This window comes from Bemisia tabaci, chromosome 4, assembly GCF_918797505.1.
Source record: "Bemisia tabaci chromosome 4, PGI_BMITA_v3".
NCBI classification, from domain to species: Eukaryota; Metazoa; Arthropoda; class Insecta; order Hemiptera; family Aleyrodidae; genus Bemisia; species Bemisia tabaci.
In genome coordinates, this window is record NC_092796.1 from 39,049,761 (window position 1) to 39,494,250 (window position 444,490).

Below are 444,490 nucleotides of genomic sequence, written 5' to 3' on the forward strand. Positions count from 1 at the left end.
TTCCCTTATTACAAAATGCAGTCCAAGTCTGAGTAAATCTTTAAATCAGTCTTACATCGAAACAAATTGGTGTACACTTTGTAAAATAGGGGGAAAATCTGTTTGCTATTTAAATTTTTCACTATCTGTTTTTTAAGTAATCCCTGTGACTGTAGTAAAATGAGAAAGGACATTAGGAATGAAAAATATCTGGTACAATAAAAAAAATAAGTCGTTTCCAATAAGTGCAAGTCAGAGCAAGCTCAAAATAAATAATTTTATACAATCAAGTGAGGATTATATGGCAACTTTTAACATTTTTTACCTACATATCACAGAACAGTTAGAGATAAAAACTCATGTAAGTACTTTTAAGTTTATAACTCATTTAAGTTCGACTCTGCTTGCGCTAAAGTCATTAAGAGTTGGTCAAGCTACATCATTGCCAGAGATACTTTTTTTAACATCAGGTATCATTGGTTTTGGGGAAACTACTACAACGAATTTAAAACATGTTAAGAGGTTTTCCCAGAAAAGACTCGGTCGAAAAAACATTTTTATGAAGCAGTTCGTAGAGAATCAATTGGAGTTGTGCATTAACTGACATTTGCTTACATATGCATGCATCTGCATCTAGCAGGTGCATCTGCGTGTACACACAAGTTTTGGAATAGAAAACGCACTTAAAATGTCACATATTATGAACTCTGCCTAAGTGGTCTCATTCGGATGCACGAATGTAAATAATTAATGTGAAATTGGTTCGCAATACAATTGTAGCTTTTACGTTTCATTCAATGAAACATGTTATTCGAAAAGTTTAACTGTACACATAGACCTTCAAAACGAGCTGAGCTCGGTCAAAACTGATAATTAGCTGGTAGGTCATGAAGCATGTCCATCCTATCATTAGTAAAAAAGATCATACAAAAATAGGGGTATTCTTTCTTCCTTCCTTTCGGAAACTAGAATAAATTCATTAACAAAGGCTCTTTACCGTAAAAAATACCAAAAAATATCGTGGATTGAAACTCAACAGAAAAATATATTTTATCCGGAATTCATTTGCAAAAATAATTTCCAAACCTTAATAAAGAGTCGAGAAAAATAATCACCCTCAGAAGAAAAGGCATCTGTCGCAAGATCGATCATGACGAAAGGAGGGATTTCACTTTAACAACTTAAAGACTTACGAATAGTAATTGGAACTCATCAAAAGAGCATTTCAAACTTAACAAATACACTGGTAAAAGGTAACTTTTATTTTTGGAATCAATTATCGTGCGGATTTGATATTTAGACAGGTTGATTCTAAATGTAAGTCAAATATTGTCATATTAAACTCTGCATATCAGATTTTTCTCGACTGAGGATTAACCATAACAAGATCTAGGATCTGCATAGTGTTAGCTCTAACATTATTACAAAAAATTTCGTTCGTTCATCATTTTCTCCCTCAGTGTATAGGAACCACCCATTTTAACCGGTAGGATCGCTCCATACTCCCTGTGTCTTCTTTGTCTATAGCTATCAAATCAATAATCAACCCGCAGAGCTCATAATGAAGTTCGTCATTTCCCGGATGAAGGAACGTAACTCCACTCCAGATTTGCGAAATTAACCCCAAAAATTAATTTATTTTACAAATATGTCTCTGTACAATTTTTATCCAAAATTTCCTGATTTTTACATGAAATTGAAGGAAAAATCACTGAAATAGTCATTCAGAAATGCTTAAAATGTTCCTCGTCAATATGCAATATACAAGGGAAAATTTGGCAACATTGACATGAAGTTACGCTCTTTCGTAAGGAAAGCGACGAATAGAGTTAGGCCCCTTACGTCATAGGAAAGACGATCTGACCTCTCTAGAGAACGTCAGTAAATTCTGCATCTATGGGTTGCACATGATCCCTGATTCTGTTCAGGGCAAGATCTTGCCTTTCTGGGGCTTGAGGATGGTAGGTCGATTGTTATTGTTGTTGACGATGCGGCGTTTGGCATCAGGGGCGAGGGACTCCCTGCGCCCGGAGAAAAAGTCTTCAATCTCCTGGAGGGAGCGACCCTTGGTCTCCGGGAGGCAGGCGTAGAAGTAGACGGTGCCCAGTAAGGAGATGACACCGTAGAAGACGTAAGAGCCAGCCTCAGTGAGCATCTTCTGCATCAGCGGGTAGGACTTGACCGCCACGAACACCATGAAGTGGGAACCGCACGTAGTTAGACCACCGATGATTCCTCGAACCTGCGTAGAAAAATTCGAGGTTATTCATTTACAGACGTGAAAATATTTTTAGATGCTTAATATAAACAAGCATTATACTTGTAGTAATAGGAATTCCTTTCAATTAATAACTAGGAGACCGGATAAAATGTGAAAACACGAAATGTTGTGTAGGCTGATGATAGCCGAATGGCTGAAGAGCTTCCCTACAAATGAAATCTATAATATGTAAGTAGCCAGATTCTTATAAATTCCTCGGTCAGCACAGGTATATGAACCCGGTCTCCTAGTTATTAATTTTTAAATTGTCAAGAGTGTGCGCAAATGGTATTTGCGAGAATCGTGAGCAAATTACCGCATCAGCCTACTGAATCACAAATCAAAACCCCTCTGTGCGATTGTAAAAGTTCTACGGTTAAACAGAGAAAACGCTGACCACATATTGAATCACAAGTTGCATTAAGGAACCAATATTTCTGGCTCATTTTAGAAACAACATAAATGCCATTGGTTTCAGTATGTAGGAAGGTGCTTTTACAGAAGAGCCAGAGATGTTCCTTCTTGCAAAATGTACCTAATCTTATTATCCTGTCTACAAGGCGGAATGGAAAGTATCAATCTGTTAAGGAACTTCATACAGACTAATTCACAGCTGGTGGAGTAAGGTACAAGTTTTTGCCTATCCTCCTATTTGAAGGGACTCCTTTAGCTCATACGCTGTAGTTGACATTTAAATTGGCAGCTTAAACGGTAGGTTAATTGGATTGCATTTTGCAAAAAGCAGGACATCACGAGCATTCAAATGTCGCTAAGATTGCGCAACTTTGTTCACCTTGCAAATATAAACTGACCACCGAAATAAGTTTTATCTTTACTTCCGATAAACTATAAATTCAAGCCAAAAATTACCTTTGTAAGTGTAATTTTTTGCATGATTTCAGTGATTTTATGGCAAAAAATGTAACTTGCACACTCCTAGCGACATTGGAATGCTCTTTGTTCCTTCTTGCGAAATGCAATCCAATTAATTTCACTAAAAAGTGATTTACACATCTGAGGATGAATCCAAAATGGCCTTTGTGTGATCAGAATTTGACGAAAATCCACCGATGAATGGAGAGAAGGAGTGATCGAGGGCAAGTAGCTATTATACTATTTTTCTTATAAACTCACCTTTGCCGGGAAAACTTCTCCAATCATGACCCACGGAACGACGAGGTACCCAATACTGGAGAAAGCCATGAAGGCGAATATGTTGAGCACCGGGAACCACTGGTATTTCGGGGTGACACCGTTACTTATCCAGTCATCTTTGAGCCACATGTAGTAGCCAAGCCCTAACATAGGCACTCCGCACCCAATACCTGGAAAAAATCAAGTAGAAATTGAAAAAAAGGGAGACAAATACAGAACGATCACAGTAATTATGAACGTTCTTGATGCCATAAAAATCTCTAACGAAATAGTCATTCGTGACCAAGATTATGGTACAAAAACTGTTTTCAAAAACATTTAATTCAATTCTAATAATTACTACTAAGTGTTTCAACATGGGAATGTGCAACACGTAGCACTTAGCCTAGGATAAAAAGTCAAAAACTGTTATTTGTGGCATTCAGAGACAACAGTCAAGTTCACAACTGTTAGGCACATGATCACCTCCAACCATACAGCCCCCCCCCCCCCTGCCTAAGGATTTGGCTGAAATAATATCCCTGGAAGACGGTCACAACTGAAAAGAGGGAATCCAAAACCTGTTAAACGCCACCATATTTTGCTAAGATCGTGCAGTTATGTCTCTCAATTAACGGGAATGCAAAGGCCTCAGAATAACAATTGTTTACTGAAAATAAGGTAAAAAATTTAGAAAAATTGTCCAATAAAAAGTCTTAAGAGTGGGAGCGTTTATGTCTCTTAACAGTGGAAAAGACCATCCACGCTCTCAGCGATAACTAGTGGCGCTTACCGGGGCTTGGATTATTTCAACTCCTCAACTGGTCTACATTTTGCAATAAGGAATTGCAATTTCTGGCTCATACACGGCGGATTGCATTTTGCAAAAAGGGACGAAGAGCACTTCAATGTCGCTAAATTTTTACTTTCCAAATATAAACTGATCATCTAGATAAGTTTTTGATTTAATAACATAAACTATAAATCAAAGAAGAAAATTACCTCTGTAAATTCAATTTTTTGCAGGATTTCAGTATATTTATTGCAAAGAATGTAATCTGCAAAATCCTATAGCAGCGTTTTAATGCGATTGGTTCCCTTTTACAAAATGCAATCTGCATAAAAACACTTATTTGCTGAGGGGAACTAATGGTTCATAAGTCGTTTCTATAATGAGCTAGAGATAGTAGTTCCCAACTGCAGAATGTAGTTCAACTGATCAGAGCGGTGTGAACCAGATTTAATTACTTTTTGACAGTGGGATCCAAAAGTGGAGCGAACCCTGGGCGCGTCGGAACAGAAAAGGCGCTTTTGCATCGACCTCGTGCGTTTTCCGGGGCCCGCTGATCAATTAACACCAATTAACACCGCCAGCGGTTTAACACCAATTAAACGATTCGACGCACTCAATTTACGAACTGCATCATGCGGTCATGCCGCTGATGACATGGACACGTTTTACGAAACTCGTGTGACTCATGTCGCACGGTGGATCGAGTCGATAAGAGAGGTCGGACAAAATTTGGAAACTTTAAGAGCTCATAACTCCGTTCATAGAAAATTTTGAAGTTTTGAAAGTGATTATATTGGTTTCGTCGTGAAATTTCCCTTAAGCAGCACCCCTTAACCTTTAAAATCTGGCGGATTAAACATCAAAATTTGCAGTTTAAGTCAAAACTTTCATGTCCGACCTTTCTAATGGAGAATTTGCACACAAAAATAATATCGCCTCATCTGAGAGTGCTTAATGAGCTGAGTTCGCAGTATTTTTCATAATTTTTTTTCTGAAATGGGAAATTGGAGAAAGGTAGACTTGAAAGTGAGAAAATCTGCCGCCTAATGACGTCATTTGGCGGCATTTTCCATTTGAACACATGTATTTCAGCAGATTAGGTTATTTTGTCATACTTCCTCCAATAATTGTCCAATTTAGAAACCAAGGATATCCTCGTGCTCAGTTTTCCTAGCAGTAGCATTTTAAAAATGAAATTTACAAAATTTCAGACACCTGCAAATTCTGTACAGACTCAATCCACTGTGCGGCGTATACCTCCACATGCTCAGCATGCTCTGTAATTATTGATCCCTCCGGCCAAGTGTAATCGCTGAGCGTCGCCCTTGAGTCGTGTTTTCGCCAACATTTAGATCAATGAATACTTATCTCCGTAAATGATGACCGGGAACAGTAGTGAGTGGGAAAAAATTCTCGGACATTTTGTATGGTTAGACCTCGTGATATTAGAGCACCTATATAGGAGGAATTTTTCTGTGTCTGGGCTACTCTCGTATTGGCTTGGAACTCGATGGTCAATGTTAGTGTCCCTTTATACTGAGAGTCAAGACAACCCCCTTCATGCAGTCACAAACGGGAATAAAGATTACATAAAATTGGCAGTTTTTCGTAATCTTTGATCGGCCCATTCTCAAAGTCCTTTCTCCGTTCCTTCTCTCATTTCGTTTGTTCCTTGTCGAACCCGTTATTCCCCGGTCCATTCTTCATTATAATCTTTGCAATCGGTGAAAATGCAATCTTTATTCCAGTTTGTGACATACTGTAAAGGCTAAAATTCGGGAACCAATCAGAAATGGATTTACATTGTCTTGACATAAAGGGACTCTAGCCAATGTAAGTTCTTGAATATTTCCGTGATTTTTCCTCTCTGATGAAGGAAATTCTATGAAAATTTGATGCTGTAAAGTTGGCTCGTGTCTCCTCGAAAAAATAAAGTAGGCGCGGGAAATTTTGAAAAATTGCCATGGAGATACTCGGTCTCGAAATTTGGCCAGCGAAATATCAACCATATCAATTTGAATAGAGCTAGCTACAAAATCACTAAATAAAGTTGCACATGGTCGTGCTTATACTAAAATGAACCATATGGACATGAATTGAATAAAAAAGAACTACGAATGAAATAAATTAAATAAAAAAAAGAACTATGCTTATACATAGGCTTTACGTGCTCATTTGCAGCTAATCCTTTCCAGCTGTTTAAATGCATTACTGCGAAGCAAAATTTTCAGACGACGAAAAATGTTTGATTTGTTCACTATTTTCGCACGGAGTATGTCTTCTGGCCTATCTCCAAATTGAAGGGGGAATAAAAATATGCGGAACCTCTAAACTCCATTCGTGTCAATTCTGCCTTTTTGCTTTAAATCAGAAAATACCACTGTACAAGAAGTTTGAAAAGCAAAGGGGATTGTCTTCTTCTTTTTATTTAGAGGCGCTCGATGCTTTGGAATTATTTAACACAAGAAACATGTATACATTTGAAAATATTGATCGTACGTTTGGTGATGACAATGATGCTGTAAAGTGGGATGGAAGTCTAACTTACTCGAAAGGAATGTAAGCGGCCGTCGTCCAACTCGCCTCATCAGGAGGCATCCAACGATTGTAAATACTAATCGAACTACGCCTAGAATTATGGTTGCAACGTTCTTGTCCCAATCACTGCCGGAATGCTGAAATTATACAAGACAGTGATTAATTGGAGGGATAAGAGGAAAAGATCTTGTGAATACTTTTCTAAGTAGAGCTCAGGTGCATGGTCTAGGAGCCAAGTGTTCGGTAAAGGAAATGCAACATTTTTAGAGCTACCACTATTACTAACTACCGCGACTAACATGTCGCTCTTAGAGAGCTTCCGTGCGCTCTGCGACACCCAACCGCCACCGATAGCAATGCTGCCAGAGCTCCTCTGGCAAATCGCATCTCCTCATTTCCTGCCATTTTTCCTCAATCCACGATTTGGCAGAGCGTCCTCTACATTTTCTGCCAGGGTGGACCCAACCCAGAACCTTCTTAGGCAACCTATCATCATACATCCTTTGCACATGCCTATACCAGACAGGTGAAAATGTCTTACACTATATGCTGTTTTCGACGCTCATGTTTTCACGTGTCCTTTCATTCCGAACTAGACCCTTCCTTGCGACTTTTTTACCTTGAATTTTCCCTTAAAGAGATACGCTGTTTAGTGCAACACTAGTAACCATCGCTGCACTGAGGATTGGCCCGATAAGGCCGAAACGCGTCTGCAGTTGCCTTCCTGAATGGTCGTTACTAGTGTTGCACCAAACAGCGTATCTCTTCGAGGGAAAATTGTGCTCGTGTGTGAGTTTTTTCCCTCTGTATGGAGATTTTCAGCTTTATGCTGATTTTTAACGCATGCTGTAGGCCGATTATTGAAACTGATAGACAAAGACGACAAAAGGGATTTGGAGAAATCCTATTGCTGGAAGCGGGTGGTGGCAATGGACATAGCGACGGTGAAAGTCGGCAATCACATAACTCGTTTGCGGTGTCTGAAAATCTCCGCCTCTACGTCATTTTTTTAAAAGGAGAACAAATTGATATTATTTCTTGAAGTTTTTGCAGAATTTTCTTCGCATTGAGAAGAAAAATCATGACAGTTTTAAAGAATTGCCGTTGAGTAGTTTTCCATTTAAAAAATAAAGTATGACAGGAAGTCTGCGACGTCGCAAACCAAGTTATGCGATTGCCGACTTTCACCGTCGACAGGAAGTAGGTAATGGACTGACTAACGGCAACCCACCAAAGACCCGACAGTTAGTCCATCATTTTCTTCCTTAGTCTATGAGACTCAACCATGCCAACCAATAGGGTCATTCTATACTCCCTATGTCTTCTTTGTCTATCGCTTTGTCTATCAGTTTCAATAATCGGCCCGCAGGCTAAAAAAAAAAAAAAATCCAACTTACAGAAATACATGCATTTGTACCTCGTCAACTGACCCGTTGGCGTTGGGCTTACCTGGAAAACTTCAACGGCGTAGAAGGTGAGGGGGTTGATGCCGCAGAACTGGTAGATGGCGAAGTAGACCATGAGGATGAGGAAGGGCTTGCGGGCGGAGGGGTGGAGGATGGCGCGGAGGGTCTGCTTGGCGGAGCCGGGGGAGCCGGTGGCGTTGGTCTGGGCGAAGGCGACGAGCATGCCCATCTCGTGCTCGACGTCGCAGGTGGCGCCCCGGAGCCGCTGGAGGGAGCGCTTGCTGTCCTCGAAGCGGCCCCGCGACAGGAGCCACGCCGGCGAGTCCGGCAGCAGCAGGCACGCGCCCAGGCTCCCGATCGGCACCAGCGTGTTCAGGAACGCCATCGACGACCACGAGAAGTAGTAGCCCAGGATGTACTCGATCATCACCCCTGAAAACAGTCAATCGGCATTCAGAATAACGTCTTCGTCGATAGAGGTCTATGTTGTTGCCATTATAAGATAGAAAGAACCCTTGGTAAGCAACCCTGGTAAAAATTGGCAGTAGAATCTGTGTTCCAAAATACAATAAACCTACAGCCGACTGTAAGATTTCCAATAGCTTCTATAGCCGGCAACACAATTTCTTATAGCCTTTCATAGCCGATGGCGATTAAGCAACAGCCTGGCGATAAAGTGTATGCTATCCGTTACTAATTACGGATACTAGGACTTAGCGAGTTTTTGGACTACCGCTCTCTTTTTGGGCCATAGTAACTTGATTTATTTTGCGAGGAAAGCTCCGTATTTTTGAAGGATGCCTGCCATTCCTAATATTTTGGAGCGCCTTCAATTTCGTACGATACTGTGCAATACCTCTGGTGTGAAATAGTTGCTTCAAGCGCCGTGGTACGCTGCGGCGCGGCGCGGCGGGCGGGCAGCCAGCGCGAAACGCGCATTGGCGCCTACAAACCTAACAGGGATACTTCACGCATTGCGCAATGCGTGAGGTATCCCTGTTAGGTTTGTGGGCGCCAGTGCGCCGCGCCGCCGCTCCGCTTTGTGTTAGGCTCTAATATTTAATCTCGTGGAGTCAGCGTTGTTCAACTCATGACTTTGAAACGTTTGCACACTCTGTATGGATTATTCTCATTTTAATTGATGAAAACAAATATGTAGTAAAGGAAAATATAATGTGCGTTTTGTAAATATTATGGTGATTCCGTACAAACTTGCGGATTTACAAAGCACACAAATTTCTACACAATTTCAGCAAAGGGGGGGGGGGGGGTTCTAAGGGCCTCCTCCAGAATTTTTTGCATTTTTGAAGCTTCTAATATCGCCACCTTTCGGCCAACGTATCACAAGCGCTATGCTACGTTCAAAAATTTCCGCTGCCATTTTATTTATTTACAGAGAAATTGTTCAACGAAGCTGTCCGAAGATTTCACTAAATTGTCTCTGTGCTGCCGATAAAATTCTGTAAAATTTTCAAACAGATTCAACCAACAGTTTCTCTGTAAAAAAATAAAATGGCGGCGGGAATTTTTAAACGTTGCATGACACTTGTGATACTTTGACGGGGACGTGGGTGACGACATGCTGTTTGTTCGTTTTTTGTGTGTTGCATATATTGTGTGTGTTGTGTGTGTTGTGCGTGTTGTGCGTGATGTGCGTGTTGTGCGTGTTGTGCGTGATGTGCGTGTTGTGCGTGTTGTGCGTGATGTGCGTGGTGTGCGTGTTGTGCGTGTTGTGCGTGTTGTGCGTGTTGTGCGTGTTGTGCGTGTTGTGCGTGTTGTGCGTGTTGTGCGTGCTGTGCGTGTTGTGCGTGTTGTGCAAGTTGTGCGTGTTGTGCGTGTTGTGCGTATTGTGCGTGTTGTGCGTGTTGTGCGTGTTGTGCGTGTTGTGCGTGTTGTGCGTGTTGAGCGTGTTGAGCGTGTTGTGCGTGTTGTGCGTGTTGTGCGTGTTGTGCGTGTTGTGTACTGTAGTTCCGTATTGGAGAATGAAGTGCAACCATCACTCACCTAAGGACACATGGACGGAGGCGAGGGCAGCGAGGATGCCCCTGAGGTGGGGTTGGGTGGCTTCGGCTGTGTAGACCCTAGAGGGGGCTCCGACCATGCCGACCCCGAGGCCGACCAGGAGTCGTCCGACGTACATCCACCAGATATTGGGCGCCATTCCGATGAGGATCCAGCCGATGATCAGGGGAATCTCGGTTACGATCAGCGTCCGCCGACGCCCGATCAGGTCCATCAGGTAACCGCTTAGGATGCACCCGCACGGCGTGCTCACCGAGGACATACTCGCTGTAACACAGATCAACGCCTAAGTCAAATTTGAGCCAAGGGGAAAGGTTAATCGTATCACGGAGAAAAAAACTTCGTGCATGGGACCCGAAGTTGAGGTCATATGGATCTCTGAAGTTTTTTGATCTCACATCCGAAAACTTGAGGTCGAGCTGCCGAAGTTCGGGTCAGACATCGGGGCACTTCGGTATGTACCGCAGTACTTCAGATGTGTGACCCGAACCCTTCGATTTATATCGAAGTACTTCAGATGTCTGACCCAAACTTCGGCAGCTAGACCTCAAGTTTTTAGATACGTGATCCGAAAACTTCAGAGATCCATATGACCTCAACTTTGGGTCCCAATGTTACTCAACCTGAGAAACACAAACCTACGGGATGTCAGAAAGAAAGGAACGACAGAAAGCCGCAAAAATCGCCACACTGAAAGTCTATAATTTGCGTGAAGCTTTATTGTCCCTTTCTATCCATGATAGAGCCCAGGCTATACAGGGTGTACCAAAAGTCCGTCCCACCCCTGCTAACTTTTGAACGAATTGAGCTAGGGTAATGAAATTTTGGGAATGTTCCTATCTCAAAGGGGACCATCTTTTGGGGGGGGGTCAAAATTTTGGTCCCCCCTCAGGGGGGGGGCATGGGGGGCCCCGACTTTTTTTTTCAAATAGCAACCCCTATCTTGTGATACATCATTCAAAAGAACATAAAAAACTAAGAATTTTGGCGCAAACCGCAGATCAATATCTTAATTTTTGACCGAGTTATGATAGGTCAAAGGTCAAATTTGACCTATTTTCAAAAAATCATAACTCCGGTTCAAATTATCGTAAAGAAAAAAATAAAACGGGAAAATCTACCAAATTGTGTCCGCTTTTAAGTAAAAATTGCAGAAATCACATCGCTGTAATTTTAAGGGGGGGGCTCGGACCCCCAAATACGTCAAATCAAAGGTCATTCAATTTTCCCGCGAAAAAAGGCAATTTCCCCTAGATTTGCCTCCACATTATCTCAATAAGGTCAAAATTAGTTTAACATTACGTTGGCAAGTCCCCAAATTTCGGGAAAAGTTAAAAAAAAACGAAATTTAAGGTGATTAAATTTGACCGTTTAAATTTTGTTTTTTTTTAACTTTTCCCGAAATTTGGGGACCTGCCGGCGTAATGTTGAACTAATTTTGACCTTACTGAGATAATGTGGAGGCAAATCTAGGGGAAATTGCCTTTTTCCGCGGGAAAATTGAATGACCTTAAAAGTTAAAAAAAACGAAATTTAATGTGATTAAATTTGACCGTTTAAATTTTGTTTTTTTTTAAACTTTTCCCGAAATTTGGGGACCTGCCAACGTAATGTTGAACTAATTTTGACCTTACTGAGATAATGTGGAGGCAAATCTAGGGGAAATTGCCTTTTTTCGCGGGAAAATTGAATGACCTTTGATTTGACGTATTTGGGGGTCCGAGCCCCCCCTTAAAATTACAGCGATGTGATTTCTGCAATTTTTACTTAAAAGCGGACACAATTTGGTAGATTTTCCCGTTTTATTTTTTTCTTTACGATAATTTGAACCGGAGTTATGATTTTTTGAAAATAGGTCAAATTTGACCTTTGACCTATCATAACTCGGTCAAAAATTAAGATATTGATCTGCGGTTTGCGCCAAAATTCTTAGTTTTTTATGTTCTTTTGAATGATGTATCACAAGATAGGGGTTGCTATTTGAAAAAAAAAGTCGGGGGCCCCCGTGCCCCCCCCCTGAGGGGGGACCAAAATTTTGACCCCCCCCCCCAAAAGATGGTCCCCTTTGAGATAGGAACATTCCCAAAATTTCATTACCCTAGCTCAATTCGTTCAAAAGTTAGCAGGGGTGGGACGGACTTTTGGTACACCCTGTAAACAAAGAGATATATGAATATCCGACGTTTCAACGCCACACAGTGGATCGAGTCAGTAAGAGAGGTCGCGGACATGATTTTTTCGACTAAAACTGCAAATTTTGATGTTTATTTCGTTAACTTTAAAACTATTAGGGGTGCTCCCATAAAGGAAATTTCACAAGAAAACCAGTGGAACTACTTTTAAAACCTCTAAGTTTTGTATACACGGAGGTATGCGTTTTTAAAGTTTCCATGTATTGTCCGATCGCCCCCATCGACTCGACCCACTGTGCGACGTTTCAGCGCCACCGCGTATAAACACACCCATGAGACGGGACGAGGGCATGACGTCACGTGGGCTTCGGTTAATCCTGGTCCGCGAAATGGGTCGTTTACCTGATTTATCAGCCAAGATGAAAATAGGAAGTGCTCCGAAGCAGATGCTCTCAAGGACTGATAAGCGCCAGCACAATAAAAACGCACTCGGCGCGTGGCTGCCAAGCTGATGCCATGATATTGTCGCAGCGTGACATCTGCTAATGCATGACGACAATAAAATTGAATCCGCTCGCGCAAAAACCATCAAACGAACATAGTGTTTAAGAACGATTTGTTGCAATTCTTTGCAGGAGCAACATGAGGCATTTTCTCCACGGAATTTTTTATGGGATTTGTCCTAGGAAAATGTTTCCTTTGGGATTTCGGATTCGTCATTACTGGAATCTCACTTGCGAAAGTTGAGAAGAATATTGAGTTAGTCAATACTAATCACAGTACCAACTGAGAGTCCTTGTGGAGTCCCAGAAACGACTTCAAAAGAAAAAGAAATTTTGTTGTTTTTTTTTTAATGGGAAAAAAGCCCAGAAGTTTCATTTCTGCGATTCGAATTTGGGAGAAATCCCGTGAAACGTCCCGTGGAGACAGGGCGTTAAAAAACAAAAAGTTGTTAATTTTGCGAATGTGCGTTAGAGATCAGACTGAAAATCTCAATAAAGACGGAAAAAGCTCGTTTTGATCCTCTTTGAGAGAAATTTGTGCTCAAATGAGCTTTCTCTCTTTATATTGAGAGTTTCAATTTAATACTGAACTTTAATGCACATTGGCTAAATTGCCAACTTCCTGTCTTAACGACTCGTGCGTCAAACCGTAATCAGTTTAGATTGTAAAAAAAAATACGAGTTGCTCCAGGTGAAAAATGTCTAAAAAATAAAAAAATTGTATGAATCAAAGCACAGCTTTTGCGAATAGAGCACGTCAAAAAAGTCTTGAATTCACTCCTGATGTTATAATCTGAATATAAATCGGTGCATAATGCAATTGAAGTATTTCGGGCTTTTTTTTTCTTTTTTTTTATAAAGAAAAAAATTAAGACAGTTATATCCATTGAAATTTGACGCACTGTGCTGAGGTTGTGAATAAAAATAAACTACGGCTGAGTCTCATGTACGGATAAAGAGGGGACCATCGAGACGTCTGCAAATACTGCCGCATCGAATAAAAACGACGTATGTGTATTAATATGTTTCTTTTCTTCTAATCAAGTATTAATTTTCCCGGAAAATGTGGATATTTTTTCATTAAAGTTTTAAACACTCCAGAAATAGTTGCAAATGAAATTCTTCAGAAACTTTGAAATATGTGAATCCACAAATTTGCCGGATAAAACGTTTTGCATTGTTACAAATTTGGCAACATTTGCACATGCGACGTTCTCTTTTAGTACGGGAGTTCAGTAACTTTTATGGATAAACGCGTATTGCTAATGTCATGACGCCTTGATGCAACTATTCGTGTCCTGAAGCTGTCCGTGTTGCATACGCTTTTAACTGAAGGCGTTTTGACTGCGCAGGCCCTGGGTGTAATATGCACGACATTTTCATTCGCGAACGGACCAATCGATCTGCGATAAGCGAATGATATCTGATGAAGCGAGTGCCTTCATCACTCTCTTTTCGTTTTGTCCACTTAAACTACTACCCCTATCCCACTCTAATCTGCAGTAAAGCTCTGGTTGTATTTCTTCACACACAGTTTTTATCTTTTCTGTGTAAAATCCTGTTGCATGAGAGAGAGGATCATACGTAACTGGACTGTGTTAGGGTAAAACAATTTCACAGGTAAGAAATCTGGGTCAATAATCAGCCCATTTACCTATATTTTCATCTTTTTGATCGACAAGATGCGTAATTCAAAGAAGAGACTAAAGAATTTGATTTTTTCATGTACTTAAGGAATGCACTTTGCAACGAAGATACTCCCAAGGGCTCTTCAAAAGGTACTCAATAAGTTTTTTATCTGTAGTGTTCCCATTTATCGACGCACTCACGTGCTACAGAATCAATTTATTTTTCAAAGAATGTAATAATAATATTCCAAATAATTGATTTGAAGTTGCAAACAATCTTCTTGCTTAGATTGTTTTATGACTGGCACTGCCTGCCACGGTGTCGTTATATCTGAGGCGTATTTTTTAACTGTGTTGCTAAATTTCGTCAACGAATGTCAATTAATGGATTGCATCATGGGGATGGGTATTCAATGAATTTGAGGCACCATTTTACCTTATATAATAAAACTTTTGTTACTCACCTAGCCATGAAGCTTGATTTTCGTCGATGGGGATTTCGCTGTCAGGCCTCGTTAGCTGGGGCAGTGCTACAGCTGAGAATCCAAAAACCAAGCCCGTATTTATTGTTCCTAGGTTAGCGAAGACAGCTGCGCCTATCTGCAAGAGAAAATTTGTCTGTCAGTACGATTATTTTCCTTTCTCATGTGAGATAGGTATAAGTTTTAATAACTAAAACTTGGGAAGGACATTATATCTATTCTAGGTACTATAAGTTATGTGACTGTCCATGAGAGAAGAGACTTTAAACCACAAAGATTTAAAAAAATACTTGAAAATTGAGGATTTCTTCCGCAAAATTGTAAAGAGAAAGAAGACCTTAGCTATGAAAATCAAACTGGAACTATGGCGGTTTTGAGTTCAAAGTTCGAAATATGTTCTTTTCAGAAAACGTATTAAAAATTGTTATCCGACTACACTTTACGAAAATGCAAAATTACAACGCACCGTTTCTTTCTCCGTCGAGCAATATCCATTTTCTTTACAAACAGACACATAAATAGATAAACTTGCTAAAAATTATAATAAAATAAAAAGCCGAGGGAAGCAATTTTGCCCGTATACGTTGTTTTATCAGCCATCCAAATATTTCGAATTTTGTGAATATGATGATCGGATAACAATTTTGGAAATTTTGCATCTTCGTAATTTAAAGGCGTAGACATATGAGTACTCTCTTATGAACTATGTGCCACTCTCTCTCTCTTCGTGTACCTTACCCACCTTTTAAACTTGGATACAGGGCCGGATTAAGGGGGTGGCCACAAGTGCCACGGCCCATGGCGGCAAGTTTTGCAATCTTCTTGAATGTAGGTATCAAAAAAAGAGAGAGAAAAATCGGATTCAGAAAATAAATTACAAACGAGAAAAGGTGACAAAATCTCTCATTTCTTTAGAGTGAAAGTATAGTAATTTCTAATTTTGTCGTCTTTCGGTGATACAAGAGACAACACCTTTAATTAGTCGAGTTAAGAGAAACACCAAACACGCAATTCGACCTGGAACGGAGCGGTGTGGCGGTCGGCATGAAACGCATAGCGCCTACAAGACTGCACGAATACTTTACGCATTGCGCCAAACAGTGTGGTCAGGAGCGGTCGGCGTGAAAAGCATAGCGCCTGCAAGACCGCATGAATACTTCACGCATTGCGCCAACACAATGCGGAACGCAGCGGCGGAAGTTAAAATTATTGACCACGTTTATGTTTGTTCTTTCATTATTTTTTCGTTCGTTTTTTTATAAATGGGAGGCCTTTTATAATCGAGTACCAAATGGCAATGAAAAGTGAAATTATCCCGGAATTTTCTCATTCTCAGTTGTTCTAAATTAAATCTTAAAATTTTTGTTTCAGGTTATGTTCTATTCTTTGGAACCAAACGATACATCGAACCACTGTCGAATACGATCTATTGATGTTTCAAAACGAATGAGAAGGGGGGCGGAAAAGTACAGGCGGCCCATGGGCGGCAAGTAGGTAAATCCGGCCCTGCTTGGATACAGAAATATACTCATGGTCAGTGAACTTCCAGAGCACTCACAGTTGGATTTTAATTTTCATCTTGTTATCGCACACCGGTCAGGCACTGTATTTCTAATCGAAGAACTCACACCATATTGTTCGAATTCTGGTGGAGAATTAAAGTAGATATGCTAGATGCTCCATTATTTCTTTGCATTTCATTTCCGTATGAAGTAAATCAGCCGATGTGCCGTATATTTTAATTTAATAATGAATAATCGACGCTGAGAGGAGTTGGCAGATAGCAACTGCACGGAATTATCATTAGAAACACACTATTAAGTCCGAGCAGAAAAATAAAAAATCGACGCAAGATTAACTACAGCGAACTCAGCAGAATGCTCAATATGATCCATCTAGTGAACTGCGTTGAAAGCAATCCTACATCAAATGTCTATGAAGTAAAGCATTATTCATTGTTCTACGCTTAAGTACCTATCTACGAATGATAAGGCTTGCTCCAGTTAATAGAGTTAGTCTGACGTCAAATTAACGAAACTTATTTTTCTTTTCTTTTACAGTCTAAATCAGTGTAATGGCCACCGACCACTTGGATTTTACGTCGCATAGTGGAAAGAGGTATTGGAAGAGTTTGGACTTGGAATTGTTGACTAAAATCGTAAATTTTGATGTTTATTTCGTCACAATTCCAATCTTGAGGAATGTTTCTGAGAGAAAATCTTGTAAGTAAAGTAGTGAAACCACTTTTAAACTTCTTCGTATCATATTTACGACGATATAAGCTTACATGGTTTCCAAGTTTTGCCCGACTTCTCTCATTTACTCGTTACACTGTGCACCGGCCGGTATCAGTATAAGTCTGCTATCAAAAAATCGGCGCAGACTGACATCAAGTCTCCTTCAGATTGATTTGTTTCGAGACAGTCTGATTAATTTTGCATGGGTCGGATGAGGGGACACTACTGCATTTTTACAGTAGATTCTTAGTTATATCCTGCCGATGACTGCATAGTTTGTGCAGGTCTGCCACGTAAAATTTTAAAACAAATCATACAAAAAGTGAAAAATTACCTTAATTTAATGGGAGAATTTGGAATTTTATCACGGATGATATAAAAAAAACTAGGGTCCTATTTCAAAAATTACAAGGGGACAGTTAGAGATTATTAACAACGATAACAATCATGAAATTTTGCCAGGTATTTTTTACAACAAATAATGAAAATTTGGAAAGTCAGAGCAGAGAGGTTGTAAGCATGATAGGATACCTACAATACTTTTGACTAAGCTAAACCCTGCGGTTTCGGTCTCCAGCTATATGTTAAGAGCAATTCATGACGGAGCAGAACTTTACAGAAGTTCCATTGATGGGAAGTGCGAGCTCTTCAAGGCTTGTAAACTTGACAGTCAAAGCTCACTAATTCACCTACTGACCTGGAACGGCGCCTTGGCAAAACACGCCCGACGCCAATGGGGCGGTAAAAACGTCGGAAAAGTCGCCGCGCTGTCTGCGACATGTTACGCCGAGATAGCGAGCGAGACACTTCACCAGAGCCAAGTTACAGCACGAATGGGTCTGTTGCAACCTTTTGCGCGAATTTCTTACGCATATTGTGAAGTTAGGGGTGAAATTTAGACTTTACGGACTCATGGTGATTCTAAAGCCTTAAGATGTTACCTACTCGTGGCGGTTAGAAATCGTTAGTGAACATTGGAGCAAAACATATTGGACGAATGTTCATAAGACATCGAATAAGATAGAAAATCGATATTCTGGCAAACATGTTAGAAGGATGCTGACTTGATTTTTTAAAAATACAATCGAACGCTCAAAAAAATTTGTAAAATACCATCATTATAGAGATTTTTTTTTTTTTTTTTTTTTTTTTTTTTTTTTTTTTTTTTTAGGACTGGCTTCCTTATTGGCACAATTTTGACGGAATATTGCCAGAATAAATGAAAGGATATTGCGCTGTAGTTGATCTAATATTGCGGCATTATTTTTATCTGAACGGGGACTGCCCTCTCCGGTGACACGGCACACAATGGAACTAGTCAATAGAAGAAGTTAGACAATATTTGAAAACTTTAAAAGATCATAATTTCATTATTACAAAACGTGGAGGACTTAAAAGGAGTCCCATTGGTTTTCTCGTAAAATTTACTTCAGAAAGTACCCTTCAACTTTAAAAGTTCACGAAATAAACATCTGAATTCGTATTTTTAGCCAAAAAAATCATGTCCAACCTCTCTCATTGACTTGATAGAAACATTTTTCTAGCACTGGCTCCATTATTGGGGAAATTTTGACAAAATACTGCCAGAATAAATTAGAGAATTTTGAGCTGTATTTGATCTAATATTGCGACATGAAATTCATGCGGGAGTTAAGGACGGAGAAAGTATGCTTTAATGAGTAATCAGAGTGAGACTGACCTGCCTTAGGGAGCTGCCTTTCTTACGTCGAATCTCCGGGGTGGATTTTGTGAGTTCGGCTACCTTGATCTGGGCGTGGGGCGGCCCGACGACGAGCTTCTCTTTCGTGTCGTCCATGAGACACGCGAGTGGAGCGTCCACTCCCGCCACCCTCCCATTGCTCGAGCTGCAAACACACCACAAAGTTGCATCAGCCCAAATTCACCGCCATATTTTCATCCCTTCCACTCAAAAACCCAGAGGTGTGAACGATCGATTATCGATATTTCCCCATTTAAACCTACGGGAAAGGATCGATTAACAGGGTGTTCGTTGCGAGCACCCTGTTTATCGATCCTCTTCTATAGGTTTAAATGGCAGATAAATCGATTTATCTCAAAGCACGCCACTGGCCATCGCATCCCCTCAGCAACCATTCAAATTGAGTTGATGAGGGCAACAGCAAGACATGGAAAATTTCTTTAATATTAAACACATTTCTTTAAAAAAAATCAGAAAATAAAAATTCATGAATTTTTTTAAAATTGCTACAGTAGAAACAGTAAAATCTCAATTTTAGGAGAAAAATCAAATGTTGGAGCTTCTTAACAAATTTTCTGGTAATTGCTGCGAGTTGCGTGCGCAGCCTCTAAAAAATCGTTGAAATCATGTTTCCGTAAAATTTCACCTTCTAGCAAACTGCATCTATATTATACAGCTACAAGCAAAATCTTGGAAGCACTATTTCTGACGAACTGCCGGACCGATAAGGATGATCTTTACATGTATGTCATCTGTAGTTGATGTAGATGTGCAAAAAATTATGAAACCCCGAACTTTTAATGTTGTAGAGCTTTTAAAGCTCATGTCACTTAAGTCCAATGTTAATAGCGTGAGAGATATGTCGTTTCCGCTAGAAACGTCAAGGTGTAGGATTCTACCTGAGTGACTCGAATAAACAATAAAACAATGGAAAAGCTCGTGAAGGGCTCCTCATTCGAAGAGTTGAGGAAAGGTGCATCGCTCAGGGTTCAAGGTTCAAAATCCAAGGTATAAGGTTTTTACTCAATTTTTCCTCATTCTTCCGGCTTCGATTTGTGGCATTGGTCAATTTACTTGATTGCTGAATTTCTATTAATATTTACAGCAGATAAACAGCTGATACAAAGTGAGAAGGCAGGCGCAGCGTCGCGTCGGGACGGACCAAATATTATTAACTCTTAACGGTCGAAATCCGATTTTTTATTTTTTAAATTAAGTATTTAAAAATAACATAATAAATGGAAATTTCTCCAGTAAGTGGACTGTGAAATTATGTACATCCAGCTATTCCTCATCATTTACAAATCTGAGTGTTACGTCAAAAATTTTGAAATCGATGCAGCTCGAACACAAAATGGTGTATTAAAATGGAAGAACATTTTTGCCTATACACATGCGTATAGGGCCCGCGAAGCGCCCTCCCGGGGTTAGACCGCGTAGCGGTCAGGGGGCAAGGCCCCCTAGTATCTCACTACAGCCCATAAACGCGAATTTTGGGATCGATGGCACCAAATCGCGGATAAATCACTGTGAATAGGAAAAAATGCACAAGAGTTGGTCTGCTGCACATTGTGCTAAAGCCAAAAGAAGGATAATTTGATATTGAAAATGGCTAAAAAATTAAGATGAGAGCTTAAGGGAATGTCTGAATTTCACCCCTATCCTCACAATCTGTGCATTTATTGCCGCCCTGCTGCAAAAAATAATTGCAAATTGCATTACAACCAATTTCCATGAGGCAAAACTGCTGAAAGTATTGCTTTGCGGCTTGATGATTTTGGTGCAATAAAATTGTAATATGCTGCAACATTCCACTGTACTCCCACTTGTTTGTTCCCTGTTTTACGCAGCCGACAGTTCTTAAGATAAAATCGTTTATAAGTGATTGACCATATATTAAACTTTTTGTAAAATTTCGCAAATAGATTGAAATATGTTGAAACTTTTCTCTAATAATGCGTTTATTATAAACCCATCATAGTACGGAAAAGTAAAAGTAGACTCGTTAAATACAAGATTGCGCAATTAGGTAGGTAAGCATATCGATTAATCCATTTTTATGTGATTCCTCTTCAATGACAAGAGATGTTTCTTGTAGGTGTCGCACGAGAGGGTATTAACACTTTTACGGAGACACTTAAATGCATACGTAACTCACGCTTTGCTCATAGACAGTAAGAGAAAAAAAATTGGAATAGGTTTTGGACTAGATTTCATGAAACTGGAAAAAAGTAGTGGATGACACATCCATATGAGTCGTCTTATCATGAATAATGGATACTCATAAAAGAATCCGGAAATTTCTTCGATTATGTGAGTTGTTTAGAAAAAAATGGAATTTTTCGAAGCTACTCATTGTCAGTCATAAATGTAGTTATGCAATTAACTGCAATCATATTGTGTAACCGCACTCGGGGTTAAGGACAAGAAATCGGGCATACAATCTTTCTACTAGCTTGGATCGCTGAAGCTTGCCAACTAAGAATTTTCTTGCATTTTCACAAACATGTCTGTCATAATAATGACGAACAATTCGGAAAAATTAATTTATACCTACACTCTCTCATCATGCCAAATAGTATTTCCATAAGTGTAAAATATTAACTGTTCAGGTTCTAGGATAGTTTATTGCGCAAGAGCTGCACCACTAACATGCACTAATAGAAATGCATAATCAATCTTTCATCGAATGAATATGAAATCATCATAATTTCCTCGCTGTGTAGGCGAAACTTCATCATTTGCCAATGTCATTAACAACCTATCCTTTCTTGGCCTTTGAAATACGCACAAAAGAAAATACACGACCGCAATGATCGATGGATCATGCGATTACTTAAAAGGCAGATGTAATTTATTTACCTTGAGAGCTTTAAAGAACGATAAGTTCATACGGTACTACCACGGACGCCCGAAGTGATCGAAATCCATGAATTTCGATTGATCAAGGCTGATTAGTTCGGTCAACGGTACCTACCATATTTTCAAGCACAAGTTACCGAAGTATCCACAGTAAAAAAAATAAATATATAAATAAAAAAAGAGGGAAAAAGAAAATAAAAAATTTTATTGCCGATGCTGCAAGGGACCATATCGACGATGAAATTCTCTAACTACGTATCTCGGTTTGCGACGTTGCAGACTTTCTGTTATATACTTTATTTTTTACATGGAAAACATCTCAACGTCAATTTTTCAATACCTCCACGATTCCTTTTCTATTTGCGAAGGGATTCTGTGAAAACTTCAAGGAATGATGTCGCTTTGTTCTCATTTACAAAAATAATAGGAGCGGAGATTTGCAAACACTGCAAACGAGATACGTGCGGTTTGGGAGTTTAGCAGTCTATATACTTCTTCTCAGCATAAATACGTCGGTTCCTAGCCACGTTTTTAGTTTGTTGTACGCTTGAGACGTTATACACGTTCGTAAGAAAGCGCGACATTTGTAGTTAGGTCTCCCTTGCCTAAAGACTCTTTTTCACACTCGAGTTCGGTCTAAACTGTTTGACTCATTGGAACTTCATTGTTTTGCTATTGTCCTCATGATAGGAATTATCCGACTTAAGAATCGGCGTCTTTGAATAATTAAAAAGAAATGAGCCGCCAGCTTTGCACTTCCTTTTGTGTGTCAGCACACAGACCGCCGCGCCGTGCAATTTTTGAAACAAACATCACGTGTAGGTCATCTAGAAATTTATGATTTGTGCGATCATTTATCCATTGATCCTTTCACACGTGTCGCCTCTTTAAATCTCGCACCAATTACATTTCTCATACTTCATTCAATGCATATTAGTCTCACCATGAGGGATACATTTTAGAACAGCTGAAACTCCAGCATCAAATGTGTGTCTGTGCAACATATTAACACTACATTCAATTATGTTGATAATAACGGCTTGATACAACTATTCGTACTTTATGGATGCGCGTGTTGCATGTCAAAAAATGGAAGGCGCTCTGGTTACTCTAGGCAGTGAAGTAGTGCACGCAGAAGTGTGTTACGCGCCGTCACGAATACATGGCAAGATGAAATTCCTCGGATGAAAACTGAAAGAAAAGGACGAAAAATGACATTTTTGCTCCATCTTGATATCATGATATCTCACCAGCACACCAAGACGTGAAAACGTGTCGTTGCGACCGCTGCTTCATAGGCTTTAATGACCGAAGCGCCTTCAATTTTTAGTATGCAATACGGATGTCCTTAGAGCACGGAATAGTTGCATCAAGGTGCTATTACCTATATCATTGACTTCTGCTATGCTCACGCTCAGACATCAATACTGAAGCGTTTAGTAAAAACGTCGTATGAACAATCCAGTGTTACCAAATTTCCTCCAAAATTTACAAAGTTTCCGAAAAAACTGGTGAACTCTTAGTTTTAAAGTGTTGAAGAATTTTCTGCACAATCTAATTTAACGATATCGATGTCCCAAGGTGGATTTGGAAAGGTAGAGAGGTGATCGCTATTTCAATAGAAAGAATCATGGCTGGCCACGGAAAGTGATTATCTTTATAATGCGATATTAATTTGGAAGGTGCTATTTTTTTTTTTTTTTTTTTTTTTTTTTGAAAATTGTATTTTCAGGTGTTCTTGGGTTACAAAATGGATTCCACACTGCATTTCCATAATTATTTAAGCTGTAAAGATAGAAGAACATGTGGTTTGCAGATCTCTAAAATACACTGAAAACAAATCGACATTTTAAACCAGTTTTATTCTAGAGATTCTTTTAGAAGCGTCACCTCTCCAGGTTCTATGCGAAGAGCTTTAAACTTTTGCCCTATACGCGTTTGAATTCTTCAAAAACAACCCGATTATGCCTCCTTTGGGAAATATCACTCGATTTCACATTAAAGTGAATGGGGGCTATTTTTATGCCTCACATACATGACATATTATATTCTCACGCTGAAATACTCGGCCAGTGCGTGATGTTATGCCACCACAAGTGCACAGTTAAAAATGAAAATGATGATGCCAACAGGATATAGAATGTGTAACGTGGTTACAGATTGTACAGCAGAGCTTGGAACACATTTCCCCAGAGGAGAGTTATAATTTTCAGGTCAAAATCACGTAATTAACGTCATCTCCCTCGGAGAAATTGCGGAGAGCTTGCGAAAAAATGGCAACGCTGCCCAGAATCTCGGAACGTTATCAGCCACGGACGAAGCACTTACGCAAGGCGCTGCAAGTAGAGGCCAATAATCCGTGCTTCCGTGCTAAAAAAGAACACCGTATGCACATTTCAATCTTGCCAAATTACTCCCGATAAACATTTAATTCGTGAGAAAAATCATGAGTAATTATTCGAGAAATTATTAGAGATAGAAGCGTTAAAGTGTGAATTGAATTTCACAAAAAATTTAAATTAAAGGTTTTTCAAAAAATCAATAATTTATATGAAGATATATGCCAACGTCTGAATGTTCATAAGTCGTTTCATTGTGGCCAGATTGTGGTGGAAATTTAGCACATTTCCTCATTTAACTCGATGGAAGTATCGCGCGCTTTTTCACACAATCTGGCAACCTTGCGGCGCTTTTACTTAACACAGTGGCGCAGCGTAGCTTATTATGGTGTGATAGGAGACTATTTGACGACCGATTTAAAAAAATTTGACCTCAAGATGAAAATCGGTGAAAAGTCAAAGTTGATGTGAGAAGCCTATCTTATCAAAAAAGTATTTTCTAATTTGGTCATTCCTCTTTAGCGTTTCTTGCACGCGCAATTACGATGCGAAATGAATTTCGCGAATGTTAATCGGGTATCTAGAGATGAAAAGCGGAAAACACTTCTACGGGTCACTTGCACAGGTTGCGGTATCATTTCTTTACTGATTGAGGGCTCTGAAAAACTCCGTTTCCGTTTATAATTTTCCTTGCAAAGACTTTAGAAAGAGATTTAATTGTAAATAAATGAAGAAAAAATTACGAAATCAGAATGGTCGATTGACGAGCGACTTTTCAAACGGCGAAGAACACGGTTTTATCAAAGAATGAAATGACATTTTCGCCTATCAACCCGGAGCTTTTCATCAATTTTTTCATTTGTACTGAGAAAATTTGCAAGAAAATGTTCTTAGACATTTGCAATGTCTTCAATGAAGCTAAATTTTTATGGACCTTTTCGTCGCTTTGCCAGTCTCTCCGAAAAATATACCGTATTTCTAGAGGGAAATTACGCATGTAATTCAGTCCCTTATTACCCTTACAGTAGGCTTACCTACCTCAGTTCTTCCTCTCCCCCCCCCCCCCGCTCAAAAAAAATTCGCCACTACATAACTTCAATGAGAGCTATCAAATGGAGAGTCTCCTAAGTATATTTACTGAATTAAGAAGCTTTCGAAACTGATTGAGCAGTTCTCCACTCATGATTTATTCACTGTTAAAAGCGCATATCTACATGACGCAACTAATGATGAGAATGCTGTTTCTGAAATCAGAGCCTTGATTTGGCCCTTACTGCAAAATGCCGTCCAATTGTAACAGACAGCGAATGTGCATTAAAAATGTTGTGGCACTAATATTCAAATATTTTTTTACCCTGGTAAAAATTGGCGATAAGAGCTGCGTTTCAAAATACCATAGGAATTCTTATAGCCGGCTAAAGAAGGCTACAGAAAAGCAAATAGCTGACTGCAGAATGCGGAGAAAATCATACGGCGGGCTATACGAAGCGATAAAAAATTATGCAGCCGGGCTATAGTTCCTATCGCCGGGCTTTACATTTTATCGCCTGGCTGTTGCTTTTTCGCCATCGATTATAAAAGACTATAAGAAATTGTGTAGAAATTCGTGTGCTTTGGAAATCATTAAGTTTGATACGGAACCACCTTAATATTTACAAAACACACGTTATATTTTCCTTTAATACATATTTTTTTCATCAATTAAAACGAGAATAATCCATACAGGATGTGCAAACATTTCAAAATCATGAGTTGAATAACGCTGACTCCGCCAGATTAAATATTAGAACCTAACACAAAGCGGAGCGGCGACGCACTGGCGCCTACAAACCTAACAGGGATACTTCACGCATTGCGCAACGCGTGAAGTATCCCTGTTAGGTTTGTAGGCGCCAATGCGCGCTTCGCGCTGGCTGTCCGCCTGCCGCACCGCAGCGTGCCACAGCGCGCGCAACTATTTCACACCAGAGGTATTGCACAGTATCATACGAAACTGAAGGCGCTCTAATATATTAGGAATGGCAGCATCCGTCAAAAGTACGGAGCTTTCCTCGCAAAATAAATCAAGATACTACGGCCCAAAAAGAGAGCAGTGGTCCAAAAACTCACTAAGTCCTAGCATCTGTAATTAGTGACGTTCAGCATACACTTTATCGCCTGGCTGTGAGTTGCTTAATCGCCATCGGCTATAAAAGGCTATCAGAAATTGTGTAGCCGGCTATAGAAGCTATTGGAAATCTTACAGCCGGCCGTAGGTCTATGGTATTTTGGAACACAGATTCTACTGCAAATTTTTACCGGGGTAAAATGGATTTATTCTTTAGAGTTTTGTTCATGTCTATCAAAATCACCGAGTGAAATTCGGAGTGTACTTCACTTCGGAGTGCAGAACGTCTCCCACGCAATATGAAGGTAAGGCTATTTGGTCGTATTTATGCTGAAAGGAACTAAGTGCATAGGGAATGCTTGGGACATGGTTCCTTTTAGCATAAATACGTCCATTTAATTGTAAGTTTAGGTATTTTCTTTATAGCCTCATCACGGTTCTGTCCGATAAATCGAATAGTTGCCGTGATATGAAACACCAAAAGTTCCGTTGATAGGACCGGACTTTTTCAGTGATGGAGCGCCTGAACTACATTAAATATCAGCAAAAAAACCCATTCTTATGTAGGACATGGAACTAGGTTTGCGCATTTTAGGTTTGCGTTTGAAAACTAATCTTTTAATGGTCTAACTAGGTCCCGTCATTTACTTTCAAGTCTCGTACTGACATGACTGACAAGTAGTTGACAATGCTTATCAGAATGTACTTGTTGAGGACTCTAAGCATTATCTAAAATATCCACTTATTTGAGGTTATTGAGACGGATAGATCAATAGGGATTGATGCACTAGTTTAAACTAGTCGGGTGGTCTTTGATCGGAAAAAGTTTCGGAAAAGATCGATTATTGAGGCGTTCGATGCGAACACTCTGTTTATCGATCCTTTTCCATAGGTTTAAATGCCAGATCGATCCACATATAGCAAAGCACGCCACGCAACTGAAGGGCGTATCTCAATTTCCATGTAAGCACTGTTTCACGTATAAATGCACGCTCTCTAGGGCTCATGTGGAGCTCGAGATACCCCCTGACGTCAAAGGAGCGACGTTTTTTCTCGTGGTGGGAGGAGAGAGGAGGCCCACGCTCAGATACTCGAAAAACAAAGCCCACGACAGTTTTCAAAGACCGTTTAATCATATTGCTGAGAGGCTAAAGGGATTCCATATGTGCCCAACTCAGTTTTGACCATACAAAAATAAATTTTGAAGTTTTTAGTTGGCTTCTTTGTCAATCAAAAGTATGGGCGTTTCCCTTACTTTGGAAAAGAAATAAATAAAACAAAGCGAGGGGCAGGAATGGGAACTCGGCTCTGGAGAAGTATTTTAAGACTGCGTCACTGAGATGATGATTAACAATTCGTCCGCGGAAATAAACGAGCTGAACTCGGACCCTCGCAATTAAGTTAGCCGAGATCGCGCGACATGATTCGATGCAAAACGAAGTCCTCCAAGTCCCGCACTTGACATGATTCGGTCTCGGCACGTGGGCACGCATCGACGCATCGATCATTGACTGCAATCATTATTTGGACGTATTTTCATCACACGGAACTATGTGCATTATGACGTGAGCCCTGTTATGCATAATTCTTATGGATCTCAGGGCTCATGTCTTAATGCACATAGTTCCGTTTGGCAGAAATGCGTCAATTTGGACCGCCTATTTTCATCTTTAAACTTTACGCATAGAGTTTTTCCTAATGGAATGTTAATTTCTACCCCGTCAGTCATTTTTGTCTCCTCTTTTCACCCTCTCTTACCCCATCCCTTGATGGTTACGCTAACCACTTGTTGCTTCCGAAATTCAGTCGGTTATTTTTGGATATTCTCGCGCCTATCTCTGTCACAGGGGGTCTCTTTCTTTCAGAGCGTCACATCTCTTGCTGAGATAGAGTGCTTGATTCTATGAACATAATGATTCTTTTGTCCAATTATTCATGGTAAAAAAATGAAAGAAAAAAGGAAGGATTGATACATTTAATGATATAGACAATTCTATCTAATAAAGGATACCAAATCATCATAATTAATGGGTAATTTTTATGCACGCGAAAAGAACATGATCGTACCTCCAACACAGACAGGATTGTCCGATATCTGTAAAAACTCACGATTTTCGCAAATTTTCATTAGTGATATTGCCTCCTTGAAATGTGACAACGTTGTTCCTTCGTTGCGCAAGTGAGGCACATTGATTATTTTCAACGAACAATAATATCTGAGTGAGGTGTAATAAGGGTTGCCATTCTAGTTCTTAATTAAACGAAACTTTACAGCTGTCGTTGTGATGTGCATTGGTGTTGCAAATTTTGTGACTAGGCAGTGAAATTTGGTGGAACAGAATAAACGAGGAATATCGGCATATTTTTGAGCCTTTTTGTAGCTATTTTTTGGCGTACTGGAAAAAAAAACACATTGGATATAGAGTCCAGACTCTTAAAAACATCGACAAGAAAACATACTCTTGATTCAATCAGATTTAAGCTTAAATCAAGGACCAAGCCTCTTCATTTGAGCGAATTTCCTTTTGATTTAATCTTAAATCTGATTGAACCAAGAGTCCTTTTTCTTGCCAATGTTTTCAAGAGTCTGGACTCTAGATCCAATGTGTTTTTTTTTTCAGTGCGGATGGACTTCTTTTAAATTAAATTTGACCTTAAATTAATTCATGCCCTAATGAGTTTTAACACGTAGACTTTACATACAGGTAAGATGGAACCTGGAAGTGATACAAATGATGTATTTTGCATTTTTCAGGAGAAATTGCGTGGTCTTGCAACTTCGATTGACGGACAGAGCTGCGATTTTTCAGGTAACATGAGCGCTGTTTACATTACATCTTACAGCGAAACTCGGAGATTTCCCCGGAAAAGCGGCAGCGCTGCCCGCGGAGGCGCAAATGCAGTTTCTTATTTCGCACATCAAGCCGTGACATAATAGCGCGCCCGGAAGAATGGAGAATCGAGATGAGAAAACGCAATCCAGATGCCGGCCGTGCCTCCTGTTTGCCTCTCGTTGCTCCACGGAAAGTCTAATTGTTAGATGCAGTGGCGTGGCGTGTTTCGCGACATATCGATTGATCTGCTATTCTGCCGTGCTAAGGAAGAACACCGTATGAACCTTCAGGCGTTGCCAAATTTCCTTTGGTAAATCACAAATTCTCTGGAAAATTTGTCGATATTTTCCATCCAATTTTTCACTTAATTTTGTTCACAATATCACCCGAAGCTCCTAAAAATTTCTCGGAAAAACATTCTTAACTTTTCTTAAAAATAAACATTTTATCGAAGGAAATTTGACAACTCTCGAATGTTCATACGGCGTTTTCCCGTAGCACGGCAGTATTTAATCCTTGGCCAAAGGATCGATAAGCAGGGTGTTCGTAATGAACACCTTTATGATCGATTCTTTATCACAGCTTCAAATTGGGGAAATATCGATAATCGATCAATCACACCTCGCCACTGGTAATATGGAAAGGTGAGCTGTGAGCAGTGCGGTATTCGCGACGTCTGATTATGATAATGGTGGATGTCCTGCGCACGGAATATTCTACAGGTTCTGTTTAGAGAGGCCTCATTTTTAAACAGAGAAAATGGGATGTCTGGCTTCGGAGGACCAGAGACAAGTCTATAGTGTCAACGAATAGATTGTTAAAAAACCGCAAATTTTCAAAAGACTCCTAAAACTTTATAGGACACGATTTTCCGAGGTGGGGGGGGGGGGGGGGGTTTGTAAAAGGAGACGCGTCGATATGAACTGTTTTTGGCCTATCGTTGCTCGATTTCCTCTACTCCATGATTGTTTGTTCAACGATGGTCTATATTTTATGGGATGCATCATGATTTGGTCAGTTTGGTCTCTTTTCAGATCTAACATTGGCCAAAATATAGGTCTGCGGTCCGATTTCGGCGAAAAATGTGGATTTTTCAGCATCTGCTCTCATACCCTTAAAACCCTCGGAAACAGCTCTTATCAATACTCTCCTTTAAGAAAAAATAGGTTTAAAATGCATAAGTGATCTACTCTAGTTTTTTAACTTTGTAATTGTTTGAAAAATAGTACAAAAATTCGCGAAAATAGTAATCTAAAAAATATTTTTTACGCACATTTTACTTTACAAAAAATATCCGGAAAGGGTTCCATTTTATAATCTTTGCTGACTCTTGCGAAGAATATAAAATTTCCGGCGTTGTCAATTTTTTTCAAAGGCGTTCATTGAAGAGGACACACGCCCCAGCGCCACACACAGCATATGAGGACTTATATGTAACAATGGCGGATGTGAAAAATTACCTTTTCGAAACACTTTCAAAAAACTGTTTTGGCATCGAGAAAATTTTGAGAAAATACGTAAGATGTGATCTTCGAGATCTGTACATTATGCCAGAGCCGAACATATTAAATTTTTGTGTGAACAAAACAGTTTTTTTCAGCGTGTTTCGAAAATGTAATTTTTCACATCCGCCATTTTTACATATAAGACCTCATATATTGCTCTATAATACACATAATAAAAACATGGGAGGAACGCAAAACGCATGAGGCGCGAAGCCTTTGGGGTGGTTGGACTGCGAAGCGTCCAGGAGGCGCAGCCCTCCTGTGTATATAGTATGAACTATTTGATCGTTGTCTTTGAGTCATATTCTCTTGATCATAATGAAAAAGAAGAGGAAAATGAAAAAATTATTATGTTCTTGATTTGATCAACAGTTTAAGTAAATCACCAATGTAGGCTCGCGTCGTTTGTTTCCGAGGGCGGAATAATTTCAAAACAATTTGACGCGTTCTATCTATCCATCAATACATGGACACCAAGGTTAACACTCAGGCCTTAGGCATTATATTTGTCCCATCCCACCTCCTCTTTTCATACGCCACTCATACTCATATGCAATTTCTTCCCACATCACTGGTAATGATAACTATGAGAGCAAGATTGTCTGAACTTGTTGCGTCTCTTGGCAAGTAGGCACTGCAATTTATAGAAGATTTCGCCTTAAATATCACTTCCTCGCCTTGAAAAGCTGGCTGGAAAATTTTAAGTTTCGTGATCCTCATAAGTCATAATTGGCCAAAATCGATCAGGATTTCTGGAAAAAGCAAGGTCTGTTTACCAACTATTATGGGTCGGCAAAACTCCAGAAGAACCAATACAAAGTACTTCCATTGCTTTTTGACGAGCCTATGACCCCCGTTTCCCAAAATTGCCTGGCTATGCTGCCATTATGCTGAATATTTTCTCATTTTAATGTAATAGGTCGAAATCCTGCTTGCACGTATCGATGTTGAAACTACGTGCAGGAACGCGTATATCCTTCAAAGTGTCTCAAAATCTCCGCTCTTAATTTACTTTAAAAAGAGAATAATAAACCAACGCCAACGCTTGACATTTTTACAGAATTTTCTTCGTACGGAGCAGAAAAATCAGGGAAATTTTCAAAGAATGACGCAGAGGATTTTTTATCTAAAAAATAAATGATTATAGGAAGTTTGCAACGTCGCAAACCGAGATATGCGCTCTTGCAGCCGCCTTACCGTCGATATGTACAAACATGCATTTAAGTACCCAGTCACCAAAAAATTTCAAGTCACTCGTGAGTACTTGTACTATGACAGGAAAAAAATCCTTGTGGTTACCAGATTTCTTGCTGCCTGTAACCCATAAGAAATTCAGCAGCTACTACAAATGTCGGAGTGTGTTATTAGTTGCGCACCCCGTCCAATCAAAGGTTTTCATTCCAAAAATTTGCACGATTTAAGGAAAGAAGGATTCCAATTATTGTTGTTAAAAATGTTGGGTTGACAGTAAAGAAAGGCACTTTGGCGAGTCTCACAATTTTGAGAGCTTTAATTTTCACCTGCTTTGAATGAAATCTAATTTTTTTTTTAATTGAATGATATCAATTTTTTTACGGATCCTGAGGGTGGTCAATGCTCCCACTAACCTGCTAATCGAAACTGAAAGAAATCGGAAAAAATGGAGATGACATTATCTCAATTAGAATAACTTGAAATTCCAGTCATCACTCGTAACTCATTACTTTTCTTATTGTATTTGCTAATTTACATACGAGGCTTTATTATTGCGGTTCCTTTCTATTTTAAATCTGTTTGACAATGAAGGAGTCATGAACAAGTACAATGAACTGGTATACGTTGTTTGAGAGATGCCAAATTTTCGAGGTCGCAGCTGCGAATACCAATTCAACGGCGAAACTGCAAAAATGCGCATCTCGGTTGCGATCTTTCGAAAGCTCCGCTCCGATTTCAAATTTTAAAAGGAGACCAAACTAACATCATAGCTTGAAGTTTTTACAGAATATTTTATGTGGAAAGAAGTATAATCGCTGAAATTTTCACCATATGACGTTCCGTAATTTTCCATAAAGAAAATAAAGTATGACAGAAAGTATGCAATACCGAGATACGCATTTTTGCAGTTTCACTATTGAATTGTTCCATAGCTTTAAAATTGCTAAAGATGATAGGATAAGCCAGATTTCAGTAAGAAAAAGGTTTTCGGTATTAAATCACGAAAATTTCCCTGATTATTGGCAATTTATTTGAGGAGCAAACAAGTTGTAATAACAAAATTCCTCGATAATTGCGCCAGGGTGAGTAAGGTCATACATCGCCTGATTCCGACGCGATGGTCACTATCAGTGTCGGTTGTCGGACTATAACCAATAAATTCAATTTTAGTAATCTGAGAAATAAAATGTGTTACTTTCAATCCCGTATTATGGCCGGTGACTCTTTGATGATCGTGTAGATAAAATAAGAACCGAGCTCATTTTCAATTGCATTACATTTTGCAATGAGGAACCACTATCTCTGGCTCTCCCACAAAAGCACCTTTCAGCATAAGGAAACCAATGGCACTTATGCTTTTTTCTAAAATAAGCCAAAAATTAGTGGCTCCTTGTCGCAAAATGTGGACCAATTGGTTGACATAATATGAATTGTGCGAGGGTAGTTTCGAAAATTTCAATTTGGTGGAGTCGATTTTTTTTTTTTTTTTTTTTTTGAAACCTATCGAGGCTGGAAAAAGCCTGAGTACATCTGAATATATTGAAGAACTTTTTATTTAATAAGGGTATATTAGTTTTTGAAAAAATGGGCCTGTTGCACCAATTTTTTTTATTGCTTTAATCGAAAGACCTAAGGCTCCTGATGTCACAGGAATTTTCCCGGAGTTTTTTGATCACCGGAAACCCCCAAAAAATCAACTTAAAAACGCCTCAGAATTTGGATTTTCAAAACGGTCGTTTCGGGTCCGCCATACTTGTGACGTGAAATGATATGACAGACCTGGTTTCTTCATCACTTACAATGTATTTTCCCGTAAGGAAATGGCAGCCGCTTTTCAAATGCAAATATCGAGTCAATCGCTAATTTTTTGATCAAAATTGAAAGCAGAAATGGATTCCTCGTACGTTTAAATGGTTAAAACCTTCATTAGATAAATAAGAACCGACGGGATAAACCCTATTTTTAAGGAAGACTGTAGTCAATGGGCGATTGTTTACATCTGCTTAGTGATAACAGACATGGACATTAGCTCAATATTTGGTCATTTTCATGAGTTTTTACTTGTTTGTCACTATTTGAAGGTAAGTTTATTTTGTAAATCAATTGTCTAGTGTCTTAGGATCATGTTAAAAGCTGTAAAGGTATACTTTGTTACTTATTAATTCAGAACACACTCCGGCAGTCCAACGCTCAAACCTGGATGTAGCGAGTCAGTTGTTATATCTTACTATTTCACCCTTTAATGCTTCACTGAAGACACCAAAATGATAGTATCAATCATTGATGATAAAAAAAACTTACCTTTGACAATACTGATGAGATGAGGAGACCGGTATGTTTTAGCTGGAGGCAAGGAAAGTAGACGTAGGATCCTTCTTCGATTACCAGACTTTATCGATAAATTTTTCTGTATAGTGTTACATTTAAAACACACAGGATTTTAAAATAACATAAGCTTATAAAACGTGGGAACGTTCTGAATGATATTGAGATGTTTGTTGAAGAGTTAAGAATGATTTACACGCATTGAGAGAACATCTAGGGTTTGAGCGTTGGACTGCCGGAGTGTGTTCTGAATAAATAAGTAACAAAGTATACCTTTACAGCTTTTAACATGATCCTAAGACACTAGACAATTGATTTACAAAATAAACTTACCTTCAAATAGTGACAAACAAGTAAAAACTCATGAAAATGACCAAATATTGAGCTAATGTCCATGTCTGTTATCACTAAGCAGATGTAAACAATCGCCCATTGACTACAGTCTTCCTTAAAAATAGGGTTTATCCCGTCGGTTCTTATTTATCTAATGAAGGTTTTAACCATTTAAACGTACGAGGAATCCATTTCTGCTTTCAATTTTGATCAAAAAATTAGCGATTGACTCGATATTTGCATTTGAAAAGCGGCTGCCATTTCCTTACGGGAAAATACATTGTAAGTGATGAAGAAACCAGGTCTGTCATATCATTTCACGTCACAAGTAGTCACAAGCATAGAATCCACCAATCACAAGTATGGCGGTTGAAAAGCGACCGTTTTGAATGGGTCGGTTCCAAAAACAGCTTTCTTTTGAGTTTGAGAGGTCATTTCAAGGTTTTTTAATAGCGCCATCGTTCTTTTCGTGAAATTTGCCATAAGAATCAGGCATCAATTTGCAAATCCCCGCACCTTGCAACAGGCCCATTGAAGTATTAATGATTTCAAGTAAAACTAGTCCTGCTGCATATTCTGTGCGTCTAAATATTCGCTCCCCAAACTATTACTAAGCATCAAAAAGTCAGTATGAACTTTCTTTCGGCCATAAAAGGATCCATGCTTTTTTTCAAAACTTCAAACACGCGCGTATTTCTCGAAATATCAAAAACTACACTTAGGTGCCTTATCGTCCAAGAAGTTTTTCATTGACTCCTTCTCTTCTTCTTGTTCCTGTTCCTCTTGTTTTTCATCTTTCCTCCTTTTCTCTTTTTCTCATTATTTTTAATATTTTCTTCATTCGTCTGCTCTTCTTCCATTCGATTTCTAATGCGTCTTCGTGTGACACTCGCTAGAAGTCTTAAGAACCAAGTTTGCTAGATTGGGGTTGAACTAAAATTAATTTACTGAACATGAGGGCTCGTGCCACACCATAAAGACTGCTATAAACGAGATACACTTAAAAGAGAGCTCCAGCTGTGAATTCCGTACTTACAGGCTGTACAGACATACCGTCCGTTCCGGGCTCAGACGCCGAAAGTTCCGGGTGCTGGACAGCTTCGGCTGCTCCGGGCACAGTGCCGGAGTAACGGCTGTTACGCCTGGCACTTTCGGCCTCTGTGCCCAGAACGGACGATATGTCAGCATGTATAACCCGAACATACTTTTGGTGCTTTTTTCAGAGCATTAGCACACGAAGTCTTCATTCGTGTGACGGATATAGATTTTTTTTTCTTACATTGAAAAAAAAAAAAAAAAGACAGCACTACGAAGGAAGATAAATCAATACCCGTCAAACAATCAATATACTTTCTGTGGCGTAGGCAAGAGGGATGGAACATCTCCGATCGTTACTTCTCTAGTTATCATCGGTCATCACCGGACGTAGTACGTGCAAACCAAAATAAACATGTCAAAATACATACAGCCTACGTTTCCAAATGTGGAGTGCTTTACCCGACACGTTACGGAAAATTAGCTTTTTTCTCGCCAGATCGCGCGGCAAGGGCGATACGCCCGCGAAACGTCGAGAGTTCAACTACATTCGCGACGACGGACGGTGGGAAATGGAGCATCCGAATTCTCGGGCTAATTGCAAACCCGCCTCTGCACATCTCTGTTGTTTATGTCCGTTTATGGCATATTTTAGTATTCTTGCAAGGACATTTCCGTGGATCAAATGGACCGAAGTCAACGGAGAAGGACCGAGTCACATTAAAATCGAACTGAAAAAAAGCATGAAGTTGTAATCCTCCAAAAGTCATTATTACACTGAAAAAAAAGTTACGTGATATATTAATTGACATACCGTCCGTTCTGGGGTCAGAGGCCGAGAGTTACGGGTGCTGGAGCCGTAGCTTCGATTGCTCTGGTAGTGGGGCCGATAAGCATAACAATCGTGCACTTCTGGAAGAAAGCATGAAAATTTCAGGGATTCATCTCTACCCTATAGACATTCGATTCAGACATAGACCCCAAAAATCTGAGCCCCCTGGGGGGGCAGGGGGGCCCCCAAATTTTGAATTTTGAATAACTACTGAACGGCTAATGTTAGCGTAATTTTTTTTAAGCAGGACGATAGGAAATTTTATCAGGAACAAAAATGATTCTTATAAATTTTTTTGTGGGATCGATATTTAAGGCGTGAAACGGGAAAAACCATCGGGGGACGGGGAGCCGGCCGTTCTGAGGCAGATCCGCGCGCTGCGCTGTTTGCCCGGGACGCGCGCGGCGGCGCAGTACGGTGTTACCGACGAAACAGCCGCTTGTCTTGGTTTAATCTCAACGATGCGCAGTTTTAAAAGTATTGTGAATATATCGTACTACCTATAAAGCCTTAAAATAGGGCTTAACTTATGCAGGTAATATATGTATACAAGCGAGCGCACGGCAACAGAAAGAGAAGGGGTTAAGTGCTGGAGTTCCGAATTGTTTTGTTGTATGGGTTTGTCAAGTTTTATTACAGCATCCGAGATAACTGCATCAGACATCAGTTGAACGGAACAAAATCTGAGGCACAGTTGTCTCGGGAAAGGGGGGGGGGGGCTAAAAGTCACAAATCTTATTTGTGTACCACGATGACCTGAAAAATGATTTTAAAGTGTTTATCTTTCTCTTTCTCTCGGTGCTGCGACATCAGGATGGTATCTAAATATGCTTACTTAAGACAGGGAGCCTAATTTTGTAAACAATAAGCATACATAAAAACATGCTTGCTTATTCTCCTCTCTTTCAGGAACATTTTGGTACATCATTGCTACGTATAGGCATTTTTTTAAGAGGACCAAAACCACCTTCAAAACTTGCTCCAAAAAAAACGGCAAAAGAATCTTGAGAAAGCTTGATAGGGATAAATGACCCCCAAAAAACCTTTGTTGGACTGCTTCTTTGTACAGTACAAAGAATATTATTAAGTAATAACTAGTCGCCGTATCCGCTAATCTGTCAAAACGGTCCATTTGAGTGATAGGAAGTCGCGCCTAAGTACTGGGAACCTATCCTGCTCTTATGTCAGCGCATCATAGGTACGATATTCCGCAATCTCGGTAATTTTGCAACTGATTACTGATTGCTAATTTTGACTGATTTTTTGATATTTTGACGATAAATTAACCTTTTGATAATCTCTAAAGCTAATTCGATCAGTGTTATAATGTACGATAAAGTTTAAGGTGTACGTTTTGTGCATTGCATATTTTGCAAGTCCCGTTTCTTGAAAATTGTCTCCGACATACTTACCTAGAACTCTTCCATGAGCTCCATACAAATCAAAAATCGGTACGAGATTTGCGGATTGAAAAAGAAGAAATGCAATGAATTTCTTCCTGAGGCCTGGTCCTTCTCAAAGGTTCTTTAAAGAATCAGAACCTGCATGATAAATAAATTTCCTCCTATATTAATATTTTTTTCAAAACAAATGTTACCAACTCCACTCTAAATTCCATACAACAAAATGTAAGATAATATACATGGATTTTTTTTACTGCTCATTCCATTTTCTATGTGTCGTGGTAAGTACCAATAATATCTTCAAGGATGACTCGATAAAAAGAGGCGATAGTATTCAGATATCTTCTTTTTTATCATTTATTTAATGTATTGTTCTATTTTTTTTTTAAATATGCATATTTGTTGAATAACTGAAAAAATAGGGAGTTCATGAAAATGAAAACTTCTATTGACTGGCTGGAGGGAAAAAGAGGAGAAAAGAACATTGTCGGAATGTTCCGTATGAATCAGTACCTATGCAATTGCGAGAAACCAATGAACATGAACGAAAAACGATATTTCCTTCATTTTGAAGGAAATCTGGTAACCTTATAGTGGCGAAGGGACTGTGGAGCCCCCCTCCCCTCCCTCCACACTCCTCAATTAATATCTCTACCAAGTTTTGCAAAATTCATGGTTATGTAAGCAGCTCATTGTCTCATTCGCGGAAAGTAACATGAAAAATAAGCTAAAAATAAGTTACGAAGGATCCGCCATTTCCAATAGTCATGAAAAAGTGGGTCAAAATCGTATTAAAACTTGTTATTTCGCTCTAATATCTTAAAAAAATGTAATCCTGTACAAAACTTACGCGAGGAAAGGGTAATTTACTCTGTATTGAGGTCGGAGAAGCTCTGCATTCAGAGAAAACAAGACGCGTGATGCGCGATGACCGATCCCTCCTATTGACTCGGCGCTCTCACATTGGAGTATTTCGCTTTTGCTTGTTTTTATGTATTACTAGTAAAAAGTATAGCTTATATAACTGAGGAAAAGTATTTAGGCAGTACGGTAAATTCATTATTATTTTTAAAACTGCGCATCGTTCAGATTAAACCAAGACAAGCGGCTGTTTCGTCGGTAACACCGTACTGCGCCGCCGCGCGCGTCCCGGGCAAACAGCGCAGCGCGCGGATCTGCCTCAGAACGGCCGGCTCCCCGTCCCCCGATGGTTTTTCCCGTTTCACGCCTTAAATATCGATCCCACAAAAAAATTTATAAGAATCATTTTTGTTCCTGATAAAATTTCCTATCGTCCTGCTTAAAAAAATTACGCTAACATTAGCCGTTCAGTAGTTATTCAAAATTCAAAATTTGGGGGCCCCCCTGCCCCCCCAGGGGGCTCAGATTTTTGGGGTCTATGTCTGAATCGAATGTCTATAGGGTAGAGATGAATCCCTGAAATTTTCATGCTTTCTTCCAGAAGTGCACGATTCTTATGATATTTTCCACTTATCGGCCCCACTATGGGTGCTACGCCCGGAACTTCCGGCCTCTGAGCCCGGAACGCGGTCGGTCTGTAGCCAGTAAGTACGGCTTCTACTGCCGGAGTTTTTTTTTAAGTGTAGAATTGAAGTTAGTACCCGTTTTCACATAAAAAATATGTTCTTTTCGATTGAATCTGAGAAGAGGGAATGTAAATTTAATTAAGTTAAAAATACTTTTAACTAATTTTTCATCAAAATTTTACTTGGCTCATTTTCGTTTAATCCTGCTCAAATCATTCTGTTAGAAAACGGCAATGTGTCGAGAAAAAAATGACTGGCATTTAAAAAGCTCGGTGGAAAGTGAACCGAAGACAAGGTTTGCAGTTTAATTATTGTTCCACTATGTAAAGTAAGAAAAGAAAATCGACAACATTTTTTAATAATTTCGCCAAAAAGAGAACCTTTTTGTGCATATTCATGCGGGAACTTCGGGATTTTGTTCAAATGTGGCCTAAACGATACCTTATGACGAGGCAATTCTCCAGTGAAAAATTTAGCTCGAGTCCAAAGCTCGTTTTTTCTATGATATTTTTTAATTTTTAATTTGATTTTCGACCTAAAATGACGCAGTTTTGAGTCGAAACGTCTCAGGTTTTTAGTGTTGTATTTTAGCCTTGTTTCCTGTTTTCCCTTGTCTTTCTCCTATTACAAAATTCTCAGGTCAATTCCTCACCTCTAAGTTTAAAAAGGCACAGTGCTACCTTCCCCTGCGCGGAATTCTCTTGCGTAATTCATTAGCGACCCCCAGTTCAATATTTACAATGATAACATGCGCCTTGGAGGAGGGCGTTGAACTCTGGGATGGATCCTTCAACTCATTGAAAGTCACGTCTGATCCAAACGAAACCTTTTGAAAGGTCGGAGATCGGGTGGGTTTTTGTATTTTTAGCACAGGGAAAAATATTTTCCTAGGATCTGTCAGATGTACACTCATTGACATATATTTATTTATATTTATTCATTTATTTTTTGTTGGTTTTTCTTTACCTCGAGTTAGGTTGACCAAATGTGACCAAAAATTTTTTGCTAAATTTTGCAAGTAAAATTTTTGGAATTTATTCGTGGAACTTTTTCAAAATTTAGGAATATTTTATGACAAGCATGAAGAAAAGTACGTGAAAATTTAATTATCAAAATTTAGTGAAAGGAAACAGTTTGTGCGCAGGAGTAAGTGTTCACCTAGGCTAAGTTAAGGGCAAAGTTTCAGTCATAAAACCTACACAAAAACTCGCAAAAATGTTCGATAAAAGCGGGAAAAAGCGATCCTGTTGGTGGTAGCGACTGGTTGCGATGACAAAGGAGGTAAGTGATAGACTAACTAACGGCAACCCACGAGATATCCTATAGTTAGTTCATCATATTCCCCCTTAGTCTATAGGAACCATCCGTTTCAACCAAAAGGATCACTCCATTATCCCTTGTGTTCTATGTCTACTGCTTTGTCTATCAATTTCAATAATAAGTCCTCAGGGGCAGTAACACCAAGGCAGGTTTGGGGCAGAGATCTTTCAGCAGAAAAAGTAATTTGACCTGATAATTAGATCTCGAAAACTCCATTCTCTAGTTCCGAGACCGAGACAACAGTTCATGAGTGGAAATTCAAAATATCCGAAAACAAGCCGCACCAAGTGTCGCTAAGATTGTGCAATTGTCTCTTTCATTTAACGGCAATATTGTAGTCTTTGAATGTCAATTGCCCTGACCATTTCAAGAAAAGAATTTGGAAGAATTTTTTCGATGACAGGCTAGTGAGAAAAAAGCACTAGAATCGGTCTATGTCCAAAAATAATCGGAAAATCGGTTTTTTTACGAGACATTTCCCCTGGGAGGCTTTCAATCTACTTTGTGAAAATTGCGCGAAAGCTTTGTAAATTAGTTGCTCCGTTAGAACCAATCTTCACTGATCTACGTCTTTCATGCGTACAAAAACGCAACATATCCAAAATGAAGCCAAGTTTGTGTTATGAATTCCTGCAAGATCCAAGACCTCTTGAAATCCTCTTCAGCTTCTACTTTCGACATATTGTAGGAAATGAATGAAATTTAACGCCTAGAATCACGCGAGGGTACCATTTACATGAGTTTTAATCTATAATCGTCACTTAAAGTAAAAAAAAAGCGATTTCCCCAATAATTTCGAGAGGAACCGGAAGAGCTTTTGAAAAAGAGTCCTCAAATGAAAAAAGTCTTATATCAATCCAAAGAAAACATTCCTGTAGTCACTTGGCATTTTAACCCTGAGACACCTAGCAGCAGTGGTGATTCCAGCAAGTTGGCAACAATGTTTTTTCTCCATTTGGACGTATGTTAAACAATCGATTTCATGTGAAACAGCCTGCCTCACCCAGAATCGATACATTTAATGGATTTAGATGGAGGATATGAACATTGCTGTCAACTTACTATAATCGCAACTACCATATAAATTACTTTAATATTAAGCCTTAAAATTAGAGAAAATCACTGGATGACAATACGTCGAGACGAAGTGAATTACATTTTGCAATAAGGAACCATTAGCTCTGGCTCTCCCATAAAAGCACATATCTGCGCAGGGAAACCAATGGCATGTATGCTGTTTCTTAAATGGGCCAGAAATAGTGGTTCCTTATTGCAAAAAAATGTGATCCAGGTCATTTACCCTCGGTAAGGCAAGGAGCAGCAAACATAATTGGACTACATTTTCCAATAAGGAACCACTATTTCTGTTTCATTTTAGAAACAATATAAATGTCATTGTATTCCCTATGCAGAAAGGTGCTTTCATGGAGCAGCCAGAGATAATGGTTCCTTATTGCAAAATGCAAACCAATTCAACAACACCTGACGGCGCCTGGGATGTTCCAAATCAAGTCGATTGTTTACACCGACTCACCTCATTTTCGTAAACTCCTCTCGGGCGAAAATCCAAAACAAGGCTCGCCGCTCAGCATTCCATCAGCGGAAACTCAAAACTGAAAACTCGTCGCCGGTCTCTCGTGACACTTAAAACTGCGCACAGAACTCATTTCCGGTCCGTATCGTATTCCTCGCACTCAACTCCGTTGAAACCGTCGAAGAACTACACCTCTCGATCAGCCAGACGGTCGTTTGATTTTTTTCTTGAACTTCGCGAGGATTTTCATCGACGCCGAGGACTAATTACGAAATTTTCGATAGAATTTTCAAACGATCACTCGATAAAAAAAAACCACAGTACAAAAATAGGGTGCTCGTGAATCGGTAATCTTTTATCGTAAACAAAACATGAGAATTATTTGTTAGAAAAAAACTAGGGGGTTTTTGGGGTGCTTAAAAGTGTTAGGGGTCTTTTGGGGTGCTCGGAGGTGTTCGGGGGTTGGTTTCCGCGCGTGGGGAAGGGTGCGGGTACAAGCTCCGAGATTCGAATTGGGACTGATGCCGTTCGGCGTATGCTCTGGAGACCCGGTCGGAAAAAAGGGGGCGGGAGAGAGGGCACGGGATGGAGGGGAGAGGGTACGAGATAGGGAGAGAGCAGGGGGGATCGGGAGATGAAACGCGTGCGATCAGCTAAACTCGGGCGGCCATTTGGCGCGGATCCTTCCTGCCTCGCGGGTCGCGAAATCGGACGTCGCGTCGCGACGTCGCGATGACGGTGACGTCGCGTCGCGTCCCGGGAGGAGCGTCGCGACGCCGGACGGAGGGCGACGCTGGTCACGGGCATCGGCCGAGCCGTTTTGTAACGCTGCCCTTGCGAGTAAAAACCGCGTAACTGCGATTGGAAGACCGTGCGGATCCGCGGTTTTTGCGAGGCGATGCGCGATGCTAGTTGGCTCTGCTCTAGCGAAGTGTGCACTGGAAAAAAACACACATTGATCTAGAGTCCAGACTCTTGAAAACATTGACAAGAAAAAATACTCTTGATTCAATCGGATTTTTGCTTGAATCAAAACGAAATCCGCTAAAATTAAGAGGCTTGGTTCTTGATTTAAGCTAGATTTTGATTGAATCAAGAGTACTTTTCCTTGTCGATGTTTTTAAGAGTGTGGACTCTAGATCCAATGTGTTTTTTTTCCAGTGTAATTGGACTGCATTTTGCGATCAGGAACTACAATCTCTGGCTCAGTTTAGAAACAACGTATGTACCATTTGTTCCCCTGTGTGCATGAGTGTTTTTATACAAGAGTCAGAAATTGTAGTTCCTGATTCAAAATATAGACCGATGAAGAATTTGCAGGTGTCTGACATTTTGGAAATTTTATGTCTGTAATGAAACTACTAAGAGAACTGAGCTCGAGGATATGCTTTGTTTCAAAATTGAAAAATTAATGGAGGATAAAAGACAAAATAACCCATCTATTGAAACATATGTGTGTTTAAACGGGAAATGCCGCCAGATAACATCACAAGGTGGCACACTCTCCAACTTTTAAATCTATTTTTCTGCAATATGCAATTTCCCATTTCAGAAAAAAAGTATGGAAAATACTGCGAACTCATCTCATTAAGCACTCTCAAGTGAAGCAATAAAACTCCGTGTGCAAATTCTCCATTATATTAGTGTTGCCTCTATATATCCGCAGCTCCGGCAATGTCAAAAGGGATGCTCCTTTGATACTGAGACAACATTACTTCAGAGCTAGATTGGTGCGAAACGTTAGTTGCGTGCTCGTTACACTATTGCTCTGATGTTGCACCAAATATTTCTCTATCAAAGCTGGAACTTTATGAGAGCAAGACTGGTGCAATGCTGCAATTGTCTACAATGTTACAATTTGCAAAAATCATGATAGTGCTTTTTTCAGCAGGGTTGTTTATTTTTGCTGCGTTACGATCTATACTAGACATAGGGTTTCTCCAGTCAAGTTTGTACAGCAATATTCATGCCGATGATTGTGGCAATACAGTAATATTAAATTCAACATCATTTAGTAAAAATAGTGTTGGAAAATATGTTTAAGCAACAGCATAGTAATTTTTTTTTTTCTTTTTCAAAAATATCCTTTCCAAGCTCAGAATAATATCGTGGAAAAATGATGACCCCACTACTGCCTTGCCGATTTCCACATCAATATCCCCCCGATCTATCCCATTATAAAGGGGGGGGGATAGCGCTGACCTCATAAAAAATTCGTATGAAAGTCCACGATTAGATTCTTTGGGTGAAGAGATTGGAAGCAATTCATTTAAAAGTAAATTAAAAATTTACTGCTACAGACGTGTCATTTGACGTAAAAAAGTTTCTGTTTGTGTTCCTTCGAGAATAATTATCGAAATTATCCTCATCAAATGAGACTTGCAGGGCGGAAAATAGTATTTGAAAGCAACCGAGGGATGCAAGCACCCACGCTGCCATTCTAAGGAAAAACACCGCATCAACATTTATGTCCCAGTTTTCACGATAAGAATTTATTTTTGAGGCAAAATAATGACAATTTTCTCTTAAGATTTCCCAAGGATGTGTATTAAATTACAAAGGAAATTATCTATAAAGACTGGGGGAAAAAACATTCACAAGGCCTCTGAAAAATATGTGTTTAATTCGGCAGAAATTTGATAATGTCCAAAGGCACATACGGCGGTTTCTCTGGGCATAACAGCGTAACCGTTCATTTCATCCCCTCCGTTCACTTTTTAAACCCGATAGTTTACTCGGGTCGATATCGCAGCCCGCACACTTGACCTTACGGTAATGTTTCAGAGAATTTTCAGCACACCCTTTTGGTAAATATTTGATAGCTTTATATTGATCTGACATTTACTGGGTCATCCACTACGGCGACACTAGCACGCCTCGCCTTGCAGTAATTGACATAATAGCTGTGCCGGCCTACCGGTACTCCAGTTCCGTTGAAAAATTAATTTCTAACCAGCTAAAAGGAAAAATCGATAAAATCAGGTTGCAAAGTTGGTAGTTAATTTTGTGGCACGAAAAAGTGTAGGTGTGTATTTGCAGTAAAAAGTATATTGAACTCACAAAAAAATTTGTTCATTTTACCGGTCATTTTTTCTCCTTTAACAGTGACTATTCAAGAAAAACATAAATTATCGAGTCTTCCCTCTTCTTGTAAGTAATACTTCTCCTTAAAAACATAATTTCATCAAAAATTTTCCCAAAGTAAAAATATGAGCAAAAATAAAGATACTTGCGCATTATTTTTTCAACCGGAAATAACGCAAAAGGCCTAATGGAGGTGTGGTGCAATAAATTTCACTTGGATGCAACTATTGAAGCTCAACGGACGCTGATATTGCATATTCGGAAAACTGAAGGCGTTCGCGCTTTTTCCACTCTAAACTCTGCCTCGCGCAGTGAAAGAGTGATGCTCTTGGCGCAACATGGTGTTGATACTCGGCGGCGAGATGTAGCTATTATAAAAAAGAGACATGCAAAAATGAAAAAGGAGTGGCAAGGAACAGAATTCTCAATAAGTAATTGCAGAAATTAAATTTTTAATGCTTGATGGGGATGCCCATTCTCTTCGATTTTGCTTTGTTAATTTTCTTTTCATTTCTTCCTAATAGTATCATGTGATACGTCTAACATTTTATTCATTTTTTCTTCCTCCCTTTTCATCGAGTTTAAATTTCAACTCGACGATAAAACTCCCGAACCAAGTATCTCGGTTTGCGACGTTGCAGACTTCTTGTCATACTTAACTTTTTAAATGGAGCACTATACTCAATGTCAGTTTCTATTGATTTTTTGCTTTCAATTTTTTGAAGCAGCCCTCACATTGCTGTCCATATTCGACTTCCTCCCCTTTAAATTTTTTGAGTCAGCTTTCACATTGCTGTTCACATGAGACTGCGCTCTTCGTTAATTCCTTTACAAAAGGCACAGGGCCGGATTCACCTACCTGCCGCCCATGGGCCGCCTATATTTTGCCACCCCCTTCTCATTCGTTTTGAAACTCGACAAAAACCATCAAATGAACGTGCCAGCGGGGGAGGGGTGCATACAACGCATTTACTAGTGTTGAACACATTTTTTGGGAAAGCCCTGTCAACACTACTAACAAAAGTTCACGAAATTTTGCACGAAAGTTAAGTTCCATAAACCTATCTCTGTGTGGAGTGTGGACAAGGCCTTCCATTCATAAGAAATGAACGAAAAAATTATGAAAGGACAAACATAAATGTGGTTCAATGATTTTAACTTCTGCCGCCGCGCCGCGCAGACCGCACCTTGTTGGACGCAATGCGTGAAGTATTCACGCAGTCTTGTAGACGCTATCCGTTTCACGCTGACCGCAATGACCGCACTGTGTTTGATGCAATGCGTGAAGTATTCGTGCAGTCTTGTAGGCGCTAATATGTGTTACATGCCGATCGCCGCGCCGAGGGCTTCTCCTTTACATCTCAAGTCCTCGTTATCATTTCTCTCTAAGTCGCGCCTTTCTAGGCCAAATTGCGTGTTTGGTTTCTCTCGTAACTCGACTTATTGAGGGTGCTGTCTCTTGTATCACTAAAAGACGACAAAATTAGAAATTACTATATTCTCAGGAAATGAGAGATTTTGTCGCCTTTTCTCGTTTGTAAATTTGTTTTTATGAATTCGATTTTTTTTATACCTACACTTTAAAAAATTGCAAATTTTTGCCGCCCCTTAGATTTGCCGCCATGGACCGGTGCCCATGTGGGTACCCCCTTAATCCGGCCCTGAAAAGGCACACAGTTCATAGTTTCCTTTTCTGGAATTAATACGCTTGGCGGTTTCCCTCTGGAAGAATAATGTGTTCAGTAGTTTCATTTACAACACGTAGCGCTGCTTTCACATATCTCTCACTTTTTAAGTGCCTTCGCGTTCCAAAACCCCTTTTTCAACTGCCTCCACATTTCTTTGTCAGACTGATCGTGACTGATCGCGGTTGTTCGGTTGCGGAAGTTTTACATCCCTGAAACATACATTTTCCTTAGTAAAGTGGTTTAAGTTAATGATGGTGGTAATAATGGTGGCAAAAATGGTGGTTTTAAGTATTATTGGTGGCCATTCTCGAGTCTCGCATACGCATAGTCAATGAGAACATAATACATTCGTGGTAGTCCCAGATTACGGAGCTGTGCTTCTTTATTATTATTAATTTAGTACTCAACCGATTCATGAGCATATCCGTCAGTTTGACCAAATTTTGGATTCGATGAAAAATCAGGTTGAGGCGCGTGACTTAATCTGCAATGGCGACAAGTGGTAAGGCACGTGAGACAACGTTCCGGTTCGACCCCTTTGACCACGTGCTAGTTCGTAGCCACGCGCGCGTACAGCTTATCCGCAACCCTTTACAGACTTCACCGTATCGTATGGTCGGCTCATTCAAGGCACCAGCATCTAATTTTACGCCTCTTCCTGGGTTCCCCTCGCCCTCCACGCTCGCAATTAATCCCATTTCCGCGACACCTCAGTCGCAGATCACATGTGCCTTGTCGAGCATAGCTGCCGGATAATTTTTCGAATCGAGCATGTAGGAAGAGGGTAGATAATCCCATCCTGAGCAGTGCATTACGTTACTTTTACATAGCTGCGACTTTTGCCGATTTCCAATACTATTTAAGGGGTTTGGAGGACAAGGCGCATAAGTGCGGTTTTTGAAAAAATTAAGATATCAATGATTTCAGGTAAATCTAGTCTTGATGCATATTCTATGAAAAATTCGCTTACGAATTCCAATTTTTAAGCATCAAAAAGTCAGTTTGAACTTTCTTTTCGCCTTAAGAATCCATGTAATTTCGAAGCCTCGAACATGTACTTCTCGAAATAGCAAAAGCTGCACTTATGCGCCTTTTTCTCCAAGCCTCTCATTTCTCCTACCTATATTTAAATGCAAATGAACCAGGGAACCAGAAACTAGAGATACTTAATCCTGGAAAGGAGGCTAATAACTATCATTAAAAACAAAGTGCAAGACGTTTCGACGCCTTCTTACGATGTAATTTTCAACTACTGAAAGAATAGAAAGGAAATGAAAACTATAATCGAAATTTTTTTTTTTTTTTAATGATTTTACCTTGTTCTTGATCTGTTATATGTATCGGGCTGCTTTATTGCTGTCTAATTAAATACATTGTAACAAATCGATTTTAAGTAAGGTAGCCTGCCTCCGTGAATATCAATAGTAATATCAAAAGTAACGAGATTGGAAGTTATACCCTTTGAAATTTTCCAGGGCTTTGAGTTACTGGTCTTCCTGTTTACGCACATCTCCTGTTTTGACCTTCCTGTTTATGTGCGTGATTGATTTTTGGCGTTAATCCTTCGTGAGCAGGAAAGTATCTAATCGGAACGTCATGCCATTGAATAACAAATAAATCTCATTCCAAGCTAAAAAGAAACGTATTATCTTCTTTCACCTAAGGAATGCTTGCGGAACTTGATGTTTCCACCAGAAAGTTACTGACTGAAAGTGTCCTTGTGGTTATATTGGCATAATTTTATTTCTTCGGATGCTTTAACGTCTATTGATATTTACAACGCAAGAAGGGAAAAAAATCATTTAAGGAAAGATAAACCCCAACTGAACTTAGAGAGTAAATCCACGAGGAAAGTACAGAAAATCAATCAAGATAAAATAGCTTGCGTCTTTCATTAAAAAAAAAAAAAAAAAAAAAAAAAAACTACTGGTATGTCAATGTTGCTGAAGTTGTGAAAATTTCGAATATTGCAAGTATATAAGCCTGAGTGTTCGAACGGTGTTTCTGTTTACAGTGCAGAAAAAAATGTGCCTCAAGTGCGAATTAAAATTACCCTCTGACTTTTAACTATGATCTGTGTGATATGTTGCCAGTAATCTATTGCGAAAATGAAATTTGTAAATTGTTCGCTGAGAACATTTTAGTGAGTTTTTTTTTTTTTTTTTTTTGAATTCAAAAGAATGTTATGAAATCATAAAAAGAGAACGATTATTAAATTAGTCTAATCTAGATAAATTTTACAAACACTTGGAAAAGTCTCCGTGATAATGTGCGCGATTTAAATTTTCATGAGAGGGGTAAACATTATATGCATGCAATAATAAACACTTTAAAAAGAATCTATTCGATGGAATTAATTTTCAGGGAAGGCTCAGTATGAATTAAAGTTGAACTGATACGCTCAATCTAAACACGGCATTATTTTCCTCCTCCTCCTCTTCTTCTTCTCCTTCTTCTTCTTTTGTGTAAATCAAATGAACTACTTTGCTTTCTGGCTAAAACTGGATTAAAGCTTATTATTTCAGCATTTCAACCGCGGAGCGGCTACATTCATTTCACATCACGATTTCCTTAAACGGCGTCAACAATCACTTCCTATTGTTTAGCATCATTTTGAAACTTGAAGAAATCAGCAAAAAATAAAATTATCTCGAAAAAATCAATTCTTTTGTTTTTTCTAGAGATAACGCTTAAGTTTTCATACCTAGATGAGTGTAAGTTGTGCATTGTTTGAACCTTGACATACTTAGCAGGGAGACGCAAACGCTTTGAAAATAGACTCTTGAGAACCTTCTAGCCGTTAGATAAATAGAATTCCGACAATGCATTCGCTGAATGAAACTTGACTAAGCTTAGGTCAAAGGCACTATCTGTCTCAACTCAATGACAGATCTACTCGCACTTCCCTTTGACGGCTCCGGGACTTCCGTTAACTTTTGAGAGCGATGAGACCGTTAATGATTGCACGCAAAATGGACCTATCTACACGCGATGCTCTTTTTAAAAAAAAGCACACGCAGCTCTCGAAGATAAGCGTTTTTCAAAAGCTAGATCTCTTTTGCCAAATGACGCTCAAATTATAAACTGATTATTAATGCGGGGACCTTGGGTTGATATCATTGTAGTGGCAAAAGTTGCAAAATACTCGTTGCAATTTGCGCGGTCGCAGAGTTTTGTTCAATTCCTTTATTTTTTATTTTTTATTTTTTTTTATTTTTTATTTTTTTATTTTTTTTGGAGGGAGAGAGAAAACTATGCACAATGTGAATACATTTTGCAAAACAGAGCTATATTATCCCTAACTCGTCTATTAAAGGACCTACCTGGCTGAGGATACGTACGTTATTTCTAAATAATGAACCCGATATAATTGTCACTTTCTTTCTTAGAAGTCCGAAAGTGACCTTGGTTTCTTTTCTATCAGTCAATTTTTCATAAAATAAATTTTGGAAAAAAAAATTCACATGGAAAAGGAAAATGGATTGCCGTGAGAAATAAAAATCATTGCAAGATTTGATGAGATTTGGTCTCTCGCTTTGAGTTCTGTTTTACATATTCGTCTAGACTACACCTCCGACCCCCCTCCCCCCTCCCGAAGCTATTGTTCGGGATTGCAACTGTTGTTATAGACTCCGCGACGGCTCATTAGACATTCGCGAGAACGGTTCGCGAATTGGTCGCTGTGGAGTGCATGGTCGACGCCTGGGTAGGTGCCAAAGTTCTGAGGTCAGCCCGATCATCTTGGTGCCGTATCAACAGCGGAAGCTCCATTCTGGAATTTTTGTCGTAGGTCAACGCGATCCACTGTTTTTCTGTTTCCTTCTCTTCAATTGCTCCTGTAAAAAATGAGTAAGAAGAATGATTTCTAATTGCAAGAGCTTCTAAGAGAGAGAGGCCGCGTTTCCGCTCCGGGCTCTCGTTTCCTGTCAACATTTTAATTTCAAATTCTTCTCCTTGGTTTTTTCATCCTATCATGTGCGTGGGTGAACATTCAATCGCTTGAAAAGACCAGCTGGAATTGAACTCTTTCCAAAGAGCGCACTAGGAAGAAAAAGAAGACGACGACGAAGAGGAAGAAGAAGCAGAAGAAAATATCAACAAATGAACTAACGATCGAATGAAAAAAAGCCTCTGCCGTAACTCGTCGTGATCTAGACTGAGCAGAGGCGGATCCAGCAATTTGGCAACACTGGATTTCCTCCATTTAAACCTATGTTGAATAATCGATTCTTGTCGGAGCACCTGGCACCTCCTTAATCGATACATTCCCATAGGTTTAAATGGGGAAAAACAATGTTGCCAATTTTCTGGATTCGCAAATGGGACTAAGGGACGTAAATTCATTCCGAGGTTGCAAAATTTACTAAAATAATTCAAGTTTTTACAAGAGTGTACCTGTGCGATCTTTTCCTAAATTTTCTTTATTTTTTCTTGAGATCAGAAGAAAAATCGGTGAAATTTTCAGTTAGAAATGCCCAAGATTCAGTCGGTAAAAATGCAATTCGTGAGGGGAAATTTGGAAACATTGAAATGTGGTTACGTTCTTCAGTGAGGAAGACGACGAATTGCGGTGTTCTAATGACCTAATATTTCTTATTGGGGTGTTTCATTATTGGGCCATGCATTAGAATGAATGAGAATGCCAACGTCTTTAAACAAAAAGAATAATAAATAAAAAAAAAAAAAAACTTCGAAAAAAGAGTCATGATTAAGTATTAAAGATTAATGATTAAGGTCGAGCACCAGCAAAATTTAGTGCTGAATGAAAGTTCGATGGTATGAGCCGAAGTTCAGCATTTCATATGGATCAGACTATACATTTGGTTTGTCAAATCGAACTTTCAATTCGTCAAATCAAACGTTCGGCTCGTGTGGTTGAACTTTGGGATTGACCCAAACAGAACCGATACTGAACCGAAGGAGGAAGTTCGATTACAGAAATCGAAATTTCAGCTTGACGAAGTGGAAAGTTCCATCAATGTGGAACACTGCACTTCAGCTCATATGATCGAACTTTTTTTCAGCGTGCGTAACATTCTAATTCACTTGTGGTAATAAAAACTGTTATGCTTTGTTCAGTAATTTGAGACACACCGAGCTTAGTTTTTCCTGAGGATTTCAATTGTTTCATACTTTGGCTGATTTTCCTCCAGGTGATACAATGTCGCTTTGTCAACACTTTCACGACAATCGCTGAGGATGTTGCAAAATTATCACGAAAGTGAATCCGATATTTTCCGGATGAATACATACTTGCACTCTGATCATCAGTAGAAGTGCAGAACTTCAGTAAAAAGTGTGAAAGATTTCCAAAACATTTTCACTAATCTTTTGTGAATTCCATACAACAGCAGTCTGAATCATACGTTATTTAGTAGATAGGACCTACCGATGAGGGGGAATTTGAAATACCACGCATCGATTAAAGTTCTTTTACGGACCGTATTTATGGTCTGATAATGAAAAATTGTAGTTGGATTGCGATTTTTAAGAATTACCGTTCTTTTTTTTTCCTTTAGAGTATTTTGGGACATTTTCTTATGAAAATAACAACAAAAATCTTGTAAGAAGATCGAAAAAAAACTCTTCAAAATTCAAAGTTCAATGAGAGCTTTGATTCCGAATGCGCATTTTCTACAAATTTGATCCGGTGACGAGGCGTGAATGATCGATTATAGATATTCCCGCACTTGAAGCTAAGGCAAAGAATCGATTACTAAGGTGCTCGTTGCGAATACCCTGTTATCCGATCTTTTTCCATGGGTTTAAATGGCAGATCAATAATCGATGTATCGCAAAGCGCGCCACGCCACTGGTTTGATCTCCCGATGCCATTGACTTATCTTCGAACGACCATCGGCAACCACGCAAAATCCACCGTGCAGCAGAATGCCGATTCGAATTGCTGACACGCGGAAAGTCGCGATTTCAAAACCGCGGGCCCAGAAAAGAAAACATTTTCCCGGCAGCGAGCGAAAGAACCCAATCAACAAAATCATTGCTCGTGGATCGGGTGGCTTCAGGTGAGCGACTGCCCATCAGTCAACCCACAGTTTCCTCAAGCACCGGAACATGTTCGCGTGTGCTATCCTCGTGCAAGTCCTCGCGTTGGGTGTTGCGTCGCCGCTGAATGCAGGCGCGCCGAGCCTCGTTCGCGATGCCCTGCCAAGACGAGTCCTGTGCTACGACGTTTTCAACCCGGACACGCGGGTATTCTCCCAAGAGTGCCGACCCTACGATGAACTCGCCGCCCGGCGATTGCTCGGAAGAAGCGAGGGGGCACCTGTCATGAGCGAGAGGATGATCGTCGAGCAACCCTCAAAAACCGACACCGAACAACCCCCGATGAACCTCTTAAACTCCCTCGCGTCACGCCTTACAAAAGTCACCGTGAACAACTCACCGTATAAGGAGTTCGATCCGTACGCCAACATCCCAGACCCGTACCCATACCGCGGCGAGATCACCCCCAATTCCCAAGCCAGAGCCGCCCCCAAACATCTCGACGTGGGTGAGCTAGTCGGCGGCATACTAGGCGGCCACCACGGCGGTTATCATCACGGCGGATACGATCATCACGACCATCACGGTGGGTACCATGAGCATCACGGTGGGTTCCACAATGGCTACCAGAACGGGTACCATGACGGTTTTCATCAAGGCGGGTACCACGGTGGGTTCCACGGTGGGAACCACGGTTACGGGCATCACGGCGGATATTACTCAGGTGGCTACTACAGGGCAGCTGAGCCTATGCCTGAGGAAAATCGAAACCTTCAGCCTGCGGTGCAACCCTTCATCCAACCCGGACGTGTCCCATACCCCACCGCAAGACTTATCGTGCGACCCTACGGCGGACAGGTCCCGGTCAACTCTTTGAACGCCCAACCCGTCTACATCAAAGCCACTGACCTACACGAAGGACCAATCATCGTTCCAGAAGCCGTGAGAACCATCCCTGGTTACCCAGTAGAGTTCGGAGCCCAGAATACCCTCGCCCAAAGCGAACCCTTGGAAGTGCTGTCAAGATCTTCCGAGGACCTGCAACCTGCACGAGAAGAAAAAGAACCATCCAAAGAAGTTTCTGAGCCTTTGGCCGCGCGCAAAATGCCTGGAGGCGAGGAGTTAGGTGACAATATCCTGGAAGAAAATCCGCGATTGGCCACGTATCACGTGAAGCTGCCTGTGGAAGATGACGTTCTGGACCCGAAGACGAAGCTGTTCCCGATCTACAACATCCGGTGCCGACTGGAGCCAGCGAAAGAGGATCCCGCAAAGGACTCTACCGGGGACATCCGGTCTGAAGGAGATTTCCGATCCGCCGCACCGCAAGATCACACCTACTACAAACGAAGCTCGGACGGAAGGAGGAAGGTGTCCGCGGACGAATTCTTGGAGAGATTAAGCGCGATTAACGCTAAACTTAAGCAGCTTAAGGACTGACTAACCGGCGCGCTCAAAATAGTGTCGGACTGGTGACATTTGCGTCGCGGCATTTTTTGTAAACTTTTTTTTGGTCGGAACATTCGCGTGGTGGATTATCTCGGAGAAATGATGCGCTCTTGTTTGGTTGTGCGAAGTGATTGTGAGTAGTGCCGATCGATTTTGTAAAAATAAATTTTATTGTTATTTGTTTTAAAATCCTGTCGTGTTGATTTACTTTTGAAGTTCAAAGAGGCGGGCACTGGAAAAAAAAACACATTGGATCTAGAGTCCAGACTCTAAAAAACATCGACAAGAAAAAGTACTCTTGATTCAATCAGAATCTAGCTTAAAACAAGAACCAAGCCTCTTAATTTAAGAGGATTTCGTTTTGATTCAAGCAAAAATCCGATTTAATCAAGAGCTCTTTTTCTTGTCAATGTTTTCAAGAGTCTGGACTCTAGATCCAATGTGTTTTTTCCCAGTGGGGTCATTCCTAAATTAAAGAGACACTTATTGAGAAGGATCTGTTCCAGTTTCAACGTTCAAAATGTTGCGATTCGTAAGAGCGTTGAAAAAAGGGCCTTGTGTAATAATTACACGCTTTAATTTTTAAGTTTTTCCATTAGATGCATATTATTAAATCTATAATGGCATAGATATGAAAGGCGATTTTATTTCTTTATTTTTTGAAGAGATGGGAGTATTCAAATAGGACTGGCTCCTCTTTTTAGTTTTCCTTTAAAAAGAAAAAAAAGGGAAAAGAAAAAATTATTTGTAAAAAATCCATTTATGTAACAAATTTCAATCAAATCCACGAAAGAATATCAACATTTTGGAATGCTAGAAATGATGCTAGGTATTGCTGCGTTAAAAAAAAAGAAAAACAAATTTCAAATCTCTATCAAAAGTTCAGGATTGTGAATCGATTTTGATGAAAATCAACCCCTCATTAGTGGACTTATAAAGATAATAACACATTAAGCAAATCAAAATCAAACTGGGTTTCAGTCTCCTTTGATTTTTCATGTTACTTTTCAAAAACTATCCGAAATATTAAACTACTCTTTGAACAAACTACCAAAATATTTATGTAATCAAGGACATTAACAGTAGTGATAAAAAAAAAATTCGATCGTTTAATCAATTCATTGGCGTTTTCAACATTTCACTGGAAAAAAAAACTCATTGGATCTAGAGTACAGACTCTTAAAAACATTGACAAGAAAAAGGACATCTTGATTCAACCAGATTTAAGCTTAAATCAAAAGGAAATCCACTCAAATTAAGAGGCTTGGTTCTTGATTTAAGCTGAAATCTGATTGAATCAAGAGTATTTTTTCTTGTCAATGTTTTTAAGAGTCTGGACTCTCGATCCAATGTGTTTTTTTCCAGTGTTTAAGACGAATTCTCGAAAACTCTCCGATCTCTAAATTGCAGTTTGTCAGCTTTTAATATAAAAATCTGGTCATAAGATGATTAGAATTAATTCTATAAGTGTACTTATCAATCCAACAGATCTTGATCTAAAACTAAACTGAGAAAAATATTGGTGTCCTTGTGTTACTTTTGGTTCATGTTGTTAGCGAAAAACAAACTAACCAAAATTTAATGTTGACTTTTTCATATTTTGCGTTGAATTTTGCACATAAAACCATTAAAAACCGCGAGACTCAAAATTAACTGAGGGTTTGAGTCTCTTAATATTGCGCACTTCCAATATCAGCTGAACTCTTTTGTTATTTTTTCTCTCAGTGTGCTATAGCTGCACATATGGATTGCATTTTGCAAAAAGGAACCAGAAGAAGTGCGATGATGCTAAGATTGTGCATTTTCATCCTTTGCAATACAATTACTGAAACCATGAAAAAATGTGAAATTGACAATGTAATTTTTTCTTAAATTTACAGTTTTTAGCGAGTAAAATAGAAACTGTAATGGATAAGCAGGTTTTTCTTCCAAGACAAAAGGAGTTGCACAATCTTAGCAACATCGCAATGCTCCTGGTACCTTTTTGCAAAATGCAATCCGTATACCTATAAGAGCTGAACTAGTCGACGGTGAAACTGCAAAAATGCGTTTCTAGGTTGCGGTGTTTCCAAATCTTCGCTCCTATGTTATTAATAAAATTCAAATAGGACCAAACCAACCACATAACTTGCAATTTGCACAGAGAGAAAGGTCACCGAAGTTTTCAAAACATGACGTTCAGTAATTGTGTATGTAAAAAATAAAATTAGACAGGAAGTTAGCAACGCCGCATATCGAGATACACATTTCTGCATCGTCGTAGTGAAGCACAAAAGTATAAATTTCCATCGAAGCGACGCGCCGTCGTGACAAGGGAGTCTCCTAATTTATCGCCACATGCAAAGCTGTTCCCTTGTGCCTGCAAATTGCAGATACGAAGATTTGAAGGCGCATCGAAGAGTGTGAGGCACCCAGAGTATTTGGCGCGGATTAGCTAGATTCCCGACCCTCGGCTCGGCTCGGCTCAAGACCTTGCCGTAGCCGCACTCAAGTAACTTTAAAGTTCAGTGTCAACTTTCTACGAAGAAGCCGTAATTCAAGTTCATAGCGCAAGGACAGTAAACGCCGTGCTCAGCTCCGCGGCCCAGGTCAATCTCGCGCGTTGTGGGGGCGGCGAATTATTACCATTACGTAACGCTTTCACTTGGACCTAGTTTAGCGGAAAGCGTTAAAATTATTCGAACTGCACTTTTCATCTGTCAACTTCACTTTATAGATAGGCAAGTTTAAAGAAGGAATGACTGATAAGATTAAACCTTAATCCACCCCCATAGGATCAATCTAGTGTAAAAAGCTCCTTGTGTCTATATTACTTCGATAAATAAGTAATACATTATACGGATCGTTTTCAGCTAAAGGGACAAAGTTTTTGTTGCCTTTTTTCAGTTTTATCATATTTTCTTATTTTTTTTCTTCCGAGGGTGCACTAACAAGATTGGCTCCGGCGTTTTCTGAGTGGAAAAATCTCGTAGAACTCAATACTAATACGTGCAGCAAGCTATTCTCAAAATTTACATCGGTTTCGGGTGGATTTTGGTGCGAAAATGTGGGTTTTTAGTTATTTCGGCGACAAAGTTTACTTCCTACCTCACCACTCTCTACTTGATTTCATGTATAAAACTATTTTTCCTTAAATGCACTTCTCAAAGCTCAGTCATGAATTATGATCATTTCAGAACCATCCGACGTTTGAGATCGGGAGTTAGACAATAAGGTGCGTTGCGGTACGTCGCCGAAATGATGGACAATCTTGTTAGTGGATCTGCGGAAGAGAAAAATGAAAAAATATGATACAAAATTAAAAAAGCGACAAAACTTTTGTTTCTTCGACTAAAAACGACCCATGAGTTCCATCAGATCAACAGAAATTAGATCCATGCTTCAAGAGTTTATATGATTTTTCAAAGTAAATAATTAATATAAAACAAGTCAAAAGCACGGCCGATAAACGTTTTATTGATCAATAACAATGGATTGATGAAATTTTTCAACTGATTTTTTTTTTTTTTTTTTCGGGCTGAATTTTACCTTCAGAAACCAAATCCAGGAACCTCCTCCAGGAACCGTATGCGAGAGCTTCATTCCGTCCGCAGTTAAATTACCTCGGTTGCTTGGGAGCAATACAGGCTCCGAGATGGAGTTCACTCCAGATTTCATTACGATTAGAGTACCTTTATCAGGGGAAAATACGGACTTGTTGAAATATAGAGCTCTAGACGTCCAAAAGGGCAGCCAACCCTAACTATGACTTATTTTTTGCAATTCATGCAAAAAATAAGTCATACGCGTATGCACTTTCGAAACAACGGGCCGTAAAAATTGCAATGGGGATGTTGCGCATGTGTGAGGAATTTGCAATTTGATTATTGATTCTTATGTAAAAATTCGCGAAAAACACGATGATGCCACTGGTTTTCCCTGAAATCAACTCCCGAGCTCAACAAAAGCTCTCAAGGTTGAGGGCGTAATGGAGGTGATATCCCACGCTATCCTGAGAGTCCACCTCTACATCAAGACAAACTCGCCATGCAAAGACAGGGAGCTAATACATTGACAGGGCTGCCACTTTATTTGGGGGCTCTAAAATTGAAAACACGGCAACCGTACTAATGTATTTGCTCCCTATCTTTGCATGGAGAGTTTGTCTTGATGTGGAGGTGGACTCCCCTGTGGATATCCCCTCCATAACGCCCTCAACGTTGAGAGCTTTTGTTGAGCTTGGGAGCAGTTGATTTCAGGGAAAACCAGTGCTACTATCGTGTTTCTCGCATAATTTTACATAAAAATCAAAAGTCAAATTGCAAAATGCTCACACATGCAACATCTCCCTAATAAATCACTCTGAATAATGTGAATTCCTAGGTTGGCTATCCTTTGGGCCCTAAAAGCTGCATCACCTAACCTCAAAATGACCAGCACGTTCGTGCTCGCCCTATATGTACAGGTACGCTGGCTATGATATGGATTACATTTTGCAAATTGCAAAATGCCACCAACCAAATGCACCAGTGGTTCCTTATTGCAAATTGCAATAAGGAACCACTATCATTGGCTCTCCCATAAAAGCACATATCTGCAAAGGAAAACCAATGACATGTATGATGTTTCTAAAATGGGCCAGAAATAGTGGTTCCTTATTGCAAAATGTAATCCATATATTCAACAGTGTACCTCGTCGCAGGGTGAGAAGCTTCTATTAATATTCACTCGTGTGACACCACCCTCGCGCGGCTGCAACCTTCTTCTTCCCTCAATGAAACGGATTGCGTGCGGGGCACCCCTCCGCCCTCCAATCAGCGGCAATAAAATCGATTAATTGCGGATCCAGTCACCGGTGCGGCGGCACGAGACCCGGCTGGACCGAGACAGGGAAGACTCACAGAGACGAATCACGTTCCCGGGAGCGCGGCGCGGCGTCCTTCAGCATCATCATCCTGTTAGCGGGTAATCGCCGCGCCGCCCCAGAACCGCGCAACCCCCCACGCGGAGCCCCCAAAGATACGCGGTTTTGAGTGCGGTCCGCGCCGCGCCGCGATCGGCCGCAACACCGCTTACGGCTCCAGCTCGCGGGGACCGTCCCATGCCAGTCGCACGCAAAACGCCGATCCCGCAGGCCGAAAATAACCGCTGCTCGACGCCGATGTGCTGCACGCTTGTCCCAGTTCCCTCGTGACTGAACGGAATTTCGCGGTTTTTTTAACTAATTTTAATCAACTCGGATAAATTTAATCTAGCTCAAAGTGTGGTTTCGTCGAAATCACCAACATACTTTAACGTGGTGGGTTTAAAAGTTGTGAGCAGGTACATATAATAAATCGCTGGTTTTTTGCAGAGTTTGAAGTGTTACCTATCACTTTCTGCTCCAGATAAACTTTTGACGGATCCTCGTCCATACGGTGAGTTTTAAAATGAGTATTTATATGTGATTGCCCACAGGAGGAAAGACCTTAGTCCAATTTAGGAGACAAATTTAGTAAAGCTATCTGCGTCGTGTTCTGGTGTCCAAAAAAATAAGCTAGCAGCTATTTAGTTCGTTTTTGTGCAAATAGATGGTGTAAAGGTCCATAGTAAACCAATAATTTTGCACCCTGGACATTGTGATTACTTTTAAAATAAATTTTAACATAACTACGTTGTTTAAAAATAGTTTCAAAACTTGATATCTCCATAGTTGGCGCCATGTTTTGATCAGTGTTTTTAAATTTTTGCAAGACACCCCTCAATGCTCGGGTATCGATGATTATTTTATTTTGAGTTTCGGTAGACTTAGGTAATTTTCCCCTTGAACAGTCATCGATGGTCATGAATCTGTATATTTAATATCCTAAGGCTTCTTTATTAATAAAATATATGTACCGGCGGTAGGCAAGGAAGTTCCTCTGAATTTAAATTTGACCTTTTTTTTGGAAGAAATTGTGGTCGATTCTGATCATAATTTTAAGGTTCCACTTAAGTTTCATCTGCAAGAGAGTGCAAACAAGTTAATTTGAAGGTTCTACGATGTTCTTCGAAAAATCACACGTTAGGTCTGTTGGCCAACGCTGCCATGCTCGGTAAAAAAGGCGTAAGAACATTATTGCCAAATATTTTTCTTCTTCTTCTTCCTCTACGAACGACTAGGACATAGCCCTGTGTGTCAGGGTCAGGTCATCCAGTATCGAGCACAATAAATTATATAAATATTAAAAATCTAAAAACACTAAAAATAAAGGACACGTCAAATTCATAAAAACAGCAATAAAATCTTCTATCGTCCACAGGAGAAGAGAGCCATCTTTGTGCCCATCTGTTAGGCGGACGTCCAAGTAATCTTTTCCCTAAGGCTTGTCCGGTCGTACAAATTTTCACTGAACATCCATTAGGTCAACGTGCTCTGGCCACATCCTTCTAGTCACACTGGTTCACTTGGCTACATCTTGCACCCCAAGAGCATCCCTGATGGACTCGCTGGTCTACCGATCCCAAAGTGTAAAACCCGCTATCTTTCTTAGAACTTTCCTAGAACCAAATGCTCTCTGGCCCGGTAAAATGGGATTTTTCAAGAGAACTTGAGGGTTTATCTATCAAATTTCTAGAACATTTTATTGCAATGCAGTTTAGAGACGTGAAAGGACGTTTTAAAAATAAAGGATTTTGTTAGAAATGTTAAAATGATAATTTTTGTTTGTAGAAAATGAGGAGATTTGGCAAAATCCAAATTTTCAAATGCATTTACCTTAGTACGATATAAGCAGGAAACATAAATGAGTTAAAGTTAAAGTTTCTCCTCATGGACGGCATTTTGCAATCGAGACATGTGAGGATTAATTACGGATTTGGGTGAGCTATTAAACACCTATGTGTAATTATCTGATAAAAACTGCTAGAACTGGAGCATATGGGGTAAACTCGAAAGAAAACAAAAGAGGGGTGTGGAAAGAATCGTACACAGGGCTCTTCAAAATAGTTGCATGTACGGACGCGTTTACCTCGCGAGCTTTGCGGGCAAAGAAAATCAAAACGCCTTCAGTTTCTTAGATATGCAACACGAACATCCTCAAAACACGAATAGTCGCATCCCGGCGCCGGTTGGCCAAAGATCCATCCAACGATCATGATGCGCTGATGGAGGAGGCATTAAGTTATTTTTGCTTGTTGAGGAGATGCAATCTTTTTTTACTTTTTATATGCAAATAATTTGACCAAAAATGTTAGGAACAACCTCAGTTAATTTTATTTTTATTGTATTATTAGGTGATGAGAAGCACTGACGAAATTGTCATTCACGAAACGCAACGGCTAACTTAAGAGGGGGAACGAGTAGAGAGAGCGAGAGATACAGTCAAAGGAGGTAACTGCAGTATAAAAACGTCCGTTTGTTAACATTTTTGTGACACTGTTCATAATTAAAAAGCTTGGAAATTGTATTACAATGCTCAAATGACATGATCAAAAGCCTCCTGATATTGTGTTCTCCCTTATGTTGCGATAATTTTATTGCTTGGGCATTGAAATATTTTAACTTTTCGAATAATCTGTTAGTGAATCTCTGCTTGAGTTAGGTCTCGTAGAAACTTGCAGAACCGCTGGTACATCATTATTCCAGCACACGTGCTATGTAGGAAGTAAAGGTAAATTAATTCGAGGAAGTCGTGCGTCCGTAATCTTTTTCTTTGAGAAAATAAATTTTTTGTTCTATTTAGTGTCTTTCAAAATTTGAGGAGGTTATGATGGCAAATGGCAAGGTTCCGAAAAATTTTGGGTGAGTTGAGAGCTATGTCATTGAGTGCTCTTTAAGGAAGAAAAATATGAACAAACAAATGGTAGAAGAAAATTTGTAACGATGGATTGTTTGGTTCTTGCAGATAGCCCTTGGGTGGAAGTTATATTGTATTGAATCTCCCATGGAAATATCTTGGTGGTAGGGAATCCTCTTAATTTATACTGGGTTTTTGAAAATCACAAAGGTGTCGATGTACACAATTTGTTCCAAAATTATAATAATACGTATGGGAAATCATTTTCGCAATGGCTCCAGTTAGTTTTCCTACATTTCAGTTACTTCATCACATCTCGTTTAAATGTTTATCATACTGCATGTTGGATCGTATATTTTCTTCTCTTTGTGGCAAATGAAATTGTCATGCCTGTTAAAATTTTCGCAGAAAAATGCTGGTAATAGACTGGACCACACGAACATTATCCTGGGAGGGACAAGGGGGAAATCTTCCTCCCTTAAGTTTCAACGTTGACCCTTCTTAATGGACAAATTTTGCAAATTTTGATCAAATGTAGAATATTTTGAGCGATTTTGCCTCCACCCTCCCAAAAACTTTTATTCCCCAAAAGTTTAGCTAAAATTACGCGTACGCCCCTGCTACATCACCGTGTCTTTTTATTTGTTGTAGTTTATATATGAGATTTTTTAAGAGAAAAAAAAAATTGTTATAGTTTAAAAAAAATTCAGACCTTTGCCTCATGAATTTAGTTTTTCGTATGATCTAGCAACATCGGCAGCGTCAAAATTCATCCAGGACATTTCATTTTATGGCGTACGTGACAATCACGGATGGGATGTCCTAATTGTACGAGCCATTACCTTAACTTAAAAAGCAATGAGCTTTAAAGAGGACTCGGGACTTACATAACCCAGATTTCCTGTCAGGCTTTTTTACATATTGGAGCTCAGGATTTGTGTCGCCTATATTTTAGGAAGAATATTTACATTTTGGTGCTCTACTCACAACAACCTGTCTCTCAGTATTTCTTCGGCATCTTTGGATTGAAGTTAATCCAATAAAGAGTTCCTGTACAGAGAGAGTTGAGACAACGCGACTTATGGATGTCACAAACGGGAATAAAGATTACACAAATAGGACATTTTTTGTAATCTTTGATCAACTCATTTCCCGAATTCCTATCTCCGTCCCCTCTCTCATTCCATTTGTTCCTTGCCGCACCCTCAATTTCCTGGTCCATGCCAGTTTATATTCTTTGCAATTTGTGAAAATGTAATCTTTATTCCAGCTTACTGTGACACTGTGAAGGCCTCATAGAGTACATAGAGTCGTAATGTAAATGGGAGAGCTGGCACCATGTTCTGCTCGACGAATTTCGAGCCCGGTGTGCGCCGAGTTCGGGTCGCTTTTTCGATACATTTTCGATCCAAAATGGCGGTGTGGAATACGTGGTAATTCCTATCTCCTTTGTTGTTGTTGTTGTTGTTGTTGTTGTTGTTGTTGTTGTTGTTGTTGTTGTTGTTGTTGTTGTTGTCATCGGATGGCCGGGTACTCGTGTATCGCAAACAATCGATTATGTATCGAAAAATTGACCCGGCGTCACACAGGAGTCTCGGAATTCGGGACATGGAAAATGCTTAAAAGTGGCGCCAGCTCTCCCACTTACATTACGACTCTATGTACACTATGAAAGGTTTGTAATACGGTAACCAAACAGAAATGGATTCGCATTGTCATTACTTTCAGTATAATGGGACTCTAATTCCCTGGACCATACTAAATTTTTTAAAGGGTCTTGCCTTTTTCTCAAAGTAACAGGAATTATGTAATCCTCTGGAATTGTGCTATTTGTTATTTGAAAGGCCTTCCCCCTGAAATGTCTTCTTTTGGCCGCTAAAGTGTTCAGATTACCCTCGAGTGGTTATGTAATAGGTATAAATCGGAAGGAATCGCAAAGCCCCTGAGACGCTCCTGTCGATTCAGGGTGCCTTATTAAGCTCTATTAACTACGGAAGATCAGTGGCGTGGCGTGCTTTGCGATATATCGATTGATCTGCCATTTAAAGCTATGGACAAGGATCGATTATCAGGGTGTTCGCAACGAACACCTTGATAGTCGATTCTTTACCATAGCTTCAAATGAGGAAATATCGATATACATCGAAGCACGCCACACCACCGCGGAAGATGTCTCTTGAAACTTTCAAAGCCACTTCAGACGCAAGGCCAAGGTTTTTGAAAGTGGAGCCCTTTTAATATGCCATAAGGACCGCGTATAGCAGAAAGGAACCACACCGCATCAGCTATTGCCAAATTTAACTGGGCAATTTATTTTTTGCAAGAGAACGTTTGTACGGATTCCTTTGAAAATTTGAAGGAATTTGCTTCATATTGTGCAGAAAGTTTTTTTGAAATTTTCACAAAAATCCGCACGACTGTTATCATGTAAAAATTTAAATTGCCGAATGACATTTGGCAGTAGCCGAAGTGGCTTGGCTCCCTCTTCCTTAACGTGGTCCATATGATCATGATGAATCTTATGCGTCTCGAAATAAATTGTGACAATGATGGCGTAGTACAATTGTGACGTATGACTACGTACTACGCAGATTCTCCAATGAAACACCTATCGGTTGCATCAAATTTGCGACACAAACTATAGATTAATAAACGTTCCTCACGAAATCCTATACGGTAAAAAAGAAAAAAAAATGTTGAATGGGACCTCTCATTTGTAAAATTTAGCGTCGAGTTCGACACTCCAAGAGATCGCTTCCATCCATTTCCAAAGTTTCACCTTTGAACTTTACGCAAGGTTTGTAAAAAGTTTCCTTTTAATGATACTATTATTTTAAAAATCTCCTTGAGCCCTCCTTAATTACAGTGTGAACCATATCGATAGCTGCATTCTAAAACCACGTATCTCTATTGCGATGCTTCAAAATATCTGCTGTTATTTTACTTTTTCAAAGAGAAAGAAGCCATTTATTCAGAATGTTCTGCCGACAGAGAGGAAATATCAAGATAGTTTTCATGAAATTACGTTGACTGGTTTTCCAAAGAGAAAATAAAGTATAACAGGAAGTCTGCGACGATGCAAACAGCGGTACGTGGCTTCGCACTTTGGCCATCGATAAGACACCTGAGGGAAGGGGCTGTCTCAGGAATGATTATAATTTCGGCCGTTGATCTTCGATATAGGCAGACCCAGACTCCTCGAACGGGGGAAGGGGGCGTAAGAGGGGTCCGGTGGGCTTCCACAGAAAATTTTAGAAATATTAAAGCATTTAATATGCAGTCCGAGTCAATTATTTCATGAATAAATACCAAATATAAGCGCCTTTTCTTATTCTCTCCTCCGTTTCTTCCTTTTTTTCTTCCTATTTCCTTTTTCTTACTTATTTTTTCCGGACGGAAGGGGAGAGCATACGCCCCCTTGCCCTCTCCCCCCTGGATCCGCCTACACTGGGAAAAAAACACATTGGATCTAGAGTCCAGACTCTTGAAAACATTGACAAGAAAAAATACTCTTGATTCAATCGGATTTTTGCTTGAATAAAAACGAAATTCGCTTAAATTAAGAGACTTGGTTCTTGAATTAAGCTAGATTCTGATTGAATCAAGAGTACTTTTCTTGTTGATGTTTTTAAGAGTCTGGACTCTAGATCCAATGTGGTTTTTTTTCCAGTGCTATGCAATCCTCAGAGCCACCTGTAACTCGGTTTCCATTTTGCTCAACAGGTGCCTGCCCGATAGAATGCCGATCCTCCCGATGATCCTCGAAGCGCGAAAATCAGCGATGACGAAAGTGTACCGCGGCGGTGGTTCGACGTGAAGATGCTCTCGGCGCGGAAAAAAAGGCGGAGGAGAAGACTGTGGTCGAAGGTGAGGTGCTACATGTTCATCCTCCACATACTGCTGAAGTGAGCCCGCTTCATCTCTCGCGAGTCAATTTCACGATCCGAATCCGATTTCGATTCCGACTCCGACGCGCAATCGAGGATTCGACGCATAATGAAGTCGCTGAGGGATATGTTCGAGCGGATCGAGGTGAAGAACCAGCTGTGCACCGGCGAGGTGCGAGAGGCCAACTGCGACGTCTCCATCTGGATGCGCTCCTGCGAGAAGGAGATCCTCCAGCCCATCGATGGCACCGTCACAGGTCAGTCTGTCAAAACGCCTTCAGTTTTTAGAGTATGCAACACAGACAAACCTCGACGCACGATTAGTTGGGCGTATTCTTTCCAAGTTTCTAGGGAACAAGAAGTCTCCTGGTTTTAAAACCTCTCTTTCAATCGTTGTAAACATTTGCAATTTAAAATTTTATTTTTACAAACTGCTAAAAGTTACAAGATGTGATTCTTTATTTCTAACCATAATACGAATCATATTCATCGTAGAAACGAATATTTATTTTACTCAATTCTTTTAAAACTTCAAGGACTTAGCCCCTTTCTTTTGAATGCAAAAAGTCAAATCAACCAAGAATCAAGAGAAAGGGGCTGAGAAGGCTCCCTTAAGTTGGTTCTCTCTCAGATTCCTCATTGGTGGAATAAGTTCAAAGAAAGAATTTGTATGCGTACTGCTCAGTGAAGTTTATGGAGTTCTGTCGAGGCTTTCCTCAATGGCCTCAATCGTTAATGAAGATGTAGTATGTGTGAGGAATTTGCGATTTGGCTGTCGATTCTTATGTAAAAGTTCGAGAGAAACACGATGGTGCCACTGGTTTTCTCTGAAATCAACTCCCAAGCTCAAAAAAAGCTCTCAACTTGATGCCAAAATGGAGGGGATATCCCACGCTATCCTGAGAGTCCACATCTACATCAAGACAAACTCTCCATGCAAAGATAGGGAGCAAATACATCGACAGGGCTGCCACTTTTGTGGCCACTTTATTTGGGGACTCCAAAACTGAAAACACGGCAACCCTGCTAATGTATTTGTTCCCTATCTTTGCATGGAGAGTTTGTCTTAATGTAGACGTGGACTCTCAGGGTGAGGTGGAATATCCGCTCCATTTTGGCCTCAACTTGAGAGCTTTTTTTGAGCTTGGGAGTTAATTTCAGAAAAACCCAGTGGCACCATCGTGTTTCTCGCGAACTTTCACATAAGAATCAACAGTCAAATCGCAAATTCCTCACACATGCAACATCTCCATTTTACTTTCAAGTAAGTGTGTTCTTATTAAACATTACACTTTTTTTTCTACCGGATCTATCCCGGTGATTTGACTCCAGGTACGGTACCGGAATGGTTGCGAGGTTCGCTGCTGCGGAACGGCCCGGGAAATATGAAGTTTGGAAATATGAAATTCAAGCACCTGTTTGATTGCTCCGCACTTATTCACAGGTGAGGATCATATATTCAGTGGCGAGGCGTGGATGATCGATTATTGATATTTCCCCATTTGAAACTGTGATACAGAATCGCATATTAAGGTGTTAGTTACGAACACCCTGTTTATTGATCATTTTCCATAAGTTTAAATGACAGATCAATCGATATATCGCAAAGTACGCCACACCACTGTTATATATCATATCACATCAATAAGACTGCTCACGGATTTTTTGCCACTAGATTCTCGATGATTAAATCAATTTTTCTAATACCACTGTCTCTATTCATAATACGTCCTGTGAGCCGGAGAATAAGGCAACGGGTCATTAGCTTTTGTGACGAACTTAGTGTTGGAACTCGAGGTGAATGACCTTTAATGACATGCGAGGGTGTATTGTTCGGTATGTCATTGTATCAGCAGCAACACGTTCTTGTTCAAAGATTATAGACTTCCCGACTTATGATTCCAAATTATGTATAAAAGTTAGCAAGTCGTTACAGGTATGCTCAGTTTTAATGGAATTATATTAAAGATGTAGCGACGTTCGGTCGTCCAACACTTTTATTTACTTCGGTATGCAAGGTTATAGGACATTTCGTCAACGATTTTTGTCTGCGCACCTGTTTTTTCCGGTAATTTACGTCCACGCATTTTTTCGCGGTTTTGGTCCCCGTGCCAGTTGAGGCCCAAAGTTAATTGGCCCACATGTAAAAAATAACGACTATTGCTCGCGACGTTTTTGGATGAAAATGTAAAATGTCTTGGAAGAATGAGGGTTTGCTTGTTTTTTTGTTTTGTCTGTTTGGTCCAACGGAGAATAATATATAGTTGAGATTTTTGATAAAAATGGGGGAGCGTCAATTCCATGAGACAAAATTCACTAAAACTCTCTACACCTCTTTGGTGTAACAGGACTTAATTATCTTTCAAGATTTTCTCACCTTGTTATACCTGAACCGGACAAACCTCTATATTTGCCTCAGCTAAAGGCTCTTAGATTTTTCCAGTGTACGATAAGTATCTTGATTTATTTTGCGAGGAAAGATCTGTACTTTTAAAGAATGCCTGTCATTCTTAATACATTCAATTTCGTATGATACTGTGCAACACCTCTGTTGTGAAATAGTTGCTTCAAAATAGTTGCCCGCCCGCCGTTGCCACGGCGGGCGGGCGGCCAGCGCGAAACGCGCACTGGCGCCTACAAACCTAAGTGGATACTTCAAGCATTGTGCAATGCGTGAAGTATCCACTTAGGTTTGTAGGCGCCAGTGAGCCGCTCGCGCTGGCAGCACGCCGCTCCGCTCAGTTAGGCTTTACTCGCATAGTCAGCGTTTTTTAACTCATAATTTAGAAATTTTTGCGCACTCTGCATTGATTATTCTCATTTAAACTGCGATGGGAAAAAATATGTATCAATTTATCAAAGGAGAATAATAATATAATGTGTGTTTTTTAAATATTGGTTGTTCCGTGTCCAATTTAATGATTTCCAAAGCACTTTAACTTTTTCTTTTACATTTTGTGCTTTTATTGTGCTGCATAGCGAGGTGTACGCGCAACCAAACGCTCAAAATTTGACGTAATTGACTCTAAAAGATCGATGTACAAATGGGTTAAAACTAAAGATTGCGTGTTTCTCCGTTTTTCCCCCTCTTTTATTCATTTTTGCAGTTTCTGTCGGCACAACTGCGGCTTATTGATATTAATGTCGCTTGGAAAAGTTTTTACAATATCTGTCACGTTTTAAAAATATAAATGTTTTCAAAATGAAGTAATAATTTTATAAAGAAAAAATTAAAAAAATAAAAAAAGTACCTATACATATATAAAATATACATTACATCAAATATTTTAAGGATAGAAATACAACCAAATATTCACCAATAAAAATTTAAAAAGATGATTCAAAAGGAGAACCAAAGTAATTACATTTCATTTAGAAAATTAGCAACCATAACAACACCTCCTTCTCTCTCAATTTCTCATTTCCATATTGTCAGTATAATTTTACATACCGACTAAAATATAACGCTTGGACCAAGTCACCGTTGCTCATTTTACGTGTGGGCGTAAACTACTTGACAAAAAAGGTGCGCGGACAAAAAATCGTTGACAAAATGTCCTGAAACCGTATGCAGTTCTATTCCGAGCCGAATGAAAGGTTGCATCGTACAAACAGTCCGTGTCTTCAAACAGAGTTTAGGGAGACCACATGCAGACTTGAAAGGTTGAAAACCTCCAATGACAGGGAAAGCTATAGGTATTTTCCATGTAAAATTCTGCATGCTACTTTTTTATGAAGGGTCAGAGGGTAAGAGGTATAAAATATTAAAGGAAAATTCAGGAATTTCGGAGTTGCAAACTATCTGTCATCTAAACGACTATTTGTACTTTGAGTTAATGGTTTTTTTTTTGTTTTTTGTTTGCATATTATGATACAAAAAACTGGAAGTGCTTACTTTTCTGTCTAGATTTTCAATTGCTGATGGTAAAATTACCTACCAAAACAGGTTCCTGCAAACCAAAGCATTCAAGAAAAACAGTTCCGCAAACAGAATCATTGTGACTGAATTTGGCACCAAAGCTGTCCCTGATCCGTGCCATTCAATTTTTAAAAGGTAATTTTTTTTTTATTTTTTAATTTATTTAATATTTTATCATGTGAGAGAGCAGAATACAAGGTGAAGACAATTTTTAAAATAAAAATTTTTAATTTACATGCTAATCATTCACTTTACAAAAATGGAAAATTCAAAAGGTCTATTTTATACTACGCGAAAGGCCGTATTGGAACCGGTGCATAGGCATCGATTTATAGAAAAATGATTTTACTGCATTACTGTACATGCCTGTCATTAAAGGAGACATCTAATTATCACTTCGTGACTTTGTGTCGATCGAGGGCAAAAAATCTCTACACACAACTATGGCATACAACTATTACAACTCCTGAGTATCCAATTTTGCCTAGTTCATCAAACGAAGGCGAAACAGAAGCACGTGATTAAGATCCTCGCGTATCTCATTTGAAGCGGTGGTCAAGAATCGATTAATTAGGTGGTCGTTTCGAGCATCCTGACTATCGATCCTTTTTCATGGGTTTAAATGACAGATCGATCGATATATCGCAAAGCACACCACGCCACTGGTCTGTACTGCCGTGCTAAGGAAAAACATCGTATGAACCTTCAGGCGTTACCAAATTTCTCTTGATAAAACAAGAGTCCCCTGGTAAACTTATGAATATTTTTCTTCCAATTTTTCAGATAATTTTGTTCGTAATTTCACTTAAAGTTCCTGAAAACGAGGAAAAATATTCATGACTTTCCTAAAAAATAAAAATGGTATCGAAGGAAATTTGGCAACTCTGGAATGTTCATACGGCGTTCTTCCTTAGCACGGCAGTGTAGCCATTGATACTTGGCGTTTCAATTAGGACTTTTTACCCCCAAAAAAAAATTGAATGAGGAGATGGCGGCGGTAGGGTATATTTTACTCGGAGATCATTTTAAACTGCCGCGAGGTGGTAAGAGGAAAAACAAGGCAAATTGCTGGTGAAATTGCTGATATAGCGGTTTGATAATTACGGAGGAACACGGATAAGTTGATTGGGTTTGTTGGGGTAGTTTGAGCGGTCTGTATTCTAGATCCGATTAGAGTTGGATATGCTAATCTCGTTTCCAGGGTATCATCCGTGTTCAATCCCTCGGAATGCTGGTCGGACAACGCGCTTGTTTCCATCTACCCGATCGCTGATCAATATTACGCCTTCACCGAGGTCCCTGTCATCCATCGCATCCAGCCTGACACCCTGAAGACGCTCCAGAGGGTGGGTATGAGTTGCTCAGTCATAGGGGGAAACTTAGAGTGACAGACGGAAATTAGCTTACTCTCATATAAGGGCTAATTTTATATCATTTGGCCAAAAAAGAAAAAAATTGAATGAAATTGAACAAATAGATTTTGAGATATGGCTGTACACAGAAAAAGGGCACGCCCGACGGATAGACATACATTTTTTCAAGTATGGTTTTTTTTTGCTAGGCACCTTAAAACGCCTAGAAATGATGAAATTTCAATTTTTTTTTTTTTTTTTTTTTTTTTTTTTTTTTTTTTTTTTTTTTTTTGACTATGACAATACCTCCTCTACCCGCTAGGGGAGCGAGAAAATAAAAACTCTGAGTTCCAATTTGGGGATTAAAAAAATATAAGATTTCTCTGATTCATCAAATGTCATTCTTTTATCGAGGAGATCGATTGATATAATCGATGTTCTACAAACTCATAATCGATAACATACCACGTTTTTTTGAAAAACAAAGCTGATAGACGTATGTCCGGACTACCGAAGTCCTCACGGCAAAAACAAAAAAAAAAGAAAAAAAGAAACAAGAAAAAAACCTCACGAATATTTTTTATACAGGACTCACTATGAGAATCTCATTTCATCTTTCAGACCCTCTATTGCATCGCTAGTTTCTATAGAGGTGCAATGAGATGGTTTGCTTAAAAAAACCCTATTTACACGTTTCTAATCCTTAAATGCCCAAGTCGGGACAAATTGACCCAAGGCTTGCCCCGCGGATTGTATGAGGCCGGTAAATACGAGTTTTGGATACCTACAACGACAAATACATCGTAAAAAAAGAATCAATCAGCTCGAGACTAGAGAGAGAAAAATCGAATGTCATCTAAGTCAAAGACAGGAGAGACTTGTCGAGCCCAGTTGTTAAACTTCTCTCCGAACACGAGCGACACCTCATTGACAGCAGAGCGGAGTATTATGAGTTCACGCCGTGCGCCGTCGCGCCTTCAATTTTGCAGATGCAACACGGACAGTCATCAAGCACGAATAGTTGTATCTCTGCGCCGTCATCAGCGCTCGTTCTATTCTTTGCTCTGCTTCCAGATTGTAGTAGTACCGTTTGTCTTGTTAGTGAGAAAGCGCCAGTATGTTATCAAAAGGTGGAACTAACAAAAAAAATATTTGCTTGCCTAATACCGTTGATAAGGCTCAAAAACTATAAAATTAATCAATGTAATGAATTGCGGGTCAGTTTGACCCAAATTTGGACTCAGCGTATAAAAAAATCTTGAACATCTTGGGGTTAATTTGAATTTTTTGCGGCAATTTACAATCCACGGACCTTAAATTCAGTTTTAGTTCGTCCCTCGAAAAATGTTCAGTATCCGAGCGAAATTTTTTTCTTCTTTTTTTTTCAATGAAATTGAATTTTCCGTGTAACATACCTTTCGTAAATATGTAACTCTGCTTGTCGGATTTTACTCTCTTCTTTTCTCTTTGGAAATTATTACTTTCTGAGTTGAGTCCTTTCTGGAGCAAAGCATTCAATGAAATAATTTTTTCGGCATTTGAGAAGAAAAGGTCTCAAGTTATATGATCTCGTAGGTATTTAATCCAGATATCAAGTTTAATTATTGGGGGGGGGGGGGGGGGGGGCAGACTTGAGAAAAAAAAGAGGAGTTGAAAAAGGGAAAAATCCATGACGCGTGAGTAGAAATAAACAATGTACATCATGCTTAAAATATTGTAATACTAATGGAATCTTTGATTATACCTCTTCCACAGATCAATGTCAGTAATTATATCAACATCGTGAATCATACATCGCACCCTCACATAGATAAAGATGGCACCGTTTACAATCTTGGAATGACTTTACAACCTGCAGGACCTCGATATATCATCATACAATTTCCAAGAACGAGCTCAAAATGTAAGAAACACACTTTTACAAGTAGCGGTACAAGTAGTAAACGTACAAAGAAGCAAACATAAAACGCCTTCAGAGAGTTGAGTATGTAATGAGCTGGAATCAGCACGCACAACATATTCGTAACAACAATTGCTGCAGACGCAGCAGAAGGCGAATTGTTCAGTTAAAAAAAAAAGAGAATGAGATTTGCATGTAACGAGATGGCATGTATTTGATGGACATGAATCGAACGAAAAATAAAAACGTGAACCGATGGGAAAATAAATAAAAAAGCCGATCAAAATCAGTAGAAAACTTGCATTTAAAATGAAAATTTCAAACCGCGCTATCTCGTAATTAGGATCAGCCAAGATTTTGATTTTGAGCCACACGTAGGTACCATAGACGGAGACGCACCCCCTTGCAAACCGTTTTTGGGGTACATTTTCGTCGCAATTGTTTTGCTTTAAGACCACTATGCCGAGTCGCGCAGTCATGCAGACTAGGGTTAATGAGGCAGATTTGAGCTTCGTACTAAAATGTGCTTCTTTTTCCAGATGATGATAATAACAACAACATCACTCAAGAGGACGACTCGAACAACCTGTGGAAGGACAAGCGGCGGAAGGATGCGTCAGGGACGGGCGAGGACCGGAGCGCCTTTGAGGAAGCTCGGATCGTGGGGTCGGTCCCTGTCCGCTGGACGCTCTACCCCTCGTACATGCACAGCTTTGGCATGACCCAAAACTACTTCATCATCGTCGAGCAGCCCATCTGCGTCTCCGCCGTCAAAGCCGCTGCCTGCATCATCGCCAATGACCCGGTCGTCAAAACCTTCAAGTGGTTTGAGAAAGAAAAGGTAAAATTCGTCGCTGGTAAACATGAGTACATTGAAGTCACTTTTTGACGGTGAAAAGAGTCCCTTTATACTGAGAGTAAAGACAATGCGAATCGATTTCTGATTGGTTCCCGTATTTTAGGCCTTCACAGTGTCACAAAAGGGAATAAATGGACGGAGGTAAACAGAAAGGAACCATTCCACATCGGGATCGAACCGAGAAAAAGAGGTTTAAAGTTTGGCTCCTGCATAAGACTCAATGTGAAAGATAAACTTCAAATTTAAGTTCTGCAAAATTTGCTCCAACAAAAACTTTGAATTTTTGGCGATAGATAGTAGAGTAGTGGTTGAGTTCAAAACCACTCATAACTCAATTTTTTCCAAAATGTGGGTTGGTTCCTTTCTGCTTAACTCAGTCCAAATATTGCAGTTTCACCGATTGTAAAGATTATAATCCGGAATGGACCGGGGAATCGGGGGCACGGCAAGGAACAAATGGACGTATTTCTGTCAAACGGAACTAAAGCGCCAATTTGAGTTCCTTTTGAGGAATTTAGAATGCCGGATAGCGCGTTCTGTCAAACGGAACTAAGCGCCACGGAAAAACATTGCGAGTATAGGACGGAATGAGCCCGACGCCCGATTCCGCCGCCAATCCAAGCCCCCCCCCCCCCCCCCTCTACCTTTCTCCTACGATGGCGCTTAGTTCCGTTTGACAGAAATACGTCTAAATGGAATGAAAGAGGGAACGGAGACGGGAATTCGGGAATGGGTTGATCAAAGATGACAAAAAACGGCCGATTTGTGCAATATTTCTTCCCGTTTGAGACATCCATAAGCCGCGTGGTCTCAACTCTCTCTATAAAAGGACTCTAGGTGAGACCACCAGACCACGCGCCTCGGTCTGCAACGTTGCAGACTTCCTGTCATACTTTATTTTTTAAATAGAAAACCACCCAACGTCAATTCTTGAAAACTTCTCTGTTTCATCTCCTCTGTTCGAGAAAAACTCTATGAAAACTTCAAAGGATGATACTGGTTTGTTTTCCATTAAAAAAAAAAGAAAAAAAGAAAAAAAAAAAAAAAAAATTGGGATCGGTGATTTTCAAACATCGCAAACGAGACACGTGGTCTGGTAGTTTCATCGTTGTTTTATACCGCTCCAAAGAAAAAATTAGAGTCCGCGTGACCACCAGTTCAATCCAGGCTTCCTTTTCAGCCAATCAGACATCCGATGATCACTTTTTCATTTCTTAAGGAACAGAACATGGGAAATCGGTACTATTTGTTTTTTTCGAATTCAGTCAATTTTTCGGCCAAAATATATTTTCCACCGGCTCTTCGAGGATTTGGCTTTTCTCTGTCATTCTATCAAACACGTCAGATCGACACTATAAGCGAAGAGGAGGACGCCCCACAATATTAATACTATACGTAAAAAAGAAAACGATAGAGTAAAATACCCACTTACTAAAAATAACAGTAGGTCTTGTGTTTCGTTTAATTGACTTTATCGATGCTTATGCATGAGCAAGCATTGTTTGCACTAATTGCTTTCAACACTTTCTTCGGTGTACCTTTAATCCGATTTAAAGGGGTGGATTCTACGCAGCATTGCCAGTTCTTAGGTGAACTCCCTTACTTTCATCTTTTCTGAGGGGAAAATCGAGTTTTCTCTGGAAATATGGTGACTCCGATTTCATGGGCTCTCGTGACGAGACACAGCGATAGTTTCTAGGCCACGGCTGGAATGGATACCTTATAAGCTAGTGACCTTCCGTTACTTTCATTTTCAATGGCACGCGTAGTTCCAGGACATGCATTTCACCCTACATTCTCCCTAAAAATTGAACTCAGGGGCGTTTTCCTCGTGTCAGTTAGAGAAACACGGTTTCCTCGATAGGAATTTTAAAATGACAAAAAGAGAAAAAATAAATATTGTGAATAGAATTTTTTTTTTTTTCGACTCAAACTATCCCTGGGGGATACACTTGTCGTCTCTTAAGTCCCTTCCCCCTCAGTCCCTAATCAAGGAATTATTTAGAATGTATAAACATGAAGAGGTGAAAACGACAAGGATGTTTACTTCGATTGCATTGCAACGTTTAAGATAATCACCAAGCAACTATTTGTCTATAGTTGTTTAAAAAAGGAACTATGAAGATAAAGAGGGAAAAGCTGTCGAGGTGAAAATTTGGCTGGGATCAATCACTTACCTTACCTACTAACGATCACTGGTATACCACGTACAAATTGTCCTGAAGTCATCCTCGTGATGTACCTATCAGCTTTCATGAGTGCCAACAGAAAATGAGTTAGATGATAGATCGCGCAAATACCTAATGGTCCGAAAGAAATAGTTTTAATTTCGAATGACCTCTCCGATTTGTTCCAGACAATGTTCTACGTTATTTCGCGAGCCACAGGAAAGTTAGTGAGGAGTTTCTCAGCGGAGGCCTTTTTCTATTTGCACATTATCAACCAGTATGAAGATCAAGGCCACATTGTCATTGATATTTGCTGCTACAAAAACCCCTCCATGCTTGACTGCATGTATTTCGATGCCTTGAAGGTAGGTGAACCTAACATGACATATTTCAGTGTCGTATCAATTAGTAGCATGTATAATTAACTCCTCGCCCAAGTAGTATAGTTCAATTTTTCGATTCAGTACTTTACCATAAAGTTCATACTGTAGGTCATTCGGTCAATAAATAATGCCGATTTGAGAAAATCCTTAAAATAAGTTTCATGCGTCACAAAGATAGGCGATATGCAATGCAATGAAAAATTGCATCTTAATTTAATTTTATTGCAATTAATTCCGATGAGAGAGTTCATTCAACCAAAGAATAGGTAACATACCCAACGCACCGATGCTATGGTAATAATAATTACCGTGTAGGTAATTGCAATTTATGGATTGCCTGTATTACCTGTAAAGAAATCAGAAACACAAGCTATCGATTAATATTAAGTTATAATATTAATTCTGATTAAGTTTCCGATTTAAAAAAGAGTAAAAACTCACTCGCAATTTTTAAATTATTATTTTCGAAAATTTAAAATTATTTTTAATTTTTACGTTGCAAGTGAGTTTTCATTATTTTTATATTGAATTTTTTTGTGCGGCTTCCGCTCCGATCCTGTAAATTCGGAACGTAACTTTGAAAATTTCAAAAACCAATACGAATACAATGAAATTCAATTACCACATGGCATTCTGTACCTACTTCTAATTTCAGAATGCATCCTCCAATCCGAACTACGCCAAAATGTTTCGAGGAAGACCGCTCCGGTACATTTTACCGATGGGAAAGATTCCTAATAACAAGAACACCAACCTAGTAAAACTGCCAACCGCCAGAGCTACGGCCTTCCAACAATCGAAAAGCACGGTATCGTTGTTCCCAGAGCTCCTCAGTAACATAGGCTGTGAAACCCCGCGTATCAACTACGATCGCTGCGGTGGAAAAAAATACCGGTATTTTTACGCCATTTCCTCGGACGTTGACTTGGAAAACCCCGGAACGGTAAGGACCTTTGAGTCGTTGTTGACGTGCATTCAATGGAGCTCTTGCATGTGTGAGGGAATGAAGATGTTGCATGTGTGAGGAATTTGCGATTTCACTATTGATTCTTATGTCAGCATAGCATGCGATAGATGCTTCACGATTCTCATTATAACGCCTGGATGCAACTATTCGAACTCTATGGATGTCCGTGTTGCATACGGACAGAATTGAAGGCGTTTTGACTGTCTGTGCACACACCGCATCACCTGCGATTTAGCGAGCAGCACTGTGAGGGTCCAAACAGACAGAGCGCTTTCAATAGAGATGTTGCAAGTGTGAGGTTTTTGCGATTTGACTATTGATTCTCATGTAAAAGTTTGCGAGAAACACGATGGTGCCACTGATTTTCTCTGAAATCAACTCCCAAGCTCAAAAAAAGCTCTCAAGTCGAGGCAAAAATGGAGGGGATATCCCACGCTATCCTGAGAGTCCACCTCTACATCAAGACAAACTCTTCATGCAAAGATAGGGAGCAAATACATTGACAGGGCTAACACTTTATTTGGGGACTCTGAAACTGAAAACACGGCAACCCTGCTAATGTATTTGCTCCCTATCTTTGCATGGAGAGTTCGTCTTGATGTAGAGGTGGACTCTCAGGATAGCGTGGGATATCCCCTCAATTTTGGCCTCAACTTGAGAGCCTTGATGTTGAGCTTGGAAGTTGATTTCAGAGAAAACCACTGGCATCATCGTGTTCCTCGCGAACTTTTACATAAGAATCAATAGTCAAATCGCAAATTCTTCACACATGCAACATATTATCTCCATTGCGCTTTGAGTACCTTTTCTCACGTAATATTTCGCGAGAAATACGGTGGTGCCACTAATTTTTTCTGAGATCAACTCCAAAGTTTAAAAGAAGAGACCCCTTAAAGTTAAGGCCGTATTGGAGGGGATATCCCACTTCATCATGAGAGTCCACCTCTGTATAAATGCAAACTCACCATACAAAGATGGTTGCGACAGGAATGCCCCTTTTTTTACCTTTTTGGAGATGCATAGGATTGCGAGAATTTTTCGGGTATTGAAAACTCACACGTTTCCGCGAATATTCAATATTCAACGAGGAATCGTTCATCTGGCAAACTTGGTAGTTTGTGGTAGATAACTATATCAATGAGGACTGTTCATTCCCTCCTTACTTACGGGCATGTCTCTCTTCGATGGATATAGCCCTCGCAGCACGAATGGTCTAGAGAGCTTTCTTAAACTTTTAAAAAGTGAACTAGGGCCTGTGGCAGCTATGCGGCCACAAACCATTAAAAAAAACTACACGTAAAAAATCGTAGAACAACAATGTTCAAGTTGTTTAAGAGATAAATGAATTCAAAACCCGACGAGTGCACTCAAAAGAAAGCGTATATTTATCTCTGATTGGAACGTTATGCTCCACTTTTATGTTTTAGTTTTAATAAATGTTTTTAAAAAGCCACTCACAGTTTTTCTGAAAAGTATATCCGTAAATTTACCTCGATGATCTCAAATAAAAATATCGAACATTTTGACGCGATATTTTCGTTCGTTCTATCTTCTTTTAATATAACCAAAAAAAAATAATTAAATATCATCCGAGTATCTGAAATCGTTGTATTGAGGATACATATTTTCCCTATAATGATGGTAAAAACTGGAGCAGAAAATCAAGAATGATGACACGCAGCAGCATTCCTACAATCTTGTCGGCGCTAATATGCGGTTCACGCCAACTGACTGACTGCACTGCGTTTGGCGTAATGCGAGAAGTATTCATGCAGTCTTGTAGGCGCTAATATGGGCTTGAAGCCGACCGCAATATTTGGAGCAATGCGTGAGGTATTCCTACAATCTTACAGGCGCTAATATATACGTTTAAAGCCGGCCGCACTGTGTTTGGCGCGATTATTCGAACTCTAGTTAGAATAATCGCGACATCGAATATAGAGCTTAAAAGACCTATGTTGTGTTTCAACGCCGTATGAACATTCCAACGTTGCCTCGATTCTCCGATTACATTTTTTCCGAGAAAAATTAGGAAAGTTCTTTAAACCCACGACCATTATTCAATATTTTCACTTTAATTATCATCAAAAGGTAAGACATCGATGACTTGTCAACAAACTAACCTAAAGTAGCGTTAACATAAAAATGCGATTATTTTTCGACTGTTTCCTGATTTGCCAAACTTTTACCTAAAATTAACCTCATATTAAATTCGCGCATTCTTGTAGCAGATATGAAGGTTTCTATTCACGCAATCCTTGTGTCTTTTTCGCGCAATCGTCGTATATTTTCTTAAACCTTTCGCGCAAATCTGGGTTACCGACAAAAATAGGGGGCGAATACATTAGCAGGGTTGCCGTCTTTTCAGTTTTGGAGTTCCGAAACAAATTGGCAATCCTGTTAATGTATTCCCTCTCTATCTATGCATGAAGAGTTTGTCTTGAGAGGTTGACTCTCGTGATAGCGTGGGATATCAACTCAATTACAGCCTCAACTTTGAGAGCATTTTTTGAGCTTCGGAGTTGATTTCAGAGAAAACCAGTGGCACCATCGTGTTTCTCGCTAAATTTTACATAGGAATCAGTGCTCAAATTGCAAATTCCTGACACATGCAAGAGCCCCATATTATTTCAAGGAAATAAGGATGGAAAAAATTCATTGAAAATTCTAAGATATTACGTTCACTTGTTACAAAGTCAGACAAGATGCGGCTTAAAATGTAGGGGGGAGGGGGAGTAAGATAACTGTATCACTGCTCATCTAGAGGGGTAAATTTTGCATAATTTGACGCAAAACACACGGGAAAATTCAAAAAATTGACCCCGCGGCAGGAGCTCAAAGTTTGAGGACGAAAAACGGGAAAATCGAGAAAACCACGGTTTAGGTATACAAGCGGTGTTGCCGCATAGAGAAAAAAAGGAGGTGTTTGCATTTCGGGCATCTTGGAATTTTTTGATGACTTGATGACGTAGGTGGGTACAGCGACGTCCCCTTCACGCTAAACGTCGCTGTACCCACCTACGTCATCAAGTCATCAAAAAATTCCAAGATGCCCGAAATGCAAACACCTTCTTTTTTTCTCTATGGTGTTGCCGGTCTTAGGGACTTGTTAATAGCACTAATAATGGGAATTATGGAACGATATGATGGGTTTTTACCTTATGACACATGTTGACTGGCTTCGTCATAATTTCAGAAGCCGATATCGGTCGATAACATGTGAGAACGAGTGCCTCAATTATAGCGTTGCAAAATCTCCATTCATATTTTTTTATTTTGCCGTAAAACCGCAACCGCAACTTAAAAATTGGCATGAAAGTGCATGCCTCTTTAGTAAAGCTTTTCAAGGCCGATGCCAATAATATCTGAGCCCATACTGGATGACCCAAAAGTCCAAGGACAGGACACCCCTGAAACTTTTGAACAATTTGAAATTTTGTTAGTGCTCCTGTGTCAAAGCAAACTACTTTTTTTGGTCCGCCAAAATTTTTATCTTCAAAAGTTACAGGGGTGTTCTACGAATTTTGGGTCGCCCTGTATATAACGCCCGAAAAATGTGTAAATCCTTAATACGTAAAATTAATATACTTGATTTGCTTGTTACAGTTGATCAAAGTAGACACAGTAAATCGAACGAGAAAGCTGTGGTGCGAGCCTAATGTATATCCAAGTGAACCTGTATTTGTGGCAGCCCCAAATGCCAGGGTAAGAGCAATATTTATTTTGTGATTTCGAGATATTTATTCAAAATTTAGAGAGTTTTCTTAATTAAAGCACGTGTGCAGTTAAGAAAGTAGACTTGATGAGGTACGTTTTATATTCCCTCCTCAGAAATTATCTGACAGAGATGGACAGCTCTGGTGCGTGGGGACAGGCTTTAACTCTCTCTGGTGCTGAAAAGTGAACGATATTTAAAGGGTTTGGCGAATTATAGGATATTGTTCATCAAGATTTTTGCGGATTTGCCTCAATCTGCAGCTCCTTTCTTGGAGATTTAGTTGAAATAACACTTCCGGTATTAATTAATTTCAATCTCTGATAGACTAAGGTGAGGTTGGGTAACTGGGCAGGAGTTCGGAGAAAAATGTCAAAATTTCAACTTCATGATTTTTTTCCCATCATTATATTGACAGTGGAGGCTACTTTTAAATTTTTTTTAGTAAGTACAACACCTTGTCTAAATGTAGGAAGAGTCAAAAGTCGAATTTCATCTTTCAATTTTTTCCCACAAATTTTCAAAAATTTCCCGTTTTTTTCACCCAGTTACCCAACGTCGTGGGGTAACTGGACTACCCCCCCTTAATTTTTGAGGGGAGCATTATTTTTAATTCTCATTGGCCAGAAAGTGATGTCCTGTTCATGAAGGTTTAAGAAAATGTCATTTGAATGTATATAAACATGTTTAAGTGGTTAAGAATGATGTCGTAACAGTTAGCGGCAAAAAAACCCTCAAATCTGAGAATTGAATAACGGTAAAAAAAAAATTGTTTCCTCGTAGATAAATGCTTAGAACTTTCTGTATTACTACTTATAAAGTAGTATTGTATACCAGAACACTGTTTGGCCACTTTTAGTGAGATTAAGCATGATACATTTTTAAAAAATGAAAAAAATTAAGCCGCAAGGCTGATCTGGGATAGAGTCAGGCGCCAAAAAGTTCCCTTAATTTTTAAGGGGGGCATTATTTGTAATTCTCATTGGCCAGAAAAGAATGTCCTTCTCATGAGGGTTTCAGAGAATTTCATTTGAATTTATATAACCATGTTTAAGTCGTTAAAAGTGATGTCATAACAGTTAGCGGCAAAAATGTAATTAAGTAATGCTTAAGTTATGCTATAATTGACTTAAGTTAGAAGTTTAGTGTGCTGGGAACCCTGATTATTGGTCTTTGGCACTTAAAAGTCCACAATAGTCAATTAGTTTTGACATTTTCAGAAGTGAACAAACACCGAAGCACAGCAACCTTGCAATGGGTAACTGGGCAGGTGCCACCACTGCCACCTGCCCAGTTACCTTGGAGTGGGTGCCCAGTTACCCCACAAAGGGAAAATTTTCAAGGTAACTGGGCATCAACCCTTTGCAGCCAGTATTTTCATCCAATTACGTTGTAATTACTCACGCATTACACAAATACATCATACATGAAGAAGAATTGTCAAAGTTGAATAAAATACTTGCTGGGAGTGAGATATGAGGCTCTTTTCGGGACCACCTCCGGCGTTGTTTTGAAAAAAAAGCTGTCCAATTTTCGGCACTTCACCATTCACCATAAAATTTTTTTTTGAAGTTATGTTTACATGTTCTAGATGGTTTACGTCATAATGAAGGTATGCCAACAGTGAAAACAATTATTGCACTAATCTGGTAGAAATACAGAGGGTACTGCCCAGTTACCCCACCGCCCAGTTACCCAACCTCACCTTATTTCAATAAAACATCACTAAGTACTTATGTATGGATCGCTCAATGAATCACTTGTTTTCCTTTTTGATTACAGAGAGAAGATGATGGAGTGGTTCTTTCAGCGCTGGTTTGGGGAGGCCAATACGTGAATAAAGTTGCTCTCCTTATCCTAGATGCTACAACTTGGACAGAAATAGCCAGATCAGAGTTTATAACTCACGGGCCTGTACCAAAGTGTTTACATGGCTGGTTCATTCCGAGCCAATGACTTACCTCCTACATTTAAGTGACTGATGATTGTACAAAATTGAAATGTAGAGACAGAATATAATTATAAGGACTTTTTTGAATACTGAAAATTCCAAGTCTCTTCATTTTTAAGATATGAAATTCACATCCAAAGGTGAAACCACCAAACATTGATTCTTAATTTCAGCCTTTGAAAACTTCTGCTAATGTGCTAATTCTTCAAGAGAACAAGCTGCTATATATTTTCGCACAAAATTATCAAAGAATATTCTTGCCTAAACGAGGCAAAATCAAGAGAAATTTTAAGCATAAAAGATGATCGGGTCATCTTTAAAAAGATGAAATGTAAGTAATATCCTAGGTTCGCAGAGATATTCAGGATACAGCCAATCGGTGGATACAACTTAATTAACTTCGGTGTGGGGTTTGGTTGCGTCTCCAAATTTGAAGGCGAACTAGTGGCGATTTCGTTTCGAAGACGCGGCGCTCTAACTGACATACATATATACTGAATGTATGATCACCGTCGTCCTTATTCCTCGATAAAGCATGCTTTATAGTTCAAGGATGAAAACTTTACTTCCGTATCAAGGAAAAACCCCGTATGAAATTTTGGGCGTTGTCAAATTTACGTTGAAAAATATAGATTTTCTGAAGAAATTTTGTACACTTGACTTTAACTTATGATGTATTTCGCAATTTGAAAATTGTATTTCTCTTTAAAATTAAACTTTTCGAGAGACATTTGGCAACGTTCACATGTACATATTGCGCTTTTCCTTAGCATGGCTGTGCGAGACTGTCTACGAATTGATAATTCTCGAATGTAAGTAATATAGATCCTTCGGGATCATGAGAGAGGCTAGGTTATTTTGCTAGGGGGTTTGGCACCCCACCAACGGGGGGTATTCCCAGTTCAGAGGGGGGGGGGGTGCGAGGACCTCTCCGAGAAATAACTAAAATTTTAACTCTACTTAGACACAATTTTGAGGCTTCCGTGACGCAAATTTTAGAAAATACTACGTGAATGAGCACGGGGTTTTCATTTAAAACTCTAGGTACATCAGAAGATAAACATATCATCGACGAGGGTTTTTCCACTATCTAGAATTTCCGGGGAGGGATGGGGTACTATTTTCAATTCTGCGGGAGGGGGGGGGGGGCAGGCCCTCCCTAGCTACGCCCATGCTCGGGATTCGTAAAGACTCCCCAAATAGGTATACTTTAGTGGAGACATTCAGAATTACAGCCAATCGCTGGATGCAACTTAATTAACTTCGGTGTGGGATTAGGTTGCGTCGCCAAATTTGAAGGCGAACTAGCGACAGTTTTGTTTCAAGGCGACCAGACACGGTGTAAGTACGTATCATTTCCATCATCCTTACATCGCGATGAGGAGAATTTGTAGTTTGAAGTGGTAGGTAAGTAGGAAAACTAGTCTACCTTGCTAATATAAGGAATGACGCTGTGGGCAACTTCGTCTATTGCCAACTTTCCTTTCATAAACCACAGATTTTTTAGAGAAAGGATGTGTCTCTCTAAGGGGTTTTGGGCCCCAGCTTGCATCAAAACTTAAAATAGCTTAGAACAACGTCATGCATGCCCATATTAACTCTCGATCGTCTATCCAATGAAAAGACGTCTTCGTTCGAAGTATTCATGAAAGGTTTTCACCTGATCGAGTGATCGACCGGCGGCCGAAAGTGAGGAAGTTTTATGATTTTCTCGAGAAATCGCTCTTTTTTCAGTCATAAAACTGATTGTTCAGGAGTGAGAGAAAGCGACTGCCACTTTCTCATTTGAATATATTGTAATGGATTTACCAAAGAGTAACATACTAAAATATGAAGGTGGCATGGTCCTTTTCGCTGACACTTAAAAGTGACCTTTTGCCACTTCACAATCGTATAAACTCGTATTTGAGGGACTAATCATTGTGGGGCTTGGAGAACAAAGCGCATTAGTGCAGTTTTTGCAATTTCCAGAAATATGAGTTTGAAGTTCCATTAGGTATTATTTATATCTTAATGATGGAGAGAATGTTTCTGATGCTTAAAAATTGGAATTTGGGAGCAAATTGTTCACTGTGTATGCATTAGGACTAGTTTTACTTCAAACCATTAATATCTCAAAACTGCACTCATGCCCTTTGTCCTCCAAGCCCCTTAATTCGAGAGTCAGCTCAGTGTTTTAGATACCAGATACATTTCAGAAGAATGTCGTTTGTGCCCATATGAAATATCAGTCATTTCGGTACTCTGTGAGAAATTCACTTTAATTGCAATGGTTTTGAGAGTTTTTTGCTGAATCGGCTGGAGCAAAGTAGTACAATTTTGCAGCTTCCTCCAAAAATTCATTCTTTTTTGTTTTTTTAAGAAGTACCTAAAAGGGCAAACTGATTTTCATTTCTTATTATTGCCACACTTCAGTTTCAATTAAATTGATTACCTAATTCAGTTTCAGTAGGCAAGTGGTTTTAACTGTTCTTCTCTTATTTTCGCTAGATATTTATGTGAGAATTTCTTCATTTACGTCAAGAAAATAAATTCTTTAGCTTGTTTAATCTTAAGTCATTTCTATTATTCTATTCTTACACCAATCTTCACAAAAATATGACGGTTAAATTCAATAAATAAATAAAAAGATCTAAAAAAGGATAAAAATCAAGGGAAAAGAACTTTTGAAAATTTGATTTAGCCTGCCACATAACCATAAAAAAAGACTCATCAAAACCAATGGAAGCTTTTAGAAGTTTTTTCCACTTTCTCAAAAATGTCACTTAGCAATGTTCTGGACCTTTCTATTGATACTGTAGGTAACCATTATAAAGTTCAATATGGATTTTTTTAAGGCATCTTTTTACTATCATGTCATAAAATCGTGAACTTGTAAGGTGCAAATATTTTCATTATCATCATTGATACGTTTACAACAAAGGAATCAAGGCCATTACTACTGGTGGCTAGAGAGGGCCACAAGAATTTTGCAAAATTGATTTCCATCATATCAAAGGTTACGGCTTGCTTGAACTAGAAGATTCAATGAATGGCTTGTATAAAAGAAACTTTATTCAAGAATAATAAAACATAGACTTAGTTAACTTAATGATACAATTTCATTTTGTGGTCGTCAAAGTTTTCTTCTGAATGAAGCCAAATTACTTCCTGACTTGGGGACCTCCTTGCCTGTTGGCATCACTCTGTTGACAAAAAAAATGAAAAACTCATTAAAAGGCAATAATTGTAAGACATTTAAAAAAAAAAAAAATGAGTCCTATTTTGTTTGACCTAACAATCATAAAGTTTTCATGACAGTTCAGAATATTTCTACATTGCTTGAGTGTTGCGAATCACGATACTGATAAAAATATATCAACAGTGAAACTACCAGATGACGTATCTCGTTTGCAGTGTTTACAATTCTCCACTACCGATTTCTTTTTATTTGAAGGGGGGCGGATCAATATCAGTTCTTGGAATTTTCTGAGTTTTCTTTGCATAGAAAAGATGAAACACGGAAGTTTTCAAGAATTGACATTGAGTCGTTCTCCATTGAAGAAAAAGTATGACAGGAGGTCTAAAACAACGCAAGCAGAGATACGTGGTCTGGTAGTTTCACCATCGAAACAACAATGTTACCCAGATCGAAATAATGAGAATCAACGCAATTACTTTTTTGAAACCACAACTAGAAAAGTAGTTTGGACCCAGAATTCAAGCCTTATCTTGAATCAGCGATAGGTTTTTGAGTACAGGATGTTAAGTATTCTAGGAGAGAAGCACCAAATTTCTAAAACATCAAACAACTTCTCAGTCCAAAAATTGTGTGCAGAGTAGGTATGTCTAGATACCCATAAGCTGTAAGGTTCTAGAACCCTGTATGCCATAAAGCAAGCATCCTTTAATATATACAACAAGGCCAGCTTAATCATTACATGAAAATCAACACATAATATTTGAGCAAGATTTCTGATTTTATCGATCTTCTGGAACAGTGATAAAACAATTCATCACTGTGACGCTGAACTCAATATGCTCATACAGGTGTCACACTTGAACCTTATTAATGAATCAATTGTTAGCCTAATGTATTTAGGGAATTTTCAGAGTATTTCTAAACTTTCATAGATTTAATGGTAAGCCAGTGCTATCTGGTGGCGGTTACAAGAATCATTGATGAAGAGGTGATTGCAGTACTGCCAAATGTTGTGAAATTTTTTTTTTCACATGATTGTTCTAAAATTTCGTTTTTATTCAAAAACGTTGGATAACTGAGATTAACTTAATTTAAAAATTAAAAAATACTGAACAATAATGGTGTTTAAAATTTGTGACATGGTCGATGACTGCTCTGATTAATTTTTTTCACAACCTCCTGACCTTGTAAAGCTCCAAAAATTGAACTTAACCATGTCTTAGAAGTAAATTCTCTACCGAAGCTTGAAATGGAAGACTTGTGCTAATCAATTGACACATTGCTACAGGTAAGTTGAAGTCATTGATAGTTACAACAGATTCTGCTGTGCTCTATCTGGTTCATGGTGCTCAAATTCAGATTTAGCTTGTGCAATTACAACAAAATAATCACTGCAGTTCCATCATGATCATAAGTCACTGAATGTACAGAAGCCAATAAAGGTCACATAGATGAGAAACTTACCCTGTTGAAAGCACGCTGTGGTGGTGTCCTGATACGTCTGGTGGCTTTACTCCTGTTTCGGACTACTTTTGAGTGAATGGCGCAAGATACACAGTAGTGGAGCTTGGCGTACAATTTGGGGAGTTGGTAGGCTGGAAAAAATACAAATAGATTTGGGTGAAAACACTTGCTCCAACCATAAAAGGTAAGAGAAAGCTCTACGGATCATATCAAGTCAATTACACAGTAAATCCTTCCTTTTCCCAGTTTCTTTACGATTTTTCACTTACTCCTCTTTGAGATAAACTTTACAGTTGGGTAAATACAGCATGGTACAAGAGTTGTACATTCAAATAGATGCATTAAAATCCTGTCTAGGATTTTGGTTGAGTAATATTATTTATTGTTTGCTTCCTTCAATGCCAAAGGAATTGAAAGATGAATCGGCACATATTAATATTAACAGGTCTAAAATTCATTCAGCAAAATACATTGGCATTCTTGGGTACACAATCAATCAGGATTTGTTCTCACATACCAAGCTGAAATTGCCATTTGCTCGAGACGAACAGAAAATAACAGATAGAATAACAGATGGAAGTACTATGGAGTTTTTAAAAAGGCACAATCCGTGCTTACTATGCAGCACATGCTGAGGGCATCAATAGCAAATCATTTAGGCCACTCATTTGGATAGAATGTATTCTAGGGACAAAGAATTTTAAGTTTACTTCAAATTATACTCTTTGCTTCCTTCTTGGATGCAACATCCATAAAAAAGAAGCCTGGAGACTGAAGACCTTATTCCCAACGAGAGATGAGACTATTGGGATACCAGCTTATAGTGATTTCCCAGGACCCTTCCACATGTTCAGGAACCAAGGTTTTAATGATCGGAATTTTTACCTCAAGATCCTAAAGTGATTTAACAAACCTAAGTAATTTAATTGAACGTGAATTGCTCCTAAAAAAATTGAAGAGCTTTAAAGGGGTGAATCTTCGTGATAGAGGGACAAGAGCTACCACTACCTTTTACGCTACTTGACAGCCAATGTCTTGGAGAAGCAATTTATCATAATCTACAAGAATATGTAAAACACTTGAGAACCAATAACTGGGAGTGTTATAAATACTGAATAATTAATGATGTCAAAGTTGAGGGAATAAAATACAAATATACAAAAGAATTAGAGAAATGGATGCTTGCTGACATAATGAGTTAGAGAGCGACAGATGTCAATGATGTTAGTCCGCAATCACACAACTCGATTGCGGTGTCTAAAAATATTCGCCTCTAACTTATTCTTCAAAAGGAGAACAAATTGACATCATTCCTTAAAGTTTTCGTAGAATTTTCTTCGCACAAAGGAGAAAAATCACGGCAGTTTGAAAAAATTGCCGATAAGTAGTTTTCCGTTTAAAAAATTAAGTATGACAGGAAGTCTGCGTCATCACATATCGAATTACACCATTGATGTCTCTCTTGTCCCTCGATTGCTTAAATTTAATTCATGAAGAGAAGTTTAGGAAAACTACTTACACTGGTAAACACTAGCTTCAGTGATATCACGGACAGCTGCAGCCTCTACGATGTTACGAATGACGAATTTCTTGATAGCTTTGTCTTTTGGTACACATCTGGCACAGTTAGTGCAACGAACAGGTTTGACATGACCACGTCCATGTTTGGACCGTCCAGCATTCCTCCGCTTACAGGTCTGTCAACAATTCAGTAAAGCATTACAGGAATCTTTGGAGACACTAATGGGATAAAATTTGAGAAGAGGGGTGAATGTGGGCAAATTTGGCTGAGTGAGTTAGATAGTTATTGTGTCAATTGGCGTTGTCTTCGTTGGCGCAACTTAGAAGGTTGTACATCTAGGAGCCTCTACTCCTACAGAAGCTTTGAAAGTACACTGATGCGATGTCTTCCTATCTGAAGTTTATCTAATATAGATACAGAATAGTTTCTCTTGACTCAAGATTATCTCCCTATGGACTGGAAATTTGCCTTTGTCTCGCTACCATCTTACTGTCATTATTTCATAGTAAAACTTCCAAATCATTGATTCCCTTTGATGGTGAGACTTTAATGAAAGCCAACTCTGAGCACACATAGGACAGATTGAATAATTTGATTACAGGAATTACGTGAAAAATGAAAATTTCACCGTGGGCCATTTGATGACTTTTGACAGATATGACAGTAACAGTATCCTATGTTGCTGGGCTTAAGTAGAGACATTTGCTGAATCAAAAGCTGTCCAGCTTATGAGGTACATAAGGAGTAAATAGTTCAAAATGTAGGAGATAAATTGAGTTATTTAAACGACAAAAAAGGGATAATTTGGATCATTCACGCCAAACAGAGGCCTAAGTCCGGACCTGTGGCACACGTGTGCAGGGTCATTATCGGAGAACTGCGGGGTGGTTCTAGATTCCGGCATGATTTAAACTCTTCAGAAACTTGTAATTTTGAATGATAAAAGGGTCTGACCTACCATTTTGGAGAACTATTGGATAAAATTGAAGAAATCTTGCTGAAAAACACAGGCTTCAACTACGCGTGCAGGATCGGGAAAGAGGTTGGAAATTACGATTGCTGGTGAAACGCGAAAAACTATGTTGATTGTTGGATGGTGATGTTCTTTGTTTACGTCGGCGCAAAGTTAACCTAAAATTTTGATGTTTATGTGCTTTTGATAAGAATTTATCATGACGTGGGTTTAGTTGCAATCAATATTCAATATCTAGTATAATTTTAGTATTGTTCTACGTTTAAAATTTTAAGGCAGTATCCAATTTCAAAATGAATGTGTTTGATCGGTTTGAAATTCCATTGCATATGGTGAGTTTTAGTGGTTTATTTAAGACTATCATTCTTCATCGCTGCTCTGCACTAGCATAGATCAAGTTTATTGCACTGAGAATATTTAGAAATATGTTAAGTAGAAATCGTTTGTATTGTTAAATTATTCAATAAACTGCTAATCCTTTGAGTTGTGCAAATGCCCACCAGGCCGATTATTGGAAGTTCAAAGCAGCCCAGTAAGGCATCGAATTGCGATATGTTGCATGGTTAAGATAGGACTATGTCTTATTGTGTCGGGCAGATATAACTTCAATAATTGGGCCACTGAGCTTGTGCTCAAATACCCATCTCTTGAGGTACCATTGATTCTGACGTTGCTTTCACACACCGATGAACTCGCCTTCTAATGATATTCGGAAGAAGATTTCAGAAATACCCTATGCATTCTGAATGATGCTTAAAGTACTTGTCAGGTAACAATTTTAAACATGCGTTACAAACAGTATATTTACTCTCCAATCAGCTGTAGTTTTTGGCCTGCTTTTTGACCAGTTACATGTTCTTATCAATCTTTTCCATATCCTTCGCATCTGAGCTATCTATCTGGAAGCGATAATTACATCCACAGCTTGAAAACAATTCATATCTAAACTGCAAATCCTGGGGCTCTAGCAGAACTTTCTGTAACTACATAATGAAGAAAGTAATCAGGTCCTCTATTTTTTATAGACCTTGAAATTCAGCTTCAAAGTCCTAATATTTTTCGAGCAGTCTTTCTGTTTCCAATATTTCCATAAATCTGTGATTAGGTGTTAGCAAGTCTTTTGATCCACTCTATTTTAGCAAATCTCTGTAGTAAGAAGTTGAGGGTTTAAATAACTTATTTTTTAGTGCAAAATTTCATGAATGACCCTGAAGTTATCAGCATACTCTACGCACCAATACTTAAATCTACTTTTGTGTCAATCAGATTTTTCAATGCCGAAGAGCTATATTTTTTTCTCTCTTTCTGAGTCGAGTGATTTTTCTTTTAACATTGAATAAATATATTTTTTCTTATTTTTATTTCAGGATTATGATGGCCAAAGAAGAGCTGAAAAATACTCCAAAATTATCATCACTCTATTTGGTGTAAGTTATAAGCTTGATGTATTAAACCTCTACCATTCGTATGGAACATGATTGTCACTGTAATAGTTAAGGGAGATACAATTATTTTCCTGCAAAAAGTAAAAGTTTATCATTATTTGTGATTGTCAAAGTGGAAAAGGGATTTTAGTCTTTTGATGTAAAATTTTCGGCAAAACAAATTTTTTCTCAGCTCATTTTACTGCCAATCCGGTCTTATTGAGACACCTTTTTTATGACATGAAAATCCCATCTTACATTTTATTCAATTTTGTTTTGAAATTTTACATGTGTTTTTGTTTTTGTGCGTTTGTTATGATGTGTCCTGTAAATTTTCCCTTTCTTCTCTGAATTACAAAAATCTTTATTTTTTCAGGCTGTTGGTTTGATATGGGGTTACATAATTCAACGGTTCTCTCAAACAGTATATATTCTTGGAGCCGGTTTTATTTTAGCTACAATTGTGAGTAAAATAGCTCTGTCAGTTTCCATCATCATATTCCACCATATTTACCGGTTTTTGCGTTTGGCCCAGATATTCCAGACCAAATTTTCATCAAAAACCAAAGTCTGTCATCGGTGTCAAACTCGCTCCTAATGTAAACAAACGAACGGCGACATAGTCCGGACATAAACAAAGCGTACCCAGAGCGGACTTCCTCGAGATGTTCCAGACTCAATTTCTCAGCGTTAGCGTTTCTTCACCTCGACAAAAGAACTTTCGTCCGCGTCTAACATTTATCCCTTTCGTAAAATCAAATATCAGTTACCCCGTTGATCTGTTCATGGTGATTTCAAGTGAAATTGCGGCGAGATACTCCAGACTCCTAATGTAAACAAAGCGGCCTGTACCTGGTCGAGATGTTCCGGACTCATTTCTTCATTTACGTTTCTTCATCTCGACCAAAGAAGTTTCTCGCGCATTCAAAGTAACATTTTCCGGTTCCATTGTTAGAGAAGAAACAAGTCATTTTGTTGTAAGTTAGGATAATATTTGTGTTGATTAAGTGGCTTGAGCATTGGACTACCTGGCTGCGCCTTGCATAGCTGCCTCTATATCAAGATGATTGGGAGAAAAGCTTACTGGTTGATGTGCGAATCTGAATCCTAAATCCCTGGGAACGGTAGTTGTGAAAACCAGACGGATGTACAATGCTAGGTACCTTGCTCCTCACTCACTTTCTCATGGATGTTCACTGGTCTCTCCAAGGTTCTGGTTTTGCGATGCGTTGAAGCCAATGCTTTAAGTTTAGCTATAACAACCAGGCTTCGGAGATACTAATTAACAATCCTAGCAGTCACCAAATTCTCCAGCAAACCCGCATAGTTGTCTATTAACAGCTGAAGAAGCAATGGAAACCGTATTTACCTATGACAACAAGATTTTTTCCGTTGGAACTCTGATAGTAAGTATGAGGGGGAACTATCACCTTTAAGGCACGTTTCTCCATGAATTTTCTTGTTTTTTGGCATCAAACTAAGTAGAACTCAAGGAAAATGAGGCAAAACTTTACAAGTTACCATGTAAGGTTCATCTGCTGAAAAAATAGAATAAAGTCTAAAATTCCTAATGAACATCACCAAGATGGTTCTGCCACCAGCAGTTCATTTTTTAAGGCACGGATCAAATACGGTTATCTATTATTCTCACGGTGCCCATCAAATTATAGGTAAGAAACCTAGTCCTGTAAAAATAATGGCATGGAATGACGGGCCCTAATTGGTGACTTGACCATCCCCAATAAGTTATCGAAAGAATTTACTTCTTAAAAGATCCTTTGCGAATAAAGCCAAGTAAATATGCAGATAAAAGTCCCGTGTGATATGTGAAGTGTACTTATTCAAAGTAATTTCAAAGGGAAGGGATGAAATGTTCAAAAGGTAACGTCCAAATTTGCAAAGTTGTAGAGGCGCTAGGCACAAATTGGACAAGGTGCCGCTAAGTAATGATTAAATGAATTTTTTATTGTTATTAATTACGGAAAAGAGGAAAAGAGAATCAGGCCGAATGCCAAAATCCAAAATTCGAAAAGTGTAAGGTGGTGTAGGAGCCGAACCTTCTTCGAGATTACGCGCGGCGAGCGGCAACCTGATTGGCTACGAAGATTGCCGAGCATGGCCGAAGGCCTACTCGCCGCTTGGTAGGTGTTGACGGCGGTTTGACAAACAGCAGTTTTTGGTGAAATGTGGTCCGGAATATCTGGGCCAATCTGTTCACTCATATTTACCGCATTCTTTGCCTGTAGCTCAAATCTTTGCATAATTTGAATAGACATACCTACCAATCTCGTTCCATCATCACAATAATCAGTCAATCATCATCAAAGCCTGTTAAGCATCTTCATCTCTTTTTTATCTTGTTTTTTATCAATCACATCACACCAGAAGCTAGAAGTAAAATTCATTTTTGAAAACCTCTTGAGAGGTAAAACTCTTATTTGATTTTGAGAAGCAGACATGAAAATCTCCTATATTCATGACTTTATATTTTAGTCTTATTTTTTTCCTTGCATGATAAAGTTTTGTAGCAACATGGCGTGCAAAGAAGTATTGATGAGTGAACTTGAAAAATGTGTGCCTCAAGGAAAGGAAAAGATGCTCTCAGTGAAGAAATAACAGTAACTTTTGTAACAGCTTACATACATACTGTATTAAATCAGTAATATCTACTTCTTTTTAATTTCAGATTGCCGTGCCCCCATGGCCAATTTACCGGAAGAAACCTCTCCAGTGGCAAAAACCTAGATCTGATGATGCAAAAAAAGGAAAAGCAGCCCCAGCCAATACGGAGCAGAATACTAATAAAACGAAAAAAAAGAAATGATGCTAAGTTAACTACGTTTGTTTTTACCTCCAACTGAATCCAGTATTTCACTATCAGTTAATTGCAATTATTGGTATGTTTTTTTTTTTTAATTTGTTAAGCTCGTTCCTACTGCACAGCCTAAAGGACCAAAACCAACCTTGTTAACGTGGAAAGTAAATAATTAAAGTAAACAATCGGAATTTCATGTTGCACGTTATATTGATTCAATTGATGGAGTTGGGTCAGTTGCAACACAATTGTATTTAGATCCTCGGAAGAGAAGACCATTAGTCGAAACTCAAATTTCTTAATCTTAAATTCACAGTGTTATTGCTTCATGGCAAAACTTATAGGTCGGAATCATCCTGTGTAATACAGTAGATTATACGTGACATATTTCTTCTGTAGTTATCACTTAGTCACGCACACATTTTCAAGAGTGCTACACTGACACCACCAAACAAGACCCTGATTAAAGAAACCATGATACAAGTACTTCGTTGGAGTTGATTAATATCAGCACAAGATAAATGATTGATAAATGCCTCTGCTGAATTAGAATATGGAAATTTGGCTATTGCACTAACGTTATTTTTCTCTTCTATTACGTTTTTACCTATTAAATATACTTCATCTTTTTTTATTTTTATTTTTTTGTCATTGCATTTATGATTCAGAGATAGAATCAATTGCTTCCAAATTGAACCATCAAATATGTTTTTACAATGTGTTTAGTTAAATTTCCTTTATTTGTTCTAATTTTGTGTGATTTTTAATTTTAATTAATTTTCTCATTTTCATCTCAACTTTTAATAAAAGATGTTTTTTAGAGTAAGTTTCATAGTTTTGCTGTTCTCTCAAATCTAAACTTTTTTTTTTACCAACTTTTCTCAACAACATGACATCATATTACTTTTTTGATAATTGTCACACTTGTTTAGGTTCTTCATCTAGGTTGTTCATATAGGTGACCTTAAAACTTTCACAAGTTTCAAATATCCGGCTTAGATTTATGGGGAGATCCTACTACCAAGATCATTTTAAACCCTAATCAAACTTTGAAATGTCTCAATTTAAGCCTCTTTTGCATTAATCTCCTATTTCATTGTATGGCAATGTACGTGCAATCCTTGTTTTTCCTCTCAAGGACAGAATAATAATAAGGATATCATAGTTTCTTGGAGTGGTGGGAAATTTGTAAATTCTTTATTTTTGATTTTTTACTCTGTCAGAATTTGTTCTTAAGGCTGGGTGTGGAGTTGAGTTTTCTACCAGGGTTTCCACATCGTATTTTTTTACTTTTAGGTATCCCTTTCTGATGAACCCTTCTAAACTGGTTCAAACGGAACATAGTAGGTAAATATTATTCTTGAGGTAATGAGTAAGCAGTCCTTATTTGGCAGTTTTTTACTCAGTTGTAGATTTCAATAAACAAGTATCTGCCCTCTTGCCATCCAACTTCTTTCTCAAAAGATTAGAAAAACTTATATGTATTAAACTTGAATCATCTGGGTATTGTAATAAAACCACTAAGAAAGAAGATCATGAGGGTTGATTGTTGATTTTTATACATTTTTTCCTGAGGTATAAATTGACAAAGAGGAATGCAGTCTTTTATTTTGATTTCAGACTTGTGTAAAAGGCTGAAAAATTATGCCTCCACATTTGAGACGTAGTCCTGAAGCACTATAAAGCTGTAACTTTGATTGATTTAACGACTAGAGATGTTTCCTTTTGCCAAGTGGGTAACCATTCACTCCGCTGGTTCCAAAACTTCAGTAAAGCCTGCAAACAAAAGAATCAAATATGTAGAGTAGACATTATTACTTTTTCACTTGCCTTCAAAAAAGTGTTTCAGGGAATTTTCCTCCAAACAAAAAAAATTGACAAAGGACTTTGAAGCAACTTTCAACCTTTCTTGAGTAAATTATCAAATCTCTAAGTGAAATACTGCAGCGCAATTATTTGAGCCCATATGATTCTCATCCTTTCATATTTTATAACCTTGGTATTTTTCGTGAAAAAGCTCAGGCTTTCTCTCTTGTTAGGAACGATAAAAATAAACATTCAAACAAGAAGATATCACAATCATTATTATTTTGTTAAATGTTGGCATTCAATGTTGGTACAACATCTCCCTGAAATATCATTCCTGTTTCATATAATGTTGTTTCAAAGTTTACACAACATCCCTTTCATATGATGACTCTTTCTGGGGGGATATTAAGGCAATACTAAAACAATATTGCTTTACGAAGTAGAAAACCTTTGTGATCAAGTTCCCAACGAGAAAGCGAGTATCGTTCAAGTGTGCCTTCATTCCGGCGGTTATGTGTTTTGATGAGCCACATGGGAACTTGATAAAAATTTTCTCAGGTCTCAAAAAAGTGTCAAGTGGGCCGTTCCTGTCAAATCGGGTCTCAACTGCTAGTTGACGAACTACCAGTTAAAGGTAACTTCCAGTTCGACCTGAAGGAGAGTCTTGTCACTGATTTTCAACCTCTAGTTACTGAACAAAGACTACTTGCCAAATAGTGCATTAACATGATTTGTTCCCTCATATCCTTCATCAGGTTGTTTCTAATGTCTGGGAACCCTTGCCGAAAATTCAATTAGCAGTTGAACGAGAGGACAGAACAACCCCTGCAAAGAGGAGGGTGCGGGTGGCGGGGTCCGAAAACCGAGCCCAGGTAGTTAAATCAGGCTCTTTGTGAACCAGTGAAACGCGAAGAACCGGAACGAATGTTTTGTCTGAAGTCCTAGTTGAATCCTAACAGGCAGAAAAAGCACCAGTTGAAAATCAGCCCGTTAACAGCCTCTCAACCAGTAGTTGTAAATTGACAAGACACACCAACCTTTAGTTGAACCTTAACAGACAGTCAACTACTAGTTGAATGATTTGACAGGAACGGCCCTTTCAGTCGCTCTGAAAGAAACATAAGCAGATTGTTATGCTGCCGTGCTGAGGAAAAACACCATATAAGCATTCGGAAGTTGCCAAATTTTCCTGGTTAATACATGTATTTTTGGCGCAATTCAAGCATTTTTTCCCTTGAAATTTTTCGATATTTTAGATTAAATTACCTACGCACAAAATTGTCTGCTTTTGGAAAAACATATTTACAATTTTCCCTGTAAATTCTGTTTTTATCGAAGGAAATTCGGCAACGTCTAAAGGCTCATACGGCGGCGGTCTTCCTTAGTACGGCAGTATGGGATGACTCTCACCCTAGGGTCCGTGTTAGTCCATGGTTTGACATGACCGTTGCTCGTGGCACCATCCTCGAAATCGCGTAAACCTCCGACCGAGACACCAAGACTGATGTAGAACTAGAAGCAAAACATCATACGTGTCCAATAAAAATCTACGCAAACAAAATTGTTAAACTTTATCAAGCAGTCAAGGTTGGAAAAATCGCGACTACGTAATAAAATAATTTTCAGTGAGTCAAAGCGTTGTGTCTATTGCCTGGCTTCTAATTGAAGGGGCTTTTCTTAGTGATACATTATTGCGACAAAATTACAATATGTTGCGATTATTTTCTGTATTGCAAATTGCCTATCTTTCTAACACATGGAACTCATCCCGTTGATCGTTTAAAATAGATACTCGTTGGATCAAGTTGAATAAAAAGATTACAATTCCATGGTCAAAAACTTGCAATTTGATTACCTTATTGCACTAAATTGCACCTCTGTTTTAATACCTATTTTCGCGCTTAGTGCCTGAAAATTGAGGGGGGGCTACAAGCCATCGTGGCGTCTACAAAAGCTGATGCACCCCGTCAATTTTTTTCAAATTCGCAATTTCACGCGCCACGATGCATGTGCAAAATTTATGTATAGATCCTAAAGAATTTTAGAAGGCTCCTAAAAACTGGGCTTTTCAGTCAAGAAGGCTGCTTACTCCTTGTAGGAAAAGATACAATAGACTTGAATAACAGACATTGAAAGAACGCCTTCCGTCTTGTTTTGGAAAAGTTACGGCATATTTTAAGTATTCATGTTCGTTCATCCGTATACAAAATGGGCAGTGAAGAAGTTGCGACGTTGCAAATTGAGGTATGAATGTTTTTTACCCCACCGTCGATGATGAGAAAATGTATAACTGCGCACGCGCTGAGGTATAATATCAGCGGCAGTCGTGATCCTTTGCCATCAAGTCGAAGCGGTACTCTTGAAGGCGCTCTGAGCAACTATTCAGCCTCTGAAGTATTGCACAGTATCAGACGAAAATGAAGGCGCACTAACGCGTGTGTAACTTGACTGGTATCGTTTATGTCTGTGTGGCGTCGCCGCATTGATACCACGATAGGCTCCTGATCGATCAATCATGTGAAAATTGGTATCAAGTGGCATTTTTGACGCAAAATTTAAAATTCAAATCACATTTTCGAAAATGTAAGATGACGGATGTGGCGACCTAAAATGCTATCTCGGCTCCTGTTCGATCGATTTGTGTAAAACTAAGTGTCGCAGGGGGTTTGACGCCGAAGTCGAATTGCAGGTCAACTTTTTAAAATTAAAGTTGTCGAAAGAGGCCCTAAAATGCTTAAATCCAACTTTGCAAACGAGGTCTATTCCGTTTCTGTTCAGTTTCAAATTTGATCTCCTCTCAGTTAATTTAGACCTCGGTGTCGGCGTGCTTTTTAACATTTTTGCATCGAAGCTGCTTGTGTATGTTTCATGTATTTATTCCTCTCTCTGATGAATACAATCTAAATCAGTTAGCTTACGTCATAAACGCAAACGCGATAATCACTTTGATCGTCACTTCGTACGTTTCGGCGCTTTCTCCACTCATCGAACCCGTTTACATCAAGGGCAATACAATTTCGGATCCCGTTTTTGTTCGTTTGAGACCGGAAGTCGGCGATACTTCTACAATTTTAGAGGCAAAACAAAACACTGGAGCTGGACGTTTGGATAAAATGCCCATTAGGAAGGATGCAAATTATTCGGACATTCTTTATCGTGCCCCCCGCATGACATCGGACTTACTCTGATATCATCCCTCAGAAAACTTACCGGCTGATCAAAAGGTGCAATCGGAGAGCCTGCATTCCAGACCCTTATCTCCGAGCTGGAAAATCCAATCATGTCACTGAGTCGGGAACCATAAGCGTTTTGCATTATGTTCTGTTTTTTCCTCCCATCGACGAGGAATGAAACATCATCTGAAACGGAAAATGTGAGGATAAAGTATATTTCAGACTTTTTTTAGACCAACAAAGTACCGATTTATTGCACGCCAGTCTACTTTAATGCCGTGTTATGACGGACGGACGTGACATGACGCGACGGCATATCGATATAGGCGACTGGATGCAACTATTCAAGCCCAATGGTTGTGCATGTTGTATGTGCAAAAGTGTGAAGGGGCTCTGGATTTTCCTGAATGGTAATGCATAGATGGAGCTATTTTTGCTCGATGAATGTGCATGTTTCAAGTCGATGGTGAAATTACCAAACCACGGATCTCGATAGTGGTGCTCTTTGCTTTGTAAATTTTTTTCTCACGTGCATGTTATTTTTTCGAACGAATACTGCCAAGCTCAACACTTTTGTGCGAAATTCTCAAAGAATATGCTCGCAAGAGCAAAAAAAAAAAAAAATTAAAAACTACGCTCAGCCTTTTTTTAATAAATGTGAAATATTTCAGGAGATTTGCAACATCGCAAACCAAGAAATACGTGTTTTGGTATATCGACGGTGAAACTTTTAAACCACGTACTTGACTGGTGTTTAATAATTTCCGCTCGTATTTTATTTTTTTAAAGGAAACAAATTAAAATTAGGTGAGGTATTCCTTGAAGTTTGTTTCAGAGTTAGCTTCTCACTGAGAAAAAAACTCGAGGAAGTTTTAGGAATTGACGTTGAGTAGTTCTCTAATGAAAAAATAAATTATGACAGGAAGTCTGCAACGCCGCAAATAGAGTTACATGATTTGGTAGTTTCCTGTCGATATGTAGTTTCACCATCGGTCAGCGCGTACGTGTAGGCGCTAACGTTATGCCTTTCTTAATTGTATAGCCTGGATGCAGCTATTCGAGCTTGATAGATGCGCGTGTTGCATATGCAATACAGTGAAGGCACTCGACCTTCCTTAAGCCTGGATGCAAAGCTATTTGTGGTCATGGATGTCCGCTTTGCATATACCTATAGGCTTTTTTAACTGACCACTGCCTACTAATACACGATTTATAATCTCATACCATTGAAAAGACGGCATTTGATCATACCAACTAGCTGTCCTTAAGTAGCGTTGTAAAATTTTCTTTCCTATTTTATTTTAATTTTTTTATATTTATTTATTTTTTTTGTATAAATGGTCGTGTTCGGTGGAATTTTCTGAACTGCCTTCGGTTGTGCGCTATCGAGGAGAATAAAATCATGAAGTTGGAGTTTGGAGTGATTTTTTATGGTTAGATGAATAGTTCAAAGAAAACAAAAAGTAGATCGCACTATAAAAAAATATTGTGTGCAGATAGTTTTGCATGAAATACTGTACAGCTGCGGTTATAGAGACTGTGATCACCTGGAGTCCAAATGATGGTGAAATTGTGGAAGTCATCCCGCCAGCCATTCGTATTGGAGTAGTAAACTGATCTACTTTTGATTGTTTGTCCGTAGCCCATCATTACCGAACCCTCCAATGTCTGATATCCCATATCTGTTTCGTCTTTGTACTTTAAATCTGAATTTCCTCGTGACGTAAAACGGATTTTCCCAGATTCGTAGTACGATCCGTAAGCGTTGTCAGCCGGCACCAGCCATATCTCTAGAATATCATAGGAAGGTGTTAATTGAGTTGCAACAAAGGGTGATATAGTGGCGTGCTCAGCGATATATCGATTGATCTGCCATTAAAACCTATGGGAAAGGATCGATAAATAGGGTGCTCGAGACAAACACCTTAATAATCGATTCTTCACCGTGAAATATTTGAAAACTAATGGAAACATGACAATGACACAAAGCTTCGTAAAATTTTTTCGATTTCATCTTGACACCAATTTTTGTAAGATCGATGAAAAAAAACGTTAAACGTTAAGAACATTTTTTTGGAAAGTAAGTTTTTACGTCGCTAGTGAATTTCCTATTGAATGAATGATGAGATTTCTTATCTTTTTCCTGCTCCGGTTTAAAATATTTAATTTTTATTTTATTTTATTCTATAAGTGAGCACTTACCCGGCACTATCCAGTCACCGATCGGAAGTTTGGCTTGGATTTCAACAATTCCATATTTGAAACTGAACGTCTGCTTGGTCGAAATTCGTGCAGATTGTATCGGCGGCAAAATGAAAAAGTCGGTGTTTCTCGAGCATTCGTCGTTAAAAGCATCTCCTGTGCATCTAAAATTAATAATCATAATGTTTCATTTTTATCATTTATTCTTTATCAGGGCAACATAAGTTCTTCCTTTATCTTATAGGATTCTTATAATTGCGCTTACCTACCTATCAGAGACTCTTGTGATTTTTGTCAGCACTTGAAAAATAAACAGTATTGATATCAGAATATCCACTGAATGAAACAAAATAAAATTCCTGTACAAAAATAAACAAATCGCGGAACTGATTTAATAAAGACGCCGAAAACATGCACGTCGTAACGTGAACGCTGATGCAACTTTACCTGCTCCGCGGATGTCTATGTTGCATAAGTAAAAAGTTGAAGGCGTTTCAGGTGTTACCGCCGTTTCTAATGACTGAACTAGACATCATAAATAGTTGATTGGTGAATATGAATCAGTAAAGCTTAAATAACATATCAGGTTCAAACCTTTCGAGATCGATTCGTCCGTTTTCAACGAAATTGTCATCAAATACTGTTGGTTGAATATGAAGAACCCCGTCTTTAGTGTAAGTATTCTCGGGCTTGGCGTCATAAATGGCAAACTCGTAATCCTAGAATTAAATTAGCTTAATGAGCGTTGATAAAATAAATAATAAAGATCTGTGCAAATGTTTAAGCGGGAACATAAATACCTATATAAATATGTAGCGTAACTTAAAGTGTGTTTTTGATAGAAAACCGTACTCAAATCATGAGGTGAGTCTGTCGTGACGATGAGAATAATTACAAAGCAGAATATGAAGTTGTTGAAATGTATCCGTTTCATGCCATTGCATTGGGCCAGGCCTCTATGATAATCTCATTTTGCCCCCACGGTGTCGATCAGATAGTATGTTTCACCCATTGGTACCACTCTCCTATTTACGGTAAAATTCATCCGAGATTAAAGGGGGAAGTGAAACTGAAGCATGTTTTATTGACTAATTTTTCTCCTTCGAGATATAGCTCATCGAAAAATGTTTAAAGTCAGTAGTGTTGACGTGGGCGTATCCAAGAATTCAGCGTCCCCTATAACTGCAGAGAAGTTCCTGTTTAAAAAAAAAAGTCATTTTTAGAAAATTTAAACTTTGCCCTCCCCCACCCATGGAAAATGACTGACCATGCCACCACATTTATTTGATTCACCATAAGCGTTTAATTTTCTTTTTCGTTTTTTGTAGGGATGAAATATTATACAATACCGGTTTTGCGGCGATTTTAATTTCGTGTCTCCATCGCTTCGGGTCAAACTTTTTGAAATCGTCCGAAAAAATGACCGAATTCTTGCACACTCGTTTTCCTTTAACAGTTGTTGTTGACAAGACACAGTTGTTGCGCTGGGTTGTCGATTGAATTGGGGCTGCAGAAGTTTTGACCGGAAGCACAGGGCGATCAGTGAATTTTGGTTCTGATTTATCTGAAATTATAAACAATTGCTTCATGAGAAAGTTGTGCCAAACGCTTCCCGATCATTAGAGACACAAAAGAGTCAGCATAGATGTTGAAATTAAAAAAGTTTTACCTCGGTTTAGGATGCTGCAGATTTCCTGTAATTTTTTTTTTAAATAAAAGAAAACTATAATCCTCCAAATTTGTGAAAATTTGCATTACACTTCTATTTTATATATACTCAAAGATATTGGTTTATCCTCTTCTACAAATAGAGTGAGAGCGGATATTTCCAAGGCATCATAATCTAGGCCCAGGGCTTTAGTTTCACTATCGATGAGTGAGCACAAAATCCAAAGAAAATAAAGGGTTTATAGAGAAAGATAGAATAACATCCGATGTTAGAATTAATTAATTGTAAGCGTAAAAGTTCAGGATGCAACGTGCAAGCGTTATACGAAGCATTAAATTTCCAAACTATGAACATTGCATTCTTATTCATAGTGTATATTTATAATTATTGCATGATATGTCACTTTTTTATAAGTCTACGTGTCTGTATGAGTATAATTTGGGCGAGACTCATGTATCAGGGTCCCATTTTCGACTTATACAAATCTTCTTTTAATTTCAATCGAGATTCTAACTTGATGGATCTTGTATCGATGTGTCTGAAAGCACAAGGTTGAAAAAACAAGGTCTACTTCCGGAAATTCAGCAGGTAGTCCTTTTTATAATATATTAAATTTTGTTTTCACCAACACAAGGAGAAATAGAGTGACATGCGGTGCCTTACCTGCTAGAGGGGTCTTATAAATCTGTATACGCCAGCCTCCTCCACAGGTCTCAGCTGAGTCACCGGGGCATTTTTTATTACAATTATCGTCGGGTTTGATCCTATGTTGTGGAGGACCCTGACGCGCACAGAAACATTCGAACCTGCAAAACGAAGGGATTAACATCCACCACATTAGAAAAATACATCTAATTTTAAGAGGTGGTATGAAAACTTAAAAAACAAAAATCTCACGGTTGCAGTTATTCGGAATTTTCGCTCGTACTGAATTTTTTGTGACAAAACTTGGGTTAATATTGCGTACAATTTTTAAGAATATTTTCAGATGGGCTCATGAGCAAAACTGGAGGATAGCCAGGGACCAAGAAAGCTTAGCCCTTCCCGATGAATGTGAGGGATTTTGCTAATGGCGCAACATATCTTCCATCTTTGAGAGTGTAATTCGACCAATCAATCGGTGCGGAAAGCTCAAAATCGCTCCTGAGTTGACTCAACTTTGCAAATTTTCGTATAGAGGACCTCGAGACCTCTTTTTGGAACCACAAAAATTCCCCTAGCCCTACTTTGGAGCTGGTGACCTCTATACGGATACCCGCGGGTGGAATGTCTTTTAGTGCCATCCTTGATGAGGTGCTCCTTTGGCCCTCTCTACAAAAAGTTCCAGTCCTGCCCACGGACGGTTTTGGGAAAATCCTACAAAATAATATTACTCAAAACCTTTGTTTTTTTTTTTTTTTTTTTTGGTGTAACTGATCAAATATTCCGTTTATCTTTACACTGACTTTTTATTAGTGATTAATCAACAACTTTCTCGTCCTCAGTGACAATGTAAACTGACAGGTGCTAATTAAATTACATGCATGTCATCTTCCTATTGACGCTACATGGATTAGAGTTTTGTAAAATTTTAGGGAAGTTTCTTAAAAATAAAAAAAGGGGGGAAATTGTTGCCGGGGGGGGGGGGGGGTCTACAAGTGCAATTAGGTCCTATCCCAAGGAAAAAATGAAGTCAACAGCACGCAGTGTTCCCAAGCGGTCTCCCATCTCAGTACTAACGACGCCCGACGTTGCTTAACTTCGGTGATCGGACGAGAACCGGTGCTTTCAACGTGGTATGGCCGTTGACGATTAAGATCCAGCTGGCGTCGCTCCTTGGCCGTAGCCTACGAGAACGGACATTCATTCGTGCGTTCTACGTCCTACGTTTCACTCTCGTAGACAACCATTGTTTGATAGGTCGTTCAGCCAGCGCAGGCATTAGGGGCCAAACATTTTAAGAAAAATGGTATTTTCTCTTTGGTGCAAGGGGCCTAGATACCGTCCATAAATGTCTCAAATCACTTGGTCAAAGAGGAGAGGGTCGGGGTCTACCTTAAGGTTGTCTTACAACGGGAGGGGGTAATTGGGCAGAACCTGCAGGTCTGTACGGAACTTCCTCTTATAGCTAAGGACCTCGGATAATTATTTCATACGTCAAGGAGGGCCGAGTTTCAAGAGGGAGGCTTGCCACCCTCTGTTCTCGTAAAAATTAGGAAACAGTTGATAAATCAGCGAGAAAATCCCCGTTAGAGGAGCTGTTAAAGGCACATTTGAGAGGCTTGGAGGACAAGGCGCATAAGTGCAGTTCTTGAACAAATTGAGATATTAATGATTTCAAGTAAAACTAGTCTTAATGCATATTCTGTGGAAAATTTGCACCCAAATTCCTATTTTTAAGCATGAAAAAGTCAGTTTGAACTTACTTTCCGCCGTAAGGATCCACGTAATTTCGAAACCTCAAACACGTATTTCTCAAAGTAGCAAAATCTGCACTTATGCGCCTTGTCATCCAAACCCCGCAGATGTATAGCACTCCCCCAATTTGTACCGCCCTAAACGGGGATGTAAAGGGTTTCCAGCCTCGCCATGAATGTTGGCAATTATAAGGAGGTAAGAGCCTTACTCGTATTGAACTCCGGAATAGCTGAATCCCATTTGATAACAGAGATTCATGCAAGTTCGCGGCGAATTGGTCTTCGTCAGATCGATTTTGAAATCCGGCAACACTCTCCGGTGTTGGAGTTGAGCATCCTCTCCTGTAGCTTTTGGCGGGCTATCTGAGTAGCAACCAATGAGTCTTCCATTCGCGGGCACATCTGCAATGAGGAAAACAGGATCAGTTCAAGATTGATAGCAAGCAATTTCGTATTACCTTAAAAATGGATCGTATTCGATAAATTAAACAGGCCAGAGACGGACTGGCTCCTTGAAGCGGCCCATGGAAATCGCCAACAGACGGCCCATCGCGGTGCCGATGTGGACTCCTTCCCCCTCCATAATTTTTCGACATTAACCATAGGTATACCTAGGTCATTTTTCAAAAATTGCCGAAGTTAGATTACATTGCCAGAGTTCATTTTTGTGTGAATGTGATACCAAGAATATACATATATATATCCCTTGAAATTTTGCCAGATTTGTGATAAAAAAAGTACACTTTGTCTCCCTGGAAGATAGCTAAGTTCGACGGACGTTAAAACGTAACATCATTCTAACTTGAAAAGTTTCCGCTCGTAAATTATATTTTCACCGGAAAACATACAGGATCGCAAAATCTCTGCAGCCCTGTGATCCTAGGATTGCAAGCTCGCGGTGTGCACTGTTCGGTAATGGTGTAAACGGGGGTAGGTTCGACACCAAGAAAATACGACTTTTCAACGACGTGAGCGCGCACCAAGGTATACGCGCAATGCATGGAGTATCATGCAGACTTGTAAGATGCTACTGAGCGGCGCGCGCGCACCGTCCTGTACGCGCAATGCATGAAGTATCCTGCGGTCTTGTAAGGCGCTACTATGCGCTTTGCGCCGCCGCGCCGCGCCGGCCGCGGACACACAGTGTTCGACGCGATTATTCAAACTTACAGCGTCAGTGGTGGTGTTCAACTCATGATTTTAAAGTTTGGCTAAAGTTTGTTTAATTATTGTCATTTCAAACGATAAAACATGACATAAAACCGAACCAATTTTCTTCTCCTCATTTACACACTGATAAAAGCAAGGTGGAAGAAATCAAGGTTGTCTTTACCGCGGTGTATGATGTCAGAAACTTGACTTTTCAATGAGCGATATCTATCTCGGCTAATATTGAACGTAGAAAGTTGCTGTTCGGACATATCTTATTAGTTTTAGAGACAAGAATCAAGCATCAAAACACGATTCTGTGACCAGCGCAACTGACCCATTCCTCGTGCTTACCGGTAAGTCCAGTTGCGTAAACGCTGAGTCGCCATCCACTGCCGCATTTTTTTGAATCGTCGCCATCGCACGGCGAACTGCACTCTATATCGTCTACTTTCTTCTTCATGATCAAGTCCAGTCTCTTATTTGAACAGTAACATTCTTTCCTTGAACGCAGATCAAAAAACCATGAAGTTAGTCATTTCATCCTGAAAAAGTCACGTTTTCTGAAGGAGAAAGTACGAGTACCTAGAGATGGTTAAATTAAAAATGAATGGAACAATTTTTGAAGGATTTCATCCCTTTGTGAATATATCAATAGGTTAATGGTGCCTGTACAACCAGCATAAAATATATTGATGACCGTGAGGTCTACTGAAAGAAAGTTACGGACTGTGTAGACACACCTCCCGTTCCGGGCCCAGCGGGCCGACAGTTCCGGCTACCAGAACCGTGACGCCCGTGGCTTCAACTGCTCCGGGTGCTACATCCGGAACTTTCGACTTCTGAGCTCGTGACGTGGACGGTGGTACAGCGCCCACAGCTGGAGTTCTTTTTAGTGACGGAAAATGCCCAGGAAGCCCTGATGAATTGGTGTGTTGTGTATGTTGCCTATCTATATTGATTGAAGGGACACTGCAAAAATTGAAACAGGTTGCAATTTTTCGTTGCACAGTAAATTGCCTATCCATCTAACACATGACACTTATTTGTTGATTATTTAAAATCGGCATTAATGGACCAAATTATGTAAAAATATTGCAATTTTACTGCATTAAATCGCAATTTTATTTCAATATTTTCATTGTACTGTACTACTTGAGTGCTTATCTCCAATAGGCCCTTAGACGAGGCACAAAATTAAGCATTCTGATACATGTTTCTTACCCAAATTTTCACGAAAAACACAATTCGCGCAACATAAAAATTACTGAAACTACTGAAAACTCCTAACCAAGCTTTTAAATGTTTCTTGACGCGTGAATTCAAACCTCCCGCTCATGACAACACAATAGTATATGTGAGCCATATCGCACACTGAACTTTACCGTGACAATCTCTGCAATATGAAAATCTTGCAAACTCAATCTTGACGCTTTGGCTCAGCTACAGCAAATTTTTTACACCTTGAACGATGAAGGTTGGGAAAGGAACGGTGCTCGAATGATAAGCCTGTCAAAGCTGTTGTAAGGCGCGATTTGACTCATGTAGAGTTTTAAGTTTCTTATGACCGGGCAATTCAAATTTCCTGTAACCAATATAAAATTAAAACGTTATTAGCTTAGTCAGGAGTTGATTTTGGTAATTTTTGATGCAAAAATTGTCTTCTACATGAAATTCTGGTTTAAAAACACGCATCAGAGGGCTTACATTCGAACCATGTCTAATCGTGGTCCATTGCGGCGATGTAAATCTCTTCTGTTACTCATTTCAAAGTATTGATGTGGAGGAGATTCATTTTAAAACACAAACTGATTGCTAATATGAAAGAACCTTACCCCCACTGAAGTCCCGATATCTTGAACCCCTTTTTAAAACAAAACTCGAAGCACATTTTCGGCGCCAACCCGTTGAAGTCTTGGCGAAACCCGGACAGAAGTCTCTCCGATAAATTAAATATTGTTGATATTCCCGCGTTTTCCTTGAAGCAACCCTGGTAAAATCCGCTTGGCAGAGCTCCTAGTCCTGTTTAGAACATGTCATAGGAAGAGATATGAATAAAAAACACGTTGGCAAGGATGAAGTTTAAACTATAGTGAAATTTTGCCAGAAATTTTGCCAAAAAAGAGAAAAAAAATATGTATATTTGCAAATTGCAATCTCAGGTCAGGATTAGACAGCTATGAAAGACCTTAGATAGGGGGAGATCGGCCTTATTTGAGAACCGACGTAACAGTAAACAATTCGTCGTTTTCGGAACGAGAAAACCATTCCAAGGTTGCATAATTGACGCAAACAATTCTACATATTTTTTAAGCAAAAATACACCTGCAGGAGAAAAATCAGTAAAATTTTCAGTTAGAAATTCCCCAGATTCTTATCTCCCTAGAGGCAAAAATTATATTTGCGAGGGAACATTTGGAACTACTGAAATGAATTAACGTTCTTTCGTGAGGCAACGAATTGAACGAGTTTTTGAAAATCTGTTTAGCACAAGCGTCAACCTTTACGTTCCGTTATCCATCGAGAAAGTGTCAGCTTCAGAGCTAGCGACACTCAAAATAACGCAATAGGTTTTGTTAAATAGATATCTATGAACCCAGGTAGCAGTGATCGCGATAAGTTGCGATTTGATCGGGGAATGTACCGCGATTTTGTCGACGTTCATTTATCGCGATATTATCGAACAAAAAATCGTGATAAATTACGATAAATTTGATTTTATCAGACGCGATTTTACAGAGATGAAATTGCGACAAGATCGAGGATACTGACTCAGATGATGATGATCATGGCGATTTTATCACCAAGAAATCGTGAAAGAATCACAACTTAACTTTAAAATATTGCAATTTTTCCCTTTAAAAATGTTACTTGGGAACTTTCCCAGATCCGGTGTCGCCCGACGGCTTTTTAATTGGCCCGCGTTAAACAGAAAGGAACCAAGCCACATCAGCCGTCGCCAACTTTAAATTGGTTATTTAATTTTTTACACGAAAACGGTTGTGCGGATTTTCGTGCAAATTTCGGTGAATTTTCTCCATAGCACGAAGCTGATTCCTTAAAATTTTCAAAGAAATCCACAGAGACTTTCTCTCGTAAAAAATTAAAGTGCCCGGTTAAATTTGGCAACAGCTGATGTGGCTTGGTTCCTTTCTGTTAAACGCGGTCCAATTAAAACAGGTATTCATTTCGTCAAATTCTATGGAAACGCTAGCAAAACAACTCTCTTGAACGGTAAGAAAATGTGTTTACCTGACACAGCTGTAGTGTAAACATTCATTCTGTAATTGCCACCACATTGTTCCTTAGCATCACCACTGCAGGGTTTCGAGCATTCGGATTCGGGCCGTTTAGCGATTTGAGGCGGTCGATTGTACCCACAAAAGCATTCTGACCTACAAACAGCAGGGTGAAGTAAAATTAGAGGAGCCTCGGTTAGATTTTGTGGCTGTCAGCTGAAGGAATGTACCAGAGCACACGTCATGTATATTTCGAGAATAGTATATTTAAAAATATGGAAAACACATCAACAAATCTTTTGAAAGATAAAGAAAACATACAATGTAAAGAATGTGTCAATCATTCAAAACTCATCTAATTTTAAGTAAGAACTATTGTGGAATACTGCATGGTATTAATGAAATACAAATAATGAGAGAATTACAAGTTTAAAGGTTCCAAAGAAAGGATTACCTATTTATCTTAAATTGTTTTCGTATATATTCTAATTTGAAAATGATGTTTTGTGACTTAAAATTATTGTCACCAGCGATCGAGCTAATAATTTTTTTCGTTTTTCAACTAATTTAATAGTTCGCTGGTAGAGTGATACGGGTGTAGGAATACGAATACCTATGGACGAAATAAAGTCTGGTAATTCCAGCGTTTTTACAGTTACTGGTTCAGTTCATTACTGACCCTGGTAAAAATTGGCAGTAGAATCTGTGTTCAAAAATACCATAGACCTACAGCCGGCTGTAAGATTTCCAATAGCTTCTATAGCCGGCAACACAATTGCTTTATAGCATTTTATAGCCGATGGCGATTAAGCAACAGCCTGGCGATAAAGTATATGCTAAACGTTACTAATTACGGATGCCCAGGACTCAGTGAGTTTTTGGACTACCGCTCTCTTTTTGGGCCGTAGTATCTTGATTTATTTTGCGAGGAAAGCTCCGTACTTTTGAAGGATGCCTGCCATTCCTAATATATTGGAGCGCCTTCAATTTCGATACTGTGCAATTCCTCTGGTGTGAAATAGTTGCATCAAGCGCCGCGGTACGCCGTACGCTGCAGCGCGGCGCGGCGGGAGGGCAGCCAGCGTGAAACGCGCATTGGCGCCTACAAACCTAATAGGGATACTTCACGCATTGCGCAATGCGTGAAGTATCCCTGTTAGGTTTGTAGGCGCCAGTGTGCCGCCGCTCCGCTTCGTGTTAGGCTCTAATATTTAATCTCGTGGAGTTAGCGTTTTTCAACTCATGACTTTCAAATGTTTGGACACTCAGTATGGATTATTCTCATTTTAATTGATGAAAAAAATATGTAGTAAAGGAAAATATAATGTGCGCTTCGTAAATATTAAGGTGATTCCGTACAAACTTAGGGATTTACAAAACACACGAATTCCTAAACAATTTCTTATAGCCTTTTATAGCCGATGGCGAAAAAGCAACAGCCAGGCGATAAAGTGTAAAGCCCGGCGATAGGAACTATAGCCCGGCTGTATAATTTTTCATCGCTTCGTGTAGCCCGGCCGTATGATTTTGTCCACTTTCTACAGCCAGCTATATGATTTTCTATCGCCTTCTTCTGTCGGCCATAAGAACTCCTATGGTATTTTGAAACGCAGCTTCTATCGCCAATTTTTACCGGGGGAGCCACGAAATTCCGGGCAGAAGCGGATCCAGCAATTTCGCAACACCGGATTTCCTCCACTTCAACCTATGCTAAATAATCGATTGTTGTCGGAGCACCTGGCCCCTCCAAGAATCGATACATTTTCATAGGTTTAAATGGAGAGAAGACTATGTTGCCAATTTGCTGGATCCACCAATGATTTCGGGGGATTTTGAGTGCGTGAAAGAGAGAAATAGTTAAATTACAAGGCTCATACCCCCATTGTGCTCCGGCAAAGGGATAACCTCCCTTTGAACAAATATCGATGCATGCGCTAGGAGTCAGTTGATCGCTCCATTCTCTGATTTCGCCCAAAAGTCTGTTCTCGCTTTGATCTAGATAGCAACCCAAATATTCAGCACTGACTTCAATTGTTACTGGAAAAGAAAAGAAAATTCCGGTTGTTTAATTTAATAAAATAAAATAAATTAATAATTAAGTACTCGAACGGAACACAACAGACAGAATTAAATAGAATTTGAAAATATATCGCAATTGTTTTCGTAGTTTCTTTCCTCCGCAAATAGATGGAGATCTAGATTCCAATTTTTAAATAGTTTTGATAGGCTTTTATTGAAAAAAATAGTATTAATCCTAAGCAATACATAATATACATAAATATGAGTATAAGGTATTAAGTGGTATCTGAAGGAAGTCAGAGGCAATTTTAGAAAAATTTGGATTTTAGCTATTTTGAGTCGAACACTTATCGGAGTACATTTTGTGAGAGAATTTCTCAACCTCATCAATGGAGTAAAAGTTTCTTTGGGCCATAAACCTCCGTAATTTTTTTTAAAATTAAATTTTAAGTCTCGAAATTTTAAAAACATCACCTAGATCTGTCTTCTGAGACATCGTCGAAGCATTTCAAACAATAAAAAATGATTACGTTCTTAATTCTCCAAATAAATGGCAAAAAATATTGATTTTACGTTTTATTGACAAAAGAGGAGAGAAAGATTTTTAAATATCCTCTTACAATTTTTTTTCTTTCTTTTTCTTTTTCTCTTTCTTTTTTTTTTTTTTTTTTTTTTTTTGAAAACTAAGCACAATGCAAAATTTTGTACACTTATTCTGAAAAGGGAAAACCCGATCGCTGCGCCTACGCTACTTGATAAGAGGCACTGATATATAAAGGAAAGAAAAAAATTGCATGGGCCTATCACAGCAGTGTGACCTAGGGGTCAATACTCAGTGGCGAAGGTCATGGTCAAGTTCAGCCGTTCATAAACTATTATGACTGCTACAGGAAGGCCCGCGCACGTGTTTCAAGTCCGCTGATCAGAGCAGTTATGTGAATTGTAATTCTTAATACGCACATTTCTTGCGGAAAAATTGCCTGGTGTTTTCTTCCGTTTTCTTTTTTGATCACTACCCAAGGAAAATTCAAGGAAATACACACCTCAAATGAAACTTTCGTACCTTATAATTAGTTTAGTGAACAAAGGATAAAAATGAAATAAAAATGTAATCTGCTAATGAAAATTTATGATCAGTTTTTGAAATCTCCGAGGTACATCTGTGCTTTGGCCATAGGCGAACTTAGGACATTTTTAAGGGAGTGGGGCAGAGGGATACCTCGTTGAAGGGGGTCAAGGAGACACTAAAAAAAACCCACTTAAGTAGAATTTGTGACTCATTTACCTCTTAAGAGGGAGTTAGGGGATTTCCCTAGCTTCAAAGTGAGGTCTGACGTGCTTGGCAAAATCTCTAACATTTCTTGGAGGGGGCCAAGTAAATTTGTGGGGAGGCAACCCTCTTTGGCCCCATACTAGTTCCACCCTCGGCTTTGGTTACACATTTAATACTACGAGACCATAAATTTGTTCCCATGGTGATACTTTTAGTACATCGACGAGACAAAAGTTGAAAATAATTATTGCTATGTTGAAAGTTAGATCGCTGGGGGTGAAGTCATTATTTTTAACGTTTCCTGAGCAAGGGAATTGTCAGCTGTCTCAATAGCAGTGACCACTATAATAGCTGAAACTTTCCACGTATATACATGCAAATTGAGCTGCTTTCAAGTAAAAATGGTCGACATTTCTTTTCTAGTCACCTCCTCTCTCTCCTATCACCACGGAGAAGCAACAAAAATGACGTCAAACGCAATCGGTGGTGGAAGTCGTTGACCTCTTACGATCAATTGTTGAGTAATCGTGCACCATCATGACGTCACTTTAAACTATTCAGGAATCTTGAACTATGGCGGGAAATTCACACGTGGGCTTTCGATTGGATGAAAACTATTGGGGGCGGAATCGCCTGAAAAAAAAACCACTACCTTGACAAAAACAAAGCACAAACAAGGATGAAAACCCGAACCGGTGGAGCTTAAATGAGTACATCTTTAACCGAGGCTGGATAACAACTGGCTTGGCAAATCCAAACATTTGCGATCTTGCTTGCACAGGGTTGCCAACTTCAGCATAAGAACACAAAATCGAACCGCTAATCGCAGGAAATGATTTGGCGGGTGTCACACGGAACGGCAAGCGGATTCCATGATCGCCATTCTTCAAATTTATTTAAAGAGGTAAAAATTTAAAACATCTTAATCATCAACGGGCCTTGCAAAGGTCGAGAATATCGCGTCGAGTCGCGTCGAAAGACAGCTTGAATGAAAATCAAGATTCAAAACTAAGCGCCATCAGATGTTGTTAAGATTGTGTGGTGTTCCTTGTGAAAGTGTCGTGACCGCCTTTGCTTCGAGAAATTATAATCGAAAAGTTGTCTCATTGTTATTTTAATTTTGGAGCTGGAGTTTTTATTCTAAGGCTGCATGCCAGATGCCGTCTATTTTACCATGCTAAGGGAAAGCGCCGTATGAACATTCGAATATTTCCAAATTTACATCCAGAAAACATTTGTTTTTGAGAAAAGTTATGAATATTTTTCATTGAAATTATCGTAGACTTTAAAGCAAATTAGGAACAAAATTCTCTGAAAATGTCGAAGAAAAATACTTGAAAATGTTCCTAAAAACTCGTGGTTTGTCAACATAGTTTGACAACGTCTGAAGGCTCAAACGGCGTTCTTCCTTAGCACTACAATACAGTGTTGGAGGATAGAGGTGGACAAATCTTAGTATCATCTGGTGGCGCTTAGGATAATTGTTCACTCTTCAAATGCCTTTCTTTTTATGGGATTTTTAATAAGAGAGACTCGTAGGTACATCTTAGCAACTCTTGACGGTGATATAAATATTTTCAATTCCCTTCATCCATTTATGAGGTATTTTCATGAATACTAATTGAATGACAAACATGCCTAACCGTAAGCTGTATTTTAATATATCTGGCAAATATACGTCGTGAAGATAAGAGGTTATCAATTTTATAAGTCATCAGGGTCATTATGCGGTAGGTACACTTTTTAGAGATGAACTTAGCCACGTACTCTGATTACCTGTTCAGTTTTGACCAGAGGCTAGGATTTAGCTTCGAAATGTCCCTCTTGAGTTAAAAAAACCATTCAGACTAAGAAATTCTGAATTTTAGGACGTACTTTAAGAATCTCCTAAAGTCACATCACGTTGTAATCCGTCAGGTAATTTTCCACAACATTTAAGATCGAGGAACAAACTGAAATAACTTCAAAAGTACTTCCCGGGTGAATATTATAAATTATTTTGCGTTTTGATTTGCGATATTCGCTCGAAACATACTCTTGGAAGTTTCCTTGGTCAAATTTTGCGTAAAAATACCTCAATTACTCCAGCGTGATGTAGCATTCGGGGATCTTTGAGGAAAAAATTCCTAAAATCCAGAAATGATCAATTCGTCGTTTCTCGGACAAAATAACGTAACTATATTCCAAGGTTGCAAAATTGTCTCAAACAATTCAATTTTTCACAAGAATGCACTTGCGCTATTTTTGTGGAAAATTAGTCTGATCTTTGCGTGAGACAAGAATAAAAATCAAAGTAGTTTTTAATTAGGAATTCCCAAAATTTCTCTGGAAAAAGTGCATTTTGCAAGGGGAAATTTGGCAACATTGAAATGGAATTACGTCCTTTTGTAAGAGAGACGACAAATTGATCCATCAACTGTAGAATTGTTATCTGAAGTGGTGTAAAACCACTGTAAGCAAAGGATGAGTCTTGCTGGAGATGATGGAACTGGACTTGAGAGACGAATCGTTAAATTGTTGATTTTTATTCGTGTCTTTCATATCTGGCAAGGCAGGTGAAATTCCCACGTCCGTTCGCCAACGATGAGACGTGACGTCATCACATCAGGGAAGGAGGGGTCAACGTGAAGAATGAAATATTGATAATGACTGACTGACGTTTTAGCGCACTCCATTTAGCATCGTCGCGTCGCACTATGGTCCCCATTCACTTTTCAGTGATCAAAAATCATAGCGGCTCTCCGTTTGAGTATAAATACATTTAAGATATGTTATCCTCATAATTTTGATGCGCTGAATCCGAATTTGACCTCCGTTTTTCCCTAAAAAATCATTTGCAAAAGTTACCGTCATTTTTTCACATAAATCACAAACTGCCATACGATTGGCTTGTTATACTTGCTTAGATTGGATGAAAACCATGCGTTCATTGCACATACATGTACAGTTCATGCAAAATTAAGGATGTTTTAATTTTTTGACACCCCCCCCCCCCCAATTTTTTTTTTTTTTTTTTTTTTTTTTTTTTTTTTTTTTTTTTTTTTTTCTAAGGAAAACTAAACTGAAAAAAATGACATAGATCTAAAATTCATTTGTATTTTAAAAATGTCGAAATAATGCTTCAGAGAAGACTTTTCTTTATGTTGATTTGCCGGGAAACGCAAATCGGGTACATAACAATGTTGAAGAGCGGGGGGTGCAATATTGTCACGTTAAGGAAAATTCAATCAACAATGGATAAATATTCGGGGAGTAAGGAATTTTACATCAATAGGTACTTTCTACGATGGAAAAGAGCATTTTTAAAGATAAAACTGCGGAACGGAAAACTTTTCAAAAAATCTCAAAAAGTAGGGGGAACCAAATTTTTTTCGAAACGGTCAACCTCGAAAAGATTCATAGAAGCTACATAATGGCGTCTCTGTAGATGCAAAATTGCTTAGCACGTGTTAGGGCTGCAGTTACAGGTGTTTTTCAGAGCAAAAAATTGAGTTTTTCTGGGGCAAACACGTAGTCACGTAAAAAAATTCAAATTTGGTCGAAAAAGCAGGCGGAAGCAATTATTTTTGGTTCGGTTGCCTTCCTAAGGATCTGTAAAAACGACTTAAAAGTGTCTCTGGAGGTGCCAAATGTCTCAGAATATTTTTCGAGGGGCTTTCCAGGGTTGTAATACAGTATTTTGAAGGAAACACGCAGGTACGAAAAAGATTCAAAATTCGTTCAAAAAGCAAGAAGAACCAACAATTTTTGGTTTAAAATCCTTCTTAAGGATTCATAGAGACTACTTAAGCACGTTTTTGGAGGTGTCGCATGCCTCAAAAAAGTTTAAGACGACTGCAGATTGATCGATGGCTAAACTTGCTAAATACCGTTATTTTAGCCACCGACTTAGAGACCTAATAAATTCGATTTCTCGAGAAAAAGCAAACCAAAGCACGAAATATTTCTACTGTAGCTTCCCAAGGATGTGTAGAAGCTCCCTAAAGGTGTCTCATTAGGTGACCTTTGGTGACTTTTTTTTAAAATGAAAGTACGTGGGAAAAATCGGCATTTTTTCATGAAAAATAGGTACCCAACTTCTACCTTGTGTAGAATGTATCAGAATGCCTCGGAGAAAAATTGTAATTAGTGCGTTACAATCCTCTTAGAGTCCTCTACAAAATGGTATAAGCAAGAATTCTGAGAGAACATTTCATGATTCAGGAGAGGCTCCGAACGCTTTGTTAGAAATAGCCACTTCACGTGTCAGAAAATACATATCCGACTATTCGCACAGTTTGTGACACTTTCAAAGTGACTAGAAATTTTTTCGAGGTATACTACGTGTAGTTTATGACCCGTAGATACTATATTAATCAATTTTGACTCGAAAAAAAAATGTCGTCCAATTTCATAAATATCGATTTTTGAGCGCTCCCGAGCGGATTGGGACCATAGTGCGTCGCGTCGGCATCCAACCGGTTTTCCGCATGAGGTTGAGTTCATCTCGACGATCCAAAATTATCATTTTTTCGCTAGGTATATCACTAGCATATCGATAGCTGAATGTGAGCTCAGTAACCAACCATTGTGACGTTGCAGACTATCCGTTATACTTCATTTTTTGTCTTTATTATTTTTTTTTTTTTTATTGTGACACTAATAAACGTTTTTTTCTCTTCTTTAATTTCTGTGATTTTTACGCAAGATTATTTCTGTGATTTTAACATCATTTATGAAGAATTTTCTGCGGAAAGGAGACGTATCGGTAAGGGTCGTTTGTTGACCCACCCTGAATTTCCTCGACTCTGGGATTTTTTGCTCATTGAAAGTTTACATTTCAAGAAATATATCATGATTTAACTATTTCCGGTCTCTTTTCGGGATCTTGCCTAAACATGGGTCTGAAAGACGATTTTGGTGAAAATGCGGGTTTGCGTCCGAATAACGAAAAATTGCGCGAAGAATGAGCGCAACTCTTTTTTCTCTTAAAAAAAAATGCTTAAAATGTCGGTTTCAAAATTTAACTATCGTTTGGTCTACCGATAGTCAAATCGTAGTTATCATCATTTAAGATCTACCATCCAGTTCTTGCGGATTGGAAGTGGGGGTGTCAGTTCGTCTAGATTCTGTAATAAGGAGAAAGGAGCATTTACAATGGTGGACATGCCAAAACGGGTAAAGTTTAATAATAAATTAATACATTTTCACGCAGTCTTTTTGTCTTTATTATTCCAAGAAAAGACAGAATGTATGTATCGTGACTCCAGTTAACTATGAAGACGAGCGACAAACTACGATTGCAAAACAGCCAGATATTCATGCAGCTAATGCGTCACATAAATCGGACATCCACATTTTTATTTCAGGCGTCTCCAGTTGTAAGTGAAACTTCATCATCATTTACAGTCGTCAAGTTAAACTGCGGTGATTTTTATCGATTTGACAATAAATGCCGAATCTCCTTTCTGCCAAGTTGTTTGCCATTCCTGCCGGTTATTCCAGAATGCGGTCATTGCCTGCCAACAAAATTTACAATTGGTTAAACGTTTTAATGATAAAAAGTTAATCGATTTTGCAAGGGTTGATATCGATGGTTAAAGTGCGAGACCGCGTATTTTCGTTTGCGACGTTGTAAACTTCCGGTCATACCGTGGGAAACTAGTCAACGTGATTTCTTGAAAACTTCCTTGATTTTTCTTCTGTGTTACCAGAATATTCTGTATGAATTTTAAGTTTCAAGCAATGAAGCTGACTATAGTTCCTCTTGGAAGAAGTAAACTATGGAAGCGGATATTCTGAAACACTGCGCAATGGAGATCATCTACGTTGTGTCACACTGTAACCATCGATATTCATTTATTAAGATTATACTCTAAAAACAAAAATTAGACGTTAGTCAATTTCTAAGTTACTTTATTTGTAAAGAAAAGTTAATTTACACCTAGTAGGTGGTTGTAACATGTATTTGAAGAATAATAATAAAAAAAAAAGATTATACTCGTAAGAAAATACCTGTAATAATTGAATCTTTGTGTGCACTTGTCTTTAAATATTAAATGAGAAAGAAACATCAAGAAATGTGGCCCAACAGTAGGTAACAAGGAGGTAACATAGTAGTGGATCCACACAATTTTGCGGGGAAAACAAGGCCAAAAAGTTCAAAAATTTCAATTAGAGTCAAACATTTTTGAGCTCTAATGAGTACCAATATAAGACTGAGGGGGAAGAGTGTTCAGTATGAGTGTTTAACATTAAATATATATCATCATGATATGATGTCAATCATGATAATTGCTTTTAGGTACCTATCCAATACTGAGATATGAGTCAATTTGACATCAGCAAATGAATGCAAGATATAACATAACTTATTCTCGGTCAAAAGGGACGAGTAAACCTTCCTTTGCTGTTCATTTCTTCATCCCCAAAACAACTTTTACAAGGAAAAATAATAGTATTACCCTAGGGTCGCTGTTGGACCATGGTTTTGGTTTGCCATTGTTATCGCATCCATCTTCAAAGTCTCGTATACCACCAACAGAAACACCAAGACTTACGTGAAACTAAAATGCGAGGAGAAAAGAATTTTAAACAACTTCAGAATACGTGATTCGAGAGTATGAATTACCTAAACAGGAAAGGATGAGGGGAAAATGCAAAATTAGAGGAGGAAAATAAAAATAAAAATCCGTAATTTAAATGGCGTTGGGTCTACATCTTCCGATGTACCATATCGTGACAGAAAATGTCGCCGAGTAGCAATAACTTTAGCTCAAATGAAATAGCAGAAAAATCATATTCTTTTAAAAATAAATGTTATCCTTTTTGTCTGCGTATCTAAGTCCGCACATAAAAGTTTATTTTAAATTGTTCCAAAATCTTTAACAAGTTGTGCAGAGGTAAAATTATGCAAGGACTGACTTTCATGTAGATCTTCCAGGCCCAGTGATTCTTTCGTACGTCACTTCCCCTTTATAGTCGTTCCTCTGACGTAAGGGCCTATCCCTATGTCCACGTGAGCCCTGCACTCCGTATAATCTCATACTTTCTGCAGCTCACGTTAAAATAGAGAAACGCCCTTACGTCAGAGAAGCGACGATATCGACGGCGAAACTTCCAAACCACGTATCTCGCTTTGTGACGTTGCAGACTTCCTAACATACTTTATTTGCAACCCCCTTATGCAAACCCCTCAACGCCTAGTCTTGAAAACGTACGCGATTTTTCATCGCTGAGCGAAAGAAAATTTATCAATGAATGATGTTGATTTGGGCTCCTCAAAGAAATTAAATAAAAGTGGAGTTTCAAAACACCGCAAACGAGGTACTTGGTTTGGGCATTTCATCGTCGCTATGTAATACGAAAACCCCACGTGAAAAAAGCGCCCCCCCCCCCTTTATACCTAAACTTGGCACCTCCTTCACTGAGTCCAATTTCAAATTCATGGGGAACCAATGTGACCCTGAAATATTTACTTACTCCAGTTCTCCGGCATATGTCTACAAGAATATGTAGTGTGGGAACCGTCTCGCACCAAAAGAATCGCATCACTGAATCGTTAGTGAATTACCTTTATCGATAAAGTCATATCCGATCAGTGATATCTATCGATAGAGGTCTTTCAACAACGATTCAAAAATCGACCTGTCGGTCAAGAACTGAGTGTATATCTTTAAAATACGTTTCATCTCTCTACTGAAACCAGAATTAAATCTTACTCTATCTTATATAAAATCATGAGTGTAAAACGCGTAACGCACAACGCCTGAGGCGCAAAGTGCTGCAAGGGGTAGGACCGCAAAGCGGTTAAGGGTGTAGCCCCTAGTAATAAATAAACTGAATACTAAGTGATTAAAAACTGAAATTAATTACAGGTCGATCGAATGGAGCAATGGACGTCCCCGTGTTCCAGAGTTTGATTTCAGAGCTGGGAAAGCCGACTGCATCGCTGAGTTTCAAGCCGGGGGCATTTGACATCATGTTCTGCCGCTGCTTTCCATCAACCATAAACATAATATCATCTGGAAATAATAATAAGAGCGTTCATATTCAGCTTAAAATTCTGTGCGGGAGTGTGTCTGGTGAACGAGAGGCAAAGTCTCTCTTACATATAGAGGAAAAATACTTAGATCGAAAATTATACCAGAGCCGGATTTAGGGGGTGGCCACATGAGCCGCGGCCCATGGCGGCAAATTTTGACCTCTTTTTGGACGTAGGTATAAAAAATCGGAATCAGAAAAAAATTGCGAACGAGAAAAGGCGACAAAATCTCTGATTTCCTGAGAGTATAGTAATTTCTAATTTTGTCGTCTTTCGGCAATACAAGAGGCAGCACCTTTAATTATAGTCGAGTTAAGAGAGAAGCCAAGCACCCAAATTGGCCTAGAACGGCGCGGCGCAGAGTGAAATGATGACGAGGACTTGAGTCTGAATGGAAAAGCCCTCGGCGCGGCGGTCGCGTCGGCGCGTTACACATAGTAACGCCTACAAGACTGCATGAATACTTCACGCATTGCGTCAAACACAGCAGCGGTCAGCAGCGGTCGGCGGGAAACGCATGGCGCCTACAAGAGTGCATGAATACTTCACGCATTGCGCCAAATACAGTGCGGTCAGCGCGGCGCGGCAGCGGAAGTTAAAATTATTAAACCACATTCATATTTTGCACATTTTTTTTGCAAAAAATGTGTCCAACACGAGTAAACGTGTTTTATGCAACCCGCCCCCTCCGGCACGTTCACTTGATGGTTTTTATTAAAGTTTCAGAACGAATGAGAAGGGGGCGGCAAAATACAGGCGGCCCATGGGCGGCAAGTAGGTAAATCCGGCCCTGAATTACACGATCGATGTTCACTTATTTGAAACATGGAACGATATTACCTCTCGGGTATAGGAGATAAATCTTCGAGTGTGTGCTCCAATTCTCTAAAACAAGTAGTGAATAAAGAAATAGAAAATCTAACGTAAACTGTTGTCTTTTTGTATTCTCTTAACTTTTTTTGGATTTATTTTTCAATGCGACCATAAAAAACTTCCTGAATTGTTCAAAGGCTAATTTTTGTAACTGTAATCCAACTGTAATCCAACTGAATCAACAGTTCTGTATTGATTCTTATAATTTTACAAATAAAGTGCGAAAGTCATCCATTTTTAATCGAGAGAGGGCGAAGGGCGGACACACGCTTGCATCAAAATCGATGTTTTAAAAAACACCTCTGAAAAGTCAGTGTTTTTAGATCAGAAATAAACTTAATTTCTTAACTTAAAACTTAATGGGCAAAAAAAAAATCGTGAGAGACCCACTCTTCAATTAAAAATTAAATAAAAGGACTTCACTGTTGCCGCTGTTTTTAAAAATGTATGTTAATGACTCGAGACAATCAATGTCAATGTGATACTTTCATTGGACAGGAAAGCTTAGGTCTTTGAGTGAGGGTGGGGGTGAGGGTGGGGGTGAGGGTGGGGGTGAGGGTGGGGGTGAGGGTGGGGGGTGAGGGTGAGGGTGGGGGTGAAGGTGGGGGTGTGGGTGGGGGTGTGGGTGGGGGTGAAGGTGGGGGTGGGTTTGGGAGTGGAGTTCTTTTTATTAAAAGAAGGGTTTCAGTGAAATTTGGCACAGTTCGCTCCCTTAAAACTAGAAATCATGACAAAACTTTCTTTCACATTGAGAGCTTACCTGGGGTCCATAGGATGGTAAAGTTGTGGAATCCCTGATGCCATTCGGACTTATCATTGTAATATACTGATTTCGATCTGACCTTGGCCCCATAACCTAGCATTGCGGAGGCCTCCACGGTCCGCCCTCCTATTTCTCGGCCATCCTCAGTTTTTAAGTTAGAGTTCCCTCTCGAGAGTATCCGAATGGTGCCGGACTCGTAAAACGGACCGTAAGAGTAAGTAACAGGAATCAGTCGTATATCTATAAACATCGTTTCAATGTTTCTGTAGAAAAGACGTTCTTAGGGAAATCACAGAGGGAGGATTTGACAAGTGTATGTTCGAGGCGGGTGTCGCAATTAGACAAAACAGGCATATTTTTTCCGAATTACTATGGAAGAAGTGGAATAAAGTTACCTGATGAGTCAAAAAGCAACAAGCTAAACAATGATCTAACTTAAGAGTTCGCCTAGGCAATATTAGATTTTAACCATAAATAGATTGATAATCGGGATCACTGTCTTCAAATCGACAGTTAGGCCAGGAATCACCCAAATGTCGACATCGATGGCCAAAGTGCCAAAACCACGTATCTCTATTGCGGTATTTCAAAATTCCCGCCTCTGTTTTATTTTTTTGAAGAGAAAACAAGCCAACATTATAGGTTGAAATTTTTATAGAATAATGTATTTTGCTCCTCTGGTGGATTAATCAAGAGATTCTTCAAGAAATTACAATAACTAGCTTTCCGAAGAAAAGATATAGGTAAAGTATGACAGGAATTCTGCAACGTCGCCAACATGGATACGTGATCTGGATCATCTTTTGGATCCGCTTTTATGCTGAGTATTTTATATCGATGGCTGAAGTCAAAAAGTATGCATCTCCTCATATTCTCTGCTCATGTTTAATTGTTTTAAAAGAGAATAGTTTTCCTTGAAAGGTTCTGTAATTTTTTTTAATCGTTCAAAAATATTCCCAGAAAATTTCTTGGAGAAGTTTTCTTTCATTTTTAAATAGAAAAACATAAAACATAATCAAAGACTTTGAAATGTTGCAATAAAGATATGCATTCTTCATCTTTATTCGCCGATATCGTAGTAACTGATTATCTAAACTATGTTCGTCTTCATTACTGTTTTGCAATTGAAAGGTAAGGAAAAGAGTCACTCTTACCGCAATGAGCATACATGGACGAAGAAAAAAAAACCAAGCACTATGCATGATACTGAAAACTATTTGGAGGAGACATACAAACACTTTCTTGATAGGTCTAACCTGCTGCAATCCAATCACCAGAGGGAAATTTGGCTTGAATCTCTATTAGCCCGTACTGAAAACTGAACTTTTGTTTCGATGTGATCCGAGCGGACTGAACCGGTGGTAAGATGAAAAATTCAGTCCCTCTAGTACATTCGTCATTGAACACGTCCCCTGTGCATCTGAAAATTGGATGATACAGCTTAATAACCAATGCTCTTTATCACGGTCACTTTAATCGAAATAAGGAACATGCTGAAGACAGAGATGGAGAAGTAGCCAGCTGTTTTTGAGTCCACCCTGAATTTCCTCAACTCTACGATTTTCTGCTCAACGCAAGTCTGTATTTTGTGGAATGCATCATAATTTGGCCATTTTCGGATTTTTTCGGAACAAATACTGACCTTCACAGATCTGAAGGCCGATTTCGGCGTAAAGCGGGTTTGAGGTCGAATGCCAAAAAATCCGGATTTTTCGACAATTTCGGCCTTTAGAGATCCGTGTTTAGGCCAATGTTAGACCTAAAGAAAGACCTAACATTACTGAATCATCGTGTATTCCGTAAAATGTAGATCTTTAACGAGGAAAAAATGCCATTAGGTTGGGGAAATTCAGCTGTAGAGTGGGCCCAAAAATGGCCCTTTTCGAAATGTCGATAGGGTCTTTCCTTAAAATATTTCATGAAATCTCACGAGGATGTGCAATTTATAAAAAATGTGAAACAATAATTTCAGGGGCCGATTCCTTTTTTTAAGACAACAGAAAATATCTCCGTCCAAATCTGAACACCCAATTTTTCGATCCTACTTGAAATAAAATCGACTGTTGAAAAATGTTGCCTCTATGCATCAAGGTACTTTTTCTTGAGGTTAGTTACAGAGAGTATAGAAGGTCTTCTTTACTCTCTGGTCAGTTATGCAGTTGTAGCCGTAACATGATACGTGAACCTTAAGGTCTTAGACTGTCTCCTCAACCTTCTCCCTAAAACGCACGAAAACACAAGCTCCAATGTTGCTATGCATTACTCAAAAGTTCATTGAGGCCAATCTGGGCCATCTGATGCCAATCGTATGTGCGTCAATAAGGGTTTAATAGTATTCAGAAAAACGTAAATTAGCAAGCGTTACCTTTCTAACTCAAGTTTCCCATTCTCAACGAAACTTTCATTTAAAAGCGTCGGTTGAATGTGCAACGCTCCGTGTTTGATGAAAATGTTTTCTGGCTTAGAATCATAGACGCTAAACTCATAATCCTGTGACAATAAAATGAAACTACGTGAGACAAGGCATAGTAAATGAAAATCGGTCGGAGTTCATGGATTCACAAGACGAGTAAAAACAATTTTTCATAATTTTTTTAATGATAGTCACTGTGACTTTCGTTGCAGGAGACTTGAACGCAGGAGTATAAAAGTAGAGTTAGAGACCAGGAGACTAGGAGCTCATCAAATATAAAGTAAATAAAATCCTGGTGGTGTCACTCCTCATAATGGATCGTTTCGATACATCAAACAGGTGAGATTGTATCGATGTCGATTGGTTCAACATGTAGACATAGCCTCAAAAGTCAATTGAGTTTTTTAAGGGGATGGGGTTTCTTGTGATGGATTCTTGATTCTCGTGAGTGTAAAATGACATTGAAAAATGAGATTGAATTTTTTCAGCTTTTACAACTTGATTCCTAAAAATTTTGTTCGAGGTTCTATTGTTTTAAGCCAAAACATGATACATATCGAATACGATTCATAAACCCGCGCCTTACTTTGTAAGGTAAAACATACCGGTTTTGATGGTATTTTGATATCATACTGCCACCGATCCAAATCAATCTTTTCGAAATCGTCAAAGAGAATGACCGAATTTTTACAAGCTGGTTTATGTCGTCTTGGACCCTTCTCGTTGGTGATCATCGTTCTTGCGGGCACGCAAGAACTTGATGTTGTGGACATAGTCTGCTGAGTCGATGAGTCGACTTTATCCTGCAAGTGATTTTCGTCACCAGCCTCTGAAAATTTCAGCAAAGGTTAAATAAAAACCCTGCGTTTGATAGACTCGGGTATTTTTGACCCGAGGATTGCTAGAATAATTGTTGAAATGAAGCAACACTGAGTGGGGAGTTTTGAGAAGATATTAAAGGAATAAGGCTGATATTATGAATAGCAATGCCATAAACATGGCAACCATGTTAGCCTGGCTTCGGGATTTCTTGTCGGTATGCAACCCTCAATGCAGATTTCCGATTCTCCCGAACAGCCTCGTGTCCCGCCTTTGATCTCTTTAGGATCCTCATTTGCCTGCACGAAACAGCTGAAAATTCCTTTCATAGATTCAATCTTTTTTTCTCTTCTCTCTCTCCCTTTCTTTCTACTTTTTTTCTCTTTTTCCTCCTCCTTTTCAGCTTCTCATTCTGGCTCGTTCTTTAATATCAGGACAATTTTTCGACAAGAGTATAATCACACACCCATCTAAAACTACGCGATGCCAATTAAACGGTTTTTTGCTTCACCTGAAACTCCTGTTGCATAAATATTCATACGCCATACTCCTCCGCATTTCTCAGAGACATCTCCAGAACAAGTCATTTTGCATTCATCTGGTTTGGTTTGTCTACTCATGTCCAACTTCCTGTTGCTGCAGTAACATTCTTTCCTAGAATCATGCATAATGTACTTAATAGGCCAGTAACAATATAAAACATTGCCCCTTCAATATGTTAGGGGATTCTGTTTGAGTAACATAGCCAGGCTGGATTAGCACAGAATCTGGACCTTGCACTCACAAAATTTGAACATTTTCCTGCCAAAAATTCCATACTTACAATCTGCAGAGTATGCTCTCATTTCAACCCTGTAAGATTTTATTACTTTCTCGTTCCCTTTGTTGTTTATTTAGATAATCTTAACCCTCTCTACAGGGATCCCCAACGTTATTACTCATTCAAAGTCTCAGAGATAAACCACTTGTCGAATTCGAATCAAACTAAGTATTTATGGATCCATATGACAAAAAACTAATATTGTTTGGATAACTTGATAAACTTCTGTATTAACAATACTAAAATATGTGTTAAAAAAACCCTGTTCGTTTACGTTTTTTTACAGAAATCTCCGTGGAGCGAATCGATTCGCATTTTTTCGTGTATTGAACTTGACATGAGCCCTGTAATACGTGTGCTCTTATGGATCTTATGAATCGTGTCAGAATGGATATAGTTTCTTTTTATTTAAATGCCTTTAATTATAAGCCACTAAATGGACTACATTTTGCAATTAGGAACTATTAATTCCGGCCCGGTTTAAGAACAACGTTTGTGCCATTAGTTTCCCTATGCACATAAGTGTTTTTTAGATGAGCCAGAATTTATAAGTCCAAATTGCAAAGTGCTGTCCAAATAAGATTCTTTAAAGCTGATAACTTTTACAGTTTTCTCTTAAATGGGCAATCGATGCCCAGAAAAGCCTCTAAATTTTAGGTATGTCTATGATATAAAAAAAAAAGCTGCTCAACAAAATGTAGCTTCCTACCCAAATTGAACGCCAGCTAATCTAAATTGTTTTTTGGCACACAACCGGAGACACAGTTTCGGAGTTAGATGGTTAAAATCCTCACGGAAATCAGGGAAGATCCGTTCAGAATTTTGAACATCGTGGCCCTCCGTTTCTCTGAAGCAGCCCAGATGAAATCCGTCTGGGAGAGAATTGATACCTTTGAAACGATAAACAGAATTGTATGATTAATCAATGAACGGAATTTGACGTATGAAAAGAGGAAGCTTTTTCGGAAAATGAATGTAAGTTGAAGGAACATTCTATACCCACCTACAACAAAACCGAACGATAGACCGAAGTTTTGCGCAGTTTTAAGTTTGCGGTTTGGAAAATTTAGTTAAAAGAAAAACCCTTTCATAGCTTCGTTCTGCCTTATTTTGTTTGCTCAGAATGAGCAAGTTGGCGATTAGCATACAATTTGACGCCCTCATTGGGGAAAAAAGGAAATAAATCACCCGCCTAGCTTAATTCTAGTGATAGAAGGTTTTTTACGTCTACAACAGTACAAACTCGATTTGTCGACCAAATTGTCATACAAATCGCTTGCCTGAAAAATGTTCTCCCTTGTAATGAGGTTCCTTTTTTCTCATTAACAATTTTATCTGAGTTTAGGGATGACATCAATTTTGTACAATGCATAATCTGGCAGAACCATATGCGTCAGAGGTATGATGAAATCTTACTTGACACTCCGGTAGCGTACACGTTCAATCTCATGACACCGCCACATTTTTGCCTAGAGTCTCCAGTGCACCCCATTTTGCATGAGTCTTCATCCGTCTGTTTAGTAATATCCAGTTTTTTATTGGTGCAATAACACTCCCTCCTAAAATAAGTATAAATAAATGAGTTTAAAAAGAGAACTGCCTGGTATAAAAGCTTCTAAATGGATTGCGCTCAGTAGACAGGAACCAAGCCACACCAGCTATTGCAAAATTTAACAGAGCAACTCAATTTTGTAGAAGAGAACGTTTGTGCGGATTTTTTTCAAATTTTTGAGGAATTTGCTTCGTACTTTTCAGAAAATTCGATGAAATTTGCAAAAAAAAATCCGCACAATCGTTTTCTTGTAAAAATTGAAAGTGCCCAATTAAATCTGACGACAGCTGATCTGGCTTGGTCCCTTATTTATAACATGGTCCAAATAATGGTGCTAGTTATCAGCATTTTAAGAACTTCGGTCGTAGAGAAAGCTTGCCAATTTTTGAGTCCGTCAGTTCAAACTTCCAGTTCTTAAAAAAAATCAAATGTATTTACTTGAATCAAATTGGGGAATAAATTGATTTCATTGCGCTTCAAGATGAAATAATTTCCTTGTCTGGCTGAATTTGTCCCGAAAAATTTACGAGTAACGTATGCTAGGATAGTCGGGCTGCATAGCGGCCAAAGGGCGTTATCCCTAATATTTACTAATCGTGACCATTTGTAAACAAACACCTATATGGTCAAAATAAAATGGATAATTAGGTTTTCGTATCAAAGTGTGTTTTGCAGAGAAATATTCATACCCAAACTGCACTCCAGAGAGTTTGTAGCCGTTTTCGAAGCATATTTTGAGGCAAAGTTTCGGCGTTAGATGATCAGAATCCTGGCGGAAATCTGGGAAAAATCTTCCTTTGGTGTCAAACTCGTGACCTGAATTTTCTTTGAAACAACCTAAATGGAATCCACTTGGAAGAGAGTCAATCGCTGTAATCACAAGACCAACTTTTCAATGGATTAAGATAAATATACTTTTTATGTACGTTTATATTTCGTTGTAGAAATATTCACTAAATCCATGATACACAATTCAATTTCACTCATTGCATTACACCGTCACTTTCTTAAAGTGCGAAAACTTATTTGGCATATACTTTAGCAGATAAAGGTAGTAAATAAATTTTATACATAATAATTCATGAATTGTATGTTACTGTCACCTTCTAAAATGTGCGAAAAATAATTTGTCCATGGCCGGATTAAGGGGGTGGCCACATGGACCGCGGCCCATGGCAGCAAAATGTAGGGGGCGGTAAATTTTGCAATCTGTTTGAATGTAGGTATAAAAAAAAGAAGAAAAAATCGGATTCAGAAAATAAATTACAAACGAGAAATATACGACAATATCTCTCATTTCCTAAAAGTAAAAGTATACTAAACATCTAATGTTGTCGTCTTTCGGTGATACAGAAGACAACACCTTTAATTAGTCGAGTTAAGAGAGAAACCAAACACGCAATTTGAACTTGAGCGGAGCGGCGCGGAGAGCAATAATGACGAGGACTAATGAGATGAAAAGGAGAAGCCTTTGGCGCGGCGCGGCGCGGCCGGCGGTCGACATGAAACGCATAGCGCCTACTAGATTATATGAATACTTCACTCATCGCGTCAAACACACTGCGGTCAGCAGCAGTCGGCGCGGCGTGAAACGCATAGCGCCTACAAGACTTCATGAATACTTCAAGCATTGCGCCGAACATGGGGCGATCGGCGTGACGCAACGGCAGGAGTTAAAATAATTAAACCACATTTATGTTTGTTCTTTCAAAATTTTTTCGTTCGTTTGTTATGAATGGAAGGCTTTGTCCAAACAGGGGTGGGTTTACGGAACTTAACTTTCGCGTAAAGTTCTGTGAACTTTTGTTAGTGTTGACAGAGCTTTCACAAAAAATGAGCCCAACACGAGTGAACACGTCTCATACACCCCTCCCCTACCGGCACGTTCACTTAGCGAATTAGAAGGGGGCGGAAAATTAAAGGCGGCCCATGGGCGGCACGTAGGTAAATCCGGCCCTGAATTTGTCATGGACTCTCGGAGATGCAAGAAAAAATAGAATTATGAATTTGATTTCATTTTAAGTGAATATCGTATACAAAAGTGCGAAACCACGTTTCTCTCTTGCGTTTATTCAAAATTTCCGCTCCTCCTATATTTTTTCGAAGAAAAGAAAGCCAACTTTATAGCCTGAAATGTATACAGAATATTCTGCTAATAGAGATGAGCTATCGAGGAACTTCGCAAAAAATTGCGCTGAGTAGCTTTCCGAAGTAAAATAAAGTATTACTTGAAATACCTATGCAAGGTAAAAAACGGATACGTGGTTTTGCACTTTGACCATAGATTTATAAAAACTACAATAATAAAAACATTATTCAAACATTGATAGATAAGTTAATTAGACAATTTCTGTTATAGCCACAAATTTACCTGTCAGACCAGTTGCATAAACATTTAATCTCAGTTTGCCTCCGCATTTTTTCGCAGCATCGCCGGGGCATGGTATTTGACAAGCGCTGTCTACTGTTTTTCTGTGTTCGTCCAGTTCTTTATTCGTGCAGTAGCATTCAACTCTGTTCGAATCAAATTTGATACATCAACCACCAAAAATAAGAAAACTTCAGAAGCGATCGAAAGGTGAAGCTCATTACACAGGATTTCGTTACAGAAAAGTCGGTTACGTAAGATTGTTCTTTTCTGTTTTGTAACATTGATACTTCGTACGCTGAAGGAAGAACGCCATATGAACATTCGAAAGTTGTCAAAGATAAACATGTATTTTTGACAGCATTGATGTATATTTTTCCTTGAAATTTTTGGATATTTTATATTAAATTGTATACAAAATTTTCTGAAAATTTGGAAAAAAATATTCACAATTTTCTCAATAAACTCGGTTTTTACCGGATGAAACTTGGCAACCTCTGAAGGCTCATACAGCGTTCTTCCTTAGCGAGACTGTATGAATCTATGTCTGAAACACGTTCAATGGATGACGCCAACCGCAGTGTTTTTTGAAGGACGAGAACTTTGCTTTCATTGAATCTCAAAAAACGTGTAATATCGGTTCACTGTACTGCGGGATTCAAGTATCAGAACACGGTTCCTTGACTGGCAAAACTGACCCATTAACACTTTTTGCCCAAACTAAAATTCCATGTTCGCATTATAAACCACTCTCATCTCTCAACGTTGTGAATGATTCTTCAGAGGATTTACGGGTTTGCATAAATGTGATTTGTGATGTTGCGATATAAATAAGGTTAATACCCGAATTGAAGGCCAGCATATTTGAACCCTCTGCGGAAACAAAGTTCGAGGCAGCGTTTCGGTGTGAGGTCGTCAAAATCTCGGCGAAAGTCAGGAAAATATCTACCGAGAGTCTCAAATTCCTTCCCAGAATTTTCCTTGAAGCAACCTAAATGAAACCCACTTGGTGGAGACTCTTCAGCTGAAAAACAAAATCAGAGACATTTTAAAATTATCAATCACCATTACAGTTAAATTATGCACAGAATACGTATTTTTGAAAATTTAAGAGTGCAATTCCTTTTACAAACATGACTTGGTGCCAAAAACCTATGTCGTCGTTTTTCTGACGTAAGGGCGTATCTCTATTTCCACATGAGCCTCGGGATGCATAGAGCCATACGGAGAACAGGGTTCACGTGAAAATCGAAATACGCCCTTACGTCAGAAAAGCGACGATATTTCTGACCTTTTATCCACAGCATGGTATCTAAACCCTTTTTTCCAACCTATAAACAGACAATCACCTTTTTCCTGCTTGTGGCCGGTTGCATAAACATTCAGACGCAAGGTTCCACCGCATTTCTGTGATGCATCGCCAGCGCACGGCATGTTGCATGTCTTCTCGTCCGTTTGTTTCGTCATATCGACCGGCATACTGGAGCAATAACATTCTTTCCTGAAAAAGATCCGAGCAGAAGTGTAATGAGTAAAATTTTTAATTATTTTCATTAAACATGTTCATTTTCTCACCACTTATGCACTATCAAAGGCAACATTGAGAACTTTAAATGAGGGGCTTGGAGGACAAGGCGGATAAGTGCGATTTTTGCCGTTTCGAGAAATACGTGTTTGAAGTTTCAATATTACATGGATCTCAATGGCGGAAATAAGGTTCGAACTGACTCTTTGATGCTTAAAAATTGGAATTTTGGAACGAATTTTTCACAGAATATGCATTAAGACTAGTTTTACTTGAAATCATTATTATCTCAATGTTTTCAAAAACTGCACTTATGTGCCTTGTCCTCCAAGCCCCTCCAATGTGCCTTTAACAGCTTCTCTGACGGGGTACTGTCTTACAATTTTTATGGGAACAGAGGCTGACGAAGCCCCTCTCTTAAAATTCGGCCCTCCTTATGTATGAAATTATTTTTCGCGGTCTTTAGCTGTGAGCAAGTTCTGTACAGACCTTCAGGTTCTACCCAACTACCCCCTCAACCTTAAGGTAGACCCCGACCCTCTCTTCTTCGACAAAGTGCCTTGAGACATTTATGGACGGCACCAAGGCCTTGTTGCGCTAAAGAGAAAACCCCGTGTTCCTTAAAATGTTTAGTTCCTAATGCCTGTACTGAACTACCTATTAGATGATAGGGGATGGAGGAAGGGTCGATGACAGGTCGGAGTCGTTGTCTACGAGAGTGAAACGTAGGACATAGAACGCAAGAATAAACGTCCGTTATCGTAGGCAACGGCCAAGGAACGACGCAAGCTGATCAATGGTCGTTAACGGCCATACCACGTTGAAAGCACCGGTTCTCGTCCGATCACCGAAGTTAAGCAACGTCGGGCGCCGTTAGTACTTAGATGGGAGACCGCTTGGGAACACTGCGTGCTGTTGACTTCATTTTTTCCATAGGCTAGGGCATAATAATTGCATTTGTAAACCCCCCGGCAACAATCCCCCTCCTTTTTTTAAAAAGAAATTTCCCTAAAATTTTACAAAACTCAAATTCATGTAGCGTCAAGATAAACATAGCACTCGCGTATTTTAAGCATCACTTGTCAGCTTTCATTGTTACTATGGACGAGAAAGTCTTGTATTTGTTTGTTTTTTGTTCATTTTTCGCCCTGAAGATGAACCCTGGCGGTTTGAAAAGCTTCGGCATGAATTAGTACCTGAAATAAACATGGTTAAAATGTATAGCATATTGGTTTTCTTTTAATCCTTTCGAGAAATTTGTTGATTAATAACTGAAAAAAGCCAGTATAAAGATAAGCAGAACTAAATGATGTGATTCATTTGAATGGTCTGCTCCAATGGATCGTAGCACGCCCTTAAAAGGGAGGCAAGCTACAAAAAGAAAAAAAAAACACACGAAAACCGATGAACCCCTAAATTGACATTTTTCCGACTTGAGGGGCTTATTAGACTGATTTACGAAAAGATTTCTCAACAGGGCCGGCTTTACCTACTTGCCGCCCATGGGCCGCCTGTGTTTTGCCGCCCCCTTCTCATTCGTTTTGAAACACCAATAAAAACCATCAAGTGAATGTGCAGCGGGGAGGGGTGCATAAGATGTGTTTACTCGTGTTGGACACATTTTTTGCGAAGCTCTGTCAACATTATACCAGCAACAGTTCACTGAATTTTGCGCGAAAGTTAAGTTCCGTAAACCTATTTCTATGTGAACAAGGCCTTCCATTTATAAGAAATGAACAAAAAATTATGAAAGAACAAACTGACCGCAGTGTGTTTGACGCAATGCGTGAAGCATTCCTACAGTCAAATAGGCGCTGTGCGTTTCTCACCGACCGCTTCTGAGCGCACTGTGTTTGACGCAATGCGTGAAGTATTCATGCAGTCTTGTAGGCGCTAAGCGTTTCAAGCCGACAGCCGCTGATCGCAGTGTGTTTGACGCAATGCGTGAAGTATTCATGCAATCTTGTAGGCGCTATGCATTTCATGCCGACCGCCGCGCCGCCCCGTTCCAGGTTAAATTGCGCGTTTGGTTTCTCTCTCAACTCGACTAATTAAGGGTGTTGTCTCTTGTATCACCGAAAGACGACAAAATTAGAAATTACTATACTTTTACCCTCAGGAAATGAGAGATTTTGTCGCCTTTCCTCGATTGTAATTTATTTTCTGAATCCGATTTTTTTCTCTCTTTTTTTGATACCTACAATATTGCAAAATTTGCCGTCCCCTAAATTTGCCACAATGGACCGCGGCCCATGTGGCCATCCCCTAAATCCGGCCCTGTTTCTCAAGAGTTCAAACAATCAATTGAGAATTATAATACAAACCCAAATTGAACGCCAGCATATGCGAAACCATTTCTGGAACATACGTCTGTGCAAAGTTTTGGGGTCAAATTGTCAAGGTCCTGGCGGTATTCAGGGAAAATTCGCATCGCATCCGAAACTGCACCTGAATTTTCCTTGAAACATCCCAGATGAAATCCGCGTGGAAGTGAGTCAATAGCTGAACACATGTAAAATATCCTACATTATTATAAACGAGAGAGAGAGAACAGAGTAATCACTCTAAAGTAAAATACTGAAATTGATCATTTCTACAGGGTTTTACTTATCTCTTCATATTTTTTTTTATTTTCCATGTCTTAGAAATTGGTCGAGTGTCTCAAAAGGCACTTTGGGAGGCCGAGAGCTCAAGTCTCGCTAAGAAAAATATGAGTCTTAACAGGGATAGGGGACATTGTTTATTTTCCCTTTAGACTTATAAAAAATATCAATTCTGAAGGTGTGGCACTGCCTCACCTACAATCAATTATTTTGTACGAGCATGCCAGCAACTCCTAAGAGGAATGGCGCTACGGTGTTTTATAGAATAGGAAACGCAAGGTTGTACATCCAGGATTCAAAAAATTTCGTTAGATGAAGATTTAATTTGACCGATCCCGCAATAACACACACAATACAAAAATGAAACTTCAACTGGCTTATTTGAATGTGTCAAATAAGCCAAAACCTTGTAGAGCTAAATTTTAACTGTCTCAAGTTTCCGCTTCTCATTGTTAAATTCAATCGTTAAGAAAGAACTGCAGATCTTCTTAAAATGTATAAGAGTAACGCAAACAGGAGGTCAGCAGATGAGTGTTCGTGCATTACTGTCGCAAATTGCATACCTAACTGAATGAAGGCGTTTTACTTTGCCATAGGAAAAAACCCGCGGATCTACATAGGAGATCCGGTGCTCTTGCACGGCAGATCGCGGGAAAGAAACTATTCTCGAATCATTATTTAATTGAATTACGCACTCGTCTAAATTAAGGCGCTTCCCACTAACACCAACTTATTATCAGGAAGGAATGCTTGTGATAAAAGAATTTTTCAGAAAAAAATGAAAAAATATCCAGTGTGTAGTTACGGCACGGTATCTCCACTCTCAGCCGCAGAGTTATATTGCCAAAATATATCGCCAATTCATCTTTGTCCATTTTCGAAGCTCTTCTAGTTCCATATTTGTGTGTATGAAGTTTTGCTTTTACTTATAAGGCTATACTATGCTATCGCCAGGAATTTATTTTGTGAAGAATCACTATGAGAGAGAATAAGATGCATTGACTCAAACTCACCGGTCCATCCTGTTGCAAAAACGTCCAGTCGTAAAACACCGCCGCATCTCTGATTTGCGTTCCCAGAACAGGGTAAATCACAAGTTCCCTCATCGGTTTGTTTGGTCAAATCCAGCGCTTTGTTGCTACAATAGCATTCTCTCCTGAAAGCATATGTGGTTACATATGAATGAAAAAGTCCACCTACATCAGGAGTTTTTAAAAATGACTGAATTGCCAAAATTTATGACTGCTAACGTATCTTACTTAGAGGCACACTGCGAAATCGGAAGAGAATAATGTTGCTCATGCCTAATTGAGAAAAAAAAATCGCAAAAACGCCATGGCACTGATAGCTAGAGGGGTTTTAATTCTGGTTCAAGTGAATTTTCTCTGCGCCGTACAATGGATCTGTTTGCACATAAGAAAAAGAGTCAATTGCGTACACTCTTTCAGACATAAAATCACACTTAGCATATCAGAAAAGTTATGCATACTTGAATTGAACTCCAGAGAGCTTGAATCCTGCCCGAAAACACACCTCCATACACAACGGAGGAGTCAATGTATCGAAGTCTCGCCGAAAATCAGAAAAGAATCGTCCTTTAGTTTCAAATTCCTTTCCTGAGTTCTCTTTAAAGCATCCAAGATGGAAGCCATGCGGTAAAGACTCTATCGCTGAAATAAAAACAAGAGTAAAACCAAATGACATAATGAAAAAATGAGATGAAATTCCAAATTCTTAGTGGACAATTTCCCCTGTTTTACAGTCATCTTTTACCCTCAGTTCCAGGAGGGATCCCTAAGGCACCATCATTTATCTTTGAGATAGGTTTACGAAGGGATATATTAATAAGTTCCAACAAAAATTGATTTTTTTTAAGTCTTTAATTAAGATGAAGTTTATTAATTCAAAGAAAAGAAAGTCAACGACGGCAAAGTGTTTTAGAGTAACACAAAATCATTTGAATTGAAGAAAAATCTCTTTGATATATGTATAAAATAAAAAAAATTCTTTAAGTCTAAAAAAGTTTCTTTCAGTCAAATACATTTTTTTTATTAAAACAACGCTTTTTAACCATTATTTGATGTATATTAATTCATCAATTTCTTACAATCAACTGAGATTTTATCCATTAATCTGATTAGCCATCATGAAAATCAAGAATTAATCATTTTCGATGGTGAGGTTGCAAACTTTTTAAATCTAAAAAAAAAAAAAAAAAAAAAAAAAAAAAAAAAAAAAAAAAAAATCTACCCACCCATCAATCCAGTTGCATAGACACTGAGACGCATAACGCCACCGCACTTTTTGGTTTCATCGCCAGGACAAGGCATTTGGCACGCTCCATCCGCAGTCTTCTTATGATTATCCAATTCTTTGTTGGTGCAGTAACATTCTCGTCTGAAATTAAACGTGTATTGGACAAAAATTTCGCATGAATTATCAACCCGACAGATCTCTACCATGACATGACAGATTCCTGTGGCGGGTGTGTTTCGCGAAGCGCTCTAGTGCACTGTAAAAGCGGATGATAGACATACATTATCAACCCGAACTGGGCAAAATCGCTCGAAATTAGTTGTGTCCATGATTAATTGAATACTTCGAGTTGTTTACTTTTTAATTTTATTTATCACGCGAGACTGAACACTAATACTGACCATGAAACCTTGATTTTAGTGCAGATCGGAATCTAAGATTTTTGGCACCCACATGCAGACTGAGTTGAAGGCCCTTTAGAATTCAAATTTCCATCTTTCTAGGAGACCTTGAGGTGGATCAATGGTTTTTAAAGGCCCATTTTAAAAAAATAAAATAATGACAAAGAGAAATGCCAGCTCTTTGCAAGCGACATTCGTGTTTGCTCGTTAAATTTCAAGAATTCGCCTCGAAATGAAGGTTTCACCGGCAACAAACTTCAAACGCACTACTTCGGCACAAAACGCCTTCAAATCCCAGTGATGCTTGCCGCTTTGCCGGGGAGTTAGTTTAGTTACTTTTCCGATTCAAACCCAACCAGAGGCACTGATTTTATTATTTTCACTCCGGAATTGCGGTTATAAGACATTTCGACAACGATTTTTTGTCCATGCACCTGTTTTTCTAGCAGTTTACGTCCACGCGTTTTTTCGGCAGGGGAGTTTTGGTCCACTTACCAATTGAGACCCGAAGTTAATAAGTCCACATGTGAATACATGTAAGTCCTAGTATCTGTATTCAAGAACGTTTAGCATGATTTTTGAACTTCATAAGAGGAAAAAGTGACTTGATTCAAGCAGATCTAAGCTCGAATTTACCGCCGAGCGAATTTCCTCATGGATCAATAAAGAAAATAATGTTTGTTTAAGAAAATATGCTTACACAAAAAGGAAAGTCACTCACATCAAACAGAAACCCGCTTTCATTCAGCTACTTTCGTCTTGATTTAAAATAAATTCTTCTTGACTGCATACTCAAGGATGTTTCTGCCCAAATCGAGTCACTTTTTTTCTCTAATGACATTCAAAAATCATGCTCCGCATTAATTATACATGCATTAAATACGGATGCTATCACTTACTGAGTTTTTGGACTACAGCTCTTTTTTTGTGCCGGAGTATCTTGATTTATTTTGCGAGGAAAGCTCCGTACTCTTAAAAGATGCCTTTCATCCTTAACATGCTGGAGCGCCTTCAATTTCGTATGATACTGTGCAACATCTCTGTTGTGAAATAGTTGCTTATGGCGCCGTGGCTCGCTGCGGCGCGGCTCGGCGAGAGGGCGGTCGACGCGCAACGTGCATTGGCGCCTACAAACCTAAGTGGATACTTCAAGCATTGCGCAATGCGTGAAGTATCCACTTAGGTTTGTAGGACGCTTCGCTCGGTGTTCGGCTCTAATATTTAAACTCGCAGAGTCAGCATTTTTCAACTCGTGATTTTGAAATTTTTGCACACTCTGCGTGGATTATTCTCATTTAAATAGATGGGAAAAAATATGTAAAGGAAAATATCATGTGTGTTTTGTAAATATTAAGGTGGTTCCGTGTGAACTTTAATGACTCCCAAAGCACTTTAATTTTTTCTTTTATATTTTGTGCGTTTACTGTGCTGCAGCGTGGTGCACATGCAACCAAACGCTCAAAATTGGACGCATTTGACTCTGGAAGGTTGATGTAAAAATACTAATGATTGCGTGCTTCTTGGTTTTATCCACTCTTTTATTAATTTTTGTACAGTTGCTTTCAACATCACTACGACTAAATGATATTAATATCGATGCCATCTCTTAGAGAGGACTTGCCACATTTTAAAAAAGTATATGTTTTTAAAATGAAGTAATCATTAATATAAACTTCGAAGGATTCTGCCTTTTTCTATTTCACTCGAGGGGAAGTGTCCCCTCCCGGACTCTCTTCCCCACCCGGTGACTGACGCTGCGCTGTGCTGAACGGTTCAGCCTGAACCTTTCCCCTACGTCTGACCGTTCCCCACTCCTCTGTCAATCGAACCATATGCCACCGCTTACGTATTGTCGCTCGCCCACCCAGGTACTTAGCGGCCAGCGGTCAGTTGATGATAAATCTCGCTCATGCTCCTATGCAGCTACGCATTGATTACGCCAGCTAATTACTTTCTAATAATTAGAATTTCTTCGATAATAGTTTTCCTTATTTATTCGACTGTATTTTTTTCTCTGTTCTACTGTGATTTCCTTGGTTCTCTACTGTGTTTTTCCTAAATATCCGAGTCAGAAATCTGAAGCACTTCGGTATGCACCGAGTACTTCAGATGTGTGACCTGAAACCTTCGGTATATACCGAACTACTTCAATTGTCTGACCCGAACTTCGGCAGATGGACCTTAACTTTTCGGATGCGTGATCCGAAAACTTCAGAGATCCATATGATCTCAGCTTCGGGTTCCATGCACAATTTTTTTTCTCCGTGTTTCCTTTTAGGGGACGCAACTAAAATTTCAGTAAATTTTTTTCAGAAAAGTAAAGAAAAGAAGAAGAAAAAAAAAGTGGCTAACGATGGTTCCTCACCTTCACGTGGTGTTGGCTGTTTTTACTAAGTGGGAACCGTCCATTTTAAGATATAGTCTATTTCTTGCCCTGCCATTATTATTCTACAAGTTAATTGTGGAGTGAGAACTTCATAATGTTTTCTATGAAATCTTCAAAATATAGTGATAAAAAATTTGCAACTACTACAAAATCGGCTCGCGAAGCGAGCCGAATGTCACTCGCGTAGCGAGTGACCGGGGGTCCAGGGGGCATAGCCCCCGGCTAGGCGTGACGGGCGCGCGAAGCGCGCCCAGAACGGCTAGTATTTTCATAAAAAAGTAAAACGAAACAAAAAAGTGTACATAAGGTTTACTTCATATCGAAAATTTTAAGGATGGGTAAAAAACCAAATATCCACCGATGACAATTTGAAAATATGAATCAAAAGGAGAAAGCAACATTTCATTTAAATAATGAGTCACCATAACAACACCTCCTTCCCTCTCAATTTTCTCATTTCGATACTGTCGTAATTTTACATACGGACTAAAATATAATGCTTGGACCAAGTGACTGTTACTTATTTTACAAGTAGACGTAAACTACTGGACAAAACAGGTGCGCGGGCAAAAAATTGTCGACGAAATGTCCAGGAACCGGAATTGCTTTGACAAGTACCATACTTTCATAAGGAAAAACATGTTTGTTTGAATTCCAAGCATGTAATTAGTGTTTTCTGTCTTGTTTCATTGATTTTGAACTTTATTATTCGACACAAATAAATTGTCATGTGCTGGCGATTGCTGATTGCCTGTGACTTCTAAACACAACAAAAAGTCAGTACTCACCTGTTCTTTTCTCTTTTTATTTTGAGCTAATATCTCGTATGCAATTTTGCAACGTTATGCCGCGCCGTCTCTTTGAATTGAGAAAATCTCTTCTTGACACTGTTACGCACTTGACAAATTAGACGTGATTGGATTTCGAAAACGATAGGAAAGGCACTCACCCGAACTGAACTCCGGCATATTTGAAGCCTCTTCGAAAACACAGTTGAAAGCAGCGTTTCGGTGTCATATCATCAAAATCGTGGCGAAAATCGGAAAAGTACCGGCCAAGGGTTTCGAAATCTTTTCCTGAGTTTTCTTTGTAGCATCCAACATAGTGTCCACTGCGAGACGAGTTTACAACTGGAACATTTTGAGCAAAACTCATAGGATTTTATGTTGTTCTATCATATTTCACCTCATTTGTTATGTAGAATTTCGTCCGACGCACTGAACTTCGTGTTTACTCCTAGTATGCGGTTGTTTATTTTAATCAAGACCTTCGACTTAATTGATGTAATTTTCATTTTCTGAATTTTTCCGACGGAGAGTGAATTTCAGGGACGAGACGTGAATGATCCATTATACATATTACCCCATTTGAATCCATGGTAAAGAATTGATTTTTAAGATGTTCATCGATCCTTTTCCATAGGTTTGAATGGCAGATCAATCGAAATATCACAAATTACGCCACGCCACTGGTAAATTTCTGAAGCTGGAAAGTCTTAATTCTTCTTAATTCTTCTGTACTTTTTGCAATGATTTTGATTCTTTTGATTCTAAAGTGAGGATCAAGCGTCTTGGGGCAAGAAATAATAAATTAATTTTTTTTAGCCCTACCTCAACAAAAAATACCCACGCATATAAAAAACTACTTGAAAATTGATAAAAAAAAAAAAAAAAAATTCTGAAAAAGCAAAAGGGAGTTGGAGGTTTATTCTACCCGCCGGAACCAAACATTTTTTTCTAACAAGAGGCTCTACATGACTTTTCTTTCGCGAGAAACTCTTTGATAATCCATCTTTTTAGATTTGTAGTTCAATTTGCATCTTTGAACTCTTCAATTCATGTATTTACCCACAGTAAGGACGACCCTATTGCCTAACTCCATCACAATTATTTTAGATGTTCTATGAGGACATTTTAAGCTAACCGTAATATCAGTCATTTAATTAAAATGCGGTCGAATACAATTTTGTAAACAATTGGTTTGAACCTACCTTTTATATGATGATAACATAAAATCAAACAAAACACAAAGAACTGTCTAAAATTAAGTGAACACATCGTGGTCGATAAAGAACAAATGACTAGGGTAGCACCTTCAGAGCTCGTCCGCAGCGAGCTCAAGAATGACAGAAAATTGCTTGGCTCGAGGAAAAATGCAGTAAAAGTCATGTATAGAACTACGAGATGTCTATATAAAATTTGACCGGTTTTCCCGTCGCGTCGGCTCCAGTGGCGTGGCGTGAATTGCGATATATCGATTGTTGTGCCATTTAAACCCATGAAAAAAGATCGATTATCAGGGTGTTCGTAGCGAACACCTTAAAAATCGATTCTTAACCATAGCTTCAAATGGCGAGATATCGATAATCGATTATTCACGCCACGCCGCTGGTCGGCTCCAAATAGGACTCAAACTCGCTGAGAGACCCCTTCTCAATTTATACGATTTGGCAACGGTCCTTTAGGCCTCTGCATGAAGGGAGCAATCGATTATTGAGAGGATGCATTTTGATCCGTCATGTCACGACATAATGTGTGACGTCACACTTATCAGACCTTCGTCGTAAATGCAAGTACAGCTAATTTACGTATGATTGACAGGATGCTCACACATCAAAGGTGTAACTCGACGTAAAAAGACGGACGCCCTTGAGCAAATTTTCTGAGAACCACCTGTTACTCTAATGTTTTCAGGAAGAACGATGCCATTGTAATGTTGCATTTCTTCTAATAAAAATATGAAATTGGTATTTTGGATGTAGACTATGACAATCTACTTTCAGATGGGGGAGGGGGTGATATAACCAAACCACGGCTCAAATCGATTAAATCTGCATTATTTGGCGCAAGAACACCTAGGAATTCTGAAAACTGACTCTTTGGCAGCAGCTTTTTGGCATCGGAGAGAAGGAAATTCGAGAAAAACGCCCAAAATTTTGCCAATGAGAAAGTGTACGGCATCGAAAACTAAAAATCGACGTTTTTAACCTCTTCTTCGATTTACAATTTGAGTCTTCCATAGGCACATTTGACGGGCTTGGAGGGCAAGGCGCACAAGTACAGCTTTTGCTATTCCGAGAAATACGTGTTTGAAGTTCCAAAATTACATGGAGTCTTATGGCGGAAAGAGAGTTCAAACTGACTTTTTGATGCTTAAAAATTGGAATTTAGGAGGAATTTTTCACAGAGTAAGCATTAAGACTAGCTGTTCTTGCAATGGTTGATATCTCAATTTTTTCAAAAACTGCACTTATCCGCCTTGTCTGCCAAGCTCCTCATTTTGCCTGGCTCAGTCATGTCTATTTTTTACGCAAATGATGAGCTAGTGTACCTACCTCTAGATATGTAAATTACTTTTTTACACTAATATAAATGATACTGTAGCGGGTAAAATGTCCATAAATTCCAATATTTAGGGTCTTAACTTTGAACATTCAGACACCGCAAACGCGCTTAAAATTTGGATAATAATTGCAATTTAATGTCCTCTAAAAATAACATTAATTCACAGAGCAGGAGAAAATCGAAAGTCCTAAGGGCTAACTCTATTTCCGCATGAACTGCGGAAAGCACAGAGTTACACGGAAAACAGGGTTCACGTTGTAATTGAGGTGTGCCCTACGTTAGATGAGCGACAAAATGAGTATAAGATGGTATGATTTGCGACTTATCGATTGATCTTCCATTTAAACCAATGGAAAAGGCTCGATAAACAGTATGTTTGCAACGGACACCTCAATAATCGATCTTTTACCATAGCTTTCAAATGGGGAAGTGTCGATAATCGATCATTCACGCCTCGCCACCGGTAAGTAGGTGTGACTGTGACAAATAATTGCATTTATGGTCTGCATTTCTTCAAAAAGAATATACTAAAACTGAGAGAAGAGATTTTGGTACACCCACAGTAGTTGTGACGTGTACTCATATGGGTATCACAATTTTTAACATTGGGTGGTACTTTTTTAGTGGCGGCTAATTATCATCGTCACACTTAGCTTACTCATTTGTGTTATGAACATCGGGGAAAATAAAAACAAAAAAACTATTTTCATAAGTCAAACATGTACTTTTAAATTATACAATCAACAAAATAATTCATTATCTTATTTCATTCGGCAGTTTATGTAACCGTGCCATCTGTTATTCCTGTGTCCGTTTTATGCACCTCTTTTATACGGTTCATCAGCACAATTTTTCCTCTTTTTATCCTCTGCAAATAAGTGGAAAGTATCCCATACCAAAATAGCAGTTTCTCGAAAGTTCAACAATTCGCAGTAGAGATTTTCATGGATTTGACAACAAATGCTGTATCGTCTCGCCAGGTTTGCTGCCATTCTTCCTCATTATTCCAAAAGGTGATTATTCCCTGAAAAAGAAAATTTTAGTAATTTATCGTAGGTAAAAAACCTGATGTAGGTATTAGGAACAATAAACAGGCAACAAGAAAAGAAAGTCCATGTATTTCAAGAGAAAATTATTTCTATCCCTAAGTTTCTCTGGTAGTAGACGAGTTTTAACCTTTAACAAAACCATGCCTTCATGAAGTATCATTAATTTTACACTTACACGCAGGCGCATGAAATGATTCTGCTTGACTCTGAGTTAACGTCTACGATGATGATACAGCAGAAACTTATCATAAATACCGAGCATAAGAAAAAATATTATACCCTCGGGTTGCTAGAGGGCCATGAGTAATCTCTCGAATTGCCAACCGTAATTCCAAGCCTCACGTGAAACTGAAAACAAAACGAGGTTAATATTTTACATGAGCTTTAATGAGAAGAGAGGGAAGAGATTGATAGTTAGTCTTAGAGAAAGCAAATAGAAAAAGAGGGAATCAATCGAGTAAAAGCTTTTAATGTAGACGGAACAATTTTGGTATGGCCATGTTTTAATATTTTTTTCAGGAAACCTTTTTTGGCAATTTTTTATTTGTTACCTGAAAAGAAATTTGCTGTTTTTTTTAACATTAGTACAACCAATTTTCACAGAATACTAATCTTAAGGAAAAGGAGGTGGCGTAGCTTAAGCAACTGACAAGCAATGGATTCTTACCGCCAAAAACTAAACATTTTATGGTCAAAATTTAAAAACGATTGATACATTCTTAAAATTATTTTATTACACTATTTTTTACTAATTTTACGACATTTTTACTTATGTACTTTTAATAATGTTTTTTTTACGAATTTTCACTAATGATTGAATTTACGATGAATAAATGCAATAAAGTAAGTTTTTACTTGGCGCGTCATTAAATTGAATTTCAACTAAAAATTTAAAAAGAAAAACCATAAATACCGGTCGGTCGGATAGGGTGATTGACCCGCCCGTATTCCATAGTTTCTTTCCGGGGTTAGAGGTAACAACTGCATCGCTGAAGTCTGTGACATTCAGCCCAGATAACTTCACAGTTTGCCGCTGTTTTCCATCAACCATAAACAAAACGTCATCTATATTAGGGGAAAAATGTTTATATCAATTTTTGCAGTTTCAGCCACCCAAGATGATATCTCACAGTAGCGACGACTTTTACACACAAAAAAGGAAGGGAAAACGATGGCTTAAAAGAAATTATATATATATATAAAGTCGCTTTATAACGCACTCTGGCGTTCTACGACACCCAAACGCCACATATGCCTGTTTTCCCAGAGGTTCTCGGGCAACTGACACTAAAAGAAATTATAAATTTTAAAAAGGAAATTCTTTGAAGAAAAACCGATTAAAATTCAGTCAAAAGGAAACCCTTTCCTTTCCCTACATTTTTAAGTAAAATTCACAATAAGTCAACCATGACTTATGGAAAGTCTTGAAAAAACTCTTGAAAGTCTACTGTATTTTTTCAATACTAGACTTGTTTGAAAAAAGAGTCAACATTTTTTTTAAAAGAAAAACCTGTAATTGTTTTCGAGAGAGTTTTTAAAACTGTAAAAAAATTAAAAAAAAAAAAAAAAAAATTTCATCATCAGTATTCCTACTGAGGTATTAGGAATGAGTTAGGTAGGCACAGAATCTTTTTTTTCGCCAACAAAGAAGGAAGAGAGAATATCTTGTTTGAAACTTACCTGGGGTCCATAGAATAGTGAGATTATGGAAATCTGTTTGCCAGTTTGATTTGTTGGTAAAATAGACCGATTTTGATTCGACCTCAGCCCCATGCTCTACCAGCACCGAACCCTCTAAAATCCGTCTTCGTACGTCATGGCCGTCCTCAGATTTTACGTTACGGTATTTTTTCAAGACCACCCGGACCAGGCCAGTTAATGCCGATACATGAGTATGATCAGAAGGGACTAATCGTATTTCTATCAACAGATACAAAAGCACTAATAATTTATTACAAATTTTCTCCTCGTGAATTACCTATTTTCTCTTCGATGGTGACACAACCTCTTACCTCGATAGCTACTTTTACAAAACCCCAATCTGTCTTCATGATTCCCCAAGAAAAGCTCAAATTTTTGTTTGACAATTTTTGGAATAATTTTTGCGAGGTGAGCAAACAGTTCTGCAAGAAATAAATAAGTTCAGAGGTTACTTTCACCCTCGCTATATCGATGACGATATAGTCACAAAACACGTATCTATATTGCAACACTTTAAAATGTCCACCGTTGTTTTATTTTTATTTTTTTAAGGAAAACCCAATGAGTGTTCTTTTTCGAAGTTTTCACAAGGCATTCTGAACACGATGCAGATAAATCAGTAAAATTCAAAGAAACTTGCATTAATTTTCAACTGAAGGAATGAAATTGTCTCTCGATCAGCTACAAAAAGTGGTGACTACATTTTTATATAAGCTCTGGCGATATTGCAAGTCGGTAACTATTTTTTTTGTCCATTTAAATCTATTAAAAATATCGTTTTCAGGTGAGGCAAGGTGCCTCACCAACAATCGATATTTTTACATACATTTAAATGGAGGAAACACAGAGTTGCCACTTTCAAGAATCGCCCCTGCTTACGCGCATGAGCCAAGTGACGAAATGTGACTCGAAGTCTGCGACAATTAGAGATACTTGCTTGCACCCTTTACACCATTGATATGATTTATATTGTTGTGAGATTTGTATATTGCTTACTCTTTACCTTAAAATAAGCGTTCACCTAACCTGGTGCGATCCAGTCAGCGGCTGGAAATTTGACTTGAGCTTCAATCAATCCGTATTGGAGGCTGAACTTTTGCCTTGTTGTGACATGACCACTCTGATCTGAGGGTACGTAGAAATATTTCGTTCCTCTCCTGCACTCGTCATCGATTGGACTCTCCTTGCATCTGGAAATTCTATGAAAAAAATCACACTCGCAGGATTGCATGGGAATAATTTTAAAGGTGACTTTGTTCCTCGGTAACGTACTCTCAGAGAAAACGTTATTCGTCGATACCATATCAATATAACCAGAAATTTTTTTAGCACTGCTAAGGTAACCTTATCTGATGACTTACTGCTAACCGTAAAGCCTCTTACCGCTAAGGTGACTTTATCGGATGACTTCCGAAATCGGTTCCTGGAAGAGGAAAGAAAATTCGCTTGTGAAACGACATTCCAATGCCTAGATATCGTCTCATCAGAATTCAGAAATGAGTATTTGATCCAAGTTAACAAGCAAACGGCATGCGGCATTTACATAGGGTAATATGCACGGACATCTTGGAGCGCAGTAGTGTGACAATACATTCATTCGCATTAGAAATGCATTGTGGACTACTATGAACAGTGTATAGTTGCGCACTCATCCCGACCGGTTCGCCTTCAATACTAAAGTAGGCAATGTGACCTGCTTGGGAGCAGTAATAGCTGCTTGCAGTAATTTAGCCACCTTCATTTGTATTAAACACTGTATCTAATGACTACTGTCTAATAATAGTGCACTGTTTCACACTCATTCTAACCAGTTCGCCTTCAATTCTAAAACAAGCAATGCAAGCTGCTCAAAAACACACTAGAAAAAAATGTTCTTAGATCCAAAGTTCAGACTCTTAGGAAACTTTACAAGAAAAATTACTTTTGATTTAATTGGATTTTTCCTTGATTCGAGAGCCAAAGCCTTTTAATTTAAGGGTTTTTCATTTTGATTCGAGCAAAAATCCGATTGAATCAGGAGAATTTTTTCTTGTAAAATTTTTCAAGAGTCTAGACTCAGGACCCAAGAAACTTTTTTTCCAGTCCAGAAGTAATTGCTCATGATAATGTGACCATGTCCATCTATTTTATGATAAAAATCATGGCAGACATTACCGTTTCGGGTCCAGGATTTTATCCCTTCGGTACTCCTCCGATAAAATCACTGGTTGAATGTGTAGGGCCCCATCTTTGACAAAAATATTTTCTCGCGGAGGCTTGTCTTCGGCCTTGATTATCATCTGTAACATACAATCATCTGTAACAACAATACATTAGTTTATTCAGTTTTAGAAGATAATTTCTCACCTGAGCAGGCCCGCCACAAGGGGGGGGATACTGGGTCCTTGGTACCGGGGCCCGGGCCCTGGAGGGGCCCGTGACGCAGGTGACAAACCTCTGCGAATTCATATGTAACCCTTGTCTCGTAGGGAAAAGTGAAAAAATTACCCTAAAAATTCCGCAAAAGCTGAATAAAGTTTCAAAAACACGCTAGGGCACTATAAAATTTTTCTTACTTTTTTAGAGATTTTCAAGATTTTGAGTATATGTAGAATGATATTTTTAGTAACTGTGTTTCATTTTCTTCCGTTGTCGGATGCTAAGAGGCTCCTTTCTGAGCATCCTCGACTTCAATGGCTTAACTCCCTTGCCATAGACGCACGAAAGGGGAGTCCAGGGGGGCCCGGCTCCCCATAGAATTGAAAATTATCATCTGCCCCCTCAAAAAAAAATTTATAGATGTTTTGAATGCAACAATTCGAAAGTTTTTGGTGCTGAAAGTATACAAAAAGGCGTAATTATTCTGCAGAAATTGATGGAAAATCTCCATCATAAGAGCTTCAAAATGCGTCCAAATAGATTTAAAATTTCAAAAATTTCCCGGGGGAGGCCCCCCGGACCTCCCCCCCCCCCTGTGCTAGGGGCCCGGGCCAGAAAATTGGTACCAGGGCCCGAGATGGGATGTGGCGGGCCTGCACCTGAGCCGGCAAGCATGAGTTGACAAAAATAGACCGGTCACAGCAGGCTTACAGTGCTGCCCTCCAAAGTGAAAATGCCTTAATTCTTCCAAGTTTTATTCCAACACAATTTTCTATTACAGACAATCAACAAACAAATTCTGGTTCAATATATTTTAAGAGAATTTTGGCTTACCACTGAAATCAAACGGCCAAAATGAAACAGGATTGTGATTATGTGTGAGAGATAAATGTAAAATTTAGACTGAAATAACGACGTTTTTGCTTTAGACGGCAGAACAGCCACTCCTTTTGGCTTTGGCTGTCATACGAGTTAAGAAAGGTTTGAGTGTTTCAGGGGTCATACACTCAAAATGCAGCATAAATATATCTATATTACCATCGTCTGAACTGCATGTCAAGACTTATCGCACTTTTAATCAGACAGGTTAAATATAGTTCTATTACTTTAGATTCTCCATGAGTGCACTGTTAAATATAGGTGCGTTTTTGTTCTAAAGGTCTGAAATAAGTTTCCTCTGAGTTGATCACATCAATTTTCTTTATTCACGGGTAAGATCCATTTCTAAGACTTGTGAGATCTGTTGCAATGGACGATTGTCCCGGTTAAAAAATACGTAGCGTGTGACATGTTAAGATCTTATTGTTTCCAACATGTTGTCAATGTTGTAGCATCATGGTAGGTGTATCAACTTGCGGCTAAAACATGGACCAAAGAGACTATAATGAGACCATGTGGTATGATACTGTGTTGGTCATTGCGTGATTTAACGTACTACTCTTAACACGGTACAGTATTGGTAGCATGATGGCACCGTGTTGCCGCCAACGTGGTACTCTCACAAACATGACCATTTTTAGTAGGTGAAGGCCCAATTTGCTGTGGACGATCAAATATCTTATTTCTGAGACTTTGAAAATAACTTAAGGTTCAAAAGGACCGCAAAAAATGGCTGAAATTGGCACATATTTTTCGTTTTTTATAAATTGTACTAAATGACCGCTGGAGAACAAAGCATTTCCGATGTTTTTTATGGAAAATAAAAAAATCTCATCCCCGGAAAAATCCTGTAGAATCCAAAGGAGGAAAATGTAGCAAGATCATAACCTACTGTGTTGAATCCTATGCTGGTGTTATACTGCCACACGGTTAGATTAATATTCGCAAAATCATCGGAGAAAATGATTGAACTGTTGCATGCCGTCTTGGCCGATGGATCAATTTTTTGACGCGTTTCATCTGCGCTTGCAACTCCTGTAAAGATCAATGAAGTTTATGTGTGCACTACTTTACAATGCAGGAAATGAAAAAATTCTCGTACTTTGTGCGAAAATTTTCAGTCATAAGTAATTTATCTAGAAGCGTGAGAAATATTCGAAACAACACATAAAAATATCACCCTAACTGGAATTTTTTTTTAAGGAATTTTATTTAAATATAACGTAACTGCTGCAAGTATTTCCTTGTATCTATCTGCATGGCTTAAAACTAAAACTAAACAATTTGCATTAATTTTACAGGGTAACGTTAGATAATACGATCTGGAAATTTAAGGTTCGGTTGCAGACCTCCTCGAACGTTAAGAAGATCCTCATGTATTTTTAGAGTTCTTCTGTAAGATAATTTCGTTATTTACAATGCGATAGTAAAAGTCGCATAATACGTATCTCTATATGCAGTGTTGCAGATTTCCAAGAAAATTGTATTTTGTCAAAGGAAAACCAACAAACATTGTTAGTTGGATCTTTTACTGATCCTATCCCCATCCCAAAATTCAAACAATAGCGTGTTATGCCCGGTATTTTGTTAAAATTCCAACGAAAGCGGAAGCTTTAAAATGTAGCGATCGAGATAAGTGATTTGTGACAATCGCAATCATATTTCAATGGAATATGTATAAGCCATCTTCATTTGGGAAGTAACATTGATTTCTCGAAAACTCATGAGAATATTTTCCGTTGACCAAAGACAAACTAGGATTTAATTTTACTTACATGTAACTTTCAAGTCGATTTACCACACACAGTCATTACACTGATTTCCTGAATGAAAATTATAGTTAACCGAGTTTTTTTGTGCCGCTAACCTCTTTTAAAGAGTACAGTTAAGAGTAGCATTTAAAGAAACAATGTTTCTGAAACGTAATGGTAGAAAAATTCCAACAATGAGCTAAACTGGTCGTAACGTAATATCTTCCTCTTAGCTTGTAACCTACCTCTCATACACAATAACAACGACAGCAAAAGCTTGCAGAAACAAGACGGGCACATCATGATGATAGGTAAAGAACAACTAGCAAGTTTTAAAACATATAAAACATATTCACATCAAAGAGAGGGAGTAAAAAAAGTAATATTTCAAGAATATTTCGTCAAAAAACATAGACTCTCGTTTTTTTATTAGTTGCAACTGGTTCATTCCACATGCTGCCGAGTCAAGCAGTGATTGAAAATCTTTAAAAGCTATAAAAATCAACACGGCATGCAGCATCATATTGAGCTGATAAAGCAAACACAAATTACTGATAGGAAATACTCTGACCTATCACGATGTAATAATAATATTTAAGTGACCCTCAACTCTATTGAACTATTCCCGAATGTCAAGATAAGGCGTCATTCAATTACAACGTAAGGTGCCCTCTCCCCTTTTTTGATACTATGCAATTTAACACTGAATTCACCTGTCAAAAGGAGCTCTGATACACCGCGAAAGTGTAAATAAATAAACTTTTCAAATTATTATAAAAGAATTAATAATCGCAAGTAAATTTTCTCCGTCAATTTGTCGGAAACGGCAATTCCATGGATGAAATCTTAGTCAGAGCCGAACCAAGCCAATTAGCCATATTTGCTATGCAATTTTAAGAACTAAAATTTTGTTAGAGAATTGAGCAAAATATATGACAACAAAATCAAGCACAGTAAATTTTTCGGGTATTAAATCCATTGTTGAGTACTCTTTTTCATACTTCTACTCATGTGTCACGGAAAAGGCTACTATGCATTCAGTATCGCATACCAGAAATCTTGGAATGTGAAGCCGAAATTCTCGGCCCTGGCTACCGGGATTCTCGGTCCTGGCTGACACAAACCGATGGCATACAGCTGTACTCGTGATTGTTTAAAATTATCGGCAAGACTTTGTCACGTCTGTTGGAAAAAAGGGACTTGATTTGAGGAGACATATTCTTAATTTTACAGCTGAGAAAACTTCCTGTCGAATCAAGAAAAGAAGTGTTCAAATCAAGAGGACAATATGCATTTACATAAAAAAAACGGTCGAGTCATTGTATTAGACCGAGCAATAACCTGTAAAATGTTCTACCCCCCCCCCCCCCCCCCAAAAAAAAAAAAACCCTCATGAGAGGGACCGATGCAGGTCCCCCAAAACCCCCAAATATTGGCATTATAGGAGCACAGGATACTTCCATTGGCTGCCAGTGTCTATGTCACTAAAAGCTTGGCAGCGGTGGGATTCGAACCCACGCCTCCGAAGAGACTGGTGCCTTAAACCAGCGCCTTAGACCGCTCGGCCACGCTACCAGATGACTACTCTTTCGCTCTACTTACAAAATAACATAACAGCCTGTGTGCAGTACAAAAGGATATAATTTTGTTTTAATATTATTTTTTTATTTATTCATTTGAAAGAAGGTTTTTTGGTCGAAATAACGAGCTAGACACAATATTAATTCGAGCCTTGAAGTTTTTAAGAGGTCACGGTGAGCCTGTCATATCTTCCTTCAAGAGCTTAAACGAGTATTTTTGACGCCCCCCCTTCCCCCCCTAAAACCTGAACGATGCAAAATAACCATAGAAACTGGAAGTTCCCTTGCTTCAGTTTCTGTACATGGTGAGAGAGGAAAAAAGAAAATAAAATGTGGTACTATTCAAGGATTTATTTAAGTTTTGGATTTGAATTTAAAGCTTGCACGCAGCCAAATAAGGCATGTGGGTCGCCTAAGTGTGAGTTTTTTAAAGATCGTTTTACTGGAAGAAAAACAATAAAACTTTTGAAGGGGGCCATATTGGCCCCTTGAACCCCTCTTGTAGCTGGGAAGACCCAAATTTTCTTGGGGGCCAGGGATACTCCAGTCGAATTTTTTACCTGCGCTTTTTTTGTCTATGCTTTCATTAATTTCTTACAAATATCAGTCCTTTAACCAATACTGGCGATTTTAGTAGCTATGTTGTAATATGTGCGTATTTACAATTTTTCCTACTTCAAAAGGGACTCTTCTCAAGAAATGTCGGTGGACTAGTAAAGAAAAGCATTAAAATAAAACTGCAAACATTGACAAAGAGTGAACACATTGATGACACACACACTGCAAACATGGACATTACAGTGCGGTGATTTTCACTGACTGTATCACGAATGATGAGTCTCCTTGCCATGTTCTTTGCCACTCGTTCCTTTTGTTCCAGAATGACAACATTGCCTGAAAATATAAAGGGGGAAATATTACGAAAGGCTATGAAAAAGAAAGTTACTGGAATTGTTTATTGAATACATTGTCAGAGCCATAAATCGAGGGAAAAGAGGGTAGGGAGAGCCCCTTCCCTTCCCTCCTTCTTCTCAAGCATTTGAAATGATACCTTATATTGGAAAAATTTGGTTCAAGTTGAGAGAATTTGTAGCGTTTTCTCTTTTGCATCCTCCAAGTAAGTAAGTGGCGTCACTTAAGTGAGTTTTACATCCTCTGAACAATTTTTGCTCCCACCTGTCCCCTTTCTAAATGGGCCTCTTGCAAACGCTGACTCTGCGAGAAACTAATCGTACCAAGCACAGTGCGGTCAGAGCGGAACGCATATTAGCGCCTACCGGACTGTAGGAATACTTCACGCATTGCGCGCTGAACGCATGTTAGCGCCTACAAGGCTGAAGAAATACTTCATGCATTGCATGTACACTACGGTGCGCGCTTTAATCATTGAAAATTCGTAATTTCTCGTTTTCGGACCTACCGCGATGTACATACCATGTTTCCGTTTTCGACCAATGCACGCCGCGAGCCTGCAATCCTGGGTGGGGGGGGGGGGGGGGGCAAAATCTTACCAATTTCTTTTTTTTTTTTTTGTAAAATTGAATTCTTAATGAGCATGTTGCAAACTTTTGCTGGAGCAAAAATAAGAGTTGTTTCTTTCTACAGTAAATGTCTCAAAAATCACAATGAGCGCGTTGGCAAAGTTTGAAATGCACTATTCCTAACTTCACAATCTGCGTAAGAAATAGTGTAGTATCCTAATGCGGAGAGGTTGGATAGAACGACACTTCTAACGAAGTGTTCACCTGAGGCGCAGTATCATTTCGGGAGTGGGGAGCTCAAAAAAAACGCACATATCTTACGCAGATTGTGAAGTTAGGAGTGCATTTCAAACTTTGCCAATGCGCTCATCATGATTTTTGAGACATTTACTGATAGAAACAACTCTTATTTTTGTTCTAGCCATAGTTTGCTACAGGCCCATTTTAGGTAAATTGTTGTCCTTGAATTTCTTTGAACTCAACGATCGTTATATAGAGTTTGCAACAAATTATGTTTTAGACCAAAATTAATCCGACCAAATGTAGGGTATGCCAAAAGTAAATAAGATGCTTCCAATAGATAATCGAAGAAAATTGGATGATAGAAATGAATTTCATGATATTCACATAGAATGATTTTGAATTCAAAATCAGAGGATCAAATTGAAGTGTAGCCTTTTAACTCTTGATTTATAACAAACTATCGTCAACGGAGATCAGACCACAAAAATCTATTCAATTTTATCATTGTTTTCCTTTTGCTGTGTCAGGGAGTTTCGAATCTTGCGCCACTAAAATATAAGCATGCATCAATTCAGACTAAAAAAGTTGTATACCCGTGGATCCGTATTCGACCATGGTTTGGAATAGCCGTTACTTGATGCACCTTCTTCAAAGTCTCGCACTCCTCCAACATAGAGACCCAGGCTCACGTAGAACTGTGCGCAAAAATAAAATTAAAAATAGTTAATCAATATTCACAAGAACTCAAAAACAGTTCCAAATAAAACACACGCGTACTCAAAATTTGAAGAAGACATTACTCCAGAAACTCTTAAAACTGAAGCGCGAGCTGAGATTTCTAAGCATGATGCTCAGCATAATTATGTTACAATCCGGACCTTGTAAGAAAAAAGACTATTTGCTCAGAACAAAATTCTTCGCATGAACAAAGAAATGTGTTGAGTTCACAAAAACTCCACATTGTTTATGACGACTGAACAAACTTTCATGGTACATCCTCACACTGGGAAAAAAACACATTTGATCTAGAGTCCAGACTCTTAAAAACATCGACAAGAAAAAGTACTCTTACAATCTAGCTTAAATCAAGAACCAAGCATCTTAATTTAAGCGGATTTCGTTTTGATTTAAGCAAAAATCCGATTGAATCAAGAGTATTTTTTCCTGTCAATGTTTTCAAGAGTCTGGACTCTGGATCCAATGTGTTTTTTTTTCCAGTTTATTATTCAGACATCACTATTGATGATAATGCGAGCTCGTTTTGCCTAGATCGTCAAATGAAGGCTGACTCATTTCTACGAATCATCGGATTCTGGGCAGGGGCTCATCTGATTAAATTACTATCGGGCCACTTGACAGTCAGTTGGTAGTCACTCCGTTGAACCCTACCCTGTTCAAGCCCCCTTATTCTCCCCTCACCATCATTTCACTAAGCATCCCCTTTGCCCCCTCCCAGAAGCCAAGAAAGGGATAGGCATCTTGACAGCTTTTCTTCCATTATTCTGTCAACATAATAATACCAAACAGGTTGTTTGGTCATGACGTCAAATACGATGCCATTTTTGACTTCCATGATCCGACACAATCCATCATTACCAGTAGCAAGGCGTGAATGATCGATTATCGATATTTCTCCATTTGAATCTATGGTAAAGAATCGATTACTAAGATGTTCATTCTGTTCATTACGAACACCCAGCTTATCAATTATTTTCCATATGTTTAAATGACAGATCAATCGATGTATCAGATTTACGGAACCCGATCTCTTCTAAAAACTCCTGCCGACCTCCTCCAGAATCCAGAAATCCATTTCCGTTGCCCCTAGCATATAGGCCAAAAATGGTCTAAATACGATTACTCACTGGTTGGTCAAATGGAGCTATGGACGTTCCTGCATTCCAAAGTTTGATCTCTGAGCTAGGAAATCCGACAACATCACTCAGTCTGGATCCATGAGCATTCACCATTACGTTCTGTTTTTTCCTCCCATCAACCATGAATGCAATATCATCTGTGGTTAAAAAAAATTATTTTATGAAATATTAATCCGAGCACTGATGAACAATGGTAATTTTTTTAGGTAGCTATAAGGTAAAAGTGAATTTCCAGCATGAAATCGTATTTCCTCAACGTTCTCCGAGATAGCAATTTATATTTGCATACTACCAAATGATCCGAGGAAAATAATTAGAGAGAGGGATAAGGTTGTTTGTTGATCCCTCTTTATTTTTAGAAATGATGAAATGAAACTGTAATTGAATAGGATATGATTTTAAATTCATATGCATTCACTTAAAATATTTTGAAGGCTGGGTCTTTTAAAGAAGTTTTCTGGGCGATGGAACGGAACTCCATTGTAAGGGTACCATAAATAAGTCAGAGGTGCTACTTATTTGCGAGTGGCAATTTGCAGCGTTGTGATAGTTACATTCTTTCGTCCAAAAAAGACAATTTTTAAAGTCACAAGATTGTGATTTAAACAACATATTTTAGTGAAATCCTTTATTCGTGCAGATTATCAATAAATTACAACATTTTTCTGAAAACCACGTTTGGCATCCAACATAAACCTTGTCCCCCAATAATCATGGTTTTCTCGATAACGTAAGAGCAAGGAGCAACTAGCAATGTATGCTCAACACGTATACCACGAGGGTTGAATCCATTCATCTTTTAAACCTAAGACGCATAAGAACATGATAACCTCAACTGGGAGAACATTACCAGGAGTCCAAATGATGGTGAAATTGTGAAGTTCGTTTCGCCAGCCATTCCTATCCGTGAAGTAGACGGGTTTTGACTTTACTCTCGTTCCGTAACCGAGCATTACAGACCCTTCCACCGTCTGACTGCCCATTTCTCGCCCGTCGTCATATTTAAGATGCCGGTTCCCACGGGACATCATTCGAATTTTTCCAGAGTCGTAATAAGTTCCGTAAGTATGATCCGCAGGCAACAATGCAATTTCTTGACAAATAATCAAAATAATGAATGAAACATAAACACCAACAGTTAGCCTTTCTTTAAGGGTCGTTCAGAGATGAATGGATATAGAGAGAGGGGCTTGATTACATTGCAATATTTCAAAGTTTAATTTGACGATTCGTTCATTCACTCGAAACAGATTTAAAATTTCCTGTAGAAATTTTGTGGTGAATTTCTTCTGCGATTAAAGAGACATTGGCTGCAGTTTTTGATGCAGAATATGCACTCGTTCATGAAAAAACAACTGGATCGGCCCGAAACGATAAACAACTTAAAGTACGACTAGGGCCGCGACAAATAATAGAACATTAAGAACTGAGCAGAGTTCTTTATCCTCAAAATCTCGTATTTAATCAACTCATCGATCAGTATTCCAATGAAGCGGCAATTAGTTCGGGTTACAAATACTCATCCAGAACTCGGACGGCAGGTAGCGCGTTTTCGCTCAAGATCCGAGAACTTGTCCCGCGGCGGTTGGATTTCCCCTCCGAAACTCATTAGCAAAGCCGCTGCTTCGGGTTCGAAGTATTCGAACTTACAGAAAAAGACGCTGGTATTCAATCCCCTCATATGAGCGGATACCAAATGGCCCGGCTTTTGAATCAGATCTCGGATCGTATTTAAAACCGTGGCCGCCGCTTATTAACTCAAGTCGACGCCTGTATGATACTTCCACCACGACATGCGCTCTTTCAGTGCGTGGACCTCCCCTCCCCGGCCCCGCCGTCTTGTTGCCCTGCACCCTTCCGCCGATTCTGCGTTGCACGGCACCCTTGCAGCTTGCACCTTTCTCTTTCGCTCTGGCTGACCAGGTATCACACCCGCGCCGCGCGGGGGAGCAGCAATTTTTGGGGGGAGCAGTGAATATAATAAATACTTGGCAAAACTTCCAAACCACATGTATCGGTTTGCGACGCCGCAGACTTTCCGTCATACTTTATTATTTATTTGGAAAACTACTTGGCAATACTTAAAAACTGTCGTGATTTTTCTTCCCTGTGAGAGGAAATTTGTGTGAAAATTTGAAAAAATTGTCGACTTCTTCTCCTTTGAAAAAATCAAATAGGAGCGGCGATTTTTAAACTCTGAAAACGAGATGCGTGGTTTGGGAGTTTCACCATCGATACCTTATTCTCTAAATAGAGAACTACCCAACATCGATCGATTCTTAAATATTTCAGTGATCTTTCTTCTTTGTGCGAGGCGAATTCTTAGACTAATTCAAGGAATAATGTTGTCATTCTTCTGAATAATTATTCTCCTTCAAAAAATGAAACAGTAGCGAAGATTTTTGAAACCGCCAATGGGATGGATACGTGATTTGGAATATCACCGCCTATATTAGCCATGTTTCTTGGCGCTTCCAACAGTTCCTTAATCCTCGGCTCATTAGAGCCTTAATCTTAAAAAAAAAAATCATTTCTCATTCTTTCCAAAAAGTCATTGCACAGTGTCAAACTTATGAAAAGAAATTTTCAAAAAAATAAAAAAAATGAAAAAAAATAATCATTGAGTGACGCATGTGAGAATGAATATATTCTTTTTTCCCTACTACTTCAAATGGATTACATTTTGCAATAACGAGCCACTATCTCTGGCTCTCCCACAAAAGCACATATCTGCATAGGGAAACCAATGGCATGAATGCTGTTTCTAAAATGGACCAGAAATAGTGGTTCCTTTTTGAAAAAGGTAATCCAATCTGCGCTTTAGTCCCGTCCCTCATCCGTCCCTACCGAACACAGTTAGTCCCATGCAACCAACAAATTTTTGAGACCAACAAATTCGGGATGCCCTGGCCGGGAATCGAACCCGGAACCTCCCAATCATAGAGAGGTAGCGCCACAACCACTTCACTATAGGAGGCCGACTCGTGATTGTCGAAATTGTTTTTCATGTCATCTAATTTGGGAGAATTTCTTTGTGTGTAAAATCCCTAAACGATTACAAGTTATAACATTAACAAGTACCTGAAGTGTGCGGAATGCAGCCTTTTGAACTAATAAACTGGAGAAACATCGGTTACTTTCCTAAATTTTGTCTCATTTTTTCCCCTCTTTTTTTAAAAAAATTCGGAAGAGGGAACATTTCCGGTATAATTATTACTCACGGGCAAAGTCAGTAATACACACTACGAGGAGGAACCCAAAACAACCGGAATTTTGCTGTAACTTGAGAACGATGGAAAATTTTCGGGTTCCACCGCAAGGAGGTGTAACTAGGAGCTAGGAAGAGTCCCTGGGCCAAATTTAAACGTCGTAGCATAATTTCTTTTATTTTGACGAGACTTGGTTCAAGGGATTGTCTGGCGAGTTGGTCGTTCTTGAAGATGGGTCAATTTCAGTAACATATCACCTAGCGCTCAAGTTTTTCTCTCTTACTCGATGAAAACACGACTTTCTCTGTTAACCTTTTGAAGTGCTGCTTCTGGAGGACAAATCATATCAAGAACTTTACAGTGTAAGTACGGGTTTTTCCTTTAAAAATGGTGCTGTATCACCCAAAACCCCTGTTTGGGAGATTTTTTTAGATAATCGTGGAAAAGCAACATTTTAAGAACACTGTAATTGCGCTGGTTCCTTTTTGCAAAATTCGATCCATTTATGCTTTACAGATGTTATAAATGGATTTCATGTAGCAAGAAAGAACAAGGAACATTCCTATTTCGCTAACATTCACTCAAAAAAAAAACTACGGCCCTGTGACCCGGTTGCTCTGGACACTGGTGATCCCGGCGTTAACGCGCTGTGCGCCAGCTAGTACTGGACCCAGCGGCCGGTGTCCCGTGGACCCCGCGCGGCCTTCATGGCCGTAAGACCGGTTAGGAGCCGAGCGTAAGTTACGGGTTTCAGGATCGGAGCCAACCGCTTCCACGGCCGTTGGCAGTGAGGTGAGATTCAGTTTTCGGAAAATGGCGTCACCATCAGATTAAAATTGAGACGGCTACGTGTATATTCGCAGAAAATTACAATATTTTACGTCAATGTTATTCAGTGCGTGAATTTAAAGTTGCCGCCAGCCTTGAACATTTTCGGGAGCGATCGCAGCCACCACTCAGCGTTGTTTATTGAGGTTAGAATCTAGTAAATTGCTTGTCATTGTTGGTCATTGCTCATTACGTGTGTTCGTTTTTCGTTTAATTTTGGAGGTTTTCGATATATTTTCTTGATTCTGTGCGGTGCACGATTGATTCTTAAGTTCTGTGTGATAACGCTTGTCAAATACTTTCGGAAATGCGACGAGAGTTAAGTGAAAATTGTCAGTTTTACCTACACACTGAGCTCATATCCTCTCCTCCTGTAAGTTCGTTTGCAATTCACTTATTTTCCCCCTACTAAGGGAAAGAACTTAAATCCAAGAAAAGCAATCAATTACCTGCCACGCATCTTCCCACAGAGTAAATTACCGCCACACTAAAATACTGATAATGTAGTCACAAGAATGTCTATTTACCGATTGCAACTTCATTGTGCCACCTTTGCTTGCTCATAAGATTGGGTTGATTTTTTATTCCATTTCAATCTAATCTCTGGCTTATACTTAAATGTTTTCAATTGAGAGTAGGTAGTATTTCACTCTCCGACATCCAACACCTCCCTTCTCTGTTGCCAAAATAGCTGTCCGCCAGCGGAAGCTATAAGCCAATCTTGCCTGCGTTGATTATCCGATAAGAGCCAGTGCAAACATTGTTGCTGTGAATATCTCTCTGATTCCATATCCCAATTCTAGGGAGCTCAGTGTACTGTAATAGTGGTAAAATTTTGTGTGAATCGCGCTTCAGTTTGCTGAAGGGAAGATCTACAATTTTAACAAGTGTGACAATTTTCGGTGGTATATTTCTTCGCTAATATTTTGTGGAAATTGTATCCGGTAGTTATTGCGGAGAGTTATATCTTGAAGTTTTGTCAACTTTTACTTCTGAATTTACACTTTGAAATATTCTCAACCTCATTTTCAAGATTCTGAAGCTTTTCTAGTCGTAAGGAGTAAAAATCTGTAAGTACCTAGACCTACGCCTGTGCTTTTCCTTTGTTAATCATTTGGGTGATTTCCTACTTTGCATTCGTATTTTTTATTGAGGGATGAACCAGGTTTTGTTTTTGACAAATGCTGAATTCTCATTGAGTGAAAGTAATTACATTTATTGAGAACGGGCTGCCAAGTGATAAAAATGATTTTTCAATTTACATTTTTCGCTGCAATGAGTTTTAGCAATTTATCATACCTTGGACAGTCTGTTCTACATTTAAAATAGGTAGCATGAATTTTTGATCTATCTACATTTGTTCCTTCCAGTGCTTCCCCAGTGCTTTATTTATTTCTACGAAGGCTTGCAACATTAAAGTTAGGTTTTTGAAAATTTCTCTTGATATCTCTACACGATGAATAAGCTAACATTCATATGCTGATTTTCTTTCTCAATAAGCATCATCTCTTCTCTAAGATTCATCTCTTTTCTCAAATTGACTTGCTGAACTATCAGCCTAGGAGTTCAAATCTCTCTTGATATCTGAAACATGATCAACAAGCTAACGTTCATATGCTCTTTTTCTTTCTTAGACATTGAATTATCCATCACTTTCCTGAAACTAAATTGTTATGAACTATCAACAAAGAAATATATACCTATTTTAAAAAGAAGGAAAGAAAAAAAATCTTGTTCAGAAATTGACACAAGATAATTCACTCAATGTTTAAAACTTTGCTGGAAAGTTTTTCTTTTCTAAGTATGTACTTTAATGGTGAATTTTCAGCTGTAGTTCCGAAAAAATCCACCACGTCGCGGACAGCGGCGGCGCGCAGAGCTCCGGCCGTCCAGCCCGTAAGTAGCGCCTAGAGCGCAAGCTGCCTATGCCGCTCGAGGCCGCGACTTACGGTTTTCATGTCCGTAGGACTCCGCATCGTCCCCGCACGTAGCAATCCGGCCGTCAGGCGCGTAGGCGAACGGTAGTGCCATATAGCCCATCCAGTCCGTGCTCCAGGTCCGCTGCTTATGGCCTCCACGGCCGGAGCTTTTTTTGAGTGTTGGGCATCCTTTTCCACCCCATGAATACAAACTGATCATTTAAACAAGTTTTATCTCGACTCCCGGTGAACTATGAATTCAAGACGGAAATTACCTTTGTAAATTTAATTTAGCTCATGATTTTAGTGATTTTTTGAAAATAAGATTTTAAGTTTCACAATGGTCAAGGTGCTCCATTATTTCGATATATACTTTAAGATAATTTTTTAAGGCTTGGATACTCATTTTAAAAACGACCAAAATCTTTCTGCGAAAACTTTAAAAAGGAATAAAGAAATAAATAAGTAATATCCGCTCCACCAAATTATACTCCATATGGGTGGATGTCTATTAAGTAGAAAAGGCATGCAACTGCCCAGAAAATTTAGCACACCGAGTCGGAGTCATAAATTTCACAAAATCACTTGAAGAAATGAGATCCGTGTATGCTGCCGTGCTAAGGAATAGCGCCTTATGAACATTCGAGAGTTGCCACATTTTCCTGGATAGAACATGTTTTTTTTCATAAAAGTTTTGCATATTTTTTCTTGAAATTTTCATCAGATATTTTAGATTAAATTGTGAACAATATTGACTGAAAAATTTATGGGAAAATATTTAGAATATCTAAAGTAAATTCGTTTTTTCTTATAGGAAATCCGGCAACGTCTGAAGGCTCATACGGCGTTTTTCCGTAGCACGGAAGTATGGAGGTTTCGTGATTTTTCCAAGTTTTTTTAAGAACAGGAGAATTGTACTAATTTTTCAATGAAACCTCTGACAACCAAAATACGCTCTAAAGGAGTGAAATTAAGTTTAAAATATTTTTCCCAACAAAGGAGGAGTTGCGTTTTGGGCCTTTTCCGGCCCCACCTGGATTTTGCTAAATGTTTCATATTTTCAAAGTACTAGTTTTAGGTAGACTCTGTGCCAAATATTAGACCGAACGGAGCCCATGCAAGGGCGCAGCAGCGCCTCAAACCCAAAATCCTGGAATCGAAAAACAATTATTTTCGTCGACTTTTTCGACTGTTATCACTCTTCCAGCACATGTTTCTTATGTATTTGCGTACTTTTCGTTTCTGGCCTTTTTAAAGGCCTCCGATAAATTTTAAGGGGCCTTATGGCCCATTGTTGCCATTTTTGGCCCATTTTTAGGGGTTTTTTCCATTTAACACATTCAAAACTCAACTTAATCCAAAAACTGTGTACATTTTTGAAAAGTACGTAAAAAAATGAATAAAAAATGTTCTGTACAATTTTTTCCTATGTTGCCAAATTTCCGAGAAAATTGGTCCCAAAGTGTCGAAAACGGCAAAAAATCGATAAATCGCCGCGTCTAAGGTTCAAGAAAGTGGAGTACATTTTTCATACTGTACCAGATAACAGCTCTTATCCATCCATACAACATACTAAAATATCATAGTTGTACCTGGATTCCCACGATGTGAAAATTGACCGAGATGTCGATTTTAGCGGCCTTTTTATACTTGAAGGCAGCTCTTTTGAATGTTTTTCGACCTTAGTCACCCTCTATGGGTGGGTACTCTATGTATTTTTCTACGTACTTTTCATATCTGGCCATAAAAATGGCTTCCTGTGAGTTTTAAAAGGCCTAACGGTCCATTGTTGCCAATTTTCACCAATTTTTAGGGGTTTTTTTCAAGTTTACGTGTGTGAAACTTAATTTAATCTAGAAACCGTGTACAATTTCGGAAAGAACGTAAAAAAATACATAGAAATGTGATTTGTACCTTTTCCCCACGTCGCCAAATTTTCGAGAAAAATCGTCCTGAAGCGTCAAAAATGCCAAAAATTGGATTAATCATCACGTCGGAGGTTCCAGGAAGTGAATTATGACATTCATGTGGATCGTGGGACACTTTCTCCACGCATTTTCTGTTCTTCGGTATATTTGGCCTGTAGCAAGCATCTTGAGAACCAAGGATTATCTCGAGGTTACAGGAATAAAGAGGTGAACTGGAGTGAAGGATAAAGTAAAAGCACCTTGAGGGCCCGTTTTGTCACGTTCATCTGCGCCATTACATGTTCCTTGAGATGCATTGCAATTTTCCATTTTCGATACGTTATTTGTAGTGAAAAAAAACTTGAAATTCACTTCCTGGAACCTCCGACGAGATGATTAATCCAATTTTTGGCATTTTTGACGCTTCAGGACGATTTTTCTCGAAAATTTGGCAACGTAGGGAAAAGGTACAAATCACATTTCTATGTATTTTTTTACGTTCTTTCCGAAATTGTACACGGTTTCTAGATTAAATTAAGTTTCACACACGTAAACTTGAAAAAACCCCTAAAAATTGGTGAAAATTGGCAACAATGGACCGTTAGGCCTTTTAAAACTCACAGGAAGCCATTTTTATGGCCAGATATGAAAAGTACGTAGAAAAATACATAGAGTACCCACCCATAGAGGGTGACTAAGGTCGAAAAACATTCAAAAGAGCTGCCTTCAAGTATAAAAAGGCCGCTAAAATCGACATCTCGGTCAATTTTCACATCGTGGGAATCCAGGTACAACTATGATATTTTAGTATGTTGTATGGATGGATAAGAGCTGTTATCTGGTACAGTATGAAAAATGTACTCCACTTTCTTGAACCTTAGACGCGGCGATTTATCGATTTTTTGCCGTTTTCGACACTTTGGGACCAATTTTCTCGGAAATTTGGCAACATAGGAAAAAATTTTACTGAACATTTTTTATTCATTTTTTTACGTACTTTTCAAAAATGTACACAGTTTTTGGATTAAGTTGAGTTTTGAATGTGTTAAATGGAAAAAACCCCTAAAAATGGGCCAAAAATGGCAACAATGGGCCATAAGGCCCCTTAAAATTTATCGGAGGCCTTTAAAAAGGCCAGAAACGAAAAGTACGCAAATACATAAGAAACATGTGCTGGAAGAGTGATAACAGTCGAAAAAGTCGACGAAAATAATTGTTTTTCGATTCCAGGATTTTGGGTTTGAGGCGCTGCTGCGCCCTTGCATGGGCTCCGTTCGGTCTAATATTTGGCACAGAGTCTACCTAAAACTAGTACTTTGAAAATATGAAACATTTAGCAAAATCCAGGTGGGGCCGGAAAAGGCCCAAAACGCAACTCCTCCTTTTTTCATAAGTCATAAGTCCTAGAAATCCCAGTAGGAGAAACGGCATTCGCGCATTTTTTGAAGAGCAAGCAAGAAATCGATGGCATCAAAAGCAGGTGTGAAATGATGATGCGTTTTAGAGTCGAGCCAGGAAAACAGTTCGAAACGACGAAACTGAAAAAAGAGGCGGAAAAATCGTCGAAAATCGAGGGAATTGTAGGAAAATGAGCATTTTCTGTTCCAAGGTAAATAGTTAAACAAGAAATCAAGAAGAACCTCGTCACTATCTTGCCCGGCCCTGCAATAAGGTACAATCGAGCCTCTGAAATGACCAATAGAAAAGAAAAAAAAAGGAGAAAGCAAATGGATAAAAACAAAAACCTTTCAGGGAATGGGTGATAAGAACAGAGCACTTCTTTCATGTCTATTCTGGGATCATATCTTACTCTGTGATATAAAATAGTAAGAATAAAACCCAGCGCCGAAGGTGCGAAGCGTTGCGGAGGGGGGGGGGGGGGGCGGCTGACCGCAAAGTAGTCAGGGGCGTACTCTGTAATGTATAGATACTATTTGAATTTTCAATAAGTGAAGCCGTGAAAAGCTTTCTTTTCCAGAATAAGATAAATACCATTTGCCTTAAAATCGTAAAAAAGTAGTTCTTCACTTCTTCAGGTAAAAATCTGTCGGAAAATGAAATGAAATGTTTTAAAAATGATGGAATTTTTGAGGAAGTCAGGAACAATCAGGAGTAATTTAGGTAAATACGAAAAATCATGTCTACCAGGGAGAATGCAAAAAGCAAGCAGAGAGGAAATGAAACTATGCAACATTCCCATTCTTTCCGGACGCTTGGCCTGTTAGAGCTTGACCGGCAATCTCGCAATTTAAGAGCCTCGGGAACGGATGTTAATTTTAATTTTGATGAAAGGGATGAATCAAGGAAAGGAAGGTAAAGATTTCAAGTGACGGCAGTCAGTCTCCACGTCCAAGAATTAGGTATATAAGTATATGTATGAAATGGACGTATTTCTATCAACCGGAACTACGTGCATTCAGACACGAGCCCTGAGACCCATACGAAGATGTGCATAACAGGGCTCACGTCACAATGCAAATAATTCCGTTTGATAGAAATACGTCCAAATATCCTAATTCGAATGTAGGGAATGATAAAATCGAACAGAATATTTATGGTTCCCTCTGCTTCTTTCAAGGAATTTAATTTAATTTTTATCAAGATGTTACCTTTAAAAATTCAGTGATTTAATTCTCGAAATCACCTACGATTGCATTATTCCGAATACGCGTGGAGACGTTTTGCATCTCCAGAGACGCCTTTTAATATCCACTAACTACAGTTGCTTCTGAAGCAGGCCGTTCCGATATTTTTTTGTCTCCCCGCTTTTAAGGGTTTATTGGAATTTTTTCATTCATATAGGCCTTTTTTTGTGTGTGTGTGTGAGGGTGAGGGGATGTGTGTGTGAAAGTGTCTATATTAATCACAATATGCACCCATTTGAATTGATGCCACAAAAATTTTTGATATGTTTGCCACCATCGGAGACTTTTAACAGTATTTTCAATGGATCCTGTTGAAGCGAGCCGAAACGGTAATTTCGCATCCCGTAGATTTCCAGAAGGAGAATTTTTTCTGAATGGAACAACGCTAGATTTCCTTTTATGGCGCCACGTATGCACCGATACGCCTGAGATGCGATGGATGCTTGCATCTGTTAAAAATAATTTTGAAATTTTTTTATTTATATATTTATTCATGACTATTCAATTTTTTTTGGGAAAGGGGATTTTTAGAAAGAGAATTAGATTAATATTGAATACGGTGCACGTTTATCTGCAATGAACGGATGATTTGTATTCAATTGAAGCACATATCTAACAAAACGGATTGCACGAGAGTTTGTGATTTTTTGTGAAGAAAGGCTATAATTTGATTTTTTCAAAGGAGAATAAGGCAACCTAATTCTCTGAACTTTTCGCTGAAATTTCCTCGCACAGGGAAGAAAAATCACGACAGTTTTGAAGTATTGCCGAGTAGTTTTCCAAATAAATAATAAAGTATAACGGGAAGTCTGCGACGTCGCAAACCGAGATATGTGGCTTGGAAGTTTTGCCAACGATTTATTATATTCACTGCGCCCCCCATAAATTCCTCAGAAGATGCAAAATTTCAAGTGCCAATTTTATTGGTAAAAAATAAACTTTTCTTCGGACTTTTATTGAATTATTAACATTAAATGTATTTATTAGAGTAATTAAAACTGAAAAATCATTCATAGCCATCGAAACTTAGTCGTCCGTGCCTCCTTGACGTTTGACTTTCCAACTCGTGATTCTCTTACCATAACGGTACGAAAAAAGCACGAGAGTTGCGGAGACGGAGGATTTTTTCTTTCTCAGATTCATAAAAGAAGAGGAAACAGGAGTCCGGCCGGATCCGGAGTCGCGGCGCGGGTGTGATACCTGGTCAGCCAGGCCAGAGCGAAAGAGAAAGGTGCAAGGGTGCCGTGCAACGCAGAATCGGCTGGAGGGTGCAGGGCAACAAGACGGCGGGGAGGGGAGGTCCACGCATTGATAGAGCGCGTGTCGTGGTGGAAGTATCATACAGGCGTCGACTTGAGTTAATAAGCGGCGGCCACGGTTTTAAATCCGATCCGAGATCTGATTCAAAAGCCGGGCCATTTGGTATCCGCTCAAGTGAGGGGATAGAATACCAGCGTCTTTTGCTATTAAATCAAGATCGGACACCGAAAGGCCAGGTATAAAGTTCGGAATCAATGAACTCATACAGTAGCCGGGACAACCGCTCCGAGTTCGTCGATGGAGAACCCAAAATTCGGGGAAAGGTAACTAGACCCCAATTTAAAACCCATTAGCGGCCAGTTCGCTCATCGATCGTGAACCGCGTGTTGATGCGAAAAATCGTATTGAATACCGGTTGAGGATAAAGAACTCTGGAACTGAGAGGTTTCGTACCTAGCTATTACAAGCGCACTTTCATCCAGAAATATTTTTTTGCTATTTCCAGTTGAAAATTCGCTTGTAATATCTGCAGAACATCACACTTTTATAGTTTTATGTTTTTTGCGGCCTTGGTCCCATTTTTAGTTATTTATTTTGTATTTCACGTTTACGAATCAGAAAATTTATGAATTATTGAGTTTTTAGATGATGATCTTTCAGTACCGGTAACAACGCAGCACGCAGCATTCTTACCGGGATGACCGAACTGTATGTTACTACAAAAGTAGCGTTCTAACTACAACTAAGAATTAGATGAAACCTAGAATCCTTTTTGAGCATTTGAATGATAAGCGAGCATTCTTTTTTCCATGTATTTCTCATCCCCTTTTTCCCTCCTAAAATCCGAAAACTGCAAATTTCTTTATCTGCAATATTTTTTTTTACGAGAGGAGAAGAGGGCACGTCAAAGTCAATCCCTAATTTCAGTCATTTAATTTATACTGTAAATTGTAGCAGAATAATGCATTGTAGGATTAATCTAAGTTCGGAAACTTAAAAATGCACCCGTGAGGCTTAAAAAAATGTACTAAATTTGCAGATAACCCGTTAACATGAGGACTAAGTTTAACAAAGTTTAAAACACTTTTGACAGCCCCCCCCCCCTCCAAATATAACAAAAAGTGTATCAACATTTTCTCAAAAAAATTTAATTTATGCAATGACTGCATTGATTTAGGGGCGAGTCTAAGAAACGTACCTGATACAATCCAATCACCTATGGGAAGCCTTGCTTGAACCTCCAAAATGCCGTACTTGAAAGAGAACTTTTGCCGTGTGCTGATGCGAGCAGATTGTACGGGGGGTAGAATGAAATAGTCAGTATTTCTTGAGCACTCATTGTTAACTACCTCTCCCGTACACCTGAAATTATCAAATCATTTGGCTTCAGATCAAAGGAAAGTTAAAAGACCTGCTGATAGTAAGTTAGCTTAGTTTTCAAAATTCTTCCAAACAATTTATTAATCATAAAGTCAATGTTTAACTTGTTGGTTTTTATTTCGTGCGAACGTGTCACAATGATAGAAGTTGCTCAGGACGTAGCAGTCTAATTTTCGTTCAACGATTGTGCCGTTGGTCAATTTCATTCTGGTAAATTTAATTTCTTTAAAGTGGAGCTTTATAATGTCAATATGTACTAAAAATAACGTATACCTCTCAAGCTGGATGTGTCCATTTTCAACGAAATTGTCATCAAAAATCGTGGGCTGAATGTGAAGTACTCCATTTCTGTAGAAGGTATTCTCAGGTTTGGAATCGTAGACAGTGAACTCGTAATCCTGAAACATATTATGAGACAGGTGCAGTTTTTTGCCAGTTAATTGCTTGCTTTGTTGAGTGCAAACGCTCGATAATAAGTCATCTCGCCTTCATTTTTATCTATCGGCAATACGCACACCCGTGAAGCGCAAATAGTTGCATTCAAGCCACTCTACCTCATCGACGTTGCGTTCATCTATGAACTAAAATACGTACGTTTTCTTCCTTTTTTTGGTGTGTGTGTGTGTTATTTGTATTTTGAGGTACAACTTGGCATTTTTGAAGTTAGTCGTTTGATACTTTTGGAAATGGGAAAAAATTTAGGAATTAACGACGGACGTAATCAATAAACCCCTCCTCCTTTTTTTTAAAAAGAACTTTACAAACACTAAAATCATAATGTAAAATTAATTCAACTTGACGATTTTGACCAATAGGATTTACGCTTGCTCTCCCCGACTCTCTTGTAAAATCGATTAAATGTAATTCCACTAAACTCCTTTGTTGTTTCAAACTCCGATGAAATAAACAACCCTCAGAACACTATCATCAACGATTATGCCCCACAGCAAAAATGACTATCGAGCCTTAGTTCCTCCCCCCCCCCCCCCCCCCCCATTTATCACAATTTCTACGGCTCATGAGTTTTTGGCTATCGGACTTTATTGTGAACTAAATCATGAATTACCTACCCTCTGTCAGACGCTCATAAGCTCATGTATCGAAAAGAAAAAATTGCTCCTTCAAATGAGGAGCTTGGAGGACACGGTAGGGCATATTAGTGCAGTCTCTAAAAAAATTGAGATAAAATAGTGATTTCAACTAAGACTAGTCATGAAACAAATTCTATCACAAAGTCACACGTAAAATCCAATTTTTAAGCGTCAAATAATTGTGAGTCAAAATTGTTTTTCCGCTCTAAGGCTTCGTGTAATTTTGAACATTTGAAAAGGTATTTCTCAATATAGCAAAAACTGCACCTATGCGCCTTATCCTCCAGCCCCTTGAATGAAATGTGATGACATCTTACCGGTTTATTAGCGACTTTGACTTCGTGACTCCAGAAATCAGTGTCAAATTTCCGGAAATCGTCGTAGAAAACGACGGAATTTTTGCAGGTCCGATGTCCATTGACAATGGTTGTCGACACAGGACAGTTTGTTTGAGAACCGGCTCCTGTCGTTTCTTGATTGAGTTGCGCAGAAGGCCTCCCTGTTTCTTGATTGTTATTAATTGGAGCAACGGGTTGATACGTTTCTTGATTGACTGAACCTGGAGGTTGATACCCTTGATTGACTGAACTGGGAGGTTGATAAGTCCCTTGATCAACTGGACTGGAAGGTTGATACGTCCCTTGATTGGCTGAGCCAGAGGGTTGATACGTTCCTTGGGCTGGAGCAGAGGGTTGATACGTTCCTTGATTGATTGGGCCAGAGGGTTGATACGTTTCTTGATTGATTGGCCCAGAGGGTTGATAAGTTCCTTGATTGATTGGACCAGAGGGTTGATACGTTCCCTGATTGATTGGACCAGATGGCTGATATGTTGCTTGATTGGCTGGACCAGAGGGTTGATACGTTCCTTGATTGATTGGACCAGATGGCTGATATGTTGCTTGATTGGCTGGACCGACAGGTTGATACGTTCCTTGACTGATGGGACCAGAGGGTTGATACGTTGCAATCCCGATACCCAAAGGAGGCGGACTGTTTGGTGGGGATGGTTTTAATACGGGTTTATGCGCTACGTTTAGTGGATCAAGCAAGCTGACGACGGTCCCCAATGCCAATGAGGTCCGCTCAGCGTCCAAACCTGTCTTTAAGGCTAAGAGACCTCTGTTTTCTTTTTTAGGGCTTTTGATAGATGTTCCATTTTCCCCATCTATAAAACAGAGAGGGAAAAATAAAAAAGATGAAAATCTTCAGGTATCTGATTGAACAGCTTTAAAGAGGCCGTTAAAAAAAAAAAAAAAAAAAAAAAAAAAAAAAAAAAAAAAAAAATTGCTCGCTCTCCTCCTCCGCACAAAGTAGCTCAGTTTGTGGTAAATTGTAATTACACGGTGAAATTAATGTTTTTAAGGGGCTCCTAGTGTTGAAATGTTTTGTTATGCAATTTAAAGGAATTGTAATTTTTCTCTGTTTCAAACTACCTATTTTTTGTGTATCCGTTTATAGTCGACATTAATTCGACAAGATATGAAAATATCGCAATTTCATTTACTCTAATTTTTTCGTTGCAAAATAATACTTGGAGCACTGAGAGCTTGACTCAGCCAAATTTGCTGAAAAATTTCAATTTGACTTTAAGAATCATGCTTCCATAAGGATCTTGTTGATAATACAATTTCGGACGATGAAAGTATTCTACTATTCTCTCTATTTTTACTGATATAATATGCACTTTATTTCTTTTTCGAGTTAGGAATTTTTCTTCCTGCTTGATTTGCAACTGAAATGAAGGTCACGTTATTTGAAAAAAGAAAACGTTGAACATCTTTCTAATGGGTCGGTTAGTCATATCATAGAGCCGTGTTTTGATCGTAAGCAAGATCTAAAAGTTAGCAATTGAAATTTGGGGCCAGGCGGAAAGTAAGTTGCTACGTCCAAGATATAGAAGTCATCATATGACGTCATCTATAATGTTTTTAGAAAACTGAGATTTCGAATCAGGGGTATAAATTTTGCATTGAGCAGATCTCAAAATTTTTTCGACAATCTACTAGATGACTGATATGCACACCCATCGAAATATGATTTTCTAGCCCTTCATCAAATTCTGAGGCACAGCACTTTTGGAGGAGCGTATGATGAGATTTCAAGACAATCTCGTCTTGTGAGAAAAATAAACATTTTCCCGTAACTCCATGAAAAGGAAAAGTTATCTTCTATCTAAAATAATTTACCAAGCTGGAGACTTGTGATTCAAATTTAAAAGGAAAAAAAAATTACCTGCGTTGACAAGAATCGCGAAAAATAATAGGGCCAACAAGTTGGGAAAAACGGACGAGTGCATTCTATCGGAGCACAAAACAACTGAGGCTCTTAACATGAAAAGATATCAGAGACGGCAACTGTAGCCTGTAGGTAAATTGCAGGATGAGAGAATAGGTCGCGAGGGATAAAAGGATGCAAAGAATTCGGCCAATGGACGCTTGTCTGTTCGCGAAGATTCAACCGGTTTTCCCCGCTTGTCATCATAAAGAAATATAAAGATAAAGATATGAATAGTTTCTTTTGTCATATTATTACTTTCCATATTTTTGCTCGGCGAAGTCAACTTCAAACAGGAGCACAGTGATACTAACTGGTTGAAACGTAGGTTTTGCATGAAATTAAATACTCTTATTTAATTCGCTACGTGCGTTCGCAATGAAATTCTTGTATTATTCCTTTCAGCAAAAAATAAAATTATCCTTTTTATTTGATTCTATAATTGAGCTCAGACAAAAATCTTGCCACTTTCGGATCAATTTGAACGAACGGGAAATAACTCGTATTAAATACCTCAAAAAGAAGGAACCAGTCAAATTCCACAAATCATCGATTTGAATGGCAAAGTTGTATAGAATTCAATTCTACTCAAAGGAGAAATTATAATATTACGTATATTATAGAGAGGTGGTGACTCACAAAAATTGATCCTGTGAGAGGAATGAGCTCATCCAATTAGATAAATCGTCCTGAAGTCGCACCTCATCAAATTAAATTTAGTACAAAAGAATAAACTTATTGGCTCTAGTGCGACTGAAATAAATTTTTGGCGCGTATACGTAGTATACCGCCTTTGCGATCGTTTCGACCCCCCCCTCGATACAATAACCGAGTCCCCTAGTTCCTTACCGAAAAGTGACTACCGCGAACTTCTGAGATTTTCCAAAGCGTGTAAAAAGTTTACTAATCCGTCAATAATAATGATTAAAATTTGTTTCTCATTCTGGGGCTCGCTAGTTTATGTGTAATGAATACCAAGAGTCTACGTTTCTTGGTTTTTTTTAAAAAAACCTTAGAATGGGGCGCGCTGATTTAAAATATGCATATATAAGCGGAAGCAAGCGAACTGATTCGAGGATGGCTGACCAGTTCGGCACTCCTTGAATGAGAATTTCACTCACTCCGTTTTGTTCACAACGTTGCTTTGACATATCTCCACAACACTGTTATCCTTTTCAAAAGTTGGTACTCCTTGCTCTGATAGCCGGGGCCACCAGGATAGTGGTAAGTGCAATCTGTGATGAGCCTCGAGACTCATTAGACCATTTGCTAAACGTGGCTCATACAGGAGTCCACTAAGCCCTCTCGTCCCCACGCTCCTGATCACTGCGTCGGCGTCACGAAGAACAATGGGCCTTGGGTCCCAACGCGGCCGATACCCGTACCCCAATTACTCACGCTTCATTAACCATTTCACCGTCACGCTAGGATTCATCCAATTTTCAAAAAAAATTGTTTCGCATGTATTTAGCAATTTTTTCCTTACTCTCCGTTAAAACACAAATAAAAAGAGACCTCATTCATAAAAATCGGCCGAATAGAAGAGAAGTTACAGTAATCGAAATCCGAAGAAATCAACAAAACCTCGACTCCTCGATACGAAAAATAAAATGAAGGGGAAAAAAAGAAAGTATAAATTACAATTAAATATAATTGACCTCAAAATTTGACAAACAATTCATTTATATACCTAACGCTGAAAAAACTGGGAGAAATTACAAAAAATTTGCCTCTTGCAAGGGGCTTCTTTGTAAGAATTTTGACCTGAAGACAACGGTCGAATAACAGCAGTACTCCATACAATACACGGTGTGCCTGAACGAGTTAAACATTTTTCATACGTCCAAATCGAAAAATCTTTATATTTTTAACTACAATGTTTCTTGAATCGTTTAAGCAAAAAAAAAAAAAAAAATTCCGTCGAGATTCTGGAACGCAAAGGCGCTTTAAAAGTATTCTGGGGCTATAATAGCTAAATCACCGGTAGTAAATTCGTTATATTATTAAAAAGAAATTGACTCCATAGTTTAATTCCTTAGTTTCTTGAATACGATTATTTTAAGCACTTAAACATTTATACCACCAATTTTAGCCATGGGGTGATTTCCTGAGAGCCGATAATATCACGAATTTCTCATAGAACCCCTCAACAGTGGCTTGCTTTTTTGGCAGCCGATTCGGCCATCGAACCGGAGTTTAAATGGAAGCTGATAATAACCCAAAGCTCTGAGAAAAATTTTGAGATGAGTATAAGAACGGTTTGTTGTAAGTAGCGAGGAGAGGCGGGCAAAGCGGCTAAAATCCTATCTAATTTTTACAGTTTTTCTGTTGAATTAATGTTGCCGCGGGCTTCTGACTGTCCACACATAGTTCTGTTCAGCATATCGATACATAAGTATTTACATTTTACATACGTAGAATCTAATTTTCACGTCGGGGAGTTGACATATTTTGATTTTTTCGATTTTATACGGAAAATTGATGGTTTTTCGGGATTGAAATTATTATTGTTTCATGAAAAATAAATGCACCCAAAATGACTATAGCATATTGATTCTTACACATTTGCACTCACAAAATTGGTTGGTAAATTCAACGAGTGGGTGCATCGACCTGGTATATCAAGTTTCTGCAATTTTTTACGGCAAATCAGTAGATTTTCGGGATGTAGATTGCTTACTTTCAATTCATGAATGAATAAAGCAACGACATGGTTGAACTTCTTTGCATGGAAAGACGTTTAAAATAACAAAATCAAGACGTATTTAATGCAATTGCATTTATATCGAGTCAATTTCTTTTCAATAATATAACGGGATTTTTACTACCGGTGATTTGGGTATTTTAGCCCCAAAATACCTTTAAATCGACTTTATCTTCTAGGAGTTCGACAGAATTTTTCCTTTCTTCGCTTAAATTATTCCGTAGCACTTTTCTTCAAGAATCTGATAAGATTTTGCTTGAGGCAGATCAAAAAACTTAAATTCGATCGAATAGCTTTCTACTTTCACAATACACGGTCTCGTTAAGGTGCGTCTTTGACCTCGCAGTGTTGGATCGTGAATTCTCTTTTTATGCTGTTTGCCTATTTTGAAATCTCTGTAAATGAAAACTAAAGGGGTTGATATGTGCGAGTTAATGACGCGCCTTATCAACACATTGTGTTGGAGTTCACTGCTTGTTTTATGATGTAATTACATAAATCTAAAATTGTACAATTAATGGGCTTTAATTTATCGACACACCATAGTGGCGCGTGGCTTCGCGATGTATCGATTGATATGCCATTCCACCTTATGAAAAAAGATCGATAACAGGGCGTTCGTAACGAACACCATAATAATCGATTCTTTACTATAGCTTCATGAGATAAAATCGATAGTCGATTATCACGCCTCGCCACTGCGACACACTCGACTGAGAACGTTGTGAGCTGTTAAAAGGGGTGGATGGAGTTTCACCGCATTTCGATACATTGATTACATCTGACTATAAGAAAATCTAGAAATCGATGAATGGGCACCAGGTTGTGAGTTATTTCGAATTTAAAAGAATATTTGACTAGAAAATTTATTTTCAAATACAACCAGATATAAATTCTACAATTTATTATCACTGAACCCGCTAATACAGAGGACTTCAAAAATTAAAAGTTAGCAGTGTATATTTTTCATAATGTTATACCTTGGAAGCACAATGGTTGTTGCCGTGAATGTAATTTTTACACAAACCAAATGTTTAAATCACAAAATTGAAACTCTATACATTTTTTGAGTTTTGAATAAGTATAAGTTCTTAAACATGGTTATCATACATTTTGTTCGTGATTTTGCTCTGGGGTTTATTTTGTGAAAAAAAAAATCTCATAAAACACGTAGATGGTAGTCATGAAAAGGTTGAGCGCCTTCATTTTTTTGTATAGTCAACTTAAGCATCTATTAGCAGGAATGGTTGCATTGATGTTTGACAATCACCGGCGTGTCCTTTTAAATTACGATCATCTTATCACAATTAAATGTTGAGATTAAGAAAAATATTTCTACTGTTTCTTCCTCTTTTATCATACCATCGTTCACTTTCATCATTTTGGTTTCACATTCTGTTCCCTCTTTTCCCCTTTCCTGTTAAACGATCGACTCTCACGGATTTTGCTCTGGCACGGCGCGGCGGTCTGATGGCATGAAACGGGAATGGAGAGCGGCGGCTATTCTCTTGAGTTGGGAGTTTTTTCTCCTCCATTTCCATCAATAGATTCTGAGCATGGCTGTCTGCCCCGATATGTATCGATTGTTTTACATACAATCAAATGGAGAAGCCCTAGTTTTGTCTACTTGTAAGAATCGCCACTATTAGAGAAAATAGGGGCACCGGGGAATTGACACCCTTCAGCTGGAGGGAGGATTCTAAAGTGCTGTAACTTTTATCGACTTGATCACAAAAGTTGAGTCTCCCTCCCAAGTTCTCTGCCACTCGTTCCTTCGGTTCCAAAACGTCAGCATTGCCTAGAAACAGAAAGCATATTATTTCATGATGAGCCGAGGTAGGTACGATTTAAAACGCGGGACGCGCGGAGACTCGAACGCGTGGATATAAAAGAGAGCGTGGATGAAAAGGAGAGAGTTGTACACGAACAAATGTTGTTGTCTCTTCCTTTACGACAGGTCTTAGAACTTTTTCAATAATTTCCATGATGGAAGTTTACGATTTTACAAGCTGTGGGCTTATTTAAGGTACCCTGAAAAAAGGCTTGTTACCTACGGGTTCTACATCCTCGTTTTTTTTCCTGACGCCCCTCGCTGATTAAAACAACCCCTTGAAGCGGCGCTCCAAATGGAATGCTGAAGAGACAAAAAGGCTTTAAGTGCCTTCATTTGGGCGTATATGTGACACGGACATCCTTAGAACACGAATAATTGCATCCAGGCGTTACTTTTAAAAAAGCCAAAGCGGAAAGCGCCTTCATTTGTTATGCATGCAACACAGATATCCCAAGACCACGAATAGTTTCATCAGAGCGTTCTCTTGTTAGTAACGGCATCAATCCGTCAATAGTTGAAAAGTTAGGAAGAGAAAATGTTCGTTTGTGATTGAATCGCAAATTTTAATGTAGTCTACTGAAAGAGTATTCCTCAGAGCATTAAAAATATCTTAAGGAAAATGAATGCGCATAATAAAAAGATGATTACCCTGGGGTCCGTGTTCGACCATGGCTTGATATAACCGTTACTTGAGGCTCCTTCGTCAAAATCCCGTACTCCACCGACGTAGAGACCCAGACTTAAGTAGAACTAGATTTGAAAATGAAGAAAATAAATATTAGTGCCACAGAAAGGTGTGACGCTTTGCGTCCAGATAGGGCAATCGTAGTAAATTTTGTTAGTTCTTGGCTTTTGATGACAGTTTTAAATTAACATAATCTAGAATAAAGTGAGAGTAACCAACCTGATTTATACAACTTGGCCCGATTTTAACAAACATCATTTATAATTAAGTCACACCAAGATCGCACCAATGCTAAAGAAGTTTGAAGTTTTCTGCCCTCAATTAAAGATATAGTTTAACGCCTATATAGGAAATGGAGCTACTTACTGACTGATCAAAAGGGGCAATGGTAGTTCCTGTGTTCCAAAGTTTGATCTCAGAATTTGAAAATCCTAGCACGTCACTTAGCCTTGATCCGTGAGCATTTACCATCATATTTTGTTTCCTTCTACCATCAACCATGAACGCTATATCATCTGTTTGTGAAAAATGATAAATGGATCCATTAATGAGATTAAAAATTATTTATTTATCTTTATGAAAAAATCATTTAAAATACTTACGAAAAATATTACAGAAGCTCAGGTCTTTGTGATCTTTGTGATGGTGCAATTCAACAAGGAAGATTCGTTCTGTTAAAGTCTGGAGTCAATAGTTTTAAAATATATAAAAATAATCTTTGGAAAGAACCAAATTATTTTTACTTCTTTTAAGGTTGAATCCTGAACATTTCCCTCCGAAAAAAAAAATTTCACTGCGTACAATGGACATGTATAGTTCATTTTTTAAATTGACACGTTCAATTTTAACAAAAGTTACTCTTAAGAAAGATCCAGGGTAACAATAGGACACAAAAATAGCCCAAATAATTCAACTAAAAACCGCAAGAAAACGGGTAGAAAGGCTGAAAAAAAGAAAAAGCCTGTTGGACGTTTCGACGCTCTCCTCAATTAAGATAAAAAAATATATATAAAATTATAAAAATCAAGACCCTTAGACCCCCATTTGTGATAACAAAAAGAAGAGAGGTGATCCTTCATCCTAAATCTTTCTGTTATCACGAATGGGGGTCTAAGGGTCTTGATTTTTATAATCTTTTTCATTTTTTGTTTCCTAGTCGAAGAGGGGGTTGAAACAACCCCGTAACTTCCCAGGCTTTTTGTTTGTTTCTTAGCCTTTGGTTACCCGTCTTAGTTTAGATTCAAGTATTACCTGGGGTCCAGATCATAGTGAAGTTATGAAACACATTCCGCCAACCAGATTTTTCCGAAAAGTAAGCTTTTTTCGCTTTGACACTGGTCCCATAGCCAAGCATAACTGATCCTTCCACCGTTTGACTGCCCATTTCTCGCCCATCATCATACTGCAGGTTGAGGTTGCCTCGTGATATGATCCGAATTTTCCCCGATTCATAATACGGTCCATAACTATTATCCGACGGTATTAAAGCCATCTCTGGAAATTAAAAAGATGAGGAAAATTATTTAGTTGCTTGATTTGTTTGAATTTTCAAATATTTTATTTATGATTATTATACTGTTTTGAAGGAGTGAACACATCTAATGGAGACTTTTTACGAAATTGCGAACTATATTTCGTGTGAAATTCGATACATTTACCTGCAACAATCCAGTCGCCAACGGGAAGTCTTGCTTGAACCTCAACAACACCGTACTTGAATGAGAACTTTTGTCTCGTGTTGATTCTTGCCGATTGAGTGGGAGGCAAAATGAAGTAATCAGTGTTCCTTGTACATTCATCATTGATCACCTCACCTGTGCACCTGAAATTAGAGTTGTATTTTTTATTTCAAAAATTATTTTTAAGGCATTGTCTCAATTTAAGTCGATCAAAGTAAGGGTTCATGTGACTGTAAAATTGGTATACCTTTCAAGGTGTATGCTCCCACTCTCTACAAAGTTGTCATCAAAAATTGTAGGTTGAATATGGAGAGCTCCATTTCTCATGTATGTATTTTCAGCCTTCGAATTATAAACGGTGAATTCGTAGTCCTGAAACATGCAAGCACCATTTGTTTGAGAATTAAATCAATGAAAATCATGTTTAATAACCAGGCATGTGCAAAATAGGATTGGGTAGTCATAATATTTAACACCTTGACTGGGATTTCAAGATGTCCCTTGGATCCTCAAAATCTCTCTGATAGCTCATTGAGTACAAAGGACTCAATGTAATTAAGGACCATGTTCACTTCAAATTTTTGACAACACGCTTAGAGGCACATCTGAGGGGCTTGGAGGAGGCACAACATAAGTGCAGTTTATGAAAAAATTGAGATATTCATGAACTGCTCAACTAAAACTAGTTTGAAAGTATACTCAATGTAAAAGTCACAACTAAAATCTAACTTTAAATCATCAAAATGCGAGTTTAAACTTCCTCTCTGTCATACGGCTCCATGTAATTTTGAGACTTTAAACGCGTATTTCTTGAAGTAACATAAACTGCACTTTTGCACCTTGTCCTCCAAGCCCCTCATTTCAGCTTTATACATTCACAAAATATGTATTTTGTGAAACCTGAGTTAAAGCTAAAGGTATCTGAATAAAAAAAATTATCAGTTTGATTTGACTTGTTGAATGCAATATCTCACGTTAGGATAATCTTAGCTTTATTTAATAGTCGAGTTCCTATATACGCTGCAACTGGTTGATTGCAAATTGCTCATCGATCCGCGCATGTTTGCGGTAATCAACATTCAGCAAGTGGCACCAATGTATCATTTACAGCTCCCACTTATCGCGTATGATCTCTGCTTAGAGCTTATAAAACAGATTATTGGGGTAGACTGAAATTAATACCTTTAGGCCTTAAAGACTTGTTTTTTCCCAAAAAAGGGGGTATCGTTGAGGGTCCTTTGTGAATCCACCCTGAATTTCCCATTTTCCAGATTTTCTTTTGAAAGGTTTGCTATCAATATAAATTGGTCCGAGTGACTCCCTCACATTCCTGATGAGCAATCCTGAAAGAATTTTTGCTCCTCCAATGAGACTGTCATCAAACAGTGCGTCGAATGCGACGAGCTGTGTGTCACGAAGAAGTCGTGCGAGCCATTGGCATCCATTGGGGGATGACAATACACGAGAAAGAGGCGGCACACGCTCAGACGCCAGCCACGCCGCCGCGTTGTTGTTGCGACGACACGGGACGCGCGGAGACTCGAACGCGCGGATAGGAAAGAGAGCATAGAAGTCATCCGTTATCGAAATCATGTGCGGCGCATCCAGCAAATGGGCAACATCGTATTTTCTCCATTTAAACCCATGGAAATGTATCGATTCTTGGAGGGGCCTGGTGCTCTGACCAGAATTGATTATTTAATATAAGTTTAAATGGAAGAAATCCGGTGTTGCCAAATTGCTGAATCCGCTTCTGTTCCCTCCTCTCGTTGCCGGACACCGGTTAAAACAAATTACAACGATCTGCAGAGTGAATATTACTCTCATTCACCGGCAAAGCGTCATTAAACACCGATTCTCTGGCAAAAGGAATCGATCAGGGTCGTTTTTTGGCCCACCCTATGAATTTCCTCAATTCTACGATTTTTTGCTCATCGCTCTATATTTTGCGAAATGCAACATTATTCGGTAATTTTCTGTCTCTATTCAGGACTAATATTGACCTAATCATGGGTCTGAACGCCAATTTTGGCGGAAAATCTGCATTTTTCGCGGAAATCGGCCCTCAGGCCCATACTAGGGTCAGTATTAGATCTGGAAAGAGACTAGAGACCATCCGAGAATACAGACCACCAATTAGAAAAAAATCGAAAAATCTAGAAAATTCAGTGTGGACCCAAAATCGGCCCTCATCGATACTCCTTATTTAGTAAAAAACCGCAGTATTTTAGAAAAATTTGTTCGGTGTCTAAATGTTTGTTCAGTTCCGATGCAGATTGTTTTTTTTTCCACCTGCCTCCACAATGCACACGTATCGAATGATACACCTAATAAATCGAACTATACTATCATATTCTCACCGGTTTATCAGCAACTTTGACCTCGTGACTCCACCGGGTGCCATCGAATTTCCGGAAATCGTCGTAGAAAACTACAGAATTCTTGCAAGCTCGTTTCCCATTGACGACGGTCGCTGATAGCTGACAGTTGCTTGTCGGGGAGGGGGTTGTTGTGACCTTCTGCTGCTGAGAGGGCGTCTTCTTCGTTGTTGAGGGGTGTGTTGTTCCTCGAGTGGTACTCGGACCGAGTGTCACAGCTCCTTCATCTACGAAGTACCAAACAGAATCAGTCTGACGTCACACAGTGGATCGAGTCAAAAGGAGAGGTCGGACAAAATTTGAAAATTTTTATTGCTTACAACTACGTTTATACAAAACAAAGAAACAAATTAAAACGGGACTAAGGCCGCGAATAATAAATAAAAACACATAAAATAAAATAAAATAAAATAAAATAAGAAACCCGGGACGTTTTGCAGTGATCACACCCGCATTTTCGAGCGGCAAAAACAAGAAAAAACACTATGAGCCTTACCGTTGTTATTGTGAGACTTTACACTTTGACACGTAGTCTAAAGTGTGACAGTTGTGAGACATCCACAACGGTGAGGCTCATAGTGTTTTTTCTTGTTTTTGCCGGTTGAAAATGAGGGTGTGATCCCTGCGAAACGTCCCGGGTTTCTTATTTTATTTTATGTGTTTCTTTTTATTATTTGCGGCCTTGGTCCCGTTTTAAGTTGTTTCTTTGTTAATGTTTCGGGCCGATTAAGTTGTTTCTTATTATGTACAAAACTTTGAGGTGATAAAAGCGGTTTCATTGGTTTCCTCGTAGGCTCTTCTTCTTAAACCACCCCTTGAAATGTAAAATGTGACGAACTAAACATAAAAATGTGTAGTTGTTCATGTCCGACCTCTCTAATTGACTCGACCCACTGTCGTCACACAAAAACCATTATTTTGAGGTACTCAAAGTTACACAATGATTCACGATCAATAAAATATGCTCATATCCTATCTCTGAAACTGAAATTACGAGTAAAAAACTTTGAATATTAGTGAACGTACCTGCTAGCGGAGTTCTGTAAACTTGCAATCTCCAGTTACCTCCACACTTTTCACTGGGATCCCCGGAACATTGAGTGTTGCATTCTGCGTCAGATTTACGTTTTTCCTGGGCCGGCTGCCATTTCCCGCAAAAACATTCATATCTGGGACAAAAATTTAGTTATACTGATTAAAATCTAACTAGAACGTACGCGCTCGTTCACTGGATAGGCAATTTGCGATGCATAGAAAAATTGTAGCTTATTTGTATGAACTTCAATTTTATCACAGTGAGTTTCAAAAAAGGGTGCTCCTTCAATTGGCATACAAGCAACATTCTTTGCACTGCGATGCAGCGGCAATAATTTCTCCACGTGATCATAATGGATTGCGACATGTGCTTCTTGGGAGGCGGGCCAGTAAAAATAACTTCAGGCAAATAAATTACCGACAGTCTGACAACCGGTTCATCAGAGCATCTGGGGAAATTCGCGGGCCGGTAACGGTTGATCAATGTACAGGGTGATTCAAAATTCCCGCACAAACAGTATTTGCCATCACCCCTTTACTTTCAAGCAATTTGAGGTAAAGACTCCGAATCTTCTGAGTATTCCTAGGTCATTAAGGAAACGACTTTTGAGACCCCCCCCCCCCCCCCCCACTTTAAAAGGGTTCCAGCAAGAAACCTAGTTATTGGGGTGGTGCAAAAACTTTGAATCACCCTGTATCCTCAACCGCGGTTCTCAGTCGAACTTATACTAGGAGAAGCCACCCACCTGAGTTCTTCCTCAAGAGAGGCTCAAACTCTGTCACTTGGATGTATTTGAAGATCAAAAGGAACTATATCCATTCTTACATGAGCCTCCAGATCCATACAAATACATGCACGACAGGGCTCATGTGACAATACGCATCATTCCTTTTGATTGACATACGTCCACTTCGGATGATGACGACCTTGATTTCGTCGGGAGTGGGGCGGAGGCATATCGCGAACTTCACAGTATTGCCAATTTGTAGGGACTTCAGCGGTTTCCCCATAAGGAATAACGTAAAGCAAGCGTATTTTACCTTATAAACGACAAAACTTAAGCCATCTAGGCAGATTTGTCTTTCAAGGCAGGAGTTCATGATGCGCCAAACAACAGTTGGTCTTAATAACAGCCACCGATGGCATGGTATGCACTCGCGGGTGTTGGACGAATTACTCTCGAAATAAATTGTTCATTGACCTCAGAACTTGTTTATTGACCGTAGGTGCCCACCCGGTAAAGTGCGTTCTCGAGCCGTTGGCTCACAATCCGTGATCTAAGTGGCTTGCCATCTCATAACAGAAAGGAACAGTTTAAAAACAACCACCTAAAAGGATATTTTTACACTCTCTCAACAGTTGGCAAATTCTGTACTCCACGTGCGTGGTTCGAACTTGATTAGGTATGTTATTTTCGTGCGTGTGGGTATTCCCAGCTTTCCTATGTCTCAATTTCTTTTGTTGGTACTTCCTTACCTTTTTCATTTCCCTTTTCGACGACTATTTTATAGGTGAACGTCTATGAGTTTTCAGGTACGGCACGTTGCGTTGGTATATTGCGTTGAGTTCAGAATATCGGTTGCCAAAATCCAAGACCATGTATCACCATTTGTGACGTTGCAAACTTCCTGTCCTCCTTTATTTTTTCCTCGGAAAACTAGTCAACGTAACCTCTTGAAAACTTCCTTGATTCTTCCTCTCTGACAGCAGAATATTCTATACGAATATCGAGCTATTAAGTTGGCTTGTTCTTCCTCGAGAAAATCGAATGAGAGTGGATTTAAAATACCGCATATCTTTGCACTTCAGCCATCGATATATTGAAGAAGAATCGAATAGAAGAACATTTTATAAGTAATGGGGCAAAAGTTGGCTTGATGTTCTCTAGAGTATTATACAGCGCTTTACGTAAAAAATTGGAAATATCAGATTTTTCTAATCCATGAGTTGGTTTTTCGTTGTACCTTCACCTCAATTGCTATCTTGCCAGCCTCTACATATCGCAATTAATATTTCATTTATACGGGCTCGGAGGACAAGGCGCATAAGTGCAGCTCTTACTGTTTCGAGAAAAACGTGTTTCAAGTTTCTAAATTATACGAGGCCTTAAGGCGGAAAGAAAGTTCAAACTCACATTCTTATGCTTAAAATAGGATTTTACCAATGAATTTTTCACAGAATTTATTTTACTTGAAATCACTAATATGTCAATTTTTCTCGAAAACTGCACGTATGCGCCCTGTCCTTGAAGTCCCTCAATTAACATCAAATCAATCTAATCTTTATATATGTATTATTTTGTTTCTGTGCGATAGAGAGTCACCGACATGTGGAACTCAGTCTTGGCGCTCGTTGCTTTCCTGAGCGTCTGCATTCCAGGGGATGCGTGGCGCGTGACCCTCCACGCGGATCCCAACTTCAAAGGTCACGCAGCCGAGGTGACCTCCGAGGGCTGCTCCAATATCCCTGGGGACATCAACGACCTCTCATCGTCCATCAGCGTCCACGGCAACTGCGTCCGGGTCTACGAGCACGGACTCTGCCAGGGCGAGATGCGGGAACTCTTCCCGGGAAGCGCCGGCCACCACGACCTCAACATCCTCAACTTCGATAACACTCTCAGCTCTATCGGCCCCTGTCCCAAGGGCTTCAAGGTCGATGGACTCCTGTCCCTGGTGCATTCAGGCGCCATTTGAACGCGCAACATCCATTAGTAGATCCAGCAAATTGGCAACATTGTTTTTTCTCCATTTGAACCTGTGGAAATGTATCGATTCTTGGAGGCACCATGGGATCCGACAACAATCGATTATTTAGCATAAGTTTAAATGGAGGCAATCCGGTGTTGCCAAATTGATGGACCCGCCTCTCTTCATCGCAGAGTTTTATTGGGAGTGTATATCATCGCCCTCCCGACATACAAAAGTAGCAGTGATCGCGATTAGTTGCGATTTGATCAGCGAAATTATCGAAATTTTATTGACGTTGATTTATTGTAATATTATAGGATAAACGTTTTAGATAAATTGCGATTTTATCAATTTGCGATATAATCGCGATTATATCAACGGTGAACAATCGCGATATTATCGAACAAAAAATCGTTATACACTGAGATAAAATTTTGATTCTGTCAAACATAATATTATGGAGAGAGAATTGCGACAAGATCGAGGATAATCGCTCAGATGTAGATGAGCCTGGCGATTTGATCACCAAAAAATAGCAAAAAAACTCGCAACCAAAAATGTAAAAATATCGCAACTTTCCCGTTAAATAATGCTACTTAGGTCCTGACATAAGGGCTTAACTATAGCCCCTGCAATGAACCCTGTCATCCATAAAATTCGATGCTTTTCCGGGCTCATGTCAGTGTTCAGTCGCGCGCTTTTGTTAGCCGGCGGGAAGCATCTCTGACTGATTTTGCTTCTTCATGCGACGTTAGACTAATTTAAGCTAGGAGTCTTTTTTCAGTGTAAAATATTACAGCTTCAAAATGTATGCAGCTCCTCTCGAGCTTTTATTGCAAGCTCCAAACCGCCATTGTTCTCGTTCATTTTTATTTTTTTTTACTGATTATATCTTTTTATTTTTTTCCGTTCCATATAGTGTGTATACACTGCTCTACACTTTGATGTCAATAAATTAATTTACAGTTTTGTGAACTGAGGTCCCGTTGTTTGGAGACAGTCACAATTCAATGCGTAAAAAATGATAAATTTAGCCATTTAGTAAAGCCTCTGTGGATGTTATTAACTTGAAGTTGTAAAATTTAGAAGCAAATAAAACAAGTCTTCCAGCCATTAATTTTAGAAATCACTCATATCAATATGTTAATCATAGAATAATCTGCAAAATATGCAACATACATATGATTTAAATACTTGTATTTTCTTTTTTTAAAAAAAATAATAATGGTGGAAATTATGCTTAAAAGCTTAAAGCAAAAATCTCATCTCCATGAGAAAAATTGATTCCAGGCTTGATAGTTGACTGGCTATAGAATGACACCCATTTGGCGAACATCTATTCGAGAGTTCAGAGTCGATCAGTCTAACGTTAGTGGAAGAAAAATCAATTTGCTGCGTCTTTTGTACGCTACAGATTCACTTTGCAATGGGTTTTTAGACAAGATATGAAGAGGGGGGGGGGGGAGCAATGAGCATGTTTCCATTATTTCCTCCTTAAAAGTTCACAAAGTAAACGGAACAAAGAACTGGGCCTTAATCGATAAATCCTTATCTTATCAGTGTTAGTTATCGATCGATTGCGTTCTATATAACGCTTCAACAACCCAGGTGCTGGCTAGAAAATACATTCGCGAGAATAGCCACGTCTTCATTTCTTGAGGGAGACGTAACGATCTCCTACAAGTGACAATGGTAGTATACTAAAATAATGAGGATGCATGTTTAACTCTTACCCATCTTGAAGACCAGCAAATCTGAAGCCCATTTGATAGCATATGTTCAAGCATGTTCGAGGCGAGTTTGTCTCGCGGAGGTCTGATCTAAAATTGGGTAAGGCTCGCTGTAGTTGACCGCTCTTGGTAGGTTCGTCCTCGAAACAACCAACGAGACGACCGGTAGCTGGACTATCTACACGATACAAAAATAAGAAAAATGAAGGGGTTGAAAAAAGAGTGTATGCACTTGGAATATGACTAACCCGCACATGAGGCATATATTTTTCATGTTTTTAGAGGGCTTTCTTGAAACGTCAGCTAAAATGAATTAGTCTGTGTTAAAACTTAACATATCCAGGGTATCACAAAGTTTCCTGCGAAAAATGATTAAATTCAGAAAACCTCCTTCGCCCGTCTGGAGATTATATAAGTCCTAAAAATCGAACGTGTCTCTAAGAACAAATTTCTTCTTCCGAGTCATTTCCATTCAAAAACTGAAAATTTCCAAAATTTAGTTTGCTCGTATATTCTATGCAAGTGAGGCAAGATTGTTAAAATTTTTATGACTCTCTTAACACACTCTGGAGAACATCGAATGGCTTGCCGACATTCATTTGATGTTTAATTTTGACTTGTTATGTAGGCTTGTGAATTTTAAATTTCGACGGATTTAAAAATCAGCTACTCCTGAATATTATATTCTTTGAATAATTAAAATGAATTTAGACATTTTGAAAGAATCCAATCGAAATACGTGGTTTCAGTTTAACGATCAAAATCATGGAAGATCAATGAAGCTATGAAAGTAAACTTACCTAAATAAATTTTAACATTTTTACGCATATGTTAAGACGTTTGTGATAATGTGAAAAGAAACATTACCTGTGAGCCCTGTTGTATAAACATTAATTCGTCCTTTAGCACCACACTTTTTAGAGCTGTCAGCTTCGCAAGAGGTTGAGCATTCCTTGTCTTTCACTTTCTTCTTCAAATCAAGTTTAGAGTTGGTACAAAAACAATTTTTCCTGAGAAATGGAGAAAAATGTATCATTTTGAACAGCAAATTTGATAACTGTAGAGAACACTAGCTAATTTTTTTTACCTTGCGTTTTAGTCTCTCGATCTGACATTCAGAACTTTGTACCTCCGAGCAACAAAATGTGCCATAAAGTCAGAAGCGTGTCATTGAAGAGAACAACGTCTACTTTCTATACCGTGCGTTTCAGTCTCTCGAACTGAGTTTCAAAATGTTGCATCTCTTAGTGACAAAATATCTATGGTGAAACCACCAAACCACATATTTCGGCTTGCAGCATTGCAGCCTTTCTGTTACACTATATTTTTTTAAATCTATAACTATACCTTGAAATTTCCGTGATTTTTCTTCTCTGTGCAAGATAAATTCTGAGGAAACTTCAAGAAGTATAGTGTTGATTTTTTCTTTGTAAAAAATTAAACAGGAGTGGAGACTTTTAAACACGACTGCAAAAAAAAAGAAGAAGATGGCATCCTCACTGTAAATCCTAGCCGTCAAACACGACGATGTGTTTACTTTATAGTCCGGTGCAACTATTCTTTCTCAATGTTGCTAACACGAGGATATGAAGGCACTCTTGTATACTTTTTTCATCCTAGCGTTAGCCCGATCACTTATTATCCAAAAAATGTCAAATTTAGAAGTCGAATTTCGTGTTAGTGTTTGAAAAGCACATACCCTTGGACACCAGAAAGCTTGAACCCACGCTTAAAACAAAACTCGGAGCAGCGCTGTGGAGTGAGCTCTTTAAAACTTTGCTGCAAATCCGGAAATGGGTTTTCAGCGAAGCAGCCGACGTAAAATCCCTTTGGAACAGATCCGATCCCTGTAGAGCAAAATTCAGATGGAGCCATCATCAAATAGTTTTGTAACACAGACATCGACAGTGAAAATGCAAAAGTGTGACAAAGTAGCGGTAGGGAGTTCACTGGTAAAAAAAACACCTCTTGGTTCGAGAGTGCAGTTTCCTGTCGCCGGATTTAAGAGTCTGGACTCTTGTTTCAATGCAAAATCCGCTTGAATCAATGCAAAATCCGCTTGAAACAAGAGTTCAAGACTTAAATCCGGCGACAAGAAACTGCACTCTTAAGTCAATGCAATGCGGCATTGGTCCAAGAGGTTTTTTTACCAGTGTTGATAGAAAGTCTGCAACTCCGCAATCCGAGCGATTCGCATTTCCCCAGTTTCACCATCGATATGCAACAGAGCTGATAACCAGTTAGTCGAAAAAGAGTCCTGATAGATTATGAATACCCATTTGAATCGTAGTTTATCATGAAATCAATACAGTTTTAGTCTGTTTTCACCGGAAAAAAATATCTTGGATTCAGAGCCCAGGCTCTTAATAAATTTGACAAGAAACAAATACTCTTGGTTCAATCGGATTTTTGCTTGAAACAAAAAGAAATCCTCTTAAATTAAGCTGCTTTGCTTTTGATTCAAGCAAAAGCTCGATTAAATCAAGAGTACTTTTTGTAAAATGTTTTAAGAGTCTTGACTGTGTATCCATCAGGAGACTTTTTTTCGGTATTTAAAAATGTATTAAAAACATTAAACCTTCATATGTTTCTCGCCTCGGAAGGAATTTGGTTATAAATACAATAGGTATCAAGATCCTAGAACCCACCTGGGACGCGAGTTTGGTAAATGCTCAACTTATTTTTATCCCCGCATTTCTGATTGTTGCTACCACTGCACGGCAAGGAACATTCTTGATCAGGTCGCTTTACCGCAAGTGGAGGTCTGTTGTGCCCGCAGAAACACTCTGTGCTGCAAAAAACAGGGCAAAACACAATAGGATCAAGCATTTCAACAGCCCTGTCCCGTTGGAAATAAGTATGATTATTTTTCAGTTTCAAAATGGAATATTTTAGAACGTGGCACCTTTGAGAAACATGGGAAGCTGTCAGGAGGATCAGCTCAGGTTTCGAAGAATCTAGTGTTGTTACTTGAATCATATTACTCTATAATATGAAATCATGAGAGTAATGCGTAACGCATAACGCCTGAGACGCCAAGAGTCGGACTGCGAGGTGGCCAGGGGGCGTACCCCGTACCCCTTAGAAGAAAATCGTGGGTTGTTCCGAATGCTGAATGCTGCATTCATTACATTGGCAAACATGAAAAAAAGGATACGAATTCGTTCTGATAGCTGAACTTTACTGATTTTGGGTCGCTAAAGTCCAAAAACAACACCGGCTTCCCCCTATCTCGTCGCCTGCTAAAAATGCATTTCTGGAAAAATGCGATTTTCTGGAAAATTGGTACCTACAGAATGGAGATAACTAAAAAAAAGTTTCCAGCAACAAAAAGTTAGTATATAGCGTCCCATCAGAAAGTGAGGGGGAAAACGTACCATCCGCCGGGACGAAAAAAATCGGATCGTATTCTTATGGATTTTAATTGTTTTAAATCATACTGAGCTCCTGTCCTCGCGTAGAACGGTAGTAGTTATGTACATGCACATTTTTCCGTAGATACTTCCTCTTCTTGATTTCCCTTTCATTCTCCTTTTTTCCTCTCATCTTGAGTCTTTTTTCTTATTTTTTTTTTTATCCTTTGGGAAGAACGCTGCTCTTTCAAATCCGCCATTAGTCTAAATGAATTACATTTTGCAACAAGGAACCACCACATTTGGCTCTTCCGTAAAATCACCTTTCTGCATAGGGAAACCAATGACACTTGTGTTGTTTCTAAAATGAGTCAGAAATAATGGTTCCTTATTGCAAAATCTGGTCCAAATACTCTACCTGTAGTGAAGACCTGCAAAAGGGTAGCCACCTTTGGAGCATAGATCTGAGCAAAAGGTAGGTGACATCGTCGGGGAAGCCTCCTTAAAGTCTCCTAACAATCTATCATTTTCCTGATCAGAATAGCAGCCTAGATAGGCCACGAGTTCCTCGGGCTCATCTGGAATCAGCGATTTAATTTGATTCGATTAGTCTATTGGAGGCATGGCGAGCATTTTCATGACTCCGCTGAGTATATTAAAGAAAAATAAATTGATAGTATGAGGAAAATCGTCTTTTGTCGTGAATAATTACCTAAAACATAATATGAACCCATGATAAAATTTCACGACTGAAAATTTGACAAGCGGGCCGAATGACTGTGAATCGATGTAGGAAACTTGACATATTTTTCTTGGATCATTACAATTTTTTTTTTTTCTTTCTTTTTTTTTAATATATCTTTGAATCTCAGTAAAACAAACAAGAAAACTGGTGAATTTACCGCCCAAAAGAGGAGTTTTGTAAACTTGCAAGCGCCAGTGTCCACCACATTCTTCTGCCGGAGCTCCCTCACAAATGACATTGCATTCTGTGTCTGGTCTAGATTTCACTTCGGCTGGCTGCCAGACGCCGCAGAAACATTCATACCTGGAAAATGGAGGCTCAAAGTCAAATAATTGAAATTCCCATCGTAGCCGAGGTACATAGAAGACAAACAAATGTGAATCAAAAGCAATTTTATTTTTTCATGTCACCAATGAGTGTCTTATTTCAAGTTGAAAAAACACAAAATTCCAGGTCGAACTGTTCGGTGTTTTTGAGAAAAAAGTGTCATGTACAGGGCTGAATTAAGGGGGTGGCCACATGGGCCGTGGCCCATGGCGGCAAAATTAGAGGGCGGCAAATTTTGCAATTTTTTTAAATGCAGATATACAAAAAAATCGGATTCAGAATAAAATAACAAACAAGAAAAGGTGACAAAATCTCTCATTTCCTGGAGAGTTCATTAATTTCTAATTTTTTCGTATTTCGGTGATACAAAAGACTGCGCACCTTTAATTAGTTGAGTTAAGAGAGAAACCAAACACGTAATTTGGCCTGGAGCGGCGCGGCGCAAAGAGAAATGATGACGATGAGGACTTGAGATGAAAAGGAGAAGCCCTCGACGCGGCGCGGCGGTCGGCATGTAACACGTATTAGCGCCTACGAGACTGCATGAATACTTCACGCATTGCGTCAAACACAGCACGGTCAACAGCGGTCGGCGCGGCGTGAAACGCACAGTGCCTACAAGACTACATGAATACTTCACGCATTGCGCCAAACACAGTGTGGTCAGCGCGGCACGGCGGCGGAAGTTAAAATTATTAAACCACAGTTATGTTTGTTCTTTCTTAATTTTTTAGTTCATTTCTTACGAATGAAAGGCCTTGTCCCCACAGAGACAGGTTTACGGAACTGAAATTTCGCGCGAAGTTCCGTGAACTTTTGCTAGTAGTGTTGACAGGGCTTACGCAAAAAATGTGTCCAACACGAATGAACGCGTCTTATGCACCCTTCTCCCTCCGGCACGTTCACTTGATGGTTTTTATTGATGTTTCAAAATAAATGAGAAGAGGGCGGCAAAATACAGGCGGTCCATGGGCGGCAAGTAGGTAAATCCGGCCATGGTCGTGTATAGCCCATCATCTCTTCAAAAAAATCTGGAGAACTGATTTCTGAAATCTCTGTGTAATTTTTTCTTGTTTTCGAGATATTTTCGATGAAAAATGAGCCCCGTGATATTTTCCATAAAGGCTCCAGAAAGTGGGAACCAGGCAGATCAACCAATCAGACACGACTCGTAAAAGTAAGTGGCACCACTCGGCCCGCAATTCAAATTGCTGCTCTCGTTTCCTCTTTGTCCTGCTCCCTCAAATTGTGTCCCTATTCGATTTTACTTACCCTGCTTGAAGTCCAGCGAAATTGAAACCCATCTGGTAGCAAATATTCATACAGATCCCGGGAGAGCTCACACCTCGCAATGCAGTCCTAAAGTCTGGCAATGCCCGCAGTCTTCGATCATTTTCGCCATTTGGGCCGTCTTTGTAGCACGCTATTTGTTTCCCAGTAGCCGGCGCGTCTGAAATTGTAAATTTCAGCTCAACTTTTAGTATAAAACTTCATTGTCAACGATGCATGAAAGAGTCAGAGTTTTATTTCTAACAAGCTGAACGAAATTGTGTATTTTTCACCTCTCATTTACGATTAGAAGTTTAGAGGCTTGGTTATTTTTGCATGGTTATCCTTGTGGCCCCTCCTTCAGTATATAAAAATTTTGCAGGATCACAAGAATAACATGATTCCTTTGAGAGCCGTCCAAAAGTTACGTCAAATAAGCACGGGAGTATACACTATATTTAAAAAAGAGAAATGGAGGTACAGGGGTGCCTAAAAGGTGCCTGATGAAGGTCTCCTCAGCTTCACCTCGAAAGGAGGGAAACCGTGCTCCTACCTCCTGGGTGACCGCTGGTGGGTGGTGTTGGTGTATACATGCATACCTGTTAGTCCGGTTGCATAAACGCTTAAGTAACTGAGGACAGGAAGGGGCGAGCCACCACATTTCTTCGAGCTGTCACCCTCGCAATTCGTTGTACACTCTTTACTGTCCACCTTCTTCGTCAAGTCAAGTTTTTTGCTTGAGCAGAAACAATGTGCCCTGAAACACACAATATGATCAGTAACATGGAGAAAAAAAGGATCGTTTCTCTTGCAATGCTCATGGTGGACTCTACGTCCAACGAACCTCTCTCTTAGTGATTAAAATGCAATTTTTTTTATAACAATGATTTTAACCCCAGTTGCAATGCAGTCTTTATATGAAGTCTGTCATCAAGACGAAGCATTGTTACCAGAATTGAGCAATTTGTACCACGATCGACTCCGCTACCGAAATAATAGACAGACTGTTGGAAGAAAATAGCGAGGCAAATTTCGATTGCTTAGCAATACCTCCCCCCTTTCCTCTTTCCATGCCTTCTTTATCATTTTTTCTTTTTTTTCCAATGACTCTTTGAAATATCAATACAGAGTTCTTTACCAAATTTGAAGCTTTTGGCACTCACCCTTGAAGACCGGAAAGTTTAAATCCTTTCTTAAAGCAAAACTCCGCACAAACTTTTGGGGTCAAATCGTTAAATTCTTGTTTCATCTCCGGTAGAAGTCTTTGAGCTGTTTTTGCCGTGTTTTCTGAGAAACAGCCGAGATAAAACTCGCTTGGTAAAGCTCCAATCCCTGAAACAATATTTTCCATAAGTGAAATTCAAAATTTTAGTTCTTTTATCAGACTTTTCTTTCGTCAAACTAGACGAAAATCCTTTTACCACTAGGTACAGCCCATAATTAGAGACATAAGGCATGGAATTAAAGCTCATCTTTGGACTTATTAGTCCCGGTAAAAGTCAATATAGTAAAATAATAGGAATGAGAGAGATGGGAGGCAGAAAAAAAAACAAAGCGAGAAAGTTTATGTAGATAGTTTAGTTTCAAAACCACGTATCTCCATCGCAAAGTTTCAATATTTCCGCGCATACTTTATTTTTTAAAAGGAAAACAATTTATCAGTGTGATTTACGCGTTTTCTCCGATTTGGCTTTACCATTTTACGGTCATCTTATGAGGAAAGAAAATCAAAATCTTGATTTGTGTTCCCTCTAAAAAATGATGAACGCGCGCAGATTTAAAATGTTACCATCGATATACGAGCCTGTTGCTTTATACGTAGTCTGGTCGCTGATACATTGAATCCTACAGTTTCACTGAAAAATCTAGCAAACATTCCTTTATTTATACAATAATTTTGAACAATTATACTGACGTGTGAATTTTTGAATGGAGGGAGAAGATTTTGACCGCCTAATATTGCAACTTCAGAATTTATCAAGAGAGTACCTACACCGGACGATATGTTTGACGCAATGTGTGAAGTATTCCTGCGGTCTTGTAGGCGCTATGCGTTTCACGCCAACCGCTCCTGACCGCACTGTGTTTGGCGCAATGGGTGAAGTATTCGAACAGTCTTGTAGGCGCTAATATGTGTTACATGCCGACCGCCGCGCTGAGGGCTTGTCCTTTTCATCTCAAGTCCTCGTCGTCATTCCTCTCTGCGCTGAGCTCGAGGCCAAATTGCGTGTTTAGTTCCTCTCTTAACTCGACCAATTAAAGATGCTGTCTCTTGTATCACCGAAAAACGACAAAATTAGATATTACTGTACTCTCAGGAAAGAGAGATTTTGTCCCCTTTACTCATTGATAATTTTTTTTCTGAATCCGATGTTTTTAATACCTAGGTACATTTAAAAAAATGGCAAAATTGGCCGCCCCCTAAATTTGCCGCCATGGGCCGCGGCCCATGTGGCCACTCCCTTAATCCGGCCCTGATAAAACTGTTCCATTTATTTCTGTTCATATTTGCCAATGAGACATCTACACTTCTTGTGGATTCCACGCTTGCTTTAATTTCCCTTCTATTTTAGCGTTTTCTTCCGATCAGAAGTTCAAACATTTGATTTTGGGAAACATTTTACCTGATAAGCCAGTCTTGTATACGCTGAGCCCGTTTTGCGTTCCGCCGCATTTCTGTTTTGAGTCGCCACTGCACGGAGCTGAACATTCTGCATCAGGTCGTTTTGCAAGTGACGGGGGTCTATTGTGGCCGCAAAAACAGTCCGAACTAAAAAAAAAAAAAAAAAAAAAAAAAAAAAAAAAAAAAAAAAAAAAAAAAAAAAAAAAAAATGTATATAAAATTATAATTTTGAAAAAGTAACGACAAGAGAGTTCTATGGAATTCTAGAAAATATTACTTTGTCGACAATTTTCATGAATTGCTCCGTTTTCTGTATAATCTTTGTTAAGTGAGACTAGAAGCAGCTCACATCATCAGTACCTTCCGGCCAAAGTATCACAAGCGCCATGCGACGCGATGTTTAAAAATTTCCGCCCCCGGCGCCTCAATTTTATTTTTTTACAGAGAAATTTTTCAACGATGCTGTCCGAAAATTTCACTGAATTTTCTTTGCACTGCCGATGAAATTCAATGGAATTTTCAAAGAGATTCAACCAACAGTTTCTTTGTGAAAAAAAAATTGACGGCGGAAATTTTTAAACGTGGCGTAGTGCTTGTGATACTTTGCCCGGAAGGAGACGAGGAGGCAAAGAGGAAATCGGTGCTTTTAACGCGGTATGCCGTTGACAAGGGAATTTGATCGTCCCTTTGTCGGATAGGATGTCAAAGTGATAGCCCGATCCGGGAATTTTTAGCGAAATAATCATTGCTTAATACCTTTTGGGAGAACCGATTTCGGTCTCCAAAAGGGTAAAAATGTGTGAAAATTTGATTGGCTGGAAACTGATTTTTATTTTCGGTATTATTACGCACTTTGAAGCGAAATAAAAAAGTCAACAGCACGCAGTGTTCCCAAGCGGTCTCCCATCTAAGTACTAACTACGCCCGACGTTGTTTAACTTCGGGGATCGGACGAGAACCGGTGCTTTCAACGTGGTATGGCCGTTGACGATGATATTTGACCGTCATTTGGCCCAATGAAGATCACATGCATGACACTGCTTTTGTTAGAATATTGTAGTTGTTTTTTATTTAAATACGTTCTATTGTGTTTTTATACTTCTCCCGCCTCTCCTCCTTAACTGGGAGGAGGGGGGGGGGAAGCGCCGAATTCGCTGCTTACGTAGGTGAAAATTTACCCAACCGGCTCTGCGACCCACGTCGCAAAACATCGGAAGTTATGCTAAAATTTTAGATAAAGTCACAATTAATTTTGTCCAATTATTTGACAATCAAGTAGAGTCCGTCTTCAAGTGATAAAAAGTTCCATATAAAGTGATATTTTTGTTTTTTCATAAAAACTTGCGAATGACGCGTTCGTGTTTTCGGAGATTACTGCTTTCGTACACACAAAAAGTTAGATGGTTCTGACCACAAGAAAATTTCAACCTATCTAATCTGACTGAAACTAACCCAACCCAACTTAAAACCTAAACTAACCCAACAACCAACAAAGTAATAGTATCAAGCATGGGTACATATCGGGATATCAAAACTGAAGCACAAATGATCCTCATGTCCTACCTCTGTATGCAACTATATGTGCCTTAGAGACTTTTTTTATAGAATGAACAAACATTTGAAAGCGCTCTACCGTTTTGGTTCCTCGCAGTAGAGCCCGCCGTTGTCGCTACAGCCGCGGGTAAGGCGGCGCACACTGTGGTATTTGACCGAAAAACCTGGCCAAAACCTCAATTTTAAATTTTTTTTTATCGGAAAACCAATATGATATTCGAAATCTACACTGTTTTTTACCCTGGTGGACATGTATGTACCATTTTTTGAGTGGCTCAATTTCCCGCGAAGAGACCACGAAGTTACCTAATTCTCAGCGATTATTTTGATATGTTTTGGCGCGCTACTCGTCGATCAGTTTACTTCAACTGTGCGGCCATAAAAGGGAACTTCGGCGATATGCAACACATTCTTAGGGGTATATTCTGCACAACTAACCACAGTATTTTCGAAATTTCCTTTTTTAGTGATTTTCACAGGAGGTTGAAAAGTGACGTAAAAGTAAACGTTTTTTTCGAAATTCAAGGTCCGATTTCTTTTTGCGCTCAACTGCGCTCAAGCAGTTTAAGGCGGAATGTTATAGTCCAAAGTGGGTATTTTCAGGATTCAGGGGTGACAGACTGAGGAAAATTGAGGAAATTGAAATTTTTGACCTTAAAGATGGACTTTTGAGCGATTTTCACAAACATGAATGGGAAAAATTATGTCAATACTAACGACTGAAACTGTATTTTTCCAACAACTCTGACCCATTTAGTACCAAATTGGGTGACATTTGGTCACGCAACCTGTTTCTCTGGCCCCTGCATCCTAGAAAGAGGGATGAAAAAAATAATTTGAAAGCGGATGGGAGGGTCACTTTAAAGTCTTTCAAAAGTGTTTAATCCGTTATCTAACAATCTCTTCGTGCATTATCCTTGAGTATAGACATATTTATGCCATGATTTACTTTGACAGACAAATTTGAGTCCATGCGGCCGCGGGGTGGGGCTTTAAAAGTGGCCCTCTGGCACCATGAAATTACGCTGAGAGGCACATTTGCCCTTACAATGGTTTTTATTATGATAAAACTCATTTTCATCTTATAATTTAACCTCAAATCATCATAAGGAGGTCCCGGCACTTTCATACTAGCACTAATTTTGATTCAAAACTGTCAAAAATCTAAAATCTAGAATGATTCATATTAATTTTTTTGAGAATTGTACAATTACTCCTCAATGTGAGAGATCGGCTGTTTCGTCAAAAATGTTGAAGTGACATATGCTGTTTTTTTTTTAAAAAAAAACCATAACTGAGGTAATAGAAAGTCCTTATTTCGAAAAGTAGACCATAGGTGAAGGAGAAACTCGTCTAAATGCACCGATTTAGTCAGATACTTTGCGTCCTTTTAACGGCTTTTTGGAGGGCTTCTTGCACCCTCTTTAAACTCTCCGCAAATTGTCATATGATGTGTTAGGTGGTTAATGTGTGCATATTATCACTTAAGAAGAAGTACTGATTGTAAAATATTTTTGAAACTCGGCGATATCTGGTGATACATAGTTTTGGCCAGCTTTTCAGGTCCAATACCACAGTGTGCGGCGAGTGGCTGGACAGTCAAAAACGCCTTCAATCCCGTGAGTATGCAACACGGACATCATGGACCCCGAATAGTTGCATCCAGGAGTTAAGCCAGCGTTGCCTTTTGTGCCGATGAAGTTATCCGTTGCTGATTTCCTACAATATATGCGTACCTGTGATACAGTCCTGCGAACGCATAACCACCTTTGGAGCAGAGGTCTATACAAGAGCCTGGTGTCAACTCAGCAGACCATTCCCTGACCTCTCCAAGTAATCTGTGGCCTTTTTGGTCTTGGTAGCAACCTAAATATTCCTTAGTGTCACTTTCTCGTTGCGGCTCTGGAAATTTTGAAAAAATGGCAAGATAATTAATTTTACATAGTGTAAATTACAGGTTTCCAATGATTTTTGCCCAGCTATCGTTGAGCACTAATAATAGTGGCGAGTACCGAGGATCAAAGCTGGTAGCTGGTACTCGCATCGCCAAAAGTGGACTTTTCGCTCGTCCAGATCGTTCAAAATTACGCGTGTTTAAATAGTTGCCGTTGCTGTTAGTCTGCTTTTCCCTGAATCTTAGTCAATTTTAAAGTTTCATTGACTTAATCAGCATTTTGGCGCTCTGATCAATGGATTTTCAAAGTTTTGGAAATATTATATAGATAGGTTTCTAAGAAATTTTCCTCTAAAATCTGCTAAAATCCCTCCAATGCCTCGCATATGGACGTATTTTCGCGCTTCAAATCGCGCGACCAATCAGAAAATGGACTTTCCAGCTTCAATGCCTTTTTATATGACGATCTGTGGCTAATCTATTTTTTGATTGATCTATCGCTTCTCTGCGTGAGACGGGAAAGCGAGTGCCAGTACCCGCTTTGATTCTAGGTTATATCCTATGGTGGCAAGTAAAGGAGGAAAGAAAAGAAAAGTTTTTCATTCTGTTCTGTACTCTTACGAGGTGTGATCAAAAAGTTCCCGGACTGGTGCCGCCCTGGGCTCAAAAATGGTCCAAACGAGCTAAACTTAGGCTCGTTTGAAAGCTTATACTCTCACGAGTACACTCCTTTTTAGTTTTTGAAAAAATATCAATTGGTTTTTGCACAGTGTCAATTTTACGGAGACGTGTTTGCGTCGCATGGCGATTTTTTTAATTCAAAAAAATAAATTTTGAAAAGGGCTGAAAAATGGTCCAAACGAGCTAAACTTAGGCTCGTTTGAAAGCTTATACTCCTTATACTCTCGCGAGTACACTCCCTTCTAGTTTTTGAAAAAATATTTATTAGTTTTTGCACAGCGTCAATTTTAGGGAAACGTGTTTGCGCCGTGCGACGATTTTGTCTGCGAACGAGAAATGACCAACATCCTTTTCCAACTTTGAGGTGGCTGATAAGACAGGTGCATCCAGTGATCACGCTGATATGAGTCTATCCTACCTCTGGTGTACTTGCACAAGATAAACCACTATTTTTTACCTGAAATGTGTCACTTGGAACGCATCAAGATGCAATTTTTCGAGTTTTTCGTTTTTTTTTCGAAAAATTGCATCTTGATGCGTTCCAAGTGACACATTTCAGGTAAAAAATAGTGGTTTATCTTGTGCAAGTACACCAGAGGTAGGATAGACTCATATCAGCGTGATCGCTGGATGCACCTGTCTTATCAGCCACCTCAAAGTTGGAAAAGGATGTTGGTCATTTCTCGTTCGCAGACAAAATCGCCGCACGGCGCAAACACGTCACCGTAAAATTGACGCTGTGCGAAAACTAATAAATATTTTTTCAAAAACTAAAAAGGAGTGTACTCGTGAGAGTATAAGCTTTCAAACGAGCCTAAGTTTAGCTCGTTTGGACCATTTTTGAGCCCAGGGCGGCACCAGTCCGGGAAATTTTTGATCACACCTCGTATAACACCCTCATACCATAACCCAATTGAATGATATTCCAAGGTTGCAGGATTTTTTAATAAACCAGAAACCTAAATTACAGGAAAAAGAAGATAAAAAGGAAAAGTTGTTCTCAACCTGGAAGAGGAGTCCGATAAACGTGGATTCGCCAAAGTCCTCCGCAGGTCTCCCCTGGACCTCCCTCGCACGGCACGCTGCACTCGGTGTCTTTCGCAGTTTTCTCTATCGATGGCAGCCAGACTCCACAAAAACACTCATACCTGAAAGTAAAATTTGAATTATTTTAAGGGGCCACAGAACACCTTCTTTTTTTCTCTTTTTTTTCTGTACCAAAAAAATCATGAAAAAAAAATTGAAGCTTAATGGAGCGTATTTGATACATCGAACAGATGAGACGAGTTCCGGGCCCGGTGTGTGGGGTCACTTTTTCGATACATATTCGATCCAAAATGGCGGTGCGGAATATGGCAGAGTCCCCCTGTATCGCAAACAATCGATTATGTATCGAAAAAGGGACCTGGCGCCGCACAGGAATCTCGGAATCCGGGTCCTGGAAATTGCTTAAAAGTGGCGCCAGCTCTCCCACTTGCATTACGACTCTACGTACTCTATGCTCAAAAGTCAATTGAGTAAACTGAGGTGACAGGTTTTTGGTGATAGATATTTTATTCTCATGAGTACAAAATGGCAATGAAAAGTGAAACTGTTAGGAATTTTCTCATTTTCAGCTTATCCAACTTAAACCCCAATTTTTTTTGGTTCGAGGTTATGTTCTTTTGCTTTGAACCAAACGATACATCGAACCACTGTCGAATATGATCCATACGATTGGTTTTACCGGAAGCAATATACTCACCCGGCCTCAACTCCAGCCCAATTGAAGCCCATCTGGTAACACATATTCAAGCATATTCGTGGAGTGAGTATTTTCCGGAGTTCAGCTCGAAAGTTCGGCAGAGCTCGAACGAGCTGACCCTTAGAATCTGGACCGTCCTCATAACAGGCGTAAGTTCGACCGGTCGCTGGGATATCTGAAAATTCCACGCCGTTTTTATCAATGAAAAGGATTATAAAGTTCACGCCTTCTTCTGGAAAATATTGGACTCAAGTATATGCAAGTATTTCGTTTATTCCAGCATTTTAAAATGTGTGTTAAAACGTATCCAGCAAAAAATGGGAACAAATATTTAAGATACAAGGCAAGATAACTCCTGAAGATATGTCTCTGTTTTTACAAAAATAAAATTTGCTTCTTTTTCCCATCACTGTTATAAGTAGTTGTATGAACAAATAGTTAAATGAACGAATGAATGAATCGATCAATCAATCAATCAATGAAAGAAAACACAAGAGGTGTCAGAGAAGACTAGCCGCACAAAAAAGTATGTTATATTTCCTTTGAATTTTCATTTTTTCGCTAGAAATTGAAATTATCAGACGTCCAAAGCTGTAAATTGAGGCTCAAAATTGAACATTCTACGCTTTGTCCTAATTTTATGTATTTTAATCTACAACGTCACACTAATTTGGGATAATATACACCGACCGTCAATTCTTAGCGGCAATTTTTGCAAGCTGACAACACTGTTTTTCCTCCTTTTAATTCGTGTAAATCAATTATTCATCCTATATAAAACAGCCTGCTCAATCTAGAATCGATATTCATTATATATATTTAAATGGAAGAAAAATAGCGTATCCAACTTTTCAGAATCGCCATTGGTCGATTTATTTTAGTAGATTCATCAACCTGTTAATCCAGTCGCGTATACATTCAGCTCCTGTGCACCGCCGCATTTTTTTGAGACATCTCCAGAACACGGTATATCACAACCAGTGCGGAATAAAATTTTCTTGTGGTCAGAATTATCTAACTTTTTGTTCGTACAAAAACAGTCATCTCTGAAATCACAAACGCGCCATTCACAAATTGTCATGACGAAACAGAAATATCACGGGAAGATGAAGAAGGAATTTACTTGATTGTCAAATAATTGGACAGAAATAATCAAGATTTTTAATATGATTGACAGGTCATGTCTCAATTTAGTTACTACCTTTCGCCTGATAATATGCACAAACTTTAAAAATAATTCAAATTAAAGGAATAGTAAGTTTTTCTATTTTGGAGACTTAAACGCATGGATAGAAAAAAAAGCGATTGGGATTTAATTTATGCGTCATCGACCGAAAAAGACAATCATCATGGTTATGATGAGGATTAATTGCTACTGTAGTTACTAATCGAATGTATTAATTTATGATGAAAATCAGTCATACCGGTCATGTATGCATGTAGTAATCAGTTTTCAAGATAATTTTATCAGTTTAATTACCCGTTTCATCAGGACTTCTTTCCGTGTAGGATAAAATATATCTAACTTCAGGCATACTTAGTTGTAACTCTCAAGTAAATTTAATCTTGATGTCAGTTTATTTTTTATTTTTGACTCGGGAGTTGATTTTGGAACTTTTAGTCATGGGCACCGCTTCTTCAGTAAAATTTTGAGGAATATCTTAGTTAACGCTTGTTCGTAATGATACGTGTGAACGTAGGTTTTTCATCGTAGTAAATTATTTACCCATTTTGAACACCAGACAGTTTGAATCCATTCTTAAAACAAAATTCCGAGCAAATTTTTGGTGTTAGATTGACAAATTGTTGATGCAAATCAGGGAGTAACTTGCGATTGTCCTTCTCTGCATTTTCCTTAAAACAGCCAAGATGGAAACCACTCGGAAACGCTCCAAGGGCTTGAAGAAATTAATAAAAAAAAATTAATAAACATCAAATGACGTCAATAACATGGCTCATACAATTGAACAAATAAATATACAGAGAGACACATTGAACATCTTCGACAAGATCAATTGAAATAGCTGCCTACCCGTATGCGATTTAGGACAGTTGCTATTTATTTACATGTTTATTCAAACATATCTCATTGCTTCATTTTTAAATATCCAAACGATTAGTAAAAATTCTCAAAAGAATCAGTCTTCCCTTGTAATGTTAATCCAAGGGCTAGTAAATACATCTATTGTTGCTAAAAATCTCGCTTTGAAAGAAAACCGCTGTAACTTGGCTTTTCATCTTATCAGACGCTTTTAGGCCCTTTTTCAGAAATTCTGGTAAATTTTAGGGCATCTACTGACATTATTTGAAATTTTGCCCCATACGCCAATATTTCCTTCCCTCATCTATTCGACTCCCCCCCCCCCAAAAAAAAAAAAATTTGACTTCGAGTGCGCCCCCTCTAATGATTTGAGCGATTGGAACCCTTAGGTATCGCTGCGGACAAAATATCTTATTTGCATAAAAACTTCACTGTCCAAAAAAATGGAAAAATATGACCCGTGAAAAGTACAGTCACCTGAGATGCCGGTTTCATAAACGCTTAACCTGAGCTCGCCTCCACATCTCGTTTTTGAGTCGCCACTGCAAGGTCTGGAACATTCCGAGTCCGGTCTCTTCGCGATGAGTGGAAGTCTGTTGTATCCGCAATAACACTCCGAGCTGAAAGCAATCACGAGGAGAGGTGATCAATGATGATTCTCGCAAACTATCGCCAGCGGCCGATTATTAAAAGTTGGCAACACTGTTTTTCTCCATTTAAATGTATGTTAAACAATCGATTCTAAGCGAGACAGCATGTCTCACCTAGAATCGATATATTCAATGGATTTAAACGGAGTATTATCAGTGTTGCCCAATTGCTGGAATCGCCACTATGGTTATCGCCCTGTTATTTTAAAAACGAAAATGAGCAGTTCTGCCCTATCATCGAAAACCTTCAGTGAGATGAATATATTGCCGTAAGTATGGTACTGAAAAAGTTAAAAACGAACATTTTTTGGAGTTTTTTCGACTATAATGTCGTATTCTGACCTCTATGCAAGCTAGTATCGCAAGTTTCAATTTTTATACTTTTTGGTATTTTACGGAAGGTGAATCAACGCCAAAACCACCTTGATACTTGCTTGCACTCAACTCTCTGGTTGGAAAATGCCATAGATATAGAAGAGAACCATGAAGACTGACCATTTCTTGCTTTCAGACCTATGACTATAACAAAAGGTCTCACTGAGGGGATTCAATGACAGGATAAAATCGATTATTTTATTTAAATATAAACCGATTTTTATCTCGAAAAAAAATCAATGGTAGGACAAAAATCTAAAATAGGGCCAATTGCAGCCTTAACGATCCCTTCTTTGAATTTAAGAATTCGAATTTGTGCAAACCGAGACGAGTAAGAGTGAACAGATAAAATGTAATAATCGATTATTGGTAAAGCAGCTAGCCTCACCTAATATCGATATCTGTAATGGATTTAAATGGAGGTAAAACAGTATTGCCAACTTACAAAATTGCCACTATACCTGTATTGAGTGCCTGCAAACGGATATCCTTTTTCCGAGCAAAATTCAATGCACCAGGAAGATGTGAGTTCGGCCGATCGTTCTTTGGTCTCGCTCAAAAGTCTGTTCTCCTCCTGATCCTGGAAACATCCTATGTAATCTCCTTTGGAGGCGGAAACCTCTGCAATGTAAAATAATAAATGAAAAATAAAATATAATCTTTACATAATCAGCGGCGTGGCGTGCTTTGCTATGTATAGATTGAATTAGTTGAATACGGATGGAATTGTTCAAGGAAATAATTTTATTTTGCAACGTAGCCAGCCTACCTCATGCAGAGGAGGAACATACTGCCGTGCTAAGGAAAGACGCCGTACGAGCATTCGAGAGTTGCCAAAGTTCCTTCGATAAAATGTTTATTTTTGAGGAAAGTTATGAATATTTTTCCGAGAAATTTTCAAGAATTTTAGATAAAATTGCGAACAAAATTACCTGAAAAATTGGAAGAATTTTTTTTACAAATTTTCCCAAATATTATTGATTTATCAACGGAACTTTGGGAACGCCTGAAGGCTCATACAGCGTTTTTCCTTAGCACGGCAGCATACTCAAGCGTTAGACCGTTCAGCACTTTCTCCAGAAGTTCCCAACTTGATTGTTAAAAGGATTTGAATGTATGTTATAAATCGTCAATTTTATCATCCCCGAATCAAGTAAAGCTAATGGACGATCTGAGTGATTTTTTTTGCTGCCGCATTCCGGAGACAAGAATGGGCTATTATTGGATTACCAGCAGCCTAGTTCGGTTCGATGTCTCCTCCGGACTGACAACAAAAACAGATCGACATACCTGCCTGTTAAGTATCAATTGGCACATTTTCGCGACTGGATTTGGTTAATTGTTTGAAATTTGGACCAATCAGATTCGAGTATCTCATATTCAACCAAATCCTGAAGAAAACTTACCAAATTCCGGATTAGGTTAAAAAAAAGCGTGCCAATTGACCTCTGCGATATAATTTGTATTATCGCATACAAATGATACATATAGCCCGTAACTTTTTTTTCAGTGTAGACTATTCTGATTTTTTATACAGCATGAGTGTGGAAAAATTCATCTTATCCGGTGGAGGCACGTCTTATGAAATCCGTTTATCTTTGTTCTCACGATCTTTCACTCGACGCCGATTAGGTACGTCAATTTACACATAGGTCGATATAATTACATAGCAAGATAAATCTAACTTTAAATATCGCGTCCGCCGTAAACCAACAGAAGTTTAATCACGAGTCATTTTTTGGTGAAGCACTTGTATCGTAAGTATTGGCGATCTTTTTCCAATATCACACACTTCAAACCGCTTATATTTTTTAACCAGTATTTTTGTAATTCGAAAATTTAAGAGATTAAATTCAAAAGCAATTTCTGAAATCGCTGTTTTCTAGACGAAAAACGTTTCTCTATCCCAAACTTGCAAAAGCGGCTCAATGAATCAAATCTGAACATGACTGAGCAATATTATTCCAAAATTTTGATTTTTTCATGTATTCAGAAGAAAAATCACGATACCTGATTACAGTCAGGACGACTGACTTTCTCATAAAAATAAATTCTGCAAAGGGGATTTTTTGCAGCGGTGAAACGAAGTTACATTCTACCGTTTGGGAAACTACGTTATGCTCTTGTAAGTAGAGTTTGAACTTATGAAAAACTTTTTCTCAATTGTGATACATTGTCGCAAGTGAATTTTTGAACACTCCGGCTGCTTGACTAGGCACAAAATAATAAGAGGACTAGAGCTGTAGAGAAAATAGAAAGACATACAAGTGAATGGTTTCACGGTTCAGTACCTTTTTGAACACTAAATATAAACAAAAAAACACCGATTGGAATTAAGCACCGAAAGTGATGCATCACGAACGATGCGTGGCAGTGACTAGTCTTGAAAATATGGAAAACAAAGCATGCTTGGAGTCAGCTGATTGGAGGAGTTGAAAAAAGCGACCAGTGGGAGATCGGACTGATCAACTCTGAACTTCACAGTTCATTCAGAATTTGCAATGTCCAACCGGTTTTCCCCATATGATGGATTCCCGCCTACAATCAGAGGTTAAGGTTAAACAGTCGGTGTTGCCAAAAGTCAGTGACGCATCTTGAAAGTTAGCAACACATGGGTCGGTTCTGCTCGTTTGAATGAGGGGCTTTGGGGACAAGGCGCATCAGTGCAGTTTTTGAAAAAATTGAGATATTAATCATTTACAGTATAACTAGTCCGAATGCATATTCTGTGGAAAATTCGCTTCCAAATTCCAATTCTGAGACATCGAAAAGTCAGTTTGAAGTTTCTATCTGCCATAAGGATCCATGTAATTTCGAAACTTCAAACACGTATTTTTTCGAAATTTAACAAAAACTGCATTTATGCGCCTTGCTCTCGAAGCCCCTCAAATGTATTTGTAAAATAATCAATTTTTCTTACTGAGAATAGATTATTTATGATAGATTTGAATCTAGAAAAACGGTGTTGTCAACTCTCGAGAATCGCCACCTCCAACAGTGGTATGGTGATCATGTTCACTTATTGTTAGCAAAAGAAACTTTCAGCCATGCCAAGATGCACTTTAAGAGACCAGTCCTGGTAGGGATTCTTAAAAGTTTAAAAAGAAAAGGAAAACAAGATTTTACTTATAAATCTATCGAGTAAATTTAAATTTACAAAATGATTATGTTATATTTTTAAAAAATAAAACGAAAGGTACTCGACGCAAAGCCTTTAGAAAGTTAAAGGTTTACAGGTCACATTTTCGCCGAAATTTTATGACGCTCCTTGATTGAAATACAATTATCGTTACTCAATGTTAAAAGTTAAGTAGGTTATTTATATTAATTTTTAATTATTCTTTAATCGCATTATTTAAGTTGAATATCTTGAAGGCTGTTCTTAAGTATTAATACTGACATCGAGATTTGGATTACATTCCCCTAATGATTGACGATGAAGTCAGGTATTCAAATGACGTTACAGATGATAGCATAAGAAGATACGAGATATCAGGCAGTGCTCTCTCCGTTCAGAATTCCAGTAAAATTAATTCCCCTCATCGCAAATACGTACTATACGGATAAAGCGGATTTCCCCATAAGGAAGTAGAGAAGCTTTGGGCGTACCTATCCATTTTCTTACATATGTACCTATGAGGTGGATACATGAAGATACATATATTGGACTTTATTTCATTTTTCCCCTTATAATATAACGTTTATAAGTTTTATCACACATGTTGAAGCAAGCTCACTCTCAGTTACATTTCATAATCACCGTCGTAAAAGTCGCCTTCAAATCGATGAGAATACCACTTCTCAATAGCTAGACCTCGCTCCGGAAGCGGATCCAGCAATTTGGCAACACTGCATTTCTTCCATTAAAACCAATATTAAATAATCGATTCTGGTCAGCGCATCAGGTTTCTCCAATAATCGCTATATTTCCATGGGTTTAAATGGAGAAAAACGATGTTGCCAATTTGCTGGATCCGCCAATGTCTCGCTCTTGCATGGATCAATTGCCGCAGGTGACCTCATAGAAAGTAAGTATGTGTGCAACAAGAATTATAGAGTGAAAAATGGGAGGAATCTATTTATCAAGATATCTTGCATTAAATTTTGAACAATTTCCACATCAGCTATTGCCAAATTTAACTGAACAATTTATTTTTTACAGGAGAACGTTTGTGCGGATTTTTTTGAAAATTTTAAGGAACTTACCTCGCAATATTCGTATGCAGGAAATTCACTTGAATTTGCACAAAAATCCGCACTACCGTTTTCATGTAAGACATTAAATTCCCCAATTAAATTTGGCAATAACTGATGTGGCTTGGTTCCTTTCTGCTTAGCGTGGTCCAAATGAAGTTGATTTGCCTGGCAAAGAATTTGCGTAGATTTAAGTAGGATTTAATTTTGAGGAGGCGAGCGCAAATTTGATTTAAATCGTAGGGGAACTCGATCTACAGGGGAAGAAATTTAGGGCGGAGCAATGAAAGTGTTTTAGGGTTCTTCGCAGTCATTGACCAGTGACCACCTCACAAACTGAGTCAGTGAGCCATCGATTCCTTCCGCTGATAAATTAACGACGAGGCGAAGACGATAAAATGTTGAGGATACCTGTCTGTCTAAATCTAAATTTAATTGCCGTCTGGATCAGAGCAGTGCGGTGCTTCGATCCGAGATGTCTCTTCGTGTGTTATTAGTTTTGATTTTTGGTAAGTTACCCTTGCATTTTTCTCTCCTATTCGAGATCTTAAAAATTTGATCCGAAATTCTTTTTTGGTACGCTAAGATTCGCTTATTGAGGAGGAAAACAGGACACGAAAATGGTCCAAAATCCTATAAACAGCGGTTGGAAAATAGGGGATCAAGACTAACAATTTGAGGAAAATTCACAACAGTATACGTTTTGATGTCTTTATTAATGTTAATCAGTATGATGGAATAAAAATATACAAATTAGTTGGGGGTTATTACGGGGAAAAGGTAAAATCGCTCTACAATGGAACCAGGAAAGAATGATGATAAATAATGATGTATAAATAATGATGATAATAGTGGTTAATTAATTGTAATATCTAATTTTTTTTAATTATAAATCGACGGTGAAACTACCAGACCACGTATCTCGATTTGCGTCGATGTAGACTTCCTGCCATACAAAATTTTTGAATTGAAAAACTGCTCAACGTCAATTTTTGGAAATCTCTGTGATTTTTCATTTCCGTTTGAAGAAAACTCGGCAAAAATTTTGAAGAATGATAGTTATTTATTCTCCTTCAAGAGAATGAATGGAGGGGGAGGGGAGATTTCCAAACACCGCAAATGCAATATGTGATTTGGTAGTTTTACCGCCTATGTGCTGCCCGCAAATGCGATCTAATGGTGATGAATTGATAAAAAAGAAATTTAGAAATAATGAAACACGAAGCAAGGTCAGAATTGTGAGAAACACTTTTTTTCCTACGTTTACCATAGCTGCTCGTATGTACTTTATCAATTACATGCGCGCGTAGTAAGTCAGTTTCTTCAGTTGGGTACAGATCGGATACAGAACTAAACGAATTGCATAGTGAAGCGTGGAGTATCACGGGTAAATGAAGGCGCTCCCACCCGGTGCCATGATTTTAAAGCCTTTTATCAAAAAAAGAATGAATTGGAAGCGGAGATTTCTAAAAGTCGTAATCGCGATTCGTGATCTTCAATTATTTACAGTCAATTTATTACTAGTTATCCATGTCCTCTGACTTTTTTACTTGAAAAAGTGCAATTTAAACATTTAGAGCGGCACCAACGAGCAACATTGCATCTCAACACCAATCGTGCGAATACAGTCGAACAAGATGGGGTGTAATTTAGATTAACTAAAATACATTTTGCAATTTAGGAACTAACGTTCCTGGCTCTTGTTATAAACAGTGTAGGTGCGATAAGTTTCCTTATGCAGATAGGTCATAGAGTACATAGAGTCGTAATGTAAGTGGGAGAGCTGGCGCCACTTTTAAGCATTTTCCATGTCCCGAATTCCGAGACTCCTGTGTGACGCCGGGTCACTTTTTCGATACATAATCGATTGTTTGCGATACACGGGTACCCGGCCATCCGATGACAACAGCAACAACAACAAAGGAGATAGGAATTACCACGTATTCCACACCGCCATTTTGGATCGAAAATGTATCGAAAAAGCGACCCGAACTCGGCGCACACCGGGCTCGGAATTCGTCGAGCAGAACATGGCGCCAGCTCTCCCACTTACATTACGACTCTATGTACTCTATGAGATAGGTGATTGTGTAGATAAGCTTGAAATTGTAGTTTCCAAATGCAAAATGTAATATAATAAAGTGGCCACGTTATACTTTTTTTCACCTTTAAAATATTGTGCCGCCCTTAAAAAGCGCGGCAAAGCGATCGATATTGACTCATTGTCAGTTTGTTTCTTCTGGCTAACAAATTTATCGAATGTCGAATGACGTAGTCACCAGATCAGCTTATCAAAGCGCTCAGGTTCCTAGCCAGTTTTTTCAATTTTCATAACTCATTTTTGCGATGATTAGAGGGTGCAATGTGGTAGTGCTCGCTTATGAGTGAATTTCTATTATAAAATGTAAAGAAATGAGTCCTCGTCCTCTGTTGACCCATCTGTATGACGACTTCTTCCAGCAAAAATAGCCACATCAGCTCACTATGGAAAATACACAGAAAAAATCTATCTGAGGCCGTTGCTTGACCGGTTAGGATGCCGAACAAACTCTACAGTGCCACCCAGCCGAGAGGTTACCGTGGAGAAACTCGCAAAATTGCGTCATGAAATGACCGAGAATAAAATCGACGCGTACATAGTACCTTATGCCGATGATCATCAGGTAAATGAATAAATATGTGCTCAGATTCACCTTTCAGCTAGGACTACGCACGAGTTGTAAGTATGATTTTTTTGGACTGCATTTTGCAACCCGAGTAATTCAAAGCAACGAAAATATTAAAGTAATTTTGCAAATGCAATTTAATGCAATGAAATTGCAATCTATTACAATACATTCCAAAACATACATCATTAGGTCTTCAATTAGCAATTAGGATATATTTCATACCTCAGTATATAAACAACGTTCGTATCATTGGTTTTACTATGCACATAAGTGTTTTTAAGGATGAGCTAGAAATTGTAGTTCCTAATTGCGAAATGAAGTCCATTTGGTCGATGAATGCTGATTTTATATGGTCTAGTAAAATGTGTTCCGTGAGTGAGAGAGGTAAGCAATTTGCAATGCAAAAAAATGCAGCTATAATTTCAATTTTATTGCGACGAATTTCAATATGAGGAGCCCCTCAATCAGTAAATAGACAGCATGCATAACACTCCATTACAAAACCTTCTGATTGCTCTTTATTGCGGCCTGTATACCACGCGTAAATAAGAAACCACAATTTCTGATTGTCTTTAGAAGTATAACTTAGATTTTAGAAATTTCCCTGTCAAGATAGGCGCTTCTGTAAATTAGCATAAATAATAGTTCCAAATTTAAATATTGCAAACTGCAGTCCATTTCAAAATATATGACGGAATCAGGCAAATTGTGCCTAAAGGTGGGATAATAAAAATCAGACTAGGTACTATACCGCAGCTCATAGGGTTTGATTCTGCATCATTTATAGCGCAAAGAATACAAAAATGTATTATTTGGTAGGAATTCAAAATTTGAGGACAGAAAATGGGAAATTCGAAGGAAACGCTTCCAAAGTTGAGCGCTTCGGTAGTTAATAAAGTCTCTTAGAATGATTTTCTATTATCAGATTTGGTTAATTCTGAATCTCTAATGCGACTTGAAAACTTTTCACAAATACAGAATGAATTTGTGGCTTTGGCTGACCGTCGGCTCCAGTACATCAGCGGATTCTCTGGAAGCGCCGGCAAAGCGATCATAACCGCCGACAAAGCTGCCCTTCAGACAGACGTGCGCTACTTCGAGCAGGCCGACCAACAGTTGGACTGTCAATGGACACTCATTACCGAACAGGGTTGGATGGCCGTAAGTTTCTCAACCCCTCATTTCCTCCCTGGTAAAAATTTGCGATAAGAGCTGCGTTTCAAAATACCATAGGAATTCTTATAGCCGGCTAAAGAAGGCTACAGAAAATCATATAGCTGGCTGTAGAATGCGGCGAAAATCATACGGCCAGGCTATACAAAGCGATAAAGAATTATGCAGCCGGGCTATAGTTCCTATAGCCGGGCTTTACACTTTATCGCCTGGCTGTTGCTTTTTCGCCATCGATTATAAAAGGCTATAAGAAATTGTGTAGAAATTCGTGTGCTTTGGAAATCATTAAGTTTGATACGGAACCACCTTAATATTTACAAAACACACGTTATATTTTCCTTTAATACATATTTTTTTTCATCAATTAATAAAACGAGGATAATCCATACAGGATGTGCAAAGATTTCAAAATCATGAGTTGAATAACGCTGACTCCGCCAGATTAAATATTAGAGCCTAACACAAAGCGGAGCGGCGACGAACCGGCGCCTACAAACCTAACAGGAATACTTCACGCATTGCGCAACGCGTGAGGTATCCCTATGTTAGGTTTGAAGGCGCCAATGCGCGTTTCGCGCTGGCTGCCCGCCTGCCGCACCGCAGCGTGCCACGGCGCTTGAAGCAACTATTTCACACCAGAGGTATTGCACAGTATCATACGAAACTGAAGGTTCTCTTATATTAGGAATGACAGGCATCCATCAAAAGTACGGAGCTTTCCTCGCAAAATAAATCAAGATACTACGGCCCAAAAAGAGAGCAGTAGTCCAAAAACTCACTAAGTCCTAGCATCTGTAATTAGTGACGTTCAGCATACACTTCATCGCCTGGCTGTGAGTTGCTTAATCGCCATCGGCTATAAAAGGCTATAATAAATTATAGTATAGATTGTATAGCCGGCTATAGAAGCTATTGGAAATTTTACAGCCAGCCGTAGGTCTATGGTATTTTGGAACGCAGATTCTACTGCCAATTTTTACCAGGGCTATTCTATTTAAAATGGTAAGCCCATAGGTAGCCCTAATGCCAAAAATCTCAACGCGAAAATCCTAACTCTGGGCGTGTCCACTACCCCATCCAAACCCTTCCTTCCTTTCCCCTTCCACTGCAACACCCCTACCTGCGCATTCTACGCCTACTTAATCTGCTATCAGCAGCTGTCACATGTACAGTCCCCAACTGTACAATTGGACGTATTTCTACCAAACGGAACTATGTGCATTGAGACATGAGCCCTGAGATTCATAAGAATATATGCGTAACAGGGCTCATGTCATTATGCAGATAGTTCCATTTGTCAGAAATACCTGAGTCCAATTGATATATTGTGTGAGCATGCCACTGTCGATGCCGATTTGATCACAACGAGTCACTGATGAAAGGGAAAAAGAAAAGCAACTATTTGCCCCTTTGGTAATTTCAGAGGAAACACAGATTTTCATTTAATATCCAGAATTCCACATTACGACCCGAGATTCTTAAAAAAGACAATCAGTTTTGTTACAATTTGATATTTTATGCGTAGATTGCAAAGTGGCTATTGGAAGAGCTGGGGGAAGGTACAACTGTTGGTGCGGATCCAGCAAAGATTCCGGCACTGTCTTGGATTCAAATGGGAAAATTTTTTGGTAAGTTTATCTTCTGGAGCAAAGTAATGACAGTTCTTTTAACTGCTATTTCAATTTAAAAAATTGTATATAAAGAAAAAACTCGTTTGTAAAAGTTCATTTATTTCGGGAAATTTGATATTTATATTCTTGAATGTATCTCGTAATATTATTATATAATTATTACATATTCGCGTCTTTCACATGCAACAAAAAGATGAGCGAAATGAGTGACAAAAGTTTCCTGATCTCCGATTCAAGTTAGTACTCGAGGTATATAAGATGGCAAAAGTTTTTGTAAAGTAAGTTTCCTCTTCTCTTGTGGAATGTCACACGGTAAGATGTGGGAGCTTTTGTTAAAAACCCTAATCTGATCATCAATCTGTTACATTTTTCAGCGCAAAATAAGATGACCCTGAAGGTCATGACCTACAATTTTGTTGACAAAATTTGGACACATCGGCCATTTTACTCGAACTCTTTGGTGGGTTTCCATCCAGTTCAATACGCTGGTAAGTTTACAGATTTGACTTAAAAAATTGCAACTCACGCTTCTCATCCAAATTGTAACATTTGTTCCTGCTATTGTGCGATACCATTGTCCATTGTATGTATTAATGAACGATATGGGGCATTATCAAACAAACGTGACTAACTCAAATCTTCATCATCAATTTTAGAACTCTTGCTTTCAATTTAAATGCTTTTAATGCATGGGTAGTTTTTCCTTTTTTTTCTACCCTGGTAAAAATTGGCAGTGGGATCTGTGTTCCAAAATACCATAGACCTACAGCCGGCTGTAAGATTTCCAATAGCTATAGCCGGCAACACAATTTCTTATAGCCTTTCATAGCCGATGGCGATTAAGCAACAGCCTGGCGATAAAGTGTATGCTAAACGTTACTAATTACGGATGCTAGGACTTAGTGAGTTTTTGGACTACCGCTCTCTTTTTGGGCCGCAGTATCTTGATTTAATATGCGAGGATAAGCTCCGTTCTTTTGAAGGATGCCTGACATTCCTAAGATGTTGGAGCGCCTTCAATTTCGTATGATACTGTGCAATACCTCTGGTGTGAAATAGTTGCTTCAAGCGCCGCGGTGCGCTGCGGCGCGGCGCGGCGGGCGGGCAGCCAGCGCTGAACGCGCATTGGCGCCTGCAAACCTAATAGGGATACTTCACGCATTGCGCAATGCGTGAAGTATCCCTGTTGGGTTTGTAGGCGCCGTTGCGCCGCCGCTCCGCTTTGTGTTAAGCTCTTATATTTAATCTCGCGGAGTCAGCGTTTTTCAACTCATGACTGTGAAATGTTTGCACACTCTGTATGGATTATTCTCACTTTAATTGATGAAAAAAAATATGTAGTAAAGGAAAATATAATGTACGTTTTGTAAATATTAAGGTGATTCCGTACAAACTTAAGGATTTACAAAGCACAATAATTCCTACTCAATTTCTTATAGCCTTTTACAGCCGATGGCGAAAAAGCAACAGCCAGGCGATAAAGTGTAAATGCCCGGCGATATAGGAACTATAGCCCGGCTGTATAATTTTTAATCGCTTCGTGTAGCCCGGCCGTATGATTTTTTCCACTTTCTACAGCCAGCTATATGATTTTCTATCGCCCTCTTCAGTCGGCTACAAGAACTCCAATGGTATTTTGGAACGCAGCTCCTATCGCCAATTTTTACCAGGGTAATTAAGTAAAATTACAAAAATTGCCAAATGAGAATTGAAATAATATACGGAACAAAGTTATGAATTCTCCCATTTAAAGAATTTAGCGAAATGTTCAATTTTTCATAGTTCATTCTGAAGAGCTACACGGTCGATTTTCAGGATTTGTTTTGCTATATCGAGGGTATAGTCCCTGGATGAGCCAGTTCAATTAGATTAACTCACGGGGACCGGTGAAACGCCCTCTGGAAGTTGAGCAGCGTAGCAGCCGGGGGGTGTACCCCCTAGTTTTTAAATATGCCCATTGAGTGGTGCGTAAAATGCTTAATATTTTAAAGGAGAACGATGGCAAAGTAAAGTGCGGCGTTTGCGAGATTGGATGAAAAACGAGTCGTTGGACTTGCACGTAGTGACAGCCTTGGATGACATCGCCTGGCTTCTGAATTTAAGGGGTCGCGACCTGCCGACCACCCCCGTTTTCCACTCTTACGTCGTCATCGACTTATACTCAGCCTACATGTATTTGCCGAGACCTAAAATCACACCCATTCTCAAGAGCTATCTCTTCGATCCGCCGGAACAAGTCAAGTGAGTTGTCCATAATAATACGGGGGTCAAAATAATAATCGGGGTTTGATGGTTTTATCTTAGGGATAATCAAATGATAATGTGATCTTGCCGATATTTCTTTATTTGAGGTTATGGTAAAGAATAGATTAGGTAAGAAAGGTGTCCGTTGCCTTGCATGTTTTTCGATCCTTTTTCTCAATCTTTAAATGGCAGACCAGTTGAAAAAAAACACACCACGCCACTGTTGGTGACTGACGTCATCCATCGCGCAATAATGTAAGCCACGGTTTCCTTTGCCTTGGATTGAGCCAAACCTAGGGGAAATCTCGGTAATTCCCCGTAAAATTCACAATTTATGGAGAACAATTTGGCAGCGTCCTCATTTTTCAGACGGCATCCTTTCTTAGCACAGCAGTATACATGAATAGTGATAATCCGACGGAGTTCGACTCCTATAATCGAGAATAAACACCTGGGTCCTATAATTTATTTTCTAAGATGTAAAAGTTTTCTTCTCATTAGGAGCAATCATTAGAGCTATTATTAAAATTATCACTTTCCTTAACAAGGATAAAAAATTAATCAATGAATAATTTTCCTAATCGCCGCACTTCATTTCCAAAGAAAGGAAATCGATCAAGATACCCTTTGTTAGTCTCGCCAACAATGTACGCACAGTCAACGATGATAAAAACACCTGCATGCAACTATTCGTGCTCTATGGATGTCCGGGTTGTATACGAAAAAGATGAAGGCGCTCCGGGATTTGTGTTCTCACTCATGCAATAGTGATACGCGAAGTGTGCCTTAAAGATCAATAGGTAAGAGAAATGATTTTTCTTGGGAAACTTTATATCAGTATCCCAGAGCAAATAAGTACCTAACTCTCATCTTTGAAAAATCGAGTTAGTGCAGTTTTGGAGATCTCTAATAACGGTTCCGTTTGGTAAATCTATATTACACATCGGTTATGAGATAAAAAATTTCAAGAATTGCTATTTATATTGAAGTCAATAGGGCCGACGCATGGTTATTCCCTGATGTCTCGGAATTACTAAACAGGTGGGAGGTCGGTAGGTACCTTTTGACTATAAGGTACTGAAATATTTTTGCAAGAGTTTAAACTTTGATTAAAATATTTTTCGTTAAATGGGGCGTTAGTTTAAAATCTCTTTGTATGATATTTTTCGTATGGATCCAGTCCATAATGATAAAAGCCGATGTTCCCTTAATTTCAGTATCAAACCGTTCGAAGAATTTTGGCCTGACCTGGCGAATTTTGGTAAGAATGCCGTGAATGTATCTCTTCCAGACGATTCCAGTTTTCTCATTGCTGCCTGGGTAAGCTCTTTTAAGGCTGATTGTTATTAAACTGTACTGCTACTAAACTGATTGCTGGCTACTAAACCTTCTGGATATCATAACCCTGGTAAAAATTGGCAGTAGAATCTATGTTCCAAAATACCATAGACCTACACCCGGCTGTAAGATTTCCAATAGTTTCTATAGCCGGCAACACAATTTCTTATAGCCATTTATAGCCGATGGCGATTAAGCAACAGCCTGGCAATAAAGTGTAGGTATACTAAGCGTTACTAATTACGGATGCTAGGACTTAGTGAGTTTTTGGACGACCGTTCTCTTTTTGGGCCGCAGTATCTTGATTTAATTTGCGAGGAAAGCTCCGTTCTTTTGAAGGATGCTTGACATTCCTAATATGTTGGAGCGCTTTCAATTTCGTATGATACTGTGCAATACCTCTGGTGTGAAATAGTTGCTTCAAGCGCCGCGGTACGCTGCGGCGCGGCGCGGCGGGCGGGCAGCCAGCGCTGAACGCGCATTGGCGCCTGCAAACCTAATAGGGATACTTCACGCATTGCGCAATGCGTGAAGTATCCCTGTTAGGTTTGTAGGCGCCGGTGCGCCGCCGCTCCGCTTTGTGTTAGGCTCTAATATTTAATCTCGCGGAGTCAGCGTTTTTCAACTCATGACTTTGAAATCTTGGCACACTCTGTATGGATTATTCTCATTTTAATTGATAAAAAAAAATATGTAGTAAAGGAAAATATAATGTGCGTTTTGTAAATATTGAGTTGATTCCGTACAAACTTAAGGATTTACAAAGCACAAGAATTTCTACTCAATTTCTTATAGCCTTTCATAGCCGATCGCGAAAAAGCAACAGCCAGGCGATAAAGTGTAAAGCCCGGCGGTAGGAACTATAGTCCGGCTGTATAATTTTTTATCGCTTCGTGTAGCCCGGCCGTATGATTTTTTCCACTTTCTACAGCCAGCTATATGATTTTCTATCGCCCTTTTCAGTCGGCTATAAGAACTCCTATGGTATTTTGAAACGCAGCTCCTATCGCCAAATTTTACCAGGGAAGTAGATAAACAGTCTTATTACAATAATTTATCATCTCTTGGTTCTATTCATTTCAGTCTCATTAGTTGGATCTAAACTATTTTTTCAATAATATTGACGAAAAAAATTAATAAACGATATTCAACAGTAAAAACACGATTCTGATACATGACAGGCCGATCTGTTGCCGGAAAGGCTAGCATAAGACGAATAAAGCAATGGTTAATGCCTAACCATTTCTAACTGTTTCCAGATACCACCCAACAAGCGGCGTTTTTCATTATCCCCGATTGTGAACATGAAAGCTTACAAGAATTCTGTGGAAGCCGAGGGCATGAAGAACGCGCATATATATGATGGCGTGGCTCTTTGTCAATGTCTAAGCTTGATTGAACGAGGGGTAAGATTTGACAACTCTAATTTCAGATTTTTCTCACATTGTTGCGAAGAATTATGATCTTGTTTGGATCGAGTTTAACAGCAAGGAACCAATTTTTTTATGAAGGCGGAGGGTGCGCTCGTTAGTTGCTCGGAAGAACTCCGTAAGAATCACTGTTCTGCTGCAGTTGCGTGGCGTGCTTTGCGATACATCGATTGATCTGTCGTTTAAACCTATGGAAAATGATCGACTAACAGGGTGGTCGCAACAAACACCTTTATAATCGATTCTTTACCATAGCTTCAAATTGGGGAATATCTACAATCAATCATTCACGTCTCGCGACTGTTCGTTGGTTCCTACCTCGCTGAGGAATAGGTAACGCCATCAGTGGCGTGGCGTGCTTTGCGATCTATCGATATTTCCCCATTTGAAGCTGTGATAAATAATCGATAATTAAGGTGTTCGCTGCGAACACCCTATTTATCGATATTTCTCCATAGGTTTAAATGACCGATCAATCGATACATCGCAAAGCACGCCACGCCACTGAACGCCATTTGAGGATCCTGACTCAGCCTTTCTCCTAATCAAATATTACTTTTTAAGAAAAGTTTGGAATATATTTCCTTTAGATTATATACATTAAACTGCGCAGAAAATTCTCTGAAACTTTAGAAAAAGAGAGCTTTCAAGTTTTCCACTAAACTCGTATTTAATCGGAGGGTAGACAACGCTCGAGTGTTCGTGCGGCTTTCTCCATCAACGCTGTAGTATTGATATCCGACCCACGGGTTGGGGGCGTTACCTAGTGGGCGCGTCAGCAGGTGGCGGATAGCTGGATTCCCTATGTAGGTAGTGCCGTCGTGTAATACTTGTGTAGGGTAGCCTTGAATATATTGAATAAAAGGTCGCGGACCAAACGCTCCAAGCCCCAAATACCCAGCGAGTTAAGCGACCCGTGCGTTGGGAGTATGGCACCAGGGGCAAATGGTGCCTTAACGGAGCCCTGGGATACCGGGCGACCTCCCAGCGTATGTAGCCTTACCCTGGTAAGAGGCTCTGCTAGGGTGGACCACACCACTTCCTCACATCTCGTGGGACTCATATGGATAAAATTCACTCTGAAACACCACAAAACCAGAACATCTCAGGGGAGAGTCGACCAGACTCAGACCTAGAGATGGTACTTCAGGGGAATGAGGAGAAGCAACACACTGCTACATCCTCAGAACTCCGCACAGGCGGGGGGCATGAAAATGCCGCACTGCAAGAATCCGAGGTGATGGAAGTCTCCTCTGAGACGGAGGAGAGGCTTTTGGGAGAACCGAAAGACTCAGCAACCTCAGAGGAAACTACCGGGGTGGCGGAAGCCAGAACCGGAGAGACCGAGCCAAAGGACAAAACGAAGAAGAGGAAACTTTCTGGAGCCCAAATTAAAAAGCGAAGAAGGGAAAGAAAACTGAGGGAGGAGCAGGAGAAGGCAGCGGAGGGGAAGTCAGCAATGACAACCAACCCGCAGACTTCAGCCGGCACCCCCACAGCTACCACCGGGGAGCAGGAAAAGGGAAAACCCCCCTCTAAACCTGCAAACTCGAATAAGAAATCTGGAGCGGCAAAGCGGAAACAGAAAAAAGCTGGTTCCTCGCAGCCGCAAACAGATAGGTTAAGGGAGCTGCAGCTGAAAGGCCAAACCTCCAAGAGAGGGAGATCGGACAGCAGCACACCGGACTCCGCCAAGAACACTGTGCCAAACAAACGCTGGAAAGACCAACCAGGACCTTCGTTCTCTGGCGTAGTCACCAGCATTAAAATGGCAGTGGTACCGAAGGACTATCCAAAGAGCAGGCTCAGCGAAAAAGAAATGGAGCTGGTACAGCAGGCTCTTCTAGCAAGGATAGAACCAGACTCAGAAAGTAAGCCACAATTTCAGGGAACCAAATTCGAGCAGGGAACACTGATGCTGTACTGCAGAAACTTGGTTACCAAAATTTGGCTGCAGGATAAGACGGCTACTCTGGTACCCTGGGAAGGGGCAGAGCTGAAGGCGGTCCTTGCAAAGGACCTCATCGTAAGCTGCAGGGTCATCTTCGAAGCACCAGCAGAGTTATAGAAGGCAAAGCCGTCCGAGATCTTGGAAAAGATCGAGGGACAGAACGGTGGACTTCTTACCAAAGACTGGAAAGTTATACACTCAAAGGAGACCACGAAAGGTCAAACTTTGGTGTGCGTAGTGGACATGGCTTCGTTGGCAGTCCTGGAGGCGAGGAAGATGGTTATCTACATCGGATTCAACTCAGTGAGGCTAACGAACTTGGACAAAAAGAAAGCAGGGCATGAAGATCGTGCAGATCAATCTGCATAAAAGCAAGGCTGCGACAGCAAACCTTGTGAAAAACTTCCTCACTAAGAAACTGGACATTGCACTCATCCAGGAACCCTGGACCATCAAAGGGAAACCTGCAGGATTCGGTGGGGCTGGCGCTGACTTAGTCTATGACTTGTCAGGGGAAAACAGACCCAGAACCTGCATATTAGTGAGGAAGGGAATAAACTCTATGCCGCTAAGAAACCTCATAACTGCAGATCTAACAGCGGTGAAGGTGAATGTAAAAAGAGAAGGGGAGGACAGGGCGAGGGAGTTTATACTTGCATCGTCCTACCTCCCCTACGAATTAGAACCACCAACAGCGGAACTTCAGAGGCTGGTAGACTATGCAACGAGAGGGAGGAGCAGACTGATCGTAGGAACAGACGCAAACTCCCACCACGTCGCATGGGGCAGCACAGACACAAATGGTAGAGGTAACCAACTACTTGAATTTATAAGCAGTTTTAATTTAAACGTTTTGAATTTAGGTAACGAACCAACCTTTGTGACTAGAAACAGGAGTGAGGTCATAGACATCACAATTGCATCTAGCAACGCAGAGGATTGGGTAAAAGACTGGAGGGTGGCTAAGGAGCTGGTCTCCTTGTCAGACCACCGGTATATCACCTTCAAGCTGAATGTAGAGGCCAAAAGCACATACTTCTACAGGAATCCTAGACGTACTGACTGGGACCTTTATCGAAAAGAGCTCGTCAGGAGACTAGGAGAAGTAGAATTGAGGTACGGCAACATTCAGGAGCTAAATGCAGCAGCCCTCGCCTTAGAGGGGGTCATCACATCAGCATATCACAACAGCTGTCCAGAGATCAAGAGAAGGGAACCAACACTGGAATGGTGGAGCCCTAAATTGGGCGAACTAAGACAGGAAACGAGGAAACTCTGGAATAAAGCGAGAAGAGATGGAAGTTGGGACGAATACTACACATCACTAAACGCTTACAACAGAGAGTTAAGAAGGGCGAAAAAAGAGTCCTGGCGGAAGTTCTGCGAAGAGATAGATACATACTCAGACGGAGCTAAACTCATGAGACTCTTAGCAAAAGACCCAGCGTTTAAAGGAGGCAACCTTATGAAACCAGATGGATCGCTAACGGAGACGGAGGCGGAAACACTGGAGGTGCTCCTGCAAACACACTTCCCCGAATGCGAACCGTTACAGGACGAAAACTCGAATGAGGCCAGGGAGACGCAGACCTTCGTAAGGAGGACGGGCAGACTGGACTGGCACGAGGCGAGGGAAACTGTCACGGTCAACAGACTAAAGTGGGCGGTGAAATCTTTCAAACCATACAAGGCACCTGGACCTGACGGAATACTGCCAGCACTATTACAACAGGGAGCTGAAATATTGCAACCTGCGCTTATCAGGATCCTAAGAGCCAGCCTTGCATTTGGTTACATACCTCAAGGGTGGAGGGAGGTCAGAGTGGTCTTTCTGCCCAAGCATGGCCGGAAGAACTTCGACCAGGCCAAGGCATATAGGCCTATCTGTCTTTCTTCATTCATAACTAAAACACTGGAAAGGCTAGTTGACAGAAGGATGTGTGAGGGGCTACTGAGGGTAGCACCATTGCACAGCCACCAACATGCCTACCAGATTGGGAAGTCCACGGAGACAGCACTGAATTCCCTTGTTGAGCAAATCGAACGAGCTATGAAGAGCAAGGAAGTAGCATTAGCTGTTTTTCTCGACATCGAAGGAGCGTTCGACAACACATCCATTGATGCGATATTAAACTCTGCCAGGACAAAAGGGCTGAACAACACCACATACAGATGGGTAGAGGCCCTCCTTAGAGGTCGTCATGTAAATGCAGACTTGTTTGGAGAATCGAGAAGGGTTCGCGCAACCAGGGGCTGCCCCCAAGGGGGAGTCATCTCTCCCAAATTGTGGAACCTGGTAGCAGATGAACTTCTGGTTCGTCTAAATGAGGCTGGATACTATGCGCAAGCATATGCAGATGACTTCGTTATACTGATAAGAGGAAAACACTGCAACGACCTCTCAGACCTAATGAGCGGAGCTCTCAGGATCGTGGAGGAGTGGTGCAGAGATAAGAACCTCAGGGTGAATCCTACGAAGACGACATTGGTCCCATTCACAAGGAAATACAACCTAGGTAACATCCAAGCTCCAAGCATTTTTGGAAGTGAAATTAAGGTGGCTGACACAGTCAAATATCTAGGTGTCTACCTAGATAAAAGAATGAACTGGAACCAGCACCTAGAGCACATCATAAACCGAGCAAAAAGGGCCATGAATTTGGCCAGAAGGTCGGTTGGCAAGAGGTGGGGGCTGAAACCGGCGATAACCAAATGGGTCTATACGTCGATAGTAAGACCCATCATAACATATGCAGCATGCATATGGTGGGAAAAAACGGAGCAAAAGGGAGCTCGGAACAAGCTGGACTCGCTGCAAAGACTGGCATGCTTGTACACGACAGGAGCAGTGAGAACAACTCCAACAGCGGCAATGGAGGTGATGCTAGGCCTGCCACCCCTGCACCTAGCAGTGAAGGGGGAGGCAGTAGCAGGAGCCTTTAGGCTGAAAACCAACAGCTTAGATGGCAAACTGCGGCCAAGACACCAGTCACTCTGTGAGAGTCCAAGCTTCCCTCCGGCTTTACACATGGTCTCTGATCAAATGAAAACAACGTACAACTTCGACATTCCATACAGGCTCCGCATCAGCGAAGGCGAGGGGAACCAGAAAATGGTAGACGATGCCCTGGCTGCCTCGGAAGTTAGCTACTTCACTGACGGATCTAAGTCAGGAGATAAGACAGGAGCAGCGGTGTACGGAAACAAAAACTGCAAACTGAAGGCGAGTCTCGGCAGGAGCACCACGGTGAACCAGGCGGAGCTATACGCCATAATGATGGCAGCGAATAACGCTATAGACAAAGGCTGGAGAGACAAAAGGATCACCTTTTTCTCGGACAGCCAAGCAACTCTAAAAGCGGTATCAAACTTCAAGGTCAATTCAAAATTGACCATGGAGGGCATACAGAGGCTCACAAGACTGGCCAACGACAACCACGTCACATTGGTGTGGGTTCGTGGGCACACAGGTGTGAGGGGGAACGAAACTGCTGACCGCTTAGCTAAGGAGGCATCAGAGGAAAATTACATCGGACCAGAACCAGTGTTTGGACTGACCAAAAAAGGATTCAGAACAACAGTGAGGGACTGGGTGATGGAAGAGGCGAACAAAGAGTGGCAGAATGCCGAAGGCATGAGACATTCCAAGCAAATGCTGGAAGGCTACTCAAGGAAAATGACTGCAAACCTGTTGCATCGTAGCAGGGAGCAGCTAGGTATACTGTCGGGATTACTGACAGGACACAATCTCCTGCGGAAACACATGCACAGGATGGGTATCTTCAAGGATGAACCAAAGTGTAGGCTGTGTGAGGTAGAAGAGGAAACTGCAGAGCATATCATCTTCGACTGTGAAGCTCTGGAAAAGAAAAGACAGGACATCCGAGGAGATAACTCCTGGGATGACTGTCTAGCACCTGAGTTAGTTGCGGGCACTCTCCTCCAACTTGTTGAAGGGGAGGGCTTCTGGGACTAACCAGGAACCAACAACTGGGCACAATAGATCGAGAGGTCGCAGTGCATGGGGCAACCCACCAGAAAAAGGAAAAAAAAAAAAAAAAAAATTGATATCCGAGCGTAAGATTGTTATCGGTAATAACGCCTTGACGCAACTATTCATGCTCTATGGATATCCATGTTGCATGCTAAAAATTGAAGGCGCGCCGGTTATTCTCGTCCATGAAGCAGTTTTCGCAGCGACGCGGTGTCACGATTCGGTCTGGCTGTTGGGTATAATATCCTAATACGTGAAAATGGTGCGAAAAAACCCTTTCCTGTCCTGTCGTCTTAGTTTTTTTCAGAGAATTTCATCTTGACACTTATTCGCTACGGTGTGTCACACGCTGTTGCGGACATGCAGTTTTGATTACATAATTAATTAAATAATTAAACGCAGGTTGCAGCAGGAGAATATTGGGATGAACTGAAAGTGGCGGCCACTTTGGAGGTCCTGCGGAACGAGCAGCCTCTAGCCCAAGGGATAAGTTTTGATAGCATCGTTGCGTTCGGCGAACATTCATCTATGGCCCACTTTATGCCGTCCTTGAAAACGAACAAACAAATTGATAACTCTTCCCTTCTTATGATCGACTCTGGAGGACAATACTTGGGTATGAAATTTTTTTAAGTCACAGGGCTAAAGTTTAAAGAAAAGTATTGAAAATAAGGCAAATTGCCAAGTAAAAGTACAGACTAACGTTACAAAAAAGTTTGTACCTACAGATCATGAATTCCAAAAATTCTATATCACAATCAACTATTAGAAAACTATAAATTTCAATTTTATATAAAAAAAAGAGGTAGGTACATTGGATAATAATTAATTCAGCTATAGTTGTATTGATCAGGTGGCATTGCGCAATGTTCCAGACAATGTGCGGATTCTAATAATTTATGTGTCTAACTTAAAATTTCATATCTAGTTTGCGACGTTACAGACTTCCTGTCATACTTTCATTTTTTTAATGGAGAGCTTATCAACGTCAATCTTTAAAGACTTCCGTGATTTGTCTCCTCTGTGTGAAGCAAATTCTGAAAAAACTTTATGGAGTGATGTTCATTTGTTCTCCGTTAAAAAAAAATTAAACAGAAACAAATATTTTTAAATACCGCAAACCCCAAGTAGCATTTTTCAACGGAAAAATATCGATATTTTTCGATTAAGTTGCGATTTTTTTATGAGTTTTTGACGATAAAATCGATATGATCATCAACATCTGAGAAATTGTCCTCGATCTTGACGCAATTTTATCTCTACAAAATTATGTTCGATAAAATCGAAATTTTATACTCATTTATTACGATTTTTTGTTTGAAACTATTGCGCTTGATCGCCGTCTATAAAATTGCGATTTCGTCGCAAATTTATGTGATGAAATCGCAATTCATCGGAATTTTTTGTTTAGTAAAATTGCAATAAATCGACAAAATCGCGAAAAATTCTCCGATCAAATCGCAACTTATCGTGATCACTGCTACTTGGGTACTTAGTTTGGGAGTCTCAGCGTCGAATCACGACGTTTTTTTGACGTGGTTTTTGTTACAGACGGGACGACGGATGTCACGAGAACGATTCACTTGGGAACGCCGACGAGCGAGCAACGTGCCGTCTACACGGCCCTCCTGAAGGGATGCATCAACTTGGCCACCACCAAGTTCGCCCGCGGGATGAGGATCTGGGATCTGGAGATCATCGTCAAAGCACCTTTGCATGAACTTGGACTGGATTACAGCCACGGTACCACACACGGTATCGGCAGCTTCTTGAACGTCCACGAAAGTAAGTCCTCCTTCTCAAGAGGCACAGATCTTGTGCGTCATTTGGACTGCATTTTGCAATTTGGAACTATAAATTCTGGCTTATTTGAAAAAACACTTAGGTACGTGCATAGAGAAACTAATGGCACATACGTTGTTTTTAAACCGGAAAAGAATTTATAGTTCCAAATTGCAACAAGTTGGTTTTTGCAATCGCTAGCGATAGCAATATTCGTCATGGGAACTTTTGCTTCTGGGATATGAAAATTTTAAGGTACAGTTCGTTTGTAGTATCTTCAGAATTGAAGGGGCTATGTAATTTTGTGTCGACATCTCTTTTTTAACATTTTTAATTTTTTTTCTTTGCATACAAGAAAGCTGTTATTTACCAATTATTTATTTTCGTTGGATTATGTATGGTTTTTGGAAGTTAACGCATTTAACTTTCAGTTTCGTTTTTTCGGCGTAAAGTATGATATTTTTACTCTACGCATATGCCCGAATACGCATCATAACGACGGTGAAACTGCCAAACCACGTATCTCGTTTGCGGTGTTTAAAAATCTCCGCTCACATTTTATTTTTTTGAAGTAGACCAAATCAATATCATTCCTTGAAATTTTCACAGAATTTTCTCCGCACGAAGAGGAAAAATCACGGAAATTTTCAAGACTGGACGTTAAGTAGCTTTTCATTTAAAAAATAAAGTATGACAGGAAGTCTGCGACGTCGCAAACCGAGATACGTGGTTTGGTAGTTTCACCGTCGATAAGTGACCTATGTGCTTCCTAAGTTGCCATTTTTTTCATTCAAATAGATGTAACCGAAATGTTAGATGTGTACTACCTATACTACTTTCATGTCATTGCTTTATTTATTTATTTACTTTTTGCGTAGGTATAAATTGTTATTTTTTGCTGAATTTTGGAGAAAATATTGCTTTAAGAACGTGGAATGTAAATTAATTTTATTGAAAAAAGAAAATACCATCATTAATTTGGGCGAACAGAGAAAATATACATCAATATTTGGGTCAACATCTCCCTGATTATATAAAGGATGAATATATTAGTATTTCTGTATCAAAAAACTTAGCTTTTGTCTTCAGAGATACGATGATTCTAGTCCCAGTCAATTTGTTTTATTGAAAAAACAAAAAAACAAAAAATAAATTAAAAAAAAAAAAAAACAACTGAAATGTTAGACATACTATTTTCATGTCTTTCTATTTGTATCAATAGGTACTTTTTGCTTAACTTACGAACGTTGAATGCAAATTAACTTTATTGAAAAAAGAAAATAACGTCATTAATTTGGGGGAACATGTGGCTGATTATATGAAGGAGGTATATTCCAGTATTTTTGTTTAACATATTAACTCACGAGAAAATGTTCGTACATTTATCATCTACTATTAATTATTTTTTGATGATTAGTCTAAAACATTCAATACAATCATTAAAAAGTAGTTCCCATCGTCGGGTATCGAACTCACGATCGCCGGGTGCCCGCGTCTAATCACAAATACGAGGCGGCTTGGTCAACTAGGCTATGACGGATCCACGTGAGCGGGAGTAAAAATAGCATTTAAAAGACTCGGGCAATGGGCGGGACTTATCACAAGAGACCTTGACTGCTTTTGGGATGCGCATTGCTGTAGGAGCCATGGTTCGCACTGTTTTAATGCGTCTCGAGGTTCATCCCATTATGCATTCCGATCGCGGCAGTTGAGCTAAGGCAATATTTGCGTATCCATGAATTAAATCAATCAATCGAGCTCTGATTTTGACTTCTTTATCCGTAACGAGTCCTCCAGAACAATTTTCCACCTTGTTCGATGGTTATTATTTCTTTACTTCTATTTTTCAAATTTGAGGTGGGATAATGGCGGCTTCTCAAGAACACCGAGGTAGGCGATCTTTTGCACCAACGAACAGAAAACTGATGGCGAAAAATAACCAATCAGAACCTCCCAAAAAAAAGAATTTGCCTAAAAACGGAACTTCGTGGTTCTGCGCAGATTTACCAGTCAGACGCGACATCTCCAGGAGAAAAAAAACTCGCTGAAAGCGAATTTTAGCAATCAACACAACTTGACGTAGAGACATGATTGGCTAAAAAATACAACGGTTTTTGATACATCGGAAAATCAACCAAAAATCGGAGACTGGGCGAAACGCTCAAGGTCGCAGAGGTATAGGGAATCCCATAGCGAAAGCAACGGAACGATTCTAATATCATGGGGAACTCCGTTCCCATGACAAAATGCAGTCCATTTCACACCCGGCATGCTTCCAAGAGCAAGGACCCGAGGACTTCTTGCTCAGTGCGCGCGGGAAAGACCCGGCGCCTGCCAGCATGCCACTAATCGTGCTCAAAGGATACCCGTATTGCATACTCTAAAATTTGAAGGTGATTTGTCCTCCTGTCCTGCCATGACCCGCGTTGTGCTTTTCAAAGACGCTGGAGACGGGATTAGATTACGCCTCAATGCTGGTGATAAAGGAAGACATTATAATAAGGGAGACTACTCCAAAAAAAGAGCACACTGTGCATCTGTCGCTGCTGCGATTGTTGAGCTTTCAATACGTTTTTTGCCAGTCAGAGGCTTTTAATTGTATTTTTTTTTCTTTCCTTTTTTTTGCCTTCTAAAATAGTCTGATTTTATGAGGTGATTTTCCGGTGTATTCAGCGCATGGTTAATTGAAGTTTCATTGGAATAAAGCGAAGTTGTACGATCTTAGCGACACTGGATGAATACGTGTGCCCAAATGGTCCTTCATCTCGACGGTGAAACTGTAAAAATGCTTATCTCGGTTAGTGGTGTTATAAGATCTCCGTTCCTGGTTCATTTTGAAAGGGAGGCTATAACCAACAACACGGCTGACAAAAAAACAAAAAAAAAATTGAAAAGAAATGTTCATTGAATCTAATCCCAATTTTTGAGAAATATCGAATTTCAATGGTTCTCACAAGCACTGCGGGAGAAAGTATTAACGAGGACCATAGTGACTTTCATCGTATTAATCTCAAAAGTGCGTGACTACTCTTTGAGATGGACCACATCGCGGATGCACCTCAATACCTCCTAGGGAAATATCGTTACGCTCTGCCAACGATTATCCCACGTAGGTACCTATTCCTTTCTTGCTCACAGTCCAGCTGGGAGACTTAAGTCCTGTGGGTTATGAAGGAGACTTTAACGCAGAAACAGAAAATTAAGAGATTTTGTGTCACATCATTATAGGTGTTTTTCTCCTGGACACCCCCCCCCCCCTTCCTTCAGTCTTGTACTGATAATTATTAGAACTCAAAATTGTTGCCACCAATTGAAATTTTTTAACTTTCTGACCTTGTTTTCCCTGAAAAATAGAGTGGACCCAGCACTAAGTTACCACCTTCTTGTTTATCTATGGATTTGCATTACAGAACGTGCCCGGGGAAATTTGGCACGAGAAAACTGAATTCGGCATTCGTTTTTCAAAATACCCCTTTTTTCAACATTGCTGCCTACAGAGATGGCGGTCACTAACGAAAAATAAGTATATAAGCTATATATACTTATCGGTGGTTTCCCATAGAACTCAGAAATTTTCACGGAATATTCTTCGCGTAGAAAAAAAAAATCACCGAAGTTTTCAAGGTACCACGTTTAGCAGTTTTCTTTGTAGAAACTGAAGAATGACCGGAAGTCTGCAACGCCATTTTTGGCCCTCTATGACATAAATTAATTTTGGATCTTGGATATTAGGGGACACTAATCTGTGTTGTAGCATGCGTAAAGAAATTAGAATACAATTTTTTTCCAAATTCTTAGGTTAAAAACTCAATTTTTCATAAAAAGAAAAAACAAATGCAATTTTGCAAATAATTATGGCACAGGAGAAAGATTCAATTTTTAAAAACCCCGAAAATACGTTGTAACGCATTCGTAAAGCTCTGCCATAGGTTAAACTGCCGAGATTAAACTGCGATATCTATCTATACTATAAGCTCCGAGACCTCCTAATTTTGCGAAACTGGTAACGCTTAGTTCCAGCGTTCTACCGGGCCGATTTTCATGATTTTTGCGGCTATCAACGGGCAATTGTCTCTAGATAAGCCAACTCTTTTCAGATTTTCAAAATATGGCTCAGATTTTTTTATATTACGTGGTAAAGTTGCGAATTCTCCCATTTAAACAATGTAAATTTATACTTTTTGTCATAGTTCGTTTGAGCGTTCTACCGGGCCGATTACCATGATTTTTGCGTAAATTGACAGGTAATAGGCCCTAGATGAGCCCGCTGTAATCAGATTTTGGAAAAAGGACCCAGGTTTTTTTAAAATCACGTTATAAAAGTGAGTGAGTTTATAGAGTGCTCCGGTACTGCTACCGCTATGCGCGGGAGGATGCGCAGTGGTCGAGGAGGTTGCGCAGTAGCTGTGTAGCCTGCGCATCAGCTCTACACTTATCTACATAATATTCGCACCGATTTCCCTATGTTGAGCGGTGACCGAGTCGTCCAAGACGTCGAATGTGTCCACTTTGAACTCGGTGTAGGTTCGATCCCCGACTCATGAAATCTTAATTATTACCTGACTATCATTGTTCATTGTTTTACTGCAATATATCATCAAGCAGTCATTCCAAAACGCGTCCTTTTAATTTTAAAGTAATTTTAAGTAAAGTTTAAAATTAAAGTATACCTCATATCGTGATTGTTTAGGGGAAAAATAAAACTAACACTGATAGGAGGGTAAAAATAGGGCCGCGAAGCGGCCCATTGATGGCGCGGAGCGCCTTCAGGGGGTTGGGCCGCGTAGCGGCCAGGGGGCGTAGCCCCCTAGTGCATTTCTACAGTTTCACCATTGATATGTCGTCACCTTCCAGGCAAAGTATCACAAGCGCCATGCGATGTTTAAAAATTTCCTCCGCCATTATATTTTTTTACAGAGAAATTGTTCAACGAAGCTGTCCGAAAATTTCACTGAATTTTCTTTGTGCTGCCGATAAAATTTAGTGAAATTTCCAAACAGATTCAACCAACAATTTCTCAGTAAAGAAATAAAATGGCGGCGGAAATTTTTAAACGTCGCATGGCGCTTGTGATACTTTGCCTGGAAGGTGACGATGTGTCCAACGGATTGCAATCGATTGTTGACGGACGATATGAAAGGTACCTACTATAATCCTAAAGCCCGACTTCGCGTACTACGTACTTGCTGACTGACATCTTGTACGTCATTCTAAAATTCTATTTGTATTTTATCCTCTTCTCTTTTTAATTGCTAGGTCCTTAACAATAACACCTTGCAAATCATTCACAGATCCTGTTTGTATTTTATCAATGTTTTTTATTTCTAGGGTTCAACTGGACGTTCCACCCAAACTTTTTCGGAACTGTTGGTAAGTTTCATTTGGAGTCCATTCAAAATTTCCACTTCTTTTATTCCATATTGCTAACTTGGAGACATCTTCATGAAAGCAATTAGAAGGAGTCGAGGGAAGGGGGCAAAAAGAGACTGTTGCCCCCCTTCCTTCTCCCAGGGCCGGATTTAGGGGGGGGGGGGGGGCGCATGGCCCGCGTTCAATGGCGGCAAATTCTGCGAGTTTTAAGAGTAGGTTTAAAAAAAAAGGAGAAATAAATCGGATTCTGAAAAAATTACAAGCGAGAAAAGGCGACAAAATCTCTTATTTTCTGACAGTAAGAATACAATAATTTCTAATTTTGTCGTCTTTCGGTGATGCGAGAGACAGCACATTTAATAATTCGAGTAAGGAGAGAAACTAAACACGCATTTGGCCTGGAGAGGCGGAGAGCAATGATGACGAGGACTTGAGATGAATAGAAGCCCGCGGCGCGGCGCACAGTGGATCGAGTCAATTAGAGAGGCCGGGCATGACATTTTTGACTAAAACTGAAAATTTTGATGTATATTTCGTCACATTTTAAACTTCAAGGGGTGCATGTAGAGGAAATTTTCATGCGGAAACCAATAAAACCACTGTTAGTACCTCACAGATCTGCATAAACGGAGTTATAAGCGTTTAAAGTTTCCTAATTTTGTCCGACCTCTCCTATTGACTCGATCCACTGGGTGGCGGTCGGCATAGATGCATATTAGCGCCTACAAGACTGTATGAATACTTTACGCATTGCGTTAAACTCAGTACGGTCAGCATGACACCCATTTTAGCGCCTACAAGACTGTGGGAATACTTCACGCATTGCGCCAAACACAATGCGGTCAGCGCGTCGCGGCAGCGGAAGCTTAAATTATTAATCCACATTTATTTTTGTTCTTTCACCATTTTTTCATTTATTTCTCATGAATGGAGACCTTGTCCACACAGAGATAGGTTTACGGAACTTAACTTTCGAGCAAAGTTACGCGAACTTTTGCTAGCGATGACAGGGCTTTCACAAAAAATATAACCAACACGAGTAAGCGCGTCTTATGTAACCACCCCCTCCCCTCCGCCACGTCCATTTGATGGGTCTTATTGATGTTTCAAAACGAATGAGAAGGGGGCGACAAAATACAAGCGGCCCATGCCATGGACGGCAAGTGGGTAAATCCGGTCCTGCCCTCTCCTAGAGAGGGCTGCGATTGCATGCAGCTCGCAACACCGGTAGACCCCAATGGAGCCGTATGTTGTGATCCTTTGCCTTACTGAAACCTGAGTGGGTAGGTATAAAAAGGTGTAATTTTTAAATTTTATAATATGTTTAAATTTCTCGATACTCCTATCGTGGTTTGTACAATATACTCATGGATACCAATATCGTCTTCCATGTCTACCTGCTCCTGAACTTGGAAAGCGATAAAAGCACAAAGGAAAATATAACTTACCTTTACTTTACTCTTATATATTATTTTATTTTAATTATTTTTCAGAGCCTGGTTACTATGAAATCGGTCAGTGGGGCATGAGACTTGAAAATGTTGTGCAAGTGGTTCCTGCTGAAGTCACGGTAAGCACACTATGAGGTTTCCTTGCCCCCCCCCCCTTCCTCCTAACCCTCATTCTACTTTCATGATAACTTTCTCTATATTCTTATGAGGTCCCTCTCCTACAGATAAAAGCAGACAATGATCTCATGAGACTGGCTAGGAGTGCGCCTCTGTTAGGAGCACCTCGGAAATACGCGATCTCTCACGTATGTCCGAGGTGCTCCGAACAGAGGCGCACTCCTAGCTAGAGTGCGTCTCTGCTACAGGGTATAGAGAGAAAGTTGGCGATGAGTAAGTTTTTCAAACAGTCACGATCATCAAAGTCATGCTGCAGGTGAGGTTTTTTAGTTTCTCAGTTTCTAACAAGTGTCCATTTTAAAGGAGGAGAACTTTTGGTTTTTTCCCCTCCTCTGTTTGACGATCATATATATCCATGGTAAAAATCGCATCATAAGTACATAATAATGTTCGCCATATTGCAGATTCCTGGTACCTAACATTTGATTTTTTCAAAGGAAAACCACTGAGCATTATTTCTTGGAACTTTTCCGACTGATTTTTATCAACCCTGTGAAGAAAGTTCTACGAGAATTTTGAATAATACCTAATGCTCACTGAATTTTCTTCAAAAAAAACGGAAATAACCGCAGAAATTGAGAAACTTCGTGATCAAGATACAAGGTATGATCACATAATATAATGCTTTACATTATCCTGCTCTAACGAGTGTGAGATTCAATGATACATGCTCAGATGATAAATAAATTTCTAAAATGCCAATTTTTTCATTTTTCTTGATTTCAGTTCAAAGGCAAAAATAATGAAGTTCTTGCATTTGAAACAGTGACCCTCGCCCCTTACGACAGGAAATTGATTGATCTCAAAATGTTGGATGATAAGCATGTAAGTTAACCACTCAATTTCATTGATGCGATTGCTTATACAGCTTTAAAATAGAATGAATCGGGCAGACATTTGATGAAAATCAAAGTAAAGTCGTCCAATTTAATGGCGTTCTTTTACATTTTCCTAATTCTAAATCTCCTCTGCAAAAGAGGTTCCAAGAGATCGTAAATTGACTCAGTAAAGTCCAAGTAATTTTTACTTGACCATGTCTTGATCTACAAGATGCTTCTGCACATGTTGGTGGCAAATAGAGTTTCATAAAAATTCCTTTATTATTCAGGGATATTTTTTATGGCACCATGTAGCATTATGTTCTTTACCTGACATTGTAAAAAATTGTTTTTCTTCTTGCTTTTAATTTTCCTCATTTTGCATTTTTATTTATATTCAATCTGAACTTATTACTCTGAGTTTAAGAGGGCTAGTATACTGCTAATTGATCCAAGAACAATTTGAGGTGTGTCACTAGTATCAGAGGGTTGAGTTTGGTAGCATATACGTAATAATAGACAGTTCAACGCCTCATTTACGACATCTTTGAGGGAAACTACCCTTGCCCTCTTCCATTTACAGGTTAGTTTAAAACCTATTTCTTTACAAAACAATAAAACTGAACTTTTACAGTTCTTAAAGAATTTAGTCGAAAAAGGACCGTTCCTTGCAAGTAAAAGAAAACCAGCCAGAATTTATTACTGCATAAGTTACAATTTTCATTGGGTAGACCGTGCTTTTCAACGCTGTAAGATATTGATTTTTGCTTGAAATTTTTGACAGATTCGATGGTTGAATGAATATCATAAAAAAGTAAGAAAGCTAGTTGGAGCAAAATTGATAGAAAGTGGAAGGAAAACTGCTTACAAATGGCTAATACAAGCAACTGAGCCCATCTACACAGGTACCTACTTACTTGTAATGTAAAATACTCCATGATTCCCTGACAAGGATGCAAGGTTGCGCAATACAATTTGGATATTTTAGATGGGAATAAGAGCTGATTTTTCAGCTTTATCTGGCAACGATTCCCTGATTTTACCTTCACAAAATATACCAGCATTTGTACACACTGAAACTCCTTATTCACTCATTGAAAGCATGTATTCACAATTTTTGTTTAGGAAATTTATGAATTGCATTCAACTGAGCGAGACAAAACAAATTGAATTCCGTGGATCTTCTTGGAAAATTTAAAGTAAGATATTTCAGTGCTTTCAACAAATAATGTGTCAAAAATTTCAATCAAACGTTTAGCTGTAGTTAAATACTCTGAGTGTAAAAATTTATCGATAAATCATGATGAATTCTCATTATGCGCAATGCATTCTAGGTATGATGAATCTGCAACACCCCTGTTAACAGATTCGGCCACCCCGCAAGTGTTTAGAATATAAAGAAATTAAAAATTAAGAAAGAACAAAAAAATTGAGTGAGATATGAATGAGAGTTCCATGAGTAATTCTTGTAAATGGTGCAATTTTCTGGTGTGACAAATTTGTACCATGAATACTTATGCTAAAAATGTTAACTTCGTTTCTGTACATTAATGATTTTACTGAATCTTAGATTCATATGATCTCAATTGCTGATTTTCAATTGTTTCAGATATATTGGCTTAACAAGTACCATGATAAAGTCAGAAATACCGTAGGCAAAATCATCAGTAAAATTGGACGCCGAGTTGATTACGAGTGGTTAATGGAAGCGACAAAACCAATTCATTACCGCACAAAAATTGTAACTCTCAATTTGCATGATTGAGGCAGGAAATTTGGAAAGAACATTGAAGAGAAGTGTTAGAATCACACTATAATTACCGTTGAGTAACAGGCTAATACTACAACCCTATGAAAGTCAGCCCTAGGCCTTTCGGAAGAAGTGCAAAAATATGGCTTCGTGAATGATACCAGTGATGAAAATTCACAAGGAAGAACCAAAAGAACACTTCTTTGTTTTGAGCAACCCCTCAGCCCTCCCCCGTTTCAGATTTGAAATTCTAAAATTACAACTCTTTGTACGGAAAAGATATTACAAGAAATAAAAGAATGTTGAGATGTGCGGAACGTTGTTTTTATTTGACAAAAAATGAAAATCTTCTCATCCCTTGATAGTTTAAGTAAACAGAGATTCACCGGAAAATACTGGAAACAAATAATCAAGACAAAGCAACATATTTTAATATGGTATTTGTTGCATTTTTGCTGTGTACTGCTGAAATTTAATTTTGAGTCTAAATGACATTGCTAAAAAAATTACTCAGCATTCTTCCTTATTTTTACACTGCTGATTTTTAGTTTTAGCTTACAGAAAAATAAACATTGATAAAATTACCATGTGAAGAGGAAAAACAGAGAGGGGCAATGATGCAGTAGATCATTATATTCCAGGTATTCTTGTGGGTGGCGAAATTAATATGACACCATCACCTCTGACAAACAGCATTGGTATACTTCGCTTGGTGGTTTTGTAAACTTCTTCGTACGTTTCTTCATCTATTTCTATGGTTGTGACTGTTTCTTCAGCCTCGCTGAGAACCATGTTTAAATGTTGATCATATGCCTAGATGGATAAAAAATGTAATATGATCAGGTTGATAATTACATATAAGTCAGATGAAAGCTCACCTCAGAAAAGGCAGTTTTGAAATATGACACACAACTAAGGCAGAGCCAATTTGACTGAAAGGCTGTGAATAAACTTGAGATTTCTAGCAACATTATGAATTTTCACCCGCTTGATGCCTTTTCTTTCTAATTTCTGAGGATGATTTGAAATTTTCATCATTTCTTAATACTTAGTAAACCAGTAGGATTTAGGTGAGCAGAAGCATAATTTCACAATGTCTAATTTTCTCTCATATTTTATTTTTCAAATTGACATCTTAATAATACAACACCATGAATTTTATGTAGGTTGTAAATAATATTCTTAAAAAGTTACTGGTCAAACTATTGCTTCATTTTTTGTTATAAGAAAAATAAATATGAGAGAAAAAGCGATAGTATGGATTGAAATCTGGCTAATTTTGGTTTAAGTCATTGTTTTACTATGAAAAACATCTTCTCCTACGCCTCAAACATCTAAACAGTCTGCTTTGAAAAAGAAGTATACACTCCCGAATTCTATAAGTAATCAGTTGAAATTTTTCTAAGGTAGAGACCTGATTTCCTTCTAACCAGACTATTAGATTTTTAAATGTTACTTAATATACGTTTGATGCCAACATACGGCAAGTGTTTTAATCCCTTCATGCATACAGCTTCTTCTTGGGCTACACGACAGAGTCTTTGAGCATTATATTACATGCTTTCTTCAAGCTTCAAAGGAGCAAATTCAAATCTACCTTCTAGCTTCTAAAAGTGCCCAATATGGTAGAATCTCCGATCCATACCTTTGTAGGCTTTCTTTGGTATGGAAAGAATAAAATATAGTGGATATACTTACATGTAATCTCCCTCGAAGTTCACGATCATGTCGCATTTTCACATAAATCTGCTCATCCAAACTTAAACGTAGGAGATCCAAAGGCTCTTTCACTGTTCCTGTAATAACCTAAAACAAAGTACACAGATTAAAACTCAGGATTGGCAAAATCAATCATTAAAAATTTCATTTCAAAGTGATACATGACCACATAAACGTATAAGCTGAGTAAGTTATACTTTCCGGGATTCCTTCCACTGAACGTAGCATGTTTAAGAATTCTCCTCGTTCATCTATCTACGTGTTTTGTTAGTAAATAACTTGCTGACAAACATTTTTCAACAGAAACTCTAAAGGTTTCAGCCTAAAAGATTTATAATGTTATGAGCCAGGTATCCTATGGATACGATTCAGGGTTCCTTGAGCGTAGAAGTTGGAAATCGATCAACTTCTGTGATCGCAAAATGTTTCTTGTGATCAATAGCGATTTGCTGAAAATCTTGTCACATCTGATAAGATTAGAACCTATAGAGGTGTTTCGTCAAGTCTGAGTCGTTCTCTGATTTGCTTTTACTTCTTTTCGGTTTTCATTGAGCTCTTAGAGGCCAAGGTTAACAAACCTTCTTTCAACTGTCTCTTCATAGGAGAGATGCAACTGCCTTTACTGCCACAAACACAAGCCATTGCATCCACTAAAAACCAAACTAGACTCATGGTGACCTCATCAAATAAAAGTAAGCTGATTGCGCTACTGGTCGTTTATTCATCAATGACTTCTGTGATAAAAACTGAGCGATCGGCAAATAAATTTTACATTGCTCAACATTACAAATAATTCAGATTGGACAAGAAGCTTTCCTATCTTTTAAAGTGGAGGCAGCTGCACTTCTTCCGGTTTTTTAATCGAAAGTATGGAAACAAACGCTGATTCATACGGCTCGATCTCTGAAATTTAAAGACATTGGAAAAAGATGACAAACCTGTTCTGTTTCTTCTGCCATTTGTGTGATTTTGAAAAAAACCTACTAATGCAAACTAAATTATAGACTTAAGGGAATGGACGATTTTAGAAACAATTTCAATTTTTATTCACGACGTAAACCACGTTTTTTGAAGAAAAGCCGCAACGCAAGCTGTCGTATTGTTTACATACAAACTCCCAGAGAAAACCCCATTCAAAAAACATTGACTCGTAGCCTCATAGTAGGTTAGGTTAGGTACTTTGAGATTGAGTATTTGAGTTTCTTGAGGAATACTAATGGACTCTATTCTATTCTTTGATCTAATGAAATTTTATCAATGCTTAAATCTATTCTATCTTCCAGTGTAGTTATTAATTTATTTTCGGTGTTGCTGAACAGTGTCTCATAGTGATTGAAGTATGGAGAGCACAGAACTCTGCGAGGCGAATGCCACCAACTATCTTCCTGGGGATCCTGAATTGATTGACAAAATTGTCTTTCAGCTCAAACTTCAGGGATTATTTGATGAATTTCGGAAAGAGTGCTTAGCTGATGTTGATACCAAGGTAATCTACCTTAATTTGCGTTCATATTATACATGCTAAACTCCTGAATGTGATTCGAAGATTCACGTGTCCTGACTCTGTGTCCATGAGATAAATTTATCTTGTTTTTGTTGATCTCTTCCCCACTTCTTTTAGATCCATATGTAATCAAAACATTCAAGTGTACAATGGTTGAATGCACTGATCTTCAAACTACAGGTGGAAGGGCAAACATGCCTTTTTACATATCAGTCCAAGATCCTAAACTTGTGTTCGGAGATAAAATCCTGACATATCTGTGCTGATTCATTCTGATGACGAAACATGTATCTGCTTGCGGAAGAGTCTCATATTCAATAAGTATGTTCACATCCAGTAGCTGAATTATTTCAGCGGAATCTCTTTGTTCTGCTATCAAAGGTGATCTCGACTGCGACTTGTGCACTGCCTCCATTACTGAATAATACATATTGTCTGTAATTCTAAAGTATCTAGCAAGTAAAGATATCAGAAAAATATGGAGGATTTTGATTTTCAACTTAAGGTGATTTGTCAGAGTTTCTGACATGGTAGAACTGGCGTGTGATATATTGGAACGATTATGCCGAAAATCTTGGTACCTTGGTTTAGAACTTTTAGTCAAGACAAGGATCATAGCCCTTGAGCATTTGCCTAAAGAATCATTCTAATCCCAAAAATTGGCAACATTCAGAGAAATGGAAACAGAATCCTGTTAGGAAACAAAACCTTGCATTCGATACACTTTGATATTATCGAGTTCTGTATCAACTGCGAGATTTTTTCCAAACAGGATTCTGCTTTCTTTGCTCTGAATTTTGCTAATTTTGTGGTTTAGAATGATCCTTTAGGCTCATGCGCAGGGGCTATTGTCCTTTTATTGGCTAAAAATTCCAAATCTGCTGAGATGCTTGACACAATCAATGCGATATATCCCATGCCACAAACAGTGACAAACCACCTTAAGTTACAAGTATTATGAACAGTCCCATGCTGAATGAAACAAAAACTTGTCATAAGTATACAGTCAGGAACAAAATTAGAATGAAAACTATACTAGGTAGTCATTTATGTACAATATCTGTATATTTATTTGTTTCCTCCTAAGTATTAAGTGATAAATTTTAAATAATTAACTGTCTTGGTTTATTCCCTTACAGCCTGCTTATCAAAATTTGCGACAACGTGTAGACACTTCAGTTGAATCATTTCTTAACAGAACAACATGGTGTGCAACTTTGAACAAGAAAAATGTCCGTGAAAACTTGAGGAAACATGTCTATGAGTAAGTTTTGTATAAATTTTTTGGCAAAAAGTCACTATTTCTTCTTACTTACAATTTTTCAGAGGGTTTTTGGTGAATCAGTCTGGAAAAAAGTAACATATTTTTAGTTCTTAGGTACTGTCTCTGCAGCTAAAATTCGCCTGAGTGAATAAGTCCGGCCTCTTGGAAAAATCACCTTGTGGAGAATTCCAGGGGCTATCAGTTTTCGACCGCAAATAATTTCTGTAAATTATCACCAAAATCCTGAACATATAATTAGTATTCCACTTTTTTAGATTAATATTAACACTACCCTTGGTTACCAGTTTTCAACCATTTTGTTCAAATGAATTTTTATTAAAAACTATGAAAAAAAAAAAAAAATTCCCCTTAATCTTTAAGGGGCTATACTTCAAAATAGTCCTCTCCGCGCTGAGAAAAATGAAAGTTTGAAATCAAATCAAATTGCACTTAATCCTAAATCACCCTCTAAAGTGTTGCAAACATAACTTTTAAGTGTTTGACTATTGAGTTGAAGTGACCTTTCTCATCTCATCTCTCACCTTCCTCATTCTCCAGACAAATTTTCTCTGATTTTATCCTTGTGTCACTTTTCCATCATGCTGTTATGCATTGTTATTAATATTTTGAGCTTTGTTTCCATGCATTTGCGCAGAAACTTTTGCATAGTTGTCTCATGTGGAAACCGCATTTGCACAAACAGATTGCTGATATGGTAAAGATCAAATTTACATCAATCCTGTAAAACCTTAAAATTACTTTAAACCCTTATGGCTTAAACTTGTAATTTGTGTGCTCTTTCTGCCAATTACAAATATCTGTACCAGTGCGGATTGTAGAAGAACTATGCTTGGAGCTCCTAATTTAAAATCCTTTTTACTACATTTCAGCTGCCGATTCCTGGATATGGGGCTGGAGCGAATAGTGGAGCAGGTAGTCAATCCAAAAATCTGCTCAGTTTTCATGCCCAAAGTAGAGGAGGTTGTTTATAAATTTCTTGGTATTCCAATTGAGGCGAAGCCAGAAGCAGAAAGCACCAGCACCTCTAACAAAGGTAAATTTTCGTTGCTTTTCTCTTTACTTCTTGTATTGTTCAGTTAATGACAAGAAAAAAAAATTGCACAACAAATCAGTCTCAAAATTGTTGCCAAAATTTAGAGAACTCATTTTCAATCGAAATTTGGAGTGGGGAGACTCAGTCCTTACAGAGAGTTCTTTCGAAGAAATTTTATGAAGGGAACAAGTTTCATTTTCACCCGTAAAATACTCTCCCCCAGTCTAGCAGTTCAATCCTGGGACTTAGTGTATAAAAATCAGTCAGTCAATCAATCAACTTTTCCACGCTTGAAGAGATTCAATGTCAATGCACGGTAAATACGCCCTTAGAAAAAAACTCACTGTTCACTAAGAGGCTGTGTCTCACAAAGATGCTCTCTCTATGGATGGACATTGCATGTAATGTGGATCAAAAAAATTCAGCACTTAGATAAAATTTTCTTCTCGACACTGATATTATTTCAGTGTCACGTTTGATTCATGTGGACCTTTTGTGGTAAGTAAGAAGCTTGAATTCACAAACACTGAAAACTCGCTTACGAGTTGAATTCAATGCAACTGATTTTGTCAAATTTTAATGTAGTATTATGTACTCCGATGGTTGATTGCTAACTCTGTCTAGTGATCCATTGTCAAAGCATATATTTTGAAGCGATCCTATACATATGTTTTTAGGCTGTCTATATGAGCTGAGGTTGCTTAAACTTATGTAATGAGAGATAAGATGTAATAAAAGATAAGATATGATACGAGTTTGAATGAATCCAGCCATGATACTGCAAGACATTGCTCTGCTCAGTTTTTTTCTCAAAAAAATCAATGCTTCGAGACTCCTCTCTCTTACATTGTGCGTATTTTTGTTTCTGAGAGTGTTTTTTGGTGTTGAACTCTTTTTCACGCTTGAGCCCCTTGTCTCAATTTGTATTTCAAGCATTTTTAACTGATTCATGTTGTCTTAAATTATATTTTCAGGAACTGAGAAAGGAAAATCGAGTCGCTTTAAAGGGGAGCCTCACAATCTTTTACCAGAAGAGCTCGAGCCAATCTCTCCAGACCACAATGGACTCAGTGATGGTGAGGTTGCCGACAAATCTGAAGACAAGCAAGAAGACACAAACCTAGAGGAAGAAACCAAAGAAATTAAAGAGGAAATACTCTCTCCCTCGCGGATCAAACAAGAAGCCAAAGAAGATAGCAAAGAAGACGATACTTCACCTATGTTTGAACCGCATCATGGGAAGAAAGACAGTGACAGTGAGATGTCCGGTATTTCTGATATGCTAAGCCAGAGCAGTTTGGAAAGCCCGAAAAAAACTGACTCTCCGGAGATGGAAGTAGCACAAGTTCAAACGCCTCAAGATACTGAAATCAAGGTAGAAATTGAAGCTGTTTCACAAGATTTCAATGTCGAGGAATCTGAGCCAATGATTGATGCAAGTGCTATCTCACCGCTGACATCCTCATCTGTCGGGTCACCAGACTCGCCGCGTGAAAAAATGTTGTTCAGTGAGAAAATGTTCGACGAGACATGTGCATCTTATATCAGCATAAAGAGCGCTAATGAAGGCCAGTTTGATGATGAATCGTCAGACAGTGATGGGTATGAACGCGTAAGGATCACCTACAGCCCAAAAGAGCATTTTGGACATAAAGATAGCAATGGTCTAGCCGATGGCAAAAAGTCTATTAGTGATTTAGACACAAGTTCGATAGAGAGTCGCATTGGTGGGAAAAAGGACAATGGTAGAGAAGGTAGTCCAGGTGTGCAACTCTCTCAAGAAGACGATGAAGAGTTGAGCCTCCCAAAAACGCCCACCATTCACTACGACAATGCAGAGTTTGAGTCTGTGAACGAACTTCAAAAGAGTATTAAGAAAACGCAAGAAAAGTCTGTAGAAGAAAGCTCCCTTACATCATCTGACGACTGTCTTTCAAAGTCTGGAGTGGTCAAGGACAGTACAGAGAATTCAAATATGTGCTTCAAGCAGACGGAGGAGTCCAATCTGAGTATCGACACAGAGAACAGTTTGTCGGGGAAAAAGAACTTGACTGAACAAAAAAAGCGAGAGACACAGAAATTGTACGAACGCAACTCAAAAGAGAGTGAAAGAAAACACAGTCATAGATCATCACACTCTTCACGCAAAGACAGTGCAACAAAAGAACGTCACAGTCACAGTTCTAAGTCGAGTAGAGATGTGTCTAAAGAAAGCAAAGAAAAGTCATCTAAAGATGGGAAAGAATCGAGCCACAAATCCAAAGATTACAAGTCATCTAAAGACTCTAAAGATGCAAAGGTTCAGAAGGACAAAGAAACAAAACCCTCTAAAGATGACTCTTCAAAAGACAAACATGAGCACTCATCCAAAGCACATCATTCATCTAAAGAAAGCCAGGAGTCGAAAGATTCAAAGCACCATTCACGAGACAGCAAACACAGCTCCAAGCACCGGTCCAGTGATAGATCATCCAAAGATCACCATCGCAGCTCCTCAAAAGATAGTCATGACAAACACAAGTCTTCGAAAGAAGTAGACAAGAAGTCTAAAGATGAAGGCAAGGAAAAAAATTCTGGAGACAAAACAAAAGAGGAAAAAAAGACTGATAAAAACCACAAAGATCGCAAAAACAAAGATCAGTGTTCATCCAGTACAAGTAGTCGTGACAGAGACAGCCGTCGTTCATCAGACCGAGATAATGACGGCTCCAGCAGTACACATCGCAACCACAAATCATCTCAGATACACAGTACATCCGAAACATCTCGCAAAGAAGATCCTCCCAAAAAATCCAGTCACAAGCATTCAAGCAGTTCGTCTAAATCATCAGATAGCAGTGATTCCACCAAAGCTCGCATCGTCCATTCGGTTTTGGAACATCCCCTCCCAGATGTCAACCTGCAGGACCCTCCAGCTGCGACCGATGTCTCAAGCCAAAGTTTGGTCACAAAATCTGAATTGCAGCAATCCTTATCGGACAACCATCTAGGAAACACACTCATATTGTTTGACAAGACACCTAAGGTCATTTTGGAGCGTTGCTCATTAGATGGACTTCAAAGCCCACCTATGAATGTCTCTGGTAGTCATGCCAGTATTATTTCACTCGCTAGCTCATTCAGTAGAATCAAAGAGGATACAGATTCATTGCGTGTGAAAAAGCCTAGAAATGCTGCTAATTTCCTTGAGGCCAAAAAAATGCTAGAACAGCATATACTAGAGAAACAGATGTTGTCAGAGCAATCTAAACGCGACAAGTGCCTTGAAAATAAATCTTTGCAGGAATCTGTCAAAAGTAGTTCAGTAGCAAGCAAGCAGATTACGGCTGATGAACCTGCTTGCTCTGAGCCACCAAGTCCTAAAAAACGCAAGATAGCTGCAAACATATTCCAGTCGCTAGACAAACCTAATGAACAGAAAATCTTAGAGTTATCGGAAGAAAGCGAAGAAATTGTTTCCAGGGCGGAGTGTGTAGCCGATTTTGACAAAACAAATTCTGGATCTGATGGACCAATAGGTGATGTCTCTTTGGTTAACACACCTGCAGGAGAAACCAGCAAATTTAATGAGACTGTTCAAGCAAATGGAAGTGACCTAATTAATTCTGCAATGAACCGTGTTGAAAGTGAATTAGAAGTTTTGACAACAACTGAAAATAATGGATCCACAGTGGAAACAGAAAGAGATCAAAGTATACAACAAATGTGGAGCGGTGAAAATTCAATAAAGACTGAAAGCTACCCAACTAACCTTGAAGAGAACCCTGAGAAAAACTCAGATCGAACAAATAGTGAGGCAAATGCTGTTGAATTACAAACTAATGAAAGTCAGAGCGAAGTTCAGCACACTCAGCTCAGCAAAGAAGTAAATATTAGTCTAAAAGCAGGAGAAATGGACAAGGGGCAAAATATTGCACAGTCAACAGGAATTGAAACAAAAATTTTCACAAGTCCTGATGAAAAAGATCTCGCACAAAGTGGCTCAACACCAGAAAACCATGGATTTACAGCAAAGACTGCTAGTTCTAAAAACGCAGATGAATCAAAGGGAAGTGTCAATCAATCTGAGAACAATATGCAAGATAGTTTGGAAATAAAGGGAGAGGAAACTTTAATTACGACTGAAAATAAAACAAAAGAATCAAATCAGTCAGTAGTTGAGGGAAAATCTGACAAAAATTCAATGGAAGAGTACGAACAGAATACTGACAGAACAGAAGTTTGCACAGTAAAAGAAAACGTAGAGGTGCAGGAAAGCTCAGATAAATCACTTCCACAAAGAAATGAAAATTCTGTGAAAGACTGTGCTGAGGTTATGCTGGACCTAGAAAAGGATGAAGATTTGCAGCCATCTATGACTCGAAACGAAGGACAATCGAAAGGCCTCTCAGTCAATTATCTGGAAGCAGAAAAAACAGCCGAGATCTCGCTGCCAAATACTTCACAATCAGAAATATTAGGAGACACTGAACAGAGCATATTAAAAGAAGAAAACCAGCCAGTTGCTCTCAGCGTCGCTACCAGAGAAATAGGAAAAGAGGCATCAGCAGCAGAGATTCTTGGTTCTGAATCAGCGCAAGCTGAAAGTATGGATGTAAACTTTGAAATAAGTGACGAATTAAAGGCTGACCCTAAAACTCTCTTTACCAAGTTCAGATCCTTCTTAGTCTCCCGATATCAAAATCTCTCCACTACAGACACCAAGAGCTTAGAACAAATTCCTGCACAGGACCTGATCAATCAACAGTTCCTAAACTTCGTGAATAATTTTGAACTTCAGATCAAACCTCTAAACCAAAAGATCAGCTTGACGTCTGACTATGTTGACATTGACTCTGATTTAGATGAATTCCTCCGTCTCAATAACTTCCAAGTTCAGCGCCAGTATTGTGTTAGTGTTCCAGAAATTGGTTTGCCCTGTTGGGTGTACGATGAAAAGCATGACTGTTTTGTTTTGAAAGAAGGGATATCACCTGTGGTTTCAAATCTGAAAAGGAAGGGGGGAGCAGCCAGCAGTGAGGAAGCCTCAAATCAGATGAAAGCGAAGAAAATTAAAATTTACGGCATCAGCACAGGTGAGCTTCAGGTCAGCCCTGGTTCGCCGTGTTCTGGAGAGTCCTCCACCAAGATTCCTCATGGAGCTGAAAGGTCAAGGAGCAACCAGGCATCGACCAAATCAAACATATCAGATGTTCTTAGCTTGTCTACAAGCCAACTCAATGACAGTGTTAGTATATTTTTTCCCCTAACCGTTAGTTTAAGTAACATAAATGAAATACATAACAATTAGTATGAAGCGCTCAAGAGCATACTTATTATTTTGTCCGTCTGAGTGTAAATTGCATAGAACAATCGCTTTACATTCAGCATATTTAAATTTAAGAGCAGTGAAATATTCTATGCTCTAGAGATGTTGAATGATCCTTTGAACTTTATTATTTTACCCTTAAATTTCTTCTCTAACGTTTACCTACCATTTGATTCTGTAATTTCAAAAACAAGAGATCTCCACTCTCTCAAATTACATAGACATCCATGTTTAAAATTCTCCTCCTGTAAAAATAATCATAAGATCTCAATGAGTTCTTTTTCAGAAAAGTGAAAAATTCTGAACATTAGTAGTGACCATTAGTAAGTGCATTAGGTTACAAGAGGCTCAAAGAAAAAAAGGCAGGCCATTTTGAAAATGATCGGTTCATTATTTCGATTGTTACGGGAAGCTCTTCACACTTAAATGCATTATAGAAGGTCTGATGAACAAAAATTGACTCAAATAGAGCTGGGTCTCCTAGATTAGGAATATTGATGCTGTAAGGTTCTTGGTTCTGGAAGTTGCAATTTGCAAGATGAAGGAGAGTTTCAGCCTTAAAATTTGTGATTTTCATAGAAAAAATTCCCTTTTCTTTGGATGAGCCTTCCAATAAATTTGCTTTGTTTTCACCTCAATGTTTTTATTTATATTGCAGATATCACCATCAAAATATGATGGTGATTGTAGCTTTGACGATAGTAGTATTTTAACCACGCCAAACAAAAGTTTGACCGCACAATTGATTGAACCAGCTCTGGAAAGTTTGCTTGCTGAAAGTGGCCTTGCTCCGTGTAAGTATTTGCAAACTGAGATTTCTTTCTATTCCCTATTCAATTAAATTATTTTTTCTATCTGATTCACTCATTCTGATATTGAACTTGATACCATTTTTGAATCGTAATTAATTTAGAATAAAAATAAAATCTAAGTTTGATGAACATTCTTTTCATACAATGTCAGACAGAGGGAACTTTTGAAAATTGAGATTTTTTTCAACTTCAAAATCGAGGATTTTTTTGAGTGGGTGGTAGTTAAAATGTTGAGAATTCAAAAAAAATTGTCCCCTTTACATTTTAAAGCATTAAAAAATCCTCAGTATTACGGTAATTCCTACATAGTGTTGTGAGGACCCTACTACATATCCAAAAACAACATATGCTGTGCAAGTGTAATCCAGCTTTCATCATTTGCCTTTTAAAAATGTTTTCTGGCTATTGGTAATTCCTTGATGGTTTTACTCATCAAAATTCATGAAGGAAAATCTTATTTATAAGCTTTCTAAAATGTTGCTTAATTTTTCTCCCCAGTTGTGCCCGGTGGAAACGTTCCAAGTCCCAAGAATGCAAGCTCTGAAGAAGCGTTCAGTCTACCACCGACTCCAGAGAGCGAATCCATTCTAATTCAGTCCAAGCCGCTCAAGGGGAGCAAACGGCATTCAGGTGAAACAAGCAAACGACCACCCCCTCGAACCTACTTCCTCCGATCCCGAAAATCCTGACGGCCTTTTCCTTGTCCACTCTTTCCAAGTCCAACAGAATTGTTTCTCTTACATGGTAGTATTGGTTGTACTAAAAATCACTTTTTTATTTAAAAATCAACCCCATATTAATATGATTTTCGTTGTGTCTTTGATGAAGAGCACATCAAATGTAAAATTTTATTTATGATCTTTTTGTTTTTTTGTTAATATCAGTGGAACCAAGTAGACTGTTCAATGAGATCAATGCCTCCCTCTCCATCTTTAAGTCCTGTAATCTTTCTCCTGTCCATCTAACGTTCCTCCCTCTCCATCTTTAAGTCCTGAAATCTTTCTCTTGTCCTTTAAACGTTGAAACTCACTAAAATCTTTTTATCATTCGTATTTGCCACAGTAATTAAAATTCTTAACGATTTGGAAAACGGAAATCCTGTGTCAGACAGAGGCTGATTAGTTTTCCTTCTTTATCATAGTTGTGAATGTATACCACGTATTATCTATGCACTACATAGATATTACGCGAATTATCTATGAAGCATAACATGTGATAGTTTCGCTAGTCACAGAATCGTGTTTTGATGGTTTGAGTATATAAATCAGCAAAAATTGATAAAAACTGTCTGAACGCCAAGTTTCTATGCCCAAAATTAATGCTGATATTGTCCATTGAAAATGTAACGTTTGATGTCGTCTTCTGGGGCAGTGCATACCATGGTTTCTTACATCTTAGTTCCACCTGTGTTTTAAGTCAAGGAACCACTGCAAATGTGTGTTTTATTACTGATTGATAAAACAAGGATGGAAGAAATCATGGTTTATACTACCATGGTGGATGATGTCATACATCGTGTTTCTCGAAAAGCGATACTTATCTCTGTCAATTTTGGATTTAGAAACCAGATGGTTGAACAGATTTGACCATTTTTTGCTGAAGTTCAAACCATCAAAGCACGATTCTGCGACTAACTGTACTGACCCATCGCCACAGGGAGCAAATCTGGAGACAGTGGAGAAATGAAGCATCCTGTAGAGATTTGATTCTTAAGTCAGTTCATTTGCTTTTATGTGCTATGAAATTGATAAACCCAATCAGGAAGTAGTATTTTCACCTACATAGGGTTTCCATCTCGTGATTAGAATATTTTCAGAAAAACAGAAGCTGCCTCTATTTTCACATCTGTGCTCTTCATTTTCAGGAGAGAGCAATGCTACAGCGAAGAAGAAATCACCAATCAGTGGGAAAACTACGCCGCCCATGAAACAAAGAAATGCACTTGTGTAAGTACTGTTTTCTTTTTTTCAACTCGTCATGTATTTTTGAGACTTGGATTGTATCAAAAACAGAACTTTGAAATTACAGTGAAAAGAAGCTGTATCACTGTCACTGCATTGCAGCGGACCTCTGGGGTCTTTAGTATATAATTCATATTTGAAATTGAATTTTTTTTTCTTTCTTATAATTTATTCCAAATAGTTTTGAATGGGTTTGTGCTCATTCCCAGTGAAACCTAAAAAAATGTTTAGTCAAATGTTGATGGTGGAACTCCCGAACCACATTTCTTGTTTGCGGTGTTTAAAAGTCTCTGCTCCTATTTTATTTTCATTGAAGAAGAACAAACCCGCGTCATACCTTGAAGTATTTCTAGGATTTGTTTCTAATAGAGAAGAGAAATCGTGGAATATTTAAAGAATTTTAGTCGAGCCGTTCTCCATTTAAAAATTAATGTACCTATGACAGGAAGTCTGCAATGTCACAAATATATCGCTGAAATCACATACTTTAATTATAAAGTATTGAATGAAAAAACAGAAATTGCAGTCTGTTTTCATACTTTTACTTACAGAGGCTTGAATAAATTTTATAATGGTTCTATTCAGTTCATCTTCATGCTTAAATTTTCTTGAATTTCAGGGAATCCTCTCAGGGTAAGCTGCAGAGGTACGACAGTAGTGACCTGTACAAACCCCGACCTCTATTTTCTCAGACCTCTCGACGAGCTAGAAGTAATAATTCGAGTACCCGAGATTCCATAGGTAATCATTTTTATGACTTTACAGATCTAATTTACAGAAAAAAGTTAGTCTTTCAGTAACCCAATGCAAATCCGATTAGAGAACTTTTCATGCTGCGAATTTATTTCATTGAAACATGTAACTGTTGATGAAAAATAAGGGTGGGTAACCCAGTCGGTAACAAAGATATGAAAATGGATTGTAGTGTGGAAAAGTTAGCTGCACTGATCTGAATGGTACCTTTTGTTTAATTAGAGTACTGGTTGCTAGCTTACATTTATTTAAATTATGGCAAAAAAAACTAAGTAATTTTATAATTTTAAAAAAAGCAGAAATGGTTGTATAGTTTTTGCTTCTTTTGCAACCAAAATTTCGTGAGCAGTAATGTTCTTTCATACCTCTGTATTTAACTGTCATTGGCCATATCGATGGCTGGGATACGGTTTTCTACATCTCTGAAATATGCCACCAAGCTCATCAGTAGCACTCTGCATTGAAGTTGTAAAAAATTCTTACTAAATTCGTGAGAGAATTCAATTCTTTATTAATCAAATTCTTGATGCCAGGACAGGGCTTAACTCAAGAACTTTGCACTCCTCATAACCTATCACATTACGGTGATTTACGTCAGAGAAGCAATGCAATGTTTTTCCTTTTCTTACTTTGTAAGACTTTTTCTCTTGCTGTTGGATAAGAGTGCCGAATAGGTTTCTTCTGATCAGTTATCAAGGCAGGTTTGTCCAGAACTGATTATGAAAATAGGACTTTTACTGACAAGTGTCAGAACTTGCTAGAATGAGGTGTTGCCAGTGTACATTAGTTCTTAGGGCCATGCAGGTCAGAGGATTGACGCTCACAGCAACAATGCAAGGATTCAGAACTTAAGCTATTCCAATTGAACCGGCCGGCCTGTGATGACAACAGCTTTATTAGAGTCTATCCATATTATTGAATCAAGTTGTAAAGATAGCTTTTCGATAAGGATTCGATTGAGCAACCATACCCGTACCCTTCAATATGAAGACATTTTTTCATTTATGTAATGAGAATGGTTTGTTGCAGGTGTGGAAAATGAAAGCATCAATGCACTGAACTCAAACATTGTGACGAAAAAAAGGTGATCAATATTGGAAACCAATGTAATAGTGCCTGTACATACTGTTCAATATCTTCCCGGTGAAGTTTCCTTAAACTTCCCTTCTGCCATACTCCGAGCTTCAGTAATCAGTTTCCAGAAATAACCCTGTAATTTTCTTTTGTAAACTGATCGTTTATCAAAGGAATCTCATTTCCTTCCACTATTGAGCTGTGATTGTTTCTAGGTTGGATATTCCAGCAATAAAGTATTACCGTGTTATTTTTTGTTAATTCTGTTGCCACGTCATTTTTCAGTGACTATATATTACTCAGTCAACTCCCCCAGCTGACATTTAGATTCGAGTCGGTGATACTGTACTTTTTGGGGGAAAATTCAGTTTCAGATTACTGGATCCTTGAAAATCTAAGCAATATGAAAAAATTAAAAAACATCAATTTTTCCAATTCTTGATGTCATGCATCACCAGAATTTGATGTCCAAAAATTTACCTATTCTTCAGTGAAGTTGAACTAGTACAGGTAAATTTACCTATTCTTGAGTGAAGTAGAACTAGTTCAGTGAAGAAAAAAAGTACATACCATCTGAAAATTGAAAATTAGTCAATTTTCAGATGTGATCAACTTTTAAATAAAAAAAAAAGAGCATGCTGACTGAGAGGCTTTTATGACTGCCTGCGTCGATGTGACCTGACATCCAGGATCTCTCAATCCCCAATTTTCTGCAAGCCCGTGTGGCTGTTCCACTTTGACTAGCCCCTGCCCCACAGAATTATGTTTCTGAGGTTTGAAAAATCGGGATAGATCAAGGGAGATTAACACAGGTATGGAAAAGTTGAAAATTTCCCATGAGCCTCAGTATGTGTCACATGACCTCGTGACGTAGGTTAAGGGGCCCGTTTTTTAATTAAATTACAATCAAATTAACATTCAAACGTTTGTGCGTTTAAACGCTAAAATTAATATCGCATAACGAAAATTGTGCAAAAAATCCCACAAAATTTTGACAAACGATAAACCGAACATAATAAATCAAAATATTCAAAACATCCAAAATGGCTGACGTTAAGGGGCCGCTGGAGAGCCAATCAGAGGCCAGTTGTTTAGTTCTGTCCATACCTGTGTAAATCTACCTTGGGATAGATACCCTCGAGAAAGTGAGCCTTTTTTCCCAGCATCTCAAACCAAGAAGAGTACGGCAGTACCATGCACCCAACAGTTCAGCGGTAATTTGAATTATAATTCCGAGCAGTTGAAAATTATAAAAGTAGGTATGAAACCAAATAAAATAAAAAATAAGGTAAAATAAAATAAAAAAAATTTAATGACTTGTCATTAAATACAAAATCTAGATCCAAACTGAACAAAAAGCAGTTGATCTTAATCTTATTGACTAACCATTACGAGAATCAAATGAGACTGCTACAAGAGATTGGTTTTCATGAAAAATAACAAATTGCTAGGCTTTAATTACTTAGTCCCTTGGATCTCTTTTCTTTTTTTTTTAGACAATTTTGTTGCTAAATTTAAGGGTCAACAATCAACTGTACTAAAAAAAAATATAAAGCTTTCAACTGTCCTCGTCCAAACTGGACACATTGGCATCACTCCCCTTTCCTTGGGGCGGTAAAGAATAGGAATGAAAGAAATTAAGCACAACTGTTCGGGTAATAATAAAAATCAATATTCTATACAACTAATTCGAGTTCAAAGATAATTTACAATAATTACATAAATTGTTTAAAACAGCAACGATTGGAAGATAAATTTGTTTTCTAAATACTATTTCTCATTGTTGAGAGCTTTGATAAATTCTTCTAATTTTTCTTGCACCTGCCGCACACGCTCTGAAAAATAAGAGAAAGATTATATTAATTTTTACTAGGCATTTTAAGTGTGATTTGTCGACAATTTGGTTGCTATCACAATAATTGATGATGAATGGCGTAGAGACAGAACAAATACAATTTCGAATGGACTTCCAGACAAGGTGCAAAAAGTATTGCCTATTGGTAAATGTTTTCTTATCAAAATTTCATGTATGTAGAATACGATTTGTGAAGCTGAAATAATAGAAAGTAACTCATAACCAAAATATTCACTATTTCTGTGGCATAAATTCAAACTTCCCCCTCATCTACTCAAGGTCAATCGTCACACTAAACCTTATTAAAATTGTCTCTGCAGTATGAAAATATGGCAACCTCAAAGTCAGCTTTTCAGCTCAGTTGTAAAAATAGAAGTAATTTGGTGACAATTTTGCAGTTTGAGGAAGACAACAATGAATGGCATGGTTGAATGAGGTATTGAACTTACTTAATTCTTCTGCTAAGGTGACTCTCCGGCCAGTCAAGAGCTGTGTTTTCTTCTGTTCATCTAAACTGTACTCTTCTAAAACTTCTTTGATCTCCTTAAAAAGTCTTCGAGCTGAAATAGAAACAAGAATTAAAGGATACAGTGAGTTTCGGGAAGCATTAAAATTCACAGAATTTTGGTGATTTTCAGAGGGGAAAAATTCAACAACAAGCTCGAAGTGATAAAAATTCCATGAGAAAGAGCTTTTATTTTTGCTCTCTTAAAAGTCTGCAACGAGCGCATCACCATAAAAGGATCAATTCACTATTTTTCTACTTCGTTCTAACTTATGACCCTCTTATCAATGTTTCTTCCCCTTTTTAACCTTAAAAAGATTGATGAATATAGTATATTGGGGAGGGGAAGGTCCAAGCCACAGTTGAATTAGGAATGCAAGAGCAATTACTTTTTGCAAGTAGATAGAAATAAAAATAATCTCCAGGAGAAAAATTTCTTGTCAATTCTAGATTTAGTTCCACTTTGAGGTAGTAGCATCGCTTCAAATATTTTACAGGACGCAGTTTTGAAAAGCACGTAATTTGGTTCAGGTAGGGCTGAATTCTCTGTTTAAGTAACAATTACATTCCTATAAAGCCGCCATGGGTCAATTATTTTTAACATACAGTTCTCTGTGGAGAGTGTTGGTCCATAATCAATGAATCAATGTCTGTACAAATGAGGCAAGTTTCTACAAATATTTTCAATCTTACTCTCATACCAGATGAAATGTAACTCTTACCTTCTCTGCTGGTAATCTGCTGCCTTAAGGCGTTTGCTGATATATTCAAGAGGTTCTGCAGTTTCCAGAAGAAGACAACATTACAGCAATCCTGGAAATAAAAAATTGAAAGAGAAATGAAAAAAAAAACCAATGTGCCTAAGTACAAATCTGTTTACATACCATAGCAGCGTATTCCATCAATAATTGGACGTATTTCTGTCAAACGGAACTAAGCGCCATAGGGGGAGGAAGGTAGAGGGAGGCTTGGATTGGCGGCGGAACCGGGCGTCGGGCTCATTCCGTCGTATACTCGCAATGCTTTTCCATGGCGCTTAGTTCCGTTTGACAGAACGCGCTATCCGGCATTCTAAATTCCTCAAAAGGAACTCAAATTGGCACTTAGTTCCGTTTGATAGAAATACGTCCAATTGAGGATTATAATGGTTTCAAAACTAAGCATTAACTGGAATCAGCCTGGCTCCTTTTTTCATTGAAAAACGTCCTCTTGCGTTTTGTTCCTTACTCCAAAAACCGTAAACTACAAAACTTTTTTTGAATTTACCTTTGATCATAAAGTATACATTCAGGAAGTTTCAGTGTAAAATGTTGCTTAGTTTGCTGTCAAAAAAAGGAAACGTGAGAGGCAACATATGATGTAGTTAAGCTGATTTTGTTTAGTATTCTTTGCTTAAAAAATTAAACCTGGTCACAGTGGGTTAATTCCATATCGACAGTGAAACTGCAATGCATGTCTCAGTTGCGATACTTCGAAATCTCCACTCCTATTTAATTTTTGTTAGAAGGTGACTAAACGTACATCACAGTTTGAAATTTTTAAAGAATATACTCCTAGTAGAAAAGAAAAATCAGGTTTTCAAGGAATTACATAGAGTAGTTTTCCATGTAGGAAATAAAGTCTGTAATGCTGCAAACTGCAATGCGCATTTCTGCAGTTTCACCATTGATATGAAAAAAGAGCCCAGTTCTGTCAGGAGAGTCTTCCTTTAATAAAAACATAGAAATACCTGACACAAGATACAATAATATAAATTGACACATATTAGATAAAATAATATAATAAAATAAGAGCCATAGAGATCAAGTTTCCAGTAACATGGTATGCAGGAACTCCGTCTGGATTTGTCATGGAATTTTTTGGCTAATCCATGAGATTAAACCATAGAAAATTGATTCCGTGACTCCCAAGAGTATAAAAGCACAAGTTTTTAAGACAAACAGAATAAAATAAGGATGAAGGCTGTAAAAACCCCCTCACTTCTAAATGTTTTTTCTCTTTTTTCCTGTTTAATTCTTGGAGATATAAAAACAAATTATCTTACCTCGCTACTAATGCCAAACTGATATTTAGAGAATTCTTTTTCACAGCCTTTTGCTTTCTGTAAACAAGATTGCAAGAACTGCTTTTTGAAGATGATGTCCCAGACTTCCTTTATTAGTGCATCTTCACACTCCATTCCGTTTTTTCCTAGATTTTGTTTGATTGTTATCATTTCATCTCGGGATAATATTGATCCATGATTCTATGGGGGAAAAAGACAACATCATCATACAAAAATGTGATATTTGTGACACTCATATTTTATCTTGAGGCACTGTGCAAGTAAGTGATAAGATTTAAAAAATGAAAAAAATAATAAGAATATGTAACAGTAATTTTTGACTTTTTCTGATTAATATGAAAAATTTTGGGGGGCGTCTGTCTGACGTCTATTCCGACTCTATTGCTCTGTAATCTACCACGACGCACACTAAAATGAACATATTCCGTTATGAATTTTATTCAAGACCACTGGACACTACTTTTCCTTTTTTTCTTGCAAAATTTACTGCCTCATGACGATCAAGTCATAAATCTTTACAACTTCTAAAAATTAAGATGGTCAGCCAAGATGGCTCTTGAGATTCTAGGGCTAATTTGCAACAGTCAATTTAAGAACTAACATCAAGGAAGAGGGTCAAGTTGATTTTACTTACTTCATTTGATTTTAAATACTGCTCTACTTCATACTTCACAGCAGATCGAACTTTCTGGATATCAGTACGATAAGACCAGGTCATCCACTGTGACATAACCCCGGGTCCAAACATTTCTGACATGGTTTTTTCTATTGACTGTGGAAAAAAAATTACCATTAACTGATTATGGAAGAGAATCATAAGTAGAATAGATCAAGGCATGGAATAGTAAACTCAGTTTTATTTCTTACTTTTAGAGAATTTGAAAACATCTGTTTCTCTCGTTGTATATGGGCAGAAAATTATGCATGGGAGTGACTGCTGAGCATTTGATTAACAACAAATCAGTGAGCGAAACACAGAACCTTTTAAAAGACGACAAAATCAAAAATTAGAGTTTTTTCCCGTCATTCCGTTTTTGAACGAAATCTTACGTTGCTATTTTTCCATCAAAATGTACAGGATTTTAAGAATGAATGCTACTTTTGACAGCATAAAGGCTGGGCTCCAATGTGATTTGTTTTGCTAGACAATCATTTGAATCATTGTCAAAATGAACAGCACCAACAAAGAGCTTTCCTCATCTTTTATCGGAATTTCATAAATTCATCAATTCTCAAAACTTATATAGTTCTGCTTCATTTTAAATGATCATTTTCTTCTAAATTACTCACTTTATTTCTCCTCGCAAGAAAAATAAGATTAAATTACACTTGAAGAAAAATTGATCTAATCTCATAATTTCCAAAGAAGTGTTACATACCTATTATTTTATTGTCAACTACAAAATGTAGAAAAAAAGAAAAGAGAAGAGAATGAGGCTAGGCGATCAATACTTACATTTAATTTATTTTCTACGCTAGTTTTTAAGAACTGACAAGCTGCTGACCAACTGGACTTGTCGTGGACCGTCGTTTCATCCAGAGCGTTCCTTTGGAGTAACTGGATCATTTCATAACCCTAAAAAAATTGAAAATTAAAAGTGACATTAAGAACTTTGGGCTAAAAAAATGAAGAAAAGCTATTAACATAGAATTAAAAGCTGACCCTTCTCTACAAGAGATTGTCATGAAGTAAATCCATCATTTCAATACCTCAAACTGGGTAAAAGATACAACCTCAAACATGGTGGACCCAAAAATGAAGGATAATAAATGTAAATAAAAACTTTGGGAGGAGTTCTCAACAGTGAGGATGAAAATTGGCATCAGCCAGTCCGGAGTCCTTAAATAAAGATTTAAAATAGTGGAGGGGGAGTTGAAAATGTTTTTAAATTTTACCGATAACCACATACATGGATATAAAAATAAATATAAGCCATCATTATAACCTCAGATAAATTTTTAAGAAATCATCTACCTAAATACCACTTATTCGTATATTTTTCTTACTCTCACCAATAAAAAAAAAGATTTCTTCATGTTTAAAGTTACTGAAGTTTTTGTCATCAAGAGGTATTACAAATTAAACAGAATTAGAATCAGAGGTAAATGGACCAACCATTACCGCTGCTGATAAACACGCTTATACTGCACTAAATGACGCACTTGAGCATGCAAGCATAGACAAGTAAGTATACATATTGGAATGGCGCTTCAAAGTGACAGTGTTAGAAAAGTTGGAGATGAAAAAAATGTTTTAACAAAATTTCCTGTAAAAAATAATTAGAAGATGGAAGCAACTTTGAAGAGGGTAACCTAGTAAATTACAGCGCATTCCGAAATTGAATTTTTCTCGCAGATTTTGTCAGTTTACCTTGGATTCCCAGGAATGTCTGCGCACAGCCTCTTCGATGACCGCATTTTTCAGTTCATCAAAAGTCGTATCGTGCTCTTTCCGATGTTTTGCTTTGTCCATAAACTGAAGCAGCTCCATTCGTAGAGCTTCCCAACCGGCTTCGATCGTTTTAGTTGGCATCTCTTTACCCGCCCACTGATTTAATTTGATATCTACTTGAGTAATGAAGCTTTCTAGAAAGAGAAGAGGCAAGTATCATCATCAGTATTTTATAAAATTCAAATAAAATGTTAAAAATGTAATGAGTTGGAAAACATAGAGAAACCTGAGATGTATTTTTGAAGCTGAAAGGGTAGATTTTGACCTCTCACTTTAAAATCTTTATATTTAAACATTCTGACTCAATTTCAATCTCTGCTCCACTTGTCCCTTTTCCGTAGTCAATCTTCAAGACACAGAGGCAGCTCATAACTGAACATTTTTAATTTTTGTTTCTTAATTTATCCTGCCAAAAGACATGAATGTTTCCGAGACAAAATTGCCTCGGCTCTCATGAGTTCTTAACCCCCTTTTTCACTTGAGTTATGTTATAAAAATTACAGTTGTTTGTGATGGATTTTTAGGGATTTGCTCCCAAAGTACTTCTCCTCTGTGTTGCTTTTCTTACTGTTTTCAAGAGATTATTACTTTCATTCTTTTGCACACCAAGAGTTCTTTGATTCCAAAAGATACATGACGGGGGTTTTCCTCCTCCTATTTAAAAAGAAGAGCTCTTTTTATGGATGACATTTTACGGAATTTTATGCATGAAAAGTATTGTTTGCTGGTGGTAAGAGTGATTCCTAATTGTAAAATGTAGTCCAATTGTGCAATAGGTAGAAGCCTCTACCTAAAGTAGAAAACAAAAAGTATCAATTTCTTAATTGGCTGTTGACATGATAACCAGTCTCTGGGACTTTCAAAAACATTTAAGCAATGTCCCAAAAATTAAGGATATTAAAGGATAAGAAAATTTAAAAACAAAAATCAAGCATTTCGATGCTTCACAAACCTTTTTAAAATTGTATTTACTTACTTGGATCTAAATTCGTCTGCGCTGCAGGAAGGAAAATATTTTCAAAAATCTGTGGTGAGATTCTATCCCACAATTTATGGTAGAGTAGCTCTTCCCACTCCTTTGGCGTTAGTTGACTAAGGTTCACTATTTCATCCAAAATTTCTCCTCGTGCTCTCTCAAAGAGCTCATCTCGATCCAACTCTCTGACGCTACAGACAAGACAGCGCAAACATTAGATAAATTACTTTAAGCACACTTATTCAGTTTACTTATTTCAGTACTCAGTACTTACTGTAGTATTTATTTCATTTACGAGAGCTAAATGTTAAGCCCAAAGGATCTGACAACAATATTTATGGATTGATATAATTCTATATAGAAGAATTTTTTTTGATGGCTAATTAGATCATCATACTGTAGTTAGTTGAGAGATATACGTTGCAGAGGTGTGTGTGTTGTTTAATAAATTACAATTTGTTGGATATCTCCACAGGATATGAATAATTTTCACTACATTTTAACCTCAACTCATACTTTGCCGATGGGCAAGCAAAGTGTGTATCAAAGGATAACTGAATCTACTCATGCCAAAATGAATTATGTCTAAAACAATTTTTTAAAATTCTGGCTAATTTTTTGAAGTCAGGGGTCGCCTATGTATTGTGTGACACTAAACTGGCAATTTCTGCCCAACAACTTTAAAAAGCAATATTGTATGTTTCTATGGTGAAAAGTGATTTTGATAAAGATACCACCCTAAGACCCACCCTCTAAGGCATTGCATAATTTATGTGCAGCTCCTCAGTAGCGACTTATTAGTTATTTAGGAGGTAAAAACGATCCACATAACGACAGTTTGGAAATTAACTTCTGAGTGAGATATTAACAAGTATTTTCAACACAGATCAAATGAGGGTTGAACTATACAAACAAAGAACGTCATTTACATTTTTGCTATTTAACCGATGTTGATTGTTAACAATCATATCATGTTTGGGAACTGATTTCTAGACTTCCTATTTTGCGATTCTTTTTTCTCGAGCTATTTTGAGGAGAAAACATATTGCGTGGTGCTTTAATTCAAAATTTGTCTAGAGGCCCATTGTATTCCAAATTGTTGTGAAATTCTATGACTTAGATTTCTTCTGGTACCTGGTATTGGTGAACTTCACTAATGATTCTCAATCGATATGAACATGAGATAAGCAGTGACAGACTAAATCAATTATCCCTTGACTGATTTTAATGAGGTTAATGCAAAAGGAAATTAAGGAAGAGAGGAGGTTAGTTCTATCTCAACTTACTTTGGAAATTTATTTTTCCATTCTGTTTTAAGGTTCAACCGAATAGCTTTTAAAGCATCGGCTTGCTGCTCCACCGTTTCTCTCACCATCTTCCAGAATCGGTCAGAAACAGCTAAACTTAAATTACGAGTGGTAACTTGACTAGATAGGCTGGGATTACTCCTGAAACACAAAGAAAATCTTGAACAATTAAGTACAAACTTTAACTCTACAATGAGATGAGTCTCTAGTTTTAGTCTGAAGAAAATGATGTTGACAATACTGATATTTTCAGTTTAATGCTTTCATTCGAAAATAATTTAAGAAATTACATGAGCTTGATTCTTTGGAAAACAAACATTAGAGCTAAAAATTTTTACTAGAAGAACTAGAATCTTGATACTGAAAATGAAATGTCCCGAGATATTAGCATTGCCTGATTTCTGATATATGGTAGTTGTAGCCCTAGCTTTATGATCATGATGTCTTGGCTCTGATTTCCAGCCATGCAACCTAAGTGTGATGATCTCAAGCAACAGGCCTGGGGCAAGTTGTTGATTAGGGTATGAAGCTTTGACTGTAGGTATAGGATCACCTCCCCAAAATACTTGAAGTAATTTAAAAAAAATAAAAAAATAAAAAAATAAAAAAAAAAATAAAAAAAAGGTTTGCATTAATTTCAAGTAAAATATCTATTATTTAAAGATCATTATTGAAAGTATTATTAGCTATAATTGGCTAGTATCTTAACATTACTTACCCAAAAAGTTTGGAATTTCTGAAGAAATTTTCCTCATACTTTTTGATATCTTGGATGGAATCTTCTTTATTTCCTCTACCAGTTACAACGGCAAAATATCCTAAGGCTTTCATTGGGAAAAGTTTCCCCGAGAGAATTTTTTGAATCTGTTGGGCACAGAGAAAAATGTATTAATTTTTGTGAAAAGTGGTAATTAATTAGATAATTTAACACACAGTTAGATTGGAACTTTAAAATATTAACAGGCATTTAAGTGCATTACATTTGCAAATGAGAGCTGCAAAAAAATTAGAGTATAATTTCTTTGTGCTCCTGCTCTACAACCACTGACTTCTAACAGGTACGGCTGTATTAACCTCTCCATTACCACGAACGTGGTATCTGTATTCAATAAAACCGTATCCTTCTTGCAGCATTTCCACCATTACTCAATAACATCTACTCACAAGTATTCACATTTGTAGATCCATCTATGAAGGAGAATCTGACCTACAACTATAGTCACTTTCCAACAAAGTGCGCTCTAATTTGTTGGTGTAATAACAAATTTCCACTAGGGAGCATGCATACACAGAATCCAACCTGGTAATGAAAAGTTTAATGCTTGAAATGTGTTTGAGGTTGAATAAAGAAGCGCATAATAGACAAGAAGATGCTACTACATATAGAGGTAATTTCCACCTATTGAGTTTATGGCTCTTCTCATCAGTAATCAAACTGTTGGAGCATGATTTAAAGGTGTATTAATGCTTAAAAGATACCGATAAAAAAAGGCATTAAAAAGGGCCAATATTTCTATTAAGTAACACTTATTGAATTATACTTGGTAAATTTATTAAAAGTTTGCTAAAGAGTTCTTTAAAACTGCTAATGTAGATGCAATTATATCGTTATAAATGCATCCACTTTATTCTGTCAGAGATTGTACAGGTAGCCACGTTATCTGTAAAATACAGTTCGTAGAAAGAAAAATTGCGAAATTGTTTGATTACCCGGTCTGGATTAGCTAGATTCTGCTCAGCTAAATCTACTTTGGTAAGGACAAAAATGGTGCGTTTGCCCTGAGGGTCCACTTGGGACACGAGATCTGTTACATTGCTGCGTTCAGCATCTACAGCTCCATCCTGGATGCACAGAATGATTGCATTTGGGTTGCTCATGTATGTCGTTGTCATCTCCCGGATTAGTTCTTTTGTATCACTTTCCATGTCCTGTGTTGTTGTCTGAACAAACAATGCACAAAATTGAACAGTCAGTCTAATCAAAAATCGGTTGTCATGTCAAAACTATACAGCACTCCCCATTTAGAAATACTTTTACATATTTATTCTTCTTCCATAATCAAATCATATTCAGGGTTGCCACAGAAATTAGAATATGAAATGCGCTGGCATTTTCCCGATTTCCATACGAGTTTTGGTACAACTCCGAGACATTTGATGATAAGCTAGACGGTTAAAAATTGCCCCATTTCAAAGTTTGGATATGAAAAATTTGCTGTTCAAAACATCAAGCAGATTCTAGAGATCAAAAAGAGGGGATTTAACAATTTTTCCCAGACTCTTTTGTCATTTTCCCTAACATTTAATAGTTTTCACTGACTTTTCACAATTCCCTGACATTGCTCGATTTTTCCGTTTATCTCTGACTGTGGCAACCCTGCATGTTCATTACGTTTCTCAAACCTCCTTTTAAAAATGATACAATAAAGGTATATTGATACATTTTACTGACTTGCTGACGTTCCCAAGAGAAAAAATAAAGATAACTGGGGAAATTGCTGAGATATATAATTAATAAATAAATAAATAAATTACTCACACTAATGATTCCAGGAAGATCAATAAGTACCATCCTACACAAGCCAGGACCTTTCACCGTCATTGAGATTACGTTTTTGCTGATCGTCCGGCCACCTTTCACACTATGAATCATCCTCAACTCAACCTAAAAAAGAAAGCCACATTATCGAACACTGAACACTAAATTACCTACAAAGATCACTGGAAAACTTGATATTAAGCACAGAATTGAAAATGTTCCTACGAAAACTTGACAGAAAATATAGTGAAAATTTTGAGAATTTCTAAATTAAGTTTAAGTAATGATTGGTGTTGATCATTTGTGGTAGAATCAGTCAACTCAAACATATCTTACACAAAAAAGCACAAAACTCCAGTGAGCCCATTGTGAGTTCAAGTAAACTTGAGAGTGATTTTGAGTTCAGAAAATTACCATGATGGTTTTTAGACAACTTTCCTTCCTTCTCTGGTAGATAGTTCTAGTGTTATTCGAGAAAAAATCAATACATGTAAAAGGATTGCTGCATAGATCTACATACAAACATCTGTTTGGTAATCAATTTTATTTAAGTTGAATTAAACTCCTTTATAATCAGAGAATTTTAAGTAATAAGCTTTATATTATCAAATGTGCACATAATTAGCCATTACATCATTTACATTTTATAGTTGACACTGAGGCTTGAAACCTTCTAGAAAATTACTACTGTTATGGCTTAAATTTGCAAATAAAAGAGGAACATTACCTCTTTTCTCAGATCTGCTAGATCACTTTCTTTTGTCAAATCAAACTCTCTGTTACTATCTTTAAACTGGGCAATATGATATGGTCCTTCACTCAGCGTTACTTTCACAGGAGACCGGGTCATCATTTCTCCAGCACCCCTGCAATGTAAAAAGAAGACATGACAAAAAAATGTAGGCTTTAGCATAATTAAATAAATATTAATTTTCTATGTTATTGCATTGATTTCAAGAGGAAAAGCTGTTTCTTAACTAAATTTGCCTACCTAAAAATTCGACAAAATATTCTTTAAAAATATGATAAAGAAGGGTAGAAGGAGTTCTTGGGTCCACCCTGAATTTCCTCAATTCTACGATTTTTTGCTGATTGAAGGTCTATAGTTTACAGAATGCATCATTATTTTCGATCATATTCAGTCTTTTATCAGGTATAATACTGGCCTACAAATGTAGTAATAGTAAATGAAAGTAGATTTTGGCGGAAAATACGGGTTTCGTAGGTTTGAAGTCAAATGCCAAAAAATCTTCATTTTCCGCTAAAATCGGTCTTCAGACCCATGTTTAGGCCAGTAGCAGACTCAAAGAGAGATCAGAAAAGACCAAATCATGATACATTTCATAAAATATGGACCTTGAATGAACAAAAACTGCAGAGTTGAGAAAATTCAGCTGCAGCCGGTCAAAAAATGGTTCTTAAACTTCCAACACCTACCGATACCTACGAATTCTTCAAAATCAGTTGCAAAAATTAATAACTTAACTTCAAAAACTACTTATATTGTTATAACCTTTAAAGCTTCTTTTGCAAACTTTGTTTTAAAAAAAATACTTTGATTGTATTTACTATGATAACAGAGTTCATTTGTATACATCATAAAGTGCCTCTATGCAACGTAGCACTACTCAAAGTTGCTATGCATTCTTTTAATTTCTAAAAGTTATCATAAGCGCCTGCAGAAACCCACACCAACTATTCGATTACAAACAATCAAAAATCAAGAAGCAGGTTCTGCACAGGAATTTTATTACCTATGTGTAGGTATTGTAAAAATTTGCAAGACTTTTTCAGCAGCAGAAAAAAATCAGTGAGGATTATACATATCGACAGTGAAAGTCGGCAATCACATAACTCGGTTTGCGACGTCGCAGACTTCCTGTCATACTTTATTTTTTAAATGGAAAACTACTCAACGGCAATTCTTTAAAACTGTCATGATTTTTCTTCTCAATGCGAAGAAAATTCTGCAAAAACTTCAAGAAATAATATCAATTTGCTCTCCTTTAAAAAAATGACGTAGAGGCGGAGATTTTCAGACACAGCAAACGAGTTATGTGATTGCCGACTTTCACCGTCGATATGCAAGGGTCTATAGTAACCACTGAGTCAGTTCCGGACCACTGAGTATTTTAACTATTGGATGCTATAAAATTTGGAAAAGGCACTCGCCTTGGGAAGATCCTTGCTTCAGCTATCATTTCTAGGACGGAGGTTTTACCAGCACTCTGGTCTCCAACAACAACGACTTTAGGCAGATGATCTTGCGTCTGGTAACTTGCATCAAACTCGCTGAGTTCATCCAGCACCTCTGAGTACATGTCTATCAATGATTTCTGATGTAGTAAAAAAACAAATGAAATCAGAAATTTGAAAGCAATTGTGGAAAAAAGAAAAAAATAATGAACCGAAAGACATGGTAAGACATTAAGCATCCCTGGTTGCCACAGACTTTAGAAAATTAAATTCTTTGACAATCCCTCAGCACAGTATGCTAAAATTCCCTGACAATTGAGGGTGGGCCTGTAGCCTGATTGCTGAACTTGTGAGTTTGTTGGGTAGACATAAATGACATAGGTTAAAAAGTGGAGCGTGATTGGTCGTCTACGTTTTATTGCTGCTTTATCATGCCTTTGTCAGGTGGATTGGACAACATACTGTCAGAAACTTAAGAGGTACCTTTAGCTTGTCGTGAGTTCCACCCGACATAGGAACAACAAAGCAGCGATAAGACATAGACGACCAATCACGCTCCACCTTTTAACCTATGTCATCTATGTCTACCTGACAAACACAAAATTTCAACAACCAGGCTGCAGATGTTTTAAAAAACATAATTTGAAATAGTTTTCAGAAAAATGTGTTGTTCGAAACGTCAAACTCATTCTAAAATGCTATAAGGATGTCTTAACAATATTTTTCTGACACCTCCATTATTTTCCGACTTTTGAAAATTCCCTGACATTTCTCAGTTTTTCTGGTATTCTCTAACTATGGCAACCCTGATAAAGAAAGAACAGTTGCTTAGTTACCCTTTCGTAATTAATGTGAATATCACACTTGCCTTGACTTTTTTTAGTTGACCGCTGGAACTATTTTTCAATAGAAGTTGCTTCCTTAGTTCCTTGTTTTCTTTTTCTAATTTCTCTAGTTCTCTCTGATACTTGAGTTGCACTTCCATGAAATCTTTGGGGTTGGACTGAGTATTTTCGGTTTTCCCAAAAGTGATAGCTTGAACCGTTGCTGCTTCTTTCAGTTCTGGATGAGACAAAAATTGGAATGAAAAAAAAAGAAATATTTTGGTGAACCTTGCAAATCAAAACGCTCAGTTTAATAAACTTGACCACTTTGACAACCTTTCCCGGTTGTTGTGCTAAACTTTTTAGTTTTTAAAATGTGTACTTTTATCAGAAAATATCAACTTCTTCATTACTGTGCGCCTCTTGATCGACAGGCTATTTCAGCTTTACAGCTTCCATCCCTTATTTCCTTTTTTTCAATTAGAAATTTGGGAGTTGAGAAGGAAAGAGCATTCACGTTTCTTTTCAGTATATTGTTTCACTTTTGTGAAATACACTTCTCATTAATAATGAAAACTGGAGAGAAAAAAGAATTATGATTAAAATTAGAATTTACAAGAGGATGGTACATAAAATGAAAACAAAATTTACATTCAGCAACAAAATGAAAAAAATAAGTAAAACTCTGGCAGCAAATAAATAGGTAATTAAATAAACGAGGAAAAACCCTTTTTTTTTAAAAATGAGAAAATAACCAAAAAAGCAAACACACCTGTTGCCAACTGATTAACAACATCCGTAACGTCCTCCAAACCTGAGAAAGAGAAAGAGAGAGAGAGATACTAAATTACTAAAATCTTAAAAAGTAGGATGGTGATCTACTGCAAACCTTTTTCTATTTCAATCTTTGATTTTCTTAATCAATATTTTCTGAGATTAGCAAACGCTCCTTGGCTACCCAGTACCCTCTTTCCTTACTGCATGTAAGAATTGGATGAGGACTTGAGAGAACAGTGGAAACAATACTTCCTCTACCCGTAAGGGCAGCAAGAATGTCTAAATAGGATGGTGGGCAGGAGAGGGTAAAGCTAAAAATTTACTCAAGGAAATTATTCCCTAAAAGGCTTTTCCCATGACTTAAGAACATTACTTAAAAGCATCATTATCGATAAAAATAACATAACTTTACAGACCACTCAAATTCTCAGTTCTAAATTCCTAAAATATTCCATAAAAAAATAACGCGAAGTATTGATGAGGAAATTGCTTTCGGCTTCCAATCCAAATAGAATCGAGTAATGGCAAGGAGAGCAGATTTAATTAATATTCTAACTGTTTTTAGTTAAAATCTAACAGTCCGACAGTAATATTTTAGTTGCCTATATGAAACTCCTTGACAAAACATGCAAACATGTTCTCAGCTTTCCAAGCCTTGTTTCTAAGAGTACTTTGAAAGGAAGTTAATGCACAAATTGGCAACACACCACATACTCTGGCAGAAGCATAACCCCACAAGGACAGGCAGATGGAAAAGTGAGTCTTACCTATTTAACTGTCTTTCCCTAATACAATCTTACACTTTTTATTTTCAATAAAAAACCTTGGCAAAAATATCTATGATTATGGTGTTTCCCACACGTTCATCTCAGTGGCACTATATGTAGGTATTTCACATAATTTCTTTCGCAATCTCGAAAAAACAATTTTGTAAAATTAAATCAGATTAGCTCAATACAAAGCCCCATTGGATTCTGATTAGAGTATCATTGAATCTTTTTAAAAGAACTCCATTAAATTTCATATATAACTGTTCCGATATGAACGAAATGCTTCTGGGAAATATAAATGGCAAAAATGAATATGTTAGAAGGAAAAAAGATCTCTCTCACTCTTTCCCTATTTCGATTCTAAGAGACTATGTTCTGTTCCGACTTTAGTGTAGTGGCTCTGTTGTAAAAATTTACGACTTCTGCTGACTGTAAACCCTATTTCTATAATGTTGCAAAAGTCATTTTCCATAATTTAATAACCAAAAGGTTACCCTAATTATTCAATAAGTTTGAAAATAAAGATCAGCGTCTTCCATGTTACATTGAAATATAAAAAAAACCAAACCTAGAAAGATGGATCGGTGTCTCATGCACTTGAGACTAACACTGGTGCGTGAGCAAAATCACCTCAAATTTTTTAGAGCCTCTTTAATTCACATGAACATCACAGTGCTCAAAACAAAATAAGGGGCCTGACTCTAAAATTTTGCATGAGAAATAAATAATAAATATGAAGCAAAAGCTAAAGGGAAAAAAAAGGATCCATTGAAAACAAGTTGAAGAGAAAAACTCACTGAGTTTCTCAGCTCTCTCCGCTTGTCGTTTCTGGGCCGCAGCATACGCCGCTTCCCATCGGGTGTCCAGCCAAGATTTCATATTTTGGTACTTGGACTCTGCGACCGTACGGAGACGAGGATCTGGAAGAAACAATAATTTCATGCAGCAATGTAAAAAATATGATAAAAAGTCTGGATAAAGTTGGACAGTTAGAAAGTGCGTAAAAATTTTACGATTTTTTTAGTCAGTAATTTCTGACACTTCATTCTGTGAACTTTCTCAAAGGGCAGAAAACTTTGAACAACGTTGCATTTTTAAATTTCGAGATGAAAACTTTTGAGATGATGACTCTTCAAAAACGAAGAAATTCCAATTTTAAAATCTTTAAAGACTAACCTGCTTTCACAAATTTGGGATGTGCTTGTTAAGTAACAACAACAAGTTCATAAAAAAGTTCACTGTTCAGAAAGATCTATCTCCATCCACAATATTTGCTAAGTAATTTTCAAATGTTGCATTTTAGGAAAGTAGAGAGTGCGCTTAGTTCACAGGAGTTATTCTGGAATTTTTTGAACAGTATCAAACCCTAAGAAAATTAAGTTCAAAGTTGCATATTTTGAGCCCCCTTGGACCTGCACCACAGAAAAGCCATGGTGGCGTCCGGAAATACATATGGAGAACTTTAGTAGAAACAGATTTCTTACACTTATACCTGTCTAACTTCGTTCCTCCTTTCATTGTTGCTTTTTAAATTGTTTTTATCTCCTATTCTAATGAAAAAAAGAACTGAATGAGTGGAATTAGATGGCTATTTACCAATCTCAACATCCTTCAGCTTCCCTGCAGCTGTCATCATTGAATCTCGGACAGAGTTCCATTTGTCTGGCTCAGGAAACAAATCCTTCATCCAGTCAACATCAAACAGAGAATTTTTCCAGTCTTGATAGGTCTATTGGAAGAAAATTAACTTATTATCAAGAAACAGAGAAATAAAAAAAAAGTAATAAAACCTCAAGCATGGTCAAGCCTAGGAAGAAAACCATGATTTAGTGGAAACTTAATGAGTAAACTGGGGAAATTTGCGGACTCAGGGCTAGAAAATTGCAGAGAAACCTATCATCAAACACCCAGCAAATGGAAAAGCGGAATTTTACATTTTGTCAAACGAAATTATGTGCCAACTGAATGTGGCACTCATGAGCCATGGGCATGAGCCAAGAGCGTTGTGGACAGGGCTCATGAGTTAAAGACTTCCAGGCAGAGCTGCGGCAGCGGCTTCGTAGCCACTAACGTCACCAGCGCTTTATTATTCCCATTCATTCTTTTGGCCCTCTACCAACGAGCGCATACCTTCTTCCCCGCCTGTTCCTGGTTCCGTTTAGCAGAAATACGTCCAACTCACCTTTTGAAGCTGCAGCCCCCCTCCAACTGCACCTCCGAGGACAAGATAGCGGAGCTTCAGCACATTTTTGAGGACTCTGGCAACGGCCATGTAGATGCCACGCGACGAAGTTACAGTCAAGGGGACAATCTGCCCTTGGGGAAGAACACCTGCAGCATTCCTCGAGAAGTGATGGTAAGCTCGCTTCTGCTTTGTGGTCAAGCTCTGCTCATGTAGGGCTAACAGCACGTGCGACTGAGAATGCCTACATTTTAGGAGAGCCAAAAACTTGCATTTATTCAGACGATTTGATCGGCGAGCAGTGTGACTAGTAAATTTGTACAGCGTTTTCCTGGACAAAGACAAAAAAAATGAAAAATGCAATAAAAAAAACGTGGAGTTGAAAGTGCAGTTACCTATTTTACACAAAATTAATAGATGCCAGACACCAGTCTTGTGTAGTTTTGAGAAACTGAATTATTTAACTCTAACCCACCACTGAAGATTAAAGACAGACACAACAGCTAATTTAAGAGGGCCTCTGAAAAGCTCAGTCTGTAATTATTAAGCAATAAATTCCAGATTAAAGTTACTTAGTTTCATAGAGAGGGCATCTGACATCAGCAGAAGTACCTCTAATTGCGAGGATGCACTATTCGTCACCTTCCAGGCAAAGTATCACAAGCGCCATGCGACGTTTAAAAATTTCCGCCGCCATTTTATTTTTTTACAGAGAAATTGTTCAACGAAGCTGTCCGAAAATTTCACTGAATTTTCTTTGTGCTGCCGATAAAATTTAGTGAAATTTCCAAACAGATTCAACCACCAATTTCTCAGTAAAGAAATAAAATGGCGGCGGAAATTTTTAAACGTCGCATGGCGCTTGTGATACTTTGCCTGGAAGGTGACGTATTAACTTGGAGTACTTACCCATCGCTGTTTGTAGCCAAACCTCGTTTTTTCTGTGTGAGATAATTGTTTCACAGAGAAGCAGGAAAGCAGTATCAACATAAGAGGAATTAAATGGAGGAGTCCATTTTGAAAGTTGCCTGAATCACTTTCATGAATACAGGGTGTCTTCTACAATTTATAAGTAATTTCTTCAGCGAGTGAATTAACTACAACTACCTTTCACAGCAAAGCTAGAGTTTCAAGACAGATTAACAGTTTAGTGAAAATTAGATGGATGGATTAAGATTAAAGTGACTAGTAAACAAACAAAATTTCCTAGGGTTTGTAGACAACCAGACATGATACGCAAGACAATCTGCACTATGCAGCTTCATGAGCCGTTGAGGTACACTGGGGCATGTAGGTTTAGAGAATGATACCGATATGTTTAATCGGTGCATTTTCTCCAAAAAATGTCTTGTAATAGTCTTGCGTTCAAGAAAAATCTTTAACTGGGAATCAATCATCAGCGATTACAAGTTCGCTCTGAAACACGCTCTCTGCGTGGATTAGCAAAATGCATCCATCTGATGAAACTTATTAACCCTAAATAAAACCTGCTTTCTTACTACTCTAGGATCATTAGAAATTGCGGCAAAGTAGAAATTAATCTCATGTAATATCAATGCAATAGTTGTTGTGTCCTCAGAAATATAACCTCAACTTTTCTTGGTTACTCGAAGTACAAGACTTACCCAAAGTGTCCACGGGCTAGCACCTCCATTCCTTATAATTATTTCTTACACAATTTTCTGTAGAACTGCATGCAGCACAGTTTAAAAGAAATGACATTAAATTAAGAACATTCTGATTGAGAAACTATTCGCATGAGGCATGAAACTTTTGCTCCGACCAGCGGACCAGCGGCTCTTATCACAAATTTGAGGTAGATTGCTCGAGATCTTCGTTGATTGGCTGTTAGCGAATAGTTTGAGAATACTGACCAATCCCTAAAAAGCCATAAGGGCTCTAACCCAATCAGAAATTACCAAAATTGAGCAGTACTTTACCAACTTAATGATATCTACAACCCTGAAATCTGAAACTGATATTCATATTCTTGGTGGAAAAATTATTTTCCGCCATAAAAATATAAATTCCCTCATTGAAGATTTTTTTTTTCAAAATGAATATGAACTTTGATGACAATTTCAAAGTTTCCAATGCTGAAAAACTATTAGACCAAATTCAGTTTGAGAACACAACAGTTGCGTGCTTGCTACTTTCTTTGTTTACAACTTTTAACCTCAAAAAAAATCTTGCAGGCTCCCCTAAAACGTGCAGCGGCGGAATCTGAAAATCAAATCGCTTTTGGGTGAAAATTGTGTGCTTTAATTCATCCTTTTTTCAGTTAGTGCGCAGTCTTCGTTCCTTACAAAATGGCTCTTCACGTTCCTAGAGCTCCCGGATTCTCTTCCATGCTCAAAGAAGGAGCCAGGGTAAGCACTGCATTGATCATCATCAAGCTCTCCCAGCATGGTTCTCTTTATGCTTACCATTTCTTCTACCACTCTTCCACTCGCGCCTTATCATCATTTCCAATATCCGATCTAAGTAAAATCTTGAAGGAATCTATGGTTTTTCTCTCATGCACTGTTTTTAAGTAACAGGTGGCCCAACTTGTTAGGTGACTGACTGCACCGCGCTATCAGTTGTATGACATGAAAGTCATGTCATATCAGTCAATGGCTGACTTGGGCTGGCTGTGGATCAAATACTAGTAACTATGTCGCTCTACATGCCACTTAGTAGCGATGGTATGTAACTAACGCAAGTATGGATTTGACCAATGAATCATTGATGCTAAGTTGGTGAGCTCTGTCGGTGGATTCACCTACGAACAATCTTGAAGCCAATCACTCTCTCCAAAGATTTCACTTATTGCTGCAAGTCTTAATGTTTTCAGCTTAAATATTTAGAAATTTGAGATATCATTGGTCAGCATTTGTTAATTTCTTTACACTTTCTCTGAAAAAGACAAAATGCGGAAAAGAAGAATGTCTGGACATCAAATGCTGTTTGTGTACCAATGGTTAAATGCAATAAATGGGTATCTTAATTGCCACATCTAAAATTATCTATTTATGTTTTTTTTGTCTTTTAACTTTTGTCAATTAAACTAACTTTTTTCAATGAGGAAGGAAATTTACTGAAAAGGACTACCGACAAATTCTCAGGGGCACAATGAACTTTTAAAATTCCACTTTCTATGTGTCAATCTTGGGAAAAGCTAGGCTTTAAAGTTAATTTTTCAACTTTTTTACCTGCTTTATTAAGTAACATTGTTGCAACACTTAATTGGTGATTGATCTACGATGGCAGGTCATCAACTTTTTTACCTGCAATATTGAGTAACATTGATGCAACACTTTATCGGTGATTGATCTGCGATGTCATGGCAGATGCAACTGTAAAGTCATCCGCTCAGCCGAACAAAAAATTCTGTGTTTAATATGTCTGTTTAACTTTTCAGCATTTCTCAGGTCTGGAAGAGGCAGTCTTCCGAAATATTAGCGCCTGTAAGCAGTTTGCGAACACAGTAAAAACAGCCTATGGTCCAAATGGTATGAACAAAATTGTCATCAACCATATTGAAAAGTTATTTGTAACCAATGATGCCGCTACTATCATCAGAGAACTTGAGGTAAGTTACACTTCAAAGAAAGTTAAATGAATGTTGCTTGAAGGGCTACCTTTAACTCTTCAATCATAGAAAAAACCAAAATTTCTTGTTTTTCCAGGGGATGAAGTATGATAAATATTCCACAACTTTAATTATTACTATTTTCAAGTAGATCTATTGTGATATGTTTAATATCTTTTACATGTTTGACTCCTTTTCCCCCTAACTTACTCTAGGTCAATCTGCACAATCTAGCTACCTCTATTTACAATGAAGGGTGGAGGTGGTGAAAGTTTTTCACCTATTTTAATTAATTTATTTTGTCTCTAAACTGAGACATGTTTTAATAATGAAACTACATAAGTGCATATCTCAGTTGCAGTGTTTCATAATGTCTCGGTAGGTACATCAATTTTCTTTGTTCAAGAGAATGTTTCTTTCCCGACATTTTCACACAAACTTCTCTGCAAAATTCTGCTAAAGGCAAAGAATTTACATTTAGTAGGAAATTTGCTGTTTTACAAGCTGAGATGTATACATGGTCTCATGGTTCCACTACAAGGCTTATTTTTGTCATTTTAATCATCAGATTATGAAAAATTTGAATCCCTTTGATGAAATGCCACCTCCAGCGTTGCGTCTATTTGTCTGAAGCTGAGATTCTCTGGAATTCTATGAGGTTGTTAAGATTAATTTCTTACAAATTTTTCATTTAATGAAGTCCTGTCAACCTCTAAATTTGCTCGATTTTTCATGAACCATCTCTGAAAGTTTCTTTACCCATTTTTCTATCTTTTATCCATCTTCTTTTTAGATTGAGCATCCAGCTGCTAAACTCATGATCCTTGCCTCCGAGATGCAAGAGCAAGAAATAGGTGATGGAACCAACTTTGTAATAATGTTTGCCGGTGCTTTATTAGAGAACGCTGAAGAGCTTTTAAGACTGGTGAGTCTCTTACACACATAAGGTTACGGACAAATATGAGAAAATTGATTAAAACATGATTTATGATTCGTTAATAAAAAATTAGAGAAAAGAAATCAAGTGAAATAGAAGTTCTCCCAGTTTTATTTTTTCTCCTTAAGCTCAGTAGCATTTATAGATAAAAGTGAAAAGTAAAACAAAATTTCAAAATAAATGATTCATACCTACTGCATTTTGAATTGTAGAAAATTTTAGTAAGGAACTACATTCTTCTTGAAAACAAGTTCGGAGAGAAAGCATTGCTTGGAAATCAAAGTCTCGCTACTTTTTCATTTGAAGTCCAATTTAGTATTTTTGAGTTTGAAATCTCGTAAAAAACTGAAACTTTACAATGAATAGTCTATGATGTACTTTGAAATTTAAGTATCATCAATTTGAAAGAAAAAGAAAAAATTGCATCCTAACATAATTGAAGAATAGAGTAAGGGTACTTTGAGTTGCTGAGCCATAAAATGTCAATGCAATTTTTGCTGGTAAAGTTTAAGTAGCTACTCCTGAAGTGAAAAGAGAGTGAGATAGAGAGAAAAAAAAGTGAATATTTCCAGTTTAATAGTTGATTTTGATCGGTAGTAACATTTAATTTTCATCTCACCCCTTGTAACATTATTCATATTTTATTTTTCTTAGGGATTGACCCCAACAGAGGTTTCGGAAGGGTATGAGGTTGCTCTTGCAAAAGCTCTTGAGATTCTTCCTACCCTGGTAGTCGATGAAGTGAAGGACCCCCGCAATATCAATGAAGTCAAAAGAGCCATGAGGACATCCATCATGAGCAAACAAAATGGCAATGAAGACTTTCTTGCAGAACTTATCACCAAAGCATGTGGTAAAGCAGTCTATTTACATGTTTGTGTAGCAGATTTTCCTCGAGCTTTGACTGGAAGTTCTATCTTAAAAACAATTACAAGTTTTGTTTTTACCTACCATACTTTTAACAGTTTATTTTCTTTCAGGGTTTCCAGCAGTCTGGGAAACCTTGAATGTCTGAAAATCTATTGCAACCTGGAAAAGTTAGGGAATTTGAATGTTTTGGAGTCATTTAAAAGCAAAAAAAGTCAGGGAATTACAAAATGAAGAAATCTTCAAAACCCTAACTTTACCTTAATGTGCTTTTTTGTATCACGGGTGAAACTCCAAAACAACGTATCTGGTTTGCAGAGTTTAAGAATTTCAGGTCCTATTTTATTTTCTTTTACAGGAGAACAAATCAACATAATTCCTTGCAGTTTTTTTATAATTCATTCTACACATAGAAGAAAAATCTCGGAAGTTTGCAAGAATTGTTGTTGGGAAGTTATCCACATCATTAATGAAGTATGACAGGATGTCTGCAATGTCGCAAACCGAGATATGTGGTTTTAGAGTTTCACTGTCGATATGTTTTTTTTACATGGATAGCGACTTTTTTGAACTTTTAACTGATCCTCAGACTGATTACTTTTCATTCTGTGAATTTCTAATTTTTCATCAATGTTTCCATTCGCTCATCAGGGTCGTCTACCTCCAAACACTAAGATAGGATGAAAACATTTTCCTTTGCAAAAAAACCTGACCCCTTCCATTTTCCAATTAAACCTCTCCATTCGAAGAAAAAAAAAAAAAAAAAAAAAAAAACCTTTTCCCCAAAAAAGTTCTGAGTGATCACCTCTTTATTGCTCTATATGCCAAAATTGCTGTGCTTTTGTTGAAAAAACATGTGATTTTTACTGTGTTTTACCTGCTTTCCCATTTTTAAAACCTGCCTCTCTGGCCTAACTTTCTTTATTTAATCAGCTCATAATTTATTATGTATTTCTCTTTTCATTTCAGTTTCTGTGTTACCAGAAGAGACATCTTTCAATGTAGATAACATCAGAGTTTGCAAAATCTTGGTAATTATTTTCACTATTTGCGCTTTTTAAAGATGATGCGGTTGAAAAGGAGTACCTATAATCATTGTGAGAGAGGTTCTGAACTCAAGAACACCACCAAAATGGTCATTATTGAACCATAATTGATACATCCTTTGAAGTTGCATTTTCTGAGGCTTACAAAATGTCATAGCAGCAATCTCTGCCATAGAGTTGTGACTCAGAATTTACCCTTCACTAGCAGTGTCAGTAGTAGTAGCCCCAGAGGATTTGAAACACAATGAGATACTACCCTCTTTTGATAACTGGATGGATTTATTGAGTTCATGGTATTCTGCGTCTTGCAAGAATAGAGGAGAAAAGTAACCTCAAAATCCTTCTTTTTGTATGTAGGACGTACAGATATTTGTAGCCATTCAACCGTTGAATTACTCTGACTCAGGGCTATCATAATTTAACAAAGCCTGAAAGGAAGTCCTAGCTCTGGGAATGGATGGTAGTCTATGATCACAAGTACTTGTAGAGTACTCATATTTTTCTAATAAGCGATCGAAAATTTTACTACTAATACATTAAGAATTAAAAAGTTAAACCTGTACCAATTAAGTAATTTATTTTAAAAACTCTTCGAGAAGTCCGATATTATTTGAGTTTGTCCATTTATTTAGGAAATGGAATTAATGTTTACGTTAAAGTCAGAGGTAGAGGGGCACAAAATGGAAGGTTTAATTTGACCTTATCCTACTTTTCTGCCCATATAAATCGGGTCTGCGACAATTCCCTAAAGAAGAACAGTCATAATTTTGGTAGAAAATGTAAAAATGTTAAATTTTAAGTTTTCTTAGTTGGAAACTATGCATAATAAATCTCAAAGGTGGGAAATCTCTTCATTTTAGGTCCCCTTTTCCCACACTCGGGCTTATTTTCATGGTGAAGAGAATTATTTAATGTGGATTGATTTTTCTAGGGATCTGGTTTATTTAGCTCAGAAGTGATAAACGGAATGGTGTTCAAGCGTGGAGTTGAAGGTGATATCATCAAGAAGAGCAAGGCTAAAGTAGCTGTGTTTACGTGTGCTGTTGACATTGCACAAACAGAAACAAAGGTATAATATAGAATTTCTACACTCATTATGAGAAAATCTGATACCCATTGAAACTCAAAACTTAATGGATGCATCATCTCAATTGTCATAAAAGTTCCTTTTCTGAAGCAAGCAGGGATGCAAATTTTTTCAACCAAACGGTCTCGACTAAACTGTTCGAGTGCCAATGCCCTTAAAATTGTGGAGGCTGAAAGTTTTTGTTTGTTGTTGTTGTTGTTTGGAGGTTTTCAGATTTTCAACTTTTGCAGAATAATGCAACTTTGACACAAAATAATCCAAGTATTCAACAAAATTTTGATCAGTGTGTTTTGCTGATCTTTTTCCAAAAACCCAGCCTGTTGCAGAAAATTGCAGAGGCCTAGAATAGTTTGCACCCCTGGAACCAAGAATAAATTTAAATTTTTATCTCTAAAAAGAAGGGAACATTCCAGAGAAAAATTTGTATTCAAGAATGAACATTGATCAGATCTTGAAAACGTTGATCAGGAAACGTATTTTCATGAAATTCTCTTTTATTCATCAGGGAACAGTCTTGATCAAGACCGCGGAAGAACTGAAAACATTCAGCCGTGGAGAAGAACACATTCTAGAAGAACAGATCAAGGCAATCGCAGATGCTGGTGTGGATGTCATTGTGGCAGGAGCCAAGTTCGGAGACATGGCGCTCCACTATGTTAACAAATACAAGATGATGGCAGTCAGGCTGAACAGTAAATTTGATTTGCGACGCCTTTGCAAAACTGTTGGAGCCACAGCCTTACCACGTCTGGTGAGTACAAATATTTAATAATTTTATCAGAATTCGCGTCAGAAAGGATGGACTTTTTTACTTTTCCGACATGCTCAATCTGATTGATTTGCATCCTCTACAAGCGCCACCAGTGTCGCAATTGGTCGCCACTGCCAAGATGGTGACAAAGATGCTGTGCACTTAAGATGTAAATTTGTTGACTGTGCACTCAGTCAAAAGGAAACGATGGCCAACCAATCCGATATCAGTTTCAAGTCCAAGTTCTTACAGTAAAAGTCATCCCATAGCTTATAGGAACACTCATAAACTGTGTCCTCCAAGTAGCAATCCTCACAAATGAGGTCATTGTCTCTCTTTATACTTCTAAACTTTTTAAATCAGTTTTCTATTTTTAAATCCACCATGAAGAATCCATATCATGTATCACAGTCTACTTCAAAAAGTATTGATTGCTTCACGTACTATTAAATGTACAGAATCCAGTATTGTCAAAGTGAAAGAATTGCCACTGTGTCTCCTAAAGGTTTACTTTTTTTCAGAAAAACGCACAAAAGTACTGATCTTAATCTGACATTTTCTGTCTATTTAATTTGTAAAAGTTTCCAGTCGGGGAATACTGAGAAATGTCAGGGAAATTTAAAAAATCAGGCAACTATTTCAAATTATGTCTTTTTAACCATCTAGTATATCTTCAATGGAGAATTTGCAAGGGTCTGAAATTTGATGAATTTCCTGTTTAAGTGGAATCCTTTGAGTGAACTGAACACGAAGATACCCTTGATTCATAAATTGAGCAATTATTAGAGGAGATATGACAAAATAACCAATTCTGCTAGAATACATGTGTTTAAATGGGAAATGCCGCCAGATGACGTCACAAGGCGGCACATTTTCTCACTTTTAAATCAATTTTTCTCCAATTTCCCATGTCAGAAAAAAATTATGAAAAATATTGCGAACTCAGCTCATTAGGCACTTTCAGATGAAGCAATAAAAAAATTGCGTGCAAATTCTCCATTGTCAGGGAATTTACCAAAATGTGCCCCGGAATTTCATTTCTTTATTCAGTGGCAACCCTGTACTTGGAGTGAATGCTAAGATCCTTTTTTGTGTTACAGACGGCTCCAAATAAAGAAGAGCTTGGATACGCAGACAGTATTTATGTAGATGAAGTCGGTGATACTTCCATTGTAGTATTCAAGCTGGAAGGGAAGGAGTCACGCGTTTCCACGATTGTCATTCGAGGGTCAACAGACAACTACATGGATGACATCGAGCGAGCTGTTGATGATGGAGTCAACACTTTCAAAGTTTTGTCAAGGGTGAGGGAATTCTTTTGTCTCACAATACTCACCCTACTAAAATAACAGCCTCAGGCTCCAACTTCTACCGTCAACCTTTAGCCAAGTCAAACAAGAAGTCAAATGTTTGCTTGGTCCAGAGAAATTCTCGCAAGGCTAATAATAATTAGTTAGGGCCTCCTCGAACTGTGACCAAATTATTAGTAGCTGCTTAACTTGAACCAATTTCTGAATTTTTTTTTTTTTTTTTTTTTTTTTTTTTTTTTTTTTTTTTAACTTATCTTTAACTATTTAAACCAAATTGTAGTAAGCATGAAGAAAAGTGGTCATAAATATTATCTTATCCAGATAGTGATATGGGTGAATCAGATTTAGTGTTACCAAACACCAAGCAGAAGTCTTCGGGCATCAGTGCAGACTGAGATGGGAGGTCAGCTAATGCTTGTTTACTTTTAGAAAAACCACTCAAGAACAACTTCTCTGATTTAACAAATTTTAAATTGCATTTCTCACAAGTTTAAAACTCAGAAATTCTCTGGCTCACTCTCAGTTGGACCAACGTAAGTCTGTCCCCCGTGCAGAAATTCCTATAAAATTGTAGGAGTCAAATTTTTGTAGTGAAACTTTGACTCTAGGGGTAGATGCCTATGTTCAGTTTTCAAGGTTGAATTCAAATTTGACCAAGGGTTGACTGTACTTTATTTGCAAAATTTCAGAATCTTACTTTTTCTTTTACCTCTCAACAAAATCATCATCTTTTCTGTGGCTCAACATTCTAGAAGCACTTTTCAATAAGTGGTGAACATTTAAACACATGCGTCTCTATTCTAGTTTTTCAAAATTTTAGCATCTATTTCTGTCTTGGTAGGATAAAACCAATATCACTGTCTGAAATTATTACAGAGTATTCTGGGGAAGGGGAAAAAATCAGGAAATTTAGATTAGTTTTTCTTTGAGTCAATAGGTACTCTTGGGAAATTTGCAATGTTACAATGCAAGGTACTTTTTTTAATTTTTGTGCATTAGAGCCAAAGAAAGGTAACTAACAATTTTGGAAAAATCGAGATATTTGTATCTTGGACGTACTCAGTAAGTGATCTATCAATGTAAAAGAATTGATTACTAGCCGTTCTGGGCGCGCGCACGTCTAGCCGGGGGGCTGCGCCTCCTGAACCCCCGGTCACTCGCTACGCGAGTGACATTCGGCTCGCTTCGCGAGCCGATTTTGTAGTGGTTGCGGATTTTTTATCACTTTATTGTGAAGATTTCATAGAAAACATTATTAAATTTTCACTCCACAATTAACTTGTAGAATAATAATGACGGGGCAAGAGATAAACTGTATCAGTGATAGAAGAAAGTGAGGAACCATCTTTAGCCACTTTTTGTTTTTTTTTTTTTTCTTTGCGGAAAAAAATTACTGAAATTTTAGTTGCGCTTCCTTAAATGATAAGTATTAATATAAATTTCCCCTTTTTACAGTGTTGTTAAAATAATAAAAAGTTACCCAGTGGGAAATTTCATTTATATTCCCGGTGGGCCTGCTACTCAAAATTTGAATAAATTTGCCGTTATTCAATTGAGCTGGGCCTATGAAATCCCACAAACCCATTAGATTTACATTGACAGGTCGGGAGTTCGTCTTATGACGCACAATGTCAAAAAACAAATTAATTGTGTCGCCTGACAACACGTCCTGCAGCGTCATCAATTGAAGCTGGATTCATGCTTATTTTATCAAAAATATCCTCAGAGAACAAAGGATAGGAAAAGAAATATTAGAACAAAAAGGGAAAAAAAAGACAGAGAAACACAGAAGAGATTCAAGAAAAGCACAGTATAACAGAGAAAAAAATAAAGAAAAATAACAAAGAAAACGACTCCACTAGGGTAATCTGAGCTCAGCTGCGTGTGAGCATTAGCAAGATAAAATATAAACAGATTTAAGAAAAACACAGGAGAGAACCAAGGAAAACACAGTAAAGCAGAGAAAATGTACAGTCAAATAAATAAAGACAATTACTATCGAAGAAATTCTAATTATTCGGAAAATAATTCGTTGGCGTAATCTATGCGTAGCTGCGTGGGAGCATGAGCGAGATTTATCATTAACTGACCGCTGGCCGCTAAGCACCCTGGTACCTGGGTGGGCGAGCGACAATGCGTAAGCGGTGGCATGGTTCGATTGACAGAGGAGTGGGGAACGGTCAGACATAGGGGAAAGGTTCAGGCTGAACCGTTCAGCACAGCGCAGCGTCAGTCACCGGGTGGGGAAGAGAGGCGGGGAGGGGACACTTCCCCTCGAGTGAAATAGAAAAAGGTAGAATCGCTGAAAGTCTGAATCCTTCGAAGTTTATATTAATGATGATACCTAACACTAGGACTGAAATAGAGGGTTTCTAAATTTGCAGTATACATTCGAGGCATAGCTCTTCCATGGTTTTCTCTAGATTTCTTGAATCAGTCCAAATGTTGTCACAGTTCTTAGGCTACTGATATGACATGAAGAAAGGAAACATTCAGTAAACACTTTAAAAGAGAAGCGTGTTAGTTTTAGGTTTTTACTTAAGAACTTATGCTATCAAATCGTTCTTCAATTGTTTTTCAATCCTCATGTTACTTTTAGGCAGTTAATCCTCTATCATTTTTAGATGCACACTCTATTTTAACAAGTTAAAACAAATGTTTTTCACAACAGGATGGACGGTTAGTGCCAGGAGCTGGTGCTGTGGAAATTGAACTAGCGCATAGGATAACTGAACATGGAAACACACTCTCTGGTTTGGAACAGTATGCTGTGAAAAAGTTTGGTACCGCATTGGAGAGTTTTGTGAAGACACTTGCCGACAACTCTGGAGTCAAATCGAATGAAGTTATCTCCAAACTTTATGCTGCCCATAGCGAAGGGAATAAGAACGCCGGTTTTGATATTAATGTAAGTGTTGGTTCACTGTTACCCTATGGGTTTTCAAAAATCTCGCAAGTTTTACGCAACTTGTGAAAATGAGGTCCTAATGGTATTTACTTAATTTTTTCCATGTAATAGGGTCCACTGTCCTTATCTAGCGTCCCAATGGGCTCTAGGTAAAAAATTAAGAAAGTATAGAGAAGAGTAAAAAGTGCGTTTGTGGTGGGAAATTCCTTGCAATTTAAAGTACAAAAAAATGTGCGTGTCCATATCTGATGCAACCCTCCAGGATTCTGTCTGAAGCAGCAGATTGTAAGGAATAGCTGAAAGAGAGAAACTTAAAGTAGATGAAGAACCATCGAGGACGGATGATCGAATAAGCCATTTTGAAAACAACCCACCTTCATTTGTTATCTAAAAATGTAAAACTTCATGGAGCCAAAGACGTAATAATATGTCAATTTTTTCCACTGAAATTAATTTTTAGGCTCTTGGACACTTTTCATGGTAATTCAGTACACTTAGTATTGGGAAGAGAAAATAGGGAGTCAAATTGCCAGCTATCCCTTATTACAATTATATCTTGTAAAAGAAAGTTTGTGCTGTCGCTGACCTGAGAGGAGAAAATGAGATAGAAAGAGACATGCATGAGAGTCAGAACTTTGACATATGTTCAATTTGCATAAGAGAATCTGATCAAGGAAATTATAAAAAAAATACTACCTTCCAAAAAAGACAGAAGGAGTGTTCTTTAAGAAAAGGTTGGTCATTCCGAAACGGCGAACTAAGTTATTGATGGGTGCCTGATCAGTTTGTAATTAATGAGGTAATACAGTTTGAGTCAGCTTTTCCCCAATCGCAAAATTTGCACACTTTTACGGGCATATGAATGTTTCTACTATTCCAGATAACCAATAAATCAAGTTATTCAAGTTCCTCAGTTTATTCAAGAAAGAGCAGCTAAATTCACCATTAGTTCTTACAATTTTCTTAATTAAAGTATGCAGCCAAGAGACTTGGAAGTTTTTTCTTGGTCTGTAGGATTCAATAAAACTTGCAAGAGTTGTGCGATTGATCAGTTTTATCCATCAGTTTTTTGCAACGCTTTTACCAGATTGGATAATAGGTATTCATCAATCGCCGGGGAGCTTGTAGATTACCTAGCTCAGTCAAGGCATTGCAAAGAAATGGAGTGTCACAATACAATGACACAGACTGACCAATTACAAAACTCTATTTCAACTTGATCATATCGTCAAAGAAAACATTCTAACAATCAGCCCATTCTGTAACAGAGTTTTACTACTAAGAGAATTTCAAAAATTTCATTTCTAGGATTTCAGAATTTTGTAAATTGCTCCTCACACTGCTGGCTTGTACTGTAGTAGATTCTAAGTATCTTCTTCTTTTTTCAGGGTAACGGTGAGATTCTCAACTCCAAAGATGAAAACATCCTGGATTTATATTTGCTGAAATTTTGGGGCTTGAAGTATGCCACTAACGCTGCCTGCACCATTCTTAAAGTAGACCAGATTATCATGGCCAAGCGAGCGGGTGGACCTAAACCTAGACAAGGTCCAGCAGACGAGGATGATTAGATCTATTGAATGAAACTTACCTCTGCCGACTTCAAGTGTCATCTATCTCAAGTCTGCGTGAATGTGTAAATAGCTTTCTCTTCATCACTAACTCTTTACTCATTCTGAGGCATTTTCATCAATTCTTTGGATGAGAGAAAAAACATGATAGTATTTTCCGAAGCTTCCTAACTATTTTTCTAGTTCCGCACCGTAACCTGTGATTGCATTTATTCCTTTAATCTTTTATGAACAAATGTGTTTTCCTTTTTCTATCAAACATAATGAGTTTTAAGCTCTATCTTGAAAATTTAGCTGTAAACTATTTTTGGCATTAATAAGGGAGGTGCAACAGTTTTCTCCACAGAGGAAACGCATCGCAGAATAATTGTAAAATGATCTAAAAGAAATTTCAATATTAGTCAGCTTCATGAACTATTCATCTCCCTTAAAAAAATGGTCCATAATTCTTCAAGAGAAAATATCAATCTCGGTTCTCCCTTCTGTAATATGAAGCTTATTTTTAATGAAATGCCCAACATTCAATTGACCTAACCGTACACATGTTATGAATGTGCATCTCTTGGTGTTCCTTAATTGAAGCTATCTCTCATTTTGCACTGTGTGTACGTTTTTTTTATAAAAAATAGTTTTCCTTTGTATTTTTAATAAAATATTTATAAAATAAAAAGACTGTAGTTGATTTCATGGCTGCAAATGAACCATTAAAAAAGATACGAATTTAAGCATTCTGATTTATGCTTCCTCCTCAAAATTTTGTGTAGAATACAATTCGTGCAATGAAAATTACTGAAACTGGTCACAAAAAATTAGAATTTCCTCCTCGCAAGAAAAGGCAGAATTTATATCCATCAAATTGCGCACTTAGACATTTTTTTTTTTTAAATAAGAAGCAGAATATTCTTAGATGCAAGGACTTCTCTTTGTGGAGCTTTTCATCTTAACACCCAATTTTTCTGAGGCCTGAGGCCTCCTTGAGAAAAAGGAATGGATGTTTTGTGGAGGTAGAAGGTAGAAAAAAGGATGACAAGTGCATTTAAGCCCATTTCAATGGAACCATTGTGGTACGATCCTTCATTGCTTTTGGTGGTCCTTTTACTTGCGCTTACTTTTTTTTGCAGAAAATCTTGTAGAGGGAAAATTTGATCAAATGCTTGGACTTAAAAATTGCAAAGAGGTGCAATACGAGAAGTGAAAGAGACTCATCTCCAAAATTAAAACATCATTTCACCCTTTTATAATTACCAATACTCACCAAAACAACCAGAATTGCTAAAATTGCTCCACAATAATTCTAGAAGGAATAAAAATTACTAACCAAGGAAAAGTGAAGACCACCAAAAGAGAGGGAAAAAATGTAGCACTAACAGATGAGCATTCCGTCCTGAAACATGATAACACAAGGAAGCAACCCACCATCCGAGGAATCGAGGCTTAAAAGTAGATAGTCTCTACATTTTGACAGAGGGATTACAGACAAGAAAATAAACCATCTATTAAAATTGCTGTTGCCAATTAGCTGAATTTACGCAATTGCCTCATTTCCTAATGCCAGAATCACATTGGCATGTTCAGACATCGAACTAGCTGACCTCGGAATTTACTTCTGAACCAGTCAATCTTGATTCACTCAAGGCTATTTTGCTCAAATATTGGTGAAACTTGATCAAATATTCATTTTATTTTAAAAGAAACAATGGAACATACTCTAATGGTTGCTATATTTTTTGACAAAAGACAAAACTAAGTGTAGAACAACTTCTTACTACATTAAAGAATCTACTTACCTGGGAGACTTGACAAATTTCTATCTTGCGCACGCCCAGATAAAGATAAAAAATATAAATGTCACACATTCACAAAAACTGTGTTTGTAAAATTCACTGATGTACAGTGTGTTTTAAGGTATCCCTTGCCAAAGTTCTTCGGTTAAATTTGCTGATGCAGGTTTTTCTCTTTTGACACTCAGGCAGTAATCACGCTAGTATCTAATGCTGTGGCTAAAAACTTTCGAAGGCTTTCAATGACTAACGATGAATCATCGTTTCTATTTGACAGATTGAGCTTTTTCAAGAGGTACTGAGATAATGAAGGTTTCCTACGTAGGAGATTTGCAAATTTCATTTGGCCAGAAGCCAACAGGAATAAAAGCTGCATACCATTTTATGCCTTTGGAATATTATACTTTGAGGTGATCGCGAATAGATGACAAAATGCAGACAGTCTATCTTGGTACCTACGTCTACGAACCTGAGAATTTCTGAGTTCACAGGAGGTGGACTGAAAAATATTACTCATCAGAAACTGAAAACTGATTCATGCTTTCGTTAAATCTTCATCCCTTTCTCAGCAAATATGAAAAATGTTTGCTTTCAGCAGAAGCAACTGAATTTTTATTTGAAAATAGGGCATTTCGATTTCAGATTGGATTTAATGTAGCTTTCACTTTCACACAACAATTTGGCTGAGTCTGTAAATTATCGGTGGACGCTCAATTATCCAGCAATAATTTTTGATGACAAGGTAAATCTATAGATCTGGGCACTTGACTGATTGATCTTCGAAAACTGATCCCTCTGTTGATGATAAACATTAGAAAAATGCATGTCAATGGCAAGACTCCCAAACCTTGTATCCGGTTTGCAGTGATTCAAAATAATTAGCGCCATTTCATTTTTGTGGAGGAGACCGATTCAATGTGCTGACATCAAATTTTCACAGAAGATTCCTTGAGTCCGCGTTAGGTCGTTTATCATTTAAAGAATAAAGTATGACAAGAATTCTGTAACATTGCGAAGCAAAATACGTGGCTTGGGAGTTTTACCGTTGATATTATGATTGAATATTTATTATCAAGCCTATTTACTCTCCTATCATAGAGACATATTTTAAGAATATGGAGACAGGTTACCAAGGAAAGTTAAATAGAGTCGCTCTCATTGTTTTTTCCCCTTTAGCATTGTTCAAATGACTTGACTTGACTCCGCAAAGGAGACATTAAGATTGAGATATAGATTCACAATCTAGATAGGCGATGAAAGAATGAATAGTGTGGATCATAGAAACTTGAAAAATTACCTTGTCAAAATGTGCATAAAAATAAAAAAAATTTAAAAAAAACTAGGAAAAATACATCACTTGTAGTATCAAGCCATTAAGAGTATAAAAAGAACGATTTTAGCAGAGAGCAACCAAGTATGTATTAAGTAATGTACCTTAAATAGAGCAATTTCTAGAGAGTTCTTAGCCCCCCTAAATGTAGATTGCGCAAAAATGAAACCTTAGGAGTAATGTTCTATTTTTTAATTTTTTAGGTTGGTGCTACTTTTGGGAGCGAGATTGTAGTAAATTGTTTTATTTTTCAAGCTCCCTAAAAAGATGGAGAAAAATACAAAATCTTAGCCATTTCCTACTGATGAAATTGATTGATTCCAAGGAGTTTTAACGTGATAAAGTACAATTGGCTTAACTTTGCTGTACCGTTTGATCTAAGAGTTAAAGGCGGAGTTCTCAGAGAAGTATCCCCGAGCATCAGCTTCCTTTACTGCTATTATTTTCCAGGGAAGTCACCTTTTTACAGAGTGTGTAAAAGGGAAGAAGAGGAAAAAACTGAAGAATGAGGATATGGAACCCATTATAGTTGAAAAGTTGATGGAAACTCTGCTAATTTTTTAGATCTGTCTTTGAGATTCTCAGGTAGAAATTCCGCAATCTGCGAACAAGAGGTGGGCACCCTCAACTTCAAGTTAGAATGGAATTGGGCGAGAAAATTCTCGGTAAAGGGCATTCAAGACTTAACAGGGACAAACGGCAAAATACGGTTTTCTCAGGTTACATTCAAGAACACAAATGAATAGGTGGGAATGAGAACATACCAACTTGGAAATGAAAACGTTCGAGGGGACAATGAAATACGCAGAGGGTGAAGAAGTTGATGTAAGGAAAAGCTTTTTGGTGCTAAAGGACAGATACTTAAAAACTTAGAGAGGCACAAGTCGACAAAGGTGCGCCATCCATCTTCAATAACTTTTTCAAAAATTAAGCATCCTCAATGAAATTTGGGCATTTTTAAGTTTCCGAGTTGATATGTTTTCATTCTCACAGATTCAAAAGTCAATGAAGAGGGGAAAGCACTTTGCATTCAGAGGAAAGCTGTCTAATCAGTCGAAAAGGTACTTAAGCGCAAGATGATAAGGCACTCAACCTCAGGTTAGTTTACCAAGAGCCAGGTAAGCAGGAAGTTAAAGTAAATGAGTAAACATGATTTAATTATTATACGTTTAAGTTTATTCAGCTTGCTTTTAGTGTACAAAATTAATTTGACAAATAGTAACCAGTATTCCTTTTACAACGTACCAAAAATTGTTGCATCTGAAAGACCCTACCTTAGAATAATAGAGATAGCCTTCTTTCAAAACTCTATGGAAGTTTGTAATTTACTCTATTCTCGTCAATACCAGAAAAAACACTCTCAAATTAACTTTAAACAAAAACAAAAATGCGCCTTAACCAGTTTTTTCTCCGTGTAAAAATAATTAATGGAGATAGTTTCATACATTATTAACGCCGATACTACATAACAAATGGACTTCTACAAACAAAGGCACTGCTATGTTTACAAGTGCTAAATGATTGAGCCTGAACTCAATGATCATTACATTAGAATTCTTACACTTTGTATTAGTCGAGTTACGAGAGTATAATTCATGCTTCATTCAAACAAGGCACAACATCTTGCTTTGAAAAAAATCCTACATGGTCAGAGCAAATAATGCTGCTAAATTGCGTCTACTTCATGGATCTTTTGGTAAAATTATGGCTGAGAACATCTCTCTTTTTCTAGGCATGATCAATCAAATGCAACATTTTTGAGGACATCTTTATACAGTCCAATGGTCACGCAATTTGAGTTTAATCAGGATGTCCGCTTTTCAAGAGGTTACAAAAAGGGCTGACAATTCCTCAGCAGTGTACACTTTGAGATTAGAAAATGTTCACTTGGGTTGTGTTTCGATGATTATAAACTAAATTTTTGTGTTCATGGAACAAGATTTTTTTCTCCCTGAGAATTTCACAATGCAATGATCACACTATCCATGAAAATGTTCTACTTTACAAGTTCTTGTACATTTTGAAAAGAGTAAATCAAGACATAGGAATTAATCTTCTGGTTGTTAGTTACTAGACACTCAAGATCAGCATAAGCTGCACCTCATCTCCTACTGACAATTTGGGCCAAAGATTGAAATAGTGTTATGAGAATTCAAAGAAATAAAAAACTGCAAAAAGGGCAGATTGGCTTAAAATTTTGCAACGCATAAAGAGTTACTTTGTACAAAATGAAGATAAGACAGTTGTTGGTTGATTGATACATTGCATTAAAATAGTTGTTTTCTCTCCCTCAAAAAATGAATTTATTGAATGAATTAATCAAGTTTACCAACTCCAGCAAAATAAAAACCTCCAAGGCCTCTTTTCTCACATTCCATGACTTCTGTCACATCACCGCAAAGCCGTGAAAAAAACACGCTCTTTCAACAGCATGTTCATGTTTGATGCAAAACTAAATCTACCAATAGAATGGGTGGCACTGATTACTAGCATAAATTGTCGCTTTAAAAATAGGAATTTAGGCCATTCATGACGCAGAGGCAATTCACTAACTCTGATGTGTAATGAACATTGTCTCTTTCAGAGAGACTGTTCTTCCTTGAACACGCATTCACAATTGAAAAGTGGACAACCTGATTTCACATAAGGTATCTTAGTTGAGAACAATTTTGACAACTTAACTAACAGGATGCAACAAAACGGCACTTCATTTCACAGGAAATAATTGATAAGGATATTTTTTGTTTAAGGGATCAAAATTATTTGACGAGAATCAATTTCGACAATCAACGATGATGTTAGAATCAATAAAATCAATGCTTACTGGTGACTAAAAATTTAAGCATGAAAATTCATGCAGTTAGTTGTCTCAAAAATTTTAAAATGATGCAGTACAGAAAAAGGGCCCTTGTCTTCACCGGGATGATCATTTAATTAAAGTTACTTAGTCTCTAAGGAAGACAAACACTTCCTGTGCACCATTGCCTGATGTAAAAAAAAGTCAATACTAAGTTTGACTGGAAGGGTTTAAACGAGATGAGATTAAAGGAGATGAAAGTGCCATTAGGTATTTCATCACAAGGCAACAATTGTTGAAAAAAAAGTAACTCGCTTTGACAAAAAAATGACAACATTACTAAAACCGAAAAATAAAAGATTTTTGACAGACGCATTTAGGAAAAGAATAAACAAGAGAATTTGTACTCTTGAAACCTTTACTAACATGGTGCATTTTAAATTGTTTGTCTTGCCACTTAAGAGAACTAAATATGCTGACTTTAGATGAAGGATATACACTTGCTATCGCTGTGTTGATTTTGATCTAGCATTACCACTGTCATCAAATTGAAACAAATTCAGCTTAAATCCTTTGCATTAATTCCATACAATTTGATGAATTAGAAAAATTATCTAAGCTAAAGCTCTCATGGATGTCAGACTTGTTAAAACTACCAAGGTGATGTTAAAACCAGAATAATCTTCTTTGCTAGGGATTTGGGGCTAACTGAAGGACCTTCTTCCTGTTCTGAGTCATATCAGTTAAAAGTTTTAGATTACAGTTTTCTCAGAGAAATATTTTCTAAAAACTTTCCCTGCAATAAAGGAATTTCACCTACTTCCTAAAATGTCTTACAGTTCAGAAAATTTCTCTCATAATTTGTACATATAAGGGAAGGAAACAGCTCTAGCTCGAAACTCCTTAGCATAAGCTATCAGTCTACCAGGGATTTTCAGGGCAGATTAAACATCTCTGCATTCATCTGTCAAATATTTTCTTTAGTGAAATCAAGGGCATTTAGGTCCGTTTGCATCACTTATTGGGTTTCCCACTTCTTTTACATTAAATGTGGTACAAAACTTTTGAGAGGATAATAATTTGTGAAACCCACTGAACCCCAGCTTAACATTAACATTACTTAAGGCCTCGGCAAGCAGTTCTGGTCACTTTTGTTGCTTCCTCCAATTCTCTAATCAGAAGTTAAAGCAGAGATAGTGGAAAAACATTAAAAAAATAAAAAATAAACAACTCAAAGAGCATTGCACAAACACGAAGGACATCACATTCCTGATGCCCTTCGTGTTCAAAGTATCAAATACCAACTAGCACTCTACAGGGAAGCAAAATATTTTCATGAGACAGGGTTGAATATAAATTAAAAACTTGTACAAGGATAAAGTAAGTAAAGTTACGTTAAGTAAATAAATAAATAAATAAATAATATATAAATCAAATAGATACAAATGTGCATGTATAAGTTTTGTGTGTGAGTGTGTGAATGTGTGTGAATGGACACAGTGAGGAGTCACTCCATGCAAGACTTGGCAGATATTATTCGGTGTGATGATATATAACACCTAAGGCAAAGAGTCACCTTACAGAAGCAATGTTGGCATGAAATACATTAAACTGATTTCATATCTCATCAAATCTGTTAGAAAGCCAACCTCTTCTACAGTTAGACACCATGGAGTTAAATTTGGAGGTGGCATTTTATTAGTACTGGATTTGTTTTGACGGTAATCGAGAGTTCATCCCCCGATTGCAAAGATGTACTAAAATTTCTTCTCAAGGAAAGGGGTCAAATTTTAAGGCCAGATGACAGCTGCAGGACTAAATGGTGTGTAAATATTAACTTTGATCTCATGAATACAAGAAATTGAATAACTCATTAATGCTTCCTACAAGTTGAGATTGATTTCAAATATTCTTTGAAAGAATATACCCCCAAAATGTATCAATGTAAATGATTCTTAAATAAAACATACAAAAATTTAAAACTTATTGATTAAGTTTTGCGTTGAGATGAGACGCTTACCCAACACGTGAATAAAGTTCTACAAACAAGCAAATACTTGAATCTTCTGAAAAATCTTGGGAGCTTGCTCTCTAATCCTAAACTTTTATGAATTTTATGGATTTAGGAAAACAAACTAAAAAGATACGACTTTTAATAAATAAAAGAATTCAAATGAAATCTTGGAGAAAAAGGAGCATGCGGAGAATATACCAAATTTAAATATTCATGGAGTCTAAAAAATTCCGAGAAAAAAGCTAACTTGACAACAGGGAAGGATGTCACCAGAAGTCTCAAATATAGGGTGAGCAGAATAACAGAAAGTTCAATTTTTACTGCAGTTCAGGAGGCTATGTTAACTGCTTCTTGGAACTGCCTCTACGCTGTTACTGGTAAATGATGGTCACTTAACTGGGCTCAAAATGCCTCTCAGGGTATTCAAATTTACGCACGTAGATGAGCCTTGGTAAAGAGAAAACATAAAGCTATGTCCGAGCAGCTAAGTTTGAGAAATATTTTTTTTTCATTCGCTCAACAGTGTCTGAAAAATGTCCGTACTTCTTTAAAAGAAAATTCAAAAGCAACACATTTTTCAGCTGAAAAAATTAGGGTGACAAGTTTAGAAAGTTCACACGAGAGGCAAGAAAAAAGTTTCATAAGCAAAGCACCCATGACACAGCTATGTACCTAATACTGGTAAAGACGAATGAATTTTGATCAATGTGGATTTGACCTCCTTTGGAAAGCAGATATCTAAAAAAAATTCAAAGTTAAAGAAAAACTGGATTGCATCTTGAATGCTACCGAACAACTAATGTTGATCGTGGGAAATTCTAGTTCTTTAAATGCTGATGATGAATTTTTGAGAAGATGTCAGAACTGAGCACTCAATCAAAGAACCACTCAAGAACATGATGGATTGTGTACTCGACTCAGGATGCAAGCCATCTTCTTCTTCAATTATTGCCAAAATCACTGCCAGCTCCTATAAAACGACTCTTACCTCCAACTTTAGATGCCAGCAGAGTTTTGAAGGATCCCTCAATACAGACAGATATTAAATTTTCATCAAAATAACTGCACACACTTTGTTCAGAATGAGTGGCGATCTAACTTAAAGTTATAAATATGTGTACTGCGCTCAACAGCACTTAGAATTTATCAAAAATTAAAGTCTACATAATACAAAATTATATCTTTAGATAAAGCTACTAACTACTCAAGGTAATTATTTTAACGTAATTAACGGATATACTTTGAATAATATGCGTGGACCGAACGAACCCAAAGAGATGAGGTCACTGAGGGGTTTAACAAATTACACCATGCTAAAGTAATCCAACTCTACGCGATTGAGCAAAGCGATCTGGACAGCTTTGCAGGTAAGGATGGCTCATACCAGACGATGCATTACATGAATGATGCTAAAGAGTCGAGTGGTAAATTAAATCTAAGCGGTAAGCCGTAGACTCTCATATTTGAGGAGTGGTTCTTTCCACTGAGTCGAACATCAGTTGGCCCCTGACAATTAAGACTTAAATCTGTAAGCAGAGGAACTACCAAAGAAAAAAAATCCAGCTTTGAAACCGCATATCAGCCCGAATAGTTACACGAATTTCAGGGAAAATTCCAGTCTTTTCTGCTGAATTCTCTGACCATTGCCGGTTATTCAGTCATGCAGACAACTCGGTAAGGAACCAACTAAGAGGCATTGGTCCAAAACTCAAGTGCCCTTAGTGGCCTTGTACAAGTACCTGCTAAATAGGATGAGAATCAATAGGCTATAAGAATGAGTCAACAATGAGAATCTATACACTCTAGGCAGTTGCTGCCTAAATAAAAACCTAGTCGACGCTATCATTCGAATGAGTTTACTAGACTGAGGAACTCGACACTCTGGGGTGGGAATAAAGAGGGGGTTCGCTATCCGACGGCCAAGTTTATGTTACAACTGAGAGGATGTTGGTTGGAGGGGGCGGAGGCGACAAATGTATGTTTGGTGGGGGAGGGAGAACAGGAAGGCCCACCTGAGTGCCAACACTGACGCTATGCTGTTGTGGCTGTTGAGCCTGCTGAGGGGGGTGCGCTTGTTGCTGCTGTTGTGCATGCGCCTGTTGCTGCGATTGCGGCTCAGCCAAGACTATTTCGCCTACACCTACCTCATGCTTCATTAAGTGCTTGAGCATAAAGCCATCCTTACCAAAAGCTTTGTCAAACTGCGTTGCTGAGAATTGTTTAGCGTTCGTGTGGCTACGTCTGTGAGTGACCAGATGGCCTTTACACATGAAGTCTTTCGGACAGAGGTCACAACGGAACGGCCGGTCCGCTGGGAGCCCCTTTTGGTGGGAGCGCTGGTGAAAGAGCAGATTACCTTTGAGCCGAAACGCCTTTCCGCAGTCGGAGCAGACGTATGGGCAGTCACGAGGGTGGGTCTGCATGTGCTCGATGAGATGCTCTTTAGCTTGGAACGGTTCCGAGCAGATGATGCAATTGTACTCAGCTCCGCTCACGTGTTGCCGCACATGTCGCTTCAGATGCTCTTTCCGTGTAAATGTTCGGTCACAGAACTCGCAGGCATGCGGAGATTCCCCTGTGTGAATGCGAATATGACATATCAAGTGTTCTTTACGTGTAAACGATTTCGTGCAAAAATGGCAACGATGAGGTGACTCACCGGTATGTTGTCGGACGTGGTTCGTGAGGTGTTCCTTCCGCGTGAATGCCTTCATACAATACGTGCACTTGTGCGGTGACTCCCCAGTATGTGTTCTAATATGATTCACAAGGTGGTCTTTGCGTGTAAAAGCTTTTGGGCAATACTGACAAGGGAAAGGTGTCTCCCCTGTGTGCTGTCGCTCGTGGTAAATCATGTGGTCTTTGCGGGTGAACGACTTAGAACAGTAGTTGCACTGATGTGGTGATTCACCAGTGTGCTGTCGCACGTGGTTTATAAGATGCTCTTTTCGCGTGAACGTTTTCGAGCAGTAGTCGCAACGGTGAGGTGTCTCCCCTGTATGCCACATCACATGGTTTTTGTAGTGGTCCTTGCGAGAGAAGTACTTGCCGCAGATTTCACAATGGAATGGTGATTCAGTGATGTGGGATCTTCGTTCAGGTAAATGTAACGGTGGGATACTACGATTAGGAGCTGGGATAGTCCCGACACCTACACCAACACCGACTCCGACACCAACACCAACGCTTACCGGTGGTTCTGCAACACAGAAATAAAATTTCCATGAGTTATTTATCCTTTTTTATATCTTTATTCTATTCAAATTTTCGCGCATCACTACAATTTCTATAAAATGCCTTTTAAACAAAAGAAAAATGGTGTCTGAGATTTTGGAAACAAAAACATCTTGATTGTGACAGAAATGTTGTGAGCTTCTTTGGCTTACCTTCAGATGAACAATTTGTGGCAGGTTTAAGTAAGTGGAGGGTCTAAATTGAAGGCGTAAATCGGCTTTTGGAGAAAGAAGTTCTGCTTTAAGTTAAATATTAAGTGAATATTTTTCTCATATCAATTTTCTTTAGAAAAAAAAAAAAAAAAAAAAAAAAAAAAATTAAAAGAAAAGGAGAAAGAAGTGCAAATACGATTTCAATTCTTAACACTGTCCATAGCAAAACAGCAGTGTAGGCTACATACAAGTTTTTAAATTGTATGTTATCAAAACTCATTTGTACTTATATTGTTTTCCTAAAAGAGAGCAAAAAATTACTCATCAAATTTTTTGGCAGTAACTTGAAATGACGAATAAAGATTGCACTTGTTTCTTGTATGCAATACTAAGACAACATTTTTCATCTGTCACCATTGACATAAATTTAAGAAAGAGTCAAAGTAGGTACTGTTGGAGGAGGTGGAGTGTGAATTTTAATTTAACATGATGCGAATTCTTCTTACCTAATTTAGCAGTAGCCGAGGCTTCACCGAATAAGGGTATATACAACATTACAGCACTTGTTCAAATTTGCAAATGTATTAGCCATACAGAAGTTCATTAATCTGGAAAAAATAGAATTGACAGTAATTAATCAATCTAGTAAAATACAATGACAAGTAGTTCATATGTTCCACAACTAATAAATTATTTTACTTCAGGAAAGAGGCTGGTCAAAGTGCCTAAAAATTGCACTGAGTAGTAGGTTTTAATTCAATTTTGGTGGATATCACCATAGTATAGACCAAAATTTAATGGAAATACATCAAGTTGTACCAAGTAAGAAATGAGAAGAAGAGGTTTGAAGTTAAGCCATTCTACCTCATGACCAGCATTTCACACCCACAATTAGAATTAAAAACTTTGACAGGATTGTAGGATGAAATTGAAAAAAGAACTTGGCGAACTTATGCAAATTTAAAAATTCAATTGAGTTCAAATCTTTTGGAGACTGCATTCAAAATTGGAAATAGCAAGCGCATGACTACCCGGGTTCTCGCTTTTGGCCAAGGAAGGCACACATGAGAGAAAGACACTCCCATTTATTGAAACTGGTGGGTAATATAGAAGCAGGAGTAAGGCGAATACTCTGGAAAAATTAGGACATTAAACATTTTCTATTGAAATCTTTTCGGGTACATTTTATGAGACTACCAAATACTAGAGCTTTCTTTTGTCCCCTTACAACCTTAGTCTAAGATCCTTCCAGTAATTTGATCACTTTGGACACGCTTTCCTTCAATTCAAAACTATGACACTTGACTCCTACATCCATAATACCATTCACTTGAAGATTCCATTACATGAACATTTTCAGTGACATTTTAGGAAAAGTTGATTCATTGAGGTGGTAGTAACATGTATTTGAAGAATTAAAAAAAAAAAATAAAAAAAAAAAAAAAAAAAAAAAAAAAAAAAAAAAATTGATCCAATGATTGGGGCTTGTGTTCAAGCTACTTGTTCGCAGCTACTACTAAGTATTTCAAAGTCTTATTGTGCTGCTATTAATGTTCAAAAATCTGCCCACTGATAGACCATTACAGCAGCTGGTAAGATAAAATTTTGGTCATACTTGGCTAAGACAACCTTTGATACATGAGAAACAACTACTGAACAGAGCCAAAACCATCAATACAGGAGCATTAATTTCCATATGCTCCCTGGTGAAAATCTGGGAAGAAAATGCAAGAGATAGCCTGAGCTGTTGCTGATAACAAGTTTTGAGCATGAAGAGTTGTTACAGAATAGCCCAGGTGATGTTGACCATAATAGCGACCAAGTGTTCCGAACCTTGGAATGGGACACTCCAACAGTGGCATAGAGAAAAAAAAGGAGGTGTTTGCATTTCGGGCATCTTGGAATTTTTCATAGAGTATCTATAGCTTTGATGACGTCATTGGGTACAGCGACGTTTTTATCCTGTCGATTTTCTTGGAAATGGTGTAATTTAAGGGAAAAAGTCATTCTATAAAAAGTGCTTGAAATTAAATAAAGAGTTGATTTAAGTAAAAAAATCGGACATTATGGTCCGTTTTTACAGCGTCAACATAACCCTCAACGAGCGTCTTGTTTACATTGATGACGTAGGTGGGTACAAATCCTCAAGATGCAAACACCTCCTTTTTTTTCTCTATGCAACAGTGGGATGTGAAAGCCAAGATAGAAGAAGGATGAGAATATTTGGTCATAGCTCAAGGTACAGGCTCAGCTTGTACCACAGAGAGGTACTTTAAGTACACATACCAAATTAAGATGGATACTGATTGCTGATAAACAAGTGATTGGAAGCATGAATGGGGCTCATTCAGCCCATCATCATAGGGCAACTGCATGCTAGGCAGCAATAAAACATAATGAATGAGTAATTTGGCCTTAATTACTGGGTGAGGAAATGCCGAAGACAATTCTAGCGCAAGTGAGCCAGAAACCGAAAAAAATTATTCCATACCTTCCTTAAAATGCTGAATAATAGTCAACTACCTCGCCACAGTAAATAATGGCAAATTGATGTACTAGCCCAACAACAATTAACTGGTATTGATTCGGTTGTTTCGGAGGAAAACTAAACCGAAAGTCATGGGTTTCGAAGAACACAAGCACCAAAAAGTAGAAAATACGATGATAGTTACGACTCACAGGGGAAACAATGATCCGACAAAAAGAAACGCGAGGTGAGACAATCGACGATGAAAATTGAGCGGATCTGACCGAACAAGCCTAAAGAAATGCGTCCGAGGAAACACTTACCTTTGGCACAGAAATCGAGATTCAAAAATGAAATATAAACTTTGATAACCGGGCGAGGGTGGGAAAACGAAACTTTTCTCGGGGAGGGAACTTTGCGGGCAGATACGGGAATCGAAGCCGAATCTCTTGACGACAAAATCGACGCGATCACTCGGTAGCCATTTTCTTCCACAGGACAGGCGGACTGCGGAGAGCCGAAAGCTATAGCACTACCACTCCGCTCCTCCGCTCAAGTTCAATGAGAGACAAAGAGGAACAACCTCCTGTACGTGCCTATGGGCGTTCAACGACATCGTCTCACTCTTTCTCTCTCTCTCTCTCCCATTTCTGAGGCGGCCGGCCCCGCCCCCACCCCACCCTGACGCGAGGCGCTGGCGTGCGGCGCGCCGCGGCGCGGTACGGCGCTTGGGATTCTCTCCTCTTCAGCTGGCGATTGCCTCCCGTTGTTGTGTGGGTCACCTCTCATGAATTCCAAGTACCCATCGTTTTACACGCTTCATATTTCGAACAACACAAAATCATGGACCTCACGGCTCGGTTTGAGACTTCAGGCAACCAAAACGAAGCCGAAAAATGTTAGTGGTCCATAGAAACCCTATGCTAATGGAGGGAGGGGTGGGGGAAATGCAAGGCAACTCTGATGGAACAGTTTTCCGTTCCCGCCATTAATTCGCGAGAGTCCCCCGAAGTGCCCCCCGTCATAATTTGTGTACCTAATACAAAAGAATGCTCAAAAAATCCCTCAATTGCGGATTTTTTAAATCACGACCTTTGCGCTCCATGAGTTTCCCCAATCGATTCTACTCGATTCATGGGCCGAAAGACTCGCCTATAGATTAGGGAGGAGGGGAAGTGAAAAAAGGAATTTGTTAGTAGGTACTGGAATATCATGCCAGTTTTTTGGGCCGAAAGTCTAGACATTCATCGTTCACCTCGCCAGATGTAAAAGAGAAAATCTTCGTTCAGTAGAACTGACGGATCTATAAAAGTTACTGATTTTTTAATTAAATCAACGACGCACGTTCAAATGTATATTGCTCGAAAGAAATGAGATTGTGAGAAGAAATGACTGTGAGATCGGACAATATGACAAATTCCTCTTGCGATATTGACTCTAATTAGAATTTAGACTCATTTTACAATCGTTTTCTGTTCATATTTCAGAAAAAAACAGGCAGTTTCGTTACAGTCGATCGAATTTTCATCATGATTAAAAATTTCCCCCAAAGATTCCTCGCCCTCTGACGAAAGATTGAGAGAATCCTTCAAAAATTCTTCCCCCATTTTTATTCTCATATTCTAACTTTTTTTTTGACGATGCCTTTAAGAACTATTTCTTTTCCGTTTCGCTGATCATTCAGTCTTAGTTTTGGTTTTTTTTTTCCACGGATCAGGATGTTTCCAACTTATGCCTGGAGCAGGTAAAATGTTAACGGAAGCATCTAATTTTCGACTAATCATGGATGAGGATTGTTCCAGACTTCCGTGCCGCGTTAGTGAAAATTTCGACACGGTAGACAAAGCTGACGAGCTACAAGAAGGTTTACGGGCATTACGGGGGGCAAGCACCGTAGTAGCAGCAGACGAGGGGAGGGGAAGATCGTGGGCCGGGTGAGGGGCCGCCATGAGGGGAGATGAGGGGAGACAGGCGGCGTGGCCGCGCACAGTAAGCCAGATATGTAAAAATTCAAAACCACATGAAAAATTGATTTCAGAGCTTACAGCACAAAGCGTATCGGAAAAAGCTCGCGGCAGTGGAATATTAACTTTCTTTTGTTTTTATAAAACGAGCACCGTCTCATGAAAACTGCCGTTCTGGCTTTCCCCATTGATGTTGTAAATGTTGAATGTATGAAAATAGTTTTTCTGGAACTCTGTGCGGCGAGACCAGCCGAGACCCGAGACGGCTGTGGCCGCGCGCCGCGCCGCATTTAGAAGGGAGGGGTTTGAGAGGTTTTAGCTCCCCTCCCGCCGTAACTCGATTTGTCGTCCCTCTCCTTCCCCTCTCATCAATACAAAAATGCCCCGCTCGACAACAATCACCAGAAAGAAAACTGCCCACATTCAACGGTCAACAACCGTTGACAGAGGTTAGGTTGATTGGCGGGAAATTTTGCTTCAGTTTGTTTACATACAAAAGTTTCGGACAAGACACAACGCGTAGTCATGAGATTAAATTTTATTTTTCTTTTCGGTGTAGTTACCATTTCAAGTGATATTAACAAATCATCTCGCTCTATTTGACTTGTAATTCATATCGTCTAACAGCACTGCTTTCAAATCTTTTTTCATCCCTTGGACTCACCCTGATCTCTGCAGGTACCTACTCGATGGACAATTTGTTTACCTATTGCACCATTAAAGATTATTCTAAGAATGAAGTTTTAACATTGCATTGCCCTGCACCTGAGTACTGATCTATTTAATACTTCCAATAAAGAAGTAGGTAGCCTTGGCAGTGTGTAGCTCACAAACAGACAAATTATTAAGGTGGAGCAGGCGCAGCCTTATCATCATCATTCTATGGAGATGCTCATTGCGCGTTCACGCCAATCCATAGAATTTAAAAGCTTAATCGCTTGTTTAAGACTCTCCTAAGTTGCAGAGATTTGTGATGGGTGTCCGTGTTTCTGAGCATGGGGGGTTCTAAGGTGCCTAAGGGTTCTCCTTTATCAGTAGATCGATTTTGGTCATTTTTCTCCCTCACTCTACTCTGCTCTTTAGTTTTTTTTCTTTCTTATGTGACATTCAAATTTTTCTGGTTTGCACCATATCTGTGTCTGTTTTAAGTGATTCAAGAACACACTGGTTGGATAGTGAATGTTTTTGCACTCTCTCGTGAATTTTCTATGGGAGATGTGGGACAATAATTGTACATGTGCGAGTCTTTTTCCATGATACTCTTGTTAACTATACCACAATGTTAGGGTTATGTTTAGGACTAAAAAGTTAAAAAATGAAGTCTCAAATGGGAGCACACTTAGAAATAGTTCTCAGGAATAGTTTTTACTACTGCAAGTATATTCAGCTCAGGGAATGCTGCTCTAATTTAGCAGTGAAAGGGTTCATAAAAAGAAATTAATGAAATTCAATTTTTCCAGGTAAACTAATCATGGAAGACTATGACATCGCGTTGCTGGAGGAGAAAAAGAGAAGCTCCATCCGATATTTGGATAATATCTTGTGTAAGTTTGCAAGGCTTCAAAATTTTACTATTTTATTTATATTAATTTTGGACTTGGCTTCAACAAATCCTATCTATTGCTGCAATCACACGCTGAATTTGGCTTGAATGTGGAAGTCATCGGCCCAATGCCTGAATTTTGCGCGTGACGCGCATAATTCAGCAAGGATTCTCATCAACCATCGGACTAATGTTGGATTTGTCTGAACTATTCAAGTAGATTTGATACACACCTGGATGAAAATAACTCAAATTTGCGAAATTTCAGCCCTTGGGCGATGACTGTTGACTTCCACATTCAGCTGCTAAATTCAGCGTGTGATTGCAGCATATCTTGTAGCGTTGCATTGACTTGCAAACAAAGGCTTGGCTGTAAAAACAGTGGTGTCAAATCTTCTCAAGAAAGCATATCGATGGCCAAAGTTTGACTCAACGTATCTGTAAGATGCCTACTTTTCAGTAGAGCCAAAAGACTGTTTTCCCTTCTCATTTAATATTAACTTGGTCCAATGATGCTATAAATTTCCTGTGGACAATTCTATTCGGGTTTGTTTTTCCATTATCCAACCATATTTTTATTTTATTTTATACAGTATGTAAAAGAGGGCCAATTGCCTATGGTATAGGTCATGAATGAATCCAAGTAGTAAGAAAAGCATATGAACTCTGTTAAATACTAGCTTAAACAGTTCAGCTTTACACTTTTTAAAATATTTTTCTCCTTTCTGATATATCGACGGTGAAACTACCAGACCACGTATCTCGGATTGCGATGTTGTAGACTTCCTGTCATACTTTATTTTTTTAAATGGAAAACTACTAAATTTAAGTTCTTGAAAACTTCCATGATTTTTCTTCTCCACACAAAGGAAACTCTGTGAAAATTGCAATGAATGATATTCATATGTTCTCTTTCAAATAAATAAAATGGGAGGGGAGGATAAATGGGGGGAACATATGATATTCATCTGTTCTCTTTCAAATAAATAAAATGGGAGGGGAGGCTGCAGTGTTTTAAAACATTGCAATTGAGATACATGGTCTGATAGTTTCACCATCAATACGACGTCTCAAAAAAAAAAACGGTACAGGAAAGAAAAGTATGAAAATTGTTGGAGGTAAGTATGCATAAATATTGAAAAACAAGAATTTTAATTTTTGGTTTTCTTTTTTTATTTTATAATTTATTTATCCTCTCGCTTAAGTGGGCAAAATTTAAATTATTGTCTTATATGAAAGCAGTGCGAGTAACTTTTCATTGGAACCTTCAATACTACTTTACTGCTTTACGTCTTGTCGCAAGGGCTCAGTTAGATCATTATCTATCCAACATTTTTGTCATAGGACCACCCCAACTTCCATCTTAGATCAGATACACAAGGCTTTCATGTACCTAAGAAAGTTTTCTGGTGTCTCATTTTAAATTCTGATGGTTTCTTTTTTCCAGCTGGTAAAGATAAAATTGGTAGCTACACAGCTTTCAGTAACAGCTGTGAAGGATTGGTCGAGCTTGCAAGGGTGGCAGGGCTGGATGAAAATGATCTGCTGGAAATTGCACGAGTTCTTACAGATCCTAATTTAGGTAAGTTTGTCTCAGTTAATCTGACAATCAAGGTGTCTACAGGTCATACGTAATCATATGAAGTCGTATAATATTGCCACATTATTCATTTTGGTCTTAATTTTATGAAAATCATTTAAAATTGCAATATTTAAGTTTCATTTTTTTTCAAAGTGAAGAAAACCTCAAGTTTAATGCTTTTTAAATCACCACATCTAATATTGCCGATAACAATCTATTGTTATTTATATCAGTTCATAATGTTTATTTATTTTTTGAAATCATAACTTCCAATCAGTATTGCTGTAATGGGTAGATATTTTCCCCACAAGCTATTTTTTAATATGGACTAAACATTTTTTATTGGTTTTGTGGTCGTATTTTTTTGAAAAAATGGTTGTTTTAAAGTGTTATATTTTTTTTATTTTATTTCTGATGAATTTGACAATTTGATCCCTAAAACATTACAATATCTTGTGTTGTATAATGTTTGTTTTTCAGAATATTTTTATTCATCTTGACTTGCCAATCTAGTATTTTATAGTTATTAAAAATTCTTTAAAGCGGTGAAGAGTCTGTACCTGGCCATCATTGAACATTGAATTTCTTAAAGGGCAAAGATACTCGAGACAAGGGAGGTGAACTAATATTTTAAGCACCACTTTTAGTAAGCCTCCCTCATTTCTAGGTGCAAGAGCCAGTAGTTTGCATTAATTTTTTAGCTTATCCCACCAAACACCAAATGTTTATAATCCAAATTTTGTCACCCTTTGGCTATTTCAGGATAAGTCCCCAGATGTTGTAAAAGATCATAACATGTATAAAAAACTTATCATTGGAAACAAGCACTACCGCATCTTCAATCTTTCTAATTTATCTTTATGATTAACCTAATGAATTGTTTGTAAAATTTTTTGGGAATTGTGATTGTATCACTGGTCACGTCCAAAATTCTCTCACATGCTGTTTCTCCCTGAATCTCACATTAGTTTAATAAATTAAACCTCAAATCTTTACACCCTCTAGGAGCACCATTTAGAGAGTAGGACCTTTGTAACATTTGTATTCATTATTTGTCTGCAGAATTCAGACATTTTTCATTCTTACTGGAATCCTTAATACCTGAGCAAAAAATGTCAGAAAATGTGGTTGATGTAATGCTACGGTGGCTTCTACAACATTGCTGGGATGACTCACAAGCACCCAAGTGCAATGTCTTGCTTCAATGGTTCGCCAGCGGCATTTTGAATGGCTTGATTGAAAAGGATTTCTTACAAACTTACTTCCTCAGCATATTTTTTATCATCAAGAAATTCAACCTGGTAAGTCAGTTAGTGCCAGGGCCTAATGGTATGCTGAAAGTACAAATTTCATTTTGTCTCAAAACTGGTCATTTGTATATCGAGTGTCTAAAAATTACCAGGACTGGCGCCGTAATTAAGATACTTCCTAAGCAATCAATGGAGCTCATTGAGACCAGTATCAAATTTTTTTCACCAAAATTAAGCAAGTTTTGATAGTTTGAACATGGCATAAATGTCAACTGCCTCTTGTTTTTATCAACTATTTATCCTTACCCAAGTTGGCCCATAAAACTTTTTAAATGCTCTATTGTCGATGAATAATAATGCTTGACAACATCAAACACAACTTGGCATCGATTTTATGAAAACATTGACTTTTTTTCATGCTAAAATTGCGCAATGATTTAAACTGAGACGAAATTAATTTAATGTTACAGAGCAAGGCTGTGTGTAGTGTTATTTCGCTCATAGCAGAATGTGATTATTTTATGGAGTCTCATATTGACATGCTTCTAGCGCTCCAGGAAAAATGTACCAAAGCCAAGACACCACCAATGCACTTTACTTATCTTCTGAGGTTAGTCCATTTTCAATTTTTTCAAAGTTAGTGATCAATTAAATCCACCCATACTTAAACTTGTCGGCGCGTTACTTCACAAAGTGTTGATCAATTCTGATAAATTTTAAAATGAAAGAATATCAAGAGGTCTTACAGGAGAAGTGTCACAGCAATAGGCTGTGAAAGATTGTGTTAATGGGTCAGAAGTAACCATCATTTTTAATTCACTTTCTGACAATATAGAGTGAACCAAGCTTCCAGGAATTTTTTAGGTTTTTTTAACACTAAATAAAGTAAGCTGGTTTAGAAAATTCCAAAAATTGGACTTGTTTAAAATGATAATTTTGGTGAGCTCTGATGGCCCAGCCAAGCAGGGAAACAACATATTCTGATTGGCTGACCTCAGTTTCAGGCATCGCCCAGCTATCAGTGTCTACTGGACTGTTGACTACTGATTGGTTGGATTTTGATTAGCTTTTTCTCTTCATAGAAATGATGTCTTGAACTCATTATTAATTTTTTGGTTTTTTTCACATAACTTTACGCAAAAAAACTGTTCTTCAACTCTGTTAGAGTTCTTTGCCTTTGCCCCATTATTATCTTTGTCTCTTACGGTTGAAGGTAAAATTATTTCAATTAAGGATACCTCAGTTTAAAAAAAAGTAAGCAGTCTAGTTTTTTGCCAAGACACTTACCAGTGATTGTTAGGCTCCTGAAGCAATTAATACTTTTATACTGACTAAAATCCTAGGTATCATTATTCAAAAACATTCTACAAGAACAACTGCTCTCTCTCATACCCCCCAATCATCCTTTTTAATGATAATTAAAATAATGGTTGTTTTTTATAATTATCAATGTTGCCTCTTCACTTTATTTTTCATCAATACTATTGACTTTTCAAATTGAAATCAACTGAGAAATGGCTTCAAAATGCTAATTTATTACCTTTTTATGCTCCAGAGGAAGAAAAGATCAAGTTTCTTCAGTTTGATGAAAAGTGAAATTTTTTTATTGTCTTGTTATGAAAATTCAGCAAGTTACATTTTTTATCAAACCCGCCGCGGTAGTTATTTTTTGTTCTGTTTTTTCTTCCTTTAAAGGTTTATAAAAACGGTGAGACCAGACCTAGTGCCTTTTGAAGTGAAGAATAGAGCAGGCCTCACTGCGCTATTAGACAAAAATAAGTTCTATGAGCCAATGCAAACTGCGAGACAACGCATCACCGGTGAAAGTGTTTTAGATTGTCTTGACATTCCCTTTTCCAACCAGTGGGAAGAAGAGTTGGACCAGGATCTCACTGTTAACAAAAACATCAGTGTATATATGAATGATAGAAACAAGGTACAAATAAAGGCTGCATTTTTTCAAACAACATTCATCATCAGAAATATTACGATAAATAATATTGTTCAATTTGAATGCTAGAATATAGATACATTGTTTCCAATGAGGGGGAAAAAATCGGAATTTTAGATTCTGTTAGGAAATTCTCTTCAGTGGTTCAGTCTTTATTATGTCAAAAAAGGGTGAAAAGTTACAGTATAATTCCCTGAACATGACACCTGGAATATTAACAAGCTTTTTCTCAAAGCTTTGTTTTTTGACCTGCAAATTTCAATGTATCATGACAAGCTTGAAATACCAAACTTTCGATACACTGATTTTGAGAAAAGCAAGGCTGAATAATGAATTTTTTGCCATTTTCACTCGCATTTTCTTATGGAGGTGTCGCACTGTTGCTGTGTCAGATCAGCGAAACCGTTAATTCGAAGCAGGTTCCTTTTTCTGTCTTACCTTTCCACCTAGCAAGAAAAGCAGAGCTCTTCTTGATCAACAGGTTGATGTTGCGACGTTTTTACTAGTTATTGCATTGAAAAATGCTGAAAGATTCATTATTTAACTCTGTTTTTCTCAAAATAACTGCATACGTAGGAAGTTTGATTTTTAAAGTGTATTGTACTCAGTAGGTCGTAAGGAAAATTTTATCAAATAATTACAAAATTTGACTGACACGGAATCCCATGATTCTATTTGAAGGGTCCTTTGGAAGCATTAAAGTCGGAAGATTTGAATAGATAATCGATCATTTCTAGAAGCTGACTGATATGCTAGATCAGTTGTGATCTTGAGGGTTTTAAAGAAATTTGATGGAAAGTGAAATCCAAGTAGAATCAATATTTTAGAATTTTCTTTCCATTTATCAATGGTATTTTCTATTTTCTTTCCACAGCGCCAACAGATAGATACTTTAACAGCTCAAGCATTCTCAAGAGCTGCTTACAAGCCAGAAAGCTGGAACAAGAGAATCAAAATCTCAGATATATCCAGGTACTTATACTTCATTTTTTTTAATTTTCGAATTTTATTTTTTTACAAATGTCATCAAGTAATTACATGAGATTACTAGGGGGCTACGCCCCCTGGCCGCTACGCAGCCCAACCTCCTGAAGGCGCTCCGCGCCATCAATGAGCCGCTTTGCGGCCCTATTTTTACCCTTCTATCAGTGTTAATTTTATTTCTCCCCTAAAAAATTACGATATGAGGTATACTTTACTTTTAGAATGAAATAATTTTTGGTTTTGATGAATAAAGAAAAAAAATTTTTTTTGAAGTCAAAAGGACGCGTTTTGGAATGACTGCTTGATGAAATATTGCAGTAAAATAACGAACATTGATGTTCAGATACCAATTAAGAGAGTCAGGAATCGGGAATCGAACCCACACCGTGAACATAGAGGACGCGTCCGATGTCTTAGACGACTCGGCTACCGCTCAGTTGGATGATACGCCGTGAAACTTGTGTAGATAAGTATAGAGTTGATGCGCAGGCTACACAGCTACTGCGCAACCTCCTCGACTACTGCGCATCCTCCCGCCCATAGCGGTAGCAGTCCCGGAGCATTCCGTAAATTCGCTCAACTTTATAACGTGATTTTAAAAAAACCTGGGTCCTATTTCCAAAATCTGATTAGAGAGGGCTCATCTAGGGCCTATTACCTGTCGATTTACGCAAAAATCATAGAAATCGGCCCGGTAGAACGCTCAAACGAACTATGACAAAAAGTATAAATTTACATTGTTTAAATGGGAGAATTCGCAACTTTACCACGTAATATAACAAAACCTGGGCCATATTTTGAAAATCTGAAAAGAGTTGGCTTATCTAGAGACAATTGCCCGTCGATAGCCGCAAAAATCATAAAAATCGGCCCGGTAGGACGCTGGAACTAAGCGTTACCAGTTACGCAAAATTAGGAGGTCTTGGAGCTTATAGTATAGATATCAAACCAGAAATATTAAATGACCATGAATTCACTGGCCACAAATTATTTCAGTCAGAGATGACAAGAATTAATGAAGTAAATATCAGATTTTTTTTTTTTTTTTTTGAAAAAAAATGAAATGAGTGAAGCGGATTAATCATTGGAGACAAATTCATTTTTTCAATTATCAATTTTTATCAATTATTTAGTGTTAGCGAATACAACCCTCAAAGAATATGACATTGCCCATACACCTTAGACCAAAATTTGACCGGCATTGTTTGATATTAAAATCTTAACAGAGTAATCTAATGGTTTAAGATCCTGAACTTGTAATGACGATGTGCTGATACATGTAAGTTTCATAAATTTATTGTTTTATAATGTATATGTATGCATATATTCTAATTTGGGTTTTGAAATTGTGGTGAGTTGGCATTGCTGAAGGAAGCAAACCAATAAATATACAGGAAAAAAAGTTTTGGTCAGAGACACAAGATAGGTAGGTCAACTGATATTACCACACCTGCCAGTAGGCTTCTACAACGAAGGTGTGTTTCAGCCCTAAACTGGCAGATGTGGGACACAAAAAAGTTAGGCTAACCAATTGACCGTCTTAAGTCTTTGATGCAAACTATTTTCACTGTGTAGATATGTAAAAAGTTCTCTAAGTATTAATCAGTCCTGCATTCAATTTATTACAGTTTTGAAGAACTCGGTAGGAATTGGAATCTCCTTATTATTCCAGATAATGCCATCTCTCTTTTGCGAACAGAGTATGGTCTTTTTGTGCTTGCTTTTGGCCAAGAACAATTGCAGCAACGCTTTGCACACACCCTGTATTGGAGTTTACGTAACCGTAAGTATTCGTAAACTATTCACAGTCAGATTTCATTCCTTTATTGTTTTTGGTCATTTTCTATTCTTGTCAGCTCCTGTATAGGTAGACTAAATCTTTTGTGGTGATTAAAAAAAAAAAAAATTGTACTTACCACTAATTCAATAGTTGATAACATTGTCTGCTAATAGCAGTAGGCTGGAAAACATGGGTAAGTTGCAGAAATAATGTTTACTCATAAATTTTCCAGATTTCTACAAAAAAGACAAGATTTTTCCAATAGGTCTACTTTTTTCTATATCTAAATTTTTATACGACTACCAGAAAGAATTTTATAGGAAATCAGTCATTTTACCCCTTCTTTTTTGTTATTGAAAACCCTATTAAAAATATAAAAATTGTAATCACATTGCTAGGCCTTGAAGAAGATTGTATTGTTCCACAGGCGTCTAGAAAGTCTTTTAAGATTTGTCTAAGTTACATGGACAGCCAGTCAATGCTTAGCTCCTGAGTAATTGTTTGTGGAAGCTTTACAGTTCCATTTCGTTCATGACTTTAAACAGTTTTTTTTAAAGGACACTTCTAGCCTTGTATTTGGAAAAATCACAGAAAATTCAAGTTCAATAACAGTTCCTCATCAAAAATGAATTTACCCATAGAATTTCATAGAAAGTAGGAACAACGTTTTTGTGGATTTTATCCCAAGATAATCACAAAATTGTCTTAATTTTCTAATTTCAGACATTATTCTGAAGCAAGCATCTTCAGAAGATGTGAAGGTCCTTCTCAAATTGTTGGTTCGGTGCGTAACATTCATGCAGCAGGGCCTGTCAGTTGTATCACAATTTTTACGCTCATATCTTCTGTTCTGGAATGGTCTTGATTATCGACCTCTCATCCTCAAATTAATTTCATGGATTACTTTTGACTCCTATGAAGGTTTGTCCTTTTTCATTGACATCCGTCCAAGAAGAATACATACACCATTTCAATGTGCACATTGCACATAGCAAATTCGCTTCAATTAAGAACTGTGTTTGGATTTAACTGGAATTAATATCACAATTATATTTTGGGATTATTATTTGAATATTAGATGACCAGATCCTCAGGAAATGAATTCCTATCCGAAGAGTGTATTATCTAATTTTCAGAAGATTTTAAAAATGAACTTTAAATTTTGGTAAGATTTTCACCAAATTTTGTGGAATTTTTTGTCGAATTTTCATTGAGCTCAGAACTGAAGTATAAATATATTTGTCACATTTTTATTTGAATAACTGTAAAGTTTGGCAGGGCAACATTACCTCTTTATTCAATAGATCATAGATTAGTAGGTTCCATGACAGAATTTCAGTTTCAATGACAATTGAACTAACATCAGGTTTTTTCTTTCTTTTTTTTCCAGAGCTGGCTCGATCTTGCCTTGGGCCCTTGTTCAATTTGTTTTTGACAACCCCTGTTGATTTCAAGTGCCAAATACTTCAGTGTTTAATTGACCTTTTTACAAATATGGTAAGAATTATTCTTCAATGAGTATTTTTTATCTGTTGTCTCTTATGGCTATCCTGATAAATCAGTGACCACAAAAATGCGAAGTAAATTTATGGTCTGCACAGTCGTTATCAATGCATCACCGCAAAATTTTGTAGGTATTTTCAAAAAAAAAAATGAACAATGAAAAATATTTTGGTCGGTAAAGACAAGAGACAAATATATTTGTCTCTATTGGAACAAAAAGCCCTCTGTTATTCTACGATACATTTTTAGATGATAGTGGTTTTATTCATGGTTTACTTTTACAACTGTATGTATTTTTCCCCCCAGATTAAGCACACTCTAGGAAGACACCAAAAAAATGTGCCGTATCTTTTTCTACCGGAAACATCAGCGCCAATGTGGATTTCAGAACCCCAAAGTGTAATTTTAAATGTTATTGAATTCGTAGAAGAAATTATCGTAATAGCACTCCTGCAAGAACCTGGTGATATCGTTTTACTCAACGCAGTTTATGACTTCTATGAGCAGGTAATTGGCAACTAATCTTGAGAAATAATTTAAGTTTTTCAGGTATTTCTTCGAAAGATAAGCCATTAAAGGCATTTTGAAACAGTGGTAATTAAACATGAGGAAAGACATTAAAAAATCTCACTGAGTCAAATATTACTATTTTTTAATCGTCTTGAAGTTGCAGGTGAAATTAATAAAGTTTTTACATTTTTTCAATTGAGAATACTCCTTATCTTCGAAGGAAGAAGCAAAACAAATGCAAGACGTCAGTCATTTGTTTGATTTGACTTGTTATACTGGCCGGACTAGCTTTTAGTCCTAAAAAATGTTGCCAAAACTCCCCATATTGTTTCCAAAGGAAGTATATCTATAAGGGTCGTTTTTAAGCCCACCCCACCTCAGCTGAATTTCCTCAACTAAAAAATTTTCACTCATTGTAGGGATGTCGATACTCAGGGAAGTATCGATACTCGGTATCGATACTGGTATCGACTCTAAGCATCGATACCGGTATCGATCATCGAGCTGAAGTATCGATACTTATGAGGTATCGATACCATCGATACTATTTCTGAATTATGCCGTGATTCTGAGTGTGCATATGTCTGTCGGCCGTTAAATTCCGCCAGATTTACGCCTCTCTCGAAAAAGCCCTGTTCGCGTCCTTAGTCAACTATTTTGAGCCCTTAACTACAGTTATCGAACTGAGCTTTTACCATTTTTATTGAAGTATAATCATCTTGAGAAACTTGATTACTCCGTCGTTTGTCACAGTGCATCATGAAGGTGAAATAGCGGGGAGAGAATTTTTTAAAAAAGAAAAAGAGGCCTTCTTCATGGCCAAATCAGATTAAGTATCGATACCGTCGATACTGGGGTCTTGGCATCGATACTGCATGGTATCGATATCGTGGAGTATCGATGCCGAGTATCGTTAAGTATCGATCGAAAGTATCGATACTTTGCAAGTATCGGATAAGTATCGACATCCCTAACTCATTGAAGGTCTATATTTTATGGAATGCTTCATGGTTCAGTAATGTTTGGTATCATTTTAAATTTAATACTGGCGTAAACATGAGTCTGAAGGCCAACTCTGACAGAAAATGCGGATTTTTCGGCGTTTGATCGCAAACCCACTTAACTCGCATTTTATCGAAACTGGTGTTCACGACCATTTAGGCCAATACAAGACCCAAAAAGAGACTAGAAATGACGAAATCATGATATATTCTGTAAAATGCAGACCTCCATTCTGCAACAAATCGTAGAGTTGAGGTAATACACGGTTGGCCCAGATCAAGCAGCCCTTATCAATACCCCTTCTTGCTGTAAAACTCTTCATTTTTCATACCACATCTGTCAAACCTCCCTTATTCTGTGGAAGAATTATCCTCCATTTTTAGTATTACTCTCTCCAATCTTTTGGATCTCATGTTTGATTGACGGGGCGTCATTTCAGATTATTGCAGTGCCAGGTAAATAAATGACGAGGTTTTTTTTTTTGCTCAACTTCTCACTTTGGAAACGGCCAACGTGCATCTTGCAAACTCCCTCTGACAATTTTCCCGCCTTTTTTATCCTTGCCTCTTTCTTTTTCCGGCCCGATTCCAAAACCAAATAGCGCTCCTGCTCATTGACCTCATGAGTCGGTCTTTTTTATACCCCTGATTATGAACTTACTGTGAAGAAGAAACTGCCAATTTTTCTACGTTTATTTAAAGGTAAATATCTTTAGAATCTCATTTTCTCTCCGCCCTCCTAAAAAATGAGTCTAAGTTGCCAGTTGTTTCATGTGTCTCTTTTTTCACTTTCTATCTACGGTACATTTTGACAACGCGTTTTTCCAGGTGCATGAACTTGAAGTGGAATACCAGTTAGGAACAATGACTGTTATTCCATCGTTTTTAGTACATCAGTCTTTACTCAGCAATACTCTTGAGCTTCTCAACAGAGCCGCGAAACTTCTATTGGGGTAAGATTGGCATATATATCTATTTATTTATTTATTTGCAGGCAATGGTTGTCTTTGCTCAGTCAACAATGACTGTGAACGTATGTCTTAGTTTTAAATACAACCTAAATGAAGATGATACCCGGGGCAAAAACCGTTATTGTCCGAGACCCAGTCTTTCCCCATAATGCATATATTTTTCTGATTTTCTAATCGAGAATATCTTTATACTTAGCTCACTTGATAATTTTTATTTACCAATGAAATCCACCTCTTTTCATGCACTTGTGCACTCTCTGTCTGTCAACACTTTGGGATTCCATTGCATCCATGTAGTAGGTAGCTCTGATGTGATAAATAATTCGAATCACCAGGCCATGATTTTTTTAACTGGCCTTTCCTGGTTTGACCAGCTCAAGCCACCTGTGATTCATATGTTTCCTCTCTGATTTGCTGATTCCACTGGTTCTGAGGTCTCGTTCCCTCAATTTGTAAACTGCAGCTGAAGGAATCTGGGCCCAGGGCTGTGAACAAAACTAAATCACTGCAAGAAACTGACTATAAAGAGAAGGCCTATGGAGTCAGTTTATGAGTGCTATCAAGTGGTAACATCTGGCAAAACACCCCCATTTACAGTATTACATTACGTCATTTAAAGTGTGACTGACTTTAATTTTTTGTATGTTGCATCTTCAGTTACAGGAAAACTCTTGAAAATACGGATCTTGAAGTCTTAGCAAAAGATTTTGCTCAACAATCAAAAGTAATTGAATCAAACGTCAAGGACATTTATTACACTCTCACTAAGTGCAAGGTATACAAATGTTTTCTGATCCCTACCTTTCGAAAATTTATCTCCAACTCGACTACATTTTAGAATGAAGAACCTTAATTTCGGGCTTATCCTAAAGAGCACTTGCCTGCATAAGAAAACTAATTGCACATATGTTGTCTCCAAATGAGCCAAAAATTTGTGATAATTCCTTTTAACAAATTTTGGTCTCATCGTAATTGTCCATGGATAAAGGAATCTACGTACCAAGAGAAAGTTTGTTCAGTATAATACTTTTTCGCCAAGTTAGATTCCATTGTCAGAATTGCAGTTTTCGACACAGAACGCTCATCATTTTGAAGAATAAAGTGCAAACCATTTCAGACAATATCAAGCCTTGCTCATGACAGATAGGAACAGTAAAATTTGGTTCTCAAAGTTATGTTAAGTTTATCGCAAATTTCGAATTTTCGTACCTTTAGTTTGACTTGACTTTGTGAGGCGTTTTTTGTGCTAAAATGCCAATGGTGCATCTTTATAGAAGGATTACCTTAGTCAGAGAATATTGGCAAATGTCAAGGAATTTTAAAGAGTCAGGGAAAACGTGGAAATGTCAGGGAAAATGACAAAAGTGTCAGGGAAAAATCGTTAAGTCATTTTTATTTGCTTTCTAGTATGCGTTTGACATTTCACGGAACAAATTTTGCCTAAAAACCATTTCAAATTATATCTTTTTAACCATCCAGCATGTTTTGAATTGTCAGGGAATTTTACCAGAATTTGTCAAAGGAATTCATTCTTTGAATTCTGTGCAACTCTGTCTAGGCAGTGAGAGCAGACAGACAGTGTCTTGGCTGTTGAGATACCTATGAATTTGCAACGAATCTAGAGTCGCTAATTTTTTAGTCAAAGTATTCTTACTCTTACTAAGATGACCGTTTGCTCAACATGTTCTATCATTTCTCCTTTTGTATGGACTCGTGAAGAGAAATAATTTAGACTTGTTCAGGCAATACAAATGAAAAGAATGTCATAATAGTCAAACAAATAATTTAAAAATTTATCAAATAATTTGCACAGAGACATCTCCTAGAAATTTTTCTCCGTGTACTAGTATCATGCAGCAATCTTTTTAAATCTAGTCTTTTTCGCAACATATCCGAAATTAAATACATTAGCTTATTCCAGTTAACGCCCTCCCAGTGAGCAGGCCCCTTAAATTAGATTTATTTTGACAGTAATTTATGTCATAAATGTTTTATGTTGATAGGCCTCAAAAACAAAGCTGATTGATAACAATGTGAGAGATTTAGTGCCTGTCAATGTCGATGAAGCGTTAGCACATCCTCCAATGCTGATCCCACATTTCCATTATTTAAAGGAGTCATCTCAGACATTTGAGGCTACTAAGGATTTTGTAAGTATATAATTATTTCTGTAAGTATTTAATATATTATATTATGTTGTACATAGATATTGAGTTAAGAAAAAAAGCAGGTGGAGGGTTATCAAACGCTGAACAAGACCAAAATGAGCTCATTTAGTTGAGAATTAACGAATCCCCAGTGATTTTAGGAGGATTGAGGCAAGTTAAAAAGATCCCTCCAAAAATTTTGGTTCTTGATGTGGGTGTACTCGTAAGATGATTACCGCAAGAACTAAGGATCATCAATGATCTATGCACACTCATGAGGTTTTGAACTCTTTGAGTCTGCTCTGATAACAGCAAAGCAATTTCCTAGCACCTTTTTTTCACCTCAGTTGCTGGAGGTAGGATTGCGTGTCTAAATAGTCAGCAAATATGAGACTTTTCCATGACCAGCACTATGCATCCTCTGCTGAAATTATGAAAGAAACAGCTGTAATCAATCCAAGATAGTGTTCATAGAGTTTTGACAGCCACTTAAACTTCCGTAGAGATGGTAAGAACTTATGGAGAAAACATAATATGTGCTTGAATCATTCATTGGGGGCAAGAAGCCTCTCTTGAAGGCCAGGGGTCAGTGCCTTTGATTCCATACAGGGCACAATAGAACAAGCTTTCAGGATAGGTTGGACATTATTATTTTGACCGAAGCTGCAAATTTTGAAGTTAACTTCGTAACACTGTAAATTTTAACAGGTATTTCACAAGAAAAATTGTGCAAAAAAACTGTAGAGCCACTTTTAAATTTTTACGTTCAAATTATCAGAGGCGTAAGCTTTTTAAGTGTCAACATCATGTCCAACCTACCCCATTGACTTTCGCTCCATTTGTAGTACCTTTTTGTAATTTGTAGTTAAGTCTTTTGTTGCAAATTTTACCATGACACTTTTACCTCTTCTTTTGCAGAATGGGCTGGAGGTTTTCGAAATATACGCCAAAGATCTTTACGAGCTTCTGTCTCTGTGCCAAAGCAACAATGTATGAGCTGATAATTAGGTATTTTCTCTCAATTTTAAAAATTTCTCTCAGTAGAATCATCAATTTTTCTCTTAGAATTGAAAATCTAAGGTCAATGTATCGGGGAAAAAATGGAGATTGTTGTGCCTAGTGTGAGTACAACACTGGAAGGTTAAAAATTGCTTTGCTCTCTTATCTTCCAGTTCTTATGTTTGTTAAATAGAGTTTATTAATAATAGAATTTTAATAATGTAATAATGAATATTAGACACGTCAGTAACGACTCTTTTCTTTTATTTTTTAAATAAAATCATTGTCAAATTTGCACATGAATAATTTGTTTTCAACGTTCACTTTTTTTCTTGCATTTCTTTGAAGTTGACTTAGGATGAGTTTTACTCTTCGCTGCTCCCATGCTTATTTCTGGAATTAAAACAGACAATTTTAAAGACTCATGAACAATTTTTAAAGTGCAGGGCCTTAAATTAATTATTCGAGAACTTAGTTTCATTGTTGCTTAGTTTCATTTTTTAAGTTATGAAACAATCACATCTCTCTTTTTGAATAATCAGTCAGTGGAATTTAATGCATCTTTCTAGGGTGCAAGTGGGTTAAAAGTAGAAATTCTGATTATCATAATGGGAAAATCTTGCAGTAAAGTATGACTCTACGTTTGCAAAAATTTTAAGATGCTCTTATTTTAATAACATAAAAAATACTATGTGATTTAGTCCTTGCTATAAAAAGTAAGAGGTGAGGGACAGAGTCGGGTGAGGTCTGCATTTCAAGGGTTGATTTACCTCATCTGCATGGGCAGGGTCAAAACGCAGATAACAATCCAGCTGCACCGCAACCTAAAGACCCTGAAAAATTAGACAGAGCTGCTCCTCATTTGTCATTTTTTAAAATTACTCAGATGAAACTTGTGACAGCAGGTATGCTTCGTTGGAAAAAATTGATTGCAACGGTGAAACTCCCAAACCACGTATCTTGTTTGCGATATCTAAAAAAATGGTGTTTAGACCAGGGAAATCCGTGAGCCATGTGGGATTGAAAAATTTCAGGGAATCTGTTCCAGAAGCTGGGAATTTCTTCCTCTACTGCTTTGAGGTTACTTTCTCGCTTTAACCTCATTTGAATTTTCTGAAGGTTATCTTCTTATTATAGTCATTTGCCAAACATTTATGAAAGCGTAATACATACTGAGTTTGTTTGTGGAGAAAAATAATTTGTGCTACAGAAATTTAGAAAGTACCTATTGTTATTAAGATTTATGTTATTACACCTGAGCCGCCATTGATGACCTCTTAAGTAACATATTTTCACCTTCAAATCATCAGAATAATAGAGAATCTCTATTGACCACATAATATAAACATCAAGAACGCTTTCGGAAATAAAAGTTTAAATGTACAGCGCTGAAGAATCCGTTGGAAGATGAAAAAAAATTGATATTAATAATTGGTACTCAAGAGGGTTGCATCGTTTTTCCCAAGGAAATCCCAGCAAAGTAGGAGAAAACTTTGATTTCCTTATGAGGGAATAAGCTCCTGAAAATCAGGGGAAAATCAGGCAATAAGCATGGCTAAGAATTCTAGACACCATGTTTGAAAATCCCCGCTCCTATTTTGTTTTTTTAAAGGAGAACAAAGTAACATCGTTCTTTTGAAGTTTCCTTGAAGTTTTTTCAGATTTTGCTGCACATAGAGAAGAATAATCATGGGCGTTTTCAAGAATTGACATTGAGTAGTTCTCCATTTAAAAACTAAAGTATGAGAGGAAGTCTGGAATGAGAATGAAACCGAAATACACGGTTTGGGAGTTTCATCGTCGATTTGCAATTGCCTGTTTGAGTTGACCGAGTCTTGAGAATGATCTTCCTCTTCAGGGCCGGTTTAGGTTTTACTTTCGGCTTTGTGCGTTTTGCTTTGTCCTGTGTTTCTTGCTTGCAATGAGTGTCAAGATCTCCTGTTGATGTACAGATAGACCGCCTCTCTATCTTGACGTTACCATCCTTTCCGTTCAAACTTTTAGTAGATTCTGGCTTCATTTGTTTATAATTTTTAAGAGGATTGTATATTTTTTGCGTCTTTTGCTTGCAATAAACGTCAAGATTTCCTGTTGAAGTACAGACAGACCGCTGTTCCCTCTTAACTTCAGCAACTTTCCTGTTCAAATGTTCAATAGTCTCTAGTCCCAAACATTTTTCGATTTTGGAAGGATTATTTAGCTGGTATCCAAACGAAATGTTAGGCGCCATCACGCCGGATCCCATGTTTTTTCTGACCTCGCGGTATTGCTCATGAGTTGTTATAAAGATACAGCCTCCTGGTCCACCTAAAAGATATGAGCAATCAGTGGGTAGAGCATGGATTATAGGAGAATGGAAATCCGAAATACCTCCAGCACCTTCGAATTTAGTGAAGGTGGTTCGTGCTGGTTCCTCCCTTCAGCAGAGCTGAAAGGCCGCCTTGTTATAAAATTTTCATAGATAAATTCTCTCTGATCGTAATTTTCAGAAAAAACAACTATAACAAAGAAAACCTAGTGTCCTAAGAATGAAAATCCGACCCCCCCCCCCCCCCCCCCCCCCGCGGTATAGGTGACTTATTAACAAAGATTTTTTTTAAAAAAACAATGGACTACTAGAGAAGGTAAGAATTCAAGCAATCTGATACATGTCTCTTAACCAGAATTTAACGTAAGCCACGAATCGCACAACGAAAATTACTGAAACCAACTCCTAACGAAGATATTGACGTTTTTATTTCACATTGGTTACGAGGAGTTTGAACTGCCCGCTCACAAGAAGCTCAAAGCTGTACGTGAGTCAAATCGCGCACTACAACGGTTTCAGCAAGCTTCTCAATCGAGCGATGTTCATTTTCCACCATGTGTTGTTCAAATTATAAGCAATTTGCTGTAACTGAGCCAAAGCGTCAAGATTAAGGTTGCCAGATTTTTACATCGCAGAGACAGTCATGATAACGTTTAGCGCGCGATGTGAAACACGCAGAGCATTGAGTTTTAATGAGCGGATGGTTTGAATTTACGCATCAGGAATCATTAAATATCTTTGTAAGGAGTTGATTTCGGTAATTTGCGTTGTGCGCATCGTGTTCTACGTGAAATTTTGGTTTGTAAAACATGTATCAGAATGCTGAGATTCGTACCTTGTCTAGTGGTCCATTATAGTTTATTACCGACCCTTTTCAAGTATGTGTTTGCCTAAAGCTTCGTCAGCAGATAAATTCCTTCTCCTTAATAACATACTAATCGATGACCAACATGCGAAACTACGTATCACCGTTTGCGGCGTTGCAAACTTCCCGTCATACTCCATTAGATCTTTGAAAAGCTAGTCAACAGAATTTCTTGAAAACTTTGTCAATTTTTCTTCTTTGAAAGCTCTATTTTCTGTATAGATTGCAAGCATGAAATTGGCCTTTCTTTCTTCAAAAAAATAAAATGGGAGCAGAAATTTTGAAACATCACAATAAAGATATGTGGTTTTGCACTTTGGACTTCGAAATATTATACTTCGGGGACTAGATTGTCATTAAATGAGAGAAAAAATTGGTCAATTACACTAAATCCTACCAGCACTGCACAGTGGTCTTGAAGCAAAAAACAAAAATGCGACGAAAATGTGCTCCAAAACGGTTTGCAGGAGGTAAGTGTGGTACGTGTGGACTTAAAATCGCGAAAAATCGAAATCTTGGCTGATCCTCATCTCGATATACAACGATTTGAAATTTTCACATTATTTGCAAGTTTTCCACTGATATTGATCCGCTTTTTTACTTATTTGTCCATTACATCGAACACTTACCCTCTCGATAGATGCAGACTACCTATCATTCTCTTTTTTTATAACTGAACAATTCGCCTTCTGTTGCGTCTGCAGCAATTGTTGTTACGAATGTGTTGTGCGTGCTGATCTCAGCTCATTACATACTTGACTCTCTGAAGGCGTTTTATGTGCGCAAGTAGCGCAGTCTGTTGGAGAACAACAGAAGTGAGATTGAATAAATCACTCAATCCCTACTTCGTTTGTTCTCCGACAGACTGCGCTACTTGCGCACATAAAACGCCTTCAAAGAGTCGAGTATGTAATGGGCTGAAATCAGCACGCACAACATATTCGTAACAACAATTGCTGCAGACGCAACGGAAGGCGAGTTGTTCAGTTGTAAAAAAAAGAGTATGATAGGTGGTTTGCATCTAACGAGAGGGTTTGTATTCGATTCAATGGACAAATGAGTAAAAAAGCAGATCAAAATCAGTAGAAAACTTGCATTTACTGTAAACATTTCAAATCGTGATACCTCAAAATTAGGATCAGCTAAGATTTTAATTTTTCACAATGTTATAAGACATGTAGGTACCATAGACTCACCCCCTACAAACCGTTTTGAGGTACATTTTCGTCGTATTTTTTTTTTTTTTTGCTTCAAGACCACTATGACAGAAGATCATAAACTTCAACTCATTAATGACTCTTATTTGGGTTTGGGCACAATGCATCAAAAGGGAGCCGAATTCATTGCAACATTAAAAATGTTGCGCAAGTCATATTTTCACGCAATGAAAACTGACGGAATTAATGAAAGGAAATTTCCTGTTTCCATTTTGTGAGTAGACATACCCTCCGGTCAAAAGCTGTATGCAATCCTGCCTCTCTTGTAGGTTTAATTTTGTTTATTTCGGTTTTTCCAAGTTTCCTGTACCACATGAGGTAATGTTTTTCACTTGGGAAAGACCATGATGATTATATTCTGTAAATGTTCAAGCTTTGCCCAGAATAGAAATAATAATAGAAACTTTGGCTATTCCCGGGTTTGCTAGTGAGCCCAAAAGAATAGGTTATTACCCTATCCTCCAAGTAGCCTTCTTTCACTTACAATGCTCGACAGAAATTCTAACCTTACTTACCTGTGGAATGTGTGACAGAGTCTAAGATTTTCCCTGTCGTTTCCTCAACATCAAATTGGATGACGTTCATGATAGAATTTCTCAATATTAAGTGACTTATGCTTTGCTCTCAAGAATTGTTTCGACGGGATCAAACAGATAACTTAAATTAATTGAGCTCTCAGAGAGCACCATGAGAACCCTCTACAGAGGGTTCCCATGGTTTCAATATATAAGCTGCATCTCCGAATGTTTACAAGATGCAATCTTCATGCAAGGATTCAATACCTATTCAATACTGTAAGCGTCACACAATTTAGAGTTTTTTCTTTAATCAAAATATTGGCTTAGAATTTTTTGTTGAATTGTTTCTATCTTCCTAATTTGAAAATCTTTCAATGCCACTCTTATTTTTTCATTTTTCTATTGTTGAGCATAATTTATTCTTTCCTTTTCTTTTTAATTTTTGGCACATTTCTATTGATCTCTATTTTTAAGGTTTTAATGACCGATGCATTGTTAAAGCACCTAAAAATTAATGTTTTAACCAACCAACCATGCATGATGAGGACTACAGGGAGTTTCTCTACACTTCAGAATCAATGCAAATAAATAATCAAAATTAAATGAAAATCGCCTGCCATCACAGAATTAATAAGAAGGAAAGACACCACAAAATAATCCGAGAAAATTAGACAGGAAGCTTAAATTACACAATATTTTTCAATATACCCAATACATTTATCAGTGCATTGTGATGCAGTAACAGATCCCCCCTGAAGAAAACCACAAGTATTGCAAAAGTAATGCAACCTTTTGACAGAAGAAATAAGACAAGGAATTCTTGTAGGGTTATCATACAGCTTTGATGTTTTACATTTAATGGTTGAACGTTTCAAATCCCATGAATAAATCAAAAAGTTCATAAAAAGTTCAAAAAACCATTTCCAAGGGGAGAAAAAGCTCATCAAAATCGAACCAATCCGAGGCCGACAGTAGAGTTGATGTACTTATAACAAGGCAATGAAGGCCTGAAGCTAAGTTCAGCCAATCAGCAAACACTCTTTCCCCACCTGGCTAAGTCATCAGAGACTGCTCTAAGTATTGTTTCAACCGGGTCCAATTTTTGGAATTTTCTAAACAGGTTTTCCCACAGATTCGTCCAGATCGCTAACATCGGCGGAAGAGCGTGAGTAGTTTTGTGAAAGCCATTTGGCGGGAAAATCCATGGGCATTTAAAACTAGGAACCAAAACTGAAATTTTGGCTATTTTCAGCAGATTTTTGGCGGGAGAACTCTTCTTTTACAGATTTTTGTGAGATGAAATGTTCCGAAGAATTCAAGAATTAGTTTCTCAGTAGAATCTATGTGGTTCAATATTTCCAGATTAAAAGATGCAGCACTTTACCCCTTAATTTGGAATGTCTATCTCTCATCTATTCTGGATGAATCGATCTTCACCGCCAGATTACAATATATCATATTTTTGAAGTTTAAAGCCTTAGAAACCGAAAATTAATGCAAAATCCTAGCAAAATGAGACTTTTGGTTCCTAGTTTTGAATTCCCGCCAGGCCCCCATGAGAGCAGTTAATTTGCTACCAACTGTTGTAAGAATATTGAAACAGAATACTTAGCATGACAGTACTTGATAAAATTGTATTTGATCAAAAACCATTATTACACATTACTATTTATACTTTATTAAAGCTTTATAATCAGATTCAAGAGGAAATTTCTCTCGCTCCGGTCAAAATCTTTCACTACTGATAGTGCCATCAATTTTCTAAAGTTGTCTAACCTGTAGCAAAATTACTCACGCTTTCTAAGCATTAGCTATATTGGACGTTAGCGATCTGGACTAATCTGTGGGTTTTCCTTACTAATTAGGTGTAGAAAAATCTGAAAAAATACCTGGAAGCATACATAGTTCACAACGTTATTTCAGAGAATCAATTTAAAAAATTGGGTGCTACTGATCAATTGCAACTGTAATCTGATAAATCAAAACAAGGAAACTAAAGAAAAATATGAACAGATTTTAACTTCTTAGAAATTTGTTTTATTATACAAATTGATTTATTTACATTTGCAACAAAAAATAAACTATGTATGATTGTACAGTATAAAAATTTATCGAGAAAATATTGTCTTTATAATGACTGGAGCAATATTAGGTGAATTTTAATTTATCAACTGATCGCTTAGAATTAACAATAAAAACAATAACAACAACAAAAACAGCCACAGAGCTGAGCCCAAATTTTGTAGGTTGCAGCCGTCGGGAACTCATGTATAAAAAAATCTGTGGAATCAGCCCATCAGAGTTTGCATACAAACTTCATGATCAATTTGAGCCATACGCATCCTGGATAAAGCGAATAACAAAATTTGGGCACAGATCAAAGGCTATTATTTTAGAATCATTGGCAACAGAGCAGTTTTGGTTATTGGTCAGTTATTCATCTGTTACTCATACGTTTTAAGCTTTCGTTACATAACAAAACTAAAAAGCATCGATGACCTGAAATTGAGGAGAATTCTGGAAGAAGGGCTCCATGTAACATGGAGTCGTTCGGTATTTCGGTCCAGCTCATCAGGTGAAGCAGGCAACAATGATCTCAGGTGCGATGCTGTTTGTGCAAATAACAAAATCCAGGAGCCCACCTGGACTATTATAAGCCTTCCTTCTGCAAATTTTACCGCTGGTATATGAGAGGGCTGGAAATGCTTACGATGATCTCTTAGCTTTAACAATCCATGGCTCATCGATTACATTAATTGAACATCACAAAAACCAAAAATATTTAATTATTATGAAGAGCCACATCATGAAATGCTCGCTTTGTCAAAAGTTTTGGAAATTCAAGAGACAAAATGTGATAGTTCACATCTGTTCTTAAATGACAAAACACAAGATAAGTATGGGGAACAGATGAGTAAATGGTACAGTAATGGATAAAAACTAATCTACAGCAATGGTTTAATGCATCAGTCACAAAAAATGTATTTTTCTTAGGGATAGGTCATTAATTACACACATCTAATCGGAAGCATGAACAATAACCGTGAATTTTTGTGACTCATTCAACTACATAAGTGATTCATGTGAATGAAGCAAGACCAAAAGTCAAGTTAAGGCAATTTCAAGGCAAGGACTTGAACCACTTCAGTGAAGGTTAAAACGTGAAAAATGAAGTGATAACAGGAAATTCAGGTAATTTTTCCTGAAACATAACAACTGCAAAATATCTATTTCATGACTTCTAAATTAACTATCAAAGCCAGTCAGTGATCACTGTGGTCACCCTAAACCACCATAAAATGAGCAAAAAAGTGCACAAAATATTTGTTCGGCAAAATTTTCAGGAAAATGTCAGATGAGGACACAGTGTTGCTGCCCAATTGCAGTCAAGGAATCCACCAAATGGACACTGCTCAGTTTAAATAAGAGTATGAAACAAGGATAAAGACCAGTGATGCCATCGTCCAAACCCACAGCAGACCTGTCACCATCTGACAACTATTTCCGTGAAATCACCTATGAACTCACATTAAAAATGAATAGCTATTCAAATGATAAACAGTTTTTATAATATATTTCTTCTTTTGGAAATGAACAAAAATTAATAAAAAATTCTTAAAAAACATTATTTTCATCATACCGGCAATGTTCTACTTCCTGTTTTATTTGTTTGGAACAAATGCAGACATTTTATAGATGCATTGCAATCATATTGTTTCATGAAGAGCTTGGTCTGACTAACATGAAAGGAAACAAATTCACATGATGAAAGAAAAAAAAGAAAAAAAATTAAATAATAGTAACAACTAACTAAACAGTAAGAAGCTCATCTATAGACAAACTGCCTACGGAGGATTCATTGTCAGTTGAAACAGGAGGTTGCTAATGGTTATTCAACAAAGTTTGTAGCTTGTGATATTTCACGCTACCGTTTCTTTTCTTCTTCACTTATAAACAAATCGAAACGCATATAAAATTTTTTAGTTCAATAATTTGATTTTCAATCTAAGTTTACAACTTAAAGTAATTTTTTTACATGAATACATGATTTTCTAACATTTTACATATTAATTACATTTTAAATAAAATATATATGCACTGTCAGTATTTTCATACTAATTTGTTTTGTTTTGAGAAAACCTTGGTATAAAAACAAGAAAAATTCAGAGATAATAGTGAAAATTAAATAAGCTGCCATTTCCCAGACAAATCAACTCCCTTTTCGAAAACGCTTTTTACTGCTCTCCTGTATTAACATGAGTGACATAGTTTTTATTTGTTAAATGAAATATTCTTGTACTTGAGCTTAAATTAATTTTTAGCAGAAAGAATGGAAATTAGAATAATCCATGTTTGAGGGAGAGCATTAGAAATAGTATCTTAGAAAAAGAAGATGGATCACTTCAAAAATGGCTGATTACAATTAGCGGTCACTGTATTGACTCAGTCTTCCCGCTTTTACGACAATTTCCTTGTGGATGCTTTAATGAACTTGAAGATTTGTTACAAAAATAACTCATGATAAATTTAGTTAAAAAAGAAATATCTTACAAACAAAGAAGTGAATGGAAAATTTGTTTCTGAATTTATCTTTTAATCAGAAATAACGATTAGTTTTGTGCAGGACGTAATAGTTAAAACGAGTTAACTCCCTTCATTTTAATTAACAGTGATGATATTTGCTTATGAGAAAGAATACTACTTAGTTGACAGGAACAGGAACCAATGCCATCGTGATGCTCATAAATAGAGAACAATACAGAGACAAACATTCCTATTTACCAATGTTGCGTTGAAAATATAATTAATTCAAGAAGGCTTTTCAAACCTCTTTAAAAAAAAGATGTCTCTTTATGTTTTTACACATGATGGCAAACATTTTCCTCCAACTTGACTTAGTCCCACCGATTAAATGTTAAACTTTTTGATTACTTTGGCATATAATAAGGATGAACTTCTGTTTTCAAAGTCTAGAACATAATACTTTCTTAAAGCTATGCTTAATCGTCCATGTGATGAATATGCTTACTATATAATTTTGAGTATAGGAGACAGAATCTGAAGATTATTGAAAGAGGGTGTTTTCAATAAAAAAAATTAATGAAACATTGCTAAAATATGTGACTATTCTGGTCACATAAAAATTAGAAACTTGAATGAGCAATTAATCTTAAAAAGAATGAGAATGAACATGTTGGGAAAAACTTTCAATTTTTCATCTTAAAATTTTCTGCATTTCTAGTATAAAATTTTGAATGATGTTTGCGACTGCGTCCTTATAAACATAAAAATTTTTGGTTCCTATGGATAATTTTCTCTGGGTAATTTTAGAGAGAAAAAAAATTAGTTTACAAAACATTTCTCTGCAAAATGGGCTTTTGTGAGAGCATTGCTTGATCATTTTGTATCAAGCAGGACCAAAATAGGACACAAAATCTGTAAATATACGAGAGATAAGTTTGCATGTTTCTCAGTTGAACCAATATTTTTCTCAAGGGCCCCAGTGCCAAAATCCAAGTTTCAGGAAAAACTGTACGTTCAATCTTTTGAGCCCAAAAAATGTATGTTTCTGAAGAATATTCACTGCAAGTAGGCTTAAAAGATTAAAAGCTTGCTCAACAGCACACTTTGTTCGGTTTTTCTTGAAAGTTGGTTTTGGCCTTGAGCCTTTAGGAAAAGAATTGGTTCAATTGTGGAAGAAACAGCTGTCATGATATATCTTCATCAAGGGGAAAAATTCCCATCCCCACAAATGAATAGGTTACACTCAATGAAAGGAGGTGAACACTAAGCAACTCCAGTGTTACTCTTTTCCCCTTTCAGGAAGGCCTTTTATCTAGGCTGTGTGATTTAGGGATATTCAAACTCTTCTGGCTGGTAAGATTAAGTACATGCTAAAAATAATGGGAAGGGCATTTGATCAATGGTAAGAAAAAATACTATACAAAGAAGTTAAAAAGATTCAGGGAAGAAGTTACTATAATGGCAGGGTACTTAGCTCTTGCCTTGATGAGCGTGATGGTGGCCACTTGTTTTTTGGGCTTTCTTCTTGCGAGCGGCCAACATGTCATAGAACGGATTATGACTTATGCTTTGCCTGAAAAAAAAAAAAACCAGAATGAAAGATCTTGGTCATTGATTGAGTCATTGACTGGGTATTTTTGCAAAATGATGCAAAAATACACAGTGATGTTGCCTTTTGAGGGCACATGACTCAATAAGAAGATACAAGACTTGAATTCGTGTACAAAAGCAACTTTAATGCAGAGATAGAGGCAATGCGAAATAGGAAATCCTGCGTCAACTTAGAGGCTTTTAGGAAAACTTGGAATGTTTCCAAGACGTCTTTGATTTGGAGTTTTTCTTACAATTGAATTACTTTGTGCGAAAACCGGTTAGTTACATTAATCTCAGTCTTATGGTGTTAGTAATAATTTTCAAGAAACGATACAGCAAGGAAAAGTTTTCTATGACTCTGGTTACATTTTTATAAATCGTCACCTTCTGGCTAAAGTAACACGCGTGGCATTTGTGCTTATACACATGTTGCCAAACTTCTCAAACTTGTCCGTATTCTTATTGAAAAAATAATACAAAAAATCATCAGAAAATGTTGTCATCAACATTCATCCTTGAAATTTTCATGAAAGTATATGCGACAGTTTTAAAAGAAAAATTGATAAAGTATTATTGAGATGTCCTGCAACACAGTGTCTGAGCATAAATGGCATTAGTGATACTTTGGCCAGGAGAAGACAAAATGTGGATCCAAAAATTAATTATTTCTAAGCCACGATATAATATAGAACTGCAATTAAAATTGCTCTGTTCAAATGTAAAATTTGACACTTGTGCATAACTGTTAGCCATAAATGTTAAGAAACCACTGTAATTGTCTGAGTAAATTGCTAAATTTTCATATGAAAAGTAAAGATGGGTGTTGAAAGTTTACAGCCTTTCAGAGGCCAAATTTATTTTTCTTCCATGAACATATGCGAAATTGATGAATTCAGACAGAGTATAGAATGACGGCACTTCTAAAAGTAATAATTGAAAGTGGAACACCAATTTTTATAAAGATTCAATGATGTTCGGTGGTTTGAGGCAAGGAGGACAAATAATCTCGTTCTCTATCAATGAAAAAAATGAATATGCTTTCAGAGAAATTATTAAAAGGTCAAAGACTACAAAAAAATGTACATTTTTTAAACTCAAAAATGAACTCACCTTAGACAGTGAATCCATTCATCCTTCTCTTCAGACGTAGCAGCTGACATGCGGTATACCGTGTGTTTCCCTGCAAGAGAGGAACGATAATAGGCTTGAAATATATTTTAGATAAAAGAATCAATCATGTTTGGCAGATATTTAGGAAAAGGAAGTAGAAACCTTGCCAAAGGACTCGTTTCTAGGAACAGTGAGGCAGAACCCTTGCTATGGAAAAACACCATATGAGGCATTCAAATGTAGCCAAATTTTTTCCTACAAGATAACCATTTTGAAAGAAAGTTATACATACTTTTCTCTAAAAGTTTTGGACACCGCAAATTAAATCGTGACTAAAATTCTCAGAAAAATTGGGGGGAAAATATCCAAAACTTCCCCAAAAAATTCGCATTTTGTTGAAGTAAATACGGCAACGCCTGAAAGTTCAGATGGCGTTCTTCCTTAACACGGCAAAATAAGTATTCTGAAGCTACAGTTGTTTCAAAATCAACACCGAGAGACCCTTGTTATTGCAACTCTTCACTAGAGTAGAAAAGAATTATACATCATCTCTCAGTCAAAAAAAAAAGCCCATAAAATAATCATTTTGCTTATGATAGAAAAGATAATATTTTTCTTTCTGAAAATTCAGGTGCAACCTGTATTTAGAGTCGTACAGAAAGAGGAAATGAAAGGAGTATTTTTAAGTTCTTAAATCTGTCACATGAAACATGCAGGAAATTAATTACCTTCGACCACTTTGCCTTCGCTGTCCGTTTTGCAGGCTTTGATGAAATCTGAGCCTGTGGCGAAAAGCTCGAAGCAGTGTGGTTTGTGCCTGTCGCTGGCTTCTCGCACTTGGATGTTTTCTAGAGGAATAATACCACGAGGCTCCTTGTCAGTCGTGTACTCGAAGTAGTACAAACAGTTGTCATTTAGGATGAACCAACGTCTCTTCCAGCTCTTGTATCTACCACCTACAAAAGATAAGACACGCTTTAAGACCTAGAATTTTCATGGCTGATAATCTAAGTGTGCAAAAACACATGTTTGGATGACAGGGGGATTAGAGGATTATTTCACTGCACAAGTTTTGCCACAGGATTAAGAAGGCTAAAAAATGAATTTAAACTCGCTTCACAAGTAAAATTCTGGTCCAGACATGTTACAAGATGGTTGGCTGCTGTTATTACTGGAATGCTGATGGAACATTTAGGTGACATCAGCTACTGCTACTAACATCAGCTACTAAAAAGTCAATACAATGGAAGATAAAAGATTGAAAAATGTGGGATTTTTTAACTTGCAAAGCTTTATTAATAGAGGAATCGCTGCAAGCACAATGTAAAATTGAAGGGTTGAGAAAATTAACTTGGATTCTGTCAAAAAGGTTGTAAGACCACTTTTCTTGGGTTCCTCTTGGGACAAAACAATCAATATGACCAGTGCCCCCTTGCAAAATTTATTCAGCTCCTTAACGCTGGCGTTTTCCTGGCTTTACAAGTAATGAACACATCGAGCATTGTCTTGGCAGTGAGTAGTCAAAAAATGTGTAAAAAAGAGAGGAATGGACCTGTTAAGCAAATAAAACCTACCTTGTTTCCACAACCAGCCTTCTTTGTCTGGGTTGAAGAAAGTGTGCATGAGGTCATTTCCATCATCCTCTGGTATTTTGAAAGGCTCTGTCTTGATGCTTTCATACAAACTCTGTGGTAAAAATATGATGATGTAGTAAAAATTAATTTAGAATTTACGAGGAGATTGCCCTAGATGTTCAGAATAGAAGAGTAAGAAGAGGAGAAGCGAGTAAGGAAATCTGTATGGAGCAAAAGGCAATGAGTCAGTTTCGCTGGTCACAGAATCGTGTTTTGATGATTGATTCTTGTAGATTAGCTAGAAATAATAAGATCCGTTCAAACCGCAACTCTCTACGTCTAGTATTAACCGAGATACCGCCCTTTGAAAAGTCAGGTTTTTGACATCATCCACCGCAGTAGTGACACCCTTGGTTATTTCCTCTTTTGTTCGATCAGTGATGCAAAGGGTGCAAAGCAAAACTTCAATGACATTAGACACAAACAAACTGTGGTGAACTGACTGACCGCTTAATTTCTCCGCATAGAGTGCGTTATCTCCTCATAAGAGGATCCTTGAAGCGCAAATCCGTCTGTTTCTTGAGTTTGTTGTTGTTTAATGTCATTAGAGTTTCGTGTTACCCTCTGCATCACTCATCGAACAAAAGAGGAAATAACCAAGGGTGTCACTACCGCGGTGGATGACCTAAAAAAACCCGACTTTTCAAAGGGCGATATCTCCGTTAATACTGGACGTAAAAAGTTGCAGTTTGGACAGATCTTATAATTTTTAGCTAATCTACAAGAATCAATCATCAAACACACGATTCTGTGACCAATTTGCATGAGATTCTAGCATTACTAATTTGATATTTTTGGGGAATGGAGATTCAGCTGAGCATCTAAGATGGTACGTTAAATTTGGTGGCGGTGTTACTTGTTTCAAAAGTCTTCATTTGACGATAGAATTGGGAAAAGCAAACCTCTTTCAAAAAGGCTTCAAAAAATTACAATTAGAATACAAAACACATTCCCTTGGGGGATACATATTTTTGAGAATCTTGTAATTGTCCACTTTGACAACAACATACACTCTAGGAATAAAGAAAACACTATGGGCAAAATTTTATGGAAAATTGGTGAAAACTCCGGTAAACGAGTTCAACGTTGGAGATTTTACTTGAGGGACACAGTAGATGGCAAACCCTTTGAATTTATTAAATTGTTTTCCTCTAATGCCAACTTTACCGAGTTTGAAACTTTTTTTAATCAATTCCATAAATTTTAAATTTACTTCCTACTTTCGACTTAATCATTTTTCCCATTAAAACCAGCAGAGATTAAAATCATTATTTTAAAATGGGTGTATACTGCTGACGACTTAGTAAACTTACAGACATATCAGTGCTAATATAAAGGATAACTTACGACGAGAAGTTCTCGGGGAAGATCTCCTCCATTGTTGATTCCTCGATTCATTGAAATAAACTGTTCAACTGATGGTTTGTCCTTCACACTTGGATTGTGTAAACTTGTATTCAGCATGATTATTGCAAATGATAGTACATAGCATGTATCTATTCAAAACAAAGAAAATACATGGATGTTTAGATGTAAAACAGCTTAAATTAACCAACAGTTTTTACAGACTTTGGTGGCATTCCGTGATTTTCGTCGCAACATTAAGCCTGGTGTCTCCCTGAATTTCAGAAGAGAAATTTTCCGATTTTTTCAGACTTTCTTCCATCAAAATTATGATGTGCCATTTTCTGACCTATCCACTTAACACTCTTTGAGGAAAGAAAAAATAATGTATAACAGAAAATTCACAACAAAGCTGCTTTTAATTTCAAAGATCTCTCTGTTTCCCTTTCTTAATATTAAATTTTCTAACATCTTTCCTTTAATATGAGCAATTAAACAAAATTAATTTTATTAATGTTTTATATTTCGACCTTAGTGAGAGGGTCTAAAGGACTATAATATGCAAAAAGATTAAAGTTGCTACTCTAAGGGGTTGCAGAATCTTCCAAGCTTTCATGTTCTCACACGCCCACCAGTCAGCTTTCCACATTTTACTCATCAGTTTTCCACAAAATTTCAAAAAAGAGGGCCTTCTTTCTCTTCTTTGCTTTGATTTTCGACTTTTGACTCTTAAAGATGAAGGTGCGTGATCAAGCATTTTCTGCACCCCTGCTACCCTACAGCAGATTAAACATCATCTTTCTGTGGAGAAAATAAGTTAGGGTTGCAAACAGCAACAGATGTGAATTGCAGCAAAACACTTACCAGTGTTAGTGAATATATTTGGATTTAGCTGACAGTATCGTTGGGCAAAGCATTCCATCATCCTATCAATTTTTTGAGCTTCACCTGGTAGTCGGAAACTCCACAGAAATTGCCTAAAAAGAAAAACACATCTTAATAACATCGCCTATTGGAAAATGATAAGGAACAGGATGATTGAGAAACAATGTTTTACTGGCAATCATAAGAATTACATGAGGAATGATATTTGACGTCCCATACTTACCTCTATGTTACAAACCCTTCCTCACTACAAGAAACAAATACACCTAAAAAAATAACACCTATAGATAGGCAGTTGCCTCTTGCTATGGCCAATCTGAGGGGATGAAAAACTGACTTTTGTGCCTGGAAAAAAAATGCCGAAATTTTCAAACACTGTGACTGGGCAGTCAAAGTTTTAAAACACCATTGTGATGCTAAAAGGTGGATGGAGGGCATCCAAAAAGGGATAGAGATGCCAGCTTCTGGAAATCCTTCACCTTAATAGATTCCAAGCAATTGGACATTGCAAGTCACCCTAGTGCAATGTAAAAGCGACTAATACATACATTGTAACGCAAAAATGTGTGCTTGCTTTAGCTTGAAGGTTCGGCTGAAACCTGCAAATTTGAATACGAAAGCCAGAAAAGTGTTTTAAAAACGTTCAGACAACATTCAAGTGACTGTGCCTAGACAATAGAATAAAATTTTGATGAAAAATGAAGGACAATGGAAATTTATTAAAAACTTGTTGATATTAAGGGTGGGAAAAGTTGCTAGCTACTAAACTTAACACAATTAAATTTGGGATAAAGAGGAGACTGAGATGACTGACCTCAAAGCTTGAACAAGAATTAAGTCCGTGAAGTCATGGAGCTCAACAAAAGACTTTAGGACACGCTCATTAAATTCATTTCTTTCACCCAAGTAATCTCCAATGGCCGTTTTGTTGAGTCCTTCTCCTTTATACAGGAATGCAGCCACGTCTTCTTGCGTTGGTTCCAGCAGCCCATGCTCCACCAAGTATTCAATACCTTTCTTCGGGTCCATGTTGAACTTTTTCCGTCCAATAGACATCTGTTTAGTTCTTGTTTGGTTTTTACTGTAAAAAGTATGATTGAAATGTGTTATTGATTTTAATTATTGGGATACAGATAACTTTGGAAGATGTGATCTCTGCATGCTTGACAAAAAATTCAAGTACTTTCAAAAAAGGCACCCCACCCGAATTGATCTTTGAAAACGCAACAACCTCTCACGTAACTGTGAGTTTAGTTCACATACTTTTTCTTATAGCGATTTTGTCTTCATCTGCATGAATTTTGGGGACAAATACATTGCCAGTTCTTGGGAATGAATTACAATTGAATGATAAAAAAAATTGAGAATAAATGAGGCATTTTTTAATACCTGCTGATAAAAGACAATCTTGATGAATGGGTCAGATAAGCTGGTCATGAAATCGTGTTTTGATGGTTCAAGCTCACAGATTAGCATAAAATAATGAGATCTCTTCAAAAGTCAAGTTTCTAAGTCCAATAATGACAAAAACGCGGCGAATGATACCACCCATTTATAGATAATGTCATGAACCAAGTTTTTCAATGGGCAATACCTCCATTAATATGAGACATAAAAATTTGATGTTACAACAGATTTTAGTAATTTTTGCTGATCTACAAGATTCTGTGACTGGCCTAGCTGATCTGCAGGCCGATTATTGAAAGTTTAAAGCAGCCCAATAAGACATCGAATTTCGATATATTGCATGGTTAAGATAGGGCTATGTCTTGCCGTGTCAGGCCAACATAGTTTCAATAATCGGGCTGCTGACCCATCGGGTAATGGCTTCTCCGGGTTGATGAAGAAGAAGAGAAATCGCAGCTTTTTTACTTAAATTTTCTGATGATAATGGTATATTTGCATTTGTTTACATTAGCCCTGAGTGAATCTTTTACAAGAATCAAAGAAAAAAGAAACAAATTTTCATACCTGAACCAACTAATCCGTTTATTGGTAATAATTAAAGTTGCAGTAACCACATTCATCAATTGTTGATAAATTTCCTGTGCTAATAGAGCTTTGCAATACAGAAAATTAAGGGCATTTGTCTACACGTATGTGATGAACAAGGCCAATTTAAGATGGTGAAAAAATTAAGTTTTTTTCTTCTTTTTTTTTTGAGAAAGGAGGTATTTACCTGTCATCTGCAGCATCCATGTTCTCCATTTCTGACATGACTTCTCCCAATTCATCTTTCAATTGCTACATAAAGGACAAATAATAGAAATTAAAAATGGGCAATAACATACTAAATAAATCATTGCAGGATCAAACTTACTGCTGCTCCCTACATTTAAAAATCTCAATAGCATTCTTTTTCAAATTAAAGCTAATTTACTTCAAATGCTACAATTTTCAGGATTATTAGACTTAGGAAACAGATAATTAATCTTCATTATTGTTCCTGCGACTTGAGTGAGGTTATGAATTTCATAATAACAATTATATTAGTTATTGCCTGAGGCTGGTTGTTGGGTATCGACTAAGGGAGGATGGGACTTTGACTGAAAACCCAGGATTACCCTCTCGAGGATATTTGAAGTGAACAAAAAAAAAAGACATGCAGCAAATAAGTCTGAAATTTAGATCAACTATTGCCAAACATGGCGTTCAAATATAAATACCTATAGCTTTGAATCTTTGTCGCATCTTTGCCACTTGAGCAACATTATCAAAAATTGCCATGGCTCTTCAAAATTAGGCTTGTTGGCTGAGGGTTCCTATTATTTTGAGATGAAAATAGAACACTGGACATGAGGGAACATTAAAATAAAAGCCCCTGCAGCCTACTCAGAACGTTCTAGAGAATTTCTGACTCCAGCGGGCTGATTTTTACTTTAAGGCAGTCCGATAAGACATTGAAATGCAATATATTGCTTGGTTAAGATAGGGCTGTGTCTTGTCGTGTCCAGCCGATATAGTTTCAATGATTGGGCCACGGATGCCTGGCTAGAACTGAGGAAAGAAAAAAGAGACAAAAGTCACATCAGTCTAGATGCATCAATCATCAGTTGGCCCATTGGTTAGCATGTAAATATCTGATGAATGGTGCCATTTTCGGATGCGACATTGGTCTCTTCTTTTCTTTCCCCAGTTCTAGTTATAGACTGTTACTCCTGAAGTTTGATGGGTTCCAATGAGTTGATTGTCCAGCCAGAAATTTACTTTATGAGCGTTTTCTTTTATTGATCGGCGGTACGACCGCTCACCAAACTGCGTTCTTTAACTCACTGATTGGTGTTGACATCATGACCGGTGGATTTGCGCCCACAAATTTACCGCTCGGAGTTACTTTCAATCTACTGGTGGACAATCTATCTCTCCTTCAGCCTAATCTCAGGCCAAAAATAAACAAACAAACTAACAAATGAGAAAATGTGGCTATTTCGCGCTCCTCGCCGCTGCTGAATCTGATGAATCTGCATTGTCATTGTTGTCTATGTATTGAATTATGTAATATTCAGGTTTTATTAGTGTTATTTTTCTCGTACTTTAATTATGGCAGAAAAGGAGATGATGATGGTACATTGAGTACATATTTACGCTATTGCAGTATCATTGAGGTAAAGGTTTGAAGAGAGGAAGAAATCCATTTGTTTACATTGGTGGAAAGTGCGTACTTAAACTCCCGACTGATCGCGGGCAATTTCGTAACAAAATGGCGACCGGTGGATTTCCACTTGTGGTTCTGCCGATCAAAAAAAGAAAACGCCTGTAGAGACTATCCACCTGACAAAATGTGTGCTAAGACATTGCCTTGATGGTGTTCGGGGACAATTTTTGCACTGATTTTCCATACAGGTGATGAGCTAGGACACTGGAGTCAAAGTAAAAGCTTGAGACGACAATACAAACCTGAATCTCAAGCAGCAACTCTGCTTTCCTTCTCCTGATTTCAATTAGCATTTTCTGTTGATCAGGTGACAAATCTGAAATAGAAAAAGGATACGACTAGTTTACCTCTCATATTCTCAGTGAATGTAGTAACCAGTAGATGTAATACCATGCTTGAGAACTGACCGCAGAAATGAAAGAAGTTTGAAAATCTTGGAAAATATTAGGTTCAGCAGGTAGCTAGAGGCACCAAGCTATAATGTTCTTGTATCTGATACACACTATTTTTCCCCTACTCGTTTGGATGGGAATTGGTCCGCTAACTTCCTAAAACTATGCTCTAAGAGAACCTTCGACAAACAATCAAATTTTTAAGTTAATTTAGGTATATTCAGTCATGAAGGACGAAGAAGATAGGCATCTAATGATAATTTTATAGGCTAACTCCATGTAGACTAAGGTCCAAATAGACAAGCCAAATAATACTGCACCCAGTTGATTATATCCAATTTGCAGGCATGTGCATTATTGAGAGGAATACTGAGAGAATTAGGGGGAAACAAATTGAATAAAATTTGGTCTTGAGAATTAGCAGATGTCTGGCTTAGTTGAGCCTCTGGGCGGGTAAAAGTTCAAGAAGCGGACAATTTCAGCATTTCAATAAACAAACTATGCCTCCAATTCAGGTATGTTCCGTTAAGATGGAATACCCGTATTCTTACACTCTTCATTATACCCAAAAGATGTGTCAGTCAGAGTGCCAATTACATCCTGTTCCAGTGAACTCTAACCTTCATCTCCGATGAATGCAAAATGAAATAGAGTGAATATTTGCGGGTAAAATTTTCCTTACCGTTGATATTGAAATTCTCTGAATTGAGGTGATTATTCATGATGTCGTGGAGTCCAGGACCTCAACATCTATGCAGGAAACGCATGCGTGCAACTGTTGGACGCTCGGTGACAAGATTGGAGCTAACACTCATAAGAGATTTTACTTTAAAAAAAATTACAAGAAGTCATTCAGAATTATGAGCTAGCGAGATACGGAACAATATATTAATAGAACGACTGGAGAGTCGAAGTCTAGAACAGAAAGGCAGAATTATGAAAATCAATGGATTCTAGCACAGACACTGTCCACCAAGACTGAAGTGGACACACGGTCACGGATCGTCGAACCGAACTTCGGATCTCTCAACCGACTGCACTGACTTCACTAATGAACATTTTAATAATGATTGATTCACGAACGGTGCAATTTTGCGACATTCCAAACTGAATCTTCCAAAAATAACAGACAAAAGAATGGGCTTCCCCTTGGCTAATCACCATTCACCATTCAGCCATCATTGAAAGATTTGGTGTATGTAAATAAAGGATGACGTCATTATCCAGGGATACGTCACTATATGAAGACGTCGTCGATGATTCACTGATTTCAACACTGGCAGCGCTCTGTCGGCAAGTTTCAGAATTAAAAGTCTTGAATATCCGCGGCCAGATAAAATATCCGCGGTTGGTGAAAGATTTTCCTGACGGGCTCTCACCAGGCTCTCACTTACTTGCTGGGTGGAGAAATGGGTCTAAATTCGAAAAATTTAGTCGCAATAACATGAAATCTCCAGAAGAAATAAGAGTTCCAATACTGGTCGAAAATGGTGTGGAGCTAATTCAATTTTTCACATTAATATTACTAATTAGTATTAAATAACTTTTTAAGTGGATTGCATTTTGCAAAAAGGAACCAGAAGAATTGCGATGATGCTAAGATTATGCATTTTCATCCTTTGCAATTAAATGACTGAAACCATGACAAAATATGAAATTTACATTGCAATTTTGTCTTAAAATTACAGTTTTTAGCTGGTTAAATAGAAACTGTTAGTGGATAATCAGATTTTTCTTCTAAGACAAAAGAAGTTGCACAATCTTAGCAACATTGCAATGCTCCTGGTTGAGTCCTGGTTCCTTTTTGCAAAATGCAATCCAAGTGTTCTCAGTCTCCTCAGTTCTTTCATGAATCGTAACAAAAAATGTAGATCCTTTTATTCTCTCTGCTTATTTGAATCCGTAATCCAAAGTCATATTGAGCTGCTTACATTGATTGTCTTTCAGACTGTCAAGGCACAACTTTTCCTAAAATTGAAGCACTGGTAACCTAATTTAGCTTTGAGTTGGCGGCACAAGAAATATACATATCTATTATGTGAATCAATGATTGAAATCCTAAATTTTTGGTTAATAGCTCTTGTGGTTTCCATCCATTTCGGTCATCTTTTCCGAACACATCTTTGATACTTTGGGATACTATAACTCTTAAATGAGTCCTTGTTTCACTCAGAAGATCGGATGGATCTCAAAACCAAGGAGTAAATTCTTTCACTGTACCTACAAAAGAATTCATGAAAATCAAATTTAAGAAAGGCAAGAATAAGAGCTGCTGTTCAATTGACAAGTTAGCATTTATTTAAACAACGATTAGATCAATGACGATAATCATAGGTACAAAGGATAGTTGAATTTACTATAAAACCTACAAATAAAAATAGTGATAGTATATTTTTATGATAAAATGACATCAATATCATTAACACGTACATTACGATAATTTTAATTGTGATAAAACATAAAAACAAAACTGAGTCTTTACAACTTAAAACATGTATTTACAAGGTCGAGAGATTAAAGTTGATTGTACTGACTAATAAACGTGACACTCAACAGGGACCTAACTTTCATCCAGCGGAAACAGTAAGTACAAATCTAACAAGGAATCTGAGTGCCTGCGCAAATTTCCAATAGCATCACACAATAAATACCTACATCACAACCAATTTTTAGATTAGCCGCGCTTGAAGCAGGAACACAAAGCCGAAGTGATATGAACAAGAATTTACCAGCAACTGCGATAAGACAATCGTTGCTGTTGCTTTAAAACAAGGGCACAACTTAAGGTTAAAATAACCTTCTACCCCGCATGTACTTAAAGTATTTCACTATGCTGTCATTATAACTGATTATTACACTTTTTTCTTTTCTTTTTCTCAAGTTTCTTTGTAGTAAAAAAAGGCAATATTCCGGTACACATGGAATTCAGAATGATTTCTGAAAAATCTGCGATGCAATGAGGTTATGACTGAAAAGTTAATTTACAGGATGGAGAAGCCTGAGAACCTCCATGCAAAAAATTAGCTTAAAAATTATTTGTGTAGAGAAAGAAAAGTTTACAAAATATCAAAGTTTCTAACGATTTGAAATTCCATTTTTTTTAAGTTGTACCATACTTTTGCCCTAATGTTAGAGGGGGAACTTAATTTATCCATCTAAGTCCTACAAAGGTGATTTGGGGCCAGATTCTAAAATGTGAACACTGACACTCGTTTTCAAGGTACATAAATTAAAATGGAATGAAAGGAAAGGAAGATTATTCTAACCCAACATGGGCCCAGTTATTAAAATTATACAATGATGTTTCTTTCATTTTGAATAGTTATTCGTATAGAGTTTTTGTGGGCGAAACTAGGGGTTCCTTGTGAAGGAAGCAAAGAGAACAGCATACCATCCTGTATCCCTCGACGAATAAATTTAATTTCTTAGTCTTAAAAATTTTCTGCAGAACACAAAGTGGATCTTTAGGCCCTTCAAGGCCACCCGCTAGTTCCACCTTTGAAAGTTTCTTTTCAAACAACAAGAGGGGAGAATTTACTGAGTCATGAAGTAAAAAAATAGATCTTAACTGACAGCCAAATAGTGCAGTATATAAACTCAATTTTTGATTTGTAAAGTCCGTTTGGCCGGTAACTTCAGCAGCATTTGCAAGTATTAATCACAAACATCCTTGAATTTTTTACAAAAAAAATCCGATAATTATAACTCCATAATTCTTCCAAAAATGTTGCATAGTTCAACAGTTATAACATGCCTCATGTCTGACAAGAAACAGTTTTTTCTCCATAAAAGTGTGCGCCGATTTGTTTTTGATACGTTTTTTACATTTAATGCCAATATACCAGCTGCAAATTCAGAAAACTTGTGTTTTGGTGGATTACATGGAAATATTCGTAAAAAATACTGACAAAGATTCAACTATCGAATTTCCTCATCATTAATTATTAGAGATGAACGGATGAAAAAAGGATGATTGTACATATCGCCTCTTAGAAAACTTGATGACTGGCTTTATCCCTACCACAAGACTTGGTCCAGTGCTGCAAATTGAGCAAGCAGTGCAAATATGTACATTGTTGATTAATCAGACCAAGGTGGAGAGAGCCCCAGAGCTCTGGGATAGGTGTTTGTGGTAAATAACACAATTCGATAAGTTTCTCTAAAGGCACTGTTACCATTTAAAGGGTCATAGAAGTTTGGAATTTCGATCAGCATAATTGGTTTTTGCTGATATGAATCAAGGGTATCAATCACAGTAAACTTTAAAGCTGTTCAGCTGGGCTGATTGTAAGCTCCAATATTTTTAGGGTTAGAAGTGTGAAACAAAAAGTCAAAGAATTATAGAACAACCGGAAAGAGAAGAGATGATGTCTCCGTTCATAGTGTTAACTGTTGCCACACCCAGAGCTCTAGAGGACAGCAGAATAAAGGAGATAGTTGTACCGCCATATTGAAACTAGAATGGAGGCTGCAACTGAAAATCGGTTCAGTTACTCGGAAGTATGCCATCTTTTGAGTTCAAATAGTAAAACAGAAAAAAAAATAACTAACGGTGAGAAAAAAATAAATAAAAAAATAATGTACAAAAAATAATCATAAAGATAAAAACAGTTTGGACAGTTTCACAGAAAATAAAAATTTCAAATACTAATTATATTTTTGGGATGTCAGTATTTTTCAAAGACAACTTCTCAGTGCTGGAATACGTCTGAAACTGCCTACATGGTCAATTCATCTCACAATCAGATCTTGCAGGGTCTCTGAACAACGGCCAGGCATGTTCATCGAAAAATTATGGTTTGATGGAATATTCTTGTCCAAAAATGAATACTAATAAAAAAATTCTGCTAACAGTGAATTTTGCCTTCATATACCAATTAGATATTGTCAACCGAAAGAAGCACAGAACAATATTCACCCAAGAAGGTAAACAAAAATCTGCCAACTGTTCATTGAAATTCGGTCTTCATCGAAGGGATGTGGTATGACTCAGCTGAAATGGTAAAGCTTTAAAGGTTGTTTGAATCAGCTAGCTAAATTTTTTTTCCTCGCTTTCAACCCATTTAACACAGATTATTGCTTAAATTACAAAAAATACGAAGTATACATTGATAAAAGATACAAGTAAAAAAAATGAATAAAGCAGGAAGATCTATGTTGAGAGCTTTGAGCAGAGTGTTTTGTTTTTAATCACATCTGGCTTGCGATATGAGTTCTGCGGTTAAAATAGAAAAACTCGAGAAAGTTTCTTGGTGGTGGATAGTATTATCCACAACATACATTGATTGGCAATATCTTAGATGCATATAATAAACACATTCGGTGTTTAAAGTAACAGTTTATTTTCTTTTACTATAGATAAGAATCAACCATCAAAACACAATTCAGCAAGATGCACCCCTGATCCAGTTTCAAGGTCTTGCTCTTGTTACCTTTTCCAAACTTATTTTACAGTTTGCATGACTGTCACTTTCAATGATTTAAAAAATAAGAAATATGTTTTATTCAATCCGTTGTCAATCCTTCCATTCTGAAAAAAGCATGCTCTCTAAAAGGAAAAATACTTATTCCAGAATGCAACAAATGACGGCAGATCGAATAAATGTATTACTTCTCTTGGTTTTTAAACATTTGTGAGTGCTGCTATTCCAGAACTGAACATAATAAATTATTCTCACAGTTCACTTGCTCTAAAGGGACAAACAGACATCAAACAACTAATCTTAACAAGTTCTTTTCTGACAATATATGAATGCATAATACTGCAGAATTCTCCAGCTGTGAGTGCTGCATAATACTGAGTTAGTTCCAAAAATACACTTTGAGGGGCTTTATTTATTAATGAGATTAAGATCCAAGCAGAAGAAGTTCACTAAGGAAGAGTCAACTATTCCAGAAGCGACTGGTAGTATGTACTGGCAGTTCTTGTTGCTTTTAATGAAAATTCTACTCACTTTGGACTAGAGAATGGGCTCTATATTACACAAAAATGTTCCGCCTGCTAAAAGTGACCAGATGTCTATCCTAAAATTCAACCATGAGCCATTTTGACCAAATCTGGGATCAGTTTTGTGTGTCTCGATTTTATAGAGAAACATTCCGATAACAACAGCTGATAAAAGTTGTCTTAAAGGACCGGTTACATTGAGCTTATTTTTTGAGCAAAGAAGAAAAATTGATACATACTAATTCATGCAACAACCACTCAACCTTTCTATCTCAGATGCTTGTTTATTCTGATTCCCTCTGTTTTACAGTCGGATTGTCTCTAGATATTTTATGATTGTATAAACATGTGCAGTTAAAAATTCAATATTGCTTGTTAAGAAAAGTCTGCTCAGAAATTAGCTCTGGGTTAGAATAGAGGTGACAAGATGCAATTATCTGTTCAGCTTGATTGCTTATTTGGGTTTGCATGACTTTATGGATACTAAAATGAATACTAAGAGAAGAAGACAGTCTTAAATTCTTCAAGCACTTCTACATCTTCCTCTTAGATGCCTGCTGGATTTGGAAAATGTAATGGATCCATCTGATCATCAAAATATGAGAATGGTCTCTTAAGCCAATCAGCAGATTCAGAAATTTCATCTAACAGACCTACAAAAGGAATAGATCGAGTGGAGAATGGCAGAATACAGGTCTAAAAAAATTGACCATGTAGAATATGACTGGATGCTGACTGACCCTTATTCGAAAATGACGAGAGTATTGACATTAATTCAGGAGCACATCTGATCTGTCTCCACATTCTTGTGGAGAGTCTAAGAGCACATAACTCTTAAAAATAGTGACAGTAAAATCGACGCGAACAAGAGGGAGGAACATCACGAAATTACACAAGAGTTGCGACCGACGCAGTTCTTACTTTGATCTATTGAGTTGGAGTTGGACGGCGTTTGTATTGATGATTGATGCGACGTGACTGGATGGCTGTTGCCAAACCTGAGTTTCTTGCTTGATGAAGATTTTATCGTGTGCTGATTCGAAGATGAGGCAGCTGTTGTGTAAGAGGTCATTGTGTATGACTTAAGATACGATTTGATAGGAAGGGGAAGCGGTAACTGGTCAATTCCATAGACAGTAGTGCGCGCCACTATAGCTCGACAACACAACTCTTGCAGCGACAAAACTGCAAAAAAAAAAAAAAAAAACAGAGGTTGAGGTTTGATCCTACCTTAAAAGAACAGCTATTACGACAGAGAAATAAATTGCAAAAAAATGTGCAAGGTGCAGTCTTTGTATTGAAAGGAAGTGTGAGACCACTAAATTGTTGTGTATGTCTGTATTAGCAGCCACTAATTTCCATTGAAGAATACAAGGGACATGGTTATGTTTTGGCTTTCTTGATCGGGTCGCATTATTACATTTTTACTTACTTTTTCGCCCAATGTAAAATTTTTACATCAGGCAAAAAAGTAAGTAAAAATGTCTATACAAGGGACTTTCATAATTGGCATGGAAAGTTTTTGAGCTCGCTTCAGACAGGCTACCACATTGTCCGCCTGTTGCTTTTAAACCTACTTTCAATTGTTTTTATTTAAAATTCACATGTTGTTTTCATGACACGAGACAACAATTAAATGTTTTGAAAATGTTGGGGGCAAAGCTTTAATGGTGATTTTACCAATAAGGGTTTAAATTCAGTCTTAAACTAATGTCTTATATTAGAGAGAAAAGGCTCATCCAAGCACGAACTTTCTCTCAAGAGAGTTATGCTCATATGATGAGACATCAACTTTGGATTAATATAAATGCACATTGGCAAAAAAAAACAAAAAAAAAAAAAAAAAAAATTTAAGTAGCACCATCAACTTCAGGGCTCTGTTCCCCTCTACCTATGTCGGCAAGGGAATATCCCAAGGATAAAGACAAAAATTTTCTAGGAAAGTAGTTTATTTATATACAAGTTCTTATAGTTAGGTTTTTTAGCACTTTTTTACCAATTTCTCAATTCTGTCTCTTTATTAATTTTTTTTTTTTTTTTTTTTTTTTTTTTTTTTTTTTTTTTTTTACTAATTTTGTCTTTGTATAGTAACATTCTCATTCTATTTAGCTCTTCTTTTCCACGACTCATATTTACTCATATATCTTAACAATTTTAACCACCATATTCTCAGTCTTTCAAAATTGTCTTTTCTTTTTATTCACCAAAAAGTGCCTTTCTTATTCTTATTCTAGTATACTTACAGTGTTAAATTTAAGTGTAAAAAGACTTGAAGAGTCTGATCACATTGTTGTATTGTATTTTAATTGTATATAATACTGAATAAAAAAAAAAAAAAAATAAAAAAAAAAAAAAAAAACATTGGCAAAAATCACCAACTTGGCTAAACGACCCGTGCATCAAACTGCAATCTAATTGTCGAAGCTTTACAGTCTGAAAAAGAAAGAAAAATTGGTTACCTTTATTTGACCTGAGGAGACGTTCCATTCCATTCCTATGTAATGCTCTCCTAGAGAGTTCACTGAAACTTTCTCGAATATTGAAATCACAGAGAGGGCTCACTTCAAAGAAAGCCATTCTGTTTTTTGATGCATATTGCTCTGCATCCCGAGTGGGTACTTGTCTTTTGAAAGCTAGATGTAGCCGGTTCCCAATCAAAACTTTGGGGATTCCAGGAGCATGCTGCAAGCACACAAGAGAGGTTTTAAAAATTACATACGACTAACACTTTTGATGGTATACATGTGATATAAATGAGCATCTCAGTCAGTTCCACAGAGGGGTTAATGTCTGAAAATCAGACGAAAGTGCAAGTTTATTTATGCATCCCAAATGAATACTTTAATATCTTTTTACCTAGCTACATTTGACCAGTTCCCAATCAAAACTTTGAAGATTCCCTCTGGGGGGAAAATGCAAAGATGATTTTGATGACGAACTATTATCTGACTGCCAGACAAACCATTCATTGACGCACAATACAATCTAGACCCCACATTAGGAAATTTCGGCAAGACGACAGGCAACCCGGATTGCAACATGTGCCGAGACAATGGAAATGCCAGTCTTGCCTGTGCCATTGCCTGGCACGCTTCGTATGTCAGGCTGTATCAACTAAGCTGAAGGCGCGTCTATACCCTTGATTTACCCCCATAGCTGTCTTACCTTCCCCGCCTAAAGTCAGGCCTAGTGCGCGGTCTAGATTGTGTTATAAGTCAATGATACCATTCCATCATAGCTTATACGCCATTTTTGAGTGGCCTAACCTATGTGACCAGGAAGCTTGAAAACTGAGAATTTTTGTAAAGTAAAAAAGTTAAAACTCATACTTACACATAAAGGAGTAATGCCAGAAAAAACCCGAAATAAAAATTTTCAACCAAAAATGACTTATGACTCCCCTTAAGATTTTTAAGAAATCACACGAGATAAAAATAGTAAAGAATGGCATGGTTTCAAAACTCACCTCTTCCACCTCCTTTAGCCACCTGTCTATTCCATCAAAGGACCATTTATTGGTGATGTCATAGACTAATAAAATGCCTTGGGCTCCTCTTGAATACGAACGTATGATCGTACAGAATCTACCTTGCCCGGATGTGTCCCATAGTTGCAGCTTGACTCTTTTCCCATCTAACAGGATAGTTGTTGTTCGGTAGGCTGCAAAATACATCAAGAACATAGAAAATTTAGCATGATTCATTCTTCTAATGAAATACATTGAGCTAATAAATTGTCAGACCTGTCGCAGACCTTCTCGACCCTGAGATATCGCATACAATTAGAGATTTCGCCAGCTAAGTTGGCACTTTTTTACATTCCAATTGCAAACAACCACAATGCAATCATCTGGTAGGAATGGAGGATTGACTACGCTGGCGGCGGTCAATTCCTCGATCGCTTGCAAGCGGAATGTAAACAAGGGCCAACTTATCTAACAATACCTCTAAAAAAATTATAGATAACCTATTAGAGAGGTAAAAAGAAAAAAAGGTTGTGACTTACTTAGAAAAATTCAGGAAAATGGAGGGTCCTCAAAATTAGAGAGCCAAAATCTTTTTGAGTCAGACGCATTGGTGAAACCAATAAACTTTCCAAAAGCATTACCAGTTGTTTCGGCAGACCTGTGTACCCCAAGTTTATTCTGATTTCCAAAAAAAGGGCTAGACAACCTTAGCGGAAAGGTAAGCATTGAGCGAATTAATGATAAGTAACATATGAATCAACGCTCTACAGGCCCTTGATCTCTTAAGTAAAGCACCTAATGTTAGTCGAAAACGCAGTAAGCTACAGAACGTAATCAAAGGGCAGAAAATGCACATCATAAGAAAACCATCCAGAATAATTCTGGGTCACTTCAATGCAACGAGTTGTCCTCTCCGCTGTAGGTGATCAGCACAGAACTGAGTGAAGAACCTTGCGTTGAACTTAGAATAGGGTTATGAAAATTCAGATGGATGTTCTGGTTGATAATGAGGATATACTTTCAGTCCAAACAAAGATGCAGGGAGGAAGAAAGAGGGCAGTACAGGCAGAAGACTAGAGAAAGTACAAAGTTACTTAGACTTGAATAAACAAGGGGTTGGAACGACGCAGTTAGCAAATTGCTATATGCCTATATCTGCCGATGGCGTAGCTCAAGTCTACCGAAAGAGGTACATCACCAGTGTTCGCTGAATGCGTGAAACTCGTTTCCGCATTGAAACTGCCTCAAGACCGTGACAGTTTCTCATGATGGCCTGTGGATATAGCACAGATTCAAGCTGGTCATGCCTAACATGCAAGACGAAAGGCTCTTTCAAACACATGGTGATATCTGGATTATAACTGGAAACTCGAGGCTGCATTTGAAGCAACGATGATGCTCAACTGTTGTTCTCAGAGTTTGGCCGAATGAGGTAGACTTAAGAAATGTGCAAAACAGAGACAATGTGTGGTCACTGCTCAGCGGGAGAGTTGAGGCTATGAAATGTACAAATGAGAACTTACCGCTTCCACTCCAAAATGGGGATTCCGCAGACCCGTCCTCCATGCCACTTAAAATTTCTTGCTTCCCTACATCACTGTCTCCAACAAGTAGAAATTTTAAAAGATAATCATACTGTTTCATGCTTTGACAAGTGGATACTCTTGATTCCACAGCCATAACCATTCTCCCTAGGACTTGCTGGTTTTGAAATTGTGAGAAGCATAATAAACTCTAACGAGGAGTGCAAAATCTGCGAGACGATTGGAACACATTTACTAAATCACCGTACGAGTTAAATGATAAAAATTCTGAAAAAATATAAGGGAAATCACAACTAACTTCATTGTAGTGTTTTGAGTTTTTTTGTATCAATATCAATTGGAGAAAAGGAACACCACAAATGAAGAGTTTCAAGTGACGTCAGGCGGCTGACCAACAGGCTGACGTCACCATGGGACTAAAGTTGATCAGCTGATTATTTATCAAACGGCCGTAGTACACGAAACAGTCCGGTATGAAAAATTGCCGCATCTTGAATTGCAGGCGAATTGAGATTTTTATTTGTTATCAGCATATCAGTTATTTTGGTTATCAAGGTTATTATAGGTTATGTTATGTGATGTTATCTGGTGAACTGGTCTTTCTGTTGAAATCATGTGAGCGCATTGTGCATGTGTGTTTCCAAAGATAAATCACGACAAACCGAGATTAATACTTCTGCATTCCATCGAAGTGTGGTACAAAATCGATTAATTTGATCATAATTAATTTTTTAATTGGTTCATCCATATCATAAGCACAAAAACTTTCTAAGTTGGTATGTGTTTCAATTCACGCACTGTCATGCAATGGTGTTTTTACTCAGTTTAAGAACAACTTTCCAAAGCCACCACAGTCGTTTTCACAAATTTTTCCCGTATTTATTTAAATCCCAATCATCTATTCCAATCCCCCTGAACAAGAATCAACTCTGCACTTCCTCAGCATTATCGTAAGTAATCAGTAAGTATTAAGTTCTATGCTCCATCAAATCATCTGACCATTATTTCATATATTTGGCTCCTAACTGATTCATTGTTTCAAATGATAGATCAAAGATGCATGTTTATCGTGATGGGCTGTGTTCTCATCTGAAGGTTCTTGATGCACTTGGAGAAGAATTTTCATTCACTGCTCGTTTCAAAAATAAAAAACCATGATGAAGGTCTTGTAATTGCTTTAAGAAGAACTTCCCTGCCTTTAATTTATATCTCTGAAAGACAATCAATGAAGTATTCACATCTTATTGCCACTCTTCAAGCCATTGTCATGAAACTTGATTCTACTTCATTTTGGTACTTCAGCTTAGTTTTAATTATAATGAAAAGTCCTAAAAGAAGAGAGTTCGGCAAACGACTTAGGTATTTCAGTTTATTTTTTGTCTGGTATCGTAGAATAATTGTGCATTCTGTAGCTCTTTCAAGCTTTTGCTAAATGAAGTCAGACTACTCTTACGAAATAGCATTGAGTCAGACATGGTGAGCAACCTTGAAATAATTGTCTTATGTAACATTTTTACTTCTGTTTTGTTGTGCACAGAAAACCCTCTCTCGTTGGATCAATGCAACTTGTTATGTATCACTGTGTCAAATCCAGCATCATCAAGCTGGAGACTTGCTTTTATTTTACTCTTCTGTCATGAGAAACATCGCTAATCATTGAAATTGAATTTTTCAGGTTCCGAAATTTTTCTTCTGGTCGCATCATGTCAAGTCAAGAAAATCTTATTTTGAAGGGAAAGCTCGATCACTACAATGGCATGACCATTGACTGTGATTCAGTGCCTGAAGAGGGACTTCCATTCGCCCAACGACTGGAAGGTAATTTATTGCTCGCTCAATTTCTCAAAGCACCACATCAACTGGAGTATAAAGCATCTTCCTTCCAAACTTCATCTGCAGATTTTCGTAGTATTCTGAGACGCATAATTTTTTTTCTTCTCAAAATGCATAGACATCACGTATGTAGGCATGTATGCAGACACTACAATGAGGAGCTCTGAAATCTAGTTAGGAATTTACTTAAATAAATAACTAATTTTCTGCACTCAGAATGCAAAAAGAAAAGACAAGCAAATAGGTAGGGAGACATATTGCTGTTGGGAATATTTGAGAGTGCTGGAGCGAGCCAAACAAGCTTAGTTTCGTTGCAACGTCACATGGTTTCATTGTCAATTCATTCATTTAATAAAGTACGGCTGCACGTTTCTCTACAAAATTTTTGGTGAATTTTCTGTGACTTGACAAAAATAATGTATTGCAAGCTGAAATAGAATCCTTTTTTTTCCTCTTTTTTTTTAATGGAGGCTTAAACTTTAAATTCAAGTTAAACAAAGTATCACAGAACTATTCCTCTTCTCTAATTTTTTTTCCTCCTGTTAACAGAGTCATTGAAAAAGTGGGCAGCAGAAAATGTGCGAGGAGTATGGTTTCATGTAAGCACCAAGCGCGCTGACTGGATTCCAGTTTTAGTGAAGGTAGAAACATCATGTTATTTCTAAGTTCCTTATGCAATTTGCCTCAAGATTTCTTCCAGAATGAATCAAATAGATATAAAATGATAGTCTCAAAATTATCTAGAAAAGTGAAATAATCTGTCAAGAGTGGGGGTGTTTTTATATCGTAGGTGAACAAACATTGAGATTTCAAAAAAATTTAGCTAGAATACCATACAAAGTTGTTTCAAAAGAATTTATAACTATTGTATGAGTTTTGTAAAATGTTGACCTTACTAAAATCCCCGCCATAAAGACTACTAGATGAGGACTGGAATCAGGTGACTAATCCTTTGCTTGGGTGTTGAGATGCAGGTATATTTTCTCTTTTAAAAAGTGCTGGCTTAACGGAGCCAATCAATCCTCAAACAAAGGTTTGAGCAGTGGCTTGGCACTGCTTCTAATCTCCCAGTTTTTTTGAAATGGAATAAAATACTAGTTTTGTGATAATATTTTACAGAAGACAGATTAGGTAAATTTATGTATCTACAAGCCTTTTTAAGTTCTCTATTTTTGTAATATCTCTCTAATGTAAGCATGTAAACATCTTATTTTCCTCAAAAGTTCCATCTCTAATCTTGAATTACTACCCCTTTCAGAATGGTTTTAATTTTCATCACGCATCCATAGATACTTCAACTCTGACACTCTGTCGCTGGCTGCCTCAAGATGCAGCATCACACATTCCAGTGTATGCACACACTATGGTTGGAATAGGAGCGGTTGTTGTTAATGAAGATAATGAAGTTTTAACAGTGAAGGAGAAATATGGTCAAAGAATACAGTGGAAGCTCCCTGGAGGCTATGTTGAACCTGGTAATAACTGGTTTCTTGCTTTTATTTTTGTGAACACTTTTTGAGAACATTTTTTGCATGATCTTTGAAGACAAGGGCAGATGAGCCTTGTTTGTTGAATTATTTTTTTTAATATTGCCTCTATAATTTTCATAGTTTAAACCTTGTTATCTGAATTAATACCTACCTTTGTCTGAAAGCTATGAAAATCATGAGAATTTTGGAAAAAATTGAGGAAAGTATTTGTTCCAGAATTTTGATGGGCGAATTACCTATGTAAAGTTTTATTGCTTGATTGGCATTAGCTCTATGATACACACATGATCTTTCAGCGCCTACTGTAAAATTTTGAAAGTAGTTTCATATCACTTACTCTATGAGCTGTCTTTATTTGATCCCCAGGTGAAGATTTAGCTGATGCTGTTGTGAGAGAAGTAATGGAAGAAACGCACATTGAAACAAAATTCGTCTCCCTCTTATCTTTACGGCACATGCATCAAGCAAAATTTGGTTGCTCAGACTTCTACTTCATTGCCCATCTTGTTCCTCTATCCAAAGACATTAAAAAATGTGATCGAGAAATTGAGGATTGCGTCTGGATGAAGGTACAGCCTTTTCATTCTAACAAAAAATAGATAGAGGTACAACGCAAGAGTCGTTTGGACAAATGTGTTGGCATTTAGTGTTGTACTGAAGTTTAACGCAGGTTGGCAAAATCACACACTTGCCCTTATCATTCCATGTCCATTTGTGTCAGGCAGCTTTGTGTTTTTTATGCATCATTTCATTATGTTCTTACGCCTCACTTTCTAAAATCAGAGACAGCCTCAAAGAGAATGGGAAATTTCCGAACGCCATACATAAGTCATCATTTTCCTCGTGGAGAAACGTTACTACTTTTTGGCGCTGCCAAATTTTCCCTCAAAAATTGTATCTTTAGCAGGAAACTGTTGAACATTTCTTAATGAAAAATTCAATGATTTCTCTTTCTATTACATGCAAATATCAGCAAAATTTTAAACAAAAATTGCTAAATCATATTCTATAGTTAAAAATTGAAATTTTTGAGTCAAATTTGACACTTCAGAATGGACTTACAGTCCTACATTCGAGAAAAAACTGAATGAAACGAGATATTAGTACAAATCTATAAGGAGTTCTTCGCTCTATTCTCACTGAAGTTCTTACTGTATTCTAAGGGGAAAATACTCAATTGTTTTGTGTAATCGGCTGCTGTCGCTGTAGAGGAAAAATGTTGCAAATTGAAGACACTGAATGATGGAATTAAAATATGTCTGTCAAATGAAATAATTTTAAAATGTTTAGAAACTGTTCCGATGATGTTTGAATTTTCGTTATTTTGTTAATAGTCGCTGTTATAAGCACGAAGTGCTCTTACTTAAAGATGGTGTGTTTTACAAGCGAAGAATTTAGTATGATATCGAAAAATTTAACGATAAAGAGAGGAGTTCATTCGTGTATAGTTCTTTCTCAGAGATGTTGTTTGCTACTATGTGCTGTACTTTTAATTGTGCTGTGCTGATATTGAGACCAACTAAACCTGAAGCGAGCTACAGGTGGTATTCTGATAAGTTGTAATGAGTGCCTAATTCCCCTCCTGACCCTCCCTACGTTTCATAGTCGCTTTTTTTGGGGCGAATGTTAGTAGATTTAGATTTATACAAGGATGGAATTTTCGGAGATCTTTTTATATGTACCTCCAAGCAATTTTTACCTCCCCTAGATGTGAATGAGAAAAGGCCCCAATGCCAAACAGGATAGTGTTCTGAGAAAAAATTGCATTTGAATGAGCTTTTCTCCTCCATCATGATATTCGTAAATTTTACACTAGATTCAACTAAAGCACATTATTTCTTTGGCCCGGTCAAAATTGGGCAATGATCATTTTACCAACCTTTATTGCATCTTTCCATTTATGGATTAAAATGGACGTTCCATTGTTTCAGATTGATGAATATTTAAACCATCCGGAGGTACACATCAATAACAAGTTTTTCGTGCAGAAGTATGTAGAAAACAAGAAGAATAACGTAGCGTTTATCGGTAAAAAATCGCACCATCCTGTAACGAAGAAGGAGCAATACATTTTTGCAATAGAGTCAACGCAATGAAAGCCACTGAGAGGCTTGCAAAGGATTTGATCTGGTCAGTCAGAGTTTTTCAAACATCCCAGAGACCTGTCAATGTAGCCTCAATTGTATTTAATTTTTTAATGGCATGAAATCATTAAAAAGGTATTAAGGTAGCATTATGAAACCGAAATATTTTTGTTTCAGAAAAAACACTTATATTTTTATTTATTTCCTGTCCTAAGTTACCAAAATAATACTAAGGGTTAAAAAGCTGGGTCCAGAAGTTTTATTTTAGTTATAATTTCTTAAATGTGTACATCCGGCTAATGACAAAAAAACAATAGACCAATAGACAGGGTAAAAAATTAAGAATCACAATGTGTGTTACCTCTTCAAAATTTTACAAACTATATGATGGACGTATTGAGACTTTCCAAAGTCAACTTAAAAGCTAGAAAATAATGGTTTTTGTCTATGTCAACTCAGACATCTCGTTTGCAGGTAAACCACTCAAGTTGAATCAAGCACTGATTTGATGTCTGTAAGGAAGGAGTTTCTTGCGCACTAACTTTTTTTCTTTTGAAAGATTGAAGGTATCTTGTATCAGAAAAAGGAGAAAATGCCTGTGAAACTAAGCTCTAGTTATTTGCCCGATGTACAAAGTGATTTCACTGCGCAGTTTGGCACACATTGCCTATGGTTTTTTTTTTTTTTTTTTTTTTTTTTTTTTTACAGTGAGGCGCCGATGTCTATTTCTCTTTTACGAGTTAAATTCAGAATTTTTCAGTATGTTTAAGTGTTCTTAGTTAAATTTTGTTGAGAAAACATGTACTGTAGTGCTCAAATTTTTACCCTGCCAAGTAGTCCATTTTTTATTTGAAAATGCTGAAGGTTCTGTGGAAGATCATGAATCATCTCATTGAAAGTTTTTCTTTTCAAACGAATTCCAAACAAAAAATGTTAAGTACCTACTGCAATACTGTACAATAATTATTGAATCTGTTTTTACAACTATCTAGCATGAAAAACAATCGATAATATTTCCAAAAGTAAAGATTTATTAAATGATTTAAGTGTAACAGAATGAAATTTTGACTTTTACGGTCTCATCTCTTAAGGTAAAATTGATTCTAATGCCATAAAATGCATAGAAGAGGATACAAAGAGAGAAAAATGTATGTATTAAATTAGGAAATTGCGGAGTAAAACTTGTTGCAAGATTATGCTCTCTGATTGCAGATTCATGTGTATAAAGTTAGGTTTTGGATATGAATTTTTGCTTGAAGGTTACTTCTTTTTTTGGGTGCTGCATTTTAGATACACCGACATTAGAACTAATACTAATCAATATTAACTGTTAGATTCTTGTTAAAGCTTGCCACGAGTTGACAAGTGGCTGTTGCATCAGGAGATTTCTGGATGATTATAATTAGTTGCAGGAGCTGGCACCTTTTTCAGAGAGGAAGTGCAGGTTATGAAAGTTTAAAAAATTGTTACTGCTTAAGAGTCGAGATTTTTCAGTGTGTAATTCAATGTTTTAAATTCATGTTTTGGAATTCATAATTTAGTCTGCTGACAAACTTTACAATTAGCCTTGTCATAATTTTTTAAGGCCTCTCACTGCAGGAGAAGCCAACTGTATTTGTCCCAGTTGCATTATTTTTAAGACAATCAACAACTGTAACATTTTTACATTACGCTGAAATGCTTTTTAAGGTTAAAACATGGTAATTGCAGATGGAAAGAATGCGAAGGTTTTTTTCAAGCACACTGCATTTGTTCAAATGTGATATTGATTTTAAGATTTAAATTAAAGTTTCATAGAAGTTTTAATCTTGATTTTCTTCTTTTTTATCACTTATTTATTTATTAATTTAGCAGCTCTGAACATGAGGAATAGTCTATTATGTATATCAACAGTGAAACTACCAGACCATGTGTTCTCAGTTTAGGATGTTGCATATTTTCTGACATACTTTATTTTTTAGATGGAAAACTTCTCAATGTCATTTCTCGAAAACTTCGATAATTTTTCTTCTCTGCGCGAAAACAACTCTGTGAAAACTTTACAGAATGACACTGAATTGTTCTCCATCAAAGAAATAAAATGAGAACGGAGATTCTTAAACAACGAAGGGAGCTGTTTAAACAGAGAGGGAGGTTCAAGCCTTTTTGACGTTTTAAAATGGGGAAAAGTAGGTGTGAAACACTGCATTACATGACACCAAAATTTGCGGAATCTTCTGTTTTTTTGCACATTAAGCCATAGAGAGTAAAAAAAATTTTCACAAAATGTGTGTACTTTCACAGCCCCCTAATCTAACATTTTAACTTTGACTCATAGATTTTATGCACATCTGATAATGCAAAAACATGTTTTTGCCATTTTCCTAAAATTCAGAATTTTTGAAAACACATATCCAAGCGTAGCAAAATTCAAACGATAATCAAAGGTGGAGGTTAACATAAGCTTTGCACAATTTTTGAGGTCGGTTTAAACTTGTATTAAAAAGAGTTGAAAAAAAGGAGTAACAATATTAAGAATACAGCTTTGGGTTTTTCTTATAAATGGTCTCTTTGGATAACTTGTTCTTTTGGGATTAAAAAACTTGTCATTATAAACCATGACAAATCTAAGCATAAAAAAAACTTTAATACACATACGATACAGTAAAATCACAGATAAAAACAGAACTAGGACTGACAGTTGTGACAGGTAAAAAGTACATTTATGAAACAGGGGTCTGACTGGTTTGAGGACTCTCCTCAACTGGAATTGCGGATGGGGAGGGAACGAAAACGTTTGATGCAAAATGCTCTTTAAAATACTCCATTCCCTTTTCCTCATATTCATTCACACTTATACTAAGTTTTGCAAAATCATCAGACAGAGCCATCTCTTTCGCACCAAACCAACTATCCAACATCAAGTTGCTTGCTTCACTAATATTAAACATTGATTGGAAGGGTCGAATTTCCATCAACTCTTTCCGCAGCCTGTCCTTTAGACCAGGTAAATTTCCGCAACCTCCAGTGATAAAAATATTTGAGACTAAATTTGTTGCCGTTTCCTCATTAAACTGTTTTAAGATGTATTCAATTGTTTCGGCAATCCCTGCTTGAGATACACCGATCATAGAAGGTTGGAATAGTACCTCCGGGGCGCGGATATGTTCAGTTCCGAAATGTAGTTGGTGCGCTTCTTCTGGGTTTAATTCTTGCTCGTTTGAATTTTCACTGAAGACAGGGTCGTATTGGCGCAATACTTCTTCTAGTTCTATCAGTTTTTCTTGCTCTTCTTCGCTATCACTATCCCCTCCATCCTGAAAATGGAAAATAAAGGCACTTGATGTTAGGACAAGGAAAGCCTTAACCGCCGCCATTATATTCTTAGTTTCTGACGTTACAAACTTCTAATCAGACAGTGTTTTGATGACAGATTATCAATTGTTTTTAATTTGAGAAATTCACTATGCTTTTATCTGTACTGGATTTCAAATATCCTCCAAAGATTTCATGTCAAAATAGTTTGATATATTACTATTTTGGCAGTCTATTTTGTCTCTATTTTAAAAAAAAAGAGACATGAAATGGAAGTAAAAAATGTTTAACTCAAGGTCCATTATATTTTTTTTCCAACATCAATCCACAAAAAGTTGATGACTATTGATTCTACCTCAGTATTTGATGTGCAAATTAAGAGGTGTAAAAATAGCAGGATCTATGAACGACCTTATCTTCTGGAAGATGGCTGAAGTACAAAAGCTCGTAACTCCATTTGCAACGTTGCTGACTTCCTGCTAGACTTTTTTTCCCTCATTGATCAACATTAATTCTTGAAATCTTCCTTGATTTTTCTGCTCTGTTGGCAAATTATTCTGCATAAATTTGAAGCTGTAAATTTGGCTTCTTCGTCTTTGAAAAAATAAAATAGGAGCAGACATTTTGTAATACTGTAATGGAGATACGTGATTTTGCACTTTGGCCATTGAAATGTGAGTGCCAAGGGTAAAATTAACTCAAACAGTTGGATTTACCTTGTTGATGACTTTATAGACGTCCCAATCCTCGTCTCGCATCCCAAAATCATCATCTCGTTTGTCTTTTTTGTTCCCTGCTAGCTGGCTAATGATTCTCATTCTTTCCCAAGATGCTGCTGTTCTCCTTTTCGCCATATCTTGCTTGCGTTGTTTCCGTGCTGACCGCTTATCTAGAATTCTTTGCCTGATAAAACGAGAAAAATGTACAGTGATAAAACCTGCAAAATAGTCTAATGTAGCTTGGTCTGCAAAATAGTCTAAAGATGCTTTTTCAGAATTTCAGCCTATCACTTAATTGAATGGACCAAAAAAGCAGAGCTACTAACAAGCAAATCGATGGTTAGGAAAGAAAACAATCCAATGCAGGATGAATAGCAAACTGTTAATTTTGGAGAAAATGAGTTGGTGAATTTACCACATTCCACAGGATAAAATAGGCAAGCTGATGTTTTAGTTTTTTCAATTTCACACAGGAGCGCCGTGACGTATAAAAAAATTTCAATTCTTTCCAAAAATAGCGAAGTTTATTCTTCGTCCTATAAAATCGTCAGTTCGTAGATAGGCGGTTTTGTTCCTTAGCCATAGAAATGTTAACTGCCTCTTCGGCTTGCCTCGGAGGATCCCTTCTTATTATCGTTTCTCTATCACTACTTTGCTACCTCGAAAAATTTCAACAGAGATGCACAGCAAAAGATTTCTGTTGGCTTTTTCTTTCATTCTTTTTTTCTCAGTCATGAGATAGTTACAAAAACGTATAACCGTGCTAGTTACAAGTCAGACGGTGATTTTAAAACAAATGAGTATTTATGACTTTGAAACTGAAAAGTTGCTTTCATTTGTTCAAGTTTTGTCGATTTTAATTCCGTCAAAACATACCTCTTTTCTCTGAGATCACTGATCCACTTTTTCATGTCTTCATCCTTCTTTGGCACAGGCATTTCCTTCATAATCTTCAATTTTGGCTCCTTAATAAACAATAAAATACAACACAAGTAGAAAATAAACATTCCTCTTAATGAAAAAATAAAAAGTTGAATAGAAAATTGGTGAAAAAATCTTATTTACTCATCTGAGAATGCTCAGTGAGCCAAGTTTGCAGTATGTTTTATAGTTGTTTTCTAATAGGGAAAATTGTAGAAAAATAGATATGATAGGTAAAGGAAGAAAATGTACCGTTTTTTGACATTATCAGGTGGCATTTCTTGTTTATACACATTTACTTTAACAGATTCTATCTTAAGTCATATTTCCTCCAATAATTGTTCGATTTAGAAACCAAGAATACTCAGTTTAGTTAATAGTTTCCAATTAAATATGAAATTCATTAAATTTCAGACACCTGCAAACTCTCCATTACACCCATTCAGTACGAACCGCTACAAGTAGAAGAAGAGATTTTTTTCTGAGTAATTAAGAACTTAAAGAAAATGTTAATTTGAGAGGTCTAGCCAGAATAATCGTCTCAATCTGCTTATTTGTTTTTAGAATCAAATGACTTCATGAAATACTGAAATGAGCCCGGACAGATTATGAAGGCACTGTTTTGGAAGCACTAGAAAGAAAAGAACATCACTTTGAAAATATTGGAGACAACAAGTTCTTGAAAATGAAGAGGTTACTTTGAAAAATGGGATGGGCAGGAACTGTGTGCATTGCTGTGTTTTTTTTCAACTTAACAGGATTATAAAATTTCTACATGGAAAATATGGCGAGTCGCAAAATTCAGAGTACAAGGAGAAAAAAAAAACGACTTACCGACATGCATTATTGGAACTTGTATTTTATATTGGTGCCAAAAGAGAGAAACTCCAAGTGTAAAGACAATTTTTTTTTGTTTTTTTCTGCAAATCTATGATGTTCCTCACAAACAGGAATGGAGCCAGAGCTCTAAAATACATGCAGAAACTAAATTTTCAAAAAACTCAAGTAACAGTGCATTCAAACTACTTCTGCAAATGTTCTTCTTTGGCACAAAAGCACCCTCAAGTCCCAATTTTTAAACTTAAAGCACAGAAACTCACCTCGGTAGCAATAGTATCAGTCACAACATTTGCTCCACAAATTTTCTGTTTGGTTTTTTCAATTTTGGAGCGCAGTTGGTTGATTGACTTGATCAAATCATTTACATCCTTTAATTCAAATGACTTCAGGGCTTCCTAAAATAAACAGTTCAACAAAAAAAAAACGATAATTTCATTTCAGATGTGATAAACAACTTTTCATACGTCAATAGCTAGGACATAGGCATAGGCTCATTCAGTTTATTTCAATGACTTTAATGCAAGGTAAAGAAAAAAGAAGTTTGTCTTATTGCTTTGCTCCTCTGACATGAGGGCGTAATTCTGTTTCCACATGAGTTCCGAAAAGCATTAAGTTATGCAGAGTACAGAGCTCTCGTAGAAATTGAGATACGCCCTTTTACTAGGGGAGCGACGATTAGCACATATGCTCCAAAGAAAATGCGCTGTTTTAAAAATTCCCAACTTTTCAAATTAATTATGATGTAGCTCAAAACTGCAATTAAATTTCAGGATGCTGAGTAAAAAATCCAGCTTACCTGAATATTTTTTTCTGCATCATTGAACTCCACCATCTCTTGAATCGCCAAGAGCTGATTCAGTTGTTCCTCTTCTTCAGCCAGCTAAAAATGTAAAAAAGAGCATTTCTTTCAAACATTGTATCAAAATAACTCTCAATCGGAAAAGAAGTCTCCGGTCAAACTCTTTTAAGAAAACGAACTACTTCAGTCGATGAAATCAATAGAGAGGCATGTTGCAGGCTGAGCAAAAGCACTATAAAATTTAGAATTAAAGTATCGTTTACAATTAAAATAAAAAAAACCCTTGAGAATGTAAAATGCTCAATGCTTACAAAGTTTACGCACATTTTGGCCTGTTTGAAAAACTCTGATAGCTATCAGTAAGGGTCTCTCAAGTGTAACTTTTTCTAAACGCAAAACCTTTCAAAGCCACACTTTTGCCTCCTATACAATACCTATCCGATTGGTTTGCAAATCTTAGAGGAAAACTGATACATAAATAAATTCAAAGAAAAAAATACGATAAGACTCACTTGCAAAATTGAGTCAATTCAAAAAAATAAAAACTCACAATAAAAACAAACGCTAAGACAAGAGAAAATTAAAATTGACCTTACCCTTTCTTCGCGCTTCCGAGCATTCATTTCAACAAGTTTTTTTGCCAATTCTTTTCTGCGAGCAAGTTGTTGCTCTGGTGTTAGCGCTGGAGTTGTTATATTGAATGGTAACTGAATTCTCCTCACATTTTTATTGTAGTAATCTAAATCCGCCCACTTGTTCACTTCTTCTTTATAGTCGATTGCAATTCGACTGTGTTCATGAATTAACTCCTATGGAAAGAAGATTTACCTTTATTAAGGCTGCATGGATTGACTACTAAAATGTTTTCAGTTTTAAAGGATGAAGTACATGATTTGAATAAAGAAACCGACATAAGTTCAACAAGGTTCTCAAGGGGTAATGTTTTCATTAACGATGAATTTGTAAAAACTTGGCTTGCACACAGACCTTAATATTTCAATTAAAAAAGTGATTAAAATCCAATTTTATGGTTTTGATTTTGAATCGATGGTGAAACTACCACACTAGGTAACTCTAAAAATCTGTTTTTTTTTGAAAGAGCAAAAAAACGGTCTACAGTCCTTGAATTTGAGTTGAGGTTACAGGATCCAGTGCTTTTCGAACCCTGCCTGAGCCAAGATTACAAGTAGACATTTATTGGGGATTCTGAGGTAACAGAAAACAAATGGTTTTATAATTTGACATGACGTATATGCTAAAATGATATTACCTCTGCTCTAGAGGGAGTAATAGCAGCAAAATGGGCAGGATACTTCAGTTGCAGTAGTCGATACAGGTAGTTAACAACATGGAATCCACCGATATCAATTCTTCTCGACCGAGAGTAATCAGGTTTAAAATCAACGATAGGAATTATATGAATACAGTGATAACCACAGCCAACTACCAGCCCATACTGAGCTGCTGGGTTGTTCTTTTGGTAGCTGAAAAGGCAGTCCACACCATAGCAAACTGCAGGTACTTGATAGCATTCGAATAGGAGCTCCGACATAACTGTAATGAAAGAATAAAATTGAGTTTAAACATAATTAAAATTTCATAGGGAAATTTGCACTGAATTTCATTGACTGGGCTCAGCAAAGAGAACAAAATTTTGTTGACTTCATTCGAACGGCTAAATAGTCAGCGGCAGTTTTCTACGTTCCCCAGACGCCACGCACCAGTAGCGCCTAAAAGTTAGGGGAGGGGGGGGCTGGTTCATCAAGGTGCTTAAAAAGTGGCCGTACCCGGAAAATTCTTCAAACTTGACAGATAACCATATTTTCCCCCAAAGAATTCTGTTCCTTTCTGCTAAATGTAATTTCTACAGAGTGAGCAATAAAAGAAACAAAATGAAAACATTCATTGTAATTGTAAGATTACTGAAACGAAAAAGCCAAAAAAAAGCCCAAAAAAAAAAAAAAAAAAAAAATGAGGATTTTGTTTGCTTTTTTAAATAAGTTTTCACAATGGACTTCAGATTATCATGACTAATGAGAGTCAGGCCAATGTCGATGAGTAAAAAATTATAATAATTGATGGAAAGCAATGCTTTTGACTTCTAACACATACTGCATTTATAAGAGAAAAAAAAAGAGAAAAAAATATGGAGGAGGTTGTCCACACTTTGGCCAAGGAAACTTACCAAATCTTTCTGGATAGTGTAATAGTGCCTAATGAGCATACCACTCAGGGATCGATACAAAAATACGCTTTTTGCAAGTTCCGATGGGATGTGACTTACTGACTGCTCTCATTTGATTAGTGAGGCATATGAATTAACGGTATATTTTTACATTAAAATCACAAAGGCACTCAATGCAACCGATTTTCAGGGGAATTTGTAGAGATATCCACCTTCAAATGTTTCAAGAATGGCATATTGCACATTCATTATGATATGGGAAAATAAAAAGAATAAGAGCCTGAAAAACTTACACTGTCGACAATAGTTGGGGTTCAAAAAGGCCTCTGTGAGTAAGATAGGGTGATTAACGGACTGTTCAGTGTTTATACTCAGGTGAGAAAATGAGTAGTCGAATATTTGTTCTTGGACATCATAATGAGTGACGACATTGCGATCAAACTGAGATTTCAGTTGAAGTCGAACTGCTTCCATGTTAGTGATGTCATTTCCCACTTGCAGCTCCGTGACCTGTCAAATGAACACGCAAGTCTGAATATACTGAATGATAAAAATTGTATGAAAAAAAAGAAGAGACAAGAAGACCTAAATGAGACCATGATAGGAAAGATACCAAAGTGAGAGATAATTCACAACCAAGAATAGACCAATTGCCTTGTTTTTTCATTGACAAGCAGGTTAATACGACAAAAAAAAGAGAGAGAGAGCAACAGAGATACTTAACAGTTGATTTCACCATAGATTTTGGGCATTTAAAGGTACATAGGTAATGACGCTCACACTTACTTTTTTCCCTCTTTCTTTCCTTGGCTTGGCAAGGACATTCTTGAAAATGAGATTTGGCTTCTGTGCGGATGCCCATCCTACTCTACACTGATAAGAACCTGAAAAAGTAAGAATACTATTTTTGAGCACAGAAAAATATAACACCTGTAAAAAATTATGCTAGTAATCAAAGAGGCCAACAGTAAAGACTAAGGGTTAGCAATTTTACGTAGATGTTTCGATGGCGTAGTTCATTCAAATTTGATTTGAAAGAAAATTATTCCACTCCAATTTCACAAGTTTTCAGTCCATTTTCATTTTATTTTTGCATTGAAATCGATAACCATTGAGGGATATCAATTTCGTAACTAGAAAAACACATTTCTTCTCTCCTGCTTTACAAAATTTTCACCTATGAGTATTTCATTTATCACAAGAAAACTGCTTGTCATCTTTGCATGAAATTGGCAGAGAAAAGTATTAAAAGGAACACTGAGAATCTCCAGAAATTTTAACCAGTAGTAATGTACAGACATCTGTTTCTTATAATTAGGAAATTTACAAAATTGAGATGCAAATGATACTCTATCACATAATCTATTTGTACTCATAGATGTAAGCGATGTGTATGAATGATGAATACCTCGGACGGACTGTTCCGAATTTGAAAACTTGAGATACTCATCAGAGCAGAGGTAAGGACTAGGAGAGAAATGAGAAATCCTAGAACACTAATCCAGTGATAAGCATTCTGATTGTCAAGAACTGTAGAACTGAAGCATTGAAAATCTTTACTCCAAACCCAACAACACTTAATATTAGATCAAATTACAGTTTTAAAAGTATCTAGACAATAAAGAAAAAATAGGAAAATCGTACGGCCAAAATGAATTAACTGCTCCTCTTACCGTTGTCAATAACAATTGGCGTTCCGGATGTCCGCAACAAATCAGTGTAGGGGTGGAAAATGTCTGGAACGGTTTTTAAGTCTTTCAACCCAAAAACTTCCATTACTGATGGATACTTGAATCAAATATTTGACTAATAAAATTCTTTATGCGAGATGAAAACTTAAATCAGCGCTGCTCACAGAGGACTTACTCCTAATTGTATTAATGAGATCGAACATGAAATCTCTGAGGGATTAGCAATTCAAGAATTGAGGATACCTTCTGGGTAGTGAACAGAATACAGACTATGTGCGGGCAGTATCAAGGGGAAAATAGAAATGGAAGTGAATTAAATGCAAAAGATTACTCTGATTACCAGTGACTAATCAATAAGATGACAAAAACACTTCAAACTACAATTTTTACGCATTCTTGCTAAGTTCAATCCATAATCCAACCCGATTCAATCGCGTTATCATCAAAACATAACCTCAAAAGCCTCAATTTTTCGGAATGTTTTTGTTTTGATTTTATTTCCCGCGCGCGCCGCCCAGCAGAGAGCAACAAAGTTCAAATAGTAGCGGGAAAATTTGAAAATGCGCACCTGTCACTCCCCGTCCGACAGAGCACAGGGGAGAATTTTATGAGCCGCCTCGCGCCGTCCGCAGCGCGCATGGCGAACGACTCATGCCTCCATAATGAAACTTCATCTAGCGTTGAGAGTTCACTAATTACTTCACACGACCAGTGGGTAATTTTAAAAGTCGAAAATTAAAGAAAGAAAAAAAATGTACACGATACACGAGATTTTCCGCAAGGGAGCTCTCCCGCAGGAAATCTTTCACCACCCGTCGCCGGGAGAGCCGCGGCGCGCCGTGGCGTGCTGCCAGCGCGAAACGCGTACTGACGCCTACAAACCTAAGTGGCTACTTCACACATTGCGCAATGCATGAAGTATCCCTTTAGGTTTGTAGGCGTCAGTGCACGTTTCGAGCTGGCAGCAAACCGCGCCGCGCCGCATAGCGACTCAAAAAATGTCAGTTATGAAACTTTCGTGAACTTTCTGTCACTATCCGACTTATTTCTTCCTATTCTTGAGTTTTGGACCATGGTGCGCCGCGGGCGGCGGCGCGCGCGATCGTGAAATTCTCCCTTGTGCTCGATCGCTCCCCTTCCGTCTTTTTTTATACAAACGTGGAATATGTTTATCCACACACAGTGAAAGGTAAACTGATTAGAGGATGAATTAAACATTGTATCAGTAAATTAGTGTTACTGATTCAGGATCGACACATATGCAATGAAAAAACACTCATCTTATGAAAATCTAATAAAAATGTAGTCCAATCATTAGCATTTAACTGTTCACTCTACCTTCAGTTAGTTAGAATTCTGTTTAACTTCTGAATACAAATCTATTACATGTTCTTATGCTACCAAATTCCGTGTTTTACTTTTTTCCTACAAAAAAAAACAACAACAACAAAAAATTTTCTCACATTTTTTTTTTTTTTTTTTTTTTTTTGGTTAATTGTCTATACTCGTGCAGAAATATTCACAGAAAATTTCAAGAGGGTATAGGAATTTTGGTTGGCTTTCTTTCAAATATATAAAACGTAATACAAAAAACTGTGCTAATGAAGTGGGCGGCGCATACGATTGCCGTGCTTCAGTTCCTTTCGATTTGATTCTCTGTTTCTCTCAGCATGAATACGTCCATTTGATGTCTCTATATACATTCTTATCATATTTTGAAAGAGATCGAAATCTAGAAAAACGAGCGACCGAAACTAGTAAGTGACTGAATTGGCACGTGGTGAGAGGTATTTTATACGGCGTCAAGTAAGTTTGATCAGATTGAAGATATTTTATACTTCATATCGATCGTGAAAATACAGGAGTGCGTATCTCGATTTTTGACAGTTTTGAGTTAGCTGCATAAACGTGTTGTTGAATGTATCGTCTATCTGCCAACAAGAGATTATAATCAAATAAATGAAGTCACCTAAAACCGTGGAACTTTTTTCGCGTCTCAGGCTTGAGTGCAGAAATGCATGTCTCGTTCTGGCCCCTTCATTTGATCCGGCGCGCCTTCCGCACAACGCGCGCTCCTTGGATGCCAAAGAGGGCAACCCCTGGGGGTTTGGCTTCTCGGACGCCGGGTGGGGCGACCCCGGGGGGGTTGGCTTCTCGGACGCCGGGTGGGGCGACCCCGGGGGGGTTGGCTCCTTATATGCCAGGGGGGACAGCCCCTGGGGGTTGGGCTTCTTGGATACCAAGGGGGGCATCCCTGGGGGTTGGGCACCTTATATGCCAAGGAAAGCAACTCCGGAGGTTTAGGTCCCTAAAGTACACGTAGCACATTGCTTAAATTCGTACCCTGTAGCCTGGGCCAATGATTTGCCTTCAATCAGTCGGCTATGCAAAATGACTGATGTGACGCACGAATTGTGGTATCCGAATTTTGTATTAAGATTACGCAGTGGGTTGAAGGCGTTCTTATGTATCGTATCTGAGTGGCCTTGCACAATGATGTTGAAACAAGATTGAACAGTTGAGTCAACTTTGGTCAACATTGTTGACCAAAAAAGTTCAGAATTTTGGAGTCTTCAATCGAGCCGCAATTTTGAAAAATGCCCGAAGAACATATTTTTACGTTCTAAGATTTTTATTGTCTCTAAGTCCTATTTCAAAAAAGAGAGTCCAAACGCTCGGTTTGGAATGTTGTTCTCCTTGCTTGAAGTCATCGTATTATCATGCAAAACTGAGAGAGTCGCCGTTTACAAGATCGCAAATTACTCGAAAGCGGTTGTAAATTCAATAGGTTTGGCACGGATAAAATGAGCTTTCGACGATGAACTGTGAATAATAAAAATTGAAGAAAGGGCGCTTTGTCCACACTTGAAAGGGCACTTGGGGGAAAAGCCCCGAAGTTTCATTCCTGCGATTCGAACTTTGGACAACTCCCATGAAACGTCCCGTAAAGACAACACCTACGTCCTACGTAAGTGTAATACCTATCCCGTGAATATAGCATTATAGTCCCCAAATGTAATACTTTTTCCTCCTCTCCTTGTAGGAATATTGCACATTCAAGCGAGGAGGATTTCAATACTCTGAGATAATGCGACACTCAGCGTGCAAATTCCTCGCCCTCGGTATGCTAATGTGTTGCCTTCCTCGGACCCGAGGTAATGAATGTTGTGACGCAGTGTGGGACTACGTTGACGACGCATTTGAAATGGTCTGTTATGATAAGAAACTAGCGGATGAAAGTTTTTGCTGCGGAATCGGACCTTGCCAGGATAAAATCAACTGTTGTAATTGTGAGGGAGGCTGTCGACGACCTATTATTGTAGAGCCACCCCCAGAACCCCAAGTGCTAATTTGCTGTCGAAAAGTGAACCAGAGGCTTCGTGACAGAAAAAAATAGCTTTTTCAATTCTGTGAGATATGCCATGACTCATTTTTGTTCCGTAGCAAGTATGCTGCGATTTTAAGCAAAGGCATTAGGTTGTGCATGGCTCTCCGTTTAATAAAATGGAATCTGTGCAACAGTTGTAATTATAAACGCAATACAGATGTTAATTGTTTGAGTGACGCGGCGTTGGCGTTTTTGAATTTAAAAAATGACTGTTTACTGACTGAACTGGCTGAATTATGATCTTTATATGAGCAAGCCTTATTTCAAATTTGCTGTCGTTTTCGAGATTGGAAGGGCCTATGATAGAAATAGAATATTACCAGCATCTATAATAGTGTAATTCTTAACCAATAATTGAAAGTAATAAAAGCCACTACAAAGCAGGGCCGGATTTACCGTCTTGCCGCCCATGAGCCGCCTGTATTTTGCCGCACCTTCTCATTCGTTTTGAAACACCCGTACAAACCATTAAGTGAACAAGCCGGAGGAGGAGGGGTACATAAGACGCGTTTACTCGCGTTGGACACATTTTTTGTGAAAGCCCTGTCAACACTAGTAAAAGTTCACGGAACTTTGCACGAAAATTAAGTTCCGTAGACCTATCTCTGTGTGGACGATGCCTTTCATTTATAAGAAAAGAACGAAAAAATTATGAATAAGAATAAACATGAATGTGATCTAATGATTTTAATTTCCGCCACCGCGCCAACCGCAATGTGTTTGGCGCAATGCGTGAAGTATCCCTACAGTCTTGTAGGCGCTATGCGTTTCACGCTGACCGCTGCTGACCGAGTGACCGCACTGTTTTTGACGCAATGCGTGAAGTATTCATGCAGTCTTGTAGGCACTACGAGTTTCACGCCAACCGCTGCTGACTGAACTACGTTTGACGCAATGCGTGAAGTATTCATGGAGTCTTGTAGGCGCTAATATGTGTTTCATGCTGACCGGTGCGCCGATAGGGCTTCTCCTTTCCATCTCAAGTTCTCGTCATCATTGCTCTCTGCGCCGCGCCGCTCCAGGCCAAATTGCGTGTTTGGTCTCTCTCTCAACTAGACTAATGAAAGGCGCTGTCTCTTGTATCACCGAAAGATGAGCAAATTAGAAATTACTATACTTCAACTCTCAGGAAATGAGAGATTTTTTCGCCTTTTCTCATTTGTAATTTTTTTTCTGAATCAGATTTTTTTCTTGATACCTGCATTTGAAAAATTACAACATTTGCCGCCCCCTGAATTTGCCGCCATGGGCCGCGGCCCACGTGGCCACCCCCTTAATCCGACCCTGCTACAAAGTGGCTTTGTGTCCAAACGCCTCCCCAACTTTGTAGTAAAACAAAAAAATCCTGAGTCCAGATTTGTGCGTCGAAAAATACTTGTCACAATTTATTTAGACGGAGGAAGATTCTTCTCATTACCGCAAGATGTTGTCAAAATTTTCTTTTAATCGCTTAAACGAAAAAAATAACTTGGCGCTGAGTCCTAACACATTAGGCAAAATAGCACCAACTAAAAAGGCAATAGTGCTGAGCCCTAAGGCTTTAGGGTCCTACCTTACAGGCTGTAGGGCTCAGCCGCTCAGCTCAATTGTCTTTAGTTAGCGCTATTTTAACTTAAAAGTTACGGTTCAGCGCTAAGTTTTTTTTCCGTGTGCCTTAAAATATATATTCCCCAAATTGTGTATTCACTGTAAAAGTATAGGGGTTAGTTAATGACATCGATTTCGGAAATTTTGAGTACAGGATTTGTTAGTTCCACCAACTCCGAGGTGAAACTGCAAAATTGCGAATCTCATTTGCGGTGTTTCAGAATCTCTCCTCCCATTTTCTATTATCAAAAAAGAACGATCCAACACCAATGCATGAACATTTTCCAGGGTAAGCTTCACACAGAGGAAAACAATTCAGGAAAGATTCCAAGGAGCGACGTTGAGTATTTGTCCATTTACAAAATAAACAATGTCAGAAAGATTGCAGCGTCAGAAACAGAGTTACGCGGTTTTGCAGTTTTGAGGCCTAGATACACACGGCGATTAAAAGACGAAAGCCAATGGAGAGCCTTGATTTCGATCCATTGACGTCGATGTATCGAAATCCAGGCTCTCCATTGGCTTTCGTCTTTCAATCGCGGCGATTAATCACGCGTGTATCTAGGCCTTTACCGTCGGATGTTGAATCACTGTTAGTGGTTGATGTGTTGCATACTGAGAGACGTGAAGGCGCATTAACTTGCCGAGGGCTTACGATCCCTAACAGGAACGTTCGTCTCTTTTGAGAATTGATATAGCTTTGCTATTTTACGATTTCCTTATGTTAAGATTCCAAAAACTTTCGATCTTAAAAAGTTATGAGTTTGCCGGCTTCGCAGGCGGTCAAGTGCGGACTGCGAAATACCGAGTCTTGGTGGTCTGGTCTGGGGGTATGAGTGGTAAAATCATGATAAGCGTTCAAATATTTACATGAGTATCTGTACTAATAAATAACTCAGGTACTGGACAAGATAAATAACAAGCTAGAAAAACATCACAAAAATGAAAAATAATTATCTGGAACTTATTTTTGCACAGACTAGTGAACAAAAATGATGACAAAATTAAAGTCGAGTTGGGAACTAAACTATAGCTATATCAGGGGTTGAAAAAACATGATGTCCGGTTTAATTGCGCAAAAGTCCGAGTAAAACAATTTTTATTACAAAATATACAAAACTGTGGCATCTTTCAAAAGATAATAAACATTAGGAATAAAATACAGAGCCTTTGTCTCCACCAGACGTTTTCATGAGATTTGTCGCAGGAAAAGTCTCACTTGCGAAGTCGGGATGAATATTAACAACGTAAACTCAAACTACATGTAATTGAAGAATAAAGTGCGGTCCGTGTAGAGATCAGCGACAAAATGAGAAAGGAAGAAGAATAGGAAGCAAATTGTGTGATATTTTGTTGTGTTCACTTGATTGTTCGTATTCGTTTAATTTGAATGATTCGTTTACTTTTTAACTGTGTTCAGTTATCACAATTTCGGTTAAATAGTCGATTTTTCTCATTTAACCTACCGCACAGGTAGGAACGTGTTCTGTAGACGTGCGTAGAGCCCTATCCTGTGGGAGCAGTTACTACGAAAAATCCCTGAAGTTTTATTAATACCGCGTTTTGACCCCGAGACAAATTTCATGAAAATGTCCTGAGGAGACAAAGCGTCCGTAAATAAAAAAGTAGTGACGAGTCCACTTACGCAGAACAAAAAGGAATGAGCAGCGGGCTGCTATTATAAGCGTTTGAAATCTCAAAAATGATAACTTTCTTGGAAGACGAGCATTAAATTATTTTGATAATCACAAATATGCAATACTTTTCTATACTCTACTTATTTATAAGTCTTGTTGAGGAATTTTGCGCCTTTAGAAGGGCAATTTAAGGATACTTTTTCATTTGCTGACACTTTTCGACGGATATTAAATTATTTCAGATTCAATTTAAAATCCGTCAACACTGAAGGCAAATTGGAAAGTACAAAATTAATCAATTTTTTCTTTAACACAGCCACTAAGATTATACAATTATATTTTATGTTCAATTCCTTAAAATTACGACACGTGTGCGTTTTTACAGCTATTTACGCTTGGACGTACTCATGCTGAAAGGAACTATATTCGCATAGGGGTTGCGTGCAACATGGGTCCTTTCAGCATAAATACGTCCATTTTTTTGCCCTAAAATGTGAGAATCGTGATTTTCAAGGCAAGTAGGTCGTCTCGATGTTTTGCTGTTTCAACCAAAATCGGCAAAATCCAAAAAATATTTGACCTTGATCACGTGTTCCTAGGAGTAAATTCCGAATTGAAAAAGGAGAGATAACATTTTTCCAAGATAGGGCGAAAATATTGGGCCATTTTCTGGAGTGAGAGGGCAACAATTCGAAAAAGCTTACAACATGCCCTCAAATTGAACAAAATTATCGCAGAAAAGGTCATGTCTCAAAGTCGGGTCGCCCTTTCAATTCTTTTCAAGTGACGCTCCTAAATCGGACCTTCGTTTACTGCCATGGTACACCTAATATTATGGTCAGTGACCATCCGAAAATTGAAAAGTCTAACTAAAGTTCGTAGATTTGCCGCCGTCCTTCTTTTTTTCCCAGTAGTACAATGTAACAAAAATAAAATTGCACATACAAATTTGCAATAAAATTTCAATTTTTTGCAAAGGTGAGGCAATTGAATCTGCAAATAGAGGTGCCCCTTCAATCAGAGAATAGGCAACATACTCAACATTCCTGCACAATAGCAAAAATGTTAACATATAATTGCAATTAACTGCAGTCTGTGCTACCTGGGTTTCTCACTTCAGATGTTGGTAAGTTTTTCATGCCATACATTATTTTCCCGACGGGCTGACCTGCGGCAAGACTGCCGTTACAAAACGGTGTAAACTGAAAACCCAGAGGAGCTCAGTATGGAGTCAGGGATACATGGACATCAGAGTGACGACCGCCTGTTTTACATAATGAAGCCATTCTGATCGTAATGAAACCAGTCAAGCCCTTTTTCGCCGACTTGAATGTTCTAGTCTGAAGAGGCTTCAAAAAGCTGTTTAAATCGGGACTGGAATCTCTCGCAAAATAAGTACGGACCATAGACTTTTTACAATCAACTTCGGGTCCGTCCCACCGCAGCGAACGCCCTCAAGACGGGGAGCTGTTCAGGCAGGGAGCCCCGCGGGCGAACCCCTAGTATTACGGGGACGATTGGAGGGATGATGAACCTTTCGGCCGTTTCTTCATGAGCATTTGATGCCGTTGGAACAGTTGTTGAGGATCTCTCCACTCTGGAAGCCTTGGTTCGTCACTCCGCAGAGGAGCGTGTTGTGGTTGTTCCGATGCTCTACCTTCGTCACCTTGCTCAGTTCCTCGCCGTCGATGGCCGGTAGCTGACTCTCCGGGCATTTGCTCGCACTTTGCAGCTTCTGCAATTGCCGCTTGTCGTTAAAATATATCCACCTGTTAACAAAATTTAATCGTGAGTGATCATCGAAAAAAGCAAAATGGGTAGATTGTGGCGAAATAATGTTTTTTACTGGAAAATGAAAACATCTCACTCTCTCATTCTCATCTTGTCGTTTCCTTCGTAAAAGAGCGTAACTACGCTTCAATGTTGCCGAACTTTCCCTTGCAAATTGCGGTTTTCCAGGAAAAACTTGGGAATTTCTAACTGATCAATTCCACTGATTTTTCTTTTGGTCTCAAGCAAAAATCATAGCAATTTTAGACGAAAATTGCACATGTTCAGTTTTTGTCGCTCCTCTGACATAAGGGCGTATCTCGATTTCCGGATGAGCCTCAGGAAGCATGAATTTGTGAGTGATATAGGGTTCACGTGGAAATCGAGATACGCCCTTACGTTAGAGGAGCGACGTTTTGTAAAAATTGAATTGTTTGAGTCAATTTTGCAATCTTGGAATGGAGTTGCGTTTTTTCGTCCGGGAAGCGAAGAATTGAAACTGGAAGTGAAAATTATCCCTTTCTCTTCCCTCCAAATGGAAGAAAGAAAGAAGGGAGGAACAGAGGAAAGAGGGAGGGAGGCCGCTTTTATTTAATAATTATTTATGACGAAATTGACTCGTAATGCATATTAGATCATTTAAAATTTTGAAAATTTCCCGGGGAAGACCCCCGATTCCCCTTTCGCCCCCCCCCCCCACTCGAAGTGTTTGGATCCTCCTATGTAAGAAAGTTCGCCGCTTATCGATGCTCCTCAAGGTTTTCCGCGTTTCCCAACCATATCGCGCGGATTACGCAGGCAGAGGGACACAAATGACGTTTACATTTGTCACTCGGGAAATTGAATTACTCTCGAAAACTTACAAAAATATGATCACAGCAGGCATTGTTAGGGCACCTCCGAGGAGATAAAATGCACCAGGCATGGAATGTAAGGTGGCACTATACACAGCACTGTACATTGGTCCGTAAATTAGAGGGACCAGCGCCTCGCTCACTCCAAAAATTGAGTTGACTTTGCCTGTGAACAGACAAAAAAACTTCGATTGAAAATATGAAAAACATAGAGCATCGAGTATGTGACAAGCGCACATCGATGGTAAAATTCGAAAAATCTGCGTGTCTCTATTGTAATGTTTAAACATGAACATATCCGATTATTATTTTTCATCGTTTTAACACAAGTCTCATTGAAATTTCTTATGAGTTTCTTTGAAATCGTGAAAAATAATGAACAGAAAATTTGAAGGAAAAATATAACTTTTTTTCATAATTACATGAATCAACAATACAGAAGCGACGATTTACGAAGTCGCAATTGGATCGAGTTTTTTTCGACTTTCGCCTTTGATATCTTGAAAAATACCTTTCAACAGTGATGGTATATGTGAAACGTGAAAAAACAATTTTACGCATTATTTTTTTCTTATTTTCATGTTAGGATTATCTTATAGTAGGTTAATCTAAATAGTCATTAGAATTATCACGCTGTCAAGCTCGAACCAACAGAAGTTTATTAGCCTGCGCGCAGGTGACTTTGCGACCTACCAATTTCTACTATACAGAGCCTTTGGCTACTGATAATGGGCCTTTACGAATGAATACGTGACGCACATAGGTTGGTCTTTGAGAGTGCGATTATTTCGACACGTGCGTAAGCGTGCACTGTTTTTGCCTAACCGTTCAAAATGAAGGTGAACTCTACCCAGTGCGATAAAGAGAGCATTTGGTACATCGACGGCAATGGCGGTTTGCAAGTTGGCAACACAATTTGGCTTTCAAGTAAAATCCATTAAAAATATCGATTTTAGGTGAGGCATGCTGCTTTACCAATAATCGATCATTTTACGTACATTTAACTGCCAACTTTCAAGAATAGCCACTGATGAGGGTGAAACTGCAAAAGCGCATAGGTCGTTTGCAATGTTTCAAAAGCTCCGCTTTGCTCTCATTTGATCAAAGGAGACCAAACTAACCCTATTACTTGCCATTTTCACTTGAATCTTCCTCATACAGTGAAGAATAATTAAAGAAGATTTTTAGAAATGACGTCGCGTACTTTTTTCATTTGAAAAATAAGGCATGACAGGAGCTCTGCAGCGTCGTAAACTGAGTTACGTGTTTTTGCAGTTTCAACGTTGATATAGGATCAAAAAGGCACAAGGGCACGTTTTGACGAAACTGAGATAAATCATTGATAAACGGTGATTTTTCATCCGCAGCCATTAATAAAAAGAAATCGACAAAAAGTAAATCTTGAGGGTCTAACGTCTAATAAGTGGGAATTAACCACCCCACATATTTTTAAAATGTTTAAATCATGAGCTAAAACTTGAAAAAATGAATTCATTCATAGATCCGTATTGAGCATTTTATAATTTGTCTCTTTCCGCACCAACTGTGTATCTCAAAATCATTTTCAAAGTTACACTGGAAAAATCGAAAGAAAATAGCACATATTGGATGAGAAAATTAGTATTCCGTAATATCCTTCAAGGGAGTGTAACATGACGGAAAATCTAGCCACGATTCAGAATTTTGTAATCATCTTTTGAGTCAATGTCACATATTCCTTCATTTTTAGTTTCTCAGCTCTTGCGAGAGAGATTGCGCGAATAAAGTTATTTCAAATCCTTGCAGCTTTCCGTTTTTCATATTTTCGGGCACCAATCAGCTTACCTAATTCGTCAGCTGGCACAAGTTTTGAAATGATGGAGCGCACGGCAATGAATGACGTTCCATTCACAATATCGACTAAGGAACCTGAAACAGAGAGGGAAAATAGAGCTGTTAATCATCAGGTGAACATGATGCACATCCAGAAAAATCTTTTTCAGAAAGAAGGGATACAAGATCTGCGCGAGCATCTATTTAAATTTCAGATAATTTCAAGGAAAAGCTTGCAAAGTAGTTACCGCCAAATATTAATTTGAAATTTACAAACGAAGAGCCAGTTGAGTTATAAGTTGTCGCAAAATTGTGTCTCAAATTCTTCATAAATGACAATACTTCGGATACAACTATTCGTGCTTACAGGATGTCCGTGTTGCATTCATGGAATTATGAAGGCATTTTTTTCTCGTGCCACCGAGCGATGCGCTTGGCTCTCAACCAAAAATTAAAGAGGGTGATTGAGCTCTAAACAGTAGCACCTTATTCATGGTCGTTCTTAAAAAACTCCTATAATTCCTTATGACGCCCCCCTCCTTCTTGTTTCCTGTAAATTTTGGGCAAAATAATGTAATTTTTCCTGCAGCATTAGCATGATTCTGGGCCTAGTGGCACTAAATACATGGTTTCACCGCGAAAAATCGGAGAAAAAGAAATTCGCGTAATGTATCGTGACTTCGTGAAATGATCGCACTTCAAAACTGTCGAGGTAAACGAAAACGCCGCGAGAGTATTCATTTAATTCCAAATTTTCCGCGAAAAAATATTTATTTTCCAGAGAAATTATCATTACTTTTTATTCGAATATGTAGGGACATTCCATAAACGTGCGAATAAAATTCTGTGAAAAATTAAAAAAAAATCACTTGTCGTAATCTCTTCTCTTTTCATCCAAACGAGGAAGAAACTCAGCAACATTCGAAGGCTCTTACGGCGTTCTTCCTTAGCACGACAGAAAAGCTCTACGTGGGTTCTGCCCAAAAATGTCAACCACTTTAATTTGCATACGAATATTGACATTGTTACATTCCGAAAACGCTAAGAAAGCGCTTTATACTGATATGGCTTCAACAATTTTAATTCATCCACCAAGCGACTTAATCTCGAGCAATTAAAGGAATTAATACGGAGGTAATTGAGATGGCAGTTCAATGACCTCTGTCGGACGTAAGTTATACCCAGCCGAGTCTCGTAGCGTCGGCGACCACAGGTAGCGTAAAATACGGAATCTGCTTCTTGCCTCAACCGGCTCGCTTAAGGCAAGTAAGCCTTAAAATTCTTCAGCGTTCCCACCGTGATCGGGGAATAGCTAAGAAAAGAGCCATTAATTAAAGAGGCTTCCGACATGATTTTGGTGGGAGCGCTAAACGAGCCGATACAGTTGATATACAGAGATCATTATTGCAGAGGGACTTTTGATATGACCGGCGAGTATCAAATGCGACCAAATTTTTAGCCTCTTTGAGAAACGACGAATCTTATATTGCTTTCCTTGTGCAGTTGAGTGTTTTTTACGAATGTATCAATGAGCTTGACATTTCTCTGCTCTAAATTATGTCTATTTGGTGGGAAGACCAGGCTTAAACGTTCACAATTATAAAAGCTCAATATAGCGACGCGCCTTCGGAGAGCCTCGTTGGCAAAATGGGAATGTGATGGGCAGTTCACTTCTCAAACTTATTTTTCTTTAATGGTCTTTGTATAGATCCAGCGGGAGAAATGCAACCTCGATATAATAAGGTTGGATACTCCATTCGCATGCATGACACTTGATAAATCATAAATGGGTTTATCACTTGAAAAAAGGGCGATCCAGGAAGAGGGGAAAGGCAATGAAGAAAAAAGAAAGGAATCGGAAGAGGAAGACGGGAGGAAGGGGTAGATGAGAAGTGAGGGATGGGAAGGAAAGGAAATAAGAAGATGGGAGAGAAAATTATAGGTCATGGGAAAAAAAGAGAGTAAAGAGTTGAAACGGGTTGGAAGAGGAAAGAAAAAAGAGAAAGAGAAAGAGAGGGACGGAAGAGGTGAAAAAAAGAAAAATGAAGGGAAAGGGTGAAAAGAGGAGGAAAGGGAATGAGAGGGAAAGAAATGGAGAGAAAAGGAAAGGAAAGGAATGAAAGGGTATGAGATGGATAGAAAGGGATGAGAAGGGATGGAACGGAATGGGAAAGAAAGAAAATAAGGAGGTAAAATAATGTTGATACAATGAATGCAATTTTTGGCTGACTGAATTAAAAGCTCCATTGTTTTGGTTTAGAAACCACTAAGTGGAAAAAAGAGAAAAAATGCATTGCTTACCTAAATAATATATAGTTTCAGTTGGGGCGTAGGCATAAATAAATCCAGCCAGGATTTTACTCATACAGGACATCACGCCAATTAATGAATCGTCAATTTTCAGTAGATGACTGAATACCCCGACGGATATCGAAGTACCTGAAACACACAGAAGAACATGCATTGAAATTATTTAGGGTAAATAGTTACAGGGGAAGTGTTTACTTTAACTGTAGATTTTATAGTGACAACCATATGTATATGTTATGAACAGGAAAATGAGGAAAAAAGACTATCTACTGTTTTCGAGAGGAAACATTTTTTTAAAAATGTCAACTCGTGATGTTGTGCATGAGAATAGAAAAATCGACAGTAAAACTGAGGATGGTCTCGGTTGGTTCCGGATGATTATACCTCATTTCCTCACTGCATGCTTCCGCCACGCTGCTTTTCCAATCGGTGTTGCCACTTCTATGAGGCAATATCTGATTTTTCCGTTTTGGACCATGTCAAGAGGACGAGTTATAAAGTAAAAACGGCTGCATTGTTTCCTACTTCACTAGATGAGTTCCGATGCACGCTTTAAAATCGACCGTTAAAATTGATCAGAGCGTCAAAGCATAATGAAGTAATCTATCAATGGTACCGGCTTCGGACCGTGCTAAAAATAACAGTTACCAAATGACTCACAGTTTTCTTCAACATCTAGCCTTGCTAGAGAAAAATCCCAGGGAATCATCGAGACACTACTCGATTCTGTAAAAAAACTTGCGGACATTTTTCACTTAGCTTTCCAAAGAATTTATATGCACTTTAATCTAGTGCTCTAACGAATTCCAAGGAAAATATTCGGAATTTTTTTTAAAAATGAAGATTTCACCCGAGGAAATTTGATAAAATTCGAATCCTCGCACGTGCTGCTTCCTTAGCACGAGAGCATATGCCTCGGTTTTGTGCCGGTTGCGGCGAAAGAAGCAGATATTTAAGCCAAACCAATCACCAGCGAATCTGAACCTTTAGACATTTTTTGAAAATGTAGAGCGTAACATGAGAGTTCCTCCACTCCGCACCGATGAACATCAATGCTCCCGAAGAACAAACAAGACAAAACTGTTGCAAGCAACTATTGCTGCTCCCAAGCCGCTCACATTGCCTATCGAAATATTGAAGGCGAACTGGTCGGAAGGAGTCAAAAACAATGCGAGTGAAGTATTAAGCTGTTACAGCTAGGAACAACCTTAAAATTACGTTTAAATGATCGAAACTTTTTGATAACGAATCCTAATGAGGCGAGAAACACACAGGATATGTTGGAGACTTGAACGCGGTGTAAGAAAGTAAACCATTTCTCTATTCGTCCAGTGTAATGTGGCCATAATAGCCATAATGAATTTTTTTTTCTTTTACAACACCTTCTGATCGTGACCGAAATGCGGCGAGCAACTAATACTACTTTCAAGTCGCTCACATTGCCTATCGAGATTTTGAAGGAGAACTAGTTGGCACGAGTAAGATTAAATGTAATTGGAGTATAATTCCCTCAATACCACGAACTAAGTGGGGCTCGCTAATCTAAAATGTGGGAGCCTGTGGACGCACAATGAACACATTCGGTGGCCTAAAAAGTGCACATTCAATGGCCCTTCGGGGTCCTAAAGGCCTCAAAAGCAACGGAGGAGCCCCCGAGACCTCAAATTTATAGTATGCATGAATTTAACTGGAACCAGGGAAAATTGGAGGGGTATCAAGAATCAAAACTGCAATAATCAAATTTATCAATGGGCCTGAAGGCCTTGAAAAAGGGCCCTACGTTCTAAAGACTCGAAATGAAACAATTCCTCGGTATACACACGCCTGCTTAAAAAATTTTAAAAAAATATTTATTGAAAAAATTGACTCCAAAAACACGTACAGTTGTGTTTCAACGGAGATACATCATACTCTTAAAACTTTCCGGGAGAGTGCCCGTGGACCCTCTCAATCCATCTGGGGGGGGGGGGGGGGTCCTAGACCCTCCCGTGAAGGGCCGGGATTCCCGAACGGCAGAAGAGGCTCCCAAATCATGATAGCCTCCTAACCTTTTTGATGCCAGTCCGCCTCTGCAGCCCGATTATTGAAATCGATAGACAAAGCTATAGACAATGTAGACATAGGGAGTATGGAGCTATCCTATTGGTTGAAATGGGTGGTTTCTATATACTAAAGGAGAAAATGATGGACTAACTATAGGATCCCTCGTGGTTTGCCGTTACTTAGTCTATTACCTACCTCCTTTGTCCATTGGAACCACCCGCTTCCACCAATGGAATCCCTCCATATCTCTTTTGTCTTCTTTGTCTATAGCTGTGCCTATCAATTTCAATAATCGGCCCGCTGGTGACATCGCAGGAATAATTTTGTTTACGAGTAGTAGCGCACTGACCGGTTCGTTGAGACAATACGACCACAATGACCACAACCAAATGTAACGACGGCGAAGGTTGCAAAACACCTAGATCAATTGCGGCGTTTGGAAACCGCAGATATTTATTTTCTTTTAAAGGAAAAGCAATGAATATCACTGTAGGAAATGTTACCGAATATTCTGCTCAAGATGATGGATGATATATCAAAGGAAATTCCAAAAAATAATCTGCCGTGCAGGGCCGGATTAAGGGGGTGGCCTCATGGGCCGCGGCCTATGGTGGCAAAATTAGGGGGCGGCAAATTTTGCAATTTTCTTAAATGCAGGAACAAAAAAAATCGGATTCAGAAAATAATTACAAACAAGATCAGGTGACAAAATCTCTCATTTCCTGGGAGTTCATTAATTTCTTATTTCGTCGTATTTCGGTGATACAAAAAACTGCGCACCTTTAATTAGTTGAGTTAAGAGAGAAACCAAACGCGTAATTTGGCCTGGAGCGGCGCGGCGCAAAAAGAAATGATGACGAGGACTTGACATGAAAAGGAGAAGCCCTCGACGCGGCGGTCGGCATGTAACATATATTAGCGCCTACGAGACTGCATGAATACTTCACGCATTGCGTCAAACACAGCACGGTCAACAGCGGTCGGCGCGGCGTGGAACGCACAGTGCCTACATGACTACATGAATACTTCACGCATTGCGCCAAACACAGTGTGGTCAGCGCGGCACGGCGGCGGAAGTTAAAATTATTAAACAACATTTATGTTTACATAATACAGGCAGCCCATGGGCGGCAAGTGGGTAAATCCGGCCGTGCTGCCGTGTTATCAAAAAGAGCAGTGTATGTGCAAAAATAAAATCTGGAAAAAATAATCCTTGTAGCACTTGAGCGGGAAATTTTACCGAGGTAATCTTTTGTTTTACATAAAACTATCAATAATCATTTAAGAAACTTTTTGAAACAGACGAAATCGATCAACAATATAAGAAGGACCTTATTTGTTCAATACTAGGCAAGAAAGCGGTATGCATTATCCTCTGCACGCTTGCTTAGATACGTAGTTATGTTTTGGACGGTCAAAGTTCAATGGACATTTAAGGATATTTTAATGTTAGAAATAGGCAGCTGGCAGAGATTGGCACCATTTCACTCATAATAGCTGTACCTTAATACAGCTCTTGCGCGGAATTGTGTGGGCTTACTGCTGTTTTGTCTGAAACTGCGTCAATTTTTGCGAACTCACTGCTTCCTCACATAACTCACGTTTTTTCAAAAATAAAAACATCTTGCTGTGTTAGCTGAATTACAATGAGATCATTCACTGGAAAAAATAACACACTGGATCTAGAGTCTAGACTCTTAAAAACAGCGACAAGAAAAAGTATTCTTGAATGAATCAGAATCTAGCTTAAATTAAGTACCAAGCCTCTCAATTTAAGCGGATTTCGTTTTGATTCAAGCAAAAATCCGATTGAATTAAGAGTACTTTTTCTTGTCAATGTTTTCTAGAATCTGGACTCTAGATCCAATGTGTTTTTTTTTTTTTTTTTTTTTTTTTTTTTTTCCAGTGTTTAAATTGAACTGAACTGGTGAACTTAATTGAACTGGTCAAATTTTGAAGGAAACTCGATTTCAAAAATTTGCGCGTTTACTGCTCTCTTATTCCTGAGAATTTTTTCGACAATATTCGTTGGTTTGCTGTGAATAAAAATGAAATGGGTTAAAAAATCTACATCGTCGCAAATTGAGGTACGCGACTCGTGACTTCCACCATCGTCGAAGGGTTTTGAATGAAGGACTTTGATATGACAACTGCACTTGTCAAACGGATCGTGAGTCTTATGCAACCGTCCGAGTGTGACATCATTTGCATCGCGCTCTGGTTTGTGGGACATAGCATTGCAGTTTACTGCGATGATTTTGCCCTACATAGTGCCGAGATGCGAATCAATTCGACAAAACGTAGGTATGTGAACGTGTAAATGTGTCATGCGGACTGATATTGACCTAATGACATATCGATGGCCAAAGTGCGTGACAACGTATTCTCCATTGCGGTGTTTCAAATTTTCCGTTACTATTTTACTCTTCCGAGCCAACTTTATAGCGTGGAATGTACCCGCACAGAATATTCTGCTGACGGAAAGGAAAAATCATGGAAGTTTTCAAGAAATTACGTTGATTAGTTTACCAAAAATACAATAAAGTATGACAAGAAATCTGCAACGTTGCGGACGGAGATACGTGGTTTCGCATACTTCGGCCATCGATGTTGATATAATAAGAGCACCAAACTTCCTTTCCCGGTTTGCGACGTTGCAAATCTCCTGTTATATAAAACTTTTCTGCCGGAGGCTTGATTATTCTCTCTGCGAAAACTTAGTTAATTTTTCTTCGTTCTTCCAATGATACTGCTGTTGGTGAAACTGCCAAAAACGCGTGTTACGATTCGCGAAGTCGCATTTTTTTTCATAATTTATTTTCTAGATGGAAAATCACTCAAAGGCATTTTTGAAAATTTCCCTTTGATTTCTCTTGTGAGTGTGTGAAAAATATTCTGTGAGGATTTGAAGCAATATTTTTGATTTGTGATCCTTTGATGAAATAAAATGGGAGCTGAGATTTTGCAAATCTGCAATCGAGATATGCCATTTTTGCAAATCCGCAATCGAGATATGCCGTTTTTGCAGTGTAATAGTCGATTTGTAAATACCGGTTGTTTTTCCTCGCGAATTTTCGCGGGCACTCTCGAGTGTTCGCATGTGATCGCGGATATTCGCATTGAATATCCGCGTATATTTCGCGAGCGCAATGTGGTATTATTCAAATAAGGCCAGTTGATCACCGGTTAAGACGCTTTAATCTTTATTTATACTTTTTAGTTCCCAAACATTCAACCAAAGTTGAAGACATAATTTTACAGAATATCACAAAAACTTTAAAATATTTAAAAACAGTATTTAAATTTTTGCTTTGTTAAAAGGTGAAGGAACTGGGCCTAAACAAATTTTAAGAGCCACTTAGCAAGGAATATTAGTTCAATGACATTTAAACTCTCCATCCCTACTTTATTCCTCCTCTTAAGTGTATTTTATTACCCACTAACATTTCTGGACAAAGAGCAGTTTCCATCGTTTTGCCTAATCCTACTGCGCCGCTCCTTCATTTTAGAGGGAAAAGCCGACATCCAGGAAAAACACACAGGTAAATAACATCTTCACGGAGTTATTAATAAAATCTCACGCTTATTGCACGTGCGCCCACTGTGGCTCATCTGGTCGCAGTTTCCTCCCTCGATCCTTCAATCAATTCGCGAATTTTGCAATTTTCTACCCAGATAGCCGCGTCTCTTTACTCAGATCCGGATGTACATAAATCTCGGACGCGGTGCGACGGCGCTTACATCGCCCTTGAGTGCAGTTTCGCATACGGGTTATTTCCTGCATCTCATCTCGACCGATATTGCTTCAATTCGGTTCCCCCAAGCGATAATATTCACTGGAAAAATTTGCTTGGATCTGGTGTCCGGACTCTTGAGGAATTCGACGAGAAAAAATACTTTTGATTTAATCGGATTTTTCCTTGAATTAAAAGGAAATCCGCTTAATTTAAGAAAAATCCGATTGATCAAGATTATTTTTACTTCTGAAATTTTTTAAGAGTCCGCACTTCAGATCCAAGCGACTTTTTTCCCAGTGTTGCGAGCTTGTTCGAGATATACATGTATCTCTCGTTACTTTGGCAACATGAGAGCATATAAACGAGCTTCGCGGGTGGAAGGATACAGGCGGTCAATTGGATGAAATATTTTGCAATTAAGAACTACAATTTCTGGCTAATTTTTAAAAACACTTCTAGAGGAAAACTAATGGTATGTATGTTGTTTTTAAACTGAGTCGGAAATTCTGGTTCCACATGGCAAAATGCGGTTTGATTGTTCTTCCTATGACATTACGTATGATCGGTGGCGCGATATTTTTTTGGAGTTTTGGCGCCTTTGAAAGTATAATTCTCAGGTATTTCATTCGACCAAAAACTAAAAAATGCAAAAATTCTCATTTTTCACGTACTTTCCAACAATTTATTGGAAAAAAAGCTCCATTTGGAGGACACGCGGACTCAAAAAAGCTGTTGCCAGTGTCGGTCTGACTAGAAAATTCTAGGGGTGCTGACTTGTTCACGCAGCCCCTTCCTCTTGGGCGGGGCTCCCTCTACCATTGGCGTGGTGTGCTTCGATATATATCTCTATTTCCCCATTTGAAGCTATAGTGAAGATTCGATTATTAAGGTGTTCGTTGAGAACACCCCGATCATCGATCCTTTTCCACAGGTTTAAATAGCAGCTCAATCGATATATCGCAAAGCACGCCACGCCACTACCCTCTACCTAACCTGAAGTTCTCACTCATGTGGGATTCTCAAGTTTTGGGGATCCCTACAAGAATCCTGCCGCGGCCCTCTGAGCCACCCATCAGAATTTCTGGGGTGCTGAAGCGGCCTACACGGAGAAAAAAACCTCGTGCGTGGGACCCGAAGTTAGGGTCATATGGATCTCTGAAGTTTTCAGATTAAGCATCTGAACACTTGAGGTCTAGCTGTCGAGGTTCGGATCACACATCTGAAACTTCAGTTCTTACATCTGAAGTACTTCAGATGTGAGAACCGAAGTTTTTCGGATGTGAGAACCGAAGTTTTTCGAATGTGAGAACCGAAGTTTCTCGGATGTGAAAACCGAAGTACTTCAGATGTAAGAACTGAAGTTTCAGATGTGTGGTCGCAACCTCAGCAGCTGGACCCTAAGTGTTCGGATGCTCAATCCGAAAACTTCAGAGATCCATATGACCTAAACTTTGGGTCCCACGCACGAAGTTTTTTTCTTCGCCAGGGGCGGTCTTGCCGGACCGCCCCTGGCTATTGCCTGAAAAAAGACCCTGAGAGCCTTTAGTTTCCTTTCGCACCTACCTCCTGAACTTCATAAGCACACAATGAAGGAGGAAATGAAGTGCAGTGGGCGCTCAATTCCCTCCGCCTCAAAAGCGGTAAAAATAGCCGGGAATGAAGTCTAATGGCGTTGGATGCATCAACTCGCCTCCAATTACCGCGGCACGTACATCAATCTTTTGTCAATAATTTCCTCGCCTTCTGGGCTGGAATCTGCACCCGGGAGATCTGCGCCGGATCGGATTCGCGCCAAAGTCCCGCGTGGCGTGCCGCTCGTCACCAATTCAAAATCCATTACAATTTCCGGCAGCGGCGAGTGTGAACATCTTAATCGCTAACATTCCCTGTTGCCGCGCCGCCCGCTGGAGCCCTCCGCCCCCCGGGAAAACCTCCCGGGTTTCCAGCCACCTGGCAACGCCGCCGTAAGCACAGCTTGATCAATTTCAACAGCGTCGTATCTCTGCGTTGGTGGCCTTCGGCAGTTGCGCGCTTTTTCAAACCTGTCAATGTAGATAGATCGCTTCTGCTTAATGACGTGTTCAATTGAGGCCCTGACGACCGAGTGCTTACCCGTAAGTATACAACGATCAAGAGTGCAATGCAGCTTCGCTGCACTCTATCTTATTCTAGCTTTTATATGCACCTTTTTTTTCAACTTTATAAGGACTTATGTTTATTTTCTAGAGCAGTGGCGTTTTTTTGACTGAAAATGTAGAGGGAGTAGAGTTGGGCCGAGTGTACCAGGAGGGTGCCAAATTTTTGGAAAATTATGAGAATGAGTTCCCTTGCTAATGGCTTGGTGGAACTTGATAAGTATTTCTATGCAATTGGTTCCTTTTCCTGCATTGATTGCACAAACAGGAAATGCGAGGAGGAGCCAACTGTGTGCCTGGTTACTTTCTCGGAGTTTATTTGGCCTCTTTCAAATTGAGGAGAGATAATTCAAGGTACTAAAAATAAAAAGCAACTAAGATTTTTGCAGCAAGTTTGACTTTCATGGCTAGGAATTAACAAATAGAGCTCTTCCAGTTTATTAAAATTAAAATTGTCGATCAAAAATGTTTCTTCTTGAGTAATAAAACAAACATTTTACAACAAGCAGGCCCCTCTGTTCAAAAAATCGATTCCTTTTAGCTAAACTCGATCTAATACTACACCCATGCGTTTATTTTTTTTCTTTCAAAAATCAATGTCAAAGCTGAAAAAAAAAAAAAACAGCCATCTTCCACAAATTATATGGTGAGAATTTCGGACACTAGAATTAAGTAACACAGAAAATTTTGAATTTTTGCAAGATAAGTGTTTTGGAACTTTCACCATCGATGTGTATGGGCACAGTGGGTGAGTGGGCGTGCACTACGTGCACACACTGTACAGCTGTAATACCGCTGAGAACTCAACGCCTGTTATACTGAGGTCCCGGCACAGTAATCCATTTCGAAAACTCGGCAAAGACATATCGCGAAAAATTAATTAGCCATATGCCTGATAACTTTTTATTACAGGCCTGCCGACTGTCACTTGTAATCTCGTCGGCGGGTGAAATTTGCATGTGCAGAGAGCCATGCGCGCGAATTTAGCTGCAATTAAAATTGTCGCCTGCATCTCCGCTTCCGGTTGGATTAATTCGACCGATCGGTTATTTCTGATCCGGAGATTAAAGACGGCTAATTAGCGGCTATTCTCTCTTACTGATCTAACCTTTAGCCCGGCTGCCTACCTACGTCTCTCCGGGACGGGAATAACAGTCTGTTTGCGCCGCGTCGAGATAAATGAATCGTGAAAAACCAGCTGTGTCAACACTATAATCACAAGGCAATTTAAAGTCTAAATTTAGAGGATCGAAATATACGCCTTGATTTTTTGCGAATCCTAATTTGGAGGGTGCCTTCGGGTCGAAGTTCAAATTATATGATTGCTCGAGGAGTGGCCTCTGAGTGCTTTTTCGGGTACCTATACCTCAAGAGCAAAGTGACAAAATGACGCACGGACCGCACGCACAAGACGCTTCAGATTCAGTGGCGTAGCGTGCTTTGAGATATATCGATTGATCTGCCATTTAAACCTATGAAAAAGGATCGGGAAACAGGGTGCTCGCAACGGAAGCCTAATAATCGATTTTTTATCATAGCTTCAAATGGGGAAGTATCGATCATTCACACCTCGCCACTACTGCCTAGATTCTCGATTCACCTCGATGATTTTTCTCGGCCATCATAATTCGTCGCCTTCGGACGTAAGGGCTTATCTCAATTTCTACGTGAGCCCTGTTTCACGTAAATATCCATGATTTCTGGAGCTCATCCGGAAATCGAGATACACCTTTACGCCAGAGGAGCGACGAATTGAGCGCGACTTTCGGAGGATCAAAGAGTACATAGAGTCGTAATGTAAATGGGAGAGCTGGCGCCATGTTCTACTCGACGAGTTCCGAGTCCGGTGTGCGCCGAGTTCGAGTCACTTTTTCGATACAAGTTCGATCCAAGATGGCGGTGCGGAATACGTGGTGATTCCTATCTTCTTTGTTTACATCGAATGGCCGAGTACCCGTGTATCGCAAACAATCGATTATGTATCGAAAAAGTGACCCGGCGTCACACAGGAGTCTCGGAATTCGGGACCTGGAAAATGCTTAAAAGTGGCGCCAGCTCACCCTCTTACATTACGACTTTATGTACTCTATGCGGAGGATAGGCGCATAAGTGCAATTTTTAGAAAAAGAATAATATTAATGATTTCTAATAAAATTGGACTTCAAATACATTCCAAGAAAAATTCACCACTGGGATCCAATTTAACGCATCAAAATGTGAGTTTGAGCATTCTTTCTACCATACGGATTTATGTAATTTTCAAACTTTGAACACGTAATTTCTTGAAATAGCAAAAACCGCACATGGGCCTTGTTCTCCAAACCTCCCAATTGCGATGAACGCTCTTCGACGATTAACGTAAAAGAAAAATGAGAATTAATTTCATTTTAGTGCTTGTTTTGATGAAGGCAAGATTTAACTTAGTTTAAAGAAATAAAAAATCAGCTTCCCTGAAAATTCTTATCACAGGGGCGAAACATTTCGAGTTTCCAAAAGATTGGTAAAAACATGGAATCTTTGAAAAAGGGGCATATACTCTACAAATGATGCTTTACGAGGACTTGGAGTATGTAATTCATCCGTTGAAAACGATGAATGGAGATTCTGAACTTCTGCAATCGAGATGCATGGTGTTCTAGTTTTGCTATTCTCCAAGTTTAAGGACAGTAGTGCATGAATGTTTACTCACCTACTAAACTTGTTATCATTGAGAACGTTGAAAAAATACTATAGTCAAGTTCGTCCCAGTTGAACCGGTACCGAGCGAATAAGTAGGACACGTGCATTTCTCCTGAAAAAGATAAAATGGCATACAATTACTAATGCTATGGGTAAGAAAAATTACAGAGATCTTCAAGATCAAAATTGACTTCGGTAATGTAAAAACGAGGAAGATGTAGCCACGGAAAAAGTGAAGTTCAAAGTTAAATGGATCGCATTTTGCAACAGGGAACCAGCGCGATTACAGTGTTTTTAAATTCGTGCAACTTCTCCTTTTCTTTTAAAAAATACTTAACATATGTACAGTAGTGAAATTTACTCAATTATTTTCCTTCAAAATTAACAATTTTTTGGTAGAAAGTCAAAACTATTTGCTATTTTGGGAGATTTTTTAGCTACTTGTGAATAAGCAAAATTTTTTTAACACCGTAATAGCGCTGGTTCCTTTTTGCTAAATCCGATCCGAATGGTCTTCATCCGTTTTAAAGAAATTGCTTAAAATTAGACTTACGCAGCCCCATATTTTAGGAGAGAAAGAGCAGGATGTAATATGATTTTCACTAATATATTTACCAGGCTTCATTGTTCTACTTTTGCCATTGCACCTATAAAATCACATACGTTTTTTAGACGGGTGATGTTACAGATTTCCTGTCTCATTTCATTTTTTCGACAGACGTATGGTCATAGTTTTTGTTGTGAATCCTGTAAAATTCATCAGGATTGCTCTTTGCTAATGTTGTGCTTAAACGTCAAAATTAGTTTTTTCAAAGGAAAAACAAAAAACAGAGCAAAAATCCAAACAGACGGGGACTCATAACAGTATGTTTGAGGAAATTCTGGATATCATGCTCAGAAACCTAATTTTCCTTTGATTTCGAGGGCCGGCAACTTTATAATACATTTAAATATCGTATTTCTCGAAAAATTGACGATGTCGCGATAAAAATCGGTTGTCATTGGCACTATAGGCAACGCTGGAAATAAATCAAGGTATAAGAGAAACAGTGAAAGCTTCAATTAGTGTCGCATGGGACGGATACTAAACGAATTTCAGTATAACGCCTGGATGCAACTATTCGAGCTCTACGGATACCCGTGTTGCATATGCACGAAATTGAAGGCGTTTTAACTTCAGACACTGACTGCCTCACCAGCGCAGACGCGCAGCAGCACGGCGCTCAGTGAAGCGGGTCACTTAGAAGAGTCTTACAAAATGTGGAAACATTAAAAGCTCATGTCGATGTTAATATGGAGAGGTTTTAGGAGTGATTTCATTTATTCTCTCGCAAAAATGCCCCTTAAGGAGCACTCCATACAATTCGAATATGATTTTTATCAAAGGAGCACAACTCATTTTTATTGCTTGATATTTTCACAGAATATTCTGCACGACGATATGGAAAATTTGGGAGGTTTTTAAGAGATGACGTTGGGTATTATTCTATTTGTCTAATAAATTATGACAGGTAGTCCGCAGTGTCGCCAACCGAGATACGCGTTTTTGCTTTTTCCACCGTCGATGCGGGATTTCATCCGAGGGAGAGAGACGTTAAATCCGGTGAATTAACTAAATACCGTGGAGGCCTGGCTTCTTCAATCTTGGCAAGTCAAACAAATAAAGGTGATCAGAGGAGTAAATTGCATAATTTTTCAGAAGCTGCCGCCGCGAGAGTATTACAGTATTGAGGGCACCAGAACACTCGGCTAGTCGTGAACTTTGCATTTACCTCAACCTGTACAGGATGCCTTGCGTATTGCCAAGGCCCCGTGGACCTTCTGAGAATATGCAAATTGCCAAGAAATCACTCAAATTTATGTAAAAATGATTTTAACCGATTAATCAAATTTACACCGTACACCAAGAATTCTCATCAACTGAACGTTTTTATACCCGTAAGGCATAGATTACTCCCGTGCAAAGTATGAATACCGTATCTCCTCTCTACATGTTCTCAATTGTTTTCTAAGGAAATGCTGTTTTACGAGAAAGTAACAAATATTCGTCCTCCATTTTTACGAGAGTCGACTCTGACATATCGTAAAGAACTCAAAATGAAAAAATAACGCATTGTGGCGATTAAGTTTTCCTGTAATAGAGCTAAGGGAGCTGGTGGGAGAAAAACACAATTTGTGGCATGGAGTTACGGAGTTTTTGCTGTGAACGACGGATTAGCACGCTGATAAATTCTTGCAAGAAAACCAAATCACAGCAAAACTTCTGCACTGGAAAAAAAGACGCTTGGATCTAGAGTCCAGACTCTTAATAACATGAACAAGAAAAAATACTCTTAAATCAATTGGAATTTTTCTTGAATCGAAGAGCCAAGCCTCTTGATTTAAACAGATTTCCTTTCGATTCAAGCAAAAGTCCGATTTAATCAAGAGTATTTTTTCTTGTCAATGTTTTTAAGAGTCTGGACTCAAGATCCAAGCTACTTTTTTTTTCCAGTGTGACCAATAATGAAAATTAGATTTTAACCTGAAACCTATCACGTGAAATAGCTCTTAGATGGCCTTGAGCACATAGATAATGTTTTTCTTTTAATATTTATATGACCGCACTAAACTATGTCCAAGCGGAAACGGAACTTAGTATTTAGGTCATATCTACACTCCGCAAATGGGATTTAAAACACGAAAAAGGTTATAAGTAAGTAATATTTATACGAAAAGTAATATTTCTGGTTCATCCATAAAAACACTCATCTGCATTGGGGAACTAATGAGGCATGTGTTGTTTCTAAAATAGGTCAGAAATTGACCGCTTTTAGCAGACAGAAATCAAGCCACATCAGATATTTCCAAATTTAACTGGTGAAAAAATTTTACAAGAGACAGTTTGAACGGATTCCTTTGAAAATATTAAGGAGTTTGCTTCGTACTTTGCAAAAAAATTCACTTGACTTTGCACAAAAATCCGCACAAACGTTTTAGTGTCAAAAATTAAATTGCCCAATTAAATTTGGCAACAGCTGATGTGGCTTGGTTCCTACCTGCTTAACGCGGTCTAAATACTCGTCCCTCGTCGCAAAATTAGTCCAGATGTTGGAGGGGTGGCTCCGGACAAATATTATCATCCCTAACGCGTACCTTTGGTTATACGAATTTGTGATCGGTGGCGATGGATGGACAACACTGCCGTGCTAACGAAGAACGCCGTGTGAATGTTCAGGAGTTGCCAAAATTCCCGTGATAAAACATGTATTTTTGACGCAATTTAAACATATTTTCCCTGGAAATTTTTAGATATTTTAGATTAAATTGCGTACAAAATTGTCTGTAAATTTTGGAAAAAAATATTTACAATTTTCCTAGCAAATTTGGTTTTTATCGAAGGAAATTCGGCAACGTCTGAAGGCTCATATGGCGTTCTTCCTTAGCACGGCAAAACAGTCCGCGATGAAAGCATGCCTCATACGAAACTAGCTCAGCCTTGACCTGAAATGAGATAGGTTTTGTATGTACCTAGTACGCGTGCCGCGTTTCATTTTCTTCTGTAATCTTTATGGACTTGAAACGCAAGCTTTCAGTCCTTACACGAAGCTGGGAAAAATGGTCAGGAAATTTTGAGGAGGCTTAGGGTTGCCATGATTGCTGCCTTTGAATCCCCGCAAAAAGTAGCAACCCTGCTAACATATTTGCGTGTCATCCGTGTATTGAGAGTTTGAATGTATATCGACGGTGAAACTACTAGATCACGTATCTTGTTTGCAGGGCCGGATTTAGGGGGTGGCCGGCCACATGAGCCGCGGCCCATGGCGGCAAATTTAGGGGGCGGCAAACTATGCAATTTTTTTAAATGTAGGTATATAAAAAAATCAGATTCAGAAAAAAAATTACAACCAAGAAATGGCGACAAAATATCTCATTTCCTGAGAATATATAAGTTCTAATTTCGTCGTCTTTCGGTGATACAAAAGACTGCGCACCTTTAATTCGTCAAGTTAAGAGAGAAACCAAACACGCAATTTAGCCTGGAGCGGCGCGGCGCAGAGAGCAATGATGACGAGGACTTGAGATGAAAAGGAGAAGCTCTCAGCGCAGCGGTCGGCATGTAACACATATTAGCGCCTACAAGAGTACATGAATACTTCACGCACTGCGTCAAACACAGTGCGGTCAACAGCGGTCGGCAAGAAACGCATAGCGCCTACAAGAGTGCATGAATACTTCACGCATTGCGTCACACACAGTGCGGTCAGCGTGAAATGCGTAGCGCCTACAAGAATGCATGAATATTTCACGCATTGCGCCAAACACAGTGCGGTCAGCGTGGCGCGGTGGCGGAAGTTAAAATTATTAAACCACATTTATGTTTGTTCTTTCATAATTTTTTCGTTCATTTCTTACAAATGGATGGCCTTGTCCACACAGAGATGGGTTTACGGAACTGAACTTTTGCGCAAAGTTCAGTGAACTTTTGCCAGTAGTGTTGACAGGGCTTTCGCAAAAAATGTGTCTAACACGAGTGAACGCGTCTTATGCACCCCTCCTCCACCGGCACGTTCACGTGATGGTTTTTTTGAATGTTTCAAAACGAATGAGAAAGGGGCGGCAAAATACAGGCGGCCCATGGGCGGCAAGTAGGTAAATCCGTCCCTGCTCGTTTGCGGTGTTTAAAAATCTCCGCTCCCATTTGATTTTTTTGGAGGAGAACAAAACAGCATTATTCCTTGAAGTTTTCATAGGGTTTTCTTCGCACAGAGAAGAAAATCACGGAAGTTGTTAAGAATGCCTCAGTTGCGCTGATCACAGAATCGTGTTTCGATGCTTTATTCTTGCAGATCAACTAAAAATATTAAGACCTATCCCAAACGGCAACTTGCTACGTTGAATATTAACCGAGATATCGCGCCTTGAAAAACTCGATTTAATTGACGTCATCTACCGCGGTAGTACATACCATGTAATGCACTACCGCGGTGGATGACGTCAAAAACCCGACTTTTCAAAAGACGATATCTCAGTTAATATTCATCGTAGAATGTTGCTGTTTCGACAGATCTTACTTTCAGCTGATCTGCAAGAATCAAGCACCAAAACACGATTCTGTAACCAGCGCAACCGGCCCATTTTTATTGAGTAGCTTTCAATTTAAAAAATAAAATATGGAAGGAAGTCTGCAACGTCGCAAACCGAGATACGTGGTCTGGTAGTTCCACCGTCGATATAACGGGGGCTGTCGTCATGATATAAGTGATCCCCTCTATCACCTTCTCAACTTCGAGAGTTTTTTGTGAGCTTGGAAATTTGTTTCAGAGAAATTCAGTGGCACCATTCGTATTCTTGCGAATTTTTACGATAGTGAAAGTGCTTAAATCACAAAACCGTGTGGCTTGCATTGGCCAGATTCTGAGGCTCCACGTTTTCATAACGAATTTCAGTGATGAAAGTATAAGTTCTCATCACAACATCGCAGAGTGATAGACGACGTTCGATTGTGGATTTACGCTCCTCTTATTAAGGACAAAACAAAAAGATACTTATACCCATTATTTGATGATATCATGGTGCCATAAGTATGACCTCTGGCCAAACGAATTGAAGCGAGTCTGATACTGACGTATTCTCAGTGATGTTCCAATCTTATCTCCAGTTTAAGTTACCTTATGCGTAATGACCATCGCAATGAGATATTAGCTACATTGGCTGGTTTTTATATTAACAAAGAATGGGTGAATGAAACTTTGGGAATGATGAAAAAGATAATAACTGTATTTTTTTATGATTTTTAAAAATATTCAATCGATGAAAAAACTCATCATTTCACTCACTACCTCGCAGTCAGCTCAAGATTAGCAGAGCGATTTTTCTGAGCTAATGATACCCGGACAATGATCTCTTTTAAATCAGTCTGGGCAGCCTGTAGGATCAATCTCAAGGACGGTGTGTTTTGGACTAGCGAATCCACAAGTTAAACTAACTCATACTTTTACGATGATGTGAAAATTTTTAAGACGAGCATTTGGTTATAATTTGCTTTCGCTTACAAAAGTCAGCATTTAGAGGCGCTGAATGTTAAAAAATTTACTGCTAAATTTCTCATTTTTGTTCAAGATATTGGTTTTTCCAACAAGTATACACGGATTTCATGATGTTAATACTGAACCTAAGCGAACGCCAACACCACGTCAAGGGATCAAAGTTTGTGGGAAAGTTGAGTGTCATCAAAGTGGACGCGAATGCCCGAGAATTCTTTTCGCTCTAACTTTGAAGTGTGAGTTATCACAATCAGTTTGTACCTATTCATTTCTCCCCTATCAAATAGTGACCTGGAATAACGTACGCCCGTCTCCGGGCACTTTTAGGTAAAGGAAAGGAATATTTTGCCCCCAAGGCTCTGAATAAGGCTACAATTGCCCCAAAAATATGATTACGATACCTAGTTTTTCCTCCGCTCAGCATTGGCGGATCCAGCAAATTGGCAACAATGCCTTTCCTCCACTTAAACCTAGGGAAATGTATCGATTCTTGCAGGGCCGGATTCACCTACTTGCCGCCCATGGGCCGCCTGTATTTTGCCGCCCCCTTCTTATTCGTTTTGAATCAACCATCAAGTGAACGTGCCGGAGGGTAAGGGGTGCATAACACGCGTTTACTCGTGTTGGACACATTCTTTTGCGAAAGCCCTGTCAACACTACTAGCAAAAGTTCTCGGAACTTTGCGCGAGAGTTAAGTTCCGTAAACCTATCTCTGAGTGAACAAGGCCTTCCTTTTGTAAGAAATGAACGTAAAAATTATGCAAGAACAAACAAAAATGTGGTTTAATAATTTGAATTTCCGCCGCGCCGCCATGAACGCACTGTATTTGACGCAATGCGTGAAGTATTCATGAAGTCTAGTAGGCGCTATGTGTTTCACGCTGACTGCACTGTTAGACGTAATGCGTGAAGTATTCATGCAGTCTTGTAGGCGCTATGCGTTTTACGTCGACTGCTGAGTGCTGCTGACCGCACTATGTTTGACGCTATGCGTGAAGTATTCATGCGGTCTTGCAGGTGCTAATATGTGTTATATACCAACCGCCGCGCTGAGGGCTTCTCCTTTTCATCTCAAGTCTTCGTCATCATTGCTCTCTGCGCCGCACCGCTCCATACCAAATTGCGTGTTTGGTTTCTCTCTTAACTCGACAAATTAAAGGTACTGTATCTTGTATCACCGAAAGACGACAAAATTAGAAATTACTATACCTCAGGAAATGAGAGATTTTGTCGCCTTTTCTTGTTTGTAATTTTTTTTCTGAATCCGATTTTTTTTATAACTACATTTAAAAAAAAAATTGCAAAATTTGCCGCCCCCTAAATTTGCCGCCATGTGGCCACCCCCTTAATCCGGCCCTGGATTTTTAGAGGATCAGGTGCTCCGACAAGAATCGATTCAGCATAGGTCTAAATGGAGGGATTCCGGTGTTGCCACATTGCTGGATCCGCTTCTGCCGCTTAGTTCCACCCTAAGAAATCGATTCTTGATAAGGCAGCCTGCCTTTTTCCGTGAAAATTTCTAGGAAATATCGTCACCTTCCAGGCAAAGTATCACAAGCGCCTTGCCACGTTTAAAAATTTCCGCCGCCATTTTATTTTTTTACAGAGAAATTGTTGGTTGAATCTGTTTGGAAACTTCACTAAATTTTATCGGCAGCACAAAGAAAATTTAGTGAAATTTTCGGACAGCTTCGTTGAACAATTTCTCAGTAAAGAAATAAAATGGCGGCGGAAATTTTTAAACGTCGCATGGCGCTTGTGATACTTTGCCTGGAAGGTGACGATATGTTGATTCCTTTTTCCCTTCCAGAAAATGAAAAGATAGCGGAGATTTTGAAACACCGCAGACGAGATACGTGGTTTGGAAGTGTCACCGTCGAGATTTAATTTAACCTTAAAATAATAATTAGGTACACCCAGCGAGCCGTGATGATCGAGAGCTTCGGTAATAACCGCAGATCCTTGTCAGTGCTCCTCCACTATTTCCGCAGTTACATGTCTCCGCGGGTCCGTCATTTGTCACTAATACCCGTTCATTACCTGACGGCGCATCTTTACAACAATCGAAAATTAGTTTGAGCCGTTACTCAGTCGTCCTTGCGCAACCAACTCCTCTGTATTCATCCAACGCATGCAACGTGAAGTTCGCACTCATTGCGATACAAATTTTGCAGTTAATTAGGCTTTTTAAAGAACACGACGTTGTGGATTTTTTTTTAATTTATTTAATTTTTTTTTTTCATTTTTTATACTGAGACGACCGCTCTAGCCTTCGAGGACCGCCTACCAACTATTACAAAAAACCAAAGGGTGGACTCATCCAGAAAATATCAGCAGATGATAGCGGAAAAATTCCTCAAAATCGGCCCGAGAGATCCCCAGAACGAATTGTAATGGCCGGGGGGGGGGGGGGGGTAACAATAACGGATTTCTACTCCCCAAAGGCCTATGGAAGGGTAGCGCCGGAGAGCGCTGAAAGAATGGCTATAACTGATGTCCATACAAGTTTCTGTCGTTTCAAGCCACCCTGAGTCTGAAATTCGAAGAATATGTACAAAACATTGCGCAAACATCATGCTGAAGTGGCGATTCTTAAGCGTCGGCATCACTTTTTTTCCATCATTTAAATATATGTAAAACAATCGATTCTTGGTGAGGCAGCTTGTCTCACTTCAAATCGATATTTTCAATGAATTTCAATGATGGAAAAACAGCGATGCCAACTTGCAAAATCGCCAGTAGGTGCGATGCTGCCGGCGAACATTGCTCTATCGGGCTTTCTTAGTCCAATGTGCACGAAAAACCAATGCGGTGGTGGTTAAAAATGTGTGCAAAATATTTTGCCACTGAACGAGCCTCCACTGATTACGGAGTTGAAACAATAGGCGCACAGATTCGACGCGTGATATCCCGAACCCGATGACTTAATCGGTTCGGACTTTGACAATTTTAAATCCGGCTACTACCTAATCAAATCGAAAAATAAACGAATGAAGGGTTGAGGTCAAACCGGCTCGGCGCGTCGCCGCTTTGTTCTGTTCGTATTGCGCAGAGCGTAGGCACTCTTCAAAAGTGAGAACCCACGAACAGAGTACAATCCTGATCGAATGCGATAAAATAATTTTTACAAAATGGCGATCGAAGTCCAGACCTCCGAAAGATTATGGCCGTATGGCGATCACTGCCGATCGGAGAGAGAGACATACTGACGACTGGTCTGCCGCGCTAAGAGGAAACACCTTATACACACTCGAATGTTGCCAAATTTCTCCCGATCAAACATTTATTTTGGAGGAGGGATATGCATATTTTTCCTTGAAATTTTCAGATATTTTAGATTAAATACGAACAAAATTGTCTGAAAAATTGGAAGAAAAATATTTACAACTTTCCAAGAAATTCGCTTTTTATTGAGGGAAATTTGGCAACGCCTGGAGGCTCATACTACGTTTTTCCTCAGCACGACACAGCAAGCGATCGAGCTTCAGACAGAAAAATGCCGGACCTCGCCTTCTCGGACGAATTTTCCGTCGTACTTTATCCGGGCAAGTTCGGCGAACCCTGCATGGGAGATCAGATTCTGGAAGGTTATCTGGATACATTTTGCCATTAGGAACTAATATTGCTAACTCATTTTATGAACAACGTACGTGCAATTTATTTTCCTGTGCAGATAGGTTTTTTTATGGATGAGCGAGAGATAGTAGTTCTCAATTGCATAATTTACATGTAGCCCATCTGTTTCTATAGTGAGTCCGAGGGAAACATTATTATGCGGAGGAAGTCACGTGTTTTCAATTATTAGATTCTAACAGTTTAAGACGACGCAACGGCAGTGAAAGCGTCTATGAAATTTCATGAGAAATAGTTTAATTTTTACAGAAAAATTTCATGGAATCACACCGTGAATTTTCAAATTCCGATTTCATAAAAATTTCCATCTCAGTTCCCTGCCTGGGGAATAACTCAGCCCTTCAATACCTATATTTTCCAACTTTTCATATGTTTTCCCCTCTGGTTATTCGTGGTGGCTGGATTTGGTCACTTATCAGTTTCATCTTTCATTTTCAGCCTTATCATCCTGTCAGCAACCGTTAACTTAACGACCAGACTTGCAACTGATAGCTAGGTACTAGGGGGCTACGCCCCCTGGCCGGCTACGCGGCCAATCCCCCTGAAGCGCCCGGCGCCATCAATGGCCGCTTCGCGCACTAATTTTACCCTCCTATCGGTGTTAGTTTTATTTTTCCCTTAAAAAATTAGCGATATGAGGTATACTTACTTTTAGACATGAAATAATTTTGGTTTTGAATGAAATAAAGGAAACAACTTTTTTTTTTTTGAAGTCTAATGGACGCGTTTTGGAATGACTACTTGATGAAATATTGCAGTAAAACAACGAACATTGATGCTCAGGTATTAACTAAGAAAATCGGGAGACTGGGATCGAACCCACATCATAATTAAGTGGACGCCTTTCGCGTCTTTGAACGACTCGGCCACCGCTCGTCTATGAATCAGGGGCGAATCGTGTGTAAATAAGTGTAGAGCTGATGCGCAGTGCTACACAGCTACTGCGCAACCTCCTCGACCACTGCGCATCCTCCCGCGCATAGCGGTAGCAGTCTCGGAGCATTCTGAAAATTCACTCACTTTTATAACGTATTGTAAAAAAACCTGGGTCCTATTTCCAAAATCTGAATAGAGCGGCTCATCTTGGGCCAATTACCCGTCGATTACCGCAAAACTTAAAATCGCCCGTAGAACGGCTCAAACGAACTATGACAAAAAATATAAATTTACATTGTTTAAATGGAGAATTCGCAACTTACCACTTAATATAAAAAAACCTAGGCCATATTTTTTGAAATCTGAAAAGATTGGCTATCTAGAGACAATTGCCCGTCGATAGCCGCAAAAATCAATAAAAATCCGGCTTTGTAGAACGCTGAACTAAGCGTCACCAGTTTCGCAAATTAGGAGCTTGAGAGCTTATAGTATAGATAGCCAATCACAGGTAGCCTTGTTGTCTCGCCCCCGTGACGTCACAAGTGTATATAAGCGTGGGCTGTCCCTTTTTTGTGATTTTATCCACCTGCAACCCGTAGACAGTCTCCGCGCAAGCTCTCTTGCCCTTCTGAACCTATCTGTAGTGTGACTTTTCTGTATCTTTTTCAAAATTCTTTCAATACATCAATTTTTCGGCCCCGTAATAATTTCGTTCTTTCTGCTCTCCCATGCCATCCCACGTTTTTCATTCTTTTAATGCTATCAAAGCTTTAACCCTGCTGGTTCAAGTCCAGTATGCGACAGATCCCTTGCTTTCTTCCTTTTAAGGAGCCAAGACAGGTCGAAGCGCCTTCGGTTGGTTAAATATGCAACACGCGCATCCGTTGAGTTCGAATAGTTGCGTGCGAGAGTTGTTGTCAACGTCGGTCATTGTGTTGTCGCCAGTAAAAATTCTTTCAAGTTGAAGGCAATGATTTTCCTCACCTTGTACGTGAAAAACCATCGATCCATTGATGAGTGATCGAAATCTCTCAATATTTATAATGTATTCAAATGCGGGAAAACAATTTTGGCAACTTTTGAGAGTGATCATTGCATAATTCGAAGATTTTTCGATATTACATTGAAAGGTTTTTGAGACGAACGATAATAAAAAATTTCTTACCGTGTAAAGGTCCCATGATGACAACGATCGCAATCATGAGAAGAACAATCTTGGTTTTCCGGTCCTTGTCCCCGCTTTTGAAGGTCACCTGGAGCGCGGAGCAAAAATGTTTGAAGTCGAAGAAATCCCGGAGAAACGCACAACAACTGACGCGCTCACTCTTCTTCGGCGGCAACGACTCCTTGACCGGCACCACGGACACGGAATTGGAAATCGAGTTCACCTGTACACTATTCACATTATTATTGTTGTTATTGTTGTTTTGGATGGCTTTGAAGTAGTTGGTGCTGTCCTTGATGAAGAGGACCCCGTAGGAGAGCCCGATCATGTACATGCAGGCGGAGATGGAGAAGACCCCGTAGTACCCGATCAACTTGTAGAGGATCCCCGAGAGGGCGGTGCCGATGGGAACGCCCAGGGAGCAGAAGACGTTGACCACACCGATGCGGAGGGTACGGTTCTCGACGCTGGTGACGTCGCCGATGTAGCTGAAGACGGCCATGAACATGGTCATCCACCCGCCGGTGAGCGCCGGGAAGAGGGACTCGCAGAGCCCGGCCACTTCCATCGGGAGCTCGTAGAAGAAGTACGTGCAGAAGAGAAGCCCGATGACCGTACAGCACTCGCCGATGACCGGGATCAACATCAACGGCTTCCGCCGGCAGTTCCGATCCGACCAACTGCCCAGGAACACGATCAGGACGGCCGGGATGGAGCTCTGGAGGATGGTCTTCCAGATGGACATGGCGGCCACCAGTTGCTGGACCTCTGTCTCCTGCTGGGTGTAGTTCTTGGTGTTTCGGTCGACGAGCGCATCGCAGACGCTCGAGTTGAAGCGGAGGTTCACCCGGCAGGCCTTGTCCAAGCTCAGGTTCTGCGTGGCCAGGCTGGCCAGGACGCATGGGATTATGTAGAACCCGATCAGGGGCTCTACTGTGGTGTTCCGCAGGCAGATCTTGATCAGTTCCAAATTCGAGGGCTTTTTCTTCCGCTCCCCGTAATCGCCGTCTTTCTCAGGCCTCTTCTCCCCGCCCTTGGACTTCAGCCGATCCTCGATCGATTCCATTTTGATTTGTAATCAGATTCGGTTTCCTCAAAATGTATAATGTATATACCAGGCGAGGTGTATAGCTACAACATATCCTCGGATTTTGACCTACTTCCAACTGAGTGGTTCGCGTATGGATCTATCCAACCATACCGTACATAAATTATAAATTAATCGTCGATCAAATCAATAAACTGGCATTGTGCTGATTATCGAAATCCACTAGATTAGAGAAAAGCCCGGGTATGGAAAGGGTTCTAATTTATACCTACTCCATTTGGATTTTTTTTCTATTTACCAATTTATTATCTACAAGTCTTTCATTAAGATTATTGAGATTAGTTGAGATATTACGCACTCCACGTCAATTCTGTTTAGATCCTCATCATTCCAATAATTTATTTCCTAAAAGTCTTTTATTAAAATGCCTATGTATTGAGATCCGTTGAGATTCACCACAATCTATACCGTCCCCGTTTCAATCCTTGTTTATTTTTCACAAATTACTTTTTAGCGGTCAATCATTCAATTGTCTACACGTTTTGAGATCCGTTTGGGTTAGTAACGTTCCTCGGCGAACGTATTTCCGATTTGGCACTTTCACTGTCTGAACATTTTGTAGGTATTTTACCCGTACTTATTTAAGTATTATTCACGCAATTAAGTCTTTACCGTATCCTACAGCGCAAGGTGAGTTTCTCCTAGTTTTTTCGATGCGTATAAAGGCTTTTGATGCAAAATTTAATCGTGAAATGTTTGAGTTTCTTTCCCATCTTGCTCGGTCAGCAAAGCAGCTTCAAATCTCAGTTTTCACGCATTATTCTGAAACATAGAAAGAGGAAATACGCATTAAAATTTTGAAAATCCATGGTTGCACAAGATTCAATTCGAAAACTTAGCTGAGGTCTTCGTCAGAAATACATCCGCTTGACAAGGCAAAAGAATGTACCTGAAGACCGAAATAAGGAAATAAGATGATCTAAGAAGAATTTTTATTCTGTTAACATATTTAGACATATAAAGAATTTATATGAATGTTTTAAGAGTTTTTAGAAAATTATCAATATTTCTATTGGAATATTTACATTGAAATCAGCCTGTGTGATCAGAATTCATTTTTACAGAACTCTTCTATTAAATCGTGATCGTGAGACTTTTGATTACTATGACTCGTAAAAGTTAAATTTTATCGACTTTGAAGTGACCTTTAGGACTTTCAATGCACGCTGAGAGCCTGACGTAATACCGGCGAATTTCGTGTCTATCAAGGCCTCATCTGCCTCGTTTGAACCGATATAAGCTCAATTTCCTCTTAGAAATCTCGATCCACTCCAAGAATCTATTGTGCGTGTCATAAACTCGTGCATCGACGATTGAATATTGTTGAATACAAATTAGACCTCACTTTGCAGTAATGAACCACTACCATCTCGGGCTCATTCATTAAAGCACCTATGTATGAAAGCCGGAAATAGTGGTTCCTTGTTGCATTATTTTAGTCCAATTTAAAGCCTCGTTGAATCCAACGCCTGGATGCAACTATTCGTGTCCGAGGGATACCCGTGTTGCATGCATGAAAAATGAAGGCGTTTTGGTGTCTCTAGCCCTTTACGACCGTGCTAAGGAGAAACATTCGATGAGCTTAGCTGCAGGTGTTGTCAAAGTTCTTTTTTGATAAAATACTAATTTTCTGGAAAACTTTTTACTCCTTTTCTTGCAATTTTACACAGAATATTATATCTGACAATTCGAAGGAAATATATTCATAACATTCTTCAAAAATTACCATTTCATGAGGGGGAATTTGGCAATGTCTTAAGGTTTATACCGCTATTTTCCTTAGCATGGCAGTTATAGCCCGTATAGGTGAAAAACTCATCACTAACGCCCGAAGACAGGAAGTAAAGCTCGATAGGGAATTGATAAAAAGTAGCCTGTAACGTCACTATTAATGAACGACCCGGGTCCAGACTCATCAATGCTCCTCTGCCGTAAGGACACATCTCCATTTCCAAATGAGCTTTGGGAAGCATAGAGATATATGGACGAGAGATCTCACGTAGGTATCGAGATACGCCCTTACGTCGGATTAGCGACGTCATGGGCAAATTACAGTACTATCACGTTGGGCCGGTAGGGTTCGCGAGGCCACTGTGCCAAGGTGTCACGTATTCATTGATAAACCCACCCATGCCTCATGGAACTTTTATCACCCTAATTAGCGCAGATCGCGGAGGAAAGGTATCACCGGGTTGCGGTTCCACCGAGCATGCTGCCGTGATACGGAAGAACGCCGTATGAACATTCGAGAGTTGCCAAATTGCCCAAGATAAAAGGTTTATTTCTGAGGATAATTCTAATTTTTTTTTGAAATTTTCAGACGTTTTAGAAAAAATTGCGAACGAAATTTTGTGAAAAATTGAAGAAAAATATACACAATTTTCCTGGTGAATTGGGTTTTTATTGACGAAATATGGCCACGTCTGAAGGCTCATACGGCGCTCTTCCTTAGCACGGCAGAGATCCGCCGAACTCTACTCGTTTTATCGAAATCTCTCGACAAAGAAGCTGGTCGTGGCAACAGCGCGCTAATTGCTCGGCCTGATAGGAAATATTTATACACGCGCTTGGCCGTTAAAGGGCGTGATGTTAACGGCAAAGCTCCAATCAGCAATCGGCTGCTTCCGAGAAAAAAGAAATCATTGACTTTTCCAAGAACCGAATCTACGACGCGACGGCGCACACACTGGTATTTCACTGTGGAACCCGGCAGTGGCGTGGCGTGCTTCGCGATATATCGATTGATCGGCCACTTAAACCTACGGAAAAGTATCGATAAACAGGTTGTTTGCAGCGAACACCTTAATAATCGATTATTTACCACGGTTTCAAATGGGGAAATATCGATAGATCGCAAAGCACGCTACGCCACTGGAACCCGGCCAAAGCTATGTTTTCAAAAACCGGAATCAACCTGATTGAGCGGCGTTGGGTGCAGAAAGGGCATTTCTTCGTTGCGGTGTTTCAGAATTTCCACTGCTAATTCATTTTCTAGAGAGGAGACTATCAAGTGAACTTCCTGCAATTTTTAGTTTTCTGCATCGCAAAATCATGATGAAAATTCAAGAAAAGTTATAACGACTTCCATCAATTTCCTTTAATTCTAGTGGATGAATCGCAAACGGAGATCCTAAGACACCCCAACCGAGAAATGCCCTTTCTATAGTCCACGCCTTCAATTACATCAAATGGTGCCTATTTTTCTCTCACGTTTTATATTTTTAAAAGAAAACTCAGCGAAACTCTGTCAAACTCTATTTCCATAACTTTTCGTATTTTGTTTACTTTTATTTTTTCGTGAGAAGTTGCAAAATCCATGATAACTGCAACCACCCTCTGAAGAACTGACAATAAGGCCGGATCTATAATGATGGAATGGTAAGAGTGAAGCATGGCCGCATTATGCACATAATGGTTAAACATGGGCTACTGTGGTCATACATACAGGGTAATCAAATATTCCCGCAGCGCCAGCGTCAGGCATCAGTGCATCGCCCTGTCAACTTTTAAACCAATTGAGATGGATACTTGAATTTTTGTCAGTGCTCCTTAATCAAGGGAAACGACTTCTAAGACCCCGCCAAAACTTCATGGGGATCTTTCTGAAAAGTTGTAAGAAGGTTAGGGGTTAAAAGGGGTAGTGCGAGACTTTTGTATCACCCTGTATACACAGGGCTACACAAAATGTTTTCTTGGGGCTGATTACTGTCTTAGAAACAAGACATTTTGGCGACGGACACGCTTGCCCGGTTTGATGAAAGAAAGAACGAATTTGGATAGGAATTTCACTTTCTTTCGTATTACATTATCATTCTTGTTTTGACCTCTTCCTCGCAATTCGCGTCAGCTTAAAAAATTCGCGAACAGCTCTTGCGAGGCAATTTGTGTCCCAGGGTTACATAACCACTTAACCACTGCCGTCACGAATATTTACGCTCGGAAACTGAACCTGCGGATGTTTTACTTTTGATTTTTTTATTTTGTTCCCTCTTTCTCTCTCCCCCACCCTACCCAGCTTCTCATTCGTTTTATTATTCTCTCGCTCCATTTTCGCATTCGCGAGAGAGGAACACAAAGGATGAGCAGCGTATCTCAAGAGGTGACCCCTCTCTACTCACTCCTCTACAATAAGGCCAAAGGCCTCTACTTCCTTGCTAAAAAAAAACGACGTGTAAACATTCAAGCGTTGCCAAGTGTCCCCCAATGAAAAATTAATTTTTGAGGAAGATCATAAATATTATTTTTTGAAAATACCCGGTACTTTACATCAAATTGCGAACAAAAATCCTTGAAAACTTGGAAGAAAAATATTCACTAGTTCCCCCCAAAAATCCATGTTTTATCGAGAGAAATTTGTCAATATCGAAGGTTCATACAATGTTTTTCCTTCGAACGGCTACTGTATCTAAACAGCGTCCGAGTAGTCCAAGCGCCCTCGATACGGTAGCTGAGAATTGAATACCTCCCCAATTCGAATGTTGATGAATGAGGGCCAAGCACCTTCTTCCGCACCGAGGACGCTCTTCGACGAGCTGTTGGGCGCTCCACTGACGTAAGGGCTATGTCAATTATCGCATGAGCCCTAGAAAGCATGGATTTATACGTAAAATAGGGCTCATGTGAAAATTAAGATACGCCCTTACGTTGGAGGGGCTAAGAAGAGTGGAAATAAATAGCTAATCTTTCTGTTTAAATTAAACTTTTATGAAAACCGATTATATAACGATAAACAATCGGTTTTCAAAAAAGTTTAATTTAAGCAGAAAATTCAGTGTTCATAGTGCCGATAAAGTGTTAAAAATTGTGCAGTATGCTACAACATGGAAATAAATTGCCTCGTGATACCTAATTCATGATTGAAAATTTTTCTTCACTCATGAAAATGGAAACATCCAAATTTTGATGGTCTCTGAGAAGACCTGCTTGAGCGGAGCGGCGCAGAGAGCAATGATGACGAGGACTTGAGATGAAAAGGAGAAGCCCTCGGTGCGGCGGCCGGCATGAAACGTATAGCGCCTACAAGACTGCATGAATACTTCACGCATTGCGTCAAACACACTGCAGTCAGCAGCAGTCGGCTGGAAACGCATAGCGCCTACAAGACTGCATGAATACTTCACGCATTGCTCCAAACACAGTGCGGTCGGCGCAGCGGCGGAAATTAAAATTATTAAATCACATTTATGTTTGTTCTTTCATAATTTTTTCGTTCGTTTGTTATAAATGGAAGGCTTGTCCAAACAGGGATGGGTTTACCGAACTTAACTTTCGCGTAAAGTTCCGTGAACTTTTGTTAATGTTGACAGGGCTATTACAAAAAATCTGCCCAACACGAGTAAACGCGTCTCATACAACCCTCCCCCACCGGCACGTTCACTTAACGAATGAGAAGGGGACGGAAAAATACTGACGGCCCATGGGCGGCAAGTAGATAAATCCGGCCCTGCCAGGAGAGTCCTCTAAACTCTTCTTTAGCGCTAGAAGACTCCCCCGGACTCTTCTTTAGCGCTAAATAGAGAGTCCCGCAGACGCAGACCCCTTAGGTAAGTGTGTTTGGGTGTTTTTTGTGTCTCCCGAATACCCTTTGATGAGATACCCCTCTGGTCCCCTACGAAAAGCTCCTCGTTCCGGAAACACCGCAATGGTGATACGTGGTTCTGCACAATGATCATCGCTATGCTTCTAACTACTCAGTCCATATTGGTTGGCTTCTTTTTCGTGTTCGGACGGCAAGGTCTGAATTATTACGATGTGAACGGTCCAACTGGCCCGGCGAGACACGTGTTTTCAGAGATGAGGTCTCGCATGTCCAGGAGGCATTTCCTTCCGCTTCCACCTCCTCAGCCATCGAGAGCCCTGGCAATGGTGACACGAGAGGCGGGTGGTGGAGGTGGGGAGCTTTGGCGAGGCACGCCGGCGCACGGTGGGTCGAGTCAATAGGAGAAGTCGGACAAAATTTGGAAACTTCAAACGCCTATAACTCCGTTTATACAAAACTGTTAGGTTCTGAAAGTGGTTCCACTGGTTTTCTCGTGGAATTTCCTGCAAGAGGCACCCCTTGGAAGTTAAAACGTGACGAGATAAACATCAAAATTTGCAGTTTTAGTTAGAAATATCATGTCCGATCTCTCTGATTGGCTCAATCCACTGTGCGGAGCGCGGTAGGCCGGAGTCGGACTCGCATGAAGCCAGGTCACGGTTGGCAAGCTTCAAAGACGTGCCGCGCGGCTCAACCGGGAGACAACAGTATGTGCACTTGAGTGAGGTCCACGCTTTGCACGCACCCTAGCGGGATTCAAGAGTCACGTCGGGATGCAGTTACTGTTGTCTACCTGTGCGGACGGCGTCGCCGCGGTTGCAATGATGCCAATGCCACAACTGCAATCGCCCTGCGCCTCCTGGGAAAAATCCACTAACTCCAAAGGAAATCGCGCGTGGATTGTTGGTTTTTCATTCGCTCGCGTGGCGTACGGACGACAACACGGTCAAGGGTGTTCGGCAGGACCGTGAGGATCCCTCCGAAAGACTTTGTAAAGAAGTGTCGTCCATCAGTAACGTGCCGTGCTTTCTTCTTACTTTTTAAACTTTTTGCTTGATTGCAAATGAAACCAGTTATGAGGGTGGAGGTAAAGTTTTTTTTTTTTTTTTTTTTTTGCCCAATATCACCGTTTTTTTTTAATTTACAGTTCACCTTCTCTACCCTTCATTCTTCATTTCATGTCAGGCAAGACTGCTGCACGTGCTATCTCAGACGCAGCAACGGACTGGAATCAATAGTGAATCCATATGGAAATTCACCTTCCATTTTAAATTTTTCATATTATATCCAGGTGGAAATCTTTCTCCAAAGGTGCCATGGACTCCATACCTGGATTCCATTTGTACTCATCCTAATGGTGTCTAGATAGATGTATCCATACGACTGGGCTCCATATGGATACATCAAACGGCTTTGATATGGAATCCATATGTATATGAGTCAATATGGCTTCAATATAGATACTCCACAGGGTCGGATTGAGGGGGTGGCCACATGGGCCGCGGCCCATGGCGGCAAAATTAGGGCGCGGCAAATTTTGCAATTTTTTTAAATGCAGGTACAAAAATATCGGATTCAGAGAAAAATTACAAACAAGAAAAGGTGACAAAATCTCTCATTTCCTGAGAGTTCATTAATTTCTAATTTTGTCGTATTTCGATGATACAAAAGACTGCGCACCTTTAATAATTAGTTGAGTTAAGAGAGAGAGCAAACACGTAATTTGGCCAGGAGCGGCGCGGCGCAAAGAGAAATGATGACGAGGACTTGAGATGAAAAGGAAAAGCCCTCGACGCGGCGGTCGGCATGTAACACATATCAGCGCCTACGAGACTGCGTGAATACTTCACGCATTGCGTCAAATACAGTACGGTCAACAGCGGTCGGCGCGGCGCGCGGCTTGAAACGCACAGTGCCTACAAGACTACATGAATACTTCACGCATTGCGCCAAACACAGTGTGGTCATCGTGGCACGGCGGCGTAAGTTAAAATTATTAAACCACATTTATGTTTGTTCTTTCTTAATTGTTAAGTTCATTTCTTACAAATGAAAGGACTTGTCCGCACAGAGATAGGTTTACGGAACTGAACTTTCTTGCGAAGTTCCGTGAACTTTTGCTAGTAGTGTTGACAGGGCTTACGCAAAAAAATGTGTCCAACACGAGTGTACGCGTCTTATGCACCCTTCTCCCTCCGGCACGTTCACTTGATGGTTTTTATTGATGTTTCAAAATGAATGAGAAGAGGGCGGCAAAATACAGGCGGTCCATGTGCGGCAAGTAGGTAAATCCGGCCATGATACTCCATACGGATTTCATTCCATATTGGTTAGTTAGTTAGTTAGTTAGTATATTTTAAGACATTCAGCGTCACAGGCTATTAACGTCTTTACAGAGAATTTTGAAAATGGGAGTACACGCGAAAATTTAAACAATATTGAAAAGTATATGCACGTAGAAAATCCATATTGATACCATTTCATTGCGACGCTTAGGTATCTTCTGCATGCTCTCTTGGTTATATACTTTTTTCTTGAACAATGTTCCAATCAGTAAGTTCCTTCTCTAATCTCCTTGGAAAAACTCCACGCGAGAGGAGAGAGGGAAAAGAGCATCTCGTTTTCTTGACATTCTATTTTCTTTAATACTCCAGTAGCGGTACATGCACCTGGGCGGTCTTGAAAAAGACGTCAGTATGCAATCCTTGACGTCAGCCACCTCAGCCGTCTAGACCACAGAATCCACGGTCCAGACACATAACTATCCTAGTAAGATGAGATTAACGGCCGGGTCTCGTGGTCGATAATCGATGCAAGTACCGTAATTCTTGGCTGAATCGGCCAGCGCTGCGCTTGCTCCGTCCCGTCTCGGCGGCTGCATGGCGCTATCCGCCGTGGAATCCAGCAACGGCTCTTTGCTCGGTGACTTAACCATCTCATTGAAATCTTTTGACCTTATCTCCCTCTGATCCCCGTTTCTCTCTTACGTAACCCGCCGCAAGTTATGCTTACTCCGTGCGAAAGGAGATCCAGCAAGGTCCTGGAATTCGCCAACTGACCTGCCCCCTGTGAAATTTCCAGACGAGATTGGGAATCGGTTCAAATCTATCAAGTCTATTTTTCATTGAGCCCTGCGGTCGATAGAAATAAGCGTTCCCTGAGGATCATCATAAATTCGACCTGTTTAGTTTTGGGACTGCCCGATTCTTTTTCTCTCGCGTGAAAGGCAGCGGTGCCAAAGAAGAGCCGAAAGCCATTCGACTGCACCGACTTCGCGCGAAGCAAGACGCTTGCTTTCTAAAGTTTTGACACGACGGATACGTAGTGCGATAGTACATATATATTTCTTTAATAAAGTTGGTCAACCGGACAGTGCTCAAATGAAAGCCTATGGTAAGGCAAACTTCCATGCAAAGTTTCAACTTGAAGTGACCCCTGGTTTAGGCTGTACAGCGTTGCCAATTTTCCAGTTTTATGTGCTAAAATCAAGGATATTGGACTATTAGTCCGGTGCATAAGTAGACTAGTACACCCAAGTTGGTCAACGGGACAGGGCTCAAACGAAAGCTTATGGTAAGGCAAACTTCCAGGAAAAGTTTCAACTTGAAGTGAAACCTCGTTTAGGCTGTACAGCGTTGCCAATTTTCCATTTTTATGCGCTAAACTCACGAAATACTGAATCGTCATGGTTCAACAGACTATTATACCCGAGTTGGTCAACGAGACAAGGCTCAAACGAAAGCTTATGGTAAGGCAAACTTCCAGGAAAAGTTTCAACTTGAAGTGAAACCTCGTTTAGGCTGTACAGCGTCGCCAATTTTCCATTTTTATGCGCTAAACTCACGAAATACTGAATCATCATGGTTCAACAGACTATTATACCCGAGTTGGTCAACGAGACAAGGCTCAAACGAAAGCTTATGGTAAGGCAAACTTCCAGGAAAAGTTTCAACTTGAAGTGAAACCTCGTTTAGGCTGTACAGCGTCGCCAATTTTCCATTTTTATGCGCTAAACTCACGAAATACTGAATCATCATGGTTCAACAGACTATTATACCCGAGTTGGTCAACGAGACAAGGCTCAAACGAAAGCTTATGGTAAGGCAAACTTCAGGGAAAAGTTTCAACTTGAAGTGAAACCTCGTTTAGGCTGTACAGCGTCGCCAATTTTCCATTTTTATGCGCTAAACTCACGAAATACTGAATCATCATGGTTCAACAGACTATTATACCCGAGTTGGTCAACGAGACAAGGCTCAAACGAAAGCTTATGGTAAGGCAAACTTCTAGGAAAAGTTTCAACTTGAAGTGAAACCTCGTTTAGGCTGTACAGCGTCGCCAATTTTCATTTTTATGCGCTATACTCACGAAATACTGAATCAATCATCATGGTTCAACAGACTATTATACCCGAGTTGGTCAACGAGACAAGGCTCAAACGAAAGCTTATGGTAAGGCAAACTTCCGGGAAAAGTTTCAACTTGATGTGAAACCTCGTTTAGGCTGTACAGCGTTGCCAATTTTCCATTTTATGTGCCAAATGAAGAATTCGGGACTATGTCCAATGCATCATAATTAAACAGACTAGTGCACGGCTACGTGCTGAATACTACCCTGAGATCGAATCGAAGCGCAATAAAGGCCATCGTGAACTTTTCGAGCAGTGTTGCATTTATATTAATTTTTTAACATTTCTCCGTCTGTAGCGTTCATTTACTATCGAGTCGTAATGTTTAGCCCATACTCATCAAAGTTATAGCCAATGAAGGTACGTTTTCCGCCAAAAATCTCGGAAAACCCCTAATTTTATGATAACAAAATTAATAATAAATTGGCAACACTGCTTCGAAAAGTTCACGATGGCCTTTAGTTGCGCTTCTATTCGATCTCAGGGTAGTATTCAGCTCGGAGACCGATGCACTAGTCTGTTTAATTATGATGCATTGGACGATTAGTCCCGAATTCCTTCATTTTGGCACATAAAAATGGAAAATTGGCAACGCTGTACAGCCTAAACGAGGTTTCACTTCAAGTTGAAACTTTTCCCGAAAGTTTGCCTTACCATAAGCTTTCGTTTGAACCTTGTCTCGTTGACCAACTCGGGTATACTAGTCTGTTGAGCCATGATGATTCAGTATTTCGTGAGTTTAGCGCATAAAAATGGAAAATTGGCAACGCTGTACAGCCTAAACGAGGTTTCACTTCAAGTTGAAACTTTTCCCGAGAAGTTTGCCTTACCATAAGCTTTCGTTTGAGCCTTGTCTCGTTGACCAACTCGGGTATACTAGTCTGTTGAACCATGATGATTCAGTATTTCGTGAGTTTAGCGCATAAAAATGGAAAATTGGCAACGCTGTACAGCCTAAACGAGGTTTCACTTCAAGTTGAAACTTTTCCTGGAAGTTTGCCTTACCATAAGCTTTCGTTTGAGCCTTGTCTCGTTGACCAACTCGGGTATAATAGTCTGTTGAACCATGATGATTCAGTATTTCGTGAGTTTAGCGCATAAAAATGGAAAATTGGCGACGCTGTACAGCCTAAACGAGGTTTCACTTCAAGTTGAAACTTTTCCTGGAAGTTTGCCTTACCATAAGCTTTCGTTTGAGCCTTGTCTCGTTGACCAACTCGGGTATAATAGTGTGTTGAACCATGATGATTCAGTATTTCGTGAGTTTAGCGCATAAAAATGGAAAATTGGCAACGCTGTACAGCCTAAACGAGGTTTCACTTCAAGTTGAAACTTTTCCTGGAAGTTTGCCTTACCATAAGCTTTCGTTTGAGCCCTATCCCGTTAACCAACTTGGGTGTACTAGTCTACTTATGCACCGGACTAATAGTCCAATATCCTTGATTTTAGCACATGAAACTGGAAAATTGGCAACGCTGTACAGCCTAAACCAGGGGTCACTTCAAGTTGAAACTTTGCATGGAAGTTTGCCTTACCATAGGCTTTCATTTGAGCACCGTCCGGTTGACCAACTGTTTGTCCTCAACATCTTGGCGCTTTCTGACCTCAATTACATTTCACGGGATCTCAACATGACAGCGTGCCAGATATAGATGACCAAGGTGCGAAACAACGTATCTCCGTCTGAGACGTTGCAGAGTTCCTGTCATACTTTATTTTTTCTTTGGAAAACGAGTCAACGTTTTTTCTCGAAGACTTCCTTGATTTTTCTTTTCTATCAGTAGAATCTCTTGTACAAATTTCAAGCTAAAATATGAAAATTTTGAAACGTCGCAATGAAGATACGTGATTTCGCACTTTGACCGTCGATATGGCACGGCGGAATCCAGCTAAACCTGAAGTTCCACCCAATTTTCTTTTCATTATTCTACCCTCAGGATTCTCAGGAGGTTTCATTTACTAAAAAACATTTAGAAAATTCAAAATATTTCAAAAGGCAAAAAATCCAAGATGTTAAGGGTTAAGTAATGAATAAACTGTCTACTTTTACAAAGGCTCTAGCTAAAGATCCCTCAGCTTAAGAGCTCTCAGGATTAAATTTTAATTACGGCTCAAAAGTTTTTCTCTCGGACCGTTTTGATAATACACGGTTTAGAGAAAGTCAATCTCTCAAAACTTAACCAACTTAATTGTTCATCATTACTCATTAGGCATATTATTTTACAACTGACCGATGTCATACATTTTACAATATGAAATTTTTATTTCTGGCCCATGTCAGAAGCTACTTATGTAATTTCAGTTTCCCCATTCGGATAGGTGATTTTATAGATGAGTAAGAAATAGTAGTTCCTTATTGCAAAACGCAGTCCAATTTTCGCGCATATCTCATGCGGAAATGATGTACTCCACCGTTGACGATATGTGGAAGGCACCCAGAAGGCTCCCACAAAACTTTTCCTCGTCTAGTCATGTGACATTGAATAATGTGCCGACAGTGACACGGTAATTTTGGACGTCAGCCACTGATAACGATGCGCGGCAGTCGTTTTAAGGCATAAATAAACCTTCCAGTCGGTCGGTTAAGTCCACTTTATTGCGTCCTTAAACTGGATATTTCTTCGACAGCTGCGTGGTGTTTTCACTGGATTATGACCGAAAAAAAAGTATCAGGGAGATCGCAATAGTGTGTTTGCCGAGGGCGAATTATTATTAAGGCAGATATACCAAAAAATTAACATGAAACAACAGAGAACATTATTGGCTATCGGTGAAACTTGGAGATGTAGTGACACCCAGTGACCCCGGGCAAACAGATCAACTTTTTCGCCCTTGATTGCGATCTTCAAGAGGATACTACATCCTATACTGCCGTGCTAAGGAAGAACGCCGTATGAGCATTCGAGAGTTGCCAAATTTCCCCGGATAAAACATGTATTTTTTACGAAATTGTTGTATATTTTTCCTTAAAATTTTCAGATATTCTAGAATAAATTGCGAGCAAAATCGTCTGAAAAATCAGAAGAAAAATATTTACAATTTCCCCAATAAATTCGTATTTTATCAGAGGAAATTTGGTAACGCCTGGAGGTTCATACGGCGTTTTTCCTTAGCACGGCAGCATAGGACAGAGGTAAGAACAGTCCTCTCGCGGAATAATGTGGATTTGCTCCTGTTTTGACGGAAACGACGCGACAGTTCGAGAATATTTTGCAATTAGGAACTACAATTTCTGTCTCAGTTTATGAACAACGTTTGTATCGTTACTTTCCCTATGCACATAAGGGTTTTTACCGATGAGCCAGAAATTGTAGTTCCGAATTGCAAAATGTAGTCCAATTTCTGTGCATTTAATACTCTCCGCAAAGACCCTAGTACCTATTTTGCAAGTGGGGCGAATTTTGTTGCCTCAACAGAATCATTCATTTCCTTTGAATTATACTGGTAGAATGTTGAGGGAAACTCAATTTTGGAGATGTATTCGTTAATGATTGAAGCGAACTCAGTATTAGTCTGAATTGTTACATATAACTGGACGCCCTCAATCATCGGAAAATCATCTCGTACGAGACCAATTACAGCTTACATTGCGGCCGCATGACGCGCGGGCAAGAGAAGCTGTAGCGCCTTCAATAATACTAGAGACTTCACGCACATCCATAGAGCACGTATTCGTATAGTTGCATACAGGCGTTTTTATCGGTGCTGCATTGGCTTTTGGTGGTTCTGGGCAAGATATCAACTGAAACTCTTGTCGTAGATCATGTAGACGCATTTAGAGCACCTATCTTTCTTCTTCCTCTTTCGCATCCTTTTTTGTCTACCGTTACCATCACTTTAGTTACTCTTGTGAGTCGAAGAAACAATCCTGATAGAGAAAAAGTTTGAAAAGTGACTTGATTGTAGAAAAGCAATGCTGTCGAGACGTAACGACTTAAAAAGTTCATTGATAACCTGTGCGTCGTAGTCCACGACGCGACACAATATCACTCCGCTGCCGTGCTATGTAAAAAGACCGTATAAAGCATTCAACTGTTGCCAAATTTCTCTGGAGTACAGAGTTATTTTTGAGTGAAGGTAAGTAATTTTCTTGAGACATTCTCAGACACCTTAGATTGTATTTCGAACGAAATTCTCTGAGAAATTCAACGAATAAAATACAGGGTGGGCCAGAAGTTCCAGGACGGTCGGCTAACTTTTGAACGGTTCGAGATAGAAAAATGAAACTTTGGGAATGTTCCTATCTCAAAGGGGACCATCTTATGGGGGAGTCAAAATTTTGGTCCCCCCTAAGGGAGGGGGCGGGGGGCCCCAACTTTTTGTTTTTCAAATGGCAACCCCTATCTTGTGATACCTCATTCGAAAGACCATACAAAACTAAGAATTTTGGCGCAAACCGCAGATCAATATCTTAATTTTTGACCGAGTTATGATAGGGTCAAAGGTCAAATTTGACCTATTTTCAAAAAATCACAACTCCGGTTCAAATTATCGTAAAGAAAAAAATAAAACGGGAAAATTTACTAAATTGTGTTCGCTTTTTTGTAAAAATTGCAGAAATCACTTCGAACTAATTTTAAGGGGGGGTTCGGACCCCCAAATACGTCAATTCAAAGGTCATTCAATTTTCCCGCGAAATAAGCCAATTTCCCCTAGATTTGCCTCCACATTATCTCAGTAAGGTCAAAATCAGTTCAACATTACGTTGGGCAAGTCCCCAAATTTCAGGAAAAGTTAAAAAAACGCAATTTAAGGTAATTAAATTTGACCGTTTAAATTGGGTTTTTTTTAACTTTTCCTGAAATTTGGGGACTTGCCCAACGTAATGTTGAACTGATTTTGACCTTACTGAGATAATGTGGAGGCAAATCTAGGGGAAATTGGCTTATTTCGCGGGAAAATTGAATGACCTTTGAATTGACGTATTTGGGGGTCCGAACCCCCCCTTAAAATTAGTTCGAAGTGATTTCTGCAATTTTTACAAAAAAGCGAACACAATTTAGTAAATTTTCCCGTTTTATTTTTTTCTTTACGATAATTTGAACCGGAGTTGTGATTTTTTGAAAATAGGTCAAATTTGACCTTTGACCCTATCATAACTCGGTCAAAAATTAAGATATTGATCTGCGGTTTGCGCCAAAATTCTTAGTTTTGTATGGTCTTTCGAATGAGGTATCACAAGATAGGGGTTGCCATTTGAAAAAAAAAGTTGGGGGCCCCCGCCCCCTCCCTTAGGGGGGACCAAAATTTTGACTCCCCCATAAGATGGTCCCCTTTGAGATAGGAACATTCCCAAAGTTTCATTTTTCTATCTCGAACCGTTCAAAAGTTGGCCGACCGTCCTGGAACTTCTGGCCCACCCTGTATAAAGGTTTCCCAGAAATTGAGTAGTTTATCAGAGGAGAATTAACAACATTAAAATACGCATGCGCCGTTTACCCCTGGCACGGCACTGCGGGCATTGGCCGTTGCAGAATCGAAAATTAAAGTCCAACCGTATCTGTAGTAAACAAGGACAAATTGCTCGCGCAAAAAAGTCGCATATTGAGAAGCGCATGGCCCATCTCAGAAACGTCTAACAAAAAACATTGATTTCCAATTCAAACGGTGGCGTGCCAGAAAAACAAAGAATAAGAGACGTTTTTGCGCGCTAAGGTATCCCCCCCCCCCCATCCCTTCAAGAGCGAGCAAAACACCGGCTCACCAAGTTTTAGAGAAAACGTCTTACGAGCATTCGGAAGATGTCAAATTTTATCTAAAACAAGATTTGTGTTTGAAAAAATTTATAAATTTTTCCCTCAAAACTTTCAAAAACGCGAGATCAAATTGCGAATGAGATTCCTGGAAAAACTCGAGCGAAAGTACCCAAAAATTGCTCAAAAGAATCTGCGTTAATCAGAAGAAATCTGGCAATACTTTAATGTTCATACGACGCTCTTTCTTAGCAAGGTGGCATAATGCAGGCTGAACAGTAAGCCATGCTAGACGTCTATACATAGTCAAATTTTCGCCTCACGCGGCTGCGAAGTAAATTGCGCGACAATGAGCCCGCAAATTTCGCCCGGTTCTTGAAAGAACGGACTACAAAACCGGCGGAAAATTGCGAAGCTCCCGCCTCCACGAGGGAGGATATTAATACGCGTTGAAAAAGAAAAGTTAAACATGACCTGAATACTAAAGTGTCCTTACGCGCCACACATCGGCGCTCAGCGTCTGACTGTAAAGGGGGGAGGAGGGGGCCGGGGAGGGGAGAGGGGGCGGAGAAAAAAAGGAAGCGGTTCATTCACGAAGAGACGTTGGCTGTCCGTGTGGATAAGACGGTGATCGCCGCGCGAACTAGCGTTGTCAGATGAGAATGATCAATGGGCAGACATTAACCCTAGACAGACTTAAGGACCGTCCATTATGACGTCAGGATTTTCGTCCAATTATTAAACCCCCCCCCCCCAGCCCCATTTTGTATCAGTGGCAGTGTTGAACCCCCTCCCCCAATACAAATTACGTCAGGTTCGAGTCAACACTTCCGGTCCCCTCCCCCATATTGCTCTCGAAAAATCCGAAATTTTCTTTTAAATATGAGCTCTTTGCACTCATGTGAGCACGAGTAAGGCTGAATGGAGAGAGGGGGAGGTCGAAGGGGCTTTTTTATGGGGGGGGGGGGCATTCCATCCTTGGGTACAAGCTTGGGCTCTGCTTGACCCTGCCCTCCTCTCAGGATCGTGACATAATATTTGGAAGCCCCTTCAGGACCCTCAACATATCGTCGCCCCTCCTACTTAAGGACGTAAAAGTCGTAAGGGTGTAACGCATTTTTCTCGTGAGCCCTGATTTACTTATAAATCCATGCTTTCTGGGGCTCATACGGAAATCGAAATTTGCCCTTACGCCAGAGGAGTAACGATATAATCGGATGAGGATGCATTAGAAATGCAGAGAAAGAATACGCACATTCTTATGCTTATGTGCATTAAATGCACAAAAATGCACACATTTTGTGTTTTTGTACTTTTTGTGCTTTTCAGCTTTCTGTATCATCTACTCAGCCCTTTTGCCGATCACACAATACGGAATGCAGAAGCACAAACTTTAGGCTTTTAAAACCAAGATAAATAAGGTAAAAGTAATGCAAAATACCTATCATTAACGAGGTCTTGCCATACCTTTCCGACTGTTCTGAAAATGTCTCTTCATAGGCTTTATATTCCTTTCCTTCCTTGAAAAATGTAGCATATCAGATTAGGGGACTTAGGTGTGGATTAGTCGAAAATTAGGGTAGGGCGGTATCCCGAAACTTCTTTGGCATTTGGTCCAAAATCTCCCTCCATTCCTCGAATTTTTAACTCAAATTCAATTCTGTCTGGCTGTTCCAACGTCATCCCATTCGTTTCGCTTCGGTAAATACATATCGCATTAACCTTCTCCTCGTCTGAGCTGTTCATTCTTCAAAGGGATTAGATGCCAAACATGTTCGAGCTTTAGTCGATCTTATGTCTATCACGTCTCCCAGAGATCATTAGTTTTCGGTACTTGGACCCCTTTAAAAATAAACGATTCGTCTTACGTTTGCGAGAGAGAATGACCGGAAACCAAGGTCAACCTCCAGGAAACCATCGCATTAATTCATATCTACTCGCAACCAATTTTTATCTCATATGCTTTCACCTCTAGAACCTTTTCTAAAAACTTTAACCTAATCAGATTGTCCGAGTCGGAGTGCGAGAAATATGAAATCTATGAAATTAAAGACGCATTATTATTTTTTGTATGGTTCGAGCAAAAAAGCTTAGTAAATATGTCTGTCTTCACTGCGAGTAAATAAATTCTTACCACAAAATATTTGTACTGCCAGTCACCAATCACTATCCACTATATTAGGCTTGAGATTAATTGAACCATGATTCGTTTAACTCAGAATAGATTGAGAGAAGGAGGACTAGGTAAAATTAACATATTTAAATGAATAAGTGGGATTTAATTTGGTACGTTTTTCAATATTGCAGCTTTTTTTGCTAATAAAAATCGGATTATGAGAAAATCAACAAAATGCAGTTTGAAGCTCAGCCCGTAAGTTTATAGTCTTAAGTTGACCGAGGAAAGAAAAATTCTCGATGGAAAAATTCATGACAATCTTTGAGGGGTTTTTTTTTTCTAAATTGGACTCCATTTCTTTCTCTCCACGATACAATTATGAAAATTGTCCTTAGAAAAGTGTGAAGTACGACTCTTCAGTTCTGCTTGGGAAATTCCACAAATTACATTTTCCATGTCTAGGAATGTGGAAAAAATACATGTCAAATCAGTCACTGACATTGCACGAAACAAGAGTAAGCTCACATTATCCGACCAATGACCTGTACTTATTAATTTCTTGTGCAAAAGTATACCCTTTTCTGTCGACGTCGAACCCTAACTTTTGTGTTATTATTGTTGAGAATGTAATTAACCAAGCAAATGTGCAGACAATTAAGCATACGATTATCTTGCGTAACTCAGATAAATGAGTTATTTTTTCTTATTAAAGGTAAAATTTCTCGATTCTATGCCACTAAAACGAGGATAATGGTCTTTTTGTCGCATAATAGGAGGTATGCCGCACCCTTTGGCCGCTTTCTATTTTCTAAGGTCCACTTCGCGAGTCCTTGTGAATAAATCTGAATCCAACGGGCTCATTTAGGGACTATCCCCTTACTATAGCTGCAAAAATCCTAAAAATCGACCCAATGAATCTTTGGAGCGAACTATGACAAAAAATGGACATTTACATCGTTTAAATTGGAGAATGCACAACCTCATCACTGAGTGTAAGATAACCTCGGCCTATTTACTGGGTTGCCTACACTAAAAATTGAAGGCAAACCGACATGGCGTTGAACTCGCCTCTCCCCGTCTGGTAAAAAAGTTGTAAATCGTGTGTGTGACCTTACGCATCATTATCATGGAGGCTTCGACTCCAATTAGGCTCTCAATTTTCGGTCGGCCATAAACCAACAAGATTTGGGCCCAAAACAGGATTCTGTGACCAGACCAGAGCAACTGACCCATTGTTGCGGGTTGCATCCACAACCCCTGAAAAATCGTTGACATATTATTACAAATGGACGTATTTCTACCAAACAGACCTATGTGCAGGTGAGAAATATGGGGTGTGCTCTAGAAAGCTGCATAAGAAGCAGTGTAAAAGTGGGCGTGATTCCTTTTGAAGAATCGGAAAATCGGGATTTTACATTCTATCAAACAGACCTATGTGCCAACTGAATGCGAGATTCATGAGCCGCGGGCATGGCAAGAGAGCGTTGTGGACAGAGCTCATGAGTTAAAGCGCCCCGACGATGATTTTCCCCTCGCGCGTGCGCTCGATCATTGCCGCTGACGTCACTGGCGCTTTATTATTCTCATTCACTCTTACGGCCAGAGAACTAACGAGCACACCCCATACTTCTCACCTGCACATAGGTCTGTTTGGTCGAAATACGTCCAAATGAAATTTCACTCTGAGCATGCATCTCTGGGTTGAGTGGACGTAAATCAGTATCACTCCCCGAGCTTAACACTGTTACACAAGAGTCTCGATAGGGAACCCAGAACCGGGGTCGCCTGGTCGTCGTTTTAACAAAATACTCTCTGCAGGCCTGGAACGATGGGAGCGTGTGCGTAGGAGCACGAAACGACAGCGGAGTGGTCCATGGTTTATCCGTAATCTTTTTTAAGTGTGTCTCTCAGACTGTTTGCGATGAATTCGACGCAAGGTCTTGAGTCTTTTGAGTCTGGATCAAAGGCAAGGGCCGGGCACAACGAGGAGATCAATCAAAGGCCCCGCGGCACAATGTAAATACATCATCGGACAGGCCCAACCGGAGACGTAAAATTGGACCGAGTTTAGCTGATTTCGGCAAGACGTATCTCCTGTTGGTTTCGCTATGCGCATGGGCGCTTTGACGGGTGCGGCTCGTGCATTCGGTCCCTTTCTGATAAACCGAGCCCAATTCAAGCGCCTCTTCCTTATTTTGCGACTCAACCTTGGTCCCGTGGGTCCTCGCTTCTCGATCCAGAGTTCAAGGCCCGCGAGGCGCAGGGTGGCAAAATCTCATGGGATTTGTAACAGCGAGATCTCACGTGACAATATCGGAGGAGAATCAAGTTATGGATGCGGCACTCCTCGGAAGCATAGGCGGATCCAGCAATTTGGCAACACCGAATTTCCTCCATTTAAACCTGTGTTAAATAATCGATTCTTGTCGAAGCATCTGGGCCATCCGGGAATCGATATTTCTCCATAACTTCAAATGGAGAAAAAACAATGTTGCCAATTTGCTGGATTCGCTAATGCTCGGAAGAAGGCGACGAAGACGTTCCACGCTGCAGTGCTGGGGAAGAACATCGTAAGACCATTCAGGAAAAAAATTTGCAGGGACAAATTTTCCCTCCAATTTTCCAGACAATTTTGTTTCCAATATAATCTGAATTATCTAAATATGTGAAGCGAAATATGCATAGCTTTCTTCGAAAATACGTGTTTTATTCCAGGAATTTTGGCAACTCTCGGATATTACGGCATTTTTCCTTAGCACGACAGGGTGAGGCGATGGCGGTAGAGATTTTGCGATGTCAGTTGCCTAATAACCTCTGAGAATTTAAGCACAAGTGGCGTTTTAGTGTCGCAGAGCACTAGAGTGCGCTACAGGAGCGACCTACATGTCCAGATGTGTCGCAGCTCGCAGGCCTCATCAAATTGTGATCATTTGCATCGGCCTAGTAGAGATTTTATTAGTATATAACTTCAAAAGCAGGATTTCGGCACCGAGCGCCTTCAATTTACCGTGATACTTTCCGCTTTGCCTTAGAGTTAGTTTAGTTGCCGAACCAAACCAAACCGAACCTAACTAAGGTCAGGGGCTCCATTACGCGTACGCGCGAATTCGTGATTGAGGAAACTATTTGGACTGCATTTTGCGATTTGGAACTATAAATTCTGGCTTATCTGAAAAAATACTTAAGTGCATAGGGCAACTAGTGGCACATATGTTGTTTTTAAACCGGGCCGTAATTTATAGTTTCTCATTGCGAAATGCAGTCCAATTGTTCTTCGCGATCACATGTTCTGGCAGAAAAAAAAATGAAAATAACAGCGGAATGCGTGGTAGGATGTGTAGATGCAGGCTGATTGTAAGATGAAAATTAGTTTACCAGTTCGTTTAAGCGCCAAATTTTTATTCAAATGCTTCGTTGTGATCGAAATAAATTCGAAAAACATCATGGAAGTTCTTATGTTGTTTCAGTTGTAAAGTCACTCGTAAAATTTTGCGATTATTTTTAAACATTATTAATGACAATGCCACTATAAAAACTCCTTATCCGTATTTTTCAGAGTTGTTCCCGTATCCTAATTTTACGTAAATATTTAGCAATCATTCTAAACGTCTGGTGAGAGGCTGGGCATGAGCGAGGAGTCCCTAAATATGCGTGTTCAGAAAAAAGAGAGGACTTCCTCGCGAAAATTTTAGATTTGACTGTGGACAAAATACAGTCCGTATGCAGAAAAATTGACACCGGTTCGACCAGTTTTCTTAGGTCAGTGGCCTGAGAAACTCGTCCCCTTCGACGCAAAATGCCAATCGACCGTAAATAATGAAAGGCGATGAACAGTAATGACTTTTCGAATCTTCTTTTCAAAGAATTTTCTTCCGTCGTGGGAAATACTTGTATACCTAAATGATGACTTCGGATGAAAGTTTGGAAACATTGCCCTTTCTCAAAACGTGATTTTGATCTTAAGAAGAAGAAGAAGAAGAAGAAGAAGAAGAAGAAGGAAAAGGAAAAGAAGAGGGAGAGGAAGAAGAAGCGGTGAAAATCTGCACGCGCAATAAACGGACTGTAAACATATTAAATAAACATTCTCCAAGTTTTCACTTAAAACACCGATAAACCTAGCAGTAGCGATTTACTTAGTTCAATCGGAATCCTAATCACAACCTTTGAATTTTTCTCTGACACAGCAAATTCGACGCACCCTTGGGGTTTATCAAAGGTGCTTCCAAATTTTACGATTAGGAATGTGTGTTGAACGAGGTAGGTACGTTATAGCTCTGACGTAAGTGAGATAACACAATTTATAGGTGAGTGATAAAGTAGACAAAAATACAAACATAAATGTTCGAACTAAAACTTTATGAATTTTTGCTGGAACATTCACTGATGATACGTAATTTCAGAATGGATTTTAGAGAAAAATACATAAAAGGATGCAAATTTTCACAATTTATCATGTTTGTTTCTCCCTCGAAATGATGGAAAACTTTTACGGGAAAGAGAATCGTTACGTTGCTTTCACAATATGCCCGTATCAGGTCCAACCTACTTTTCTCATCGTCATTGTTAGGATGTTACTGCGAGCTGCGTTATTACCTGGACCGAAGAAAATGTAAGCACGGAATGAACATCGTAACTAAAATTAGAAAAGACTGGTCCTGAAAAAACTATTGATATTGTGAGGCAGGGCCGGATTAAGGGGGTGGCCACATAGGCCGCGGCCCATAGCGGCAAATTTAGGGGGCGGCAAATTTTGAAATTTGTCTAAATGTAGCTATAAAGAAAAATCGGATTCAGAAAAAAAATTACGAACGAGAAAAGGTGACAAAATCTCTCATTTCCTGAGAGTATATCTCTAATTTGTCGTCCTTCTGTGATACAACAGACAACACCTTCAATTAGTCGAGTTAAGACCAAGAGAGAAACTGAACACGGAATTTACCCTGGAACGGTGCGGCGCAGAGAGCAATGATGACGAGAACGTGAGATGAAAAAGAGAAACCCTCGGCGTGGCGGTCGGCATGTAACACATATTAGCGCCTACAAGACTGCATGAATACTTCACGCATTGCGCCAAAGACAGTGCGATCGCTGCGGTCAGCAGCGGGCAGCGTGAAACGCATAGCGCCTACAAGACTGCATGAATACTTCACGCATTGCGTCAAACACAGTGCGTGCAGCAGCGGTCTGCCCGAAACGCATAGCACATGTAAGACTGTAGGAATACTTCACGCATTGCACCAAACACAGTGCGGTCAGCGCGGCGCGGCGCGGCGGCGGAAGTTAAAATTATTAAACCACATTTATGTTTGTTCTTTCATAATTTTTTGGTTCATTTCTTAAAAATGGAGGGCCTTGTCCATACAGAGATAGGTTTACGGAACTTAACTTTCGCGCCAAGTTCCGTGAACTTTTGCTAGTAGTGTTGACAGGGCTTTCGCAAAAAATGTGACCAACACGAGTAAACGCGTCTTATACGCCTCTCCCCCTCCGGCACGTTCACGTGATGGTTTTTATTGATGTTTCAAAACGAATGAGAAGGGGGCGGCAAGTAAGTAAATCCGGCCCTGCTGTGAGGGCGACGTTTACTTTCTTCTCCGAGATTCGTTAACCTTCCAACGAGAGAAGAGAAAAAAGAGAGAAGAACCTCCAGAAAGAGCCAACTAGATAAAGTTAATGAAAGAGAACTGAAATCACAGCATGATACAAATTTTGCAATATTTTCGAAATTTTGTGGGTCCCAATGTATTAGAACTAGTTATTCACTATTTTCTAATCCAAAAATGTGGACTTCCTCATCGGAAGATTGGACTTTGGATAGGCAAAGGACGAGCGTGAGGAAACGATTGTTCTTCTAGATACATCACCAATTATTACATCGTTCATCACAGTTGTGCTGAACGATGGCATCAAGAGAGGGATTTCCCCCATTTAACAATGTTCTCAATGTGTCTCAAAAATACTCATACTTCGTTCGGGCTGGGAATCACCAAGTCTAAAGTTCGCTCTTCGGATTCGGGCGCAACTAATACCTGCCGAAAGATGTTATGCGTCCGAAGTCAAATTCAATCAAAATTTATCTGTGAATGGATATCTTTCTATTTATTCTATTAAATGCTTCGATATTATAGCAATCGATTTACAGATCTAACAAAATCATGCATTGGAAGCGTGCATCTATTACGGAACAACAGAAACATGAATGGGATTTGCGACGCGACGAATAGCCTTTAAAAACTATTTTCATGGACAAAAATTGCTCTTTCTTTAGTTCTGGAACATAGGCTCATAATCTTCTTCACCTTAAAATAAATTAGTACAAGTTAAATTCGCGGAGCGCAATTTACTGTTTCACGGAGTGAACTCGGCTCTCACAGCGCAGAATCAACCCTTCAGCGGAGATACCTTCTTTCTTACGGAGCGGATTTCGTTTCTTATTTATACCAGTTGAGTTTTTTGGGGGCAAAATAGGCTCCTGAGTGACCTCGGATAATACACTCAAGATATCTATCATTGTACTTGCAACTTGCATAATCGATACACACTTTTCAAAATGAAATTCTGTGCTGGAGACTATATAACGCCCAAAAGACCCCGAGTTGTATGAATGCGGAGCGTAATCTATTCTCTTTACGGAGTGACTTATTACATTACTGAATCTTTTCTTTTTACGGATTGCCATTCGCTATTATGGTGCTAATTTCACTTCGTATTCATGTCACTCAGGGTTTTTGGGCGGTATATAGACTCCAATACCGAAGTGCACCTCTCGATTCTTAACAGTGTATGTGCTTGCCACCTGATCTATATGGTCGGAGTTTTCGCCCAGTATTTATAAACGTACGCTCAGTAAAATTAGTGACCTCTCAAAAAAAAAGAAAAAAAAGAAAAGAAAAAAAATTATATTTTGCACGCAGATCTGCCATTTTTAAGAACAGAAAGTAATTTTTACAATGAAGTTCCTTTCCTCTATCGACTTTGTTTCTTTTGCATTATGGTAGCGCAAATTTCTAGATTCAGTAAGATCAACATGGTATTCTTCTTTTTTACAGAAAGAACACTTCATCGATGTCTATGCAGTTTTAAGCCTAATTTTAACGCTTCCGAGTACATTCTAACTATTATTCTCAACTTCCGTCGTGAGTTGATAAGTTTATCGGAATTTTCGATACGTTGATGAAATTGTTGAGGGAGATGATTACACGGTATGTGATAATGAGACGCATTCTGGTCTTAATCCCAGAATAAGTGTGCTTTCACATGTTTCATGACCTTGATTCACTGATTTTATCGCACACAGAAGTTTCCCGCAAATAAGAACATTATTGATCTAGTTAGAGTCGTGAATTTTAGGAGGAAATTAATACAATATTTACCGTCGCGTAAGTAACGGCAAATGGATGCTCGGTTATGAATGAGTAAGGGAAGTGGGAATTAGCAGGTAGAAACGTATTGAAATTATTATTTTTGAAATTTTATTTTTTTTGAAACTTTATTATATATTTTTAAAATTTTTTTATTATTGAAGATCTTGTAAAATCATTTCCATGGATGCAACTCACGCTAATTATTAGAAATAGTCAAATCGTTACTTCTGTAATTAATGGGACTAGAATATTACAGGGTGATTCAAAATTCCTGCACCACTCATGCAAGCCACACACTTCTTGCTCCTTCTCACGATGGTCTTTACAATGTTGAAGGTCCCCAAAAGTCGCTTCTCACAAAATTTCAAGTCCCTACCTCAATTTGTACAAAATTTCCAGGAGTGATATCCGGTGCATGTAGTGCGGAACTTTTGAATCACCCTGTGTGAGACAGTATGATTTTCTAACTCAAGACCACAGGACTGTCTCTCTGGATTTTTTGGCGGAAGAGAATTAATCGTATTTAAGTCGCTCAAATTACTAATTTGACATATAAAATAGAAGTAGAATTAACTTTAAGAGAGAAAAGATTATGCTATAGAAACAGTAAAATGACTAGTTTCAGGTTAGACCCATTTAGTCACGGGACGGATAAGAAAGTGCGGTCGCGAACATCCCCTCTCTCGCTAACCTGCCTATAGTTTCAAACGGGCCACTTGTTGCATCATGCATTGATGCACCGATGATACCACGCACTTGTTGGGGTTACCTGTATATCCATATTCAAAGTTTAAAAAAGGGGGTTGGTGTCTCGATTGCAACGTATCGAAATCTCCGATCGTATTTTATCTTTTAAAAGAAAAATTAACCAAAAGAAGATATGACACATACTTCTGTGAATATTTTTTGATGGATCAAGAAAAAATGTGCAGAATATTTTGAGAGCTATTTGTGGTCAGTTTTTCACTACAAAAAAAAAGCAATGAGCAGAGGTTTGCAACTTCGAGCGTTTTCCAACTTTAGCCGCCGATAATTTACTTATTGATGCGTAGGATTGAATGCGTGGGTTGATTTTTCGTTTAAAATATGAAATATAGTTGACAATTTGCTAAGTTGGAGTTATTGGACTATTAAAGTTTGCATTTTTTACTAATCAATGTGAGGAAAGACCAAGAGCTAATTAGTGCTTTAGCTCATTCTATGCATGCGCTAAATAAGTAGAAATGTGAGAAACATAAAAACAATAACCGGTGAAAGCTCCTGTGCAGTATCTGAAAAGCAAGGAGAATCGACGCTCCGTTTTTAGAGTGTAAGAACAAACGTCTAAAATTTTACGATTATTTTCTAAATTCATCATTAACTCTTTCTTGACGCACTGCAAAGCGAAGTAAAACTGGTAGAATAGAGTTCGTCTCACTCTTGGCGAGAGGTGAATGCAAATTCATATTAAAAAAAGAAGAAAATGGAGATAGATAGAGAAAAAAAAAACCAAAAATTGTCTTTACCTTTCCAATGCGAATAAGAGCCATTTGAGGAAAGCATAATTCATAAGCATCTATAGGTACATACAGTAAGGAGTAGGTACCACAAGCGGAAAAGTTAAGTGGTGATTTTTTACTTTGAAAGTTTTTGCCGAGAGGCGAAAAATTTACATTGACGGTTGCGATGCTTTGACTTTGACTCAGAATACTGAAGCAATAAAATGAGACTTAAAATTCAATTCTATATTCGCAAAGTATATGGCGAGACTAATTTTTTGAGAAATGGACGGATTTTATCAAATAGCAATCAAGTCACATCAAAATCGAACCGAGAAAAAGAAGCCCGGCGTTGTATTCCTCCATCAGACGCAATGCTATTGACTTTAACGCTTATTTTCACATTCAAAAGATATTTTTTCTCGATTTTTAATTTTTGACGGGAGAAAATGCGCGAAAATTTAAGCATGTTTCAAACTTATTTTCTCCCTTAATTTGCCTTGGTTCGTTTGCTATTAGTTCTATCCCATGTTTTACAATCGAAAGTATCTCGATTTGTTTTAAAGCAAATTTCCACCAACTCTCGCATCCGTAATTTCCTTAAGTCAATCCACCAACGCCAATCGCGGAAAAGAAGTGTATGAAGAACAAGTGTAGAAAAAAGCTTACCCGAACTTGGTTTTCCGGAGAAATGAAACCGACGCGAAAAACGAAGCCAGGAGAACGAAAGCACCGCGCACTGTCAACTCATAAAAATCACTGAGAAACCACCGTCTAGGGTGAAAGATTAGGTTCGCGGTTGATCAGAACGAAACCATGGTGAAGTGGTTAATGTCGGAGGGTTTAAATTTAAAGAAGCGGCAAAATTTCGGGACGCGCGTGGGTAGAGAAGCCCCAAACGGCGGCGGAGGAGCTGGGCGTGCAAACAAAACAAACCACTGATTGATGCGAACTGATGGCTGGAACGATGCAAGCGGCCCAAGACGCGTCCACCGCGCACCGTCCGTCAGGTTGCATGCACTGTTGCCGACACAGTTGCTCATAGGAGTGGATATAATAGATTGCCGAGTTACCGAAGAAAGCAGTAACTGCGGAAATTAACCTCTCAGAAAATGGACTTTGTAGCGGGGAGCGGAAAATGTTATCGAATGAAATCTCGGTTCTTCGTAAAGGCGTGGGTAGCCATAGATCAACTGCGTTTTCTGATTATGAATTGGATTACATTTTGCAATAGGGAACCACTATCTCTGGCTCTCCCATAAAGCACATATCTGCATAGGAAAACCAATGGCATGTATGTTGTTTCTAAAATGGGCCAGAAATAGTGGTTCCTTATTGCAAAATGTAATCCAATATAGAGGAAGCAGGCGTCATGGAGGGGAACGGGCAGACGGGGCTCCTCTGGGCGGTTTTTTTAAATTCTAGATACTCTAAGGGTCTCTGGAGTCTAAAAGACAAATTTAGGGAGGCTCTTGGGGGCCCATGGGACCTTTAAATTTTAAAATTTAGGACCCTAAATGACGAAACCTCCGAGCGCTAATTCGGCCTTAAGGAGAAGGAAAGTCACGAACGTTACTATTTCGCCTTCAGTTTTTGAGGTAGGCCAGAAGACATTCTCTCGGCGACGGGTATGTTTTGCTTATCTCGAATACTTATTTATGTATCACTATGAAGTTTATTCTCGTATTCAAAATATATTTTTCTCTCGACTAAGAATTTTTGATGAGAGAGAATATGCCTAATTAATCTCATAACTGCTCCCCCTTTATTTTTCCTCAAATAAGACTTTGTTTCTTCGTATTGCTTCGGTTCCAATAATAGCTGATTGGAGCTGATATCAATGAGACTGTTGATTAGGTACTCCACTCATTTGAGTACCAATTTTGGTGCACACGGTTTTAGTCGGATTTATTTGCGCCAAGTTGAACTCTGTACAAGTGAATTAAATTAAAACGAACCGTGTGCGTATAAGTTTTGCGTACTTTATAGTTCCTTTTATTAACGTTCTATCGAGAAGAAAGGGTTTCGATAATGGTCGTTTCTAGGTTCACCCTGAATTTCCTCAACTCTACGATTTTTTGTTCATTAAAGGTCTGTATTTTACAGAATAAACCATGAAGGTCTCTTTTCAGGTCTACTGCTGGCCTGTACATGGGTTTAAAGGCCGATTTTAGCGAAAAATTCGGGTTTTGCGTGTTTGCAGTCGAATGCCGCAAAAACAGCAAGTTCACCAAAATCGGCCTATCATGTTTAGGCCAGTTCTGAATCTGAAAAGCAGCCGAAAATGACCAAGTCATGATGGAATCCGTGTGATCTATAGACCTTTCATGATGAAAACATCGTAGAGTTGCGGAAATTTAGCTAGGGTCGGCCAGAAAACAACCCTCATTGATGCCTCCTCTTTCGCAACATCCAATGATTATAGGGCGTTTTTCCCTATCACGATTTTAAAGCTCTTCGTAGTTTTTAAAAGTGATGAGAGAAATGAAAGAATCCTCAATTCTCTCGTATACCCGCTCTGTTCTCCCACCGAGAGAAAATAACAGACACACTGCAAAATAGTTGACCATTTGACCGAGTTGACTTATACTTGAGAGCATCAGACATCTGTGTGCTGGCTTGTGGACGCATAATCTATGTTTAAGCCTTAAACCGGTTAAACGAATGATTTTTTTTTTTCATTTACTCAACCGCTAGTACGCACACATAGATTATCACACTTACAGAGTTTTTTTTTCGACACGTTTCTCAATTTTTGCTGCTATAGACACCGGATGACCTCTTTTCCCCAAAAATAAAAGTTTTCATAAAAAATACGCTGCTTTTAATGAAATTCATAGAACAAATGTTTTAAAAAAGTGACGTATCAGTGATTTTAACAGAGCTTGTACCGAAGTAAACCTCGTAGAATAATTGACCTAAAAACAAAATTTTAAGCATCGCATCAGTTTAATCGTTCGATGAACCACAGGAATCGCACCACATCATGTAAATATTAAATTACCTATCTCGAAATCAGGAATTTTTATCACGCTGTTTGGCAATTCGACAATTGAACCAGTGAGAACGAGAACACACCAACTCGGAAGAATGAAAATTATCAAGACACACACAAAACTGCTCAGTAGGTGAAGAAGTTAGTTTAAGAAAAATTTTTTTGCTGCCGAAAGACAAGTACTTATGGACATTTTAAATGTCCAAGTTGGAACAGATGCGCTAACTGCAATGACCTTTAAGTACATTAACTGACTTTAATGGAAATTGAGCGTTTTCGAGTTACCGAGTTGGTGTGTTTTCGCTCTCACTGATTCAATCGACCACTCGCTTTTTTAGATCAAGGGCTTTAGTTTATCTTTAATTAATTATCAAATGGTCTAATTTAATTCATTACTACTTACATGGTTTAAAGTAACTAGTAAACTAATCTTTTATTGATTATTCAATGACAATTTTCATACGTAGTAGTAATAGTATAATCAATCGTACCAAAAGTTCGAAATCCGAGCGAAGAGTAGGAGCCTGAGTATTCGGAACCATTCAATCACCGATGGCTTCAATTTGAATCTCTTCCGTTAGATAATAAAAAAAAATCGATAGATCGAAAATTCGCAACGGAGCCGCGAGATCCGCCGACGAGATTACCACGCTCGTGGGAGAAATCGCGGAGGATTCCGGTAGCGGAAATCGGACTTCGCGTCGGGCCGCGATCCCGCGGCGCGGCGGCCAAATCTAGCAACACCGGTTGCAGCGCGCCGCCCGTGCAGGGGCGGGGAAGCGAGGGAGATGCATCTCGCTACTAGGGAAACCGGCGCGGCGCGGTGCGGTGCGGCGTCGGGGGACTGCAAAACGGCAAGTCCCCACAGAAAGACGGGGCCCCGGCCCCCGGCCGGGGGCGGGGGGCGGGGGGGGGGGGGGCTCGGTGGGCCGGTGGGCCCCAGCGACGGAACAAGTAGTCGCAGAGTCGCACTCCACCGCACCGCGCTGCACACCGCCAATTTTGATACGTAACATTTGTAAAATTGCTCGTGGCTCGGCGGGGGACGTTGCCACGTGAGCGCCCGGGCCCCTTCTAGCCGTGACAGGTAAGAGGAGTCGCAAGACGGCGCTGGCTCCGGAGAGGGGAGCTAGGTGTCTAAGCGCCCCGGGTGCACGGGCACACGGGTGCCGCTGACCCGGTGGAGGGGGCACCAGCAGAGACAGAATCATCGTCATCCAGCAAAAGTGATTTATCTACAGCCGTGGATTCAGAGAAGACCGTGTTTGCACGCTTTGGTGATTCAGAGAGGATGTGCGTGTGCTGCTGCACTAGAAGAGCGAATTTCATTTTGAGACTCGGAACTACTTTCGTGTCTGTCCCTCGTAGGTATTGGCGGAAATAGGAGGTCAGGGCGCCAGGGGTACGACCCTGGAAATGTGAGAAATTTTCCTAAATAAGTTTATATTTCGGAGTTCAAGTGTGTCAAGGCTCAAGTGTGTGTTTCGTCTCGGATTTTGGAATTTGACCAATTTTTCGACGAGGACGGATCAAAATTGCTCCTGAGACGACTCTATTTTTTTACAATTTTCATAGGAGAATTCTCCTAGCTTTACGAGATGGTTCGGAGACCCCCTCCCCTCCGTGTAAAGCTAGGAGAACTCTCCGAACACTCCTTTGAAGCTAGGAGAGTCCCGCAGACTCCAATTAGTTAAGCGTTTTAAGTTCCTGTTTACGCCCCTTCTAGCAGCTGCCATTTTATTCGAGTTCGGAACTTCCGATTTGGTGACTGGCGATTCGCAACATCGGTGCGTGATTTTGGCACCACCTCGCCAGGTGATCTTAAAAAAGGCTCGATCTGTCTGATCGATCGTGGTCTGATAGCATGAATCTGTTGGCAAGGGTGCTGATAAGTGCCATAAGTGATAATGATTAGTAAGACACAACCCGGAGAAACTTCCCGAGGAGGTTCGGAACTTTAAGCAAAATTCGCTTAACGTTGGCGGTGTAACGTCGATCGCTATGCCGTGAGTGCATGGATTTTGCTGTCCCAATGCGACGGAAGCGAACACCGGCAAAGCAGCGCTATTTATCGTCTCGCGGATAAAAGAAGCCCGAGCGCCTTCAATTAATGCAACGCAAACCGTACATCCATAGAGTACGAATAGTTGTATTCAAGCGTTATGGAATACAGGGATACAGATTTCAACTAAAAACTCGAGGTTCCTTTCCATTGATCTTTATTTCATCTTTTAATGTAGGGTTTCCGAGGCGTTCATACGTCACCAATCAGAGGTAACTCGTCTATACTACGAGTTTTCAAAAAGCGTGTATTTCACGAAAAGCTGCACTCTGGGTGTATACCTACAAGGCGCTTCAGATCACTCATTTTGTACATGGACTATTTTGCTGAGTGATAATCAGAGACATAAATTCTCACATAGATTCCTTCCGCTGAAGTCAATCCTAAAGTGTCTATTGACCTCTGATACGGGGTGCTTGGCATTTTTCAATTCTTCCGCGAAAGGCGTTATCTCGCTTTTTCCAAGATCTTGCGCCATTATTGTGGCAATAAGAGCAGGAGTCAAATGTGGTGGTGTCCAAAGTACAATCCTCTGATTCGAATGCCGCGCTTGATCGGGTTGATTCCTTGATTTCTCTTGGAAATGTCGCTTCATCTCTGAGATCCAGGGATGTGAAGTTTATAGTAATTCAACTTTTTGTAGCATATCACAGATTTTCGCAACTTTTCAAGTGATAAATGGAATTCACGTTAAAGTGTCGGTGCTAAATAAGCTCAAGAGTCGATTTTACGTCCTGGAGTCCTGGTAAAAATTGGCAGTAGAATCTGTGTCCCAAAACACCATAGACCTACGGCCGGCTGTAAGATTTCCAATAGCTTCTATAGCCGGCTGCACAATTTCTTATAGCCTTTTATAGCCGATGGCGATTAAGCAACTCACAGCCAGGCGATAAAGTGTATGCTAAACGTCACTAATTACGGATGCTAGGACTTAGCGAGTTTTTGGACCACTGCTCTCTTTCTGGGCCGTAGCATCTTGATTTATTTTGCGAGGAAAGCTCCGTACTTTTGATTGATGCCTGCCATTCCTAATATATTAGAGCGCCTTCAGTTTCGTATGATACTGTGCAATACCTCTGGTGGTGAAATAGTTGCTTCAAGCACCGTGGCACGCTGCGGTGCGGCAGGCGGGCAGCAAGCGCGAAGCGCGCATTGGCGCCTACAAACCTAACAGGGATACTTCACGCGTTGCGCAATGCGTGAAGTATCACTGTTAAGTTTGTAGGCGCCAGTGCGTCGCCGCTCCGCTTTGTGTTATTAGGCTCTAACATTTGATGTGGCGGAGTCAGCGTTATTCAACTCATGATTTTGCAATGTTTGCACATCCTGTATCCTCGTTTTAATTGATGAAAAAAAATATGTATTAAAGGAAAATATAACGTGTGTTTTGTAAATATTAAGGTGGTTCCGTATCAAACTTAATGATTTCCAAAGCACACGAATTTCTACACAATTTCTTAAAGCCTTTTATAATCGATGGCGAAAAAGCAACAGCCAGGCGATAAAGTGTAAAGCGCGGCGATAGAGACTATAGCCCGGCTGCATAATTTTTTATCGCTTCGTATAGCCCGGCCGTATGATTTTCTCCGCATTCTGCATCCAGCTATACAGGGTTATCCAAAAGTCACTGACCACCCCTGTAACTTTTTTCCAAATTGAGATAGAAGTTTGAAACTTTGGGAATGTTCCTCGGTCTAAAGTAGCAACTTTTTGGTCCCCCCAAAATTTTGGGGGGCGGCCCCCCCTAAGGGGGGCGGGGGCTAACTTTTTTTTTCAAATGGCAACCCCCCCCTTTGTGATACCTCATTCGAAAGATAATAAAAAAAGAAAATTTTTGGCGCAAACCGCAGGTCAAAATGTTGATTTTTGACAAAATGGCGGCCGGTCAAAGTTCAAAATGGCGGAAATTTGGCATCTCCGTTTTTTATCGACGGATTGGTCTGAAACTCAGAATCTTAGGGTTTTTTGGGACGAGAAAAACGATTCTGGCATCGGTTTTCCAGAAAAGTCAGTCCTTTTCAAAATGGCGGCGGTCAAAATGGCGGCCTAGAGCGAGAAGTGGATATTTAGGCTGCTTATCGTTGGATTTGCATGAAACTTGGTATCCGGGGGTATTTCGGCACGAGAAGAACGAATCTTTCATTGGATATCTGAAATTCCGAAGAATTTCAAAATGGCGGCTAAAAAGTGGCGAGAAATCAGTTTTACGGCTGTTTACCGATGTATTTGCATGAAATGCGATATCGATTATTTAGTATTTCAAGAATTAATGAAAGATTTCTTTTTATCCAGCCAAAAACCACCAGGATATCGAATTTCATGCAAATCCATTGGTAAACAGCCGTAAAACTGATTTATCGCCACTTTTTAGCCGCCATTTTGAAATTCTTCGGAATTTCAGATATCCAATGAAAGATTCGTTCTTCTCGTGCCGAAATACCCCCGGATACCAAGTTTCATGCAAATCCAACGATAAGCAGCCTAAATATCCACTTCTCGCTCTAGGCCGCCATTTTGACCGCCGCCATTTTGAAAAGGACTGACTTTTCTGGAAAACCGATGCTAGAATCGTTTTTCTCGTCCCAAAAAACCCTAAGATTCTGAGTTTCAGACCAATCCGTCGATAAAAAACGGAGATGCCAAATTTCCGCCATTTTGAACTTTGACCGGCCGCCATTTTGTCAAAAATCAACATTTTGACCTGCGGTTTGCGCCAAAAATTTTCTTTTTTTATTATCTTTCGAATGAGGTATCACAAAAGGGGGGTTGCCATTTGAAAAAAAAAAGTTAGCCCCCGCCCCCCTTAGGGGGGGCCGCCCCCCAAAATTTTGGGGGGACCAAAAAGTTGCTACTTTAGACCGAGGAACATTCCCAAAGTTTCAAACTTCTATCTCAATTTGGAAAAAAGTTACAGGGGTGGTCAGTGACTTTTGGATAACCCTGTATAAATTTCTGTAGCCTTTTTTAGCCGGCTATAAGAAATCCTATGGTATTTTGAAACGCAGCTCTTATCGCCAATTTTTACCAGGGAGTCTAGATTCTGGTCTAAACTACGAAGAAAACCCTGCGCTACTGCGCGATTTTTCTAACCTCGGGTATGAGCGCTGATTTAAAACGATATAGAGCAAATGATCGCAGATTTTTGTCTGATTTGACTTCTCGTGACGCAGATGTGAGGTTACAAGGTAATTAGTACGTCGAAATGGGCTGATCACTTTTGATGCTCCATTTACCTTCAAAAATATTTGTCAATTTTCACCGGCGGCAGCCCACCAGTATACGCCCAGATTTGACTTTTTGCCGCCCTGAGGCGACTAAAATTTCTCCGGCCCGAGGCAACAAAAGATTTGCCACCTCGAAGTAGATGCATTTTTTCCTCATCGGTTATGATACTGGTGGAGAAAATTACGTATTAATGCGGCTTCGCAAATTTTTTTCAAAAAATGATGTCCCTTAAGAGCAAGTTTGACCTGTTCTACATCAAATCTTACCTCCAAAGCTTTTACGTTAACAATATATCCAACGCTCTGAAGGCAGTCTTTTGCGCACTTCCCTCCAAAATTTGCCGCTCAAAGCAATCGTCTCAGTTGCCTCCCTGTGAATCCGCAAAATTTTCAAAAACTGCAGTCATTGTAGAGCAGAAGTTAGGCCTTTTTTTCGTCATATCCTACCTACGTTGCTGTCACTTGTATTTAAAAGAAATATAACTCTCTAAAATAACACTTTTCTTTACCACACTTCCCTCCAAAATTCGTCGCTCAAGGCAACTACCTCGGCTGTCCCTCCGTAAATCCAGGGACGCTCGCTAGCAAATCAAAATTTGACTGATCAAAACTGATGCAATACGGTAATTAGGCGTGAGGCAACTATCTAGACTTCCCTGTAGCTCTAATTGCATAGATGTGACCGTTTACAGGAGTTAGGAACTCAAGCTTTGGTCGCGCAATCAATGTTTTCCCCGATATCTAAAGGTCAGCCAGTCAGTTTAAACCGGTAATGCTACCAGTCCATCGATATTTAACGGCACGCTAAAAAATGACGGAAATAGACTGATGCGGCGTCATTTCTAGTTTATTTTAACACCGCGACCTTGTGATATTGACGAAAATATTGAGAGTTTTAGTCCTTGGAAACAAAATTTTCAGTAGAAAAACATATTTTTCTGGTTGGGGTCAAAATGTCGAATTTTGATGGAAAACTCTCTTTTAGACCCTAAGAATAAGTTGCGATCAGTTAATTTTATTTATTTGACAAATTGATGAGGCAAAAATGGATAGTGATTTCAAAAATTTTTTTTTATCATGATTGGTAAAAGCGCTCCTCCCTAAGGCTAATGTAGGCCTTTTCCGCGAAATATTATTTTCTGAAAATTTTTATCAAATAGATAGGACACACATTACTGCACTGCCCTATTCTATGTCAAATTATCCCAAGAAGAGTGTTTGTTTGTTTTTTGTTTTTTGTTTTTTTTTTCTATTGCACTTTCATTGCGATCTCCTCTATTGCACTAAATTCACGTTTGCAACAATCACAGCGTCCAGATAACACCGGATAAACTTAAACGAATAGGGTCACGCCACTCCGAATCGATTATTTTCGCACTCAAAAATTGAATTATCGCAGGTGAATTTCATCACTGTTCGCATCAAAGGTATGTGCGGATATGCCGTGCCTCCAGGTGGCCTGGGCAAGTTAGCGAAATAACTGGCAGAGATTTTGAGAGGAGCAAACTATTCGCAAGGTTAAAAGAGACCTTATCAACAGGTTGACGATCATTGCCTAATTAATTAATCGATAAGATCAAATTACCAATCAACTATCTTTGTGTTACTGACACAATATTCAAATTAGAGAGAAACTGATAGAGGCATCGAAGATGCTTGAAAAAGTTGACCCCCTAAGAGCCTCTTTGCTTCAGTCTCAAAAAGCAAGGACTAAAAATAAAATCGTTACCAAGGAAATTTGACAGGGTGGATGACAAAGCGTTATAACTAGGTACACATACACATATAAGTTTGGAAGCACACATTGCTCATTCACTCAAATTTTTACATTTTTTGGACAAAACATTTTTTTGTTTAAAATATTTATAGTATGTACATAATATTTTATTTTCGTGGTCGTCAAAAATTTCTCAAAAAATCAACGTATTTTGACACAGGTCATGGAGAGCAGTTCGAAATGCATTAGAAATAAACCGATGAACGTAAGCTCACCATAGGTAAAGGTTTTTTCCTGTCATTCCCTCCGCCATGTAATAACGTATCATTAGGTGCAAAATGAATCATATATTGGTTCGTGGTTTAAAGCAATGCACTCTTTAGGACATTTTTATTATCCTCTCTATATTTATCGAAAGGTAAACGCAAAGGTTCAGGCTATGCTGCACCCGAAACGCGTCCGCAGTTGCCCCCCTGAATGGTCGGGACTAGTGTTGCACCAAATAGCATGTTGAGGTTAAATTATGCTTAAATGAGCTTTTTCCCCTGTGACGAGATTTTCAGTTGTTTGAAACTCTGATGCACGTTGGCAAAATTACCAACTTTCCGGTTTCGTTCTTTCGTTCAAAATGAAAAAAAAAAATTACACATTTTAAATGAAAGAAAAATCAAAATGACCTAACGGTCCAACCGCACGACCAAGCCAGGATTTGATAAAAATATACTTCGTTGGTCGAAAATTGTGATACGGATTTTTTACCAGCCAAACCTCATTTTGACCAGAATCCGGGTTTTAACTGCATCATGCGATCATCTCATTGACGTCAAAGGCTCCTGATGTTTGGCGTTCGTCCATGGAACTTTGCAGGTCGCAAGATTGATTGTGCAGATCAGACTGCCCTGACGATCACGCCATGATCTCATTCCGAAGACAGAAAATTCCTATTCAAGCTTAAATACTCTTAGATAAATAATTAAATGAATAAAGAAACAAAAAAATAAATTCGCTATTACGTGTATGCATTTCTACGTACCAACCACACTCCGTCCTAGCTTTCTTAACTTCTGTGTGGGGGAAACCCCTATTAAGAAAATAATCCTCACCTTTTCCTCATGAAGGCTTTCAGATAGATAAAAGTTTATTTACTCAACGCGATTGTGAGATAACCGTATTCTTACACGAAGGGTAAAGTCAACGGTTTATGTCAACCGAAATGAATCCTAGTAGAATGAGAGGAGCCAAAATGCCACACTCGTTGCGTTCCGAGGAATGGAAGGCGGCCGCTATGTTTCCCGATTAAGCCGTTCCTCACAGCGATAAGATAATCGTTGAATTAAATCAACTTCGGTAGCTTCTACTGACTCCGCGCACCTTCTTCGTCTATCTGTAAAATGAATTCGCCCCATTTTATCGAGATAAACCTGCGGGATGTTAGGAGAATGTACCTTCACTTTTATTGCCGTTCGCAATCAGATTTTTCTTTGTTCGTGAATTCAAATTCTCCACTCGCCGAAGAACCAAAGTCCATCTAGGTTATATAACAATGGCCAAAGTGCGAAACCACGTATTTTTATTGCGGTATTCAAAGCGCCCCCTCTTTACATTCAATTTTTTTGAAGGAAAACAATCCAAAATTATACCTTAAATTTTACACAGAATATTTTGCTAACAAAGAGAAAAATCAAGGGAGTCATCAAAATATTACGATGATTATATAGTTTTTCAAAGCAAAAATAAATTATGACAAGGAGTCTGCGTCGTCGCTAACGGAGATACGTGGTTCCGCATTTTAGCCATCGATAAACACTACCAAGCTCTAACTCCCCAAATTTTCGTTTTTAGTCATAGTTCCTTTTTTTTAAATCCACAAAGCCGAGTTCTGCTATGATTGCGGCTATGAGCAGGTAAGACCCTGCAGACCGAATCTTTCGATGAGCCCGATCTTTTAAAAAAAAATTGAAAATGACCCAGGTTTTTCAATATTACATTATAAAACTGTAAATTCTCCCGTTGAAACCCTACAAATATTAGTGTTTCGAAAGAAATCTATGGGGTCGATCTCCATGATTTTTTCAGCAATCGGCGAGTAACCTCTCCTGCACCTTTTATATCACAACTAAACTCTCGGACTCCTAAAATTTTCGATTTCGCCACAGTTCTTGTACCGTTTTACTGGGCCGATTTTCGTGATTTTCCTGGCTGTCAATAGGAGAGAGTCCCTATGTGAGCTCGTCCTGTTTACATTAACTCATGAGAGATCCACGAAGCGGGCCTCATAGGGTGCCATGGGGAAGTGGGCAGTGAGTACAGAGGGCGGCTCCCTACTTTTTGAATGGGTCAGTTGCGCTGGTCACAGAATTGTGTTTTGACGCTTGATTCTTGTAGTTCCGCTAAAAACATTAAGATCTGACAAAACCGCAACTTTTTACGTTCAATATTGATCAAGATATCGCCCTTTAAAAAGTTAGGTTTTCGACGTCATCTATCGCGGTATAGTGACACCCTTGGTGTCTTTCACCTTGCTTTCGTCAGTTGGTGTGACGCACATTTGCATCGGTTATTCAACGTGAAAATCGGATTAAAGCAAGGCGGAAGAAACCAAGAGTGTCCCGACCACGGTGGATGACGTCAAAATCCCAACTTTTCAAAGGGCTATAACTATGGGTTAATATTGAACGTAGAAAGTTGCGGTTTAGACAGATCTTAATATTTTTAGCTAATCTACTAGGATCAAGCATAAAAACTTAATTTTGTGACCTGCGCAACTGACCCATTATGAGCCAGGAAGCAGCCTTTCGAGGGCGCAAAGCGTCCTCTAGAGGTACGCGTACGCCCAACCCCGTGAGTAATCATGTCCATACGTACAGTGGGTTGAATTGAATTGTTAGTAAAATTTCTCAAAGGCCTATGTATTTTCATATTTCATGAAACTTTCCAACTGTGTTGAGGACTTGGACGGGTTCGCGGAAAATGAAGGAGGCGAGCTTTTACTAAGTTGGCAATGACGGTGTGTGGTCATCGTGGTGCGTAAACTGCGTCTGGGGACGAGGTGAGTTGACCGTTAGAAAGAGGTCGTCGCGGAGAACTCGCATGGCGCTAGCGTCGGCGGCGTCGGCCCGGTCGTCGCCGGCGTCGACTCGCGTCGCGACGCGCACATTAATAACACTGCGCGCGACGCGACGCATCACGCATCGCGTATGACGTAGGAGAGCGGCTGCTCCACGCTAAGTTTTCAGTTAGCCTGAAAAGAACCCTCGCAAAAAGGCAGGTACACGAAACTTTCAAGCGATACGACTCTGTGAAGAGACAGACGAATACACAATAAGAAACAGTGACCAAAATTTTGTATCGATAGGGTATGTAAAACATGAATTAACTCAAACTGTCAGCTAATTTTTTTGCAGTAGCGAGGCATAATGGAGATGTTGCATGTGTGAGGAAAGCGCTCAGTCATTCTGGATCCTCAAGTAAAAAGGCCGACGTTAGCGCAGCGCCACCTCAGATGAAGCGGTGAGTGTCTGGACAGTCAAAACGCCTTCATCTCCGTGCTTATGCAACACGGACATCCATAGAGCCCGAATAGTTGCATCCAAGAATTAAGATAAAAGTGCAGTCTTCGTTGCATTCGACACCAATTAAGGGCGCTTTGCCTGTTTCTTTTACATCGTTAATTCCAGCGTTACTTATTGTATCGATGAAGTAAACTATTGCTGATTTTTAGGGCGACATTGTCAATTTTCCGAATAATTTTCTGATGGTTTAAATAAATACCAACATTGTCGCCTATGTGAGCTGTGGCCTCTACCTTCTATGATCTAAGGAGGACAAAAGCGGCAAAGTTGTTTCCAGTGGCGAGGCGTGAATGATCGATTGTCGATATTTCCTCATTGGAAGCTGTGGTTTGTCATTTTTAGGTTTTTTGTGTGAAAATGTTCTGAGAATGTTTTTCTAGCAACAATGGCTCAGTCTTGAGTTTTTGTGGAGTACGATCTTCTTCACCCGCGAACAGTAACATGTACTGCGTGCGTAAGTGTGAATTTTTTCAGTTAAGTTTCCCAGGAAAGTAAATTCAACAAAGAAAAGCACTGCGAAAATAAAAGCTCCCACTTCCCTCCCTCCGCAGATTTGGAATCCGCCCCGAAATGGAGCTCTTGCATGGGCGGCGGATCTACGTTTTAAGTACTTTTTCTTCCGTAAAATTTCGCGAAAAAAATTATGGTGCCACCACTGGTTTTCTTAGAAACGAACTTCAAAGCTCAAAAAAAAGCTCCCAATGTTGAAGCCGTAATGGAGGGGCTATCCCACGCTATCCTGAGAGTCCATCTCTATATCTAGTCAAACTCTCCGTGCAGAAAAAAGGGAGCAGATACGTATTAGTAAGGTTGCCGTGTTTTCAGTTTTGGAGTCCCCAAACAAAGTGGCAACCTTGTCAATGTATTTGCTCTTGATCTGTGCATGGAGAGTTTGACTTGATTTAGAGGTGATCCCTCGGGATAGCAAAGGACATCTCCTTCATTACGGCTTCAACTTTGACAGCTTTTTATGAGCTTTGGAGTTTGTTTCAGAGAAAACTAGTAGCACCACCGTGTTTCTCCCGAGATTTTACAAAGTATGATCAATACTTAAGTCGCAAATTCCTGACACATGCAAAAGCTCCATTCGGCCAGGGTCGTTTTCGATCGGGTGAAAATGATGCAGTTGCAATTTTTGAAAGTTGGCAACACTGATTTTGCTCCATCTAAATGTATGTAAAACAATCGATTCCTGGCATACCTCACCTAAATCGATATTTTTAATGGATTTAAATCGAGGAAAACCAGTGTTGCCAACTTGCAAAATCGCCGCTGAAACGGTGAAGCCTTTTTCTCCGCGATCGGAAATCGCCACACGCCGCGTCTGGTCACCCCAATTAACGAGTGAAAATCGAGGAGGAGCCTCCAACATGGCGGCAGAGCAGTGCTGCCAACGTTGTCGGATCGTGCGATAAATCCCGCCCGGCCGCGCGGGGGGAAACGCTGATTTTCGCGACGATCCGGCAACCGTGAGAGCGGCGAACCGGGCAGAAAATTAGCGAATCAAGCCTAGTTCACAGAGCTCACGAGGAATCTTAAACGACTCAAGACGAAGAATTTAGGTTCGTCGTCGTTCGACGCGGCGGCGCTGCCAACCTCGCCGACTCGACGGGGAAAAAAACGTGTCAACGCGAAGGTCCGTGCGCGACAGCTGACAATCAGGCGACAAGCTCAAAAGCGAAAGCTGCGCCGACGTTGGCCAGGGATTCGTTCCAACGTCGGAGCCCGGTGACAGAGCATCTGGTTGCCGCCGCGGGCCCTAGACCCTGGTCAACCCCCCCCCCCCTCTCCCCCTCGGTCGAGCCACGCGTCTTCCGGGGTCTTGACTGGAGGATTTTCGGTCTTAAATCAGAGCCGAATAGACTGCATTTTGCGATTCCACGCCGTACGCAAAACCTGGAGGGAGCCCCCGGCCCCCCAGGAATTCACATGGTCTTCTCTGGAAATTGTAAGGATTTTTGCGAAATAAGTCCTTGGCGTTGCTGACATCCTTTGAATTGTCTTTTAGTTAACTAAGGGGACTGCATTTTGCGACTCCACGCCATAGGCAAAACTTGAAGGGAGTCCTCGGGCCCTCCAGAGATCCACATGGCCTTCCCTGGAAATTGTAAGGATTTTTGCGAAATAAGTCGGAGGTGGCGGCGCACATTGGTCCGAGTCGATAGGAGAAGTCGGACAAAATTTAGCAACTTTGAAAGCTTATACTTTCGAAAATACGAAGCAAGAAAGTTTAAGAGTGGGTACCATTGGTTGGTGGCCAGACATTTTATCCAATTTCGTTTGATCCAAAGTTTTCACTGTCCCCTTATAAAGTTAGTCCAATAGTTTTTTTGTGTTCAATGCTCTATGAACCCAAAGTTTACGTCGACCAGTTATAAGTAATGGTATAACTGCTGAGATTTTGCCAAATAATGGAATGTAACCCTTAGATGCCCAAGCCGGATCAAATTGACCCAAGGATCGCTGAAAACACATACTTCGCAGGTTCTATAGGGCTTGTACATCCGAACTGAAATGTAGGTCTACAAATAGATCTTTAAAAAAAATAAGACATCAAATTGAAACAAGTACAAAATTAAATATCAACACATCCGAAGATAGGAGAGACGTTTTTCGGCCTGGTTTTTATAAGTTTTCTCCCGAATCCTAGTAACAATTCATTGGTAGCATAGAGCGGAGCATCGCGAGCTCACGTCTCGCGCCGTAGCGCCTTCAATTTTTCAGATGCAACACGGACATCCATCAAGCACGAATAGTTGTATCCCTGAACCGTCATCAACGCACGACCTTTCCTTCGCTCTGTTCCCACGTTGCGTTGGTTCCGTCTGTCTTATTTGTACTGATGCTTCAAGGGCAACGTTAGCAAAACAGCCGAAGATAGGAGAGATGTACTCGAACCTTTTTTTTACTTTTTCTTTCGAATCCAAGCGATATCTCATTGGCGGCATAAAGTGGAGCATTGCGAGTACACGCATTGCTCCTTCAATCTTGTAGATACAACACGGACATCCATCAAGCACGAATAGTTGTATCTCTGCGCCGTCATCACAGCGAGTTCTTTCTCTTACTCTATTTCCATGTTGTGTCGGTTCCGTTTGTCTTATTTACAGCGGGGCTTAAAGGGCGACGTGAGCAACACAGCCAAAGTATGACTTGGATTAAATTAGTTGGCTAAACTAGGTATCGGGTGAAAAAAATTTGGTCAAGTGTATAGCTACCCATTTGTTTTTATTTATAAAATTTCCGTCCAGAAACTCCTCTTGAACCTGAACTTGTGACGAAATGAACGGCAAAATTTGAAATTATGGCCAAAACTTTCATGTTTGACCTTCTCTATTAGCTCGTACCACAGTGCGGCGTCACCGCTGACGTCACTGGCGCTTTATGATTCCCATTAATTCTTACCTACTAACGAGCATACTCCTTCTTTTCCACCCGTCCCTCGTTCCTTTTAGCATGAATACGTCCATCTGACAATAAGATATACTCCAAGTTCTAAAGCCAGTGTATTCACACTCCGAGTAAAAATATCTACTCCCCGAAAAAACCATACGTCAGAACCAGTGCGAGGAAAAACCTTACAGCAAAGAAAATATGTAGGCGAGTCGCCTCTCTCCACACGAAATGATGGAAAATAAGAAAGACTGAGATTGAAAAGATGAAAGCAGCGATCATGAATGGATTTACGCGTCAGGTAACATTGCCCGCTCTTGATAACCCCGTCTCGTAGCGATTTCCTCCCTTCGTTTTTAAAGCGAATAAATGAGCGCTAATTAGAAGACCGCTCTCCGAAACTGAACCCACGCATGGCGAGCCCGCACTGTGATGTTCCGGACTCGATATCGTAGTTTGATTATGTAAGTTCTCTATGTGCACA

General features: G+C 38.6%; 21 protein-coding genes, 1 long non-coding RNA gene and 4 other non-coding genes across 40 annotated transcripts; 10 read left to right on the forward strand and 16 right to left on the reverse strand.

The window, feature by feature from the left end:
• Positions 1-920: 920 nt before the first annotated feature.
• LOC109031556 (facilitated trehalose transporter Tret1-2 homolog) lies at positions 921-42,581 on the reverse strand. Its single transcript, XM_019043135.2, has 8 exons — positions 42,005-42,581; positions 18,814-18,979; positions 14,860-14,995; positions 10,115-10,399; positions 8,154-8,542; positions 6,715-6,841; positions 3,374-3,564; positions 921-2,221 (listed from the first exon to the last, which is right to left on the reverse strand). The coding sequence occupies exons 1-8, from the start codon at positions 42,007-42,009 to the stop codon at positions 1,904-1,906; spliced, it is 1,617 nt and encodes a 538-aa protein (XP_018898680.2). The 5' UTR covers positions 42,010-42,581; the 3' UTR covers positions 921-1,903.
• A 16,705-nt stretch (positions 42,582-59,286) lies between these two features.
• ninaB (neither inactivation nor afterpotential B) lies at positions 59,287-83,161 on the forward strand. Its single transcript, XM_019043158.2, has 11 exons — positions 59,287-59,624; positions 65,688-66,108; positions 67,184-67,295; positions 69,759-69,905; positions 70,972-71,116; positions 72,878-73,025; positions 73,562-73,863; positions 76,238-76,414; positions 77,088-77,375; positions 81,006-81,104; positions 82,897-83,161. Exons 2-11 carry the CDS (start codon positions 65,961-65,963, stop codon positions 83,068-83,070), a joined length of 1,740 nt encoding a protein of 579 aa, XP_018898703.2. The 5' UTR covers positions 59,287-59,624; positions 65,688-65,960; the 3' UTR covers positions 83,071-83,161.
• A 2,936-nt stretch (positions 83,162-86,097) lies between these two features.
• Positions 86,098-90,338, reverse strand: RpS26 (ribosomal protein S26). The gene is made up of 4 exons (XM_019043027.2): positions 90,191-90,338; positions 89,230-89,407; positions 87,711-87,841; positions 86,098-86,250 (listed from the first exon to the last, which is right to left on the reverse strand). The coding sequence occupies exons 1-4, from the start codon at positions 90,191-90,193 to the stop codon at positions 86,209-86,211; spliced, it is 354 nt and encodes a 117-aa protein (XP_018898572.1). The 5' UTR covers positions 90,194-90,338; the 3' UTR covers positions 86,098-86,208.
• A 27-nt stretch (positions 90,339-90,365) lies between these two features.
• On the forward strand, positions 90,366-95,270 carry Spase12 (Signal peptidase complex subunit Spase12). Its single transcript, XM_019043028.2, has 4 exons — positions 90,366-90,537; positions 91,573-91,632; positions 92,006-92,092; positions 94,316-95,270. The coding sequence occupies exons 1-4, from the start codon at positions 90,499-90,501 to the stop codon at positions 94,451-94,453; spliced, it is 324 nt and encodes a 107-aa protein (XP_018898573.1). The 5' UTR covers positions 90,366-90,498; the 3' UTR covers positions 94,454-95,270.
• Positions 95,271-95,979: 709 nt separating this feature from the next.
• LOC109031490 (uncharacterized) lies at positions 95,980-142,367 on the reverse strand. Its single transcript, XM_072299623.1, has 34 exons — positions 142,166-142,367; positions 141,125-141,305; positions 137,387-137,529; positions 136,622-136,802; positions 136,146-136,288; positions 134,854-135,031; positions 132,354-132,505; positions 131,848-132,028; positions 131,008-131,150; positions 129,326-129,506; positions 128,501-128,643; positions 127,794-127,974; positions 126,776-126,918; positions 126,051-126,274; positions 125,398-125,522; positions 124,289-124,452; positions 123,030-123,272; positions 121,228-121,376; positions 119,817-119,918; positions 118,771-118,871; positions 114,023-114,264; positions 111,959-112,118; positions 110,095-110,237; positions 108,678-108,864; positions 107,197-107,345; positions 105,903-106,095; positions 103,961-104,103; positions 102,978-103,192; positions 102,223-102,347; positions 101,629-101,792; positions 100,974-101,216; positions 99,464-99,612; positions 97,664-97,765; positions 95,980-96,220 (listed from the first exon to the last, which is right to left on the reverse strand). The coding sequence occupies exons 1-34, from the start codon at positions 142,341-142,343 to the stop codon at positions 96,122-96,124; spliced, it is 5,550 nt and encodes a 1,849-aa protein (XP_072155724.1). The 5' UTR covers positions 142,344-142,367; the 3' UTR covers positions 95,980-96,121.
• LOC140224562 (5S ribosomal RNA) lies at positions 104,968-105,086 on the reverse strand. The gene has a single exon (XR_011899843.1). It is a non-coding gene; the product is annotated as a 5S ribosomal RNA (ribosomal RNA).
• On the forward strand, positions 133,332-133,450 carry LOC140224564 (5S ribosomal RNA). Its single transcript, XR_011899845.1, has one exon. It is a non-coding gene; the product is annotated as a 5S ribosomal RNA (ribosomal RNA).
• A 1,857-nt stretch (positions 142,368-144,224) lies between the features above and the next one.
• LOC109031497 (beta-1,3-glucan-binding protein) lies at positions 144,225-151,753 on the reverse strand. Of its 7 annotated transcripts, none has more exons than XR_011899771.1 (8): positions 151,503-151,751; positions 150,399-150,541; positions 148,424-148,548; positions 147,296-147,468; positions 146,249-146,488; positions 145,482-145,633; positions 144,744-144,916; positions 144,225-144,543 (listed from the first exon to the last, which is right to left on the reverse strand). XR_011899771.1 is itself a non-coding variant. In XM_072299822.1 (8 exons), the coding sequence occupies exons 1-8, from the start codon at positions 151,558-151,560 to the stop codon at positions 144,439-144,441; spliced, it is 1,065 nt and encodes a 354-aa protein (XP_072155923.1). In that variant the 5' UTR covers positions 151,561-151,752; the 3' UTR covers positions 144,228-144,438. The 7 variants fall into 7 exon arrangements, 6 of the variants coding, with proteins under 6 accessions (XP_072155924.1, XP_072155926.1, XP_018898568.2 ...); XM_072299822.1 differs by having other exon boundaries at positions 144,228-144,543; positions 144,848-144,916; positions 151,503-151,752; XM_072299824.1 differs by lacking the exon at positions 151,503-151,751 and adding an exon at positions 151,282-151,487 and having other exon boundaries at positions 144,229-144,543; positions 144,848-144,916.
• Positions 151,754-152,750: 997 nt separating this feature from the next.
• TRNAL-AAG (transfer RNA leucine (anticodon AAG)) lies at positions 152,751-152,832 on the reverse strand. Its single transcript has one exon. It is a non-coding gene; the product is annotated as a tRNA-Leu (tRNA).
• A 341-nt stretch (positions 152,833-153,173) lies between these two features.
• On the reverse strand, positions 153,174-207,401 carry LOC109031452 (uncharacterized). Its single transcript, XM_072299624.1, has 34 exons — positions 207,238-207,401; positions 205,408-205,567; positions 204,399-204,541; positions 203,607-203,778; positions 202,775-202,926; positions 201,881-202,055; positions 201,142-201,284; positions 199,298-199,463; positions 196,009-196,154; positions 194,548-194,716; positions 193,984-194,141; positions 193,388-193,565; positions 191,946-192,091; positions 191,462-191,621; positions 190,339-190,481; positions 189,390-189,537; positions 188,558-188,700; positions 187,694-187,868; positions 183,261-183,403; positions 182,217-182,461; positions 180,104-180,228; positions 179,836-179,999; positions 179,429-179,671; positions 178,544-178,692; positions 178,141-178,242; positions 177,367-177,456; positions 172,212-172,245; positions 170,995-171,845; positions 169,860-169,984; positions 169,405-169,568; positions 157,289-157,531; positions 156,427-156,575; positions 155,155-155,256; positions 153,174-153,731 (listed from the first exon to the last, which is right to left on the reverse strand). Exons 1-34 carry the CDS (start codon positions 207,299-207,301, stop codon positions 153,633-153,635), a joined length of 5,769 nt encoding a protein of 1,922 aa, XP_072155725.1. The 5' UTR covers positions 207,302-207,401; the 3' UTR covers positions 153,174-153,632.
• Positions 160,224-187,119, forward strand: LOC109031494 (uncharacterized). Of its 2 annotated transcripts, none has more exons than XM_072299827.1 (2): positions 160,224-160,621; positions 185,586-187,119. In XM_072299827.1, exon 2 carries the CDS (start codon positions 185,598-185,600, stop codon positions 185,964-185,966), a length of 369 nt encoding a protein of 122 aa, XP_072155928.1. In that variant the 5' UTR covers positions 160,224-160,621; positions 185,586-185,597; the 3' UTR covers positions 185,967-187,119. The 2 variants fall into 2 exon arrangements, with proteins under 2 accessions (XP_072155928.1, XP_018898571.2); XM_019043026.2 differs by lacking the exon at positions 160,224-160,621 and adding an exon at positions 184,298-184,673 and having other exon boundaries at positions 185,586-187,116.
• LOC140224563 (5S ribosomal RNA) lies at positions 196,878-196,996 on the reverse strand. The gene has a single exon (XR_011899844.1). It is a non-coding gene; the product is annotated as a 5S ribosomal RNA (ribosomal RNA).
• Positions 207,402-209,541: 2,140 nt separating the features above from the next.
• On the forward strand, positions 209,542-237,230 carry LOC109031512 (uncharacterized). Of its 3 annotated transcripts, XM_019043065.2 has the most exons (15): positions 209,542-209,649; positions 211,601-211,803; positions 212,788-212,970; positions 214,508-214,610; positions 214,988-215,101; positions 216,605-216,854; positions 218,075-218,177; positions 219,455-219,601; positions 225,973-226,186; positions 227,122-227,355; positions 232,681-232,722; positions 234,216-234,292; positions 235,077-235,175; positions 235,953-236,073; positions 236,778-237,230. In XM_019043065.2, exons 1-15 carry the CDS (start codon positions 209,616-209,618, stop codon positions 236,789-236,791), a joined length of 1,938 nt encoding a protein of 645 aa, XP_018898610.1. In that variant the 5' UTR covers positions 209,542-209,615; the 3' UTR covers positions 236,792-237,230. The 3 variants fall into 3 exon arrangements, with proteins under 3 accessions (XP_018898610.1, XP_018898609.2, XP_072155929.1); XM_019043064.2 differs by lacking the exon at positions 235,953-236,073; XM_072299828.1 differs by having other exon boundaries at positions 235,953-236,920.
• On the reverse strand, positions 237,227-239,733 carry LSm3 (U6 snRNA-associated Sm-like protein LSm3). Its single transcript, XM_019043066.2, has 3 exons — positions 239,576-239,733; positions 238,617-238,724; positions 237,227-237,731 (listed from the first exon to the last, which is right to left on the reverse strand). Exons 1-3 carry the CDS (start codon positions 239,594-239,596, stop codon positions 237,549-237,551), a joined length of 312 nt encoding a protein of 103 aa, XP_018898611.1. The 5' UTR covers positions 239,597-239,733; the 3' UTR covers positions 237,227-237,548.
• Positions 239,734-239,840: 107 nt separating this feature from the next.
• Positions 239,841-252,617, forward strand: LOC109031511 (uncharacterized). The gene is made up of 9 exons (XM_019043063.2): positions 239,841-240,123; positions 241,281-241,405; positions 242,296-242,459; positions 243,434-247,686; positions 248,426-248,561; positions 249,078-249,209; positions 250,444-250,525; positions 251,160-251,281; positions 252,323-252,617. The coding sequence occupies exons 1-9, from the start codon at positions 239,977-239,979 to the stop codon at positions 252,379-252,381; spliced, it is 5,220 nt and encodes a 1,739-aa protein (XP_018898608.2). The 5' UTR covers positions 239,841-239,976; the 3' UTR covers positions 252,382-252,617.
• A 1,400-nt stretch (positions 252,618-254,017) lies between these two features.
• Positions 254,018-272,601, reverse strand: Opa1 (Opa1 mitochondrial dynamin like GTPase). Of its 2 annotated transcripts, XM_019043148.2 has the most exons (20): positions 272,441-272,601; positions 270,816-271,146; positions 270,230-270,362; positions 269,431-269,553; positions 267,859-267,900; positions 267,131-267,324; positions 266,239-266,402; positions 264,794-264,932; positions 264,067-264,192; positions 263,238-263,468; positions 262,246-262,391; positions 261,507-261,668; positions 260,221-260,411; positions 259,164-259,378; positions 258,249-258,368; positions 257,427-257,564; positions 256,772-256,972; positions 255,450-255,540; positions 254,672-254,782; positions 254,018-254,202 (listed from the first exon to the last, which is right to left on the reverse strand). In XM_019043148.2, exons 1-20 carry the CDS (start codon positions 272,467-272,469, stop codon positions 254,138-254,140), a joined length of 2,952 nt encoding a protein of 983 aa, XP_018898693.1. In that variant the 5' UTR covers positions 272,470-272,601; the 3' UTR covers positions 254,018-254,137. The 2 variants fall into 2 exon arrangements, with proteins under 2 accessions (XP_018898693.1, XP_018898694.1); XM_019043149.2 differs by lacking the exon at positions 267,859-267,900.
• Positions 272,602-272,971: 370 nt separating this feature from the next.
• Positions 272,972-285,536, forward strand: CCT8 (chaperonin containing TCP1 subunit 8). The gene is made up of 10 exons (XM_019043136.2): positions 272,972-273,184; positions 274,219-274,389; positions 275,183-275,314; positions 275,981-276,179; positions 277,163-277,224; positions 278,171-278,308; positions 278,832-279,077; positions 280,178-280,381; positions 283,059-283,295; positions 284,684-285,536. Exons 1-10 carry the CDS (start codon positions 273,125-273,127, stop codon positions 284,864-284,866), a joined length of 1,632 nt encoding a protein of 543 aa, XP_018898681.2. The 5' UTR covers positions 272,972-273,124; the 3' UTR covers positions 284,867-285,536.
• Positions 285,537-289,130: 3,594 nt separating this feature from the next.
• On the reverse strand, positions 289,131-299,213 carry LOC109031510 (uncharacterized). Of its 3 annotated transcripts, XM_019043062.2 has the most exons (4): positions 298,965-299,213; positions 296,681-296,782; positions 295,448-295,987; positions 289,131-295,363 (listed from the first exon to the last, which is right to left on the reverse strand). In XM_019043062.2, the coding sequence occupies exons 2-4, from the start codon at positions 296,727-296,729 to the stop codon at positions 294,714-294,716; spliced, it is 1,239 nt and encodes a 412-aa protein (XP_018898607.1). In that variant the 5' UTR covers positions 296,730-296,782; positions 298,965-299,213; the 3' UTR covers positions 289,131-294,713. The 3 variants fall into 3 exon arrangements, with proteins under 3 accessions (XP_018898607.1, XP_018898605.1, XP_018898606.1); XM_019043060.2 differs by having other exon boundaries at positions 289,131-295,987; XM_019043061.2 differs by lacking the exon at positions 298,965-299,213 and adding an exon at positions 298,666-298,929 and having other exon boundaries at positions 289,131-295,987.
• Positions 299,214-301,057: 1,844 nt separating this feature from the next.
• On the forward strand, positions 301,058-317,149 carry LOC109031520 (centromere protein I). The gene is made up of 15 exons (XM_019043076.2): positions 301,058-301,283; positions 302,066-302,149; positions 303,596-303,730; positions 304,793-305,031; positions 305,451-305,590; positions 306,676-306,916; positions 307,806-307,903; positions 309,544-309,698; positions 310,419-310,616; positions 311,086-311,192; positions 311,505-311,705; positions 313,538-313,662; positions 314,338-314,455; positions 315,684-315,830; positions 316,746-317,149. Exons 2-15 carry the CDS (start codon positions 302,077-302,079, stop codon positions 316,821-316,823), a joined length of 2,055 nt encoding a protein of 684 aa, XP_018898621.1. The 5' UTR covers positions 301,058-301,283; positions 302,066-302,076; the 3' UTR covers positions 316,824-317,149.
• Positions 317,076-323,625, reverse strand: LOC109031521 (uncharacterized). The gene is made up of 3 exons (XM_019043078.2): positions 321,732-323,625; positions 318,642-319,133; positions 317,076-317,219 (listed from the first exon to the last, which is right to left on the reverse strand). The coding sequence occupies exons 1-3, from the start codon at positions 321,799-321,801 to the stop codon at positions 317,140-317,142; spliced, it is 642 nt and encodes a 213-aa protein (XP_018898623.2). The 5' UTR covers positions 321,802-323,625; the 3' UTR covers positions 317,076-317,139.
• A 123-nt stretch (positions 323,626-323,748) lies between these two features.
• Positions 323,749-338,057, reverse strand: step (cytohesin steppke). Its single transcript, XM_019043074.2, has 10 exons — positions 337,554-338,057; positions 336,722-336,795; positions 335,004-335,068; positions 333,639-333,905; positions 332,804-332,916; positions 331,943-332,091; positions 330,536-330,647; positions 329,690-329,917; positions 328,962-329,031; positions 323,749-327,831 (listed from the first exon to the last, which is right to left on the reverse strand). Exons 1-10 carry the CDS (start codon positions 337,591-337,593, stop codon positions 327,729-327,731), a joined length of 1,221 nt encoding a protein of 406 aa, XP_018898619.1. The 5' UTR covers positions 337,594-338,057; the 3' UTR covers positions 323,749-327,728.
• A 1,089-nt stretch (positions 338,058-339,146) lies between these two features.
• On the reverse strand, positions 339,147-348,177 carry Rab40 (RAS oncogene family member Rab40). The gene is made up of 4 exons (XM_019043108.2): positions 347,808-348,177; positions 346,285-346,478; positions 345,278-345,500; positions 339,147-344,003 (listed from the first exon to the last, which is right to left on the reverse strand). The coding sequence occupies exons 1-4, from the start codon at positions 347,968-347,970 to the stop codon at positions 343,699-343,701; spliced, it is 885 nt and encodes a 294-aa protein (XP_018898653.1). The 5' UTR covers positions 347,971-348,177; the 3' UTR covers positions 339,147-343,698.
• A 216-nt stretch (positions 348,178-348,393) lies between these two features.
• Positions 348,394-355,041, forward strand: LOC109031524 (uncharacterized). Of its 2 annotated transcripts, none has more exons than XM_019043082.2 (6): positions 348,394-348,778; positions 349,504-349,646; positions 350,211-350,302; positions 350,920-351,136; positions 351,518-351,720; positions 353,083-355,041. In XM_019043082.2, the coding sequence occupies exons 1-6, from the start codon at positions 348,636-348,638 to the stop codon at positions 353,245-353,247; spliced, it is 963 nt and encodes a 320-aa protein (XP_018898627.2). In that variant the 5' UTR covers positions 348,394-348,635; the 3' UTR covers positions 353,248-355,041. The 2 variants fall into 2 exon arrangements, with proteins under 2 accessions (XP_018898627.2, XP_018898628.2); XM_019043083.2 differs by having other exon boundaries at positions 348,396-348,789.
• Positions 355,042-355,842: 801 nt separating this feature from the next.
• Arp5 (Actin-related protein 5) lies at positions 355,843-364,138 on the reverse strand. Of its 2 annotated transcripts, none has more exons than XM_019043081.2 (10): positions 363,667-364,138; positions 362,780-362,877; positions 362,287-362,503; positions 361,079-361,362; positions 360,405-360,617; positions 359,806-359,889; positions 359,270-359,404; positions 358,125-358,213; positions 357,246-357,432; positions 355,843-356,531 (listed from the first exon to the last, which is right to left on the reverse strand). In XM_019043081.2, exons 1-10 carry the CDS (start codon positions 363,767-363,769, stop codon positions 355,938-355,940), a joined length of 2,004 nt encoding a protein of 667 aa, XP_018898626.2. In that variant the 5' UTR covers positions 363,770-364,138; the 3' UTR covers positions 355,843-355,937. The 2 variants fall into 2 exon arrangements, with proteins under 2 accessions (XP_018898626.2, XP_072155930.1); XM_072299829.1 differs by having other exon boundaries at positions 364,025-364,047.
• A 1,049-nt stretch (positions 364,139-365,187) lies between these two features.
• On the forward strand, positions 365,188-367,248 carry LOC109031441 (uncharacterized). Its single transcript, XR_002008805.2, has 2 exons — positions 365,188-365,490; positions 366,728-367,248. It is a non-coding gene; the product is annotated as an uncharacterized lncRNA (long non-coding RNA).
• Positions 367,249-369,741: 2,493 nt separating this feature from the next.
• LOC109031543 (probable peptidoglycan muropeptide transporter SLC46) lies at positions 369,742-428,064 on the reverse strand. Its single transcript, XM_019043109.2, has 7 exons — positions 427,713-428,064; positions 399,338-401,207; positions 387,647-387,748; positions 377,034-377,171; positions 374,745-374,828; positions 372,930-373,086; positions 369,742-372,065 (listed from the first exon to the last, which is right to left on the reverse strand). Exons 2-7 carry the CDS (start codon positions 400,401-400,403, stop codon positions 371,846-371,848), a joined length of 1,767 nt encoding a protein of 588 aa, XP_018898654.2. The 5' UTR covers positions 400,404-401,207; positions 427,713-428,064; the 3' UTR covers positions 369,742-371,845.
• Between the last annotated feature and the right edge of the window lie 16,426 nt (positions 428,065-444,490).

What these genes read in the sequence shown, in the direction of transcription:
- LOC109031556 (XM_019043135.2), bottom strand. An exon ending in CTCCGTCCATGTGTCCTTAG is followed by an intron (nt 8,543 to 10,114) that starts GTGAGTGATGGT and finishes GACTGTTTTCAG; the next exon opens with GGGTGATGATCGAGTACATC. An exon ending in GCCGCTTACATTCCTTTCGA is followed by an intron (nt 3,565 to 6,714) that starts GTAAGTTAGACT and finishes GATTTTTTCCAG; the next exon opens with GTATTGGGTGCGGAGTGCCT.
- ninaB (XM_019043158.2), top strand. Translation starts at nt 65,961, where the DNA reads ATGAAGTCGCTGAGGGATATGTTCGAGCGGATCGAGGTGAAGAACCAG. An exon ending in TGCCATTCAATTTTTAAAAG is followed by an intron (nt 69,906 to 70,971) that starts GTAATTTTTTTT and finishes TCTCGTTTCCAG; the next exon opens with GGTATCATCCGTGTTCAATC. An exon ending in TGTATTTCGATGCCTTGAAG is followed by an intron (nt 76,415 to 77,087) that starts GTAGGTGAACCT and finishes TTCTAATTTCAG; the next exon opens with AATGCATCCTCCAATCCGAA.
- RpS26 (XM_019043027.2), bottom strand. An exon ending in TGAAGCTAGTGTTTACCAGT is followed by an intron (nt 87,842 to 89,229) that starts GTAAGTAGTTTT and finishes TATTTTTTCCAG; the next exon opens with CCTACCAACTCCCCAAATTG. An exon ending in CACAGCGTGCTTTCAACAGG is followed by an intron (nt 86,251 to 87,710) that starts GTAAGTTTCTCA and finishes TTTTGTCAACAG; the next exon opens with AGTGATGCCAACAGGCAAGG.
- Spase12 (XM_019043028.2), top strand. Translation starts at nt 90,499, where the DNA reads ATGAATGTGTTTGATCGGTTTGAAATTCCATTGCATATG. An exon ending in TTGAAATTCCATTGCATATG is followed by an intron (nt 90,538 to 91,572) that starts GTGAGTTTTAGT and finishes TTTTTATTTCAG; the next exon opens with GATTATGATGGCCAAAGAAG. An exon ending in GTTTTATTTTAGCTACAATT is followed by an intron (nt 92,093 to 94,315) that starts GTGAGTAAAATA and finishes TTTTAATTTCAG; the next exon opens with ATTGCCGTGCCCCCATGGCC.
- LOC109031490 (XM_072299623.1), bottom strand. Translation starts at nt 142,343, where the DNA reads ATGACTTTTACTGCATTTTTCCTCGAGCCAAGCAATTTTCTGTCATTC. An exon ending in TATGCTGGCGTTCAATTTGG is followed by an intron (nt 132,506 to 134,853) that starts GTTTGTATTATA and finishes GATCTTTTTCAG; the next exon opens with GAAAGAATGTTATTGCTCCA. An exon ending in GGACTAACACGGACCCTAGG is followed by an intron (nt 96,221 to 97,663) that starts GTGAGAGTCATC and finishes TTTTGTTTGCAG; the next exon opens with GCTTTACTGAAGTTTTGGAA.
- LOC109031497 (XM_072299822.1), bottom strand. Translation starts at nt 151,560, where the DNA reads ATGATGTGCCCGTCTTGTTTCTGCAAGCTTTTGCTGTCGTTGTTATTG. An exon ending in GTTGTTATTGTGTATGAGAG is followed by an intron (nt 150,542 to 151,502) that starts GTAGGTTACAAG and finishes TGATCTTTACAG; the next exon opens with GAGTTGCAAGCGCAGATGAA. An exon ending in CACTATTCTATGGACCCCAG is followed by an intron (nt 145,634 to 146,248) that starts GTAAGTTTCAAA and finishes CCCCTAATATAG; the next exon opens with ATGACGTTTTGTTTATGGTT.
- LOC109031494 (XM_072299827.1), top strand. Translation starts at nt 185,598, where the DNA reads ATGTGGAACTCAGTCTTGGCGCTCGTTGCTTTCCTGAGCGTCTGCATT.
- LOC109031452 (XM_072299624.1), bottom strand. Translation starts at nt 207,301, where the DNA reads ATGCATCACTTTCGGTGCTTAATTCCAATCGGTGTTTTTTTGTTTATA. An exon ending in TTATCGGACTCCTCTTCCAG is followed by an intron (nt 199,464 to 201,141) that starts GTTGAGAACAAC and finishes CAAAATTTCCAG; the next exon opens with AGCCGCAACGAGAAAGTGAC. An exon ending in CACTATGATCTGGACCCCAG is followed by an intron (nt 178,693 to 179,428) that starts GTAATACTTGAA and finishes TTTCACAAACAG; the next exon opens with ATGATATAGCGTTCATGGTT.
- LOC109031512 (XM_019043064.2), top strand. Translation starts at nt 209,616, where the DNA reads ATGTCTCTTCGTGTGTTATTAGTTTTGATTTTTG. An exon ending in GTTATTAGTTTTGATTTTTG is followed by an intron (nt 209,650 to 211,600) that starts GTAAGTTACCCT and finishes GACTTCTTCCAG; the next exon opens with CAAAAATAGCCACATCAGCT. An exon ending in CCATCCAGTTCAATACGCTG is followed by an intron (nt 215,102 to 216,604) that starts GTAAGTTTACAG and finishes AATATTTTAAAG; the next exon opens with GAGAACGATGGCAAAGTAAA.
- LSm3 (XM_019043066.2), bottom strand. Translation starts at nt 239,596, where the DNA reads ATGGCAGAAGAAACAGAACAG. An exon ending in TGGCAGAAGAAACAGAACAG is followed by an intron (nt 238,725 to 239,575) that starts GTTTGTCATCTT and finishes ACTTTGTTTTAG; the next exon opens with GTTATTACAGGAACAGTGAA. An exon ending in AACTTCGAGGGAGATTACAT is followed by an intron (nt 237,732 to 238,616) that starts GTAAGTATATCC and finishes TTATCCATCTAG; the next exon opens with GCATATGATCAACATTTAAA.
- LOC109031511 (XM_019043063.2), top strand. Translation starts at nt 239,977, where the DNA reads ATGGAGAGCACAGAACTCTGCGAGGCGAATGCCACCAACTATCTTCCT. An exon ending in TAGCTGATGTTGATACCAAG is followed by an intron (nt 240,124 to 241,280) that starts GTAATCTACCTT and finishes ATTCCCTTACAG; the next exon opens with CCTGCTTATCAAAATTTGCG. An exon ending in GAGTACCCGAGATTCCATAG is followed by an intron (nt 251,282 to 252,322) that starts GTAATCATTTTT and finishes GGTTTGTTGCAG; the next exon opens with GTGTGGAAAATGAAAGCATC.
- Opa1 (XM_019043148.2), bottom strand. Translation starts at nt 272,469, where the DNA reads ATGGAGGTGCTAGCCCGTGGACACTTTGG. An exon ending in CTAGCCCGTGGACACTTTGG is followed by an intron (nt 271,147 to 272,440) that starts GTAAGTCTTGTA and finishes GTCTTTGTCCAG; the next exon opens with GAAAACGCTGTACAAATTTA. An exon ending in GACATTCCTGGGAATCCAAG is followed by an intron (nt 258,369 to 259,163) that starts GTAAACTGACAA and finishes CAATTTTTTTAG; the next exon opens with GGTTATGAAATGATCCAGTT.
- CCT8 (XM_019043136.2), top strand. Translation starts at nt 273,125, where the DNA reads ATGGCTCTTCACGTTCCTAGAGCTCCCGGATTCTCTTCCATGCTCAAA. An exon ending in TGCTCAAAGAAGGAGCCAGG is followed by an intron (nt 273,185 to 274,218) that starts GTAAGCACTGCA and finishes TTAACTTTTCAG; the next exon opens with CATTTCTCAGGTCTGGAAGA. An exon ending in TCAGAGTTTGCAAAATCTTG is followed by an intron (nt 277,225 to 278,170) that starts GTAATTATTTTC and finishes TGATTTTTCTAG; the next exon opens with GGATCTGGTTTATTTAGCTC.
- LOC109031510 (XM_019043060.2), bottom strand. Translation starts at nt 296,729, where the DNA reads ATGTTGTATATACCCTTATTCGGTGAAGCCTCGGCTACTGCTAAATTA. An exon ending in CTCGGCTACTGCTAAATTAG is followed by an intron (nt 295,988 to 296,680) that starts GTAAGAAGAATT and finishes TCTGTGTTGCAG; the next exon opens with AACCACCGGTAAGCGTTGGT.
- LOC109031520 (XM_019043076.2), top strand. Translation starts at nt 302,077, where the DNA reads ATGGAAGACTATGACATCGCGTTGCTGGAGGAGAAAAAGAGAAGCTCC. An exon ending in ATATTTGGATAATATCTTGT is followed by an intron (nt 302,150 to 303,595) that starts GTAAGTTTGCAA and finishes TCTTTTTTCCAG; the next exon opens with CTGGTAAAGATAAAATTGGT. An exon ending in CACTTTACTTATCTTCTGAG is followed by an intron (nt 305,591 to 306,675) that starts GTTAGTCCATTT and finishes CTTCCTTTAAAG; the next exon opens with GTTTATAAAAACGGTGAGAC.
- LOC109031521 (XM_019043078.2), bottom strand. Translation starts at nt 321,801, where the DNA reads ATGAACGTCATCCAATTTGATGTTGAGGAAACGACAGGGAAAATCTTA. An exon ending in CTCTGTCACACATTCCACAG is followed by an intron (nt 319,134 to 321,731) that starts GTAAGTAAGGTT and finishes CATATCTTTTAG; the next exon opens with GTGGACCAGGAGGCTGTATC. An exon ending in GACTCGGTCAACTCAAACAG is followed by an intron (nt 317,220 to 318,641) that starts GCAATTGCAAAT and finishes TTTTAATTCCAG; the next exon opens with AAATAAGCATGGGAGCAGCG.
- step (XM_019043074.2), bottom strand. Translation starts at nt 337,593, where the DNA reads ATGAATAATCACCTCAATTCAGAGAATTTCAATATCAACG. An exon ending in ATTCTTGTTCAAGCTTTGAG is followed by an intron (nt 332,917 to 333,638) that starts GTCAGTCATCTC and finishes TTTTCTTTTTAG; the next exon opens with GCAATTTCTGTGGAGTTTCC. An exon ending in AGGCTGGTTGTGGAAACAAG is followed by an intron (nt 329,918 to 330,535) that starts GTAGGTTTTATT and finishes TATCTTTTGTAG; the next exon opens with GTGGTAGATACAAGAGCTGG.
- Rab40 (XM_019043108.2), bottom strand. Translation starts at nt 347,970, where the DNA reads ATGGTTATGGCTGTGGAATCAAGAGTATCCACTTGTCAAAGCATGAAA. An exon ending in GGCTAAAGGAGGTGGAAGAG is followed by an intron (nt 345,501 to 346,284) that starts GTGAGTTTTGAA and finishes GTGTGCTTGCAG; the next exon opens with CATGCTCCTGGAATCCCCAA. An exon ending in TCTCCTCAGGTCAAATAAAG is followed by an intron (nt 344,004 to 345,277) that starts GTAACCAATTTT and finishes TTTTTTTTGCAG; the next exon opens with TTTTGTCGCTGCAAGAGTTG.
- LOC109031524 (XM_019043082.2), top strand. Translation starts at nt 348,636, where the DNA reads ATGGTGTTTTTACTCAGTTTAAGAACAACTTTCCAAAGCCACCACAGT. An exon ending in ATTCGCCCAACGACTGGAAG is followed by an intron (nt 349,647 to 350,210) that starts GTAATTTATTGC and finishes TCCTGTTAACAG; the next exon opens with AGTCATTGAAAAAGTGGGCA. An exon ending in GGATTCCAGTTTTAGTGAAG is followed by an intron (nt 350,303 to 350,919) that starts GTAGAAACATCA and finishes TACCCCTTTCAG; the next exon opens with AATGGTTTTAATTTTCATCA.
- Arp5 (XM_019043081.2), bottom strand. Translation starts at nt 363,769, where the DNA reads ATGGAAGTTTTTGGGTTGAAAGACTTAAAAACCGTTCCAGACATTTTC. An exon ending in ATGCAGAAAAAAATATTCAG is followed by an intron (nt 359,405 to 359,805) that starts GTAAGCTGGATT and finishes TGTTTATTTTAG; the next exon opens with GAAGCCCTGAAGTCATTTGA. An exon ending in CTGATACTATTGCTACCGAG is followed by an intron (nt 358,214 to 359,269) that starts GTGAGTTTCTGT and finishes TTGTTTATTAAG; the next exon opens with GAGCCAAAATTGAAGATTAT.
- LOC109031543 (XM_019043109.2), bottom strand. Translation starts at nt 400,403, where the DNA reads ATGGAATCGATCGAGGATCGGCTGAAGTCCAAGGGCGGGGAGAAGAGG. An exon ending in CATCATGGGACCTTTACACG is followed by an intron (nt 387,749 to 399,337) that starts GTAAGAAATTTT and finishes TATCTTTTTCAG; the next exon opens with GAGAAATGCACGTGTCCTAC. An exon ending in TGAAACTATATATTATTTAG is followed by an intron (nt 374,829 to 377,033) that starts GTAAGCAATGCA and finishes TCTCTGTTTCAG; the next exon opens with GTTCCTTAGTCGATATTGTG.